General features: G+C 37.8%; 2 protein-coding genes and 1 long non-coding RNA gene across 9 annotated transcripts; 1 reads left to right on the top strand and 2 right to left on the bottom strand.

Annotated features, from left to right (window-relative positions):
- Positions 1–22,288: 22,288 nt before the first annotated feature.
- On the bottom strand, positions 22,289–322,289 carry PRKCE (protein kinase C epsilon). The gene is made up of 15 exons (XM_026121196.2): positions 321,405–322,289; positions 217,165–217,228; positions 137,436–137,595; positions 136,233–136,267; positions 134,830–134,915; positions 132,500–132,632; positions 129,462–129,604; positions 128,137–128,233; positions 126,160–126,374; positions 124,927–125,100; positions 79,147–79,301; positions 55,446–55,584; positions 52,786–52,974; positions 47,542–47,688; positions 22,289–25,521 (listed from the first exon to the last, which is right to left on the bottom strand). The coding sequence occupies exons 1-15, from the start codon at positions 321,750–321,752 to the stop codon at positions 25,375–25,377; spliced, it is 2,232 nt and encodes a 743-aa protein (XP_025976981.1). The 5' UTR covers positions 321,753–322,289; the 3' UTR covers positions 22,289–25,374.
- A 21,713-nt stretch (positions 322,290–344,002) lies between these two features.
- LOC112995947 (uncharacterized) lies at positions 344,003–345,801 on the bottom strand. 3 transcript variants are annotated; one of them, XR_010388535.1, is made up of 3 exons: positions 345,665–345,801; positions 345,201–345,356; positions 344,003–344,579 (listed from the first exon to the last, which is right to left on the bottom strand). It is a non-coding gene; the product is annotated as an uncharacterized LOC112995947 (long non-coding RNA). The 3 variants fall into 3 exon arrangements; XR_010388536.1 differs by having other exon boundaries at positions 345,201–345,359; positions 345,665–345,798; XR_003262303.2 differs by lacking the exon at positions 345,665–345,801 and having other exon boundaries at positions 345,201–345,448.
- A 244-nt stretch (positions 345,802–346,045) lies between these two features.
- SRBD1 (S1 RNA binding domain 1) lies at positions 346,046–488,809 on the top strand. Of its 5 annotated transcripts, none has more exons than XM_026121185.2 (24): positions 346,046–346,193; positions 347,782–347,892; positions 349,945–350,118; positions 352,537–352,662; positions 354,245–354,327; positions 354,783–354,948; positions 356,011–356,379; positions 358,016–358,182; positions 359,010–359,127; positions 359,270–359,408; positions 363,795–363,891; positions 365,344–365,479; positions 371,294–371,397; positions 376,437–376,544; positions 383,828–383,985; positions 385,213–385,303; positions 386,545–386,652; positions 417,730–417,821; positions 432,223–432,305; positions 467,015–467,121; positions 469,793–469,969; positions 472,693–472,863; positions 484,873–485,057; positions 487,800–488,809. In XM_026121185.2, exons 5-24 carry the CDS (start codon positions 354,245–354,247, stop codon positions 488,087–488,089), a joined length of 2,949 nt encoding a protein of 982 aa, XP_025976970.2. In that variant the 5' UTR covers positions 346,046–346,193; positions 347,782–347,892; positions 349,945–350,118; positions 352,537–352,662; the 3' UTR covers positions 488,090–488,809. The 5 variants fall into 5 exon arrangements, with proteins under 5 accessions (XP_025976970.2, XP_025976972.2, XP_025976969.2 ...); XM_026121187.2 differs by lacking the exon at positions 349,945–350,118 and adding an exon at positions 485,456–485,561 and having other exon boundaries at positions 487,800–487,941; XM_026121184.2 differs by lacking the exon at positions 349,945–350,118.
- Positions 488,810–576,716: the final 87,907 nt, after the last annotated feature.

The following is a 576,716-nucleotide window of genomic DNA, read 5'->3' on the forward strand; positions in this document are numbered from 1 at the left end:
AGTCATTGGGTTACCTGCAGGCATCACTGGCAAAGATGCATTCTTTGCAGAGAGTCAGATTAGACTATTTCAATGCATTTTGCCAGCCTCTATCTTATTTATTCAAACAGCACAAATTGAATTAAAGATCTAAGAGACCATCCATGTCCACAGGCTGGTGATAACTCAGGAAAACCTATTACTCAAGGACTAATATTGACCGGAATGTTGTTACCTTAAGGGCCTGAAAACACGGAGAGGCCAATCCTCCATCCCTTCAATTCACTTCTCTCTCTCCAAGGGCTTTCAGCATGGGCTTTCTCTGCACACCCATTCACAGCCCTGTTCCTGTTCAGTTCCCACCTCAAGGGAGCAGAGACAAAGCACTCTCGCAGGGGCTGATCAGGCCATCTATTGCCTCTGTCTTTTGCCTCATCTCCCCTCAATGCAGTCAGGCAAGGGATCTCCCTACTGGAGTGCACTTTTGGGCTTCAGTGGAGGAGACCCCGTCTCTTTGATACCGCTAACCTTCTCTCTGGGGTTGCTCAGGGGGTTTACGGGTGATCACATGGGGGCAGACGAAGTTTCTACAGTGGTCCATAAAGTTAATACCTTTAACATCAGCCCATTGTGATTTAGAAATGAGATGAGGTGGGAGGACAATTTTTGCAAGGAAGGGAAAGTGAAGAAGGCATACATCAGACCTGTCCACTTTCTTGACTTGAAACCTTTGTTTAAAAATGCTCAAGAGCCTAAATTGAACATTATTTACTTTTGAACAACTAATCCAGCTAGGAGTAATGGAGAAGTAATCTCCACAAGTAACGGAGAAAGTCTTTCTGGACCCACCTCTCTTTTGAACAAAATCAATCAAATCCAAGAAGTCAAAGCTCTGCACTGTTAGGCCACTTTTATCCTTGCCCAACACGATTAAGAAGATGCCAGCACCCATAGACCACATCACTGAATAATGCAAGCAACTCTTAAAGGGCTAATCAAAATTAAAACTATGGCTGTAAGCAGGAATGAATTTGGATATTCTCACCTAGCCTGTTATTCCGTCACACATGCCGGAGCTAAGGGATAAGGGGATAAGAGCCATCTTCCAGATGCACACTCTCTTCTTCATAAAAAGAATAATAAAAAAAAGAACAGGAAGTGGTGCCTAATTCCCTGGAAACAGGCATCTTAAAAGATTGCCTTTCCATGAAAAAGACAAGATATTCATGCACCAGAATAACCAGGGTTTAAAGCAGTGCTGTGTTTGGACATGGAGGACTCAGGTTTAGCGCCCCCCCCCCCCCCCCCCCCCGCATGATTCAGAACTTAAACATGAACCTATGTCCTCCAGCTCCCGGATGTCCAGTAGGATACTGCAGCCTAAAGGTATTCTGGAGCAAGTACTGATGAAGATTGCGCTGAAGCGATGCGCTGCCTGAAGTATTACAACCCGTAATGGCACACTGTCTACTGTAAACACCCATGAACTTCATTCACACATATTCTTATCTCCCAATTCAAAGGTAGTTGGCAGCAGAGATCAAACCACAAACACAACATTATGTGATCTATTTACTTTCCATCATTTACCAACAGATCCATACCCAACTGGCAAGGGACCTAGTTTTTTTTTTTTTTTCTTTTCTTTTTTTGTACAAAATTACAAGTGTGTCAAGTCACATAACTCTATGCTGCTAAGTCAACAGTAAGAAAGCACAACTTTGGGTAAGGGCTGTGGTATCCAACTCATTTAAAAGCAAAATTAATTACTGCTTGAACTGCTGTTTAGATAATAAATACAATTTAATTCAATCTTTTTATACATTACAATTATGATACTGCTTGATGAAAAGGGTGGATGAAATCCTGGTAAGAGACAAATTTCTCTGCAGCATAAGTCCCATTAAAAGGTAGTGGAAACTACTTCAGATGTCATTTATGACCCCAGATCTCTTATCACAATCCTGCCTCTTTCCAAAGATTTCACAGAAATCAGTAGGAGGAAACAATTTCCAGAATGTACCTTAAATTATTGTTGGGGGGAAGCTGGGCACTTACCAGTCTCACAAGCAGTCAAATCATTCCCCATCTATTAAGATTTCAACTACAGGGTATTTGTATTCTTGCCATCAAAGGAAAAGGGCTTTCCTCATTTTGGGAAATGCCCATGCACCATAAGCTTAAAGTACAGACTAAATTCTGCATTTTTCACATACCTCATGCAACACGTGTAAGATAATCAGGGCTCCATAGGTTGAAAATAAATTTGGTTCCTTAACTGCGAAGTGTACCTTACCTGCAACAGAGATTCTGGGTCCATTAGCAATAATCAAATATAAAAAGAGAATGCCAGCACTTAGCATTTCTGAGCACCAGATACCCTATGGGGATCATGTCTAGAAAGCAGCCATCTGAATTGCCCAACTCCTTCTATGCTCAGTTCCAGACATCAAAACATCTGGTACAGGGCTCTGGATTGCACATGGGAATTACTGAAGGTAGACTTCAGAGTGTGCAGTAGCAAGGTACCCAAATGCAACAGAGTACATAGCAAATGAATGGTTTTCATTTTCCTTGCCTTCCTTTTACATTTTTTCCATTAAACAGGGGGTTATATAAGTTTAAGTTGTTTTTGTTGTCCTAAAAATAGCAGTTATTAAAAGAAATTACTTCCTTACCCAGTAGGGCTACATTTCCAAGAGGGCAATGACATTTTGTGACTATTAAAAGCTCTTTTGCCTTCATCTAGTCAGACAGAGGTAACCAAGCTCTTATGCTTCTGACTGTGAATTGATTGCTAATGAGTGTTGACAAGGTGGGACAGATGTCTCTCTAGCCTATTCAAGAGATGCATTTTGGAGGGTCTCTAGTACAACACACACTGCTTTGCTACTGTAATCAGCCCCTTATGTTGCAATTTGACAGGCACATCTTCCAGCCTTAGCAGCCCCTTGTCACTTTTCCTCACCGCTCTTCTTCATTTGCTCCCCTCTGACTCCCCCACTCAAATTATGCCGGTACATTTTTTCGTGTGGTTGTGCATCCAGCCAAGTGATAACTGATGCAGGTCAAATAGCCCAGCAAAAACATTTAGTTTTAGCATGGGGCTATCCATAGTTTGATACAACCAGTACAACTCAGGTCAGCATAACAGCATATACATAAAAGGGGAATAAAACGTAAATGGGAGGATAAGCAAGTTATCTCTGAGAAAGGTACACTCGATCTCCTTCCGCAGCTCACACCTTGCCCTCGGTCTGTCTTGCTGCCACCCAGCCCTAAACTGGGTCATCAAAAGCCAAACCAGAAGTTCTAGGTTATTCAGCTGTCAGTTATACACACATCAACAGCCCTCTTGCTTTCCATAGAGAAGGGGCAAAGACTGACCAGAATTGCGAGCACAGCAGCTCTCTTCAACCACTCAGAGAAACCTGCTTTAGCACTGCTGCCCCACCAAATCCCCATGCCCATTGACACCACTCTACTCCTCCCTTTCCTCCTGAACCAATGGGGCAATAAAGAGAAACATCATTAAGAACTTTCTACCACCAAACTCTCTTTCCACTTTCTCCACTTCATCTTTCAACTATATCTTCTTCATTAGCCAAACAACAGACAACAGTGAGGAGAGAAGGACAGAGGCCCCAGCTGAGAAATACACGTACTTACTAAAATAAAACTGCAAGTTTCAAACAGAAGTTTCAAACATGCAGTTAAAGAATTTTCTTCTAATAACTCCAATCAGAAAGTATGAACTTATAGGGGTGTTTTTCTACACCACAAACAAAGCCATCCCACTCTTGGTAATAGACAAGATACTCCCAACCACAGAACTTGAAACTAAGGTTCCAAAAAAAACCACCACCAGAGAGCATAAGAATCATTGTGAGAGGAGGTCTAACGTAGTTTTTACATTTTTGATTTTTTGGAAGGAAGAAAAAAAGTGAGGAAGAAACTAAGCTCTCTAAAGGAGAAAGAAAAAAGAAAAAATAGATAGCAAAGAATCAAATAAAAGACAAATCAAGGAGGTTTTTTTAGTTTGTGATTTGAAAAACTTCAATGGGTTGTCCAAACAACTAAGAAAAGATCACCCAAAAACCTTTATAAGCATGCAAACAAAAAGCAAAAATTCAGAATGTAGTCCAGCATTTAATTTATATTTAGAATAAGATTGTCTAATGGTTTTTCTCCCTCAAAAAATTTGAGAAGCCTTGTTTTGGGGTATGGGAGTGCTTTAAATTTTAAATTAATAAAGAGTTTGAGAGGATGATTAAAAAGAAAATCATACAAGGGATAACAGGATATTATATCATTCCTCTGGATAGGATATTATATCATTCCATCATTCCTATGTTCAATCTTAAAGACTGCTATTGATTAATCAGAATAGTAAGGATATGCAGCCAAGACATTTCTGTATATTTAGTAAACACTGCTATCTAAGCCTCAGCTATAGAATAAACATGCAAAAAAGAAGCTATGTCATGAGCATAAGAAAACACACAAAGTTGATTCGGCTGTAATATATAGCATTGTAAGGAGGCGGCAACTGTTTACATGGGCATTGACTGAAAGAAGAGAAGTAGATTTACTTTTAGGCCTTATCTATTCTCACTTTCTCATTGCACTTTTGTAAGGAGTTGAACTTGGAGGAGGTGGTTTCCTCTGCTGTAAGCGTTAGAAAGTATTTCATCTATCAGATCCTGCATCCGTAACCTCTCTAACCTTTCCGAGAGCAAGCTACTTGAAGGCAAGTCCCCTCTCACTGGCTCCAGTTTCACAAATATTTTTAAAGTTGCAATAAGCCAGCACTACTAATGAAAGAAGTCCCTCCCCTACTGCTGATCCTAAAGTCTTCCCTGATGTCCACACCTTACATAGCAACGCAAATGTCCATGACTATGTGGCAGCGGTGAGCTGAGTTAAAAGCATAATCTTCCTTCTGCAAAGTTACTTTCCTGCTTATTCAGCTCAACAATCCCAGTAACCATGTAGCCATGCAGATGCAAAGATAGCATGAGGGAGAAGCAGCAGAAGACAGGCCGGACTCTTCTCCCCCCCACCCCCGCAGTAGTGCTGCTACAACCTACACCAGTTTAAAGACGTGCTTGTGAAACTATAGTTTGCATTTACACTGGTGTTACATTGCTTTTATAAGTTCTCCCCACTTCTGCCTTTAAGGTCTCACCTAAATGAAACATGCGGTACATTTCAATTACAGCATTTTAACATTTCTCTCTCCCCTCCCTCCAATCCTTTTCTCCTGCAAGAGGCTAATGATTTTTAGTTGACTCTACCTTGGCTACCGATGCTAACATCTGCATAGTTTTCCTAGGAAAGCAGGAGAACTGGCCCCAGCCTGGCTTAAAGTTGTTCAGATAGCCTTTTTGTTACTGCCCAGGAAATACAGTATAGGTTCCCCGGGTCACTATGACATGTGGTTTCCCACTTAAAAACATTCACATCTTTTCAAATGCCAAAACAGAGAAATCACCCCTAGAAGAAAACTGAACAGTAAAAAGAAAGACACAGAAAAAAAATACACACAGTGAAACAAAAGGGTGGATTGAAGTCAATGTATTGGCTTCCCTCTGTTTTCCAGCTAATTGCAGCTCAGGACACTGCAACTCTGCTGGCCACCAATAGGCACCCCAAGACAGGTTCACCATAAGAACTGCTTCTTTTTATGTCCCACCACAATCACAGACAATCCTACTAATTTCTTTATCCTTTCCACAGGCTGCAGGACAAGGAATGAAGACCCCATTATTCAAGTTAATTCCTCACTGTAAGACCCCTCCTTTTTCTCATTAGCAACACTGGGCCCAAGTTTTAGTCATGGACCATATTTAGGTCTTTTTTCCCCCTCCAGGTGCTTCAGGACAGGCTGGCCACAGGTCCTATACCTGCTCCAAGGATAACCATGCAGGCACATTAAAAGCATAACATTCTAATAGAAAAGGGAAGCATTGGCAGTTAAATTGGGGATAAACCATATGATTTACGCCATACACATATGAAGCTAGCCTGAACCTTCACCCACGAATGACATTTCAATCCTTCAGCTAGACATGGAAGTATTAGTAATTGGTGGGTTTTTTGCACACACAGCTGAAGTGAAACACAGCTCCTTGCATCCCACTCATCTCTGCTTCTCACCCCACAAGCCTGCCTCTACCTCCATGGGACTGTTAGGGCACAACAAAACTTTGCCTACAGCTCCCTTCTCTGTCCTTCTAGTCATCCTCACAGTGAGAAAGAACAAAAATAAACTGGCCTTAACATCCACCTGATAGCTTTTTTCCTTTTACTACTAAAACCATGTGAAACAGGTTGACTATAAGGATCACCTGCTGATCCAGAAAACACAGGGATTTAACAAAGTCATATAGCAAATTACAAGCAGAGAACAAGCTACAGATCTTGATAATTTACTGTTGCATCTAGAGGAGCAAACAACTGTATCTTCACTAGCTTATGTCAGATAGTTCTACTTTTCTGATGAAAATAATCATTAAAAGAGACCTTACATATCAATATATAATGAACAATAACAGCAGGTTAATTTCTTCCAACAACAGAACTAGAAGGACATATTCAATTTATGCCTGAATATAATGAAGCCTTCACACATTATCTTTTTTTAATTATCACATAAGAGATTCTTTCAATACATATCAGTAAATTCATTTCATAACAATGGAAGAAGCAACATGCTTTTTATTTTTACCATACTCTATCCTACCACAGAGCTCAAGATACCTCTTATTTAGCAATGATGACTAGAACAACTCAAAAAAGGACTTACAAGCAACAAGAGCAGAGTTTGCATATGAACACCTAAGACAACAGAAGCCTGAGTGAAACTCTTATCTGCTACCACAAGTAATAGCTCACTTACTAATAATTCCAAGTCTCCAAATTAATCATAATAGAAAAGCATTGGAAATCCAGAATACCTACATAGACTGATGATCAGTAGCAGAGAAACATACACCTCCCATATCAAACATCTTACACAGCAACAGTGAAATCCCCTGGTACATTCCAGAGTAAAGTCACATCTCTCAACAAAGTACTAATTTTACCAATCTCATCACTAAGTATTCACATATACATTTTTTTTTTCTTTTCAAACTCACCCCTAATACCAGCACTACAAAAATCAACCTTACAGCTTGCTGCTCTACCCATATATCTCCAGCACATATCCCTGCAAATGCATCTCAGGACAAGGACAAAATCAGATCTTCTAACCACAGAGCTTGTCTGGGACCTGCTGTTGTCACCCCAACCCTCACCAGCCCTGACTGCTGGCTTTAGTACAGGTGGGGCTTGTTAGGGTCCTGCCAACTCTGCACTGCTGCTTAACAGCTTGCACCTGTGACTTGAGCAAGGTGCCTCTCCAGACATGCTTTGGGGGGAGGCAAAAGCCTTCTAAATCCAAGTGCAGCAGAAGGCAGAGCTGCTGCTGAAACCTCCCAAACAACACAAGTGAGAAGATTGAGTAATAAGCCATCTCCACATGGAGAATTGTTACCAGTCCTTAAGAAGGCTAGGAGCTCAACAGCCATCCCTAGGCAGGAAAAATAACTTTACATGTATAAAGGTTGAATTCATAAATCATTAAATCATTACTTGTAAAACAATGAACACAACTCTTCCTTAGCTCATAGGGTGTGAAGGGGACAAATACACCAGAAGGCACAATGTGTTCAGGTAATACAGTATTGCAAGATGTTTGGTAAGAAAATGAAATTCTCTATGACAGGAAAGGGAATGCAACTTCTTTTCTGCTTTTTTCTCTGAAATCTCTTCACAGCTCAGCTCCCTTCTCCTGCTGTGATCTGTATCTCATTACAAGATCAGCCCTACTCTTTGGTTCTTTGCCAATGCTTTAACTTCTTCCCAGACTACCTTTTACACAGAGGATCAGCTCTTGTTTTGTAAGCACCATCTTTAACATCTCTGTCTGCTCCCTGCTCAAAACTCACTTTCTGTATAGTGCACATAAAGCATTGCAGTGTGCTGACAGCTATGACTGCAGCTACTGATTTAGAAACTACTTTTTCTAATATAGCCCCTTTATTCCTTCCGCTGCTTTTCTCATCTGCTTGTTCTCTCTCCTTTTTACATTAGAAATAAGCTTCAGGGCAAGAATGATCATGTTACCTAAAAATGTACATCTCGCACACAATAGGGTCCTGAGCTGCTTGGAAATATGGCTATCAATAGAGAATACAGGTTAATATTTCAAGTGGGCAAAGTGTTACTTTATTACACATCGTATCTGGGCTTGTAGCAGTTTTTCAAATGGGGAGTATGAGTCAAATTCAGCCGAGATGTAAACATTATTCTTCAGATACAGGTTAGTCATTGAATGGTCATTACAATACTACGGTTTTCACCTGCATGGCATTCTGTGGGTGTGAAACATGATGGAAACTTCACACTAAGGGTAGAATACCAGGAGAGATAAAACATGTGGCATAGAAAACTAATCTGAGGCATTTCCAGGGTAGATCACTCTGTGGACATTTCACAGACAGAATGGAGGCAACTGGAGTTAACCTAAGTGAGGACTGCTAGATTTCAATTCATACAAATAGCAGTCCCTTTGCTGTCTCTGCACAGCTAGCACACAACTTCAGAAACAGAAAGATGTGGTATCTGAACATCCTTACTGCACTGTCACACACTGGAAGACTTTTATATTATACAGATTGCTGAATGGAAACTCTGAAGCATTCCAAAGCAGTCGAACTGATGCTCACTTTGCCACTCCTAATTATCATTGCATAACACACAAGAGAAAGAGATGACAATACATGTTTTTGAAAACATATCGCCATAGCAGATGTCAGCTTTTCTTTTCCATTGTACTTATGCCTATTGTACACCTAACAATGAAATCATCTGTCATTTCAGTTACCCTCAGGAAAGGGAGTTGTATATATTCACACTGACATGTCAAGCAACAGGTAAATGTGATGAATATCAGCTATATGAAAACTTACAATAAGAGGAAAAATTAGGCACTTCTAGATCCTTGTAAAAAATGCCTTCTTTCAAATTTCAATTGACCAAATGCAAAAGAAACAGGAAGGGAAAAAAAAACATGATGAACAACACACCAAGGAGAAGACGCGTGATTAAATCCTGACAAGATGCTTCCCCATACTGCAGTCCAAATAACATTGCTAAGGGCCTCACTTAAATAACACAGCTAGCAGATCTCTACTAAGCACACAGCTCCTTTACTGTGCCCAGGGCAGGAGAATCACTAATGTGATACTAGCCCTGCCCAACCCTGCTAGTGATCTGCGCCTGTGAAGCAAGCGTGTACTCGTTCTCACTGTGCCCCATGTTTCCTCTGTCTTGTGGCAGAAGAGGATGGCTCATACACTCCAGGAGGGCAAGGCAGGGCAGGGCAAAAAAAAAAAAAAAAAAAAAAAAAAAAAAAAAAAAAAAAAGATGTGGATGTCAGAAGAAGCAGCTGTTGGGATTTCACCAACTGTGCAAACAGGCAGCGAGAAATGCATGCACAGCCTTACTCCATGAGGAAAATAGCCAGTAGTCATCCAAAACCAATAGGAGACACTGCCAGGGCCTTCTCACCCTCTCTCAAGCCAGAAGGAAGAGATTAGTTTTTTCGCCCTCTAAAGGTCTCAAGAAGAAAGGAGAGATGGCAGGGTGCTGACTTTATTCCAGCAGGGAAAAGCAGATTAAATGGTCCCTCTTCTAATAAGCTTGGTTGCCTTTTTGAGGGTTCTGGAGTACTTACAGTGCAGATGGTTTAGGACTCAGGGCAGTTGCGTTTGAGACTTTCCAGTCTAAGTTATAAGTTTGAGGAATCACCCTTGCTGGTTCACTCCTGTTAAACCAGTAGCAGAAGACCTAGTCTGGTCTACTCTTTCCTTACATGATATACAGTAGTATTACAGCACAAAATCCCCACAATGTGGTTTTTCACTGGTAATCGTGGGATCAATATGGATTTCTTAATTTAGGGATAAGTTTGCAAGGCCAATTCATCTGTTTCTTTCTACTGAAAATCTCAAACACATATCCCATCTCCAAAGAATAGTGGGGGACTGATCAGTAGTCACAACAGCTACCGACAAAACCGCAAGTATTTGGAGTAATTTTTTTTTTCTTTCTGTTCGGATAGATCTGCTTTGAAAAAGATTTCAAAGAGTCAATTAGTGTTTGGTCATTGGGCATCTGTGACAGAAGATGACTAAATGAATCAGTAGTTCCTTTCACTTAGAATCACTCATTGTGAATATTGGATAGCAGTTGCACAAAAGTGTATGGCTACTTTTATTGTACATGGAAACTAGCTTTCAGAGAAAACTGAGGGACGAATGTTGCTGCTCAGAACACTCATTAGCCCCGTGATCAAATCTCTCTTTGACAGCCAAAGCGGTATGTTCCAGGAGCACATGCTAGTGACTGCATTACTGTGAAAACTTGCTGGTTCACATGCAGGATTGCGATTTTGGTAAATCTGTTTCCTTTTATACTCAGTTTTTTCAGGGAGGGGAAAAGGGTGTTGTGGGGAAGGAAAGGAGAGTGAGGTAGTAAAATAAGGCAGAGTGCCAGCGTTTTCTTTCAATCAGTGTTTGTACCTATTAAAACATTTTGCCAAATCAAAGAGATGAATTACTTCACTGTTTCTGGAGTCTGATGCAATTCTTTTCACTCACTCTGCAGTCAGCTGGTATCATTTTGCAGGCTAGGAGAGCTGTGATTTACAGTCTGGGGGATATGAATTCGACAGTTGGATCACAAGTTTTGGAACTTTCAAAGCGCAACATTGGAAGTCTGTTCTTTCAGGAGGCATTTTGGCAGAAGGAGGTAGCACAGGAAATTCCCTCAGCCTTCCCTCTCCATTAAATGTTGGCTGTGCTCTGTGACTAGTGCTCTGTGTTTATATATAGTTGGTAGCATTATCATTGTTCTGCACTCCTGTAATGAAACAATTTCTTCTCTGCCCCTGCTGCGAATGACACTAAATGAATTGTATTATCTTAGCCAAAGTCACAGCAGGCACTGGGTCAATGGATAACACTGTACAATGTAGGAAGGAACCTCACCCAACAGCTCAATCTCCAGCTGTTGACATGAACTGGAGAAAAAAAAATTAGAAAGATGAGGGAAGAGACAAAATTGCGTTGAAGGAAAAATAAATGAATCCTATCAGAGGGAAAATAGCCAGAAGTAGACCAAAATCAAAGCAACACACACAAACACATACATACACCAGGGAGACAGTGTTTCTGACAGCTAATTTTGAATTTCCAAGCTGCTTAGGAGAATGGGATACAACTACCTCAGCATTTTTGCAGGGCTCTTTGAGGTGCTGATTTTCACATCTTGCATGCCCTCCACTCCACTACTCTGTTTCCTCTTGAAACCTGAGGCTGCTATGCACATCACAGGGCAGGCTGTGTTTTAAACAACTGGACCCACTCCCCCATCATGTTACTAACCAACGCTTCTTGAGCCGCAAGCTGATGACTTGGAAAGGGCTAATAAATCCCATTCCCATTCCATGGAAGGCCCATAAATGAAGATAACTTTGCAGCAAAACAGCTGCTAGTTCATTGACTCTATTGGTGAAACGTTAAGCATGCTGAGGTCTTTGAATATTGCTGTAGAGGTACTTACTGAGGCTATAGTGTCCCTCTGGTGTATCTGGGGTCTACATCTTGGAAAAAATCCAAGAATGTCTGTTTGTAAAAAGCCTCTTGCTATAGCTTTCTCAGCCACATAATTTATTACTTTCCACACTCAGCAAGTAGGAGAGTGAGTGCTGACCTGCATCAATTCTGCAGTGCAGAAGACTGATGAGTGCAGAAGGAATATATGCCTGTGTTTGTAAAGTACCGAGCATAATTCCGGGTTCTGGACCAAATGTCAAATGCATAAGGGCTGCAGAGAGTATGCTAGCAGGTCATATCCAGTTGGATGACCTTTCATGCCAGAGTGGGAAGGATGGTTGCTGTTCAGCCCTGATGCTGATAGAGACTACTTAGCTGGGGACAAGATATTCTTGACAGGAATCACTGGCAAGTCTTCCTTCACATTTCTTGGGTGGGACATTTAATTTTTTATCTTAAAGTGTTATAGTGTTTTATCTTAATCCTCTAGGGATTTTTTCCCCTGAAAGTTGTGGATTTTCTTGTTAAATATATATATATTTTTAATCTACCTTTCAAGAACTTCACTTTACATCTCATTTGAATAACTACCTTTTCGGCAGCTGCATCATAATTTAGCATGCCCAGTGCTGGACCAGTACTGTTTCAAGATAAGGCAACATGCACTGATTCACTGGCATGTACACCACCCTTTGATGAACAAATTCAGCCTCCTAAAATGGCAGAAAAGTGACTCACAAAAAAGTGAGTAGTTTTCTGCCAGGTTAGCAAGCTGGATTGTCTCAAAAGAGGTCAAACAATTGCCAGAGCTAGCACAAAGAAAGCAATGGGAACAGGAAACTACAAGAGGCAGGAAGGGAGACTGCCCTCTTTATGCAGTGGAGTGTGGTTAAATCTCTACACATTGTAAATAAGAGAGTGGATGCTAAGCTATACTATTTCACATATGAATTTTTCGGGGAACTGAGAAGCACAAAGGAGGAATGGAGCACTGCCTGTGTTTGTACAGCACCTAGCACAGTTGAATCCTGTCTCTCAGTGCCCGTAAGGTTGGGAGCATGTGGCTGAGAGCAGGGACAGATGGGCTGAATCACCCCTTTCACCCACCAAGAGCTGACAGACTGCCTTAACTATCTCAACACACCACACCTGTAGAAGACCTTCTAGGCTTCTCTGAAAAAAAAAAAAAGAAAAAAAAAAAAAAGGTTTTGTAAAGCATCACTTTCATCAACTTGTTCTACTAATATGTTCACTATTCTGAAAAATCAGGCAAATATAGAGCAGAAGTTTGACTGTTGGTAAATTAAAATACTCTGAATACATTATCAGTTTCTTCTCTAGCATAAATTTTTATCTTCTATCTAGATTGAAGATAATGAGTTATTAAACAGATCTCATATTTGTTTTGTTGCATTGTTTTGTTTTATCATCTTTGATGAATAAGCTTTTTGCATTACTGAATAAACACAAAGCACAACACAGAAGAAATCAGTGTGTCCATTTGGTGGAATGGCAGCAGGCTAATAGTTGTTGACTGTCATTGCAGTGAGTGTCAGTTCTTTAGCTTTTGATTTCCTCACCTTATGTTGAATTTTCCATCATGAAGAAACACAGTTATTTTCGTTGTGTGAGGAGATACACAACAGCAATAACTGAGGTTCATTCTATTTTACATTAAAACAATCCACCTCTTGGGAGGAACCCCCCCCAGCACAATATCTGTCCTAGATTTTTAACACATAAGGGTCAAAGCTTGGATTTCCTGCTGCGTTTCACAAGCATCATATTACTAGATCTAACAATTATACCCCTCCATCAAAAGAGCTGAATGTGAGAGCTTGATGAACGTATTTTTGGAAGGGATATGGTGAAAAAAGTGGTAATCCTGATGGAACAGACCATGTGGCATGTTTTCTGTGGGTACGAAAACCTTTAGGTTTTTCTTTAGGTGTAGCTCCAATATAGGCCAACAATAGTATTGGAACTTGTGTGTAGACACCCTGAATTAGCTTTAAACTAGCTAGCTCTGTTACACCTAGCAATGAAATCAGCAGCCACATCAAATTCTATGCTGACTGTAAACTCCACTCCCTCAAGCACAGATAAATATTTGAACAGGAGGCAGTGCTGCTGAGGTAACGGTATCCACTCTAGCAATTTTAAAATTAACTTGGGCATATCTTGGGTCTTCGAAGCATAGACATCCACTTTCCATTTCTCTTATTCCCTCCTGCACTTAGGTTCTATCCAAGATTCATGTGTCCTCCCTCAATCATCTTTCAGTAATCTTACCTTTCTCTTTGATTGCTGGAAAGCGCTCTCATTCCAAGGGGATTTTTCATTTTGGACTACTGCTTTTTCTGCCTCTCCAGTTCTCACCTACTTTTTCTCAGTCCTCCTGTTGTCATTAAAATAACTGTCCTTCCACTTAGGTCTTTGAATTCATCCAATGACTTCCCATTCCATGCCACAGCAAGTTTAGCTGCGTGTCCACTCACTCCTGGTACCACACAGCTGCCATCTGTGAATGTCTGATAACATGTTAACAAGATGCTCACACACTATATCCATATGTGCTTTATATACTTCCACCGGAAGCTCCTAAAGGGTGGGTGTTTTCCCAGATGTTAGGCAGGAGATGGCCTCAGTGGTTTCCTCAGAATCAGCATTACATCTCAAGGTCTTGCATTCTTCCACTTCCAGATTCATTTGCTTAGGAAAGAATGTTTATTGCTATGTATAATTTTGCCTCAGTAATGTATAGTTTCAAGTAGAATTCCTGGAATCTGCTGTTTACAAGCACGGTCAGAGGTTATAGAAATACTCTCAGTTTGCATATGAGTGATATACCAGGAGTTTTTGCCCATGCATAATATTAAACTGTATGACAGCTGCTTTTTTATTGGTGCTAATAACCTCTCCAGCTCTGAAATCAAGTTGTTCAGCTGTGTGGGTGGTTCAAATTATTGCTAGAAAGCTCAGTAAATGAAAATTAATACTCTCTACTCTTCTTCATCACCCAGACTCTTCTTCCACCACAAACAGGAATATTAACAAGAACAAAAACATCAGTAAAGCTCTCATACTTGATGTCTCCCAGCTGCAGATCTTCTCTCAGTTTATCAACCAAATATAGAGCAGCAGAACTATTATCCACTGTGAAGTGTTCCTGCAGTGTGTTACTTTTATCCCTGAGCAAGCAAATGAAAAAAAGGCATAATGCAACTGAGATGAACATCTTGACAGTTCACCACTGGGCATGGGCTTCTCAAAAGGTTAATGGCTGATAGTACACAGGGCTTTCAGAAAGACGTTATTGAGAAGACATTGTATGTAAGTTGACTCCTGGGGGAAATGAGATTTCTTTGGTGATATTGAAGATTGATGGTTTAATGCTGCTTTTGTAGCCCTTCAACTTGCCAGAATAATGGCATTCTGCACAGTTTTCCATTTCTTTTCCCACTTAAGTCAATAGGTGTATCCAGCTGCTGCCAGCACTGGGGATCTGCAATGGGAGGTAGTGTTCTCATATCTAAGTCAGTAAGATGATTATTTAATGAACAATATGAGGGACTCACTGTGATGTGGCCTTCGGATCAGCAGTTTATGGCACCTATTTGCTAGACTGAATACGCCAGTGATTTTAGCATAGTTTCTCTATGACCAGATACGTTTTAAATGGGGGTACGCACCTCATAGACTGTATTTCAAAGTGCACAAACATAAAATATCATTGTGGCAGCTGCCTAAAAGGTTGGTCCTACACTTCGGTCTAGAGAGGCATTGAAAAAAATCTGCTCTAGAACACTAGCTTATCCACAAAACACCTGGACACTGGAAGAACTGCTCTGGGGGTTATCCAGGACCTCACAGAACAGCTCAGCAGCTAGGAGGTTGTGCTGGTGGGATTTCACACAATCTTTTACTTCAGTGGCCCAGCACAGTATGCTGTGAACAGGCCTCATAACAGCAGAATTCAGGGTCTACAAATTCAGATGTCCTTTAAAGGAGGATAAAAGAGGGCAGTTACAATGCACTAGCATATAAGGAGTTAGCATATCATTTAATCAAAGAACAAATGTCTCTACATTATCCTAACAAGTAAAGTTTAAAGGTCTTAAGTGTACTTCTAAATAGGACGGCTATCCCCACCCTAATATAAACATTTACCTAAGTGAGATTTGCATAATCTCTTTGGCTCTCATCTGTTTCACCTACCTTAATCAACCACATCCTTATTTAGAATAATGTGCCTGCATGTGCCTGATACCTTCACCTACTTCTCATTAACCAAAAATCAACACAAAAATGTTCTTTTTTGATGTACCAAAGACTCTGGATAAATAGCTTTCCTAGAACATGCAGGGATTAGAAGTCCTAAAACTTTATCTGGGTGTGACCATTTTTCAATAAAAATCTTATCTCACAGATACCCCTTCTCCCATTTGTAAAACCAAAAGACCACCTCCCTTACACATCAACTACTGTATCTGATTACACACAACTTTTAACTGTGTTTTGACTTAGCAACTGGAAAGATGAACTAAGGGACACCAAGCAGGCATGAAGCTTTTTAATGGGAGACCACCAGCAGGTACTTGGTGAGGTATTGTTTGAAAACACTTTGTTTTCAGAAAAACACTAGAACAGTGAGAGCAGGCACCGAGAAGTTTCATCCATGCTTTTTTTTCTGGCACTTCTGCTGACTTCATACTTACATGATAGCAAGCAAATCATCATCTTGCCTGATTTCAGTTTGCCCCTTTGCAAAATGGCCATAATAGTATCTCTTCTTTTGCACAAATTACAAGTTTTAAATGCCATGTCATTTCTGTTACAGAAAACAGAAGGTTGCTTAGGCAAATATGCTTTTCTTTTCTTTTTTTTTTTTTTTCATGTGTTAAAGCTAACAGGTAACACGTTTCTGACATTTAGACAACCTTCTTTATGTAGACATTGCATTCTCTTTCTCAGTAACTGTTTCCCTCTGATAGACATATTTGACATTGTGTTTACTGCCACCCAGGGAATGTCTGGCCTATTCCCAAAAGGGTATAGTTACGTAAAGTGGTTGAGCCAACCTGCCAGCTTGTGGATGCCAGAAGCAGGAGTTTTGTTTCTTCCTTTTCTGAGTTGCACCAGTCCTGGATGCTTGAACATAACCCCTCCCTTGTCACAGATCTGGGGCTCATCAGACTCTTCACTGAGCCAACTGAATTTGCTAACCAAAATCCATTTACAGCAAATAATTCTGGTTTTGTTTGTTGGATTAGTGAGGTGAATCAGCTCACAGAGCGGGTCAGAGAGTACCAGAGTAGGGTGAGGCCAGTAGCAAAAATGCATGGCTTGGAACGGGTAGGGAAGCTAACAGTAACAAGGCCTTCCCATTTTGGTAACCAGCAATTTGTTAAGACTTGCTGTCATAACGTATAATTCCACCTAGTGTAGGTTTCGGATGGAGGATCATGCAGGCTTGAATACTTCAGTGTTCATGCAAAAGACGGCATGAGGACATATTTGTGATCTCCTAACTTTTACATAATCCTTAAGAGAAACAGACTCATTTTCAAGGGCATTACATTGCATACTAATTATGGATATATAGAATAACTAGAGTGGAAAACAAACAAAAATGAAATCAATGAAGGTTGAATTTTCCTATTTTTCCTCTTAAATTAAAACTTAGTAACAGTGTAGTCCCGTGGGTAGATATAGATAAAATGGTCCTTTTTAAGGAAGCAGCTCAACAATAACTTTATTTCTGTAAAGGCAACATCTTATCACAATTCTAAAAGTCTTAACTACTCATAACAATACACAGAAATGGCATGTTTGGGTAACATTTTGTCTTACTAGGCTTAGAGAAGTGAGAATGTACGTTGGCACAGAGGAGCATCAGTATAGCATTGCTCCTGTAACCAGCATTGTTTTATCTTCATGCTGCCTCCTGCAGTACATAAGACACTAGATCAAAATGGTAGTATTGGATGGCAATGACAAGTGTAAGCAGTGCTCAATTCAGTTCTTAACGCAGTACTCAAATCAGCAATAGACTCCAGGTCATTGACTTTCTCTCTAAGCGCTGTTTTTTTTCCCAAGTATTAAACATATGTGTACAAACCTAAAAGTTCTTTAATGCTTCTCCAAATTTTGGACAGAATCTTGTGCAACCATTGCACAATATTTACAATGGTAGCTTGTGTTCCACCTCAGGCTGCTGCTCTTATCTCCTGCTTCCATGGCTGTGATGAGGTAAAAGGAAAGATGGAGTGGAAATTATTTTGGCAATATATGCATTTTCCCAATCTGCTAAGAAAACCTTTATCTTTCTTCCCTTCATTGTGGCTAACATGCCAAAAGAAGGGATATGCAAGAACAGAGCAACAGCCCCTGTGGATTGAAGGATAATAGAGCATGTCCTATACATTGATTTTGGGAAGATTTTTGTTGCACACAACATTCTAATAAGCAAGATAGGGAAAGACTGTCTAAGGATAGCTAATTTAGGGTACAAAAGCAGTTGGAAAACCATATTGAGAGGGTAACCATCAAAGGTTTACTGCTAAAATGGAAAACTGCACTGAGGGAGGTTTTTGCACTGGTTAAATTCCTATTTAACCTATTTTCATTATCTCCTGGACAGAACCTATTTTCATTATGACTGTAGAATCTAATAGAGAGCATGCTAATTAGATTTACAAATGACACTAATCGGGGAAGGACTATAAAATAATTGAGAACAAACTTAGATTAAAAAAAAAAAGATGTAAGAATATAATAGAAAACAAAACAGAACACACCAGTCATTATAATAATCCATGTTGCATTCACATATGGAATGCTACATGTAGTTCTAGTGCTCCTGGCTTCGAAAGGGATACAGTAGAACCAGAAAAGATTCAGACAAGGTTGACAAAGATGTCCAAAAACATGCACTGTTCCCGTATGAAGCCTTTTTACAGACAGGGGAAGACTCTTCTGTATGGAAAAGAACTGGCTGAGGAAGAATGTGTCAGGGATCTATAAATTTCTGTGTGGCACGAAAAAGGTGAATAGTGAGTGATTGTTTATTTTCTTCCAAAGAAAAAGACTCAGGCAGCACAAAATGGAATTATAAGGTCGCTGGTCAAAATAAACAAAAGGAGACAATTTTTACACAATGAGTAGTTCAGCTGTGGAACTCTTTCCCACAGAATGTTTTGCATGCCAGAAGTTTACATGGTTCAAAAACTGATTAGTCAAAAGACAACTGATTCAGAGATATTAAATATAATACAGATACCACCATCTGCTTTATGAAGACATGGAGTCACTAGCTGCTGCAGGCAAGAAGAATACCACCTCACATCTCCTTGTTCTTGTATTTTTTCATGGGTATTTCCTATTGATTATACTGCTTCAGTAGCTACAATCACAACCAACACCTTTCAGTTTGTAATTGATGAACATTACTGGTTAAGCTACCGACCATTGTCCAGAATAGGATATTTGACCCAAGGGATATTTGGTTTGAACCCATATGGCTGCTCATCCCTTGTTTTAATGATACAAATATTTATGTTTCTCAGATGAAAACTTTTGCCTTCTTGTTCCTAAAAGAGATCCACTGTGATCTAATTCATTCTGTCTTCTCTTCATGCCTGGGAATCTCCATGTTCAGCTCAGATCTGCTCCTTCATCTTCAGAAGTCTGACTGAATAGAAAGTTTTCATTTGGTAGGCCAGGGCTCAGTGATTGCTTCTTTTCTTCAGCTAGAGTTAATTTCAAGAGGACGTCTGTCCTGCATATACTGCATCTCCTACGGCTTTGGGTCTGTGATGTTCAGAGGTTGCAAAAGGTGACAGGATTGCCCCAGGATAAGACTGTTATACAACCTAGTTTTACAGTGTTGATCAGATTAGGGATATGAATGGTAATGGGCATTAGGAGTACTGTGTATTCATTTATTACTGAGAGAGAGATCTTAGCCTCTATTTGTAGCTATAGAAGCCCTAAGAGAGATTGATGCTACCTCAGACTAGTAGTGTATTATGACTTCATTATAGTAATTACCAAACAAGAATATGACTATGTAATACAGATATCACAATGAATTAACTCAGCATCATAAAAAGATTTCTCTTACCTGTTGCCAAATTTTGAGCAAGAAATCAATGCATGAATGAAAAAGGTAGGCTCCGCCTTCAGCAGATTATCATGCTGGTTCTGAAACCAGCAGAGAACCACAGGAATAGCTAAAATCCTTGTTTTTCACAGTATAATGGTGTCCACTTCACTGTATGACTGTAAAATATGATCTATAAAAGTTAGAAGGTAGACTGGATCTGTTACACTAATACATAGCTGACATCCTGGCTTTCTCCCTACAACCCAGAAAGAGTTTAAAAGCCTAAACACAATGGTAAAAAGCACTACACTGCTGCTGCATAAGCCAAACTTGCCCTTTAGTAGATGCTAGCTGCATGTGGACATAGGGACCTCAAGAGTTTTTGCTACTAAAAGCTGAGCAAGAACAACGGGAAATTAAACAGAAAGTTACCAGACAACTAAAAGATGTTTTAGTAGAGACATGGTTTTATTAAGAACTGTTCAAGCTTCTGGGTACAGCCTTGAAAATGTTCTGCTACCCCCACACAGCACGTGCTACACCTCGTACCTCTTGCACTTGTTTGGAGGAGTTTTTGCATCAATGATTTGATACAGGGTTTCAATCATTTCTATTTATCCTAACATTTTTACCAAGGGAAAACAGTCTTGGCTTAAAATTGTAACCAGGAATTATTAAAAAAGAAAAAGTGAAGGATAAAAAATAAGCCTTTATTTTTAAGTAAACAGATTGGTCTTTCATTTGAGCTCAAAACACAACGAAAAAGCTGAACCCAAGAGACCAGATTTGTGACTGTTTTATTTTACACTCCCACCTCGATCCCTATGCATCCACACTGGAGGGACACTGGAGGGACTAATGTGAGTACAAGGCTCCTCACTGAATAAAGGCAAGCAGCGGAAAAAATTCCATCTGCTTTTGTATCAGAAAATTTTGGGATCTGTGTGCCTGACCCCATCCACTCACCCCATAAATATGTGGTTGAGTCTTCACTACGGATCAACAAGAACCAAAATTCTCTCCTTCAGCATTCTTGTCGGTTTAAGAGCGTGGCCATGCACTTGCTTGCAGCAACAGAGTATGGACACATGTTCTTAATTCAATTCTTCTTTTTGCTCAAACAGAACAGATGAAGACCCAAAGTGCATTTTTGGAGTTTCTGAGTGTTGTCAACCTATTCAATGCCTCAATTCCCCATTCAGTACTTGTTCTGACTTTCGCCAGTTTGTTTAGATGCTTATCATGCTAATTTACTCATGTACCTGACTAGACTGTTAGTAGGCTAAAGACAACTTTGACTGTGAGGTGACCTAAATATGGTAGGGTGGTAGGTCACAGAAGCAGATGGATACATACAGAGATTCTCTCTGAACTTTTAGTACCGCTTTTATAATGTGCAGTGAATCAGACCGAGACTCATTCCTGTTCAAAAGACTGTTGTCTCTCCAAATCTTACACTCCACCATCATGGATGAAAACTCTTCTCAATATGCATCACTTATGTTTTGGAAACCTGTGAGACATTAGTACAGCATTAAGAGAAAACATGATGTAAATTAAAGTATTTGGAGCCCAATGGTATTTACTGTTCGCAGGATGACAGTTAAGTTCTTTGTATGCTTTAAATTTTGCCAAACGTACCCAGAAAATCTAGATGTTACACAGTTGTTTAACTGGCAAAATCTGTGTGACGAAGTTTATGTCAATGCTCTCAACACAGGATTTGGGATCTGCTCATAGGTGTCGAGTGAATTTGAGAAGACTCAGTGTGAAGGAAAACAATGGAGGATTATGCAAAAGCTGCAGTCAGTAAAAGAAAACACTCTTCTTTGTAATGTAAGGAATGCTTTTTTTAAAGCTAGTTAGTATACGTAGTAGTTTTGAGCCAGAATCACTGTCAGAGAACAGTATGCTGACAGCTGATCTACAGAAGTAGAACTTCAGAATTTTAGACCATGAAAAACAAAACTGTGGAAGGTTCAAACTGAAACACGACCTTCTGTATCTTCCTCACTTTGAAGTATTTCACACAATGTCACACTGAAAGATTAAGTTAAATAATTTAATAAGTGTATGACCCCACTTAAATTAATTGAACTTGCATAATATGCATATTATTAATCCCGCTATGTAATCCAATTAAAGCCTAAAGCAGTCTCATATATTTATACAGGAAGCGCCTTACTGAAGTAAGTTTTAACAATGCAACTAAGGAGAATGCTAGGATCAGTCTGAATTCAGGGACTCAGTAACCATTATGTAGTGGGTAAATAAAAAAAGTCTGTAAACTCACCTGGTGGCATATTTGAGGTAAATGTTACATTGCCCAAGTTAGATGGAGTTCAGTCACTGTTACCTGTCTTTCTCTTTGGGTGTTTAGTACTTCACAGGATAAGAAAATCCTTCCTTTGCAAAATGTCCACTCCTAAAAGACAAGCTCACGGTATTTTCTATGACATGTAACAGGAAAAATATTCATCTTTCATCTTTGTTTCTTCTTCATTAGGAAATACTCATGAAAACTTTGGGGAAAAAATAAGATTTAACATCATTGTATTTATTAGGTTCTGAAACAATACACATTCACATCCTTTTGAGTACAGTACATTTGGCACAGTAATAATGTTTACGATGAAATAACACTAATGAATGGCAAGAGATTGAAATTACATCCATAAGAAAAAAACTTCTGTACAAATAAATCCTCACAATAAAAAAAAACTACCCCCCAACTGAATACATTTTATTTTTAGCCAGAGCTATTCTGCACATAATTTAAAAAGAGGTAATTTGTAAGCCTTTTTTGGAGAGAAATATTTTTCAGTCTATGGAGAAAAACGTGTTTCTGTTTTTTGTTTTTTGTTTATAAAGTCTATTTGGGAGGAAAAACAAGAAACAATGGAAACTTTATAATAATAATTATTATTAATAATAATCTTTTTGGCATTTTGCACTCATTTTACAAAGAAGGAACAGGAAAGATTGTACAGAACAGGCAGAAATGTAACAGAATGTCCATTTTTAAGAGTTATCTTTAAAAAATGCTCAAGGTAACAGACAAACCTTCTGATGTAAACCCAATGCAGAGGATCTAACTATTTATATTGAAGAAATATCTGCCCATGCAAAAGTTTTTATCTCCTTGACTTTTCTTTTAGCATCCCACCAAACAATGCAGGTGCTGAGGCCCCTTGAAATACAAATGTTTGCTAATTATCTTCATGTTAGAAATGGGAAGAGAGACTACAGAGCTTACTTACAAAAGCTTTACGGGATGCTTTTATTCCTTCAAAATAAATGCTCATAGTTTTAATAAAAAGGCCTCTCATTAAACAAAGAGTAGTGCACTATCCAATAACTTGTCTTCCTAGCCAGTCTACTCACCTATGAAAAAGAGCGCTTTAGCATTGTGATCAGTTCTTGCCTGGATGTCAAAAGCTAACTGTGATGAGAAATAAACAGAGCCAGTAGTGACACACAAACTGATGGGCAGTTCTACAATATATTTCTAAAAGAGAAAGAAATTTAAATACTGAGATGATGCAATCATTAAGATGTTTCTGTGCTGGTACTCAGCCCCAGAAGCTAGTCTTTCCCAGTACAAAAGATTATTGAAGATAAATTAAATTAAACTAAAGGCTTGATCCATTATTACACCTGTAGGCCAGAGAACACATTAATTGATATATCATAATATTTAATATTTTGAAATCATCATAAGAATATATATAATAATTACACCTGAGTTTTAAAAACAAAACAAAATGGAACTGAATGTTGTCATCAATAACAAAGGCTAGGAGCAGCCAGACACAAAACTGACACGAACTAAATCATCTGCTTGAGCCCAAGATTATCTCTTAAAGCCAATGACTCACACTTTGTCCACCATGATTTGAAACATTCCTTTCTCTTTCCTAGCTCTATCATATCATAATAGAGTTGAAGAGAACTATACAAGAGATTTAGTATAGCTTAATATATGTCTACATCTTTTTATAACAAAAACCTCATCTCTCTGACAGTAACTTGAACCAATACACATACAAGAGTATTGCACATGGACATTATTATAATTATTCTTTCATAGACTAACATTTTAATAGTATGCCTGAACATGCAGCAGTTGATACCTCTATATTCAATGAATTCCACAGGCCTTGCAGCAAACACTATATACAAAATCTCACCTGTACAAAAGGCAAAAAAGCTTCTTTAGTGCCACTTTGCCAATCACAAGTATATATATTTTTGTGCAGCTGGAAATCCATGTACAACAATTAAAATGGATTCCAATGACCGCTCACTCAGTCCAGTAAAATATATAATAAAATGACCTCAGCGATACATGTACACAAAAAAACCCCACAGGGTACTCCTGGAAATGTAAGTAAATAACACTGTTAGCGTATCTACAGGAGGTAACTTCACATTAGTAATATTGTCCACATGAGTTACCGTTTCAATTAATACACAAAGAAAATCAATTTACAACTTTCAATAATGTCAGTTTGTGAATGTTTGATCTTCAGTTTTTTAACACACTTCCACATAATGCACGTGTAGCCTTATTTTGTCTTCTAAAAGCAGATTTCTCATTAGATTTTAAACATAAAAAACAACAAACACAGTAGTATTATGGTTTTGTAAAAGTGTGCAAAAGTAACACACTGCTGAGAAAATAAATATAAATAATTAAGAAATTATTTATCAACTTAGCTACAATGGAAAAAGGCAGATTTATAATGTTTATAATTAATTTTATATAAAATTAATTGTAAACATTTGCAACCTTGCCATCACATTAATGGTTCATTTGAATGGATATTATATTTCGTAACATGGATAGTACACCAGTTGCCTGAAAAACTGTAAAATGCCTACGTATAGCTGTGTTAAAGTACTATAGGCTTTTTATTCTTTAGCCCTTTAATATCTATCCATATTGTATCTGACTTCCTACTGTAAATACAATTTCAATTACCTTTGTGACTCTTATTCCTAAAAGTTTTCCATGAATTTAAAAAGAAACTTCATCAAAAGCCTTAATTAGCTGTGCTTCTTTTTCTGGACAGTTTCACTTTATGTTTGTACCTCCACCCAATACAACATTCATAATCAATAATCCCACCTCCAAGAAGGCAGACTGCTTCACTTACCAGAAGGCAATATATTACTTATGTGTTCCATATTTGAGTACAGATCTCATCATAACCACCAGTGCAGAAGAAACAGCTCGCACCTTCTTAGTTTAAATATGTATGACAATTAAATAACATGATCTGCTAAATCACTTTTAATAGCATGGTTCCATTTTCCATGAAAAAGATGCAATTTTGTCCTCTGGGGAGATCTTAGGAACAAAAGGAAAGTTGCAAATATATGGCAGTGTGTTACATCTACAATTTCTGATACAAAATTGTTTTGCATTGCTTGGTGAGACAGAAATTAAGAGTGCTTTCAGGTCAGAAGATAAAAGGAAAAAACAATAAATATATACTTTAAATGGGGATATGGGCTCAGGATAAGAGAAGTAGTTCTTGATCTACTGAGTCTCAGTAATTTGACGATCTCTTCAGAATCACTTCTTGCAGCATCATTCTTCTGTCAGCCTAATGTTGTCTATGGCAGTAGCTCTTCTCCAAAATAAGAGAACCCTTTAAATTCTTCTTGATTGATTTGTTTTATAATTGTCTCATCCACTAGCGTTAATACTGGTTCTTCTCGCGTAAAGTCTTGATCAAAGTTATTTACATCCCTTTTGGTTTTCTGAGAAGAGAAGTACAAATAACGTGAATGGTAAAACAGCACATTAAAACAAAAGATGCTCTCCCTCCTCCCATCCTCCCCTCCAGATAGGCAGAATTTTCTGGAATGACTGAAATAAAAGAGGAGCTACTTCACACAAAGAATAACAGACGTATGAGAGAAGCTTCAGGAGCAAGTACCATAAATGAGTTCAGGAGAGGTCACAGAAGCAAGTACTGCAAATGAGTTTGCAGAGACTCACTGGTCTCTGACAGGTGAAGGAGTAGCAGTATGATGATAAAGCAGGAAGCTGAGATTAGGAATAGTTTAAAAAAAGGATTTGGCATAGTAGGCGGTATGGCTGTTTCCTGTTACGTTTGAATATAATGGTATCTCATTTGAGAGGCACAGGGAGAATTGACTTCCCCACAATACAGCCTACTGTTTCAACTCTAGATTATCTATTTCTCTACATCTGGCTATGCTTGGCTTTAAAATTAGATGCATACCTCACAACAGATCTCAGTCCAAAATCCTTGAGCTCAACATTGGCAAATCAAATTTCCCAATGCAGCTGAACGTGACCCAGAGCAATCACGGCAAAGTGTGAAATTCTGGCTTCAAAGAAATAACCTCAGATTTCTTATTAATTTAAATGACATCAGGATTTCCCCAGTGAAGGCTAAAGCACACTGGTCTTTCAGCTAAGTCAGCTCAGCAAGGTGCAATTGCACATGTTTTGTTGGGTAAAACATATTAACTAGAGGCAGAACTGGGAGGGTCAACTCATTTTCTTTAGGGCAGTGATGACAGCGACTAGCTGTAACCACTTACATGTGAAAAACTCAAGTCAGCAGAGGAAAACGTGCCATCCTCAGGTCATTCCCCTGAGCTCTGCAGTGCTCTCGTATTCCATGTTAGCAGTGTATTTCAGGCATGTACAGGTTTAGGGAACTGGAACAAATCTTCTTCTTTAAACTTTTTTGGCTGTCTGTCTTTTCGTTCCATGAAATCTAATAGCTACCTGAGTGATACTTAATTGAGGCACACTGCCACTGTAAAAACTGTCTTTGTGTCCATCCTAGACATGTCTAAGATTGAGGCAATACCAGAAATAGAATAGCTATTTGACTTGCAGAGTAAAACGATAAAATCATAAAGTGATACATCACAAAGTAAGCACATTCATGTATTCCATTGGGACATATGTCTTCTTTCAGTATAGATAAATTCTCCTATAAAATATACATACTAAGATATTTTTTCCATCGGCTCTACTGAGACACTAAAACAAATAGTTTTCTTTCTCACAATTGTCAAATGGTAAGAATTCTCTGTAAGAATTTTATAGATGTTACCTATTATAGCAAAAAAAAAAGTCTATAAAAATTTAAGACCTCTCTTCCACTTGTAAACCAAGTACTTCCTAAGTACGACTAAAAAAACCCCACATATCTACAAAATTCCATTAAAAGGAAAGGAATATGGATTTAATAAACACACACATATATGATTATGTTGTTTGCATTTAAACCCTTTATAATATTTACTTTGTACATAAAGATTGCATGTAAAGTGTATCTGATCCATACACTTCCAACTGCATAAAGTATATGGGACACAGCTTAGGACATTATGTTTTTTCCTAGTCACCTGGGCAAATATTGCAAAATAAGAATGAAATCCCATATGAATTTTCAAATGCATTACATTTTAACTATGTCTACATCCTTCCTTTACCCCATACATCCCATAGTATTTTCACACTCTCGTACAATGAGTTTGCTCCAGGAATAGTCACTAGATCAAAAAGATGTAAGTGAATAGTTGGAGAAAGTAAAATTCAAATTCACAACTATAGTTATGTGCAAGAGAAATGTGACTATACTCCTACTATTGTATCCTCCTAGATATTCAGGGCAAATAACCCTTAGACTAATGGAGAACAAATACAGTATATATTGTTTTCAGTTTTTCACACAGAATATATTTTTGAAAAGCTTTATTTCCTTTCTGAAGCTAAACTAATAGGATGGTAAATTCCTCAAACCCTACCAGGGGCAATTATTTCATAATGAGCTCTTTTTCCAGAAAAATATCACTGAGATTTGTGACAGTGTTAGGAGCAAAAATGTACAGATGAGTACTTTTGAAAAACTGTCCCAGCATTGATGTACCTAAAAGAACTTTGAATTCCAAACACTTCTGAAACAAAAAACAAAAGTATTTGCTTAGATTTAAAAGCCTAGTGTTTCTAAAAATCTGCCTTTAAGACTGAAGAAGGAAATATAACTTTTCTTTGTCTTAGATTGAGAACCAATTCTCTATCTCTTTGGCAGCATAGATATAAATCACCCAGCCTATTAACAGGACAAATATGGAGCAATCTGAAGGATATACTCTAGGAAGTCTCTAACTAACCCATCGATCAAGTAAGATAAAATAAGCCATAGGGCACGAAAGTGAATGGATTAACAAGACAAAAGGCAAAGAGTTCATAACAAGTGCCCCTTTTCAACAGAAACATTTATTTGAGAAACCCTCCTCAGCGGCTTACGCAATTTCTTCCTGAAGATATGACTATTTTGCTAGGCCTCATCTACTAAGTGGAAACAGGTCTAGCCACATTTCTGCTACTATCTGGCAGTCCTATTTTAATGTTCTTGCATTGTGAATATTCTGTAGGCCAACAGCATGAACAAATACATAGTTGCAGCGTGAGGGCTCAGGATGAAGGCGTGCAGGCCTGTGGCTGTCTCCTAGCAGAGAACCTGAGAACAGAAAGGATCCACAAGGTATACAAAAGTATACAGAAGAAACACACTGCTGCTATTATCCAACTTTGAACGTTCAAAAATCATGAAGAAAAACAGAAAAATCTTTAGATTGACTGACAAATGCATCATTAAAAATGCAGTAATTAAATGGGTGGGGTTCTGTTTACTTACCCTACAGTTTCTGAGAATTTGAGACACATTTTTATGTTTTCAAACTTTTTTTCTAGATAAAACACTGACTTCTCAATTTCAAATTTCAAATGACTGAAGGAGCCAGGGTATTAGAAAAAAAAAAGAACACCTAACTATTACCAGACTCTTTGATACAGCCGTGAGCAGCAAAGGCACAGAGGAAGTCACATGTGGCAGGGCTCCACTGCAGAAACCCCTCAAAACCATAGCTGTCTTCCGAGGCACATAGAAACTTCATTTGGTTTCAGAAGCTAGGTTATTTTTTCTCTATATTACCCAAACAACTTGTTTTCAGCATGTGTCAGCACTACAAGAGAGCAGGAGGCAGAGCAACTGCACAGCAGCCACAGTAGGTGCCTGACTCCTGGCCGCGCTGAAACGGTATTGAGGTGGGTAGTGACGGCGACCATCCTGCTTTTGACGAAGAGAGGCTTCAGTGCCATGGCACTTTTAAGGACTAAAAGTGATACGGCTCCAATTCTATACCACATCTGAAAGATGGCTCACAGTATCCCTGATAGTGAGAAAAAATAGTGACTTACTACCTCTTGCACAGGAAACATGACAGCTAGTTGATCTCCTCCCCCTGCCCCAGGCAATCTGAATTTTGAACATCTGAGCACTGACCTAGTGGGACCTGCTTATCTTGGGAGATATGATGGAACCTGCTTCTTGTGGGTGATATTATCTGATCAGATCTAACACTGTGTCGTGCTACAGAAATAAAACATCTTTCTGAATTGGGCTCATACTGTTTTGGACAAAGGAATGTTATTTGATGAATAACAATGCTTAAGTATATTCTTAATTCTCCTCATGTTATTACTAAAAGATTGTAAGCGACTTCATAAGCATTAATAAGTACACATTAAATAGTGGTTTTCTGACCTTGATTTAGTTTCACCACCATTTCAATGAAGAATTAATTTTCTACCTACACTCACAGACTCGAGCTTAGAAAAACCTCCAAAACATGCTTAATAAGATTTCTAGGACCAGGGATTATCAACCCTGTCTGCTAATGATTTCTGTTGAACAGCAAACCAGTAAATGACACTATATAAATTGCAACAATCTGTTACTCATTTGAGGCAAATGTGAGTGACAGGAGCCATGCAGACTGGAAGAGCTGCGGAAATCCCTGAAACAATGATTTTTCAAGCATCTGAAATGAGGCTTTCCAGGAACAGGGAAATCGGCAAAGCTCGGGCACCTCACCACCTGTGTTGTGAGGGGAAGAGGCTCAGCGGACTCTCCGATGTCTAGCAAGAATTAAATTAATTTTACAGCTTGGAGGCATTAATGGGCACCTATCTCTACTCCATTATTTGTTTTCGCTTAATTTGCTGAAAATCACGGAAACTCTTTCAAATCCTTTGAAAGCCCAATAGCACCACTGAATTAGATTCGAATTGTCCAGTAAGTCCAAAGGATACTCAAAGGAGATGAAAGAAAGATGCCAGTGGTGGCTATAAAACCAACGCTACCACAAAAGTGTCGTTTCTGTAGGAAAACCAGCTAAAAATACAAATTTACATGATGCTGATAAATATAACTGTAGGGAAAAAAAAAGGCAGAACTCTTCTCCTCTTTAAATCAATTAATACATTTCTGCTCAGTTTGGCAGGATGAGGCGCTAATCCCAGAACAGAGAGTCCACACAAGTAAGTGAGGACAGAAATGATTATTACAACTAAGAACCAGTACATTAGTAGAAAAAAAGAAAATTATTGTGCTATTATACTCTTGAACAAGTGGACCTTTTCACACAAAATATGTACCAAACTTGTCCATGATCTTCACAGTCTGAAATACTGTTATCACTGCAGATGCAGACTGGCCCTTGTACATGACTGAATGAAGCATCTTTAACTTTACTCCATTGCAATACAGTTTTCTGTCAACAGCAGCGCTTGACTCCTCTCATATGTCTTCTGGCCCACACTGAAATCCTGGAGTTTGTCATTCTTCCCAGGAACATTCCCAGAAAATCCTTTTAGTGCATACATGGCTGTATTAGCAGCACATAAAGCAAAAGACAGGCTTAAAACTGGGCAGGCATTAAATCTGGGCAGGAAGTTGCTACAGTTTTCAGTGTGCAGCTACAGTGGCATGGGATAGCAGCACAGCAGGAACAGAACAGAGCAGGAGTTGCATACCAAGACTTGCATCTTTTCATATGTATTACATGGTATCATTTAATTTTACTCAGAATTTTGCTTCAGTAAGAATGAAAAGATTCCCAGGCTTGATGCAGTATCAGCAAGAAGAGATTCTTAGATCAGGATGATCACAGTTTGAGTATTTTGTATTTACATTGTCACTGATAAGATTTTTAGATAATTTTTTCAAGACAAGTGGAAACTAAAGACATCAAACAAACTGGTTTGAAGCACAAGTTTATGTGGCTAACCTCACATATCACTGTCCTCTTATTCACCTCTCTTCGTTATGATAACAAAAACCACAGCAAAGGCAGAGATCACTTGCACCAGTCAGTGGATCTCTTTTCACAAAGGTGAAGTTGTTTCTAAAAGGTTGAGGACAACTGATCAGCACTCACTTTCGCATCTAACTCTTTCTACGTATACAGAAATTCAGCATGAATATTGTGAAAGAAAGTTTGAAAAGCAAAATACTTCAGGGTTGTCTTTCTTTTTATCACTTTGATGCCTTTCACAGTATTTGCACGCACTGAGAATCCACATCAGTACTAAAAGTATTTTCTAAAGTGTCTTATTTCAGAAGATATGAAATATAAAATACCAGAATAACTTCACAATTTATTAAATATTTTCAGTATGTCAGTTACTCTAGACACGTGAAAAGGATCTACAACAGATTAGACATAAACTGTCAAACAAGCACCACTGCAATGTATTCAACTGACGGTTATGATGATAAAAAAGGTTTTGAATCAAAATAGTTTCTACAAGTATATCAACATTCATTACTTTTAAGCTTAGGGTGCGATCTTGTGCTCTTTGATTATTTATTCCTTCAGTAGATGCAAAAGACACAAAATTAAGAGAAACAAGTAGGAAAAAAAAAGATATTCAGCAAAGATTTTAATAGGCAATCAAACAATATTGGAAAATATGCTAAGCCTTGTAGTCCATAATTCAATCTGTTACGGAAGTACACAGACCTGCAACAGGCAACAAACTAATTCACAGAACTATGAATTTTAAAAGAGATCATTTGTGATCTAGTGAGCTGAAACTACCTTTATAACCAAATGCCATCTATCTTTCCTGGGGATGTAAAACAGGTCGAGTAGGAAGGGGGAATAACCTACACAATTGCCCAGGCTTTTTCCTACCTTACACCCCCAAAAACCACCACAAGAAAACAAATAGCAAATGAAACAAACAGCAACAAAATCCAAGCTCTGCAGGCTCACTGACAAATCACTCCATATTCAGAGTCCGGGAAATGAATCTCACCCAACAGAGGCCACTGTAAAACCATTGTTCCCTATAGCCAGACTTGGGTATGGTTTTAGCACTAACTTGTACGCAGCACTAAAGCTGTGTACTATATACCAAACCTGTTTTGTTGACAGCCTGACTGCTGAAGTACTATAGTAATCTGAGCATAAAACACCAGTGGAGACAGATTTCACAGGAGCTGCTGGGATAAATACTGCGAGGACTTGTTTCTGTTAGGACTTAATCATGACATAAGTACTGCACATCAGCTATGCTATGGTAGAATATATACCCTTTTTAGAGCAAAGAGAAATTGCAGAGGAAGAATGCCAACTTCTGAAATTCCATACTATTTTTTTCTCTTATGGCAGGTGTCTGTGAGGCTTTAGCTACATTTCTTCTTGGGGTGTAGAAATCTGTTTTTTAGTGTCCAGTAACACTTCAGCACAAAGCAGTGACTAAACCCAGAAAATGGAGCCGACTTGCAAAGAAAAGAAGAAAAAAGATGACACAGGAGAGTTGGCAAGTTTGACAGGTGTCCCTAGAATTCCAGTGGCTTCCAGGAGATATTCTGTAAGTCACTGAGAGAATACCCACGTACAGACTGTCTTGTACAGTATAGGGAGACCTGACCAGATTTATTCTGAAAAAGATCAATAGTGCATAGGCATACTACTTGCAGTGAAGCAGCAGTTCACGGGAATGCAATTCTCTCAGAACCCTGTTACGGAATCACAACAGCTCCCACACAACTCATAACAGTCTTTTTTATTTGAGCCACTTAAATACCAAACAGTTTGACGCTGCTCAGCTTATGAGTTACAAGAAGATTGTTGAATGCAACGCCAAGGGGTAAGGTGTAGTGAAATTGTGTGTTAAAAACAGTGACAAAAATAATTACTTTGAACAGATGGTACTATGTAAAGATTAAATCCATTTTTTTATCACCTCATAAACTGTACCTTCACCAGGCAAATTTTAAATTTTAGAATACAAGAAGTTACATAAGCTATTCCAAAACCTCTGATGAAAATTATGACATCAATTATTTTGAAATTAGAAAGCAAGATATGAAAGACTGCAATTATTTTGGCTCTTTGCATATATGTCTGCATGAGGCACTCTTCTCTTTCCTTTTTGCCCCTATCTATTCCCATCAGAATCCCACCAATACCTACATTTCCATCAGCAATAGCAATGATGGAAGTAACAGAATAAACAAGAAACTAGGATGTTTACTACTATTTTATCTACATCTGACTAGAACAGATCTAGCCTGCGCAGGATGCGAGCTGGGCAGCCATCCAAATCCTACCTATACTTCTCATGTAGCCACTACATACTAAATGAATGTGCATGTATAATACTAAAATTGCATAAAGTTTCTTTCCTGTTCTGGTGAATAGGGCATACCCCATTCACTTCACTTTCCTCTACATTTCTGTAATTTTTTAAATTAATTTTCATAAGAGTGGAAAACAACGGGCCACTAGTTCAAACTGTATTGCTTCTAACCTGTGAGGAGAACTTAAAGATTTACTTTGCTTTCCATGATTTAAGCAACCACACAAAGATAGGGAATCAAGCAGAATATGATGCTAGCGAATAGGCGAATGCTGTAATGAATGGATGTAAAGAAATATTTCAAATCTCATATCTCATCCATGTTCCTGGATAAAACACTGATCAATCAAATTTCCAATGTTTGCTTCTGCCAACAGTCAGCTGTCCAATGTAATTACAAAAAAGTAACATTACAAAATTCTTTCAGAATGTATTATGAAATTACAAATATATAGCATTATCTTGTGAGTGTTGGCTCCTCCTCCATGAAGAGGTGATAGCGGATGCAAAGAAGTACGAATGTTTATAAAAGGTAATAGCAAGCATGTATTGTGGGAAAATCATTCCAAGACTCAGCTACGCAGTACAGTAGCAATGCAAACACACAGTCTGGTTTGCGTTATAAGCCATAGAGCAGTAACACCGCATAGTTTTTCAGAAAGACTGCCGTCTTCAAACATTTCAGCAAACTCAGGCTCTTTGATGATGATACAGCTCATTAAGGATATAGCTTTTATTTTGAGATGGACCATGCATATGAAACTTTTTATCCATTTTGTTATTTTAAACCCTGCACTAAATCGGGACTAGTAATTCCACTTTTTTTTTTTTTTTTTAGCAAATCTTTATTACTAGAAGTTCTCCAAGACTGGAGGGATCCCAGTTTTTGTCCTTTACTGCTGTCTGTAATAACTCTTAATATTTTTATCTCCAGTATAGAATATCACCTGGAACACCATAATCTGTTTTGTATTTCTTCAGCATATTTGTTCAAACACAACTCAACTGTCCGAGCAGTTCCTACATGCCAATCACTGATTTCTAATACGTTTACCATATGATATTTCCAGGAAAAATATAAATGCATAAATAATTCTCAAATAATCACAGCTGATTTTTCCATCTTAAGATAACATGTACTGGCTTACTGAGATTTCTCTAAAATGGCTTCTTATATTAATCCCAGTCAGAATGTTACAATATATTTTCAAATACTGGAAGGCACACAAAAATGGAAACTGAAGTAGGCTGTCCTTCCTTGCCTCATCAGAGTGTAGTATATTCTGAACTGATGTTTTTATGGTGTAGTTAAATAAGAGCGTATACAGAGAGTATACAATACAGAGAGTATACAATTAAATATTTAGAATATAAGTAAATATTTAGAATTCAGTAAGATTTTATTTGTAAGATATTGGTCTTGCCTTTAGCAACTTATATGTCTGTATCTAAATTCAAGCATTTGTTACATCAGGTCTTTTATACAGAAAGTGTACCTGTAGATACTAGCTAAAAATAATAAACATGTAACACCTCTCTATCCCTTACTTTAAAATATTTTATGAGCACTATTAAAAGATGATGTCTTGGTGGACATCCACTTGGTGGAGTGCTGCACTGTTCATCGGAATAGATCCTCATCTGTTATCCCTTACAGCCGTTCAGCATCTAAAATTTGTTGCCATCATTGATTTACACATATCTGAACTCTCTTCATCAATTTCTCAGTACTTCTTTATATTTCTGGTCCATAAAATAAAATTAATTTCACGCTTTTGTTAGTTTGGTTCTCAATGGAATTGGTTTTGGTTTCATGAGAATAAAAGCTATTTCTGCTTTCTACTGCTGATATCCTCTTCAGGGTCATCAGATGAACTCAATATATTCACTATAAGTTCACCTTTTCAAGTTCTGTACTTCTGTACAGCACACATTCCCATTATTTTCTAACGAATGACAGGACTACATCAGGCTAGCTGAGGCTCAGATATAAAGTTAGAATGTCAAGTGAACTGCAAAAACAAATTGTGCAGGCCTTCCACACAGAAAGTAAAATTATGTTAAGACTTGGTGAAATAAATTTAAGGTAAACAGTGTAATATACTATACATAGCATATGACACTGGCCATGAGCATGCACACAGGCAGCATGACTCAGCTACACAGGGTGGTTGCTAAAACTCAGCAAGTCAACTGTGTGTATGACCGCGTTAACAACCTTTTCTGGAAGTCCACAACAGTCCCCAAGTTTCCAGATATTTTTCCTCAGTACACCAAATGCTTTTCAAAGTTTTTGAAGGTGATATATTCACCAACTGCTGCTGAAAACCCCAGGGGATGATTTCCAAAGTAGCAATTGTGTAAACTGTCTCCCTTTCCTGCAGCCCGTCTGTTTGATCCTAAGTTTGGAAAGCATTCTCGTCTGAGCCTCCCTATCACCATTTTTTGCCAGAAATTTACTTAACAGAAGAGAGCATTATGACTGTTATCACTTGGTGACCAACCTTCTTTACTCAGGAGTCTGAACATCTACACAGTAGCCAGAGAGACGTTTTCATTTCCAGAGAAACGAGAGACACCTCTACCTGGTCTACATCAAAAACTTTCAACATGACTTCAGTAGAACAGGAGTATTTCCTCCCATTAAAACTTCAGCCAATCTTTGATACATTACAAGAGCTTTCTTCAATTACTTCCTTATTATTTCTCCGTTTGATTTCGTGTGACAGGGTGATATTCACCATTCCCTGATCAAACACCTTCAAAATCAGTCCTCTGACTTCACTGGTCAAGCTCACACTCTGACTTGATGATCACATTTCCCTTTTCAGTTTTGCTGAACATTCTAGAAGTCTTTCCGCTCACTATGCAGAACTAATAAGTTTGTTGAAGATGAGTTTCTGGGCCTATGTTTCAGATCATTTTTAGGATCTTTTGGGTCCTGGTCTGTTTTATTCAAGAACTCCTTCAGCTTTTTTTCTTTGTTTGACTAGTCTCCAAGTTTCATGGAATAAGCATACCTTTGCAACTTCATTCTGTCCAAGAATTTCATCAGTGGAGACGAGAATTGAGAATGACAACTATCTACCACCTGGAGGATGCTATAAACACATCATTGTGATACTGATGGAAGTCAACCAGAAAGGATCACATGAGCAAGATACCATTTAGATTTCAGCAGTGAACACCATTGTTCTTTACCAAAAAGCACGCTAACAAACACATGAACTAAAATTTATGAAACTTATGAAACACATTTTAGCAAATTATAAGCAAAACACCAACAGGATGTGATGATACTACAGGATAGGAAGGATAGGTAGGTGGACTGGTAGTAGAAATTACTTCATATTTTAAATCTTACCAAAATAATATGCCTAATAAATGCATATTTCTACCCTCATAAATGCAGTTAATGAAATAGCACATATGTCCTCACAGGCTTCCAGGTGAAAATTCAGCCTGCAAGAACACTAGAAAATCACATATTCTGATTCTTTTCTTCCAGAGATCTTAAAGCATGGCTTCTTTTTATGAATTTTCTGGGCTCTTTCAAATTTAAAGGGGTTCAAAGAAACCTATGAATTGTGGGACATAAAACTGAGCTTAAGCTGACACCTTAAAAATGTTGCTCATACCTCTTTCATATTGAGAAATGATATAGCAGGTCTTACCTTATACGAATGAAGAAGGCTAAGTAAAGATGATTTAATACTAAGATTACTAAATTGTTAGAGATTTCTAATGATTTTTTTAAGCCTTTAGAACATTAAAATACATTAAAATATAGATATATATGACTTTTAAAAAAAGTACATGCTGTTGCTTCTGTCTTTTTTTAAACTAATGCTTATACTCAAAATGGCTGTAGATTAAAAAAAAGTCATTGCACAATGCATGCATACTACTTCCACACCTCAGTGTACTTCATTGCCACTTTTCCTCCAGACATTGGAACTGGTTTTTGAATGTGGTTTTGTCAAGGGTGCAGGGAGATTTAGCAGAGTTTGCAGAGACACAGGTTTCATTCTTGGTTCTGCTACCGGTCTGCCCTGAGCTTCAGCAATGTTCTCCTCAGAGCATCTAATTTCCCTCCCATTTTTGATCTCCTATATGTGGATCTCTTTGTCATTATGTATGATTGTGTCTTACGGTGTACTTGTACAACTTTTTGCACAGCAGAATCCTCATCTTTCTAGGAACTCTAGCTGTTATTGCAGACCTGCAGGCACAAATGTATTCACTCAATTTCTCTTTCTTCCTGTTCTTTTCAAAATATAAACAGCAGCCTTCAGAAAGCCATGGGCAGTTGGGATCTTCAAATGCCCTTCTTCTCCATTCTCCATGCTTAAGCAAGGGGAATCATTCTTCTATAGGTCCTTTGCAAACATGAATGTGGTGTGTAAATCAACCAATAAGATCTACACTTAAAATATTCAGCGAGTAATCTAGCCCTTGTCCCTCATAATTTAAGCCTCTGGAGCATGCTGTTGCGAGAACAAGTGTGAAGTTTGTGCCTCCACAGGAGGGTAACAAAAAGTCTTCCCTGTAACAATAGCAGCATAACAACAGGAAAGTGGCAGTTAATGAAGTGCTAGAATTCCTTATCATTTCAAGATGCCTTTCCTGTGCTGCTACAGAAAATAAGACATGAGCTGCTTCAGTCTGCCATCTGCATATTAGCGTAAATGCCAATGGCATGGAGTTTTGCACTAGTATGCTGAGTTACGAATAGATTTATGGACATATTTTTGCTGTCCACTTAAGATAAACATCCCAGTAAGCCACCTTTGTTAGCCGTATGCTCACACTACCATGGCATATTGCTAATACGAAAGGTTCTGCAAGAGAAAGTAAACCCAAAGCCAAAGCTCTTCTTATATTCCATGTTCCCTGGACTTCAGTTGCAAATGGGACTAGTCATGGACTTTCAGCCCTGGGCAACAGTCTTTCTTTCCTTTTCTCTGAAAAATTCCTCTCCCCAATCTGATAAAGAGCCAGATTCCACTGCTTCTTAAATCAACTGGAGTTTTACCTCTGGCTTTAATGACGTCAGAAACAGGCTCAAACCAGGAATTTAATTTATTATCTATGCTAATACAAAAATAAAGTGCTTCTACTTGAATGCTTAAGAATATACTATAAGTAACCATGAAAGTATTATTTCACTTAATGGTTTAGATTTCTTTCTGAAAATAGTACCGGAGATTTAAGTAGCCAAAAAGTGAAAGAGTCAGTGTTATTCTGAGGAACACAGAAAGCAAAGCTGCAACAGTCCTGCTGCTTATCACTCCATCCCAACAGGCGTCATATAAAAATGTACGTTTAATAGATGGTTAAATGAATTTAATTATTCAGTATGAAAAGATTTTAATGTTACAAGACCAGGACTCAACAAGACCAAACAAACACTGCTGGATCTCCAGTACAGAATCAAAAGAAGCATAATAAAAATTGTTTAACTTATAAATATTTGGGAACCTGCAGTGCTGGGAAGTAGCTTTCATACTTCTTAAATTCTAGTGTTGTGGTAATCACAGCTAAAAACAGCTGCTGCACTGACACTGAACAGAATAAGAAACAAAAACTAAGACTAACAGAATGAGCAAATTCTGGGACAACAGAACCTTGCTCATCTAAACAAACAACACTAAAAACCTTTAAAATTACCAGCTCACTTACTCTTCACTTCCTTAAATTGTGATACATGCTGGATACAACCTCCTAGGAAGCTATACACTTCTGGGAGAGTTTAGTGGTTGTATCAAGTCCCAAGCTATTTCAAGTTATTTGAAAGTGAAAGTCCTTTACTTTGCTAAGGGAAAAGGTAAAAGTGGCACAGATTCTTTGCACCGCCCTGCCCAACCACCACATGCTGGATGTATTGGTATGAGCACCCTGGTAGGCAGTGCTGGTACTGTGGTTGATGACTGTCTGCTGCAAGCTAAACTGTCAATAGTCAATGCTTTTCAATATGTATAACACAAAAGTGATACATTTTGGAACCACCTCACATTTAATATTCTAATTCATGATACCGCTGTGACAGGCTCAGAGTACAAAAAAAACCATTTGATTTCAACAATTACGGCTGTTTGTAAAAAAAAGCCTAAGCCCCCAAAGCCCACATCCATTTTTCCCTTTTTTTTCTAAAGGACATGAGTTAACAATTCTGTCAAATAAAAATTTTTCCCTGTTTCTAAACCTTCGCTTGTACATCGGTATTAATTATCATAGCATCACTCTCAGAAGAAGGCCCACTGTCTTCCTATGCCTGAAATGCCTGCAGAAAAGTGGGGAATACGTAATGTACAGTGTTTAACAATGGTACATGAGTGCCTGAGGTCTGAAGACCACTCCTCAGTGTTTCATCTTAGCAATAACACTTCATGCAAAAGCATGCAGTATAGCCCCTTGCGTGCCCATCTGCTAAATGCTCATTGCCATGCACTGATGACCAAATGGAAGTATATTATGAAACTGAAGGGACACCTCAAGGTTATTAGGCCTAAAAACAGACCTACCTTGACATTTTCCCCATATTGTAGGCCTTACCTTAAAGAGGGACATTCACACTGAAGCAAACTTGAAAAGAGAGAACATTTATACAAAAAGAAATTTACTTGGCCAGTAATTTCCTGTGTTCCTTTTGGTATTACTGAATGATACTTCATTTTCAAAGGGCTTCTTCCCCACAACGTAAAGGCAAAGTCATAATTCTGCACTTACGACAATACAATCCACTGTCACAAAAAATAGAAGGCACGTCAAACCCCCCCCCCCCCGCTAAAACAGTATCATGACTTCCCAACAGGAGGTTAAAAATCCCTCATTAAAAAGTTAAAATGTCTTTGCCTCTTAGCAGTCGCGTATGAAAATAAGTCTGAAAACATGGGAAGACTTGTAAGACTTCTGTTTCAGTCTAATATATTTGAAAGTTTTCTCCAGAAATGTGGTCCCTCTTTAAGGATTCCAGCCATATTCCACAGTAAGCAGACAGTTGCTGCAGCAGTGTAAACACGCACTTCTCTTATTGAACACATTTGCAGTGACTGTTTGGTGAGGCACCCACTATTCGGCAGGTGCGGCCTCTGCCTGTTTGCCTGTGCAAACGGGCTAACTGCACACTCTGAATGTGCTGATTTGCATTCACTACTTATTATCCAATTTTCAAACATTGTGGGCATCTGGCTTGGCATAGGTCTTTGACAAATGTCACCGTATTTTCACTCATTTCAGGGAGGGAGGAAAGAAAAAAAATCACTAGTGCTCACTGACTCAAGTTGTAACACTTAATCATTAGCTAGCACTAGAATTTGGTATCTGGGGATGATTTTATTTCAAACCTTTGCTGCAGCGCAAAACCAAAAGAGAACACATTGCTGGCATCCTTAAGTCAAGACTTAACAAGGGAGTTCAGATTCACAAGGAAACTAAATACAGACACCGTGGCTTGGAGAACGATAACTAAGGGGGGAGGGGATTAGACAACGGTTTATCTTAGAGTTACAGATAAAGAGAGAGATGTGCAAATTAATGTAGGCGATTTGAGGCGGAAAATCAAGATGAAATCTGCTAACACTGAGGTCTGGTATAGCACAGAACACTCTTCCAAGGGAAGCGATGAAGGTTTAGTCAATTTGAAGCCAGGCTCATCTTGAACATTTGGATTTTAACACCTCTCAGTCATGTTGTTCCTCTTCTTCACTGTGCATTGAGCATTTTGAGATATTATTATCTCCACACAGTGGAAAGCGAGATATACAAAGGTTAGGTGATGAGTCCTGAGCCACTCCCTTAGTTCCTAGAAAAGTTGATAAAAGAACCTATCTATCTTGCAATTCTCAGGTCTCCATTTCTAGTTGCTAGACCAATCCTCTATCCCAGAGAAGTCAGAACTGGAGAAAGAACACACAAATATTCAGAAAACATTCTCAGTGATAAAATGGGAGGAATGGAAGAGTCTGAAAAATGGAGAGAGTCACATTAGAAGAACTAAACAGGCCCTTTTGGCAGCACCTGCTTTGATTCCCTACTGCAAGACACAATTCTGCAATAGACTATCTTGCTCATTTTTGTTCCTAACACTCTTAAAGACAGTTAGCTTTCAAAGTGGAAAAATGAGAATTTACAAAGGCATAGATAAAATTAAAATAATGTATTGTTCTATGAAAGCTGCACGTTCACAGTAAATCATCATAATACGATTATTTTGTTAACTCCATCTTTATACAGCCACACTAAGAATGGATTGCCACAGGCACTGATAAAACCATTAGAGATGAAACTATGGCTTAATTGCTAAAAAGATAATACATATGGCAAACATCTGTTTTACCAGGCTTTGTACTACCCTCTGGCTCAGAGTTCTTTAGCCTTTCCATGTTGAGGACTCCTTAGGCAAAGTCTCAAATTTTCCCAACCCTGACATTTACAACAGGGGAAATGAAAATGACAGTTTTGTTTGCATGCACACATGCAGGTTGACAGAGAAAACTCAGCCTGAAAGGGGTAAGAGTGTGCAGGCAGTGAGATTTTCTTTGCTATAAACTGCATAGCAATTTCCTACGATCTCACAGTTCCTCACGCGTCTTTCACAGCACACTCAGTCACCGTGATCTATGGCTTAAGAAACACGATAGTAAGTTTACTGTGCTGGTCTAGTTCTACAAAGAAAGAAGAAATTGATGCTCTTCTGAAGCTATTGCTGACTTCAGATAAATGAGCTACAAATGTAGGACTGTAAATTTCCTCCATCCCCGGCAAGTGATCCCAGGGGGCCTGGGATGTTACATATTACCACTCTTTTGGCCACTTGTGCACATCTCTCTGTGAACTTCACTGGCTGATGTTAGTGATAAATTAGCAGGCCAGAACTTCATCCTGGAAAGCCAGCAGCTGACCAGCTGTGCCCTCAGAAATGGCATGAAGCAACAGAATTTCTTGCAGGGAATCTAATACATGTGGAGGACAGTAAGGCAACAGCAAAATAGTGAAATATACTTTTGCTTCACTGTTTCAAATATGAACTTTGCCATTAAATAACAACTTGGACAATATAAATTTCATTAATACATATTCAAGGTGAAACACTTATCTGTTTCAATCACTGTTTTGAATGCATATTTTACTATTTAGTATGGGATAAACAGAACCATCCCATCATGTCACTAAGCAAGATTGGCCACAAGTACAACAATATCAATGACTTTGGTAGAAATTAATCTACTGCGCCCTTGTTTTCATTTGTAATATGGCAAATGTGCTTTGAAAAGGGAGATAATCCAATTCAACCAAGCCAGGAGCATAACCATGGAAACAAAGAAAGATGGAGAGCAGAGGATCACTGAGTACTATCAAGGCCTTTGTAGTTCACGGGCAATAGATTATGTTGGAAACTACAGCCAGCTGTTAGGGCCAATGGTTAGGGAGATTTCATTCCCCAAATGGAAAAATTCCAGGAAAAATATATGAGCCAAAATATCTCAGCATAAGAATAAAGTGCCTGAAAGAGAGTACTGTCTCACAAAAATCACTTTGGAGAACAGATTTCTGTCCATACTAAAAGGGTACTTGTTTCTTGAATATAAAATTGCACATTCATGTCTGTGTTAAAAGCAGCAGGGAAGAATAATAATAGTCAGAAAGTTTCAAGACATTCTGTGAAACTCTAAGAATAAGCTTTTTAAGAACATGGAAATGATCTTCAAGAGACTTCAAGAGACTTCAAGAGACTTCAAGGTCACTGGAACTTAGATGTAGCAAGTGTCTTCTACATACCTGTTCAAAAGTCTGCTTGATTTCTAATACTTCCCCCCAATATAGATCCCCCAGAGCTATTACTTTTTCTCTAGCAGCCTAATCTTTATAGTAGTTCCACATGGGAGAAACCCTCAATATAATAAATCACAGTATATATCGAAGGCTGAATTAATTTTGCAATTATAAAGCTTTATAAATCTGGATTTATGAAAGGAAGGGCTGGTAGATAATATGCATCATAGTGCTGGGCCCCAGTGCATTTTCACCCCCTCACATTCGCTGTTCTAGGTCATTAAGCTGGAATAGCAGCCAAAGATGCTTCACAGTAGGTTTTAAGGCCACCAGATCTGTTTCCATCGCCTTTATCTAGCACAACCTGCTGTTCCAGTCCTGTCACTGCTTAGCAATCTACATCTAAGCCATTCATATGATTGCTCTGCTCAGGGCTCGCTTGCAAACCTTCAGAAAACACAGTGAGCTTTTCAAGGATCTTTTGAACTTAAGTAATTTTCACTCAAAGGCTGAAGATGATTAGAAAAGAAATTTCAGCTTCCAAGACATCATTAGAATCAGCAAATCATTAACAAATGGGAAGCACATTAATGGTATTAACTTCTGGTATAAGAAGGAATATATTTGTACACATCCACAGCATGAAAGAGATTTAAAAAAAACTCTAAAAAATCTGGCTAATAAATAGCCATGCAGTGTTTCTTCCAAGTGCAGCTGCAAAATTCAAACTTCTGGTTGGCAGAGTTGGAGACATACCTGAACCTCTGAGAAGCAGAGGTCTTACACTATTATGTATAGCTCCTCAGAAAACCTATTACGGTCTCCTCTGAAGAGAGCTGGAAGCTGCTGCCTCAGACTGCCATGGAGGAGCCAGTGGGAATCTTGGTATTGATTTCAAAAGGATACAGATAAAGCCTACATATAGCAAAGCAAGAATAAAAGGTATGAGAAAAGAAAAAGACTGCTGTGCTAACCAAGGTATGCCCAAGCATTTGGGGGATGAATGGAGCAGCGAGGCAGAACCGAAGCAGCATTTGTTTCAACGCTAGAACCTCAGTGACCTCCCTGGGGAGATTATTCCATTGTCTGACGGGACCTCAGTGTTTGACCATTTCCCTAATGCCTTTACATGTCTAGTGTCAGGGTTTTATTTTACCCAGAGCTCATTTGAAAAGATGCTATGTTTTAAAATATATTAAAGTGTATATGATATAGTAATTATAAAATTTCCTCCCTTAGTCATCTTAACTGCTGGTCAGGAAATAGTTGAATACCTGTGTAAGTGTGTGCATTTTTGCATGAGGATAGTTTTATATGTGCATGCCAGTCTCAGGTTGAATGCACACTGGACTATATATACATTGTATGCTGTTCTTCCTGCACATACGTACACCCATACCACATGTAAGAATGTCTATTTTCTGATTATTAATCTGGCCTCTCTTCTTATAGCTATTTTCACAGTCCTACGTTCATCTAAAGATAAAACTATAAACACAATTTTTGTATTCCCTTTTAACATTACAAATCACTTCTACTTAATACATAGCTCTTTATCAATACTGAAGGAGGTTAAAAACCAAAAAACATTCCAAACACGGGTATTATAAGACTGGAGTAGTTATGTTTATTAATCTGAATGAATGCATCTTGATGCAAAACTTGAAACCAAATTTAAAGAGGAACACTCTATCTAGATTTTAAGGTAGACTTTAATTTCATTAGCTTTCAACTTATTCCTTTTTTTGTATCTTTCAAAGTGAGTGCAATTTCTCCACACTGGGCGAGTATCCAAAATCACCTTTTCAGCATTTATGAAGACATTGAACTTTACTGCCTTAACAATTCCCTACAGAGAATTTAGCAGATTCCTTTCCCACTTCCAAAATTGCATCATTAGTAATTATATTTTCTTGGTGCAATCTTTCTGTCCAGCCTGGATACATGTCACACCTTATTTCCAATGAATAATTTGTTGTCTTAAAAGCACAAGTAAAAATTTCAGTATAATCTTGCTCAAGATTTCCATACAACAACAAAGCCCAAACAGTTGCAAAATTTATAAAGCTGGTACAAACCACCTGATGGGTAACATAGTGTAATTATACAATCTATACCCTTTCTAAGTGTAGAAAATTTGTCAGGATCAGGACACCATGGAAGATATCTTAGAGAAAACAGATTGAGAACACAAAAATAATAGGGATGCCTGTACAATAGACTACATGCTATCTAAATTCACCACCATAAAGAAAGAGCTCAGAAAAAACCAAGCATACAGAAGTACTAGACTATAGGAATCAAATCAGATAGAATAAAGAAAGTTGGCATACACAATACGGGAAGAAGCAATATAAAAATCCAACACTATAGAAGCAGCCTGAAGAAAAATGAAAGAAGGTGTAAGTAAAGCATAATGTATAAAATCAGCCAAAGAATTATTAAAGGACAACTAGCTATCTCGGAAATTTTACAAAGGACTGCTCAGAAATTCTCTGAAATCACTACTAAAACTGAAGTCCCCAACTTAAATATCATTAAATGAAACAGGTAAAGGAGAGAAGGAACAAAATGGCAGGAGTGAATAAAATAAAAATGGCTTTACAATATAACACCAGTGACATAATTACCAGAGAGAAGCTGCTATGAGAATATAGAAGGCATTTACATCAGCAATGAATAAAAAGGTCTGACATACCAAATCCCTTCTGAATTTTAAGAACGACCACCACAACAAGAACTGCTTACTAAAATAATAAAGGCCTTGTAAAAATAGCTATTGACAAAGTGAATGTGCATCTTCAAACATCAAAGGAAAACAGCTAATAAGCAGACTAGATGCGAGGAATCTGGGACTTACTAGGTGGCAGGCATAAAATGTAAATTAGTTCGGAATTGTGCATTCTGACTTGGTAACGATATTACCAAAACATTGATAAATAGCAAAGCAACCATAATTATTCTTAGATGAGAGGCCAAATTTTTATAAAAACAGGAAAAGAGCTACACGCGCGCAACTCAGCTGAAAACCGAGTAAGGCTGTCCGCAACTATGCGAGGGCTGTGGAACCTGAATGGAAAGCAGTTAAGTGTTAAATCTCGAATGGACGCTAACGGGGTTCATGGGGGGTTTACACCTGCTGCAGCAGTGTGGAGATTCACGTGCGAGCTCAGGCACTAGGTGCAAGGCAGCGCCACCTCCAGAGCAGAGCGGGTGGGCAGGAGGCTGAAGCAGCCGACGTGCCCAGCGGGCTGCTCCTTTGCCAGGGCAGCGGCTGGCTATGCCTCCCTGTGTCCCTAACTGCTGAATTACAAGGTTTCCATCCTTCCAGAAATACACTGAGCAAAACTTCCCCATATGATAACATTACATCTTAACATTACTTTTAGAAAGACATTCACAAAGGCTAACTTCTCTGGGCTTCTGGGCTCTTTTTCCATAGCACGTGGGCGTGCGTGAGAGACTCCTCCGAAAGCAGACTCAGAGCAGCTACTTCAGGCTCCTGTCCTGAATGGGCCCTGCGTGAGCAGCCCCACCTTCACCTGCCACACAGGGCACTCTGGGAAATGCATCTCGCTGGACCAAAATTAAATGTATTAAATGCGATAGTAATTGTGCAATGACAGAGGTGACTTCTCTACCTCTAACTTTTATGAAATAGGATTCAGTGTTAAGCCCAAAGTCTTTCTTTTTTTTAATACCCTCATACATGATCTAAAGAAAGAAAGTACCTGAACCATATTTACAGGCAAATCAGACATTGTAATTAGGAAGGTGCAAAGTCAAAAGATGTGAATCGATCTCTAATGATTTATCATGAAATTATTTTCATTTACTATTCTAATGCAAAATTTACTGTACATATTCTCAGCTAAACAGCTGACATTTGGTGAACTGTAAGTGCATCATATTTGATTATTTTCATCCACAGGAAGGCAAGAAAAAGAAAGGATTTTTGCTTGGCTTTTGTTGTTTCTGCATGTGAGCCTGAGGTTTGTGTATTTTGTCAGTTCAAAATATAAATACTTGATTATTACTTGGCCACAATAAATATATCAACTTATCTATGATGTATGCTTATTTCCCCCATAAAGCTGTTTTTTTTCATATACCTTTAGTTAAAATACTAAAAATCACAAATTCTTTCCTTTGCCTTTCACTACTAAATCCACCAGCCTTTGGCAATGCAAGATGGTAGCAGAGTTCATACAGAAAGTATATATCCCACTGCAATATGCTCTTCAGATCAAGGTGTCATTAGGAACATTGGAAAACGATTAAAACAGGGCCTCGAACCCTCTCTCATGGTTTATGTGAGTGCACATAAATAGCTTCCTGTGCATTAATCTGTTCTTGACACTTACCTTCACAGAAACATTGACAAGGCAATCTTTTCAGCATGACCCTCATGTTGTCGTTTCGACCCCAAAATTTTGTATCAAGGAGTTTAGTGTTTCAGAATAGCCCACGACTGGAATTGTCAGCCCAAGCTCTCCCTGAATGTTAGGCAAACTGCTACTTACAATCCGAGGCTTGAAGGGCGGCTTGATTTTCCTTTGTTCTAGAAGAACCCAGTCAATTTCCTTGAAAAACGGATGCTGCTTAATCGCATCTTCCCCATTTTGTGACGCCACACAGCCGAGTCGCTTGTTTGGGTTTTTTGTCATGAACTGCAGGGTGGGGGAGGGAGAGGAGGAAAGAGTTACAAAACATTCATGACAATGGCTGGAAACTGTTTGCAGTTCAATCATGCGTTGTAATTCCCACCGCCTATTTTTCAAAGAAGGCCCCGCTCCAAAGTTTATTCTTCTGTACATGCAGCAAGGACCCCCTCTAAATTGCAGAGGTGCTAGTCAGCCTAGGAGATTCAGGGACTCCGATGTGTGTATTTCCTGCAGAAAGCGCTTTCAACTGATTTCCAAGGCCTCTTAATTTCATCTGTCTGGGAGCACTGCAAGAACAGCTTCCCTTCTGGCACTTCTACTTCCACTTTTGGCCAAAATACTAAAAGAAAGAAAATATCAAACCCTCCCGAGATGGTTTAAAATAGATGTTCAGGATAGCTCTTATTTCATCTCGTCTCGTTTGCTCTACCTTAAGTATTAGTTTTGGGGTAGGGACCACCTATTGTTCTCGCTGCTCTTTCTTTCCCTTCCATACATGAGCTGCATAAACACACTGCATTCGAGTGGGCATGTGGAAAGCCCTGACCTCCTCACGCATTTCTCACACTCCGTTCTGATGTGAATAAGAGCAGCAGTTGCAGAAATGTGAATTACAAGAATCCAGGAAATACACTGACTGATCAGCAACAGGACAGAGCTTCCCTCGAGAAACAGCACTACATAACTCGCACCTTCCTTTTTCATCCTCAGTACAGGATACCATCAACTGGACGGCTGCAGCAACTGGCACTAATTGGTTTCCTTAGGTGTGATAATTTCTAAGCTTCTCACTCTTAAACCCCTATTATTCATTTCACCCAGATGCTGTACAACTTGTGTAAGGCATCGACACCAAACAATGGCAGCTAAGCGTATATGTTCTGATTCTGATCTGCTATTTCCTCCTTCTCTGATTAGCAATTGCTCTACCTATTTCCTAAAGAATTTCTACACAGAATCCTTGCAATTAAGGTAGCAATGACTGCTGCTCTTACACATACCATATACTCACAACAAACACACATAAAATATAGAACTACCTCAAACTTTACTACGATTTCATAATCAGCTACTATTGTAACACTTCTAAAATTCAAAAATTTGTACAAATGCAGCAAAATATAATAATTTCCCAGTGTCTTTTTAACCAAGGTACCACATTACAGTACACATCTGTAGAAAAAAAAACTTAGCAAAAAAGAATTACTGTAATGTATACCCTTGCTTTATTCCTCCCGTTATTACAGAATCAGTTACTGACGCCCTTAAGATGGTTTAAGATAGCTAGATCAATTATCCACGGGAGAATAAAATTGCTATCACTGCGAATGCATAATGTAAATCAGCCAGGCAGCTCTTTGTGGTTCCCGAAACACATGCGCCACCCCAAAGACGACCCTCTCTGTTTGGGCTTGGGTTCAACTGCTCCCTAAGTTCTTTTGCAAGTGGACAAGTCATATCTAAATTACAGCCCATATTTTCTATGGGCAGGAGAAACAAAGGTTTTGAAAGGATTATTGTGCTTTGGTGAGGTCTCTTGGAAAACCACAAAATGCATTCCTACGTTCCTCTGCTTTATTTCACCTCCAGGAGTCTCTGGTGCCTGGGAGAGAGCAGGCCAGGGAGCAGCAGCCGCATGCTTTGGAGAAACAGAACACGGAAACTACAGAATCCGCGTACTGAACTGTATAATCCAGGTATCAAAGAGGCAAAATCTGATCCTAGTATCTGTCATGCCCTATTTTTGTATTAAGCTGGAAGCAGGGAAAATACCAGAACATGTCATTTTTAAGAACTGCAGGACAAGAAAATGCTACTCGGTAGTACAGTTCAGCTCTGTACTTCACAAATTTCATGAAACTTGGACATGAATGATGGAAGGGAGAACAAGTTTTAAGAATGAACACTTAAAACAAGCAAACAAAAAGCAAAATGTTTATCATATGCAATAATCTCAAAATTCTGAAGTGGACATTTAATTCTATAAATTAAATTCCCTGCAAAAAATATCAATTTTTTCACCTTTTATTTCTATTTGTGAAGCATAAGACAGCACAGGTTATTTATTCCTCTGTTTATCAACAGCATCAACAATGCTGCAACTGTCACTGCACTGGCAGCCGTTAACTGTACTATGTTGATGAGATGGTTGCCAGTGGAGCTGATAGCTATAGCCACAACAGTTGCCTTCTTATTTTCCTATATTAAGGCAGGAACCTCCATTATTAAAAGAGCAGAACTCTTTTAATGGCAGTGCTCTTATGGACTTATATGGCAACAGAACAAAATGTTGCTGAGATAGCCACGCAACTTGGGGCCTGCATCAAGGAGCACCAGGCTTCCAAAACTTTGCTTCTTGAAATAAACTGCGCAGCTTAAAAACAGAGCTCTGCCTCTGCCCACCCAGAGATCTGTGTCCTTTCGACACACAGGGAAGATGCACTGTCAGTAGCTGTGTAGACACAACCTCTCTCCATCACTTGCAAAGCAGCACAGAGCTGGGCATCACCTGCTTCTCCATGCAATCTGACTATCATACATTCTTGTATTGTCAACAGTAAGTATTCTAATTCAATGAAGAATTGTTTTCCTTACAAGACAGGAAAGAATTTTAAATAGCAATTCCTGTCAATTCACAGGAACAGGACTAATAAGATTTGTGGGATTTCATGGGATAAGCAACATGCTGCCTTGCAATACTGAGCTGAACAATTATCCCCAGAAGTATTTTGTTAGAAATAATGAGAGAATTGCTTCTTGCGAAAATAAAAAACATTGTTACTCAATGTAAGTGAATGTCATGTTATTAAACTTTCCTTACATGCTATTTGGAGGAGTGTAAAAATACACAGTTTCTACAGACTAAAATCCATGTCTCATAGCACAATGTGAGGAAACGAAGTGTTCCAAAGCTAATCCCTTGCTAGCATTCAGCAGTAAAACACACAGACGCCTCTTTCTTTCCTCCGTTTTTCCTGTTCTTCATTTAACAGAATGTGAACAAAGATGAGATGAAGATCACAACTTTCAGACTTGTTTCACACCATAGCTGTACAGGCAGCAGGTTGCTAAATGTGAGGGAATGCTTTCTTTTTATGATGTAAGCTGGCACAGCTCCATTCATTTCTATATAATTTATGCCAGCCAAGGCATCTCGCCCAATGAAGAATCTCTTATTAGAGTACAAATCTATTTAATGGATGCAGCTCTCTTTTTAAGGTTTAAAATGGCATTAAAGATTGACTCTAGCTAGAAAGCATAAAAAATGGACTACACTGGAATATAAATAACCATGCTAGTATCAAAATGTAGAAAAGAGCCTCATGAAAATTAAATTAAATGTTTATATTAAAGTCAGGCTTAAAGAAACTAGTGTTCAATGCCCTTGTACTCACATTCACAAAAATACTGTTTTAACGTGCAGCCCAATTCTGTGTCTGCATTTGTGTGTGGTTAATGACAGGCATAACATCAGTAGTTAGACTTCTCACTACGGGCCACAAATAAGACACGCAGTGAGGCTGACTATTCAATCTGTTTCTTCCTTTGCTCTGTAAATCAGACACCTTCTTCCAGTAGATGCAATGGCTCTGGCACTACATGTTTTACCAAGGGTTATCAGTTAACTTTTCCCCTCCAACAAATGGTTTCATAATTCATAACAATAGATAGTTCGGTTAATCTAGATTCACAGAAAGAAGTCTGTGGATGGGGAGTCAAAGGAACAGATCTTGTAGAGACTGAAACCAAAACACCACACAGAAAATCTCTTGGACTTTAGTGAAGTTCAGATGCACATAGGAACATTGACAAAACACCTTTTTTCCACCATCGGCCAAAATAACCCCTGGAGCCTGGATATCAGACTGAATTCTGCAGCTCAAGTCCATAAATTTTAATTCCTGAACTGAAAATAGTTGAAGTGTCTGGGAACAAAAAAGAGCACATGAAAGTATCATGTCAGCTAATAAAAAGACAAAGGAGAGGTAGTTCAGAGGAGAAGGGAGGATATGTGTGAGGGCCATCTTTAATCCTCCTGTGTCCTCAAAACTGTGGATGAAGCAGAGGAGACACCTTGCAAACAATTCAGAGGTTAACTTGGAGTTCTCGTATCTCATCCTCTAGAGGATGTCTGTCTCTTTTTTGGCTAGGATGAGCCTGAAGATATTCATATTGGTTTCAAAATGTAACCCTGCATAGGGATTTCCGTAGGACCTTACACTATCAGCTGCCTTCTTAAACTGAAAGTCTCCCTTATCCCAGGTATTGAAAGAAAAATAAAGCTCAAAAAGATGGAAAATTGGAATAAAATACGTTATTTTTTAAGCCAATAATCCTCATGTTTTCAAAAAATGGAAATCAGTATACTGCTTCTGATTTGTTTCACTTTTTATTTTAAGAGGATACTAGCACAGAAGAAGGAATTTACATCAGTGTCACGTTCATGAAGCACACCTAACTTCAGAAACGTATTCTAAAAACTGAAGCTGCCCAGTGACACATTCTGCCTAAACAAAAAAATTGCTGCAATTGGTGGCACATATTTCTGTCAAGTCACTTGTCATATTTAAAAACACCAACCAGGGCAGAAACAGTTACACTAGAGTAAGACTGCTTATGAAATTGTTACGTGAAGTAAGAAGTACTGCACGCAGCTCTAAATAGAAGGCTTTCAACCTAGCTTGGTAATAGGGGAAGAGAGGTAGCAGGATGGCACTTGCCCTAAGTGGATTAAACAAAAACACTGACACTGTTTCTTTAATTACATACTGCTTTCCCCCACGCCTAGTGAACACGCAGCATATAAAGTGTCAAAGTGATAACATAGTTCTAGTTGGTTGGGTTTTCCCTGAAACATGAATCTGCGATACACAGATTTATACAGTGTACAACTGCCTGGAATACAAACATTCTGTTCCTTTCCCACAAGCAGCGTAATTTATCCCAGGCCCCATTATCCTAACAGTGGCACTCTGAACTGAGGTTGAACTCCCAGAGGTGACTGTTCTCAACAACTTTAGGCAAATTCAATTTTAATCAAAAAAAAAAACAAAAAAAAAAAAAACAGAGGAGGAGTAGGAAAACTAGTAATTGAAGACTCACTGCTTTTAAAATGCTGACGGCTTCTTTACTGAGCCAGACTGGATATAAGACATCATCGTGAAGGATGGATTCAAAGAGATCATCTTCATTGTCAGCTTCGAAGGGGGGTTGCCCAGCCATCATTTCGTACATGAGAACTCCCAGAGCCCACCAGTCCACTGATGGGCCATATTCTAACTCCTGGAGGATCTAGGATAGAAAGAGAGATCAGGCAAGTTAGCTAACACTCTCAGCTGCACATTTCCTGCTTTAACACGAATACACTCCCTCTCCCCCGACGCCTAAACAGGACTCAATCTCACACTGATCTCAGTAACGGCAGGCATGGTTTCTCACCCTGCAATTTACACTAACAGAGCTAAGTGCCCACGTGTAGTTCTCAGAAGTACTAACTGTCTTTATCAGTCCCTTGACTAAAAGAGTACATTCATGAGCAAAGGAGTTGTATATCCTTCCCAACTGTTTATAATACGCCACGCTATAGGGGAAAAAAATCATATATACAAAACAGATTGGTGGAAAATGTGAAATACTTCCTTGTCTCTATCTAGAACAAAACAAACTGAATCAGCTCGTACTGCTGCAAAGAGATCATCTGAGAGATTTATACCAGTCCTTTAGGTAGGACTGAAGGAAGCAAAAAGCGCTTTTGCCGAAGTTGTTTTTACACCATTAAAACACTGCACAATACAAGGCTGTAGCATTTGCTTTAATTGCCTTTGCTTTCAGGAAAACTGGCTACAACTTTTTGTGTGGCACAAGTTCAACCTTGTAGCAAACACCTTTAGTGGGGAGTAGTAGCTTAGCATGATGGATTATTATTGTGTTACTTCATGTTACACAACCACTGCTGTACAAGAACAAGGTTAATTCTTGGCTCCTCTCCACTGAAAAGCATCTTGTAGTTTGGCTGCAATGTTTCAGCATGACAGGGGACTGGGGAAAGAAGAGTAGGCGACTGTTTAAGGTGAAGCTGAATGGCTTGAAATGAGTTGGAATGGCAGCAACCACATGGACTCCTTGCACAATATCAGTAGTACTGACAGAGTTCCCCTGGTGAGCTGCATTTCTTTAGTACTGTTTTTGGGAACCATGACTGTACTCTCTATATAAAACCAAATACAGTCTTACCATAAAAACAGAAATGAGTTTAACATTTGAATCCAGATGTTTGGATCCTAACTAGATTCTTAGGTGACTAGATATTAAACTTTACAGAGATTAATTACAGAAAATAATACTCTTAAAAACTGGACTTATCCACTGTTCTCGGCACTCTTTGGAACTCAGATTTTGCTAAAGAAAAGAAAATTGAAAGATGGAAAGATTATTGAAAGAAATTGAAAGATACCAGCATGATGCATAAAGAAGCAGGAGATAAGGCTGCTGCAAATAAGATAACAAAATAGAAGCATAAGTTACTGACTCTGTGTAAAAGTTCCTGGAATCTTATTATTGCTTGATTTTTAGTAATAATTTTTAAAAGATTCATCAAAGGACTCAATTCGTAAACAGAATCAGAAAACAAGTCCTACAAAAACAAAACCATAACATTTGCTTTTATCTTTTTTTATTGCCTGAGTACTTCTCAAACTCCATAAAACACTCGTTCATTGATATTATGATAGTTTCAAGATGATTCACACCTTAGCACTTGTGCTACTGAGCTTGACAGCCACGAATGCTAACAATATGGATTTCAAATTTACTGTCTCTAGCAAATCTTGCCACTTGTGCTATCCAAGCTTGACAGCCACAAATGCTAACAATATGGATTTCAGACTTACCATCTCTAGCAAATAACAAACTAACATTTTTTGCCCACTACAAATTTATGGTTGATGAAAGACAAACCAATGAAACTTTACACTAAACTGGCACACTGAATCTTTGGCAAAAAGGTTAATAACAAAACTGAACAGATAAAGTCTGTCTAGGAGACAGCCTAACCATATGATACTGACTCATTTTAGGCACTTGGAAAGTGCATCACATAATATTAAAATTTAGGATATGTAAAATCAGCACAAACGTGCCATTTCTTTTATCCATCTAATAAACTCCTTCAAATGAATTTGGGTGTTGCCAACTGAGATGCAACATCCATATGAAAAGCTCCGATTTTTCTGTGTAAGAGTCTGCATTTTCTATTTATCCATATGAATGGAAATACCACAAATATAGTATATTTTACTCACAAGTACTTTAAAGAAAGGAAACAATGATATTACCACAAAGATCTAATGCAAAATGATACCAAACTATGCTCCCAAGCATCACCTTATAAGTCTCACTAAAAATTAAAAATATTTCCATATCTATTAACGATCAGTGTTGGTAGTACTCAATTGCATTTAGCACCTTAAAGACTATTAAGTGCTTTCAGAGTGATGCTGCATCAGAAATGAGAATATGCAGAAGAATACTGTTAAGCTCAGGGAAGAAATAACTGAAAAGCCATACTTTGCCACTCCTACCAATACAGAATACCGCTTGCACCACCTAAAGAAACAGACTTCTGCAAGAAGAATTGTGGTAGAGACTAGTTGGTATCTTCTACTAATTTCATTTACCTGTAAAAAAGGTCTAAAACAACACATGTAACACAGTCCATCTGATGAACGGTATTATCTGTATTCTTAGTGCAATGCAAAAAATACCTCTGGAGCTATATAGTCGGGCGTGCCACAAAAGGTTGTGGTTGTCACTCCATTCAGAATCCCTTCTTTGCACATTCCAAAGTCAGCCAGCTTACAGTGGCCTTCAGCATCCAGAAGAATATTGTCCAGTTTCAGGTCCCTGTAATAAAAAGGCCCCAAATTAAATCAACTTTCAAGTTTTGAACATGTGCTCCTAAAGCTGATCACAAACTATACAGGAATTGACAAATAGGTGGTTTCACAAACACCATTTGTGTAGTCATCCTTTCCATGGGTGCTTGAAAAGCTGGTAGTATTCACTAAGTACGCCTGATTAAAGCCAATAAAGAAGCAGATAATAACAAGCACTTTGCAAGACCGGGCCTTTATTCTTTCCTTGGCAACATGATAGCACAGCTGCATTCAATGCAGCATCAGAAATGTATGGAAAAGGTTCAGTCTCTCTAGCTTGCTACATATCTCAGACTCTGTCTATGTGAAGTACGAACCATGTCCAATAATGAAGCCGCTCTCCATTTTTGCATCAGTACAGAGTACCAATTTATTGATATTCTATTACATGGTTTGATTTAATAGTTACTTTTAAACTTGGATTATTTTGGATTGGATTCTTAAAGTATAATTCAAAATTCTGATTCCAATGAGAGGGCTGAAAGACAATACTCCCATCTTTGCAAAGTATAATTATTTTCTGCAGTTTAAAAGCTGCTCAGAAATACTCTCACAGGAATATTCTGCATTCATTGTTAAACAGCACATCTTAGCAGCTGTCTGTGATCACCCTCTGTACAAATGTGTTTGTGTCAAAAATATACAATTCTTTGGTTATTAAATTGGGTGAGGTCAAAAACAGGTTGAGAAAGGGATATCCACCTTTCCTGTCTTGCCCTCTGCACATTTTCTAAATATACCATTGATGGTTATCTCACGACCTAACACAATGGATGCTAGGTACCATTTAATTTACCTGCCACTTGCCTTAGACTAAGCTAAGAAAGGATCTGGAAAGTCAGTGTATTAAAAAACCCTTGGTTGCATGAAAAAAAAAGTAAAAATATTTTATCGCATATAAATGATAAAATAAAAAATCAAAGACAACGAACAACACATTGCATGGTTTATTTTATTTTTATACTTCTGTCTAGGCTCTAAGTGCCTCTGTAGTGTTTTAAAAATACACAGTAATGTGTAAATGAAGACATCATATGTATGAATACCTATGGGAGTAAAAATCAAAAGCACAACACAGGTCCTTTGGTGACTCCAAGTGCAGATACTTGCTTATCAGAACTTTGCTCCTAGCACTACTAGAGAAGTTTCCATAGATAGAATTGATCAGAAATAACTGTGTAGGCAAGCTCTCAATCAGATTGAGGAATAAAATCCCATGCCAGGCTCTGTGAACAAATCTCACCCCAAAAGCCTAAAGATACAAGTTTTGTTGCAAAAGTCCTTAATGCCAACAAATTCCATCTGAGTGAGGAGTGAGAAGCCTTCGTCTTACTCTGAGGATTTGTTTTGGAGAAGTGCCTCCCTATCAACGCCCGGTCTTTAGAACCAAAGTCAGCATAGCACAGTAGAAGCATCCAGACACATTAAAAGATGAAACAGCCCTTCAAAGATTGCGTTATGCTGGAATTTCCCTGGACATGTCCAGGGCTACAATATGCTTACATTTCCACAGATGTGTTCATTTTCTTTCTATCACCCCAATTTTACCTAGGTGCATTTTTTAATTTTTTTTTTTAATTTTTTTGACCTATGTTGAAGACTTTTGGACATGCTGGTTGACCTGAATCTAACATGCATTTCTCAAGCATAAAAATCAGATATTTCCGGGATGCACTGGACTTAGTACTCTAATGCTGCATAATCACTGTACATCTGTGCAGCAAATCAGACATTTCTGGGAAGCACTGGATGACTTACTGTGCATGTAGAAATCAATTGTGCAGTGTACATGTTACAAAGGGGTTTGTGCATGTGCAAGAAGCCTGACATAGCCCAACAGTCAGATTTACCTCACTTACAGTAAATCTACTGTCTCCCACATATACTAGTCTTACCAGATATGAGTTATGTGGCTGAAATACATACCAGCTGTACAAATGTTCCTTGCAACCAATATTCCCTACACCAGACCTTCCCATCTCCAGACCAGTTACACTGCTCTTGTAGGTCCTCAGTTGATTACTCACATTAAGGTCCCTTGGGGCAGACAATATATTTCATGATTCTCTAAAGTCATCCTTTTTACCAGCTCCTACACACAACTCAGTATCTGACTGGGTACAACAAAACCCCCTACATCCAACCATTTGACCAATCAAAGAATCACCTCTACATATGTCAGGAGAAGGATTTTCAGGAATCGTCTAGACAGACTAGCTCCAAAAATCATCTCTCTTCCCCAGATTTCTCTTCCAGTGAATCATAATTGTTACAATCAAAAGACATGTTTTAAGACAAGACTATGACAGCATCAAGAAGATCTTACAATAAGAAGATTAGGTACTTGTAGACAGGGAAAGGAAATAAATTTGTATTTGTAGCTTTATCTTTTAACCTTCTAAATCCAGCATTATATGTTCCTAAGCAGAAGAATACAAGCTGAATTTCAAAAAGTCAAGATGTTCTGATAAAGCAATCAAAGCATAATTACATTTGATGTAATCTGGGAACCACTTCCAGCCAGCATCACAGCAGAGTATTAGAAAGAAGGTCATAAAATGAATAATTATTACAGGAACTGATTAAATTCAAAAAGTTGCTCAGAAAACTGGATCCACTTGAATGTAGAGGCTGATCTCAGAAGTCTCTTACATGTCATATTAACTCTGTCATCCCAGAAGCATGACTTTCCAGTGACAGGTGACACACTGGAGCTGTTAGGACCTATAATTGTTCAAGTTTTGTTTAATGCCACCCATGTGCTTGACATGGAATTGAAAGTAGATATAGGTGGTAACCCCAGAATCTCCTAACCTAAGGGAAATCTGGACTGTAATAAAGCTCTAACACTGAGCCACCACATAGTGGAGAAGGACAGAATAGTCACCATTGTCTTTATTGGCTCAAAGATTTGTGCAACTAACAGAAAATCTGAATAAAAAATTAACCTGACAGGGGAAAAGAGAATGAACAGAATGAGAGAGAGAGAGGAAAAAAAAGGAAGATTCTAAACATTAATTTCTGACTACCTGAAAAGACCAACAGTGAAATTTCAAGCCTACCTGTAAAAGCACAAGTCAATTTTAAGGTTCTTACCATTTACCAAATTATAAGCCTATTTGACAGAACAAAAATATCTGGCACTCAGTCATCAAGCCAAAACAAAGCAGTGAAGTCTATAAGCCTCTTCAAAATGCTATTCCAGGCATTGAGGACATCAGCTTAATTACTCATGCATTAATGGAATTTAATACCAGTAGATTCTTATTGGCACAAATACAAAGTGCACCAGAGTTGAATGAAGTCAGAAGAAATTTGGAAGAGACTAAAGCAACAGCAGCATGACTCCCATCGAAGAACAGATGGGAGGAAGTGAAAAAGTAAACCTGAGAGTCTGCCAAAGAGCCAAATTCATAGCTAGTCCACAAGATTATCATAGTCCATAAAAATGTGCACACTGAAAACAATTCAAAAACTATTCTGTTAATTTACAGTTCCCAAATTAAAAAAAAAAAGTATTTATGCAACTTTGGAAAAAGAAAGTTCAGTGACTAAATAAATGTGAGAAAATGGGTAGCATGTGTCATTTAACCTCTCACAGAAAAAAAACCCAAACAAAACGTTCAGATACAGATGAGGAAACAAATGAAAAAGTAACAGAAAAGAGTTGTCAAGGAACCATGTCTTTCCAGTGCAGTGGTGTTACTGAAATTTCAGTTTAAGACCTATATCTCGCCAGAACTGTTCTAAGAAACGGCCAGCTCTCCTACCATGTCAGAAAGTAAAGTAAATAGCTATCAGTCTCTGGAGTGTAAATTAATTGTCTGTACAGAACGATTCATTCTGTCTTTTACTTGGTTCCTAGTATTAGCGCCAGCTGTCCGCCTCTAAATCAGAGCTTACCAAATGATACAGTGTCAGATAGCTCAGTGACAAAGGTCTATTAAATTCTTCTTTTTCACATTTTGCATTCTCTTTGTAGGAACTAAGAAAAGTTATCTGTGTCTGACAAAGTGAGTTCCTACAGCCTGAGTAATAACATGCAACTGCAAACTGCCTAAGCAGTCAAGCTAGGAAAATGCCCAGATTGCTTGAATGCAATAATGATATATTAAGCTATTTCTCTCCTTGGTTTGTTAGCCAAGATACTCTTCACAGTCAGATCAGTTGACTTGAGCAGTCAAATACATAAAATATGTTTTTTTAACATTTCTTTCTTTCAGAAAGTGTTAAGCAGAAATTTAAGCCTTGGTTTCTATTTCTGGATACTTGCCAGCTTCACAAGCACCTCAGAAGCTGGAATGACTGGCAGGATCTCAAGAAAGAATCAGGATTATAATAGTAAGGTTGGTGCAAGTCAGAACAGAAGAGCAGGTTGGCTGCAAGTAACCTGCAAGAAAACTTCCATAATGCTCATTCATTCCTCCACATGCCAGCATCATGAGACACTGACGGCCCTCAGTTCCCATAAATGCCGAATTGCTTAGGACTGCACAGGATTGGATTCCCAAAGTCTGATTTCAAACAGTAGCCAGTGAGATAACTGCCTTGTGTGCGTGGCCAAGTGTGTCACACGTGTCATTCAGATAACACAGATGATTTTCTTGTTGAAGTAAGGCAATTAATAGCCAAGATGGGTTTTAACCTGTAAAATCAGAAAGTCTGCCAAACATTATTAACAGTAGCCTTTGAATCAGGTAAATATTATTGACTAAATAGATCCACATTTGAACAACAAGATCAAGTAGCTAAGAAATATGATCACACATTGGCTTAAGCAATCACTTGACAATGAAATATCTCTGCTGCATCTGTTTCTACTCTAATTGCTGAATGAGCAACAAAATTAGAAAGCATATAAATTTTGGAGCGTAGGTCAGCTATGAGAGATAATAATTACTGTCTGCAAACAACTGCATGGGAAGCAAGGATATTTCTTTATAGGATGAGAGTTCAGCAAAGGATTGTACCTTGCTGCACATGTACAGGACATCTAAGAGGAAAGATCTGGAAACCGCCCAAGTTAGAAGTATATAGTTATACTGGACAACCATCAAAGAACAGATCCTTCATAATTTTTTTCTTCTTTTTTATGACTTTCAGCTGCATTAAACCCTTTCAATAGTGCATTTGAAATCATTGTGCTGTTGCCTTTGTTCTCCTGCATGGGAAAATCCCATCTCCTCTGCAAGCCTTAAATGGGCTTTTCACAGAAGAAACTGCAGAAGGTAAGAGGGAAACTTCCCCATAACAAGACAGGGAGCCAACAGAACCACTCTCCCTCTCCAGTTACTACAGTTATTGAAATTCATAACAAAAGGCAATATCCTCATTATATCAATTAACAATTTCAATTAGTAAGCTGAAATTATTTTTCTATTTTAATTAAGGTAAGACTTCTACATTCCTAGAATTACTTTTTAACTTACTCAATGGTACCCTCATGCCCCGACAGGTCTCTCCTGTGCCCAGTACAAACTTAACTGTTTGCTATAACATTGCATTTTCAACATAAGTCTCAAACATAAGCAGTAAATATCATAGTATTTGGATCACTTGTATGGTACTGTCTGAAACACTATCTTCCAGAAGATTGATGAATCCACCAAAATGTTTGTCTTAATTCTTCAAACACATTGGTGTCCCCAAAATATCCAGATAACTCATGTACTACATTCAGATCTAGGCAAGATGGAGTTATATATGAAGTTCCTCAGAAAACAAAAAAAATTCAACAATTTTTATGTTCTGATACTAGCTTCCTTTGTGATTAACCCTTAACAACTTAATCTCAACTTCTATACATAAATGATGAGCTAGATATATCAGGCATGTTCTTCATTAGTGGATTCTTTTGTTGCTTTAAATATTTTAGTCAAAACTCACCAGCAAGGCTTTTTTTCCCAGTACAGATTAGAGCTAAATGAGAAAATCCAAAGAGTAACTTCTAAGAAAACACAAAATAATTAATTCTTTTTTCCATCCTAGAAATTATTTTGGAAAGAAGAAGCCCCAGGAGCATGAATCTAAGACAGTAGGGCAGTTTTTGTTAGCAGTAAGGAAAAACCTGAGTGGGACTAAGAGAGAGAAAAAGATATTCCTTTCTTGTCTTAGAACCTGATGGTTCTGCTGCTCTTATTGCTGTAGAAGATCTCAGGGATTTTTGCCTATATTGACCTGAAAGCTTTCAAATTTCTGTTCTGCTTTTATGTTGATCCATTAAGGAATGTATGATAAGCATTTTCTTTGTCCCTTGACTTTACAAGTCACATTACTTGACTTTAATAAAGAATAAGGACATTATCTATCACAAAAAAAAACTATAACAGAACTGTACCCAGCAACCTACAGCAAAATCTGCTGGGCAGATTTGAATACAATGTTATTTTTTAGCAGCATCCAATTTAAAATAAAGTGAATCTACCTTATTTTCATATGTATCGGTATGCATAATGGTTAATGGCAGATGGATTAAGAGCACAGACCTGATTTCCCACAAAGTCAAAGATACCATAGCTACTTTTTCATGGGAGAACACTGTGAGAGCTTGGATATGGGGGTGACCATTAATGGGAAATGCTGACTTTTAATGTGACTATTGTTACACTTTCTGTCAGTGCATGTTTACTTTCTAAAACACATGCATTTACTTTCCCTATCTAGCATAATGTCCATCCCTATGTCATCTACACAAATATTTTATGGACTATGAGGGTGGCAGAGACAGGAGGAGAGAGGTAGCATGTGGAAGTTTGCTGCCTACCTGCCAAGGAAATCAGAGGGAGACCGACACATAAATGCCACTGGTGGCTCTGTAAACCCTAATCATTAGGAGGCAAAGCAGCTAAGGAAACTGATGACTTTTCTGGTAGCATAAAAATGTTTTATATACAGTAATTTCCATATACGGCTTTTTAATGGCTTTGACCATAACTTTATTACAATTGTCGGTAGCAGCTTAGGACATTACAAGTGCATGATTTGCTTATCTTCTTATGCTGTGTTTCCTTAAAATAATGTGCAGACAAATAAATATATAGTACTTAACAGGTTTCCTTTGGGTTGCTTTTCCTTTCTTATTATTTCCACATTTTTATTTGTGAACATATGTAAAACATTCTCAAAAACTGACTAAGCACCAGGGGAGTGGTCTCCGTCTCTTTTTCAAGAGAGAGTTGCCTTTTATATTCTCATCACACTACTTTTTAAAGTCAGTCTTTCCATGACCCCTATGTGGGAAAGCAGTAATTTTTCAATGAGCCTAGGGCAAGAATGTGATGTAGAGTTACAACAGTGCCTATTTCTTGGCCTATTTCTGAAGTCCTTATATAGACAAGTTTTTTGTTGAATTCTAGTGGCAATTCTGTCTTCACATGGCCTGCAAGCCTGGCACTTTTATACCAAGTACAGAACTACCCCAAATGGAGCTGGCTTCATATTAGGCCTATTGTATATGACAATCTGCCTCATAAACTTACAGCTAAACTAGACAGCAAATGAATTTCTCATTTTGTAAAGCTTCTTGAGATTTTAAAAATCATTTGTGTTTCACGCTGGGCCAAAACCCAGACTTTTCAAAGGTTTTTGCAAAAGTAGCATGCAAATGGCTGATAGCCTGTTGCTCAGAACAGTGTCCTAATCTTGGAGACCTGCTCTTAGCTGAGACTGAGCTCCCTGGTCTTTCAGGTCTACTACCTCACATGTGAATGCCTGATATTAAGGTTACTAATGGTTCTGTCTTTTTTCTTTCTTCTCTCCATCTCTAGTTTGGGTAAATTCACCTTTTTCTAATTTTTTATAGATTTCAGTTGAAAAATTCCTAATTGCCTCTTTTGGCTGCGGCTGCGAATGACAGGATGAAATCTGTACCATTACTGACCATTATTGTTTCAACCTCCGCTACAAAGCCCATGTGTTAAGTCATTGCTAAATCCGTAATGCGATAAAACCTGTCCTCACTGAACCTGTCCTCACTGACTCCTCAGTGATCCCACTGAAGACAATAGAGTTCCCTGGGTTTAGCTGAGGGCAGACTCAAGCTGAGGTACTTTACTCTGTTAGGTTCAGTGCTTTGTGTTCTTATTTTTTTACATCTCAAATAACATGCGAATAAGATTGTGTATTATAACAATAGGTTAGGTGGAGTGCAAACTGAAAGTCCCTACTATGTACATTTATAATCTTTTTAAGCAAAACAATTCTAAATCATTATTTGATAAAGCCACTTGATGAAAGATAGTGAAAGGATGTCATGAAGCTAGAAAAGCTTGTCAGGTCAAGTTTAGAAAACAGAATTCTGAAAAATGTTAACAGGGCCTCAGAAAGCAACTTTATCAACAGGCATACTAATGAACTTTTTACATTCAGATCAGTTCAAAAGTTTGCCTTTTGAAAACAGGAGCAATGGTTTTTTTGGGTGCTCTTAGTAGGTAAGATGCCAAAGTCACCATCATTTCAACACCAACGCAATACAAATTCTGCAAACATACAGAAAATAAAATAGTACTTGGGTTTCATGCGTACAGGTTCTGTGGATAACTGAAAATACTCACATTCTTTCCTTTTTCTTTTCCCTGCTTCCTTCATGGAAAGTTTTTTTACACAGAATAGAAGAACATATGGCCAAGAAATGCATGTCTGTTCACATGGCATCTTAAATAGTTCCCCTCATTCAAGTACCTCAGCAATGAAGCCTTATAACCCATAATAACCCACAAGTACATATTGCAGCCCTACACAGATAACGGGAAAGACAGACTAAAAGGATGCCACGTAATCAATCATGATTCCATCCTGTTTTTAAATTTACCTTTGACGTGAAAGTAACTAGAATTCCGAAACATTTTGCTCTGTTCTGATGGTAATTTCCTTTTATGCACTTTTCAGGATTCTGACCCAGATTCATCCCACCAAACATTAGGCTTTTGATTGAGGTACCACAGTTTTGACCCAGGCTCCCTCCATGGCCATCTAGGAGACACAGGTATCCCCCAGTGAATGACGCACAGAATGTGTGTGCTGCAACAGCTTCCTAAAGGTGCCCACCTTTCTCCACCAATTGCAAATGTAGTCTAGGACAAGCAGGCTCCTGACTTGGGAGCTTTAGTTACATTCTAAATTTAGGTGAGATGAATTTGAGCTGTTGCATATTTTCACTACAGCTGCTTCCTTGCTTCCTCTATCTTACTAGAGATTTATCCTGTTCTCATACAGACTAGTGGTGAAACCTCCATTTTTGTAGGATGTAGCCAAGCAAAGGCAAATTTTAAAACTGGTTCTACATTTATTTGGCGTGTTACATACAGTGGAATAGCCACACATGCACAAAATTTGTTAGGTTTTAAAGTTATGCCCCGTAATAATTCTTAATTTTTCTCACATTTCTCATATTGCACTCTCCTGATTGCAAAATCTCCCAGCATCCAGAAGAGTATGCATGTCCACTGAAAAGCCAGACATTTAATTGCCCTACTTGGAACTACCAAATAAAGGGCTCCAAAGCACTATTATTCTACATTGTTTCAGGCACATAGAAAGAGCATTCTAAAAAACGAAAACAACAGAAGAAAAGCTGCTACTGTAATCAGCCATGATTGAAGGCATTTCCTGCATTTTGCTATCAAACCTGTTGTTTTTTCCATTACATACTAAGTGAACTTTAGAAAGGTCAAGACACCAGAGAAAAACAGGATCAGAATATCTTTAATCAACTAAAGTTGACTACTTCGGTCTCTTTCTTTGAGAGGTTTAGTTCTGGATCTCATCTCAGATCTCCAATTTTCTTCCTTAAATTACAGATGTATAAAATAGGTCCTTCTGAATTTGTGATTTAGATGGTTTTCTTCAATAGCATTTAGCTTTTTAGGCTTAAAATTACCCCAGCCTAAAGGTCAATTAACCTCATGCTGCATAACAATACCGCTATTATTTTAGTATGATATAAGCACATCAGTGTAGACAGGTTTTCACTCACAGTCATGATACCAGGCCAAAAACGTCCCTCAATTGCAAGCCTATTGCTTCCATAATGCTGCCTATTAAGACTGAAAGTAAGTTTTGAAATTACTGTTAAAAAAAAGTCAAAGCTGCAACATCATAAGTTAACTTAATAGAATCCATTAATGTCATCCTGCCATCACCCTAAGTACAGACACATAGTATATAGCAACTATATAGCATCCCTGTGCTATGCTCCAACAGTATTTTATTCCAGAGTAAACCCCCACCTTTTTTTCCACAAGTTCCAATTGACACTCTTACTTGCCACTGTAACACAAATTTTGAATCCCTCCTAGCCAGTGACCAGTTCCAAATACATTGTTGACTCAGTAAAGAAGGGAAAAGCACGCCACTTGGTTTTCCCAGCAGGTACTTGGAAACCCCTGTGCTTTGGTCAAATTCTGCTATGGACTAGAGAATGTCAACCTGCCTGTGTGTAGTGATAAGACTGAAAGCCAACTCATCATGCAACCATGGCATTATCTATCTACTGAATACAGATGCACACAGCAGAGGCTACTCAGTGCTAGCAGCTGATATCCAAAGCTTGCTTTTAGCCCTGTCCTCCCCCCATCTTTTTTTAAAAGCTTCAAAACTTTAGAAACGTTTCTCTTTTTAATTCAGATGAGGTTGTCTATCAAAAAAACCCTAGTGAGACTTGCATAAATCCTCATTTTCCAGTTTAAAAAACCTTTTTCTGCCTTGCACAGGACCAGACCTTCAATGTACTCAAAGAAGAGAACACACAGTGAAGATAAAGAACTCCTAGAATATTATAATCTGCTCATAAATGGTAACACAATCTTTCGCTTCCTTAATAATGCTTATTTTGTACTTCCACCAAGAACAGACAGAACTACCATTGGATTCAGAGAAAAAGTGAAAATCCAGTCATGCTAGGAGCTGAGTTATAACTTGAATTGATCTTTTTCTTTCATTTTTCTTAAGTAATCTCAAAACCCTCTATAGATGTTTAAAGAAGATGTTTCCAAGAAAATGATCCCACTTTTGGCAAGCACAACACAGGGCATAGAATAAAATGGCCAAACACAGGTAATCAGAAGCATGTCCTGAGCAAGCCATTAATGAGCCAGCATGAATTGGCATTTGGTGCCTTTTTTATAATAGCCAAGGCCCTTCGCAACTTTATAATGCACAGATAGTGTAGAGGAAAAGGGTTGCTGAAGGTTTTTGCATACAGTATTTCCTTTTGTAAAAAGAAACAAATCTATCAGAATTCTCTTCCCTATGCTCCCAAGGGTGTCCTTAGCAAGGAACAAATACAGCTCCTAGCAGTAAGCAGACTCCTGTTCAAGCTCCATATCATGTTTCCATGGAGAAGAATCCTTTCCTGGTCAAAGAAAAAAGAAAGATTCTGCAGTGAACTTTTGTACAGATACTGATTTTTCCAACCTCACTTTGGTCTCAGTTCAACCTCTTGGGTCTTTTTATGGAAAGCCTTTCCACAGAGTAGTGCATGTAATATTACGCTGAATGGATTAAATAATTTATATAGCATAAATAAAATGATGTAACTCAGCAAGAATGTGGCTCCCAACAAAATGTTTACTTATATGGAATCACTAGAGGAAAGATTTTAGTAATTTCTGCTTCTATTCTGATTTCAGTAGCATTGTTCACATGCCTGATGTCTTTTTACACAATCATGTGATCTGAACTTGGGAAGGGCATTCAAGCTCTTAATTTAAAAACTTTTCTAACCCTGCTGAATTTAAGAAGGATCAAAACATCAGCATTCAACAGAAGTTTAACAGTTTTCTGCAGAAATTCTTGTAAAAACAGTGAGTTAAATCTTTTTTGTTTTTTAATCTCTAAAGGAATTCTGTTACACAGAAATATATGTCTGCTTCAAAATTCTGTATAGTCAACAATTTTCTGTTTGACAGAAGGTTACTACAGTGGAGGGATTCTGGCAAAATTAAGAAGAATCGTTATTATTTATCTGTAATGTAAGAAGAAGATGCCTGAAAGAATATGAGTTGCCTCTCCCTTTTACGTTGAGCTACATAGAAAATAAAACTCTAATGCTGCTTCCAGACAGAGGTCACAGAAGCCCGTGCTTAGCATTGACAGTTCCAACTCCAAACCCCATTTCCATCTGTAATTAAATTAATTATATTAATTAATAATTTACAAGATAGACTTCCAAAACTACAGTGGTGTAGAGAAATCAAATTACGTTTACCCCCAGCCTTTGAAAGACTGTTTTAGAAAGACTTTTAAGGGGTATCTTCTTGAGCAGCAAGCTTCAGCGTTGGTTTGGATGTAGCCCCTGCAGCCCCCCCCATCTCCTCCAGAAAACAAGCATTATGGGACCCTGTCTTGGCTGTAGTACCAACAGTATAATACCATCATTTCAAATATACTCATACAAATGCCCCACTATTTTTGATTAATATGAATGCAATGGAAAGATGACTCGTGTGTTACTCACATGAAAAAGAACATGTCAAGACTTAGGAAATTTAGAGGTCATTCACTTTCACCAACACCAAGGTTAGCAGGAGTGCTATACCAATTTACCTTCACTTGGAAAGACAGAGAGGCTACAAAGAGTCTAATAACCCAGCCCAAATGAAAAAAGAGAGGTAATTCTGAGTATAAATCTCGGGAGGCTAAAGAGTGATCTTAATCTGTAACATTTGCTACTTTCTGAGTAGCCATTGGTTGTAAATCCTGATCTCAGCAAGATGACAGTGTAAACAAAATGAGCTGTTCCTGAACAATTTCTTCAACATTAAAAAACCTGAATTTGAGCCTGAGGAATTATTTTCAAAACTTCTGTGCCTACTCTGTAGTATAATACTTCAGAGACCTGCTAACCAGACTCTACACTCTCAAGATCAGAAATTATCCTATAAAACTCCCAGATAGTTACGTGGGCAACACTAGTGAGAAACATAATTATACAGTTTACAGAAGAACTATTTTACATAAAATGTCATTATATTATAATGTTCAGTAAGGTCTCTTTGCATTCTTCTGACAGCCTTAAACTGAGTACACTGAGTACAATTTAATCCCACTGTAAAACTGCTTTGCTTAACTCATGTCAGAAAGTTTTTACTGTAAATAAGAATCATGATTTTTAAAGAACCAGTCTCTTGTACACCAGACAGTGGCCTCTATACCTCCATGTCAATCTGTAATCACATTTATCATATAATTTTATTATGTATTATCGCATCCTGCACTCCAAATATAAATGCATAAAGAAACGAATCTCTGAGAAAAATAATTAAAACACATTAAAAACAAAAGAGGAGAGAAGTTGCAGAAGGTGGACTACATCCCAAAGACACGTACGTGATATATTAAACTCAGCGTTGCCCAGCCCTGAAACAAATGTGGATATTAGTTTACAGTCTCTGAAGCGAATTTGTAGTACTGTGCTAAAAGCTGACTGTATAATAAATGAAATATTAAGGGGGACTACAGTATGATTCTCAGCCCCGTATTCAGAGAGTTTGAGTGGGGTTATGTGAAGTACTCCTCTAGCTATGATCCAGTTCAACCTGCCCACTTTACCCCAGGCATCGTTCCTTCCACTTTCTCTCCTACCCCAGTGTTACCATCCCTGCAATTAGGCTAACATAATTGTGTTTGACTGCTTTTTAAACTGATTCTATGAAATAAGATATGTTAAAAAATAAAACACATTTTCCATGGCAGGATTTTATTTTTTAAGAGCAAATCTCTCTCAGACTTGGCTTATATAGACAATTACCTTGGCCTAACTGCAAGGATCTATGGCTGAGCCAGAGGGAAGCAAGCTGTAGTGGTAAAGATTTGTACCACATTTGTCACTGATATATGTGTGTCTTTTTAAGATCTACCTTGCTAATATCAGTTAATTTGTTGTAATTATCATCACTGCATAGAGAATTGTATGTAGTTTCCAGGACACCATTTCAAACTTCTTCAGACTCTTCTGCTCATGGATGGAACAATTTCAACCCAATTTGCAAATGTTTCAGACTTCTTAGCTAAATCTTATTCTGCTCAGGTCATCGACAGAAAACCAGAACATTTCTCCTGCTGTGTGTGCAAGTGCACCACTATGATTTTGTAGAGGCTGACAAAAGATCCTCTCATTTTTCCTTAGTGAAATTTCAAAGGTTGAAAGTAGAATCAGCCTACAGAATAGCGTTGCTGAAAGGGATTCTCTCATCTTGACTCTCAGCATTTCTCCCTCGTCGTCTGGGGAAACCAGCTCACAGAGGCAGCTTCCACCAGGCTGCAAAGGACTGCCTTCAGCCTTGTACCAAGGGGTATACTGCAGAGAGAATGTCCGCTTCCCCAGTTTACAGTCTAAGGATCCTTTTATTCTGTCAAGTATTTAAAGGTTCTCATATAAATGAGAATTAGGGCCTCTTTACAACATCCACGTAGCATAACAAACTGCATTGGCCCCTTTGGAGTTATTACAGATCTTCAGGTAATGAACTTCCACACATTTGGTACACCTTTTTATGTCCTCAGCATACAGTACCATAAATGCTTGCTGTCCTCCTCCTGGTGGTTAAGTTTAGGTAAATATGTTCTCAGGCAGTTTCTTAAGTGCATATTATTTTTGTTCTACAAGTACTCCTTCAGAGCTGTTTCAGATTTATTGATGTTTGGAACCTTTTAAATATCCATTACCCACTTAATTGACCATAGCAATTCCATCTGACTCATTATTTATGTTTGTTAGGATATATTTAGGCTTTTTTTTTAAATGGGTGTTAATAGACATAGGATCTCCCTTGGAAACCGTATAATAAATCAAGTAAATACCTGCTGAGTGCTATAATGTTTATTTGTTTCTACTTAATTTTATCCTTAATATTCCATACTTCGAACACATGAAGTTCCTCAGTTTAGGTTATTAGTGGCCTACTTTTCCTTGTTTTTTTTTTAGGACATTACTTCTGTATTACGTAGGCTCTAGATACGTTCCAGAATGGCTCTTTCAGTTTCATGCCAAGGTGCATCTGTACCAGCTGCTATATAAGCTAGCTATCTGTCAAAGCTACCCCATCCTTTCCCTCCTCTCTGAGGGGACCGCAATCACGTGCTAACATTGAAATACTTGGCCAGGAACATTTTTAGAACTGCCACTGTCAAAACAAACTAACATTCTTTATCTAGGTATATCCGTATGTCTGTAAGTACTACCTGTATTTGACATACTTGCAAGAACTGTATTTTCTGAGAGTTGCATACATTAGCAGGTGTCAATCAAATTCTGGAGAAAAAAGCATACCTACGTACATATTGGTATTATTCCCTCCAAACACTTTTTTTTTTCTCTCTCTGCTCTAATAGCTGGACTGGAAATAAATTCTCATAGAAGTAGGCAAGGAGTGAACACGAGTCTGACCTGTACCCTGTGGCAAGAAGTGCTGCTCAGGTCTCCCCTCATATGCTGAATATTACTGTGTGAATTTCTGTCAGTCCAGAACATCATACCGCTAACATAAGCAATCAACTTATTTTTCAGTTACTGAGGTTTCAAGCTCTACTGTTAATTTTTACATTCGTTTAGCCAATTTTTGCTTTATTTCCCCCCTCATTTAAAGGCCTCCTCAGTAATTTCTTGTAAAATCCACATGAAAATTTAACTGTATTATACTTTTATTCAAATCCATTATTAACCATCATACTTAGCATGATGAGGATGAGCTCATAGCTTCTAAAAAAGAGGAGGGAGGCACTTCTTCTTGCAGCCAGGAAACTCCTGCTCTCAGACACTGCAATCTAAAATTCCTACCGAGCCCGTGCAGGTTGGGTACAAAGTCTTAATTAAAACTGTGACATCAGGCAAGTCTCACTCTATCACTAAAGACAACATATTTCTGTCAAAGCCTGCTGCTCTTGGCAGCTGCTTGTTTGGACTCTGTGCAATACTGGCAGTGGTGAACAGGGCAAGCATTAATCCTGAATACAAGAGGGCAACTAATTCTGTAGTGTTCTGGCCTTGTTACCTCTCACCTTCCAGTTCGCTTTCAGCATAGTCATGGCCACCTGCTCCAATTTGTTCCACTTTCCAATTCCCCCGGTTAGACAGCATCTAATCTACCTGAGGTTTTTTGGACATAATCCTTGTGCTGTTTATTCTGGTAGTAGTAAAGACTTTGATGCACTCTCAAAAATGTTGGTTTTCTTACTTTCTCTTTTTTAGTTCATTAGGCCATTTTAGCTAACCTCTCCTCCTGAGCAATATTATTTCTGTTTTCTTACACTGGAGTAAAAGTTGTCAGCTCCATTTCCAAAGTTTTCAAAAGTTTAAATGATAACTGTTATGTTAGCTTTCAGATTGCTTAAATTCTCATTTTCCATAGTCTTTTGCAATGGTAAACAAAATAACATATATTATTACAGTTTCTAATAACTGTACTTTCTCAAATATAATACTTTTCTATTTCAAAATAATCAGATTTTCAATTTGACAAGTCATACCAAGGGCCCCACATCATGTAGGATGCTGCCCACTTAACGTGTATGAATAGTCTGATGCAATCAAAACCAGCCTATGAGCCCAGGAGTGATCTGCATGCAGAAATGTTTGCTGGAGCACCAAGTGATAGGGCTTTTATAACAAGGAGGGAGAAAGAGAAGGGGAAAGGGGGAGAAAAGAGAATAAAGGCAAACCCAGAGCCAAAAGTAGCCAGGTTCTGACCAAAAGATGGAAGAGGTGGTATCCAAATGTCTTCAGCAGTGTAGCATCCAAATTTTGTTTACAAGTTTGTTTAGTATTTTTAATCTCACTATTTTATAAACACTAAATACAGAGTTACTTACATGTTTTGATTTAACATTTTGCGCTACTCTCCATCTTCTCTGCTACATCTCAAGAGCACGGCAAAAACTTTGTGAAACGCCTGTCACCTTAGATCTTCTGTGCCTTTTCCTGTATTATTGTGAAACTTTGGCAGATGCATTCGATAGCAAGGGGCAAAGCCTCACCCTCAACACAACACAGTGTCAACAGCACTGCAACTGGGTTATAGAAATATTTTCTGTTGTTTGAAGACAAACATGACAGAAGGGCACAGCAAAATTCAGGCCTAGCTTTTGTCAGTTCACAGCAGAATTATATTTAGGAAGCACTTCCAGAGTTTTAAACCAATGCAAACCAAAACGTATTCTTTTTCTTCTTTTAGAAAATCGTTTGAAGAACACGACTTTGTTTTGAACTGGCATTCATGCTTCTGAAGAAACAAAGCTACATCTCAGAATTTTAGCAAAAACTACAGGGACTGTCTTATTTCAATAAATTTCAGTATTAAATGTGCTGTAATTCTAGTGGATTTTTATTTTGCATATGCTTCTCTCAGTTAAAATCTTGTTATCAGATGCAGAAAGATAACACACATTTTTCCTGTTATAAAAGCACAAACATCAATCAGCCTAAAATCACTGACATCCATCCCGAAACAAATATAAATAAATTTTATAACATTTTGCTGCTGTTATCTGTTAAGAAGTGCTGTCGCCTTTTCTACAGAGTATACCGGAACATGGCTACCCTCACAGGAATGTAAACTTGGCATTAACCCTGGCAGATTCCCACTCCCTGCCCTCTCTCATTTAACATTAACTCCCTCCTATACTGTTATCAGAAGGTAAAGGTCATAGCTTTATTTACACAATACAGCATTATACAAACGGTCATTAAACAAGAAAACCTTGCACCAAATAAACATGAACCACAAAACAATGCTGACCTTGCTACTGGGAACTCCCCCTGGAAGTAACTTGTCATTCCCCAAATGAGGGCAATGTTGCTTCTCTGTTCTTCTAAATATTAACTGCCCACTGCTGCTCCCCTACACACCCAACTCCTACACAAAAGCCATCTAAGGACTTTCTTCTGTTTCAAAACCAGGAGAAATTTAGAGAGCATTCTACTGTTGGCAAGACCACATGGTTCATATCCTATTCCCACAGTCTTTGCTCATCCTTCCACAGCTGGAAATCTTGTCAAAGGCTCTCGTATACAGCAGCAGCCTCGAGCACAATACATAAGCTGGGCAGATGGCAGGGTGGCCTCCCTTGGTCAGGCTGCCAGAAGCCTGGGAACCAGCCCTTCTTCCTGCTTCACATCTCCCTTAGCCCGGCTCCTCTCCACCCCAGCCGGCTGCCTTTTCCTGCGGGGAACACATCCTGCTTATTTATGTGTTTCATGACTGCTGGCCTGCCTAGATCCATGACAAGAAAGTGCAAAGAGGGCAGAAGGCCACCCAATAAAATCTCGTCAGAGCTCACACTCAGTTTCAGAAACTAGACAGCATAGAGCAGAGCATGCATGTGCCCTGGGGCACAAACTGGGCAGGAGCTGCAGGTAGGCTGCATGATGCCAGCAGCGGTCCCTGGATGCACCAGGGCTTGGACACACCTGCAGCACCACAAGTCACTCCTTGCTTCCTGCTTTTACTGAAGGTGATGGAAATAGTTTGTTGCTCACCTGAGCCAGAAGCAAACTGCAGTAGCACATTCCTGCAACAGGCAATTTATGTGGAGAAAGGGTAGAGTCCAGGATATCCCCCATGTTTCAGTCTGAATATGCTACGTAAGGGTACAAGGTCTTTCTTATCCTCCTTCATGGGTCATAGTTCAAGAAGCAATTCAACCCTTAATGGTTTAGATTTGCAATAAGATGATCTTTACGTAGTTAAAAAAATTTAAACCAATGTGCTCCCTGTCTAAGTCCCTCTGAGTTTTAGTTCTGTATTTCAAAAAGCCAAAAAAAAGGGGGGGTGTGCGGGAATAGAATGTGTTTCAATCATTTTATTTGGCTGCTACCATTCAGAAATAACTCAGTGAGGTAACTTGGGAGCATGATGACTTTTAACATGCTAACCACTGACCATGCAACATTTTCATCAGTGTAAATATACTCCTCATTACTCTGCCACGGGTGCACTGAATCATACACCACTGAAGTAAGACTTTCTAAATATTCTGTATGTCACAGAAAAACACGCTAATGAAAGTGCTTTTAATTTTATGTAGTTGTTCTTTCTGAAACACTGGTGTGGTTTGCCCTGAGAAATGGGACTGCTTCGAAAACTGATCAGCCAAGGAAAAATTCAACCAGCATTCAAACAAGTTGGTAGCGTACTTGTGTAAGAAAAAAGCCTGGAGGTACTCAAGGACTGGCATCAACATATTTATATTCACATTCTCCTCAGCTCGATGTTAATATAGCCTTCGTCACAAGGAATGTGCACTACAAAGTGCACATAGCCTCAGAAACCTATGGTAAATTACAGACTGGATTATTACTTTGTATCACTGAGGAACACAATAGCCCAGATTACAAATGAGGACTCCCCTGTGACCAGGTGCTGTACAATTTGAAGGCAACGTCTTCTAGGCAGACATTAGAATGAGCTAAGGCAAAGCAGATGACACAAATCTGCCAGTTATTTTTCATGTTTATTTTGCATTTCAGCAAGAGTACCCTATTTAATTACTTGAATGGCGCTAAAACATGGTAGAGACCACTGCAACACGTAACTGTTGGCTCCTCAAGTCTTCACTGAAACAAGCTGTGTTGCTCACATGGTTGTTCTTTAAATCAAATATTAACTAGGGACACAGGCATTTATTTTAATGAAACGGTACCCTATTCTAATGCTGATGTCCTCAGCTGGGGAAACAAGAATTCTTTGTATGTATTTAAGGCCAGAATGGGCTACTTGTGTTCACCTTATTTGAACTCCCACAATGAGAGTCAGAGCCACACACCCACGAATTCCTGTATTCAGCCCAACAACTCCAGGTTAAATGAGAACACGCTACATTTACATATAACTGTGTAATGGGCACAGAAATATGAAAAGTCAGTATAAGAACAACGTATTGAACTGACGGTTTCTTACCATCTAGTTTGGTGCATCTTCCCTGTGTGAAAAGATACACCAAGCTGTTGATGACTGACTTTAAATATACCAGACTCCAGAGACAGGTGACAGTGAACACAGCCCACAACATTTCATCACTGAGTCCAAAGTCCAGTTCAACTCACAGGCAAAACGAGATTCATAGTCTAGCCCTTAATTCCTGAAGCTTGGTTACATTTTTTCATCGTGGTGCAATTGCATAACACAAACAATAGTAACTGCCAGAAACTGCGACAGAAATATCTGCAGTGTCTGATTGACTCTGCTTGTATTATCAGGCCCCAACTTGACATATGCCTGAATAACTGAATGCCAGATGAGAGGGAAAGTGGTAGGGATTATGCAAATATTTTTATTAAGTTGTTGAAGTGTTTTTGACACAACAGTAACCTAAGACCCTTAAAAATTTTGTAGTGTAAATTATCCTAAAGTTTTTATATCAAGCGGTATGAATTTAGTAACAGCAGAATCTTTATTTATAAAAATGCTGAACCTAAATCTTTATTTCCAACATAAACTCTATGAACAACAGGAAAGTGCATAATTCCAATGAACACACAGATAACTGGACAAGTCTGGGAGCTGCTGTTGTGCCAGTTGCAAAAATGTGAACTTAAAGAATAATTTGCATTGCCAAACAGGGAACTAGCTTTCCCTTTGAACTTCAGGGGAAATGAGGATAAACTAGTTGTTAAAAAAAATGATCATCCAGTATCATCATAGCACTTTCTAAAATCTAACCAACAAGCCGAAGCACTACCTAAAGCTAGTTATTTACTTCCAAAAGTATAGCTATGTTTAGCTCCAAACAAATACTTCCACATACGTGGCTGAAAAAAGATCAGAAGGCATAGCAGTTATTTTGAAACCTGTATTTCCATCAAACATTGTTTATTTATATATTTCCACTTTCCTTGAAGTATTGCCCATACAAGCAGAATTTCCCACTTCGGAGAAAAACCATTAATTTCACACCACAATGTTTTTTCTAGAGATATAATTACACGGAAGACAGGTATTCTCTATTAAAATATCTGAAGGTAGGTTAGGTAGTTATGACTGGTAGTTATTCAAGAGCATAGGTTTTCTTTCTCTTTCCTTTTTTTTTTCTCCTTTCCTTTCCTTGTTTGGCAGCTAGTAGCAGCTTTTGGTGATGTACAGGAGTGACTTGATCCCAATGCATTTTTAATGCTGCACTAAACGTTGCAGTGAGGTACGGAATAATCAGGCTGAAACTGTTCCGTGCAAGACAACTGTATTCTAATATATGTATTTCTCCTAGGTCTTGGCACACTATGAATGAATTGTGACATATTCTTATGATTAATTTTTTAGATAGATTAGATTTAGATAGATTTAGATTTTTTAGTCAGAAAATCACTAATTTCTTCCTTTTCTTTGTATTTTATAGAATAACTGGGATATACATGTTATGTATTGTTGAAACTCTTAGAATCCTCAGATGGGAAAACAAGCTATTCTTATGGACATAACCATATGCAGATCCACAAGCCTGTGCCAAAGCTGAATAAGACTAGATGTACTCCTAATGTTTCTTCTTTCTTTTTGTTTCATCCTACAACCCATGTTATTTCTCCTCTTCTGCCCCATCTGATAATACACCTAATGTAACATGCCGCTAACAAAGCCATGTCAGCATAGCCTCTGAATCAAAAGTTGAACATATCTTGCAGACTTTAAATTACAAAGCATTGTTCCACCATAATGATCTTTCTCTTGGGATCCAAGCATTTTGACTACAATAAAAAGTCAAAGATAGAACGCATGCACACAAAGTGATTCAGTTCAGCTTGGAGCCAACACACAGCAGAAGCTACACATAAAACAAGGCAACAGGGAGGCAGCAAAGAGAAAGAGAGGCAAGAAAAGGCAATGCGTGTGAAAGGATGGGAGGTGGGAGGGAAAAGGGAGGATGGATGCATACACATAGAAAGCAGGAGGAAGGTAATTTTATCAATGTGGATTTTCGTTGTGACTGGTCCACTGCAGTCATTAAACTGGCTGTTAATTACCATGTGTGTAAATACCACCTTTAGGAAAGGGAAATTATTTTAATCTTTTTGCAGAAACAAATCCTCAAAATCTTCAACTTTTTAAAGCACCAAACTTGTCTACTCCTTTATTATAGGTTCTTTATGAAATTCTGAAATTGCCACCTTCTACTATCTAAAACTACAAATATATTTGCTTTGAAAATAAATGCAGAGAAGGGGAAGGAAAAGTTATAATGGCACCAAAGTTTAGAAATATAGTTGGATCTTCAGCACTTGAAAACAAACCTATATAAAGTGGTAGAGAAAAAAGTCAAACATAGTGTGCAAACACTGTACCAGTGTCAATAGAAGAAGGAGACGAAGAGCTACAGCTAGCAAAAAAGTTTTCTAAAGACAACTAGATTTTTGACTGAAAGAAAATTTTCACAGATGTTTTGCTCAGAAGATGCAATCTCCTGCTGTTTGCGATGTCTCTGGAAAGGAGACTTACTCTGTGAGCGGTTTCACTCAGAATTTCCATTGGTGGGAAAGCCAACAACTTCTGAGGAAAGTTGCTGCCCAGTCCTTGTTACTAAAAATTATTTATTTAAAATCAACTTCTTTCAATTTCTAATACTCTTGAGAGCAGCATTAAAAATGAATCTATGGATTTGATAAATTTCACCTCCTCTTTTGATGCTATTGCTTAAGAAGTCTAAGACTGCCTGTTCGCCCCCAAAATTAAAACTGATAACCTCAAAGAGGGTAAGCATACCAAATCTCAATTAAATTCATAGTACTCAGGGTTTTTAGTAAGACAAAACAGACCTGTATCACAAAACCTATAACCTATTCTGCCTGCGAGAGCCTGAATTTATCAGAAGTAACAACAGCTAAAATTGCTAAAAACAAGTAAAAAAGAGAGGAAGGATGGAATGACAAGATAAAGACTTAATAAACACATAGACAGCAGGGTGCAAATTTCCAAAGTGATCCTTTATTTTTAATAATAAATGCTTACCCCTAAATACATTCTTCACAACATAGCAAGAATATGCCTGTTTTTCTGTGTGCACGTGTGTTCAAGACTAGAAATTCTGGGTTTTTTTTGCGAACAGATAAGGGGCACTTGCAAGCAAACGAAAACCGTCTGCACGGAGCCACTTCCTGCTGATGACTAAGGCTTCGCCCAAACAGTTAAGAGGAAGGGGCATAAAGTAAAGCATTGCAAACTACTATCCCGGTTCTATCAGACTGGAGACAACCAGGACAAACAAACTCAGGAAGTGGCAGGGAGTTAGAAAACGAGAGGAAATCTATGGCACAGAGAGGAAAGTGAAGAGATTGCGCGGATCTGCAGAAAGGTCACCTCTAGGTCACACTGTGCCTAGCTTTTTCAAAAAAGCTTTATTTGTACTATAACACAAAACTGGCACACACAGCTGGCGATTGCTGCAGAGGCTATTCAAATGTTAACATTCGGAATGATAAACAGCCAAAAAAGTTCTATGTAAGCAAATTGGAACAAACAACTAATCTAAATCTGGTTGCTAAGAGACAGAGGATTTCAGCCAAAACCAGCCCTAAGCCTCAAGAATACTTTATTTTTGATCAAAAAAGTACCTGTAGATGACGCCATGTTGATGAAGAAACATGAGTGCTGATGTGACCTCTGCTGCATAAAAGCGGGATCGAGGTTCGTCAAATTTGCGTGAGCGCTGGATTTGAAACATTAGGTCTCCTCCATTTACATATTCCATGACGAAAAAGAGGCGGTCCTGAAATTAATTAAAACAGTGCTATTTAGCTAATTTCTTTTAGTTACACAAAGGACTGCTTGAAGCTACACTTTAGGCGACAGCAGGATTTGCGTCAAGAAATGAAAGAAACAAATGCTACAATTCTGAAAAAGGAAAAGCCGGCAACCAGAAAACCAAAAACCTAAAGAGGCTGCGAGAAGAAAAATTGAGAGATAAGAAAAAGGGAAGAGAATCAAAATGTAGTAATAAGCAATAAACACACACATATATATCTATGCGCCCACATATACATATGGAATTGTAATCAATCTTATATAATAATGGAGATATTTACATGATGCTGTTTCTTTTTAAATTTAGCCATAACAATAAAGAGATAATGTCAATTCTGTTAACTACTCAAGGCCTGCTGGACAAATTTCAGTCTCATTATTTCTTTTATCTCTTATCAGCTACTTTGTCTACAAAATTTTTCCCAAATTACATAAAAAAGAATCAGAACTGTTAAGCTATAGAAAACAATGTTGCCAATCCTAAACACTCACATATGGTTATTTGAATTACCTCAAACTCTCATAAGACACTACAACATAATTAGGTTATTAAAATATATATTGAGTTCTTTTTATTTACTTCTGATGCTTATCACTTCAAAGTTCAAGTTTTCAAGCTGTTCTCCATGACAGAGGACTAGAAACAAACTTTGCTTCAAACGGTAACTGTTTGCAAGTAACCACCAGGTAACCACTCCATTTTGGTGTGTTTAATAAAAAAGCCCCCAAAATTTAAGCACTCAGTAAAACAGTGAGGCTTCAAAACACTAATAAACTAAAAGTGTGCTTGACATCACACGGCAGGCAGGTCTGTAAGCACGAGGCCTAGAAGAAGCCCTCTCCAAATTGCACATAACATTGCAGTTTGGGTCTGGTGTGCAGGGTTGAAGAAAAAAGACAAGAAAAAGAGACAAGATGTGGCACTGCTTTGGATGAGCAAAACCAGCAGAAGATGGAAGTTAATTAACCTCCAACGAGTGAATCTAAGCCTGCAGATTACATAGTTTATAGATAAGAGTCCAGAAATTCATAAATGTTTGAAATTCATAAATGTTTGCTGTTTCTCTTTAATCATCTACTCTAAGACTCAGATTCAAAGCATAGCACTTAAAAATACGCTCAACCTTCAGCATGTGCATTAATCCTGCTCATTATAAGCCTAAATGCTATACTTATCAGGGACGTTTCCTGAAGGAGGCTTGAAATGTTTGGCTGACTTTTTACTGATTACAAAAAGAGGATGCAGAAAAAAAATATGTGTGCCTTTCTCACCCTACCTTAGAAGCACAGAAACTGTCAGACTGGATCAAATTCAGGATCCAGGTGGACTAGTATTCTGGCACTGACCTCTGTAAGAAATCACTAACAACACTGACATATAGCTGGTAAAGAAAAACTACCAAGAATAGCATCAAAGCTTCTGGCTGTATCACATACTCAAAAGAGTGCAGTTTTAGAGCCATGCCTTTGTCCTTTTTGCAATACTCAGTATTACTGATCTGAAACATTCAAAATCATGATGCAGATCTCTCAACATTTGTGTAGGGTTTAAATGTCACCTTTCTTGTTTTAAGCAAAAATAAAGGCCTTATGTTGTCTCTCTGATTTCTCTCTGGAACCAGTGAGAATTACAGCTTTGCTTTTAAAAGAAAATCTGATCGATCTCTGATGGTCTTATGATTTCAGAAGCTAGAGCTTAAGGATATCACCAAACACAGTTTTGTAATAAATTAAATCACAAAACTTAGCTATTCTAGTCACCAGTGTAGCATAAGAGACTTCAGAAGACGCAGGCTCCTCATCACCGTGCTATAGACAGGGCATCTCTGAATAAGTAGTTTTGGTATGACTGTCCCTCTGCAACATCTTGCCATCTTTATTGTGCCTTAAATTAAAGATACAGTTCAGTTTTCCAATCACAAAAAAGGTTTGGATTGCAGACCAGGGAGCATCTTTGATGAACATTTCACTAAGCTAACTTTTTCTAACGCTCACTGAAGTTGAACCGTCTTACATTGCTCTTTTAACCTCTCCAAAGTCAACAGTCTGGATGTGAGTGGGCAACAACAGGAAAAGGAAGCATCAATTCACATTCCTATGAGCAGCCATACTCATTCCCAACATTTCTACCCTTTCGCTGCACCTACATCACAAGTATAAGATGATGCTGGTGCAAAGTGATTGTGCTGTGGCTTACAGTTGTGACCCCTAAGCTGTGACACACAATCTGCCACTGAGCCGGGAGCTCCTGCTCCCAGTGGGGATACTGCTGCTCTTCAGGCTGCCAGTGATGGTGTACAGAAATAAAAAGGCTGCCTTACACAACGTTCTAGATGATGACCATTTTCTAATATATCGGAATATCCATTTAATCACTTTTATATTACATACTTCCATGTCTGATTCCAACAGAACCAATATTTTTTGTGGCATTCACCAAACACGTAATTGCCCATTCTAAATATCAGAAATTGTGTTCTGCTCAAACTCCAACTTCTTTTGTTTTGGTTTAGTTCTTCATAGGACATTTCCAGTTTAGCCAACTGGAAATTAATCTGGATTATCATCAAAATATCATGTCATTAGAGAGTCTGAACAAAAGATTTAGCAGTAGCTCCGTTCCCAAAGTTGGACAGTGCTAAGTCTCCTATCCTCTTTCATGCCTTTCTTACTATACGTATCTCATCTTCAATGGGAAGGAGTATTTCTCTCACATTCTGCAGCTTAGTTGATCATCTCTTCAAACATACAGATATTGAAACTTGAATTAATAGCTGTGACACTTAAATTGCTCTGCTGTTTATTTTTCTGTTATATAATATTTCAAGTTACTTTTCTAGCTTTCTTGGATGCACATTTCAGTTTCCTAATCAGAATTCACAACAAAAAATTACTCCAAAAGCTCTGCTCTCTGCTCTGCTTATCATGAATTTGGGAGAGGACTGAATTTTTAGAGGAGAAGAATATTAATTCTCAAGCACTAACATGGGATATACTATGACATGCACAGCAGGTGAGTGTTTCAACATTAGAAGATACAATCTTTTTCGATGAAACATACTCAGTTCCTATGAAAACTACTTTTCTAAAACCACGGTCCAGTCTTTTGTTGGTCAGAGCAATGACATGATCAGTTGGAACTAGACACAAATTTACATGAAAAGAGGATGTAAGAGTAGAGAGAATATTTTATCTATACCACCTGGTATTGTTAAATACATTTTTCTTTTGATTCTCATAACTTCGGTAACAGAGAAAAACTTTTGATTTTTTGCTACTTAATCTTCTTTCCTTGTATCTTTCATTAAAATTTAACAATCAAAATACAGGTTCCTACTACTATGAATACATAGTTTCTCTCATACTGTATGAACACACAAACAGTGACCCAAAGAGATCTTTGCAACTTCAATGGGAACAGGATTTCATCCTTAAATAGTAATTATGAAGCAACTGAATTATGCTTGATAATATATATCTTGCTACATGTATTTCCAGGATATATTCAAACATTAGAGGTAGGAGAATATAGAGTGAATGCCCTAAAATATTATACATTATTAAGGTACAACATAGTGTTTATTCAGCTAAAAATGAGATACAAGGTATGACTTTATCGTTGATTCTGTTCCAAGAGAAAACTGAATGGGTTTGGTTTGGATTGGATTATTTTTGGACTGAGTTTCCATAACATTTGAGAAGTATGTTTTGATGAATAAAATAAATGTAAAGCAGTCCTGGGAACTCTTTAATTACATAAACTGAAATAAAAGGAAAGATCACAAACAAAGGCATTATAGATTAATCCTGTCTTGGCATCTATAAAGCAAAGAAAGTATTGTAAAGTAAGCCAATATGTTTTCTGAAGTAATTAGATTCTTTTACAGGGTTTATTTACTGCCTTAATCATACTTGCTTTTCCTTGAATTTCTCAAAAGGTATGGTTGAATGAGAATAATTAAAATAATAAATGGAAAGAAAAACAGAACAGAAGATATGGGTAAGAGATTTTAAAATTGAAGAGGACATGGAGTAAACATGGAAGTCGAGACAAAAGAAAAGTTCAACTTTACTCTGTATTTCCACAGTATTTTCAGACTTTGACTTTAACTTGTATATTGGAATGGATAACTGTCTGTCTTTAAACTTCTGTTTTCCAATCTCACCTCTTGACCTTCTTAATTAAGATACTCTCCTGAATGCTTTATGTTGTCTCCAAAAAACTGGACTCCAAAAGCATCCTTTCTTCTGGTCTCTGTCCCTATCACTATCTGGAGAAGAAGCATACTTCTCACTTAAACTAGAAACCTAGTTTCATCTTCTCTCTTACTCTACTCCTTTAATTGTGACCAAATCTTGGTTTTCATCCTCCTTGATACTTAAAATATCCACGTTTCAGCTCTGTAACAAATGCTTCCAACTAAGACTTTACTCTTCATTGTGATTATTACCACTGCCTTCCCTCTTCAAAACCACTTCCTCCAATTTTGGGGTTTATTTATACATGTTTTGTTAACACAAGCCTATATATTAGGTATTCCATCCTCCTTCTTTATATTTCCTTGGGTTTAGATTTTACGAGTTTCAATGGATAGAGCTTCTACCTTTTATTTCTTCCCAATAATGTACAAGTCTTTAACTGGGAAAAGTGGGGTGAATTCCAAAAATATTAATAGCAATGAACTTTTAGGGCATAACAATCAGGAATCAATCCAGTTCCTTACTGTGGAGGTGTGATTAATGACCAAGAACTTCCTACTAGTAAGACCAGATAATCTTGCCAATCAGTTTTGATTTAACAGATGACCCTATACATCACTGTCTATCAGTTGTTTAGATGTGGAATGATACCATTGTTGAGGAACAAGCTTCCATGTAAACCCCATATGAAACCTTAGACTTTGATGTATTGTTTACATTAATTACTGTGTAGCCCTTTAAAGATTTTTTAAATTGTTATCACTCATTAATCTGCCTGTCCTTTGTTTGTTTTCCAATTAAAATCTCACTAACATTAGATTGCAGCTTGAAGACAATGCATTAACAGGCATAACGCTGAGCACAATTTCACTGACAATCTGAAGAATACAAACTTTTCATTTTCTTTCAAATCAGTTCTATAAGCTGAGGGACCCAGTATGCAGTTCAGCACAGCCTCATTACTGAAATTTTACAAAACAAAAAAAAATCGTGCAATCTATCTCCCACTTTTAAATCTGAGATGTGCATCTATGCTATTATGCCAGGGAGCAAATCTTTTCACTGCTGTTTTTTGTCTCTCAGATCTACCCTCACAACACTCTAAAGCAGAGTATTCAGGAAAGGCTTCAAGCATTCACTCCTCAAGCAAAATTCACAATTGATAAGACTTATCAGCCTACTCCAACTACCATTTTTTCCTTCTTTTATGTTTCTCATACAATTGGGTGTGAATAAATTCTTCCTGATTCTCGCTAGTTCCCTAAACTAAGGGCTAAGTTCTTTGTCTGAACAGACTTTTTTTCTCCCAAACAATTTCAAAAAGTCCTATTTGAATTAGATTTCTCCAGAGGTTACTAAAAATATTAGGGAAACTAAAATGTGTATTAAATACAGGCAAATTTAAATATGAAATATGAAATATTGTAGTAGAATAGTCACATAATGGAATAAGTTTTGTTACTAAACATTTTACCAAAAAAAAGTCAGTTAAAACTTTTATTGCACAAGAAGTCAGATAAAAACATCACAACCTTGGTATGCTGTGTAAGATGATATTTTATTCATATCACGCATGTATGAAATTCTTTTCCAACTAGTACAAAACTGTGATTACTTAACTCTATTTAAACAGGATGCTCAAACAGTTTGTTTAAAATTACCTAAAACTGCAGCAACTATCCCACCCCTTAGAACTTGAATAAACATTTCCTGCGTCTGATGGAAATTGTACAGGCACGCTGTACACAAAACTAAACGAAAGCCTTCAACACCCAGAGCAGAAGACTAACCAGAATTGTAAATTCATCTTTCACAAACCCAGCATTAGGAAAGAGACATATAAAAACAAAAGAAAAACTTGATATAACATTAAACAAAATAACAAAAAGCCCTCTCCTGTTCATTTGATTCCTTTTTGAAGTTTACAGTAACAATCTTCAACAAGAGACTATGATAGGTTATCTGTCTCTGGTTTCAGTGTTTATATTCAAGGCTAATTGTGGTGTTTTTCCTGTTTTGTAGCAGTATTTTCATAGAAATGAGAACAATTTCTGTGAATCCCGCATTTCTTGGAATAAATGCCCTGTATATAGAAACTGCTATTTTAAACTTCACAAGGACTATAAATTTGGGATATTTTCATCTTCCACTTAAAAAGCCATATCTATGCATGCATTCAAATGTTGTATTAAAGGTATTTTCTGTCAACCAGTCACTTCAAACTTCTCTCAAATAGACAAGTGTTCTTACTGCCAGGGGGTCATTGCTCAGTTTTACTCAGCTTTGCCCTGTATTCAGTTCTGAATCCAGCTTTTTGCCCTTGAAAGAAAGGAATGCCTCACAGTTAAGATATTGATTTGAGGGCCAGAGAATCACATAAAATAGGATAAAGGAGTCTTTCAAGGTCATCTGGTGTACTCCACTGCTGACAGGCAAGATCAGTGGTACCTAAGCCAAGGGGAACTAACCATTTCAGTGCTATGAGCCCGTCTCTCTCTGGGCACTGTCAGCCAGGGATATGACCGGGAACTTGAACAGCCCTGCTGTGTGGACTCCATTTGGCCCACAAAGACCTAGAAGAAGAAGTAACATGTCTCTAGTTGTCTGGCCTAAGGGAGGGAAAGTGGATTTGTGTGCACTGCATTGGAAGGGGGTCGTTGCTGTGCCAGAAGTGCTCTGTTCCCCCCTCAGTCCCCTCAGCAGCAAGGGACAGCAGTGAGCAGTATTCCTTGAACATCTTCTGCCTCGCTGGCCAAAAAAATACACAGGTACCCAGAAATTGCATCAATTCCTGAAATTAATCTGATTAGCTCTTAAAAACTATCACTGCTAAGGATTCTTAAACCTCCATTGGCAGTCTATTTCAGTACTTAAGAAAATACCATCAGAAACACTTCTCACTGCTGCAGATTAATTTCACTACTGTTCGTGCTCACTTTAATCATGATGTCAATTCCTAGCTCTGCCACATGCCATACACTACCTTCAGAGGATTACTTTGTAATTACTTTGTACTTGGTGTTTGTACCTTGGTTTTTCATGTATAAAATAGGTTATTTATTTTTCTTGATTTTACAAAACTACTTACATAGTATTTCTATTCTGTTTGTAGAGAGCTCAGGTATTATGTCAACCGAGAGTCTGTAGAATAAAAAACATTTTAAAATTTTTGAATATGGTTTCAGGGATAGCTGGCCCTCTTTGAGATGGTGAAGTAATTCTCTAGAAACTGTCCACCCCATCATGTCAAACCTCGTAAAGGCAAGAAAAAGCTGCAAACTGATTAGTTTCCAAAACAATGCTTTTGGAGGTAGCACAGAGCATCCCATAACCTTTACACCACATTACTGCAAAGACTTGCATCATAGCATTTACTGAACTATAATGTGACTCTCTGGAATAGAGTTTTTAAGCAAGACATTTGTTTGAGATCTCTAATCTTCACAAAACAGACCTGGTATGTGGCTTTTGTCTTGGAAGATTTGTTGCCTCCCTGTGAAATACCAAATTGGTATTAGAACAGAATGCAGTTTTAGCATGTTTTTCACGCTTCTAACGCATCCTGTACCACTGCTCAACAAGAAAGATATGGCTAGTGTACATGAGCATATAAACAAGTGAGATGGGGATGGTCAACCTACTATGTACTGTTGGTAGGTCACAGAATTAGGGAAAACGCAACTTATGATTCAAAGCAAGAAATCTTGGCCAGGACCTTACGGATAGCACCTATTCTTTCCAAAAAATGTGAAGAGATGATTAGGTTTCACCTGGACTGCCATTCAAGAAGGAAATCTGGTTTAATGTTTTTTTTCAAAGGCAGATCCAGTAATAATCTAAAACTGCCCAAAATAAGGAGAAGCCCGCCTGGCCTATGATAACATGGTAAGGAATGAAAAAATGCACCATTTGGGTACCCCCTTAGCATTAATACTTTTATAAAATTTTAGTTGACTGTTTCAAGTATTTAAACAACCGTGCATTACTGAGGCCAGCAAGACTGACTGACTTCAATACCACAGTTGAAATGTACAGGCCCTCACCTGCATTATAAGTTTCAGAATCAATAAGCTATGGATATGAATAAAACTGGCACCCTAGAATTTGGAACTAACAAACAACCACATGTATTAGAATAACTGATGAAGGTTAAGTCTCTTTCATGGAGCTTTTTCCTGTGTAAATTACAAATTACAAATACCTTATGCATTTATAATATAGTCTTCCTACTATTTTTCCAGATAAGTAATTCTGTTTGGATACTATTTTGACTGAATTAATATGGATTGGACTAGATAGTATATCAGACTCATAATAGGTCAAGTAAAACAAAAACGTGCTTCAAAATTCATTAATCTTGTTTTTAAAAAAGACAAAGTTTAGACTAACTCAAAGTAGCACAGAAATATCAGGTAGAGAGTTGTAAGCTTATTCCCCAGACTTCCATCTTGTTACTTTGTTAGTGAGAATATGACGTAAAATTTAAGCTCTACTCAAGTTTCTTGAGTAGGCCAAAATCTCATACTAAGTCTAAAATAGTCACATGAATATAAATATTTTCTTATTTTTACAGCTACTTCATTTCTTCTTCTAAAAGCATTTGTTATGCTCTGTCAGTAATGAATACTAAGCTTTCTGCCTATGTGAATGTTTTCTGTGACACCTGTAATGCAATATCTAATGTTCTCATGCAAAACGCACAGGGGTTAGTGGTGAAACTCTGGTTAACTCAGAAGGGGTTTAGATCAGTATTATATTTTTAATGTTGTAGTATAAGGAATTTGTTAGGTCAGGGCATGCAGTGAAGACAGAACAAGTTATATGCATTGCCTTTCACCAGCTTGATCCCCTATTGTTTAACCTTAGAAATGAACTGAAAGCTTTGGGAAAATTTTTAACCCCAAATGCCAAATTAGTCTGGAGAGAAGCATGTTCTGTAGTCCCTGGACTTTTCTGGGAGTTGCTGAAAGTCTTTCAGTCTCTGCCCCAAGCTGCAGTGCTGGCAGTCACCTGCTCCACAGCGAGCTCAGGGAGGGATGGATGCGCCTGCCTCCCTGTAAGCCAAGGCAAGCCCCCAGAGCCCCAGAGCAGGGACCCCATCTCACAGGTCTGCCAGATGGTGTGCCAGCTAGTGCAATAAGCTTTTTGTGCCCTTCTTCTTACATGGAGAGAAACATAACTGGAATCCTCTGCAGAAATGGCGTGTTTTGTAGTTCTAGTCACTTCAAAAGGGGTATCAAGTAGGAAAAGCTTTTCAGGCCATTTCCCTAATACCTTCATCTGATGACAGATAAGCTGTGAAAAGGGCCTTTTATGAATTCTTTGATCTCATTTTCTTTCAGTGTTGTTTGGAAAAAAGAACAGTTCTGGTGAGATAATTTTAAAGACCTCTCATTTAATGGCCTGATGCACATGGCAGAAAATTATATCAAGCCTGCAAAATGTCATTATGCAGAAAATGTTACAATGTGCAGGCAGCTATTAATATTCCTTTGTTCTGATTCTTATAGGAAAAATATAAAAACTGACTTCCAGTATTAACCATGTAGTTTTTGAAGGCACTTAAGAACAGAAAAAACAACTTTTAACCTGATTATATTTTACTGAGGAGCTTAGATGAAGATGGCATGTGTCCTATGAGGCTCCTCAGTCCCTGGGCTGATTCTGGGACCCTTCATGTCTTTATAAGCCCTGTTTCCTTATGCCACCTGAGGACCTAGATTGTTTCCTTGAGTGCACAGGGAAATTCATCAGCTGGTACACAACTAATGGAGAGCTCTGTGGGGAATGCAGCCCCTTGGCCCAGCGGCTGTCACACAAGAAATACAGGAACCTACTCAAGGAAGATAATGAAAAATGGTGGGACAAAATATGCATCCTGCAAACATTCTCTGAGAAATTATCCCTCAGTGCTGCAAAACTTATTAGAAGTAACTGACTGAATGGGAAACACAGTGATGATATATTGTAAAAGTGATTTTTTGTTTCAAGGACTGCAATCAACTGACCAGAATGCAAAAGAATTCTTCTCAGATCTAGGAACCCATGAGTCACGATCCAGAAGGAAACCAAAATGTCTTTATCACTGAGTTATTTGTATAAAAGCTACCCAGACAAGGAAGCCTGCTGAGATGTGATTTTCAGTCAAGTGTATCAGGACCAGCCACACTGAAGCAAAATGGGTACTACTGCAGGCTTATTTTTTGCTTAACTTCCATTAACTATTTACATTTTCTGAATTAGAATTTCATGTGGAAGATCACTAAACAGCTAAAATCTTTATAAGAAAAGAAAGCACAGATACATAGAACTTTCCTCTCTCCTCGTGCAAGAACAGTTTTTTGCCGTTGCTCGTCTGTGAAAGGAGAGATGTCCTGCATTATAAAATTTGGCATTGGAGAAAACCTGCCTCTTCTTCTAGCTCAAAATTATACTTGTCCTTGAACAGAGTAGTAGACTCCGTAGAAGGAAAGGAGACAATGTAAAATAGCAAAGACGTTATTGAAAATTAGTTCACACAAATCATTTGATATATTGCATTGTAAATTCACCTGGCTAACAGAAGCTTGACATGAACATTAGTGCTGAGAAGAAAGTAAAGCAGAATTTTCCAAAAACTTTCAAGTTTCTTTCCCTGTAATGTGGAGACAGACTTTGGAAAACTGTGTTGCACTAGTGCCAACTTGTACGCGTACTGCCTAGATATTCCATTTATTATGGTCTGCTGTGTTACAGTAGAATTTGCCTCCAGATATTCTTTAGTGTTTTAAAATCTTATTTCTGCCTAAGCAAAAAAGGTGGCGGGGCGTGGGTGAAAAGAGAGGTACTCCTTTCATGTGATTTTCTTTCTGAAGGGGAATCACAAAATGAAACTCAGTAAACCTCAGGTATGAGCATTAAAGAAGGGCTTCTACCAATTTCTCAGTACGAGTTTCTTACTCTTTAGAGCCAATAATCTTCCACCCTCTAGCTGGCTAGCATCTCCCCTGTAGTCATCAATAAGTCATTCATAATTAAGGTTCCCACTAGAGCACCCCTTTGCATGTTCTTCATACTTGCGTATTTCTATAACCAATGCAATCACTTTGACCTAAGCAAAAACGTATAACTTTATTCACCAACCCACCTACTCTAGCGCACAGTATTTTGTATTCAGTGATTATAAACAAGTCAGAACACAATGAAACATTCTCTGGCCTTGTTTTAGGACCTGATTTTTTAACTCTTATTCATCAGATCACGCCACTGACTCCTATGGGACATTTTGAGAGATTAAGCAGTAAGGAATTGGCTCATTTATACTTTTAAAAAGTCTGCAATGGGGGAGGAGAGGGAATCCTGTGCTCCATTCAAAAGAAGCAGATGAATGAAATCTTTGGCAACATAAAGATATCCACTAGCAGAGAAACAGCCCTTCTCTATTATGTGAAGTGTTTCAATAATGTTCCCACGTACTTATAAACAAAGATCAGCCAGTGACAACAGTTGGTTCTAGCTTGACAACACAAGTAAGAAACTTCTACTGCACTGTGATCATCCAGATGGAAAATTTATATGAGATACTGTCACATCAGTTCACAAACTATGCCCTGGAATAACTTACATTCTACAGTTTACTTGAACATCATGTTCTGAGTAATAAAAAAAATCAGTTCTTTTTGTACTACCAAAATCTCGTTGAGGATTAAAAGTCCCTTAAAATGAGACGTTAACATGAGTAACTGTCTGTCTCCATTCACTTGAAAGAAAAAAGTAAAACAACATAGTATTATTTTACAGTTTTTACCAAACAACTTTCTTTTGGGGAACTCAGCTGTGCCAGAACAAAATAATTACGACAGCAAAAAAAAAATGTGTTGTTGCTATAATTTAAGAAATGTTTCCATTCAGAAATATCTAACTTTTTCTTCAGGACCCTCATACAATTACTCTTTTCTTGCAGCTATTAATTTGTAATACCCTTCTGAAAGTCACAAGGCTAACACTGACAGTCACATTAACACGCTGACACTCATATCCTCAAATTCTAGCTCAGTAACTTCACATGGTATACATAAGAACTAAAGAAATATGTTGAGCTCAAATGTATACTACTATTAGCTGTAATACAATACCATTACAAGACCTAGTGACAGACCAACTTTCCACTGCACTTCACCAGATACTGCAAATAGAAATACAGATTGAAAGGTCCTCTGCACAGGGACTCAGTGTAAGGCAAGAAGGGGTAGAGTTGCGATGGAAACAGTGAGAAAGTTAGTTAAAACAATTAGTTAAAACTAAGGGAAGTGCTTGCAGAGTATATGCTGCCTAACCAGAGCTCACTGAGAGGTGGTGCACTGCTGAAGCCTCAAGCACCACCTCACTTTGCACCAAGTCCTTCTCCAAGCTCCAGGGAGTGCAGATGCTATGCCTCACCTTGTAGGGGTGCCTAGCCTACTGCCCATATAGAAAGCTTCATTGTGTTGACTGCAGTAAAGAAAGAATGAACTCATAAACTGCTTGAGAATTGTACCTTTTGCTCAGAGAGGACAACACAAAATTATCATTGAATCAGGCTATTTGGGAAGAAGCCTAAAAGACCTGCTGCTAATCTCATGGCTGATGCAAGGCCAAACACAAAATTATGTCTTTTCTGCATCTCATCTTACGCTACCTTTCTTACTCCTAGACTGCCCTAGGTAACTGTTAGGGTAACAGCTTAATTAGATGGTGATAATACAGATTAACACAGAGGATATGAAGATTTTCAGTGTTTTTCCTGGAAGCTCTCCGTGGAAATATGGCAACACCAAGATTCCCCTATCACATGATGATGGAGGTTGGTATGAACAGCAGCTTACGGGCAGAGCTTCCACCCTGCTAAAATGTTCTGAACAAACCCATGCACAGCCACTGTTGCTAAGCAGATGCCAGATAACATGCTCTGTTACAGAGCAGCTGCCAGAGAGGGAAGCTTAACCTTCATTTGCTGTCTGTTGTGTTTCTGGTACCCGCCACTATTATATCCACACACTCAGCGTTTCCTGCTTCTATAAGCTTGTAACAAAAACAAAAAAAGGGAGAATGAAATGAAAATAATAAACAGAAATAATCTTAAACGCTAAAAAAGTTAACATTTAACACACTTAATACACATTCAAATAAATATGCCCGCTTTAAATAAATTCCACTTTCAATAGATTCCCCAGTTACTCTAAAATAACTAATGCACACACAGATTCCCTGATTCCGCAGATGGTAGGAGACCAATCTATTGCATGAAATTACAATGAGAGATAAGGGCCATGACTGACTACCTCCATGTTAGACTTTCTCCTGAGCTGAGCACAGCCATGTTTTGTAGCCCCAACTTTAGCAATTAATCCTCGTTGCACTCTCACGATTGCTAATGACAGTGGCAGGGCCCTGAGGGCGCTGACAGGCCTCACCCCACCGTGCCCACGGGAACCCTGAAGGGTGCCTGAGTTTATATCCTTCAGAGGAAGGCAAGTGGTGCTCGGTCCAATGTGATCCCCAAGAATTTTAGGTAAGGGAGTATTATGTATGCGAAGCACGTTGTCCCCGCAGGTCTCGGTCACTAGCCAAGCTGCTTATGGGGAAGAAAGGTGGAGCTGCCTAGGCTAATTACGGAGATGGCAAGGGCCTCGCAGGTTATATAAGAACCCTTTGCTCTGGACTGAGTAAAGCTGAACCCTGAGCGACAAAAGACCCAGTCAAACATTAGTAGTTTTTAAAACTAGGATTGAGTTTCCCCTGAAACAACAAGCCGGGACATTAAGTGATGGTATGATGTTATCCACAGTCACTTTGTAAGGATATGCTAAACATTTTGCATTCTGCTCTGAGGCAGAGAATATCTACACTCAGATTTGAAAACAGCCTGGAAGCCATGAATGGATACACTGGGCACCTCTGGTTTGGGCAAAGCAAAAAAGCTTTTTTAAGGTCAGATTTGCACCTGCTGCCTGAAGTAACATATGTATACTGCCTGCAGGCTGGATATATTCATTATTAGACATCTTAAGTACATTTTGAAGCATAGGTAATTTAAAATATTGGTCCTGTGACTACATGATGTATGTGTAAATACCTACGCATTTTGGATATGTATTTCCTTTTTTTGCTGAGATGTCTAAATTTGAGTTAAGCTTGTCTGCCAGCTGCTTAATGAAATTCCAACTTCTTGTGGCAGGACAGTGTTTTGATACACAGCAAACACAGACTTCAACTTATCTGCTGTGTCTATAGTCTTTTTAAATTATCTAAAAATCTGCTTCTTTGATTTGTTCTTTAGCTGGTTAAACGTTAAAAAACTTTACAGAACACAGCATTTATTGCAACATCAAAGATGATTACAGAATAGCCTGGCAGTTTACTTCTCTGGAGAATGCCCATAAAAAAGAAGGATGTGTGCATCAGGAATTTGCAGAATGTGTTTCACTGTAAGATAAACTGAAAAAGGAATGTACATGTGCAAGAATACAGTGAAGTTCTTATTTTGACAGTTATTGAAATAGCTTAAGTGGTATCATTTTTTCATAAGCCTTGGAAGAAAGATGCTTCTATAAAATATTTAAAGAGATGATAGAATGATCCAGGTCAGGAAAGCTTAATGGTAGTTTAAATACAAAATGTAACATGATTCAAAGCTCAGGAGAGAAATCATGAGGTGGAAACATTCAATTTTCACTAGATTCTTGGTATTGTCACTGTCAAAAAATTTTCAGCCATCTGGTGACATCGCAAGGAGATAATGCTACCAAGTGGATGGAACAAATTAACCTCAGAAATGAAGCCCTGGCCATTGTTCACAAAGATTAGTAAACATTCCTTGCACAACAATTTTGCTAAGTCTTTGCATTAAAACCCCTCAAAACTGCTCTTTATTTATTTACCTTAAAGAAATAAGGGGCTAATATCAACTCAAGTTCATAACAACAACTACTTGCAATAATCTGTGCAGGACTGCTACAGTAGGAAGTCCACTGCACAAAGAACTGCAGTTTCTCTCTCCCAAAATAAGAGCCTCAAGATAAATGATACAAAATGGGGAACTATCACCAAGGACAGTCGCACAGTGTAAATGGTTCAGCTTAAATCCTGCACTACAATCTCTACCCATTGTGCTGTGACATACCTCAATGCCAACTTAAAGATACACTTCACCAGAACCACTTGTGAGGATAACTGCCCCCGTCTACCTGTGTGGTGTGTGCAATTCTACACTGGAAAGAAAAAAATTCACTTCAATGACCTCGGTAAAATATTTTTTTGAGCTCCATTTCTATATCTGCAAAACAATGCTGATTGATAGCATCACTCCTTGTCTGAAGGAAAAATCAGGAATACTTGTGAGATGGTCCAACACACATGTAACAAGCACAACAGAAAGGGCAATAAATTCTATGTGGGAGGAAAGACTTTTTAAGAATGTGCACTTTTCGTCTGAAGCAGGTGACTACGGGTAGCAAATGAAATGTTCTTAAGATCAACTGCAGGAAGTAGCTGGGGAAATGCAGGTGAACAGGGAAGACTGCACAAGTCACACAGTGTAACATCACATCTGGATAAAATAAAGCAAGAGTGAGGAAAAGAGGAAGAGAAGGATTTTTCTGGAGGGAATTTCTTTAGGATTAGAGGAATTGGTCTAAGAGAAACTTAATATAGGAGTATAGCTACTTCATCTGACAGATTCTTAACAAATCAACATTTTATTACTAGCAAAAAAATTTCATTTTATGGGGGTCCTCTCCAAGGATCAGTGCTGAGCTCAGTTTTATTCAACCTCTTTATCAATGGCTTGGAGAAGGGAGTGAAATCTGCCAATCTGTGGATCATACTAAGTTCTTTCACAAAGTCAGATGCCGTGCTGATGGTAAGGAACTCCAAAAAGGACTTCTCAGACTGGGTAGGCAAAAGGTGGCTGTGGAGCTTCAGTACAGATAAATGTAATGGAAAAATACTTTTCCTTCAGGGCAAAACATCTGACAGCACATCTACATGATGCTGAACTTGGAGCTGAGAGTTACAACTCTGGCGAAACATCTTGGTGTCATTTTTGATAGGTCTCTGTATCATTGGCTCAAAGTGCAGGAGCACCCAAAAAAAGCCAACAAAACATGGGGTACCATCAGGAAAGAAATGGAGAAAAAGATTGATGGTGCCATTCTACTACTACATAAAACTTTGGTGTCCCCACATCTTGAGTACTGTGTGCCGTTCTGGCCTCCACAACTCATGAAGGATGTGGTGGAGGTTAAGCAGGATACAGAAGAGGGTGACTGAAATGATCACAGGGATGAAATAGCTGCCTTACAAGAAGTGACTAAAATCTAGGGACTCTTCAGGTAAAGGCTGTGGAAGGATACAAGTGAGTTTAGCATAATCATGAAGATGGTGGATAATCTGAACATGGAACTGCTGTTCACCAAATCCTGCAATATTACAACTGGGACACTGGTGAAAGTAGCAAGAGTTCAAAACAGGTAAAAAAAAGTATTTCTCTACACAGTGAGTAGTGACCTTCAGGAATTTGCTGCTGTAGCTGTGGAGGAAGACTGTATCAGCTGGTTCAAATAGGGATTAGAAAAATTCTTGGACAATAGATTCATAAATAGATCCTGAAAGGCATAAGGTACAGAAGTCCCTTCCAACATCTTTATACAATTCTAGATGCTGGAGGAATACAAGGACAAGAGATCGCAGAAAGCGGCACCTACATGCTCTCCCTAAATAGGCTCATTTGTTGCATGTGTCAACAGCAGCATAATGGACTAAGCAGACCACTGATCTGACCTAGTAGGACACTTCTTATGCTTACAGGCTACCAATAAACTTACATGATATAGTACACATATGTGTACTATATATGTCTATAAAGACAAACACAAAACATTTTTTTTTAAAAGATCACTATCCTCATGAAGGTGACAATACATAGAAAGAACAACTGCATCACTATAGTGATCCTTTTAAAAGAACAATAAACGAGGTGATACAGGCATTGTCAGGACAAGGACTGAAATTATGCTTGCACCAGCTTGAAGGAAGAGTGATAGTATAAGATATAAGTCATGTTTATTTTCACTGTATTTTGGAAAACAGACTGCAGATTAGCTTGTTTCAGGCTTTCAGTTCATATTTGGCACAGTGAACATTTTTCATTTAGGAATCATGAACTAACCTTAGTGTATGAAAGTATTTAAAGAAAAATGTTTGGAAAAAGTGAGAAATGTACAGGTGCCACGTTACTTGTGTGTATCAAGTCTTTCAACTCTGAAGGAGTATTTCAAAGCTTATTCCTTTGCATATATCAATGAATTGTGACATCTGCTAATAATGTGCAACACTGCAGATCAAATGTAAAAAATATTCCATTCATCAACCACAAGCTTTCATTAAAAGCCTGTACTTTGTAGAACATAGCAGGTATTAAAAATAAAAAGTCTCATTTAGAAAAATATACTGTGTATAAATTTCATTAGGGTTCGAAGCCTCCAATCAGATGGATTCATGTAGATACTGCATAGATCAAAAGGTCACCTGGAACAGATTTGATTGCACAATAGGACCTGATATTTTTACTAGGTCTTTTACCTGTAAATATGTGCCCATCACACTGCAGTACCAGAAATAAAACCAGGAGTTTAGAATTATATAAAGGGATTGATTTCAAGCTGTAGATTAAAGGGAAAAAAAGGAAAAAATAAACAAATAAACAGAATATAGGTCACGTTTTTTATCTCAGTCTTTTCACAGGATAGGTATTTATGTCAACTAGTGTTTTATGCATAAATTCATATCACATATAGCAATACTGTAGTTCTACACGATGACCCTGTCAGAGAAGACCTGAAAATAAAACTGAAAATTATTAATATTATGAGGTAATTCCAAAACAGTATGTAGCCACCTTTGTTTCTGAAATCTTTTTCAAAACATGTGTTTCTTGCTTTTGTGACATGGTAACACTTTTTATTTCACTTACTGTACATAGGAAAAATATAAACTTGATAATGATTCACAGAACCTCAAACGCCTTTTAAAAAAAAGAAAGTTTCCATTCCTCTATCAGGTGGGCTTTTTTTTTTCTTTTTTTAAAATTTTAACAGCAAAGCCAATCAAAACATGTTTCTATGTCTGTGGTGAGCAGGAATAAAACAATAAAATTATTTCAGCTGCTGTAGTTCAGGAATTAAAACATAAACACCAAGCAGGAGCAAGAAAGAAACAAAAATCCGGGCTGTCTCCTTTCTTTCTACGCTTTATTATCCTGCTGCTAAAATAATTACTACACTAGAAATATACCTTCATCTGTATTTATTAAGTTATTTTCTAAGATGATATTGCCTTGCTAACTCTCAAACTGGTTTCTGATCAAACCATCAGATGAAGTCCTTTTTATTAGTGTGACGTCAGCCTGTGAGCCAGCACACAGACTGCATTCAATGATGTGCATTTACTGAGGGTATGTGCAATGGTTTACATGTTGCATTATTGTTGAAATTTTGCAAAACAAGAAGAGATTTAAAAGTACTTCAAGAGCACAATAGAAGGCAAGATCTTCAGTCTAACAAGTTTAATCCTGAAACATAAACGTTTTGCTGCAAAGTTGCTATAAGAATGAGGAAGGTCCCTTCATTTATGCCGGGAAAGAATTCCTTTACTTGCGTATTACTTAGAGCACAACTTTAATGTACTGTCTAGCTAATACTTTGTCACCAAAAGCAATTCACTACTACCGTAGAACCATTTCATTCTCTTTACTCTAAAAGTTCTTTCGACTTTGGAAATCAGTGAAGCATTTGGGTGAACTTCTGCTTTACCGCAGGTTACTGAGGGATCAGAGGCAGCACAATCACCAGTTTACTTTGCTCTTCTCATACTATCTTTATTTCCATGTCCACCAGGACAACAGTGACAAAACAACTGTTTGCACTGAATATTTTATATTAAAAAATTGGAAAACTCCACATCAATAGTTAAACTCTAAAAAATGCAAAATAATTTAGTTTGACCCAGTGTCAACAACATAATGCTCCCCAGTGGACTGAAAGCAGATGCCCTTCTCCTCCAGCTACCAAACTTTAGCTAAATCCACTCCACCAGAAGAAGAGTCCAAGTGTGATATCAAAGGTTTTCCAGTGAGCCCTAAAGGCCATCTGGCAACAATCACTAAGGGCCCATTCACCACCCAGTGACTGCAGAAGCGTGTTAGACTTCAGGCTATTCCTTCTAAGGCCTCAAGGGAGCCACTTCACAGTGAGCAAAACAGGGACCTAATATTTCCCTGGGATTGCTGGAGGAGATTCTACTATACTATAAAAATAAAACAAAACCCAGGAACGTGCCACTCAGTCTTACTGTTATTAAACAGTGGGAAGAAAAATCTATTTACGCTTAACATTATCCTAAAATTAGATGTGATGGTCAAAATACAATGAGATAGCTTGGGCCTATAGCTTAAGTATTCTCTGCCTTTCACAGTCATTAAACTCTGTGTCATCCAGCATGAGGACCCTTACATTTTTCCTTGATGAGGTTTAAAAGTTAGCTCTTTGACCTTATCTAAATGCAGTTTTGTTTTACTGAATAAATATTTAACATCCTGGACAGTGGACTCGTTCCTTCCAAATATTTCTTTCCATCACAACATGAGTTGCTGGATCTTTGCCAGACTGATCCTGGCATACGGAGGGACAAGGCGCATATCCTTCAAAAAGGGGTGGCCATGGAAGTGTGGAAGTGTCCCGAGTTGCACTGTGCTCTCTGCAGCTTCTGTATTATTCAGTGCTGGTTTATTTGTGTCTTACCAGAGCAGAAAAAACATAAGTTCAAATAAACTGAGGTCACAAGATGTAGTAAGCCTCTACAAATCTTATTCCAGTACAGTATTTAAGATCTTGGCAAGCTTTTGGTAATATGACCTCATATGAAAAAATAACCTATTCACCACTGCTATAAGCAAGGCAAAACTCACTTGAATCAACGAATCTGTGCCTACCTCCACCAGCCATGAAGTTGATTTACTGAGTTCAACAGTACTGGACACTGACAAAGTAAACAGCTATAGCAGTGCTACTGGACAGTATTTTGTATGTACAAACATTGAGTAAGACAGAATAAAAAAATCGCTTGACCTTACACTATACAGAAATTTAGACGTTTGAAGTTCAAGAAAATTCTTGGCTTTTTTTTGCTTTTTTTTGGTTTTCAAAAATGGTTGCCATTTTATTCGTTTGATGAGGACTGCAAACAAAACTATTAGATAGAATAAAAAAACCTTTTTTTCCTCTACCCTAGCTAGATAGAGGAAATACCTATTCTGACGTGATTCCTACTTGGGATGCAGAACAAAAAATTTGCAGTCCATAGTAAATAAATCATGTTTGTAACCCGTTTAAAACTTAACAAGGCTCTAAAAGCCTTTCATTCTCACTGAAACCAAAAGGGGAAGAAAATTTTTGCTGCAAGCATATTTAAAAAAATAAAAATAAAAAAGAAAGTAAATTACATAGAACCTAATAAGATCAATTACAGTAAACTGAAAATAACCATTTTGGGGACATAACTTTTTTTTTCTGGTCAAGCATCATTCAATTTCATCTAATTGTATGACAATTTATTGAGATTTACGTGATCAACTATAAAACAGTTGTTGCAGGCAGTGAAGAGTTTACTCTCTAATTAGATTTACATTTTGAAATAGACATACTCCCTAGAACTGAGAATGAGAAAGAAGAGAAGACAAGAAGCTGAGGATTTCTGAAGAGGAATAAATTTCCTGAATAGTATTTTCCAAGAACAAGAAATTTCACTAATTATACAGTCAGACTCTGCACTACTGATTTCCCCTTCTATAGAAGGCTACTGCCTTCTGTGTGGCAGAGGGATCTTAATATATAAGGAAAAACAGTTACTGCAAATATTTCATAAGACAATGCATCTCTCATTATCATTAGTCCTTTTTTTTTTTCCTGTCATGGAATATTCTGGGAAATAGTTAGAAAATACCACCGACCCTTTAGTCATCCATATGTTTTATCATTTGGCACAGCAGTAAGGTGGCAAGCATTGATGGATATGCAACATCCAGCCTTCCTGCATTGCTCAGTTTAGGCAACTGACTTGAAGTAAACAAGGCTATTGTGAAATATTAACCTGCTGAAACCTTCTGCTGATGAAGAAACACTACTACCAATTATTTTAAACTAATATATAAATTTCTGCCTCACACTGCATTCAGACACAGAAACTTTAATAAAAACTTTTCAAAGACCTGCCCATTTGTTTAGCTATATTTTAGGAACTTAATTTTAGGTAATCACTTTTTAGAAATCTTCCACTAAAGTTCATATGCAGCTCCAGATTTGATAGAAGTGCCTTATGAAAAACAGAACATGTAAAACTAAACATAGGGCTTTCAAAATTAACTTACTGCTGAGCAGGGTTTTTTTTTTAGCTTTTGAGGACTATCACAAAGACTTGTAAACACATCTTCAAGTTCCTCTCACTTAAATGCATGTGCGTCATATGCTCACTGTGTGCAACACACTGATGAATATTAAATGGAAGTCCCGTACACTATCTCCCATTACCCACATGAAAAGACCAGACACAAGGTTAGAAAATGCCAACTCATTGCAATTATTTTCCCTTGTTTTTGTTTACTATAGATACACTAAAACTTCAAACAACATTCTCAAGATTCTATTGGAAAGAAAAAGATCCTGTGGTGGCTTCCCAAGAGAGATGTGAATTCAGAAACAGTGTCCTCAGGAGAAGATACAATGCGAAAGGAAATGCCAGGGCTGTAAATAATGATGTGAAGGATGTGTGCTACATAGCTACAGCAATCATTGCTCAATGCAAGCTTTCCATGTCACATGCTATGAATTACGCATTCTTGGAAACACGCAGAATGCTGGAGATCAGTGAAACACCACGTCAACACAACGTAACATATTCATTCCTACATGAGAAACAAGCTATTGAAAGATGTGGAAAAAGCCTTTAATTTTACCTTTCAGGTCCCTTGACTGTGAATAGATGTGATGATGTACAAACTAGGAGGTGACAATAACACTTAAACTCTTCTGTCATCAAAGAGTAGATTTTCCATCAATCAGACGACAGTGGATGTGTTACTGAAATTACTCTGATAAAGGAATATATTATAGGCCTCAGACACATCATTGCAGACTTCACTGGAGACTTAATGACAAATTTGGCAAATGCAGTCAATGTAAGCCAAAGAACAGGTCTTCCTAAAAAAAATAAACAGTATGTCTGAAACTACTTAAAGACAAGAAGAACATAAAACTAGGGCCAGATTATGTACATCACTGAAGTAAGAGAAATTGCTTGTAACTGTAAAAGCTGGATTCAGGACTAAATACCAAAGCCTGGCTTCCCATCATTGGGAATGTATGCATGCACTGAAAAGTGCATATGCATTTTGGGAATAAATAAACCTACAAAACCACACACAAGAATACCTAAAAGAACATTACAGAAGCAAAGTCAAAACTCAAAACCTAAGAAATGCCACAATGAAGAATGCTTTTACAACCTTGTCTAGTCCCCCTTTATCTCTTTAACCTGTGGTTTGATACATTGTTTACTTAAGTGCTGACTACCTTTTCTGCTCAGTCCCTATCTTATTACTACAGAAAAGCTAAAAGTAATGTTGCAAGTGAAGCTGATTTTTGCAGAAAGGAGGGTTTCAAAATTGATTGTCATGCTAAACAGATGGAGTCTGTCCTTGCTTTGATTACATCATCACTCTGCAAGTCAGGCCTCTCACTTAAAACTGTTTAAGAGTGGGTCACTGCCTATTTCTTTTCCTCTGCATCCTATTTGCAGAAGCTCAGCACATTCATAGTGACATGTGAAGTTGGATGGAAAATGTTTTTATAGAGTATAAAACACTAAAAGTGCAAAGACATTAATAGGCCCTGGGGACAATTTCATTCCATCCAACTTTAAGGTAGGTTATAAAGATGCAGAATTTTGGAGCCTTGACACCCTCAGCTCCCTTCATGAAGGCAGAGTATATCTCCAATTTCAGTGCTACGGTTAGACAGAATGAATCTAGGTACAGCGGTTTATTACAGAATACCAAATTGTTGCCTCAGGTGGCCAGCTGTAAAATGGTCATAATAGTATCAGCTACTCTCACAAGACTGCTCTGCTTATTTTCTGTGAAGCATTCAGGCAGCATGGTAAAAAAACCATAAATACATATACCTGGAAATTAATAAGCATAAGGTGCAGGCATAAGGTATCACACTGACCAACACAGACACAGAAAAAAGACTGAATACCCCTTCTTTTACTAGAGTAATGGTCTGGGATAAAAATGTACACAACCATGGAATTAAGGACTGCACCATACTTAATACTCAAGAGGCTCAATTGCACAGGAAATCTCAGTACAGTAATGGAATTTCCTAAGCTTGTGAGTGTTTGGCTGTGTGACTTTAGCATTCTTTTACCACAGTGTTCAGTGACGCAATTTTGAGGACAGATTATAGAATTCTTGTTTTAAGCTAAATATTTAAAGGCTTTGGTGATTAGTTCCTTTAAAAGTAGCTATTTGCATACATAAGGAAGGCATTTTTATGCCCTTTGCCAGCTACTAAGAATTAGACCTAAGTGTGGGTGACCCACTTGACTGAGAGATTTTGGGGAGCTATCATGCAAATTCTTGTATAAAATATCCAAAGTACAAGATTTCATACCCATAAAATATGCATATAAAATATGCAAAGAGGTTTAAAAGAGGAAAGAAGAACCATATCTCCTTACAATAGTAATGAAAAGTCAGGCAAGAGTAAGAAAACTAAAATGATCATCTGCCATAAAGTTCTCACTGGCTTCAGTAGAGCCAGAATCTCACCTTGCCACTGCATTTGCGGATAAGACAAATCCTCTAAAGGAAGGGAAACCAATCTTGGCGCGGCTGGCTAACATTAAGTCAACTTTAGAATCTGTTGTCTATCTTTTTGCCTCATCAGCAGGTAACTTGGTATCAGACTAGGTTTATATCCTTAAAGGCGTGCCCCACAATATCTAGGGACACATTACATTGGAGGTGCTGACGGAGAAGGGACATGTTTAACCTTGGCAGGGGGAAGAAGGGGAACTTAACAATAAGCATTTTTCTTTTAAGCAGCAGCTGGTTTCTTGAACTTCACTTAAGCAGAGGAAGTAGCATCCAGCTGGGCTATTGCTATAACAAAGGCCTTGACTAGCAAAGAAAAGGGGCTGGGCAGAAGAGGGAGGAAGAAATATCTGACTTCTTATATAAGATACTTTGTATGCCAGCGTAGTTTCTTGGACCTATTTTTTTGCTGGAATCATCTCTTCTCCGCTGAACTTGTTGCTGCAGAAAAACAGAGGGTTTGAACAACTTCACAATGTTGTAAAAATTGTTTCAAAGAAATTGAAGAGAAAAAGCAACTACTTCAAATCACAACACTGCCTCATACAAGAGGAATATTTAGCATAAGTACTATTGTGATAAGTGCCATATAAGGAGATGTATTCAGAGAAGCTTTCTTTTCCCCCACAAAGGATTCTTAGATACCTCAGTTATATTTATTTTAGCCCTACCAAAAACAGAAGGAAAAAAAAAAGCAGCGGTGAAGGGGACTAACAAGAACTCTTTAACAGTTTTGGAGAGCTCAGAATTCACTCTCACCACTCACAGGCACGAACTCAGGTGTGAGTGTCAGCTGGAAATTCACTCTCCCCTAAATGGTCTCTCCTCATACTGCTTCTACATGTTACTCATACATATTCCAAGCAAAAACAAATCAAAAACATAAAGGTAGCAATTGCCCAGTAAGACACAGTCCTGATATAAGGAATGAAAATAAAATGTACATACATTCTAAAAATAAGTGATCTTTGCAGTCTGAAAGTAGGAGCCAAACTCCTGACAGTCCTTGTCCGAGTACTGCTCAAAATTCTTAAAAATGCATTTTAGAGGAGATTATCAGCTATACACACAGAGTTTTACTCTTCGAATGGAGCCTCTTCTAGGATGGATAATCACTAGTGGAAAAAGGATGACAAACAGAAGTGCAAATGGAGAACTTCTGGCCAGGAAATCCCCCTGCCCCACTGAAAACTGTGGGAGCCTGAAGACTCCTCTGGAAGACACTGCTAGCGACACAGCAATATAACTGGCACTACAGAGGTTCACTATCACCAATTACACACGGGTCACTTTCAAAGTGCTAGCAAAGGGGAACTAAAACTATGACTTGCTATGCTATTTTGATCTTCAAGTAAAACTCTGACATGGCAATCACCAAAGCCAAGAAGTTACACAAGCAATTGCCCACGTATCAAAATGGAAATGTAACATACCCCTCAAAATGCCCAAATTATTCTTGACCGTAATCCAGAAACTTCAAAGACAAAACAAACAAGAACTGGAAGTCTGGATATCTACTGAAAAAAAACAACATACCCATTCTATCAGGCTGTTCCTAAATGTCAACAACTTTTGTGTGCAGTATGTTACTGATGTGGGGTTCATATAATGGATTTTAGAAGAGTTATGAGCCAACATGACATAGTCAAATATTAGCGGCAGCTTAGTGGCAGCTTTATCATTCAGATGCTTTGAGTCTGGACAATTTGTAAGTTTATAAAACATACATATTTTTCACCAGGATGACAGCTCTGGTCCAATATATATGCCAGATTTTCAGGTAATTCTGATGGCCTGAGCACCAATACAAATGTCTGGTAAGGAATTTTCATTCTGTCACTATCTTGCCTATATTCACAAACATGTACAACTGTACAACTACATTCTATTTCCATGAAATTGTTCAACAGCTAAATGTCCTTCTGATATACAGTGGAATTTCTTATAACACCCTACCACACAGCAGACCATTCACATGAAGCTAATCCTGCAGAAACTGCATTTATCGTGCTCCCATCAAATGAGTTCTCTGATAACAGCCTGCATTACTGTCCCTTTAAAATGTTTGCAATGTCAAGGTGAGAAACCTTGTGGCTCTGAGCAGCCTGATAAAGCTGGCACTGCTTTGAATTTGTCTGTGGATGTGTGGAGCGGAGGAAGAGCTAGCCCAGATGAGAGATTCCTTCCAAGTCTAAATTAAGCTATAATTCTATTACCTCTCATTTGACATTTTCAAAAAAAATTCAGTATTAAAATATGACAGATTTTTAAAAAACTGAGTCTGAAGACTCACAAAATATCAGCTTAATACAAGACAGATATAGTCAAATAAACAAGAGCACTTAGTAATGGGAGTTAGTGAACAATTCAAACGTTCAGTAGCTATTAGAAAAATGCCCTTAAAGACCTTTAATCTACACAAAAAAACAAAGGATTTATTAACTTAAAATAAAAACCTGTTACTCCTTTTTTCTTGCCTTTAGCATCATAATTATGTTGACAGTTAATGACAAACCTCTAACTGCTTTCCTCAGCACAGGCAAGAATATGTACAATAATTTTTCTACTTGTTTAAAAAAAGAAAAAGAAAATCATCTTTAAACTCCACAAAAGGAAATGCAGACACACTTCACAATGTTGAAAGGCAGAAAGTTATTATGATTCTAGGTGGGTAACCCCTATGGACATACATTTCTGCAATATGCATAATTCCCAAATGATTTTTATTTCTATGTGAAAAAAATGACATTATAATTTTCTAAATTACAGATATAAAATGGTGCAAGTAATTTTACTGCACACTAACCTGTAATCTGTTAGAAATGGACTTTATAAGAAAACACAGAAAGTTTACAATAAGTTTGATGAGACAAATTCAAATTTACTCAACTCCAGGATCTGGATTATGAAGTCTACATTTCTCAGAAATAAATAATGAAACTATTCTTTGGGATTTAATGTTTCAAAATGCACTTCTTGTCAACACTATCTTATCAACACTATCTCTAGAAGTTTCTTTTTAGAAAATCAGAACCTAATTATTGCATGCATGACTTTTCCCCTATGCCACTGTTGGACTGCATGATGTTTTTCCTGCCACATAAGCATGTCTATAAGAAGTCCAAACAAGTTCAGAAAGAGTTATATAACATTTTTTGCATTTTTGGGGACTATAATTAAAGCGATAAGATTATGGCAGAGATCCTAGAACAGATTAAGCGCAGAATTCCATGATGAATGAAAGTTTGGGTCATTAAAAGTGCAGACCTAGATTTTCTTTTTTTTTTAAACCACACACAGTTAAACATCTAGGACAAGAAATTTTGTACTTCAACACCTTTAATGGAGGTCAGTAAGAGTATGGGTGCCTAAAGCAAAAAAAAATTTGGTAGTATCAATCTTGACTCAAAACATCCGCCGTATCTAGACTAAAAGTAATTAAGCAAAAGGACAGACCTTGTCTTTGATGCAAAAAAATTACACTAACTCTTATGGAAAAAGCATTTTAAGAACAACTGACAGAGATTATCTGGATGTACATCAGAGCCAGCATATCTCTGAATCCAGGCAAATTAATAGTTTTATAGATCTTGAAAGTTGTCTGAAGACAGAGCTTAATATTTATGTTAGCATATTGAAACACTTAAAGACTCTGGTTTCAAAACTGAATGAAAAACAAAATCCAAAACTTGATCTTCACCTTGGCTCCAGTATGGAGAGTACTGGTTTTGAGCAAAAAGAGCCTTTCTGTTGAAAGAAATCCATGGAAGAATATACCGCTCTGTATTTCTCTTCCGACAGATAGCTTCTCTGTATTAGAAGTGTGACTGTGTGCTGTAACAATGAAAAGTAACCACATGGACATCTGTTATAACCCTCCTCCTCTCACTGGAAGGAAGGAGATCAGCAGGTTACGTTCACATGAACAGCAATCCATCTGTCTTACAAGCCTTCAAAACTAAGCATTCATCTTCTCAATGCCAGTGAAGTCCAATGTATTTTTTGCAGTGCAAAGCATTTTTATGTGGGATTTGAATCATTTCTCAGCACTGAGTCATACAGAAATGTAAAAAATATAATTTCTATTAGTAACTTAGTAAATTAGTGAATTTAAGTAGAACCATATTTAAAATGATTTCAGCAGATCTAGCTTAGATCTGTAATGTGAAAGAGGTATTAGTCACAAAGATATATAGGAAAAGTCAAATCAACTCAAGAAGGAAGCCAAGATTTTTTGGAGTGTGAGGACAAAATTAAAAAGGCAAACAGCTCCAGAAGTTTAAAAGGTAGAGCAGACACATTAAAGAAGAGGTTGTGAAAATAACTAACCTGTGCTCCATGGAAGCTGGACAAACACTGAACAAGTGGGACAGAAATATGTTATAACAAAAGCCTAAGTGCTTTGGGTGCATGGATACACACACACATGCCTGCAAACATTTTATACACACACTTTGGCCAGAAAAACAGTGATAGACTAACCTCAGAATTTCTGTTTCCTGAAACATACTGCTCTGTATCCTCTTTTCTGATTTAGAACAGGAAGCAAAAACAGTTTCAGAAATACAGTCAAAACTGTGTGCAAATATTCAGTCACTTGGATTTCAAGTATACAACAAAACACCCCATGATACACAATCAAAATAGCAATAGAAAACTCACTTGTTCCTGCCCTTCATTTCCTTTTTTCTATGGCATTTCTATTTTATCCATTTCATTCCACAAACTCATGTAACAGTGGGTAAGGCACAAATTAAGTGCAGGTTAAGACCTGTATCTATCTAACTGATTCAGGCCTTGTTCAAACACAGAAAGTCAAGATTGCAGACTTCAAACTAACAGCCATGTGCCTGCCAGTGATGCTAAGCAGAGCAGCGGTCTGGGAGCAGGCTGATTCTGCCTAAAGAGCTCTCAGTCCTCCGAGAAGATACTGAAAGGCAGTCACAGTGGATATTTGAGCAAAGTCAGATAGAATTGTCTAAAGGAGGGAGAATATGCACTGACATGCCAGTTCCTACAAGATCAACTTGTCAGTAGAGTGCCAACACGAATCTACTTTATTATACAAATGCTCAGCTGTTTTCCAGATTAACTGCTGCATTTGATATATAGAAATGTACTGGCCAATTCTTTTTGTCTGGTCTTTGAAATTCTACATTCGAATATTTTAAGTTCCATTTGGAACACCATCTAAACGCTACCCTGCATGGGTAATGTGCCATCTAATCCACACATTCAGCAAAAATCATGATGTGGAGACATGAAATAATTACTTCCAAAGACAGACATGAAAAACTATGGCATACCACTTTAAGATTATAATGAATTTATGTATAACAACTGTTGCTGAGGTTTCACTGACTGTAACACTGGAATTAACTGTAGAACTAACAAATAGAACTAAAAAATGAAAATAAAATAGCAACCTCATGTGCTGCTCGTGCATTTGTTGTGCCAAAAGCTAAATTTCTTGCAGATGACAGAATGACACATCTCACCTGCAAAACACTCTTCTGGAATAGTCATGGAAAAAACCCTGAAGGCTAATATTTCTGATCATTCTTAAGTCAGTGGGAATACAACTATTAGCTTCAAAAGGTTCAAAATTGACCTACATATCTTGTTTTCCATTCTCATGAGCAACTTGATAGTAATCAGTGCAAGATAATAAAGGGTTTAGGATAACATCTAAGGTCATTACAGCCACAAAACACAAATGTGAAAAATCTGTAGTGTAAACTTTATTTTATTTTTTTGAGAAAAAAAAAATCATTGATGTCTTTATAAAGAGTCAGGGTTATATGCAATTTCACAGGTGTAGTAACAGCTACTGAGTATGGCAGCAGCCTCATTCCCAGCAGCTGCCTCTTTGGCACCAGTGAGTGTCTGGCAGGTCGGAGCTGCTCATTGATTTTTTTTTTGATAAAAAACAGTTTAATCCTTTTTGCAACTTTAGTTTTCATATAGATCAGCAAACTGATCCAACTAATCCATGCAAAGGCTTGCTAGAACAGATGCAATGGGGAGACTGGGTACCTACAGCAAGAGGAAAGAGAGAGTAGGATGCCTCTTTCAGTAGCAGAAATATTGTTTTTAGATTAGTTTGCACTTATCATGAAAGCACACTATTAACTGGTCAGTGTTTGAATGGCCTGGAGGAAAACAGGTCTGTTTTTTTTTTTTTTTTGTACAAACAGATCCAAACAATATTTATTTTACAGTTTTTTTCCTTCAATAGTTAATTTTATTTTAGCAGCTTCATTGAATTAAATGTAGCCTCTAATAATTAAAAAAACCCTTTCAAATTGCTGAATATCCTGAAAAAAAGTTTTTGCTGACTTATACCTGACTGTCAAAGATGGACTGAGAAGATTTTCTGTGCGCTTTCCATAAACAGTCTCATTAGATGATAGACTGCAGCAGTAAAATGTTATACAACACTGCTAAAATCTGTAAGGTGTCATCACATAATATCCTGCTTTGATCATTATGAGGTTGATCAGAAACTAAGCAACTTTTATGGGTTCTGGATCAAATCAAAATTCTAGTTCTAACTCATGTATCTTCGCTTAATTGTTCTGTGCAAACAGTGAGAACATACAAACATAAACTTTAAGATGTGGTTTTCAAGACAGAGCTTTCATTATCTTTTCTTCTGTACAGTTATCAAAGTTGACTACAAAGAACATATGAAGATTAAAAACATACAAAGCTAACTCCAGTTTTTGATAAGCAACGAGTAAAAATGAAGAATGTTTATATGCCTAGCAGCATGACTTGCAAGTCAAAAATCCCATCTTATATGTATAACACCAGCAAGCTTCAATGTAGGTCCAACAGCCTTTTATATTAAGAAAACAAGCAGAAACAGCTAGTGGCTTGGTGAGATTACAAGCATCAGCTATGCAAAAGTCAATGGTATTTATGAACAGTGGAGTGATGGAAGCTTCATAATAGTTTGGGAAGATGTGGAAAATTCCTTTCAGGAATTCTTTTTCACTACATATGCAAAGTTAAGGCAAGCTGCCTTTCCTTAAATAATGCAGGAATAATGCATTCTCTTTGGATAATGCAAACAGGATTGCAACTCAAAATTTTAAAAGACCACCCCTAATATGTATTTTCTGATTTTCTAAAAACACTTAGTAGTTGTACCTGTGATTGCTGGCATATGCTATCTGCTCTCTGGTAGAGAGATGTATTTAAGTTTGAACTCTCAGAAAAAGAAGAGGTATCTTTCTCTTCATCATCAATTATCTGATTTCACACTGTATCAGAGAGAAGTGTGACAGTATTTTTTTTCCTATTTTTAATTATTTTTAGGTTTTAACCTTCAAGCTGCTGAGCATTCTGGCCCTAACCCAGTAAAGCTCTTCAGCATATTGAAAAAATAATATATGAATAGCTTCTTGTTCACAATGATCTGTATTTTGCAAGCAACAATTGATGAGTCATATTTCGAAACTAACATCAAAACTTCACATAATTCATTTTAACATAAAGACAAAAAATATGCTCCATCTCCCTATATATTTATTTTATTTTTGCTTAATAGCAGCCATGCTAGGCAAGGAGAGGCTATAGTTTTTGTCTTTCTTGGTTCATGAAGGATCAAAAACTACTCTCAAGCCACAAGAATTGAAATGACAGACAGCATGGCAAGCTGGTAAAGCAGAAAGATGTGATCAGTGTCTCTTAACTAACCATAAATAGAAAGAAATCTCATATTTTAGTGGAAAATGAACATCCTCAGGGGTATATATTTCTAACTTTGTAAGATTACAAAATGTAAGATTCTTAGTTTATATTTGCCCCATTGATTTCATAACGCATTTCTAGCACTATTCCAGGACTAAAACATGTCCAAGGAATGTAGCACCTCTTAAATTCATTTTAAGAAAATGTATATTAATCATTAAAAAATGTTCTCTGGAATTAGGAACAAAAGAGTAGTGGTAACAATTTGCATGAATTTAGTCTTCTGTGATTCAGTAAGTATACGAGCAGTGATTTGAAGTTTCCCATTTTGTACTTTGTGGTCAAGCAAACTTAGCATTTCAAAGCAAACTTTAGTTGAACTGACACAGTTTCCCATGTCTTTAGTTCAAAAGAAGAGAGAAGTTCTTTTTGAAATTTTCCCTTAAGTTCATCTTGAGGCTTTGTACAACTCCTTTGAAGTTTATAACCTAAGGTTTGTACGGGACAACAAATTACATCACAGAAAGGTGAGCTTCAAGGAAGATCACAAATTGCTACGTGTTAAATTAACAGACATCTACACTTACAGGAAAAAAGAAGGAAAAAGAAAAATAATTTTAAAACCCAGACTTTTACATTAACAGAAAACTGCGTTTTAAACTGTCTAAACATCCTACTTAAATCCTCAAATAATTTTATTTGTATATCTTTCGACAAGCACCAGTAACTTGTCAGAGGTGATATCGTGCTTTTTTGCAAGGAAAACTTGTGAGTTGGACAGAAAGACTTTATAGAGTTCTTCACTGTATCATGATAAGATCTGGGAAGGTTTTTTCATAGTTTATATTTCTTTATTCAAATATAATACAGTAAATTCAGTTTGCCAAGACACAATGTTCTCTCTGCTGTCTGGAAAATAACTTAATAATGCAATTTAGCATTTGCTTCAAGAGTATTTTCAAAAAGAACCCATAAACTCATATGTCCTTTAGCCTCTTCAAGCAGCAACTTCCACATTTTTTCAAAGAATGTAAACAACTCTAAAAACAACATACTACTAATGGATAAAACATTAGTTTTCTCTGGACAAGGCCAGTAAATAAACCTCCTTTCTGTCAATGCTATTTGCAGACTGATGTTAACTGTGCAATCGGATAATGATTAACGAATTTTAACAAAATCTGTATTGTGTATCATCTTGAACTTGGTGATATTTTAGGTTCTAGGAAGCTGTCTTTGGCATCTTAAACCCAAATCATCAGTATAAATCCACTTAAAAAGCGGAGTGAAACAATACTTTCATACTGGGTTACACATGTAGCTGAGATTACACATTAGCCTAAAGGGATATCTGAACCACACCAAGTGTTTTATATAATAATACAACATTGAACTGCACTGTGGAAAGCAGTTAATCTCCTTGAGCATATCACCCAGCAACAATTCTTTCTTAACTTTTCCCACAGATTCATGGCAAATTTCCAAAAGTTCAGAGGTTTAGTGAGCTTAAGACTCCTTAAATTCAGATTCCTATCTAAAGCTCTGTCATTTCTGATGCAGAAATCTCACTGGATATGATCTTCCTGTTTCTTGTTATGCTAGAAAAGCCCTGCAAGCTTCCTTTTCTACATTGCTACAATACAGCAGTTGCCATTAAAAGACTTGCTCTTGAACACTGCAAGCACAGAGTAGATGTTTATATACACAACGCATAAAGCAAACACGTGGCACAAGCCTGTATTAATGAGAACACAGCACCATGACCACCAAGTTTCTCACATCTGAATGCAACCAGACAGTGTTTCCTGGAATTAAATACATCATAGGACTGTACTGAAGCTTAAACCCCTGAAGAAAGACCCTTTCTGCACCCCAATTTTAATTTAATTTTTACATTTTGATTCTCTACAAAATACAACATGTGAGTTCTCTTGAATGTCCAGATAAGCTAAATTACTTCTCTTTCAGGACTTCTACTTTAGTAGCATGGGCCCATAAATGAACCCATGGATTATACTCATCAATATACCCAATAAAGCTATTCTCATTTTTGAAAGAGTTGTCTATATCCTACCTTTTCTTTAATAAATACTCCAATACATAGTGGTTGAAGCAAGTTTAAAATATCCTTTACTTGATTTCTACTTCAGAAATTCAACCAAAGAACACTGCAGATTGAAAATGTGGAAGACGGTGGCATCTCTCTTTGGCATTCTTCTTAATTAAGACTAATGAAATATGCATGATGCCCTTTTGGCTCTGGTACGACTGCCAGCTGAGGTTGACTACTTACATTCCTGACGGGAAGCACAGGACACTGTAACATTTACCTCTTTCTTTCGATACCTAAGCACACAGTGATAGAAACCCTAATTTGAGATATGTTCCATCAAATTTATTATGTAGTATTTACCTGTATTACAGTATTTAATATTTTTGGAATCTAATGTATCCATGACAATCCATTATGGAATAGTATAACAAACCATCTTCTGGGAATTCTGGTTTTCTCTATTTGAGAAACTTTAATGAGTTTAGATGCTATTTCCAGCTGATCAGACACATTATTTCTTTACTGTTGGAGAAGGTGGAAAAATTGTGCAGGTACAAGAGCTTCAGAAATACTGTTACAAAGTACATCATATAAAAATTTGATACTGTACTGGGTTGGTTGTTTGCACATGGGGTATTAAGAGGATTTCTCCACTATAAGGTGGAGAACACAACACAGTGCTCCCCAAACATTTACATTTCTATATAGTTCCCACTTTAATGCTGCCCACATACAATATTGTGCTCAAAGATACCACCTCATTACATGCAAGAACACCATCTCTTTCTCAGGAAATGCCCAAGTCATAGATCTTCTGATACTGGCAGAGTATTCTGGAAAAATATGATGATCTGCTTACCCTACACCTATACATTCTTCCTAAGCATCTGCTTTGGCATCATTAGAGACAAGATACTGGGCCAAATGAGCCTTTGGTTGTTCTTATGTTAATAGGTCTTATGCAGTCCTTCATGTGATCCCACTGTCATTTTGCCTTTTCTTCGGCCCTCTGCACAAATTAGTTTTCCAAAAGAGGATGAAAGAAGTCTAGCAAGAGGTTAAAAATATATATGTTTCAAGAGAAAGATTACAGAAGCATACAGAATTAATGAAAACTGATAAATACATGCAAAACCCTTAGTCCATATATAACATTCTCGGTTCAGTACATTTTCATAATCCTTCCTGAAAATACAGGTCTTTGTAAATATCCATTAATCTGTGTAAGTACCACACACCGATTTTTTTGTTCTATATGATAAACATGAGCTACCTGAGCCAGGCTTTTTCAATACCTGTTGAAAGTGATTATTCATACAGCTCTCTTCATCATCTGGATTTCTGTAGTTCTATAAATGCAACAGTGACCTTTAAAAGCATTAATTATATCTACTTTATTTTCCATACTTTCCTGTTTCCAGAACATGATTAATTTTTGGCAAAGCATATGCTTCTCGCAGCTGAAAACCCTGGCAATTCACAAGTATAAATTAGTCGGACAACAGGAAAAACTGGCCAAAATTCTGCCATCATGTTAGCCATCCAAACCCTCTGAAGGAAGTAAAGCAGCACAGAAGAGAATAGCCCTTCTTTATCTTCAAGGCATAGTCTTCCCTACAATTCAGGCCACAGTTTTAAGAGGCAGAAGTTTTTGCGATTATTTTAGTAATGTGCTTCTGAAAAGAAAATAAAAAGCAGCACAGATTTTTCAAGAAACCATTTATCAATTAGAGGTTTTGAATGTAATTCTCATGTGATTCTGAAAAGATTCTTAGAAAAACTTATTTATAGAAGCTTGTGAAATGGACTTCCTTCATCTTTCCATCTGTTGAATGGAAAATTAAGTTCCTGCAAGCACAGTTTCTCTTCTTGTGTATGTGGCAAGGTATACATACTCTAAAAGGAAGAGTAATAATAGGGTTTATTTTGGATGTATTAAGGATAAAATGGGGTGGCCTCTCTAAGTCACAACTTAGAAATTAGCCTGCAGAAACATGCAGACTTACTACTAGCTGATAGTATTCTGTATACAATTAAAGTATTTAAGTTTGCAAGCTAGTCTTCAGAGTGCCTTCAATGAACATTATAATATATTACCTTTAAAAGAAGGAAAGATTTTTTCCAGTTTTTCCAGCTTTTGCTGTACTGGAATTTACTGAAATTATTTTCTATAAGAGGTGTCACTGCATTACTGTTTTTTAATAGTCATACCATCCCTTCAAAACATCGTTAATCCTTAGAGGATCTGGTGGTCTAATTGCTACAAAGCTAACCTTGCACACAGAAAAGAGAGTCACTGTGCACGGGAAAAAGACTTACAGTTATTAAATACAGTGTATGATACAGGAAAAGATGGATTAGTACAAATGATGCAGGAAAAGTAAAATATTTATGCTACACTGTGTAGGAGGAGAAACACTGTGAGCAAATTAAGTGGAGGAGTTCCCTTTGGGAAAGAAATTCAAACACTGTTTTATACCAGTTTTATAATATTATAGACACACTAATGGAATATATTCTGAGATCACAATAAAACAACATTTATCCTTCAGTAGTAATCAGAATCTCTTATGACAAGGAACATTAAGTAAAACTAGCAACCCTCTCCCCCTTTTCATTCCCATTCAAAGGTGACTGTACACATTTGTAGATGTGGAAAGCGGAAAATGCAAAAAGAGAGTGATTCACAGTATTTCATAGCCATTTGATGGGAGATGCAACAGTAGCATCCAAAAACACTAACTTTCACTGTCACAAGCTAATTGCTAAACAATCTTTGCATTCCTATGAACCACTCTACTGATAAGCTCAGCCAGGATTTGGAAGGAGTCTTTGCAGAAGCACTGCACTTGTCAAATCAGGTGTCCTCAGTCCTGAACACTTACGTTTTAATAACTGAGCGTGCAGTTTACTAGGAGAAGAGAACAGAAAGCATTAGTGATGAGATACAATTTACCCACACATGTTTTACAGACCTACATTTACTGTTTCTTACTATTAGTACTGTTTCTTACTATTAGTGGAAGATGCATACACTGCATATACAAGATTTCAGCCCTATTCTAGAGGCAGTGGGGAGCCACTTTTTCCTCCGGAGAGTCATTTCTCTTAACTGCTAAGTTGGCATCATGGATCAAATTCCTTGTCATTTTTTCGAGGAGATAAACAAAGCACTGAATACTTCCTAGCTTATACAATGGCCGTGGGCCCACCTTGAATGGACCACAAAGAAGCTCTTTACATCACTCTCTTTCTCCACACATAAGCATGAGAATGTAGGCTAGGCACCATTACTCATACCCCATTGTAATTAGGCAACAGCAAACCCTGCTGCCAGCAAAAAAAAAAAAAAGTGCGTGCTTGTTTGTGTGTTTCTGCTAAAAGTACTCACACAGCTTCAAAACTGACACAAAATCACATAAATTGTACTCCCACAAATCTTCTCACATTCCCCTTAACAGTGTAAAAATAACTTACTGATGATGCAGTTTTGAGAAGCAGAGATAAAGTCTAATTCAAATAATATGGCACCCAAGTTTGGTCTGCCATACACAAGGCATACGGTGCAGAAAACACACTATGCCAAAACTAAAAATTTTCACTCTGGCCCGTAACAATATATTAAAATGTGAGATAAAACAAATTAAAATTATTAGTTTGAGCACACGCTAAAAAAAACAATGACTATTTTAATGAAGATGCAAAAACAAGTGTTCCATAAATTTTATTTCTTTCCCATGGTGAAATTCTCTAGTGTACAATTATCATTTACTGAGCTTACTGTTGTTACCGAAAAAAAAGAGAAGTATTAAAGGGCCCAAATGAATCCCAAAGAGAATCATTTCCTGCGTTTAGAAAAGAAGCTGCAGAAGAATCAAATTTTATGTACAGCTTCCTTTTTCCTGAGTCTTCCTCTGGGGTGAGTTAGTTGTTTACTTGTAAGAGCAACACCTAACAAACATAGCATAAAATGTTCTCCCACAATCACTTGGGAGTGAAACAGGCCTTTCAAATGTTTTTTAAACAATCAGCTAGCATAAACAAGGAATCCTGACAGCCACCATGTGAGCATTATGTTTCCACTTATTTTGAAGATAGGTTTTGTCATAACAAATTCATTTTTATATCGAACCCAAGATAGGCAGATTGTGAATAGCCCTATACGGCTATAAAATACAGCAAAAAGCACACAGGGTCCTTAGGACTTTGCTCTGTCTGAATGCCAGGACAAAGGGCCAGTGGGTTTAGTAGGTCATGTACTTTGGTCTCTACTGTCCAAACAGAGGAGATCCTGCACTGGGTCTGAGGATGCTGTCCAGCCGTGGGTGTGGAGGAAGGACAGGAAGGGAGACAGATCATAGCACATGGCTGTGGCAAGACAGTGCCTCCTGACAGGGCTTCCTGCAGTTCAGCTTCTCTCCCAGTCCTATTTAACCATACACGCCAGATCCAGGTGGCAAACAGCTAATAGATTAGCATGCTATGGACCCAGGGCCAAGCAATAGGAGGCAGGTAACGGCACAGCACTGCTTCAGCAGTCCTGTCCCTGGGTGAGTGGGCAGCTGTATTTCCCCACCTTAGCCAGCTAGACCTGCTGCAAACTGATCAGGCACGTTTCTTGCAAAGGCTGCTGCTACAAGATGGATTAACCATACTCTTCCCACTCCTCTCTCCCAAGACAAAGCTAAATTAAAAGCCACGATCTAGCCTTAGCCTGAAGAATTTCATTTAAAGCCACACCATTCAGTTCTCCTCCTGGATGAGGATAAGTTAAATTAAGAATACCAGATGAAGAATCAACAAGCATGATGCTAAAACAGCCTTAACACAAAGTTTACATGGAGACCCAGTAAATGGCATGCCTACTCAAGTTCTATTCAAAGTCTGCTTCCCCCTTGGCCCTGTTTGGATGGCAATACCCCTGACTCCTCTGATCTCTGCTAAAGCATGGTATACAAGAGGCAGACAGACTTGCCAGGAAACTTGCTGGCAAAACATCTAGTAGATATTTTGAAAATTCCTCCCCTCAGACATGCCTCAACTGGAGAAACAAATTTTTCTCAAGAGGAAAAGTGTGCAATATGTAGTTCCAGCTAATCTTTCCAAGAGATATGAAAACAGTACCTAAAAGGGACTTACCACACCTTAGCTCCACTTGTTATCTGAAAAACCTCTTGTCTGCACATGATCACATCAGGAATAAAATCTACTAGAAAATCATGAAGCTGAATTTTGGGTTTGCCTACTGCTGAGATGGTATAGTTACCTCTAAAACCCTAACGTGCAGGCACGAGGACCAGTGCAAATAAAAATCAATGCAAACTCCACCTCATCTACTGCAACCACCTCTAATGCAAACTCATCTATTTCACTACTGTAGTTACACTGAATCCTGGCTACAGATGCTGAATCAGGGCTATTTCTGGGGTTGCTGAGGCCCCAGTCAGTTACAGCAAAGCAATCTGCGAAGCCGCAGCTGCAGCACTCACTTTCATACATGCAAACTACGAACAAGCCCTAGCTTTGAGAGGGTGTGAAAGAGTCCTGTTCTGTTTGGGTGTGACATCACAAAATAAAAGTCCTTCCTGTCTGAAAGAGAAGCATTTAGACTCTTCTGATTGATGCCTTCTCTATGCTGGAGGAGTAATTTCTCCTATGGGCCCTTCAAGAGTCTGACTGCACTGATAGCCTGACTTGGAGTTTAACACTAAACGGACTACTGTGAACAATGAACCTTCAGTGAGCTAACCAGGCTTTAATAATCTTTCAAGAACAGCTAGCAATAACTGAGCAGCATAATAGCAAGTTTCCCAAAACGGGGTCACCATGCTGGAAACAGGGGCTTGTGTGTGTGAGACACAATGATTACAGTATTTAATCAGCAGCTTCACCGTTCCAACTATTTTTGACCACAGTGTCTACTTTTAGACAATACACTGATAGCAATCAATGTGTTCATACTGTGTAGCAGTCAATAGGATATCTAAATTTAACGTACATAGTCCCAAAATTCTTGAGAAACCTTATTCTGCCAAAGTTTACTACATTTCCATGGCTTTGCAACTGTACAATACATGAGCCATCATTCTTTCCAACTGCTAGTGCTTGATGAGATATTCTGAAGTATGAGTGAATATCCATTTACTTTAATTTCTTATGATGTGAATTGCCTGTGGGAACCAGTTAGGAATAAAAAAAAAAATGTTATTATATAAATTATGTGCATATGCATATGTACTAATATATTAAAATAAAATAGTAAAATGAAGTTTAAATATAATTTATAAATATAAACGTATATAAAAAGGTAGCATAATATAAACTGTATTAGTAACATTGCTGTGTGCATCCCTACCATTTTATTCCACCTTTTACCACAGTTAACACTTACCAGTATGAAATCTTAATCAATAAATTTGTGCTGAAATTGTATTAAAATATTTTAGCACTAAAAAATACAAGGGCTAATTTAGCTTTTTGACTCACGCATGTACAAACCCACTGAAGCAGGGATAATAATGAACAGAATTGGGCCCTAAAAAGTTCTAATTTGACACTAATCAGTAATAAAAGGCAATGCAAACTTGTGCTAACCTGATTACACCCATATAGCAATACCTGCATAATGACTTCAGCTGCTTAGCAACGAAAGCACAAGAATAACAGATAAAATGGATTATAAGCTCTGATTAGTCCCAGATGAATGTAACACTGGCCAGTGAGTTAGGTTCATTTGCACTGTGTATTAGAAATGGCACTACTCTGAGCTATTATTACATAGGGCATTTACTTTTTTTCTTTTTTTACCAGAACACATAAGAGAAATAAAACTTGCTTTTACATTATCAAAGAGAGTTTTGGTCACATACTAAGATGATTCTTCTTAAATAAATTAAAAGTCATGACTAAAGAAAGATATGATGTCCTTCCTCTTGCTGTGCTACATTTTCTTATACAAATAAAATAAGGCACTTCCTTAAAGAATTTAACTCCTTTTACACCTTTTACAATGTTCCACTTTTCCATACTGATCCTCATGCACAATTGTAATATTGTACTACTGGACATCCAAACCCTCCTTGGAAACATTTAAATTCAAACCATGAGTAGAAGGACTGATTACTCTTGGTTTTTACAAAGGGAGATCTGAGGCAGAAAGAGGTTCAGTGATATGCCTAAATCACAAAGGAACATCATGGCAGCCAGAAGCTGATACAAAATCTCCTAAATTATAGTTTCATAAACAACAGCCTTCCAACAATACTCAAAGTGTGCTAGATGCAGTACAAAGGCACAGAAAGGAATGGTACCTGAGCCACAGTACGCACAGTCTAGGATAAACCAGTCGTAAATCAGCTAGGTACCGTGTAATAGCTAAGTGATCCACATGGTAGAAAAAATGTCAAAACAGCCAATTCCTACATCTCCTTCAATTCTTCCACCATCCTATGGCTAATCTTTACCTTATAGCACTGGAACATGGGAAAAAAAAATGAATGGTCATGCAGGTCAGCTCAGGAACTACGCACCATGAATACATATATTGCTTTTAACGTGCAGTCCTTGTGGGGAAAAAAAATCTGTTCTCATGGGTGCGATAACTCTATCTCTAGTAACCTGCCTGATTTTTTCTAACATTTACTCAAATAATTGTTTTCTCTAATAGAAATAGAAATGCTAAGGCTCCTTTAGAAGTTATGAGTGTCTTCAACATGGAGAGTGCTCTGTACTTGGTCATGTATGTGTACAAAGCAATTTTGCTGAAGGCAGTCATCTTTAAAGTATCGTACAGCACTATTCTCAAAATTTAACAAACTCCATGAAGTTGGATATGAAATAAATGGTAGATGTTAAAGCAGTAGGTCTCTATTCTTCTAAATTTTTAATGAATTATTCTAATAAACCACTCACTGTCTTATATACTTAAAAAAAACCCTTTCCTAAGGTATTTATTGGGATAATTTATTATAAATTCTAAGGTGTGTATATATATATATATCATAGGGTAGAGGTCTATAAAATTATAAGTACTATGAAGAAGGTTGATGGGGGGGGGTAGGAGGCATAAAGTGAAGCCCGGCATACCTTACCTACCTTTTGTATAATACAAACTTCTCATTAAAAAAGGCTAAGTTTCACGGTTCTGAAACTTCACATTTTCCCTGTTCAATATACACCCATCTTACTGAGCTATTTGAACAAGAGATGGAACTGAACTTTTACGTAAAGTTTTAAAATTTCTTAGTCCTTCAGTTGAAGGATCCATTTCTGAAAAGCACATGTCACACTCAGGAAAATTTTTAAATGTGCATAGCTTCGAGACTAACTGAGTGAAAGTATGTGCTTTTATTCAAACAGAAATATTTTGCTGAACTGAGGCCACACTAAGACTATAGTGCTAATCCTGGATTCAGTGAAATTATTCTTGTATTTAAAATAGTGATGTGCATAAAGTAGTTTTGAGCCCAGTATCTGTAATTTGCAGAATTTTCATCTGCACTATCAAGAAGCTGCATGAGACTGCTAAAAGTAAATTCAGAGATGTAGGGCCAAAACACATTAGTGTATGAAAGTATGCTGTTATTAGCCATTATTTGGCATGATTTCTGCATTCCAAGATAATTTTAAATAGGATCCCTCACTTGTCCTGATGATAATAATAATATAATTTAAAAAATGATACTAATGAAAAGTCTGCTTTATGAAAATAAAATAATACTGAACCATACTTACTGCACAAGCATATTAGGCAACTTTTCTGCAGTGTTTTCACTTTATTACTCAAGGAAAACAACATCATCAACATCATTAAGTCAAACTCACATTTCTATCTTCGTGCAAGAGGAACAAAGCAAGTAATCTCATTACATACGGAAAGTCAACCTATGAGTTCTTTGACAATGAATACAGAGCCAATCTTTACATTAAGTCAGGGTGTATATGACAAGTAAGTTCTACTTGAAATGTAAAATTCAATTCCAGCATGATCACTTCAGGGACTAGTTCTGCAAAATGCAGCCAGCCATGGCACTGCATACAATTGCAGCATAAGTAACCAGACACTACTGTCAAACACATTTTAAAGTCTAACGTACAATAGCCTTTGTCACAGTAAAGCTATTTTTTACTATGGACCATGTTTGTTCAAGCAAGGTTTTCTACCTGTTTTTCCACTGAACCTGAGCAAATAATTCAATGACTAATTTACTTGGTACGTTTTCATTTGTTGATAATATATATCATAAATAATATAGAACTTTAACAGATTTGTTTTTAAATATGTTCTGGAGGGTTTTTTTCTTTATCAGAGTTCTTTGTAAACTATTCATAGGCCATGCTCAAAAAACCCTCCAATTTTTCAACTGTGTTCTTTTAATTTGATTGGGCATCACAAGGGGTAGTTTTGTTTGCTTAATAAGGGTCTTTTGATGTTTATAACTCTATTTTAGACTATTTATTACTCTAACTACTAACATAAATTACCTATCAACTCATCTGAATTTAAGCAAAACCACAAACTACAAACTGCAACAGTGAAGAAGCTCAGTTTCTCTGGTCAAGAGATGGCCTCTCTGGGAAGAGGGAAGATGGTGTGAGAGGAACTCCTGAATGTCTTACTTTGAAAAACAGCTTTGGAAAGTAGGGAGGATCAGACAAAAAGCACGATATAAAAGAGGGGAGAAGAGATGAGAAATACAAAGGGAAAGAACTCCAGGAAACCAGAGAAATAGCAGAACCACCTTCTGGCATAATTCACTTTATGTAAAAGTAATCTTTACTGATGTTCTGCTACATGATTCATGTCAGGCTGGTGATATATTTATTTACATTTCAGGGCATGTGGTCTGCTTTAGTCCTGGAGATCCCTCTTTGTTCATAGAGTTTATCCCTCACCCCAAGTACTATCTTCCTACCACTTTCTTTGTTTTAAATAATATGTGCATTTACAATAATATCTTTTAAAATAGTATTTTAAAACATTTAAATTATATGTTCACATATATATTAAAATTAAATGAATGTGTGAATGAATGAAATGTACTTTAAAGACATAAGTTGGAGATGTAAGATTATTATATACCTTCATGAGCCATTTTTTGTGTCAACTTCAAAGCACATAAAAAGCTAATGCATTTCTATTTTGAAAACTGTAAAATCACATTAAATATTTGAATATTTGAACACACTATAATCTTCATCCTATTCATCATTTTCCTATGGCTTTCCCACTGCCGTATTTATCTTTTCTGACAACTCTGCTTAAAAATCTTCTAGTTCTAGTTTATTTTTTTTGTAATTCTATACATTTAATTATTGCGATTGCTCATTTGTGCCATACACATTTTGATTATACTGTGTGACTGGTTAGCAAAATATAGATATTTACATACACGTGTGTGCACTTGCACACACACACACTATTACTAACTCTTAATTTGGTGCAATAGCCCAAATTCATTATTCATTTAATCCGCCAAACTTCCACTTCAGTTAAATTGACTCAAACGTTCAAGTGTCATCTTTATCTGAAAAAAATAAACCCAAGAATTTGAATCTATACAAGGACTGTTAAGTGAAGGAAATGAACTTATTTTCAATTATTTTGTTTATATTGTGTGTATATACTATTTATTAATACAAAAAGTCTAAACTTATTCCCTACAGGTCAAAAACTGGTCACACTGAACTGAATGACATATTTATTTCAATAGGCTAAAGCTGAAACCATAGCAATTCGAAATAGTGAGCATTTTATCAGGCACTTCAAAGATAAAGGATGTTTCAATAAATTCAATAGTATAAAATTGGTATTCTATCTACAAGACAGATTCATATTGTGTATTTTTTGTTCATAAAGCTTTCTGGACAATCAGGTAAAATATCAGATAAAAAACTGTCAGCTCTGCTGAAAGACAAGAGAGAAAAAGGGGCTAAAAAGAAAAACAGAAATAGTTTGTGAACACAACTGGTCACAAGCACTTAGACTGGTGAGGTTCAGAAATCCCAGTCAGTCAGCTGCACCATCCAAACATTTGCTTATATTTAAGCAGCAAATCCAAAACGTGTGCTACAAAGAGGAATTCTGTATGAAAGACACCCAAGAAGAAACGTACCGTGGGAACAGGATCTTATTTTCAGCACTTTCTGCCTGCTGTTCAAGCACATGCAGAGCATTACCATTGTAAGAACTTATCCGAAAAGCAACATACCTTTTTCTTTTCTTTTTTGAACATTTTATACACTACACAGCACAAGAAAATTGACAAGATGGGTGTTCTGCCATAATATTATTTCTGACAGAATTAACAAGAACAGCATTTCTGTGATCAATGTAGAATCTTTACTCTGAATAATGGATGTTAACATTTGTGCCTAGTTCAGCAAATGATACACTCTATTAATATACACCAGAAACCCAGAAAACGGCACCTCAGTAGCTTTTTCTTATGTTTTGTTGTGTTTTTTTTAACTCATTTACCGCCATCTTCTGGCACTTACAAGGTAATAGTATTCATGCTATGTAACAACAGTCAGCACTCCTATTCAATCCTACTGAAATGCTGAAATGTCAGAAGCATCTCAGAATTGTTTTAGAAATACTGCTGCACTTTTTGTGTTGCTGTCCTTTATTCTGGAAATAGCTAATGCTGGTCCTTAGGTGCAGATCTGGAAAAAGTTCATGCAGCTTACCTTTGTCTGGAAGCAGCAGTAAAGTTGTGTTAGGTATGGATGTTTCCGTGCTAATGCCAGAATTCTCTTTTCTGTCATTGTACAATCTACATCATCATCTTGAAGAATAACATCTTTCTTCAAGACTTTCACTGCATACACTTCATCTTTACCTTTTAGCTCAGCTAACATGACCTAAAATAAACAGAAATTCTGTTCATATATGCATAATGTATCACAAATGCTGGGTTCCATATGCGTTTTAATACATTGGAAATATAAACAGATTTAAAAATAGCAGTGGAATGATAACTACATACGTGCCTGGATGAAACTGTATGTTCTATATAATTGAGTGATGTAATTTCAGAAGATACCTCTGGCAGTCGTTAGATTTGAGAAAAGCTGTATCTATTTTATCTGTTAGTTAAGAGTGCAGAGGATAATTTTTTTTATCCCTTTATTTAAATATCTTAATGAATGACTATTAATGAGATCTCAAAAAATAAAGTAAGTAAGTTGGTATAAACACTGATTTATTTCCCACCTTTATTTCCCATTTTTGGTAGGGAGACTTTGTGTGTGATGAACGTAATGATATACAATCACACGTACAATTCTGGCAGTTTTTAAGTTGTTGATTTTAACTGCTGTTATTATTTAAGGTTTAAGTCCTATACTCTGTTCCACCCTCATCAATTCCCTATCGTGGGAAGGTTTTTGGTGAATTACATCTTTGCAGCATACATGGTGTTTTCAGCATCTCTGTAAGCTTCTTCTGCTCGTCAGATCTGAGTGGAAATGTTGAGTTCTGCTTCCTCCAGCACTAAGCACACCCACCAAGGAAAAACAAACACACATAAATTGTTCTGTGAGGTAAGTAAATTTGAACTGGGTATTTTCTAGAGAGCAAATGAACTCCTAGGCTCCTTTTTCCTGCTTCACCACTACTATATATCTTGCTGAACAGTATGTATATTCTTCACTTCATTATCGATATCCTGAAACAGTGAAATATTGACATCTCATTTCAAAATGCTTGACCCTAGTTACTGTAGTGACCTAAAGTGCAGAAAATTCCAGCAATCAGCTTGCCGATATTCCTGATACTCACCATAAAGGCTGTTTTTACCCAGTGGGTAAAGAATGGAAGGAAACCACTAGGGTGGAAGCATTTTCTGAATAGCAGTATGAATATTTTCAAAGCAGAACAGTCAAAAATAACCTTCGCACCAGAAAGAAAATGCTACCCACCTTGCCAAAGCTGCCTTTCCCTAACACTTTGATGAAGTTGAACTCTTCAAGGCCTATTCGCTTCGTCTGGGCTTGTTTGAGCTCCCCATTTTCACCATTCTCCCCAGATTTATTAAGCTGGTTGTCTGCTGATGTCGTAGCTGTTGCCCTGTGCTCCTCTCCCCGATTGTCAAATGATAATGCTTTCCTAATGTTGTTTTCCAACTCTTTGATTTCTGTGGAAATGTGAGGAAAAGTATTCACTTTAACTAAACATTAGAAAACCAGTCTATGTTTGTCCCATATCAGTTTTGGGCGGCGACATCCATCTTGAATCTCCCTCCCATCTTTTCTAATCAGCATTCTTGAACGCTATGTAGTGCATTCTGTGGCTAAGAATACATATTTAACAAACCACTTCTCCACCTTACAGTAACCAGCCAAGAACCTGCTGTAACAGGAAGGGTGGCCTTTTAAAAAGATCCTAAGAGAATGACACATCCAAAACTTGAAAGATAAGTCGGAGTAGTGGCCAAATAGTTGTTTCAGGGATTTTTGTGTGTTCCTGCACCACAGAGCAGTACCTTGTTTTACACTGATAGCCCTGTCTTTCTGAAGCACTCACTCATCTTCCTGCTTAAGTATTTTATAGTTGTATCTTCAAAAGTTCAAAGGATAGTTGGGCGTCCCAGTCCTACTTGAAGTCAATGTGAATGGAGCATCTGACTGAACTCCAGTTCTTATCAGACGCCCACCAATAAAGTATTTGACCACTTACGAGCGCTGCTTCAAGCAGCAACTGTAGATCTGCTAAACAGTTCTGAAGCTCTCTGAAGGTTAAGCACAGTGAGTCCTAGTGGACCTCAGTGACTACCTGAAGCTCTTACATTGTGCTTTCTCCTTATGGCTGTGGAAGCAACGACTTTCCTGGCCAACTACAAAAGTGAAATTTAAATAGAATTTGGATAGCTTCATTGTTCTTATTTTAACCAAAACCTCAGATACTTCCAAAATACTATTTAACCAAAAACTTGTTTGTGAAACCAAAAGGCTGAAAACTTAAAATTAGTTCTGGGCTCAGAGATTTACAGTAAGTATTGTCATGGAGCTTTGGAAGTTTTTTCCCCCTCAAAATAAGGGTGAGAAATCTCTCAGCTGTAAATAATTTGCCAAGAATCTGACACAAAAGTATGTGCCTTCCTATCTCTTGACGTAAAGAAGATTTTTCATACACCATTGTATACACAGGATGGTACATAAAGATACCTCACACACTATCTGATTTTTAAAAACATAGAGCAGACTAGATTCTGAAAGTGCTGCTGACATATGCACTCTGTCAGTCAGGCTATTCAGTTCAATAAAATCAGGTCACATCATTGAGGGTTACAATATTTGTTTCTAAATGAATGCATGAAAAGAACGACTGACAAGAAACATGGTTTTATCTTCATAAAACCATCTCTGTATCTTCATATCTTCATCTTTATCTCTAAAGACCACACAGACATTCTACCACAGTCTAATCAGATGGAAGTTGTTATTTTCACAAACACTCAACAAGGAATTGCAAAAAGACAGTTTCATCTCAAAAACTTATTAACTATCCTTCAGATAAATAAAAGCTTGCTCAGGACCCGTGGTACTATCTAAAATGTTCCTACACTTACAAGAGAAAATATATTCTTCTTATGCAAAGGCATTTAGTGAGGCACAGGCTCATTCAGTAAAATTAGCAATATGTTAAGATGACTGTTTTATAATTTTCACTTTGAAAGCCATTTAATTTTACAGGTTTAAATGAAACAAGAAGCAGGCCTCTTTAAAAGATTTTTACATTTCATAACTTTCTTAGTAGATGCTCCATTTTTTGGTGGTAACTACTTGTTGATTTGGATCTACAAAGGCTGGAGCTGATTGCAATAGCAATTTTACTCCTCATAGTCAAGGATATTAAAACAATATGTATCAGTTAGGAAATAAGAAAAGTTATTCAACCTTGATCACATGGAGAAGTTGGTGCTGACTTCGACCTATCATCTTCCGTTGATGCGGTTCCAGGAACTTGTTGTTGAGTCTCTGCACCTGCAATCAGCTAAGAACAATTCCAAAAGGGGTACTCAGCAATGAGATCCTCCAGAACAGAGTGCCAAGAGGAAATTTAATTTAATAACATTAATTCATGAGTAGAAAGTACGGAGGAAACTCAAGATGTTCTAGCCTTGATGAATCTCCCTGGCTGGACCACAACCCATACAACATATGGCATCTCTTCAAACACAGACCAGACTATAAACAGAAAAAGAGCCAGAAATTCAGAAAAATGAAAGTTCTTAAGAAGAATTAAATGTAATAATCATACTCAGTGAGCAGGAAAGTTTTTGAATAGCCACCCTGAGCCTGTGTATAAATCTATCTGGTAAATACATTTAACTACATCAAATATCAACAAGCACTACAAACTCACTAATGAAATAAGAACATGGCAATTTGCTTTCTCAGGAGTCACAGTTCAATTTATTTATTTCTGAGTTTTCTATGTTTCTGTATCATTTTCAAGGAGTGTACAGGGGGGCCAAGAGTGCAATAACCAGGAAAATGAGGCTACAGCAGAACAGAGAGACAATATTTTATGAAAGTATGGTAAAATTTCTCTATTTCTGTAAGTGAGAGCAATGGTTCTGTTGTCACAACCATGCAAACACAGATAGAAAGTGTGGTCAAATTCTCATCCAGGATACACATTATGAAAACAGAATAGTTCCATCAAATTTGGATGTACACAAGGTGACCTATACTTCCTGCTCCAAGAACAACAGCCTAGTTCTTCCTATAACAGTGACGATAACTCTGGATCCAATTAACTCTGGAACCACCAGCTGACAAACAGTTCCTCTTTATGAGAGTCAGCATACTGGTCATTTATCAGCATTTATGAACATTATCGTGAAGTAGTGTAGTGTTTCAACCAATCAGTTTTTCCACACCAATTCTGAGACAGATAGTCATTTATGTTTTCACGAATGGTTGTGTCGGACCTTGTCTTTCTGTCAAATCTTCCTCCTCATTTAAAGAGAGTAAATCTTTCCAGGCTATATAGCCTCCAGGTTTGCAAAACTCTACTACATCAAAATAAATTTCACAATGAAATTCAGAATAGATGATCTGCATGTATAAATCAAGAACCAAAATCTCAGTCCTGCATTGATCTAAAAAAAAAATTTTTGTGCAAGTCAAGTGAGCGGGATTCCACCCTAACTATTAAAGTTAAAATGAAGACAGGCTTATCTCACTTTTTATGCGACACTAAATAGTTAAATTACCTTTTTCCGTCTCTGCCCACTATTAGTAATCTTATCTGGAGTGACTCCAAGATCTGCAAGAACTTTAGCTATGCCTCTAGCATCCACTCCGCAGTTTGGTGCCACATTTGTTTCACAGCGTCGATGTACATTCATCTTGCAAACTGCAGCGAAATGTGTCAGGAAAAAAAAATCTTAAGTAAATGAAATATTACCTTAGCATGCATTTTGTCTCACTTAGATCAGACCTTATTGGATCTAACAATATCTTTTTCAAACACAATGCAATTTCAGTAGAAAAATATTTAGCTGGATTTACAATGGCACTTGGAATGGAAATATAAAATGATTAACCTGGTTATCATTCTTCTGCTACGAGCATCCAGAACAGTGGCTTCAGACAGTCCCCAAAACAGACATGGGAACAAAAGAAAACACTTAATGATTCTATAAATCTTAAATAGAGTTCGAACTACAAAAAACCTTCAGAGCTTAGATTTTATAACCATTCACTGCTCTCACTCTGTCAGAGCAACGTAAGTCCTTCATATTATTAATGCCTCTTACTCTATTTTACTCAAGAAGATTAACTCCTGCTATAGTCAGGCATAAAATCAAGAGTGTTTTATTAGAAGTCTATAGCACTATCAAACTGCCTCTGTCTTTAGATCACAATCCATTTACTACGGTCTTCCTCTTAAATACCTTCACTAGCATATTAGTAAGGGGAAAAAAGTTACATTGCTTCCCGGTGTGGGGGAGAACACATCTGATCCATTACAAATAACAGAGAATGATTTTGTCAGGAGTCAGGGAACACCTTTTATCTTAGACTTCACTGCCCTCTTGTGGAACAAGGCATAAAGAAAGCAAAACTCCCAAGTGTAATAAAGTACTATATTAACACTCAGTCGGTCAAATTTCTCACTTCATTACTTTCATTAGACAAAAAAAATCAAAAAAGGTATGTATTTCTAAAGCTATATTTTTATTATATTGTTAGCCAACAAAGTTTTCAACAGAGTTTTAACGAGATTAAAAACAGCTGTGCGCATAGGCATTATTTATGAGGTAACCATAAGCACTTCAGAAAGCAGGTGCCTTTGATTTTCAAGTGCCTTTCTGCTCACCAGAATAACAAGAAGAAATTGCTATGCATCGTATTTTCAAGGCAAGTGTATCTGGTGACCAAAGCTTAGTGGCAAGTCAAATATTTGACTTGAGACCCGTAATAGCAGACATACAGGAACTGAACTGCTTGAAATAAAGAAAGCAGGAAAATTTTGTATACTCCAACTCCATGCAAATGTTTTGTAAAAAGAAGTACAGGAATAAGCAGTGAAAAAATACAGGAATAATTGCCTGGAATACGCTTCTCATGATGCTATGCATCTGGAGATGCTATGCATCTGGTGATGCTATTGCACTGGACATGCAAGTACATCTCTGAAGAAGGGAGCACTGTTCGACAATTGTTAAGAGAGAAAACAAAGCACAGGGAAAATTACATTTCCAGCTCAGATGAGTTCTAGATTTCATGCAGACCATGCCATATTTTGTAGGCACAAATTTTATGACCATATAGAAAGCAACATAGGCTCTCTGAACTAGTGTTTGTATGCATCTCCTATACTGTATATTCATACACGAGATAAACATTATTTCCAACAGTTAACAGAAAATGAGCCAGTATGGTACTTGAGAGAGAATATGACAACAAACTAATGTATTCACAGATTAAGCAGAGAGATACTATAGCTTTGATTAAAAATTAAAGAGCAAAAGAATCGGGTTTAATTGAAAAATCTTCTCTGAACATAGCTCCACTATAATTAAGATAGCTTTTGAATAAAATCTTTAATAATAGTGAAGTAACAGTATTTAGAGTCTGACATTATATCACTGAGCACTAGCTGGAACCACAGGGGAAGGCTTAAACTCCAGAATGCTCTTTATCATGTATCACTTTGTCATGAGACAATCTTCTTTCCCTTGCTGGTCAGCAATTTGTGACTTGAAACATTAGGTCACAAATAATTCACATATAATTATGTCTTATATCGAATAACTGCAAAAGATAAATTTTATTAATAGATTACAGGGTTTTCCACATACACAACTCAGTGTTTCTGCCCCTTAGAAGAGCACATAATGTCTTTTTTATATTTATGAATATGAACCTACCCATTCATAAAGGTGCCATAATATGAAAATGTTTATAATTCCATTAGGTACTACTTCCTAAGGATCTGACATAATCTTCAGGACATCATTTGCATAAATGCACTAATTACAGCAATTTACTCATTATTTTAAAAACATTACATTTCTTTGCAAGTGTATGTACTGTTTTCTCCTCATTTTAGAATATATATCTCTGCTTCAAACAAGGAAATATGTATCCAACTGTTTCTATTAGTTTCCTTCAGAAACTTCATAAGCAGTCCAGTATATATAATCCATGAGCTACAGAACGTGATGAATCCTTTCCTTTCTGAACAGAGGGGCTAGGCAGATTATCACAAAGCATGATTTAGCTAGATATAAAAAAACCTCATGTTCTGGGTATGGTGCAACATTTGTTCTGCCTAGCCTTCAATACATACAGTCATTTTTGAAGATGATAAAGGAAAAAAGCAGTGTAAAGTGGTACTGCATAAGCCATCCTACCAGAATAACAATTTCAAAAGTTTAACAACCACCACTACAACCCTGAGAACACTGAAGGCATATGAGCTGATGGGATGTAAATTGTCATGCTCCTAATTTTATGTCAACTTCTAATTTCCTATGTGGCAATAAACCTACACAGCTGCCAGTGCAGAATTTGTTTCTGCACCTTTGTTGTCTACATCCACCATTGGCTTGTATCGCATCTTACCACCATGGCAACACCCACAACATTCTGCTGTTTGCTTTCTATTAATTTCTGTACATCCTAGAAAGGACAGAATGATTTTATGGGAGTAACATAATTTTTGATTACAATAGGGAAGGTCTTTCCAAGTCTACTGCACTCACACAGAAACAAAGAAAAGCTCTGAAGTGGTAATCCTTACCTTTACATTGTAAACCTTGTCTCAAAAGACCCCAGAGCAATGAACCACAGTGGTCACAGAAGGTGGGCACTTTGTAATTGTGAATGCTGAACTTGTGAGGCATGTTGACGCTAAAACGCTGGGATCCCACTTGCTGAAAAAGGAAAACACAGCATATTTCATTCTAATTAATCTCTTTATAATCAGTGTACGCTGAGGCCCTGTTATGTTTTGAAACCCCACAGAATTCAGACAAGATGAAATAAGTCTGTGCTCAAATGATGATATTTTTATTGCATATGCTCCAGCCCCAGAGTTCTCACTGTTTTATTTGGGGAAAAGAAGGGGAAGGGCTGCTGTTGTCCAACAGATAAAGACTAAAGTCTGCTTCCTAGTACTTCTGGGAAAAACAAATACATAGCTATCAGGAAAGATCTGTTAATGTGGAAGGCAAGGAAGTCACTCCCAATTGTTTTAAGAGCAGGAGGCAGAGCTAATACAGGACTAAAAAAGAGAAATATATCACAACCCATTACTTTTTCATATCCCACTGTTCTTTAGGCTATGACAATGATAAAAAGAAATCATTACATTCAGGGACTCCAAGGTATGATTACTTACTAATTAAAGGATGTCATTCATAAGTTTTTACAGTGGCCACTGTATAGCAAGAGATTTATTTCAATGTTTTTCCTTCCCTTTCCTATTACCGCTGGCTTCCCTCCAGTGATCTAGTACCCCTTCTAAACAATGAGAGCATTGTATCAGCAAACCATACAAGCTTCCACCAGCCTGGAGCCTGGGAATATAAATATGTGCAAGATTTTATATCTTCCTGTGGGCACTGGGTACTACTCAAAAACAGGACTAGCCAGATACAGTCCTGTATCACAATTCTGTGCGAGAGATCAACTTTCAGACTTAAAATACAGTATTTCTTGGTTGTAAACCAGATACTCAAAAGTGCTTCCAGTATGAAAAATGGTAGTGAATTGCATGGGAAGAATGGGATCTGTTAAATGTCTAGACGAATTCATACCAAAGTTGTAATAGTGGCTCTACACACAGCTCTAACCGCTTACTATGCTTTTTCAGATCTATAAACATAGGATTTTAAAAAAAGAAACACAGAAATGTACTTTTTTTGCACTTTTTTCCTGTACCTTTCCTTTTTACCTTAGCTAATCCTATAGTGAAAGATAGTGAAAGATAGTACGGCCTTGTTATTGCACAAAACAGAACAGGATGGTGAGGATAGTGAGCTCTGATTAGCTTTTCCATTAAAACAAAAACAAACAAACAAACAACGTCTCTATAAGATAGGGCATTCACTGGCTACAGCTGAGGGCTACAGTTGTAAACCCCCCCCCAATCCTCTCCTATCAACCCAGCTATACAAAAATACTTAAGACATTAAAGCTGAGCAGTTTGAAGAAGCTCAATGTGACTTGTTGCATTACTCCCTGGTGTCCCGCTGTCTAGAGAAATTAGCATGCTTTTACTAAGCAAGCCTAAAAGGCCATCTTAGCTGAGACAGACCTTTAACCAAAGTGAACGGATTGCTTTGTTTTCTGTTCTGATGCAAAATATCTGTCCTTTGCAGATGTATTTATCTCCCTGAGAGTACTGTTCCAAAGGCAGCTCATTTAGTTTTCAGGCGATATCCTCATTTATTTAAATGCAAAATATCATAAAGCCTACATTGAGTTAATTCCCTTCATGTACAAAAGCTTACTAAAGATAGAAAGCAATTATGCTGAAAAACCTGTTAGCTATGCAGTACCTTGTGTTATCACTACTGTCTTGTTATATAATAGCCATGGGTCTTCTTCAATGCACATATGGCTTTTGTTCTACATTTTGACAGTTTGGATGCAGTCTTTGTTGAGGTGAGCTTTGGTGAATGATTTCGAGGTAGTCTTTTATGTTGACAGAGGATACCCAAACATACTCCATATACTATCATCTGCTATTGACTCAGCCACACAAAATGCAGTTAAGGGATACAGAGTCTGATCCTGCTTCTTTTGAATTAAAATGACGAAGCTCTTAACTTGGAAATGGAGAAGATTGAAAATGAAAAGACAGAGACAGAACTCACCGAAACTTTAACTGAAACATTTAGATGTTATAAAGAGTTTATTAACTAGAATAAACTGCTTTACAATAATTTCCATGTAAATGAAACTGTTTTGGTAATCTATCATTACAAAGTAAATGCTATATTACAAAAAGATCAGAAGGCACAATAAGCCTTTATAACATTTATCGATTAAATGGAGGAGATGGCACTAATTTGAACAGATGAAAGAAATAGTTTTATCTAAATCATTTCTTTTTTAAATATTTACCTCATCATGAGTTTCCTGCTTCTTTAAGCCAGCACACTTCGTTATTATAAGCTCATGGCATCTCTTGTGGACTACACAAGTGCAAACTATAAACAAAGAACAGATAAAAGAACGAATTTTCATGAAGATTGATTTTAAAGTAAAAGCTTGAAGTCAAAAGTCCAGAAACACTGGGACATGAAAGACAAGCTGTAAGTGACTGCTGATTTGGGGAGTTCTAAGTCCGGCTTACAAAGGCAGAAGACATGCACTTTCAAAAGACCAGTGCATTTTAAGAGAACTAAAGCCAAAAATGTCAATTATGTAAAAATATAAATCACCTTTTAAAGCACTAACTGTAGTTTTCTCATTCTTATGTAACAATCATTATTTATTTGATATAGTCCATGATTTCTACACCGAGGTAAAAATAATTCCTGTCTGAAGAGCTTCCAGAGGAACAGAGACATAAAGACAATTCATTGTTAAATTCAGAGAACAGAATAAATGAAGCTGTATATTCCTTTTATAACACGTTGTTGACAACAGAACAGGTGTTTCAGGAGGCAAAAATGCTTTGTCAATATTCATATTGATTACCTAACAAATGAATAGTATTTGCAGATGTGAAATATTAAATTAAATTAATTAAAAGGACTATCATACTGCAGGATTCAAGGTCATTAATTCCTGGAAAAAAACTACTATAAGGTGAAATAATGAATTTTATTTTCCTCCAGCTTTGGCCATTTCTGAGAGAAAAATGTGGAACTCAGGGAACTGCTGCTGTATGTTAATACAATAATTCTTATTATTTGCTTTTTTTTTATTTATGAGATTTTGTCAAGTCTCTGATAACTGAAAAATCATCACTGACTTGATTTCTACTCAGGTCAAATGAGAATTAGATAGAAAAACTTCATCTCAATAGGTGACTGAATAGAAAAATTAAGAGTAAAAGAAATTGAGAGTGAAACACTTTGGCAGTCTTAGCTATAACCTTCTCTACTGATGACCTCTATAATTATCTCATCTATTTAATTACTGTCTTTGCAATCACCTGGCATTTTGCAGTGAAGAATCTTAAGCAGAATAAATATTTCACAATTTTAAAACGCAAGAAGTGAAAAGCCAAGAAGCCAGCATCACCAGAACCGCCTCAAGTTGGATGTACATCAAGAGATAACTAGGATCTGCTATTCAGAGATGTTAATTTTGCTACTACTTCATATATGCTGCCCAAGACCAACAGTTTTGAAAATCTTTATGTGACTTACTGTAAAGACTGAATCCTTGGTGAGATCAACATGTTCAGATCTGCAGTCTTGTGCTAAAGCCTTGTCTTTGTACATATAAAATGTCTTACTTATGTACTAATATATAATATACAAACTCAAACTTCCTACTGTACACTTTCCTCTTACCTTGACATTGGTATCCCTGTTTGCCTATTACACCCCTGAAAATAAAACAAAGTGTTTTAGAAAATGCAGAATTTATAAATTTAAAAATTACAATTTTTTTACCCTCCTTTTATTAGACATGCAAAAGTTTAAAAGAATATATTCTTGTAATCAAAAATCTGATAATGACATTCCTTGACTGAGATCAGTTCAAAGTAGGAATCACATTTTAGCTACTAAGAAGTAACAGGTCAGAAGACACAGGCCATGAAGGGTTTCAGAAGTACAGACATGTTTGCTATAATAAAAAAAGAAGTCACAAGCTAGTAAAATGATCATTAAGTTGGTATCTAAATAGAGAAAAGTGAGGCAAGACTGCATTTGCCAATATTGTTACTCAAGATAATCTTGGCCAGCCTAAAGCCTAACTTCTTACAGGTATGTAGTTGACTTCATGTACAACGTCATTCAGCTTGTTCGACATTAAGAAAGACTGATTCACTACTACACACTCTTAGGAAATAATAATTATGGATCAGATCAGATCTTAGATTTATTAAGGTGCAACTGAATATCTCTGGGTAACTTTGGAAAACATGAATAAAATTCCTGAGAAATCACTGAAAAAATGAATGCCTCCACCCCTTTTCCCTACCTGAAGAACATGTCTATTCAAAATTCATGCAAATCATTTCTAAAAGGGAATTCTTGACATACACTGCAATAACAAAGGCCTTGTAGACTTAACACCCAAAAGACTGCATCGTTAAAAGTCCAATATCCTCATCTTCTATTAACTTTAGTCGGATGTACAGGAGCTTGGTATTTCCAAGGAAGAAGATGGTGACACTTATGGGCCTAAACAAGAATTCAGGCATCTTGGTAAAATGTGAAGGTCTAATATTATGTTGAAAGCTACACTTAGGCACCTACAGGGCAGCAGACTGGCTGTCTACCTAGAATTTATGGTGTGTACCAGACAGGAAGAGATTGAACTTGATTGTGGCTCAGAGGAAAAAAAACACAAACACAGCAAATTATAACATTCTTAATGAATGTCTGACAGTCTTCTATTATTGTTTGCAAAACTGACGACAGTTTAATATTAAAATAAAAAGGAAAAGAACTAGTACTCTGTTCCATTTCTACTTCAGTAAAACAGGATGGTGTATTAACTCTTCAATTCACAGTTGAAAAGAAAGCAAAGTTAAAGTTGCTTCATACCATATAAAATCTCTGCAGTGTGAACAATATGTTGGTTGTCTAAGATAGGTGGCCATAAACTTGTGTCCATTAACCTGGTGTACCCTTCGTCGCACAGCGCCCTGGCGCTTTCTGGGGCGCATACGTTCCCGGAATACACGTTCTTCATTGTCTTTGGGTGCTGAAACAGAGGGGAAAAAAAAACCAACCCATCAATAAATGCTGACTGCACTAGACACAAATACTGAAAAGCTCAAATGTAATGAACAACTCTATATTCTCCAAAAATAAAAATAATCCGCTCTAGCTAGCAGTGCAAGAAAATTTCCCTAATTCAGGCGTAATTTGTTCTCTTTCTGCATCAAATACTAAAGGGCAAGAGTTTTCATTGCATAGTATAGGAGCTTCTAATGATCGTAAACCTTTGCCGCTAAATTTGACCTAAGCTGTGAAGAAGTCTTCTGAATTTTTTAACTATCAAGCACAATAACAAGCTCTTAAACTGTAATTAAATAGTTAGATTCTCCAAAGATCTCAGACTCTCATCTCACTTGATCTTCAAAAGACCACTCCCCCCCACCCCCGAAAAACCTCAGACACTGCTGACACAAGCATAGGAAAGCTTAGTACCAAGCAGAACAAATATTCCATTCAAAACTGATTACTTTGTAGAATTTCTGATTAGTATCTGAGCTTCAGGCTCCAGCGCTCCAGCTCAATATTAATACACTCTCAACAAAATGTTCAAGGGAATGACGTTGTTCCTCTTAACCAATGCCTGCTCAACTGTATATAAGAGATTCAATGGTAGAAGTAGTAAAAATCTAAGTTACTACCTCGCCAAATAAAAACTTAAAAAAAAAAATCCTCTGGAATACACAGGGTCCATTTTTCCAAGGCATTATTTTGAGAAGTATCACTAACACCTGTGGAGATTCGGTACCCATTACACAACTGTTCAGAATGAATTAGCAACAACACTACACAGCTGGTAGAGACAGGTTTTACAAGCAAACTAAAAAAGACGCAAATTCAGTCATCTGTTGTCAGAGATAACTGTGTCATACGATCCTGTTCATGATTCACCTAGCTTCATTTTAAAACTTTTCAAGTATAAAACTTTTAAAGCTTTTTTGCCCCCAATTGCTATCAAAGGTTTGTGCCAGACCATTATTCATTTTGAACTTTGAAACTTGCTTCTAATTTCCAGGCCAGAATTTACTCATTCTGGTCAGCAGCAGAAGTATGGAAGGGCAATACGGATAAACTGGTAGAAGCACAAGTCATCTTTGGCAAGAAGCAAATTTTCTCAAACCACCTCCTTCACCCAAGCCGCTTAGCATCCTTACCAATTTTTTCAGCAGAAAATCCCTTTCTGTGATCTTTAGTACTGCAATAGGAAGAGCCATGGCTAAGATATTTGGCAAGCGAATGTATTTTTATTCATGTATGTTGTATTCTTTTTATATATATATTTTTAAGGCCAAGTGCTTGTATCAATACAATACAACTTATACAAGTTTCTTTTCTTACTGATGCCTATATTCTCAAGAATGACTTTCTTTTTGGACAGGGATACATGCAAATGAAACTACGCACTCACTGCTTGCATACACTTGTCATTCTTGGAATTTCACCTTTTCTGAATCATTATATCTTTTAATGCAATGCTAAAGACATCTTTGGTCTGTTGCAAACTTTTCTTTACACCGAGTTCTCTTCCAAGCAGTAATATGATGTTAACAATAATGTAAAGAAAAAAGAAGTCAGAACAATTCAGATCTATAAATCCAGAGTAATCTCAATTTCTTTCAAAACATTCAAATAACCCCTATTTTTGAGAGTCATAAGATTAGATGTTATTTGTTTATTTAGGAGTTGCTAGAATATGGTCTTAAGCTGACGGGCAGAGAATATGTGAAAATACAGAGCACTGAACCATGAACAAAGGCCAATTTCTTTCACTGCACAGCAAGGACTAAAACCCATGACACTATCACAGTAATTTAAACACCAACATGCCTATGCTAATTACACATTAGTATCTTGCAAAAACATTACACTCAGAATGAGATTTCACCAAAACACATCTGTGGGATGGCCAGAATGGAATTACTTTTATATTCTAGGTGAATAAACATTGACTGACACAAAGCTACCCTGTTTATCTATATCAAAGAACAACCAAAAACTAAAGGTCCTAACCTTCCCTTCAAGGAAAGGGATAAGAAATAACAAATATGTATCAATTATATTTCTTTTTATGCATTAAATAATAAACCGATTTCAAATTATAACTCAGCCCCATTGGAGAAAGACTGTCCTTCACAAAGAATGTACAGCAAGCAGTTGGAAATCTTACCAAAGACTCCTATTCCCAGCTTTTGAATGATTTATTGACATCACAAAGCTGCTGGAAATCTTTTTTTCTCTTTCTTATAGGAAATAATTCTATCTGTAATATGTAAGTATTACCAGTGTTCTTCTGGTTATCATCCAGATTTCAGAATTTGCTAAAGTATGCAGCCTGCATGTGAGAAAGTTTAAGTTAAAATACCACTCTCCTGAAAGTTTTCACAAAAAGTTAGCTGCTTATATGAAAAGAACAAGATGTTCTGACAGTGCACAGTTCACAGATGATATGATAATCAGTTTACAATATTGTTTTTTTCATTTTTTGATTTTTTCTTTTTTCCTCTTATGCATAACTCTTTACAGATAAAGCCTCTGTAATTTTACAAAGCAGATGAAAAATATTCCTCTTATTTTGGCTACAGGAACCAAATTCCATGACGGTATTTTCTTAGCAAAAATTTCTTAAAATAATTTTACTTTATTACTTTAAGATCTACATTTGATATTTCCATGAAATTACATTTTTCAATTACAATATTTATACCTGAAACAAAATAACAGAACTGTTTTTGTCAGAAATACAAACACTGCAGAAATGCATCTGCTCTGACGTGAAAATGGATGCAAGTGATATACAGATCCTGAAATTATCAGATTAAATGCCAGGTCTGGATTATCTGTATTGTTTCCACACAAACTGCACCTGTGTGTGCGAGAAGGCTGCTCAAGCAGCTCAGGCAAACGTAGCTTTCCTGGATAAACCTGGAAGTCCCTATGCCGGTTCCCCCAGCCCATCCTTCCCGTTCGCCTGCTGCTCTGTATCTATCACTGAAGACTAGCGCGCGGCCATAAGCAGAGCAATGCCTGCTGCCGTAGTGGAGAATTGCACAGAGGAATTGCGTGTCCAACAGGGGAGGCAGTCGCTCGCCAGCAGTGCCTCTACCTCCACTGCACGCCTCTTGCTGCAGCCCACACCAAGCCCATCCCTCAGCAGTCAGCAGCAGTATTTGTTTGGGGGGGGCTGTAGTAGCAGGTGGCATTACGGGACACCAGCCTTTCATTACAACAGACAAAGTCACAGGAGAAATGAGTTCACCCATGAGCTTTATGCTCACATGGCTAGCTTGCTATTACCCAACGGGTAATAAAACACGTGCTATTCTGTGCTGCTCATGCAAGACACTGCTATGTTTTTGCGCGACTTACAAGGATGCTCTGCGCCGCAGACACAGATCAGGCAGGAGCTTTACAGGCAACACAGAACTGGGTGATCGCATCTGCGTTTAGCATCTGCTGGCTCATCCTCAGGGCTGTGAACCACTCATTTCAATCAGCACTAATGACAGTCGCTCGTTTAAATTAAACCTAGTACATCTCCATTTACCTCATATGGAACTGCCACACGAAAGACATTCATTTCACTACCTCATGATGTCTACTTAGATAATGAGCTACGATGCCCTCCCCAAAGTTTTGGTGTTCACAGCCAGGAAAGTAGAGATTACTAGACCTCATCAGAGTAGTTGGGAAAACCCCAAACATTTGTGTTATACAGCCAACTGATGTTTTCAAGATGTGCTTTGGAAAATTTTAGCATCCCAAGCAAAACTGGCATTTTAAATACATTTTAAAAAGAAAAAGTCCTACACTGGTATATGATGGATTCAGAAAAATACCATTAAGATACAGTATACTGCCCACGATGACATTTCTATTCTTAGCAGAGGAGTTCAAATTAAAATTAAATGAATTTGTCATAGCCAGTCTATAAGCAAGTTCCAATATAAACAGTAATTTCTACTCACAGGATTTCTGCTATATAGTCACAGAGGGTTTACTGTTCCCTCAGTAACAGCTGTTTCTTCATGCAAAGTACATTCAGTTCCCTGTTTTCATTTTAAGTCCTTCAATCCTTTATATTATTTAATTTATCCTTCTTTACTGTATCATTTTCAAAAGAAGGAATAAAAAGTGCTCATGATAATTTCAGAGTGTTCATGGTGAATACTGTCAATTGAGTGTACTGAGTTTGGTGGTACTCGAGAACTGCCAAATTTAGAACTTGTTTCTCTTCAAACCCCCTTGAATAATGCCATTACTTCTTTTCATTACAATCAAGAGCAGCTCTGAGTTATCTGGAAAACAATAGCGTATGACTATTTTTACAGACTCACGTGTACATGCAAATATGTTACCTACAATTTCATAAGCCACAATCCTGAAGACTTCCCGGCTTAGCTTCAAGCACTTAGAGAAGTATTTTAAAAGTCAATGGAAGTATTTGGAATGCAAAGTTTAAGGACATTTGCGAATACTTGTAAGTTTAAATGAACTGTCTGGAACTACATTTAACACTGTTAATCACATCATATCTTTAAAGTTATAATTTATAAAATGTACTGAAAAGATATAAAGTAATACAGAATATTCCATAACCCTCAAAGGAAGCACGCTTAGGGGGATAAAACCCCCAATCACTAAACAAAGGTTATAATCTGTGAGGTCTTGTTTCATACTAAAACAGTTTCAGCATAAAGTGAGAAGGTTTAGCGTGGAGCACTAATTGCAACTATCTTGGATAGTAAAGCGTGCCACTTGTATTCCTCATCCTCTATATTTCAAGCACTTACAGGATTCTGACAGTAAAAAGGAGTAAGTGGAAAAATACTGCAGAAACTGAGAGAGCTATTAAGCATACAGAGAAGCTGCTCTAAAAGCAAACGTACTGGGCACATGCCTTCCCCCAGGGGGGTGTTACCCTGAACAGTGACAGTGTTTAGGGGGAAAAGTATATATGAGTCTCAGTTAGACAGCTACTGCACTGTCAATGCCAAACTATAGGCCCTCTATAGCGGTAATGCTAATGACATCTATAGCTGGTATATCACACATGCAACAGAATGGTAACGTTTCCACAGACTTCTGGGACAAACTAAGTGCTTTTCAGTCTGTGCATCTCTTGGGTGTCTTCAAATTACTGTCATCCATAAATACAACCAACAGTCCAGCAAAAACAGCTGGTTTAACACCAACCTGTAATGATTACAATAGAGCATACCTGAACAATAAATGCAAAGGAACAATGATCCTACAGATGTTTTATTGCTGAAGATTAAAATTAAGAGCTTTTGTATCATAATATTTAAAACATGACCACTTCAATCAGTACGTATGCACTGATAGGGAGCCTTTGTTTCAGCACTGCACAATGGCTCAACTGAACATTATAAACATCCTGTTCAAATACAACTACGTTATTATTGATATTTCACAGATGAGGAAGGATATCGAGGCATGAGAGGTAATTTGCCTGAAGTTACGCTGGAAACAGGAGGCAGAGCCAGGCACAATATCCAGGACTCGGCAGATCTCAGGATTGAGTGTAACCAGATCATTATGCATCAAAATTAGGTCTCTCAGGATTATTCCGGAACTCTATTTTGGGCCTCTACAATAGAAGCACATATACCGTCATCAAGGTTTCTCCAGGCAGAAACACAGAATTTTGCCTTCAAGCGTTTCATCTTCTTTAAGGACAAAAAACTCATCTCCCTCCACCATACATTTACGTTTCAGTCTCTCTTTTCTTTTAAAAGCCTTGCTTAGTAGGAACATTTGCAACAAACAAATCTCCTAACCTTAAGATAAAAAATAGTACAGTAAATGCTACAGTATAACCTCATAAAGCTGCAAGACATTTACTGATGCACACAGAAATTAATGGAACAGTCTACCGTAGTCATAGAAAGAACATGCAGCTTTCATGAAAGTACAATATTCCCACTCTATTTCTTCAACAAAGATTTTGCTTGCTCTATCTTGAACCTGCTTTCTTTTGGAAATCTGATAGGAAATTTCTTGTTTAATAGGAAAAGGATCAGGTCCTTAGCTAACTTTATATTGTTGTTAAAAAACCAAAGATTGTTACTAGAGAAATTAAAGAGTGATCACAGAAGGAGAGACTTTTAGAAGAGACTGGTGTCTTGACAAGTCACATCTATTAACAGGAGCCATTTACTGAATCATACATTGCTTTTTAAGCTATATCATGTCCAAATACCATGGGTGACTTTGTACCATGGGCTCAGACTGAAATTCATTTTCATTCAAACACACGCTTTAAACCTTTGCTTAAATTCAGCTCAAACACACCTCTTTAAACCTTTGCTTAACTTCTGTCTAAAAGAGAGATTCTGCCCATATGCATTTAAAGGCTTCCCTTGGCATGTAAACAGATAAAAAGTGATTTGGGTTGTGCCAGGTATACCTTTGTGCTTCAGGGTTTGGTTTACTTTCGTTTTTTAAAAAAAATATAAAGCAATTCTCAACTGCCTTCTACTGAGTGATTATTTACAGATGGTTCAAATCTTCTCTATACGCTTAAATCATTATTGTCTAGAATGTTCTTGCGCTCACTCAGAGCTGCTGCAGCAACAACAGTAGCTCCCCCCACGCATGAAGACACAGGTGATGCAGTTAATGAAGGAAAACACAAAGCAGAAAAGTACTAAAACGCCTCACAGATATCAAAGGTCCCATGGCACTTTCAGCATATGGAGAAGTCTGATTTTGTTTTCCGAGTTTTTCCAACCTCGTCAGCTGGCAACAGCTTGGAGCTGGTGTTGAAACCAGGGCACGGGCTACCTGGAGGGACACCGCTGCCGCAGCTGCAGCCCATCTCCTCTGCTCAATCGGAGGCCGCGGCTGGGGTGAGGAAGGGGAAACCAGTTCCCCTGCTTTCTTGAACAAAATTCCCCTTCAAATGACTTTGAGACTTTCCTTAAGAAAGTCTGCAAGATGAGCCCTAACACCCTGCTACAGTCCATCTGCATGATACCGCAGTGACAACTTACACAAGCTTAAGGTATTAACAACATGGAATTATACATGTACTTTATCAGATGATCACATGACATGTTTTAATAAATCTAATGAACAGATATCTGTTTTAAAGGAGCTGTTACTTAGACAACCAGTAGGGGACAGATATAAGTATTAGCTATTACATCTGTTTTTCAGTGCCCTGCTAATTCTGTGTGTGTGTGGGAGGGGGCTCTTTGAGACTCACAGAAATGATGGGGTACTGATCTGATCCTAGAGGTGGATGTAGAAATTCTGATACATAAATAGCTGTCAAACCCATAAAGTAAGCAAATCAGAGACAGATTCCTCCTGCTCCCTCCCAATTTCTTCACTGGTGGTATTTAACATTAATTATAGCAATAGGAAATAAAACATGTTAGGTAGAAGTACAATTTTTAAGAAATATGGCATGCCTGAAATAAGAATTTTTAATTACAGTTTTCACATTACACTCCATTTGGCAAAAGAAGTTACGTTGCTAGAAATACCACAGGGAAGTTATTGCTACACAACAGGTTTTCTGAAAAGTCCATTTCATATCTCAAAGTTTTTAAGACAAAATTTTAACTTGCAAGACTTTCTTCTAAAGACAGAGTGTTTTCAGTTTGAAAGGAGAAAGTAGGAGAAAAAAAACTGGTGGTAACTAAGGTTATTTCAGTCTTTCAGGGTTATCTTTCAGGAGGAACAAACAGCCTTTCTCTAAACACAATGCCCTTATGTCAATAAATCTGCAATTGAAATCAGAGGTGGAAATGCATTCTGCATATGGTAAATACTAATGCTACTATTTAGGACAGGTATCTTATTCCAGTGAATGTAATAGAGTCTAATCAAGAAGTAATGTAAAACTTAGTTTTTGGGCTATAATTTGACCTGATACCCTTACATGGGAAGAAAATAAATTCTGTTTGTGGCACTGAAATTCAGTTAGTTTTGATAAGGCATTAGTGATGAGTGGTGTTAGTAGTCTGGTAGCAGCATTCAAAATGTTAGTACTTGTAGGCAAAGCAAAATTTGCCGTAAGGTGTAATAGTCCTTATTAAGCTAACTAATTACTATAGCTAAAAAAGCAGACCATCTTTTGAATGCATAAGCTATTCTTCAAGCCTCTCAAGGACGAAACTTGGTTGGGGTATGCAAAATAAGGCTCTGGGAGATGTAGTATAGGTAGGTGCCTGAGCTAGTGCTAAGCCGCTGTGGCTATGCAGTATGTCGTAAGCAGAGCAAAAGCTGTCCTCAGGACTGCAAGCCTGCAAACGTGGCCTCCAGGCTGCACCTGGTGTGCCCTTCAGGGCATGCACAAACGCTTGTGGCGGTAGACATGGCAGTGACACGTGCTCACACTGACTGTCCTTCAGCTGTATTCAAGGACGGACGGAAAGTGTGACAAACATACCATGGTCAAGGCTGCTGTGGAAGATAATCTTTCCAAGTGGTGTACACATGAATGTTTATTTTAACAGAGCTCCAGGCTATGCCAGTATCTGCAGGGCCAACACCTGAGCCACTACACTTTGTCAGTTCCTGGAAAGGAAACGGTGCTGTGATGCTAAAAACACGCGTTGTGAGAATTTCAGTGCTGAGCCCTTTTCCCAGAGGTAACTGCTAAACCAGACAGATCCCAAATGACAGTATTTTAAGCACATTTGTGACAGATCAGAAAAGTTCAGCACTATTTTTCTAATAGTTGCAAAAGCTCTGTAGAGAGTGATGAAACAGAAACTTGTATGACTGGGATTTCTAGTCTTTCAGAAAATGCTGTTTCTCAAATACTTTTTCAACCCTGGCTTTGTTCCTTTACCATAGAATAACAGCAGTGTAAGTGTAAGGCACCTAGGAGATGCCCTAGTCCAGCCTCCTGCAGCGGGGAAGGGTCTCATGTGCTTCAGTTAAACCCAGCTAGCATTTGCCTGGCTGTTCTTGAAAATCTCCAGTGAGGGAAATTCCACAACACACTCGTGTATCTTGTTTCACTACCCTGGCAGGCAACTTGTTTTGCTAATATCCAACCTAAATCCTTTTGCAGCAAGTTATGCCAGATAAGTGAATGGTAATCTGAAAAGGCAAGTTTTCTCCAGCATAGAAACTACCAAAATATCTCTAGCCAGGCCAGGGACCATATCCTGTTGTACGCCATGTGCAAAAGACCAGGCTGGGGATGGCCACAGACACAGCAGGAAGTCACAGAAAAGAGCACTGGAAAAATTATGAGTACTTCTCAGGCCACAGCAAGAGAGAAGCTGCTGTGAGCTATTCCTGGGGATACTGCAGTCACATGGTAGCTGCAAAAACCATCAATATACGAAGGTAAAAAAGGGGATGAAAACCACTTCCTGTCCTTAGGCTACTAAATCTCACAGTCATCTTGTTGATCCCATTTCCAGGTCACCTTCCTGATAGTGACAACTTGTTTTCATCTGAGTTTAGAAAGGCGCATATGAAAGCTCACTGGCACTAGAATCTCCATAGCAAATCTGAGAATTTCATGTAAATGCATTAAGGACAAACACCTATGGTGTATAAACTGTGCAGGTCAGAAAAGTTAGCTTTCAAAACATTCTTTTATTATGCCTACACTCCCATGAAGCTCAGGCCTATGATAAATGTCACATATACTCAGGTTTCAGAGTATTTCACAGTGAAAATGGAATCTTCTTACCTACAATTTAGATAAACACTATTCTGAGGTGTGTCACCATTGCAGATGTGAAGACGAGAGAAGACAAACTTACGCATAAAGTTACTTTGGAGAACTGATTCTTTCTGTTTTCTTTTCTTTTTTTTTTTTTGATTTTTCCACATATGTTGCTTAAAAATAGTAACTACTTTTCCAAGTTTTCAAGAGTTCTCTTTTAAATTGTTTGGTAAGAAAAAATAAGACTTAAGAGTTAGAATGATCCTGTTTCGTTATCGAGTCCTAAAACCTGCCACTCTGCAAAACAAAGCAATCTGCTTTTCCATCTCTGCTTTTTCAGATCTGCTTTTCCAGCTCCAGAGGATAATTAATTTAATAACGAAACTAGATGTAAATATTTTAATTTTGCTGTAAATGCTCTGTGGAGTTTTGGAGGTAAAGATAAGATCAATCTAACTGATCATAAACACAATTTTAGAAGATTAAAGGCTAAATGAGAAATTACCCTCCAGTCTTATTAAAGAAATCTGAAGCTTGTATCCTCAATAGGTCAGAGTGAGTCCACTGTAGAACTGCTTTTGATTCAAAAGAGTATCAGGCAGGCCCTATCTAACAACTGAGAAAGCCAGAAAAGGTAGCACAGCACCTGCTTTATCACAAGCAGTAAGGATTCTTCCCATTAGCATGACTAATTTTGGAGTAAATTTAAAAGCACTGAACCCTGAATTCTTTGCTCAAAAAATTCCCAGGAAGGCCAGTGGGATTTTCAAGGGCAGGCAGAACGACAGTGATATGTTAATATTCTATTTACAGATTTTTTTCCTTATACATTCAGATAATTATCATGTCCCTCTTTAAATATTTTTCACCAAAGTAAAAAGAGGCTGTAAAAATTTGGGGGTTATTTCCCGCCAACAGTCTTTAAGTAACGAGACACAAAGTATTTGTACCTTCATGCAGACAGTCCAACTGATGACACTGTAATGGCTTTGATAAACAGAATGAGATTTGACTCCAAGCAATGGGATTTTTGTTATTAGAAATAACAGACGAGACAATTATCTTCACAGCCACTGTTTTGACGAATAGGTTCAGGATGCTTCATAACTGTTTTATCTCACTGTAACGGTATAGTATCTTGTTCTGTTCAGGCAAATAATTTACAGTAATATTAGCAATCAAACTATTTAGTGTTGGGAAAGACATCTTGCACCAGTAAGACAGGGCAGCAAATTACGTTTTATTCAAAATAACTTGAAAGGCTCTGTTTCCCAAAGCAAGTTAAAATTTTGAGTTGACCACAGAAACAGTATGTAGCTACCATTTCAAGTATTTCCTCAATTAAAGATTTGTTCTTGAGCCACATTTTTGGTCATTTTTGGAGTTAGAGAATGCACCTGGATATCTTGGTACATGTCAGAAACAATTATCTGGTTAGCACAAGCCACTGAAAGATACTCCTGTCTAAAGGCTACCATGCCAGCTCTTCATCTGGGCAGGAAGCCCATCTTTATATATATATGTATATATATATATATGTATATATATTTATATATGTGTGTGTGTGTATATGTATATATATATAAAAAGAAATAGCTAGAGAAAAGTAGTCAAGATCTGTATTTTTTTCCACAGGAATCTAGACACTTGTCTTAGACTGCTCTAAGAGAATGGTTATTCTCATGTATAAAGAAGATTTAGGTTTAGATTCGCTAATGTCTTCACAAAGACACTGGATCAATCAAATTCATTTAATGCAACTAACTTCAAAAAATAGATATTGGTTGATCCTGGCTATTGGTTTTTTTTTCCAAATATGTGATATTTAATGCTACATTTATGCAGACTACACTGAAAAACTATATTTATGCCGAAGAATAAGTACAGAAAAACAGCTTTGCAAGACAGTTACATACCATATTCTATTATATTGCTGTAAGTTAATTGATTTTTTCTGCTTCAGCAAATCTTATCACCATTTGTTACTTTTTAATGCTTAAAATAGCTCAGTCCTAGTGAATCCCCACTGCATTCACTACAAGTTGACTTTCAAAATATATGTGAAGACTCAGTACAAGAATTAATCTATGTGTGTGGGAGAAAATCTACTTCTAACATCTCTTAAAACCGTATGCCTTCCAAGAAAAATATTTGTTAAACTCTGGGCTGTGCATCTGTATAATGTAGCTGAAAGAGAAAGTGGAGCACAGTGAAAAATACTGAAATCTTTTTCGTCTTTTCTCTAGCACAAATGTGATAATCAAATACCACTTCAGGATCCAAACAACTTTCTCCCTATTTACTCCAGAGAGGCATAAACTAAATCAGACAATAAAAATGGAGACAACACAATTCTTGGAATTATCGGTGATTTAATTTTTTTCTTATTATTCTAGTGTTCTGTTTAGCTGTTTTCCATTAGCCATTGAACCTGCCTTCTACATCATCAGTACTACCATTTATCTACTTCACTATTCCAGAAAGACAAGCAACTTCTAAGGCCACTGACAACACAAACCCACCTCGAATCCTGCCTATGATGCAAGGAAGGTGAGGCCTAAGCCCAATACATGGAGAAACAGGGGGATGACAAGAGAAGTGCCTGCAGTACGAAGGAGCACTGATCATACATCTTAATATGTATTCATAATAGAATAAAGTCTACCACTGGTTACAACCCTACAGTTATTCTAGAGAATGGAGATACATATATAAAATCAAGCAGAACTTGGCTCAGATTACTTACGGTACAGACAGACAATCAAGGTTTCTTTTTTATGTCCAAAGTGTAAGGATACAAAGTATTTCAGCAATTATAAAATATTAAACTCTAAAACTTATTTCTATTTAATGTTTTGTTTAATAAGAGGTCAAGAGGTAGCAGACGCTATTAAAATAACTTTCCTTAAAAGCATACTCAAGTCACAGCCTAGGAACTCAAACCCTTTCTGTCTTCTCTGTTTCGCAAGCACCTCTGCTCATATTCAAACACTATATAATTCATTTTAACTTGGTCTTATCAGGTTGCTGAATGAATGTGAAAGTCAGCTGGCCATAAGTTAAATAAAATATATTCAGTGACTCCTTATTGCTGCTGTCACCAATTTAGCTGTTCCCATGGTAAACTTAAATACCACCACAGGAAGCTGTATCACCTATCAGTTCACAAGTTGGGAAGTGTGGTGTATGGAGATTTGATTTAACAGATCCCAGAACTGTCTGGTTGAAGGATGTGGCAGTTGAAAGCTGGAGGCTGGATTTTTTTTTTTTTTAACTTGTATAATCTCAAGAAAACTAAGACATATGGCAGAATTTCCAAGTTGGTTTCAGAGAGATTTTGATTTCTCACTTGCTTTCTCTAAGTGTGAATTACCTAAGAAAGTGTCAGAAGATCCTTGAAAAAATCTCTTTAATACAATTTGTCTTTAGAAAATGGACTTCTAAACAGAAACTCCCACTTTTTTGACAGCTCTATAGCTGGAGCCTCTGACTTAACTATCCAAATGAGACATTACAGCACTCACGAATTAATTTTTTACAATCATTTCAATTCAGAAAAAAATTAAGCTTCCTTGTTAACAATGAGGCAAAGAAGTCCCTAAAAAGGAGATTTTTACCCAGAATGGAAAGTGACTCTATCATCGGAAATTACATAGGTAAAAGCCAATGTCTCCAATGAAAAGTTTTCCTACAGTAAAATATTTATCAAAAATGAGTATATTCTTACATGCAGAAAAAAGTACTTTGAACTCCTTTTCTTTAATAAAACATTACCTTTGCTATTAGCATGCCAGTAGCCAAATAAAAAGTGTCATGCATTTTGAGAAATAATAATAATAAAGATGGAAAAAACCAATTCTTTGAGGTAATTCAGATTAAACAAAGCCATATTTTTATAGTCTGCCTTTTTCTTTATTCCATGACCAAGAAATAGTAGCCAAGAGATTTGAACAACAAAGAAAAAAATTCTAAAGATAGGTGAGAAAACACACCATTTCTCAATTCTAGTACTCCACAGATCACCTCCAGTGACTCTTCATTATTTGTCCTGATGATGTTACAAAGCTCACAATCAGATCCAACACATAAAAACAAACCTTTTTTTTGTTTACTTGGAACACTCAGGTATTTAAAAATCTAATACTATGCAGTGAATCTAAACTAGTCAAATGTCATCAGGGATTCTGGGCTCCTCCATTTTGGGGTACACCACAATTAACTTGTGCGAGAAAGTATTGGTTTTACAAGATGTAGTGAAACTGTCTGACCTCAGCTACATTAAATATGCCTTAAGTTCTATATCCAAAACCTGAGGTATTCAGAACAGCTGGCCATATTTATAAACTCAGACCACCATGTCTATATTTCAGAATCAGTTTGCTTTTTCTCCTACATACATGGATCTCATCCATACATAAAATAAACCTCATTTCATGATGGAAAAAAAGTCACTGCCCAAGAAAATTAGATGTAGCTAAGTGATTTTCAGCCAGCCCACACAGAACATTAGGGGGAAGAAAGCATTCCTCTGAGCAAGCATTAGCACTATTATTAGCAGCATTGAAACTTATTTAAAATAATTATTCCAGGTTCTGTCCCAGCAGGCAACACAAACTACGGTTGTCCCCTAGATAGAAAAAAAGATACTAAATCATTAAAATATGATCCTCCCTCTGCATTGTATTTATCTTTGCCAGAAGCAAGGAAAACAGGATAGAAAGTATTCCTGGAAATTAAGGGCAAAAAATCAATCTCAGTCTAACAGAGGTCATTTTGAACATTATGCTCCTTATGCTAGAGCTGTGGGTTGGATGAAAATGGTTTGTAGTTGGTCTAGAAAGGTGCAGAAGGCTGCATCACAAATTACAAGTAGTAAGATCTCAGTCTGACATTGGTCACACTGAATACACAGAGATAAGCAAATCGTTGTCCGCCATCATCAGAAATGAAGGAGGCCCTACAAGTACACCAGAAGTACTTCTTGAATCAAGCTTTCTCAAACATGAAACCAGCATAATAAACTAACACGGGCACCTACAAATTTTTGAACTCTTGGGGCAATTATGAAACACGAGGAACACTTGGCTTCACACCAGTGAAAACCTATAGCTCTATTCTGAAGCACGGTTTACCCTTCTTTTCATTCCCACCAGTGTGTAACTTCATGACGATATTTCAGAACATAATCATTCTGGATACACAAGCGATATGAGGATGAATGCCTACAAATATCTACTAAGACACTGCTGAAAAATTACCCTTTTTAACATGATATTCTACCATTGGTTCCACAATATGAACTATTTCAGCCTACAACTTATCTCTTTAAGGAGTACTACCTCTAAAAGCCATTGTTCTCCACTCAGGCAGAAATGGCGTACATGCTGAAATATAATGGTCTTGATCAGGGACCATCTCTGATAAACTGCCTGGAGTTTTGAATTATAGTGCTGTAAACTCACGAAGAAAGAATCATATTTTGAACAGATAAAATAAAAGAAAACTAAAGAAAAAATCTCCCAGCAAGCGTGAGACTTCTTTAAAAAATTTAAATAGAAATTTTCCTTATACGTAATGTGAAATAACAGGTTATATTAGACTAGGCTAATAATTACTCACTTGCTAATTTTCTTTCTTTCTTTCTTTCTTTTTTTACAAGTAATGGTGTTGTTATTCCTTCCCTTTAGGTCTAACTCTTGAAGAATGGCATTTCTCCTATGATCAAATTTTCTTCTAACACTCTGTCAAATACTCATTCTCCCTTTCCCTCCACCCCCTGGATTTCAAAGGAACAATAGCTAGAATTGACATGACTGTTTTTGTCTAATATATGACATCTTTCAAGGATTTTTTTTTTATATCTTCCATGCACTAATCTCAGTGACTATGGCAGCTCAAACTTTATGAATGTAGTCTGTTAAGTAAATGAATCTGTGATAGGCAAAATTATAAAAAACAGATACATAAATGAAACAAAATAATATTTTTTAATTTTAGAATAACATAAAAGTGATACTGATAGCATCAACATAAACAACTAGTAAAGAAATAGGCAATGATTGCTCTTAATAAATCCATAAACAAAAGCCAACTGGCTTAATCAGAATTTAGCCCATGAATATATTAATATTCATATGTTATGAAGAGATGAAAAAACATAATTAGAGTATACAGCCTTGCCCTCAGCTTCTACTTGCCATCCAGTCTAACAGGGTTTACTAATGCAGTAGAAGCAGAGAGTGAGTGTGAATGGAAGCAGTAGTCACAATATCTCTGATACAGCATTTTTTTACTGGTGCATGTCCAAGTGCTTTCCCTAAGAGGCACAGAAACATTAGATGACTTGCCCACGGCCAAGGAGAAGACCTGCCGCAGAGGTTCGCAGCTTGCTAGTTCAGTGGTCTCCCCTCAAAATTTCCTTCCCAGCCCTTCTAAGAACCCAGAGGCTGATAAGGAGCTAATGACTAGCACCAAATAACCATTTCCTTGTATCCAGCTTTTTAATCGTTGAACTAGAATGACATTTTTTTATGTTGTTTTTTTCCCCACAGTATGAAAATATGAAGGGCATTAGCCCATATTCGATAGTTTGAACCCTAGGTCTCTGTTTCTGAACAGTATTTCAACTCTGTACCATAAGTTGCAACTATTTTGCAGATTCCACCAGCTCCCAGTTGGGCAGAAACTGGCAACCGCAAATCAGTTACAGATAAAAGCTGATGGAAATCTTAGAAACACCTGTGTCTGAAAGCAATATCTAAAACAGAGCTAACAATAACCACCAAGAGTTTTTAATCTGTACTATATGCCATAGCTGTTTTTTTCAAAGGCTAACTTATATCACAAGGTGGTTAGCTAAATAAAATGAGGCGGCGATACAAAAATGCAACTTTGTTCTGTTCATAATCAAACCACACATGCCATAGATGTACTCTAAAATTAGGCACCTTAACCTTGCCCCACTGAAATAAGTTTTGTAAATCATCATCTTACTGGTTAGCTAGCTTTACCCTGTGTCCTAGTCACCTGTCTTTTGTGATTCAGACTGGAAAGTCAACACAATAAGTTGTCCTGTATGCTTGAAAGCAGAAGATAAAAAAAGGTAGTAAGACTACCCTAAATACTTAGGAGCCACAACAGCATTTTTTCCCTATAAAATGTTGTTTTATTTGAAGATCTTCAACGAAAACGTAACTAAATGTTAGGTAAAAATTATTGTATCCCTCTTACAGATAGTTTTCCTGGAACCACAGGATAAGTCAGGCTGGAAGGTGCCTTTGGGGGTCTCTAGGCCAAACTCCTGCTCCAAGCAGGCCCGGTTTGAGCCGATTGCTCAGGGCCTTGGTCCAGTCCAATCCTTGGTCCAGTCCAATTCCAAACAACTCCAAGGATGGAGAGTTCACAACCTCTCTGGACCCCTGCTCCAACAGTTATCCTCTGTGTAGCCTCTGTTGGCTCGCTTACTTTTAGTTAAGCAGTCTACCAATGACAAAACCAGGACTAACCCCCCAAAAATTTGAGTTTAGATCATTTGATCTAATGATTATACCACAATATTTCTTCTCCAGTATCAACTACAGAACTTCGTTAAGCATCACGTGATTCTAAGATCTACAGTACAATTGCCTAGAATGTCTATGTGCAAGACAAAGTTTCTTAGTTTGCCTTATTACACCACTGAAAGGTCCTGTAGAAAAATGCAAATAAAAAAGAAAAAGCTGGAGCGAGACCAATAAAAGAAGCAGGTGACATTACATAAATGCTAAAGTGCCTAACTCATTTTATTGAGTTAATGCAGAAAAACAGAAGAAAACTTATTACTGCTTAAAGCTAGCACTGATACCCACAACCTTTTGACATCACTTAACTTGAGGACGCCTTCTATGATCCTCTAAATACCTGCTTCTCTTCATGTCAGCATCCTAGTAATTGCACCATATTCAATGAAATATTATACAAAGTCTTTTAAATACTACATTAAACATTACTCTGAAGTCTAAATAGAAACTACAAAGAGGTCATTAAACTACACAAAACCTATTTATATATGATACGATTTCACTAACACTGACCCAGCCATGGCTGCCAATTTTCTTTTCTTAACTATGGCTAAGAAAATAGACTGACAGTTAGTGTATATTAGAGCTGGCAAGATTTTTATACATAATTTACAATCTAGTAGGTAGGCAGGCTGGCAGATAGATCAATCAAGTTTTTAAATTTGGTATTTATGGTTTACTGAGAAAGGAGATATTTTTCGAGAGAGAGGGGTTTAGGATGTTCTATTTTATTTGTGTTATCACATCTTTCTAACAGATCATGATTCATTCACTCATCTTCAAGGAAGATTAGTGCACATGAATATTTTTAAGCATGGTGTCTGCACAGTTTAAAACTCATTTGCTGCAGTAAGATTAGATCTCTGATGAAATCTCAGTTTTCCTGTGCATAAAGTGTGTGCAATGAGCTCTGCAGAGCTCCACAGCTCAGTTGGGCAAGTTCTGCAGAAACCAAGCTGCAAACCAGCACACAGTCTGGGGACTTCTCGAGATTGGACTCAACTCATGCTCATAGATAGTCTTCAGCACAGGGCTATCGGTGTGGCTGGTTTATGAACTAAAGTAAAATTTAAGAAAAAACAGGCTAAATATTTTCATTTAACATAGGTTTTCTGGGTCATGAACATGTACGTGCATAGTCAAACCTGGTGGAAGAATAGATACATACAGTTCCGCTGTGCCCTCCTTTCCTTCTGAAATTTATACTCACTGTTAATTTAACAGCATAGGGGCTCTCCTTCATATACTTTACTAATGTAAATTCTATTCTGAAAGTGCAGTATCACTCTTATTATCACCCTTTACCTATCCTATCAAACACAGGCATAACTTATGGGCCTCTTGCACGAAACCATGACCATCCAAAGATGCTAAGAGGTAACAATATTGAGAAGTGTTGTCTCCCCTATTGGAGAAAATTGATTCCTCTTAGTGCTTGTGTTTTTTCAAGACTCTTTAAGTTTATTGACTATCAATTAACCAGTACTATGTTTCCAATGGAATCTCTAAGAATTGGAAGTACCATTTTAGAAATTTTACATAAGGAAATTCTAAGAAAGGGGAATTCCTAGGCAGCACTGCCTCTCCTAAAACAAAACCTCTGTGTTAATGTTTAAAACCATAAAAGATAAACAAAAAAGCAAGCCAAATTAATAAAGTAGGAAAACTACTGGAGCTATAACAATCCTGGGCATTTGAAAATAAGGGGATTCATAAGCAATGTAAATAAACCTTTGGACACTGTAGTTCAAACATCCCGTCCTCAGGCTGTCTGCTAGCTCAAACGCTAATGTTCAGGCTCCAAGCTGTACCAACCTTTCAGTTATAAGAGTAAACCACTTATACCCCACACATTATAAAGCATCCCTGAAGACTATAAGCTATGATCCAACACATAATTAGATATTTCAGGACTTAACATGGCCTCATGACAGTAACCAGCAATCATGATATATTTTATCATACCCGTAAGTGGGACTTCTTTATTTTAATTCATGCTACTTGTTTTAAGTAACTCAGAGATTTTATCCTCAGATGTTCATGTAAGCTCAGTTACGCTTGGTATACAACACTAACAGTGTGTGTTCCTGCATAAAATACTGCACAAGTCCCAGCCCTCAATCACTTTGGGGAACAAGCCAATAAGGAAGAAAAACATTTAAGCTAACTTTCAAGAGACTATTATCTAAACATAATTATCACAGTGTTTTCTTAAGTATTTAAAATGATTTGGTTTTCTCACCTAGTCATAAAAAAGTTGCCAAACTGCTTCAAAGACTGCAATAATTTACATGGAGAGGCCACCTAGCAAAAAGTAAACTGTGAATAATTATGTATATATAAAAAAATCAATTTTTCACTTAATACAAGAAGCTTAGTTAGATAATCATGTTTACTTTTAATATATTGTGACAATAAGCTGTCACTAGTTGCAGAGTAGTGCTGTCACTCGCTTTAATGCCTTTCCTTTCGAGTGAATTGGGTACGGGGTTTGCTTCTAAAATAAGAGCTCCAGAAGGAAAAACATGGCGCCCTACTGAAAACGTTCACACCCACAAACCATAAATGAGAACATTATTCATGATTCAGGTGACAGCACTACCTTTTTTTGTTTAGCAGAACTCATTTTAAGGTCCTCTAAAGACTTCCTTCTAAACAGCTCTATGACCTAGTTTAAAAAAATGTAAAAGGATTATATTTTTGGCTCTTTAAACCAAGGTTTTTTGGCATTTACAAACTTTGCTGAATCGTTTTGGCTGCGGTGACTTTCCTTATCTGCCCAAGCAATACTCAGCAGTATGGAATTTGCTTCCAGCGCACACTAAAAGTGCTAACACTTTGCAAAAGCCATTATTTCTTTAGTGAAGCATATTTCATTGTATTTTACAATACAATTTTGAAGCCTTTTCAGTGCATCCGGACAATGGCCATCAGCACAGTAGAAATGTACTTAAATGCATCCAAGAAAATCTCCAAAGAAAAGAAAGATCTATCACAACGTGACCCAAAAAACCCCACGTGACAGAGGTCTGTTGGTTAATACACGAATGCAAGTCCCAGTGCTTTAAGCATAAAGGAATGAGCACTGCGAATCAAATGCTACAGCTGTGGATTATAGACACTGACATACTTAAGGTTTCCAAATCTGCAAAATCAATTAAAAGAACCAGTTTTCATTATTGAACATTTTATAACTAACACTATAACACAGATGACTGAGGTTCAGAGTTAACACTCAGTAGAGTTAATAAAAAAGAGCTAAGCAATTTAATTACACCTTTCAAATCTCCCTGCACACATATACACCATAGTTCAACATTCAAACTTAGTTTCATCCCCCTTACTAAAAATATCTTTTATTACAGAAGGGTAAAAGCAAAAAGCTTATTCAGAACAAAAATTATAATTTGAGACAATGCATGGTGCGAAATGACATGTACCTTACCATATTAATGAGTATTTCAGTAGCAGCACAGCTTACGTAATAATCATGGGGTTTATGGCAACTGGTTATTTTGACAAGGAATCAGAAGGAGCTGTATGAAAATAGCACAGAGAGAAGGAAAGAAAAGCAATAGGCCTGACATGTCAGATACTCTTTTATAACGCATGCAAATTCTGTCCTTTGTCACTTTTTTGTTTTTGATACCTGGGGTCCAATTAGGAATTCTGTGAATAGATAAAAAAGGAATTTGCAGTAAAAAATCTTAAGGAGTCCAACTGCATTCAAGCTTGCTGCTCTAAGTCCATCTCCCACTGAAATGAAAATTGTTAAATAGGGAGAGGGGATTTATTTTTTAAACAAGGTAACTTTTCAATATATTATGGTGAAAGGGGGGGAAAAGGAGAAAGGTTTAATGCCTGAGGTTTTATTACAGTTTTAGAAGCTCTTATTTAATTTTTGATTTCAAAATGTAGCAATCAATCCTGTTCTAGCATATCAAATGAAAGAACTTTATTGCTTTTTTTCCAACAAGAAAAAGATAGGGCTAAACCAGGAATAAGTAATTTATTATAAATCCTAGCAAGTGAAGAAACACAATTTTTACAAAACGAAAATTTTTCCTTCTTCATGTGCATCTTAAAGTTAAATCTTCAAAAACAGAAAGTTAAATCTTCAAAAACAGAAAAACATAAGTTAATGAAGTCTGACCATCAAAAATAAAATAGTAATTGTGATAATTTCTAGTCAGTTTTTATAAAAGCACAGTAGTGTATCTTTCTTAAAATGGTTGTCGATTCTAAACAAGATAACCACATGGTGGCAGAAGAATCAATGTCTTGCTCAAAACCTGTACTGCCCTCCTCTCAGGAAAACATGCAACATGCTGGGTTTGCACTGTACAGTAAACGATTTGCTGCTAATAATGGTGATGAGAAATGCATTGCTTCAGTATAATTCAAACCTTCGGGGTGATATGAGTATACGTTTTTCCCTACATTTCTAGCTACTGCACATGGAATTGTTACTTTAGAGATTGAAAATTTTATTAATCGAAAAATTTAACTTAAAAAAGATCAGGTTAGTTTAAACTGAGTTGTTAAAGACGTTTTTGAAAAACAATTATAATTATCTTTGTAATCCCACATTTAAAAATCTCAAAGTATTTCCCTTTGAAAGCACAGAACAAACAACAGCATTCACTGAAAAATTCACATCAGCATCCCTAACTTCCAGGGAGTCTTTCATAGCTTTTCCAAACGGTTCACCAGCTAGATGAAGAAACGGGGGATTCCACTAAATGCTGCTTCAGTTTTCTCTCCGCTGTTGTGTAACAAAAACTCCCAAAGCAGACTGCCTTGGGCCGTACACAAGACAGGAAGCGCTTAGGCTTCTCACAGCCATTAGCTGGAGGCAGCGGAGGCGCAGCCGAGCGGCGTGCGGGCAGCTGCTTCCCACAGCTCTGGCGCGGCATGCGCGGCCCCTGCACGGCCGCCCAAGCGTCTCTTGCCCACCGTCAGCCAACTGACACTTGCACCTGCACAGCGCAACCCAGCGCCTTCCGATGGCTTGTGCACACCTTTTTTTTTTTTTTTAATTGTAACAAATCATTCTGTTTCGCAACCAAAACCAAGGATCCAATTAAAGGAATCTTGCAACCATTTATATAGCTCATTAAATATAGCTGCTACTATTTATAAATTAATACTTAGCATATTGCTTTTACCTCTCAAAAGCAATTTCTCTTTTTTCTAAGCATTTACGGACAAAGCTGGAAAAGGATGAATGATTGCAGATGTAGATCCCGTAATGAAAGACGGTAATGATTTCTTGTGATATTCATGGGTACTGGAACTAGTGAAATCTGCAGCAGAATGGTAATCATAGACAGTTTGTTCAGTCAGCTTTAGTGGCCAGGTGCAGAGGATAAAAGGGCAGCGTAGGACTCTGCTCCCGAAGTGGAGAGAGGCACATCCACATTGCCATTTCACATCAGATTAGGCGTGCGTTTTTGAAGCAAGTCTCACGACCATCCCTAGTTACTGTGCTTTGTTTCACGTTATGGAGTGCTCTTGGACCAAACCGGATTCTTTCTGCACGAAACTAAAGCAGGAGACGGGCTCCAGAAAGGAGCTTCAGGAGCTCCCACTGCCAGCAGGGACCCTGGCCTAAGGACCAGGCAAGAGCAAGCCCAGAGCCAAACCTTCAGACCAGAGGCAGCGCGGACACAGCATGCGCAGGGCTGACCACTTTGCTCTGCAAAGCCCGGCCTGCCGTGGCGCCCTGCGGGCTGGTGCGGGCATAGCAGGCTCAGAAATACCTTTCAGGAATCTGAAATCCAAAGGGCACCGTTGCTCTCTGAATTCATTTTAATTCTTCTTCTCTCTACATTGTAACGTGTCTATCATAGTGCATTTTATCATTTGCAGAACATTAAAAATAAAGCACAAGCTTATTAAAAAAGCAGAAAAAACTCTTGTGAAAAATACTACTAAGTGTTTCTTTTAAATAATTAACCAACTACAGCTATTGGGAAATCTGTATCAGGTTACCGATTTCAGCAAAAATAGTGAAAAAGTGAGCATAAAAACACAAGAAAGTCACAGAAAATAATTTAGGCAGAATAATTTTCTTTTCCTTCCCCAAAACACAAGTAACACAATATTCAGGAGTAAGAAACTCCAACAGAAATCTGTAGTAAGTATCTTCCGAGAGGATATTTTCATTATCAGTTGTCTGAATGAAAAAATGTTCATATTAGCAAGCAACATCTAAGCTGGCTTTCTGACGCCTGCAGTTAAACAGAATGTTAATCTTTTTCTTCTCCTTGTGATTTTCTTTGAAAAGAAATAAAACGACAAAAGAAATACGTAAAATCTAAAACATAAATTAAATAAAGTAAAAGGAAAACGAAGACATTTATATGTTAAACAGTATTTCAGCTCCAAAAAGCAGAGAGAGCCATAGTGAAGCTTATTAAGTACTGAGTTCTGACTGTATGTGATTATTTTCTCTATTGGTGACTTATAAAGGTGTCACTTATAAATTCTGACCTTACACTCAAAAGTTTGAATTTGCATCCTTCTATTTAAAGACTCTTATTGAATTTAAAACAGAAGTTTGAATTACAACTTACACTTGTGGAAAGTTTCTTCTGTAACTAGATTATACAAAGAAACCTAATACTTCAGCATCTCTTTAGCTTTATTTTTTATTTTTCTAACAAGGCTTACTAACTTATGCATTGCTATCTGCTAATATATCCACATTGCATCCGGGACTGAGGTGACATTGTGCCATGGCCATGCACATGGATACATAGAATAATTTAGGCTTGAAAGGACCTCGCACAGTCATCTGGGCTGCAAGCCCATTCAAAGCAGGGCTAACTTTGATGTCGGACAGAGCTCATAGCGCTTGACTGTGTCGGGCTCTCCATTCCTCACTCACAGCCATATGGCATACATTTAAATAATTCACAAGGTCTCAGGTTTCTCTAGCCACAGTACTAGAATAACAATAGTACATCATTTGTAAGTTGTGAAATATTTTATTAATGCTTATACAGACCTTTGAAACCTTGAAACTAATAAATGAGCATGAAGTATATGAACAGAGGAAAACACAGAAAAGAAAATTGAAAAAAAGCACTTGAAGAGGCATTTAGATATTGAAGGATATCCTACAACTGAAGAAGTTAAAAAAAAAAGTTATCTTAGGTCCACATTCCATGAAATCACATGGCCAGAGAGCTGGCTGCGGCACAACAACAATCCAAGCAGCACTAATGCTGGTAATAGAGAGCTATTTCCTATTCAGATTATGAGAAAAAAAAGTCACTGAGGTTCTGGTTGCAAAGTCATGTCAGTCTGGCCTAAATCCATGCTGTCAGTGGAAGAAGTGATCCTCTCCCCTTGTCAACCTTCCTAGAGCGTCACCCCCAGCGTTCGTGCTGCTGTATGATGGGTTAAGTCAGGGCACCAATATGCTGAAAATCAGCAAGAAGGTCCAGGGAGAGCAGAAACTCATGCCAGATTAAAGTGCACATTTAAACACAATCTCGTTTTAATTTTCCAGAACATTTCAACATTAGACTCCATGCTATTTTTTTTATTTATGCCTTCAAACAGGAGATATAAGGCCATGTATTCTCAAGACTCTCAAAATAAGACACTGCCACTATAGCCTTACTAGACATTACAAAACTAGGCCCAACATCAAGGACAGTAATATCAGCATATTATTTAGAGATGGAATTACAGGTATATTATTTTTGCATAATGAAATGATCTTAGATTTGCATGGCCTCTTTCATATTGGACTTTCAACAGCTGATTTAACATCCCGAACTCTGATACCCTGCTGTTTGTTTTTTCCCTCCAACAGACCCCTAGAAAGTAAGATTCCTATATGAAGAATATGAACAGGTTATGTTTGAGCTGATGATTATGATTAGCAGTATAGGGTGGCCCTTGCTAAGGAGCAGCAGTTCCCAGCTTTGCTTTTCCTATCCTGCAAAGAGAGCAAGAATACTGCTTTTTCAGATGAGCTCCATGTTTTTTTGCTTACATTCACCCTTCCTATAGCAGGAAAACCCTGGCTTGTCACCCCTAGGATGACAAAATTTATTTTTGCCTATGTTTGTGAGAAGATTTGAGCTAAACTCTGAGCTAAACCTTATGAAGCCTTGCCCTTCAGGACTCAGTTCTGAAGTCAAGAAAGCCTCATGTTGCCTCGTAGGCATCCAATGGTAGTTGCGAAGCACTGCAACATAAGTCCTAAACAAACCTAGGCTCATTGCTCTAAGTGACCACAGGATTAATATCTGGTGAGACCTGGTCAGACTTGCACCGGAATACAGATTTTAAATTTACCCATATAAGTAAAAAAGCAAGCAGTCTCAAAAGGGCAACTTTGTATAATATTCAGCCTTACAAAATAGTCCCTTCCTGGCATCAGTGCCCAGGAACTGGCAGGTTTGATAGCAGTACGTGGGAAAACGGCCTCAATCTGCTTTTGGTGATGCTTCTAAAAGTGGTATTTCGGAAGCCCTGAAAGCTGCAACTGCAGGTAATTCTGTAAACTCAGTGGTGAAATTAAGAGGTGATCTATCCTGGAAATTTAAAACCAATTAATTTTAATGGACAAAGAAATGACTGTCACAGAAAATAATTTTGCCCCAACTTATTTCCTTACAGCATTCTCAATCTTAGGGATAGATCCAAACCTTGGCACAAATTTGGAAAAGATTAGGCAAAGCAGCAGTTCCCAGAAATCCTTTATTATTCCAGTGGATTCAAACAACTCAAAACAAAAGGAGAGCTGGATTTGCCTTGCATTGTGAAAGCTAAGTGCTTGCTGAAAGGGAAAGAGAGGAGTAAAAAATCTGCAGGTTGAATAACAATTTATACCTATAGACTGCACTATTAACAGTTATTCAGGAGGTTAAACTTGCTCATCCAAATGTTAGAAACTACTTCTGCATCCTGCGCTGGGGAACTAGCACAGCTTGTTCGTTTGGGCCAGCTCCTTCTGTTTTCCATCTTCCATCCCCTTTTAAATTTCCCACTCCCCCTGCTGTATCACATTCCACACATCTACCCCCAGGCATCAGCCAAAAACACAGATGGGAGAATGCCAGCACTGGGAAAGCTCAGAGGGAACGGCTGTATTCAGCTAGCTTGTTCTGCAAAAGGGTCTTCTCCGCTCCTAACACTTGTGTCAGCACTCCTCCCCTTTCAGGCGCTTTTTGTTCCTTCATTCATGCCCAACTTCGCATCTTTTTTCACGCCACTTCTGGTGCACAGCGGGCATCCCAAATGTAGACACACAGGTCTAGATTCTGAGCACCTAAATTTTATTTAAAACCCTAGGCTTCATGTTTCCTACTGCCTGGGCACCCCGACGGCCGAGAGTGAGCCAGCAGGACACATTAGGCAAAGGGACTTGGATGCCATTAAGTTGCTTGACTGTGGGCTCAAATGTTCTCCCCTTCCCTTATGCAAAAAATATGTATTTCCTATTTATTATTGCTTGCTATGCAATAAGCAGAAAGCCACAATATACCAAAAAGAATGTATTATTTTCTGAATTAAATCCTTAGAGAAGCACTCCAAAATTTTCTTAAAGTTTTTCTTTTCCTTGGTCTATATTCAGCTGCCAGGGTTTGAATTTGGCAATTCCACTCCCAATCTTGTTGTCACATTGTCCTTTTCTACTTGATATTTTTGTGATTTCAATTAAACTGCAGTTCATGACTGTTTTAACACAGCTTCAATTTAAATCACCCTGATCGTGCCAAAACATCTCTCCTTGTACCAGAATTACTGCTAACACCAGTGAAGTTCTGAGAATCAATTTATCAGTGAAAATAGTGCCATAGGGCCTTCTTTAGAAGTATACACTTTTTTTCTTAAGTCTTTTCTAAGAAAGTGACTGTTGTTTTCATAGGTGTTTTGGGAGGGTGAGGACATCTGAGTAATCAAAATGTTAATTTTAGTTGTGCACTATGACATGTGTCTCTGGCCCGAGGAAGTCTTCAAGGGACAAACTGTTATCTGCAATTCTGACAAAGTCACAGAGAAACTAACCAGAATGAGTGGTCCCAAATAGTCTTGCACCTAGCTGCTCTGCCAGGGACTTTTCTTTTTTATGCCCAGACTAACTGAGAACAGAGATACTGGAAAATACACATCTTCCTAAGACGGATTTGCTTAGGCTCCAGCAGCAGTAACAGCAATTGCAGCTGCTTCTTGTCTTGTCCGTGAGTTGTATGAGGCACTCTGTTGTTTGTAGATGTTCATTCCACACCTTGAAATAGCCTTCAAATCACTATCAACACACTAATTACAGTTTATGAACTCATCTTCTATCATGACAAAGAATAGAGGTCAAGCCCATTTTACAGAACAGACTGCAAAATATATTTTAATTATTCATGCACAGCCTGCTGATTTAAGGGACTAGTTCTGCAGAGTAACATACAGGCAAAATGTCTGCACATGCTCCGTCTCATTTTTACCAGTAAAAGACAGGAATTGGAATTCAGTTTAAAAAGGAAGTGTCTACTCAGTGACATAGTACTGGATCTTTTACATCTTATGTCTCTGCAAGACAGATTCATGTGCACAGAGCTCTATACTATCATCACTAGATTATGTCAGCTCTCAAGAGTTCTTTGGAAGCTCTTTCAGTGTGTCCTAAACACAAACATTCATTACAAATACCTGCTTGTCCTCCTTTTCCCACAGCTCCTGCTCACAGAAATCCAGCCTCCTGGCCAGCAAGTCTCAACCTGTTTATTCTATACCCTGCTTCACTTAAGAGCCAGACTGTGCTCACACGCAGGGGTAATATTGTCAAAAACTCTTTATATGCAGTATTACTGTTCCTTCAGTATATGTATTTTAAGAGAGCTTATAGGCTTGGTTTTCATGGAGACTCCTAAAAGAGCTACCAAGCCAGCCTTCCCTGCCTCCACCTGATGAGACGACCGCGCTCACCGCTGTCAGCGTGGGGCTCAGCCCGGCAGCGCCCCGGCAGCACCTCCCGCGCTCCCTGCACACGGGCGTACGAGGCACACGGGCTGAGGACGCTGTTGCCCGGCCACATCACTGCTGTCGCAGCTCAGCAGCGCAGGCCACTGAGGGTCAGCGCCTTGGCCCGCGCCTCCCCCTGCCTCAACCCTGAGCTTCCATTGGCTTGAATGCTTGTTTGGTCCAGTGCAATCAGCCGATCGATAACTCACTCTTCCTACAAGCTTTCTAGATTCTCAAAGGCTCTTAAGTGCTTAAATCTTCTGATTTCAATAGTATTTTGGCTCCAGGATGCCCTCCGAATCTGGAGCAACGGGATGCAGGCTGCAGGCTGCCCTGTGTGCGGCTGCAGGCACGCGCAGGAGCTGCCAGGGTGGCTGCTCTCCCCCGGAGAGGACGACCACGAGCCTCAGCACTCCAACGGTAAAACACAAAACCTACTGCTACAACCCAGTATTCCCACAATAATACCACAAAATAAGCAGATCAGCAAACTAGCATCTCCTATTCAAACAAAACAAAGTCCAGCTTTCTCTTACTGTAGGAAAGGAACTGTTTTGAGATTCTTTATACAACTCAGGAGCAGAATTAAAAAAGAAAAAAAAAGGAAAGATGGCTCAATGGTTACCACTCTAAGTGGAAAAGATACATTTTAGGATACAGAAAGAAACATACTAGAGACAAGGAATTTCTTAACACTAGAAATGTCTCTGTACTGCCTGTTGCTATGGCTAAGCTCCTAGTTAAATTAGTGGCATTAATAACTTGTACTTGCGTAGGATTTACACTCCATGAAACAAGTAAGTATTAGTCTCATTTTGCCAGTGGAAAACCTAAAGCTAGCCTCAGCTGGAATTCCCCTCCATCGCCCAGCAAGAGAGCACTAGAATCAGACTCCCGGGTACTAGACCTTAAAATAGATTTCAGACCACCAACAGGCAACAGGGCTGCCACTCAGGTTGCTTTGCTGCTTTGTTCTTGCTTCTCCATAGAGAACAATATTTGCTAGCCTATGGTACCTTATATATGAAATATGTTTATTAGGTTTGCCTACAGACAGTGATTGCTATTCACTTATTTTAAAGCTATCCTGTCACTGGCCATTTGCTGCAAACTAAACTTGTAATAAATAGTAAGCAAAGTGATACGAGATTAGCCTAAAACTGAAAAAGGCTTTGAATTTATTTTCTCCTCAAAACCCAAGATGGAGAGGACCTATGACAAGGAAGATTCTTGCAGTTTCCCCCTGATTGCAGAGGAGGAGGAGGCTGCTGTCACTCAAAACCTGCATGGGACACCTTTTCCGTGTGTAGCACTGGGATCATCACTCTCTGCTTCTTCCCAAACACGGAAATTTGTGATCAAAGCATAACTACTTTAAAACAAGCTAACATAAAAGTTTAATTACCCACCAGGTCTCCTGCCAGCTCTTGAATGGAATTATACTACCCAGTAAATCCTTGTCACTGCAGTCACTAAAACTTTGGGTAAGTGCTTCTAAAGAACGTAGCCGTGAAAGTGTGTCCATGGAGGCACATGTTTGTGCAATGCCTCCACTAGTTTGGAATTTTGTACAGAAATTAAGCAGTGTCCTGAAAAAAACCTTAAATTGTATTACTCATACAAAAAGACAAGTTCTTCATGTGTGGGCTGCTCTCTTTGAACAGTTTCCCACATAAACTGCTTCACATCTCTCCTAAAACCAGACACTGATCTGAAGAAAAAATAGATATTTCTTTCTTTCACCAAATCTGGTTGTATTACTGTGAGCAAAACCACTTTTTAAAAATAGATTTATTACTTGCTTAATTGCTAAAAGTATATTTCCATTATGATAATCATTCAATATTCTGTTTTCAAACTTGCCAATTCATAGTTTATCAGTAACTTTACTCTTGGTGTAATCAGTAGCATCTACAGCATTGTAGTCTCATTACTAATTCTTTTAAAAGAATCCCCAAAAGTTCAAATAAATGTGACTTACTAAACTCATTTATATTGCCAAGGCTGCCAGAGTCCAGGCAAAAGAAGATGTGAAATGCTTTATGACGGGTGATTAATTTTAAAATACTGTCTAGCTTACATTATTAATTTGTAACTAAGTGTAAATCTTCACAGCTGTAATCCTGCCTGGGGGGTTGTTTTTTTGACAGAATATGAGGCACCTAAATGAAAGTGTTCTGGGAACTTCCCCTAAGGAGACACCTTTTTTTAAATTTCCTCACATCCCACTCTCAGACAACTCCTCCATTTAGCAGAAGACACCAAGCTGTCCCTTCCTCCTCAGTGCCATATGACCACTTCAGTCAGGAAAGTGAGCCAGTCCCAGGGGATGCACCGTTGCCAAGGGGAAAGATGCTCTGCCCTCTCCTTGCGTGAGAAAGGACATTGCTGAATCCTTTCACTTGTGATTTCTCTGGCAGGTAGGAGCCAGCAAAGGCAGGAAACTGAAAAAACTCTTCTCTTCCCTCATTTCTGCAGTTCCTCATGTCAAAGCCTGCTGGTGGGGTGAGCCCCTAGAGATGCTGCTCTCCAGATGCCCCCAAGGGAAGCCGGGCTCCCGCAGGCAGCAGCCCGCCGAGCAGTGCAGAAGCACCGGCGCTCTGCTCCACGCAGGGCTGCGCTGCATGGCACAGACATCCTGTTCTGCACCCTTCTTCCAAATTAAGAGAGCCAGACAACTTGCTTGATTACGTCCGAGATGTAACACCAGTGATACCTAAACATTGGTCAAAAATGCCTAACTACCTTGATGCGAGATTACTAATTCCTACAAGACCTCTACTTTGGTATACTACCATCTCCTCTTGAAGTTTTACAGTCTCTACTACTAGCCTCTAGATGTTACACTCTTGTAGTTACAGGGTTGCAAAGCAGACAGCGAATAAAATAAATGGTTTTTAAAGTATTTTTAATATTTTATATAAAAGACAAATATTATCTTGGATACTGAATTTGACAAAAATAGTACTTTTATTTTGACTAGCTTTTAAAGGTATTACAAAGTGTCTTAAAACAAAACAAAAATTATGCCCTCTTGGAAAAAATCAGAAACATCTAACTTCCACCATTCTCTTCAACCAACAACTCTGAAAATCAAGCTCCTCAGTCTTTCTGGAAAAGAAAAAAGTTTTTGCTGTTCCTGAGAAAAAAGTAGAATTGTCAGAGCTAAGTATTTTTTCAGCCAGTCTATTTAATACACAGTAACAGTATGATTGGAGATAAATCTAAGGCTAACATTTGGATGTGTCATGGGCAACAAGGATGGTGTGGGTGTATATGTGTATATATATACACACATGCTCACACACACAGACCCAGCAGGCCAGAAATGCTTCCTCCCCTTTGTCTCTGTCTGTCTGTCCTTCCCCTCCCATCCCAAGTCCTCTAGAACAACTGGGAAGAAATAATAGCAAGGTCCTGTAAATGCAAGAAACACCGCCATGACTAAACAATCCTAAACCAGCAATCACATACTCATTGCATAATGATTATATTTAGCATATACAACACAAACATTTCTCATGTAACGACCATCAGGATGGTCACAGATTAACAAGACATTCTTTAATTGAGATTGAGTGTTTTGCAGGGTAGAAAGTTTTGTACACGTTCTGCCAGAACTGCATGTCCTGCACATTATTTCCTCTATGTTTTAAAGAGGCAAGATAATAAGAGAAATATAAAAAAGATCAGCAGCAGAGAAACAGTTACACTTTTGGAGCGTTTATAAGTTCCATTTTTTTTCTTTTTCAGCAGAATGTTCAGAAAATTCCACGTAGTGGGTCATCTTAAGAAAAGGGAAGAATCAGACTGTTGCTTATAAAAGTATGAGAAGAATTTGAAATGCAGAACGGATTGAATAAGGGTAGCTTCTAGATAGTCTGCAAACACTCAGCAGCTAGTATATTCCAGACAGCACCTAAGACTGATTTTAAAGGTATTTAGCAATCACGGGCTGAACTGCTTAATAATCCTAGCCAGTTCTTGATGTAACTAAATATTTATCTCTTTAGAGAAAAAAAATGCGGTAAATCAAAACCAACCAAGCAGAAGTTAAAACCATTAAAACCAGTGTTACCATCTGAAAACGACTCACTGAAATGTACCTCTAATTTAAATCTAGTTTAGCTGGTTTTCCAAAATTCTGTCTATCTGGAAGCCACAGATTCTGGTGGGAGCTGTGGCTCCTCAGCTCTTACTTTCTTTTTCTTTTTTTTTTTTTGGACTGATCACTTTTGGAGATAGGTGTCTTCACCCATATTTGGGCTTAATTCTAGTTATTGATGTTCTGACCACCTGGTCTTTAATCAAATCTATTCAGCAAAAACTGTTTGACTTAAGAGTGCACACTGAGAAAAGACATATAGTTGAAATGGCTAAACTGGATTTCTCACCTTCACAAATTACCGAGAGGGAAATTTACTCCCAGCAGCAGCAGCAAATAATGAGATTTATCTGGGTAGCCTTTTCCCATGATCGAGTTTTTCCCTTCTCTCCAGTGCAGCCAGAAGCATATATCCTGTCCTTGCTAAGAGTGTCCTGTCCTTCAGCTATCCATCCTTCAGTTATTTCCATCTCCTCTGAGATAATGGTCTGCTTGTGCTCATTTTTCATCAGTGCCAGGACCTCAGATGCTACCAAAATCTTTCATAATTAAGCAGTGCATAATGGTATTTTTTTTAATGTACACAGGTACGTTTTCAGGAACACATAAAAATTGAATGCGCCAAACTTGCAGTCTTTTTCTATCACATGGGATTGTGAGATTTGGCTAAACTGCCAGAGTCTGATCTTGTTAAACTAAAATGTCTTTTACAAAACCTAGTTTATGAATATGTGATAAATTGCTTTCTCTGTTTGTATATTAATAAGCAGATAACAATTAAAGGAAGCTAAAGACAGCATCATGGAAAAAATACTGTTTATGAAAGTGAGCAAAAAAGAACTGGACAAGGATTTTTTTTTTTTAAAGACTTACCTAGCCTACTTAAATTCTCTGTAAACATATATTTAATTTTCTAGAATTCTCCTGGAAGGAATAAAGAATTTGAAAAATGTTCCTCTAAGTGGCTAGACATATTTCAATCTTTTGCTGACTGTATTGCAAATCATAAGACCTGCCCAGACTATTATCCAAACTACAAGAAAATAAGCACTCAGCGCACACACGCCAGCGTAATCATTGACCTGGCTTCATACGAACATTATTTGCAGCGACCGCTCCAGCACTGACATCTGTGTGCCTCCTGACCCTACACACACAAAATGGGCTTTAAAAATCATCCAGGACATGCAAAGATGACAGAATTGATGCAGTCAGGTCATTATGAACCAGGTGTTCAAACTCCTCTCATCGTCTGGCACACTTACTAATATCTCTTCTGAAATATCAACTTTAAGTAAAGGTTGATGGAGAACTATATAGAGAAATTGTTTTGCCCAGTTTTAACTAATACGGTAATATTGAAGCCTAAACTTCACTGTCTTAATATCAGAGGCTATGAATTGGACTATAAGTTTTTCCAAGTGCTGCTGACGTTATACATTATCTGAGTAAGGAGTCAGGGGACAGCTATCTGCCTTTTGTACTCAAAGACCATACGCGGAAGACAGACTGCTGTGACTGAAAGATCCTGAGGAATACAGCAACAACTTTTCCACAGAAGTTAAACTTCAACCACAGACTTAACCCGAGCCCTTGTGACGGAAGGTTCTTTTTTGTGCCAAATATCTCTTCATTAAGCAGCTATGCAATTCTCAGATCTAACACCCTTGCAAGTCTTGTTTTTTAAGGCTGCTAATACAGAAATAGATTTTTTCTATTCAAGAAGTGATGATACTTGTCTACCTTATAAATGCTTTGGTGCAAACAGTATGTTTTTGGCTTTCTTGTTTTTGTTTTCGTGAAATGCTGATGCAACGAGGTCCAGGCTTCTCAGAAACTTTCCCCAATTTACAGAATAAGCTAAAATAACAACTGATGTAAATCAACACACAAACAAAAACAAACAGGAAGGATTGATCCATCTCTAAACAGATGAATAAGTAAAAGTCAACAACAAATCTGCTTGAGCATTAGACACAGAGACAGGACTTCTAGTGAGCTTATCTGTCAACTTCCCAGAAAGAAGTGAGATTTATACTATAATTTAGATTTACACTTTAGATTTCATATTAAAATAACAATAATGCAAGTCCTGTATCTAGAAGAGACTAGCAGGATAATCAGAATTAAAAGTACTGTAACCACTTCTACAGAGAAAATTGAAGTTGTACTCCTGCTACCCAGATAGTGAGAATCCTCTAAAATTACTGTCCTGATATCCTGGTCAAAGGAGAAAGTGGGAACAAACAGCAATCAGCAGTGAAGACAGAATTTAGTCCCTTTCATCTGTAGTCTATACTTCCTTAAGTTCTGTGAGTATTGGATGAAGCTCTTATCACCATTGATGACATCTGTAACATATTGTGAAACTTTTATATATACTCCTAGAACGGGACAAAGACCTCAAGCACGACAGCATCAGTTACCTCAAATTTACTGGGACATTATTGTATTTTTATAAGACAGATAATTATGTGACACTTTAAAAGCGTTGTTCTCTTTATTAAAACAGTTGGCAGTTTAAATCATCTTGCAAAGAAAGATACATTACATTCATATTCTTTAATATCACAAAAGTATTAAAGGGACACTTTTTTTCCCACAGTATCTCATCTTTTCTGATTATTTCTTATACCTTAAATTAGAATAGTAAACGTTCTGCTGTTTTTATAACATCTCCTACGATTTTTATTTTTAAAATGTTTCTTCTGCCACTTATTTGGAAAAATGTAGAATGATGAAGAATTAGTTGGAAGGAAAACTTCATGAGTCCCACTGAAGCAGTTTATTCTGGAGAACCATTTATAGAAATGCCATTTTGTCATTTTTATCCTGCACAGAAACTGTATGTGATATTTCCACCCCTATACAACTGAACTCATTATAGTGTTTCCATAACAACAAATAGCAGTACATGAAATTAGATCCCAATAAGATTCTGAGAAAATTAAGTTACAGCCTGCTAATGTGTCTCTTAGAGACTCACACAGTGAATGAGAAACCAAATCTGTGAAGCAGGCAGTGAGGGTACCTAACAATAGAGATACAAGAGGTTAATATCTCATGAAAAGGATCAAGGAAAAACTGCCTTACCCTGTATCAACTAGCTAGTAAAAACCTGTGTTTGACACAGAGGCATAGGAACTATTGTATGGATGGAAGACATTTAACTCACTGTTTTATCCAGCAATGGCTCAAATAGCAGATGCTTCAGAAAAAGAGAGTAACTACTCCATGGGGTAGATAGACTGTCAAGACAATAGCTTGTCAATTGGAAAACTTCTTTCCAGCTCTTAAAGATTTCTACAACCCTCCTTCTCTATTCTGGATAATACATATGTTATCCACGGAAGTGTTTAAATTTTTTGAGCTATAATTGTCCATAATTGAAAACTATATATAATTAATTTCTTTTGGACAGCACTTTGGTTTTGTAAAACAAAAACAGTAAAATAAGCCCATGATTAACCTCCTCTAAAAGGAACTTGGTCTTAACATGTATTAGTACAGCACCTATTGAAATCCAGTGTTAAACTCTGCTGCTGCTCTAACTTGAACAGTGCCAACCTTGCAATGACCTGTAACACCATCACCACACACACACGCAATAAAACCAAGCACAAGGCCTGTTCCAAAACAGAGGTTAGGGAAAGAGCATTCTTCTCTCAGAGTCTATTTTTGTAATATACTCTGTTCAAAGATGACAGACAAAAGCACACCAAACTATTTTTAAGAAATTTAATAAAATACTACTCCAAACTTGTAAGACAGCAATCATCCTGGATCGCTATTTCTTTCTCAGTCTCTTCTCTCTACCCTTCAACTTCCAATGGCAAGCAGCTGTATGGCAGACTTCTAACCCAAAAGTACGGAGAAAAGAGCCTAAAAATTCAGTAGTTTCAATAAATAGTAGCGTTCTTCAGAACTGCTGACTAGGCTCTTGCTTCTAGTACTATATATATGTATCTTTTCATTTACGGAAGCAACATGCTGTGTTACCTACCTACCTACCTGCCTGCCAGGCACTAGAATATGTGAGAATGGCAAAAAAGGGGAAATTCAAAACTTTACTCTGCCTCAGCCTAATGGATTGCTTGTTTCAGACTCCTAGAGAGCACGTTTTCAACATCTGAAAGATAGAAGCTGGAAACGTAGAAAGGAAACTGCCTATAGATTAAACTAGATAGTAAGATTTCTGTGGGCAAAGTCCTTCCAAAAGATTTTATCTGTCATTCATAATGCTCTTTTACATTGCTAAAATAAATAGTCAGAATGCAATAGCAGAGTAAATGGATATCCTAGGGAGAGAAAAGTACGCAGCGTATTTGTCTGCAGGGGACACATAACTAGCCAAATTCAAGGACTGAAATCCAGGCACTCTGCCATAACTCAGATGGCCTGAGGAGCTAACAAAAGCAAAAATAAATAAATATATAAATAAAAATAACTGAAATAAAGGACATTGTCAAGGCCAGAAAGTCTAAAATTAGACCCAGTAGCCACACTTTAGTTTGTCTTACACAGGCCCTCTTCTGTGCCAAGCATAGCCTCTTGTACCGGTCAGGTTGCATATCAACACACACGAATCCTGCTCATTATTATACAAAGACAAACCATCACTGTCTTTCAGCACCTGCTTTCTTCTCAGATTTGAATGAACAAGAAGGCAAAAAGGGCAGATTGTTCATACTTCTGTCACAATGTTATTCCCACTTCAAACCAGATGATGTAAAGAGCTGCACAAAAGGAATGCCTTTTTACAATGTATGCCAGACATCTTTTTTTGTGGGAGACTGAATTGTCATAGCACATTAATTCTTCATCTACACCCTGCTGAAAAATGGGTCTTCAAAGCCTAACAATCCATCTGTTTGAGAACATTAGCTAGATTTCAAATATGTACTTCACTTCTTAAAAATCTGCTATGTGATAGTTTGCTTGCAAGAATTAAATTCCATTGTAAAGTTTTCAACATCTTACTGTATGTTGCTGCTGGACTTAAAAAGGACTCATTCATCAAGTATTTCTGCTAATTTTAAATGATCCTACTGTCCCAGCAATAGTTCATAAAAATGGAAGCTTGGTCTACAAAAAGTAATTGCGAGCACATACACTGAAATAGAGCTTTCTTCAGTGAAGGATCTGATAATTCGCCAGGACACAAATCCCTCTCTGAGCTTATTACGATGACTACATTCCTTATAAGCATAGCAATCACAATATAAAGTAGAAGTACACAGGTAGGAATGTATTCACACTAAAAAGCCTTTTACTAGCCTACCCATACCAAGATGCCTTAAGCTGACCAGCCTACAGGTGTAAGCACAGAGCACAACAGAAGTGGTTTTCTTTTCAACAGAAAGCCATCCTTAGGGAATACTGCTTCCATGCTGAGTCTAGGACAACTAGTCAACGCACATGAAGGTCAATGGACTTCTTGCTTCAGAAGCAGAATCACTTTTGATATTATTAGGAAACACTGTTAGTCACCCACACCTGGCTGCAGGTGTGGATTATGAGTACTTTCTAAAAAAATTCATCTTTCCCTTAGGTACTAAATATGAAGCAGGGCTGGCTATTGACTTTACTAACCTTAATGCAAATGTTGGCCTTTTTAAAACAAAGGGAGTAAGGTATCCTCTGGCTAATGCAACAAGAGACATAAGAAGGATAAATATTCATCACCAGGACATCAGAAAACTAAGAATGCCTGTGGTCAAAACAGCTTTCTGTATAGAAACAGATTGGGGTCATTACCACTGGCATACTCCTGTCACTTTGGCATGTGAAATAGTAAAACCTGCTAGGAGAGGAGAGATCTAGAGAGCCACTGTCCCATTTACAATGCCAGATGAGCATGGTTTCATGACAGTCAACCGAGAGGTTGTAGATACAAACAGATTGCCATTAGGCAAAGTATGAACTTAAATTAACAATTCATGAGTACTCCAGACTGAAAGAGGATTAAGTACTTCACATCTGCTTTAGGTTACAAGTATGCATACAAGCTATTATCACACATAGTGGATACATCACAGATGAAAAATGCGATAAAGTAAAATATTTCAGTTCCCAACCCAATACAGCTGAAGAACCTTTCCTATCTTCTTTAAGCAATCACAGTAGCTGCTGGTGAAGAGAAAGACTTTTGTAACAAATAAATCAAAAGTCTGCAAGCACAACACACAGACAAAAAGCATTTAAATAATGCTGCTCCTGTGATCAGCTTATTAATTTTATAACAAATTATTTGATCAGTCCAGTGAACAAGAGAGGAGAAAGAATTGCTGCTACTCAGTAGAGCACCTTACACACATTTCTGTGATTGCCTCATTGATTCTTGAACAATGTCAGCTTTCACTGTTACAAAAATACAGAGTTTCTACTCCTTGTCAAATAGATGACCCTCTCCAACTGAATGCATATGACGTCCAAAGGTCTCTGCAGACAGAAGAAAAAACAATGGATTGTTGTAAAAAACCTATTCCTCTTACTGTGTTAAGTTTCAAGTCCAGTAGTGACAACTTCATAATGATTTCAAATATTTTTGTTGGCTGATCATTGTAGCAAAAATAATCAGCCAGCATATTCTTGGAGGAAATGCTGGCAAGCAGAGTAGAGTCAAGATCTGTAACTACCAACACTGTTACCACTCCTCATGCAGGATGTCCAAAAACAGGTAGCTTGCTTATTGAAACAAAAAGTCGCAAATACCGTGGACAGGTTTCAAGATTTTCAAAATCTGAAAACAATTACAGATAACTGATCTGAAGTTCTGAGGGTTTTTTTTTTTTTTTGTGGAGTTTTCAAATGTGAAAAGAAACAGTGTCAATAACCAATTAAGGTCACCTTAGTTCTGTGGCATCTTTGGGAACAAGCATTAACTAAACAAATACTACGCCCTCCCTCCCCACAAAGTAAAAATAAAAGAATAGAAGGCCCAATGCATGTGAAATTTTCCTTTAAGGTTTTTTTTTTTTTTCCCCCACACAATTGCCACTGGTACTCTTATGCTGTGGAACTAAAACTAAATCTCTAGAGATTAATAACGCAGCTTTCTGCTCCTAGTAACTTTAATCTCAGAAAAGATTCCATTTGCCTGAAGCATCCACAATTATACTGAAAAGAGAAATAAAGTTTATTAAAGAACTGCATGTCTTGCTCTGTGTGGCACTGACTTTCTCTATGTCTCTTTGGTAAGACCCAGAAATTACTGATGGGAAAGATGGATGTTTTATTTTTAAAGTTTTACTGAATATAGAAAGTATTAATACTTAAACTTAACCTGCCTTTTAATAAGTGCAGTGAAGAAATCCAGTGCTGCTACCACTTTTACACATTTTGGACTTAATTAGGTGTCATCAATACTAATGTGATTTGCTAAGAATCATCTTTCTCGGAGCTTCCTATGCAGCTTCACTAAAGATGATTAAGTTTAGCAAGAAAGCTGAAGAAAGGGTAATATTAATATTGTACTGGTCCTGAAAGCGATATATCAGCAAGCTAGAATATACGAAATGCCATATAAAAGGTACTGCTAGAGAACTAATTTCATGGCATGAAATTAAAGGTCTATACAGGAGTATATGTTATTAACAGCAATCCCAATATGAGTAGTTAAAATTAACACAAATCCAATGAGAACAGTGATGAAATAAATTGCAACTCTATATATTTTATCAGCAGGAGGAGCATGAAAAAGGGTAGCATAACCTATCTGTATAATTTAGTTTAATTTTCATTAACTTTTTAATGTTTCCTCCAATTAGTAGAATTTAAAGACTATAGTGCATTTTGTTAAACAAACAGCTTTTTTGGTCCAATACAGAGCTGCTCAATTCTCAGAAGAGAGTTATTACCCCACAACTGAGACAGCGGAAAGAAAGAAATTCAAACCCTTCACTGATTCTGAAGCCAACTCTTCTATCTTATTTGTTCCCTAACAAGAGGGCACAAGTTGATGCTGGTTTGGTGAGGTTACAATAAAAGAAATTATACACTTAAGGAGAATTTAACCTAAAATACATGCATGCAAACTGGTATGCATAGTTTCCTATACTGTTAACAAATCTAGGATTAAAAGAACATGAAGGTAAAATAAAATATTTTTAATTTCTGCTCCAGAACCAAAAGGGCCATATAAAAAACCAGTTAGATTGATTTGGGGAACTGTAACAAACAATAAAAAAGAACCTCTTTCATTCTCAATAAAAAATTCTGATCATTGAAGTCAATCTCATATCTACTCTCATTCCTCCTAGTACTCATTTAGTAATGTTAAAACAACAGGACAGGGATGAAGCAAGTCTTCTCTAATAACTGCCTGTAGTAAAAGGGATTTGAAAAGTTCTATTAGCAGTTATTGTAAATGCTGCATATACAATCCAATACAAGTATTACTGTTTACTGAGATAAATAATTCATTCTTTACTGGACTGTCTCCCCAAAATGTATATATAAGTGAATGACAAATCACAAGCTATTCAGGACTATCACAGCTTTGATTATGTTTAATAGAGGAAATCCAGTGCTCAGAGCACTTCTAATCAGCAGGAACACGACAATTCCTACATGCATGAAAGGAAGCTCATTGACTCCTTCTGTGCCCCATTTTGTCATTTGGGTGTATTACATACTGGTCAACACAAATATTCTGCTGAGTATCAACCATGTTGGCTATCATTTCCTTTACCAGTTTTACAAGTGGTTGCTTCTCATTTTCACTGGATGTCTCTCCAAACTTCTTTTTAGGAAGTGCTTATAGAAATATGTTTCCCCATTGCTATTATATATGCCTTTGCTGCTTTTCTATCATTACTTTATTTTACTATGAGAACTAGTACACTAGTACTACCTCCCCCAACGTACACGCTTCCATCAAAGAAATTGCTTTCCTTTTTCAGGACTATTCTCTTTGTGCAACAGTCATTTAGAGTAATAAGGATACCAACAGAAAGAAGAAATATTAACTTATTTAACAGTATTTTTTTGAATACTTCCAATATTGTTGCTCCATCCTCTCCTTAACATCACCTCATATTTGCTCACTATGCACTGCGATGGCTTTGGTGTTTGGATATTAGATGACCACCTTATGTCTCCAGGGCTGACAGCCCAGTATGCTAAGCCCCATGGAAAGCCCCACGGAAAGCCCCACTCCAGCTACCTAATACTCATCAGCTAAATTGTGATTTTCTCTGCTCAGATACACAGCAGAGGACTGAGGAAAAGGAGCAGGTAGAACTTTCTCCAATCACTTCACCTTCTGTAGAAAGTTTAATAACTATCATTATGCTTAAAATACGCAAGGCCTTCTTAAAACTAGAGAAAAGCCAAACCTCCTCCCCAACCCCCACCCCTCCAGTGAAAGAAACTTGCACTTGCCAGCATGACCAGATGGTGAAGTTTTAAGGATTAAAGGCCAAATAGAAATTTAGAGGTGAAAAGTCCTGTGGATTTGCAAACCTGAGTAAGCATATAAGGTTCTTAAATCATCTTCCCTAAATCTGTTACCCGAACAATGATTTAACAAAATATACATGTACAAGCAAGTTATTTCAAATTAGATTTGACTGAAATGAAGGAAGCAATTCACACCTCATAGCCATTGTTTCAGCCTCTCTCCTAAACGCAGGAAATCATTTCAACACTTTTAAAGTTCTTTTCATGTTTGGAATGTTTTCTTTGCAAGTATTTGAAAGGCCTTACAAACATCTAGTACTGTGTGTTACGGGGTTAATAGGAATTGTCTTCTGTGTGCTCATTCAAATATTTTGCATATTTCACTTCACACTGTATTTTTGCAAACTTACTGTATGATACTGTTTCTTACTCAAGTAACTCAAATTCCTGACAATCATTCTCATGCAAACTACTTCCTTTATTATTTCTGTGTAAATCAAAAAACAAAACAAACCCCAACAACCCTCATTTTCTTTCAGCTCATTTGTTCATTTGTTCATTTTTTGCTCTTTCTGGAAGTTTGCTTTTTTATTGCTAATCACAGAACTTAATTTCACTTATTTCCAGTTTTATCATGATACTTTGTATTTGTCTTTGACCTTGACTCATTTTTCAGTCTTTCCCAGTACTTTAAATTAGCCCCTACAGCAAGCTCAAAGGGAACAGGGCAGGGCAGGGAAGAGGAGAGACAAAGCTCACTTCCAGGAGTGTGATCAAGTACCACTTTAATGAATCTGAAGAAACATTTGGAAATTTTTGCATGAAATTATAAATCATTACTATACCAACTGAAATCATGCATGGGAAGTCCACATTTTACATTCCCAGAAATTCATGACATTTTTCAGCAGTTGGCTCTATTAGAGTAATGTAATAACACTGCCAGCCACCATGCATAAGTCATAAGTGGTATGATTGGATTTGTCTGCTCATCGCATTTGCAATTCGAATAATAGTCATATTATTCAATTGCAAATATCATTTTTGCCTAAGCACTCTACTGTTATATTTAGCTGGTATGGGGACAGCAGCATCTAATACTAAGGGGGTCTGGAATAGTATATTCCTATTGTGCTGGTATACAGTTAAATTCCTATATTTTGTGAGGCACTCTATCTTATTACAGCACTGAAAAAACAGCATCATCCCCTTATGTTGCTGTCCTGAATAGTACACTCATCAGAAATGCTCTCCTGCATTGGCAAAGCTAGTCCACATTTTTCCAGATGTAGTGCTGCCAAGCTTATAAGAAAGAGAGCTTTGTAATGGTCCAAAAAGGATGTGAGTGCTTGTCTACATGGAGAAGTAGGCTGGAATGGGTGTTCCTCACCAGCTCCCACAGTGGACGCTCTTATTTCATAGGAGGGGCCCTTTATTGGCACATTAAGGAAACCAGTAAAAGCTAAAGCACCCCCAGGCTTTGATATGTGGAGTAAGATGATCCTTGCAAAGAGTTTATGTGAAAGAGTTATTCTGTTTTTGAATACGCGCACAAGCACATTTCATGGGTTTTCATTCTCTCCTCCCATTCCTTTCAGCCAGTAGACACATCCTAAGTGATTTATGGGGTCTGATCAGGTTGAACCACGTTGTTGTTAGAAAGGCCACCAGGACTGAGGAGATCAGGATTCAGTCTTCTGATCCAGTCAAGCTTTCCAGCATGACTTCAGATCAAACTCCCTACAGCGCAGCTCACCACCTACAGAAAGAAGGTAGTACTACTTTCCTATCTCATGGGAAACTGCAAGGTTTTTGGACACTGTGTAGGAAGGACTAAAAGATTTCCGTTTTAAATACGAAGAAAATTCTATTACTTATGAAAAGAGGATAAAGGAAGAAGAAAGAATTGAACTTTTCAAACACACTTGTCAAAAAATTAAGCACATTTTTTCCCCCAAACCACCCCCTACATTTAAAGATGAGAAGAGCTCTTTTGCTTTTATATAACAAGTTCCAGAGGCATTTGATTGCTTTCTCTCCAGTTAGAGAAACCATGTACATACATTTTGCAGCCAAGAGCACCCAAGGGAGAGAGGGAGCATAACAGTGACTGAAGAAACAGTCAGGAATTTCTCATTTAAAATGATTAGCCTTTCCTAGCAACTGAAACAATCATCAAGCAGCGTCCAGAAATTTTAAAAGATTTTCTGCAGATAGCTCTGCAGAATCACCTAGACCTCCAATTCACGTGCGTGCAGCGAAGCGCCAGAGACCACCGTCGAGGTACTTTGCTATTGAAGTGAAGCGACCTTCGTTCACTAGAGTTTATCCCATTTTTGTTTTTCAGAACTAACGCCACTTTACTCCCAGATGAAAGCCTCTATTTAAGAGTTTCATGCCCTTTATTTTTGTTACCTGCGTTTCTTTATTGCCTTGATTCTTGTGAACATCCTCAAACAGAGGAGCCTCAGAGGGCAGGCTGGGGCCTTCCAGGAAATGCAGAACACAAACGATGAATGACATTATGGAGGGCTGCACTAAGTACTGATCTCTGCTACCAAAGGCCAGGGGTTGTGTTGTGCTTGTGCTTATATTCCCGTAATAAGCTGGTACGAGCTCAGGTAGAGGGGGGTCAGAATTAGTGCGAACCGCAGTGGACACTTCTTGCCCAAGATCTTGCCGTATGCACACACTAGTCAGTGACCCATGAGAGTAACAGTCTGAGGGAGTGATATATATGGGTCAAAGAGTTTCAATATTTTTATTTAAATTGCACTTATTGTAGAAAGCCGGTAACAATTCAAGAGGTAATAGAAATTGTTAACAGAAGTGCAAATAATAGGATTTAAGTTGGCTGCCCATGAGAATAAGCACACACTTTCCACTCTTCCTGCTTCAGTGGCAGACTGATAACTGACTTCATGTTTATACTCCTATTTACAGGGGTATTTGCAGATGTTGAAGCAGCCACGAGAGGGCCCCCACATTTTTTCCACTAGGTAAAAAGAATGTGTTGAAGTTAACAAGAAAATCAAGAATAAAAAACATGCCTTCAAAGTTTGAAAAGCAGAATTGAAAGATGTAAAACAGCAGAGCACTAGAATGATCCCCACTATGAGATAATACTTGCTAGCTGCAACAATAATTTGAGAAAAGATGAGAATCCTCAAATGTTAAAGACTGCTTTAATGTACAACATGTTCACACGGGTAGCACTACACCTAAAAATCGGGTCAGAGAGTGAGTCTGTGTAACCAGGGGGAATTTTGGTGAAATAAGCCCAATTACTGACAATGCCACCTGGCAATACCGGGTCTCTAAGGAACGCTTAAAAGTTCCTTTTCAAAGCTGAGGGGACAGCAAACAAGAAAAAACAGCCAAGAATCCCGAACAGGGCAAACGAAAACAAGAAAGGTCTGAATGTCATCAACTGAGATAAACCAATGTATTCACAACATGCAATAGGAAAGACGGGCTTTTTCAAACACTTTGTGTGACAAAGCTGAGTTCCCTGAACTCCACTTACTCTGCTGTGGGAAGAGTGCTAGAGAAGTACTGCAACACTTTCAGAGGAGCTGAAACTATCCAAGCAACTACTTGGATTAAAAGGTCTGAGCCCACAGTAGCAACTGTGCTACTTTCCTGTCGCCCACTTCTATTTAATACGTAAGATACAGCTATTAGAGATGCAGTGTGGAAATAATTTGCATTGCAGTGACCATGCAACTTGTTGGAGAGTGCAAAAAGCTGTAGCATTCTGGAGCAAATTAGTACTAATAGTGGAAAAAATAGCTGATGAATAAATACCTTCAGAACCATATGTTTATGGTTCACTGTTTGGGACTAATGAAAGCTATAATACAACATTAAAGCAGATCCTGTACAATTTAAAGCAATTGTTAACAGAATCATGGTAAGACAATGAGAAGACAGAATGATTTGCTCTTAAAAGAATTTAATCGAGTTTGCACTCTCAGTTTTCTGTGGAGAACTACTTCATGAAAAAAGGCAGAATGGAATCAATGTGTAAGAAGCCATTTTTTAAATTTTAGATGCACAAATTCATAGAAATGTAACAAAATAAATACTTTTACTAAATCACATGCAAGAATACAGAAGCAATTTCTGTCCAATTATTAGAGCAGAAACTGGTACTTTTAACACAATTCTAAAAATACGCAGGCATGTAAGACCTAAGGGATACTAAGTGTGATTAAGAGACAGTGTTACTCAACTTATGGTCCATAGTCCTGTAGGGTCTGCAAAAAATGGATGAAAAAAAATATTCTCACATCTGAATGTTCATATTCCCCATAATCCTAGCAATTAAAAAGAAACAGAAAAATTAAAGTAATAAACAAACTTACAAAGTCTACCCCCAAACTATACACATATGCTTATAAATTGAAATTACGATGGCAACATCAAACAGGAAGATGTCCTAAGGGTGTTAGCGGGTGTTACAGTGAAGCAGATTAATTCTAAGTAGAAAAGGTGTGTGTTAGTTTAAAAAAAATAAATATAGTGGCAGCTGTCTCAAGCCCTCAGGTTTTGGCATCACAAAACTGACAGAAGTGGCACTGAAACTTTGTATATGGATTTCTGTTTGACGTTAAGCGGAAACCAAAAAATATTCTGACAGCACTGGAGTGACTACAGCAGGTAACAACACTGGACCTCTGTCAACCATTAACGCGTCTGAATAACCAAGAGTGAGACACTAGCAGTACCTAGTTGGAGACTAGCATGAGCACACTACAAGGGGGAGAAAGTTATCAGCACTGTAAAGTTAGTTGCACATCAGGTAACTTTTAGATGATCTGAGCACTATTTGGAATTAAGAAAACAATCTGCTGTAGCATATTGGTCTTCTGAATCCTAGAAGGGCCCTCAAATTCCTCTAGAATAAAAAAGAGCCATAGCAAACACACAAAAAAACAGTCTAAGATCTCTTTCCAAAACAAACACTAAACAGAACAGCCCTTACTGAAGACTCAACCAAAACTAGTCAAGGTCACACTGATTTTGGCTGTGACAGTCACCAAAAAAAAAAAAAAAAAAAAAAAAAAAAAGGAAAAAACAAGATTCCTAAATTAAGAATCTTTGTAATTCCAAACTTATACCTTAAAAATGATATGCCTAATTTCCTCCAAATGCCCCTAGCACGGTTCTCTTTCGGCAAGGGACTTGCAGATGAAAGTCTTCAGTCACACTAGTCTCATTTCAGTAATGCTAGAGTAAGGGTCAAAATAGGTCAAATACTGGAAATCTAGTCACAGCTACTGCTTTTCTATAAACAGCAGAGAAATCTGGCCATACGCCAGACACTTATTTATAGACATTTATTTTTAGGCATTTATTTTAGTCACTGAAGAACAATTGCAGCTAAATGTATTTATTACTATCTGGAAATCTATTTTCTGAAATATCCTTTGTCAATGTAAATTTTTTGTCGCTCTGTACAACTGGATCTTCCTCTCTATGCACACACTGGGTGTATTAATCGCCTACTCTTCCACAGCATCTGGAAGATGTGTTATTTTCCTAAGCAACAGACAAAATCTCCAAGTCCCTATTCATGTTTGGACCCCATGCAGGTCTTGGTTTGTAAAAAATTAGTTGCTCCAAGTACTTTTTTCCTTAAGTAAAGATGGAATAAGAACTGAGTCAACACCTCAGGGTTTTACACTATTACTTGAGCGAACTGATGGTTGCAAGCAGAACCCAGTTTCTTACAGGCTCTCTGCCCAGTAAGCTTGCCCTGTCCTCTGAAGTCAGAGCCCTTCACCTCCGTGGACAAACGAGAAAGGCTGTGGCTTTCTTTAACGCTACATTTGGTAGTGTTACGCTTTCACATGCACAACAGCATGAAACAAAAATTACACACATTTTTTTCATAGGCCTTTCTACTGAATTCTGACTTAAAATTTCATGCTACTGTCTGGGATCCTTCTCTCACTTGACAAAACTTTTTTTTTAACCGCATTTTTTCTTCATCTCTCCACTTGCCCTCTTTCACTTGACTAATTTGTTCCATGTTCAGGATAAGGCCTGAACTGACCTCAGTCTCCATATGCCAACCAGTTATTTATTGATATATGTCTAGGTCAACCTATGTAAGATAAAAAAAATTGTTTACTCTATTTTACAGATTGATAATCAGGTTGGAGATTATATAATTACATCATAGAACTATAAGCGCTTGTAAACTCCATAATACCAGTGTAACATATTTCAGCTACCTCTTAAATTTCAGGTATCAGCAGAGGTTTTCAGAACTTTCTGTGCTGTTCACAGGGCTTCGAGGGATCTAGCTATTACACTGAACCCAAGCCTGAAGAGGCACTGAATAGTGCACATCTGCACAAATTGGCTTTACACTCATAACTCCTCACAAAACCTTTCTGATTCTTCTTCCTCTCCAGAAAAGAGAGAATCATAAGGACAAAAATCAGGGAAAACAATTCAGAGATCGGCATGTAAAATCAGAGTATGTGAGATGCAATGTGGCTATCACAGCCTTTTCAGGCTTGAGTGCTACCACAGTAGGTCAGAAATGAACTATTATCTAGCTCCTTATTTTCTTGTTCAACATTTCATATCACTTTCTATTAAAAAGGTGATGTAATTCCTTCTCTTTTGATCCACTGACTCTGCAACATCTCAAACAATGTAGTGACACCAGTGTCTTTAGAAAATTTGTGTGGGCAGAATGCAACGCAAGCCTTGTCCAATTCTTTCTCTGCAAATGCCATAATGGCTTTTCCATTATTAATGATGACTTCAAATGTTCCAAAATGTTTTAAGGTAGTTACTGGACTCATATTCTACTTAGGCCATTAACCGTTTCTCTGATTATATCAAAACGCATCTCAATTCCCCATCTACCTCACTGCTACAATTGCTTCATCAATATTCATCAGATCCAAGCGCCTGATATTGATTACTGCCTCTAATGGACTCATTATGCAAAGTCATCATGACCTCTGAAGCAATTCTACTTTCGTGACTTATCTAGCTGCTTGCTCGAAACATTTTGGCACGTTGGTACTGAGCTAGGAAAAAGCAGAAGAGTACAAAACCCATTACAGTGTCTTTACTTAACGGTGCTTTGATAGGATGGACTTTTTCCATCCCTGTATGAGATGTCATGCAACACTAAAAGCCCTGTCACATTATCCTGAACTTAACGGGAGTCCTTGTTATCACACAGCAGAAAGTAGTAGTTAATATTAACTGATCATTATTAACATTCATTACGGAAAATCAATCTGATTGTGCTATAACCTCCTGCTGCAGTCAGCCGGGTTATTCTGATATTTACATAATATTGAGTTCCTGCTAACCAAAATTATGGCTGTTACATAACATCTTTCAATGTCATGGTGATTCTGTACACAAAATCTATTCCATTTATCAGCATCAAGGTACAGAATAAACAGATCTTCTACTGCTTAGTATGTCCAAAATTAATAGTGGCAAGCATTCTTTGTAAAAAGAATGAAACAATACAACTACAGTATTAAAACCTGGCCATCTCTGCAAGAATTACTTTTTAATGAGAATTCACTTTTTTACTTTCTCCCCTCTTCATACCTTAAGAAATTGAAGGACTGAAGGTTGAAGTTACACAAATTCCAGACTAGACTGCTTTAAACTAAAGCACTAACCCACAAGAACGAACAGCCGGGAATGAAGGCGACTACCTTGTCACTTGTGTTCTTCAAAAGAATCTCTAACTCACCAAGTATAAACTAGATACAAGAATAATTTAGTAAAATTTTATTAAGGTACAACTGCAGCTGTTCTATGAATTTATTATTGAGATGTGCTAGCTACGTTTGACTAAGTCGAGATGGAAAAGAATTAATATACATATATTTTCAGTCCCCCCCCTTAAAATAATTTTTGTAGGCAAATTACTACATATGTTAAAGCTAGAATTATTTTAAAGTTAGTTCTCTTCTGGACTCGGGAGCAATGTTACACAGCCAAAACTTAAAGCTTTCACTCATATTCCAATGTTAACCCCAAATTTAGTGTAAAGATTCCCCAAATTAATAAATATATTCATACATACACCCCCCCACACATGTGCACGCGCACACACACACCCCCACAACCCCCCCCCCAAACTAGCACATTGATCTGTTCTTTAATCTGAAGATAGTTAAAGGCTTTTAGAATATAATTGTACTTCACACCCCAAAAATCTCAAAGATAGAATTAATTAGGAAGCAAATATAATGAATGCAAATTGGATGACTTCAAAACTAAACCTTCCGTTAGTATTTGAGGAGAGAGCATTTATTCATACAAACTGACACTTCTGATTCAAGTAACTACAAAAATTAATTTCCCAAATGTGACTAAGATAGCTGTGATTGCTATTTATCATCTCATAGTCATTAATAACAGTCTTACATACAGAAACACTAACATATATTAAAGACTGCATTCCAGTGCCCTTATCATGGCTTAGTTCCTTGTGCCACAAATAGCTATCAAGAATCTGCAGAAAGTACATAAAGGGCTCGAGGGTTCAAAGTAACTCCTCAGCACGTGCTTGAGCAGGGAGACGGGGGACACACTGAATTGACGGCTGGACACAGGGAGAAGGTAGGACCTTGGTCCTGAAGCCAGTCCAAGAAGGAAGCAGCCAAGTGTGACCGCGCGGCATGATCGTGCGCTGCCTCCTGAACAGGGCTGATCAGGAACATGTGGTCAGCCAAGGGTAAGGTGCTGCTCCCTCTTAAAGTACTCAGATCTCATCCCCAACAAAGAAACGTCACCACACACAAACAGGCAAGTACAGTGTATGAATTTATTTTAAAATTAAGTTTCTTTATTTTTTCTGAGTCCTAATTGTTAGTCCTTTTTTCTCCAGGTACTTTGGCAGACCTATTTATTGATTATCCTTCCCACCAACACTTGCAAACATCCAAACTCAAGGCACTTCATTCGTGTCATATATGTGCGCTAAAGAAATCTAAATAGCTGCCATGTTGAATTTTGAATATAAACCCGCTCTGTGTCTGCTTCTGACTCTGCAGTGCCCTTGGGCAGAAAGACTCCACGTTTGGGAAGCTGCAATGCCAAATGCTGCAAAAACCATAGCCACCTGAACGAAGTTGCCTGGTTTGACTTTGCATCAACCTCACAGACATCTTGTGTTTACAAAAGGATAATCTGTTTCAGATGCTCCATGAATGAATAGCAGCAGAATAAAAACATATGATGTATATACACGTTATAAATGATACTAATAAAATCAGAGAAATCACAGTATGCTTCAAGTTAAAATTAAAAGGGTTACTCCATTTTGCCACTGTTTATGACCACCGCCGTTTTGGAAATTTTGTTTAACAAGGAGGCAATCACCAATTAACCTGTAACTCTGTTGCTCCCTGCGGCCCTCCCCAGAGCCTATGTGCACACAAGCAGCAAAGGCCACTAAGAGGACAACACACTGAAGCCCTGTGCACAAAAGCTGCCACAGCTGCAAGGTTCAGTTCTGCATTTAGTTCTTGTAGAGGTGTTAACGCCTGTATGATCACATTACACAGGTCCAGTTCTAAAATCATGAGTGAAAACACTGTAGCAATGAGCTGCCAAGGTCAAAACTGAGCCCTGAGGGTCAGCGTAAAACCAAACAGGAGCTCAGGAAGCCTTTCCACTGACGACAGTGGACTTGGAACAGCTCCCTGTGCGGCCAAGATCTGTCACCTATCTGAAGCCAGATTCTGTCACTGCAAAGTACTCTCTACGGTCTGAATACAACAATCGAAACCAGGATTTAAAACTGTGCAACACAACATAGCTTTACCCTATTACCTTTAATATCTCCTTAAAACTGTTTCTAGACCCTGAGATCATTTGGTCCTTCCAAGACCTTCCAAGGTGTTTGTAAGAAAAAGTACAACCTAATCAAATTTTCAGCATGAGCCATGTGAATTCAAGTTACATTGAATTTTCGTAACACCTGCACAATGAATCTGTTCCAAAAAAAAGGGTTTTGCCCTAATTCTCTTCAGTACATATTCCACCAATCGGTTAAGTTTATACTAGTTGACCCTAATCTCTAAGGATACCACAGAAACTTCATGCTATTTTAAAGTTTTTTGTTAACACGTGCCTACGAAAGTAACACATACGGTTAAAAAAAACAATCAGAAACCAGTTAAACTTCAATAAGAGATGATCCAGAACCCCCTCAATGCTAGATAGGCCCTTCCTTCTACAGGTTTAAAGAAATGAGATCTGGTGGTCTTGCTTGATGCTCCATGGAAGAATAGAGTATTTTTGTTTACTGCAGATGTTCTTTGCATGAGATGGACAGGCCAAAGGACTAGCAACACAGCTGCTTCCTAAAGCTCTCAAGCTTTTTATACCAGGAATCATGATGATAGATCAGATACTTGTATTTTGGGAGACAGGTGAATTTATAGGGGTTACGTGAGGTCTTTGAGAAAGGGGTGGATCATTCAGAGCCAAAGACAGGTGTATTACACCCAATTATTACCAATTATACCCAGTTCAGTGCACTACAGCAAGCTCTCACATTATTAAGCCTCTCAGACTGCAAGAGGGCAAAACAGTAGCACAAGCTTAGCTTCAGGCCACAGGTAAGAGGGTAAACTGGCCTTTAACCACCAAATCTATCCCCAGTACAGAACTGCTCAATCAACAGCCACATGGTGCACACAAAGACATAAGCAGACTGGGTGGCTATTACCAATAGCCTGTGCTTTTAAATTAACATTCATTTTGACAAACTTTTCATCAAAGCAGTAAGCATTTTTCCAACACTTCCTCTAAGGAAAAATTAAAAATGAGCTAGAAAGACAACAGGTAAAATAAATAGAGATGTGCTTGACAGAAACAAGTACTTCCACATGTCCTGGAATTACCACTGCCTGGTTTTCTACAGATTTGCATTGCGGAGTTGATGAGCTCTCTCTAAGCACTAGTGAACTCCATTTGTAGGGCACATACAGGCTCTTCCTTCCCTATCCAGCCAGTTTTTTCCACAAAGCTTGCAGGAACATAATTATTTTGGACACTTCTGCTGATCTGCCAAATTCCAAAACAGCCAGCAAGTTCACTGAAGAAACAGTACCTTCTTTACTGGGAAGGAGGGGACACAGACACAAAAATATAGACTAGCTTAGAAGCTGCTTTCGGGGAGTGTGTGTTGCAGTGTGGGAGGAAGAAACAGGCTAAAAACCATGGAAGTCAAAAGGCCTGAACAACATGGGCTTTTCGCACAATATTGCTTTGCAATGCATCCTTCAAGTTTTAACAAATTACCATCATTACTACGTAGTGCTTTGGAATAATATTAACCTGAGCAAACATTTCAGATTCCCTTCACAAGTTCCTATATTTAGAAATAATACCACCTAAAATATCAGGAAATTTTTCTTCTCAACTTATTTTGTCAAAATGAAAAGCTGAGTGGAAACACATTTTAAACAAAATCAGTCAAGAAAACCTCCATGCTATTTAAGCCGGTTTAGTTGAGATCAGTGATTTTGAGATTTTGATTGGCAAAAAACCCTTTTGGAAAAATGGCTGGGGGAGGGTGGGAAATAGGATTTTTGACAAAACCCTGCATTATTTTCAGAAACTTCTATTCAAAATATATTTTTGTCAAAAATCCTCATAGAACGAAAAAATATTTCCTGCCCAGTTCTGGCATCTTGCCTTTCAGTGACCAATAATAATAGCCCAGCAAAAACAGACAGCAACACACAGGATCCAAGTGTTTCCTCCAGATGCACCTGCAGATGTCCCTTTGCCATATATAAGAAAGTGTACTGTCTCTGCTGAATCTCCCCTTCGTAAAAACACTGTGGTGTGTCCACTGCCAGCATACCTGCCAAGTATCTCTCTCCGGCCAGATTAAAGACACCCAGACAAGACAGATACGTAGCAGAAGGAAACACAGGATCATTTCCCCCCTTCTGTTCACCCTCCCTTCACTTCCTTCCCACTTCTCTTAGACAGAGGATGCTCACTTAGTTCCATCAGATGGATCTCTGATTTCCCTCCCCCCTCCCCACATCTCTGTCCCCTTTATAGGTTATGCCACAAGGAAGAGTGGTCTGGATGGGAATAACTAAAGCAAAGAAACCATGATTTTATCCACAGTTAGTTTACAAAATGAAAGCTAAGTCTAACAATATTCACACATTTTTGAAACTGAAATGAAAAAAGGGAAATAAACGAGAAAAACAACCAATTTGGACTAAACTCCTTAAGACTCTGCATTTGCTGTTAAGAGTGGATAGAATAGGATTACTCCTTTTTCCTACTTCTGCAACAGAAATACACTATTATGTTTTTTCACTTTTACTACTGCTAAACTCCACCGTTGCTGAGAATCTCTTCAGATAACACTACAGAAATTGCTTTCGCTAACACAGGAAACCAGGCAACATGCTGTTAATTATTATTAATTTTATTAAGTTTCTTAGTAGTGATCCTTACTGCAGATGCAGAGGGGAAGGAGTCGGTTGAACTACATGCGAATGTCTTGCACTGGGCTTACAGAAGTGGTTTTGAAGAGAGCGAGGAGGAAGCGTGCAGGCTTTCAGCTGCACAACTGCTGAGCTGGGGTGCCTCCCCTTCCTGATTCCTGCTTCGCAGAATACCGGGAAACAACATAAGCAGAAACACAAACGCTTTGTTTAAAGTAAAACATCCTATTACACTCCATTGGGTTATCAGGCTCAACAAGCAGTTGAGCGCTGTAATATTATTGCTTATGAAAGGATGAGGGGAAAAAAAGGCTCTCAATCAAACATGAGAGGGCACACAGCACTGGGAAATTACTGCAGTACAGAGAAGCAGCGTCTGCTATCAACACAAACTGTGAAACATTCTTACAAGTAGGATTTACACAAAGTTTGGGTGAATGTTTTGTCTTCTGCTTTAACATTGCACAACTGTTTGCTCATAGCTGTCTAGCAGACCTCTCTAAAAGAAGCGGTGCCAAGAACCTGAAACGTTGCACATACTGAAGCCTTACCACTTGCTACATTGCTATTCACTTCAACAAGTTCAGATGGGGACCACGGATATACAGTCTCTGGATGTAGGTACCACGTAATGTTATTGACAGTATTCTACAGTGTCTGAAACCTGACACATATAAGAGCTGTACTATTTCAGCTCAGAAAATTAATACTTTCTTTGTTGTCTTTCTGTCTTAAACCTGTTTTATATAATCCACCAATTCTAGTATGTCTCACTTCTGATTTTTTCTGAATAATCACAGAAAAAAAAATCAAACCATCTACCAAAATCAAGGTATACTTATTCAGCATAGTGTTTACTTATGTAATACTGTTTCTCAGTAAGCAGGATCACACTTAAACAAGATAAATGTAAACTTACCTGGGCAGAGACGTGTGTGTAAATCAAACAAGAGAAACTACTTTAAAATTCCACAAGCATCGGTTAAAACCATTGATGTTATCATTCGGAATTAGAAAAAGGAGTCACAACTTCTAAAGAAGACCCCGTCCACCCCAGGGGAGTTCCCCAAGGAGTCCTTCCAAGGAACGCTGGCATGAGATAGACATCTGGAGACTTAACACCTTCCTACGCGTATAGAATTTAACAAGTACAACATACAGGTCGCTATAACATTGATGCCATCCAGATACAATATACACCTGAATATTTCGCAAATAAACAGGTTTCATATAGCACCTTGGGGCTCAAGGTTTGTAACTTCTACACCCCCTATTCTTATTCACATTCTACATCTTTAAGCAATGACTTAAACAGTAATGATAAATACACAAAAAACCTATTTTGTTAATAGAGGATGCATTTTGCTTATGTGTACGATTTTTTAAGTTATTATCAACAGAGGCACACAAACCAAAAATGACCATGATTGTGTATACTGTTATTACTGTTTCTTAAAGAAGAACATATTTCATATTGGAAGAAAAAGGGAGTTTTATTTCGAGAGATCAATAACCCATCACAGAAAATACACCTTACTCAGTCTCTGTACTTCTCATATGTAGTCGGCCGAACTCTGCCATGCCTACCAGAGTTTTCAGGTTTCTTCCTGAGAGCCTCATTTATTTATTTGGCTCCCATCAACCAGTGTGAGGATTTCCTCAGCCCCACGCAATCGGGGCCTGTGCTTGGCGAGCGGAGGTCGGTGCGGCCCTTGCTCTGCTTCCTGCTCCTCCCCGGCAGCGAACAGTGTTCCGACCGGCCACACCGCAGCTCATGTGCAGGAGAACAACAAGTCACATCAGATTTGCCAATTGCTAGTTTAATTAGTAAAGTGGTAAGGAAAGAAATCTTGTAAGATTTAGGTATGTTGCCTACCTAAAGGCAAGACATACCTGAATTATTTTCAGGAATTGAATAAGCATCCAAATACAGCTTCGTGTTGCTAACTTTCTCTAACACTAGGTCCTTTCTCAGAAATCAGAAAATGCTGGAAGGGGCTCCCTTAAACTACAACTGCAAGCTGACTTAAGGAAAGGGAAATCCAATAACAAAATAACACAGCAGTATGCCGTTTTCTCTACCAGTATGGACAGTGCTCCAGGAGAAGTTATATCTAAAGGTCAGGGAGGATTTCATTCCTCATCAGCCCAGTTCTTGCTCCATGTTGAATGTATCAGCAAGGGTGTTGTTTATAAGGAAGGGTTTTGTTTGTTTGTTTTTGATGTATCCATGAGGAATTAGAGCTAGACCACCAACTGATTTCATTTAGGCCACCCAAGTATTCCCTCCATATCAAAAGCAAAAGGAGATTGTTTTTTAATAGTATAAGATTTTCTTTTGTGTATAGTGCTGACTGTAATTTAACACAGCGAAAGAACCCCAAAGCAACAAGATTTACCCTGTGCATCAAAACTGCTGTTTAAAGACAGGACAGACGCAGAGCCACGGTGGAATCCAATCCGTGCGCCGCAAACAGCGGTGACATCACGGTACGGCTCAGCCCGGAGAGCCAGTTTTCCACGCCCCAGGCAAATGCTCAACCGCTTTTTATCAGCACTATTAGTCATTACCATGACAGCAATATAGGATGAAATCAGCATCCGTTACATTGCATAGTTACCTTAAATGCCATCCAACCACTGAAACACAAAGAGCTGGAAAATTACTTGGAGCAATATTGTGCTTTTGCTTGTGCTAGTGCATTTTTCAATTGATGCAAACACATTAAGACAGTTAATCAATTACAAATCAAAATCCATTCTCTGCACTATTAATGAATGCAGCTTTCTTTAGGCAAAAGCACTGTGCTGAAATACTTTCAACCAAACATTAACACTGTGCGAATTATGAAAAACAATAGTAACAGAAACTCCAAGGGCTTTCACTTTTTAAAGTAATTCTGCCATAACCTGTAACAACTTCTTGTTATTTTAATAAACATGTTACTCTAATATGGACAAATCCAAACTGGTTGAAGTTCTGTCACAATAGGAGTTAAGTAGTAGTAGAGCAAGGATCTGAGGAACCACATTTCTACCTCCTTAAAATCAAATATGCTACCTATTTCAAAACATGACCTTCCGCTACTTGAAAGGATATTACAGCTATTTTTATTATCAACTGCTCTGTCCTTTAAAAGTTCAAGTAATGCAGTGTGGAAACTGTACAGTCCATATCTTACATTTCAGTGACTGGCATAAGGATAAAATACTCAGCAAGAGGGAGCTGGTTTAGTAGTCTACACTAAACTTGTAATGCGGAATATGTTATAAAAAAAACTAATTAGCACTGAAAAACCGCCTATCTGATGCTATGGGAAAAAAACCTGAGAGCCAGATCTTTGTCTCAGCCTTTGTCAACAGCCTAACAGGAAAAGGAAGCAGAGCAAGACACAATCTGGACCAATAGATTTCCTCTAAAGTGACAGAAGGATGAAGTAAATATATTACACAATCAATTTCTGCAATTCAGAAATTAATATTTTAAAATTATGACATCTTAATTATAGATTATTCAGTAAAGAAACCTTCATATAAGATTATAATAAATAGCACATAGACTATCCCCCTCTTTTAGGAATCTCACCCTGAGCTTCAATGCCCCGTTCCCAGGAAGCAAGTCGGCCTTAAAAATCTGCCCACAGTTAGATGGTCTATAAGGCAAAATATAAAGCCCTTGCTACTAGCTGTAGTCTTTAAAGTACTGAATTGGAGAGGAAAAAATAAAAAGGAATAAAAATAGAAACATCAACATCCATATGATGTTTTCTTCCAGAATCAGCAAAGCACCTTCTTGTTTAAAAACAAGAATGTAAAAGACAGCCATCGGGTAGCATCTGACATAAAATTAGATAAAGTGTTTTGTTTTGTTTTGTTTTTTGATAATGCCTGACTGAGTTCAGGGTTGGCAGTATGGAAATCTCAAGAACTAATCTTAACTCAAATATGTGCCAGTCTCTTCATATCACTATTTGCTTGATTCACAGTCTTTCACGTATTATTTTTCCCCCGGACAATCCTATGTAATGATAAAGTAGTGTTTATACACAAAGAGAATTGAGATGTGGGGTAAATCAATAAGTTGCCTAAAGTCAGAAATACCTTTTTGCTGAGGCAGCCTCCTGAATCCTGCACACACTGACCACTCACTAACCCATAATCCTCCCAGGCTGACAAATGACAACTTCTCTGCCTCAGTTTCCCCCATGCAAAAATGCATCTTCTAAAGATGTTGCAAAGATTACTTTTGCAACGCCTAACGTTCTGTGAAGCCAAGAAATGCCACATAAAAGCAGATATTACTGTACCCAGGATATCTCAGGCTGTTTTCCATATAAGAGGCATCAACTATGCCAGCGGAAGAAGTAGTATCACAATGGCAAGATTATGGTTTATATAATGTTATAATGCTAAGCTCTAAATTATATTTCCTGCAGTCTTGCAGCTTGTTTGTAAAACAACTGTTCCCATGTCTCAGAAAACGGATATTGATAAAACCACTGAAAACTCCTTACAAACATTTACATTGTATTTTGCTGTATAGTCAATTGCTGCCTCCACTTTAGCCAGCTTTTTAAACTGCTGGCTTGCAAAAACTGTTAGCTGGCTCCTGATCTCTCTTTTGGCCTTTTCTTTAGTTCTCAAGTAATGTATTTCTATGCTTTTGCCACAAGCAATATAACAATTACCTTTAGGCCATAAATAGAAATGGGGAGCAAAAGCAGATAGCCCAGTCTCACAAAACAGTCTTGTTAGAAGGCCATTGCTTTAAGTATTGAAATGCAGCCATCTAAAATTTAGCAACATCAAACAAGGGAAGTGCTTTTGCTCCCATGGGAGGTTTGTCACCAACTACAGTGGAAACATGGGATGGACATAAGTTGTTCAGATCTTCCTCCTTCAAATAAAGATGAATGTGGCCAGGGCAGTGAAGTACAAGACAAGGCCAGACCACAACACAGTGAAACAGAAACAGATAGTTAAAAAAAAAAAAAAATTAGTAACATGCTATTTTCTGTATTCTAGCATTTTCCAGTTAAGTGCCACAATTTATTATCACTAGGAAGATCCCAAGCAGGTACAATGATAATCTAGAATTACACCTATAAGTAACTTATGCAATTTGAACAAAAAAAATGGATATATGCTAAGTCAGTATAAATAAAAACACTAATACCACTATATCCATTATTGATTGTTAACATGTTCAATAAAACCAGAATGGAACTATTTGTTTTTCTCATGCAACATATCAAACATTCACACATTTTCCAGGCACTCACAAGAAGCTCTACAGACTTACAGATTATTTCCTGCTTATGCTATGGCATTGCAAATGTCTACATTCAGTCGCTATTTCTTGACAGATATTACTTCACTTTGCATCACTCCCGTGGCCAGAAAATGCTTCCACTTAACTTCAGTTACTCCCTGCCCTGAAATCCAAAGCATACCCTGAATTCTCGTCAACTCTCAATCTCTCCTGATTTCCAGATCTGAACAGTTGAACAACCTCCTATCAAATAAGACGGGATATCACATCAGCCGCCAAAGCCCTCTCATGAGATAGTGAATAACATGCCACAAAGAAAAGGCGGAAGGAACGTGGGCTTGTGTTTATCTTTGCATAAGATCTCTACTGTTAATGGTCTCTTAAATTAATATTTAGACCTATTTACCTAGCCAGAACCAAGAAATGTATTTCTTTTTGGGAGCCTACAAAGTCAAAAATGGCACACACTTATGTCTACAGCTACACTGTCTGTCCACAATTTGTTAAACTCTTTCAGTTTATAACTTCCTCTGTTTTATTCTGTCTTCTGGTTACATGGAAAATGCCAGCAACAAGAAAAAAAAAATACTATTATTGCATTAGTAAGCTAGCAGACATAGTTGCAGACCAATTCTCCGTGAAGTACTGCACACACAGACTGCCCCTCTCGTTCTACTTTGCCACTCGGGCAAGGGAGCTGCTTCCACCTGAAACACAAATTGTGGCCTTTTGCTGCGCATGTGCTGTTGTCTGTACAGTGGACTGTTACCATGGTATGAACCGCTGTCTTCAGCTGCTGTAAAGATTGACAGAAAATCTTAAATCACTTGCCTCCGAAGTCCAGGAAACAAGATATGGTTTAATCAGCCACCCTTTTCCATGGTGGGGAGGAATACTAAACGAAAAAGTACTTGGGGAAAAAGCAGCGGGCAAAGCAACTATGGATGAGGAAAGAGCACGCACTGAAGAATAATTTAGAAAGCTCAACAGATTATCAAATAGTACAGAAAAGGAAATGGATGAGCATCCAGCTCCATTATTACAATGTACAGTAGATGTTCTTGCTAACACTTCTATTTTTATCCCAAGGCACATGACGTTTGATGCATGTTTGTTTGAAGTTTAGCACATGCATTTACATGATCATGAGAGAATCCCAACTGTCACTTTTACAAGGGGCATAGGCGTTGCTGGATAATGTGACCCAAGAGACTCCAAGAGGCTCACACTCTAGAACCCTTTTTTTTCCCCCCTCTCTCCTGACTCTGGATTTTTGGAGCTATGTCAGGATGGTGTTTTCTTACAGTTGGCCCTATTGACTGTACTTGGGGGAAGCCAAAACTTTAGGTGCTCCTGGGCCAAGCACACATAATGAAGGAGAAAGATCTGCGTCTTTCTCTCGCCACATATGCACACAGTGTACAACCGAACTATAACTTTTTGTCCCAGATCACACCTTCTGCCTCAAGGTTTGTAAGCAATTACTCTCCTTTTGACTGATGGGACCAATTCAGTCTACTTTTTGGCCTCATGCTTAAAATATCTTATCTTTTTCCATCTTTTCTATGGTAAGGTTAATTTTGTTTTGTTTTGGTAATCTGAATGCCCTTTTAACAGCAGGAGAGAAAGATTAGTTCCATGAAAATACTTTTGTCACTTATCTTGTATTTATTCAGTTTTCCCCAGGGATTTTATTTACCTTTTCAAATCCAAAACATACAACTAGTGGTGTTTTGGATTGGCACCTCTGTACCTCATTACTGCCATATAAACACAGGTTAATTTATCCCTAATACGTATGATCAAAAAAACATTACAGTTTGCAGTTATTTATTCTGCAAAGAATGGACTCTGTAAGTAATAAGAATCAACTAGTTTCTCTGCCACTCCAAAACAGTTACTTTCTCCCAAACCAGTTAGTTACACATTTCCGTGGTCTTTCCAAGACAAACCAAAGAGTAAAATCCGCTCTGCTGTTCAACTGATTCTATCATCCATGTAACTGCTTTTATTTATCCTAAGTGTAGTAAGCTTTAAAGATACCTGCAAGGAAGGATCTACAGGAAATTACAGCTCCAAATACCAATGTGCAGGCAGGAATGGCCTACCTGCGTTTCTGGAAATTAAACTGGCCGGAAGTGGAAAGGGAAGCAACGTACTTTTTGAGTGGCTAAGAAGCTCCTCAGGAAGCGAGGGTAGGCGGCTACAGAGCAGCCAGCAGGATCATGAATTTAGGCAAACCTTAAAGTAATGGGCAGAAAAAGAGGTTTGACTTGGCGTCTAAGTCCCAAATTCAAACAGTGTGATTGATGGTCATCTGCTCTCTTCCTCCCATTGTAACAGAGCATCAAACAACCGTGGGCAGCAGTCCGAGCAATAGCGGACATGTGTCGGATGCACTGGTGCGAGGGGCCGCACATAATCCACCCCCTGTGCAAACAAAGGGCCAGAGCACAGATTAAGGTTTTAGCGCCTAGAGAGACAGGTAGCAGCAGAGGGGATTTTCAAAAGAATTTAAATGAGATAGGTGGCTAACTCCCAGTGAAACCTAGGAACAAAACAGAGGAAATGTCTTAGTTCCACGTGGCTTTCAACAGAAAGCGATTCGCCTCAAGACACTGCTCACCTAATTACTGCAACTTTCCCACGGGTTCTCCAGAAGGAGCTACCAAGAAGAGGCACTAAACAAACAAAAAGAAACACCATGTTCCACGGACAGACTGGACTAAGCGGAGATTATACCAATAATCATAGCGTGTGGCTCATTTGGTTATTTCAGATTTCTTCAGCACTACATTTTTTAACACCTAATGAGGCTATAATTTTATTAAAATTTACCTAAGATCAAATCCTACCAAACTAATGATAACGACTCAAACAACGACGAACTGAGTTCTGCTGACTGGAATAACACAAACGTTTTGACAGTTGGCAACTGACTTAAATATATACGGTTGTGCTTATTCAGACAATACTAGAGCAAAAAAACACTTTTTAATACACCAGTGAAATGCAAAATAAAAACACCTCCTTTAATCACAATTACTGAGGTTTTGCATGTGTTTCTTATCACTTCAGAAGGTCATCTTGTATTGATTACATAGCAACACAAAAGTAGCAGTAAATTTCCAAAAGGCATATCAGTATTAAAAACCCTGTAAGATAATCATTTCAAACAAGAATTACCATAAGTTTAACAGTGCACTTTAAGTTCAGCTCATCCATGATTAATGTGTACCAACCTATGAAGTCAGTACTCAACTGTTATTTGAGGAAGGATGACTAGAAAGGGAGAAAAGGAAAGATTTAGTTGGGTGAGGGACAGGCTAGAAGAATGGGAAACGAATAATATAATTTAGATCCTACTGAATTTAGCAAGACCATTATTTAATTCTATTCTAATAAGCTGAGTAATCTTGAACAGAAACTTCCATTTTCTAATTAATAAAAAACCCAACCCTATGTCTCCCAGGAACAGAGAGGGGAAGAATGCATAAAAAGAAAAAGCTCAACATCAGAACCAGCAAACTGAAGCAATAGATACCAGATGTTTAAAGACAGATTCTGTTCTTAGCCTTTCTAGTGCAGGTATGAAACTGGAAGATTGGAGTCTTTCCACGTGGTCTTCCAAATCTCTTACTAATGTAAAAATGTTCCAGTGAAACTGGGCTGGCTTCACTGCAATCACAGAAGAAACTCTGCATGTCTCGTATTATCCAAACTGTTTCAGACCAGCAATGCTGCAACGATTTCAGATTTACCTGCGCATACCTACAGCAAATCCAATGCATTTTGTAAGTGTTCTGTGCAGCACTTTAATGATGGTAACTTCAGTGGTAGCAGTATTGCTAGGACAAGTCATTTTTAAACTATTGTGTAAACAGAGAGAGGACAGCTGGGATTTCAGCAACATGTGGTATTTGTAACTGAAATAAATAATTTCATAACAAAATAGTTTCACTTTGATATTTTAGATGGTTAAAAGAGTTTGGGCAAAGAAATAAAAAAAGGACGTGAGTTCTCAAATACAACTTTTACTTGGGGAGCTTTCGCTATACAGAAAGGCTATAGCCTGCACACTTGCCATATACACACCAAAGGAAAATGACTTGAGTTACTACGTATCACAACAGGAATCACCAGTCTCACATTCCCTAGAAAAATACTAACTGCACAGAACTACTACTACTGCACAGAAAAACTACTACTGCACAGAAACCAGTAGAAAATACATTGCACAATCAGCAGTGGCATCAGCTTTTCACAGTTGTATGCAAACAACCTCAGGATTCTTACAGCCTTTCTTTTCCAAAGGCAGGAGCAATGAAATGCAGTGCTCCATTACTTTCCATAGTCTGCATAGATGTAGTAAGACTGGCAAAGAAGGAAGGAGATGTTCGTATTTCCTATTCTCAATCTTATGTTAAGTTGCCATTCCCACTTCGTGAGGGAAAAAGTATGATGCAAGTGATCAGTCCAACTGATGGAAGCCTTCCACTGATTTCCCGGATGCCTGCTTTGGCCAGGAATATAGATGATATATGAAAAGTTTGAAAAGGGTACAGAAACATAGGCCTGTGCTCTTTGGTGATTCATATCTGAAGTCAGCCTATACATTCAACGAGATACATTACTGAGTATGTGGGGTCTCCTTCCCTTTCTCCCTTATCTCCTTCCCTCACTCAAAAAAGAACAAGACATATTTTCTTCATATGACTTAGTCATACACTCAAGCAAGTACAGATAAAGGAAATGCTTAATCTACCTAGGAGAAGCTAATGAAGCTTCAGTGAGCCATATTTTCTTCAGAAACAAACCCCCTCAGACCGCCTCCAAAGCAGGACCTTGGCAAAACAAGGAATATGGGTTCTGACTACTATTACAAGCCAAGAAGAGTAAAGACATCTTTAAAGAGAAGATATCTTACAGATGTTAGGTATCAGAGCCTCCTCTGAGCAAACACAATTTATGGTCTCTGACAATGAAGACTGAGGATAACAGTCTTTTTTTTTAATCTATAAATGACAATTTTTCCTCTTTAAATCCTGAGAGTCATTAGTAGAATCTTTTTTTTTTTTTTTTTTTTTTTTGCTATAAGACAGCTTTTAAATTCTGCTACATCACAGTACCTCAGGAGAAACACTATTCATTACAGTCAAATTGTGACTCTAAAATTTAAATTTTTTGAATTTTCAAGATGGAATCCTGATTAATTTGATTTAATAACTACAGCCAGCAAAAGGCCTTTATTCAAGTAGCTTCTTAAAACGTTCCTTTAGGATTCTGAGATGATAGGGAAAAATTGCATTTTAATAAGTTTAAGTGCATTACATCACGTTGAGTTTACTTTCTCTTCCCTTTCAATAAAAAGAATGCAGTTAATTGAAAAGAAGATATGAATCTAAATCTCAAGTCCTTGTCCAATCTTTACCAAGCCCTTTCTCTCAAACACACTCCCACTTACTAAGTTAGCCTTGCAACGCAACTGTCAGAAACACTCTTAGTTTCTAGAGAAGTATACTGAAGCACAGAAGAATCTAGCCCAAAGTCAAGACAGCAGATGTACAAATTGCTTCAGATCATTCCAGCTTCCAGTTACGGGGTTTAGCCAGACAATCCTACCCTCAGACAGGTTACTATAAAATGATTTCATAAATAATTCAATTACAGACATTGAGAGCTATAACATTGTCTTGTCCGAAGTTATCATCAGACCTTTCGGATTCTTTCTTTTCCCTCCCTTCAGTATCTACTCTGTGTGATTCTCACACCAAGACTTACAAAGCCCTGAAATATATGTGATCTCTACTTTTGATTATAATATTAATTGAACATGCAGTTCTACTTTTTACTTAATCAACTGAAATGCAGAGGACTATTTTTGTAAAATTAAGAATTCATTACTTAGAGAAAGCCTCAAACCTAATCTTAACATTCTGATATCTGAATCAGAAATTGTCTTCATATCGTGAGGACAATCCAACAGTAGTCAGTTGGTTTTTACCAAACGCCCCCAAAATTCTTGCATAGGATTACTAGGAGAACTGTATTGTTCCATGGGCACATTCCCCAAAAAAGGAAACAGTATAGTTTCAGTTTCAGTCATTCATAGGCCAGTAGTTAAAGATTGCACGATACTTGATGAGGCTCTTCAAGCATCCTGACCAAGTTCTGAAAGTGATTATATTTTTGCCCCAGTACACTTTTCTGAAATCTTAGTGGAAAAAAGTTATTTCTTCCCTTCTAATTCTTTCTTGCCTTAAGGTATTGCTGTGCAAGTGTAAACAATTACATTGCTCTGACAGTACAGCTGCTCCCAGTATTTTAGCCAGAGGTGAACTGACATCCTGTAATATTTTACTTACTATAGAAATTCATGAATTGCAATGGGAGAGGTTTCCTTTAAACAGCACCATTCTCAGCAAAGTAATTTTCTAAGATGACGGCACAAACAAGTTTAGAAAAATGAAAGCAATTTAAAATTCACAGCATGAAGAAAGACAAAAGACTAGGTAATATTTAGGTCAGAGTATCTCATCTTGGCTTCAGTTATAACTTCTGATGCTTTCCTTAATATAAGCCTTGCCAAAATCTAGAGAAATGATGAAAGAACTTGACCTTCCATGTCCCTACTTTCATCTTGCTTTCTCTGAAGTTTTCTTTAAAAAAAACCCTAAACTTCCAAGTAACAAACATGTTCTGGTCAGAATGTTTGTATGTCCAAAAAATGTCTTTTGCAATTTTGCTTTGCCAAAAGGCTCTAGCACAGCAGAGGAAAGAATGAATTCTGAAGAGATAAAGGTGGCAGTGGAAAATGAACTGCATTGAAAGCTATATACTCTACCTCATCATTTTAAAGGTAATTCCTATTACACACAAGAACAGTCTCCCAGAATACTTCTATTCTTTCAGCCAAATTAGATCTGTGCAAAGGTGGGGCAGGCGGACTTGGGGGAGGAGAAGCAAGAAACATTAGCAAGTCTCTCAAGCCATACTATGTTCTGATGGTACTGCAAGAATAAATACCATATTAATACCACAGAGCAGATCTCTTCATAGAGGCATTTCCAAAGACATGCTGTGATTAGGCAAATCCTTAGTGGGGGGGAAATCCTTCTATATGGTAGGATAATGAAGTTCCAATGCATCTTATTTTAGGATTATGCAATCCACAGATTTCATCAACAACACACCTTAAAGATCTATCAAGGACTGAAGGCCTATCAAATTGTGAGTTCAGCTCCCATTACAAGAATTGCAAAAGGTTACTTACTATGCAAGTGTAACCTGCACAACCTGCTAACAAAACTTTTGACCAGCGACAGAACTACTGTTATCTGCTGCTCTTTTTGCCTATTTCTAAGGTAAAATATTTTTTTAGATTTATGTCTGCTTAACCTAGTAATACTCACTTATAGAATACTCAAACTAGCATTTATTTCACTCTCCAACCCTATAGAGAATGGAGTCCTAATAAGAAGCATAAACAAACACACATATTTAACAGTACTATATGCCCAGTAGTAAAATATAGTCCAAGGGTTCCTTTTTTAGGATGGCCACACTGCCTAAAGTCAAGGGTATGCCATTTGTAGTGTTTGATACTTGTGCTCCTTAACCTAATCTGCATCTCTTATTCCTGGAAGACTCACTGTGCTTCATGAGTATTATCTCAAAACAAAAGTAAAAGCAAGATAATGTATTAACTTTTCTCAAATGCTGGGTTTTTTTTTTTTTAATCCTCACTGAAACTCAAAATTATGCATTGAAGGTATTGAGTATTTTTCACTCTTCCCAAGGAAAAAGTGCAAAAGACTGAAATAATTTAAGACCCTGCAGCAAATCAGTACAGCTAATGGGGCTGTCATTTTAGAACACCTGCTTATCATTTTTAAGAAGTCTACGAGTTTTAAATTCAGGCTGTTAACTACAAAATTAAAGTGGTACTTTCCAGCAAAATGTTTGGTTCTTCTAAATATGCTAGAACACAAAAAATTATTTACCTCTGTTTAATATATTATCATACTTTCCTTTATACTTATTTTCAATGGATTCATGGAACAAACATGAATTTGTGTATAGATTTTAAGCCTCTATAACAAAGCACTTTTCTAAATCCACTTTTCTGTTTCCAACTGTCCTCAAATATTTTAACCTTCTAAGACTATATTCAAAAAATACAGTTTTTGAGACTCCATCTGCTTACAGTGCCATGTAACTCCTATTTTAAGAATAAAATTAGACTTTTAGGCTCTGTTGAAGGCAGTAAACATTTGGTTAATGACGTTCGGAAGACATTAATGCTCCCAAAACTTTCACAGCCTTAGTGGTACATTCCAGTGGAGCAGGGCGACTCATTGAGAGCCCAATATACAAAAATGATACAGAACTACAGTTCTAGCTGCAGGTGATAAAAGCTGTCTGTGCTCAGCACCTCTGAGAATATGGCTGACAGTATATAGGAAGGACAGCATATGATCTAGCAACAAAAATAAATACATAAATAAATAAAATCAACATTCATATTTTTTATTCCATCTCCTTCCATTTGTTCTTCAGTTCAGACTATATTAAACCCAAATGCACATGCTACAGTATGTAGCAAAAACTATACATTGGCTTGTATCTGTTTAAAATGGCTGTAGTCTGAATCAGCAGTTCAGACTTCTATAATTTTAATCATTTAATCATTTGTCTGTTCTAAGCAGGAAATCAGCCAGGGCCTTCTAAAGCACCTTCAGATAAAATATCTTCCAAAAAACTACTTTATTTAACATACTTAGGATAATAAGAACAGTAACCTATCTCAACATAAAAAAATTCTTATCAATGAAATTTGAATCTTTGTTGGAACCACCAACTTGCAGTGTTGTTTTGAGAAAGTTGTACAGGCTACTGGTACATAACATCCTAAAGATTGAGGCTACTTCCAAAAATAGCTACATTGAGCTCAACCAAACCCCAAAACTGACCTGTGGAAGACTCCTGCAAGCCAAGAATGTGGTTAGAACTATCTATCTTCAATGTGTGCATTATCTGATCTATTTATCCCCTGATCAGTTAATGGAAATGCACTGTATTGAGACTTTTTTCCTCAATAATACTAACAATAAACAGACTTGCCTGTTATTGGGGGATAAGAGCGTGAGGAAGGCACAGATCAATTAAGAGCATGTTACTGTAGCAAAGAAAAAATGTAGAGCAGAAATTAAAATATATAACCTATACAAACCGTAACAGAATGTAGTTTATATATTTTATGAACTGCAAGAAAAACAAATACAGAAACCATATAAAAATACACATACTATAATATTAATGTCTTTTTCACATAATATATCATGTTACAGAGTGATGGATTGATTTCTACTTACTTACTGTGTCTCATATTATGAAATAGCTAGCCATAAATAGAGTTTGAAAACATTTCTATCCCAAATCTTATCACTAGTTTGTCTTTCAGTTAGGTATGCAACCACCAGTATAGTTTTAAGCACTCTGATACTTTTTGCCAGTTTTCTTCAAAAACATACTAAGCACATGCAAGGGTAATATTAAACATGGCTACTCCTTGCATAATTCTGCTAGAAAAAGATACAGAAATCAGAGTATATTCTGCATAAATGGAGCAAAACAGACTCACTACAATTTCGAATATGATATGTATATGAGTTTCATTACTTTTCTATTGCAGTCGAATGTAATTTTTCTTAAACAACTACAAACTCTTATAGCACAATACAAAGGCCCCTTTAAACCAAATCTAATATCAGCGACTTGCTCCCTGTGAACCACTTGTTTTGGCAAACAGCTAGAAGCCTGCCAAGAAAAGGTCATTGATCTTTGCCTGAAAAGCTGGAGCCAGCTTTAAACAGTAAGAGCTTATTACAAACACACAACGCTTACCAGATGTTCCATCGGCTAACTGGATACAATCCAAGAGATGGCTATATATCCTCGGAGAGAAGTTCGCTACAAAGGCATTTGCCACACAAAATCAAAATCAGATAAACACCCTTTGGAGAGCCTCTCCACAGAGCAGGGCGTTTTAGAAGTATAATGCACCAAACTGGACAGACTGAACTGCCACCAAATACTCATTTATGTTTCCATTAATACCTTTTAAAAAAAAAATAATAATCCCAGTTTCAACTGTTAGCCTGCAAGGTTTATTTTTCCTAACCAAATGTCTGTGTCATTACTGAAGCCAGTCTAACTGGCATGTGCAAAGTGTTCTCTTTTCAGTTATTGTTTTTTGGGCAACAAAGCACGAACATCTGCTTTCAGATGACATGCTACCAACACGTGAAATTCTATCTCAATAGGAACACACCACATAGTAAATCCACACTAGCGCCCGAAGTGTTACAGAGGTTCAATATATACTGACATTAACTTATTCTAACAGATTTGGTAAAACTGAGATTAAAATTGTTCATCTGAAATAAGAAAAGTTGTCTAGTTGAGCATGACAGCCTTCAAATTTCCATATTAGAATAAATGCATATGCTGCATCTGTAATAACCATATAGTTTTCTCTTTGGCTAACAGTAAATCCAGTGACAAACCACAACCCAAACAACCCAGCTAAAGATTCTTAGCTAGAAACTCAAGATCCAAATGGGCAAAGATTTCTTACAGTTGTAAACATGGTCACAGAATAGGTGAATGGGTCAAAGAAGAAAAAGAAAGAAACCTAGAAGGATATTTTCATTCTTGAGATAAGCATCCACCCATCAACACTGAACTATTACAGGATTAAATCAAAGAAGACCCAAGAGAAAAGCCATATTAGAAATAGATTTGAATTACCTCTCCTAAAAGAATAAAACGAAAGTGAAGCAGAAAAACAAAACTTTGCAAATCCATTTAAGCTTCTTTCTTTTTCATCTTTTTTTCCCCTCTTGTGGTGTGAATAAGTTCTGATCTTCTGGTGTGGAAAAGAATTAAAAAGCTGAATGGACAAATATATACATACAAACATACATACATACATACATGTATATATATATATATATATATCCCCAAACCCTCTACCTACATAAAACCAAAGCTTCAAAGGAAATAGGTTCTCACTTGATAATGAATTTTGAAAGCAAAGATTCTGGTTACATTTGAAGTTGGCTCACACACTACTGCTTGCAGTTGTCCTGTGAGAGCAAGGAAGAAACGCAGGGCCCTACAGGAGGAAAACTGAAAACAAAATTATATTCTGCCTTTACTCCAGCTACGAATAAAAATGTCAGATCAGGCCTTTAGCAGCAGCAGAGCCCAGCTCACTGAAGCTGACGGAGGAGAGCAACAAATGCGTGCCTGGTGTCTTCTGACTGGATATTCTGCTTTACGCCAGGAGGGGAGGAAAGGTATACGATACGGACCCTGCAAACCATATATCCCTGAGCTTGTGGTATTCCCGGGAACTTCCAGGGGGAGCTGTATTTGTGAAGAGCTCTAAGTCTAACCACACCTGAGTCAAGTGACTGAAGGCAGAAAACATCCTATTAGCACTGACAGTTCGGCACTGTCCTATTCACGTAGTTTCAGACTACTTCAACTCTCAGAAAAAGCCACAGCCTTGAGTCTAAAAGTGTAAAGAGCATGGGGTTTGCTGAGTCTGATTATGCTGCTGACTCTAGGCAAACTGACTGCTCTCTACCTAGTGGAAAAATATTCAGCAAGGTCTAGCTGGCAGACACGTATCAGAACTTCAGCACAAAGGCAAACATCCTCTCAGAGCCCGTCGAGCACCCCAAGATCAGTAGCTGATGGCTGCCTAGAAAGTATCTGATGAATTCTGATGAATTCTGTAGGAACGGTTACACTAACAAAACCCTCGAAAAGTAGAAACAAAACACGTTAAAACTTAACTCATACAAAGTGGTCTGAGTAAGCACAGTGCTACCACGGATGTAAGGCATTCAAAGCAGCAAAGTGATGAAAATAACTGGCTAAAGGAATGACACCATTCCTGAGGACACTGTCCCTGCAAAACCGAGACCTGAGGTGGGGAAGGGATAACTTCCTGGGAGTCGTCACCTCAATGTTCACAGGGTTTTGATAACATCCCTTATTCAGTCAGTATCTGTATTTCACTGAGCCTCATGTAGGAACAACTAGTATAGAGTAGGTAACAGTAACAACCCTAGTGACAGCCCACTCCTGATAGTGGGCAACAGTGAAAAGGATATAAATGCATCGCTTTTCAGGTCTTCCCTTCCACCCTGCACACGTCAGCCCCTAACGCATCTTGATGCACAGGTCACGTTTGAGTTTCCTGCCTCACCTCACTACCTGCATACCTGCCGGAAAAGGGTTATACGACACACGCCACAGGTGCGATGGCCCGGCGCTGCAGCTCCTGAGGCAACGGTGGGCACCGCACAGCTCTTCGGCACTGAGGCACAGCCAGCCTGCAGCCAAACTGCACAACGTGAGTGCTCAGGATGGAACAGATCAAATAGAAAAGAATAAATACATCACAGAAGACACTATTAGGATCGTCCCGAAAAGCAATGCAATCCTAGGCAGACTTGCACCTCAAACAGAAGACAAAAAAATACAGCACTAACAGACCCCAGCTTCGTCTTTCCAGTAGCTGACAGCCCACAGCTGAGAGCCAGGCTACATAGAAAGAAGGGCTTAAATTAGCCCAGCTGCCACTGCTTTCCAAAAGGTTCTCTTTCAACAACACTATAAATTGGCCTATTTGCAAAATGGCAACCATCAGAGGTAATTTAAGAAAAGTGTCAAAATTGTATTTGCAATCGAAGAAGTCTGTGAAAGAAAACTCTGCTCTTCACTGTGGTAGATTGCTAAAACAACCAAACAAAAAGCCCAGTTCATGGATATATGTTACTTTAAGATTTCTAGGCATGCACCTTCTGCTGTTCTCTGTTCAGACTGTGCCTATCACAACCAGATTTCATTTTCTAGGCCCTTTGGCATAACAAGCATAATTAATGATGATGATGACAAAATAATCTAAGGAATAAGAGTTCTGACAAACGGATACATTAGGAATCGCAGAGACAGTTTGCAGCCCACAGGGTACGTTGTACTAACAGAGCTTTGCAAAAAGATGCTACGCCTGGAATAGAAATATAACTCTTCCTGCTCTACTGATTCTACCAAAGTTGGATGCCTGGAATAAATCCTGTGGATATCTTGATTAACAGGATCCATGTTAAAGATTTATCAGGTATGAAACATAAATGACATTAAAAAAACATATCCTGCTTCTGCTGACAGTTTATTTTCCTTGCTTCTGCAAAACTTGTGCTGTAACATACACGGCAATCAGCAATATCTGTATCTGCAGAACTGCTGGCATTCAGGCAAATGAGCTAACTGGGAAACCTCTTCTGAACATATTTAGGTATTAAATACATAACCTAATTATTTTAAGGATTTCTTGGTTGGGTATTTCAATGCAAAAGGCCAAATAATCAACCTACAGAAAATATTCTGTATTCATGAAATATTGCCATGATTTCAGCTAAAAGACTTTACTGTAAAATACCACCTTAAGTTCTTCATCCCGTTAAACATAAGAATCTTAAGAGCAGATGAGTCTGAATAGATGAATGTATTAGAAGATGTAATCTTTTGTGACTACATAATTTGTAGACATAACCCTAAACTTTCAACAGCCAGCCTTCTGCAGTACCTACCACCTATAGCATGAGCTGTGGTATTTTATTGGAATTTAGCTGCCCACTTTAAAGTGCAGAATCTGTAATTGTATAAAAAGACAGTTACATAATATCAATTCAGGCACCTAACAATGATAATTAATCACCACAACTGATTAGACATAATATGTATGAAAAGAGTTTTGAATAGTTCTTATTTAAATTTTTATTACAGGTTACCTATAATAATACAGTTAGAAAAAACTACTTCATTTATTCATTTATGTTAAGGTCATTCTGCAATTCATTCTACCATTACTGATTCAATACTGACATATTGCAAACGATAATTTAATTTGCAAGTTGGTATAAAACCACCATAAGTAACTGTATACATTTGTGCCGCACACAAACCAGTAATTCCAAAGAAATAAGACATCTGTGATGACAAAAGCAGCAAGGAGGCCATAAGCTTTCAAAAATAGCAGCTTATGTCTTTCACTGTATACAAAACTGACTTTATTGAAAACGTTTTTAATCATTCCTTGGGCAATTACCTCTTACTGATCTGATGGCCATCTGTTATCCAAGTTTATAAACTGAATCATTGTGTCGTTGTATTGGTTATGTTTTAAACTTTGACTACATTTGGATCTGGATCAACTACACTGGAGCTCTTAAATATTTCTGAAATCATTAAAAAAAAAAGTTCACTCACAAAATTTTATAAGCACTAACTAAACCAGATCAAAAATACTGCCAAAGCAGGTCAATAAAACAGTCAATGAGTGCATTTCAGCCTAGAAATAATGCCCATGCTACAGCACCACTGAATTAATATAGAGAGGAAAAAAAAATCAATGTGATCTTGGACAACAACCAGCATCAAAGAAATGAGGCAGCGTGTCTTAAAGGAGTCTCCTTTCCAGCCAAAGACCGAGAGACGTACCCTTCTCCACAGCCCCGACAGACATTGAAGATGTAAGACTAAAAACTAGTGCACGCATTAGATCCAGCTTGTCAAGTAAACTTGGAGAGAACGCATATGACAGATCTTTCCCAAGCTAATTACTTCTTACAAACACTGTTGCACTATAAATCTTGCGCTTCTAATAACAAATTATATAAAGTTATCAAATGTTTGGGTAACAGTGGAATTGACTGATTATGTGTGTTGCAAGTTTGACAAGATATCCCAGAAGAGTAACAATTTTTTGACTTGGTCTCATAAAAGCAAGCTATCAGAAATGCTTATTCTTTCTTAAAGATTCTACCTGCTTGCATGTGGCACAGTACATGGCTCAATGAAGTTAACAGAAAAATTCCAAGTAATATTACTAGATTCAGCCAGCTCTATAGAAACTTCCTATTTCTGTTTGGCCAGCAAGGATTTGTTTTTAAATTATCCTTTAAAGTTCTTAGTGAACCGTTATTCTTCATCAATACTTAAGAAATCCAGTAAAGATATTACAAGTATAATCAAGTCTTTGTATAAACAGAGCTTTACTCATTAATTATTATAGTTATTTTAACCTCTGAATGGATACCTTAGTATGTATGCATACATCTACACTTGGGAAGTTTCCACTGACACAGCTGTTTCCATTCATAGGAAACAAGTGCATATTTAGTCTGAATGCAGAGTCATTTTAAATAAGAAGCCCTAAAGAAAGTTAAAAAAAAGCCCTGCAGATCAATTTTGGTAAAGACAATGTAAAGACCTGAATCACACATGTTATAGAAATACAGATTACATAGTTCAAAACGGAGAATTTGAAGAAGTATTTTAAAAGAGCTGTTTTCCCTCCCTCTTCTTCCTACATCAATGCCCATATTTTGAATTACCCCGATCTAAGCAGAATATATGAAAAGAAGGACTTGCTGTCTCATGCAGAAAGGCAAGACATCTAAGTTTCTCCCCTATAGAAATTATGCATGCCCTCAGCGAGGTGTTTAGAAAAGCCTAACAACATGGAGATGTGCAACTAAGACTTAGGCGCATATGCAGGAAAGCATATTGAGTGTTTTGAAGAACTGGTTTTGAAAGCACAAATATGGGGATGTTCAAATTTTAGCAGTAAAACTGGAATCATAACATTTGGGAACATCACTTTCTATGTGATAAACAGCTCATTTAGCATTTTGTCTTCAATACGTGGGCTAGATTGTTCCTACTACAGAATTTGTAAGAGATTGCGACAATAGTTTCTCACCCTCCCTTTCAATGCAGAACAAGCATTCAGAAGCTCTAAGCAGGCTCTAAAATGGGATTAGTTAAAAAAAGCGATGATAAAAATGATTCTGTCAGGTTTGTTGTTGTTGCTAGGGCTTTTTATGTAGTTTTCTTCCCACTTCTAGACTTCACTATTTGTGTCTTCCAAGACACAGACTGCTTCAAAGACTAGAATTGAATGGGAATAAGTTTCAGGAGATGATTTTTTCAGAACAAATCCAAATACCTTGAGATCTGAACAATCCACTGTTGGCAATGCTGCAAGATATCCAGTGGAGAGCAGCCTAAAGCCTTGGGCTTTCAAGGCTGCCTCCTCACAACTGCAGTGTTACTGCTGCAGAAGCACAGCTTCTCCTCCAGGCTGCTTCTAAAGGAAACTTCACAATGTAGAAAATGGCACACAAACTAACACAGCTCTATAATCTCCTGTGGATTTCTAGCTTGTCTTTAGAGTGGGAGAAAAACCGTAAGTAGCACAGCCAGCAACTCTTTTTTCTATGGTCCCACATAATAATACCTGCCAGAGTCCAATATTGTTATCTCAGGGTGGCTCTCAATAAGTCTAGCAACATGTCAAGGACAGGCAGAAATATTCTTTACCTCCATTTGTAATGTGACATATTTCCACCTTTTCTTTACACCTAAGCCACAAGAGTGATGAAAGTCCACAACTGAGTCAGTTCAGAGCAGTGGGAAGGAGGAGGAGAAAGAGAAATTGTGGACTTCCGCTGAGGAAGTCAGACTATAACCATGAACTGTTTTCATTATTTTGCCATACAAGCGCAAGTAGCACAGATGGATAAACAATCTGGCAGCTGGGTCTGAAGGACAGTTCAATTTTAGAAGGTATATAGTAGCAACATCTCATTATACATTAAATAAAAGGCTAATTAAAGTTATTAATATGCTATGAATGAGAATGTTTCTTCATTTCTCACCATTTAGGACCTTATATGCACATTTTCAATTTATATAGCAATTTACTCACAGAGGGACTCACTTGCAGAACTAGGACTTTTACCTCTTAGAGGCAATTTAATAGCAGGCAAAGCTCTCTGCCCATATAAATGGATTCAACTACTCTTAAGTCAATGATGCCAAAATAGAATTTAGATATGGATCTTAAAATCCTTTAGAAGTACCAAATAACTGAAGTTACATTATCGATTGCTGACAATTAGAAATGTGTGTCTATCATAGGAAAAAAACAAGTCAAATTTTCACTACACAGAATTACATGACAATACTGATTAGCAAGTATGTGCCACATGTTGGACGCTGATATATTTTGATTGCCTATTCTGGGACAGACTTTCCAATATACTAAGAAACATGTAAGATGATTGCGTCCTCCAAATAAAATTCTTGCTACAACTATTTCTGGTTTTGTAAATTATCACCTTTTTTTTCTCCAGAATCAGAGATGAAATAATGACCTAATGGGACTTAAAGACTCAACAGACAACTACTGAAAATGCACAATCTGTTTGATCCCACCACACAAGCTAACAATCCCAAAAGCAGGTAAGGTCGAGTTTCTAAACACACTGATAGGCTTAAGGGTCACATCTACAGAAGTAGTTAGATTCTAAGTGCTCAGAAAGAGGCCTAGCAAGATTCACAAATTGAATTAGGGTGCCTAATTCCCACTTAAAGTTGGTGAATATTGTGCACTCACCAATAGGTATTGACAGCCTTTCATTCCCAATAAGGACCTTTCTGATCAACTTGGAACTTTTGCACCTTCAGAGGACAGCCTGCAGTTCCTACAGCTTCCTAGGGGAATTACAGTTATTCGGCAATGGTGGAAGTCCTTAACTGTGGGTTTGTAGAATGTAGATGGGTTTAGATGCAGATCCAGATTTCCATATGTTAACACATTACCTTCCTCTGTTAAGAAAACTCCCTTCAGAGGCAATTCTGCCTGAATAGACTGAAGTACCAAGCTCTTGGTTACCACTAATTTTTGAAGACTATTACCAAAAACTTCTAAAACTTCAAATGAGATACCTTTCTATGATTCCTTTATTTATTTATTTTTTTTGAAAGGAACTCATGGCTTTATATCAGGATAGACGCAGCAGAAAAAGACTACTATATATTCTGTTATAACTCACAATGGAGACCGGAGTTCAAAAACCAAAGTCTTGGTTAACAAATTGGGTCAAAAGTAGGAATCACCTCAACCAACCTTAGCCACTCAAAAGTCATGCATTTAGTCTAACCATAATCCTATGCTCTTTTTGTAGTCAATGTATACGTACAGAGTAAGATAAGCTTGAGATACATAAAATGCTTATAAGGATGTTTATCTGTGTGTGTGTGTGTCTGTGTGTGTGGTTAAGTGTCTGCTTACTACAGGAGGACTCATATCGTGGCTGTGTCAGAATAGGTGCTTCACTTGAAGATAGTTGAAGTGAGAGGAGACTCATCCAAAATTAGCTAATCTCAGACCTAATAAAGGATTCTACGAACAGAATTTCACAATGGTGCTACCAAAACACCATTAAACAAGTTTACCGACCGCTGTACAAAATTGGTCCAGCTTCCCTTGTGAAGAAAACTGTAACTTTCCTAGAGAATTTTGCAATACATAACACTTTTCCACAGTTACTTAAGTCCATGGGAAAGCTCTAAAAACATACAAGTTCTATAGCATTTTTCAAGCATAGCAACTTCTCTAGGGTTCTACCAAATTCATCCCTATCGAAATCTCTTGGCCTTCCCATAAGACAGCACTTCCTAAGCTTTTTTCTTCAGGGGCCTATTTCCTTTCAAGCTTTCCTACTCTTAAGCTCCCCTTCTGTGCGAATGTAGCAACACAAATCCTACTTCTACAAATTTCTTTCCAAGCACCTTTCAGAGGCCATAGGCTAATGCACCACGTAACATAGGAAACACTACCATAGCCAATTTCTGTCTGTGTAAAAGATTATAAAGTCTTATGGACTTCTGAAAAACAATAAAACACAATTATTCCTGCCCTTTGACAGTCCAACACATCAGAACTCATCTTGGGATGGAACAATAACACTACTGGGTTGGATATCAATTAACTATAAATGGAAGCTTTGAAGAACAACCACCTGCCCTATGACAGAATCAAATTAATATTGCTAATCACTTTTTAGTTCTAAAATTGACACAGTAATTAGCAAGATATGGAAAACTACAGTTGAAGTGATGGCTACTACTTCTTATGTAGTACAAAAAAAGGGGAGAGTATATCTTATGTGGGCACATAGGTATAAGATGAAGTCTGAAAAATGGTTTGCCTTATTTTTAAATTTAGGATTTAGTGCAGTATGTGTTTTTGCAAGCTACTGTTAGTAACTGGTCAGAGCACAGCAATTCGTTATGAAGAGCAGAAAGATAAACACATTCTTCTGCTGTTTTTCAACTATACCAGGCAAAACAATTTCATTTTGTTCCATTTTCTGTTTCAGCTCCTGCAGGGTTTATGTGAATCTTCTTTATGTACTCTGAACCAATGATAACCTTGTTTAGCAGAGCTCTATGAGCTACTGGACATAGTAGCCTATAGCTCAGAGGACACCATTTAAAATAATCAACCAAAACTAGTCAGGCAGCCCATTTCAGTAGGTCAGGGTGTCACTAAGAGCATGATTAAGTTACACAACAGCTTTGCTTCTTCATAAATTCTCATATTTCTATCATATAACACCTGACTCTCCTCCCACTTAAAAACAGCAGAAAAATGTCTGAAGAAGTTAATAAATACGTTTCTTCCCACTCTCTTGGGCTTTCTCCAACATGCAACTACTGGGTCATTAATACGAAAACATCTCTTACCATTACAACACCTGTGCTCCTTACTTTACTTGGAAAAGAAAACATTTAGTGGAAAAATATCAAATATGAGGATAATTTTAAAAAGCACATACACTCTTTCCCGTCTATTTGACATCTCACCATTTCTTCCTATATAGTGGTTAGCATTCTTTCAAAGATAAGGATCAGGATGTTTCTTCTGGAAATTAATAGCTCTAATCTACTCTCATTTGGTTATTATCCTTTTAGCTGGTATTGTTACTATCAGTGATTAACGGGGTAAGAAGCACTGCAACTGCTCATCGACTCACAGGCACATTAATCAAAATGCGTTCACTGTAAGAGGGTATGGGCATAGAGCACCTTCGCTAATATCTCCATTACGGAGGTCTTGGAAGATTCCATTCAGGAAAGAACAAGATACAGTATTGTATGCCCTACCTTCACCTGATGATCCTGAAAGGTCTATGATGACATATACTCTCCCTTCTGGCTCCAAGTCAATCTGCAATCAAGAACAGAATTAAAATATAACTTAGAACGGCTCCCAAAGCAAGCTATTGCACATGCAGGAAACAAAGTTTCCGAAACTCTTGAAGCTGAAGGGTAGGCAGGATGCATGGGCAGTTCTATAGCTCACTAAAAACAGAGTCTCCATCTTTTGCAAATAACAAACATACTCTAATAGAAGAGGTGTCGAGGACCCTGCACCTTCACTGAAGTAAAACACAAATGCAAGTCCTTAGGACTTTGGAATTTTGAACCCAGTGGACTTTACAAATCAAATATTTTAAACACTATTCTGCCATACATTTGAACCACTATTTCCAAGTACTAGAAGAAAAGTTAAAAAGTGGTAGTATTGAATAGCTTTTCTACTGTATTGAGCCCAGCTATGCAAATATGAAAAACAATACTCTATCCTATGCAGATGCTAAAGAGAGACAGAGCAGTTCTGGTTGTAGAACAGGGGAGAGAAAGAAAAAATAAAATAAAATAAAATAAAATAAAATAAAATAAAATAAAATAAAATAAAATAAAATCCCACAACTTGTTCAGCTAGTTAATGCTTGCTTTCAAGACTTTCACCACTGGGAGAACAAAATGCATGCTTTTACCCTCTTGCTCCAAAGTACAAAATGTTTTATTGCTGTACCATTCTGGAAGATTTGAAGGAGCCTTTGCTCTCATGGCCATCAATTTCAGCAGGTGTAAGGTGCTCAGGATCAAGCTACCCTACTTGAAGATCTTATGGGCTTTAGGAATAAGATCCTGTACATTTAGGTACCACAATGAAGAGTTCATTACAAATCCTTAAGCATTCTACCACACTCTATCACAGTATCTCATCACCGACTCTAAATCCTGCTGGATACGAGTGTCTTGATGACCCCTGAAATATTACAGACAGTTTTTGCAGCCACTCATCTCCAAAAAATATAACTGTAATTCAAACACTGTGCAATCACTAGCGCTTACTTTGGGATTTCAGTCGTCACACAATTTCAGAAATTGTGAGTGAAGTCGGTGTGGCATGCATTAATACTGTATTTTCCTTCACTTTTGGTAATTAAATCCACTCTGGTAGTATCGCATGGCCTGCTGGCTGGGCACTGCGTGGGCTCCCAGTGGCAGCAGGGCCAGGCCTTGCCGCCAAGGCCCACCCCACCCCACCCCACCGCCCTGAGGGAGCAGGACACCGGGGGCAGCCCCAGCCCCAGGTGTTGGGCACCACCATGGGGATGGGGCCAGATGCCCATGGGCCGGGGGGCCAGGGCCAGGCATGGGCAGTGCTGTGGCGGGGCTGGAGCTGGCAGCACCACTGCAGGGACGGATGGCCCCAGGCTGGGCTGAAAAGGGGGCTGGCAGGGAGAGAGGCCCCGGGGGTGGTTAGGGACAGGGAGGGCTGGCGGTGCCCACAGGGCCAGGACAGCCACATGGGACTTAACAAACCTGCGATGTAAAATGTGGCAGGGGAGAAAACAAGAAAAGAAGGCATGCCAAAAAAAGCCCCTCTTTCCTCAAATGAAAAAGTAGAACTACGATTCTTTCTTTGTCGCAAGCTACCAGACAAGGAAGGAAGGATACTTCACTCTCTGGAAGCCTGAAACTGTTCTCTCTCCAGAGGGAAACCCAATACACTCTGGCTGCCCCTCCTAAGTTGAACCAACAGCACACTGGGACTGTGACTAGACACAGGCTACCTTTAATCCCACTGCATGCCCCATCACCTCCTGCTCCATTCTAGTCTATGGCACTAGGGAAGATGAACCTTGTTTCACTGCTGTCAGCTACCTGGGCTCATACGAGTGATACAAATTGCATCTTAAGTCACACATGGCATTAGGATATGATATTAGGATAGAATAAAATGATATCAGGATATCAATAATTCACACTAATAACGTGGGAGACCAATCTACTGAGCTTTGCAGATTAGCAAGTAAATGAACATTTAAAACAGAACCAGGATAATGCATCATAAGATGTCCTTTGATCACTTTGACAACCACAACTTGAATTTAATTATTAATGATGATAAATCAGATGCTTCATAATAAGAGAGCTTACTGCATCACACAGGGGAGGAGACCACACATCTCTTAATGATACAAATGTAGGAATTACTGATTAAGTTACAGATTAAATGATATGTCAAAATCATTTTGTCAAAAATCGATCCCAGCTTTCTTTGTAAGAGAGCTTCTCTTTCACAGCTACTTTATTCTGCTTAGAGTAGCAGCAAAAATTCCGAATCAAAGATCAGTACACGGCACTTGGAATCAATTGCAGATGAAAGTTGTCCCCTTGGCAGGTAACTGAAATTTGAATTCAGTGCTCTGACCTGCTCCGCTCCTGTCAATCTGCTCAGTGAGCAGCGAAGAATGGAGGCTGCCTGCAACTAGCTACAAAGTGGTGGGGAAAAGGAATGAGATGGAAAATCGTCCCGGGAATGCCAGGCTTTGCCTATCTGCCGCTCTGACTCCATGGGACCTTCTCTTTTTCTAGTGGTCCCTCCATTTCCACTTTTCTCTTTTCACTTAAAAGGACCTTTACAACAGCTGTTGAATGCCCCACGGCACTGAGAGCAACACCAGGCTCCTTCCTCCATGAACCTGCTTCTGATGCAAAGGCTTCTGTGCCCTTCAAGGATGAGCTGCTAGAGTAGTTCAAAAGTCTGATGTCATAACACCAATGGATCGAGAAAATGATTTCAGCAGCTCTATTTTAAATAGATGAGGGAGGAAATGGGTGTTAGCAAGGCCAAGGGATGCTCAGAGGAGAGGATAATGGAAGCGTGGTTGAGTGTTTTTCCATTAATAAAGTGTTGAATATTGAGCAAGGGCATTTTTAACAATTTCTGAAAAAGCAGCTCTGAGATTTTTTGAATAAAGCTACTGATGGTGAAATATTGCTTCTCTCCCTTTGCAGAGTTTTTAAATGCAAAATATTCAATCAGAAGCACAGGTGCAGGGATAGACTTTGATGTCTAAGCTGAGGGCTGCTTCTGAACAACTGCTAGAGTACTCAACAGATGGCTGTATTTAAGAAAGGCATGCCTAATACTCTATTTCTATCAGCATTACTGTTTGGTTGAGCTTTCAGTAAAGTCCTTTATCCAGTTTTAAAATCTAAACACACACACATACAATCCCAACACCACCCCTGCAGAGGAATCAGGCAGTGATTCTCCTGTGGAGCTGGGAGAGTTGGTGAACACCCCTGCAAAGCACCCCTTCTGCTCATTTATTTTTAAATACGAAGAGCATTGAAAGCAGCCCAGGACAAAGACTGCAGCACTGAACTCAAATTTCCATTATCCATCAGGTGGACAACTTTCATATACAATTTATTCCAAATGTTGTCTACCAATTTTGATTGAGAATTTTTACTGATACTCTAAGCAGTGTTTGTGGAAAGAAGTCTCCTTCACAAAGAAGTGATTTTCCAGCCACAAAATGCTCTAATACCAATGTGAACGAAACTGGCATGTTCTTATTTTTAAATTTTTGAAATACTCCATTTCAGTGAGCACCTATGCTGACAGTCTCATCTGTCACATGAATTAGTACTTTTGCCAAAAGCTGGCAGTTCAGTTGCCTCCACTGACCTTACATATGGAAAACACTCAAAGAGCAGCACAAACCCCCAAAACTGATAGGAATCCTTCTTTTGATTTCCAGTCTTTCATGTATGAAAGAAAGAAAGAAAGAAGGAAAGAAGGAAAGAAAGAAAGAAGGAAAGAAGGAAAGAAGGAAAGAAAGAAGGAAAGAAGGAAAGAAGGAAAGAAGGAAAGAAGGAAAGAAGGAAAGAAGGAAAGAAATAAGGAAAGAAGGAAAGAAAGAAAGAAGGAAAGAAAGAAAGAAGGAAAGAAAGAAAGAAGGAAAGAAAGAAAGAAGGAAGGGAAAAGAATGGATTCAACTCTGATTTTGCATAGAACATTTCTAATTCAATGCCTAGAAGCATAATTGTATAAATACCTCAAAAATAGTCAGACTACTAGAATGAAAGTCATGTACTTTTTTTTTAATCTACACATTAAACTATATCTAGAAGGCAGCAGAAACTATAAAATGGTCATGTTTCAAATAATTAACAAAAGATGCATACAGCAATCTAAGGTTTCTATATATTTTTTTATATTTAGCTCACTGTAATATAACAGTTTTTATACCACTATTTTAATGTTTTAGACATAGCCTCTAAAAGAATTTTTCACCAAATTCCTAGAAAGATATTACGAGAGAAATACCCTTAAGACATATGTAACCAGAAACAGAACGACTGGCCAAATTCAGCTGAATATAACAGGCGTCCTTGAATGCAACGGAAATTGTCTGATCACAGCAGTTCTGATTTTGACCCTTCCCTTTGACTAAAAATATTTCTCTGAATGGAGCCAAGCATTTATACATGCAGAGAGATGCTACGAGAAGAAATCTAAGAAGAAATGACTGTTGAAAAGGACAGCAGGGAACAAGGCAAGATGAGAATAAGGGATGGGAGAGACGAGCTGACACAAGATGAGTTTTGTTGTAACCACATTGCAAAATTTATGACTTGCACATACAGACCACATTCGACATGCAACAAAAGATGTAACAATCATCAGAGCAAAATATTTGATCACCACCAAAATATTTTATTCTGGTTACAGGCCCATGCTATTGTCCTGACATTTGCTAAAACACAAAGTTTTAGTAGGTGCAAGTAATTAATTGAAATTAATTTTAAACAACTTTTACATTGCTCAGATGATCTTTATGTGGCAGTACAGCGAGATTAGTACAATGATTGCTGGAAAACAGTGGATCTTGAAAAGCTCCAGGCAGGAGTAAAGCATATTAGTAGTCTGTTTCAGGGAACAAAAGGCAACCATCCATAAAACCAGACATATTTTCAGAGGAAAAAAACCATGTTGAAACCATGGCCAAGTTTCAGCATATTGAAGGCATTTATATGGTTTCACAGTCATTAATGGATTTTATTTTCAACACCCTTCTGAGACAGTTCCCCATCTGTAAAATGAGATACTCCCAAAGGTACAAGCTAGACTAAGTGGCTTGCCAGAAAGGCACACGAGAAGTCTACAGTTTAACCAAGAACTGAACTCTGGTCTCTCAAGGACCAGACTGCCCACTGGGCCATTTGTCCCAGCCCTCAGTTCCAATTCACTTTGTCAGACTGTACCCACCTTGTCTTCCTGCAGTATCAGTCACAAACACCTAGGAACTGTTCTTTAAAACAAACAACCCTCTAATACACATCTAGGACACCATTTCCTTTTTCTTCCATTCAGCTACGGAAAAGAAAGGATGCTTCAATATTTCCCTTCAGCATTTCCAAAGCTTGCCATTTCTTAGGTAGCTCTAGAGTTAACACAAAGTTTAATGAAAACATGCAGAAAACTAACAATACTTCAGCTTTTCCTCAATGTTTGCTTTTTGTAACCTTTTAACTCCTAAATTTTCTTCTGAAAAATTGAGTTTTAAGCTCATCTAGACACTCACTGTTTTCCTCTTCTTCAGTGGAAGCTGTAATTCCTATCCTCAAAATAGGAAACTTGGGCAGGACTTTCCTAGACTGAGATTTTGCTGAGGTAACCACAAATTATCTCTAATCTTATGAAGATTAGAAAGATTAGAATACGCTATACAGTTTGGGCTGCTTTGTATTTGAATATGCAAAGGAAGATTTTAGGATCTTGACCAATATAAAGCATGAATAATTCCATTAACATTAGGAGGTGTTTGTTTTCATTCTAGCTGACAGTAACTCTGGCACAGACTAGCAGGCCCTATGGAGCAAGCTGAGCCCTATTGTAAACAAGTGAAATACCACTATATTCAGTGACTCAGCACCCCATCACCGTAAGTTTTAATTGGACCATGAGAGCAGAGACTATCAAGTCACCTGTGTTCAACACAAGTTTGTCATCTAAAATTAGGTGCATTATATTTATTTAAACACTAACTTGTCTCTTAAGAGAGAAATCTAAGGACTGGCATTAGCGTAAAACTCAGATCTGGAATAAACGACGGCAATACAAATGCATTTTCCATAACTGAATTTGCTAACAGTACAACGGTGAGTAAGTTTTACTCTGGTGTTCTGTAGCTAGACATTATGCTAAATACAAAAAAAAAAAAAAAAAAATCTGCAACCATAAAGCTATTCAGGATTTTTGCAAGAGTAAAAACCTTAATGGACTGTAGGAGCAACAGAAACAGAAAGAATTAAGTCATAAAACCTGCTTACACCTCTTGTTGTGATGTTCTAGGATTATCTGACATTTGGACAGCTTAAAGCATAAACCTCCAAGTGCATGATTTGTCACTGCGGATTGTTATTTCAGCCATGTAGGACTTCAGAAGCCAATATGTATTAACCCTTACTGAGCACAGCATAACATGGGAAAGTTTCTCTTGGAACTACAACTTCCCTGAAAGGAGAGAAGGAACTGCAGGTTCCAAAAACTGATATTTGCAAAGGCTGGGAAGGAAATCTTGTTTTGAGGGGCATTTAATTCTCCAGTTTTGATCATATATTATTTCAACAACTTTATAAAAATATCACAACACTTGAAAGCTAATAGAAAATGACTTTAGACAGAATCTTTTTCTTCTATTCTTTAAGCACAAGATTTTTCTGTTTTAACTTAAATAGCTAATAGAGTACCTATTTTAACTTTTTGAATAGAAAATAGACCACTAATAGTGATATCTTTCAATATATCCAAAGTGACTGCAGACTCAACTTTAACTGATTTTGCATACTTCTAAGCCATTTAAATGTTCCGGAAAAACACCTTCATCAAGCATTATTAGAACAGGCTCAAACTCCCATTAGAAACAACAGGCTAGAGCTAAGATCAAACTCACAAACTTCCCCCAGCATTCATACCTGAATCCCTAGCAAGCTCACCTAAATGGCTTTGCAATACACTCTGTAAGGTCCGCAAAATAGCTTGAAAATTTTTATTAAATAACATGATGAGAAAATGAACTGAATTCACAGGCTACATGACTAATTACATGAAGTAAATTTGACTTTTAAAGAAACTGCCCAACATCGGTAATACGTTGAGGAAACTTCCCTAGAACCTCTGTTGCCCTCTACTCCTTTTTCCACAGCCTCTTGCTTTTCTGGCCAAAGAAATCAGGTCCCTTTCTGAGCCAGTGCACTGCCACAAAGCTCAAAGCTGCCTTTCATTACAAATGTTACGTATTTCATTATTATGATTACAGAGCAACTTAACACAGCTTGCTGCATTGTAATTGACCACAATGATATACATAAAAGTTAAGAAATTTTGGCCACAGGGCTTTCTATCATTTATTTACTCCTACTCAAAAGTCAACAAAAAGACATCAAACATCTTGCATGACCTACAGAAAAGATCAAACATTTTCCAGTACCAGACACATGCACAGACATAATACAGAACAGAAGCAGCCAGGGAAAACAAGATTCAGCTAAAATAACCACAGCGTTCAGAAATCAATTGTAAAACAAGAATCCTTCCATTACTTATTAAAGCATATACGGTCATTCAATTGCAGTGTCCCAAATCACATGTGATACAACTTCCACACACTGGTACTAAGGATCTCCCAGAACCTACTGCACCTAAAGCTTCACAGACAGTCTCTGTAACTGGGTATTTACTGTACCAAAGAGCTATTTTAATAGTATTTTCCTCTCATTCCCTCCACCTCCCCCCCATCTTTCCAACATGAAAGGCTTATATATCATTACTTCATTTGCTCAGGGTCAAAGATCTCTAAAGAGCATCGAAAATCCCTAGAAACATTGCATATCAGGGGAAAGATGGCAAATTCCTTGTGCGATAACAACTACTTGAAAAGAAGTAGTGGGGGATTCTGGCTGATGGATACAGAGAAGAGACATTCAGGAAGGCGGGAGGCACAGTCAGAGACATTTTACAGCACACGGAATGAGAGCATAATAATTTAAACAGAACAAGACAGCAGAGCTGTACAAACTGTTGCAGAAGCATCAGGCAGCATGACCACAGAAGCATGGTTGTATCAAATCAAGTTTCTGACTCCTCAACCTGAAGAGAGAAAAGGACTGTCTCCACTCTCTTGAAAGCTGGTAGTGAAAGAACATGTACAGGACTAGATATCACTGCCTAATGCTCCTTAGAGATTGCTGTTTCATCTTTCCTTCATACTGAGAACATAGCATTATAAAACTGTATGTGTTTAACACAGCTATACGCCCTAACCTGGTTAGGATTTCTGAATACCTACAAGTGCTACCATCTAGACACAATGATAGCATCAGAATTCTTGAGAGAGGGAAATAAATCAACGAGAGAGAAATTGCTTCATGACCAGAGAAGTAAGTCAAGAAGCAGACGAGACCAGCATACGTAGACTAACCATTCAGGGTACTCTGCAAGTGAACAGGTCAACTGAGAATCGTACCAGTGTTAGTATTTCAGGCACATATGTGTTCTGTTGTGTTGATTTGTTTAATTGAATACAGTTATTCTGATAATGTAAATGTCTTACATTAATATAGCTTATTCCCCTACCTTCATAAGACTAAGATATAGCAATATAGTACATTTCCACTGTACTATAATAGCATCCACACTAGAAACAGAGGTGGTGTTATTTTAATAACAGTAGTACAGATAAAGCACAGAGAAGCTGCACAAGCCCAAAGATAATCTGAACTGCAAAGAGCAAGAGTTGGGTTTCAGCGACAGACACTCAAGTAGACTTACAGTGAAAGGAAGGTAAAATTATCTACAAAACAAAAGTTTGTGTAAAGGCTATTCACTTGAAACATCTGTTAAATATATTTAAAGAAAGAAATGAATCTCTTCAGAGTGCAATCGCTTTCCCAAGTGGATGGTTATTTGATTTCAGAATACAAAAACTACATCACATGGTAAAATCTGACCTGTAATTTCATCACAAGGCTTTTCAATATCTGTTTTTCAATGCACTGCAACTAGTGCAGTGGCATTCCCCATACTACAGGGAAATAATAAGCTCTCACAAAATATATATATAAAAAAATTCTCTTGTTGGCTTACGAAGATTTTTTTTTAAACACCATGCTACAGAGCTGTAACCAGAAGGGAGCAGGTCACACCTGGGAACAAAATGCTGAGCTTCTGCAATAGAATCAGGGCTACAAGATAGACAATTACTACATTTAACAACTTATGCATCCTGTCAAGAAATTATTTTATTACAATACAATTTCAGATTACTTACTTATATACATTTGTTGGCACATTTGTTCAGTCTCGGGAATCATAAACATCACGATTTAACCACGCAGATATTTGGCACCTCTCCTAAACTGGAGCAGTATTTCCTCTGTGTAGATACATCTACAACATTTTGGATAGGTATCATGAAGTAGGCATCCCCATAACATTAAGGGCATGGATAAGCAGAAGACTATGACCGACTGGTATCTTTCCTGGTCACATAAAACAGTTTTGGTGCACTACATACATTTTTTTTTCTTGTACTGTAAATTTAGTGTGTGAAGTCTTGTTGATTAAATTAATTAATTTGTTAAAGCAACACTTCCTGTTTCCTGCAAAGCATATGGTATTTTTCTTCCCTTTTTGGTCAAAAACACTTTTTTGCTCATGTACTTTCCTCCTCCCCAGTGTATTTTGCAAAACGTGGACAGTATATATAGTAGGAAGTACCCAGACAGCACTACTGTAGCAAGAATAAAGGAAATAACTGTGCTGATTTTTAGAGCTTGAAATTCAGGGAGATTAACAGCTGGAAGATCTAAGACTGAGATGGCACAAATTCAAATCCCTCCTAAACGAGGCAAAATTATCTCTAAAGGCAGGCTATCAAATAAGTACTGGGAAATTGTGATGTTTAGATGAGGTAAACCGCCCTTTATTTTCTTACCTGTTAATCCTATTCGAGGCTCTCACTTTTACCAATGAAAGATTCTGGAACTTGTTTATTAACCAATTTTATCTTAAAGAAAAGCTAGGAATACCAATGACACCATGGTTGGAGTATAGCTATTAACTGTCTTAGAGGGAAGACCTCTCTGCACAAATTTAAACTATTAGAGAATAAACTTTAAATGAAACCTCAGCACACCCTGGGCAGACACTTCAGCATTAGTTTCAGATCCTGCTAGAGGTTAACATTTTCAGTGTTTCAAACACTACTCCCTAATACTTTTCAGGAGCTTTGAGGAGATGTCCTACTTGACTTGCAACCGTTAATGAGCCAGCTAGAAGAAAACAGCAGGGAAGTGAACCAACTTTGGTTCAGCTCTAGTTCAGGTTAAGTTGCAACCGAAGCTGTAACTGGCTTTGTTCCAGTTAGAGATCAACAAAATAAGCTTAGGTAGAAAATATAAAAATTAGCATTAAAACAAAAAACATTAAAACAACAACTACTGTTTATGAGTTAGAGTTCAGTTCAGATCCCTGGGAAGAAAGGAGAGAGGCCTTTCTTATCTGAAAGGCAAGCCTATTAAGTGTTCTCTCCATGGGTATTCCTGACAGAAATGAACCCTCCATTAGGAAGGAAATATTTTGTTTCAATATGCTGCAAATGAGCAACTTCTGTGAAACTCACTGGAACTTTTAGGTAACTTGATGCTTGACACCAGTGACAGTTGTGAGCCAGAGTTCATCAGCAGATGAAAAAAAATTCTGATTGGTAAATTCTTACTGTTCTATTTTGCCAATTTAATTTAGACATGAATGAGACATCTTTTTCCACTACTAAAGTGCCTGAAACTACAGAATGCAATTAAGATAGGCCTGGAGATCTGCCCAGCAGCATCTTCGATCTCAGTAGCTGGCTGTAAATTACTAAGCACTTTCCACTGAATTTCCAGAGAATGAATAATATCTCATTTTAGTAAACTTCTCTAGAAACTATTAAGACTTGCCTGAAAATTCTCAAGCATCCAAGGCCATTCCTCTTTCTGTGGAAAACTGGTCTTTTAATGCTACAAAGTCCTTTTTAAATTTGCAGTTACCTAGATTCTTTATGAAATTTCGACTGATAATCAACCTGTCTAAGCACTGCTGAAGATCGCAGAGGCCCTTCCACTTATAGTGCAATGACTGACTTTAGTTTTTATTTTATGTCTTTCAAGTCTGGCCTTCCCATCTAAGGTCAAAAAAGAATTTCAGAGGGCTGAACACAATAAATGGCCAGGTAGCTATGAGGTAGTGCTAAGTAGCCACTACTCTACAAACTACCAGATAAGAAACAAAGAACACTCCTTCAGAAAGGCAGAACTTAAAGCTGCTGAAATAACATTATACAAAGATCAAAATAGCTTTGTTTAAACAACAAAAAAACAAACAAACAAACAAACAAAAAAAAAACAAAACCCCCAAAACACACCACCATGAAGAACAGAGGACTTTGGGCAGAGACACAATTATGGGAATATACAGAGCACAGACTTCTACATATGGCTTAGAAGAAGTGACATGAAGCTGTCCACAAGCAAAGACAGAGGAAATAAATTAATATTTCAAAAGCAAAGCTATGCCAAATTAGTTTGAAAATGGTAATTTTCTGGAACAGAGCCATACTGCTTTTAATCTCGATCTTAAATGTTAGAATGCTTCCAGTAACTAATTCAGTTGTCCTGCTATGTTAAAAGATTTTTCTCTTTAAACAAAAGGACTAAACTTTTTAGAAGTAATTAATGGATTCAGAACTGCTTCTAAAACAAGACACCAATAACATGATAACAGGTGTTAGTGTTCATTCAGGGAATGGAAGCTCACCATTTTTTAAAATAAGTTGTCTCATTTTAGACATCCCTGTAACTGATCACTTTTAGTAACCTTAGCACACTTTTAGTAAGTGTATCTCCTTGTTTCCCATTCAGGTTTACCACAGATATCCCTTTGATTTTAGGGTTGAAGCTGGAAATAAAAGCAAAAAGGACTGTTCACCTTTTAAAATTATCAAAAGTTGACAATAGAAAGGGGAGGAGACTGTAAAAACATCACAAAAATACTTATTTTCTAGTTAAAAAATATTCTATTTCCAGCAAGCTCTAAGATGCAAGCATGAATACACAGATTTCACGCATTACAAATAAACATGCTTTGCTGGGTTATAAAGATGGAAGAAAAAAGTATGCTCTACACAAATATTCTCTATGTCCTTTCACATATGTATCAGTAACCCTAGCTGCTTTCCAACAAACACAAACATTACAATAAACAAACAGTGAATGATATACAAACCACAATAGTAAAACAGAATTGGCATCAAGTATTTAAACAAAAGTATCCTTCCTGGAAATAGCTCTTCTACTTACAGCCTGCCAAAAGTTGCATTGATTCAGAGGCTTTGTTCAAGTTACATTAAAAGTTAAGTTTTAAAGAAATTCAAAAGAAGAAGAAAGAAAACAGAATTAAGAAAATAAACCACAAATGACTTGCAAAAGTGTCTTTGCTTTCTATATTTGTTTAGTTTAGAATGAATGACTTCATTCTGCCTTCACCGTATGCAACACAAAACTGCAAGCAGTATTTTCAAAAATTGGCTGTCATGTGCATATGCATTCATTGAAGTTAGCTCTTTTTCATACTGTATTTATACAGAATGACGCCATATTTGCATCAACCACTCTGGGACCTGACTTGACTGCCCGCGGTCCCTTTCAACTTAGGAGCTTTTTAGGTAATTTAGACTGTGGAAAACAACTGAAATGAGAAGAAATGTAGTGCTGTCCTCCTTAAGAAGCAGGGCAAGCACAGTATGGAAGAAAAGGACAGTGACTACCCACCACAGTCCTCACAGAGTTTCTGTATGCTGATTACGATTTACAGCTGTTGCCCACCAAATCTCTAACCTTACTTATAGAGTCACATTTTTCCAATGCTGCAAATGGAAGCAACACAAGAACACCTGAGCAGTGTAATTCAGCACTGTTTCATAAAATGCTGAAGTTTGAACATATTACGGCCTCATTCCAGTTTAATAGCAGTCACAAAGGATGTCTATAATAGGCTGGGAACTGGATGCACCTCTCAGTCTCAGTCCCCTATCTAAATAGCAAGATCATTATTCTTCTCTAAAGCAAAAGGTGTTTTTCAAAAACTTTTCTCAGCAGCAAAAAGTTTGTGGCAGCTTCAAGCATACATTACTCAAAATAGATCTGTTCAATCCTTCAGTCCCTGGTGGAACCTCCCTCCCCCAAATTTGAAAACACCAAAGCAATTAGCTCGTTGAACAAATACCCAAAGTTGGCCAGAAATACCTCAAAAATTTGTCAGAAAATGTAGCCCAAACACTATCTTGTGTGCCTTTCTAAAAGACCGCTTAGAGGGAGCCAATATTTTTATTTCCAGAAGGAAGCATCATTGGAACATTCTCCCATATTTCTTTTCTCTTTAGGAAGTACTTGAATAAGATCCTTAGAGACAATTTCATAGCTGTTTTTTTTTCAACAAAGTTGTTGTCTTGCTCTGATGATGTTATCAGATTAGAAAGATTAATGAAGCTAATTCAGTTAACAAAATGGCTATCCTGAAGACTGCAAGTATCTGTGATTCACTTGGACTTGCTCTGCAGCTTTAGCCATAACAAATGCAGAGCAACTCCGAAACTCCTCTGATGTCAGCTACAAAGCACCTTATGAAAAAAAATCACAAGAAACTGCTACAGTGCATGCTGCTTGTGTGTAGATCCAAAAAGGAAAATTGAGTAAAGTACGAGTTAGCAAAAGTTAGTAACTTTGCACATACTGCCAGGTATCCTATAGTCTGTGCAGCGGACATACCAGGACATAACATCTTGAATACAGAGATTACAAAAAAGGAAATAGCAAGAATAACCATTACTAGTACTGTTCCTGAAAAGTCAGAAGACAGAGTCCACCAGCCAGATTGGGCAGACTAGAAATAAGATATGTCTTTGACAAAATTCTCTAAGAACAAAAATGTTTATTAGTGAGTGCTGCATTATCTGATGTTTTTCTTCAGCATTCATGTTTACTGCAGTGCTTTAGATTGAATCACACGTAGAGTGAGGACATGTTAGATATGAGTTTGACATGCAGGCTTGAAAGATGCTGACTAAACCTTTTCTTAATCTTCGCCTCATTTGTCAGAATTTCAGGCACCCTTGCAAGCTTCCCAGCACTGCCGGGATTCCGCGAGTTTAAAAACACCCTGGCGTTTAGCCTGCCCTGTATTGCACTGATTTGGTTGTTCCTCTTTCAGGCCATGATGAAACAGGAAGCGCAGGGACATATACATGTGCATGTGGATTCTGTTCTTTTAACAACCTGATTATAATTGAAGAAAAAAAAAAAACAGGAGTATTCAAATTTACATAATTTCTTCATAACAGCTTAGTTTAGATTTTGTACAGGTCAGTAGTCATGGCTCCTGGAACTAGACTCAGGACAACTGAAAAGAATTTTTTTATTCATATACATTTTAAACTAAATTTTAAGATCTAAAAGAACCATTCAGTAGCCTCAGTAACTGAGGGCATAGCATGCTGCTCACTTGCTCTTGTACAAAGCCAAGTAACCAGAGCAAAGCTAATGCCTGTCTTTCACAAAATGCTTTCAGTCTTTTCCAAAAGTATCTGGGGATAAAGGATCTGCTACATCCCTTGCTGACTGGTTTCATTAGTTTATCGCTTTTAAGTGAAAAGAAATATGTGCTTTGCTTTTCATTTCACAGTCTGACTAGCCATCAGTTCTTGTTTTACTCATCTCTGACAGATTTAAAAGCCCCTTTTTTAATGGTACTTTACATACCCAAATTAAATCATCTCATATTGTTCCCTTTAAATAAATGAGGTGGTCAAAATCCATCACTGTAAAGAATTTTCTCCACAATCTGAGTATGTTGAGGAGCTCCACTGTGAGCTCTGCTATCAATCTGCTGGGTCACCCTGGGCACACAACATCACCTCTCCACATGCCCATTGCACCTCCTGTAACCTGTCTTAGAGTACAAACCATTAAAGGCACAGGTTCTCTCCCAACACATTTATGCAATTAGCCCCTGATCTCTTTACCACACAGGAGTTTGGGGGTTATAGGTATACTACTCTATTCATTTTACTCAAACTACTAAATTGACCAGGAGGAGTACTCACTCATTACTGTAACTTATTGATGAACCTTCATATACTTCACTATTGCTGCAGTGGTCACTTCCCCAAAGCAGTGATCCTTTCCACTTGATGTAGAGAAAAGTCTCTATTCAGGGTTTACAGCACGAGGCCTTGCAATTCTAATTCCATACAGGAGAGGGCAGAGATACATTTCACACCAAGACAAGTCTATTGGGCCATCAGGATAGTTTTTGGCTCATATTTTCTAGCCAGTTTTTAAATGCTGACCATCCATAATCTTCCTACATGCAGCCTACTAAAAAACAAGAAATAACCATTCACACCTGATGGAAGTGACATGAAAAATCTGTCATCTGTAAGAATCAGAGGCAGGCAAGATATGCTGCTTTAGGAATGCATCGCCAAGTCTTGGATATCGTTGTTCCCCCATCTTTGCTTGGCCTACAACCTCCCTAAGCACTATCCCACAGAACCTGCAGAAATCTCAGCTGTGGAGAGCCTTATAATCATCTGCTACGGGTCAAAACCTAGTCCTACCAAAGCTTGTTTCAAAACTCCCTTTTTGTTGTACATGAAAAAAACTGATCTCAAAAGGTGACCTGTAGTGGGAATTACATATTTAAAATTGTAGCTAAGAGGGCAAAACAGTTCCCCAAATCTGCCTGTCCAGAGAAACGGCAGTAGTCCCTTTACTCCAGAGACTTCAAAGACAGAGTTGGAAAAAAATTACCTTTGTATCAGGGGAGAAGGGGTTCTTTTTACTTTTCTTTTACTGCGTTGTTCTTCCCAGCTTGTAATAAAGATGAAAATGATTCATGCAAAAGTACGACCTTGCTAACCATCAAGGCAACCCCCCTTTAAATAAGGCTCTCCAGGGAATCCTATAGATCTCCATGATGTCTGTGTAATATTGCAGAGTGTGAGTTTTGGACTGTTTCCATTTCTGATTCTCTGACCTTATCCAATCTGCTGCTTGTGGCTCAGTCAAATATGTTGCATTTTAACTTTTCCCAGGAGTCTACAAAGTTTCTCTTTTGGATGGTCTCAGATTTCATTCTCTGCAAAGCAGCTGCCTTTAAAAGTGCTTTCTGCGTACCCAATTACAACATCATTCCCCCCCGCCCCATCTACAAAAAGAAAGGTTCCTTTTCTAAAAATTTAACACATGCAGTGTGCATGCTAATAAAGTTCCTAAGCATTGAAGATAAAGATGCAGTAGGATCGAATATAGGTAACCAAAGGACAAAAGAATATTAGCATTCTCCTGATCTGATTCAAACTGGAGATGGTATTCAGCCACGATGAGGCGACTGCTTCTTGGCAATTTGATAATTTTTCTTAGAATGTCTCAAAAAACTGAACAGACATCATGCAATTTTGGAATTACGGCTTCTGAATGCAAATAATACTATTTAACGGCATTTTCCGTATACCTTAGGAAATTCTGGAAAAAGCATGTGATTCCCTTCTCACTGTTGAAACTTCTTTAAGTTCACTGGTTAGCATACTTCTTTGGTTCCTAACCTAACAAAAAACAGGTTCATTTTGAACCCTGACCTACAATTTTTTCTCATTTTCGTCTTGGATCGTTTTCGAAGACAATTAGTTGCTCATAACACCACGGCTAGGCCCAACAGTAAAGCCGGCACATTGCTAGGCTATTCAGAAGAGTCTAACGGTGGCTTCTTCCACTCGACGGCGAGACTGTACACCCTCCGCCTAACGCGGCCAGCAGGAGAGCTGCGACTCTCAGCCGCTCCAGGATCAGCGAGGCTCAGCTGTGCCGCCCGGGAAGGTGCACCAGACCCAGAGCGGAGGCCTGGGCGCCCCGCAGGGTGGGCTGCTCTGGCACGGCCCCTGCCCCGGCCCCTCTCCCCTCCGCTAATTGCGACCTCCTGCTTCAGGAAGGCATTGACAGCTTTTCTGGCTGCTGCTGTAAATGTACCCCAAAGTAACAGAACCGTTTGCCTTGTTTTGCACTCACCCCTTGAAAGATAGAAAAGGAAAAAACTGCACCTCTCAGGCTCGAGCTTGACCGGTTTGCTTGAAATTATTTTGTAATTGTTTAAAGGAGGTACAGCTCCCCCCCCCCCCCTTCACATTTTGTTACAAAAGTGCATGGTGAAAAAAAAGCAAGACACAAACCCACTAATATTAAAAATAACAGAAAGAGTAGGTCTCCTACTGCATAGGCATGTTGCACCGATCTCAAAAGCTGTACCAGACATTTTGGGAAGAAAAAGCAATAACGGATTAAACGATAATACACACTAAAGCTGTCTCTGTTAGCACTGCTTTGAGACCTGATATTTTAGCAGCACAACCAACGCTTCAAGGATTTTGCAGGTACACAGTTGACTATAATACCCTGATAAAGCAGTATTTTATTCGGGATTATTTTCATAACCCCGTGGCTTTGTTTTCATAGCCATGAACCAAGACGTACTTTAAAAAAAATGAGTATCTGTTAACTGCTGGAAACCAGCTCATTCGGAATGTTCTGGAAGCAGCAGCTCCTTCTGGGAACCGCAGTACAATTAACTTATGGTAGAGCAACAACTACTTCAAATACCTCCTACTCCGGCTCTTGAATTTCTATTTTATCATAGCCTTCGCTAGGAATTGAGGCATTTATTTTAAGAGATATTTTTATATATAAAGATTTCAGTAGCTAACAATAAAAGCTATTACTTGTGTTTCTATAAAATGACTGAATATATCAGGCTTCCTACGAAAGCTGTAAATCACTGCTATATCTGCATCATGTCAGTAATTTGTAGTGTTTTTATAAGGTGTGTGTGTATATATGTCATTAAAAAAATGGTAATAGAATATATAAAAACATGGCTTCCTTCTCATATGGCTAAGCACGCAAATCTCATGTCTAACCAAACTGTATGTTTTACCCTCAAGTTCTTACCCTCCTTTTACCTCCCCTCCCTTCGTATGTAAATCAAAAGAATTAGAGTTCTCATTGCAAAAATTTCAATGAAGCATCAAATTAAATGGCAGTATAAGAGCTCTTGTGATGGACTGCACATTAAAATACTGCTAGTTTATGGCAGTTACCCCCTCCACCCCAAACTTAGATAACCATGAACCATCATCAATGAAGAAAAACTGAAAGCTACTGAAACAGCCCCCATACTGACAGAAGGTCCCTCCAGAGACCTGTGAGATCAGTCAAGGGTGAAACCCTAAGAAGCGTTGGGAGAATATGGTAGCCTCTGTGGGCTTGCTAGGCTGTAGTCTGGGAGAAAAGACCAAATCAAACTTTAGAGATAAAATGAATAAACCCCAAAGATACTAAGGTGTCTGAATCCTATTTAATTGCCAAACTTCCGATTCATGTTAGATTGGTATCAGTGACTCCGATCCGTTTGCCCAGATGGCTCGAGCAGACCAATGTTCAAGGGGTATCTCAGCAACGTCTGCACTTGGTCATCCGAAGGTACTAAAGAATCCATCAGACCTCAAGGCCCCACATTTACTGCAAAGTATTTGGGGAAAGAGACAAGGGAATGAAAAAACATGCCCTTACTGGTTCAGAGCTCTTCAAAAGAGATGCAGCTGGTGAAAACAGAATAAAAGACTGTAATACTCCAGAGAAGGACAGTTGGGCCCTTTGGGAAATCAGACACTCATATAACAGCAAAATCATCCAGTTATCTATCTCAAAGTTCCTTCCCTTGAAAATATCCGTTACAGGAGTAATGGTTATGAGCATGTTCATGCTTTCCTTCTGTCTTACATTCCATTATTTGTGGTGTATTGATTTTACTAAATGTCACTAAATGAATGACACAAAAATAAAGATGCCACATAACAAAAGGCAGGGATACTTTTATCCCTAAAGTGTATTACAAACCACATGTAACCATCTCTGGAAAGCAGCAACAGAAGAATACAAAGCAGGGTTCAAAAGAGGGGAAAAAGATGGGAACTTCGACAAGGATGTTGAATGAAGCCCTGTTTTAAACTTTGGCACAGAATCTTTAATATCAATCCAATATTGCTAGGTTTAAATTTGACAGGAAAAAAGAGAAGAAAAAAAGGAAATAATAATCTCTTCCTTTTAAATTGTATTAGTTTTGTCAAACTCAAAAAATTAAGGTCTCAGGAGACCTGTATTTGAGTGTGGCGTTCCATATCTTATTAAAACTGAAACAACATACTAAGACAAATTTTGCACAGTAGATTAAATGTTGGGGTGCATACTTGCAATCTGAAAAAAGCAAGATGCCGAGCAGACATATAAACTGTGGTTTCCATACACCATATAAAGAAACCCACTTGATAAACCAGCTACCTACAAATCTCTATCTGAAAAATTAATCTAGTTTTAGCTTCTGGAGATTAATCTAGATTTAGCTCATATTTCATACTCTAAAAACAGTGTACACAAATATCAATTTTTTTTAACTTCCCAAAGTTAGATAAATACAAATACTCCCACAGAGTAATTTTCAAGAATCATTTCCAATATGAAAAAACCTTCCACTTTATGTGGAGGAGGAAGCTAAGGATGGAAAAAGGGAAAAGTAACTGTTCCAAATGTGCACGACGCTTATTTCCCCTTCCCTTTCAATTTTAATTTTCTTCCCTTTTCTCTTCTTGGAAATCCTTGCACATAAGGGTAAAAGATTAATCCTTAACTCTCGTAGACACAAGAAAATTTTGTACACTGAGCCATATAAGCTGTAGCAAAGCGTTACTAAATCCATATTACCTTGGACTCTGGTTGTTCCCTGAGATATTCGGAGACCACTGGAAGCATCCAGCTCCTACTACTGGATGCTCCTACTGAACAAATGGGAATTAATTGTGTGGGAAGTTCTTCCCACCTGATGTTTTACCTGTAGCCAGCTTGCAGGAGGGGAAGGACCTATTCACATGAAGTAATACAACTACAAATTCAGGTAAGCTCATGAAAATAAGTAACACAGACAGTAAATAATACTAATCACTAGCACCTCAAAGAGTGGACAAATATGAAGCACCATGCACAAGCCACGCTCTCATTTCCAAAATAAAAGATTCTAGAAACGAGAGCCTATAGAGATATTTTCTTATTTTCCTCTTTGCAATATTAACTGTGCCACATTTTTGCTGCTTTGCAGTCATGTAATTTCTGTGTAACCTATCTGATACTTATATGCTGTTATGATCTCTGTTACTGTAAAAATCACTCTAAGTTTTGGACTCTAAGTAAACGACAATATTGCCTGTATTAAACCTCTCCAGCTACCTGCATTTTTAGAGTTCAGTCCTTATGTACCTACTAAAAACACATCAGAAAAGTGTTAAGAGTCAAATCTACTTCATACTCTTTTGGCCGAACTAGGACTAATAAGTTGTCACTGCAGCCTCTGTACCTAACGGATTGCTGTTTCTAAAGTTTCAGATAAGCAAAGAATTTTGCCCTATTGTGTTACAAACCAGAAGACTCAAGAATTTTTTCAGATGCTAGTATTGAACAGACAGAAGCCTAAGGCACCTGAAAAAGAAATACTATAAAAGAAATAGTGTGAAGAAACATTTGCCTTCGCTTGGCAGAAAGCTGTTGAGGATTCTCTTGTTACATGGAGAAAAACAAAAGAAAACAAAAAACTCTTTGCAAATGTTTATAGGAACTACATGATTTGAACCCTTCTACACAAAACTGGTTACATTTCCTGGCCCACCAAAATAAAGCCTGGTACACACAGAGTCTTTAATTTACACACCTGCAGTTGAGAATACACCCTTTACAAGAAGCCTGGTTTCCCCTAGGTTTGCTGCTTTTTCTTGATGAATTGCTAGGGAATTACCCTGTACCTATTGCTTTGGAGAACATCTGTTATGGCTCCAGTTCTCAGAATCACACACAAACCCATATCTAGTTGCTTGGTAAATGAAAAGTTTTCTTATTGCTCATCTATTCAGGGCATGTGTTAGGAGTAAAAAAAATAAAAGGAAACCTTTCAAATTTTAAACTCCTGCTTTGTCTTCCATACTGTTACAAGCTGTCTACAACATAAAAAAGGGGAAAAAATTACTTCTGAAACTCTTGTGAGGAATAAAAATAATCTGAAAGTGATACGCATATTAAAGAGAAACAACATTAACTTGGGGATACACTGATCTCACAGGGTTCTCACATCGTATCTGAACATGAAGGGTTTGACAATGTTCCCTCCCCTCCTCATTAAGGAATTAGGCTTAGGGAGCTGTCTTCTGCCTTAGACCCATTTTGCAGGGCAAAGAGGTAGAGTATACACTCAACCATTAATGAAGATTAAAAGAGGGGAGAAGAAATTTTAGGGAAGGATTATTCATTGATATGCTGGTTATGGCTCTTCATACAAGGAAGCAAAAATAACAGCACTTTAATTTTCAAAATTATACAGTGATCAAGACCAAAGCTTCTAGAAACCACTGGAGGAATCTAAAGAAATGTGAGAATTTGTGTTATACATTAACTATATTTCAAATAAACATATTTGCTCTGCAAAAATTGAAATCCTTACAAAAAAGATTATATACCTATTTTCCTCTAAGTCAAGCATAAATGCTAAATTAAAACCATTAAAAGCATGCATCAACTGGATTTTAATCTGGATTTCATTGCAAATTTAAGCTCTGGATTGGCTCCTGCTGCTTCCACACCAACAGAATAATTCTCAGTCTGAGCATTACATACCCAGCTCAAGCACTATCCCCCCCCCTTTTTTTTAACACTGTACGGCACAGGAGGTACACTTTTGAAAGGTACTGAAAACAACTGGAGTTATCTAGGCAACCAAGTATTTCAAAAATCTGACATGCTCCTTTATCACAGCCTCATTGACTAAACACTCTCAATGCTATTTTAAAAGTAAACATATGACTGAAATTTATGACAGTATTTTTTCCCTTAGTACATAGCAGTAAACTAATTTTCTTTACTACCAATATGATACAGTCATCCTAACAAATCCCAAATACTTTAAAGGAATGTACACTGTTTATAGTAAAAAGAGAGGCATAGTAGGTAGAAGTCAGACAGACACATTACAGAGTTCAAGCAAACAGAAAAAGCCTCCATCCTGCTACCACTTCTCTCCCCAAAACACTGATCTTCATATGAGATTTGACAGTAGACGAAGAGCCAGTGAAGCAGAACAATTGCGGAAGATGACAAAAGCTGCAAAGCAAACATCGTATCACCCACAGTAAAAGCAGTAAAGACCAAAACTTCATTATCAACAGTATCACAAGACAACGCCTAACATACTATTCATGCAACTGTTCAGCTACCAATATACCTGGACAACGAGAAAATAAAAAATACTACCATTCATAAGCATCTATCTACCAGCTGATGTACCTAAATTTGGATGGATCTTGACTTGGGCAATTATGACTTGAAATTAACTAGGGCCAGGTCTTCAAAACATACCTCAAGGATTCAGGTGCTCAACCACCCCCTGCACTGTGCCTCCAAATCCTCAACACACCTCTGGGAAAGCAAAAAAAAGCAAACCAAAACAAACTAAAATGGCATTGAGGACCTGAACCAGGAATAGTGACCTCGAATGTAAGCTGGATCAGATGCTTGCAGTGCATAACGTCCAACTCTTCTGCCAACAGTAAACTACCTCAGGCAACTCTCCTTAGATTGAAGCGCCACAAGACAATGCTGACTCTTGTCAAGAATAATGACTTATTATTTCTGCTGCAGTAACACTGAAGGATGTCCACCAGGACTTTTGCCCCACTTAGCAGGTACAGGATAAAACATTAACCTCTTATTCCAGGGAACTTGCAATTTAAGGAATAACAGTATCTGCTTTGGCATTCAAGCAAACATCATTATTCCTTTTCTTGGACATCATTCACTAGCTTCTGCTGCTTTGTCTCCATAGGTTTTCAGTATAAGGCTCTATTAATTCCCACTAATGAAGTAGTAGAATTTGATTTTAAACACAGCATGAGAAGATAAATAGGAAAACTGGGAGAAAGCATTTTCCTGATACAAGAAAATCCCTAGAATATGCAGTTTATCGTTAAAATGATCAGTAAAATGATGACACACTTTTAACTAGGAAACTGAAATGTACCTGAACAGCAAAAAAAAATTTTCTCTTCTCTTTTGAAGAACAGAACTTGCAGCATGTTAAACTTCAATTTTTCTACTTACATGCTTAATGTAAATTGGTTTTATACATTTGTACTGCTTCATCATTAGGCAAACGAGCCCAAGCCTGCAAAAACTGTAAAACAAAAATGCTTTGTTATTTCAGCTGAAAGCTTATAATGTTATATACAGCAACACTTTTAAACTCTGTGTCAAAGGTTCTTGAGCTGAATGGTATCAGGTACCACCACAGATGACAACAGAAACACTGGGACTGGCCATATATGCATGAGAGGGTACATAAAGAAAGCATTTCTCTAAAACTTGACAGAGCCTGCATGCCATCTGCGGTGGATATATATACAGCCAGCACTTTGGGAGTCTCTCCTCTCTGCTCTCTCCCATTTAGACAATTTTTTTTCTGATGATAGGTATTCACTAAAAGTTCTCTCTGCCAGAACACAGCTACATTCAGTCTGATTCATCTCCCTTACACTGGGAGGAGCAAGGAATAATCCCAGGCAAACTGCAAAGAGTACATCTTTAAACCAGTGTAAACTGAGTTGAAATTGTCACGAATACCATTAACAGCATGTGAATGTATGAACAAACATATATCCAGGATTTATTACTGTCACCAGGACTCAACACTCAAGGACCATTATTAGGAAGCAGGCCGTCCTTTCTTATCAAACTCGACAACCTCCAGAGGCACTTCGACTTGCAGCAGAACTAAAAAGCCTTTCTTCCATTTTTAGCTCTCAAGTATAGCAGTATTTCTGAATCTATGGAGACAATTTCTTAAAGATTCTTACTCTGAAAGGGAAAACAAACAAATCCACTATCCAAACTATACATACACTTCAGAAAATATGGTCTACACTTACTTAATCTTATGATTAAATATTAATAGCAGTGATATGGCATGAGCCATTTGATAATAAGCCTTGCTATAGTACCTATCAGAAAAGCACCTCACAGTCTTACGGTTTGCTGTGTGTTGAAGTATCAAACTCCTTATTGCTGTAAGTGGTTTAACTTTAAAATCTTGGTTAAAACTAGCCTTTCATCATAGAGCTTGTTAGAAAAAAAGGGTTTTTTAGTTTGAATCTATGGAAGACCAGTTCTGAGTATAGATCAAAAACTTGTTTGCATGTTATCGACAGAAGGGTAAATGCTAAAGATGAAACAAAATCTTTCATGGCTCTATGTATTTCTTTTATATATATATATATATATCCCAATCTATCACGGTGATTCAGGACAAAGAATATTTGGATAAATAGGGCAAGACAGAATTAGACACTTTCAAACCACTGGTTTGAAATTCATTTACATTTTATGAGCTGTTAAGCAATATATCTTTTCTTCTTTTCAAGATTTTAAAGCACTGCTGAACTTCAATCATACACATAAGATTGTTAAATTATGTTGAATTAATACACCATAATGCTGACAAATCCTCATGCGCCACGTTCCAGGCCAATAATTAGCTGAAAGGGCTAAGAGGGAAAAAAAAGAAAAAAATCTTCTGTGAGCTTGCTCCTTCCCAACAATTGATCCAAGCTCATCACACCAAGAGATCAAACGATGACACAGTTGTTTGATACAATGCTCCTAGGCTTGACATAATTTAAGAGCCATGTTTTCTTTTGCCAGACAATATTTATGCCATAACAGCTTTGTAATATGTCCTTCATCCTTTCAGCCATGGGGATCCTGCAATGATTTAGGATTTTCACAGCTTTGCTGGATGACAAAGGGTTAAGAAAGGTTCTGAATGCAGTTGGCTGATTTCGTGATGTTCTCCAGCAGTCTGAACAAACAGGAAGCCCGGAAATGAGTGATAATTGTTAAATAAGAGCTCTTAAAACACCTGCTTAGCTCTAACTGCTAACTATCAAACCATTATAACAAGTTAAAAACAAAATCCCCCAGAGAGGTGTCCACCTGCTTTTCCCATCTATTTTCTTAATTTATACAATGAGATATTCAGAAACACCCAGTGGATTTAGAAGCCTGACTCCCTCTGAAAACAAGCAGAACTTAAAAGATTTGGAGGATGTTTGAATGCACTAAAGTGACTTGAGCATTCACATCCCATTGCCTTTCAGAGAAATGTATTGTTTTAAGTCAGCTAAGTGTTTCTGAATTTACACCCACAGTTTTTCAAAGCATAAGTGTAAGTATTATATATCCTCTTAAAGATAGAATTTGTGTGACAAGCAAGCTGTTTTCAAGAAGAGCACAAAAAACAGCAGCAATAGGCCATTTCATAAGGAGAGGAAGAGAGAAGCAGAGGGATTTCAGGTCCCTGCTGAGGCGTGAACTTCCCTGCTTCCCTGCCACTGAAGTTAATGGAAAGGCTTTCTGCATTGTTAAGGTCTAGAACACAGACAGAAACACTTTATTGTTGTGTGTTTTTTATTTTTTTTAAGCCATGCAAAATTACAAAAAAAAGTGAGCCACTGATACAATATGACCTCTTTGGATAAACAGCTAAAAACATCAAACAAAAAAAATACAGCTGTTTAGACTGCTGCCATCTTTGTTAGCTCTATTTAACTCCTCTCTTTATAGGATACTGCTTTTTCCAAAAGGGTTATTAATGGTCAGTGATGGTTGTCTTGTATTTCATGCATCCACTTTCTATTACAACAAAATGAATACTCTTGAAAAAAAAGAAAAATTCTTTATGATTCACATTTCTGTACATATGTTGTTTGCTCAGGCATGCTTAATAAACTTCAGTTCTGAAGACCGAGAAGAAAATTCTCTCCCCACATATCAAAAATAATATTAAAAAAAATAGGAAGCTGGGGAAAAGAAGGCAATTTATCCCTTTTCATATTTGTCGTTCTCGTCAAAATGATCAAATTTACAATGAATAGTCCCTGAATGCACACAAGGTTGTTTTCTGCAAACAGAAGTCAGATTTTTTTTGCAGCTCTATTGGTTTTCAGTGAAAAGTTAGAATTTAATTTCCCTTCTTCTCCTGACAAATAATCAAAGCTACAGAAATATGAAATGGAAGAGAAAGAAGCACATGATTCTAAAATAAATATAAATAGCATGTCAGGACTTAAAGCACCAGTTACTTGTGCTTCTAAGTCCCTTTGGAAACTATGACAATTCAAATCATTATCTATCTTCACTTACCGCAAAAATGAATTATTTACTACATTCCTGGTTAAATCTATGTAGTTGCATGTCTGTCATTTTCTAAAAACCAATACACCAATAACTTCCTCAAGAATACAACATTACTTAATATTTTATTTAAAAGTTAGAATTTAAAGTAGATGTGATATGTTTAAAAAGTAAATCAACTATGTTACCACAGCAGTTTGGGAACAATTTATTAAACATTTCTGCCATTAGCTAAGACAGAACAATTTAAACTACAGCTCCCATCCATAAATCTGTTTGCTCTATCAAAGAACAATATGAAACCAACAAGCCAAACCCCCCCCAAAACAAAAGAAACCCCCCAAAACTACCCTTGTCAGAAACAAATTAATAATTGAAAAAGTTTGAGTTTCACATTCATATACTTAATCCTGCACAATGTAGATGAAAAAGTTTCAAATGTAGCTTAAATGAACAAATCTACTCTACAAACACAAAGAGGTATGACATTTATAAATGGATCATTAAAGGTTTAGCTTCTTTAATAAAGTTACTCTCGTTTTAAAATCCTTATTCTTCTTCCATGACTTAATTCAGGCCTTCCCATTTTATAATGAACATCTAAAACACAAGTCAGATTTAAAAACAAAACGCATGGAATACAAAGCTCCAAAAATACAGGTCCAAAATACAGAAGTACTTCCAGGTGCCACAGTAAAGCCAGGAATATTTATTTTATGCTAGTAATGTAGACCTTGAAAGACCTAGCATACCTAACTGCTACACACTGCTATACTTTACAAGGCTGATGAAGGACAGAAAACCTCAGACACAGACCATAAAAGAGAAGAGACTAGACTCATTTGCGAAAGCACATTTTCTGCATGATATTACATAATAGCTCTTCTTTCTCTCCTTCTGTATTTTTAAGACAGTGAGCTCTTTGGGACAGTGAATATCTGCATTCTTTTTGTGCCCAAGGTTTTGAGGCTTTTCACACAGCATCTGCGGGTGCCACTTTGTGATTGTTTGCAATGCAAACATCTTTGATAACAGTCTCTAGCTTTTGCAGCGGTGCGTAATTTAGGGTACTGCACTACCTAACCACAGAAACTGAAAACTCGGTGTACAAGTTTTGTGACATTTTTGTCACATGTAAGGGAGGCAAGAGCATTATCTGGTGCAGAGAGCACAGACACTTCTTCCCCCCACCGCCCACGTCCCCTAACCTACCAAGCAGGAGAAAGAGCACAAGTCTGGGCAGCGATGCAGTGCAACCACACGCCTCAGGCTCAGCTGCAAGTCCACCGCTGTTGACTGAACTGCAGTTGCCAGGGGGAAATACAAAGTTGCCTGGCCTAAGCATGTTCCAGGAGAACAGGTCGAGGACGGTAAGGGACACCAAGGAGCTGGTCAGACAGCGCTCAGGACCAGAGCACTGGATTTCGCTGACAGACAGTTCAAGAGACTAAGAACCCTTGTCAGCTCCAGCAAGCCTTCACTGCAGGATAGCCTTCCCCTGAGCAGACAAGGCCACTAGTAAAAAGGCACCTGTACCTCATGGTTAGCCCTTCTTCCTTCAGAAACATAGGGGAGACATGCCTACAGCTGTTGGAGCTCACCTCCGTGCTGCATCAAGACAGCACTGCAAACCAGATGCTAACTACTTAACCTAGCTCACCCACCTCTCTGCCTGAGTGCTCCACGACCAGCTGCACACCAAGCCTCTGCCTGCCCGGGCATTACGTCCCCGGCGCTGGGGAGGATGTGCATGTTGCCAATTAGGCTTCTTAACAACCCCCCCAAGAAACACCCGCTCTTCTATATTAAGCCCTATTGGACTGCTCGCAGCAGCGGTGGGGTGTCCGGCAGCTTGGGACAGAGCTTTAGCTCCTCGCCTCCTAGGCACCGTATGGGGCTGATCCAGCCTACCAACAGCAAGAGCTGGTCATGTAGGGAACTTGAACAAAAAAAAAGAAATTAGAATCCCCATGAAAAGCCTGGAAAATGTTCTTGAAAGCCTGAACAGCCACACAAGCAAGGCTGGAATGGATAAAGAATGCTCTCTAATTAAAACTGCCTAACACTTCTGTAATATTATCTGACGCTCTGTGCTTTATTCTGCATTGCCTCAAAATTTCATGTGATAAATCAATCATGACAAACACAAGTATCTGTAGTTTCTTTCATGCATAGCAACTGACTTATTTATATATATTTGAGGCTTTACAGGCCCTGCAATACTTGTAAGTTTTGCTGTTCCAATAAAACATTCTCTGGCGTATTATGTAGCAATAACATTTTTCAACCCGATTTTCATTTCACTGAAGATCTGCCTAAAGAAGGACAAATGGCTTTTAAAGCTGCATCTTAACTCTTACGAACCTGGCTGTTTCAACAATGCCCACTGATTTCTGCTCTGCTAAAGCTCACACAAGACCACATAAATCCTAAAAAATGTACCACTGAATCCAATCCAAAGTACTAAAGGAGTGGACATTATACCCATGTGTCTGTTAGCAGCAGCATCGACATCAGTGAATTATCTCATCTCTATTTATTATAGTGCTAATCCATTTCAGGAATGAAAATATCCTGCTTTTTACATATGGAACTAAGTTATTCTTCAACCTCTTCTTTTACTATGCACTTTTATTTTTATATTAACAGTTGACTTCCTCGGGGAACGTCCCAAAACACAACAAAGACAACAGGATGCTTTCATGTTTGTGGTATCAAACTGTATTTCCAGTATCAGCCTGACACTAAATGGACAATTCTCAGATTAGTCAAACTGAATTTAATAAAATTTACAGAAATACAAACATGAAAATGTAAATAAAATCTGTTGTAATGGAAAGTAATCAACTTAGAACTATGATACACTTTTCAACTGCTTTGCATTTCATTCAGAACTTGAAATTCCAGTCATCTCATTACTGATAAAAATTTTCTTTATTTTCTTTTTTAAACTCCAGCCCTCAGGAGTTTATGTCCCCAGTATGCCAGAATCAGTTAGAAGTTTCTAAACAATTTTGATTCTGCAGAACTTGTAACCTACTTTAGGTGGCTTTTCTAGTTCATGTCAATAAATACATCTTAGAGGATGTGAAAATTACATTATGAATTATTGCTCAGAACCTTGTGATGAAAACAGGGTGGATTGCTATGGTATACAGAACTTCACAGAAATATGTTATTTTTAGGAAAATTGTTATAAAAGATTTAATTATCCTGTGATAATAAAACACAAAATTATTTCCTATTTCTGTGCTGTATGCACCTCTAAATCTTCATCAGAAGATTTTTGCCAGGTATCTGTACCATCACCAGTGCCCCAGCACTCCACTGTGAGTCTCCAGCCACCTGGCATATGAAGGTCAGATTTAAAAAAATTCAGTGTATCACCTTTCCCCAGCAACAATTGCCACTCTTATAAAGCACATAACGAGGTACTATTTCTTGCAATTCATCAAAACAGCAAGAATGTCCCAGCTGAGCATTCTCAGGGTGACAGGGCTGCTTAATGGGATCAGAAGAGAAACCACTCCTAATCACATCCACCCAATTCTAGTCCATCTCGTATCTCCCTCTATTACAGTATTTATGGTCTAATGTTGAGAAATAGTGTTTAGTTTATAAGGTTAAATTCTGACCTAACTTTAACCCAACAAAATGTCAGTGATATTCATGTGATTTCAGGAGCTGCATGAATGTAAGCAAAAGCTTATTAGAGCCTTTGCAGAAGTACCCCAACTTGGTTAACAGGCTCTTCTCAAGGTCTGTCAAAAAAAGAACATGAATTTTGCAAACCACTGGGCAGGCTATCAGGCAGTGTTAACCCTACCTTGATAACTAGCTTTCATGATGTTCTTTCTCTGCTTTTAGCACTAGCATCTCTTTCTTTTCCATCCTCCCCCCAACACCACTAACCCTCTTGTTGCCAGTACTGTACTTTTCTTTAGCTGGATGGGAAAAAAAGATGTGTATTTTTATACAGAAGAGTGACATCTAACGTGGAAGTTCCTTACTCTACTAAGCTTCTTTCACGGTACGTCTCAAGCATTGAGTTGAGAGATGTTTGTCATGAGGATGGAATTCCACTCAAAACCATCAGATATACCCAATCTGTTATTAGGAAAACTTAGTTCTCATTACAGTGCTGGTGAATGACAGGATATAGTGACAGTCCTAGTTCAGACCCTATTTAGCAAGCATCCACACCATATAAGTCATCCTTACAACTGCTTCATTGTCATTCTCACTGGAAGTCTCAGCAGAGAAGCTAAGTTGCCATGCCTTGTGGAGGCTAAGCTTAAGGTTAGCAAGTTCCATAACAATGTAGCTTCACTAATCCTGACAGCACTAACATAAACAACACCAGTGCATAAAAGCAGACAGGTAGATATCTGAGAATTAGGTAGAGTGTAGAAGGCCTTCAGGTCAAAAGGTAGTTCTGTGATGGAGAAGTTCAGAGGGTTTTTTCTACAACCAGTTGAGGAAAGACACAAATTAAGGACTGGTGAGATGAAGAAGAAAGCTGCTTGCTGTGGACAGGGAGGAGAAAAGTGCCTCTAGTAAGGGTAAAGTATTTAAGTCTGTCAGTTGTTAGCAGGAAGGAACAGTACGCTTGAGAGGGAATGACACGAGAGCCTCTGGGCCCAGTAGCAGAAACAGCTCTCTGAGAGAGGTAGTTCTGGAAGGTGTAGAAAAGCCATGAAAAGACAAATACATGTTTTTAAGTTAGCTCTCTGTTGATTAATACCTGTAAATTCAATCAACTCCTATTCTACAAACCCTACACTGTTTTTTCCAAAGAGTATTTGAAAATCTGCTTTTGAATACTTTAAAAAAACCCACCTGTTCATTAGGATTAAGAAGGTTTATGTGGAGTTTTAAGTGTCTAAATCCTTCCTGTCCTTCCCAGCAATACATTTACTGATTTTAAAGACTAAGTCCTTTCCTTGCTAGTTCATTATTCCTAGAAGAGACAGAGGACGCTGCTTGCCATTTATTTCTGCTGAACTACAAATATTGTGCTGGTTTTGAAATGGGTCCATAGGAGCAATAATGAGAAAAAGCCAATCGCTGAAAGCTGAAAAATAAGTGAAAGATAAAAGGGCCATTATTCAGAAATCAATAACACAGCTCCCTAAAAGGAGCTCTACAGTGATGTAATCACATTTGCTGGGATGAAGCTGTAGCAGCTGCACCGTACGTGAGGGCTTCCAGATGGGTTCTGGGGCAGGTAGACACCATGCGCAGAAAAGAGTGAGCGAGTGTGTGTGTGTGCGTGTGCACATGTGCTTGTGTGCTGGGGGGGGAGCAGCAGAGAAGAGAGTACACAGCAAATGCCTCCATTTTGTTTGCTCAGTGGCCATAGTCTACCAGTACAGCACAACTGAACAACCTCTGCAAAAAATTTAAAAATGGTTTTTTGCAAGCTTGTAACCTGTGGGATCCTAACACATTCTTTTTGGTGAATTCAGCCCTCACTCTAAATATTTATATCTGAAAACCTCACCAAAAACAGGTAATTCATTTGAACTGAGACTTCCATAAGTTTCTGCCTATTTTTCCTTTTATCTAGATATATTTGCAAACTATATTATACTCCCTGTAATATCAAACAACATATATTTTTTCTGGAAATAAGACTACATGGATATGCTATTCATGATATCATGATAAACATACTAATAATCCCAAGGAAAACTGTATATCCAAATTTTGAAAAATTAGGCTTATTGATAATAAAAATTAATAGTTCCCCACGATCATTTGAGAACGTAAAAGGATTCCTCTATTGCTACATCAATTACTGATTCCATCTAATACAAAGCCATATGTACAAACTCCCTGAATCAGTTCCAGAAACAACGCTAACAATGTGTTGGAGTGGACGGAAGGGGAAAACAGATGGCAGGCATTTTCAGCTTTTCCAACGAGGAACAGAAGAACCAAGTCAGACAGCAAGCATTAGGAGGAATTTCTCCAAAACAACCATAGGCGCCGCTATTTAAAGTGTGGGGGATATCCAAAAGGATTATGTTGGTCTGATTCTGAAATGTATTCCATCTGATACGAAATGTATGCAGTGCTGTAATCAATCATCACCTCCATCACAAGAATAAGAACAAGCTTCTTTAAAACCTGCATGTAATTATCAGTGAAGAATTACTGTGTGCATTTGAACGGAATCTTAAAAGTACTTGAAAATCGTATTTTATAAAAGTTTTGTTAGTGTTCACTTTTTAGCTTTGTATGAACAGCAATCCCACATAGTGTGAAATAACAAACACACAAATTGCAGGAAATTCAGTTCTTTTTATCAAGCATTCATAAGCAAGATTTACATTCAATTTCCAAAGAACAAAGTAGACTTTAGATTTAAAAACCAGTTTACCCTTAGTATGGCAGCTAAAGTGTCTTAAATTCAACTGCAAATAAAGGAAGAGATCAGGATGGAAAGGACAGCCTGTTAATTCACCTAATGTGAACCCCTGAAAATGAATAGTTTAGTTATTTTTGAAAATGCTGTTATAATTCAGGATTGCCTTTAAAGCTCCAGCTCAACCCTGCGGCATTCAAAACACAACATAAACGCCAAATCAAGGAAGAAGAGAAGACTACTTTCTTTATTTTTGCCGTTCAACTAAAATTAATTCAGTTTGACTTCTGAAAGACAGATTATTTCAGAATACTTACTGACAGATGTTGTGATATAACAAACATCAGAAATCTGTTCCAAAACAACAAGAAAACCACCAATCACATGTAAAAAACAATACTAAGAAAGACAGTCCTGGCATGCAGGTGACATTTCGGGGCAACTATGAAGAAGAATGCTGTCTGCAATACTATACATTGTGAACAAGATAAGCTCCTTACAACCTTGAGATCAGTATGGATCCTGGACTTAATATCAAAAGTGAGCAAAACTTCAGGCTGAATTCCCGCAAACTTTTCTAATTCCAGCCCTTTGGTCTTGAGGTTCTTCCTAACCCTGGCTTTCGGGAGTTCTCTCTTCTGCGAGCCACGCGCACACAGAGTCTTCAGTAAGAGCATCTCAACAATTGTTATGTTCGTATCTTAGAAAACATGTTCCCTGGCCTCCCACTGGGGGAAGTTTCTGAAGCTGGGGCAGAAAATTGAACCAATTACACAGTATCTATGAAGTGGAGAAGGCAGTTTTCTGCTTTGAGTTAATTAAAGGTTAGCAACAAGACAAAGATTGAAAGTTTCAGGGAATTACAAAGTAACATTTAATAGCCCCCAGAAACAGAGTCATGTACCAGCTCCAGCATTTGACTTATGAGTCTACAAATAACTTGGAGAACAACTTAGGATTGCCAGCTCATCCTCACCTGTGCTGAGGGGATTAACTAACACGGAAAACGGGAAAAAAAGTAAAGAAGCCTTTTTGCCTCGGTATGGCTCACAAACCAGAGAGGAGGAGTGGGAAGCTCATGAATTTTCATGAAGAGGAAATGGAAAAGGAAATGGATTACATTATTTCAAAAAACAATGGCATACAAAAGATATAAAATACACTCTCTGAAATTAATTCTTAATAGTATACTTATGTATAGTATAGTTAGGTGTAGCATAAAGATCTTTGCTGATTTCCAGAATTAAATGTCATAGAGATATCCACTTACAGTGATAACCTTAATATAGAGAATGCTTCCCATTATCGAATTTCCTTTTCGTGTACTTCAGTGGAACAAAAATTTTGTAGATGACCATCACTTAGCAACATAAATTTGAAAAAATATACAGTAGGCTTCAAATACCTTATATTATACCATAAAGTGCAAAAACTAAAGTCCACAACCGGATGGTAAATAAGGTAACTGAATTAAATGCACGTGATGTGTTTTCTTGTTTTTTCAAATCAGTCCAGCATTGATCTGACACCATTTATCATTCTGTTCTCCTAGTTTCAACACCAACCCCTCTATGGTATTTCCCACTCCTTCCCTCAGAGATAACCGGAAGATCAGTGCCTTATACCGGTATACTATGTGCCTTTCAAACAACAGTTGAATCACTTCACTATACTAGATTTCTGCGTAGGCTTCATTATTCCTATAGACATTACTCTGAACAACTTTGTTGCATTCAACTGAATAAAGGTTATCCTCCAGCCTACAAAATTGTCTGGCACAAAGGCCAATATTGTAGATTTTCCTTTTTTTCTTGTACCTACTGTAGTTATATTATACTTCCATCTCCAGGCAAGAATCTAAAAACAGCCCTTTGTTTCAGTTTGCTAATTACCTCCAAGACACATAATTCAGCACTGCTTAGGAGTTCCTCTCTTGTAATCAAAGAGAGATGTTCTCTGTTGCATTACTTCTGCATGCCAGGTGTTTTACTGAAGTCATCCTTCGGCACATGACAACGAACACACAGGAATTCTATGCAAATTCAAGAAACAAATAAATGAACATTGAAGAGAGGAACAAATTATAACATAAAGTCAAAAGATTGGTGCGTACTGAGGAAAAACTTAGAAATGAGAAAATACATAGCCAGACAATTTTTTTACCAAAAGGTAAGTAGACGTGTCTCCCTCGCTCCTTTACAGAGATGATCGCAACAGACCAGGTCATGTTTTAATTTAGATTTTCATTTCTCACTTTCAGATCTATCAGACAAAATCCAGTTACTTGACAAGTGGAATGTAGCCCCACTGATAGCTTTAAGTATTCAGCTGACGGACCTTGTCAAAAGAAAATGCATGGGCTCTACAACACATGCAGAAATAGGAACACAAATGTCTTAATGAACTTGTATAGATATTGTACTGATATTACAGTGAAAGCCAGAGGAGGTCAGTGCAAATTAACTCAGGAATTTCCACATTCCCTTCTAAAATCGAACAGACCAGTGTTAGCACACAAAATAAAGAAACGTGTATTACAAATTCTTATTTCTATAATTGTGCACGGTACAGTGAAGTCCCACTTCCACACAGTTTTTAATATTTATAGATTTTTAAAGGTCTGTGAATATCGACAAGGCCAGATTTCTAACAAAACCGAATAGTGCTTTCTTCTGCAACAAACAATAATTCAGAGGAGTTTTAAGGAGCTACTCAGTGATAGTAAGGGTGACAGTATAAGGTCTTGAGAAATTAAAAAGCCTGCACAGGAAATGTACTTATAATTAGATATCAAATAGGATGCATCATAAAATACATGAAGTGCAATATAATTAACTATTGTGAAGCTGCAGGGATTTTTCCAGTTTATATGGTTCATTTCTAGACCTTGTATTGCACATTACAATTCAGATCACTAAGTTGCTATCTTAATCATCTAATGGATGCTCTTGCAGACATACAACAAGCAACAAGAGGAAAACTCTGTATGAATAGTAATGAGCTATTGAGCAATAATCAGTTAAGATGAATTTCAGAAAGAAAGAATGAAGAAGGGAGACAGGATCTTTGAAAAACTACCTGGAAAATATATGTTCAAGAAATCGAGATCTCAGCTTCTCAGATCTTAAAATATGGTAAATAAAATTACATGTGCAATCTTATTTTTCCGTAAAATCAAATAATGGCCCTTCTGGGAAAAAAAACATAGAAAAAATGTCCCTCATCCGAATATTTAGTAGCAGATAAGAGGAAATGAGGTGTTTGAGTTACAAATGTTACCACATTCTCGATGAGAGAACATTCACCTTGGAAAGCAGGTTATGAACAGGTAAAATATCCTACTCAGCTCCTATCCTCAGGACATCTCTCCTTTCCAATAACTGCCTGAACTCAAACATATCCTTTGCATACCCAAACTCCCTCTAAAAATTCTAGCTCAAGTAAGGGTAGCAGTGCAGCTCTAAAAGCGCACGGCTTAGGATGCATAGGAAAACCTGCAGGAAAATTTGGGGGAACAGTTGGAAAGCTGTAGGAGCTAAACTTTGTGTTCCCTAGATAATGTTTTTTTCAGTCTACACTGTAACCGAGGCAGTAACTTCAGGATATCCATGTCTTCTTTGATAAAGGATAGCAAAGAAGGCAGATAGAAATTGCTCTTGTTTTATGAAGCTACTTGACTAACTTCTTCTCTCATACAGTTCTACTAGAAAAAAAGGTATTTTTAAAACATGTTAATAAAGAAAAGTACATCAAAGCAAATAAGAACACAATTATGCAAACCCAGTCATCTACTCTTCTTCCCCCAGTATATTTTTCACCTACACTAGCAGATGGAAATCAGATAATATTCATGAGGAGAGGCTTTGCAAAGTTCAAAACACTTTGATCTTTATATCCTAAGTTATGTAAAATCTGAAAATTACAAGTGATTTGTGTCAGTTCTCCTCTCCATCATAATAACACAGCAGCAATTGCTGATTAATTCTAATTATCTTTTATCTCCTTAACAAAATTGTTTACTTTAATAAGGATCATTGGTTGCTGGCTATTTTATTTTTGCATTCCTTATCAGCTTTGCCTTTTCTCTCTTCACTGCTAATGCTGATAGAGAATTACTATTAAATACACTATTTTTTTAATGGAGAAGACAGAGAAAAATAACAAGACGATGGTTTAGGATCCATGGCAATACTTCAGAAACATAGTCCTGAGAAGAAAACTTTGTCTTTGCAAGTCTTGTCTACAGCAGGAATTTTAATGTACATTTTTGCTTACAAAATACCTTCTCACATATTAATGATGTAACTGAAGATCAACAAAAAGCAGTGGATCAAATGCAGATCAGATACATGAACAGATTTTCTAACTTGCCAAACAATGCAAGCTCTAGTATTTCAGTCCAGCTTTGGTCAATCATATTCACAGGTGTATTGCTCTTTACCTTTTTTCAAATGCTACTTGGCCTCAGATGGGAGATACTTCCCTCTAATAGAAATTCTACTTCCCCTTCTAGAAAAAATTCCCTCTAGAAAAAAACCTTCTTACTGAAACCCAAGATGGTAATCTGGGCTTAGGGCATTATGAATCAAATGAAAATTTCAGAAAAAATGCCTTTGAGAAGCACTGAACATACTGTACGACAGAATGATCTTCAGAAATTCTGATTAGTTAAAATAGGGGCTATGGTACTTCTTCTGTCACAACCCCTTTCTCCAGTCACAACCCGAACCTTCCCAAAATACACCATGGGTACATCCCACAGCCATGAACAGTAAGACGGGGCACCAGCAGCAATGCAGCATTAAGAGAGCAGAACAAAAAGCTTAGCAGTGCCAATCGCAATCAATGAAAAACAGATAAACAACCTCAAGCAGAGAAAGATGAGTAACAGTCGATAGAGTTTGGAAGAAGAAGCAAACACATAGATTTGTCTCTTTTATGGATCATATAGGTTTTCAGAAAGACAGGTAGCAATTTGCTTGCCAAGAGACTGAATTCAGTTCATTGCTGGAGGACTGAAAAAACAAAAAGAGAAGAAAGAGAGATAACAGCAAGACTGTCACAACTATCACTCTGCAAAAACAGAGTGATATAGAAGTAAGTCAAAGAGTGATAGTGATTTATCTTCTATCACTTTAGTCAAAGAAGCAGTGATTGGGCATAAGAATTATCTAAAACCTTTACTGACATGCTTAGAAGAAGTAACACTCAGGTTCTTAGGAACTTGTATCGCTAAGCTTCAGACTGATTACTAAAGAGAGGTGATTAATTAAATGCTATGATAGAATCCAAGAAGTTTCAGAAGAAAAAGTATAACAAGGCGACAAAAAAAAAATGAATAAAGTGTTACAAGACAACAAGAAATTTGATTTAATTTGGTGTCATCCTGTTTACATCAATATGAGCCCCCAGTGTACCCTGATCTGAAACAAAGGAAAAAAGGTAGGAAAATACTTCTGTAAATCACTTCATCCTGATGCTTCAGCCAAAACCTACCTCCTGCTCTGTCCCAAAGCAATCCCAGAACACTTTGAATATATTTTTGTATGAAGGCTTCAGAGAAGGAGAAAAAAACCTTATTTTCTCCTAAGCTAATAAATGTTACAGATACCTGAAAACCAGCAAGTTCAAAGGCTTAAATTCATCTCTGTTGCAAGGGCACTGACACAGTAACGTTACAAAAGCAGATAGTAGCACAGCAGCACTATGCTGTCCTTTGACAGTTTATTTCAGAAAGCAGCCTTGTAAAGAGTCACATTTGGGTCTTTACACCTGCAAAATATTCCTGATTATTCAGCAATACATAGAAGAGTAATTTCAGCATTAAAATGTTGAAATTTTCCCCACAGTTTGGGGAGAGAGAAGGACCACTGAAATTAAATAGAAACATATGTTATGACTCCAGGAGAAAAGCTAAGTAACAGTAATCTAGAGGGAGGAGCATGACAGGTCAAAATCTTCACTCCCACTAGATGGCAATATTGGTTTTTTTGCAAGTGTAGAATATGCTGTCATCAAATGGAAACAGCAGCACTTTTCGTGTTTTCCAAAAGTTGCATTTTGTGTGAAAAAACATCCAAAACAGGCTTTATTGATCTCAGAAGTGGGCAAAAGAACAGTTTGTAATATATATGTTAGTCAACACATGCATTAAACCATAAATAGAGACTGCAGTGTCACACAAACACACTAAATGAATAACATAGGCAATATATGCTTTCAAGGCCTCTAGGCTTATAATTAGGCCCATCGCAGAGTAGATATTCAATTCAATCATTTAGCACTGTATCAGCAGGATGTGGTAATGGAAACAAGCACATTCAAATCCTGTGGGAGAGAGCCTCTCAGTTTACGCTCAGCCAACCTCCTGCGACATCCAGCAGCAGCTCAGGGCAGAATTAAAGAAGCTCAAGGAGGCTCCAATTCTAGCTCCCATGGTCAGAGGAAGGGTCACTATGACAATAGGCCTAGAAAGAGCATCCTGGTTGCTAAAAAAAGATAAAAAGTAAAACCTTCCAGTTTTTGAAAGGGATCAAACGTCTGTACACATCTGAACCCATGATGCATGAAGACATGTTTCAGAATATTTCCTCAACTCACTTTCAAACAACATTTTAGGGATTTGCATGGTATCCTTAATAAAAAATATTAAAGTAAGAAAAGAGCTAACACAGAAACCCACTGAAATTATCAATCAAATCAACAATATGCTCTTTGGAAAAGTTGCATAGCTTAAAAAAAGAAAACGAAAGTTCCAGTATGAAAAGGTAAAAAGGAATGAGCCAGATGCCCCTCCTCATATTAATTTATCTGTTTAACTTTCCCCTCTAAAATCGACACAGACGACCGGGTGCAAACACACACAGAGCCCAGACAGAAATGCACAAAGAACGACAGGACAGGAAGGCCGAGCAAGGCAACACGCTGGCAACAAACCAGGGGAAGAACGGTCTCGGCATTACTAACCCAGGACTTGGGAAAACCAAGTTCCAGTTTACCCTGACTGACTGCCTGTGCAAACTTGGGTTGATCAACGGCTTTACTTACAAACTGGAAGCCAAAGAACAACGGAGGTTAAGTTTGGGAGATAAATGCCCTGTCAGGTGACCAGACACTATACAATAAGGGACGTATGAAGATATTAATGCCAGCTATAAAGCATTTTACTCAAGGGACCCATTTTGGGTATGCTGCGAAGCCAACACTCCTTAGAGCTGATCCCCTACAAGAAGTTTGTGCTCTCACTACATAAAAAAACTAGCTTGCAATACCACACCAACCCTGGCTCCTGAAACCAAGGTATTTCAGAAGACTAAGCAGGCAGTCATTTAACTTCTGTTCACAGTTTTATTATTCTGCTTGGCTAGTAATCTCATTAAAAAATTTTGACACAACCAAATGAACCAGGATACAAAACCTTTCCTGCAGTATGCACACTTACAGCTACATATTTCCACTCTCGAACAAGGCCGTGAAAAACTGTGCAAATCTGACAGATCCTTTAAACAGTGCTGGAGAGCAATGAAAAATGTAGGATTGTTTAGTAAGAGTTAAATGGTTCAGCCTCGTAATTGCTTACTTAAAGGTTTTGGAAGAGATTTCACATATTACCAAAATGCCTTAAAGTCACTGCTTAACATATGTTCTCGTAAGGGCATGCTGGCTTCCAGAAAACTAATCAACAACCAAAATCTTGTTTCATCAATGTTTTTTTCTCTTTTTGCTTTTCTTTTCTTTTTTTTTTTTTTAAGAAGTATAAACAGGAGACAAGGGTTTATATTTGCTTAGCATATGAGATATGCAGAAAAAATGTTCTACTCTAGGAGCCAGTAATACTGTCATATTGCTTCCAAACAGAAATACAGACAGGGAGCAGAAATTACATGCTGGGTAACTGAAATTTGCTCTCTCTTTGGGCAATTTGCCTCCAACTCACTGTCTGTCCACACAAACTTAAATGCACATACACACACATACATTTTATTGTGTTAAAAACAGAACAGACGAATACCGTACATCTGTGACCACATGCCCAAGTATTTTTAGAAAATAACAAAAATTTCCTGAAAATAGGTTTTAAGTGAAGAAAAAATGTTCATACTTTAGGGATTAATATATGCTCCATTTATGCTTATGATGTGTTTCATTTACTGCTCCCTTCCAAATTCCCCCCTTGCCCTCTAAAAATCTCCAAACCCTACAAGGCTAGCACCAGACTTTTTAAGTACTAGTGTCAAAGGCGGCTCATAGATCTGTAACTGTCAGCATTAGTCAGCCCCCTAACAACAGTGCCAGTATCATGTATATCAGTCCCAGTTTTGGTATCTCCTTCAACAGAAACAAGATCAAGTCCTTCATCAGGACATGCAATATCTTAAAACAGACACAATTGTAAGATCATATATTTCATAGCCAAAAGAAAAATTGTCTTGTCTCCAGCCCACGAAAACTCTTGTAAAAACAATTACCAACTTTTATAATGGTCTACAGTTATTTTTTGAGCATTCTAACAAGAAATATTCCTCATGAAATTACTACCACCATAATGGGAACTCTTAAAAGATTAAAATGTGTAATCTTCTGGTGAGCAAACTGTCTACAAGAAGCGCCTAAACCAATATTATCTTTACCATTTAGATCTGACAAATTACTTTGTAGATTCCAGTTTGGAGGTTTTTGTCTTTAATTTATATTTATAAAATCTCTCTGTATTTTTCTTTGCAGAATAACAAAAAACAAGACTATAGTCTGTAAGAAAATGCAAACATTCTTTAACTTCTTGCTGACATCAACTGTCTGCACAGGCACATACTCAAAATTCTAATTTTGAATGCACTTTTCCTTCAGGATTAGGTCTTTGTTAGAGAGAATGTATAATCAACCATCTGTCTTTATTCTCAATCAGTAAATTAGATAATGGCACATATTTTCAGGTACTTCGCAACTTAGAGAGGTCACTAACAAAGGGAAAACAGAAAGATATTTGATGATGAAAGCAAGGACAAGAGGAGATGGCAAAACAAAAGCCAGAGGTGTACATTTTCTAGTGGAAAGGGATTTAAAATCAGTGCATTCCAGAGGCCATCAGCTGGTGGTGCTACAGAAGGTCATGCTCCAGCGAAGCATGGAACCAAAGGCAAACTTTATGAAACCTTGCACCAAACAGAGTCTCACACATCTGGAACATCAACAGTCAACTTCTGCGACTGCATCCAGGTCCCACCACGTGTTACCGGTTCTTACCCTTGCAAAGTGTTGAGTGCTCCTATGTCATACCAACTTTTCTCATTTCCCGAGGAGAGGATTCCACAAGAGCTGCCAGCACTTAGCAAAATGAAGGTGTAAGTGACACTGCTTATGCTGCTGTCATAGAGCATTGCCAACCAGATGCTCTTATATGCAGGTAGTTGTAATCAGTGGGTGTCCAATTAGCCAATCAATACTCTTCTGCCGTTTTGCAATGCATAAATCTATTCTCTTCTTCCTTGAGACTCAATGATAACAACAGGCCAAGAAACACTTGAATATTGTGGATGATGTCAAACACTAGACGTTGCCAGATACTTGCAGCATTTTCAGGTTTTGAATCCAAACTCATTGTTTTGGCACACTTGATCCAAACACATCACTCAGATCACTCCATTTCGAGTATATTCATTGTTATATACTGCCCTAACTTTGCAACCTGTCATCTTTTCTACCGTAAGGCACCTATATAGAACACCAACTCTCGGCTTGCACAGTCATAGCTAGTCTATCTTCATAATATGTTAATCATATATTGTTCTCTTCATTTGGTGATTAAGGCTTAGAGTCAAAACCCAAGCACTTGTTAGTTGTGCCAAATATGTGATAATTTTGTTTTAAAGGCTAAGAACACCCACTGTGAATTGACTGAAATTGCCAAAATTAATATTTTATTCTCACAATAGCCATATGCTATTCATTTGTACCTTAGCCTGGAAACAGCCATTATAAATATCAAAATCTCAGTAAAAACATTTTGCAGCAAATTAAAACAATTTATTCCACCAACAGAAAGGGGTAGAACAGAACCTGTGAGGTCAAAGAGAGTCAGCAAGCTTCAGAGAACTCATCAGAAAGAATTATCAAAAGTATTTCGAGCCCAAGACAAGGAAAGAGCTTCCAAGCACATCAGAAGGAATGCAGGTAAGTCACTCGGATCGACTTGGTTGCAAAGAAAACAGTGTTATCATAGAGAGCTAAGACAGACTGGTCAGGGCAGGGATGGAATGGTGCACAAAAGGGTCAAGTTTAAAACACCTCTGTGTTGGGCTTTATTATATTGATACAGAAAAGTAAATGCAAGTATTGTCCAGAACCTTAAAAGACCAAGCAAATCCAAACAGTCTTCCTTCCTTCCTTCAGCAAAAGTAAACATTTAAGTCAGAACTTGCTTGAGCTAATAACTGGCAGTTTTTCCTCCCAAGTTTTCCTTTTCTGCTCTCTACAGAAAATCCCAGAGACAGAGTGAGAGACCTAGTGTGTGGGAGGTGGGAGGGAGAATTAAGGAACCAGAGGAGAGAGAGGAGGGTAGGGAAGCAAGTTTATTCTCTACAGATGGCCCAGCTCTGTAAATCCTTTCATGCAGTCACTTCATAAGCTGAAAGGAGGAGACTAATCCTCTCCCTGTCTGCATCCCTGCACCTCACAGTGCTTCAAGACAGTATGATAGAAGCAAGAATTCCAATGTTACCACTGCTGGACTCAGTGGCAGAACACTCATTCACTTCAGCAAGGCCAGGATTTTATCCCAGATTCACAAACAAGTCATTTATAATAATTCCAGATCAGATCCCCAAACTAACTGTCAAGAAAAAGCAAGAATCTGATGAGATATTTTCCCCAAACTCTGCTCTTTCTGTAAGAAGTTTTTATTTTGTTTGGCTTTAGCTGTAATGTATTGCTAGATGTCATTGTAAAACTCAAAAATATTCATTCATAAATATTCAGTAACATATTGAACTTACAGTGAACTACGCTGACTGTTGCACCAAATTTAACTCACAACACACAGAATCCTAGAAGCCACACAATTAAATCTAATTTATTTAGCTGACGATAGTGAGTGTAGCATGATACTAAAATAGATCCTTGCTTCTAGAACTAGGTAGCAAATTTCCATACAGTAAAATGATCACAAGAATCTGAGGAAGATTATTCCATTAAACTTCAGCACCTGAAGCTGTTTCATAAATAGCATTTGTTCTTTCCTAGACACATTTTACTCCAACAAATTCCCCCACTGCCATCACAGTCCCTCTCTTCGCTCTCTCTCCCCTCATACACAAAAAAATAAAGGCTGCATATGAGACAGAGTTTTCATAAAGGCAAAGAGCACCTTTAACGTGACGTAAGGATGCTCATTCTGTGGGCAACTGCAAACATCTACCTACCCACACATCGTACGTTCCCTATCACAGTCCTTTGACTGCAGGGCCTTAGCTGTACAGGAATCAGTTCAAATGCTGTAGAAAAACAGACTTTGGGTGTGAAGCTTCAGCTGCCTAAGAATACAGAACTAAAGTTTGAAGCAGGAAGTGAATCACATCACATACAACTGAAATGAAAAATTTGTTACTCAATGACTTCCCTGTTAGACCTGACAATCTTTCTAATCCCAACACTATGGACTGCCTGGATATTTGCAGCAAAAAGAGGTGCGCCATCTCAGAAGGGGGAGACTCCTACTCTAAAAAAATCATAAAATTTATGTTTCTACCACATAAATTAAGGCCTGGGATTAGGATTTTTTTCCTTTAAAAAAGACACAGGCATCACACACCTGTAACTGAAGCTATTCCCATTTTTCTTTCCATCTTGCAAGAGAATATTTTCAACTACCACCCCCCCCCATGCCACTGGTGAAGAACTGATACTTGAAATAACACAGGGAAGTGCCACCCACAGCATCATCAGCACCATCTATTCAAGTGACAGGAAACTTTTGGGTTGCAGCCCATCAATTAGAGAGACATGCACTGGTTGCTTCTGAAGTAGTCATGGCAAGGTCTCAGGCATATCCCCCTACCAGAAACTACCAAATAAGGTATTTTTATTGGTGTTTTTGTTCTGAGACTCTTAGAAGTATTCTTTTTCTAACTGATAATGAAAGCTGAAGTTAGTGATAACAATGATCCAGTGATAACAATGATCCATTAACTTACTGCAGAACAAAAGACCATCACTGCTTATTGTTAATGACTTTTCAAACCCACATTTCTGTTGCATCAGCGATATTTTGGAGAAACAAGATTCACACCAGGTATAAACCAGTGCAACTCTAGTAAATTCCTATGGAATTTAACCAAACTCCACATACAGTAAGCCATTCTGCGCAGTTGCCAAAAAGACAGGAGAGGGAGGAATCAGTCTACAGCATGGCTTGGCTCACACTCTCCTCATGGGGAAGAAAAAGTCCATGTACACTCTTTAATGAACCCAGGCTAAAAAGGCAATATGGAGAATGTTTAAAAGACTGAGCCCAATTTACTCAGCAGTGGCTATTAAGTAGTTTCTGAAATTATGAAAGAGAAAGTTGTTTGATTTATATTTGTAAATATCAGAAATGGAAATATTTCTCAATACTAACAGAAGCTACCTGAAAGTACATCTTAAAACACAGGAAAATATCAACAGTAATCATGATAAACTCAGTAATAGAAGAAGATAAATCCTTTCATTTCAGTTGTCACCACTGTAACGCAGAGCACCTTTGGCAGCAATTTTTCCTACAGTTTTTCAGCTCTCTTACCCTATTACATACACAGCCAAACCCTGGCCCCTAGTGAGAGCGCAGATGGCAAGCCTGAGGACTTGGGAAAGAAAAGAAGAGTGGTGGAGGAGAATTTTTTGAGACACAGCCCATATTTTACGTCAGAGGTTTTTATTTCCTTTGTTTTCCTGGTTCAGAAAAACAGCTGGTTGCTTCTCTGCAAGCATTTTATATACGTTACTTTTATTTTAAGGGTAAGTAAACAGAGAAAAGTGTTAGGTTTTTAGAAAACAAAAAACAAAATTCTCCTTCATATGAGCAGACTGCAAATTAGATGTAAGGCAGAGTGGGGGGGCAGAGTGAGGAAGTGTGCAACCACAAACTTAGCAAGGTTGAAGGGGTGCTTGCTGTATGCAGCAGTGGTAGATAAAATAAGAAAAAATAAAAGATTTCTGCTTTTGTCAGTACCCAGGTTCTATTTATCAAAAGAATATGAAAATCAGCTGTTTCACAAAAAGTCTCTCCCAACTTAGTTGGCCAGCATCTTTCCTTTTAAATAGACTACTGCTGGGTGTGTTGTCTCCTAAAAACAGGCAAGTGAGCATTAGCATTAGGATGAAAATTATCCAATTACAAAGATGATCCGAAGACCCCTCCTCAAAGACATGCTCAAATAGGCAGCATGAATATTTTAATCTTCTATTTAGAACTCTTTATCTTTGATCCTCCTCTTGGCTAGTGCTGCAGCATACGCTGCCCAGCCGCAGAAGAGGAATGCCTGGAAAGGTATCTGCAGAAAGGAGAACCTTGTCACCGAAAGTACAGAAGTTGTTGGACTGCATCAGAGTTTTAGTCCGTCTATTTAGTCCAGTACACAGTTAGCAGACAGGTCCACTCTGAACGCTGCATGATCTTAGCTGGGAACAGCTTATTGGGAGTCCCTTTACTCAAGGAAAGGGTGTTCATGCCTTTACACTGAAACATAATCTCCCTTTAGGAACTCTACAATTTTCAGGTAATTACATTTTATGTACGGTGGGATTTGTTAATTAGTTTTTTAAATGTATTGTCTTTCAGTCTAGTCACATATTTCAGTTTTCCTTGTTTTAGGAGAAGAAATATTTCTATATTCTAAATAACCAGTTTACCACTCCTCTACGTAAACCATCATATCTGTTGACAACAAGATCCATGGCTTTTACCTTTAAGATCAGAATTAACCTCCATTTCAGCAACACAAGTGAAGAGTTCAAACAAACGTTCAGAGACAGATATGCTGCAACACTGGAACTGCTATGAACATTTAATACAGAAATTCCTACTTGTATCTTTTAACAATTTTGAAATACTGATGCTCCATTGCCCAAGACTCTTTAGCCCATGACTTGAATGGTCTTTTGTGGGAAACTGTCAAAAATTTTGTAAAAAGCTGGATTTTGTAAGCTGGATCAGCCTGACTCACTTTCACTCACTCATACTTTGTGGGCATACTCAAATAATTTCATTAAGCCAAGGGGTGTACTTCTCTACACAAATAGTATTGTAATTAATTCAGCATCTCAGCATAGGCATTTGGATTTATCATGAAGAAATCCAGATACTCAGTATGTTTTCTGCAAGATGCCCTTTCTGAAGAAATAAGCAGCTGGAAGGCAATACATTAAAGGGACTATGGGCACAAAAATGCTTTTTCACTTATTTAGCCCCATCTGTTTGTCAAGTTATAAACAGATGCTCGATATCCTTCCAAATACATTTGAGTAGTGACCAGAAAAGTCAGTTTTTCAGAAGACAAAACATCAGCATCCAGAAGTTGAGACTGACCACTTTTAGAACTGTTCTCCTTTGAACTCTAACAGTCTGTATAAAAACAGATATAACATACAACAGCCAGAAACAAGGATCATTAAAATAAATGGAGGTTAATTTTCTTTAATCTGAATGAGGAGTCAGAAAGGAAAGCACATAGAAGTGAAAAAGAAATAATAAAAAAAAAGAAAGCACCTATAGGAGAAAAGGGGTCGTCATTTGCTGTAAGTCACACAGCAAAATGGAATTGCACCTATCAGCCGTCCTCTGCTTACTAGCTCAACTTTTGAGCCTCATTTGCCTCACTTTAAGTCTATATTAAACAGTTCCTGTCAAGTCACCTCATTTCTACTCAAGAAAACAAATAAGGAAAAGAGAATGATTGTATCAATTTGATAATAAATTCAATCGGAGTGTATGTCACTGTCAACATCTCCCTTTTACATGCCTTGTGCTATAGCAAAGATGAGCCCCCACTTCCACTACCCTCCCAAAAAACAACTCCACAGTTAACCAATTTCTTTTCCAAACCAAGTGTCCGCCTGTAGAAAAAAATGTGCCAATTCACCAGCTCTCTTCTGAACTGAAGGCCTACCATTTTGTCAAAATCCTACAGTCTTTATGAGGATTATATGTGCCTCCAATGTTCTTTACTTGACATCCAGTGATTAAATAATACTCATGTTGCTCAGCATTTTTGGCTAGGCAGGCCACTTGATTTTCTTTGGTCTCAGAGCAGGGCTGCAGGCAGTCGTCCTACCACCATCTGGAGCACCAGGAGCACACAAACCACTTCACATACATACAGTAATCTCATTCTGCCTGTGAAGCACTCTTCCTCAAAGGGAGTACAGCTGAGAGGTCCCTCAAGAAGGTGGCAGCAGCAGGCTGATACCACTGCTAGGCAAACCAGCTAAACTGCAGCCCATGTTAAACTGCGCTGGGAAAGAGCACTGCCAGGAGGAAGCAATGTGGACTATTTTGTAGAGCTGCATGTGCCTTTGGATTGCAAGCTGAGCATTCTTGAACTGTATCCTGACAGCCATTCAAATTCACATAATCTGCTGATGACAGCTGATATTTAATAGAGATCACAATGACACAAGCGTTAACTGTGCCTTACTGCCTCTGGAGCAGACCAGGAACAAACTTCCCATCATATGCAGTCATGGTATAATGACAGTCTGACACCATACAGTCACCCTGTATTAACCACTCTTTTACCTGACAGGAGTTAATAGCTGCCACATATTTAGACAGTGAAGACAGGTCACTTCTATATTCAGGATCCAGATAAGCAGAGCTCATGGGTATTAAATCACAGTAGCGATTTGTTACCATCATCAGGTTCTGACAATGAACGAAAAACTGTTGCAACTAAGGAAATTGTACCCTCAAATCCCTTGCCTGGGATTCCTGCTATGGCAAAAACAAACAAACAAACAAAAAAAACCCCAGCATGAGTCCCATTACAGAGACCAAACAAAACACAGTTCAAAGTTAAGAAAACAAAGGTACAGTACAGCAAAGAGAAGACTACGGCAATTTAAGAGATATTTCCTGTGAACCTCAAGAGGTTAGGAAGATGGTCTTAAAAGACTACTGAACTCCAATTCAGCATTACCTCTCAGCAGTGGATGCTGCCTTTTCCAGTGCTGCTTCAGATCCTCCAAAAAGATGATCCCTACACAAGGAAGCATTCTTTGGAGAGGGAATATTGATGAGTGCAACCTCTCGGAGTGGCAGGGATAGGCAGAGCGTACTGTAGCCATGACTCAGGCTGCAAAGGTGCTTCTCAAAGATGCTGTAAGTGCCAGCGCCGTAACATAACCCTGCAGAACGCTGTGAAGTGCATGTATGTTGCCCTGCCCCACTTTGCAGTACAATCTCTTATTTGGTAATGGGATTTTCAACAAAATCCATTATCTGGCAGATTCTTTAAAAACTAGCAGGAAAAAAGGAGAGATACTGAAGATGGCAACAGAGATGATACAGAAGAGATAAGCTCCTAATACCTCCCAGAGCTAACGGACAACAGAAAGTACTACTACTAAAACAGAGCAAGATTTTGAGGGAAATATAGACAGGATGAGACATATCTGGTTTAACAGAGGATAATCTTTGGCCTTCAAATGAAAATTTCTTTAGTCACTTTTACTGGGTTAATATCTTCCCTTGCAAATTTAAGTTTGGAAACTTTCCCAGCTTTCACTATGAGCTATGAGCCAAATTGTTCACATTTTCAGGCTACTGCAGTAATTGGAATCCTACAGAATATCAGACTCTGGAATTATTAATGATACCTGTTGCTCTAGCCCTCTGTGGCCTGGGCTGCTGCCCAAACTCAGGGCTAAGGAGATAGTCAGTCATTTCCAGTAGAGTTTAAGATTGAAAACTCTTTTCTTAAAAACATGACTTCTATTCTATTGCATTCTGAAAGCTGAAATGAAAGTAAGAGCTTCAAAAAAATGTTAACCTGTGACCACTAGTGACAGAACTTTAATCAGCGGTTGGAAACAACTTTCTGTGGTTATTGCATGTGTAGCCACAGCAAATGTAACAGTTGCTGAGGTTTCTAGTGGTCACAAGCAAAATAAAATCAACTACAAGTGTTTTCACGTGGGGGCTCCACAGAAAATTACCAGTGCTTGGTTACCACCACAAGACAGTTTAGGTTTTTAAAAAAAGTCTGCCATTATACTGAATTAACACTTTGAGTCAAGCTGTAAGGCTCATATCTTACTTACCTTATTTTTAAATTATTTTATTAATAAGCTTTTGAAACTTCAGAAATACAACATTTGTTTATTTTTCATATCCAGCTGCAGTATACACAATGCTGATACTATAAGGTTCACATAAAATTATATTATCAAAGTAAGGGTGGTTCTTTCTGCCCCCAGCAGGCCCAGCATATTATGTAATCTATATATTACCCTTGGTCTTATTGGATATGAACAAAAAGACACTCATATCAAGCTCTCTTGTCCATATCCAGCAGTATGGAGCAGCAGCAGGGAAAGAATCTAATGAAATCTTCCTCTAATTCTTAATTCAGGAAAATCAGACTGATAATTAGTTTTTACCTGCAGTCTCAGTGACCTGCTTCTCTTCCCCCCATACCTGCTCACTATTTGTACATTCTGACAAGCAGGGTTTGCAGCCTTTCTGGAGAGTAAAAGATGATATCTGTCCACAACCAAGCGTATTCCATATTTGAACAGGGACAGAAGGTTGAAATTCATGAAGCGTACCACTCAATACGTTGAAAAAGGTCAGTATCATCGCTGTCTAAACCATCTTACTGGTAGCTGGCTTCACTGCAAGCTAAAAACCTGCTGATAAGAAATTTAGTCAAATCTGTTAGGAAAATCTGGGTTGAGTTGTTGCTGTAACACAACTGTCAATCACTGACATTTACGTCCTACTTCCCAAGGCTCTTTGCAGAAACTCTTGGAGCCTGTACTCTACAGAGTTACACAATATATACAGCTGTGATGAGACCTCCCAGCCTGGCTTGAAAATTTTAATTCTGAGGTTCAAAATCATTTAATGAAGATGAAGTACAAATCATATCTTTTAATAAGCCTTTAGAAAGTACAACATGACCTTACAGCCTGCAAGCTGGTTGGTCAGTGACCTCACTAAGCAATAGATAAATTTTATGTTGATTTAATTCTGCAAACACCGCTAGCAATAATTTGACATGAAAAGATTTACAGCTTTGAAGAACTCATTAGAAATGTTGCTCTGTATTCAGGAAATGCTAACAGTTCCCAAGATATAGAGCGTTTTGAAAGAAAGGATTTGATTTCCATCTGACTTAACAGCAGTTTCAGATTTACAGTAGTCTTTCTCTGTATGGGGTAGATTGCCAAAGTTACCTCTGTTGAAGTCAGTGTAGATCTACTGATAGGGAGTAGGACCTAAAATTTCCTACAAAACAATTGTGTCCATGTAATACAAGAGATGTGGCTGTAAAATTCACACAATTGTTACTTAAGATCAGGCATTAAGCAGAGCAGTGGCCTAGTTTGTAAAGTATCCAATCTGGTGCTAATAACAACGGCTTTTTAAAAGAAATAAGACATCTTTGTTATGAACAATCACAAAATAATCTTACTTGAAGAAGGTTAATTTCCTCTTAATACTCGACTCTTTGCAGCAGATTTGTATTAATTAAGCATTCCCATTTCATGTTAGTTCTGTACAGAGGAATGGGGAGAGGAGGAAAGTTTTCCCTTTTCCGTTAAATAAAAATGTGCAGAGAGAGGCTAAATATCAAACATCTGGCACAGCACATGAAAAGAACTGCAATGTGACTGCAGTAAAAACAAAGGATAATACAGGCAGTATAAAAGATGTTTCATGGAAAAGGCTTACCAGAAGTCTAAATGCTCTTCTTGAGTACTCTTTGAATCACAGTTTTGAGGATCAAAATTAGAAAGGGTTTAGCTCAAAGCACAGAGAAGCTTTATTACATATATTGATTCACTGGCTCTGACACACAAATATCCAATCATATTTTTAAATATAAAAATAATGCCCCGATTGGACTGATTCTTCTGCTTTTAGTAGAACACCAAACACTGCAGCAGTTATTCATTTAAATCATATGAGGCAGAAACACTTCATGGGATGCAGACTGCCTTCTTTGTGACTATGGCAACATATACTGCAGGACGGTATTCACACAGTCTTCTTTAGACACCTAAATTCGGGTGCTTATGCTATAAGCCTAGTTTCCCCATGAAACTGGTTTAGAGATGCGGACCGACCTCTGCTCCGAGTTGTTATGCAAAAGAAGCCTTTAGTTTACTGGGTTCTCGGGGAACTTAATCTCCTAGTTCAGCACCTAAATTCAGCTCCATAAGGAAGAATGCGTGAATATCCGTCCCTGGCACACTTTCTCCTCGCCTGGCATTCCAGTTTGATAGAATTTTTGCACTTACTTTACAACCTATAATTATGAAGACATACATAGCAGAAACATAAACCTTTAAAGTCTCAGGAAGATCCACTCTGGTCATTTCAGCATGTCTATCTAAATTAATAATATCATGCACATCACTTCATCTCTGCTCACTTTGACAGCCCATGCAACAATATGTTCAGTGTCTCAAACACCCACTGAATCAACTCTGCAAAAAGCTATATAATTGCTACTGTTGTAGACTCTGCTAATGGTTGCATGTAACTTCTTTTCTCTTTGCTAATAAACCTGTTTTATTTGACTAACTCCTTTGTCAGAAACCTAGAGTAAGAATCCTCAAATGCATCACGATGCATCATGATGCAACTTTTAAGAAGGAACAAGATCACTAGAGCAACTTTTCTAAGATCTGGAACTCCTCTATCCACCACTAATTCCCAGCCCACTCTGACAACTAGCATTACAGCTGTGTACATGGCATGCCGTGAATGCTGCTTCCCATAGCCGGGACTCTTCTCTTTAGGCTTATCCTTCTTGCCTTCAGCCTCCACCAAAAAGGAGAAAAGCAGGGAGCATCCATTTATAAGAAAGAAATTTCTTTATCTCATCTACTGCAGCTACCTTCTTTTGTCAGCAACTTAAAGTCAGAGAATACCTGCATTCCCAACTCTAATACTGAAGCTGGTCCTCTTGAAGTTAGTGCATCTCCTCAGTGCAGTGTAGAAGGGGCTGGACCTTCTCTTAGCAATTGAAACTGGAAGGAAGGACTACTCAGCATTACAGAACTTTGCTGAACATTCCTCTTCCTGCAGTCTTAACATTTTAATTCGAATCTTTCTCTTTGGCAACAAAGAGAGACTTGGACCGTAGGTGGTGAACACACCTGATAGAACTTATGACTTCATCCACATTTAACTAGTACATTGTCACTTCTTTTAACTAGTATATTTTCACTTCTATAAGATTCAAGAGATGCATTACTTGCCTGGTATCAGTAAGAATGTTTTCCATTCTTTTTAATTAGAAGCTATTGCAGTTGATTAAGATTATCCAGAAACCTACAGATAAGCCTCACATGAAAGGCCTTAGCATTTTATTTACTCAAAGCCCATTTTCCTTTGATGGGGTAATAGATTTTTTGGGGGGTATCTGTACTTTAGTTCCATCAGTTCAAAGCATAAAGTACAAGCTCTGTTCTCTTACTCAGGACTATTGATAAAAAAGGTCATGCAGAATGAATCCTGTAAATTTTTGTAGGAATACTCAGTGCTTAGACAGTCCTCTTCTGCTTCCCTCTTATAAAGTTTAATGCCTTTGTTAATCTATGTAAGCTTTTATGTGTGCTCATCATCATGGTATCCGAACACTGTAGCAAATCATAGATGTAAATAGTGCAGCTTTAAACTCACCCTTCAGCCAGCTAGAAAAGTCACTGAATTAAAGCTGTATTCTGCCTGTGTCTAAGACAGATTTTGCTCAGCTATGTTTATTATTCTACTCTCTGTATTACAGCAATTCCTAAGCAGACTTGCTTTGTGTTAAACAACTTCACATGGTACTTCAACTTGTAGGCTCCACTTCACCTCATGAAATCCTCATTTTCACTTTTATGTTTGTAGTAGGATAATACAAACATCCCACATCCCAGTCTGAATATCTCATTAAGTGGGACTCCTGCAAAAAGGGAGGATTTGGAGCATATCATATGCTAGCCAGGCAATAACATCTACTTCTCTACTTTCACTCTCCACACAGTGTCAGCCTCCCAACTTCTTCCCTTCCTCTGCCTTCTACTGCAGTGCCAAAGCCTGGATAAGACAAAAGGAAAAGACACGGTTTTTTTTCCATTTGCCAGCATCAGTTTTTCTCAGAATAGTGAAAGATTCGATACAGAAGGATATTAGCATGCAGAAAGTGAACTTCCTCTATAAGCTATCTGATTTGATCCAGTTTCATTGAGAATGTTGATATTACAAGTCAAATGTCAAGTCATAACTACAATACAAATCATCTTTGCTCTAGGGACAAGACTTTCATCAACAACATTACGGATGTCACTCAAATTTGCAAATCTCCCTAGACAAAACTAAGATTCATTTTCCAAAATTTGTCTTAAAGAAAATTTTTTAGATTGTACTGTCCAGAGTATCATCTAAGTCTACCTAGCATAGTGAAGACAATCAAAAATTACATGCTTTCTACAGCAGAAAAATATAGCCCTAGCACATCAACACTGAAACAGACCTAACAGTCATCTCTGAAGTCTCTGATTATGTAACAATATCTGCATAACATACAATATCTGGGAATCTGCTGAGGGCTCATGGTTGCGAATGCTGAAAAAAATCCTGGAGCATGGGTTTGTATCATCCCAACACAAAGGCCTAAATGAATGACTGCACTCTACCAAATGGCCCTGAAGCTGATACACTAAGAAGAGCAACAATGAGAATTTGTTCTTTCCATTCAACCTGTTTGTACTTCTGTACGTTTTCAAGCATTGTGTCATTACAATAACATAGTTGTTAAAGGTTTTTTAATTATTTTTGTATTTTTTATTACAATTAAAATCTTTTAAGTTAGTTGATTCTCTTCCACATTTTATGACCATCAGTTCATGTTTCCCTTACCTGTTTCTTCATTAAATCAGGCTAACTGTAGGAAATGCATCTTTTTCTACTCATCTTCTTCAATCTCTATTTTGTTTTCTGTCATTCCTCACCCTTCTCACTTTCCCATTTCATTACAGTAAAATCACCAAACTGGCAAATCTGCTCATCTTCATGCTACAACTTTCCCAATTCAAAGCAGGAGCTAAAGCCATAAAAAAAGCAACGGAAAAAGAATCAGTCTTAGACAAATTCAGAGCAGAACATTTTAGTTAAATTTTGTATATTTTGGTGTTTACATGACTTTATTTGGCAGTAACACTTAAAAATACTCATGGAAAGAGAGCTCTAAGAGAACTGAATTTATGTGGGCAGAAATAGCAAAGGAAAAAGAGTAGTCCAGCAGTCATGTAGAGGCTTGGTTTTAAAGCATGCAACCTGGCAATTTTCAACCTGGCAATTTTCAACCTGCCAATTTTTTTTTAACTAATCAACTCAACTCACTGTCCTTTGCATACAACATGCATACCTGGTTCTCAAAATACTCTGATAGATCAGACAGTTTCTCTAATCTTTTTATAATATCTGCTCTTAGTAGCCACAGATTCTTTCTGGAAATTAATGGAATGGTAAATATGGGTACCAGTGTCAGGAAATCCTGATGCAAGTCCTTTAGCGAATGCAACAGTAACTTCTACAGTGTAGCTACTTCTTGCTGAGCCGAGGGCTTTCACGAAAATGTGGGAGAAGAGTTTCACCAGGGAATACTGGTGCCTAGTGCTTACACATGCAGCGATTTTCAGGATGATACTATGTAATGTTCAGAACTACTCCAACCTACATTAATTTCTCTCCATTTCCCAGGTGCTCAGGATGCCAGCATATCATCTTTTCCAGGAGAACATAGCCCAACGAAGAATATGGTAGGTGATTCTGTCTTACTCACACCTATATTAATTTTGTGGTCAGAGTTAATTTATTTATGCACATTTTACCAAGACATCTACCATGTGGGGATTCTTAAGCTGTCCTGTATCATCAAATAAATGTTTGATCTGTCCCTATTTCCTTACTAAACTTGGCTTGCTCTTTTTCAGCCTGCAAAATTATGGAGTACTAAGATGCCACGGTGATGGGAAAAAACAGAAAACACCAAAACAGACAGATTTTGTTCTTTTTAACTGAAATGCAAGTTTTGCACAGGAAATTTTGGTCAGAAAGACTGCACAGACCCAAATTTCCAATGCTGAGTTTTGTGAATGAACAGTAAATGTAAAGCTGAGCTTTGTACCAGTATATGCAAAGTCCAAACAAAGTCCAAACAAAGACAGAATGAGACAGCAGAAAAAAAAGAAAATTCTGTATAAAAACAAAATAAACGGGGATTAATCTATTCAAAGAACAGAGAAACAAACACACAAAGTGGTCAGACAGTTATGGTTGCAGAACCACTATGGATGGTATTCAGTGAATCATTTCCAACACCTTTCTCCAAAACAGCTGGAGGTCAGGCCTATTGCTAACTTGCTAACTATGCTAACCTGCATGCGACAGGACGTGCAAAGCAAGCAACATGCATTTTCTCAAATATTTGTCTTTACAGTGACAGTTATTACAAAAGGACACGTGACAAATGAAGAGTAGTGATACAGGAGAAAGTTCAAAGATCAATTCAGCATTGCCTAATTTGTGTTTTATTTAATGGTTGAGCTCCAGACAGTTATATGACAATTTCGGTTTTCAATTGTAAATTGTTTTTTAGGTTTCCACCCTTCAAACCACCACCAGGAAGACAAAGGAAAACACGAAATACAGAAGTCTTAAAAACTAAAATACAGATAAAAACTCTCACACTTATTTAAAACTTATGCTCTCTAAGGCTAATTGCATATTCTTTGCAGTCTTGACTTACAATTTGAGAGAACAGACTAGTAGTAATATTATCAGTAATATTAGTTGTAATTACCACAATGCAAACAAAACTGTCAGTGCAAGTGAAACCAAGTGCCATCCTTCATGACACAATATTCAACCAGCAACCAATATTCAGATTTCAGACTTCACCCGCAAAAAGGACATGCAAGTATTTGTTATATATGTTCTTCAATGGATATAAAAGCCAAACCTGACTGCCTACATGTCACTTGAGTTAAGGGACAGCTACAACAAGCAAGATTAGACACAGAGGACATGCGGGAAAAGAACTGTCACTGCAAATTACTGCAAGCTTAGAACTGCAGAAGCCTCTGCTACCACTATCCTCCTTTGTACGGGAAACTTTCTTTTTAGACTCATTCAGATTCAGTGTCACTGCTCCCCTCTAACACAAAGCCTCTCACACCCTACTTTGCAGTGGCTCTGCTCACCAGCTCAGGAGCTCTGTAAATAGCAGCATACACAACAGAACAGAGCCATCTCATACCCTATAGGTGGCAAATCAGTAAGAGCTAAAATAAATTGCAAGTCATGTCCAATATTGGTTTACACAAAACATAGCTCCACAGCTGTCAACACACAAACCACTAACTTTATACCTCTCTTTCTGCAACCATAACTGTGTCAGGCAGCATCTGCTAACAAGTTTAGTCCCAGTAAGAAGAACTTAAAATATTTTATCATATGAATTGAACACTTTATCATGTGGATTTCAGAGTAATAGCCCTTTTGATTTCCACACAGCTTGAAAACATGTCAGACATTTCTCTCAATATCTCTTGCCAACGAGCTATGGAAAATGAATTTTATTTCAGGCATTCTGGCCTGTTATTGACAACAGAACAGTTCTTCAGCCTGCTATAAGAGTTTCCAGGATCCCAGATTTCTCTCTCAGTCTCCACACTTCTTGTTCCCTAGCAGCCTGTGCAACTTCCCAGCGATACACTCTCCAGCAGAGGCTGTCAGTTCTGTACCCATCTGCAGTGATGTTTTTAAGTCACTAACAAGATGACCTAATCAGCATCTGTTCTTTCTATGCCCATGTGGTGCAGTGGGATTAATTTTTTTTACCAATAATTTTTTCACATGTACGTTAATGCTAAAAAGTTCTAATGCAGGAGGAAAAAATATAATGTTTTCTCATAAATAGTATCTTAACATTCTTTCAGTGACTTCTAAACAATTGATACACTTCTCTTGTGACTATGAGTAAGTGTTTAGAAGTGTTACTTCTGATCCCTTATTTTGATCCCTTCTTTCCAGGAGAAGCTCTGCTGTATAGCATACTACTACACGTGATTTTCCCATCCTATTAGAACCAAGTCTGAACAGATTCTTATCTCTAACCCAGCTGTATACTGGGTGAAAATTAATGACACATTACTTGAAATATACAGGATTTATTTTTGTCTCCATAAAGCTGGTTTAAGACCACCTTTGATATGGATTTTATTTCCAGGATGAACTGTGCATGTTACAGGATAGAAAGCAAAGGAAAGACAATGAAGAAGCCATGAAGGTGCTGATGTGCAAGATGTAGGAGGGACAAGCTCAGAAAAACACTATGAGAGAATACACTTGACAATACGACAAAATGTACAGAGAAGGCAAATCTTACACAGTATTTACAAGGGTCTACTGGAAGCACCAATCACTGCAAACGCATAGAGAAACAACAGTGTATAAGAGCCTGCATCAAAGAAGGGCCAGGAGAAGGTATACTGCATTGCACATCACCGTAGGCATGGCTGGCCTTTGAAAAGTACAGCATGATCTCCCATGCGTCACTCTGGCCTACTTGCTGGTATTGAAGGGGAGGAAGGGGAAGAAAACAACCCACCAACCACCTGTCCCCTTTGAAGACTCTGGTGCCAGTATTTGTAAGAAATACCTTTAATTACAAACCCCCAAACATATAGACAGATTGCGTCCTTACTCTCACCCACCCTTACAGAGCTACCTCTGCCACTGTTTGGATCTTCGGGAGCCAACTCCAGTAGCAGGGACTCAGGTAAATCAGAATCAATATATTTTTTTTCTTTGCCCCAGAAGAGCTATGTACAATATTACACTGTTAGAACACACACCAAAACAATCCATGTTAGGCATCTTGGTTGTACTAAGCAAACAAAGACCCCTCTCGGTCTACCCACACGCCCTTTAGTGCACTACACCATCATGAGGCAGAGAAATAAAAATGTCATGGAGTTGAGTATATAGAGCACCTTTATCTCATTAAGCATTAAATGCAAGAGCATACTGCATAACTTCAACACTGTAACCAAATCTATCTGCCTGTAACCAGCAAAGCACGCAGCAATCAGTTCAAATCCTTGCAATGCAATTGTATCATAATATATTTGCATTGAATGTCATGTTCCAAATTGGAACCGGCAAGCATCTTAGCCTCACACAACAACGCCATATGGAGTTACATCTGATACTGCTTGAGCAGAACTCCCTTCCTATCCGGAATACATCAAACAGTGTCACAGATACACTATGGCATTTAAATAGTAATAATGCGGATGTGAGGGCTAAATTAAAAATGTGTTGCATATTAGAAACAATTTGTGCACTAAGATAAAAAGGGGGATTTGCTGGTTTTTGGCAGCAGAACTTCTAGATATGTAAAAAACATTTTACTTAATTACCTATATGTCAGCTTTCATAGCGGAACAACTACAGGCACTACAGACTAAAGGCAAATCAAAATTACTAGCACAGAAAAAAGCTCAACTAGCAACAAAGATTTGGTTGCAGGCAGATGGAAGAGGAGCTGAACACCAAAGCTTGTACCTCCAGCTAAAACACACAAGGCTGGACTTTCTGTCAGAAATGGGGGGTCCATTCAGTTGCTGTTTGAAAACTGCAGGATGTGAGTTCTGTGCTTGTGCAAAGCAGGTTCTTGTTTTCCATCTGCACAAAGAACAGCTGGGATGCTGTGTGTTCCCTCACCAATGCACTGGAGCCCTGATAAACCAGGGTCATTTATAGGGAAAGAAAAGTAGTTCAATTCTCTGATTTTACTATTTTTTACTGAGACAGTACTTTATAGACTGTCACTCTCAGCACAATTCATTCCCTTGCTGTCAAGAAAACTAAAATATTATCAGTTATAACCCATTGCAATGGATTTTTCTTTTTTTAACATCAGACCACTTGCCTAGTGCATGTCATAGACCAGAGCGCCCTCAGACATTACCGCTCACAACAATCTCAGACAGAATTTGAGAGCTACTACGTCCCTGGAGTCCTGTTACCAATTGCCTGGGCTACCCATCTTCCCTTGAGAAATCTGTTATTCAATGGAGGTGATTGATCAAGACACCAATATCAGACAACAGAACGAAAAAGAGCAGTCCTCCATAAAGTGATACCTTCATTTTTCTGAAGAAAGAGATTATTCCAGTAAGCCAGACAAAAAAAGAATTTATCCTAGAATCATTTAACCCATTTTCTGGATGTTTTTCCAAAATCTTTTGTTACTATATATATTTATTATTATAGTATGGTATATGAGAAATATTTCAAAGAACGTTCCAAGATTAAGTATTTCATGGGTCAAATCCTGGAGGCTTTTCTTCAGTTCAGACAGACTCATTAATGACCCCATGGGGAATAAAGGTTGAATGAAGACAACAGGATTCCTTAAACCACATGCATTTCCCGGAGCATGCTGCTAACTAATATTTGCAACTGGCTTTCTGAGGGTCCTCAAAGGTGAGAGCATTTCCAAAATGTCCTTTCTACCAATATGGAAATAAGCCTTACTCAGCCTTTGAACAAGATGACCACTTGGCTTATTCTCCACGTATTCCATAGTAACACTGGCCTTCTAGCAGAGCATATCAAATCTGATTCCATCACACATTTTCAGAGATTCCAAGTTAATGCATTTACAAGCTAGCTTTGTCGAACTAAGCTGTCCAAAGCTCCAAAGAAAGAAAAAGTTACCCTTCAAGTTACTTCATAATTGTTATAAGTGTTATAGCTTCAGGTATTCAAACCATTCAGAGCATCTAAAAACCACAAATACTGTATTTTGTATAATAGAGCATGTCCATGCCTGCCACGTTTCTTCTTTCAGTGAAACACAGGAACTGACTGCTCTGCTGCATGCTCACAGGGACCATCCAGCCAAACCCATCAGAGGCAAGAAGGCAGCAAAGTGACTAGCAGACTACAATAGAGCATTACCTTTTCGCTACCTTTAGCAGTGTCATCCAAGCTACCAAGTATCTGGGTAGCTGCTGAGCAGCAACCCAAGCACAGCAGTGGATCTAGCTAAGATACCTTTTCACCACATGGTTCACAAACACAGGGATCAATGCAAACACTCCTGGAGACCAAGTCAGGAAAAAGATAAACCTTAAATGTCCCCGAATTGAGGACTCTCGCCGCTCCTTTCCCATACACTCTGTCACGACAGGTGGTTTCTGACAGGAACATCCTGCTGCCTGTCTCCAGGCTTGCGTTTTCCAGGGCAGCCAAGCCATTCCACCGTGTATGGTACTACGTGCTGAGTACATGACACAGAGGCAGCCTCAGCCCCAGTTTATTCTTTCACACTGATCAGAGCTTTATATCAAAGATACTGCGCAATTTGATTATTTTGAATCTTTTTTTACTTGGGGATTCAAGAACTATGTAAAGACTGCAATTCTTTTGCCTTGTGGTGCGTGTTGGCAGCTTTTCCTTTTTAAACAGTTTTAACCATCTGTATCCAGACAACAAAAGAACTGTACAATATAAAGTTAAAAACCTTCCCAGAGTGTTCTTTTTTTATCTGACTTTGAATAATAGCAAAGACACTTTCTGCATATGAGGATGGCTCATTCTGAACTATGGGTGTGTTCAAGATTCAGATAATTTTGAAAAGATAATTTGTGTAAGAACTTTCAGAAAGAAAGGATTCCAACAACTGATAACTTACAAAGAAGTAAAGTAATGGAATGAAAGAAACTCCAATTTCCATATGAATTGGGCCAGGCTTTAAAACAAAAATAAGCCAAGTTCCAAGAAGATGCTAGTGTATAAAGTTTGTCAGGTGATCCGTTTCACATATTTAGGAACTAACAGCATCATAGAATACGTGTTAGCTATAGCTTGTCTGCCCATGAAATCCTTTTGACATTCGAGTGGGTATTATTGACCCACATCCCCTTGTACCAAGTTTAACCTAACTTCATTTACATGTACTACTTCTGTGAAAGTCAAGGCAATCCATCAATCTCACACAAGTTCTACCTTAAACACCAAGTCTCTGCTGTTGAATTGCTTTGGACTAGACCCGACATATCCAATTTTGCTGACTGATGCAAAGACCAGACAGCTACATTCACAACCAAGAAAATTATATTAAAATATGTTTGTGTGCAGTTATTGCTACATGAAAAGACAGGATCTGTGCTTGCTGGTTATAAATAACCAGACATTTCCTAACCTTCAACTGGAGGTAGGTCAAAGCTACAGCACTGTAGCACTGACAGTAATAAGTATGAACTGAGAAAAACAGAACAAGGACTTAATGGTCCAGTTCTAACCTATAACTCAGTATATTAGAAGCAAGTAACAGCAAGTCTAATAGCTTCATGTGCCATGTAAAACCCTATCATCCTCAGGCAACTAGGCAAAGCTTTTCAAAAGCAGCTAATGGTTTTGGGTGGCTCATATTTTGGGATCCTACAGGAAGAATCTAAAATAGGCTCTGCTTTCAGAATATGAATACTCACAATGTCCTGAAAGATGTCCCAGTTTACCAGTCAAAACTTGGTCTACCAGTCACAAATTCCTGCAGCTCAGCAAAGAAGTAATCACTAGCATTCTCAGCCTTTATAAGTCATATATCCAATAAAACACATATCCAAAGAAACAACTCAGGAAAAGCAATATCCAGAAAAGCAACTTTTTTCCCCCTCAGTGTTTTCATAGGATGAAAAAGTCCCTAGCAAGATTCCTCCGTGAATTTTTAAAAGCAGATGAACTAACATTACTCACAGTCAGAGACAACATCAGCAACTGATCATTTTCAGTGCAGCTCTCTTTAGTCTCTCAGGTAAAACTATAAAGCTTCCTAAACCTAGACTTTTCCCAATATATGCAAATAGCAAAAAACTAAGTCATATAAAATTCATAGACCACCTAAATTTTTCATTGATTGGTCATATTCATGCTTCTTTCCTAGCAGTACATCATCCACAGGAAGATGTATAAATAAGGGAAAAGAAAGTACAAAGTATTTTAAGTCACCAAGAGCCAATTATATTTTAGTAGTTATAATTTATAAATGTATAAAAGTTTTAATTTTATATATATCATTAGCACATGTAATAAAATTCTCTGGGCATTTAAAAGTACCGATTTCACTTTCCTCTGCTGTATTTCTTAACTTCAGCTATTATACTACCAGCATATTGATCCATAGTTATAAACCAATTAAAAATTTCAAGAATGTTTAACTAACTTAGATGTCTAAGTCCTATTTTCAAAAAGAAACAACTGGAGTGAGCAGGACATATGTATCCCTAAGCGAAGAACTCCTCTCACAAATCTTACCCACGATCTTTCTAAAAAGCTTTTATTGTCCTCCCAGCCTTGTTGTTGTTTCCATAAATGCTATGTAATATTCCAGGGCTTTTTTTTTTCCATTTCCTTTCCTCTCATTAGTAGGTTATTTGTCCTACAATTTGACCTAGAGGCTCCAACCGAGCTTGAGAGCTTCACTGCACTATATGTCTTTACAGAGCCTAGAAAGAGAAAAAGGAAGCAGTCTCCTTCCTTTTTTCAATACTGAGGCACAAAGAAACTAGTACCAGAAGTAGAGAGAATCAAATAGGCAAGGTGCATACGAGACTCTGGGCTTAAGTTACTTCCTAGGATTATAACAGGTATCTCTGGAAGATGCAAAAATTAAACTCAAGGTGCTGGTTTTCCAACCTATTGCCATTAATATTTTCGATTTCCCTTCTCATGTGCTACTTTCACTTCAACATGACTAAATTTCTTTTGTCTTGGCAAAAGCCCTCAGCGTAATAATGACATTGTATGCAGCTCCTGACGCATGGAGGTATGTCTGCCAGACGGCTTTCTATCTTCCTCTACAAGCTGCATACCCTTAAAGAAACAAGACAATCTCACCTTTATTGAACATACTCGCCTAATTAAAAAATTGAATTGAAAATATAAAGAATTACAGAATTACATCTACTTCATTTATTCCTAACATCTGTTCCTCTTTGTTCCAAGTTTACATAAACCAAAAACGAAATCCTAAAAACTATATGAAACTATGAACTTTTTAATATCAGCACACACACACAAGATGCTTTACTAAAGAAGATAGCTAAAGCCCCGGCCTCATTCCCCAGTGAAAAGTAAAACCATTTGAATGAAAGATTCTGCACAAACAAAAGGTACTTGCTAGTTGCCTATTTAGAAGATAATGACTAACAAGCAGGTAAGATTAAGCTGTAGGGAATCTGTTGCCCTATTTTTAGAATCTGCAACTCCAGGCAGAATGCTGAGGCACTGTGCATTACGTGAATTATGCTAACATTCTCCACAATTGCTTACTAGGCATGCTTCCTATTATCTAGACAGGATAAGAGTCTAAAGAACATCTGTACAGACTGAATGAGAGCCAAGACCTCAGTGGATGATCCTGCTAACATCAACTTTTTGTTGAAATTATCTGGACTAGACATGCTGTAAGAAAACTAACAATTTGGGGGATGTTTCTTCCCAAAAGAAATTATTTTAAAAGATAGTTTAGAAATACCAAATAAACAAACAAATGGCATTATGTTCACTTTTGGCAGGATGCAAAAGATAAATAATCTGATCATGTGGAAAAGGAGCTGATTTCCAGTATAAATACATATTCTAATCCCTTTGTGTTATAAAAAGAGAAAATGAATAGGATTTAGGTCATATCCTCAACACTGCAGAGACCGTTCGGAGATAGGGCCCCACGGCTGAACTCCGACACAACCTCCTTCCTATGTGATTATACATGAGACTGCAGTTGTATAACATCTCCACACTTCTTGAGTCGCAGCGTAAAATCAGTGAGGCCTCTATTTGTTCTCCCACCGATGCTTATTAATTTTGGAATTCAGATCATTGCTAAGCACTGGACACCTCTAACCAGAGATCTCTCAGGATACATCTTACTCCGTGTTTTGTTACTTCTCAAGCTATGATGCAGAGTAGAAGAGACAGGTAGCTCCCGCAAAAAAAATTTCAGCACATGGCCTCCTACCCCCAAAAACTCTGGCAATAAAGAGGAAATCAAATTTGGTGGGATCTAGAAGAATCCTTGGAAGAATCAGGAAAATTCTTAGACTACACAAGCAAGAAAACACCTTGTTGTCAACTATAACTAGGAAAATGTCAAGCGTGATTTCTCCATCATGTCTACTTGTAGAAGCTTATTTGAAAACTACAGGGAAAGAAAGGGGAAACAGAGGAAAGATCCTTTCACCCCAAATAGCCATCCCTTTAGACAAGGGAGCAGACAAGTCTGGTGAGCTAAATGAAGTTCATCAGATTTTTAGCAAATTGCCATCCTTACTTGTGGTCACAGAAAAAAAAAAAATCAATCTTATCTACTCCTGTGACCTACCAATATAAATTATTCATATGAAAATGGTAAAGGCCACAGAAGCTATATTTTTGTTGTTTATGGGAACTCCTCCAAAAATTAAACCCAAGTTTCTGTGAGCATCTTTACACCCTTATTGAACAGTGTAAATGACACCATTGGTCCAAGAGTTAGATTTCTAATACTGTAAAGCTAATTCTTCGCTGAGCTGGATTAACAACTTATTCTTTAAACCCAGAGGAGGAAGTTCTGGACAGACAACATTTTTGTAACATTTGTAACTGGGAATCATGTCCATAACATCTATATCCAACGCTTACATTAATACCCATCTGTTCAGATGGCATAGTGCCTACTTTGAAATTGGTTGAACCTATGCTCCAGGGCATAGACGCCAAGCAGTTATACATGATTTTCACAGTAACACTGTGGACACGATACATACCGCAGAAAGTCTCTTTCTCTTCAACATTAACATAGAAGCACTGTCCTTAGAGAAGCTCACCTGCACTTCTTTAAAACACAGAAATACTTTACCTGAGCAAAAGGTGACAGAATGACTAACTTCACAGGGTTTCTGGCTGCCAACTAGACTGTGTTGCTGTGGCTGTAAGAAAAAGATTATGCAAGTACGAAGTAACAGTCACTGTGCCCTTCAGTCTGTGAGCGGGCATAAGGGAGAGGCAAGTTATAAAGGCAGAGATGAATGTCTCACAAGCTACTACAGAAAAAGATAATCGGGCAGAGCTCTGAACATAAACCAAGACAAGGCTCCAAGGAACGGGTAATCAAAAGAAGAGGATTTCCTATGGTCTTTTATGTCAGATTTTTTTTTTCATCTGCTTGTTTGCTACATGGAAAAATAAACGCATTTATGAGGGACTGCTTTTCAAGACGAATTTTCATCTTACGGATATAAGAAATTCTCAGCAGAGCAAAATGGAAAGAAAACCATGGCTTCCACACTACATATTAGCTGATCCAAACTAGAGGTAGCAGGAATCTAAAATCATGGATATGAGGAATATCACACAGTAATACATGCAGTTTACAGCACAGACTGACTAGGGAAGCTAAGGGAAGTTCTGGTTGGAAGCAAGAATCGTGGCATAGCAGTGTTTGAATTCTGTACCACACTGAAAAAAAAAGTAGTAAAATCTGTTAGATATTAAGGACATGCTTCATGTAGGAAGTTTAATAGTGAACAGAAGTAAAAACAGGTCTGTTTCACATGAAATTCATAGGTCCTGTCAGATGCACAGAATGATAGCATCTGTGTGGCATCCTGTGAGATCATTCATTTTAAATGGCATTCTGCAGATGAAACACTATTTTTTGGCTAGAAAGTCTCACATGGCTTTGAACCAAGCTTTGTATCCACTTGTATCTCAACACACATAAAGGACTGACTAAAGTACCAACTGAATTTCATGCAATGTATGTGTCAAATTAAAAACAAAAAATAAACACAAACACCTGTAACTAGTCCATGAGCAACATAAAGATATTGTTCAATGTTTTTAAAAAACAGATCAAATTTATTTAAAATTGTAAATTAATTCCTACTGTAAGAGTAACTGAGAATATCTGACCATCCATAATTCAGAACAGTGTTTATCACAAACTATTACATCAATTAATTCTTCCAGCATTTAACATTTAGACTTCTGTTAACACAAATGGTACACCATATCTCCTTCAGGTTTGAGTTATCCCACATTATTGTGTGTCAAAGGGAAACACACATCAGTGTCTCCCACACCTCCTCACCCACCACAGCCAGGTCTGGCAGAACTGTCTCTTCTGCCATCAGTGCAATTTTGGTTCTCATTCTCCACAGTCTGTCTTCTCTGGGGTTTTGGCCTAGACACATACTGTTTAGCAGACAACAATTTCTTTATCTGTTGCACACTACCTTCTCACTAGACAAGTCTGTACATCACTGTGTCACTACACTACCAAATCTCTCAGCTGTATCTCTCACCTCAGCATCTCTAACGCAAGCTGCTCAACAAGAGGAGCCATTCCAGACCTTGCCACCTCCAGGACTATCATCTCACACCAAGTGTTGCCAACTGGCTGCTTAATCATGCCTGGGAGAATTAGCGGGCCCTTCCGCTAATGGGGTACACCACAATATGCATAACTCAACTAACACCAGCCAGTGGGAGCTGCAGGTGTTGAGCAACTTTGCAAACCATTTCACAATTCTCCAAAAATTAGATGAAAATGAGAAAGGATGGACTTTAGGGTGCCTTCCAGGGAAGAGCACAATCTCAGCAATTCACTCTGCAGTCTAGCAGAATTCAAGAACAGAACAGAGATGCACTGACACCTGGGGAAGAGCAGAGACAAGACAATACACCTTAGATGGGAATTGCTCTGGTCCTTGTCTTCAGACAATATGCGTGTTAGTCTTCTACCTACTTGCATGAGCTAATCGCTATTGCATTTAATAGAAAGTTCTACACTGAAGTATTTTCAGCAAGGTGATAAAAAAAGAGAGACTGAAATTTTGCAAAAACAACACCTGTAAAGTGCCAAAGAAATATACCAGAAAGATATAAGGAATCAGAGAGAGATGAAGAATGTGTGACAGCCTAGGCAGACTGAACCCCCCCCCCCCCCCCCCGCAACAAACTCCTATCCTAGATGATTTTAGGAAATGGACCATATCCCCACCAGCACAACCAATGGTAAAAACACTTTCATGACCTGCGATACGGTAGTTTAACAGCTAGCTTAAAAATATGGTACACCTAAACAATTTGAATTATGTAAAGTGTATCAGCATATTCTGGGTACATTCTGTTTCTAGGTGTGACACTTGTCAAATCTTAAGAGAAGAAAAATCAGATGCAGATATATGTATCAAAGATAAAGAAAGATTTCTTCCCACTCCTGGAGGTGACCACTGAAAGCCCAGGCAGGCGGGTTTCATATAACTACATAAGGTAGAAGCAAACAACACCCTCTTTCGACCCCACGGAGAGCTCTCACTACGTCATGTATCCAAGGACTTCTATCATAAACTAGGACAGAAGGTTCTTTCTCCAGGAACTATCCTATTTCGTCATGGACAAAGTCGTCTCACTCCATCCCTTAAACAACCTTTCTATCTTGCCATCACTATCAAGCCAGGAACACTATTCCTGAACTTCACTCCTTAAAAGGCTGGAAGGTTCTTTCTAACTTCCAGTATCAATTTGACTCATGACTACTGTATAACCATTTGGTTTTGTGCTAATATTACTCACTTTCCTTGATAACCAAAGTGGCCCTAAGAGCAAGCATTATTTAAGGGATGCTGAATGCAGTAATCCAAGGAAATGTTGTGATTAAGCCCATATCAGAACCACCATTAGATCGCAATGACCAGTTTATAACTGGTTTGACTGGCAGTGAGTTTGGGGGCATATCCAAGGAGAACTTGAATTCATTATTCTGCATTTGTAACAGGACACTTTTGGCTACCATGAAGACAGATGAGATTGAATTCTTGCTCTTTTTACTTTAGAAAACCTCTCTCTTTGGCCAGGATTTTACTCTCAATTTACCATTTACTATTTCTTAAGTTTTCAGACTCCCATAATTCTTCAATTTATGTAAATATGCCTCTCCTGTAAAACTTTTCAGAGAAATATCTAAAATTTGCAAACAATCTTGTCCTTATTCCAGCATGACTTGATTCAAGGTCTTTAATTTTTTCTAAGGATGTTTAATACCACCTTATACGATTAATTCTCAGATAAAGAGCTTCTTACTGTATTCTATTGCTTAAGCTATTTTAGTAAATAATCAAGTACTCTATTCATCAACACCATCGAGAAAGAACTTCATCTTACAGATGTCTGACATTCAAACACTATGGTTCAGGACAATCATTTAACTTACTTCATTTGAAGAAATTTGATTACTGAATACCTCAAGCAATGGAAGCCAATGGCAACTCAATCAGGCCTGTTAAGTTTTTCAGTAGAATTCTGCAAAAAGTTTCAAACATGCAGCTTATGCACCAAAGGTACAGCTTCAAACTATCAGACTCTATTGATGAATATGGATCATATTCATACTTTTGGTTGAAAATTTTCCTTCTAAAATGCAAAATATTTTATGAGTTTCCTAAAGGAAGTATGTAAATTACTTGTTTGAAAGCAATGATCTGACCTAAAACAAAAAATCTTGAGTTTATTGCAAGAAAATCATAATTTCTAAATTATCAAAGTTATAGATATATATAAATGTATACATGTATAAATGTTTATATAAATGTATAAGTATATAAATGTATAAATATATATATGTATGAAAACAGTTCTGTTCTAATGTTCTGAATTGCACAAAATTAATTGACTAACAAAGATTCTAGTCTGAAAGCCTCTTTAACTTTAGTTCCTGCTTCCTTTCCTCAATGAAACACTTCTGCTGCTCAGCCTAAGGGCCTTGAATATTTTCCTTCCAGCTGGAAGACACAGTTTGGAGCACTACAGAGTTCCATGCACACAGATGCATGTGAGATGGAAAATACCCAAAAAGCTCATGGCCTAACAAACTGGTACCAAATGTGCCAGAAGTCTGAAAGCCCTTTTCTAATGTGTTAAGATATATTCAGCCCACCTCAAATTTCTCAAAGTATGCAGAATCACCCTACTAAAAGGAGACAGCCTGACTTAATTTGTTTAAATTGTACTATTCAGTTTGGCTTCTCGTAGTGAAGATCTCTCTCAGAAATATGTCAGCAACCACTTTTTCTTCACAAGCTATTACTTTTTGAGTAATGCAGTTTTCTCTCATAATTGTCATAAAAAATCCTTTAAAAGATGGCACATAGATAGTACTCATGCAGCTGTTATTGAAAACCTTGTAAGCTGCAACAGCTACTGCTTTTGTATGACACAGAAGCAAGCTACGTATTGTTATATAACCTTTCAATAACCGTTTTACGTTTATGACTCAGTGTTCTGTCAAAATCTAGCATTTTTTATAATGCAGAAAAACAGTGAAATAATTTCATATTAGCAAAACTTGGCATGAGACAGTTCTTGTATTACCACTATTCATATATTACCCCTTCTTACATTCCAGTCCACACACACTCTTGAATTCTGATATGCACCACTGACACCCATGAAAATTTTGTAACTGGACTTACAAAGATGTCATTTTGCACAGATAAGTATGTGCCAATTGCATAGTAAGGCACAAGTGCGACATTATAACACACTAGCAACCATGTAATTTTTATTCTAAGTACTTTTTCCAAATTGTGTTAATGTACTATTATAGTTAAACACTGTTGCAATAAGATAGCAATTGAATTCCACACATTTTCTTGATATTACATACATTATTCTCATACCATACTATCATCATAAGTCAACAAGCAACATCAATACAGCAGGACTCAGAACGAACTGTTATATTACCTATAGTGGCATTCCTCAGAAAATCAGATGTTAACCAAAACTTTCTCACATACCACAAGACAGTGGTATCAAATGTCTGACATACCATGCTGGATATCTATAGAACATAACTGATAAATAAGTACTTGAATATATTCAAATATAATGAATAAATTAATCAAGTTACAGATTGGATCGATTACACTGGTATAAACCCAGAAAAGTGCTTTCAGGATCTGTACTGTAGGATGAATAGGTTCTGCACTAGAGTTTCTTTTGAAGAGTGACTATTAAGTGACTGTTAAGTTCTATTAAGCCAAATTACACAAACTATGTATGTGAACTCCAAAAGAATCCAACAGTACTATACAGCTGACCAATAGTCAGTAACATTTTTGTTTGAGTAAATTCCTGTTTGTATCCTTCTATTCTGCAAATGTATTAAAAAGAAGAAACAGAATAAATGTTAATGTATTTCATAGTTCGATTAATCTATTTTTGCCATAATTACCCGAAGTTTTCCAGAGAACACCAGAAGTGTCCCAAAGTGCTAGAAGATAAATGTAAAAATGAGTATACACAGATATCTCCTCCTTTGCTATGTACCTATCTTGCAGGTTCAAAAAGTCTAGCAGGAATCTGTACACCTCATCTGGCTTCCAAACATGTTAGTTTAAAACAGCGACAAAAGGAACAGTTCTTATTTTGGTAAGTATCAAACGTTTTAGTCAAGGGACCTGCAATACTCACACTTGTAATTGTAGAAAAGGTACAAATTGTGAACTCTGCAGTTGTTACAGAATTACAGATGAGCTAAATGTAGTTGTCTGCTCGCCTTTCATCATCAGCAAAAAACAGGAACACCTTCAGTCTCACTTTGTGCTAACCAAGCCACGAGACAGTTAGTGGTTTTAACCTCCCACAGTCAGCAAATATAATGCTGTATGTGCACAGAATATGTCTGGGAAATAAATATGCAAAAACTTTCAATTTAAATGACTATTTTAGTGAAGTTACAACTGAATTGATTGTACTCTGCTGCGTTGGTATAAACCTAAGGCCTCCATTGCAAATCAGTCAGCCTGAACACTCCACCATTCTTTACACGCGCCACGCTGTGAACCCTGACTCTGATTCCTCCCATTGCAGTTGACACCCTTCTTTTAATATAAGCAGTAGAGTTGATTCCAAATGACAGAAGTTAAGTGAAACTCTATTAATTTTAACTGTCATACTTAATTGCTTGAAGGGTGTGTCCAGTATCTCCATTGGAGCCAGCAGGAATACTTCCAAAGGTTGGTTCTGCTCAACAAAATTCAACATGGAAAAAATCAAATCAATTTGATTTATTGGCAGAGGATTTATTTAATGACTTTCTGCTTTGAGAAAGTGGTCTGGTAAGGAAACAAACTATCTGCTCAAAAGAAAAAGCCTGTGAATCTGATTTATTAGCTCAATGATGGCAAGAGAGGTGAAGCTGAAGTTTTTGTGCATTCAGTCTTTATTTGTTTGGTGGTGAGGACAGGAGTGTGTACTACCTTCTTCCTTACCACTATCCACCTAAAGATGCAAGAACGTACAATGCAAAAACAGTAAGAAGGGCAGAAAGGGGAAGTTACGTTATTGCTGTACGGAAGGTTACGCTACAATCTAGCCCATCATATTTAAAGAAATCTCTGCACATTTTTTACCCTTGAAATTCCGTTCCTTGCTCTGGAACCCTGCACAGTTCCCTCTGCATTTCTGCAAAATAAACCACTTTCAGCCAAAGGTGTGCAGGCACACCTTGCAGCTGTGAAGCTTACCTTACTCTAAGTCAAGAACACCTATATTCAATTATACTTTTAATAAGAAAAACTGGTATGTGAAATGACAGCAAGAGTACCAAGCCATTCCAGCCAAATCTGAACTTGGACATAAAGTAGAAGTTGTTGATGGAGCCATCACTGAAAGGGCAACACAAGGACTGCTGTATTAGCAGCTTTCAGCTGCTGCATATCTGGTGTGTTTGCTTCCCAAAGAACTACCAATGCAGACTGGTGACAAGAATTCAGTGAGCATCTGAAGAAGTATGTCCCCCCATATCCTTTCTGTTCTGCTTACTAACGACAGCTGAAGCATTTTTAACAGAGTACACATCATTTTTAATTCCAGCCTCAGAATCCATTTCATTTGTATACCTCTTGTATCTTCTTTCATCAAATCACATAATTCCTACCAGATTAGTGGAAATTACACACAGAATCCACTGACAACTGTGCTACTACAGATGTTATTTTTCAGAAGAATAAAAAGTCTGATATTCATCATAATTAAACTTCTCATGTTTTTGTTGGCAAGACGAGGATGCTGTTCTCTGATATACAGGGGAAATAGCTGAAGATCTCTGCTTACAGAATTTCACAGAAGTTTCAAGACATGAAGTGAATAGTATTTTAAAAAATGATTCTATAGTATTGACACGAGCTACTAGCCTTTACCTTCTGGCACAAAGAGCAAAAATGCTGTATATCACCAATATCTGAGCATACAGCAAATGTAGTAACAACGAATCACTGTGAAATCCTTCAATACGAAAAGCAGTAAAAATGAAAAGTGAAATCCTTGTTCTACTGAAGCTCACGGCAAAGTTCTCACTGATCAAAAGAATTCCTAGAAACTTCGCCACTCACTTCATGAAAAACAGAATTTCACTCAATATTGTTATAAATAAATGTAACATTCAAATTAATGGGGTGTCTACAAAGCTGTATTTTTACAGGAAGCTTCTGCCAAAATTGTTCAGGACACAATAATCATGTTTTTCAATTCCTAACTTACAGCTTTACCATCCTAAAGATTTAACATAATTCTGTACGCATATGTCCCACAAAATATTTCCATTTTCAACAGAGGTTTTTTTGCTGTGTATACACTTTCACAAGTTCTGCTCTTCATAGGCTAGCTTCACATAAAGACCTTGAAGAAAGAAAAATACTTTAGGATGGTATGTGAACACTGGAAGGGAGGTTTTTCTGATGAAGTGGAACAGGGTGAAGCACGGAAGAGGTGAATACAAACAAAAAGAAACAGAAACAACTTATAAGCAATTCACTAGGCCTGAGCATAGAAGGAAGGAGAAGAGCCTAAAGTGTTCACTGTAACAGAAGCACATGAAATAACAGATGATTTATGCAGGGTTTCTAACAAATAAATAACTTCCCTTTAAAGGAACACTATGGTATCTGGTTGCTGTGTTCCTAGCAGTTGCCTTCCATGGACAAGATTATCGTATGATTCCGTTCAACTCATTTTCAGCCATACAATTGGAGCAAGGAAGCTTAGTCATATTACTCATTAACGTCAGCAAATTTTATTGAACCAGTGTATCTTCTGAAAGTTATTATCCTGACTTTATGCTTGTTATTTTCATTATGCACTGCTGCTTAATGAACATAATCTCTATTACGCATGTACATCAAAGGAATTACATACAATTTTACATGAAACTAGGAAAAAAGTCATAATCACAGCTTGGACATCGAGAAATACGATACAGGCTCTCAAGGTCAACAGATGGTGTTATCCTTTCATATGTCAGTGACAGCACTGGAGATTCCCTTAATTGCTAAAAAATGCAAATTGAAGAGGAAGCTAACCCAAGCTCTAGTGTGAACATCAGTATCTCCACAACTGACATTCTGTTTCCAGAAAAGAAAAAAAAAAGTATATCAAGAGATTGAGTCACAATTAGAAAAGGCAGCCTCAAAGTGATTCAGAATTAAAAATTCTTTAAGCAATCAACAAACTACTGAAGAGACTGCTATTTTCTTAATGTATCTAACTTTCAATATGCAAGTGCAAGACTCCAGCAAAATTAAAAGACTCTTTAATGCAAAAATAACTATTTGTAGGTTAAAGTCTAGACTTTCTAAAGAGTTACATGCAGGTTCTTAAATTAGAGGGCAAATGGCTTTTTCCTGCATTTTGTAATGGGGACTCATCCCTGCTCTCTGTACTATTGCACAGGAAGACTTCATCAGATTACTGGAATATAAACACAATGGATTATTTATTAGGCATTCCTTTTCTGCAGACACTGCACCTATGACCAGTGTTATGTTTCTATAGAAACTTCTTTTATTAAGAGTATCCAAAGTCCGAAGCCTTGACTCTCTAAGAAACTGCTCAGATGTCACAGGAAGAGAGTTTCTTCCTGTGTTGGTGATGAATCAGTACTCAATTTGTTAGGTTGCAAATGCATGTATTATGATATCCATTAAAAAGAAGTCTCTTAATATCTGAATGTGCTGATGAAATATTTTTGCAACTCCTTCCCCAGTTTTGCTTTAGTATATTTACCCAAAGAAACGTTGAACTGCCACACAAGTAACCCAGCTCCAGCCACATGTGTGCAGGAAGTGAAGGCTCTTCCCTCCCTGTGCATTTCTGCGAGTCTCAGATGGGGGCTGCAGGATTTTTGACCAGTCAGTGAAAGCTATGCAGGACTTGCAAATGAGTCCTTCCAAAAGCACATCGAAAGAGTTTCAAGTGCCTAAAAGCAGAGACTACTTATATTAAAGCAAGCAGGATTATGCCCAGTCATCGTGACCGTAGCCTTGCAATGACTAAATTCAAATGCACTAAATTAAAGGAGCTGTGGAAACATTAATTGAAATTACTTCCCTTCTGTGGGTTTATGTACTGCTTGAATACTTACCAGTCACAGAACATTATTAATGCTCTTTCTATTGTCTTATCAGCTACAGTATGTGAACAGGCAGTTTCAAATAGTGCAAATGTTTGTACAATACATGATCTAGGTGCATAAAGGTTTGCATCCAGCATCCAAAGCAGAGAAACTTGCCAAAGGCAGTAATTTTTGGATGTATGTTGTATGACTGACCTCTGGCTGTGAAAAGAGGCTATCTGGACATCTGGCTTCCATGCAAAACACCTAAAGTAAACACCTGAAGTCCTCTCAGAAGTCAGCAGAACCTGCTACTCTAGACAGCTGCTATTTCCATCACACACACTGAAATAATTTCGACAAGAACCGCAATTTGACACCATTTGTACAACACTAGGATAATAATGGGTCTCTGGTCCCCAGACAGCAACATACCACACATAAATAACAGTAAAGATTGAAATACTAGACATCTTAAAATCCAAATAGTGTCTCCCCATCCTTAACTCTCTAGAGATAAGTAAACCACAAACAGTAGCCAACTAGAGATTCTAGCTCTTAAGAGGAAACGCACGTATCAGTGACTTCTGATGAGAATTTTTGATACTTTGATAGGACTTTGTTCTACAGGGAAACAATCAATCGTGCTTCATCTTCACCATCACCCCATCCTCCTTTACTGTTTTGTCCTCCACCTTTTCTCCTCTACATACCTCAGTCTCAGAGAGGTTTAACTTTTTTTACAACATAGAGAAACCTGAGAATGAATGAATATCATCTAACACGATGCAGTAGATCAGACCTTTTTCTTTGCTAATATATGCTAGAAACAGATAGAGTGATCAAAGAGACCAGAGATCTGGGTACTACTCACCTATTATAAATTAATCTCTCTCTCTTTTCCCTTGCAAGATAAATTATCTTCCAGAAAAAAATGAATAACTACCACATCATTCACACTTTGAGGCAGCGATTTTCTTTTTGTGATATGCCTATTAAAACAAAGCTCCATCTTTTGCTTAAAGCCTGACCAAAATTAGAGCCTCAGGAACTACAATAATAAATATGAATGACAAAAGATTTACATCTCTATTTAGAATAGTGCTACCCCTAAAAACTGTGAAGAACTGTGGAAGTACTGTGAAGTAAACCAACCAGCAACAATTTGCTGGCTTCCCAGTTGAACTACTGTTCTGAAGCGTGATTTGCAAACCAAATGCCCCTGGGAAAGGATGGATCACAAGAAGGATGTTTCTCTTCTCATTTGTGCATATAAGAACCCTAGTATTGCCAATAAAACTAAAAAAAAAAAAAAATTAAGCAGCAGGGTGCAAAGGGGGAGGGAGGCTCAGCTTGTATCATACGGAAAGTCATATTGCCACTTGTTTGTTCAGTTTTTACTTAGAAAACATCTTGTTGCTATCCACAAAAAAATGAAAGTAATCAGGCCTCTAGCCAACTGGTCATTCCTTTTTTAGATTTTTCCAAAAAATTTTTCCTTACAAACTAAGTGCTGGCATTGAACCTGCACACATTTTTTCAGGCATCTGAAAACTAACCCTGATGAATGCTGGTACTGTTAGAAATCAACCTGGCTCCTAGCTAACTGTTTAGATTACCTTTTAGACCATCTACTCAACAATCCACAGAATCCATAACAGGGTGGAGGCTGCTATTGTTTCAGCTTCCTGATTGCATAAAGAAGCTTAATCCTTACTACCATCATAAATAAAGGGAATGGCTGCACCCGTAGTTTCACACAGGTTTAAATTAGCTAACAACAAAATTTACAGCATAAAGAAAGGGCAGAATGAACGAACACCATCCAACAACACGCAGCAGGGCAGAATTTCTTGTGTACTCACACACACTTGGAAGAGAAAGATACTTAGCAAGGACACCACAGACAAGAAATTTTTAGTTCTCACATTCTTCCAGTGTAAAGAAGACCGTGGTGAGATTTAAAGACAGAAGTATTTCTGCACAGCCTTATAGCATAGTCACGGTCCTACCTACTACACAGACCTCGACAGAAAATGGCTTACCTACCCCATCCCATTCAAATTTCAGAACTATCCTACTACATATTAAAATGAAACCAGTTATCTTTGCAGGTCTTGAAGTGAAATGGAGGCAGGATGAGAGAGATTTACCTATGAACCATCGCATGGTTAGGCTACTCAGATGTGACATCAGAAACCCACACTCATCAAAGCAACACAGCCTTGAAGGCCATCTCCTACACACCATCTAACTGGTCTCATCTCTAGCTGCTAACTAGGAGTGTTAATTAAATCCATCAGGACCTAAGAAACATTTCTCTAGTAAGTTATGTGAAAACAGCTATGCTCTACTGAAAAGTTTTGTTTGAGACAAGTCAGTATTTCCAAAATAAAAATCAGCTTAACAAAACATTTCTGATCAGCTGGAATAAACAGGATGCACTAGCGGTCCCCAGTTTGTGGATCTGTCTTTGCCTGGAAGTTCAGAACGCAGACCATTAGCCTTACTTTTGGCACACTCATGCATCAAAAATACCAGCACAAGCTACCTTTATATTAGCAACCTTTATATTAGTGTCCAGGTAACCTGGACCACCAAGGAATTCATAGCTTAGTTCTATGGAAAATGGAAACTATGATAATGATTTATGAAGCTATCATCCAGGCAAAATTCATCTTTGGCACATGCACTAACACCCACAAACATTTGATGAGCTATACATAATGACGCATGCATGGCATTGTATATGTGACCCACAGTGTGTCAGTAAAAACTGACCAGGAACCCTGCATATCTCTAAGTTACCAGCAACAGAAGTAGTCTACAAACCAGTTTCTAACCACAAGCACTGAAGTACCTGACCCAGAAAAGCTTCATCTCCAGTTCTACTGTCAACCTAAAAGAAGAAGTCTAGAAGTTATATTATAGAATCATGCAAAAAATACTCAATTTAGATAGATACTGTCTGTAGATTTTAATAAAAATAACATATAATGTAAGTAATTTAACTTTCTATAGACAATTGAGCCCACACAGATTGTAATTCAGCATGCAACTTAAAACATCCCTAACATCACATTCATAGGGTTTATTGATAACACTATGCTGCACAGTGGTATAGGGATTTTCTAGGCACAACTTTAGAATGGCTACATTAAAAGGAATAAAGACATGAATGAACTAAAACAATTCCTTCTAGAAAGGTGTTAATGTTATGCTACTAATCATATTTCTCAGTACAACCAAATATGAATTAATAATACATACACATATATATTACAAAAAGCATAAAATACATCAATACTTTGATATTTGGACCTTGCAAATCCAAAAATCTCCTCCTTCCAACTTGAAGTTGCTGGAAGGTTTGGAATGCTAAAACAGTTCTTGGCAGCAATGAAGCAGTGGAAAGAAACAGTATTGGCATTCATGTGAACCAGTCGAAGCCACACAATACATAAAATTCACTACAGCGGTTTTAAAATTTGCTATATGAATGATATATACTTTTGCTCATTTGCAGATTAAATATTTTAATTTTCAGAAAGTCAGTGTATTGCTAAATACCTTTTTCTTAGGTGCATCAGCCTTTGATTGATTGCAATTTGACAACATTGAAGGTATAATGAAAAATATAAACAAACATATTTGCTAAAAAGTAGCTCAAGTTCTAGCCATAGAATTTTTATGAAATTCACATTCTTATTTGCCAAAGAGGCAAGTGAACGGATGGACGCAACTTTTAAATGATTGTTCTTCAAACATCTCCATTTTTTGAAAAAGCAAGGTATAAAATAATCAAAATGGCCATTGGATAGAGTTGCTTCAAGAGTGACTAGAAAAAAAGAACGAATGACACATAAAACTCATGCCTCTTAACCAAAAACAAATTAGAAAAGTTAAATGGGAGAAGGTTTATCTCTAAGCAATCACACCCCCACAAACTGGGGCTCTCACAGGGAAAAGCTGTTAAAAAAGCAGGAGGGGAGGTTGTGCAGGATATATTCAACACCCAGCACGAAGGTGCAGCATAATGCTAAAATGTTTGTTACTATAAAAACTCCCGGGCAACACTGCGGGCTGTATGTCCTGAAATGGCCTCTTCCCCTTCCTATCTTCCCCCACCACCTTGCTGCCCATGACCACAATTAGACCAAGGCTTTTCATGATTTTGGTTTCCTACGATGCCCCAGTGCCAGAGAATTTCATTGTGTCTTTGCAGTGACCACGATACATGCCGGCTGCTTCCTAACTGCATTTGTTCCCACTTGCAATTTGCAGTAGGTGTGTTCCTGAGTGCAGCCATCCCTCTGCTTCCTTTCGGTAATTTCCTATGGGACATACTCAGCAGCCCTTTCCAAGGCAATACTTCCACTCAGAGTTCCTGCTATCCCTTATAAAGACAGAAATCCCAGTGCAGTCAGAGGAAGAGTGCCTGTTTGGCACCATGTTGGTTACACTTGCAAAGCTTAAACTAGCTTTGTTTTGAGTTGCTGTAACTACTAGCACTATCTCCATACTAATAAGTACTCATCGGTATACACCAGCTAACTCCTTATTTTCCAACTGGCAGCTAACCCCCCTGAGAAGATACTAAACAAAATATAAGATAAATGGTTAGCTTTTTGCCTGTAAGCAAAGCATCATGTTACAATGTAGTTCAGTGCCCAGTAGGAAACATATATTTTTATGGAATATATTTTACATATATTCCATTTGCCCGGTAAATGGAATATCAGGTGGAGAATTCGCCAAGATACAAAAACAATATAAGCTGCACTCTGCTTAATCCTTTTGCATCTCTACTCAGCCTTTCCATAAGAAAGATCATAACGCAAGATGAAAGCCATGAGGCACACACTAGCAACTCAAATCCAGCTATGCTTTATTCCTCCTAAACCTCTGGCTATGGATGAGCAACACTAAGACACATTTTAGACTCTACTGTTACCTCTGCACATGATTTGCTAGCCCTGAGGCATGAAGCTGGCATAACTTTAAGAGGGTTTCTTATTACTATTTTCCAATAATGAAATTATTTAAATTATGGAGGAGAAAAATGAGATAGGATGGGGAACGATATATGTAAATAAATCTCACTGCAGTAAAGAATAAAATACTATTTGGTAGACGATGTGGCTGGCACGGTATTCTTCTTGAAGAAAATCCTCAATGTACCTCTGAAGCCCTAGATAGGTTGAAAGCCCACCAGCCTTCCCTCTTTCACTTTTCCTCCCCTCTCCCATATAACAGCATACAGGAAAAATATCAACTACAGATAAAAACAAAACAAACAGTTAACTGGAGATCCCAATAAAGCAAATAAAATGCAGAAAAAGTTTCAGTGCACTCCATGTAGTGGAGTAGTGGGTGCCTGTCAATCAACACAGCTCTCCTATAGCCAGGAGCCAGGGAGACAGCCCAGAACCATGCTCCGTCCATCCCCTGACCTGTTAGACAATTCCCCAAAGCCTCCTGGAGATGGCCAGAAGGTCGCTTGCTTCTTGAAAAAGAGAACACTTATCCCTCATATACACCTCTTTAAAAGCTCCTGCTTCCTTCTAATCGTTTCACTCTGGTGATAAAGTGGCAGCTACTCTTCCCAGCAGCCAGGCAACTTCTCCCTCTGTGTCTGCTTGCAAAAGCAGCACTTCGACTGTGATGGCATCCTAAACCAAAAGAGTTGAGTCTCTCTGTCTGCTTCACACAGCCAAGGCAGATTATGATTCTAGTTTTACAGCTGTAACTTCAGAGAAGTTCCAGTGGGTTTTGAAAGACATGTGAAATCAATTGCTGAGCTAGGGGGATTTGACAACACTTAGCATCTTACAGAGCTAGGCCCGTATATGGCTGTTCTTAATATGGTACTTTGTACTTTGCTACTAGAGACACATAAATATTTTATTTTTGGATTACAAGGGTTGCAAACAAGGTATGCCAACTAATGTCAAACAGAATAGCTTTACAAATTCCAGGAAAGTTACGTGCAACGTTTAGACAACACATACCCAACAACAGGCTTATTCGTTGTTACAGTAATAAGAGACGAGACATATACTCAAAATAAATGACCCCACTGGAAAAATCGAGGCACATTACTATAATTAAGCTAGAACATTTTCTGCAAAGTTGTATTACGTGGGCTTTTTTAAGCAGGGCTTATATCTGTTCACAAATTTTCATATCAAGATGCTATAAACCTTTTTTTCCAACATTTTAAAAAACAATTCAGCCCTGCTTCTTAACAAGACTGACGAACTTTCAATTACTTTTAAAATAGTTCTGGCAAAACTACCTGTCAGAAGTTCACTAGCTAAAATGACAAAACACTGAACTTAAATATAATCTGACACTGTGCTTACATATCTCTCTATATAAAGCACATTATTTTCTCTCCAGGTATATGACCATACAAGCCGTTTGATTTCTACTTCATTCCCAGTCTATGAATTAATGCAAAATTTGGCTTATAATCAAAGTTTTCCATTGACTAATCTGTATTACTACTGCATGAAAGTGACAGTATGCACTGTGATGCCTATGCTTTAATGCCATCTTCTAATGTAAGCAGAAGTCCTAAAATTACCTTCAGTCTCATCTTATTAGGACTCATCACATTCATCTGGATTCACCGCACTCACTTGTTTTTCAGAATTCATTTTCCTTACGGAAAAGAATTCTTATACATTTATTGTATCCTATAGATAAAAGTAATACAGGCTCTATCTAACTAGCAGCTACAATACTTTCATAGGGAATTTGAGTTACAAAACGATCACTTATTCGTTTTCTTGCTAAAACAATGGAGTGTCGTTCAGTGATCTCTCTGCCACTGGCAAGCTTTTAAAATTAAACACTAGCAATAAATTGCCTCAGGTTAAATAAAATAATTCAGCAACCAAAACGAAACAAAAGCAAAAGAAAAACTGAGCAATCTCCACACCATAACCCCTCTGCAACTTTATCTAGCTCTAGCCAACACCCATTTCCACAAAGAACCAGAAGAAAAAAGTAGGCCTTGTAGTACGTCCTGGAGGTTAGCAAATCTGGGCTGTTAAACAGCAGGAACTGGCAAATTCTACAGATACAGTCTTAAAAAGATGCCTGCCAGATGCTTCTCTCTCCCACTCCAAAGAGGCTTCAATTCAACGGCTTCCAGAGTCTAGATCTCTGGCAAAAAGGTGGCATTTTTGCAGGCATGTAACTGCAGTCATATTCAATATCTGCACAAAATTACCACTGCTAACGCACTCCCACCACAGACCAAACATAGCATGTTACCTGCTAGGATCATAAAAACATTGCTGCAGAGCTCTCAACCTTGGCAGTTACTAGGTCTTCTTTCACCGCCTTTAAACGGAGGACGGAGAGAGAAAGGGAGCAAAAGAAAACAATCAAAAAAAAAGTGAAAGCAAACGTATACCAAAAAAGTCTGTGCACAGCCAGATTTTTTCAGAGTGGAGCTTCGAACACTCACCACTCAAAATTCAAAGCAGATTTTCCAAGGAACTAAAACCCCACTAATTGCTACTGTGACACTTATGATCAGATATTCAAAATTTGAACAATCTAATCGGTTATTTAGTTGCTTAAAAGCTAACAAACTCTACTGAAAAAAAGTCTTGCAACTTAAAATTACATTTATTTACACACAAAAAATTCCAGCAAAAAACTCGTGATGTGGAGTTGCAAGGCCCTGTTATTTGCGAAAATATGATCAAATCTCTCAAAGTCTTTTTTTTCTATGATATGTCACTTTTCACACAGCTGTGAGAGGATGAATTGTGGCAGTGAAGTTCATGGTAAGGATGAGATTTTGAGAAGAGGAATTCCTGTGCACTGAAGGTCATGCGTCAGAAATACCCTTTTCTGTGTATCGGGCTTTAAAAGGACAACACCTCACTTCCTGGTCTGAGCTGCATATGTTGTGAATTTTCAAAATAACACTGATGCGTTTTTAGCAGTTCAATTGGTAATGGCTAAACCAACAGTAAAAAAAAATAACCGAATAAAAACAGCAACAACAATGCTATCATGCTGCAGCACGCAGCCTGCTTGTGGTTTACTCTGCAGAAAATTTCAGCAGTGGAGGGATTGCTTTATTTTCAGGAGTGGGGGGGAGAAATATTTCCCCAGTATGATCTGTTCCTATTTACTTTCACACAAGCTCTGTGAGGAAGGAATATAAAGTACTTCTTAGTTATGTTTTAATATTTAGTTTATTTGCAAGCCATTTCATTTTGTACTCTACCACAAAGAGCATAAAACAAAATGAATTCAGACAGAAAAGGGAGCACTGACTACATTTTCTCCACCCCTTGCCAAAAAACACTACAAAGAATGGAAAAAACAATCTGTCTCACTATAAGCCCCAGAACTGGTTAATCAAAGCAGACAATGATCAAACACACCAGCTAGGAAAAAAATAGTTTTCTATTGATACAGTACTTATAACGACTACCTCTGACAGCCTCAAATGGAAAACAGGAACTGCCATGCTTTGTCAGAGGTCTGTAGAGCGAAGCAACCTTTCAGTAACCCCCCACCAGACACATCAAGCAAAGGTGCAAGAAACCTCCTAGTGGACAATTACTGAATAACCAGATCAGCAAGGACATTTTCCTAATTCCCCTCAATCTATACTCAGCCCATATTCTGATGCATGACCATCTGAGGATGAGATATCTAATGGGATTGTAGGTATCAGAATAGTCTACATAATTTCCTAGTTAAAGCACTAAGCTCTTAGTGTGAAAGATATAAGGGGTGGTGAGTCCCATATATAAAGGCATTGTATAAATCATACAGTATGCAGTCATTTAGGTACAACTCAATAACCTTGCAATACATCCTGTGAGCAAATTACTTTAGCCAGGTTACAGAATCGCACTACAGACAGATCAATGTATTAAAACCACAGAAGGCTAAAATATGGCCTGTTATGACAAGTTTCCCATAAGCATTATAAAGAAAATATCAAGGTTCATTTATCAGAGACATACATTTCTCTGGGGTAATACTGCAGTACTTCAGATGCTATTTATTATTGTAAGGTTGCTATTATCATGCCAGTTTTCCTCCCTCCTCTCCCCGCCTGGGCATTTCTATCTAGAGACAACACAGCCTGCCAGCTCTGATTTACACTTCCCAATAGAAAACTGGGGTGAAGGGAAGAGGGAGGTCTGATCTTCACCCTTTTCATATAAGAGAAGTGCTCTTAGCAGTCAGATCTCTACATAACCACACTGATTTCAAAGACTTTCCAAACAGTCGTCCATCCATGTTAAGCCTTGTGCTCCCTGTTACCCGCTACACTCTTGTAGGAGATTTTCTCCCATGGCAGGCCTTCCCTTGAGGCCTCCAGCTACCTTCTCTTGCAGAGAGGGGTTTTTATAATGCCTAACCAATTCACACTAAAAGCAGCATCAGTATTTACTAACAACCTTCATGGCCTCAAAAGAGGAATAAGAGATGTGGGGAGTGTCTTCTCCACCCATCCGTTATTCTACAGATACTAAGGAAAAGAGGGGATAAAGGTGGCTTTTTTGGTTCCTTGACACTCAAGGAAACAATGGGAACATTTAGTCCTAGAATCAGCACAAGGTATTTTTGAAGCTCTATAGGGCTTCTGGACTCCCTTTTTGAAGCAGTCTGCAAGCCAAAAATATCACCAGGTTACTTATGCATTGTATTGGTAAACAAACTGTGAACAGCTCTCTCCCAACTCTTGATCACTGCAGTCCTGACTGTAAGAGATATAGTCCTATCTTCCATTTCAAAATTAACTGCTAGCTTTCAACTAATTTTGACCGTATCTGTAGGGTGAAGAGTATGATTTTCTCTAGTTCTTTTCTTAGAGTAGACACTGTCTGAAGCACATTTATTTTCATGCTAAGAATTTGGAGTTTCAAAGGACAGTCTGAAAATGGTTCATAGGAAGTTATCAATATTTTTCAGGAAGTACTTTACCAAATACTTGGAATCAAAAATATGAAATGAAAAGGCTATGCCCCAAGGTGAAAGGAGGCTAGAAATGAAACTACCAGAACAGCTGCCCTATTTACCACCATGATTTTCAAAATTAAACTCACCCTTCCCCCAAACACTGAGTTCTCCACATGTGATTATACAACATTATCCACTCAAGATTACTGTATACTAAGGAATACGCTTGTCCTTTGCCTTATTTTCTGCTGTGTTAGGAACCATCCTGGTCAATTTTCATCATTGCATGATGGGAAACAAAGGATCCCCACGCTTGACAGGAGACTCCCTCCCACCGCAAAGGAGCAGCCACCTTTCTAGTTTACAAAATTTGGCTTAGTTTCCCTGCGGCCTTCCAGAAGGTGTCACCATATACTTAGTTAAAAAAAAAAAAAAGCTGTCCTAGAAAACAATCCTTCCCTCCGCCAAAGATTAGAGAACAGGATCTGTACTTCACATACTGTCTGGGTGCAGCTGGTCCATGGGCATGGAGGTAGTCTTCTCTTTCTGTGGAGCACAAGGAAGGCCCTGAGGCCTGATGAGTAAATAAGCATGGTCAGCTCGACTTCCTCAGGAGGAATGAGGAAACAGAGGTAGAAGAACCTGCTAGATGAAACTCGGAGCACAGAAGCCTGAGGCAGGAGGTTTTGCAGAAGTAAACACTGTTTCTTTCAAAAGCCTGCCTACTTTTTACCCTCTTCTGCCTCCAATTTGTTTATAATCCATATAGTGGAAGAGTCAATGAATACACAATGCAACACACAAACACTGGTAAAGGTATAATGTAATCCAGATCCCCTCAGGTCTCCTCAAGATGGCCCAACTTTTCTACATAATATTAGCACAGATTTAATACTTCATACAAAAAAAAAGGGGGGGGGGGGAACCATGTCTTGTTTCTGTCATGCCAAGAAGTACTTCAGTACCACTTCAGATAAAGATTTTTACGTCTATGTGCTGCAGTAACCAGATGCAAAAATTTTAACCACTTCCTCATCATAGCAGTAATTATGCTTTAGCAGTAACTTATGAAAAGACTGAGCCAGTCTGAGTATTGTGTGTACACTTCTCAGTTCACATATTCCTTATGTAACGTCTATGTACTACTCAGAGGAAATACGTAGTTTTCCCCTTCAGCATGACTAGTAGCAAAGTCTCGTTATACTCACCCTTAGTTCAAATAATGCGGACAAGGGCTGAACTCTAAATATTGGTAGCAAAGTAACCTTGTAGGAACAGTAAAGTATGTATTAGAGGGAGAGGAGGAATATAATTCAGATATTCTTTGCAAGCTCTGAACCTCATTGTGGGCCACTTGAGATACTCATACACCACAAAGAGTTCCACTGAAGTCAACAAAGCTGAGTGAGTGAAGGACTTTCCAATTCATTTGAAGGTGAAGCACTACAAAACTACCTGCTCCCTTACCCAAAGGACCTGACCGCATATTCAATACATTCATCAAAGTGATATGCACTTTGAAATCTACTGATAAAAAGTACTACACAAATCTGGCATTATTTTAGAATAGGCAAGAGAAAACTTAGTAGAGACACTCCTAAACAAGAGAGCAAAACCAAAGAATTTTTTCTTTAGCCAAGAGGCATCTGGTATTTTGCTTGACCCTCTGATGTCTCATTTTTATATGAGAGTTCTTATTAGTGCAAAAGACAAAAATCTAAAATGTGAAAGTGATAGAGTCCCTGTAGATCAGCTTTTATCTTTACGCAATTGCTGTATATGCCTGCATACATACAGCACTGATGATGTGCACTGCAAGCAATAATGTCAGTAAAAAAAGCTGACAGCAATAAGTCGATTTTACTTCACAGAGTAGATCTAATCTTAGGACCTGATCCTGTCAGGAATTGAGAGCCATAAACTTACTGGAAATCAAGCAAGCTCAGCATTTCACTGGAGACACTCAGCACCTCACAGGTTCAAACCCATACTTTTTAAAAGTCACTTCCTATTTGTCCTTTGTTTACCCTGGCTTATCCTGAACAGCAAGGCTTTCCGACATAGAGATAACTTTGGAAATGATTACTCTCATATTCTTTGATGATTTCAAAAGGCAGGAAAGAATCTCTCCCCTTTCCGAGGGCCACCCAGCTAAAGCAAAGAACGTTACTTTTTTCAGGCATGCTACTAAAAGCCCGTAATAACTCAATTGAATCACCCTGGTCTTGAAATACCTGACAGAATTTGCTTTTGTTCTCCTTGAATAATGTATTTTCCTTCTCTATCTGCTTTCACACAGTTATCATTCAGACAACCCTAAAAGGGAGACTGTCCAACATGTCTCCTTCCAGCCAATATAACCTTTCCTACAACACATATTAACAGCTTTAATGTATTTTATCCATTAAGACACCACAAGTACAAGCACACACATTCAGATCAAGCCACTGGGAAACACAGTGTAACAAAGTAGGTCTTCAAATTAAGCTTTATAATGATTAAATGTGTTAATGGTAATTAAAGCTGCTATCAATCTCTCTTTCTCCTGGGAAAAAAGAACATACGTGTTGTAGAATGGCATCTACTCTTCTACAATCAAGAAAGGAAAGAAAATCAAGAATAAGTTGCACACACTTACCCCAAATAAATGAAGATAAATTATTTCATTCCCTCTCACCTTCATGTACTGAGGTCTCACCTTCATATTCTAAGCCAAAATCAAATTCTTTTTATTCTTTTTTTTTTTTTTAAATCAGGCTGTCACATGCCTTGTTTTCCTTAGCTATATCCTCTTTCTCTGACACAGTGTCCCTCACAGGAGTTTTGATAAATGCAGCCTGTCATCATGATCTTTAAATTCTGCCAGGAACAGAATCAAGGTACTTCTCAAAGGATGAGACTTCAACAGCAACCAGTGAAACAGTGACAGCAACTGCCATTAGGTGAGTAGGGTGCAAGAGGAAAGTGATATTGGAAAAGTAGTATCATCCCTAAGATAGGAGGGTTGAAAGAAAGTAGCTTTGAGCCAGTAGTTTGAAGATGCAAGCTCTGGAATGTGGGATCTGGGCAGAAGTGAGTGCTGAGGCATAAAGGAGCTACTCTGGGTCACTGACTGTTGCTTTTATTGGGACACTAGTTTGTGAGCAAAGTTACTTTCAGAACTGCTGGGTATCCCTCCCACACACTCTTTTCTGCTGTTGAAATATGTCAACCTTGAGATAAACATCTAACGTACTAGATTCATATTTTAAGAAGTGACGACACAGGTGTTAACTTCACACTGACGTGATGATTATGGACATAGTCTCACACTGTACAGTAGACCCACCAACATTATTAATAAACTAATCTGTATTCATCGGGAAACCATTCTGTCTTAGCAAAGCTAATACTTAATTAGCGTTCCTGTTCCAGGGAAGTGACACCTGTGACACTAAGAGAATTTGGAGAGAACTGGCTGCATTTGGGCACCATGCCTTCTCATATTTGCATAATGATAATTCAAGAAAGTAGTAAGTCCACTGCAGTCAAAGGTGTTACACTATTATAAGCCTACAGTAAGAAATGACACTGTTAAAATAATATTCCCTGAAGCTGCTATTCTTATTAAATTTCATGAACCACATATAGTTGAAATCAATCAAACGCAAAACAAGACTGATCCAAGAATGCTGGCTTCTCACTCTAGACCCTTGTCAAGTGTATTGCAAAGTCACTGTTAAATTTTGGATGGCCATACAGAAATGCATAAATCCAGAGTTTAAAGGTAATTGTCATGAACAGATGAAAATTCCAAGTAAATGATGCCTTAAGTTCAGCACTTTTGTACTCCAATACCTTGAGCTTGCCATTACACCACAAAACTGATATTCTAGTCACTGATTACCTTTAGTATGACAGACTTGAACAATCACCATTTTGACATCTTTTCTGAGTGTGTGCATAATGCCTTTCGTATGAAAGGACTGTAAGTAAAAAGGTTTATTATACTTACAAGTACAGCTGTTAAATTTATACTGATAAGGAAGATTAATAATATGCACATGAGATTAAAAGACCCAAGAGAATGCCACTTTTTCACCGCAGAAAAATTACAGCAGGTATGTTGTGTTCTCCCCCTCTTCATTTGAGCTGCAAATACAATAAATAATTAATAATTTCCAAAACAACTATGAGTGACTAAACTGACACCTCCTTTTACTTTACACAGAATCTCTCATCCTCAAATTCATAAACCTCAGTTGCTATAATCTGCACCAATTTATCCAGCTCAGGATCAATCCCAAAGTGTAACACGTTTACCCCAAGACATGTTAGCATATCCAGTATAGTGACTCTGTGGCTTTTTCCAAACCAGGGACAGCCTTGTGTAAACCACAGGCTAATAGTTTGCCAGGCAAGTAACACCAATATAATCTCACTGTATCTGTTTTATAAACACGCTCAGGTGTTGGGCTATCGGACTCTGCTGCATTGCACAGCTGTTCCACAGCACACACCAGCTGCACTTACTCCCTCTTCACACAACTCCAGCTGTATGATCCTAAGCCTTTCTGTAAGAATCTATCACATCTACTGCTAGTAACCAAGATAGGGCCCTAAAAATGGAAAATCAAATGTTCTGTTTTCCTCAAATGAGTGACCCAAAAAGTCCACTTTCTTTTCAGTTATGTGCATGAATGATCAAACAACAAATACTGCAGCTTAGATTTTGTTTGCTGTTGTCTTCTACCATAGTAACTTCAGTAATGGGATTGTCAATGATATACAAAAAATTATGAGTTAGGATGACAATTTTCAAAGGTGCTTAAAACAATGAGTTCTGCATTTCAAAGGGATTTGAACACCCAGTTCTTCAGCTCTTTTGACAGCCTATGTATATTCATATGCAGATAGGCTCAATACCAGAGTTGTTCAAAATGCATGCATGCAGGATACCTCTACATGGTAATTTTTTGACTGTAACAGTAGAGCTGGTGCTGCCCCCAACTATTCAATCAGAGAGGCAGCACAGCTTCAAACTACTTACCGTACTATGACTTTCTGAATGACAGATCCTAACGCTCTGCACCTCCATAGAGAAAGCTCCAGATTCAAGAAGGCAGAAAGACGGAGGCCCTGAATTTCTGTGTGTTCATCATAATAGAAGGAAAGCATCCCCACAATGAACCACAATGAAGTGGTTTCAGAACAAAAACATCAAACACGATAGCTTGCAAAACCCATGCTACAAGAAGGAAATGGAAACGTGATGGTAAGAATCCTTATTTCAGGAAAGCAGAGTAAGATGTGTGATGGACAGCTGAGGAAGAAGCTGCAAGGCAGAAAGATAGATATTTAACTGATGCCAGCCAGAAGCCTCAGTTCAGGAGTCTAGGTTCTGCTCATACCTTACTCCCTGATCTTCTGAAGAACTTTGGTCAGTTCATTCCACTACTCAGCCCTAGTTTCCTCTCTGTAAAAATGAGGTTACTGGTACCCCTACTGCAAAGCCATGAGATGAAAAACATACTGCTTGTGCTGAACTTCTGTGTGACATGGAGGAAAATCGTGTTCTCCATCCATTACACTTCCTCTTAGGAAAGCTAGGAAGATGACTGTGCTGAAGATTTTCCAGACTCGGATATTTTGCTAATTAATTTAATTACTACCTGAGACAGATAAGAGCTATATACCAGTATGTGTAAATCTAAAGCAGACAAAGGCCTCTTCTGGAACCACTAATAGAAACAGCTGGACTATTCATTTTGTAAGGAGATTTATACTCAGATTATGAGTAGATGTCCATCCCACCATCTCCCATTACTGACATCCTCATTTTTTGAAGGAATGATGTGAATGGAAATAAAGGCAAAAATTAAAGAGGAGAGAAGAGTAACATGTTATATCACAAACAGACACAGGACAACTAAGTATGCAAAAACTTGTCTGACCAGTTCACAGCAAGCAAGATTATGATGAAGTTATTACACATTATCTCACTGCTCATTAGAACTTCAGACCATAAAGTAATCAGGTTCAGGAACTGTGTTTCTGAAAATGAATACACCAGCCTCACCTGAACACTAAAGAAAACTAAACAGTACTGATGATAGCCGTTTTTACATTGTGACCTGCCATGACGTTATAAAACATTTTTTTTAAATAAAGCCTGTTAAAAATCTGATCTTCCTAATTTGTCTTCTTTGGCCTATTACAAAGCGGCTTCACTTTGCTGACTGAACTTTATCAAAAGTGGCCATCTTATTTACATGTTCCTTGGTTGAGCACACAAGTTAAGGCTTAGCCTCTTTCTCTGCTGACTCGTGTGAATAAGAATACCTTCCCTTAACTAGTCACACTGCTACTCCTTCCTCAAGAACCATCAAATATATTTTTAAAGTTGCAATAACACACCAATTATTTCTGTTGCATGTTTCTGTTCTGCAAAGCATAGATTTGTATGTTGCTATGAGATTGGCTTTTGCACTTCACTTCGATCTTGATATACAGGTACAAAACATTTGAAGATCTTTTGCATTTTATGATCTTATTATTCAAAAGTGAGATAAATACGTTATCTGATTGTAAAGCATAAGATCCTCTAGGAAGAAACTATGAATTTTCTGTTTTTGCACTATGTAATGCACAGTGAGAGTTATCAAAGACAAAGTAATAATTCCTACATTCAAAACCGTCATCCTATCAGAATGTATGCATCCCATGCTCTAAGAAGGTTTCAGCACTTCAGTCTTAACATACCTGGGATACCACTAGTATCAAGTAAATTTTCAAAGGTGCATAAAATGTCTCTGAGACTTCACTTTACTTGCATCATAAAGTTGATTAACTGTGCATAAAGTTCAAACACACAGGTTCTGCAGAGAGGCACAATGGTGCTGGGAAGCAAAATCAAAATTTACTTGCTAATCTGCAAACAGGGTGCAGGACTGATTCACAGCTGCTGGAAGAGCCACAAGCTTTCCAGCAGTTCCACAAAACACCCAGCCTGTAATTTGTGCTACTGCTCACAGCCACACTCACCCCAGGTCCCATGCAGAAGAAGCCCCTACAGTACAACGGGAGAGTGCTGTAGGGAAAAGAGGCTTCACCAGAGTTGCACCTAGTTCTCTGACTGCCCTGTCTTTAATTTCTGTTAGATGCTTTTTTTACCTCAGTCTTCCAGGAACAGCATAAAAGGCAAAATGACATTCTCATACTTCAAATCTGATTTCAAATCTGATTTTAAAAATTGTCTTTGATCTAAACTTTGGACTGTGCTAAGGATCTTGAAAGCTTTATGGCAGGGTAGTAACACTGATATGGAAAAACTGTGCTTAGCTGGAGAGTGCACACCTTTTAAATAAAATATAATTGTTGGAACATGTTAAAGCCTGTCATTTTGATGTCAAGAGTACATTCAAACAAGGCTAGAGTTCAGTTTAACTGTACTTTGTTCAAATGTACAATAATATACTACTGTTTAATTAATGAGGTAACAGTCCAAAAAAAATAAAATGTTACCCTTTTTTTCTTTTTTACTTTAAGAACTCCATGAATAATACCAGTCGCAAGAAAACAAAAATGCATGTATCAGACTGAAGGGAAATCTCATGGAAGAGAGACTGATCTTTCTGAACAATGCATGCGCAGATTCACAAGCTCTTCAGAAAGTCAGCTTATTGCACATACCATCCTGAAATAACCACTGATGAAAAGCTTAAATTCTTCAATGACTTCCACATGCTTCAAAAATTTACAATAGGCCTTAATTCTGAGAAATAATTAAAGTACAATATTAAACATCCAAGGAATTCAGTTGATGGTGATAAAACTACTCATTTCTCTAATGCACCTATTAGCACAGTAGAATCACTATGTATACAACTGAATAATAACCTAGTACTCTCAATGGTTTCAGCAACATGGAACACCACTCAAAGAAATTTCCATTAAAATCAATATAGGACAGCATTAAATTGGTGTACAAGACAAATTAGGCCCCGTCCGCCTCAGTCACTGGTGTAAGACACACATCACAAAATTAAATTTCTTTTGTGTTTGTTTTAGGCATATTGGGTTTTTGCTTACTCACACATGTTCTTACCAACAAAACCCCTAACTTTGTAAATGGAAAGTGTTTGCTTTTTGCACTGCACTGAGCTAGGGCAAACAGAGGTCAACTGCACTGATCTATTTTTCTATCCCGTACCACTGTTGTAAAGTGAATGCCTTTCAAAGAAGGATCAGGACCCCATTGTCCTAATAAATGATATATACAAGAAGGTAATAAGATATCCTCTACCCGAGGCGGCTTGCAACAGATGGACAAAACAGACAAAAGGAATGAGTGTGAACTGGGAGGGAAAGAGCACATAAAGAGATCCTACGAGATTGAACAGGTCGCAGTGTCTGGGCTGCTAATGCAGCAGGGAATTGTTTAAAAACAGTTTAGCTGAATTTGTATTTTAAAGCCTTTTATGTGGCCTTATAAAAAATGCAAAAGCAGAGCCACCTCCTAAATGTGACCACTAAACCAATACTCTTTTTAAAGCAATGGACTTTACATATAAAAATAAAGTATTGCACAAAGCTTATCAGAAAGAGCTACAAGACAAGGTTTTGTTCTTCATGTGAAAAGTACTGTTGCTTGCTTCTGATGCAAAGACTAGCATTTCTACAAAATAATTGTGAGAGGTCAATAAAACCTTTCTTTTCTCTTCACATGGCTCTGAGAATTTGGTAGACAATGAGTAAAGGTGTGGAACATTAGTACGTGGCATTAGTGTGTACTTGATCATTGCACTGGGAGCGTTCTAACCCAGCTACTGATAAAGAAAAAGGCTCAAATGTACTAATACAGTTGATACCAGCTATCACGGGATTATACAGAAAAATCCGATAGCTCCGTAAAAATGGGTGATCACAAACATTCTTAAGGATATATGGGATATTCAGAAATACCTAGAAATTTGGGAACCATGGGCTAGATCATAAAGGCTATCCCTCTAAACCTACCAACTCCTCAAGAAGAAACACCACATCAACCAAAGTGTCACGCTATCTCCAGCAAAATTTCCACTCCATTTGGGATTTTGAGTTAGGGACACCTGGCAAAGCTGAATTGATAGGCTGCTGCTCAGCTACCATCACAGCTTATCATACTTGTCAATAATTTCTTACTGTTTCTTTTTGTTTCTCCAGTCTGTCTCCTCCTGTTTTGTGCTTGGACTGTAATTTTTTGAAGGCAGAAACCATAATTTTGCTTTATATAAATGAAAAAGGCAAATGATACTGGGTATTTTCTTTGATTAGGATTCCCTGGGTGAAAATCCCAATAGTCAGTATCACCTAAAATTTTGCAATATTGTTTCAATTGTTTGGGACAGTCCAATTTTCAGGGACAGATCATCATGTCCATTCCACACCCCACTGACTCTGCTAAAATCAGAGACTTTTGTTTCAAGTTCAAACCTACTGTATTACATTTCTTTCTTCAAGCAATTCTGCAGTGTAACTAACTGGGAATTCAGAACATCACTTTTTCTGATTGAATATAACTGCTCAGACACCACCAGTCTGTCAGTTAGTTCCCTGCTGCTTGCTGAGAAGCACAGGGAGACGCACTCTGGATGAGAGCTGCTGGGCAATGCTCATAGAGCTTCTGGTACTAGAGATGCTTCTGTGTCTTCCTGACACAAGTAGCTCACTAGTCCGCCAGAGTGCTCAGAAGAGAGAAGGAGTTCACATGATGGGAAGAATAGCAATAAGAATAAATATGGGAAGTAATAAGAAAATAAAAGGAAAAGTTAAGACAGCCAGGACTCCAGGACAAGGTGATAGCAGTGAATTAAGGAGAAGAGAAGTGGGCCTTTTAGATCACCAGTTCAAGAGATGCCAAGGCAATAGCAGATAATAAGGAAAGGAAAGGCAAGGACATGCAGAGAAGAGAAGAAGAAAAAAAAGGATTCCTCAATAAATCCACCTAGAATCATGTGAGAAGGAGAACAAAGTGGATGAAGCTATTTCTGTACAGCGTGGGTGACCCTTTAGCCTTTCTTTTTCCAACACATTCTGAAACTCATTTGTTTTTGGAAACAGTGCATCAATCACACCTTGAAATAGCGAAGTTGGCAGATGCTGCAAAGACTTGTACAATGAGTAAATTTGGCCTCAGCAGGAGAGCTATACTTGCAATAGGTCTCTGTAAAGATCTATAGCAGGACATTTCATTCATGTAGTTGGCCTGTGTTACCAACAGCAAATCTTAAGCAATCCTGCAACGGTCACCCAATCATTTCTTGACCATCTTGGGGCCAGAACAGATCCAGAAAGATGGAGAACTGTCAGCATGAAGACAGAACAGACAATAAAGCAGAAAATTAAAGAAAACTAGGAAGGAGTAAATACTCTTGTCTTGCTGGCTTTTATTCTGCAAAACAAAGCAATGCAATTCCATCCAACACATTTCCTCATCACCTTTGCAGAGTATGCATCAATCTTCCCTTCATGTCTCCACCACCATTGCATCACTCTTACTGCTACCACTTAACTATTTATCTAAAAACACTTATAAATATTAACATTTGAAAAAAACATCTATTTTTGAATCACATTAAAATGGCCAATGTACCAAACAATGAAAAGTACTATAATGCATAAGAACTCTGGTCCTCCCTGATAAGAGAGAGGATTGATACATATTTATACTATGAAGTACTGACAAGTACTAACATTGAAATACTCCTTAAGCATTAAGTTTGCCTACTCTTCATTTTAGATATTGAGATTCAGGAGGGTCTCCCTGGTCAAACAATACAGGCATGAAAGTATTGGGTAACATCTAGCCATTATTTATGCCTTTTTGCTCCTGCCTGTGCTGAAACTGCCCAGCAGGACACCAGAAACAACCAAAATGATTCTGTTGTCTGTAACAATTAAATCAGCTCAGCTTAGCTGATACAAGGCAGAAATGGCTGCCTGCAAGCTTCTGATGGAATCGAAAATTGCCTTTTTTAATTCTAAAAGCAACGGTCTTCCTTTATTTCTGTTCTTCAACGATTCAAGCCCTACAGAACTCCATAATCTCTTAGAATTATTTAGCATCCATCTGACACTGCTTCCAATAAAATGAGTGTTAAAACTCCTGTTAGATTTAATGGAAACATGCCAATATCACTAGGTTTTTTAGCTATGCTATTCTGAAATAAGTGAGATTTTGGCTTCTGTCACTCCTTTTAAATCACAGCAGTGATAATTTAAGATTTTCACTATAAGAGCAACATAAATTAGAGGACACTCAGAAATCAACTCTACTAGCAATTCAAGCCACTAACTCTGACTAGTGATCAGAGTAGATATAATTCTGTACATGTCCTTAAATATCTATTTGCATTTCACTTTACTAAAATAGAGCGCAGAGTACACAACTGTCGTTACAGAAGCTACCCAATCTCTAGAATTATTTATTAATTCTATAGTTGCAGGTTCGTATTAATATTGCTGAATATACTTTTAACATCTTCTAGTGACTGCCTGCCAAATAGGAGAGCAGTTGCTTACAGATATGAGGTTAAAACATTTTGCCAGCCTTCTTTAATGGCCCCTTTGCCCCCAAACTATAGAAACCCCTGTAACTGCCACAGCTTGCATGTCTCAAAAGGGCAAGGGAAATAACCCCATTCTTAAGATCTTACTCAGTCTCGCTCCTTGCAAGAGACAAAAGGGTTTGTTTGTTTTCCCCCAAAACTGGCAGTTTTCCAAACTATCTTTGGACTTCTGATCTTACTCCACATCCAGATATTTCCAGCCCTACCTCTCCATGTGGATGGAGGAAAATTCTCTTTTCAATCCTCTCTGACCCCAGATTTCCCACTACATGCATACCTTGTCCTTTCCAAAACCTCTCTTACCATGAACTGCAAGGAACAGATGTCTTTTTCTGTCTTTAAGTCTAATAATTGGGGTGAGATAAAGAGGATTAAGAAAGTATTGGATAAGGCAGTACTGAATTCAACCAGCCAATTCCAAGCAGAAAGGCTCTCATCTCTGACTTTTATTAACTGTATTCACAATCCCCCTTCAAATTTTGAAAACATAACAGTTTATTTAAATGGACGTTTAGTTAGGGAGTGGAAACTAATCACACTTAGAGGCCAAATCCTATGATTCCAACTTAAATTCTCATTTCAGCAGTATTTAAAGAATTCTGGATGGGGAGGGCAGAGACAGTTTTGATGGCTGAGGAAAGCTGAAACTCGGCTTGCACATGCAAGATTTGCAGTAGAATAATAAATCAGAACAAGTAAAATGAAAGTAAAGGATGTTGTTAAACATTATTTATTGTCAGTTTTCCCTTGGAACACAGGCCCAGTTCAGGAAAGTATTTAAACACATGCCTACATGAAATCCAGTGAACCCAGAGAACCCAATGAGATCAGTGAAGTTCTGCACAGTATCTATGCAACTGCCTAAGTTGGAATAAGGATATTTACTGTCTGAAAACTGGCTGCAGGAGAACATATAGGAATTGTTTTCATCAGATTCAGACATTTCTTAAAGTCCAGCTTAGAAATAACACCTATGAATTGGACTCTGCTACTAGTAAATTTATTCTACAGATACTTCTGCAGAGTTCAGTGGAACTGCTTTTACTCTGTGGAACTTAGTATCAGTACTGGTATTAGCAATAGTAAGGTGAAATTCTGATCAGTCGTAGGCTCAAACCCTGACCTACATGTATTCAGTGTTCAGCGAAACACACCTTATACCACACACTCATCTTGCCCCAAGCAGATTTTGTCATGTCTGAAGTGAGGCTTTGAAAGCTACACACTGAGCAAAGCAGGCAAAAAAACAGGTCAGTGGGCAACATAAGGCCATCAACTAGTCAATTTGCCTGCGCCAGCCTATCCCTGTCTCCTACTTGTGTAGCTTTCTGCGGCTGCCAAAACAGCAGCTGGAGTATGTGGGGCAGCAGCAACTACTCATAATCCTCCTCCAAGTTTTTCTCTATGCTTCATCTTTTTCCGTCCCCACTTTGCCCTTTCCCTCTCCCCACAGCAGCAAGTACAGGTGCAGCTTTTTTCCCCTCTCTTCCCTCCCGGCAGGCTGGGAAGCACCGCAGGTAAGCAGGAGCTGTTAGGAGAGAGCATTTCTAGCAGGGAGTAGGAGTGGAATTATGCAGCTTCACAAAGGGATTGATGCGAGATGGTGGGAGAGCTGCGTGGTGACAGTACCACATCCCCAGCAGAGTGGGAAAAGAGGAGGCGCAGCAGGGAGACAGTCTGAGGGAGAAAACAGGGAGACCCCTACCTATACAAAGCCCTCTCCAAAATCTCCTATGTCCTCATCACAACCGCCCCCATCCTCACAATTAGATTCTGAGTCCCTGTGATATCCTGCTGATCTCTGTTAGCTCTCTCACCCCCCGGACCTGACAGACTTTGCTCAGTGATGGGCTTGTAATGCAGAAATCTATCAAAAAGGACAGCGATTTCCTTTTTGTTTCAACAAATACTCTTCTGATAACAATGCTTTTCAGCAGCTCATGAACTGCAGTTTAGATGAGACGTAAAGGTTTCACAAGCAAAATCCTAGGCCTTTCAACACCTTCAGCGCAGATAAGTTCTACCGGTAGATTAAAATAAAAATGTAAATACGCTCCAGTCACACTCTACTAGCCCACTGCCAACATTCAACGGCATCTGGAACAAGCAGAGGTTAACATGCAGAGTGACCTGCACTAAAATGATTACAATTATGCTCCCTGTCCACCAGCTATAACAGATCACCTGCTGCCTGAAATGAGTTGTCATTTCGGCAACAGAAAAGGCAAAAGATTATCAAAAAAAAAAAACAAATAGAGGAACTCAGACAAGCACCTAAGCAGTCTTTCCACTTAATTCAGATCACAGGAGCTGAAATGATACAGTTCTTAAATAAATGGACAGCTCACTGGGCGAGGACTCAGAAGAGTTTTAACCATGCCCCTGCTATTGCAGGCAAATCGCTGTGCCTACTTCTCAATTCCTCAAAGAGAAAAGGCAATACTGACCTCCTGCTAAAGTGTCTTCAGATTTTCTAATGTGTGACATACTCACTGCTGGTATTTCTAAATCTTTCTGTGTCTTTTCCTTATGTCAAACATCTCTCTCATGAGAGGTCAGCACCATGAAACTCAGACCTCCATCACTTAAATGCCCAACTTTATGGACGACAACTTGAAGACCCAACACATAGTCTTTCTGATACAAAAATTTCAATAGTACACTGTAAGCATGATGCAAAAATATGTAACTCAATAAAAGAGGGCGCGTTTTTCACATTCTATTTCCCACAACTGGTCATCAACCTGTTACTGAGATATTGCATTGATTCATAATAAACTTGCTGTATGCAATGATGGCATATTTGCATGACTAAATTCACACTGATAAAAATGGAAATAGGAAAGAATACTTTTAAAAGTATACTGTTTTAAATTTAGATCTTAAGAATCAGCACTGAAGAAGAAAGGTAATATGGAAGATATTTAGGACTAGCAAAGAAAAGCTCACTGAAATTTATATTTTAATTCTTTCCTGACACTGTTAGGGATTTTAACCCTAATAAAAAGATTAACCTTTTTTCATGAACCTAAATATAGTTGTAAAGTATTTTCAGTGGAAATATAGGCTTTTCTTGCTAAACATTGTGGTTTTCTGACTGAGTTGGTGAGTTCTGCTACTCAGTCCACACAAGGATTTCTTAGGACAACTCAGTAGGTCTTCTTGTCAGGCCTAACGGCTGAGACCCTTAGATGGAGTCTTTGGCATAGGTCCAGTGACACTGATTGCATTTATTGTCAGCTCTGGGAAGTGGACTTGAACTCAGAACCCATGCTACCAACCATCCAAATACATAGATACAGACCATTCCAATTCACAAAGGTATAACCACAAGGCTAAATATTAAAGGAATTTTCCTTCCTGAGTTAAATTCTACCAACTAAAATGTAGCTACTTTACTAACTCACCCGCAACATTTACGTATGTTATGTGTAGGAAAACTAGAGAAAGATGCATGTAGTTCGTTACTACATGAATCATCTAACTGAAAAAATATAGCTAAAGCTTTCATGCTAAATTATCAGCATTTTTCTTCCAATCAGAACTGTCAGGTTACTTATTGTTCGGTATTTCATATTTTTCAGAATGCAAGTTCACTAACATCCTTTTGAATGTTCTTTGCACCGTTCTGTATAACATCTTCTTCAGTTATAGAAAAGCCTGTAATGCCATCAATCCAAAGCTCTCTTTAAAACTGCAGTGTAGTCATTACTAAGAAAAATCTGCAAAACTGACACTTTTACTGTGCTATGTCTGTATCGATGCACCACTGGAAAAGCAGCCATCTTTTTAATTGTCACTATACAATTTTAGAAATATTTTCATATTGATTTTTTTTTATTGTATGTATTTTTCTTTAAAAGCTTCCATCTAGTAAAATCTGAACCATTGTGTTAGGCCACAGCTTTGAAATATTTATATATATTTGGGGAGTGTATATATCATAAGGTTCAAAAATCATTTTTGTAACTGCTGAATACTCTGTAGGTAATAGGAACCAGGGTTTTGCATATTTATCTTATTCGTCCTAATACAATAGTTGCTATCATGATTTCAAGCTTTGTACTTGTTTATCATTAGTGTTTCCACTGTAACCATGGCATCGGTATATAGCACAGGCTTAACATGAGAAAAATACTCAGTATTTTCCTAAAAAACTCCTCTCCTAGAAGAAATACAAGGATTAGCACAATGACAAAAAACAATCAAAGTAGGTGTGCTAGCTAAAGAGAGAAATAGTTTCTTTTAGGGTAAAAAACCAAAACATTATTTCTTTGTTAGTACTTTTTCCATTTTGGACTTCTGACAACTATCTGGAAATATATTACAGGATAAGTAATATAACCTTGAGCCTAGTGCAGAGATTATAAAGCAAATCTTGAAAATTTTCTCACCAAAATACTTGCAGTATTATATGAGACTGAATGCATAAAAGCTATTAACATATTGACAAGAGCTGTTCTTAACATACGAGCATTTTGTCAAATCTAATTAATTAATGACAGTTCAATCCCGGAGGAAGTGTTGCATCATTCTGAAGGTAAAGAGGGGCAGCAATTCAATTACATTGAATACACTCAACGAGTATGTGGTACCCAGTTGAAACTTTCCGGACTCCTTAAAGGGAAACCTTGAGAACAGCATAAAAATATTTTACAGTCTCCGAGAGTGTTTCTTAGGTTGCATTTATTTGATATCTCAGGCACTGAGGAAGAATGGGCTCCTGTGATTGCTCCTTTTAATTTGCTTGCTATAAAGTTGGGAAAGAGTACTAAAAAAATACCTGCCTTAAATGCCAAGAGTGAAATGAAGGAATTAGTGTTCTTATTAAACAGAAGAAACTGACTGCAATGTACCAGTAGATCTTAGTCTAATGTTGGTTTAGGCCACATGCATTTCCCTTGTAGTGTGAAACCCATTTGACTACTCAACTTCATAGATCATTTCTTTTCTCTAGGTTTTAATATTGATTCGACACTGATGAAGCAATCAATAAATGTATTTATTTCACTACAGACTCTATAGAGATGTCATGGCCACAGGATTTATTTTAATTCAGTGAGATCAGATGAAGAAACAGTGTGATACTGTAAGAGCCAGTTCTCTGAAGGTTTCTATTAACAATCCAATAAACACATTCATTACTGCAATTATTATAACACATTCAGTAAATTGGAATATTTTGGAAAGGCTAAAGGAGAATCCTATAAATATGTGGCCCGCCAAATTCTGACTGCAATATAGGGAGGATGGAGTACACAGTATTTCATATACACAAACACAATCCAAACTATAAGGATTTACAGCACAAAAATGAGATAAATGATGCTTCAGAAACCGTATTATATTGGGCTGACCAATTCTTATGATCCAGTGGCATGCCCTCAACTCTCTCACATCAATAGACAACAACTGTTGTCACTCTCTTGTCTCCTCCCACCCCCCAATCACTGGACTGCAATGGATCCTGATGCAATAAAATACAGCATTTATCTAATCCAGATATTTAGATCCCTGTAGGTCACGTTTACATTGGGCCTCAATCTGTTAAATTCCACTATACATGTAAGAAGAACACCTGAATCTTTGATTTCACTTTGAAAATCAGAGCCAGAATGTGCCCTAGCACAACAGCCCCACCAAAATTCAAACCTGGCATCTGTAACCTGCAAGGTCCTTGCAGATTTGGCCACAAACTCAGAACATGTACTATAAACAAAAAAAATATGAATCTATTATTCCTTCACTGAAAATCTATGAAGACGTCCTTGCCCTGTTGGTCTCAATGATGAAACACCCACGGATTTCAGGAGGCCCAAGGCTTGATTATCATTCAACCCAGGTGAAAGACATCTGCAATACTGCTGCATTTGTCTTTTCCTGATTTTGCTATTTTTTCTATGCCTATCACCCAATTTTACTATGCAAACTTACTAATGTGTGGCTTTTATAGAGTATCAGAATAATCTAGATCCTAATTATCATAATGTAACACATGTAGGAGAAACGATATATATTTTAAAGTTGTAAAGATGAAAGTTTTAATAGTAAAAGTTATTCAGCTCTTAATCAGCATAAATGGTGAATTATTCTTTCTCGCCTTTCCATCATTTTGACAACTCTTTATACTACTGCATTAAGTAAAGGAGCCCCAAAGAATGCAAGAAACTCAGATCTGTTAACTCTTGCTATTTTTACTTTGGTCCTGGGTTCTTCATCTATTTGCCAAAGAAATACTGCCCAGACTAGGATCCTTGACCTTAATAAATAAATACATAAAAGGATGAGCATGCACATTTCAGGTGGCTGGTCAAGCAGGGCACACTTAAAATCAGAAGACAGTTCCTACTGTTTTATCTTATTTAAAGAATATATCATTATAACTAACCATAGAACCGTGAAATGTTCATGTTTCCTGGGTTCCTTTTTTTTTTTTTTTTTTTTTTTTGATGCTAAATCATAGTACCTGAGGATGTCAGACCAAGGATTTTCCAGCTTTTTTGTACTCCCACTGAGGTATGTTAGCATCTGTATCTTTAAGATGCAGTAGAAAAACAGTGAAACATGTTGTGTGTACAGGCAACAGAATTTGTCTGGTTGGGGCCAAAATCCACCAGGATCCTTTAATTAATTTCAAGCATTTGTAGACACATTGCATTAGGTCTATGTATAACAGTCTAGATTACCTGGGGGAAGGAGGTGCATCGATATTGATGCAGTGAGCTTCCAAGTGGTACGAAGACTCCAAAGTGTCTCATACCAGAGGTCAGATCTGTATTTTTAAGGCTCGTCATGCCAGGCTGCAACATGATCAAGAGCGTTCACGCTGAAATGAAGAACTCACAGTCTAGGTGCTGGATCTGGGTTTTGCAGTAATGTTCTGTATAGATGTATTTGACTGGAGTTCTTCAAGAACAGTTAGATAACTAGATAACTAGACTTGTATTTAGGAAATGTAATTTGAGAAGCTGAAGCAGTAATTATACATCTCTTACCTAGACTCAATGTATTTCTCTTTCTTCCCTTGTCTGCAAATCACATGCATTAGATATGCAGTAACCATGACTATCTCAGTATAACAAAGCATGAAAATAATGAAAAGCCTTCAGAGCTATTACATGCCCTTGACAACCTAGCTCTGCAGTACAGATGTTGCACCCAAAGCAATGCCACTGAAAATCATGTGTACATATATGTATTGACAGTGCAAACACTCACCCAGTCCTCGAAGTGGCGGCTCCCGTTCTGCAGCAAGTCCTCAAACTGTATAGTGCAGTTAGCTACAAAATCATCGTACCCGATGGGGGCATCGTGGAAAACAGCCATCTCAATCTTCCTGCCATTACAAACGTCGGTGACAAATTCATCATTCCAAGCAGGACTGTTGGTCTTTTGCTTGGTTGAGGTCTGCCCGATCCTGGAGTCGTCCACATTGAGGGCTATGTAAGGGTCCAGCAGAAAGGTCTGTGGCCTGGGACCCACCGCATGCCTCAGTGACCATGCCGTGGGTTTCAGATTCACTGCCTCGCAGATCTTGATTTTCAGCAAGCCATTGAAAACCACCATGGCTGGATGGCTGCACTTTTCCCGGGATTAAACACTCACACCACACACTCGCACAGAGAGGGAGGGAGGCAGATCTCACCAATAAATAGGAGGGCAGGTCTGGGAGCAGGGGAGCAGGGTACAGTGCGGGTCTCTCTTCGCCTTGCTGCTGCCGTTACCTTTGATTATTTAGCCTTTGCTCTTGCGACACCCAGTGAATACATTTATTTTCTTGCCCGTGTTTCTAACGGAAAACAAGGGAGGGGGGCCGCAGCAGAGGGGGAGGCGTCCGTGTTTGCAGAAACCCCGAATGCAATCAAACTCCGAGCATAATAGATCCGCGGGGTGAGCAAAAGACTTCTCCCTCCACCTAGACCATAATCCTGGATCAGTCTTTGCAAAGGAGGCAGAGCCGCGATCCGAGGCTCCCGCACACGCCAGTCCTGTCCGTGTGCAGCACAACACACACACACACGCACGCACACACACAAATCAGAAGCACCGGCCGACCCACCAGCCCTGCCTACTGCACAGCCTCCGCTCACGAAACATCCACCCGGGGACCTTCCATCCGCGCCGGAGCCGGAGCCTCCCGTCCTGTCCCTCCTCCGCCGCCGCCGCCGAGGCCGAGCACCCGGCGCAGCGACCCCGGCGCATGGGGGGCGACGGCAGCGCAGCGGGCCGCGCGGGGCTCGGCGGGCTCCGGCTGGGCGGCCGCCGCCCTGGCGATGGGCAGAGCCGCCGCCTCCCGCCTCCCGCCGGCCGCCCCCCGCCCGCCTCCCGCCTCGCCTCCCGGCCGCGCCGGCCGCCTCCCGCCCGCCCTCCGCGCCGCGCCGCGCCGCGCCGCGCCGCGCGCAGCCCCAGCCCGCCTCCCGCTGCCGCTCCGCCGCCCGCTGTAGTGCAGGAAATGCGCAAAAGACGTCAGTGTGTGTGTATGTGTGTGTGCGTGTGTGTGTCAGGGAGAGAGCGAGCCTCGGCGTGTGCGAGTGTGCGAGTGCGTGTGCACAAAGTTTTGCCTGTGGGGGCAGCAGTACGCTCAGAGCGTGAAAGAGCCACGGCCGCGAGCGAGCCGAGAAACCATGTCTGGGGTCGTGACTCCCGCAGGCGCTGCTAGCTCTGCGCTGAATATTCATGCAGCGATTTGTTTTCTTCTGGGCTGGTTTTTATGGTTTCTCCCCCCCCCCCCCCTTCCTCCTCCTCCTCCTCACAGGATAAAAGTGGCGAACCAGTGTGGAAAAAACATCCTTGATCGTCTTCCTCCGTGCCTTAAATAGCACATCAGTTTTATTAAAGTGCTTTATCACTTAAATCCTGCCCCTAGTGAGCACTGCAGACGCGAGGCCCTTCCCCCACCGGCTCCAGCGCAGCGCTGCCGTTACTACATCGGTCATTTCCCGTGCCGCGGATCATCCCCAGGCGGCTCCGGCACCCCGAGCCCCGCGAGCAGGGTACGTGCGCGGCGCCGGGCCGCGGGGCCGAGGAGGATGTCGGAGCCGAGCGTAAGCAGCTCTTCCTGCCGCATTTCCCATCCGTCCGCTTGGTTTTATTTCCCCGTGGCAGCACCGCCCCCGCGACCCCCTCGGCGCTCCCCAGCCCGCGATAAGTCGCGCCCGGCACCGCACAAGCCGCCGCCTGCGCCCCCTCCCCGCGGACGGCCCCCCCCGCCCGCCGCGGCGGCAGAGCCACGGCGACGTCAGCGGGGGCCGGGCCGCAGGAAGAGTTTCCCCGCCGTGTGCGAGCGCCGGGAAGTGCCGCGCGCGGCCGGGGGAAGCGGCCTCCCGCGTCCGGAGCCCGCCCGCCCTGCGCCGCGCCGCACTGCCGACCGGCCGCCCTTCCGCCGGGCCGGACACGCTGCCGCAGGCGGCGGCGGGGCGGCCGTGCCCGCGGGCCGCCCCGGCCACTCTGCGGTGCCGCTCACCTGCCCCGGCCCGGCTTCACCCGAGTCCCGCCTGCGGCCTCCCCTAGGCGCCGACCGGGGGTGCCACGGGCAGTCGCCGCGGCACTTAGGGGTACTGAAAGGAAAAAAACACTCCGGAAGGGGGTACTCAGTGTTTTATTGAGGCTGTCTGCGCGCCGTGTAACACCTCAGTCATTTTCATCACCGTGTTACTGAATGCCACGTTAGACAACCGGGGGACTAGGTGCAGTATAGCTTTCTACGCACACAGACTTAGGATCTACATGGCTTCCTTTGGTGAAAATGATCACTGGCTTACTTATTTTTAGCTATTGCTTTTGCCAGTCTTTCATGAGAAGGGCCTTCTACAAGATTTGGTAAAGATTCAAATTCACTTTAATACCACTAGGAAGAGAAATTTTGGGTCAGCTCTAGTATTCAAGAGCTGGGGTACTCTGAAGAGTCACCAAACAGAAAAAGAAGCAACCCGATTGCCTGGATCCAGTCAAGTAAGGATTTAAAAGGTTAGCACCACATCCTTGATCTGGTTCTTGAATTCCTGACTGGAGAGCAAAGAACAGATAATTACGGATTTCTACAGGTAATGGCTCGGGGCAGACATCGTATTTGGAGCTGATAAAATAGCTCCAGGATCTGTGCTTCCAGAGCAGCTTCCAGATAGAGGGTACTGTACTAATGAAGCCTAAGGGTCATGACAGCATTCACGTTAATGGAAGAAAACCTTTTTGGTGCCTACTGCTACTTACACCACTAGTAAAAGCAGAAGTACAGTAAAATTTCCATGTTCATTATCATTTTGACAACCCTCAAGTACAACCTTCTGATGCAGAGCTGGGATATGGAGCCAATTACAGGAAATGTCTTCCTCCCCAATTCAGCATTTCCTGGGCTCACTCTCAGACAGCTGTGATACATCTACAGTGTTATTTCTGTAAAGCATTGTACTCACAGGCCACATCACAAGTACAGGAATTACCTCCTCCTCTCCCCTCCACCTCCAATCACAACCTAGCCCATACAGTACTATACACTAAGCTACACGGTCTTAATTTCAATGTGTCAGAATTAATTCCTATGCAACTAAACCTTTCCTTTGGATGTGTTTATGTTTCTGAATTACAGTTAATGTAGAAAATATTTTCTATTTCCTTAGACATTAGAAAATCTAAAGGTCAACGGATACACTATTTGATTTTTTCCTATTTATTTTTTTAAGAGACTTTCAACTATACATATATTCTGAATGCCCAAGGTGAGATTTAAATAAACACAGTTTCCATGGTGAGTTTAATGACCTAGCATCTCTGTGAGATCACACCTGTATATTATAAAAGCCTAAATAACTAAATATGCAGACAACATTTACACAAATAATATATAAAATAATATAAATAAATCTTTTTGGGGGAAAATTACGTATGTAATCTACATGGGTAACTGCATACAGATGTAGGCCTTGATGTCTACTGTGATTCATCTGTACTTTTCCATGCACTGAAGTAAGATAAGATTTGGTTTCACAATTTTTTGTAAGGAGACTGCTTGCATGAATGAGGGCTAACGAGCTCTTTAGGATCAGTCAATTCCATCCTTACATTGATTAGGAAAATATCTGTGCATATACCCTACACTGTTTTCCTTCATTATATTCATTTAATTTCCTTCATTGTATATATGTTTTTATTCTGTTTTTAATAAACTTTCAGAAAGCATGTCCATGTCAAGACTGAGCTTTTAACATTATTTACCAAAAGGCCCCCGAACAATACTCTTAAAATCCAATTAACTCAGATACAATGAACAACATTCAGATACTTCCTACAAAGTTCATCAACAGAAAAATTGGCACAACTGTCTCAAAAATTATTTTTACCTAACAGACAATAAAGAGCATTCCAGCTGCAGGCACCATTTTTAACCCATTAGATTTTTAAGCATTTAGTTGTTTGCATGATTTTATTTCCTGTTCTCTTACTAGTCAGAAGGATTTGGTTCTTAAAGAGTTAAAGAGCAAATGCTATTCCTTCTGTTTATCATAGGAGGGTAAAGACAACAAGACATAGGATATGCCATATTTCTGCTGCAGAAAGACAAGAGAAAGCACTCTACCTACATTTCTGTATTCTGGTATAAAAACTACAGCAGAGTAGTAAACTACACCCTATAGTAATTACACTTCTGGTATTCTTCCCAGCTTCTTTTAAAAGAACGTGGAGGGCCTAGAATCTGGCTACAGGGTGCACACTCTCAGGACTGGTAAAGGAAATCGATTTACTCCCCCAAAGGAGCTTCTGCTAGCTAGGTCCTTCTGCTCAGGATTCTTTGCCTGGGAGACCAAAGTTTTGTGTCAGGACTTCTCAAGACCTATGCTGCTCGTCTGTAGGAGTGTTTGCAGATTTGAGATTCGATTTTCTCAATAGTGTTACCTCAGTCCAAACTGCTACTTGGCAGACAACTGTATAGTCAGGGTGTTCTGAATGTTGTAAGGAAAACACTCCCAAAGATCATAAAAGCACAGTATATTTCCATGTGCATCTATTTGCATTCTTAATTTAGGAACAACAACACATTAAACTTGTAACAGATAGCAATGGAAACAACAGCAAGTAATCATCTGCAAAGAACAGCCTTTCAATACATCTTTTATTCCTTCAAATCCCTTTCAGTCTCTGCTTCCACTGTTTCATTTACAGTGGCAGTGAAATGGAGGGAACTAGCAAGCTGTAGGCAGTGTTTGTTACCTCGAGTCAGCCCCTGACCTTTTCATGGCCTAGGAATCCGAAATAGCTCTGTGGAGAAACAGCACTATCTGGCGGAGGGAGTGTGTAAGATCCTTTCAGGACTTTTAATGGGCTTTATTCAAGTATTAGAGTGACAATTCCAACTGCTTTTGAGGTGTTCTTGCCCAAGGTTGACGGATAGCTTGACTGGATTTTCAAGAGGCAAGAGTTTTTTTTTTATTTCCCAACTGTCCAAATGGTCAAATAGGTGATCGACAGTAAATAAAGCAGGGGAATATATCTATCTTAGTTTTTTCAAAACTGATGCTTATGTCAATTTCTACTGCCTTCCTGAAGAACTACTTGAATCTTTGAAAACTGTTGGCATATTCCAGGTTTTTCCAGGTATGTAATCTGAAAGAATGAGAAGTGGGGGGGTTTTTGCTTTGTTTTTTATAGGAGCATCATTTCTTAAAGTTATACTAAAACAGATATTTGCACATGCAAAAAAAATCAGGAAAAAATGCATGGAAGCAGAGATTTTCTGAAACACTTCTATGTGAAAAGTGAAATAAAAACCAGACCCCAAGTTACAAACTTTATGACATTTGAGGAATTTTGGCTCTGAATCCACACTTCCACACTAAACATGAATATATTCAAAGCACTGTGCATGTGAAGATGTTCGCTAACACGAGTACTTCCACTGAATTCTTTTGACCTTAATGGATCTGCTTATACAAGAGAAATAGTTGAGTATTAGTGGGATCAGCCTCTTCCCGGCATGAAATCACTAGAATCAAAGACTGCCAGTGAATGCTGAGTATCTTTGAAAGTCAAATTATTATTTAGATATTTAACTTTGGACACTTTAGTGTCCACTTTAGTGGACTTTAGACTTTAGTTATGAGTTAAGTGTCCTCAAGAACATTTTCACTCCTATCATGCTGCAGAGGATCTTGTGGGTACACCAATAGCTAATTCTTCTTTTCTAAAGATGAAGAAAAAGCCCAGTTTCGCTGAGCTTGGTCAAACTGCCAACACCATTCTGACAGCTTCTGTTGTGCCCAGCCAATTTCCTAGTAATTTATTCTTCACTGCAAAGCATGTACCTGAGGAAGTTACTTAAGGCACTCCTAATGTTCTCTGTGAAATGTCTTAGCAAAGGAAATCTTTTCAATGTGTGATTAATGCTCTCCAACTCTCTCTAGTTTAATTATACTTTTGGTACTCTTCCCAAATTCTTTTAAAAGTGTATGTATATTAAACTGTGCCTCAGTTTGTTAGCTTTCATTGGGGAGAAAACTTTTAGACTGTACCTGCATTGCAACTGATACGGGTTTGCAGGATCTGCAGCTCTAAGGTACCTAGTTCTGGCAGCCACAATTACATGGTGACTTCGGTGCAGTGTCTACTAGTCAGCTAATGATCTCAGGTATGTACCTGGTTTGCTAGCCAAGACTGAAACCCATGATATCATACCTTCCTGGCAGTTCTTATCTGAACTAGATAGATTAGAGCCAGCTCAAGCATATCTGCATGTGCTACAAAAGCATACCTCCAGTTACAGAACATATGCTTAGGTCATATCTAGACTACAGACTTCTGGCTTAGCTAGTCAGGGCTGTAAAGCAGTATGAGCCCAGACAAACACAGCTGTGCCAGGGACTCTTACCAGTATAATTTTTTAACTTTTTGCTTGTGGATGGTGATTTGATTATACTGGTATAAAAAGCTCTAGCACTGTAGCAGCTCTCTGGTAAAATTCAGCACTATCTCTGTACTAGAAATGTGTCCCAAACAGGCTTAGGTCTAGTACATGTTGGCAGCATTCACTATGGGCTTGCAGTTCACAGGACTGTTGCTATTCTAGACATGGAGTTGCTGGAGAAACTTGTGCAGGGTAAAACCCAGATCTGTTCTGTACCAATCACATTTAGTTTTCAGCCCTCACTAGAGAATTTGAAACAAGTTTTTTAAGCAGGAAAGCTTGCAACCTGCTGACGTTGCTCTGGACTGTAATAGGAGTCTAACTGTATTCTGACTCAATGACTAGCTGTGCTTGCCGGGAATAATTTTGGGACAGAGTGATGACGAGCTGCACCACCTTGGAGAGAATTGTGAAGTGGATCAGGTTGCAAGAGAGCACCCGCTGCCTTCAGTCAGCCTCCCCATTCGTGCTGGATGAGCCTGGAAAGTAGTGTTTTTCTAAAGGTGCAACTTGTTCCCTGCATTAGGACCAGAAAAGGAAAGGAACAAGGAACTTCAGTCCTGCTTTTCCAGCATTGCTGTCTTGAACAGTACAAAGAAAAAGCACTATATATGCTGCCTAAATTCATAAATTCATATCATATGAAGAAAAGGCAGAGTAAGTAGCGAAGAAGGTGGGGTCTTTCCATTCCTTTCTTCTTTGCCAGGTAACCAATAGTACAGTGCTGAATGCAGTTCCTCTTATCATAGGAAAGCTGATCCTCACGTAGTATCTATTGTCACAGCTCCCCCGAGGATGGACACCCAATGCATTTTGGGATTGGTTGTCGTTTATCCATATTCCTGTTGGCTTTCGCTCTTATTTCTACTTTATTTCTATCAGTACAATACTACATTATTGTTCCTACTGGAAAATCTTCCCCATTTGAGGTGGACCTCCCCAAAAGGTACTCTCCCAAAGAATCTGAGTGCATCTGCCTCCAGGAAATGGAATTTTCTCTCAGCTTCCTAATAAACTACAGAAGGTGCCCACATGGCAAGATACAGCATATTCCCTCCAGAAGAACTGGCTGCGACTCTGGAAGGCCTACTGTTTTCCTAAAGTAGACAGAGACAGGAGTTTATATCAATGACAATGTAACTTGCAGCTATCCTGTAAAATGTTAATGGGTTTGAGTTATTGGTGTTGGGAAGGACAGGCTGTTAGTCTAGTTACACAAATGTCATACAGAAAAAAAAGCTCCATTAATTACAATGGGGCAACTTAGTTTTTTTAACTGAGATCAGAATCTGGAACAGGTGATCTGCCCCGGAAGTTAAACTTTGATGCTTCTAAATTGGGCATCTGCCTCATAATCAAAGGAAACAGTCATTTAAATAATGTATTGAGCTAACATTTAGTGTCGGTATACTAGAAGAAATTTTAAAAATAAGGGAAACTCTGAGTCAGAGTGACTTGTTATTTTGTATGCATAGCCATTACTGAATGTAATATGTGATGTTCCTTAGAATATTGGCAGGGTATATGCACTTTATTGAAACATTGCTAGGATTCATCTAACTGTCCCCTAGAAAATTTGCAGTATCTGTCACTGTTACATGTGACACTCCAAGGCAGTGACACTGTTACATGTGACACTCATTTCACAGTTGGTAAATTGCAGCTGAGTAGTAAGTGTGTCCAAGCTGTGACTTTCAGTATGAGCTTTTGCTAATTTTTGATGATTTTAAATAATGCATCAGTTCAGTGGTATCAATTAAATATAAAAAGAAAATGCTTTTCAAAAGTAGGTATTATTGCCACTTTGCAGAGAGGAGGACTGAAAAAGAGAATGATTAAAGGGCTACATTTTGGAAGTGACTCTGAATTTTGAGTGCTTTAATTGTGGAATATCTGACTTGAGGTAACTTAGGTATCTCAAGTGGACTGTTTTGAGAATGTAGTCCTAATCACCTGCTTAAAATCACTTGTGAAATTATTAAAAGAGTCATTAATAAAAGCTGTATCTCATGATATCAGCCTTCCACCAGCCTTTTCCCACTGCAGTGTTCAAGAAATCAAACTTTCTAAACTGAGAAAGTAATGCAAAAATAAGGAAGTGATTTAATGATTTACAGTATTTGCAGTATTGCTGCTCAGGACATGCAGGACATGCTGAGCTTTGTTTTCTGCCTAGTTGCATTAATGAGATACAATGAGAGCAAAAGCTGCAAAAGGCATATGTATGTGCCTAATATTACACAATCTGAAATGTTGGAATTCAGGACTCTGCAGTAGACATATTCCTCTGCATTTCTTTGGAGAACTGAAATGCAATACCTAGCTATGCAATTGCAGAATTTTTATTTCTTTAAAGTGGCCAAAGTCCAGCCTCTTTTCCTGGTATAGGTGGCAGTTTAAACTTTCTAAGATGTGAACATTCCTGCAATGGTTATTTCTCTAACATACTTCACATAAGCAAAGGAAGGGAACGTGCGAACATACATGGTTGGTATGAGATGGTGGACAAGTAAGAACATGTCAGCAGACTATTTCCGGACAGAATTTTAAGGTGTGGGCAGACAGAAAGGTCTTTTCCCACACACATGGGACCCACATTATGGACCTCTGCTGGCAAATGCAGAATAGAAAACATTCGACTGCTAAACAAACATGACTCATGACTTTAGAGTTCACGTAAGGAATAAAGACTTAACGGATCAGCTGGCCATAATTACTCCTCCACAGTTTATTTTACTTTTCTTTTTCCTCATGTTTGTGGGCGTGGTTGTGATTTGTTATACTCCGTTATTCTGCATTTACATGCCCACCATGTATCCACCTCACTATCTGTTCAGCTAAAAGCTTCATCTCTTTTTTTAGTCTTTACTGTACTATATTGTAAAAGCTCTCATAATGAAATCAACACAAATAATTTCTTCCTTAAATATAATCCCAGTCTCTTCTAATGCAGCATCAGAGGTGTAAAAAACAAAGGATACGATTCTACAAAGCAGAACATTTCCTGCAAGATAATGCCTGGTCCACTCCCATTAAAGTTAGTAGTGAACTTCTGAGCCTGACCAAAGCCCTAAGGATTTGAGTTAGTATTACTTAATTAGTGATTGTACCTCTATAACCTCACAGCTTTCTACGAAACGTTCACATGTCCTTAAAGCATCCTTCTTGACTCTCATAATACTTTCATTTTAGAATTTGATAGCTGTTCTATAAAGACAAAGAAAATTTTTATTGGATCTAATTAGAAAACAGATTTTCTTCCTTATGAAAATTCAAGGAAAACAACTTTTTTAAAATTTTATCTAAATACATTTAAAATTAAGTCTAAATTTACCTGTGTTTAGCAGACAACTTCTAAGTGACATCCTTTCCCTCTCTACCATAAATCACAAATATTTCAGCTTTTGTACATATCAAGCATTTGGGAGAAAAAAAGCAATACTATAGATTACAATGTCCAGTATCTGAAACCATTCTAGCTCTCAACTTAAAATAATCTGTCATGGAGTTTAAGTTTTCAAGGAAAATATTTATTTTTCAAGGAAAGAAATTTTCCACAACAAATGTGTGAGAGCTGACTGCTTTAATCTAAATCTTACACAATGATGTGGTGGGTTACTTCTTGTTCCCTGAATCTAAACAAACTAATAAGAGGGTGCTTGCCTTAATGCTGCTCTTCTAAAGTCAAATAGGTGGTTTATTCAAACAAATCAAATATATGGTTGCTGACTCTTAACAAATCCAAGATAGGAATAGTTGTATGAATGATTATTTCCAAGTAGCCTGAATAGTAAAAAAAATGTTCAAATTAGATTAGTTACAATGTATTTTTAAAAAAGATTAAATATTAATAAAATCATTGTGTATTTATGTTTTGTTCTGGACATAACTATCAATATAACTTGATGAAAATATATATGTAGATTTAATTACAATGGCATAGCATTATTCTGCAGTGCTATTCACCAAAAATGCTTCCCATTTCTAATATCAATATAAATGACAGAGTCCCTTGGGAATTCTTCAATATCAGTGATTTTGACATGCTACCTGAATGTAAGAAATCTGGTATTCTTCACCCATCCTTAGTGGAAGTGCAAAAAATTCACTGCATCTAGAGGTCTAGATGTGATGCTTGAAAAAGCACCAAAGAGAAAATAGTAACGTTTCTGCTTTTGAATTACTCTATTATTCTTGTAGGTATCACAGTCCTCACAGTATCTCATTATTCTTCAGAAAATAAGTAATAAAATGTATATATTCATTCGGATCATGTAGTATTCACTGCTTCATTTTCTCTTTTCCTCATTTAATTTATTTTAATCTGATTGCTTATAGTGACATTTGTTTGTATCCCTTGTATCCCTTTCAAAGTAAGGAGATTTCTGTTTTGTGTTCCAGCGTATATTTCAAATTTGCACACTGTATTTAGCCTGGTTACAAATGTTGTTACTTTATGTATTAGGACAAATAGAAAGGAACAGTGTTCTTAGAATATATCTTTCTCCAACATATAGAGGTAGCTTAGACTTACTCCAAAATACACAAAGCTGTTATATGCAGTAGGAAGTCATAAGGGAGAGAGGAGGGGAAAGGTGTATAAAAATCAGGTTTAAAACTGTTTTTTTTTAATTGAATAAGTATCTCTTATTGCAGAAGCAGCTGTTATCTAGTATAATCAAAGTAGAATTTCATCTTATTTCTAACACATTTTTCCAAGTCTGTGCTGATATTCTCATAATTTTTCAAAGCTTTACTTCTTTTGGGCTGAAACTTTTCTAGTTTTTCCTAATCTTTTTTATATAAAAGTTTGAGTAATATCATTCCGAACATTTTTGAGCTATGTGTGGATTAATAACATAACCCTTTTCAGATGTTTCAGTAGCAAATTTTACGCCTGAATATTTTAATAATGGCAAAGGACAGAAACATCGCACCTAGTTTGTTTGTTTTTTTAATTTTGTTATGATCTGAGACATGCCAAGCCTGGAAAAATCAATATAATTGTTTCAAAGTTACGAGTTTTAAATGAGACATTTTGCTCAAGAAAACTTTGCCTGGATTTCTTCTTCTTATCAGTCTAAAGAGACAGAAGCTAGCAATTGGAAATGCATTTAGCTATCTAAATATTAAAGTTCTTATCTCCAGGGCTGCTGATGAGATCAGCTAGGCTCCCATTATACTTAGCACCTCTTAAAGTTATGACACTTTATTGAGATGTAATGAATTCCAATACCTAATTTCAATTACCTCTGTTTTGTAAATTTTGGAAAGAGTTCAGGTGACTTTTTCTCATTCAGAAATTTAGGCCTTTATCCTACATTTAGATCCATGAGGGTATCTATCAAGAAAATAGAAAAGTAGGAGAAAATATGAAGGAGAGAAGGAGTTAAAATATTTGAGGTCTGGGAGATTGGGGGTAAAAACTGAAACCTATTTCAGTCATTAGGTCATTAATGGAACAGTTAAAAGTCTTTCACTGAAATGTAATACTCCTTACTTTGGCAATACATATCTACTGATGAGACATAGCTTTCAGATAGATATTTGAAGTCGGCAAACCGTGAGATATTGCCACCTATGCCTTTCTACATAAGGACAATGCATCATCATGTGGAGTATGAAATGTTGATGGTTTTCTTCTCTTTCTTGATTATCAGTGGATGGCACAAAGTGGATGATAATATAATTCTCAATGTTACTGAGCTGTCTGAAATACCCCTTAGAGTTTTTTTTCTAGCTTAGCAGGTGAGTGCTTGTTTACCTTAGAAGACAACCAGTAGTTATAGCTGTTTTGGAGATGAGTACTATATCATGAAGTGTACGTTTAGGTTAAAACAAGTCTATAACTAAAGCAACATGCTTCAGAATACACAAGGGTATGTAGTGCATAGATGGTTTTCTGACCTGGAGACTCATGTCTTCATTTGACATGAGTGCATTCAGGGAGCTTCAGCGGAAGATCGGGGAGACTCAGAAGCAGTCAATTAGACTTCTGCCATAAAGGGGGAAACATGCCAAGAAACACTAGGTCAACAACATTATGCAGACCAATAGTTCGCATTGAAAAAGACATTCCATGGGGAAAAATCACATTACTGTAATGGAAAGGTACAAATGTTCCATTCTCAACAGACAGGAAATACAGGATTAATCTACACTGTATGATTACAGCTAAATATATTCCCTGGAATTTTCATGCATAGGAGTGCTTTCCAGATTTGTCCTTCAAACAGCAGTTCAAAGTATCCACCTATATCATTCTCCTTTACAAGAAAGCTTCCCAAAGTCCTCCTAGGAGACTAAATGGGAAATTATTTAATTCTATGGAGGGGCCTTCCAAGAAACTCACTCAGTACGTCCCTATTTAATGGGCCAAGCACTGGGACTTGCACCTCTGTGTTTCAACCTCTTAGTTAATTTTTCTCATAAGGATGCTTTATAGAGAAGTGTTTTCTCAAATCGGGAGATCTGTGCATGAATACATGGGAGAGTGGTTGTCCTGGTCATCTATGCCAAAATCTAGACCCAGCACTACCAGCAAACAAAGCAGGCAGTACACAAAGCAGGTGAAAGATGAGAGGAGTTTGTGACTGATCAAAGAGTGAAAGAGTATATATACTTAGATTATTTTCTCACATTCCTGTGATAGCCTTCAAATATGAAGCTGGTAATCATCCATATTAAAGCAATTTTTGCTAGATTCAGTTTGCCTGATAATGACTGATAATAGCCTACCCTCTAGTAATCATCAGTTTAATCAGTTTGTAGTAAACTAGTGGTTTGACCATAAAACTTCTCTTGGACTGGTGAAAAGTGGTGCTGAAATAATGTTTCTACACATAAAGGATCAGAGTCAGAGCCCAGTCTGTATTTAGTACTGGTAGTGACAGTGGGTAACAACATTAGCATATTTATTACACTGATATAAAAATCAACCTATCAAGTATCATGACACTACAAAATCTTCAGGACAAGGGCTATGAAGTTTTAGGAACCTTGGGGTCTTTTCTATCATTAACTACTCAGCCCATCTGATCTGTCTACTAGAAAAGACCTGTCTGTATGTGGCTGCAGTCCAGGTTGACACAGAGACATCCTCATCTTTCAGATTTCTAGAGTATAGAACTAATTTTCCCATCCCAGTTTCCTCCTTTGTATTCTGCTCTATGCATAGCAGCTCTGCTTTGGCACTCTGATGAGGAGATGGAGAAGAGCTGTCAGCTACAGGGACAGCAAACTTAGGCAGTTCACATCCCTATTTTTCTCAGTTCTTCAGTGGAGCAGTCATATATGTTAATCTGCTGTGCCTCTAGGAGAGGAAAGGGAGGAAGAAACAAAAGAAACAGAGTAGTGGAGCCAGGCCACAAAGAAGATGTTAAAGGGGAAGTAATGTCAGTATTCTTTAGCAATGTGTGCATTTACATTTGGGATACTATTGTGATATTAGTTTATTGACCATCGAGCATATTTATTATTGTTGCTACAGAAGCAACACTGCTGAAGTGTGGGTTGTTACCTGCTGTCATTTTGTTTGACAACAAGTTGAGAACAAAAATGCCTGCACTTTTGGGAACTAATGTTGAATTGCTGCAAACTTATTCAAAGACGAAGAGACAAAACAAACAAGTTAGTATGATTTTGTTTCTCATAGTGAACCTTCTTTGTTATCTGCTTTCTTGTCACACTACTGTCAGGTCTAATAACACAGGTGTCATCTTCTGCTCTGAATTATCTTCACAGTTTGCCTTGCTGATTTTTCCAGCAGTAAAATCTTCAGTCACAACCTGTCCAATTTACAATTGAGCAACATTCTGCCTTTTTGGCTGTGATAGATGCAATCCTGCACCACTCCTATTCATTCAGAATACTGTAAGGATATGTGTAGGTTTCTGCCAAAGCTTTGCCTATGACAGCATACTGCTTGCTCTCATGATTTATTCCCTTTCTCATAAATTCGCACTGCTGATTTTCACTTTCAGGTTCCTACACAGCCCATCCCCACTCTACCTACAATGGCTCATTCATAAGAGATGTCAATGCCCACCTCTGGTCACTCTCTACTACAAGCAGGCAAAGCTCCTTTCTTACATTTTAATTCAAATACTTTAGTGTTTTTCCTATGCTGCCCTTATCCCTAAGAGTTCCTTGGACAGATATGCCAAACTACCCATTGTTCTTCAGAACTTCAAATTTTCCTTTACTGTGACACCTACAAACACATGTACAGTACTGGTCTGCTTTAGATCTGTTGTTTGGCACGCAGCATGGTAGGATACTGCTCCATCAAAGCGGCTCCCAGATGTTATGATATTAATAGTAGTAACAACAATAATAGTAAAAGGACTGAATCAGGAAAAGATATTTCATAGAAATAGATTTGTATTCTTTCCTGAAGGTTCATATGCAAAAACAGATTAATCTAAATACTGACAAATTAGAAAAGAAAAATCAAGGGACTTTCAAACCCTTATGTAGGTACCCTCTGTACTCCTTGTATGTGAACTTGCTAAGTCCATACCAGTAAAAGGTATAAAGGATGAGCAGGCTTTTTAGTTTTTCCAGAATCAGTAAACAAAACCCCCACAGTTACTAGGCAGTAGCTCTTCTCCTTTACTGAATGGCAGAGATTATTGAGATTATTGCAAATGTATCCTCCAAAGTATTTAAGCAGTGTCTCTTCCTACCTGCAAATTGGTCTTCAGGCTATTTAGTAACATCTTGCCTCTCAAAGATTGATCATACATCATTTCTGACCCTATCTTCTAGTAATTTACCTCACTTTTACTGTCTATAACTGCCACTTTAAAGAGACTTTTTTTAAAGACTGCAACTTTCAAAATAATATAGTCTAAATACTGTATCCAAATCCCCAGTCACCTAACTGCTTTATTATGGATTCACAAATCTTAACAATAAACTATTAACAACAAGCAATTGCATTACAGTATTACATACAGTATTACAGTATTCAGTGAAATGAACATATTTTTCTTCACCCATGAAAGCTGAAGTGGGCAGCTAAAATGAGAACTAAGCAGCTAGCTCACTGCTAATGGAAGAACACTTCATTTAGGAATGTGGGGAAGTGTAATATGTCAAGCATATCCTAAATTAAGTTGCATGGCATTGCAGAACTATGACTGCAAAGTCATAGTGTGTATATGGGTGGGAGTCAGCAAATAGATGTGATGGAAGCTCAAAGTTCCTCTCTAATCTTGTAATGTGTTCACTGGTATTTTATTTAGAGAAGCAATTACATCTGGCTATATATAGTTATTTTACAGAAATAGCAGCTAAGTTTTATATGTCAGCATTCTCCCATTCATTGGAATTTTTGAACCATCTTGTCAGAAAATGAATGATCTGCTATGGTGCAGGATAAGAAAGACAAAAACAAGCAAAAAACCTGTCCATTTTCTAGGCCTGTTATTACTATTAAAGCAGAGTTGCTGGATCACTGTTTCTTGAACCTAACAACATTGCTTCAAAGTCAGCGTAGATGGGGCATTAAATATGTTTATATTACCTCCAGAGTTTGGACTGGTTACAAAATACTGTATGCACTTCAAACTGAGCAGATATTGGTACTGAGTCTGCAAGACTGACCATAATTATTTAAAAGAATGGTCACTAGGATTACTAACAGAACCATCTTCAAAATATTTTTAACAAAATTGCAGGCTGACATACTAGTAAAAGTACTTATATGCTACAACCACAATCAGAAAACAAGCTACACCTTCACTATGGGAAGGCCGTATCATGGTCTAGCATGATATTCCAGTGGTAGCTGTTGGCTGCAATAATCAGTCGCAGAACTGCTGGATCTAAAGAAAAAAAAAAAATCTTTCCCTTCAGCGAAGAGTAGTGTCTTTCTCAGCTCAAACCTAGGATCAGACTGATCAATCCTCAAACACAGCTCTGCTGAAGACAGTGGAATTTCAGATGTGATAGAGGCCTTACGTGACTCTCATTTTGATCTTTATAGTTATGTGGACTTGGCCACACACATAAAAAACCTCTTAGGGTAAAATCTGTTGAATTTTAAAGCAGCTTCGCTTTTGAAGATTGGAAAAGAGAAAAAATGCTGACTGAGAAATAAAGAAGTTCTCGAAAAGATAATTTCGTGTCATGATATCTAGTACTATGACTAAATTTTGACTATACACAAACTTTCTTGTTTCAAAATAATCCACAGATTGCTTGGTTTGAGCTGTTTAGGTACCTCTGTATAAACTACTGTGCCAATAAGTAACAGACAAGTAGCAAACATAGCAAACATCAGATATTGTGACTGTGTATGCACTGACTGGAACTGGTCAAAATTTTTATGACAGGAATTTTCCATTAAAAAAGACACAGAAAAAGACAACTTATTTAATGTTTCCAAGTGGAATTTAACAATAAGATTAATTTTGAGAGGACTGGAAAGTTTTAACTTCTATGTTATTATGTCTTTTATACTGGAATGAAAAGTCTTACTTCAGTTTTTATTAACTTACCAAACTAACAAATTCTTCAAATTTATTTTGCAGGACTTTTCAATATTTTGATTTTTAATTCTTAATGAAAACAAATGTCAAAATATTCAAATTACAGATGGAAATGATGTTTTCTGCTGCCCTCTACTACCAATACAAAGTGCTGGTACCTTCTAGGCTTGGATAACTCCTAGCTACTAAAATCTAATATTCCTATATAGCCCCCTTTATGTACTAATATCTGGGCATATCATAATCATTATTTATCCTCACATGCCCTTCTAGGAAACACTGTTAGTAGCCCATTTCACTGAGGAGGAACTGAGGCACAGAAAGCATAACTCATCAAAGGTCACACAGGACATCTGTGGCAGAGGAGGAAACTGAATCTGAGGTTTAGATTAATGTTTCCTAGATCTATCCTTTTCATATCTTGCTGAAAGCATCTGATCAATTTGTAAGCACTTAAACCTCTATTTGAACAGATGGGAATAACAGAACACGTTTTGTGGCCACTCTACTTGACAACATCATCTCCTGCTTTCAGAAGTGATACATTTAACCAGTCTGTAGCAAGACACATGGCCTTGTGACTGCTGAAGGTCTTGACCTAGGTGCTTCTATAAACAAAGGAAACTACAGAAAAAGAAATGCTAATAGAGAATACAGATACATTATATCCTTTCTATCCTTCCATGTATCCAAACAAAAGCCTGTTTTGTAAACTCTGATTTGTCTCTGACAAATAATGGTAAAATAAATAGGGAAAATGCTTTTCTGTGGTAACAGTACAGGAATAAAGAGTTTTGCTAGTTCTGTTAACTAACTTTGAGTGGAGTGCTTTAATTCTGACTATGCACAGGTTCCCCCCAAATGTGATGGCTTCCACAGAACTGTTATATAGCCTACCAAAAATGTTCACTATAATATTAAGCATGCTTATTTACAGAAATTCAAGGTAGAATTACCCACTAGAAATCTCAGAACTGCTGTTTACTTCTGATTCTGAATGGACCTTAACGTTTGAATTAGATGTATCTGGTAATCCAAGAACCATAGTCTAAGCTTCAGTCTAAACATCCTTCGGTATCCCTTAACTTTCCTCTTAAGATTTGCCTTATTTCTTTTCCATTCCCTTACATATATATATTGGAAGTATTAACATGTAGCAGAGTTTCAGTAGCAATTCTGCAAAATGACTGCCAGGATGAGTGAAGAGAAGAGCCAAACTATCCCACTCTGGGCAGCTGTACAGTTAAGAGATCCTGTATGGAACATCGGTGGATTCTGAAGATGCAGGATATGGCTCTGTACCTTTGGACAAATCACTTACTTTGTCTGTGCCTTGGTCCTCCAAAACCAGGAAGCAATAAGGTTGAGAGGATAAATACAAGTGATTTTTGAAGCAATTCAGCAGCTCTTCAAACATGATCTTAGAACAGGTATTTCTGCCCACATGCAGCAAGTCCAGTGTTTCAGACTGGCTGCATATATGCACAGGGATGCTACATAGGGATGCTACATCACATGGGCCATGAATCATGCCTCATTCACACATAATATAGAGCTGTTGTACAGAGCAGTTTCACAGCAATGGGCAGTAGATTCAATGTGTCTGATGTTGGACTAAAAAAGCTGGTTGCAGTGTCTTCTTCCAAGTAGTACTTAGGATCTAAGTACGGGGGACACCCACTTTGAGAAGGCATGATAAATACATTAAAGAATGTCGGGCATTCAAACTGCAATTGCGGAGGCCACATCTGTATTTTGGATAGGCAGGACATGGGCTAAAGTTAAGGTCTGACTGTCTGACTACACCAATAAGCTCCTTGTAGTGGCAAAATTAACAGTGATCTGGAGGTTTCATTTACAAGCATCATTGCCACACAAGAATATTAGTGCCTTGTCTGGATATTAAGTAGAAAATACAGTAATTCTAAATACGGTGAAAATTATTTCCTGATAGATCTCTGCTTTTGCTGATTAAAATTTGTCAGTCTGAAATCAAATGGTTATCTACCACAGATCACCCATATCACTGCTAGACACATAACAGCATCTAGGAATAAGAGGCACAGATGAGGATGCAGTCGCACTGTATTTTTGTACAAATACAACCAGTGAGATTGTCTCTCCCAGGGACCTTTCAGTCTAAAGACAGGAAGCCCATTCTAAGACAGGAAGGCACAGAAGAATCCAAAAACAGATGGTGATTACAAAAGCACTTCGGAAGCATATTGGAATGATGGACAATGGATTCAGTTACACCACTGGCTATGTAACTGGGAAATTATTGCTTTTTTTCTTCTGCAAGGCTACACAGACAGGTGCAGATAAATACAAGCAAGTTCTGCTCATGCTCTGAGCTGCCCAGACATAAGCTAGCTTCTGTCTGGAAGATGTAGAGTCATGCTAATGTGGCACCATGCCCAAACTAACATACCATGCCTCTCAGCATGGCTTATTAGCTTAGGTTTGTGCAGTTATCTTACTTCTGGACTAGGGCCTGCTTATATCTGACAAGCTCAGGGCATGGGTGGAATTCTCCTGTCCTTCTGGCCCTCTCTGTATACCTTTGTCTCATTAATTTGGTTACCTTTGTTGAGAAACAGACTGATAAAAACCAATTCTCTTCTTTCTGTTGCACTCCTAAGGAAATTTTTGTCAGTCTGCCAAGATGATAATAAAACACATGAAAATCTCTTAGCTCAGCTCACACCATCACCAAGCAGAAGCAACGGCTGCAGAAGCAGCTAACTCATGAGCTGCCAAAGTGGTGAGGTAGGAAACAGATATGGATTACCTTCTTTATGAAGGCTGAATACAGACCATATGACCCTCTGCATGTTCCTGCAACATGGCCAAGAACCAGGTTGCATTCTCTCATATCATAACTGATCTAGCATTTGTCCCCCCCACCACCCCCCAGCCAATTTCCTGTCCCCTTATGGGGAACATTGTGAAGAACTGGATTTCTTCCAGTTCTCAAAGAGGAGAGAGAAAGACCCAGCACATGGCCCCACTGGCTGACCTTCCCTCCCAACATTTCACATGGCATTAATTTTCCAGCTCCCAGAAAAAGAGAAAAAAGGGCAGCTATGCTAGATTTCTTCCCACTGACCACCTTTAGGACCAAGAATCCATCACTGCTACACTAAGATGACAAATTTCACTGGTTTTATGATCTCCAACTATGGCTACTGTGGAAAAGATACAGGATTCAAGCCCCATTGGTGACACAGGATGAAGGACATTGCATTCAACTTAGCTTTTACCTTTCTATAGAAATTCAGAAATTGCACTCAACCATATTGGAATGCCATTGAGACTGCAAAATAAAGCACTCAGTACAGGAGAAGAGTGAGAATTCAGGATGTTCATAAGATTTTAATTTTGCCTCCTTGTGAATATTGCATTATGATATTCTCAGTTTTTTTCATGGGATTCCTACCTCCATCAGTAAATATTTGCACAATGGGCAGAGCCATGATTACATAAGTAGCTCTAAGTATGGCTTTTTGCTTGGCTTTGCAGCCCAAGTAAGGTTCTTTTAACAAAGCTTTTTAAGAAATCCAGCACACGCACACAGGATAACATTTACAATCATACATAGACAAAGGATTTTACTGTGGATACACTGGAATGTCTTTTGCAAGCAAGTATACACTTGTTTTGTCCACTGCACAGACTGGTAGGAAGCCTTAATAACTATAGAAGCACAGGACAAAGCTGGAGCTCATACACTCTCCATTAGCAGGTTCTATTATTTCAAGCTAAATGATGCACTAGCTATGGTTGCACAAGTTTTGGTTAGCTCAGAGAACAGATAGATCTTTTGCTTGTAAAACACTATATAGACTTACCTTGTGCTGAAGAATTTTTAAGCCCAAGCTTGGGAAAGCATTCTATTCAGGGCAATACTTGAATAGCCTGACTCTTAAGTCCCTCTGAAACCTGTGTTTAAACTTAGTCATATGCTTTAATCTGCTTTTTTACTATTTTGCTATCCTGAATAGAGATAAATTTAAGCATGTGCTTTCCTGATTGGAACTCTAAAAACATTAACATATGGGAGTTCTGACAATGATTTATTGGTGTTGAGTCTAACCCTATCAAAGAACAATAACACAAAGAACAAGCATCGCATCTGGGACATTAAAAGGCATTTCACTTTGTAATTATACTGCATTGCATTAGAAAGTAATTCCTACGTATTTATGAGAAGAAAAAAGCCTTGCATTATTAGATTAATTTTATTCAAAATGATCCAAATTAGGGAGTTTCAAGTTTTATATCCTTAACTTGAATTTACAACTGGTTGGTTCTTTGAACTGAACTCTGAAATAATTGGGTAAATGCCTTTTCAGAGGTTTAGAGAAATGTCAGTCTTAATCTTCTGCAGCAGGGGTCACTATAAACAAACCTAAAAGAATCTGCCAGCATAGAATACATATGCCAGAACAGATAGTAAAATTACTGGTTATAGATAAGGAACAGTGTCACAGTAGGTGAGCATGAGAAAAAAACCAAACATTTTTATAAAGATAATTTTTCTAAAATCAGCTGTATAGGCTTAGCTCATCCTTACAAGAATGGTGACCTAATTTCAAACTATTAATAGAAAAGAAATGAAGTTGACTCTATGATATGTACTTAGATATAGGAATTTTAATGCAGTGCATCAAAGGAGTCAGATGACATAGGCAGTATTTTTATATTAAGCACATTTCACTGCAAGTATTACGAAATATAATCAGACCAAGTATTTAAATATGATCTTACAGCTATTTATAGTGGCAATCTTAATCAGATAGTGCACTGAGTGCACTATATTTATATCTGTATTTAAAGGCTGTTTTCACATTGGTATAAGTAAGAGCAGCATCTGACCTCAAGCACAAAAATTCAGAACTTTACATATTACAGATGAAGACATTTCAACTGAGTAACTCTGTCTGAGGTTCTAACATGATTTCTTAAGTATGACATTAGCTGGTTAAATTACAACAGTTTAGTCTTAGCAGTGGATACTTCCCTATCACTAGACTAAACTACTCTTTGCTCAGTTCTTACTAGGACAAAATTCCGAGTGAATCAGCTCTCAGCCTTCAAACACTTATACCCTTGATTACCTTCAAACATGTGAACAGTTCTACTGAGGTCTATGAGTCAGATCCTCAACTTGTGTAAATCATAGGCCCTATTTAAATCAACAGAGCTGTGACAGTTTATATCAGCTGATATAAACTTCATTTGGCACCTTCTTTTGGCACCACAGATATATCCCCATGCATAATGACAAGTCTCTGTCTGGAACCCAGAAAGATATAGAGGTCAGGTAAACTTCACGGAAAGAGAGAGACTGCATTCAACATTACTGTGTTTAAAGTAATTCCAGACCGTTAAACACACATTTATTACAAAGTCAAAAAGAAAAATTATGAATTATTTAAGTTTATTACACCTTAGTTATCCTTAAGATGGTACCATTCCAAGACTTGAGGCTGGTAGTTATGACCACAAGTTACAAATATTTATGATACAAAGAAGATGACCTTTTATGGTAATGGAAGCTTAAAAGGAGGTTTCAATGTAACAGCCTACTTGCTACATTCTTATAATGACAGAAACTAGCACCCATTAAATTTTATATATGAGATGGACTTCAAAGGATCCTTGCTGAAATTTAATTTAGTACATACAGATGAAAAATAAATAAATACAGAGGTTACAGGGAAGCATAACTTTGCATGAAACTTTAAGACAGGCTGCCGCGACTTTGACAGTTTTTCCAGCATTACAGTGCAAATGTTTACAGCTATGAGAAAAAATAATGTACATCCTAGTCTGCATGAGATAAAAGAATGTGAATATCCAAAATATGCTCAGATCTACATGTTCTTATTTATACCAGTGGGCAAAGAAAAGCAGACTATATTTGTTTCTATGGCATCTGTAGTTGACCTTACTGTAGTATCTCAGTCTCACACAAATGTTTTTTCCATCCTGATACCCCTATGAAAAATAATTACCATCATTTTAGAGAGAAAAAAATGATGCATACTATGACAGAGGCCCTAATCCAAAACCTAGTGAAAGCAGTGGAAACATTTCCAGTATCTACCAACCAACTAGCTAATATCCTATCAACCAGGAACTGAATCTTGGGTTTTTTAGTGCCATTCTTTGTCATAAGCTTAAATGAAAGGCCTTTGATCCTTTCAAATGGCAGCAGATCTTTTGTGCAGAACAGGAAAGCTTGCCCCACAGCACACCATCCTCACCCCTTCAGCTTACACAAAATCTTTTCCAAATGTCTCTCCTTTGGAGGAGAGCAGGCAAATCGCAACATACTATGATTGTGTTGCCCCAGTGGCAACTAGGGGCTACATTATGTCCTGGCATACTCTGCCTGCTCCTTATGAATCTCCCTGGGGAAAACCGGCAAACGACACCCACCTTTAAGAGCCTGGGTGGAGAGAGAGCTGTTTGAGCACTGTCTCCTAATCATCCAACCACCCTGGGAGCCAGGAGACCTGGTTTCACTTATTTTACTAGAAACTTCTTCTTGTGACCTTAGACAAGTAGCTTAGGGTCAGAATTCACAAGAAAGGTATTTCAGAATATAGCTCTTACTGATTTGAAGGAATCTGGGCCTCCTGCATTTGTAGATGATAGCTCTTATCCATAAAACACAGATAACGACTTTTGCCTTCTTAAAGGGTCTTTTGCCAATAAATCCTTTGCTGGGAACTGTGTCAATGTCATACAACTACTGGCACTTACTCGAATCTGCTGGAGACATAAGAAGAGATACATATTAATATTTACTTAGGAGAGGCTTTCATCTCGAGCACTAACAGGAGACTTGAGCTGCGCCCGCCTGCTACCTGCTCAACGGTGCCTCTCCCGCAGCTGCCCTGGCTTCACACCGGGGGAACGCCGCGGAGGGAGGGAGGGGGGCCCTGGGGCACGCGCGGCCTCACGCCCAACGGCCTCGCCAGCCCCCTCGCCCGCCCGCCGCGCGGCCCGCTCCGCGCGGAACCCCCTCCACCCGCCCTCGCCGGCCCCAGCACGCGAGCAGGGGCATAAACCCACACCCCCGGGAGCCGGCCCCGCTCCGGCTTCCGGTGGCCCGCCGCCACCGCTCCGCTCCGCTCCGCTCCGCTCACAGCGCCGGCCCCCACGCTCTGAGACGGCGCCGCAGCCCCGGCGCGCAGCGGCACCTGGCGGCGGGGCCTGGCCGCCTCCCGGGCCGGGCCGGGCCGCGCCGGGCCGGGCCGCGTCCCGCCGCGGTGTGGGGCAGCCGGCCGCACGCTGCGCGGGACCGGAGAGGCGGAGCGGGCACTGCTGCCCTCGCGGGAGGGAGCGCGGCCACGCCGGGCGCTGGCGCTACCCAGGCAACGGCTCCCCAGAAGGCCCCGGCGGCTGCCCACCCCGCGCGGGCCCCCGGGAGCGGGGCGGGGACGGGGACGGCCGAGGCCCCGCCCGCTCGCTGCTGGCTTCCTGCAGCGCGGCGGGGCGCGGCGGCCGCTTCCTGCTCCTCCCCGCGGCGCGGCGGGGCGCGGCGGCTCGCTCCGCCATTGCCGCCCTGGCGGCCCTTTCAAACGTGGGAGCCGGCAGCACGGGGTAAAGTCGGGGGAAGGCTCCCGCCCCCTCGCCGGGCGCGGGAGGAGGGGGCGCCGCGCCCGTCCCCGGGGGCGCGGGCGAGGCGATGCGGGGCTGCGCTGCGAGCGGCGGGGTCCGGCGCGACGCGGCCGTGCGGAGCGGCTGCGGGCCTCGGGGTGGGCCCGCCCCGCCGCCTCGGGTCGGCCGCATGGCGAAAGCCGGCGGTGCCCTTTTGTTTCGAGATTCAGGGGGAAGCTGCCCATTTTTTCCTCGTCTCCGGGCTTCCGTTTCTGTTCCCCGCCCTTCCCCCAGTCTCGCTGCAGAGCCCTGGCTCCGCTGAAGTTCCCAGAGGGAGATTTTGGCTGCTGAGGGACCCCCTCAGCCTCCAGTAGGGTCGGCGGGCTGCAGCGCAGGGGCCCGGGGAGGCGAGCAGGGGACCTGGGGGGCGGGTGAGCAGGGCCGGGCAAAGGGGCTGCGGCGTCCCCGAAAGGCGCTCGTAGGGAGCCGCGGCTCGGTGGGAGCCCTCGCCTGCCCGGACACGGGGTGCCGTCTCGCAGAGAGGCAGCATCTCCTGGCTGCTGCTCTTGTTCGTGCAGCCTTCGCTTTGGGAAGGGAAGTGATCCGAAAGGTTGCCGATTCCGGCACTGGAGTGTGGTTCAGATTTCTGACTGAGAGCTGATGTAGCAGTGCGCTTCCCTAGCATTGGGAGTGAAAGCCAATGTCAAACAGCTCTGTCACTCCTTCATCTTGAATGCTGTCCTCAGATCTGAGGAAAGTGGAGTGTCATCTGGCAGAAGGATAGGGCTTGGAAGTACAGAAAGTGCATGGAAGTTTGGTCATGTGTCAGGGCCAGCAAACAGTGATTTGGATGCTAGTGAATCACCAGCAACAAACAATGTTTTCTCTCAACTCCCCTCGTTCCTACAAGAACCCCAAATGCATATTATTGGTACAACAAACCGTGTTGTGGTTGTCACCATGCAGAAGAGAGATGCATCTTCGTTACCCTTCAGTGACAAAGATGACCCATTAAACAGAATGGGAGAGCTGCCTTATGACTAGTTTGCTGGATTGGAGGAAAGAAGTAGCAATACATTATGTAGTAGTCTGTTACTGAATCAGAAGCACTATCCCCTTGGTTTGGGATAATGTTGATCACTTTCATAGGTGATGTGAGGATTTAATCATTTGAGATGAATTTTAAAAAATGCATGGAAAGTGTGTGTGTTTACATGCACATGAGGTAATTTGATGTTAAATATTAGCCTTGGACTTGGATATATATTTTTTCCTCCTGTTCACACCTCTTCTGATTCACTGACAGATTGCTACATAATGCAGATTCCTTTCCTCCAATGGGAGTGGTTGTTACTGCAACAGATTCAGAAGAGTGTGTGCTTTCGAAGGGTGTACTGTTGGTGTTTTGTCTTTTTGATGGTACTTTGGTACTTCTGCAATATCTCCTAATAATCTTACACTTTTTCATTTCTGATTAGTGTTAGAGACTGCTTTCCTGTATATGTACAGTCTCTGTCTCTTTGTCCTTCTGACTGCAACTTTTCAGGTAGCTCTGGAATCTTCTGATTTGTGTTTGTGACTCCTTTCTCAGGCAGTCCTGACTGGCTTTCTGCAGGAAGAGTCCTTGGAAATCTACTGCACCAACTTTTCAGAGCAAAACTTTATGGGAGCTCTCCAACGCTTCAACCTCAAGAGGATTCCAGTAAGTTGGATTTATATTTTGAAGTTCAGTGGAGTTGTTACAGGTGATTAAAACCCATCTGGAATGATAAAGCAGTTTCAGCTGTCACATCTTTTCCTCTTCACTGCTGACAGTATGCTCACATTTTGATTTCCTCTTACAATCTTAGTTCTAGCATGCCATGGAAGTGTCTTAAAATGGCAAACAAAATGAACCTGTTGAAAGCCTATATATTATTAAAGTGGACTATTCTGCTGCAGCTAATAATGTACTAAAAATTCACTTGTCCTGTGGGGTGCATAGTGCTTTTTCTTTCCTGCTCTGGACACTTGGTGTTCTAATAAGTTGTTGTTTGGCTAGTACTTTGTGATTTAAAGCAAATATGTGATTTAAGAAAAGGCCCAAATGCAAAATTCTGTTATCCTTGCTTCAATTTATAAAAGCAGAGCATTCAGAGCAAAGATTCAGGAACTTCCTGCATAGGCACAGAAGGAACACATTACTTTGCATTAACTGGAAAAGAACTTTAAAAGTTTCCATGTCCTTTTCTGCTGGAGAAGGTTTTTTTTGAAGGTACTGAAATTAAATAAATTTCCAAGTGTATATGTGTAGGTTTTTTTATGGTGTGCCCTCAGCAAAGAGAATCAATTTGATTGAATTGTCAGGCAGCTGTTGTTGATATTCAGATCTATATTTTCCTTTTTTATTTATGACAAAATTATGTCAGGTATGTAGTAGGGTTTTGAGATTTAAACTTACCGTAGTGGCATCACCTAATCATGTTGCAAAAGTATAATCTTTTCTGTAACTTTTAAATATGACCTTGTTTTCTAGAGTGCACTATAAAAGATGTGACAGTCTCTTAAGATTACTGGAGCAATTTCTGATTTTGAAAATTGTTGCTCTAATGGTTGAGTTACAAGACAACCTTGTGATAACACTGAGTTTTCTTGATTTTGGGGGGGAGTGGATGAGGGAAGGAGGATTTTTTTTTCCCCTTGTCTAGTTTTTAAATTGTTAAGGCTTTAGAAACCTATTTTTCTTCTGTGAGTAGTTGCTGATGGCACTTGGTTTCACATACGACCAAATTTGCTTTTAATGTGTTGTATCTTTGTATGAATAGAGAGGATGAAGAGAATATCAGCCCTTCAAGATCTCTAAATGAAACTCAATAGCTCTTTAACATAGTAAGGCCTTTAAAGCCTAAGCTCACTTACATTCTACATGTAAGTGTAGAACTCCTGGAACTCCTGTTCGGAAGGAGAGAACAGGAGAATGATTACTTCCTTGCTGACTGTGTTGTGCAAACCCGTATTAAGATTCTGTACAGTAAAGTGTGATAAGAGCTACCTTGGCTACTCTTTATCCCTGGTGTGGCTCAGCACCAGACTACGCTAGCCTTATTTTCATGAGTAGTTGCCAGACAGGGAAAAGTGTGCTATTTACAGCCATCAGGATCACTGCAGTGCATTGTACTGCATTGGATGGAGAGAATATTTATCTACAATAGCAATGATGTGAATAGATTCAACTCTTATTCGTTGGTTAGCATGTTAATTCTGGAAGGTCCTCTTTCTTTTTAAAGCAGGGAGTACTTCTGAAGAACATGCTTGAACTGTTTTGTGTTTTCGAAGAAGCAAGCCTTTCGTGATTGCTGAGTGTGTACCAAGCAGAGAGAATTCAGGTGTTTCTGGCCATGATGCTTCAAGCTGCCAGCTGTCATTTGGTAGAAGGACAAACAGAAGAGTTTTGATTTGCCTGAATATGGCAAAAGGTCTAGTATGAAGGTTCTTTGTTAGGATTTCAGCCTATTGCACAGAGGCAAAATATGGTATGTGGACAGATCTGAAATGAAAAAGTTTTTGGAAGCTGAAGTATTTGTGAGAAGCAGAAGTTCTCAGCTCCCAGTTCCAGTTGTCTGGCACAGAAGTAAAATAGTGTTGGTAAGAGGATTGTTAACAACTCTCTCCTCAAGGAACAGCATATTTTAATTACTGCTAAGTTTCTGACAAGATACAAAAAAGGAAAAAAAAATTAGTTAGCAAACCTCACTTGGAATTTTGTTGGTTTCAGATAGTAGGAGAGCTGCTAGAACAGAGCTATAGGAATTCAATACATTGGTTGCCAAGCCACTGGAATCCTACAGAGGGTGGTTAGATAACTCGATACTGCGTGTTGACTTACTTCAACTGCTACAGGAGTAAAGGACTCTCCAGTAACCCAGACACTGCAAGCATCTGCCGTAAGGTACATCAATGCTGAACACACAGGAGGGGGAAAAAGTTGCTCTGACTTCTCTCAGGTTTAAATTGGTAACTCTTCATTTTCTAAGAAGCAGTCAGTCTTGTAATTGGCTCTTCTAGAGCTATGGGAATTTTCTGGATTTGAAAAGGAGAGAGAAATCTATGCTGTCCATAGTTTCTTTCGTTAGGACATAAACCTAAGTTTATAGGCCTTCAGTTGATTCAGTATGGTTACCTGGAGGCTACAGAAAAGGAAGTGGTAAAGCTAGTTTTCTCACTCAAGCCAGTCTATCTTGAAAATATAATAGGAGCTAAGTGGCCAGCTTCAAACTGTCTTGATCCTTGTGCCATGGAAGGGTGTATAAAGCTGTTCCTAGCCCACTAAATATTTGAAGTAGAAACCGTTTTTTTCTCCTCTCCAAAAGTCCACCCTGCAAGACACAGGGGCCCATACCATATGCCAGCTGAAGCAAAACACAGATCAGGCAATAACTTGTAGATTGCTTTGTCATGTAGTCAGTGCAGTTGACATATTAGATGCCCCATGTGAAGCATGTCTGCATTTGTCTGTTACTTGATTCTTCCTTTCTCACTTCGGATGATTTTAACTTCAAAAAATCTTCTGTAATATTTATATATCATCATCAGTGGCATTTAGGCTTGTTGCTTTTTCATCCTCTTCCCTGCCTCCCCACACTGAATCACGGAAGAAATGTTTTTCTTAGTCATTAACTGTAGGTGTTAGCACACCCTAGTGCAGGCAGCTCAGAAGGAAAATTTAGCAGACAGCTGTCTGGCAATTTGGAATCAAATCAGAAGTATTTTTGTGGAGTTGAATCAGAAACTGATTCTTTGTAAACAAGAACATATGTAGCAACTGCAAGATTCTTTTTCTATGAAGTACATTTTTTCTCTAGTTTTATCTATACTCTTATTAGAAGGGGAGGTGGTTATGATTTGGTCCCGCCTTATAGCGGAATATCATGACTTTTTTCCCCCCCCTTCCTAACACCCCATATTTGATATTCATCTGGAACATGCTCTTGGGTATTGGGCTTTCATTTTCATGTGTGGAATTCCATTGTAGCTTCTGACCATGGCTTGCTTGTTCATGGACTTATTCTGAAATAAGTATTGTGATTTAAATACTTGTCTTACCTTAGCCTAAATTAACTTTTAAGTGCAGGTATAAAAACGTTTAGGAACCAAATTACCACTTTTCTCAAGAAAATTTATCAGATTAGTAAGATAATTAAACTTGAAGTTTAGTTTATAATAATCTGAGGCCATCTCGCTCATCTCGCTAAGTCTGTGTAAGAGTTGGCAAAATATTGATGAGTGTGACAGAGGACAGATCTGTGCTGTTCATCTTCTGCATTCACTACATGTATCTGATACTTCTCCAGCTTTCTGAAGGACTGCAACAAATGCTTAAAAGATGATCCAAGAAATCAAGTGATACAAATATAAAAATTGAAGTGACCTATAAAGCCTTAGCCCTTTTTTGTATCACTTTCTATTCTATTTCATGCTTTCCTTTAATATTTCTCATATTTGCCGTATGGGACTTCTGCTTCATTCATTGGATGAAGACAAGTGGAATCAGACTTAAGAATTCAGGAGTAAATACTAATTTGATTTTGAAGAATGTAAAAAAAAAAAACCTGGATTTGTAAAATAAAAAGCACATCTTCTCTTCTTATGCTGATGCAAGGGGTTAAATCAGTCACCAGTGCTGGACTGCAGGAAGTAGAATAAGCTTTATAATGTAAGCTTGCTCTAATTATTGGTACTTGATGTAACAATACAGATATCAAGATATTTTGGGAACTTGCCCTTGGCCTCTTTAGGTGAGGGGGAAATATTAGCAGAAAAAACATCTTCAGGATGAGGCTTTCCTTTTACCTGGGCTTTTCGCTAAGCCTAAACTATCTTGTTACTTTGATTGGTGTCCCAAATTAGTAGGGAGGTTTTGAGAGGAGTGCTGTCTAAGGGGAATGCTGAACTCAGGTGAGAGAACATGCTTGTTGGCTTGTTCCTTTTTCTTTGCTCTGGTTCTATGGCTATACAAAGAAGCTGATTAGAGTGTTTAAATACTGATTGCTAGCTCCCAAAGTTGCCTGTAATATTAAACAAAATCACTTGGCTTAGCTGAAGATGCATGACTGATATTTTACACTACATGCCTATTTCAAAAATGGAGAGAACTGTGGGACTTGACCATGTGAAAGGTGTCCCAGTGCCTACAGAAAAGATGAGAGATCCATCTGACTGTGGCATTATCTCATTTGCAAATCCTGGTGCTGCAAAAATGAATAATGTTTTTCAGTTTTCCCCCATTCACAGATTAAGATACAATATAAAATGAAAACATTATTTTCATGCCTCTGAAGTAACAGGAATAAATATCTAATTAATTCAGGGTTTTGATAATGACTCTTCTGCTGTGAGGAGCAAAGGAAAACAGAAGCAGAGTGGCTGGGTGAAGTTGCAGGTGTCTCTGAACTGACAGTGGAGAAGAAGAAAAGTCACTGGGAAAGCTACTAAGGTGAGTAATACTTCTTGTGTTCTGTGGAGATTTCTGTTTTCCTGTGTTGGACCTGTTTTCTATTCATTCACATAATGGAATTTCACTCAGTGGAACAGCACTGGAGACGTGACCTGTTTCTGACCATGACGTTTGCCACAAGAAGGCTTTTTGTGAGCAAGCTAATAGCTAGTGGTGTTTGATTTGGGCCTCGATTGTACTTCTTCCACTGTGGTGTTGAAAACTGTCACTTAAATAATTTCTGTTACTATTTTACAAGGAAAACTTGCTGAAAGTCATTTATAACAATAGTTACATTTCTAGTGCTTGAATAGAGGCCAGAATGAACTTGAGTTAAAGGGCGCTCTGCAAAGCAGCCTGTTCAGTTTGTATGTGCAAAAATGGGACTTCAAAGGCTTGTACCTGTTATGGCAATGCTGACTTGAAGATCAAGGAGCTAAAAGTTATTTGGGTATAAGGGCTGGAGAACAGAGTGCAAGGAATGAACTGTACCAGAGATTGTAATACAGGCAATTGAAGTTCATTAATTTTGTAGTTACAGAAATGTGGTATTTGAGGTGGGTGGTTTGGTTTGTTTTTTTTTAATTCTGCCAGGTAACATTTTGAAGGGATTTAAATTTTGTAAACAAATTTGCCAAACATGATGATTGAAATTGATGGCACCAACCATTGCCAAAAATTCTAAAACTGATTAACAAAAACACAACTACTGTAGATATGAATCTCAGGCCAGGAGGAGGCCAGTGCCCTCCCTTTGACTGGGGAAATATAATACATTTTTATAAGTAAGTATCTTTATGTATAGTTTTGTTTCCTACTCAGGATAAGCCAAAATCTTTTAATGTGGTGGTTAAGGCCCAAAGGAGGGATTTAGAAACCAGAAGTAGGCAAATGGAGAAAGGTGGTCATGGTCTTCACAGAAACTTGTTGAACGTTTTTACAGGGTGATATATACAGAGAGATCTCAGTAAAATACTGATCTTGCTTTTTCTGTCTGCTATGAAGAGAATTGTATGTATTTTTATCTTTGGTAATTGCTTTATGCACGTTCAGTATGTTAATGAATAAATCTTTTAAAATCATTGCTTTTGTTATGAATACAAGCAACATACAGTCCTTAGAGGTGGAATTACAGATCAAACTGGAAAATCTTCCTGCAACGCTGTCCACATCAAAACCATCTGTTAGCTCACCTTCTTAGATCTTAATTTTGTTTTCTTTGTTTCTTAGAAGGTTGATGGAGGAAGGGCTGGCACACTATTTAAGTTACACCCAATAATATATCTGAGAAGCAGTACTCATTTTCCTAGGGTAGCTCTCTGCGCAAGCCCAACATTTACCTCCATTTGAGGAGAAAAATAATTTCAAAGTCTTTGGTACTGGCTTGTCTGATGGTGAAGCTGAGAAGATTGTTGAATGTGGCCTAAATTCTTAGAGACTTAGAAATATAAACTCTCTCTGGCAGAAATTTTTGTGATTGGTGAAAATATCGAGGACGTGCTTGGTAGTGAGTTAAAGTGCTAAGTAAGAGAATACATCTTAAAACAAATGTTCTGTTTCCTTCTTCTCCGCTCTGTTTCAGATGTCGTCTCTACCAAGGAGGGTGAAATCTGAAGCCAAACCCCTTACGTTAGAAGATGATGAATTATCTTCATTTCTTAATTTGTAAGATTTCTTTTTTCTTAGAATCATTTTTTTGGTGTGCATGTACCTTACAAAAGTGTTCTTTAATGGTTTGTGCCAAGCTTGAGTGGTTCCATAAGAACAACGTTCAGTTTCTGAGAGGCTGATAAAAAGGTTTAGCACACAAAACTTCTGTTAAATTCTAAAACAAAAATTGCCTTTGCTACTTCATGCTCACAGTGAAGATGGTGTAAAACTGAATTGCCAGTTGTCCCAACAGAATCAAGTGTGTACCCATCCCACTGAGCAGCTTCAAGAAAGCTTGGTAATTTGTTCCAGGCATTAGCTCTGCTGCAGCATGAAAGACCTGTGTTTATTGAGTCTGCCTACCTTTTTGCTTATCTCTCCTCTGCGCTTTCTTTTATGTCAGAAGACATCTGGACTAGCTTGCTTATGCACTTCTCACTAGCAATATTGTTTACTCATTTGTTTTTCAGGAGCTCTGATTCAGAGGAGGAAGAGGAGGAATGGGAGCCAAAAAGCAAAACTGCCAAGAGGCCTCAGTTGCCAAAGAAAAATGAGGCAAAACCTAAAAAAGTTGCTGTTCCACAGTCAGCTGTGGCCAGGAAGAAGGTCAAGAAGATAGCAATAAAAGAGGAACTGGTGAGTATCTGTAAGCAAGAGACATACAATTACTGTGGACTGCAAGTAAAATAGCAGAATTTTTCTAACCCTGGTTCACTTGGTTACCTTACTCTGAGTGATCAGCTTGTCTGACTGTCTGCAGTGAATGTTCAGTATATCTGTTAAATTTGCCTTTCCTGAGTATTTAAGCGTCTCAGATCTAAGGACCCCTTCTTTTAAAACTTTGGCCAGTGATTATTGACATAGTTTTCCCTGAAGATTTCATTGAACAACAACAGTAAATGAATAAAAATGTTCTCCTTTCTATAAGGAAAACTGAACACACTAATGTCTCTGGTACCAGTGTTGTATCTTTGTCTTTTACCTTTTTATCAGCTGGGCACCGCAACAAAAAGAAGTCTTGTACATGTTTCCTTGCATGGCTATTTGACTCAGTAAGGATGGCAGTTTATGGTGATGAATATAAGATTTTGATAGAATTTTGATAGAAGCTGCTTTTTTCAAAGCTTGCCATGACAGACTGGGCTGTGAGAGAAGCCAGTCCTCCTAGTTTATGTTAATGTTTTTAGACGTTTTGACATAGGTGTCATATTGAGAAAACCATTCTTGGACTCTGAAGAAGAGCTCTGGGGAAGTTAGGAAAGAACTTAAGACTTGCCTTAGACAAGGTAAATAGTATCTTAGCAGACCACACCTCAGTTCCAGTTCCCACATTGCACCTAATGCCTTTTTAGAAATGTGCTTTCCTTGCCATACTGTTCACTGTTTTGTTCAGATGAGTGGAAGGACTGCATGTTGCTGTCTTCTGTAGGAGAACCCAATTAAAATCTTTCTGGGATAATTTTATTTTACCTTTTAAATTACAGCTCACTGGGTATGTTTGTATATCTTCCTTTCCTCCACACAAGAAAGATTTCAGGTAACCTTGTGTGTCGCTTGACATTTCCCTGCAAGACAGAGGCATTTGGGAAAATGATGTCTGGTGTCGTCTTCTATGAATTTGATTGAAATGTTGGTGAAACAGTTTATTAGAGTCAATGCCTAACATGGTCTCAATGGTGATTTTGTTTGTTTTTGCAGGATGTATCCTTGCCTATTGCTCCTGCAGAAGGTAGTAAAGATGGAGTGCATCTTTCGAAACCTAAGGAAGATGATGTAGGCACTAATCTGAAAATTTTAAATAAAAAGCCAGAAGTGACTAAAAAAATGCAATTAAATTCATTCCAAGGGGAGAACTTTAACAGCTTAGAGACTGATGAAGAACCCTCAACAAGTGTTCCTGTGGTAGGAAAGCAAGTGAAACATGAGCAAGCTGAGGAAGATTTTACATTTGATGAACCACCTTTTAAAAGGATTAAGTCGACTACATGTCTTGAAGGAAAACCAGTAAAACATGCAGGAGGCAACAAAGTAAAAGAAGAATTTGAAATGAACTGGGACATTGTACAGGTATGAGATCTTTTCCTTTTCTCTGATGTATCAGCAAAACCATTTTCTTACATGATTTGGACTTGGAATCTGACATACAGTTTGAGTCCTCTTGGCTCCAGTTGGAATGTCAGTGGGTCACTGTGCTATTAAATAGTCATTTAACCTCTACATAAACTGTCTTGATAAATGTATAAATGTTGGTTGGTAGGTGTCACAAGCTCAAACTTGAACATAATTTTAGTATCCCTGACTTACACAATCCTTAGTACGAAGCTTGCCCATAACGGTTTACTGTACATTTCTTCTGTACCACAATGTGGTTTTGATGGATTGCATGGTCAACTGAAAATCCTACAGGAATGGATGTTGATAGATTTGGGATGCCTGTGTGCATAGTTTCCAGAATTTAAGATTTAGCTAGTGTGCACTAACTAAACTAACTAAGATTGAGTAGTTAGTACATTTGATTGTAGAGGCACATTTGAGAGTATATATCAATCTACAGTACCATCAAGAAGGAGAATCAGTGCAGATTCTTGGAACAACAATGACATTGGGGAGAGATCTTTTTCTGTAGGGTGTTAACTTTGAAGCCGTTCAAATAAAGACAGTTCTAGGATAGCTCTTGCTCTGGGAGGCTGGATACGGCTATGGAACATTTTGATAAGAATAGAATGAGGAATAGAGTGGGTACGTGCTGTGATACTTGCTACTATGCTTAAAATGGGTGTAAAATACTGTTCCTGAGTCTTCTAGAATATTCCTGGAAGTGCAGATGGAGAATTTGATCTTTCAGATCCCTGCAGTGAAACTTTATTGTGTGCCTTATGCTACTAGCTAGAGTTAGCTGCGTAGACAAGTATGTAAAAGTATACATTTTACAGCCATAAATATATTACTGTTCTAAATGCAGTGAATATGACTGTGCAGGGATTGTTATATTTTTAGGCTTCCGAGTAAGACTTTTTAAAGGCTTTTAAATCAGCTGTCTATGGGAATAACTATAGAGAACTATCTATAATAACTATAAAGAACAAACCAGGATAGTTAAAAAGTTCCTAAGATAGCACAAATGCAAATATAAGCATTTAGTTTATCCTCATTTCCTTTTTACGTACACTATATCTTTAGAAAGTCCTATTTGTACAAAATCCTGCTTAATTTTATGAGGTTTGATTCATGTTGTAGTCCTTGGTAACATCATTCTAGTTTCTAATTATTGGCAGTGGGATTTGGATCGACTTTGGAGGTTTTTTTTAACCATAAAGTTTGTTGGTGTTCATTTAAGAAAAAATCTGAGTTTTGAGTTGTTGTAGGCAGTTTATCTTCTTTCTGATTTCCTTTGTTTTATTCTGTTAAGAGAATCAACTTAAGTGTTTAAAATGAATATTTTGTCTATAATTGGATTGCCCTGGTCCCAAGAGGCATCTCTTTCTGAATTTTCTTTCATAGTCACGAAGTTCTGGAAACACTGGTTGTTGCATGTCTCTGAAGTACTAGGTGTGGTAGCAGGATGCATGGGAAGCCCAGTATTCTGTTTTAGAACAGTAGTCCCTGCTAGTCAGCATATTATTCTGGGATTGGTTTTGAACCTGAAGCAAGAGGCTACTTAAAGTCTACCACCTTTCTTAAACGGTTCATTTTCTTGTGGCAGGCCTTGTCAGAAAGAACAAGTGTTGAACCATGGGTATGTGCAAACTTAATTCGCCTATTTCAAGAAGAAAACACAATTCCCTTTATTGCTCGGTATCGAAAAGAGCTTATCAATAATCTGGAGGCTGATGCCTTGCGAGAAATACAGCAAACGCTGGAAGAGCTACGGTGAGTAAGCTAATACAGGGAAGTGTCTGGGGAGAGGGAAAAGGGGAGGGAGCTATCAGCCTACTACTGCTTCTGTGTTTGCTGTGTGTGTTGTGGCATTTTGTACACATTACAATTATAAAGGGACTCTAAAGCAGAAAATTTAAAATTGCAACAACAAAGAAGTGGCCTGCAAAGCCTGCTGCAGGGCAGCTCTGTGTTCTGACGTGGTGAGGGAACAGACTTGTGAGCTGTTCTGTCAACATTGTGTCTTCTCCCTTTAAATCCTGGGCTATCCCTTAGCAAGAGATTCTGTCCAAAGAGGGAACATGGCCTGGGATAGTTCTTGTCCTGGCAAGTAATTGAATTGATAACAAAATACTTTTGCTGTCTGCTGTTGTTGGATAGTGTCATACATATCCTGTTGAAGGTCTAAGAGTTTAAAATCTGGTACCCTGTACTTGAGGCTGCAGAACTACCTTGATATGAGTTACAGCTGTAAGTGCTCATCAGTATGTGTTTAACTTAGAGCCTTTGTATGTGGCTTTTAGGCTAGTCATCTTGCACAAATATATATAACAGGAATGACTCTCACACTTGTTTGTTCATTTTTCTTAAAGCTATCACAGGATATTTTGATATTGTTTTGAACTACTTAAAGTAGGAGAGAAATAGGAGTTTTCTTGGATTGTCACGGTTGTTTCGTTGAAGATTAACATGCAATTTACTCTGCAGGGGTTTCAGAAAGCAAACACACTACTTCAACAGGGTAATAGAAAAAGTCATAGCAAATAGTGTGTTAAGTCCACTGTGAAATGTGACTGTTAATATTGTCTCTTGTGTTTTAGTACTGTTGCGAAGAAGACACATGTAATGATGCAAAAGCTGAAGAAAGAAGGGAAACTGTCAGGAGGCCTGTTAACAGCATTACTAAATTGCAGAACTTTGGAAGAATTAGACCATGTGGTCAGTGTATTAATCTTTTTTAGATCATGTTTCAGTTAAATGTAATCTTGCAGAACTAAATAGTGCATAATGAAAAGTACATAGCATGGCTGGTATATTTCCCTGTCTTTTAATAACAGGGTTTTTATTTGTTTGTTTTAAGTCTGCGCCTTATAAAACTGGAAGTAAAGGCACCAAAGCCCAGAGAGCAAAGCAGCTGGGATTAGAACCTGCTGCTCTTTCTCTCCTGCAGAATCCTGTGGAACTCAATCTCTTTTCTTACATTAGACCCAATACCAAAGGTAAGCACTCTGCTTCTATGAGCAGTAATGTCTTAAATGCCGTAAAGTGGCTTAAAAGGGTTTTAAAAGTTTTTAGTTGCGCATAAGTTGTTGGAAATTATGTAGCTGTTTTAAATTCCACAGATATTTTAGCAAGATGCAGTAACGTTTAAATTTAGGGTCATGGTTCTCCTTCATTTCCTGTCTTTTATATTCAAAGTGGTAGTAATTGTGCTATACCTTAAAAAGAAGAGGATAGTTTAAGTCTGTATTTGGTTGTAGGAGAGAGAACTGCACTGCACACCTGAGATCTTCCCATGGTTGTTCTTCTACTTCAATTATTAACTGAAAATTTGGCCCTGATTTTATAAGGGGCTTATGCTCATACTCTTCACTGAAGTAAATCTCACCCATCAAAGCATATCTTAATAAAAATTGGCCTTAGTGGCTGAGAGGGAATAGGAGAGTTTTTCCTTTTGGATGACAGTAGGGGTTGTAGAAAATATAATCTGAAAGTTGAGCAGGAACTTTAACTATATGATTGTGATGTATTTAGATTACAGAATTCTGTTTCTTTGTGAATGCAGTTATGGGTGAATCTGTAGGGGGCAATCTCTGACAAAAAAATGTCAACACTGTTGCAGCCTTCTGTATGGTGTTAAAATAGAGAAATGTTTTACTTCTCTCCTGCCCTAAGGTTTTACTACTTGAATTTTAACATACGAATGCTGAACCTGACTTCCAGGTTAAGTTGTCCTTTTACTTAAATATTGTTTATAAAGTGACCCTACACTGAAAATCATTTGACAAATTTTCTGATCATTTAATTATTGCATGTTAGAATATGTCATTATTCCATAAAGCAGTATGTTGCAACCATATGGCTGAATTTCTGGCAAAGTCTAAAGAAGAGAATCTTCATAGTGAAAGTTCAAATGAATCTTTTAGTATGCATTCAGAAGGGACTGCTATTTCTTGCAGCATAAACATTTCAATTTTTGAAATCAGTTACACCTATTTTCAGCTTTGTGCTAAAAATAGCGCAACTTGGGTTTATATAACGGTTTTCATTTGAAGGGCGCATAAGAAACTAAACACCATAGGAACTGGGTCATTTTTATTGGCTTGGGAGCCAATTTGACAACCTATATACAGCTTAATCAGAAGGAATCTTTCTTAAAGTTAAAGAGATCAGCTCTTTGTCTTGCAGAAAAGTTTTCATTTGGATCTTAATATTCAGTTCTTCTGAATTTTTAGTGTTTTTAAACTTCTATGAAAAATCAATTAAAAGAAAAACAGCAAGTCATGTTTCAGTCATGTATTTGAAAGTTATTGAAACAGACTTCATTCTTTTATTTGTATGCATGTTCCAGTATTACTTTGTTTTACAATCATGTATTCTTTTTACAATGGACGTTAGTTAAGTACCCTTGTGAGTTATGCTTGTTGAATGGGAGCTTTCTGATTTTTTTCTTTAATCCTCATTGTCTTTGTTCTGTTGCATCTCATTCAACTTCTGTGCTAGAATTAAAAAAAAAAGGCAGGGGCAGTTTCATCACATGCATTTCTAGTACTTATCTGCGGTGTTTGAGAGCTTCATAATAACTCATATTCAATATAATTTGTGGTTTATAACTCCCTGGTTTCTCAGCTTTATATTCTGCCCTTACATTACTTTTACCATTCCAAACACTAACTTGTGGAGGTGAAGAGCTAAATTCCACAACTCTTCATCGTGTCAGCCATTTAATAACATATTCTTAATTCTTATTCTCATATTTTTATTTTTCTTTCTGGTAGGTAAGTTTAGCTTCTCCTTTTCAGGAAAAGGCAAGAGGAAATTTATATAGTGTGTAACTCTATAGCCCTATGAGGAGCACGATTTTGAACCCTACAAACTTAGCTTTACATAGCTACCTGTCCACCTGTTTACCTATTATGGGAATACATTGCTCCACGCAAATGATGGTCACCAGAATAACCTTCTACCTTTTGAGGTCAACGGAGGTAGGATGTGTAAAAGCCTGAAACAATGAATTTACATAAGTGTATAATCCCCCAATTATCTAAATATGCAATTAGTCTATCCAAGTATATGCCTTGGATAGATTTTTTCTTTAATAAAGTGACATAACAGTACACTGGGAGTCTTCACTACTGGATGTCAGACCCTTCATTGCTTTCAGGGATAAGAAGTATCTTGAATTGTGAAGGAAGCAAATGGTGGAAGCCACTTCGTGACTTATATTTTCCATGAGAAACAGGAACATATGAAATGGGCAGAATTGTACACACTGAAAGACATAATTATGGAAGATTACGGTGCTAATGAGAAATACAGACTAGGTTTACATCCTGTTTAAACTGTGGTTTCAATGTTTTCCGTTTGTGTTCTTTGGGAGGAGGTATCTAAGGGAACAGTTGTTCATAGGAGACTAGGACTTGATGGGATTTTTTCTTTTTCCCCTCCATTCTTACAAGGAACACTGGATCACCACAGTATTACTATATGTCACCTGAGGATCTTGACTCCCCCTGAGCAGCTGGCAACTCTCTTACTTCAGAGTTCACTTCTCCCCTTACACAGCTTATAGATCTAAGATGGGATGCCTTCCTGAGTGGGCTGAAGAGTGGCTGGGTCCTTTGGGGAGCCCTTACTAGGGGGAAGCCAAACCTAAATGTAGTGTTTTGCATAGGAACTTGAGCCCATTTTTGTTTTAACAAAACATATCTATATATTTAATGAACTCTTCTTAACATTCTGAAGAGTCTAATTGTAGACCTGATCCTTCTTGATAAGGAAGTTAAAGTACTCTCAAACTTTGCATTTTCTGTGGTTTCCAGTGCATTGAAAGGACAGATATGAACAACATGGTATTAGAGTTCTGACTTAATGGTAATAGTTTAAGTAAGAACTGTGTATTTGTTATTGATGGCTCAATGAAGACTTGTGCTGAAAGTACTCTTTTTACTAAAGAAGATTGGTAACACTACCATGAGGAATAAGGTGGTGTACCACATACAAAATTCAGTATTGTCCTAAATATGTCCTATGGTGTGACCTGGACGCTCTGTACCTGATTTATTACCTATTCCAAAAGGATGCTTTAATCACAGAAATAACAAAAACTATCAATTGTGTAATGAGGAAAAAAAACTTTGCGCAAATATATATTTTGAAAACACTGTGGGGAGAGGGGTTTATCTTTAGACAGATATGGAATGAGGGACTGTTTTAAAGGTATGTAAAAAATACTGAATCATTTAGAGAAGGCAAATATGGGATTTTTTTCATGTGTCATAACCCAAGAATGGAAGAAGGGAGCCTTCTGCTCAAACTGACTAGCACTCGTGAATTCCAGAAAAATAGTAGTTATTAGAGCTACACAGTTTCTTCAAAGGGCATTAGCAATGCTTTGCAAGGCATCAGCCAGTTTAGGAGAGAGCAGAGTAAAAAATAATGTGTATTGTAGGAGACAGTCCCATGTGTACCAAATCTAGGATTCTTGTGTTTTGTTCTGAAACACTTGTTACTGGCTATTGCCAGAAACAGGATTAGATATATTGATTTAAAATACAAGATGTCAGTTTTGTTCCATAGCTGCCTTGTTCTGGCCAATTGCACTTCCATACTAAGAAGAGCACAGTGCCACCTTTTTGCATGTGATGTATCAGAAAGCTCGTTCTGAGCAGTCCTTTGAAGTGAGGGAGAGTTCTGGGTGTCTCTGTGTGTGTCCCTGTGTGTATTGGAAAGATGAATGATTTTGCTGTCATGTCTCTAAAATAATTTGGCTATGGAGACGTTTTGTAACTTCAGTGTTTGAACAGTGTTTTCATGGGAGAGGATGAGGCAACCCTGACCTCCGAACTGTCATTGTGCAAACTCCTGCTGCAAACCAGTAGAAATGTAAAACTATTACGAAGAGAAAGGATGGCATTGCTTGCAAAGATACTAGGCACTTTCTGTATCGGTAAAAGAGTGTATGAAATTCTGCTGTGATTACTTATTTTATTAAAACCTCACAAATTATGCTCGAATATCCAGCTTTACTATTGTAAGTAGTTTGATTCCTTTGCACCATGAATGTCAACACCTGTTAGTATCAGACTCAAGAAATCATTCTTGTTCTCTCATTTCAATTTTTGTTTTGATTTATGATATTGCATTGATCATTCTAGAGTCATAAAAATATGATAATGGTTTCAGATGTTTTAGAAAGGAAGCTCAGTTAATAAAAAATTCTAACAAACTAGAATTTTTCGTTGCAACCCCTGCCAATTAGTCAAACATATCAATATTCTTTCAGCTTGTATATATTTAAGGATATTTGTATGTGCTTATGCAATTCTGTAGAGTACTTTGTCATTTTAGCTTTTTTATAGTTACTAACCATCTTTTCTTCTAAGGACTTTCAACCATCCGGGAAGTAGAGGCTGGAGTACAGCATATTTTAGCTGACATGTTTGCAAAAGATAAAGATACACTGGATTTTGTCAGGAAATTGTAAGTTTGGATTTACTTTCTAAACTTTCCAGATTGCATGGTAAAATTCAGTCTCCTAGTGTGCAAATACATCATTTGCTGTTTTCTAGTTATGTGCAAATGGTTTTACTATGAGATTGTATTATGCCCATTACTTCACTTGTGCTGGAGGCATTCTTTGGCCTTTCTGCCTGTCCAGCTGTCTGTGCTGGAGAAATCTGCGTTGGAACATAACAAGATATTGTGACTCCCAAAGAGTGCAGAATTCCCTGTGGCACTGTTACAGGTGGAACTGGTCTTCCTTGCAGTTACAGGGTGGTGTATAAGGGAAAAATATCAAACTCTAAGGGAAATTTCCTTGCCATTCTTTCAAGCTACAACTTTTCAGAGGTGCATCTGCTTAAGCTGCTGCTTCAAAATTTAGTGTTTGACTTCTGTCAGTGGAGAGAACATGAGGTGATAGTTGATTTTGGGCCTTGGTAGTCAATCAGCAAGTAAATCTGAACAGTTTCTAAAGCAGGAGTTATTGATCCTTGGGCTGTGTTAGCTGAATTTAATTTTTCTTATATAACGACTTCGAGGTATCTGTCATGTCCAGGGGTTCAGTGATAGGGGACTAGTCGCTCACTATTCTTTTTCCTCTGCCGCATGCCGTTTGGGACAGAGAAGAGGTTTATCAAAGATCGAGTACCTTTTTAGGCATATACAATATTAGTTTGAATCTGCTCAATTCTGCTTAGTTGACCCTTGTTTGCTGTTTGTGGTGAGTAATGGTCAGCTTCATCAAAAGGCTAATTTCAGTGTGTGGGTTGTTTTGTACAGAACATGCTGTCATTATCAGACTATCACATTCATTCTTCAGACCACCAGAAGCTCCTTAATTGGATCCATGGTGCTCTATAGATGTATCCTGTTAGTCTAAATTAACACAGATTATATGTATAATAATCATTATCATGTAGTGCTTTTGAAGATTATCCAGGAAGCTAGCTGCTTGGAACTTACGTTGCTTCTAAAAACAAAGTAATAAGTATTTCTGTGAGTGTTGGGTGCTCAGAGCAAGAAGACAGTTCTGACATTGGGTAGATATAAAAGAGAGATGTTGCATTTGTATTACATAGGCTACTTTTATAACTTTTCTTGTTTGTTTGTTCGCAACTTCCTAAACTTTGTTATGTGAAGTTTTTAAGTGACTGAACTGAAGTACAGATGTTGGCTTTTGAGTAACCATGCCTTTCACAAGAAGGCCTGGGTCTGCATTTTCTGAAGTCTGCTTTCTTCTGTTGGTACGCTCAAATCAGTATAGTCATTTCAGTCCCAGCATTAAGATATGTAGTACAGTTCTGCTAATGATTACAGAGTTAACCTAACTTGTAACTGGGCAGACTCCAAACTTCATTTTTACTTAATACAAGCACCTTTTAAAAGTTTCATGTTTAGAAACCTTATTAACACTTTGTTTCTTGTATTTAGATGTCAGCAAAGATACATTTGTATCCAGTCAGCCTTGGCAAAGGCATCATCCAAAAATATAAATGAGAAAGACGTTGATAAATTCCAACTATACCACGAGTTTTCTTGTAATATAAAGAACATTCAGCATCATCAGGTACACCTACAAAATTGTTTTTTTTGTTGTTATTGTTACAGTTTTAACTGTAGCAGAGATGACTGCTTTTGAATTTTGTTGCTTTAAAACCAATTTTACTGATATTTGATTTCACATTTCAATTACCAAAGATAACGAAGACTTTTGGAATCTTGAAATACAGCACTAAGCTCTTAAGCACTGTGTTAAGAAACTGAGCAGAGGAGTGTATCTTCAGTTTGTCTGTTGTCTAACTGATTCTTATTAAATATTCAAAACAGTTTGGCTAGTACCAGAGATTTCAATACTAGTAGGATTTATTTTCTCTAGGGTAATAAATCATGTGCTTGCTTCCCCCTCCTCCCTTCCACTGGTGTCAAGTGCTTACCAAGTGTTACGAGGAGGGGGATAAAGGCTCAGTGATAATTTATCCACTGTAGGGATAAGAATGTGGCTACATGGGGCACTGCAGAGTAGTGGAAGCTATTTGCTTAGTGTAAGCATTGGAAGCAAACTCAGATAAACTTACTCTTTGTGTTGCCTTTGGATGTTTGCTGTGCTGCTGAGTCAGCTCAGACTATGCATATGGCCAGAGTCCTCTGACCTGTTTGGCTCTAAACCTGTCAGGTGAAACTGGTGAAAAGCATTAGGAAAAGCTCTAAAAAACTGATCTGGAAAGTGACCTATAAAAGCAGCTTCTTGTAGAAGTTGAACAATCCGAATAAAAAGGCTCTGAGGAATGTCCCATGCACTAGCCCCTGCAAACAGGGTATGTTTCACAGGTCATCAGTATTGCCTTTGTAAAATGCCTTTGGTTATCCCAAGCTACAAGCCTTAGGAAAAGGCATTTGAATGATGGATGAAGCAATCTCACCTGCTCATGAGCGACTGATGCCTCAATAGTTAGGCTGCCCCTGTAACTGAAGCTCAGCTGCTGAACTGTGATGCACACTATAATGCAATTGTCAAGACCTCTGCACTGATGCATTACTAATCAGTGCATGAACTGTCTCTCCTTTCAGTCACAGTTGCAGAGCTTTAAAAAATCTTTTTTTTAGATGATTCTAACCAAAAACGTCCTTTTACTTTAGATGGCTATCTTAATTTGCAGCTGAATACCTTTCCTTTTGTATCTTTGGTAGGCTTTTATTTTCTCTCTGGTTGCCATTTTAAAACAGTAGGACACTTCTGAATTAATAATGGATTTTCCTGCCTGTCTTGAAATGAATTTGTTAGGAGAAGTATTTCACAAACACATGCAAACTAATTTTAAACCACTGTATGGTATGGACTTAAGTGTTGGGTAAAGGACAATATTACTACAAGTGATTTTATTAGGCAGGCCCTCTATAGATGTGTGAAGAGGTACTCATTTTGTTTTCTTTGTACCGAGTAAGAATGTTTCCTGTATTTATATCAATAATAATCTGGTGAAAACTTGTATCTAAAGAGCCTGGAAAAGTCAAAAGAGCAAACCTAGACTGCTGTGATGACATATCACAAAGGTCTGTAGATTCACCAGGAGATTAAGTGTTAAGCAATATGGGTTTTTTCTTTGGCTGCTTTTCTGTTAAATGCGTATTTGAACACTTCGGCTATCACAGAACATTTAGCATTTCCATGTTGAGATGTGTAATTTATATTGGGTGTTCAAGTGTTCTCTGGGATGGTGATGATATGATTTACTTTTGTCTGAGGCAGAATTTTATTTCCATTTTGCATAAGGGAGACTGTTGCTCAGGGAGTGCCAGGGCTAGAAACCAGACGCTGACCATGTGGCTGTGCTGCTCCCCATCCAGGACATGTCCTCCTTTTGCCTATTTGATGTTAGGATTAACTCAAAATCTGTGTTTCTTTCAGAGTTTTTGTTTGTTTTTTATTAGACACTAAACTTAATGCCTCTTTCCTTTCCTCTTCCTGGTCTCCAGCAAAGTAATAACTATTATGTTTTCACCAAGTAGTTCTGTTATCACTTGATGTCTTCTGCACTCTTACTTCTTGTCTTTCATCTCCTGTATGTTACTGTTACTGCTTATTCTAACATACTGAACACTTCTCTGTTATTAGTCTTAAAGGTCCAAGTTGTGTGTACTTCACTGAGGTTTCAGGGCCTCAGTCACGGTAGGGCTCTTTTGTGCTAGTCAAGGAACAAATGCATTTTATGATCATCTCTGACATGTGCAGTTTGTCATTTAAGTTCCTGATGTTTTCAAAATGTTCTAACTTTGTTGTTTTATTTTTGTTAACTTTCTGGTTTCTTTCTTTTTCTCACTTTTGCTTTTTGATGTTGAAATGGCAGATAAAACACATTTTTCTTTCCTTATTTCTTCCTTGAACTTAGTATTACACTAGTCTTGCTCATAATCTTCCATCTCTTTATTTACCACACCTTACTATCTTGCTAATGCAGATGATCAGTGTTTCACTTTTATTTTCTTGGATTACAATCTTACTTTTTAATACCTTAAAGTCTTTTCATCTAAGACTTTGAAGAAAAATCTTATCTATATTCAGAAAGCTGTGTAAAAACATTCTTGAATATGCTTTGAGAGAAGTGTTCAAGAAGTTTAAGTTAAGAATTCCTCTGCTTTGGTTCAGGATTTTTAGAAAAAGCCTATACCTAGAAATGAGGTAGAGAAGTTGGAAATTTGAGGAGGAATTTTCAAAACTTTCTAACCCCCCAAGACTGTACATTAAATAGCTGTGTTTGGGTACAGACTGTAAAACTGATTATTTTGAAGGCCTTTTGTGTCCTTTGGTGACTGCTCCTAGATGAGCATTCTCAATATATTTAGCTAGATGGAAAAGTGGAAAGTAACTTTAAATCACCTCTTTACAGACTTCCACAGAAAGGAATGTATTTATTTATACAGACAAAATACTACACTGAAAATGGTCACCAACTGAAGGCCTTTATCAAATCTTATTCCATTTATCCAAAAAAAAAAAAAAAATATGCAGCTTTCGTATTAGATCTCAAGTCTTTATGTCCCAGATTTACTGAGACTTACTAAGTTTTTCATATATTTTTTTATATATAGATAAAAATAGTTTATATTAGGTATGTTATATTTACTATTTATATATAATATATTATATATAATATATATTATTATGTATTATACTTTTGAGATAGTTTTGCATACTTTGCCAAGTACTTTTGCCAAGATGTAGGCCTGTATACAACCTTAACTCTGGTTTACATTTACATATAATTAAAGGCAATAGGAGTAAACTCACATGTTATGTGTAAGACAGTAAACTGTATCTTTATGACCAGAATGGTTGTAGCCATGAGTATGCCTTGCAGTGTGTATTAAAATAAGGTATAATGGTGTGCAGGAAGCTATTGTTTCATGTGCTGTTGTTCAATGTTAGTGAAAGCTGTCTTCTTATGCATTTAGGCATGCCATGAAATAAATGATCAGGAGAGATGGAGTCAGGTTTTCTGACTGAAAAGGTTAAAAAAAACCCTGAACCTGAAGTGAGGAAAACTTATTTGTATAAAAAAATCTGAGTCCAGATTTTGGCATGGTCAGTTAATCTGACTATTTTGTGGGTGTTTTCTGTTGGAACATTTTTGCTATCAAGAGGTTCAACTTCATTCCTTTCTTTGACAGCAAAGAGAACCCAACCGGACTCTTTTGGGATGTGCCTGTCTGTATTAGCTATCTAGACGTACAAACACTGCCACAACTAAGAAAAAAAAAACTTTGCCAGTATATTTGAATTTCTGACTAATAGTAAACAGGTTAGTATTTGTGTGTTCCTTGAGGTTGTCTTCCTCTATTTGGAGAAGATAGAGTTGGTGGGAAGAGAAGGATTTATTCATAACCTGTAATGCTTGAGGCACATGCTCTCTTTTCAATCTCATTTGAAATTAAAGTACTTGGCAAAATATGGAAAACTTATTCAGCGAGTCTCAGTAAGTCTGGAACATAAAGATCTGTGGTGTAGTATGAAGGATGTTGATTTTTTTTTTTTTGATAAATGGAATAAGATTTGATAAATCTTTTTTGCGACTAGGTCAAATTATTGTTCTTTCTTTTTTTGAAAAAATAGTTTTTTTCACTAACTCTTAAGCTGGATCTGTTGCAGTTTGGGGTAACAACAGTCTTTCTCCAGTCCTGAAAGATTACTTTGTGTCTATTTGAATGTTAGTTAAAGAACAAGTACCTTCATTACCTTACCAGGAGAAACTGACTAGTTACTTTTTTAACTGAGCATTTCCTAGATTGTAATTGTTCTCAGTTCATGTCATTTAGAACAGGGTAGAGAGACTGTTCAAGAATAAAAGTGTTAAAAATATTTGCTAGTGCAGTACAGATGTTTTAAGGTCAGCTGCATGAAACCTTCTCCAGACTAGTTGTAGTTGCCTGTAAATAAAATGTCATCCAAATATTGACCGCACTAACAGTGTAGTGAATGACAACATCATTCTGTCAGATATATTCTTTTTCCTGAGTGTCATTTTGATTTCATTTTAGCTTGACATTTAGCCCTTTAAAAAAAAAAAAATAAAATCAGAATAAACATGAAAGCATTTGATTTGTTAAAATATGTCTTTCTAATATCTACATGAAAACATTTACTTTGGCAATGAAGGTACCTGATGCTATATTTCACATGCAATTTTTATTATTAGCTTTGTTGTTCAATGATATGTCAGGCCTGGTATGTCACAAGAGCAGTAAAGCTGAGGAATATAAATTGGTACCATGTCCTGGAGTCATTTTAAACCGTTGTATTTAACATATGTGACATGTCTGAGTTAGCTAGTGATTGAATTAAAGTTCATGATTGACACAGAATGCTCTGTTGTGACAGTGCTTAGGGCCTGTTACATACAGCAACATGTGTAGTAATATAGGAATATCAACTTTTAGCAGTTTTGTAATGATTTCTGCACTTTAAAGAATTTTGTAAAGGAAAATGAAATCTTAAAACCTGTATTACTTTATTTGTAGCTGTTTCTAACTTTTATTCTGTTTCTTAAAGCCCTTAGTGCCTTTATTATTATCTTTTTAATGAATACTGTGAAGTCTGCTTCAGGTGAACATTCATTGTCTTCATAGTGAGATTAGACTAAGAGGGAACTCTCAGTATCTGCCATTTGTACTGTGATCCTGGTTTTAAATGTATAGTCACAGATGTCCATTTAAAATAGAACTTTCTATGCAGATAGCACTTGTGCAACCAGATTTGTGTTTTGCTCATGAATATGCATTTGTACCCACAAGACTGTGCCAGAAATATGTGCGTACATTTTAAGGCTGGAGTATTAATATTAATTTAAAGATGTATCTACAATATTTTCAATTGTTTATGAACTAGGTTTAAATAGTCAAGAACTCATCCTCTTACAAATTAGGCTGATTACCATAGTGTCACATGTTTGGATGCATAATTAATTTTAAATTTGGATTTGCTCTTGGGAAGCAAAATGAAGCCTGAAGCATACAAGAAACTTTCTCACTTTGTGATCTCTAGTTATGATTGGAATCACTTTTCAATTAATTTCTTGACTTTTAATTTGGGTTATAAAATAAGGTTATTCCAGCAACTAAATTCATGCTGACTTGTGTATAAGATAAGCTGGATCTTGGGATTGCAGACTGCAGGGAAAATGTATGCCATGTTCTGCTACAGCATGATTTAATCTGTGTTTAAATTGTGGATGTTATCTGTACATGCTAGTAGTTTGTGAACTGATTTACTGTACCACCATTGTGATTTGCTACAGAATGTCAAACAAGCACGTACACAAATGTTGATAAGTTTATCTTTTGGATATTTTGTGTGTCATCTGTCTCTGCCATTTATGTTTGCACTCAGATTCTGGCCATTAACCGAGGGGAAAATCTGAAGATCCTGACAGTGAAGGTCAACATTCCTGACGGGGTGAAGAATGAATTCCATTGGTGGTGTGTCAATGAAAGGTCTGCATAGACGCATATTCTTACAGAAATCCTTTTCCCCGTGTCCGTCCACCCTCCCCCTGCTCAGCATGAACAGCTAAATACTGAAACATACCTCACATTTCTTGTTACATTAAGAGAATAATTTAAACAAGTATTTATTAGATTAGATGAAATTAGTGAATGGCTAATTCTTATTCTATATTTCCACCTGCTGCACCATTATACTAAAAAAATGTGATGCTTTTGGCCATGTCTTTGGAATACTGGCACCGTTCTTCAGTCAAATGAACTTTCAAAAACATGCAAAGGCTTGATGAAATGTGGATATATTTTGAATTTACAATATGCATTGCAGGCAGTAGTCATTAACAATAAAAAATTGTAAAATTGAATAGAGTATATTTCTAGGTTCTAAAAATACTTATATATATCTGATTAGTATTTAAAGGTGGCAACCTTCAAAACATGAGATAAAATTGAAAAAGCATTGTCATTTCTAATAAAATATGGAAAAAACCCCTACAAATCCAAAACATATTATTTTAGATCTGTTAAGTATATAACTTTTAGTTTGAGTTCCACAAATACACAGAATTGCATTCATTAACCTGTTTAAAAAGAAAAAAAAATGAAAAGGTTTTATGAGGCAAATATAAGTATGGCTGTCTTTAGCCCATGAGTCCTGTCTTTATATATATAGTGAGCTGAATTTGTGCATTGTAATCTCTGTTTAAGTCAGAAAACTGGGCTGCAAATACTGGGTGATTCTTTTATTTCTTACTGATTTGCTCTGGCAAGTTGCTTTTTTAAGCTTGTAATAAGGCTTGTTTAGTGTTGCAAAGCTCTTTGAGATTTTGTTGTAAAACATTAGGTATATAAGTATAGGTTGTTTAGTTCAGTATTTTATTCAGTATATTAGTCTTTTTATTGGAAACTGGACTTTGGCCCCTTTTGTAGAATATTTTTATCCAAACTTCATCTATTTTGCTTGCACGTATAAAAGATAGGCTTCTCTTTTCCAGCAATTTGAGATATTGGGTGTTGTTTTGAGAATGTCTTAAAAATTCTTACATTTGCATCTTAAAATTCAATTAACCAAGGGAAGAAAATATTTTTCCTGTAATATTATAAACTGCGATGCTGTCCTCACATGTATTTTCCTTCTTCACCAATTTCAGGAAAGGAATATAGATAAAAAATGTACCTCTTCGCTATAGAAAATTAATAGGTCTGCTTCTAGTATGGAAGCCCTGAAAGAATTAAAACATTCCTTGGCCAGATGAGATAGTATGATCTGAGTGTCACAGTAAATCACTTTTCAGGGAAGTAGCAGGATTCATAAACACACTTTAAGTTTCATTTAAGTTTTAGTGCGTGTAATAGAACAATTTTTTTTTCCCCACACATGTATATTCTGTAGGCAAGAAATATCCATCAGCCTTGCTTTTACTGTATCCATGACAGAATTTGGAAGCACTATGAGCCACAGCTATTGGAACAGCTTGTCAGTGCTACACAAATGAAAGTGGGATGCAATTGAGATATTTTTGGTTGATTACACTTTTGTGAATATCCTGAGATGAAAAGAATATTGACCTTGGGAATGGACCTGTTTATTAATACTTAGCATTCATGAGGCTATATATGCTCATAGGTTTTACTATTTAGGGGCAACTTTACCAAAAATTTCAGAAGGAATCGTTTTAGTACATGTTGGTGCATTAACATTTATGACAAATTCTGATCTTGCTTGTTAAATGGCTGACAACAGTGTTATCAGATTGACAAATATTTCCTACTGGACGTGTATTCTGCTTTAGAAGCTTGGAAATGACTGCCAAGGATTATTTTTGTTGTGTTGGCTTACTGGGTAGAACAGAAGGTTAAGAATACTTGCTTGGGACAAGGAGTTTGAAACTTGAGGAAAGTATTAACTAATTTGCTAAAGGTCACACACAAAATCAGTTGCAGAACCAGAAATGTCACCTGACTGGAGAGTTTGGCCAGTATGCTAGCCACAAGACAGTATCACCTACTGCCTATTGAATAAGTAACGGATATGCTAACCTTTAATTGTTCTCCTGAGGCTTTTTTTTAGCATTAAATGCTACTGAATGGAAAGTGGGTTTTGAAGCCTAGAATTCCTCATTACTGTGTTGAACTCTGTGTAGCCGCCCTCTAAGAAGACTTGTATTTTCCTTTCAAGTTCAGTATATACTTTTAATGCCTTTAGTAGCATTTACATTTTCTTGAAATTCAGAATTGTGCTGAAAACTCAGGGGGAGTACATATGCTTCAACCTGACACTACAGATAGAGATAAAATCTATTTTTTTCTGGAAAATGGCCTCCCTATGGTTTGACAGAATACGTAGCTCTGTTAGCACTAGGACTGCTCTGGCCCCTAAGATGTCATTGTGAACTGGGGCATGGAGAAAAGAACAGTGAGAAACAGCCAGAAGAGGTACTGCTTGGCTGGTTTTAAGAGTAAAGACAACTTGGAGCTCTTCCTTCGGAAGAGGGGTGAATTTTCCAAAGTGGGATTGCATCCTAAAAAATGACTTCACAGCAATTTCTGGACAGAATTCTCAGATCCTGTGTAAAGTCCATATTATAAGGCTTTAAAGGAATGTTTTGTGTATGGTTAGCAGTTTGGTATAACTTTCATATAATGTCTTGGAGGAAATTAAATTAAAGCTCTGCTTTATGTAATTCAGGTCTAAATGACTGGCTGTACTTTTCCTGTAACAGTCATTAATTAATACTAGTTGTTCTTAATCTGGGCTGCATAAATCCTGTTGATGATGTATAATATAATACACCCTTTGAGATGTATTAGTATACAAAGCCACTTAGGTTTATCAGGGTCCATGTTCTGAGCATGCGTCCATAGAGGGAAGATGAGCATAGTAAGATGATACTATTTTTATGGAGTTTTTCTAAATAGGGATTCATTTAAAGCATTTTAGAAGTTGGTTCTTTGTTAAATAATCAATAAAATTTTCATCTTAGGAGGAAGTTTAGCTAGACTTAGATGATCTTTAAAGGCATACAGACATGCTTGTACTTTGTTTTTCACAACAATATGGATTTTTCTCTTTCTGCACAAAGTATTGGAATCATTAAAAATACAGTATTTGCTATGAATTGAACTTACTATTTGGATATTCTTAGTTTTGTGATATGCCTAGAATTGGTTTTGTAGCACTTTTAGGATTTCTAACAGGATTTTGCCTGAATCACTTTTAATTGTATATGGGCAAGTAATAAAAATATCTGCTGTGATAACCTACTTGCTGAGAAAAGGTTTACTAACTAGCTTTAATGGACAGAAGAGAGTTGGGAACGGCTTTCCAAATTAGTCCCTATCTATACTGAGGATACTTCCTGGGGGAATTTAGTCATACTTAACACCTGTAAAAAAATTCATGTTTACAAGATTGTGTGGCAATAAGGGGAATTAAAGCCTCTGCCAGTTTTAATATGTATGGAAAAAGTCTCTGTTTACAAATAGGTATAACAGAACTATTAGCAAAAGCTCTTAGCGATGTGATGAGGTCATGTGGTTAAGCACGCAGAACTCTGGAATTTGTAAAACTAAATGGTAAGCTTAATTCTGCTCGCATGTCTGTATGCATTAATGCGGTGTTGACTTGATCACACATTTCTCAACTATTATATACTCAGACACTTAAAGTGAAAGGTGTTCCAGGAAGCTGTAGATCCCCTTAAACAACTGAAAAGCTGTCTGGGTAGGAGCAGTTTAGGATTTGCATTATTTCTGGGTTGAGTACAAGTAAACAAGCCAAGAGGGAAATTCAGCCTGTTTTTGCCTGGGCCTGCACCTGAGCACATTTTCAGACAGCCATAATTCTATCATGTTGCATTTAAAAAAAAAAACCTTATAGAAGTTATCCAGATAGTTCCAAAAAAAAAAAAAAAAAAAAAAAAAAAAAAAAGGTGGGGGGGAGGAGGAAAAGCAAGCACACCCACATTCCCCCCATACGTATGTATGTATATCACCCAGTCAAACAGCTGGACTGTAATAGAAAATGTTCATAGACTTTATGCTATCTGAGTACAATAATATCTGTCTGTCTCCCTTCGGTCCCTCTCTCTTCTCATTGGGTAGGCAGTCTCAGTGATTCAGTTGTACTTATTCAGGGGATTTTTTTTTCCATGGTAACATTGACAAAGATAAAAAGGTTAATGGGGTGCATATCTGGGATCTACATTCTGGGGAGCTGATACTGAGGACAAAATTTGAAGTAACTGTCATTGCAGGCCTGACCACTGTGCACATTCTTGTTAAAGAAGGGAATGCTCAAAAGCCTTTGGCTTAGAAAAAGCTGGGTTTGTTTGATATTTTTTGGTTTTGTTTTGCCTTTTACTAAAATGTTATTTATACTTTAAATATATCTGTAACAGATGAAAGAGAAAAATAATTTGCAAACTGATTTTGTTTTTTGAACAAGTACTGCTGCAAAATTGATAGGTTTTATTGTCAGTTTGAATAGAGGCACTCAAAGCATTCCAAATGAAATTTGGATTGTGTCCCATTACTCGGCACTATTTTAGCACTTGAATTTCCATCTGGGCGCAGTTGCCTTGCGTCAATACTCTGTAGTGACAATTGTAGAGGTTGTTTAGTAATTTTTTAGGTGTCAAGGAATAGCAAATAAGGCAAATATAATGTTAATACGGAACCAGCTTCTTTATTCAGTTGTGATGAGTTTGGACTTCTCTAAGTGAAGAGTAAGATTTAATTTATTTTTCTTATATGTTCTGTAAAACATAAAACATGATTTGAGTTCTAATATCTAAAACAAATAGGCCTTGTACCTTGTCTGACAGTAAAACATGAACCACATTAGTGTCTGATTCTGTTCACAATTGAAGCTATGGCTTCATTGCGTAAAAGCTGTAGTAATTCTGCTATTTTAGAGCGTTACATTGTAACACTCAATGTAGAAGACTTTTGGGGAAAATTCCCTTTTTATCTGAGTTTTTGCATATGTGCTGAAAATATGTTTTTTTTTTTTTTCTGTTGGTATACAGATGGAGACCAAAACACTTTGTAAAACCAGAGTTAATGAGGATACTACAGAATTCAGTAGAGGATGCATATAAACGCCTTATATATCCTCTCCTCTGTAGAGAATTCAGGTAAGTACAGAATGAATGCTTATTTTCGTGCTGATTTCTTAACCCCTCCCTGCCTTTTATTAGAATCTTTTATACATTTGAAAATATCAGTAGATTTTTGACAGTGTGTGTTTTCAGAAGAAATGAACTGTGTAGTCTTGGTGCTATAGATTTCATTTGTGGCACTATCCAGTTTAGACTGAGATAAAGAAATGATTTCTATGAAGTCATAGGATAACAAGTGTATTTGTTATTTTTAGGATATGTTCCTTTTATTGCCCCCTCCCCGCGCAATCCATATTCCACTTTTTTTTGCATTACTTGCCAGGGACAAATATCTGACCTCTGGCTACTGAAGATGAGATATTGAGTTCATGTATCGTTGACAGTACATTTATCTAATGAAGTACAGTTTAGAGTTACATTACCATAATAGGATTGCATCATTATCCTCATATTAGCATTAACCATTATGTCACTGAATTTTACCAGGATCTGCTCATGTCACAGCAAGAATACTGTCAGTGGCATTGTTCTGACTCCATTTCTTCTACCTGTCTGAAAGGAACTGACAAAGCAACTGCTGTCGCCGGAAGTGTCCCTCGTATTTGTCATCTCCATTTCGTGATAAATATAATAGTAATAATGTTAGTCTGATACTATTTCATGGATATTTTAATGGCTCTAGAGAATTCAGTAATCTTATTTCTAGTGATAATGTAGTAACAATGTCATTAGATGAAGTGTCACATATAAGATGTTTAATATTGTTCTAAATTTAAAGAAAATTTAAAACTCAGTGTCAAAGTAGCATTAAATAGTGCATTTGCATGGTGAAGTACAGGAGTTAAACATATATTCCTTTATGAAATGATCAAATATGGCAGAAAATTTACTTTCTAAAAGCATTATCTTCTAATGAGGTATTGTGTCAGGCTTAATTTGCATCTGAAGTTTTCTTTATGGCTAGTCCCCTTGTGAGGAGAGAAAAAAGCTACCGTTTATTGTTTATACTGACAGGGCTTCATCTGCATTAGTCAGATTTCTTTATATTGTGACAAGATAGGGGCTTCTCCTTGCTCAGCTAGGTAGCCAATGGCTAAGAAATTCTAGGGTAAGAAGCTCCCAGAAGAGGATCTTGGGTATGTTCCCGATTTATTATATGGCTTTAGCTGAAACACTTCAAACCTTATACTGAAAATGTATCTTCTCTAAAATGGAAATAATACTGTTAGTACATTTCTTATGAGAAATTATTGCATAAGAGCTAGCTTAATTCCTTTGCATACTTTGAGGGAGCATATTTTCTCTTGAGGGACGTATAGATGAGCCTTCCATTAAATGTCAAAAGGAAAATGCAGTACTATAAAACTAGCCCTAAAAATCTTGCCTGGTAGCTGTGCTGTAATATGGCAGCATTTCCCATATTTCATACCAAAAGCTGAGAGGAGAAAAGTAGCAAGGTCTTCCTCTGAGAGAATAGCCAGCCAAAAGCACGGTCCTGCTACATCTTACTTGTCTGTCTTGTCATTTTTTTCCCACCCCTCTGAATTAATCTTAGTATCTAAGGTGAAATTAACTCTATTCCTTCTTAGGTAAGAAAAGGCCTTTTCTTCCCCACAAAACATCTGGCAAGAGCTTTGTGGGGCTGTCTAACGGTACTGATGATGTGATTCTTCTGTTATGAGTACAAGAGAAGCTCCCCAAAGCTTTAACACGTTAACATATTAGCTTCAGGCAAAGCTTCCTGGTACCTGATCTAAATTTTAAAATCTATTTTGAGGGAGTTCAAATGGAGTTTATCAAAGAGACCTGGTTTGTTAGATCAGAAATGTTGAAATGACTTGTGTTGGTTACTGAGACTATGAAGTATCTAAAATCAGCAATAGCATTCTGAAAAGTAGTTCTTATATAACTTGTTAGATGTGCTGATCTGAAAAATACCTGCCTGGCTGCACTCTTACGTTTCCGTTCAACTGAAGAGTTGTTTTTCTGGCACTTGTTTTCATGAGTGTGGTTGGCTGGGCACTTATCCCCTCTGAAAGGAAGTGACAGCTAAAATTTTGAACAGCAGATACTTCTGATGGCTTTTGGGTTGCTTCACTACAATATGCTGTGTTTGTGCATTACTTTGCAAACTTCAACTCACTTGACTAGTCACCCTGTGGTGAGGATGGCTTTAGCTATTGCGAATTTCAGAGATTTTGAAAGTGTTGAGATTGCTCCTCTTTGTGACCTTAGTACATGTAGCTACCTAAGTGAGAGGAGGTACTGTGTCCCCTGTATTTTGGCCAAAATACTGAACATCTCATGAGTGAGTCCAAGTGTTCGCTTCTGTCGAATGTGTGTGAAAGCAGTTGTCATTCCTAGGCTTCTAGCAATCAAACTCTGTTAGAGAGAAGACTTGCCTTTTTAGTGGTGTTTGGCTTCATCAGGAATAAGGGAACTGTAACATAAAGGTTCTTCAAGTTTTTTTCATGTTTTTGCTTCATGGTTCCTATCACAGGTCCGTTTTGGCCAACACCTTTAGTTTCTGTTAATTCAATATTTAAAAATGAGTGTTTTGTATAACACAGGGGTTGCTGCAGCGGTGGATTATTGCAGAGTTTTCTGGGGGTTTTTTTGTTTGTTTTGTTTTGTTTTGAAGTGCTTCTTCCCTTCCTTCCTGGATGTAGCTTGCAAATGAAAAGAATACAAAGCTCAAATGAAAAGAAAACAAAGCTTGCTGCCTGTTCTGAGGAGTGGATATCTCCTTATGTTTTACTCTTTGTGATAACTTGGCATGATGGGCAGTATCTAGTTAGGAAAAGCCCAGGAATGAAGTGGTGTGGGATGAGTCCTGAAACCGATCTGCTATGGAGAGGAATGCAATATACCTGCCAGTAGTATTCCTGGCCCATGACCACTTAACCCTTATCCTTCTTTTATTCTTTCTCTTCTCCCAACAGAAGCTGTTTCTTAGGAGTATTAGCAAAGGGCTGCTAAAGTACTTAATATCTCCTTTCAGCATTAGTATTTCCAGCCACCGCCCCCCCCCCCTTTTCTAATTATTAAATGTTGGAGCGGAAAGTTTCCACGAGTGCATTGAAAATTCTGGTGATCAAAAGGATAAAACTTGCCAGCAAGACGGTTACCTTATTTATTGTTTAATTTCCTTTCTTCCACTCTCTGCTGGATACCATTATTTCTCGTATCTGGTATAATAATGTCCAGTGTTGCTTTTGGCACTTCGAAATACATTTTATTTTGTTGCACTACTGCATGGAATAATTCCATCAGGATTTGATACAAGTGATGTGGCATGGACATATTTTTTTTTAATGGATAATCCTTTCCTAATTTTCCATGCTTTCTCAAAGGGAATACTTTCTTCTCTGTCTTCAGAGACACAAATATTTCTCTGTATATCTTGTTTCACACCTGAAGCTAGTTTGCAGACATTTTTCCATGGAAAGGATTGCCTCTTAGATTGTATATGGAAGTGGGGAGTTCTAAATCTCAGTTTAAAAGCTGAATCTTCTAACAGTGCATATAGAAGCTAATAGGTCATTAGGTTATTTGCTTTTATTGAAATATAGCTGTTAGTGATCTGATGCCTGAGTGCTTCTGAGATTTTAAGGGAAGGGCTTGAAACTGTGACTCCGTCAGTACTCTTCATAACATAGCAACTGAGTAGTGTGGGGCTTTTCTACTTTTTGCAAAATAACCATTGTTCTTGTGTTTAAAGAGGAGGACCACTATCCTCCTTTGCCTTATATCTCCATAATATTAATGAGAATTGTCAGAAATTGGAAAAAGACAAAGCTGGGCCTCTTGCCATTTGGATGAAGCCAGTGGTGCACTGAAAAAGAAAAGGATATTATATTGTCCAAGGTAGCTTGATATTTGTTCAAGGATCAAATGACTATCCAAAACTTAGAATTAAGGGCCGATACTTGGGACAGTAGATCATGTCACTGATTCAAGTGTTGAGTGAGAGGCAGTTAAAGAGAAAAGAGAGGTCTATATTTGAAATTAAAAAGACAGGATATTATGTAATAGCAAGGACATTCATTATGTTCCCCCCACGCACCTGGCACTTTCAGTAACATTTCCTGTTACTATAAAAGTTTCTGTATATCCATGCCAATTTTAAACATGACTTCCATAAGGTGCACGTAACTAATAGCATGTGTTTAGGGGCAAATTTAATTCCTGTGCAAGACTCCCTTCACAGGTGGACTGATGTGAATTTGCAGTTTGGGAAGACTTGGCCTTGTGGCCATAGGGAGCCCATATTTCAGGAATAGATGAAAGGTAGAATTTGGGCTCTGTGTCTGTACAAAGTCTCCAGTCCAAGAGCATTCAGCCGTTCTTGGTTACAGGCCACTTACAAACTTCCTTTCCACACACATGCTGCTGTTTGAACCTGTTGTGCATATATGTAGAAGATCCATATGACTGTGAGGCTTAAGTATTTCCTTTAGTCTTTTCTGGTCTCTTACAAGTGACATCAAATTGTTATGCTAACTGCATAGGCTAGAATTCAACCAACCACCTTCAGTCCATTGGATTATTTTTATTTAATACTTCACGAATGAGGCAGACTGTGATGCATTACAGGAGGATGCTGCAAAACTGGATGACCAGACAATGAAATGGCAACTGAAATTCAGTGGAGATAACTGTAAAGTGATGCTTGTGAGGAAATGTAATTCTCTTTCTATATGGAAAACAATGAGTTCTGAGCTGCCCTGCTCTCAGGAAAAAGACTTTGGTGCTATGGAAGGTAGCTCCACAAAAGTGTTAGGTGCTCAGGAGATAAAATGATAAGATTATTTAGGAAAGGAATAGAGACAAAACAGAACCAATGATATAGTCTGCCTGTATTTTGAATATTATGTACAGTTCTGGTCCTCTCATCTCAAAAAATGTATTAACACTTGAAAAGTCCCAGAGAAGGGGAAAAAGGATAATGAACAAGGGATGAAATGGTTTCTGTGTGAGGAAGGGTTGACTAGGCTAGGAGTCTTCAGCCTGGAAAAGAGAAGACTTGTGTGATGAGTGGTATAAGGTTTCTAAGGATATTTTCTTTTTTTTATTGTCTCTTCCAACAAAAAAAGACCTCAGGGTTCCATCAAATGAAGTTAAAAGGAATCAGCTTCCAACCAAAAGGAGACAGCTATTCACATGGTTTGTGATGAACCTGTAGAACTTTTGCTAAAGGACTCTGTGAATGCAAGAAACGCTCACGGGTTCAGTGGGAAACGGGACGAATAGTTGGACAAGAGATCTGTTGTGGACTACTAAGACATGAACCATGTCAAGCTTAGGAAATGTTCTGAGCTGAAAATAGTTGTAGGCTAAGATAAGATTATGGGACAGGCATGCTAGTGCTGTTATTCCTGTTCCCTAGAGAGCTGCTTATAGCCATGGTTGGAGACAAGATACTGGGATGAGAGACCACTTGTCTACATTAGCACAGCCATTTCCATATTCTTGTTTTTAGTGGTGGTAATATCCAGAGCATCAGGTCTTTGGTGCCGAGAGGACATTTGAATTTCTAGGGAGTCTTGGAATGCATGTTTACCCTTCACTATCTAGCTCTAAATAATATCTGTTAATTTAGTATACTCTGTACAGAAACAATGTGGTGGGGGAGTAAGAGTATTCTTCTCCTTTTGCACACTTCCTTAGAAAATGGTCTACCAGTAATGTGTGGAACAGAACCGCTGACTGAGCATTAACAAGATATCGGGAAACTGAAATTCAGCACACCTATGGGGGGGGAGGATAGTTTGGGACAGAGAGGGTGAAGGGGTCAAGTTGCTAATGTGCCACTTCATATGTTCTGAAGCCTGTTGTGTTTTTTTAAGTCATTTTTCTGTTTGCTTGTTTCTTTAAAATATTTTTTCTTCTCTGCGGCTGCTGTGACCTTCAGAATGGGCACAATGGACTGGCTGTGAGGGAAGCTGTAGAACCAGCTGCATGTAAAATGCTATCAAATTCACAGAAATTCGGTAGTGACATCAGCCTGTCTTTCTGAACCCACAGCTGCATACCCAAAAATGTGAATGGTTAAGAGGTCAGAGACACAGATCATTTACCACAGATTTGCAAGAGGATCTCTAGTCCACTTTACAAATGAGAGATGATGAGGACTTACCAGATCCCTCTTTTCCACTCTGTGATGAGACAGAGCTAAGCTGGGTATATGACTGGATCTTTGGCACACTCAAGTCAGACTCTTAAATTCTCCCACATCTGAAGATGTCCACTCCTTTCAGTGATGGATAAAAGAAAGGAGTGGTACGGATGGTGTTAAAGTTATGACTGCTTTTGCTTGCCCAATTATTCTAGTTATTGACCGTGGAAATGGAAATGAATATCTGGAAGGAAAAGAGAAAAAAAAAAAAGGGTGATGAATATTTGTGTCCCATACCTTTTCAATTTTGCTTTCTTATATAAGAAGTCATACAATGACAAAAATACTTGTCCTTTCCAGTCGTTCTCTCACTGGCCACTTTTGACGAATAAGACATCATGCATCTTACACACCTTCACTTAAGAAGACTGTGATTTGTCTCACATAAACAAGAACGCTTACTGCACAGTGTTAAAGCCACCCAAGTCAATTCTTGGTGCACTGACTCACTTCCATTCTTTTTGTTGAAAAACACAGAAAAGAGAAAGATGGGGAATATTATGAACTTGTGAACTTTCTGGTTTGTGTTTTACTGAGCAAGCAGAATACCCTCACAGAGCGACATGAAATCAGCACACCTCAATTATGCTGGTTAAATAATGTAATTGGTAGACCAGACTAGATGTCTCATGATTCACAGAGTGTAAGCAATTAATTGGGTAGACCCTTCCTGTTTCTCTCTAGTCCATTTCTGGCCTAAGTGATCATCCCTCTTCTCCTGAGTTGTGATTTTTCTCTGGAACTGGGAAATTATGATGAATTCAACCCATGCCTTTTTCAAAGCCAGTTTTCTTTGCAAGTAGATACAAGCTTTGATGGGAAGTTGCTCTCAAAGTTATAATAGGTGGCTGTTTCAATTAAAGTTGAGATGTGTGCATGCTTTGATAAGATTTACAGGTATTTCTACTATACTTGTAATATTCATCTACTTTCTTAGAACCAGAATGAGATGGTCATATAACTGTTCCTTTAAAAAAGTGTCAAAAACTTCATTGAAAGTGCAATGTTTATTTGAAGGTAATGAAGACCTATTGGAAAAAACTTACAACTTTGGAACAATTCAAAAGTGTATTTGAAAGCTAAGTGGAGGAAAAATGTTTTCTGCTTTCATCCTTCTAAGATCAAAGTTAACATCTGATGCAGAGAAAGAGTCTGTGATGATGTTTGGAAGAAATCTTCGGCAGTTGCTTCTGACCAGCCCTGTTAGGGGTCGTACTTTGATGGGAGTAGATCCTGGCTACAAACATGGCTGCAAGTTGGCTATTATTTCACCAACCAGTAAGTTTCAATTCTGAATAGTCTTCTGTTTTGAAAGAACTGTTAAATATATACATTACTGTAAAGGATAGTTGTTACAAAACCTGCTTTTTTATCAGATTTTTTTTTTATTGTTTTGCTAAGGATTTTGTGTTTCCACACATCCTGTCATGCAAATTCCCTTCTTCAGGCACAAGGTCAAATTTCGTGTGTATGAATTCCAGTGTCTCTTTTGGTATTTTTACTCTTTTTCTGAAGTAGAAGTTAAAATCCTCTCTGCCTTCCTGAGTACAGGTTCACATAATTGTCCCTCTCAGTAGTCAGCAAAGAGCACACCTGTCATTTTTATTGATTAACAAAAGATTTGAATTTAAATATTTGCTATAACTTAGCTTTTTTTGCATGGGTAGTATCTCGGACATCGGGACATTTTTTTAAGTCAGCCCCTTTCCTTTAGTCATATGTGTGTTAATGTGAGCAGTCAGAAAAAGTATTTGCAGAACTTCTTTTAGGTTCAATTTTTAGACAGATAAAGGACAAAACCATCCCAGTCTCATCTGGAGATAACTCTATATACCCATGAGAAAATGGTTTGTTTTTTCCCTCGTATTTTGTCGTTGCCTGTTCTCTGAAAATATGTCCACCCAGCAGGGAGGAAGGGAGGTTTTGTCATTTGCGTGTGCTGAAATGCTAATAAAGGTAAAGTAAATGGTTGTTAGCTTGCAGTGGCAGCTCAAACTTTTACTGTGCCATGAGCTATCAATACCAGTTAATACCGAGATGTTTTCAAATTTGATAGATGGGGTTATGGCAAGAGCAGCACTGGAGTTCTGGCTTCTGGCTTGCAGGTCTAAACCTGGATTTCTAATTTTCTTCTCTCCCTAATGGATCTGTAAAATCTACAAGGCTATAGCAATAAGTCCTTTTCAGTGAATTGCTCTTTTTCTCTTTGATAATATGATATGTTTTATTTGCTTAATGTGACTAGATGCTCATTATTTGTTATGTGGATATGTCTTTAGGGACCTAGAAAATGTGTCAACTCAATTTTGCTCTGGCAGCCAAAGCATTTCTGTCCTCCACCCACCATAATTATTTTTATAATAGGATGTAAAAATGAAAGGGAAGGATGGCTTATTAAAAAGCTTTCTTTGTGAATCATCAAATTACTTTAGTAGTTCAGCAGGAAATAGGAAATAGCTTTTGGATCTCTATTTTTATCAATGGCTCTGCCTTTCATTGTTCTAGGTCAGATACTCCATACTGATGTCGTCTACTTGCACTCTGGTCAAGGATTTCGTGAAGCTGAGAAGATAAAGAGGCACCTTCTACAATACAAGTATGCTAAGGAAGCTTCCACTTATTATTCTTTCTTACTAAATCTAATAGAAATCTTCACTATATCAAGACTGGCCTTTGGGTGGAAGGGTGGAATCAGAGTTCTACTGATTTAACTGGAATTACTCTTTTTTTTTTTTTTTTTTTTTTTTTTTTTAATGTAGCTCAGGGCTTATTTTTCTTTCAGTCCATGTTCATGCTTTTATGCTGTTAGCAGCATGTGAAATTGAAGAATGACTGTGACTAAAGCTGCATGACATGAATGTATCTCCATAAAACTCTGTCGATGCATTTAATTTTTAGGAGCAGAAATTAACATTCAGCCAAGGAATAGGTTTGGCCCCCCACCTCATGTCCTTGCCCCCTTTCCCAAATAAAATCACTGACCAATGCTTGCCTGTTTGAAAAGCCACATTTAGTTTCAGAAGAGTTGTATTAAGCAAAGGAAATCTTGACCTGGTAGAACTCTAGACTGACTCATAAATGGGGATAGCATGATTACAGGGTTATTGTAGCTAGCTGTTTTGCGATCCCCTGTGGACAGACAGATGGTCCACTGAATCAGCTGCTGAACTGCCACTGTATACAGTCTGGTTTGTCTTTAAGCATTAGATTGCTTTCAAACATGGTGGTTTGGTGGCGGACTGGCTGTGTTGGGGGCATTCAGAGGGAGTAACCTTGCAAGCTGTTGCAAACTATGATGTTCCTATTAAGGAACTGAAATTCTGATTGCTTGGGCTTCTGCCCTTTTTTGTGAGTTGTAACAGATGAAGGAAATAAGAGGTTAAAAGGGTTTGCGGACTGCGAATACATTACCTTTCTTTTATGAATATGAAGCATCATTTTTGTTTTTTCTGCAAGTATTGCCACTGTTCAATTCCATCACGAATGAGTGAAAATTTTGCCTCATCTCTTGAACTGTCATACTGAAGACCTGTTAAATACAATGGGATGTCACTAGTCTTACTAGTCTTTTGTCCCCCTATTGTGCCTTATCGGGCTTGATTTGGGTTTTTTGCTCTTTTTTCTGTTTTTTTTTTTTTTTAATCAGCCTGGTTTCCAGTAAAGATGCTAATATTTGTGAGGTTCCAAGGGCCTCCTGAGGCATGTGTGCCTTCTGTTATGCAAAGTAATTGTACATCAAAATTATTGTGTATCAAAAACTGTCTGTAAAAAAAATTGAAAGAATAATTAAGAATAACCTTTTTTTCTTTCCTTCTTTTTTTTTAACCCTATGCAAAGCTGTAGCACTATTGTGATTGGCAATGGCACGGCCTGCAGAGAAACAGAAGCTTACTTCGCTGACTTAATTATGAAGAAATATTTTGCACCGTTGGATGTCGTTTACTGGTAAGATCACTTTGCTTTCTGTGATGTTCATCTCTTCACGTTTTAACTTAGCAGGTATTTTTAAATATAATTTTTGAAGTGGTTCTTTCTGTCGCCTCATCTTTTTCTGCTGAGTCACGCTGACTCATCCTTCTCACCAAGGGAAAATGGCTGTAGCTCTTTGGAGCAAGAAGGTAGTTCTCCGAGTCAGTAAGAGACACTCCCTGAAGTTCCTTTTCTTGAAGCTCCCTCTGTCGTCATTAACATTGTAACAGAGTCTGCCAGCCTAGCAGCTTAAACCCATGCCAAGGACTAGTGTTTGCACTGTGTGTTTAACTTCCTGATCAATGAGGTTTAAATGCAAACATTAATGCTCGCGTTGTCGATGGTATGGAATGTTTGCTAATCCTCTGGGTAGGAAGAGGTCTGTGAGTAAATATTTTGTTAACACCCAGCAGAAAGTTGTGAAGGTATTTATCCTGTTACAACTTCAAATTTTATCTGTTAGTTTGCTGAACTCAAACTTAACTATTCTGCTTTTGGTTTGAATGGCAGCTATCCTATATTGCTTTCTTTTCCATCATGCAGAAATGCTCTTAGTTTATTATTCACACTTAGGGTTTTTTTCCCCTTAACCTTTTTTGTGACTTAAATCTTGGATTACTCTTTGTGCTGAAGCAATATTTAATTTTTACTTTGTTAGCATACTGAAATGGCATTTCAGTATAATAAAATACATTGTCTAAATTTTTGAAAAAGACATCACCTATTTCGGTTCAAACTACTACTCCATTTAATGGAGCCTCTTCTCCATAGGTTAAAAAGTTATCTTACAGAAACGTTCAACAAATGTATTGTTCCTATGAAATGACACTATTATTTAATAGCACTGTTCTTTGCTTCTATAATGAGTATAAATTTGCAGCCAGATTGATGCTTCAATCTGCTTTGTATTTCAAGAGACATAGTAGGGGTTTTCAGATTTTTTTAATTGCAAAAGAAAGAGACCATTCAAGCTTCTGAAAAGTTATGTATGCTCTTTACTGAATTCAACCCCAAAACAGTGGATTTGTGTAGACAGTATAGAATGGTAAATACTTCACGCTGAGCTTTTTGGCAAATGGTAAATTTCACTGTTGTTCACCTCAAGCAGTTTAAAAATCCTTTATGGTAGCATAAACCCTTTGTTCCTTGTTTGAAGGAGCCACAGTCATTTGATTTGAATTGTTTTTCATCATGTGCTACAAAATGCAAGTAACTCTTTAGTTCATACAGCAAAATTTATTTATATAATACTTTGGGTGGTTTTCTTACTGTGGTTTCTTCTGTTTTTATATTTTTTTCCCTGTTTGTAGAGCAAGATTATAGAATTTGCAAAATTATTATCACTATTGATTTTGAGCTGATGGAGCTACTAAGTTCTTGGAACTGATAAAAACTGTTGTGAAATAGGAATTAGTACGAGGAAGAAGTCATACAAGTTGTGAAGTAGGTTGCTTTGTCTAGTAGTTCAGTGGGGTTTTGTTTTGTTTTGGGGGTTTTTTGGCTCATTTTTCCTTAAGATCGCTGGTGAATTTTAAATTTTTCCAAAATTTGTTTAGATGTTTGTAGGAAAAATATGTAAACATAATTGTTGATCCACAAGAATAATTACTGGAAATAAAAATTAGCATAATCAAAATAGTATTTACTCCCAGGATTTATTTATATTGTAGTGATGTTAATGGTTTCCTTGTGCTGTGCTCATAAATGATGAAAAGTTGGTCCCTACTTCAGAATCTGTGTGTAGAACACTGAGGTACTACATAGTAAAATAAAGAAGGATGGTTTTAAGTTTTTATTGCACTACATGTTATAGATGACATTTTTTGGTGCTGTACTCTGCAGATACTACCATTCAGGAGTATGTAGGTTTACAGATAAGCTGGACTTGCAGTCCTAATGTCTTTTGTCCTATTTCGACAGTCTTGACTGAATTTCTTTCTTGAAGACTGGGATTCCTGTGTTGCCCTTTCTGCTAAACTAGTTTTATATGCATCCCATTATCTAGTGTTTGTGTTTCACAGTCTTACCACTGAATCCTGCAAGGTAGCTACTCTGTCCCCATTCCAGCTCCAGAAAACTTCCTCCTTACCTTCTGCTACTAAGGAATAGAAGGAGATTAATGATCATTTCCCCCTCTATCCCCCAGTAATCCAATAAAAAGCCTGGAATTCATATCAGGCCTTTTAACACTTAAATCTGAGCTTAAAAACATAAGTGATCTTTCCTAATGTGGAGCAGCTTGTCTAGAATTATCAGTTGAACTCTAGGTCACAGCAGGCATATGTTGCAAGATCACTACTGCGCCTTTTGAGGGGGACCATGGAAGATGAAATGGAAGAATGAGCTCTGCCAGTCATCTCTAAAAATGTTTTGATGATTCAAGAATGCATGCTCTGTACGACTCACTACGCAGTTTCCACATATTAAGTCTCCCCGTGATTACTTTATTTTCTTGTGTGCATTTTCTCATGATAGAGAAAATGTGAGGGCTTTGTTTACCCATAGGTTGAATAAAGCTTTTTAGTCCGTTTGGTGGAAACCTGTAGTATCCTTTTGGATTGAGTGATCTATGTAAATTGTTGGTTTTCATTTAAAGTCTGTAAGAAACCAATTTAAGTAAATTGGAACAATTCATTCTTAAAGATCTGCTTCAGCAGGTTGCAGCACTAAGCAAATGGGTTTACAAATGAATTCAGTTGTTTGAACTGTTTAAAAAAAAAAGAAAGAAAGTACTTAAGTGCAACGGCATTCTATTACAGTTTAACACTACCGTTTTCCAAGCGTTCAGCCTTTCACATTGATGCACTGAACGGTGTGAAGGCAGAAATCCTTGCCCAGTGCAACTGAACTCAATTCATTGCTAAATGCAGATTTCAGAGAATAGCCAATCGTATTTGAGTTTATATGACTTTTTCTTGAAAGGACCCCAAATAAAGTCACCTGGCAGATGAGGCTAGATTGTTTTACAGGACTTTAAAAACAAAAGCCCAATCAATGTTTTAAGCTGTCCTTCAGAAGAGATGGCTGATAGGAGCTACAGACTTTAGCTTCTTTTGCAAATAAAGCCTGCAAGGTGATACTTCTTAAATTTATAGTTAAAAGTGGAGATAGGGAGCAGAAGTGATTTTTCATTAAAAAGAAAAAAAAAAAAGCCTATTCTTACTCTTTTACCTCCAGTCCATATACTTAAGCTGTGTCAGTTTTGACAGATTTTCAAAATAATTTTCTTCATGGAAGTGAGTTAAATTTGTCTCTTAAAAACATCATGATATTTTATTTGATATTTATTATCAATAAATCAATTATGAATTATCAGTCATTTATTTGATATTTATTATTTTATCATGGTATTTTATTTGATCATCACTTTGTGTTTTTCTAGTATCAATAAATGTGTAAAAGACAAGCTATTAAAATAAGTCAGCATTGACAATTACATACTAGGTATAGTTTTACTGAACTTTTGTGATGAGAAGACAAATTGGTGTAAACGATAGGAAATAAGGCATATGGCACAATTCTTTTTTCTTTTGTGGCTTTAAAAACTCTCTGGACTCAGTTTGACAGTTTTTGATTTAAAGCAAATATTTTTCAATATTTTTATAACCAACAGCCTTTCAGATACCTACATCCAACCTAAATAACTGCAGGACTTTTTGTATTATTTTAATGTAGTTTCCCTTGTAGAGCTATGTTTATTGACTTAGATTAGGACTGGACTAGAGCCCAGAGACAGTCATATCTGGTCATTAGGTTTTTTCTTACAAATCAGTTTTTGTTACAAGGTTCAATAAATATTCTTGATTATTTATGTTACTTCTATTGTGAGTTCATGCCAAAGATACAATGTATTATAACCAAAACAGATGTTCTGTTTTAGACAAGTGTATTTGTTTTAACAGGACCAGAAATGTAAATGAAACAATGGTGTGTCAGCATTAACATGGCAGATGATGAACTTTTAGGATTTCATTGGCCTTTTTGGATTAAATTAAAATCCTGAAAAAATTTGGGAATCTCATTCCATGTTTAGATCACTGCAACTGTTTGGGGTGTTTTTGGGGTGTTTTTGGGGTGTTTTTGGGGTGTTTTTGGGGTGTTTTTGGGGTGTTTTTGGGGTGTTTTTGGGGTGTTTTTGGGGTGTTTTTGGGTGTTTTTTTTGTTTTTTTTGTTTTTTGACTACTGTCAGTTCTAGGTTATCTTGGGACTGAATACTATCTGAATGATGGGTGAGCTATGCTAGAGTGGGACTACACAAACTACTTAATCATATTTAGAAAAATAAAATTGCAATTTTTTTCTGCCTGAATGTTTCCATTGTCACAATACAAACATTTTTGCTAGTCCAACTTTATTTAATTACTGGTTATATTAATCCAAACTTAGAATAAATTATTACAGCTCACACTGAAAAAATTTGATAGGTTTCGTGAACTGCTGATGATTTTCAACAAGCAGTAAAGTAAGAGTTGAAACAGGCAAGTGTATGGTTTTGGTTGTTTTCTGGGTGGCTTGGTGTTTGTTTTTGTTATGCTTGGTTTTAAACTTGATACAAAATCTTTTTGTCACCTTCAGCAAAATGTTTTCTGACTCTTGAGGTTTTATAAGCAATCTAATTGATAATTTACTGCTCTTTAAGTTCAAACACTTCTGTACTGTGACAAATCAGGGAAAATCTGTAATGTCTTGTGAAATTCTCATTGGGTTTTCTTTAATGTTTAAATTGTCTCCTTTAGAATACTTAGAAGTGTTCTGCTGAAGTAGAATAGCACCATTTAATACCTTTTGAAGTTGGAATTTGGTGGCAAGAAATTGATTTGGAAATGTTTGTTCTACAGGGTTTTTGGTCCATTTGTACTTTATAGGTGTCTGCACATGCTTTAAATATCCCTTTCAATTTTAATGTGTTTTATGTTGTTGAATATCTACATTATACTCTCTCAGATTTAACAAATGCCACTTTCAAGTTCTGTGCCTCTACATTTCTAATGTTACACTAGCTTAATTCCCATTACTTTTCTGCTTCATAGCACTCGCAGTTTGAAAGGGACCTAACATTCGGGTTCACATTATGATAATTAGGTTTCAAAGCAGTGTGGGGGGATTAAGATGTCTGAAGTCTAGTTGCCGAATGAAGTTCAGAACTACTTGTAAAACTTGTTTGAGTGGTTAACAGAAGTGGTTTTATTTATTCAGTGCTCATGCAGCATTAATCCGTATTTCATCAGGTACCCACAGTGCTGTAACTCTAGATATGACCTTGGGACTTAATTTACCCCATCTCAGTTTTCCTTATTAATGTGCCATGAAAGAGGTACATGAAAGATAGCCAACATCAAAGCACCTTTTCAAATAAAGTGGTTGATATGAATCCCCTGGTATTTAACACTGTCTGTCAAATGTTTCAGCTGGTTTGCATCCTTTTACAAGCTATTGCTTGCTGCATTAATGCAGTTGTTTCAAGTCTGTTGAGAGTCTGGGGGGGGGGTTGGGGGATAGGGAATGGGAAACTTTATTCCTATTTCATTTTGATTATATTTACTTTAAGTTGTTATTTTGGTCCATTAGGCAATATAACGATATCAATGACACGTTATCTGCATCAACGCATCTTAAGTCATAAGATGTCTAATACTGAATGTAGAAAATAATTTGCAAAATTTTTGCAAAAGGAATACATATTCCGCAGAAACAATGCACACGTGTCTGAACTGTGCACTGAAGAACCTTTGTTCTGCTTTCATTTCTTTCAAGCTCTAATGGAGTCATGAGAAGCTCTAAACAACAAAGAAACAATTTATTGAGCAATAGATTAAAATGTGTGTTGAAGAGGATATAATCAGTAAAAATATTTAAAACTATGTACTGCTTTCCAACCAAGCTGTCTTTTATCCCTTACAAGTAATTATCCATTGTGATTATCTATCAAAACTGAATAAAATCTCATGGTCAAGTACATTTCAAATGAACAATCATTTTGTGTATGTTTATATTTGAGACTGTCCTGTAAATTGGAACTTTACTTTGCATAGAGACTTTCTCCTCTTGCTACACTTGATTATTCATAAGTTTCGGTAGTAATTAGTCTGAATATGTTCAGCACAGTATGAACCGTAGCAAGTAGCAGCATTCAAAATGGTATCTGCAGTCTGTTCCTGTTACAACCACAAGCTGTTATCTAAGTTCAGCTGAATCCATCCTATGTTCAAAAGAGAAATTCAGAAGTCCTCTTAGATTCTGAAGCAGTCTAGGAAAGGAAAGATTTGATTTTTCCCCTAGCTATGTTGCTTATTATAAAGGTTTAGTGTAGGCAGTAGTACAATCTTGAACCATTTTCTGGGTTTTTTTTCAGAAGGAAATAACGGGAAAGCAATGAAGAAACACATAAATGGCACAGGTGAAACAGATGATAATTTCTGACTGGTATAGCATGAAAATGAAATTCTTGAAACAGACTTTAAAAGTAATACATTGAAGCTGTGAAATAGTCTTAATAACAATGAGGGAAATAGGAATAATTATGGAATAGCCTCTTATTTGAATTCCATTTCAGAGAAACAACTTTACTGTTGTTAAGATGAGAACACTGTCTATTTGGGAGTGTGTCAGTGTGGCTAAAGAGATTATGAATTCCTTTAAGTACAGAAAGGAGAAAGTTATATGTGGAGTCTAGACTTTAGCAATGTGAAACGCAGGCAGGGGGGAAGAAAGTAACTATTGAAAGAAATCTAAATCTAGAGGAGAAAGTCAATTTTTCCAGATCACTAGAACATGTCATTTGACTCAGGTTCAGGACAATCTATGGGAAAACAGTTTTGGTTTGTGTGGGGGAATTATTCACAAAACTTCCCTTCTTTGTTTTATCCTTTCAAGAGAAAATCATAGTAACTTTTTAAATCACTGCTTGATACTACTGTTATGTATTTATCGTGTGTAAATCTCACTAGACATTGTAAAGTTATTAAGCACAAGAATTGCTTCTATAAAATTAGGAAAAATTTTAGGCCAAAAAGCTGTTAAGCACATAACAGTATGTTCAAGGGCACCTCTGTTTACTCTTTAATTGGAAATGTACTGATCTCAAATCTAGTCTTGCAAATCAGATAGTCAGTGTGATAACTATAGTTCCCTGCCCCGAGTATATGTTTTTTCTCCTTTCTTTTTTTCTCAAAGAGGGACAAGTCATTGTCATATTCAGGATTGCAAAATAACTTCTACTTTCAATTTTATTTTATGTTCCCCACTGAGCAGTAATTTGTACACAGGGGTGCTATTGCCTTGTAGAAATCTTTGATATTTTCAGATAAATAAATAAAACATGCTGTTTTGTAGATAATGAGCTAGTAGGCATCTGCTATTGCTGTATAGCAGAAGTCAGGTGAAGAACGGGAAGCATATGAAAAACTGTTTGCAAACAGAAGAACCAGAAAAAGTTGAAAAGCTAAAAGGTAATTCAGAGAAGCCGTGCAAAGAAAGATATACAATGAACAGTGCTAGCACTTCTGCACTGAGTGTGCCCATTGGGCCTTTGGGAGCAGTTACAGAATATATGTATTGCACAGAGCACCTTCATAGTGCAAGACTATGCATTTCATTCCCAAAACTCGAGAGAAAAAAAACCTCAAGGGGGTACCTCAGAGGTTAAAAACAAGCTTTTTATTTCAAAATGAAGGTATTTAGGTTATTGTTATTTGATATGATTATATCCTTTGGATGTAACCTTTTTTGTGCTGTTTGGTCAACAACACACTGTTGTTTTCAGTTTCATTTTGAAGACTCCATGAAGAGCTCATACAGGAGAATCAACATAACATAAGGTGATACTGCAACATACTCATCTCTCCCAGAATCATTGTTCTCGTTACCTGTTCATTCAGTCTGACAATCTTCTTTCTCTGAAGGGTCACCAAACCACCCTTCCTTGCAATGGTTGCAATGAACTGATGTTCACTCACATGATTTCTGGAGTGTTGGTAGAGACATTGACGAATGAAACTTCTAGGTTGCTATCTGTGTCTGAAAGGTTGCATACAGGTCTCTGCATTGTGTATGCCAACTTTTCAGCAGGAAAAGGCATAGGACCCTTTTGTTAAGAGATGTATAGGGAGTGGCCAAGTTCTCCGAATGCTTTGACGAATGCAAGAAGCCTGAGAAATTTGGTACTTCGTAGAGGAAGCTGTGCAAAAGGAACCAAGGTACTCTCAGGGATTAAAGGGTAAGGCATTTCCATGGTACTTCCCTTAGACAGAGGCCCTCAAATATGGTATATGGGAGTTTTGTAGTGTGCAGGAGGAATGTCTTGCAAAAGGCCACATGCACCTCTAACTGTCTCCTGCTTACACCAGAGCTCTTTTGAGCTGCACATTTCTGTGCATTGTCTTTTCAATACAGCAGATTCTGTCAAGAGAACAGTTCCCCTGTCCTGTTCCTTTCCCTCCCCTACTTGTTTGTGGGAGTGAATGGATAGTGTACATGTCCAAGCTTAAAACTGGTGGGGACTTCAGTTGAAAAGTGCGACCTAATGATATATTGCTGCTTCTCACAGTGAGCATTCAAGCGGTATCTATAAATCCTTGCCCAATAATGCATATTTTTTGGCTGGAATGAGCTGAAAAATGTTTGTTTTGTGTTACTGCAGAGTATGTTTTAAAATGAGATCTATTCATCATAAGGCTTAGAAGGTAATGATCTGTTCAGCTACTGCGAACAGATGCAGAAAAGGAATCAAGGTTCTTATGCAGCCGGGATTGTGAAGGTTCAATTAAGTGAGCCCTGAATGTTCCAAGCTTGGTATTAATACTGGTCTCAAAGAAAACAGAAAAGCTTAGGCATTCAGGTAAACTTCTGCAGCACTATTTTAAGATACTCAAAAATTAGCATGTATGATTCATTGTCACTGTAGGTGGTTGTTTTTTTCTTTTTTTTTTTTTTTTTCCTCCTAACCACATGTTCATAGAATCTCTGAGGTTGGAAGGGACCTCTGGAGCTTGTCTAGTCCAACACCCTGCTCAAGCGGGATCAGCTAAAGCATGTTGCCGAGGACCATGTCCAGTTGGGTTTTGAATAACTCCAAGGATGGACACTCCACAACCTCTCTGGGCAATTTGTTCCAGTGTTCAGGAAGAATTGTTTTCTTATGTTCAAGTGGAATTTCCTGTGTTTTCAGTCTGTGCCCATTGCCTCTCTTCCCGTCACTGGGCACTGCTGAGAAGTGTCTGACCTTGTCCTCCTAATACTGTCCCATCAGGTATTTATACACATTGATAAGATCCCCCTGAGTCTTCTCTTCTCCAGGCTGAGCAGTCCCAGCTTTCTCAGCCTCTCCTCATATGAGAGATGCTCCAAGCCCTTGATAATCTTTGTGGAACTTTGCTGTACTTGCTCCAGTAAATCCATGTCTGTCTTACAGTGGGGAGCCCAGAACTGGACCCAGCACTCCAGGTATGGCCTCACCAGTGTTGAGTAGAGGAGATAACCTCCTTCTGTTGGCAACACTCTGCCTGATGCAATCCAGGATACCACTGGCTTTTTTTGCCACAAGGTTTCATTGCTGACTCATAGTCAACTTGATGTCTGCCAGGACCTCCAGGTCCTGCTCTGCAAAGCTGCTTTCCAGCTGGTTGGCCTTGCCCCCTTGGGGGCAAGGGGTTGTTCCTCCTCAGGTGCAGGACTTGGCACTTTGCTTTGAATTTCATGAGATTCCTCTCTGCCCATTTCTCCAGCCTGTTAAGTTTGCTCTGAAAGCAGTGCAACCATCTGGTGTATCCAATACTCCTCCCAGTTTCCTGTCATCTGTGAACTTGCTGAGGGTGCACTTGGTCCTATCATCCAGGTCATTAATGAAAATGTTAAACAGTATTGGACCCAGTATCAACCCCTGGGGGACACCACTAGTGAGTGGCCTCCAGCTGGACTTAGTGTCGTTGATCACAACTCTTTGAGCCTGGCAGTTCAGCCAGTTTTCTGTTCCCCTCACTCTCCACTTATGTAGACCTTACTTCATCAGCTTGTCTATGAGGATGGTATAGGAGACAGTGTCAAAAGCCTTCCTAAAGTTGAGATAAAACAACATCTACTGCTTTCACCTCATCCACCACTCAGTCTATCAGGTTGGTTAAGCACGTTTTCCTGTTTGTAAATCCATGCTGACTACTCTCAATCACCTTGTCCTTCATGTGTCTGGAAATATTGCACAGGATTAGGTGCTCCATCACCTTCCTTGGGGTTGAGGTAAGACTGCATGGCATGTAGTTCCCCAGATCCTACTTCTTGAAGATAGGAGTGACACTTGCTTTCTTGCAGTCCTCAGAAACCTCTCCTGATTGCCATGACCTTTCAAAGATAATAAAAAATGGCCTAGCAATGACACTGGCCAGCTCCGTCTGCACTTGTGGGTGCATCCTGTCAGGTCCCGTGGACTCTTGTATGTCCAGTTTTTCTAAATGGTGCCTAACCTGATCCTTCTCCACTGAGGGTAAGTCTTCCTTGCTCCAGACTTTCCCTCTGGTCCCAGCAGTCTGGGATTCCTGAAGGCCAGTCTTCCTGGTAAAGACTGAGGCGTGGAATACCTTGACCTTTTCTGTGTCTTTTGTCCCCGTAGCCCCTGCCCCATTTAGCAGTGAGCCCACATTTTCCCTAGCCTTCCTTTTGCTGCTTATGTACTTGTGGAAGCCTTTTTTGTTGTCTTCACAACCCTCAGCGGATGGACTCTGACTTTCCTAACCGCATGCACACTCAGTTTCTAAACTCCTCCTGAGTCACCTGCCCCTGCTTCCACCTCTTGTACTCTTCCTTTTTATGCTTGAGTTTAGTCAGGAAGTCAGTCATCTCCGCTTCTGTTTGCTAATGGAAATGAAATATGATCAGATTCAGATGTTACCTGCTCAAATGGAAGCTAAGAGCGGTTAGATAGTGACTAAACTGAATGATGGTGAATGTTTGCTTTTGATATATTTTTGATTTGCAGACCTTTGAAAACTTACTGGTGGCAGTGCAGAATTTTTGTATGGTGTTGCCATGCTGACAAAATCTTTAATACTTAAATGTGAATGTAAATTAAAAGTATTAAAATGTTAACTTATGATTTACCACAGTATTGTCTTTCCATCTAAAATAAGCGATACTTGTAGTATTTGAGCTATTATTGTATTATTTTCTTCATAGAGGCATTAAAAGTATGTGCTTGTGTGTATTTAAGTGATTTTGTTGTGAAATAGCTGTGACAATTGGTAATTTTTTCACCAGGAATGATGAGGAAAATTAATTTAGGCTCTTCGCCATGTAAAAAAGCAGGATTGCTTATGGAGCTCTGTCAGGAGTTAATTTAAGTAAAGGCATCCAAATATGCAGAGTGATTAATATTGATAGCATCCAGATTAAAATGATATAAATACATGATGTATCCTTTGATTTGTGAGGTACTAAGACTGAGTATTATTGCACAGTCTGACCTAGTTGTATATTTGGATAGTGTTTTGTCTTCAAGTAGACATTCTGTAGGAACGTAATGAAAAGGTAAGCATTTTTCCAGTTTTGTGAGATTGCCAGTAATATGTTTTTACTTAAGTTGAGATTCTGCCAAACTTCATACCTATTCATTTCTGAAACCACATTTGGTGTTCTGCATTTCAGCTCTTACTGGGCTGCCTTTATTGTTGTGAGATGTGGTATATAGATTTATTTATTTATTTGAATTTAAACTGCACTATTATAGTTGATGATGATAGCAGAAGCTTAGGTTAGGTGGTTAGATTATATTGGGTTCTCTAACACTGTACCTTACACACCTTAATCTCAGTGGCTTTTAACTAACAGATGTACCTTTGAGAGGAAACTCTTTGTCCTGAATCTCTATTAGGGAGTGTGCATGTGTGGGTTGCATGTGTTCTTAAAGAATAATAGGAAATGGCTAAAAAAAAAAAGTTCCTTTTCCCCTTGAAGTATCAATACTATTAAATTGTTTGGAAGAAATGAAAATTTTCAGGCAGATTCAAAGATTGGACAGAAGCCTCCAACTCTCCCTCTGAAAATCTGTTCAGGGTTGTTTTCAGTAGTAAACCTCAGGAAATTGACATTTGGACAGCTGCTAAAAAATTCTGTCAGTACCATGAGCCCAACTATTACAAACTTTGGATAAAAAAGAAAAATAACTTAAATTTTAGGGAAATTTGAAAATTTAACTTTAATTACTTCTATGTCTGATAGCTTGAGAATCTTCCAGGACTGAAAAGCAAATACTGTGTGTCTGTCAATACAGAGACGGCTCTTTTCCTCTGCAGTTACATAAAATTCTCATTTCTACTCCTGATTTCAAGCTACTGGCTTTTAGAGGCCGTTAACAGTGCAGATCTGAGTGCTACCCATGTTGCACCTTAAGTCAGACTAATTTTGTATGATGCTGAAACTGGGGCCTGTGGTTGTCTGGACTCTTGACTTTTCTTATCAAGAAAGTGTATGGCAGTCTTAAAAGCTTCATAAATGACATCGAAAGAAGCCACAGCAACAGGAGATGCTTCAGCATACTTCTGATGTTTTCAGGGCACGAGAGGCAGAGAATATAGACATGCTGTGTGTCTCAAAGGGTCTTTGAGTAGGTTATTTCAGCTTGAAAAGGGATTAGCTGTAACTGAAGGTGCCTATTGAGAATAATTCCTTCTTATAACTGGATTCTAGCAGTCTTGTCAATGATGAATAAGTGGAGGGAACGAAAAATGATCCATTTGTCATAGTGTGTGATATGGAGGTAAGAAACAGTATGTCTAGAAGTAGACATCAAAAAGCACAAGCTATGTGAAGCACCTTCTTTGGTACCAGGCCCTTTCAGCAGGAACAACTTGGAGAACAGAGAAGACAAAGAAGAATATAGCTGGAACAGCATTTAGTTTTGTTAGCTGTTGTGTCAAACTTGTTTTCCTTTGGCATAAATAAAGCTGCACCTTTAAAATGTGTAATTTTAAAAAGATTTATGCTGAAAGGAATGTCAGAGAAATGAAGCCTGGCAGAATCTTAAGAATCATACTAATGTTTTTTTTTACAACTTTGTTAATGCTTGGTGAAAGAGAAGCACATTTGGTACCTTTTGATAGCATAGAATTGAGAGAATGAACAAAATGTAAAGGAATATAGCCAATTCAAGCAGAGATGTTTTGGTAAATTACCTATTGCTTTTGTAGATTCCAACCTATTTATACTAACCTGTTTATTCAAGGATGTGTTTGTAGAAATATTTAACAAGCTTACCCCATTTGTATTGTGTTCCCTTCGCATGGTTGTATTATTATCATAAATCAGATTTATCAAATAATTTGACTTACATATAGCTTATCTATAAAAAAAATTCTGCAATTCAAGTGGTGCATTATGGAAACTATATAACTTTTGGTGTGCAGGGAATGGAAGACAGATATGCTGAGATCACAGGACAAAATACTGTAACTGGGGGAACAAACTAGTTGCTGTGGGCCCTTCAATATAACAACAAAAGATAAGGCAAGAATGAGTGTCTGGAAGTTAAATTCAAGTAGGCTTAAAGTAGAAATAAGGTATGTGCTTTTAAGAATCTGAGGAGGAATCAAGGAAAAACTGATTATTTGTCTCTTGATACCTTCAAAGCAAGACTGGATGTCTTTCTGGATGTATGGGATTTATAGGAAAATGTAGTGAATGGCTATTACATAGCCTGAACTGCATCAATTAGACAAGACAATCTAATGATCTCTCTCACCTTAAATCTTTGGAAAACGTAACATGCATGGACATACATCCTTTAGGAAAGATATTTGTGTGAAAGACTTCCATAGTTAGCTTCAGCAGTTTAAGGGATCTATCTTGCTATAAGTAAATGACATGATGATTCTCATTGATATAATTTGTGATGACCAGAGCATAACTGAACAGATATATTTTTTTGACAATTGGAGGGAGAATGGCAGAGAAAGAGGGTGATGAGATTTCTGTCCCCCTTCCCCCCTTTTTGGTTATAAGATTTGGTTTGGTGGCTTGCAATACAAGTTTAAATTTAATTGTGTCCTTCTAGAATTTTATGCATTATTTTCCTTTCCTTCAAACTCTCAAAAACTCCTGAAAGCAAACTTGTTATCAAGATAAAAATAGTGGTTTAATTTTACTCCTGTTTGTACCTGCAAGTAATATATGACAGTTTCTAATTATATTGAATTATTTCAAGTAACATCAAATCTATCAATGTTATTCAAACAGCTTAGCTGCCTTTGGAGCTTTCCAAATAAAAATCTTGGAGGAAAAAAATATGTTCATCTATATGCAATTATGGTTATTGCTAATATTAAATTGGCTCTTCATGTAAAACCTCTCTCTCAAACCTTATTAATTTTCTTATTTCATTAAACATCTTTGGCAGCTAAGGCAACATGCCTACTGCCTGTTCAGTTCTTTTATTGGAATGTACTAGAACTAACATTTGGATAAAACACAGTTTGACATTTGAACTTGACAAGAAATGTTTCAGGGAAACAATTTAGACATGCATCTTCACCGAATGATTCTCTTGTCAGCATTATGATGTTGTACTGTAAATACACTTTGGAAGTAGGCTTCAGTAAAATCAGTGATGCATTTATTACTTGTTCTTGGTCTATTTTTCCTCATAGTGTAATCGCAGCTCAAAGTTACTTTGTCATATTTATTATTAAAGTTATTTTCTAGAAGTTAGTTTGTCATTTTTAAGTAAATCAAACTGGATATTCCTGTATTACTTCTCAGTGCTTATCTCCCTACTGAAGGAGATGTTAAATCTACTCCTCTGCTGCAAAAGTTAATAGAAAGAGACATTGTCAATTTGAATGTTTTTAAATGAACTTTTATCATGATTTTAAAATTGTTATATAGTATCCTTCTAATATGTCCTGTTTCTTCAGTTTAATACAAACATGCTTTAAAAGGATAATACAAACATACTTTAAAAGGAATGGTTAACAAGGCTGTCCTTTTGTCTGCTATTCCTGTTTTCCTGCTCTGCTTATGAATATTTCCTTTTGTATGGGCCCATGCCGGTTCTGTCGGGACTGTGCTGTTGCTTTACCTGTCTGTCCACAATTGCTTGTTGCCTTCTTCTCAGTTGTAACTTTCTTTTTACTGAAACTGGCTAATGACCCTTTGGAGGTTCTGGAGAAGAACATCCATTGGAAAGGCAATGCTGCTGATAGTTACTAGCAGAGCAAATTAGGGGAAATTAGTTTTCCTTCGCTGTCTTTTGGTAAAGTGGTTACTGTAGGTTGACTCTTGATGCTAGCAAGAGTAAAGTTTTCTGATTGAGATGTGATTTTAAATAATGAGTTGTTTTATTGCTAACCAAAAAAGGTAATTGGTGACATCTCAAAAGATCCTCCTTAAATTTTAAGGTCTATACGGAATTTCTAGGTTTTTATGAATTAAAAATACAGATTAAATGCTGATTATGGAGGTTTGTGTAAATGTATTTTATTTAATATGCAACACAGAAATGCAGTGTTGTTTGCTTTTTGGTCTGCTTGAAACATTTGGGCATTATGAAAAAAGCTAACTTTTTGATACTATTAGATTGTGGTGAACTACAATTTATCATTAGTACAGTGAACGCCAGCGGACAAGCTTTACGTAGGTGTGGCTTCTTATTTTTTAAGCTTTATTTTTAAGCTTTTGTAAGTTGCCTTCTGCTGGATTTCATGAGAAAATGTAAGCTTGGAATTTCTTTGCTGTGCAACAGTTGGTAAAACTAAATTGCATAAATCGTACAGAGCCTGTAAAGGCGATGATTACAGTGAGCCCTTCTAAACCTCAGAGGAAGTTGAAATGCATTGTTCTGGTTCTCAGGGTTTGAGTAAACCCAAATCCAGTTTGAGATATCAGTAATTTTAAGTTTTATTTTTCCTCTTTGTGAATGGAATCCTGAACACACCTGCCTAAATATTTTTAGAAAATAACTTTCAAGTATGCATTTTAGAAATATTTGCATGACGACTTAGGATTATGTTCTCCTTTCTATAATTGTATAAATTAGTAGCAAAAAAGCTAATGAAAGGGAAGTGGTAATTAGACCCTTAGCATTTAAAATCTACAAGCATGCTTCCTTAATAGACTTTGGATCTGAGTTAGTTGAGCATTTATTTATGTTTAGGCTTGGAAGCCTATCCTTCCCGTGGGGCAGAATTATTGAATATTTGTGCCATATTCCTTTCCATCCAGCTATAATACCCCATCCCTGCAGTGGGTAAGAAATAGTCTGAGCCTCAAAACGCCCTCGCCAGTAAAAGCCCTGGAATGGTCCAGTGCAGCTCTTTGGTCACGTTGTTGCAAGTGGTGATGCCGGTGTGCAAATGTGCGCCATGTGCTCTTCTGGCTCGGGGCCCCAGTGACTCCAGCGGCAGCGGTTGTCCTGGGCTGTCTAACAGAGGGAGGCTGATGATGGGACTTGCGTGGCTCTGCCACCTTCCACGCTAGCCAGCAGAGCTGAGTAGGTGCCTGAGGGCAGAAGATGCTCTGCTGTATTAAAGGGCGTTGCGTAGTCTGCTCTGGCATATGTTCTCCGCAGTCCCCTGTAGGAGTTGTCTGCATCAGCCGGAATGCCGCTAGGCTCTCCACTGCAGTGCTGCAGTGGAGTCTCTAGCAGATACACTCTCGTTCTCATCTAGACAATTAAAATATGCTTCTGTGGTTGTAACACTGTGGTATCCATACCCCCAATCTCCAATCGTTTTTCTTTTATTTTATTTTAGTAACAGATGTTGGTTATAAACTGCAAGATACTTGTAACTTTTTAACATCAGACACTGAAATTAAATGGGCCTACTCTGCTACTGCATGAATCAACAGTGCAAAAATTGCCATTAATTTCATTTCTAAACAATTTCAATTTTTGTTTTTGCTTGTAGCATTTGAGGAAGCTAGGATTTTAAGCAAGTTTTCAATGCAGCTCTGTTTAAAAACAAATAGCACTGAGGACTTTTAAAATCTCAAAGCTAGTTTACCAGACTATATTTGGAAGCAAATATATAGTACTTTTCTGAAAGGTATGTCTAGTGTTAAATTTTTAAACTACCATTAAAAAAACTCTGAACCTTAGTTTTAATAGTATTGAAACCTCAGATCCCAGCTATGGTGAATCCAAGTGTTCTCATTAGTCTGCCCTGAGCAACCTGCAACCTTGCTTTGAGCAAGGGGATTGGACTAGACTATCTCTCGGGTTGCCTTCTGTGATTCGCTGCAATCCTGTAATTTCCAAAAGTTGAAAGAATTGTTCCAAGGTGCTAATTCTGCATTGTGTCTTTGCCTTGCAGAATCCAGACAGAAAAACCTAATGGTGTCGATGTGCATTGCCCACGTAACTGTAGCCTTGGCCAATATTTACAGGTGTAGGTTGTGGCTGACTGTTTTCACTTTCTTTATAACGTCCTCCAGAAGACTCTTCAGACAATTTCAGCCTATTTTTCTTTCTTGCTGCCCAGAGATGAATTGGCAGGGTTCTTTGAAAGAGTTTTCTCTCATTTTGAAGGAGTGTGTGTAGTGGGGAGAGAGAACAGAGGTTTGAAAGGAGAAAGGAGGACATTAATAGGGTTTATTTTAGGGCTTCAGGTTTGGGGGTGCTTCCTGGGCTGTTGCTGCCATTTTTTGCCTTCCAAGAAGAAACTGATTCTGAACTTCCTGTTGTGAACTGTCATCTATTAAGAGAAAATAGCTTAGTTGTTTTTGAAAGGGATGAACCGACCACTTTATTTTCATTACTGAGTTAGTTTAAAATCGCGTAACGTTACTTGTAATTGTGATCTACAATTACTCAAATGTTTCTAAGAAACTTTCTCCTTTTAAAATGGGTCTCAAAAAGAGGGCTATCATGATTAAAAACATGCATGTTCCAAGACTTTGTGGCTGCAGAATATTTGTTGGTGGACTTGCAAGTAGTTAGATGTAAAAATATGTGTTAATGAACCTTCACCCTATTTGAAGATATTCTACTGTTAGATTTGCAGGTGATTGAAAGTGGCACACTTACTGTGCCACACATCTGTGACTAGAGAATAACTTTGAAACTTGTGATGTAAAAAGTAGGACATAAAATAATGCACCTATGTTTGTATGATTCAGATGTAAAGATACCTCTTTAAAAATTAGAAAACCTTCCTCTCCTATGCTATCACATTTGGATTGGTAAAAAAAAAAATAAAAAAAAATAATAAAAAAAAATTTAAGTTGGGATTTTTTTTTCATTTTTAATGTAATTGCTCGTAAATGAAGCATAAGGAGATTTCAGTCCAGAAGAAGAATTTTTAAAGTGTTTGTAAATGGATGAAAAATATGTTTTAAATGAAGTGGTCTTTTAGCATATGTTTATGCTGAAATAGTCTAGTAATATTAGTTATTATGATAAGTCCCTAGTGTGGATCCATCACAACCTAGGGGAACAAATTATTCTTGTTTAAAACAAGGGGGGGGGGGGGAAAGTATACCACTGCCTAACTGAACTTTTATTTTACTAATTCCAAATTTTGTTTTTGCCTAGGTTTTTTTTTCCCCTACCCTTATGTTAGAATCTTACTAAAACAATTTGTGTTTTCTGTAAAAATGTGCAATTCATGAATCCATTTCAGGTTTGTGGGGATTTGGGGTTTTTTGTTTGTTTGATTTTCCCAATATATGCTTCTGTTTGTAACACAAAATTAGAAGATATCCACTGTTTTCAATGATAAAGGATAAACAGTAATCTATAAGGATAAAAAATAGCCAATGTTTAACTCCTTTTCATTTGGAAATATGTTCAATTCATATTAACATCTCTTACTGCACATGCCCAGCGGATGCATATGTACTGATATTACGTATCAGTAAAATAACAATATTTAAAAACATGACAATGAGGAGCACTAGAGAAGACATGAAAGAACCCTAGAGGCCTAAAAGGAGAAAAATGTATAATTTAATAAGGAAACACTAAATCTACTTATGTCGCTCTACAGACATTTGAGTAAGTCTTCTCATCTTGAAGTCCATGTCTGAGAAAAGTAATTCTAAGGAAGAATTAATTTTAATTTTAACTGTGAACATCTTGCTTTTGAAGGGATGTATTTTAAAATGCCTCTGTGATTACAGACACAAATTCTTTTATGCATCTTTGATCTTTTATAATATGCTTGCTAATGTAACACAAGCTTCGTTTGACTTGTTCTGACTTTTTTGTGAAAAATGTTACATTCTGAAAATCAGTCAGACTTTCAGGCCATAAACCTTCAGAGGTGGCCACTGTGTCCTTATCCTCCCCCCTCAAACTGCTCTTCCTTGGCTTTTTTCCTGTTTGCTGCTATAATCCTCTTTATACTATGATGCTGCCGTTCCTTTATAGGTGATTAATAGATTTTGCTGGGAGCACTAAACTGGTGCCTGATCATACAGGCCTTTTTCCAGTGAAAAAAAATTGGACAGAGTGGAACTCTTTCTTGATAAGTGGCAGCTTTGAATATTCATAAAGTACGGTAGAGGAAAGTATCAAAATTTTGAGAGATAATAGCTTATGATTTTTATAATAAGGTCTTCATAAAGCACCATTTACTTTATCTAACATTTGTCTCTAGTATTTTCAGTTAGAGAATAGACACAGCAGGCTTATCTTCTGTGAGCTGAAACAGATACCTTTTTAAAGTGAATTGCAAATCAAAGACAGGAATATCACTACTAGAAAAATGCAGTCACACCTTTTGTTATTATATAGTATCTCAAAGAAGCTTTCCAGTCGAGAATTACTTCAATTCCAGAATTCTAAATTTTTTCTGGGTTTCTCTATGTAGGAAACCTTGATACTTAAGGCTTCATCAAGCTGTACCAGGAAGTGCCTGTAGTTTAAAAATATTTAATACAAGATGGTTAGATACAGCCCAGATCATAACAGGGCTGAGGATGAAGGAGAGAGGAGCAGCAGTGGTGGAACTGTGTTTACCTCGCACTGTGTGGAGAGTCTGTCTTGCACTGGTTAACCCATGATAAAAGGTGTAGTTCACTCTAGTTTTTCCCACATATCTGTCTAAGGGAAGAGGGCCTGCTAAAGAGCTCAAGTATTAGGATCAGTGGTATTGTAAGAAGGGGGGAAAAACAGAGTAAAGCCTGAATCCAGGCAAAGCTACAGGCCAAAATTTTGTATGAATCAAGGCTATAGAAACTGCACCAAAATTCTGGTTGAACTCCTTCCAAAATGTTTAGAATGAGCATTAAAGGAAATGACAATTGCTGGAGGTGCAATTCTCTAAGAGGCATTTTGCTCCATATGTTGTGGTCTTGTCCAGTTATACTCCACTCTAGGGACAAAGTCTCCATGAGAATTAACATGATTTTAAACTCCAGCCTTTGTCTGGAATGATTAACTGCATTTTAGCCACTGCAGTCGCTGCATCTTTGTTGCCCATTTTCCAAATAAAAATGATTCCAGAGGGCAAATGGAGCTACTGAATAGCATGTTCTTGTAGCCTTTCTAGGTAATTTAATACAAACTATTAGTATACAGCACTTCTTAACACTTCTGGGAAGTGTTAAAATTAACTGGTTGAGAGGTCCATTTCATATTCACTGGAGAAGCCCACAGACTCTCCTTAATGAATCATCTGCATCTTAAATGTCTTGTGTGCCACAGTAGGGTAGTGTTGTAGATAGGATAAGGCTTACAACAGGGAAATGTTGCAGTTTGAGAAATTAGGCAGGCTTTTTGGCACATATCCCTTTTCAGGTCTGAAACAGAAACTCGGGATTTCAAACTAAACAGAAGCTGAGAACAATTGCTCAGAGTTTGGCTAGGTATGTATCAATTAGGTTATCTCTGAAAGAGAAGGTAAGTGGTACCTGTGGAGGATAGTGGAAGTTAGCAGGGGAAGGGAAGAAGGGACAAATAAATTATAGGCAGTAGAACATGGAGAAGTAGAAGGAAAATTAATATATCAAATAAACCCCCAATATCTCGGTGACAACACCAAGTACAGACAGTACTAGCAAACTCGAGCTATTCCTTTATTGGCAGAAATGTTTTAAAAACAAAACAAAATGAAAAACAGTATTTTTAATTATTATTTGTTCCAAAAAACTCCATTCTTGTTATTTTATAATGCTCCACCTTGAATAATTATGCACAAAAATGTAATTTAAGAGTTCTAGAATTTGCACCGCTTGCTGGTATGATTTTTAAAGGGAGTCTGGGTTGGTCTTGTCTTCCTTAAGATCCTGCTTGGCTGGAGATGGACTGCATGAAACACCTGCTTTCCCCTTGTGCTGCCACTGCTGCTGGGGTTTCCGCTTGGCCAAGCAGAGAACGAGCTGCAGGCAGGATGCTGTTAGTGATGGCCCTCTGCTCTGAGCTTGCTGCTTCCTTTAGTCCGTTGGCTTTCAGGGATTGTTTGCTTGACCAAGCTCTTGAGGATTAAGAGGGGCGGGGGCTAACATTAATGGTTGGACTCTTCAGTTTGGAAGAGTTTTGTTAGGCTTTTGTGGGGAATGACAGAATCTTTTTTTTGTTTGTTTGGTTTTTTTGAACATGCCATGTTTTTGATGTGTCCATCTAGGCAATTTCATTTAAAGAGTGTCTATGAATACATCAAACCTGAGCATTTAACACTACCTAGTGCTTTTCTTTTTTGAAGCTGTGACTGCAAAAGTTGTTTTTCCTGTAGTAGGTAAAATAGGCCAGGTAAAATCTCGTCAGTATTCAGCCACATATATATTTTGTTTTTTAAATGTTTTTTTTTTTTTGCCCCCTGGAAGTTATTGGGACAATTAGTTGTGTGCAAAGAGTGAATGTTGTCAGGAGTGGTCTTGAAGTTATAAAATATGTTAATAAAGAGTATACCAGTCTTCATGACTGTTTTTATTTTTAGAAATGGACTTTCAGGTTTTTATTTCCTATGTCATTCCTGAAGCCTTTTTTACTGTCTGTCTTTGGTTCTAAGTCTGAACTGCTGAGCCTTTAATGTTAATTGGCTATAGATATGTGACTTTTTAACAGTGTTGATACATGTATTCCTAATTGAATGTGTGTAATTATCATTAACTCTGCTTAGAATTATTTTAATGCTATGATGTTTTTAGTGACATTTTTAAAATTAGATTTAGGAAGACCATGATCTTTCTATTTTTCTATTTATTTATTTATTATTTGTACTCGTCCTCTCAAGTTGAGGAAATATTGTATTCTGTAACTCTTATCCCAGTTGCTGTGGTTCCTTTCCAAGGCATTGCTACAATGGGGGAGAGAGCAGTATTTAAATTCCATCTCTAAGTTCCTACTGTATTACAATGTTTAAAGTAAAAATAAATGACTTGCTGCTTTTTTGTTGGATGATTAACTTGGAAATAGATTTTGGACATGAAGTTCAGATTTTAAAGCTCTTTGCAAGAGCAGAAAGCAGCTTCAACTCAAACCAGTTTATGAGCAATGACAGGACCTGTTTTCTGAAACTGTCAATAAAAATGGTGGGGGCAGTCACAGGTAACTGTCTCCTTCAGTCTTGAGACATGCCATGCTAGGTCTTTCACTTTTCACTATAGAGGCGGGACATGTATTTCTTCTGGGGATGAATCTGCAGCACCAGTTTTGTTCTGATAACAGCATCTGGCACTAGATTGATTTAACAGACTATGAGGTTTGCTCTTTTCAGATATGCACTTGTACGGCAGCTTCTGTACTGCTCTGACATGGCCACACGCTACTGTTGTTTTTTCTGCCTCCTAGCACCACGTGTGAAGCTAAAGCTCTTTGACACCTGCCATTTGGACCTTTTTCTTACTAAAAAATGTCATCGTTTTCAGACAAGATGAAGACAGATATCTGATCATTCTTCCCTTTGCAGGGATGTGCTGATGGCATGGTTCATAGACAAATGAATAAAGGATTATGGGCCGTAACTGTACAGTTAGTTAGATTAGTACAGTAAGTAGTTTTTGCTTCATTTAGGGGTTAATAGAGTTATATCTAATGGAGATGAAATTAAATCATAATGACTTTTTGTTATATCTTGCAGTATTTCTCAAACCTATTTCATTCTGCTGGTAAAATGTAGTATACAGTTGTCTTATTGCTTTAGTGTCAGACAGGAAATTTCATATCACGTCTCTGGGGAAGGGAATGGTGGTGGTAGAAGAATTAAAATCAGAAAATTTTGAACTCTTCTGGTTCTGTAGTGAGTGGAATATTTTATCCGGAATACTTTTTCTGCATTCATCCAGATCAGAAAGCTAACAGAACTGGGCTACATTTTCCAAAGAAGTAACTTTTTTTTAAAGGAAAAGCTTTTACATCACATGCCACAGTTTGGTGTGTGTGTGTGTGTGTGTCCATCCATATTGTTGAAACCTGTTTTGCATTCACAAAGAGGCAATCAGGTTGCGTGGCTCAGAGTGTAATTGTTCTTATACTTGAAATATCCTTTTATTATGTTTGAGTTCTTGCAAGATACTCTTAAGGATGTAAAATCAACACACTGTCCTCTCTCATACTGCAGAGAAGTGAAGGTCTAAAATGTTGGGTTTTATGTTTATGCTAATATTTCCCAGCTTGCACGGAAGTGGGTAGTACTTGAAGATAATTACTTTAGTAATTGCATTTTTGGATATATTTTCTAATTTTCCAGTCTCTTATGCATTTCATTTGTTCTCTGAGATTTGGCTGCAGGTCTTTGTAGTTAAACTGGCTTTGACTTTCTTGTATCCCTTTTAATTTCTTACAAAGTCGAGACATTGGGGCATTCTTTCGTTTTCTCTGATGTTGAAAGACTATAATTTGGTGTTTTAAAATGTTAAACAAATGCAACATTATTTTTTGCATATTGATCTTCATCTTAAAGTGTGTACCTCAATTCTGTAGTGAAGTTTAGTTCTGTATAAGCATACTGGAAAAAGGGGGAAAACAAAATAACATTAAGTCTAAGAAGGATATTTAAGATATATGCCACTTTTAATGACTTGAACTGAGGATGCAAACTGTGATTACATTTTTTGCTGAACGCTGATATAAACAGACCTCCTTCTATTCTATTCAGTAGATTTGAAAAATAGTTTTCTTGGTAGACAGCTTCTATCAGCTTGTCTGGTGCTAAATGTTTGTGTGTGAACAGGAGAGAAATGCATGTAACAACACATTTGTTTTGTTAACTTTATGTTTTATCTGAAGAGGAATCTGCAAGAACCTGCCTTTCTCTGATGTACCATTGAAAACCCATATCTAAAATTAAACTTCTGATTTCTTTATTTGAAGAACATGTTTTGAATATCTATTCCAATTTAATATTGTTCAGATGTTTTAATGGTTACTACAAAGTTCCCCACTGCAACACACACAAATGAATGGTCACAAGAGAACAATTCTTACTCGAATATTAAGTGCTTAAGTGGTGAAAAGACACTTGAGCACAAACCCTAGGCCTACAAGGTTGGGCATATCATATGAAGGTCATGTGTCTGCAGTCACTAGAGTCAGAAAGAGTGGTGCATGAATTATTACAGCCTCTGCGAATTAATGGAGGGCACACTGACTTGGGGAGATGACATAGTACAAGATAACCAAGCAGACAAGATCAAATGGGTCGGAAGAACAGAGACAGTGGGAAATATAAACAATAGATCTCCAATTGTGTAAGTTCGTTCTTTCCCTGCCTGAAGGTGACTAAACCCTTGACTAGTTTGCCGTAATGTATTGAAATAAATAGTGAAATTGGTCCCAGGTTAAGCTTACCTTAATGCAGTGATGGTTGCCTTGAAATTCTGACATTTCAGAAGCTGCTCTATAAGCTGCTCATTGTACCTGCTGTGGGACCAGCAAGCTGTCTCAGAAGCAGGATTTCCGACTGAAAGAGGTAGTGTTGTGCTGTATTCTAACTTGCTGCATTACAGGGATCCTGGTTTGAAACGGCTGAGAAAATAAGTTTTATTTTAAAAAGGAGATTATGAATTGGTCAGGAAGAGATTTCTTTGCTGTTCTTTGCATCTTCTAGTAAATATTGCAAAATACTAAGCCGGTTAATTCACATGTGGATAGAAATGTTTACAGGCTTTTTTTGTTGTTAATTCAAAACACTCATTGTGAGCAGAATTTCACATAATACTTTCTAAGGAAACTTACAGAACGCAGTTGAGCAGCAAATGAGGGGACTGCATTATTGCTTATAATTTGCTGGGATAGCTGATGACACTTTGTGTGCTTAACTACTTGTGTGCTTGGGAACACCTGAATGGAAGTAATTCTTTAAAACTTGATTTCCTCACAACTGTTTCCAGTTGAATGGCAGTCACTATGAGCTTTTCTGTTGTATTTTCACAAAAGAAAACTATAACACCTCAACTTGTCTCATGTAACTTTTGAAAGGTGGATTTTCACATAAACAAAGTCTGTGTGCTACATAAACTGAAGTTCTGAATTAAGCAATGAAAATTTGGTGAAAATTCCTTTCCTTGAAAGCAATTTGTTTAGTTATTATAAAATACAATTAATGCTGAAATATTTCCTGAGTTTTATATATTATTAAAATTTAAAGTCTTTACATTGTTTAAAGGCACAGATGAAGAATTGTGTGTTTCTTGACTTCATTTTGTTGAATAATGGTTGGTTTCTGATATTTTTTTATCATGGTCCCAACATCTTCCTTTGCAGTAGCACTAGCTTATTGGAGGTGAGGGAAAGACCAGATTTTGCGTTTAATCTCATTTGTCAGAATTAACAAGCTTTCTCAAATGTTTGGGCTTTTTTCTCCTTGAATACGTCATTGAGCATATGCCAGATCCTTTTTATCTTGCACTTTCCTGACATTTGTTCCTCACAAGAAAAAAAAAATGGCTGTACTGCGTCAGATCCAGGCACTGTCAAATCTGGTATCCTGTTCCTGTGGTTACGTGCCGGTTGCTGAATAAATTGCAACATTTCACTATGCCTGCACTGGCCTGCAGTTTCCCGTGGGCCATACCAATGCCCTCCCCAGCAGAAGGAGCTGTGTTGAGTGTTCAGGGAGTGGAGTGCCACCTACGTGACCAGGGTGCTGAGGCAGCAGAGAGGTCCTGGAGATGGCAGGTAACTCTGCCCACCACAGCAAGAAACTCCTCTTGTCGTGTGCCACCTGCAGCTCGCCGTCCGTAACCATGAGGAGCTGGATGGGCTGTCAGAGTTGCTTCTGCCTTGGGCTGTGTCCTGCTTGACATTAAAGGAAAGAGAGAGCCACAAGCCAAAGCGATTATTGCTGTTTCATATGAGGAGTCTCTTTGACCTCCCCTAGCTGGTGATGATCAGTGGCAAAAGCAGGTACCTAGGGAAAGTATAAGGCAAGTGTATATATGCCATTTCTCTAGTACTGCCCTAGCTCTCAACCATTCTCCGTCCTAGGCACTTACGGAGCTAAATGTGGCTTCTGTGTTTTAAGGAAGGCCCATGCATTTCTCTTCCATGAACTTCCACAAAAATCTGGGCCCGTTTTGTGGTCAACATTCCTTGTGGTTTCAGCATGACCACGGTTTTCTTCCAAATGTTAATATTGGTCTCCTCTTTGTTCTGTTACTGTTTTTTAAAATGTTATTTTAAAGGCTTTCAGTTGTAAACCAGGGTGAGTGGCTTCAGAGGTTGTAGGAATAGCAAGTTGTGTAAAATTGTATAAAGTTACTTTTTCCTTTGCTGTAGGTTATTAATCCAGCATTACATTCAATTTTGGGGAAATGACTTCTGTCTAATAAAATAGTTTTAAATGTTGGTAAGATTCGTGAAAATGTTGGAAAGCTGTGTCTCTCTCTAACTCTAGAAGCCTCCAGCCTGATGTATATGTTTCTTTTTCATATGCGTACATTACAGATTTTTATGCATAGCGTATAAGTGCCTGGGACTGACTACAGTTTTTTGCAGTGAAACATTTTTACCCAAGAACACTGTGAGCTTTTAAAAAATGTTCCATTATATGCAAGTATATGAAATTAATACATTTACGCGGTTTTTGATAACTCTAATGTGCTAAATGTAATTTTTACCATTATGCATTTTCGTATTTTCAAATTATCTTTCCATGTGAAATATATAATATATATTTAAGCTGAGTAAGAAATTAATTTGTTCTAGTAAATGTTAAAAGGCATTCTTTTACATAAAGCATTTAAAATACAGCTTAATGTAGTCTGTAGCATAAAGCTGATGGACCACCAGGTGGTGCTAGTGGAATGTATTTCATGTTGCTTCAGCAGTACTTAAAATGAGTCTTAATAAACGCGAGAGATCTGCCCAGTATGCAAAGATCTACTTTCTCTGCAACAGGACTGTTAGTACAGTTAATAAAAATAAACTGAATAATTGTGTAGTGGCTTTGTGCTCAAGTGAGGTTTGGGCACTTTTAAAAAGTTGCATATAGATCCTGAGCATAAGCATTTGGTCTGTAGGATGGATAATGCGGCAAGCACATGGTACGGAGGCATGTTCCCAGATTCTTTACCAACTTTTCCGTTAATTCAGACAGCAGTTTCTGAAACTTGTAAGTTCATATATTATAAGCACTTTGTATAACATGACTGTTTCTAATTGATTATTTACCGATTACATATTGACTTCCAATAGGAAATACATCTTTTTTTAGTAATGTTTTTTTACATGTTATGATTTTGGCCAGTACAAGAATCATTCCTGCAAGTCTAAAGGAATGCACAGGAATATGGATTTTCTATGATTTAGAAGTATTGGGGTTTTTAGTGCGTTATTTGGCTTAAAAAATCAAATTAGAAACAAATTCTAATTTTAAAGATATACAGATTTTTAGCTACAATTTTTAAGAGTGCCTGTGCTTCAGCTGGTAAGTGATTCAAAAGCAATCTTTTATGAGGGCATTCTTTTGATTCTCTTGAAAATACTTTTTTGTTTGTTTGGGGTTTGTGGGTTTTGTTGTGTTTAAAGGCAAAACAACAACAACAACAGTGGACCAAGGCAGTCCAGAGTAAGTGGCCCACTGATCTGAGCAGGTTTATTTTTGGCCTAATGTGCTCCGACATGAAATACGCATATTCTTTGAAAACAGTGTTTTGCAACATTTAATTAGTGTGTGTTGTCCTATGTAATATCTCCCTTTAAAGAGTAATAGGATTAAAAAAATACAAAAAAGGCTGTGAATGAAAGTGTATCTTCTCCAGTCAAAAAAACCAAAATGTAAAACAATAGCAACCAAAAATCCCCAAACCTTTTTCTCTTGTTGTAATCCTAGTACTGTGACCAAGCTAAAGTGTTTTAGTATGTATGTGCCAGTGTCATATTAGTAACCACCTCACTGTAGCTAAAAACAACCTAAATAAAACCACATGACAAGCACTAATAGGTCTGTAAACCCTTGGTTGACTATGGTTGAACCAACCAGAGAAAGGTTTCTTTGGAATTTGTGGCCCTATGCATTTACTCTGGATAACAACTTTTATTTAATGTCTGGATTTTACTGCCTCAGTTAGGAACAATGGTTGTAACTGGAGTCCTATATGAGTGGAAATTCTTCCACCTTTTTCAAGTCGGCTATACCAAACACTTCACAGAATATATGCATGCATACGAAACCATCTCACAGTGGATGTCAAATATCCAGTGTATGCTTCTCCTGAAAGTGCTCTTCATATTCTGCTTTCCTGCTCAAGACAAATCTTTACTTGGATTCCTCCTCAGTCCGTCCCCCCCCCCCCAATGATGTGTGTAAATATCCTTGAGAAAAGGAAATGTGCTCTTTTCAACTGTTTTTTTTCCTCCTATCTTAAATTTAGTTTTATTAATTCATTTTAGCAACAAACTTTTTTTTTGCTACCTACTTTAAAATTTGGCAGAGCAATTCACTTTGGCAGAGAATCGTAGTATCGCATTCCTGTTATCTCTGAAAATTGTCTATATATTGTTAATGAAAATCAGTAAAATGTCTGTTCTTTACAATTCCCAGCTGAGTCTGTCTGTCTGTCTTTCCTTCTTTCTTTCTTTTGCTGTACAACATACTGAAATGGATCAAGCAATAAGTTGTGTGCAGTAATACATTTTATAGCACAACGTTGTAAATGTGTGCAAGACATTGAATGTGTTTTTTTTTTAATGGATGTGTAATATGCATAGAAAATGTATTCAATTTAGAAGTAGTATTAAAGGTTAACTTTTGGTTCTGTTAGAATACAGAAATTGAAGAGAGGTTAGTTAAAAGCTGTTGGAAGTATGTGCTAATGTGTGTGGTTTTTTGGAAGCAATTTCTCTTTCATGAAGAAAGGGAGAGTTTGCCAGATGCTGCCTTTATAATGTGTGAACAGCTTAAGAAATACATTCTGTTGCATTGTTCTTTAAACTATCAGTTCATCAGAAAAATCATTTTGAGGAGACTTCTGTCAACATCTTCCTTTTTCAGCAGTTGCATTTTTGTGATATGACTGTATTTTGGAATTAGTTTTGTTGGTGACTCTCGATTATTGTCTGTTATAGTACTGTATTCTGAATGCCATTTATACTGAAGGAATGCCCAGAACACTGAATCTTTTAAAAAGATCGTGAAATAGTTTCATTTTCCTTTGCCTTGCTCAGCTTGCTGACCAACTGGTCTGTGCAATTTTGCTCCGTTAAGCCAGTTGCTTAAATTGTTCTGGAGTTATACTAATACAAATGAGAACAGGATTTTATTCTCTGTATTTATTGAAAGATCCAGTCTGCAATAATGAAATGTTCATTAGAGACTGCAATAACTATAAAATGTGACTTGTGTGTATAGCACTTTACCGAATTCCAGTTTAGATTGAATAGATAATAATAAAAAAAAATCTGTTTGTAAAAACCTTGCTACAGTCAGAAATTTGTCCTTTTTTTTTTTTTAATCTTTACATTTTACTTTATTTATTGCCAATACTGAATCAAAGTGTGTTTTATCTCTGAACTATTCTCAGCTTCTCTAAATGGAGGGGCTTCTAAGTATCGGTTACTTTATTCAAAAATTTGACCTATGAAGTATTCTTAAAATGTACGGTCTCATTTAAGAACCTATAAAGGAAACATGATTGTATTGAACAGTCTGTTTTTTAAGGATTGTGGTTACTCTGCTTGTGGAGAATATAAGGTTATTCTAAGAGTGGAACAGTAATAGTAAAAATATTTCTGAAATTGAGTGTTCCTTTTCAATGCAGTAGTTGTGTCATGCCTTAATTATCAACCTGAAATTCAAGTTTTGTTAAAGTTATTGGAGAAGTGTGCTATTCATTTTGGTGGTGTCAAAATTTCACAGCTGAAAGTAAACTTATACTGTGAATATTTCATTGCAGTTTTCTCTTGAGTGGAACTAGAGCACTTGAGAGTTTTATTAATTATATGGTGTGATTTGAATTGGTGAGTTTATCATTATTACTGAATGAATTAGAGGTGTGCTGCAGATGCCTAAACTGTAGTTTAACTTACTAAAGACATGCCATCTCTGTTTTTCTTTGGGGAGGGCAGGGAGATCAGAAGAATCAGTACTGTATTAAGTGTTGCTGAAAAGTGAGCTGCAGTTCTGTGTTTCAGTCTATATAGAGTTGTTTTTTCCTGAATATTTTAGGCAGTTAGCTTTAGATAAAGAATGTTCAAACCAACTCCCCCCCACCCCGGCCACACACACACGCACACGTTCATGTAATTGTTTAATTGACGTTAGACTTCAAAATTTAAGTTTCTTTAATGAAATTGCCAGTTAGGTAATGGTGCTTTGCATTTGTTTGTTTGTTTATACAAACTGCATTTCCTGTTGACTGCTAGTAATGCTTGTTTCTCGTGCTTGTTTTCTCCATTTTAAGATTAATATGGAGTTTGATATCATGAACAGTGTGTATTTATAATAGGGCTGGAATTGAACAACAAAAGATGTTGCAGGACAGGGATAGGTGTTGACATACATGGAGAGATTTTACTGTGTCTGTAGTGTTTTACTTTTATAATCATTCAGTTGATTCAAAATATTTTTAAAATATGAAGCTTAAAAAAAAAGAAAACCACAAATATTCAAGTAATTCAAGCGCTAACAAAGTCTTTCAGTGATGGTGTTCTCAGTTGTACAATCTTTAACTTTTTGCTATTTTATTTTGTAGCATTGTCAGTGAAGCAGGCGCATCTATCTACAGTGTTAGTCCAGAAGCATCTAAGGAAATGCCAGACCTGGACCCTAACCTAAGAAGTGCAGGTATGAAGTATATTGTATTTTATCACCTTTTCAACATGCGGCTTAATTCTCAGTTCTCAGACTGTATTGTTTATAATATTAAGTACAATAAGGACCAAATGTATAAAGAGTGAAAGTTTTGATTGCTTTGTTTCTGAACTTTAATTTGGCATTAATGTTATTCTCGCATCATTTCGCATTCGAAGTCCTAGGTCTTAGCGCTATCCATTAATGACCACATCTTCTACCACAACCTATAATGTAAAGGTCATTATGGATGTATTCCTTCGATAGGCTGGTACACATGAATTTATGGGGATTAATATAGCCAATAAATTGTGTAAACTTTGTTGAAAGTTACACATGTCCATGCTTGTAAGAGCTAGACTTTCCCTCTTTTCTTTTACTCCTTAAAAGTACACAGATGTCTCTAATAATCCTTAAATATTTTAAGGGCTAGGAGAACGGTAAGATTAGAACAGATGTTTGTCTTCATTTGAAGGATGATGATGGCACTTCATTTGCATTCATTGTGATCACTTCTGAAGTCTTTATGTAGCTACATACAGTCCTGGAGAAATACTACTTAGCTTTAGTTAAAAAAACACTTTAGCATAAATATTATTGACGTCTAATATAGTCTATGTCTTGAGAATACACAAGCGTTATCACTGTTATAATTAAAATTTTCAGTGTTTGGTTAAAGAGTAGTTTTAAAGGTCAGACTCTTAGCAACATCATTGGTGTCCAAGATCTACTTGTTGAGTTGATTTCTTGGGAGTCAGATGTAAGGGCAGATCTAAGGTTACTTTGGATTACTTCTTTTGTGTATTTTTAATTTGCAACTCTTTTATAGTTGTGTCATCAACCCTTACTTTTTAATTTCTTGATTTTCCTGCAACTGCTGTCATACTGAATCAAATAAAGCACATTTGAGAGTGCAGCAACACTGTCACGATATAAGTCTTTTCCAGTCAAAATGATAGTCTTAATGTTACATTAGCAGGTTATTGACTTGGAAATTGTTAGGAAGGTGTAGAAATGGGTCATCAGAAAGCAGTTCTGAAGTTAAGTGGTATTTGGAGATAGAACTTTCCAGCGTTCCTCATATGATCCCTTTCCTCTTATTTCCTCAAGGGGAAAAAAGGTTTTGCATTAATTTGATGTTTCAAGTGGATGTTTTTACACGTATAATCTTTAAATGTCTATTTCAGCCCTTCCCTTCCCAGGACAGGCCTCCAGCTTTTTGTTTGACTCTTTCCTTCCTGTCCGCTCACTTACTCCATGGTGATTACTTTTTCCTTGGACCAAGGAGATCTTGAATGTGTCATGGTATGGCCAGAGTGAATATTAGACTTGTGACATTTCTGTATTTTTGACAGATGCCACTAACTTTCCCTTGGGCTAAAGCTTTTTCCATTTCTGTATATTTTTCTGTTGCTTGTTAAAGGTGTTTTTAGAGTTGATATAAATGAACAGAAAAATACTAGAAAAGGAAGAAATACTTTTCCAGATATACCTGCTTTTCCTTTTCCAGATATTACCTGATTTTTCTTAATATTTCTGAAGCTGATTTCTGAAAAAAATGTTTACTGCTGTGCATCAAAGATAGTAAACAAAAATCAAATTACATGACCAATTTCAATATTAGTTATCTAGAGTCCATCATCCATTTTTACTAGGAACTGCTTCAGGCATCACTTACATGCCATTGCATCTGGGTTGAAAAATAGCAGCTCTTAATGTTCTGCAGCAATACTGCAGAATGGATAGAAATTAAAAAAGGATAGGACAGAAAGTGAAAAATAATTGCTTAGTCCCATGAACATCACTTTTTATGGAACTGACAACTATAAATTTTTTATTAAAATAAAATCTTTTAAAAAATTTTAGACTTTTTTTTTTTTGCTTGTTTGTTTCAGTTTGTAATTAGATGCATTAAAGCTGTGGATGCTTTTTTTTTAAAAGCTGAAGGTGGAAATGTGACGTGATACTAGAGGGATGATTTGGGGTTTTTTTGCCCCAAAATTTAATTTTCAGCAAATATAAATGTGATTACATGGTGTCAAAGCTGACTTTTTTTTTTATTTTAATTGTTGTGTTACATCATGTCAGGTTTTGTGCTTACATGATAATGTTTAGTACATTAAAGGAAGCTGACAGCTGCATGATGAAGTGTGACATTTATAGTTAAAATAAAATGTACAGCAGACGTGAGATATCTGTGATCTTAACACAGTTTGCCACTTTAACATTTCTCTGAACACAAACTTGATAAAAGGGGTCTTTTGTGGGGGGAGGGAGGAATTATATAGGTAAGTCTCTCTTTGCCCATCAGGTACGTGAATGTAAAATACTGAATGATGCACTTTAAATAAGAACTCACTTTTACATCTTGTCGTATTTCTCAGTCATATTTACTGTGCTGTTTAGCAACTGTTCTCAGTCAGTTCTCATTTCATATATAGAAATAGAAGATACTGATCCTGATAAAAATGTTATCTTATTAATTTCTTCTTGGTAAGTATTCATTTAAGGGGAAAAACCAGCAAACTTTAGCATTTTTGGGACATGTTAATTAAGTGTATTAGTTAAGCCAAGAACTCCATTGGTTATTTTTCTTTCAGCTGTCTTTTAAGATAATGGATATTGCACATTTGTAATACATCATTGAGAAAAGTCACATTAAAAACTAATTGTGTTTGTGTAAACTATAGCTGAAGGTCTTTACATAGCGCTTTTAACCACTATTGTACTTACTTGAAAAAATGCTTGTTTTGTAAACCGTTTGCTTTTCTCTGTAGTGCAGCATAAATGGGTTAGGCTCTGTCTAACTTTGGAACCATCCTCCAGAGATGGCTCCCTTTCTTCAAGCTGGTTCTAGGCAATATCAGCTTCTGTATCAATTTGTTACATTGAACCAGGTTCCCTAAAATGTTTTTAGCACCAAATATGAATATTTCGTGAAAAGCAGAAGCTTCTATACTGCTATTCCAATTCCTACAAAATCTTGTGGAATGGAGTTCAGCTACTTAGATTGTGAAGAACTTAATGAAACCTAGTTACTTGTGTTTGAGTAGTGTGAGAAGGTATATATCTCCTTCTGACAGTCGTTGTAGGATTAATAAGCAGAATGGCTATTTCTCAGCCTCACAGAATTAGGAGATAAGAGGCTTATAGGCCAGAGCAATAAAAGGATTTCCTACTTGATAGGCTGAGGAAGTTTAGCTGCAGCAGATTAGGAGGGTACTGCCTAAAGAACAAACCTGGAGTTCAAGAACTGGGGGTTTTGGATAAATTTACCATAGAGAGCTGCAGCTTGAGGAAGAAAGGAATAAAAAGCTTCCTTGACCCCTCCTTCCCAAAAGCTGTTCCTAAGAACAGGCTGAAGAGCTTTGATGAGCTTTTATTTGTGGCAGCTTCAAGTTGGCGTTTTTCATTGCAACTTGTACATGAGATCTTCCTTTAGGATACTCTGGGTCTCTCTATGGTTGAGATTTGCTTGTGCCTTTTTTAATGGAAGGTCTGGATGCCAGTTTCCCTGTGAAGTAGCTGTAAGCACCATGTTCAATAAACAGTTATTGTGCATTACAAGTTTACCAATAATTCTCCTTGCTGTTAGTTAGCCTTCTTTCATTATCAGAGTGGTTGAGAAGGCTGTTTTGATGTGATATTCTTTGTATGAGTGAGAGAAAAGAGCTAAAGTCAGTGGTGGTGAGCATTCTTCCTGCAACAGATGGACTCTGTGATAAACAGTGTAGACCCATTTTCAGTTGTCATCACTCTTTTTTGGGCTTGTGAACTCTGGAATTAAATGATCTTCCAAAGTTTGATTATCTTGCTCATGTTGCCTCCATCCTTTCCTATGCAGTGCTGCTTAAGGGTTTGTTTTGTTACACAGAACCTTTGCTTGTCATGGAAATGAGGCTTTTGGGACAAGAAATAAGAAGAGTCTGTGCTGTTATCAATGCACAGACACTATGCCACTCTTCTTGTTATTGCTCTCATATAACGCTTCTTCACTTTTCCAGTTCCTTGTGGTTACAGAAACTTGTTGGCTGAAACTTGGACTAGACAAAATGGAAGGATTGTGGAGGGTCAGGTGAAGTAAATGGAAAGAGTAACATGGATGACTTTTCTCAGTGTTGAAGGATTGACACACAGAAATATTGACATTGGAATTTATATACTTCCTGGATGCCTGCAAATGTCTTTTGAGATATGCTCAGCTAGTGGTGGTTTTGTGTTTCGTACAAGGAGGAGAACAGATGCACCCTGTATTTATCATGTGCTCAAATCAGAAGTCTTACCTTCTTTTTTCATCTATGTAATGTAAAAAGCAGTTGATGCAGTGGAACAATCACCTCAACTTTTCAACTTGGGTACCATGATGAAAGGAATGTTGCATAGTAATTCTAAGAAATGGAAGAAAGTGCCAAGTTCTGGAGAAACAGTGACATGATGGCTGAGAATGACTATGAGGATGGGATTTTTACCCTGGGCTGGATATACACTCAGTAATACAAAATGGGGAATGTCTTCATTTCACGAAATTGATTAATTACCTTTCATTTTCAGATGACTCTTCTAACAAAAAAGCAATCTCTTCTTTCTTCCAATATTTAAAAAGTAAAATAAAAACCTAATATACTTCATTACATTGATTTACAAAAATGATGCAAACAAACCCAAACATGTAGAATTCTTTAAACATTGGGATAAGGTAGCAAATGGTGTTACTTTTTTTTTCAGATGCACATTTATATTATCCCTTGCTAGAAGAGATCTCATGCTAAGCCTGTCTGATTTATTTCCATGCCTTAATCCATGTGCATTTGGATTTAAATTTGAAAATCTGTGTTCAGATGCTGAAACAAGAGTAACATACTTGTACTTTTCTAATGCAGTGACTTTAAGAAGTCCATAGAGCACATAGCCCTGTCACCCAGTTAGCAAAGCAGTGAGCCTCAATTGTAGATAAAATACTCTGAAAGTTACTTTTTGTAAAGATCTGGAGTACTAACAGAGCTAGAATATGTTCCATGTTCCATGCACAGGTATGATCTGGTACAGCAACTGCTGCTTCAAAAGGATGATTTCTGAGGATAAAGAGTCTGGGAGAGCAAAAGGTCACATGGCGTAGCCTGCCTTAGCATTGTCAAATCCCATCTTCTTGTCTCCTCTCCACAGGGCAGAATACATTGGATTATTGTACACTCAAAGTTCAGTTAACCACTTGCACTTTTCCTTGCAAAAGAAAGCCTTATAGGCTTTTGGGGCTTGTTAGGACTTTGAGACTGTCATGCTGCAGGGTTTTGTTCCCTTGGGTGCTGTTAAAGATAGAGACATACAGTTCAGAGCTGTCATAGTGGCCAGCAAATGGAAGGTAAAGATCAGAGAAAACGTAATTTCTTTTGACTTTATCTTAAGGAAAGTAAAACAATTTGATGATTAGATGTGTGGGACATAGTGCCTTGATGTCTACTTGAGCTAATTTCTTCACCTTCTTAAAAGAGCACTACTTCCCCTTGGCTACTCAGGAGAGAAGGTCATTTCTCAAAAACTTAATTGGACAGAAGTCTTATGGTTATACCATTCCCAGTGCTTCCTAAGTGTAAGCTTCTTTCTACAGATAATCATAGAGGATTGGTACAAGTTCCACAAGTTTTCAGAAAGAGTTAGAAGAAAGGAAAGTAAGCTCTATGTTTTTATACATTAGAACATTTTTGCCTTGGTCATAAAATGTTATTCATTTCATTGGAACATGTGCAATTACAGCAGTACAAAATGAAGTTGCATTTTGTCTTTCATCTGCTGTATTCTATAGCACTTATGAATGACTGAGTTGAATTGTACTTTTAGAAAGGAAAAGATGCAGTAGGTTTTTTTGCCTGGTAAGTTATTTTGTTTTTTGCTTTAGTTTTCCCCTGAAATGAAGCAAAATGTTATCATCAAGATAACACTTCAAAGTGAAGAAGGCTTGTTCCTTGTTGCCCCATCGTATCCAGTTCCTGCCAATGAGAAGTAGCTCATCTGAAGGTGTGGATGACATTCTATAGTTTGAACAGAAGTTAAAGCAAATCTTTGGATAGTTTTTTAAAAAAACAGTATATAACTGCATTTAGTGTGGAAATGATTGAGCTTATTTAACTTATACACAAACGTGCATGCCTCTATCAGGATTCTGATAAATAGAAAAATGGTTTTCAATCACTTGGAAACAGTGGCACAATGCTGGATGGATTCTGTTACACAGGAGTTAAAGATGTTTTCTAGTCTTTACTGTTTTGCTGTTCTAGACAAGAATCTAAATCTTTTCTAATCTGTGCAAACTTAATGGCATGCAGGAGAGAGAGTGTATAACTATCCACATCCTGCCGATCTGCACTGTACCTCCTCTGAAGCTGTGGAACAGAGGAATAGACTGGAGTTGAATCTTCTGAGCTACATAATCAAGACCCATGTAGATGTCCCTAGGCTTTCACCTTGTTACAGAATTAAAACAAGATTATTTTGAACTAAATGAAAGCTCTTCTGCCTGGCTGTTTTGGGGTAAATATTTCCAATAAATAGACTTGTGTGCGTAGCTTTTACCTGAGCGTCATTCTCTGTACTCTGTAAGTTATTGTTTGCAACTGATGTTTGATCTTTCCATACTTCATGGAAAGATGTGATGTTGGCCTTGCCTTTCTCTCATTACCTATTTCTAATATGCCGGATGGGTCTGAATTCAGCAGAAGGAAGTGGCCTTTTACTTTCAGTGCATCGTTTGCTGTGCGTCTGAACAATCTGAAAATGCCACTTCTGTCTAGAAGTGATCTCCAGGAGCAGAGCATTAGTCTAGGTTCTGGTAAAGCCAATTTCCACAAGCATAAAAGAATGATGAAAACAACTTCCTTCCCTCCCTGTTGATGTAACTGTGTGTGTGTGTGTCTGTGTAATTTCCTTAGAAGGCTGTGTCGTTTCTTTGAAGCACTGAGCCAGACGAACAATGAGTATAAGGCTGCTCTTTAATTTGAAGAGTTTTTTGTTTTGTTTTTAATATAGCAGTGTTATTCTCCAAAGCTGTTGTTCATAATATAGGCTTAGAAAAGGGCACTCTGGTCACTTCTGAAAGGTTAACTTTTGTTGTTGACATAAACGAATAACTCTTACAAGTATAGAACTTGCAGAAATCTTTACTTTCAGTAGTAATGTAGTTAAAGCCATGGTGACGCAGTTAAAAGTAGTAGTGGTGATCTGAATGTGAAGTGTGTATTGGCAAATTCTACCTTTTAAGCTGAGCAGACGGGGAAAGTTTTCTCAATGTATACCATCCTGTAGGACTCATTTCAGGGGGTGAGGAGGGGATGGAGGAGAAGGGAAATCGTGTCAGGCTGCAGTTAAGTAATTATATTTCTCCCTCCTCACTCTGAATAAAAAAAATTGCTGTGATATAGGAAGTACTAATGAGTAGAGGAAAGTGTTTGTGAGGATGTGTTTCTAAGAAAAATGTTGCCTTAAAGCTGCATTGCAGTATTCACTTGTTGACGTTTTCTTTTTATATGTATTTCTTATTTTCTTTTTGTATTCAAGCCATCTCTTTTAAAGATTTTTGTAGTAAGTAAATAGAACATTGTCATTCATTATTTCATTAATCTTAAGCAAATAACAGATTATCAGTTTTATGGAGTTAAAAGTAAACTAAAATGTAATCTTTTTAAAACAAAAACCTGCTCACTTGCCACAGAAGAATTTTGGATGAAATGCAGCTGTTGAGCAGTTGCTTAAAATAAATTGCATACTTTAAACCCACCACGAAGATATATGAGGATTCAAAACGGTGTCACAAATCCTGACCTACTGAGAAAGAATGCTTAATGAAAAGACTACTGTAAGTTTCACTGTATCCTTTGCAAGGGGGGTGAAATTCAGGTCAACAGGATAGAAAGCTTCCAGGACTCAGGAAACCTGAACAATCGATCACTGAGTAAACATAATTGCAGATTCTTCTGGAGAGTAATTGATCTTGAACGCAATAATAGGCTTTATAAAAGGATTTAAATGAGTTGTAATGTGTCCACATCTACCCTGGTATGATATATTGACAGTAATTACACATGCATTTGTGAGTTAGTCTTTGATTACCTTAATATTAATTTTTACTGAATTGACATTTGAGGTTTCTATCTAAACTTCTAAGATACAAAGGTTGATTTAAAATGGGAGGGGGGGTGAGTTGCTTGGATGTTCTTACAGTAACATGTCTCAGCAAGAACAAAATACTGAGGTTGTGTAATAAAAATACAGAATGTTCTCATTTGTGACAAAATTGAGGCTGAACTAATCATAGCCTAATAGCTTGTGGTTGCTATATATTTATTTGTAAAACATTTATAAAACTATGCCCATTGCCTTCACATCTGGAAAACTCACGTTGTTTCAAAACACAAACAAATGCTCGCACTCGCATGAGGTAGCTAAACTGTCACAGTTATTGACTGGGACACTTTTTTATCCTTATATAAAGACCCATGTGTTTAAAGGAATGCCATCAGCATAAAACTCAGATTTTTGGCTGAAAACATTTTACTGCTTGTAGTGACAAGCAACATTTGAATGCTGCTGTACCTGAAAGAAATTAATTTTTTTTTCTTCTTTCACCCATCGTAATTTCTGGCAGCCTTTCATAGTGCATTTGGCAGAACTCTGAATATTCATTTTTACTGTTTTCCCATGTACAGCCATTAAGCTTTTGCTTTATGGTGTGGTTCTTACATATAGCAATGCAAAAGGAGAACATTTTAGTATGTGATTGTCTGAACCAAAGCAATTGGCAGGCTGCCCCAGAAACAGGCACAATACTTAACTATTTCGTATGAATGTTCTTGTGCGGCTCACTAGCTGTTCTTGCACCTTTAAGGTGGACATCTGATTTTGGCCATAATGAATGGCTTATATCTATTCTGTTAGTGGGGGGAGGCAGGTAGCCTAATTAAAAAGTTAGCACTATTTCTGTTTTTACGGCTGACAGCTGACACAGCTGTCACATAATATATACATAGCATATACACACTCTAGAGAAATAAATGGAAAACTGTTATGTTTTTTTTTTCCCTGTTGCTGGAAGTAGACACTTTTTTCTTTTCTTTTCTTTTTCTTTCCCCTCCAGTCTTTAAAAAGACTTTGCCTGAAGACTTTTATCAGTGTTCCAAAGTGGAAACTGTATCCTTTTTTATCCCTGTGAGAAGTGTGAAATTGCTTGCTGTAGAAAGTAATAGTAAAAACAAATTTTAGAAATGTGATGAGTATGTATGGAGAAAATAGCCTTGATTTTAAATTTGTCAGGGAGGAATTCAGACAGATTTGATCTTTTAAGACAGGAATAGCTGGATAACTAAGTATGTGTGCAAGTTCGTGAGGGCACATCTGCTCATTAGCCATTTGGAAACGGAACATTTTAACATAATTATTTATTTTCCATGGAGATCAGAGACTGAGAATGGCATGAGCTGTGCAAGCAACTCTTATGCAAGCTTTTCACCTACCCCACTGTCATTGCACTTCCGCGCTGACAGGCAAAAATATTCAAGTATCTGGTGGGTTTGTTTTGTCGTACAACCAGATTATGGAGTGAACTGAGACCACCAAGCAATTATTAAATTGCTTTCTTACAAGATGTCAGAAAATGTTGTAATGATAAAAAAGTATTTTAGAAGATATACTTTCTGTAACCTTCTTTATTTCTCATTCCACTTGGAGGTGAAGATCATGTACGTTAAAGTCAGAGGACCACCTAGGCCATTCTGTCCCCTCAAGCTTTAAAATTTTACATGGATTTACTGCATGGCAGCACAATATGTTGCTGTCATTCCAAATGTTGCAATAATGTTTTGTTTTTAATTGACAACTTGAAGAAGCTTTACATCTCTCTGGTGTGCAATACTTGTAGTCGTTTTCTACTAGAAGGCCATGTCATTTTGCTGTTAATGTACTGTGTTTGCTATTGATTTTTTTTTCAATTTTGCTTAATGAGTGTATTGTGAGAATGAAATGTCAAGAGTTTCATGGTTGGCCCTATTTTCTATTTTTTGCCCTGCATGTCATCACAGAATTTATTTTGTATTTTCTTAAACAAAAATGATGCATAACTTAACTGTAGAAGTGAGATTGCACTGCCTATTTCATTGTCTCTGTTCAAAAAATACATTGTTTATCGCCTTTTCTGAATTGTACTTTAAACATACAGACAACTAATTTTAGGAAATACCTGTATCAGTATAAAATAGTTATTTAATATGAAAATTTATGAAACTTATTGATTTAATTGTTATAGGGAAAATACGAGACCATCAGGTTTTACTGTCTCTGACCCTGATTTTGTATTTTGGTCCATGGGAGCAGATCTTGCTTTTCTGCAGAGCCCTCACGATTTTAATAAGACTCTGCTTGCATTGCAAGAATCCAGCCATGCAGAATAAATTACTGGAGTGGAGCCTCATTGCCCCCTAAAAAGATATCTATTGAAGCGTGTTATTACTGTAACAGAGAAAAGGTGGTTATACCTGTACAAGAGACTGTAGACACTAATCTTGAGTCAGTGTAGGAGTGAATTTGTGCCTAGAGGGCAGGTGGGCTGGTCTTGCATTTTCCCTCTTGTGCTCTCCTATTTTATTTTGAGTTTGAGAAGTTCTGGAATAGAGTTGAGCCTTTAGAGAAGATTTTGACGGTCAGCTCTCCTGCTCTTATCACTGTAGGAACTGCATCCTTCAAACCGTATAACTGTCTGTTAGTTGATCTTCACCCTTCAACATAGCAACCATTAGACCTAGTCAGGAAAGCACTTAAATGTCTGTGTAACTTTATGCATGTGAATACTTTTGCTAGTTCCAGTGGGAATTCCCGTATACATCTGTGCTGAAGTGCTTTGCTGGATCAGGGACTATATCTCTGCTGGAAGCTTCACAGGGATATGATGAGGCTGTCAACCTAGTTATTATAAAAATAAGGTTCTGAATTTTACTTTTTAATAGAAGATTCCTGAGAAAAATTTGTGTTTGGAAATTTACTGTACTAGCCTATCAGTGTAGTTGTTTATTTTTAAAAGGTGTAATGAAAGGGGATGTGGACACTGAAAAATGTTTGCTCTCAAGTTGTCTAAAATGTAACTTCTGAAATATATTTTATATTACAGAACCCACTGAATTGAATTGAAACCACTGAATTGTACCTATATAGAGACTTGTGTTTTTTCAGAATAAATAACTGTATAGAGCTCTTTCCTGTTTTGGACCAGCATTATTTTCATTGATGCTTTGTTCTATTTTTGTTTCTGTTGAGTGCAGACATTCCTACATTTAAAGGTGACTGGTCATCTGTACCACTAGTGTTTCAAATTGTAATTAATATGTATGATTGTTACAGGAAAGCATTTCTGTTGTAAGCTATAGCACTTGCACTGATTAACCTTTTGTGATTCTGACAAGAAGGCGTATGTTAGAGCCTTTGAATTCAGAACTTCTCTGTTAGAGAAGCAGGCAGATCAGATGTCACTGCTATAGCGCTTTCTGAGGCTAGCTAGCAAACTGCCATTGTCAGCATACATTCGAACTGATAATAAGGGATATGAAGTCCTGCATGACCAAGCAGTGAACTTGAACTTCATGCTAACTATACATTTAGCAGTGCAAATCTTTAAAGCGAAATCTTTGGTGCTGTATTCAATACATAAGTTTTGCCGTGGTGGTTTCAGGTTCCCCTACATAACTAGTAAATAGGCAGGCATTAGATCTACTATTTTGTCCTCAAGTATCAATATTTAGTAAAGTTCTATTCTGAAATGCTGTGAAATCACTATTTAACAACCTACAGTAGTGGCCATTTAAATAAGGCATGTAAAGATTTTTGTATTTATATGAGCTATTGACTATTGGAGATGCTTACAGTTTTTCTGTTTAAATATTACGTATATGTTGCTGAGCAAATCACATTATGTATATACCTGTTTACTCTTGTCTCTTCTTTGTCTGCCCTCTCTTGATTTAAATAATAATAAAAAATTTTAGGAAATGCCTCTTGGAATGTGGCTAAAGCCAACTGCTACTGGAAAAGGGTCACAGCTTTCTCCTGTCCAGCCCCACTCTTCTCATTCTCACCCAAGTTCACACAGCAGGAAAAGCAGCCATAGCAACAGGAGCTGGCCTTCAAACCATCTGTCAACTGACATCTTGGAGATCCCTTCCCTCCCCAGCGCCTTGACCTTTGTGCTTTTCCTCCTCCTCTTGACTTATTAGAATCTATTTGTCCATACGTTATCTGTGCTGCTTACATGCTGTTGGTCCAGCTTTTCCTATTCTTGCTTCTGTAAAAGGAACCTTGATTAATATGACCGTTAGCTTGTGTCTCTTTCCCTTGCCATTGGTCTGTCTTCATCTGTTTGACTTGTAATCTTTTTGGCACAGGTACCAGCTATTTCTTTAGTGTTGTATAATGCCAATAAAGTAACTATGGTCCCTGGTTGGGCCTCAGAAAACTCATGGAGCACTAATAGTAATGGTGTTACATTGTAACTATTTACCTAATTTATCAGAAAAACTCAATTTAAAAAATACTTTCCAAGTTTATATTATGCTAATCTTAGCAGAGTCACCAAAGGGAAAAATGTGTTTTGTAACTCATGACAGAACTTAAAACAGAAATGCATTCCAGTGTTTTGGAAAATACTGTAAAGGGCACGTTAGTGTCATAACTCTCAACACAAGACTGATTATCTAGAATGCTAAACAGCTTTAATGGTGGATGTAAGGGCTGTCTCAGATCCTGACGAGTCTACTGTAAACAGGGAAATCTTTGGCTGTTTTAAGACTGCCACTGGAGTTGTTAAACTGCCCTCCTGTTGTCACGGGGAATATAGTTAAGGAAAAGATAGCTGGAGTTCTTCTGTGTCAATGAACTCCAATGACCAGGAATTATCTTGGGATAAACCAGACAACCCCACTCTCCCTTGGCAAGCATAAATTTATTTTTTGTTGCATCTCTGGAGAATTTATTGACTTTCTAATTTCCTTGCATGTCAACTTACTGAATCCCACCTGCTTGATAATCTGTTCAGGTTTGTTTTTTAGAGTGCCTTTGTTTTCCTATAGGAAATTCATTTACTGTGTTACAGCCTCAGTCTCTGATTCTGTGCATTATCAGGAAGTGCTAAAACTGGTTCAGAGAAGGAATATTATTCTGATAACCTCTGCATTTTACCTCTCTGGGTTATGTTTGCCTTGCATGTAATAACTCGTCTTTTTGGAAAGACCTTTGGTTTTGAGTATTAAGAGTGCCTCCCTGTATTGATATTCTTCATCAGAGTTTTCTTCACTGTGTAGAATGAATGGACTGAGAGGTGCTAAATCAAACAACTTGTCCTTTTTGTGCATTCAAGCTCAGGAGAAAACGAGTTCCGAAATGTAAGGATAGAACTTTTTGTTTCAGTGTATGTGGGAGGAAGCACACTTGGAAATGTTGGGGCAGGTTGAAAAATGCAACCCAGTATTTGCTGAATTAGACCAAGATTGAGACTTTGCAAATAAGTATTTGTTCTGACATTTCAGTAAGTGAAGAAGTTAATAGTAAAGGTGGGCTTCAAAAATTCAGTCTTGGCTCAGGCATTGGGATTAATAAAGCTTAAATGTTCTCCCCACGTGCTGTTAATGGCATCAGAAATATTGGAAATGGCTTTGTTTTTTCTAAACTTGGTTATAAACAAGTAGGTTGCAAATCGATGTGTTTTAGTATGGAGTTTAGATTAAAAGATGGTAAAATTACTGAGTACCCAAGACCCATTTTCAAAGTGACTCCTTCTGGCAACAGCAGAGCTGCATACATTTATCCCATTGTTAGTGTCTAGTACACTTTGAAAGTGAACATTGAATTATATAGTTGGAGTATATATAAAGATTCAACTGCAGATGTGCAGTTTACCTTAGAAATAACTATATTGGAGAAATAATTCAGTGAATATTTACTCCCTTCTTTAAAAAGAAAAAAAAGGTTTGGTGTTACATGTCTGTGATTTAAGGTTAAAAGTTATTTCAGAATTTAATTTTAGATGTTACGTATGCATTTTAGTATGGATACAAGTGTGAAATTTACTGTCCATAGTTCTGTATATTCTCCTTGTGAACTGAGGAAGTGAATGTCATGGTTACAGTATGAAATCTCCTTGAGTCTTTGCTTGAATTACTTTAACTGTGAATATACACTTCATCTCTTGGGTCCAACAATGGGAAAAGGTTTCTATTATATTTTTGGTAATTTTGTGCTGCTATCCTTTTTTCTTTCCCCAGTCAAAAAATAGATTAAATATGTAGAATACTGAAAAAAATAGAAAAAGTAATTATATAATTCTGCTTTTCAGATAAAAATATAGTTGTTTTCTAATTCTGTTTTTCAGTTTCCATAGCTAGACGTGTACAAGACCCGTTAGCTGAGCTAGTGAAAATTGAGCCCAAACACATAGGAGTTGGAATGTATCAGGTAAGGTAATGCATATCATTTAATGTAAGTAATCCATCATGATATAGAGCAACACCAAAACACTTCTTTATAATTAAGCATCCACTAGTTTTGTCATCTTTAAAAGGTTTGTGTAGTGTTGGTAGTATGGTAGTAAACATTTGTAAGTCATAGAGTGGTTCTTTTTTAATCTCTTATTTTAGCAATTATTACTGAGAATCTAAAATGTCTTTATTTGTCAGATTTATAGTCTTTTTAAAATATCAGGTCAGACAGATAACCTGATCTGTAAAGCCTTCTCTTTTTTTGCATCATTACAGCAATGGGATTTTAGGTCTTTGTGTAAAATACACTGAGATACTGATCCTCCACCTAGAAGCCATTAATTTGTATTATTAGGTGCATTCCTTCTTATGTTCATGGTAAAAACACTAGTTTTGACATTTTTCATTTACTAAAGCTTAATTGGAAAATGTTTGACTATTCTCAGTTTTGTGCATTTTTGTAGGTTATTTTTGAGGGGTGAAATTTATTTTCAAAGTGTCTTTACAAAATGAGTGGCATTGAGAAGTGGTACAAAAATTGTTATTTTACAGCATGTTGGCGTCAGTTCAGAAAAGCATTTATGCGTGTGCTTCAGTCCCACAGAACAGAGAAGTGCAAAATAGAAAATGCAGCATGTGCTTTCCTCTGTAGTTTCAAGACTATAGCCTATAAGTTAATTTGAACGGATGGAACAGAAGTCGGGACAGAAAGCACAGAATTTAAGACTGTTCTGAGATACTCTGGAGCTTTCAGGTGAGCTCCTGAGAGTCAATGGAATAGAATGCAGTTCAGAAACTGCAGTGGTTTTACTGCCACTGCTAAAGGCGGTGTGACAAAGACAAAAATGTGTGTGGCTGCTGTTGAGGGGAGACACTGCGAGCTTCTGTTTTCAAAGAAATGGAAATATCCTGGATTACTTTTAAAGAACCTAGGTCAACATTATTGTTGGTAAAGGTAGTACTCAGTGCTGTTTTTGAAAGCTGTACTTGTATTACTACACTAGAAAATGTACTTGTATTGCTTGTTAACTGTCAAGCCAATCAAGAAAGTAACTAATATAATTAATCTTTCAGTGTAAAATATACATTTGAGGAGAATTAGATTGAAAGGCTGAAATAATGTAGATTTCTGTAATGAATGCATCCAGAATGTGGCAAAAGTATGTTCTACTGACAGCTGCTACAAACCAGGGGTTCTGACAAAAAGAGAAGATTCAGTCTGAAGCATAATTGGTCTTGTTACTTATGAAAGCCAACTACTTTTATTTATAAAAGCATCAACAAGAAAAACAAAGTGGTACAAGTTTTTGTCATTCTTTTCTTTTAAGGAAAAAAGTAAAAAAAAAAATCATGAAATGCTATATCCTAATAGCAGCCTTTCAAGTAGAAGTTGGTGGATTTTTTTAAAGAAAAAAGAAAGATCAATTTCTAAATGTTGCGGATTTGCAGGTCTCAGGAACTTGCATTTCTGTGGCTAAAACTATCTACTGTGGCCCACGTGCATGTTGTACTACTGAACGTCTCAAGCAAAGAGTTGGTGGTTGGTATATGGTTTAGGGAGGATGACATTATGAGATGAATTTATGTTAAATAGAAAGCAGCTGTTTGTTACTGCCTCAGTGGTTTAAGCCAGCTTGATTTACTTTGCACTGAAACGGAGCAGGTAAGTGCCATCTTCCTGGCCCTTGCACTGAAACTTCTTGATCCACTAAAGGTGTTTTACAAGTGAATGTCCGACTACATTATTTGTTCATGTCCAAATTGGTTATATTAAAAGTTTGAGGGAAAGAATTCTTAAAAGCCTGTTAAAGGTAGACCTCGAAAGTTGTTCACCCTCAGCAATCTGCACTTTTAAGTCTCATCATGGTTTGGATAATCCTTTTAGAGAGATATATCTCCTGTCAGAAGTTTTAAATATCACCCCAGTAGCTATAAGATGTTTGTTCAATGATGTAAAGATTTCTGAGGTACTAGAGCTTTATGTGACATTCTCGAAAGCAAATTTGCACTCTTGAAAGCAATGTCAAAAGTTTACTGCTCTTTGAACACTAGAGGCTCTCTCTTGGCAGAGGAGGGGAAGAGAAGAGGAAAGGAATTAAGCTATTATGACTTGCCTCCCTTTAGGGAGAAGAGTTACTTGTTTATATCTCAGAAGCTAGGCATGGAAAAAGCTGTTGTATCGCATAGTGAGTCCTAGAGTAATTGCTGATCTAATCCCTCAGATAAAGGGTATATCAGGTATAGAATTTGATATTATCCAAAACATTTTTAAAGGTTATATTATACTTTCTTTATTTTATGACCTAATTACTGACTGTAGCTTTTTATTAACTTCTGGGATGAAATACAAAATGTGCAGTCTAGATCAAATGTAACAGACTTTTCACAGAAAATGTTACTTTTTAGTCTGCTGTAACTAGAGGTCATATGTAAAGGTTTAAACACTCTGAAATTGATATTTAGGAATTTGACAAATCCAGATTTTAGTATACTTGTCCTGGAGGACAGACAATGATTAGTCCTGCACCCAGCTTCTGACTCTAGGCTGAGGCAGGCTGTGGTTGCATATTGCTGCTGCTAAGTGGAAGTTTCATAGCACAAGCACAAATGTGGTTTCTACAGGGATGGTCTTATACTTGCTGTATGTTGTTCTGAGTGCAGACTCCTTGAAAGGAGTGGTCCTGCCTTTTGTGCTACTTCTATTGAAGTGTCCCTGATCCTTTTCCTGTGCTGTCAGTATCTACATGATGACCTGGCTTGGGTAAGGGAGGGGTAGGAATGCATAGCTTGGAGGAGGGAAGAAGGTGAGGCCACTGCTTGCACCATTGCCTGAGTTTGGTTTGACTTGGGACATGGCCTCTCCACCAGTTTAAGATAGTCAGAGAAGTCCCAGGCTTCTCTAGGGTTTGAAAGGCAATAGCCAAGAGACATTAATTTCTGTGTCTCTTCTAGGCTGTGTCTTTTTTCTCTGAGCTCAAAGTGAGACACTAAGCAGAACCCACCTGAAAAAGGCCATAGTTTCTGTAATGCAGTGTCCATGAACTGTGTGATTCAGGCATATTACCTGTTCAGCTGAGTGATCCTCATATATGTGAGCAGGAGCTACTTCTGTCAATAACGACAACAGTGCTCCAGGAAGACAAAGTAGCTGTATTGTATCTGCTGCAGGTTTTCAGCTCAAAATAAGAGCTTTCTCAAAGTCCATGTGTGTGTGCCTGTGGGTGTCTCAAGGCTACTGTGAGAAGGGGCTGAGTCTTCTGCAGTCACTGGTTCCAGAGTATTTTGGATAATCCCCTACAGGGCCTATTGGAGCTATTAGTATCCCATCACATGCATCTTAGTGAGAATACTGGTGTTTCCTTCAAGGCACGTCTTGCCTAGTGCAAGGTTTCCAAGCAAAACTGCTCAGTTGTTTTATGGACACTTCAATAAAAGTTTCCAGGTAGCAAGAGATCTCTGGAAATTGAGTCCTGTCAGTTGTGATTTCTATTTATTTATTTAAGATGACAAAAGATGAGAAGTTTGTACTTGACCACCTACTTTATTTTCATTTCAAGTGATGATTTTGAGTTTGTACACTACCAAGAAAATCTATTTTGTCAGAGAAAAATAAACAGGCCTCAAATGTCTGAGCAGGTACTTTCTTGAACAAAGAGAAGCAACAACCTGATTTATTAGGGCCTCTCTCAGACCAAGATTCCAGTCCTCTAAAGGTCCTTGTCTTCTTTCATCTTTATCTCATTAGGAAAATTGTTCTTTCCTCCCAGGCAGGAACCTAGCCAAAATTAATTTATCACCTTCAGGCAATATTAGTATGATTTCTTCTGTAGTTGAACATGAAGATGATGCCCAGATTCTGCCTGATACAGGATACATTTGCCTTGTCACCTTCCAATGGCAATTCAAAGCTAAATTCCCACCAGGAAAAATAGTTAGTGGCTCAAGACTTTATTACACTGCAAACCGAATTTTGGCTGATAAATCACTGTTGCAATTGTAATGCTTTTGGATGATGCAGATAAGAGCTGAGAACAAAGCTGCTTCGTAATGATTGTGGCTGTGGTGTAGATTTCCAGAGCAAATAAAATAATAAAAAGAAAGAACAGTCCTAACAGAAAGAAAAATTCCTTCCCCTCAAACAAAAAACCCTCCTACTTCTGATGTGAGAATACACTTTTCGTCCACTAGTCAAAGTCCCTATCAAAGACAAAAAGACCTAGATAAAGGGAGGAGTAAACTAATAAAATTTTAAAAAGTCAAACCTGAATCCATATTTTAAGGTAGAGAAGGGAGAAGGAAGTGATAAGGAATATGTGAAGTTTGGTTCTTTGCTGTTGATTTAATGAGTAAAATCTTTGCACACTAGAAAAATGGATACATCTAAATAGGCAAAATACACTTTGTGGTGGTGGAGCTTAAGCTCACCTGTAATCTAGGAATATAATACGTGGCATGTGTTGAAGAATCAGAATTTTTAACAAGTCATGTCTAAGAATAAAAAAATATGTGCCATATCTGATCTTAAAGAAGCAACATCCTATCTGGTGATTATAGTTTTAAGAGTGCAAAAATCTTTTCATGATCTGTTTTTGTATAACGTGTGCAATTTTCTAACTTCTGAAATGGGAGGATGCCTGAGTCCAGATATAGCTGAAGCATTTTGAACAAATGAAATTTGTGAAAAGTACTCTTAAATGGAGGTTCTTTCAGGGAAACCAGTTGAGCTAATTCCTGTTCTAGTTTCTATATAGTGCTTGGAGGGTCCTCATCAAAGGAGAGCTTCATAAAGCATAATTGGAATGCTTCAGAGTTTAAAATTTGGAAATGCCTTATTTCCCTCTCGTCCTTTTCCTCTCCATCTTCCTCTGGCTAAGTGTATCAGTTTTGCATTTGACTATTAACCTTAGCACCTTTTATCACTTCAGATGAAATTTGATACACGCTTTAGGTTTTAGTGTTGTTTTCCCAAAAAGTTGGGCATATTTTCTTAAATGACAACGCGACTTAAGGGAACACTGTTTTAATTGGAGATGTCTTCTCCTTGGTAGACATAGTTCTGTCTTAATGACTGTATTGTGGATATGAACCACTTAAAAACCTATAGCCAGCTAGTTAATAGTGAGCTTTCTCCCTCAACGAATATCTCAATTCTTACTGGAAACAAGGGAGTTTCCTCCTTTCTTCTAGAAGACCATGTAGAACACTTTCTCTCACATTACTATCTCGTTGCAGTCAGACCCTAGTGATTCAGATGGCAGCTGTCATCACTAGCCATTGCTGTGTATGTCTTTCTGTCCCTGCCCCGTTGCTTGAGCATGTTCATGCTAATGAGGGGGAACTGAGTGGGCAGTGCTGGAAGAATATTACTGTCCTTTCCTGTGTAAGGCTGAAGCTGCATAGAGCCATTTTATTTTGTTTCATTCTTTGATCTTCCCCTTCCTCAAAAGATGTGGCTGTCGAGTCTTTCTAAATTTCCAATGGGTGTCTGTAGTAACAGGATGTGTGTTAGAAAATTGTTAATCTCATTTATGACTGTATCACTTCAAATTTTGTTATTCTTCTGTACTCCCATCATGAAAATTATTCACTTGAGGCAACTGATTGTATATTTAACACTTAATATTTACTAACTTTAGAAATGTTTGGGAGGTAAACTATAACAATTTTAGAAATTCAGGGCTCAGAATGACTTCAAGGGTGCCTATAAATCCAAGAGTAAGATCAAATACACTTTGGTCAGCCTGGTACATCTGTGGAATGAACAAGCCTATGCATTATTTCCATTTGTTGTCTTTCCCTCAAGGAAAGCAACCTCGTACCTTTCACTGCACATGCTTGCCTACCTGCTGTTAGAAAACTCTAGTGAAGATAATTCATCAACTTCATCTGTTAAGCCATTCTGAGACTTAATAACCTGTATTATTAGCTATATTTCTTTATTATCGAACCCTTTTTTGGCCAATTAAACTGTTGTGTTGTTTCTCTACCAGTTGAAACTCTTGAAAATTAATGTTAATATGGGAAGCTGCTGACAAAAAGTTGAGAAGTAGTTGGTGAGTACAAACAAGAGTCCTTACAGTCCTAGCATTGACCGTCATAAAGAATTGGTGTGCAATTTAAGAAAAGTTTTGTCCTCATTTTGCATTAAAATACATGTGCAATTTTTAGTGATGAAAATATAAGAGACTTTGCATCTTTCTCAGTATCTGATTTTAGTCATATATCCTTTGCCTGGTATGTTTTTATTTAATAAGATAGAGCAAAGTAATTTTTTTGTTTAATAACATGGACCTGACTTCAGTCTGAAATGTTCATTTTTCACCAAGTTTTTAAGAGCTTTATTTCAATTCTGTATTTTTTGATTAATTGATCCATAGGGCATATGAGTAGTTAGGTGTATTACTTGGATAGCATAGGAGAATCATTCCTGTATGGTTTTGAGAATATGATGACATACAATGTGCAAGAGAGTGTTTTCTTAAATCTCCAAAGTGTGATTGTCAAAACAAACTTAAACTCAAGCTTGCTTTATTAAGTTTATTGAAACAAATCTGTGTTGGTTTGCAACTTATATTTTTGTGATTAAGAAAATGAGATAGCTTATTTATTAGGTGAACAGTGCTTTATGTTGTGTGATTCATGTAGCTCCTGTGGAAACTCAGTTCAGCAGGAATGTTGTTCAGTGGTCAGAACTGTAGATTTCAGGTTTCAACACCAAGTTGGACAGCCTGTCTGTGAAATGCTTCAGCATTCCTTCTAAATTACTATACTGAATATATATGCATACAGTTAGGCATAGAACTGAATCTGTTATAATTGCAGTTCTGTGAGCTTGCTTATGGTTTTCTGTGCTTTAATTGAAATGGCTACCTAAAGAGATAAAGTGTTTGCTCAAACACTAGGTGTCTAAGGATACCGGTGTTCAGTTTTAGATATCTCATAGTAATCAGATCCCTTATTAAAGGACATGCATCATTCCCTTCTGGCAGTATATGGCAACTGGGTAATTACAGATGTACCTTGAGTGGAAAAAACTTAAGATATGAAATATTCTGATGAAATGGAGTGTGGCTGTGAGAGAGACTGGCTATTCTGATATTAAAGGAATTCCGAAGCAAAATAAACCAAAGACTATGTTGCCACTATTGTAAATACAAATTTATGATAGTGACTGAACAAATTCTGGATGACTTCTGTATTTGGCCTCATTTCCGAATGAACTCGCTGAGACTTGAGGGACAAGGGCACGTGGGATAGTACTTCACTAGAGTGCTCTTAGCTCTGCTTCCCAGTAAAGGAAACTTAAATCTCTCCTGTGAACCTGTAGTCTCCTCCCTTTTTGAGGGATGAGGTGTGGTGGCTTTGTCTATAAAATAGTTTTGAAGGCAGGAGAAAAAACCCTTAGTCTTGCCAGTGGGGAAAAGGGGTGTGAAGTGAGTGGATGGGCAGACTGGTGAATATGTTTGTGCATTATTCAGGAATTCTAACATGCAGCAAGTTATGGAATCCTATTGCTAGGATTAGTTACCCAGTCTTTAGTTATGTTTTGCAGGCCATCAATTTGCTGGCTGAAGTTTCTCTTAATTATAGTATAGTAGTGGGAAGATATTAATTCTGTGAGGAAAATCATACATGTTTCTGCCCAACGTGTTTTAGGATGAATTATGTGATTTCCATTTTGAAAAGTAAAGGCTTGAGAATCAAGCCATCTACTAGCTCTGGGGAAGAAAATCTTTCAGACAGCCATGTCAGGAAGAGCTAGTCACTTCTTAAAATATTTTTGAATGCTTCTGCATCCCGCACTCCAATGAAGTAGGTGTGCAAAACTTAAAAAAAATTCCTTTCTAAACAAGTTACACTTCTGGTGGATTTGCGCAATTAAATCAATCTTCAGCAACAGTATTGCTGGTTGCCAGTGCTGATTTGCATCCTGTAATGGCAGAGTCTCTACAGCTATGTCTACCTATTCTCTGGCTAGCAAAGAGAAATCAACTGCTCTATCTGCGATGGCGTGATAAACTTTTGCTAGTCTGTTATGGCAGGTTAGGACAGAAGAAAGGAATATTGAAAGAATGTAACTGTTCTGTTATTAATGTTTTTAGTTAATATACTGTGCATCTTTATTGGCATCTCCAAGGAAACATCGCAGCTCAATGGGGTGAGATACTGTCCCTTTAAGGAAATGAAGGAAAATTGTGCATGTGTGTTTACAAGCAGTACATGAGCCCAGCAGTATCACTGCATCTGCACATGTCACTCATGAAACTGCCAATGGACTGCATCTATTTTCACTGCTGTCACAAAAAATGCATACTAGAGACCATCTGAAAACTGTCAGAGATGTTACTTTGTAAGCAACCTGAACTACAGGTAAATTTTAGACATTAATGCTAATGTTGCCCCTCTTGCCTTGCTGCTGATTTTTATTAGACAGTTTGTATCTGCATATGTGTGTTCTTATGGAGCTTCTGCAATTTGAACAAAACTGGGAAAGTTTTGGAGAAAGAGTTGCTACACTGAGATGGAATAATCTAACTATAGCCTATTGATAGAAGACAGCTGTTTGTCAGATTTGCCCTCACTCATCAGTTTGTTTCCGGTTGTTTAATTCCCAAATCTGTTGGTAGAAGTTTGTTAGGAAGTTTTTTTCACCATATGAAAATAGATTTGGTGAAAACTTTCTCAAGTGCCTTACACTCTAATTAGATTAAAATTACACATGCTGTAGTTCACAAGAAATAGGTGTAAAGGTTGTTTATTTCCAGGTTGCCACAAAAGAAGCATATAGGAACTCCAGAGTAGGAATTCCTCAGGTGTAGTGTACCCTCTACGCAAGCCTGTTTAATATTTCCATTTGATCTGCCTTTCCATAAACGTACTTGGGCAAAGGTAGTTCAAACACAGCCTAGATTACTTGTGATCCAACAGGGTGGGTTTAAATTCTTGCGAGACACCATTCTGATGTAGAAGCCAAGTGGCAAGAGGAACAAAATGTGAGTCGCAAGGCTGTGAGCTTGCGAATTGGTTTTGCGTGGCTCTTCTATGCATCAGATTGCAAACATTTAATGGACTAAAAGCTGAAACAGAAAACAGGATGATGAAGTTTATCTTCTCGAAAGTACTTTGGTTGAACAGTTTCCTAAATGTGTGAGATGCTGTTAAATTTCCTGTTTACATTTAAAGTGTTTAATAGCCTTAGATAAAACTATACTTTTAGCCATGGAAAGAATGTTCAACCCCTTTCATCTAGATTTAATTTAAATTTTCTTAACTTGAAGTTCTTTAAATTTTTGAAACATATTTTTTTTAAAATACTACAATGAAGAGCAGCCAGAGAGCTACAGATTATCCTTGGCATATATCTATAGCCATGATGTGATATTTGTGTTCATAGAATTTGCTTTTCAAGCCCAAACATTTATCTTCATGTGAAGTAATTTAATCCTTAAGGCACTGTGTTAGGATTTGTAGTCAGATTTTAATATAAATATTATAATCATGAAATTGATTAAATTAAGGAAACGTCTCTCGAGTGTCTGAAGTCAGGTAAAAGTGTCAGCTGAGATGTGAATAACTTGCTTTGAATATGTGTGGGGGGTCATTTTAAACATCATGGATGTAAATATTATTTGTTAGTGGAATTCCCTAGTTACTGTTTGCTGTGCAGCCATCATGTTGCATCTGTTGTTTTGGTTTTCACGAATTAACTGTATATTCATTTGAGTCGCAAGGAAAAATGCTAATATTATCATACGTAACCTTGATTCTAGTTTAGTTCATAGTACAGCAGCTGTTGATATCTGAAAATCTAAAATCAACAATAAATTCATACTCCCTTTCAGAAGGAGACCATAAGTGGCATTTAAAATCCTGATAGTATTTGAAACCCATAAACTGTTTGTTAATGTGTACAGTTCTAGTGATGGATCTTATGCAACAAAAGAAGTTGGTGTGTTTCATACTGAGATGCACAAAATACTTTTCTCTTACCTACCTTGAACAAGCAAATTATGGAATGCTGCAATAACTGGTTCATAGGTTGATTTAGCTGTGGATTTATTTTTACATAAATTAATTAGATGACGTGAGTAACTGATAAAAATCCTATAATTTATGGTTAAGTTGTAGTGCAGTGTTAGTGTACGTATTTGTTTATAGTACTGGATCTGTGATCATATTTTTCCTCTCTTCTGTAAATTAAAGTGAATGTAAATTAATGTCACGGTTCCGCATAATAATCCTTTAATTTAAGGTTATTTGTCATTCAGGAAATATCACTGAAATTTGTAGTTTCTTTTCACTAATAGAGACATAACATGAAAGACTTCTCTGATGTTTTGTAATTTGTTGCATTTTGGATTTTATCTGGCTAATAACACTTTTCTTTTTTTAATTTTACAAACAGTTTTGAAAAAAGCATCATTTAGAAACCAAAATCATGTTTCACTAGACAGTGATTAATATCTGTGACCTTTATTTTTGGATCAGGAACATAAATATACACTTTTTTCTGTGTCATTGTCAGTCATTGTCTAAGATTTCATCTTTATTCTGCTTTCCATTACATACCATGAATTATATGAAATTAATTTAATCGCTACTCCAAACAGAAATTAAACGTGCCCTAATCCAGAGTTACGTTGTTTGCTTTTACAACTGTAAGTCATAAGTAATTAATTTTCCTTGGAAAATTAATTCACTTACCATTCCCAGTAGCATCATATGTTGACACAGGGTTATAGATAGTTTAATATTTTTGTTCAGCATGTTGGCCTCAACTTTGGAAGACCTTAAATCAAAACAAATTCAAATTTACTCAACTGTATATAATTCAGGGTTATTTAAAGTGAATGTTGTCTTTGTTGCTGTCAACCAGCTGACAGTGATGATTCAAGAATTATATTTAATCTTCTAAGAACCTGAAGTCTGTGGACAGATTTTTTTTTTTTTTTTTAATTCACTGTCTTGGTTCAGACATTGGAATAACAGAACTACTGGAATGCTATCAGTAGTAGAAAAATTTAGCTCCTCAGAGATCAGGGTAACTGCATATTACAAAGCTTGTTTTCTATGTTGTAATATACAGTGTTTGGTGAGAAGGGAGGTTGCATTGCAACGTGCAGACATTGAAGCAGAGTACAGACGCTGGTGGGGGCCTGCTGCGCAGAGCTGGTTGTCCTTCAGGAGTGGCACTGAGGGCTAGTGCGGGCCCAAAGGCTTCCGGAATGAGAGAGGTGACTGTTAAGTTTGGTCGTATAAGTTAACCAGAAGGCTTTTTTTTTTTTTTTTTTTGTACAGCTCCATAAAACACGGTGTTTATTACTTCAGTTTATTTTTATTTATTTAAGTCTGCCGGGTGAAATGCCAGTGACGGCAGTGTTGCAGTTCAAACAAGTAAGGCTTATTTTATAAATGTCCCTTTGTGGATTGGTGGCTGCATTTTTCCTGAATGCAGGGGGTCAGTATCAATTGCATTCAGCTTAGAATTAGGGGAGTGGGAAGTAGAAATTGATATTTAATTCCAGTGTAAAGGTATTGCTACATCAAGAATAAAAATATTATTGCTTTAGCAATCAAAGGGAGAAAATAAACTATGAGGACATTGATAATATGCGGTAGAATGGCATACTACTATAAAATAGAATAGAAGATGGAAGACAGAAGAAAATATTTTAATTCAAATGCTATTTTTTCACCAAAGTCAGCTTAATCAGGCTAATATTCAATTTTGCAAGCAGTACAGAATGTACAGAAAAGAATGCTGTTAATGGAGTTAGGTCCTGCTGCTAGCCCAAGTAAAAGTAAATTCATCTGTACAAAGAAAAAGTGTGTATATAAATATTATCACACATCTATTACACTTGTAAAGTGTATGCAACATCAGTGAATGTGTTGACAGAGCTCTCCATTAATTTCTGTACCTTTCATTTTCAAACTCAATTATACTGAGTTTCCTAGTTCTACATAAGATATTTAAAGCAAGTGTGTTGATCTGTTAATTTAACAGGTCTTAGTAAGTATTGCCTGCTGTTTTATTATTATAGTTTAATTAGTTTCAGAAGGTTTCACTATGATATTTAGAGACATAAAATCTCCTGCAGAGAAAATGTCTATTTCATGAACTAAATTTGGCCATTTACTACTTGTTGACAGTACCATACGTAACTGAAGTTACGTCCTACCTGCTGCACTGGGCTGCTCATCTGTGTGTTTGCTACCTGGGCTGGCAGTTTTAAGAAAGTGCTACTCTTGCTGAGCCCACAGAAGTTGTTCCTTTCTTCATTTTTCATACACCCTGTGCTAAGGTGTACCTTTCATCTCAGGAAAAAGAGAAGCAAGAACCAGCTTTACCCTTTTCTTATCCTTTTCACAAGAGCTTGTGCTGGTTATGCAAAGGAACATTCTCAGTATACCCGGCCCCAGTCTATCAGTATTCTTATTACAGTTGCACGTCTGTGTTACTTTTATCTATGTAGCATATGTAAAAATTGTGTTATGTATATAATATCTTGGGAGCCAAACAAAAGCTGTTGCTGTTCTTACATATTTCTTGGCAATTTATTGAGTTTGTGTTTCTTTGGGGAATATTCCCATCCATTTTATGATGACAGTGATTGTCTAAATTTGCAAGAAAAATGAGGTTAAAATAATTATTGTTTAAAAAAAAAACTGCAGAAACTATTTCTTCAGGCAAAATTTATATTTTGAGCTTGAGTGTAGTTTTGGATTAGATAATGCAGAGTTGGCACTAATTCTGAAATAAACATTGAGTTATGAGGTACAATAGAAAAAAGCCCAAGAAGCATGAACAAATGCATACAGTGTATCTTCATGTAAGTGCCTCGCTCTTCAGAGGCCACCAAGAAGTCTACAGTGATTGACGTGCATTCTGGTGAGGTTTTTTTTTTTCTGCAGCAGTGTTGAAGTCAGTCAAAGTGTATAGACAAAGCTGAGTGAATACCAGTTTCCCCAGTACAGGGGCTATTTTTTCAGGAAGTCTAACTCAAACCAGATGTTTTGCTTAGACCTAGAGTTTGTTGCTGCCAAGCATCTCATCAGAGGTCAGAGTTCTGGGCTCAGGGCCCTGCTAGAATTCTTTCACAAATTGCTATTCGGTGAGGTTTTAATCCTAATGGAAAGAATAATGTGCTTGTAAAATCTGCAGTTATTACAAACACAGTATACATATTGTGGACTTCAAATGACTACATATTTCATTCCCATAAACAGGGAATGCAGATGAATGCAGTGTGTAATAGTTTTAGACATTCAAACTTAAACCAAGTATATAGTTTATACTACTGTTAACCATTTGCATTCTTAACACTCCTGTAAAGTGAATAGTAATCTTGACTAAGAATTGGCAGCTCCAAACAAAACAAAACAAAAAAATCTCCAGCACGTTTTGACTTGTAAGCTGTTTCCTGAAGTAAACAGAAAATCCTTATGCTTTTGAGAATGCTTGAAAAATACTCTGCCTACTAAGGCAGTAATTTTGGCACTGTTTGTTTCTTTCCTTCTTTCCTTTTCTCTGTCTCAGCTTTTAAATAGCTTGGTAGCAACATTTTAGGCCAAGTTAATCTTGCTTCAACTATTTATTCATACAGCTGATTATTCATCCCCAAAATCTCACAGTAGGCAGTATATACTCCACCTTACTTAAAAACAAATGCTGGTGATACAGATTGATAAGAGCAAGAGCTAGTAATGAAACTCCCTCTATTTTTGTCGTCTTTTTGGAAGCACGTCGCATCTTTACTGGTAAGCTCCTGCTGTGATTCTACTGAAGTGAAGTCTGGGTGTAAGAGAAAACCCTCAGGTGACTTTGGTAGCACATTGCAGCCTGCAGCTATCGAAATGCAGATTCATACAATATGAATTTTAAAGGTTTGGACATCAGAAACTAATGTTTGCTGTAGAAAACAGTTCTAGAATATGAAATCAGGTGATGCAACTAATATCTCAGTACAGCAAAGTTAGTGAAGAATTGTTTAAATTTTATGCTATGTATCATCTTTTTCAATGAAAACTGGAGTCGTGTTTCTGTTATTTTCAAGCTTTTATTACTCTTCAAACTTTGATTTCTGATAAATATTAATCAATTACATTTTATATAACTGTGACACTTTATCTCACTCTACTTTGTGAGTTTTAAGTAACTTCATAAGTGTATTTCCACTTTGGTGAAAGGTGTAACTTAAGAAAAAGGTGGTGTCACTTAAAGGATGACTGTTATCATGTTCATGTGATGATCATAATCAGTCATAATCACACTGGGAAGGAGGTAGGTATGTATATGGCAGTATATCTACAATAATTTTGTAAACTTTGAGACATGCTGAGGTGATCGTCTACCACATATTTTTTAATTTATTATTATTTTACCAAGAAAACACTTGACTGTGGCATAAATATTGCTGTTAGAGTAGAATTGTTACCTATCTGGGAAAAAAAAGCCTTGTTAAAACCAGTATAGCTATTCAGCAGAGCTCCCAACTGGATGTGTTGTCAAGGCATTGAGGGTAGAGATTTTTGAATAAAGTCAGCACTGTGTCAGTCTGTTGAATATATATTTTTTTTGATGCTGCTATTTGGACAGAAAATTCATTTTCAGAGGCTGGTAGTATTCATTTTTCACAGAATAGGAAAAATAAAGTTTTGTTCCTGCTATACTCTTTAGAAAGAAGAATGTGGCCAAAGTGTTAGTGCTGAACTTCTTTTCCATTATGGTGTACATTTGCATAACTAATATTTCCCCCTTGGTTTATTGAGTAAACATTGCTTCCATTTGGGGTACAGAACGGAATTAGAAAACTTAAGTACATTCAGTGTATAGCTTATCAGTTCTAACTTCATTCTGTCAGAATCTGAGTATCAATTAGCTAAGAGTATTTCTTTTGCTTAATAAACAAATGTAAAGACATACTGCTTTTGTTGCAAGCTGATCTTGGTGCAAGCTGCTGTCTCAAGGTGAGAAAGAGAATATTAAACATGGATCAGAATTCATTCGCACAACCTAATCATTCAGATGCAATAAAAATAAGCGGAGTCAAACTACAATCTTACAAGAGAAGCTTTTTCATATTAATGAATTTCCATTTGCCAATAATTCTGTCATTTGTAACTTGAATCATTCATCACCCCTGCAAATGGCTCTTTCAAGACATTATTTGCAATTTTGTCTTGTGTTTTTGTCCTTGATGTTGTGAAAATGACCGTCTACTGTTACAGGAATGAAAAGAGATCTCATTCAAACATCTTTTGTGTTTCCACTTTCAGTGAAAAATGTTTTTCAAACCTGCAGCTGGTTATTTCTGCAGGAGTTCCCACTTATATTCAGGTTTGATTGACATTTTGAAATGGCAGCTTTTCATGAAAAGCTGTTAACTTGTAGAATTTGGTTATGGTACTAAGACAGACTGACTTTGTTCTACTGTTGGGGCCTGTCCAACCTAAACAGAACCCTGCATCTGAATTTAATAGTGCTACTCAGCATAGAGATTTTTTTTTTTTAAACACTGGTGCTTCTGATGTGTTTTTAAACGTGACCTGATAGGTACTCATCCTGCGATCTTTTCTGTGAATAATTGCTTTAATTGGAATTCTCTTTCTCTTTCTCCCCCTTTCTGAACTAGCAGATTGTGCTTCCATTATTTGTTTGAGTTTTGGAGTGTATTTTTATTTTACATGATGAAAATAAATGGAAAATGTTTTTTAGAATGAATGTGCAAGTAGACCAGTCTGTCTGTCTTGAGATCGCAAATGACCACCTGCAGTTTTTATTACTTCTTATTTTTGAAGTATTGGTGGTGAGAGTAAGCTTATGACATTAACAAATCTTCTGAACAATAATTACTGATTTAATTTACAGTTGAAAACTGAGAAAAACATGAATAATAAATGATCATTCTCCCCTCATTTTTTCCAAGTTGGCCTTTAATATTATGCCAGGCTGTTGAAAGCAGAAAAGAGAGACATTATGCAAAAACAGTTCCCCTCTGCATTTATTGCCAAGCTTCAAAATATGTATATATAAATACCCATATACATTAACTGAGAGGAGGAAGAGTATTTTTAACTTTCACACAGAAGACTGTATTTATATAAGGGAACTGAAAAAAATTAGAGATCCAAACATCCCAGCATCCATCACTGATCTATAGTGTTGTTTTACTTAAGTGTGAGAGGTGAAACACTGCAAATATTTGGTTTTATAGTTATTTCAACATTCTTTTTCCACAGTTTAACTGTACAGTCCTGTAACTATTACTTTGCATGAGTTGTTTGAGGGCACATTTGAATCCTGTTTTATAAGGAGGTGGGTAATTATGTGTGTCATTGATTACAAATGATTGTAAATTGTTGAGCTGTTGATTTAAAAAAAAACATTTTTGCATTCAATAGGTAGAAATTCTGAATTAACTCTTCTCTTAGCTGGCTAATTTCTTTCATGAAGCCTTCTTTACAGACTTGCAGCTACCCATGGTGATACACAAATTTATAAGCCCGTCCAACCCCATGTTTACTAGATGTGGTTGCTCTTTAAGGAATTTCTCATGTTTTTCCCTTTGGAGCTCTTTGTGTCATCTTATCTTCCTTGCCAAAGAGGTCTTTATTAGATGCTGAGTTGAACCTCTCAGCTGCAACCAGATATTTTAGTGCTAAGAACAATCCCAGGTGGAACAAGGAGGAGAGTGTTAGAATAAATGATAAAATGAGATGAAAAACAAGTGTCCTCAATACCTAAAGCAGAATACAAACATATAGACCCTCATAGTTCATCTAAATGTTTATACCTCAATTCTCAGGTTTATTATTCGGGCACTAGCCTGATCTTTATAAGCTTTACAATTCTAAAAGTAAAAATGAAGATGTAGATACTTCTGAATTAGGTATTAGTTATGTCCTATAGTTTGTTTAGGATACTGAGACAGTAATCTAAAATGTTGTGTTTCTACTCTCTCTTCTCTTGAGTCATTTGCAATATGGCACTGGTGCAGCCATGCTTTTTGCTAATATTGAGAGTCATGTGCATTCTTGCTGTGAAATAAAATGTGATTTGCTTGATACTTTTCTTTAAAATCATCTGGACTGAATGATAGTGAATGTTTTTTCAAATTTATCTGTTCTGTAGCTTCTAAAAGTTAAAATTAAAATTTAAGTACTGATTAGAAGTTACAGATTTTATGTTGATGAAGCAATGCTTACAGTTTTATCCTATAATTTTAAATGAGCTTGTGCTTGTGAGCTTTTAATGTAGAAGCAAAAGTATTCCACTTGCCACCCAGACTTTATTGTTGAAAACTAATGCACGCTACCTCCAAGCAAAGGAAGCATGGGTACAAGCTTTTCAGTATACCCTGAAGGTCACTGTGAAATATTAGACCAATTGAATTAACTGGCAAACTGCCCACTGACTTTAAATGGAGCCAAGATTTTGCCCTTTAACTCTATCAAGCCCTAAGGGCAAGCAGATTTCATTGTTAAACAGACCAAACATGGCAGTGTTTCAAAGGAAAGTTGAGCTGTTGTGAAGTTTGACCCAAACTATGCAAAGTGCCAGAGGGCAGCATGGGGACCTCGAATTACACTTGGAAGTACCAGGTGAACAGGTATATGGCTACTGTCCTGTTGGATACAATGGAAGATGGCTACCATTTTGAAATTCTGTTTTCTCTGTAGTCTTCTATGGAAAAACTTTTCTTTCATGTTTTATTGATTGCAAATGAACATTTGTTTAAAATGTGCAGGAGAATATGGGGAGCAGGCAAAACTGGCCACTGTGCTGCTGCTTCCCGCTGCTGCAGTGCAGAGTAAGACAGGTTGGCATTTTCTGATGATTATCAGAGCAATCGAACTAAACATTTAAAGTTGAGACTGCATTTTTTTATTACACATATCATGGTAACTTCTGGAGCTCCTTCTATAGTGTTCTGTGTGAACTTTTCAGTAATTTATATGATCATGTTAAATGGGATTTTTTTTTTAAGAATGATCTGTTAAGACAGAATGTTTATCGATAATTTAAAGACAGAAACATTAGAATGATTTGCAATTGCAATTACAGAAATCTTAGTGTATAAGAATGAACTTTAAAGAAAAGCATTCATTTTAACCATGTAAACATACTTTTAGGGTCTTCAAACTCACTTGTTTTACAAGATAAAGTGTTATGCTTATTCATAGTGGTGTATGTATTTTATATTATTATTACAGAGTAAAATGGATATTCTTTGAGCCTGGACTTACTTCCCTGGGCAGAAGCATTAAAGCAGCCTTTGACATTTTTGTCTCTAATTCACTATTTGAAATAATCATATTTTAATTCAGTTTGGCTTCCTCATCTTATATAGAAAAGGTGCTGTAAATCAAGATTCTCATAGCTCTTTGCTCCGTTAAAGTTAGTATAAACTTAGGAGGTCACAAAACCTTCAAGCAGCTGTATTAGTAATCTGGAGCATTCTTTATGTATCAAAATTCTTCCTGTCTGTTTAGGGGTCCTTCTTTTTATTCCTATTGTGCAGTTGTCCTTTATTTTAATTTGGATGTTGGATGCAGTTATATATGAATGAACTGGAAGGGGAGAGGTCACAGAGATGTTATTTTCATTAAGTCTTCCTAAATTTCTGTTTCTTCAGTGGAAGAGGTTTATATCAGCAACAGGTCCCATTTTATTCTAAAAGAAAGTGAAATGCTACTTTTAAATGTGGTTATTCTAAAGTAGGATTCTTGAACAAAGTATTTTTGAATGGACAAAACTGGGAGCACAGCAGGACATGTTGGCAGGCCCTGGCTTGAAGTTTTACAGTGCAAATACTGCCCTTCATTTTTGCTCTGTAGTTTACCTTATACTTCCGCAAGTTTGTAAATTGGATTTTTTTTTAAGTGCTTTTCTTTCCTTCCTCTTCTCCCTCCCCCATGTTGTGTACAAGTATAGGTATGGGGAACAATTTCTGAAGTTGTAGCTCAGTTCCATCATTCCTTACAGCTTTTGCCTCCTTGCATATGCTTTTGTGCGCACACACACCCACAGACACACTTCCCACCTCGAGAGAAATGTTTACATCTTCATAGCAGAGTGAGTGGTCCCATCAGATGCTCCTTCTCAGTTTTTTCCCTTCACCACCATTCCCATTTCAGCCACCTTAGACTAGTGATGTAGGGGATCTTCAGAGCAGGATGCGTGTGTGAGTGCACTGTTGTTCACCCGCTCCTGGCAATCTAAACAGCTGCTATAACTCTTCCTCTTCAGTGCTCATTGCTTTTTCTCTGTAGTTGATGGCTTTGGACATGCGTGAGTCTGATAGGTGGTTGCTAGATCCTTCAACATCCAACTGCCTTGCTGGCCTTTGGTTGAATATCGCTGTTCTAAAGTCACTGAAGAACTTGGTCAGCCTGCTCCAGTGACTGTATTAACTTTTACTCTGGTGTAATAAATTCTATTACCTAGAGAGCTTGTTCACCTGGCATCAAGGGTCATTTAAGTTTTTGAAATCTGTTTCTAAGAAGCCACAACACTTTCTTCACTCAATCCAGCAGTAGGGTGTCCAGAAACTTTCTCAATTTTTTTTATAACCCTTTCTCTTTCCTTAAATAGGTAAGGTACGTGTTCAGCAGTAAGCTGTATGCATGTTGCCAGAAGCTTTTATCAAGCATGAATTATCCCTGTAAAATGATACGGTGATACATTTTCTCTCTGGTTCTCGTTCTCTCTCTGGTTCTCGTTCTCTCTCTGGTTCTCTCGTTTGTAGCATTCAATGAAAGGAGATATAGAGGATGTTAAATAATTTTAAAGAAAATGGGAGGGAGAAAAGCAGTTCATTGTGGTACTCTTACTCAGATGTTTTTCTTCAGTTTCCACTTGGGTTTTAAAATACTTGAGGTTGCATTTCAGATATTGCTATTAATAATGACTGCCTTCTAGAGGTAAGAAATACTTGATGAAGGAAAAAATATCATATGATGCTGTATTCTAAGTGACCTCTTAGTATATGTCTGGCTGTGATCAGTCTTTTGGGTCATCTACATCACCATTTCTTATTCCAAATATTTGTTACCCTTCATGGAAGGGTACAATAATTGGAAAGTTCAGATTCAGAACAAACCTAGTTTTGATCTTACTGCAGTCTAGCAGAGCAGAACAGATTGAATGGAAACCTCATGACTGGATTGCTAACAGGTCTCAGCCTTCATATCCAGCTCTTGGTGATTCTTTCCTCTGCATCATCTGAGAACCATTCTGTTTTCCTGTATTTTGGATTGATATACTTAAAATGCAGGGAGATGTAGTTCAGCCTGTGTATGTTGAAGTGCTTTATAGTGACGAGGTATCTACTACATTCTTTAAGGGCATTTTTCATCCTCTACAAAATTGATTATAAATGTAAATGGTGAGTTGCAAAGAAATACTAGCTATTTTATTTTTTATACACATGAACATGCAAACTTATAGCTATATACAAGCTGTTACTGCTAGCTAGTGGTACTAACCTAGCTATACAAGCTAGGGTTGTCTGCTGCCTTCTGCCTCTGCAACTGCTTCTCTTTACTGTGGTGTAGTAAAGCCATGTTGAATGAACATGTTATGTGTATGCATGTGTGTGTGTATATATATGTATATACACATACATTTAGTGTATATATTGTAATGAAATAATATGTTAGGGGTCTCTCAGGTAAAATTGTTTTCGCCATGCCTTTTCGTCACTTATACCATGTGCCATCATCTGGTAGTCATCATCAGCTAGAAGTACTTCAGTCTGAGTAGCACTGTTGAAGAACACAGGGGTATTCTGCTGAAAAGACTGGTCAGTGTGGGTAAGAAGGATAATGATGACAGAACTTGGCCTGAAGTGTCTGCAAGATATTATGTCCATGCTCTTTATTTTCATAGCATTTCTTTTCTTATTTTCTAAACTATCCATATGTCAATATACTTTGGACCAGGTTCTCATACCTTGTACCCAGAGAAGGTTCAGTCCCTGTGGCTACTGAGTCCAAGTCCCAGTTTTCAAATTGCTTTCTTGTATTGGAACACAAGCTCTAGCTTTGGTAGGACCTTTCTGCACACATAGATGTACTTACAGTGGCTTAGGCTTTTAGTTCTGTCTTTGCCTATTGGAAAAATATGTGCACTGTAAAGGACCTCTCTCCATTTCTTATGAGAGAAAGGGTCTCGATCATATGGAAGCATTCCATGGGCTAAGTTAGTGTGTATATTTGCATTAGTATTTGCTGGGGATTGGAGAGACCAGAAACTAAAATGGGTTGCTTTATAGTAATATCAAAAAGAACTACTGCTACTTTTTTTTTTGGGGGGGGGGGGGGGCGGGGGGCAGGGGCACTGTGGGCAAATCCTACAGTACTACCTTAGATTTCAGGTGGAAAAAGTAGCAGTACAAGTAACTTAAACTGCAACTTAACACTTGAATAAAGACAATACAAGAGGCCAGCGATCTCATACAGATATTTTGTAGTCTAAAACCTGCCTAATAGCATGCTTGAACTAAGATGTACTGAGATATCTGAACAATATTGCTCTGTTAGACATCTGTTGAATTTTTCACATCTGCAATAATAAGTGCATTTGCTATCCTGAATGCTCATCATCTGATGATTTAGCAAAGTGGTAAGTAATATATGTTTCAGTTAGCTTGCAGTTTGGGGAAAATGTTTGCCATCCATTGTTTCCTTGCAAATTAAAATTATTTCATTGTGTCAGATAAAATCCAACTCTGAATTCAGGCTTTAAGGGAAGTTGGTTTTCATTTTAACCTCTCTCCTGGAGGAAGAGGAGATGACAGGTCCCTTTATATAGCAGCATATGGATTTAAGATTGTTAGCTAGAGGTTAGTATATTACAATTATGAAGGGTTTTTTAAATTTTAGTTTATGTACAAGATTGTTATAGATTTATTAGAAGAATGTGTGGCTGCATGATAGATGCAACCTTGTACCAAAGTGGAAAATATGATAATCCTACATTTTTGGTGTGAACTACACATTGATATTGTGTAAAATGGCATATCCTTTGGATTTGTTTATAAAGCATAAGGATGGTGATCCCATAATGAGTAGTTACCTTTGTGCCTTCGAAAGGATGAAGGGTCAAAGACAGTTTTGCAAATAATTTTTCAGCCTCTTCCTAGCATTCTGAAATAACTAAAATCAGGGCCCTATGTAGCCTGTGCTAATATCATCAATTGTCCTTGCTTAAATTCACCCAGACTTGTCACTATTTAAGCAACTGCAATTAATTTTTTCATTCAAAGAGAGGAGCTTTCTTTAAAAAAAATTGCTGAGCATGAAAGAGTCATCAGTATACCTATAACTTGAGCCATCTGGGTCTTGTTTGCCAGTTGTCTTTTAGAAGCATAAATGCAGTAATAAAAATTCTGCTCCTCAGAAGTCCCATCATACTTAAAACCCACTGATGTACAGGCAATTTTTTGTTGTACAAAGTTAGTATCTTAAGAATTTATTTAACTAAAACAATTTTGGAGCCATCGATCCTGTTTGGTCAAGCATGTAAGGTGGTCCAGCTTATGTTGCTGACAGTTAAGTAGCAGCAGGAGGGTGCGGGGTCAGCTTTTGGAGACATTTATATGTTCATGCTGCTTGGATGCAACTCCAGTGTGCTATTAAATAGTTTTCTTTTCCCACTGCTACTCCGGACCTTAAATCTAGTAGTCTAAGGGGGTTACATCTGAATCTTGCTACCTACCTAAAAACAACTTAGGAAAGAGCACAGCTTAGTTTTTATCACTGAGCTGAGCATATGAGCACTTCCTTTGGAGCAGGATATAATGGATTCAGTTACAGCACTTTCTCTCCAACCATGATAACAATGATGATAATTACTTAATGAGATATGATTATTAACTCTAAAATGAAGGATGCTATGTTTTAACTGTTACCTGTTGATGCATGGAGCCAAAAATATGAAAATGTTTGCAATATGACCCTGGTCCGTGCAATCAAATAGAGAACATGATGATCAGTGTAAAATAGCAAAATATCCGAGTAGTAAAAAGTATGCTGTATGCCACTAGGTAGTGTTGCTCAAAGTGCAGAGTGGAAATGAGGAATTGTAGTCTTTACTTTTTCTCTGACATCACTTATGGTTTAGGGGAAATGACTAAGATCTTGTGCTTTTGTTTTGCCATCTCTAACACTGGGACAGTATTTGTCTATATCTCAGTAGTTTTGTGAAGTTTGAAGGTTCTCTAATGTTTGTGTGTGTGTGGAGGGTAGGTTATTGCTCTTCTGATTTCACAGTATTCTAGCAAAACCAGAACTATTGTAAAAATCTCTTCCCAAAAGTTCTTTCAGCTACAGGTTGAAGTAGTCTGAATATCTACATCAAAACCAAAAGTCACCACCTGGTATTGGTGTGTCACCATCTACTTATTTTCTGCCGTTGAACACTTGGGAGAAGTTAAGAGTACTTTTAGAGTTTTATGAAAGGACTTCAGAATTTTTGAGAATGCACATGCAGGTACAGGTTTTCTAGACTCCTATGAGCAGGATTTGGAAATCAAAAACTGTTAGCTAGAGATTGAGGTTCTGTGACTAATTTGCTCTTAGCCACTTGCAGGATGAGCAACAGAAAGAAATATCCTTACCATGCATATACAGCTCTTGTATACAAAAGCAGTTCCTATGCCTTTTCAGGTTACTAAAAAAAACTCAAAAACCCCCCCAAATATAAGACTTTTAAAGTTACCAGTTGGTCGTAACTTAAAAACAAACAGTCAAAAAGACCCAACAGAATTTGAATGCTTTTGGATTTTTTCTTCCTCAAAACATTCAAATCAGTTTATAAGCCTCTTGACTGAAATGATCTTGTGACCTAAAAATACTGCAGACGTACAAGGTCAATTCATCATTTTTCATTACTAGTGACAGTGAGACACAAAATCATAGAAATTTGTATAACTCAATCCTAAGTCTTTGGTGATTAAAAAAAAAGTCATGTACAGGTTATTTGAGACTAGTAGTGTATTCTAATGATGTCTAGTGCTAATTATATTTATATTGTAACACTCAAATTTCTCTCAGTCTTTCTTTATGTATTCAAATGGATAGAAGGGAAAATAGAACTGAAAAAAGCCTCTGTCAAACAGATCACCTGAAATGGATTCCTTATGCACGCTCGTATATGTAACATTTTAGAAATATTGAAACACTAAATTTGTGATTCAGCTAAAACCTCTCAATGTTTACATCCATTTTAAAATATATATAAAACGATTTATTATTGAATGTAGATTTTAAATCTGTATCAAAACTGTGTATTCTGTGTGGCATATAAAGTTCTTGAGGGGTTTGCTGTGCTAGAAAATTAGCAAGCTGAGATTTGATAAGCTTCCGCATTGTCTTTGAACTCAGATCTTTCTGTTACCACATGATGCAAACCCACTTTCAGAATTGCAACTAATCCTGGTCTGCTGAAAGCATCATATCCTTGCCTGTGTGAATTGGAAAGCCCATGAAGAAGAGCCTTCTGCCCAGTGTAGAAATGTACCCAAAGACAGAGCTATCTGAATATATTGTAATTAAAGCACCTGTGTATAACTTTTTATTTTTACCTGCACATCAAATGCCTTTGATATTTTTTTGGGGGGGGGGGGGGGGGAGGGGGCGCAATTCTCGGCATGTGGATTGACTTTTTTTTTTGGTCTTGATTTAAATAAGATAAGCTAAGAATTTTAAGAGGAAGTTGTTCTGGGTTTGTGGCAGAAGAGCATGCTGGCTGGCACAGGTCACCAACGCTGTTACTTTTTGAGTTGTACTTTTTTCTTAACATTCTTGTTTGTCTATGTTTTCAAAGACCAGGATAAGAAACAGAGTGGTTTTCTGTCACTTTTCCTCTAAACAGTTTCCTTGGAAAACAGAAAACAACATGTTAATGTCAATTTATCATTACTTCTAAGGTAGCAAAGATCAGTGTTGTTGGTAAATTGATTATGTTGTGTGTCTGTGCATGAGGTCACAAAAAAAGAATATTCATGCCTAAAAAACACTCATAAGAACAGAGGAGCTATAAACCATGGCTTGGTCTCTTTTCTTTTTATCTGACTGTGTTTCTGTGGGAGCTTTTTCTCTAAAATAAAATTTGGGTGGATGGGATAAAAGTGGAACTTGAGAATGCTTTACCATCTCAAACCTAACATAGATGTGAAATATAAGTGATCAATGACAAACATTAAGTTTTAGCATCAAATAGTGCCAGTGACCAGTCTGTACTTTCATAGCGGAGCTCCATATTTTGTCATCCTTAAATTTCGTTTTACAACCATATGCTGTAGACTCTGCTATGAGAGTTTCACTTGAGCTCTTTTGCCAGGCTTTGTGTATCTCAGAAGTTTGGCCTTAGCTGACCTAAAGCATCTCAATTGTCTTATTTCTTATCAGAACAACTTCTGCCTTGTATGAGAAAAGTTAGATGCTTGGTGCCTTAATCTAAGTTATTTAGAATAAAGACTGTCTTTTGGTATTCTTAAAATACAGATTCTGTACAGAAAGGAACATCCAATAATAAGGAAAATTTTTGCATACTTAAGAATAATAGGTTCATGTTTTAAGTAAAAATTTGACAAAGCAGGCACACATTGAATTCTCCAACCTAATCATTCAGTTGGATTCTTCAGGTGCTTCATATCTTAATTTCCCAGTTCTGCAAAGAATAGATAAAATGTCTACTAGCTTCTGTCCTTATTAAAAGCAGTGGGCATCAACCATTGATTTCAATGGAACAGGCTTTGATTCTGTATTGCTCTTCATGTTATAAAGTGAGTGTCTACTTTTGCAAATGGTAGAAAGCAAATGGAAGTGCTACCAAATAAGAATGTTTTTAATTCTCTTCTAGGTCAATCATATAGCAGTCTCGCAGCTTGTATTTGTAAATAATTGAGCAAGCAAACAGAACTGTATTCTCCCTACCTCACATCATTAGCAAATAAAACATAACAAAACAAAAACCTTGAGAAAGGACTTAATCCAGTACAGTCACTTTTTGGACTAAATGCTTTTATAAATAAAAATCTTAAAGATATCTGTTTTAAAAATGATAGTTTTAGGAGTTTCAAAGTTTTCAAAGCTCAAATTCCCTTTTTTTTTTTTTTTTTTTTTTTTTGAAAGATGGAAGTGAGAAATTCTCATTATGATTTCCCAAACATGTCTGAATCTTTTTGGTTAAGCTTTAGATCCTTTAAAATTTTTTTTTTTGCAAAGGAAGTACAGGTAGTTCTTTTTTACTAGAAATGATGCAGGATGTATCTGTGTGATCAGATTACATATATCTGAAACAAGCATGTTAATATAGGCAGTACTTAGTTTTCATTAAACTTCATAAATCAGAAATATTCATGTAATTTTTATTTACGTCTCCAGCTCTTCCACTACAGAAAATGTAAGAGGACTTTGTTTAAAGCAAGCTCGTTTAATTTGTTAAAATTATATGTATATATTTTATGTATTTACAAATAATTTAAATGCTGTTTTTTAACATTTGCAAGAAGCCTTTTGAAGGAATTTCCATGCCTTAAATAAAAGTAAGGATTATGCTACAAGGCCCAAAATTGCAGCGTTTGTTAGGGATACTGGGAAAATAAGTGCTTTTTGATTGTGCTTTTCCTTCCTATGTGCTGAGATCTTATTTGTTAAAAAATAGTTACATTGGAAGAGAACTCAACTACCATTTGCAGGTACAGTGTGGACAGGCACTATTCTTGTTTATGCCCTTCCACTAATTCATTTTGATTTCTCACCTTTTATATCATGCTAATTACTTGAGTAGAAATGTCTCTTGTTTTTGAGAATGAGAGAAGTGTCATTCATGCTTGCTTTAAAGTTGTCACTGGGAACTTAAATTTTTAGTGCTGAAAAGTTAATATAGCTAGTTTATTTGGTCATATCACCATTTCAACTTTCAGTGTGCAAACATTTTGCTTGTACTATTATATAAATAACAGGAAGAGCACTAAATACACATTTTAATGCAAAGTTTGCTAATCTTAGTGCAAAACAGACTTTAAAAGGAAAAGGCACAAACTTGCTACATCATAGAGAAATTTTTTACCAGCTGGCTTTCATACATAATGAGTAGTGCTGAAATTGGTTTTAGTTATCAAACATGTGAATGATACAATGGGTGCTTATATACTATACTTGTCGAATCCAGAAACACTGGTACTGAACACACTGTTCTGCTTTTTCAAGTTTGTTTCCCAGTTTTCTGTCAGCTTTCAGTCTTTCATGGGTCATTCAATATACACTACCCTAGATGACTTCTTTGAGGTGCCATATGTCAATCAAAATGAAGTGTATGCTTTCTAGCAAGTAGAGAAAATAAGCTTACTTTATTTGAGTTTGGCTGTGTTTTCTGTGGAAGACAATCATGCATTTCAATTCATTCCTAACTTATTTTTGCCTTTAGCTGTACAGTGGACGAGGTTGAGGATGGAGGGAAGGAGTGCCTGATTAGAGCAAAGGAGGACCCAAATAGAAGAGAGGTAGAGGACTAAACAGCAGGATTTGAAACTATATTTTAACCCACTCACCCACCACCCATCCACCCCCCCCCCCCAAAAAAAAAAGGGGGGAGAGAGAGAGAGAGAGAGTCAAATTACTTAAACACTCTTCTCACGAAGGGTTTCTGGAGTTGTTGCCGCATTAAATAAAAATAATTTTTCCTCCTGACTTAGTCAGATCATGATTAATTCTGTTGGTTTGGGATCAAAAAACTGTTAAATGACATTGTTTGACATATATATTTTTTCTAATGAAGCCATGAAGCCATAAATGTGTAATTGTATTAGATATATTCTCAGTGCATTGCTGATATGACCAAAGTAATATATTGATAGTCTGGTACATAGTTGCTAAGTATATTTGTATACTAAGCCTGAGAAAGCCAGTGAGTGTCAGAAATCCAAGATACGATAAAACCAGACTGTATATCGACTGTGCAAACCCTTCCTTTCTAGAAAATACTCATAAATGGATTTGCATTTTGCTGTTGTTTTTAGTAACGTTAAAATATCACATTCTTTGTTAGAGATGAGTTAGAGGAACATGTCTTTAGTGGAGCTGGCAGGAGTCTGTTTATTTATATAAACTTTTACCAAGCTCTTTACGTCTCCTGGGGGGCTCTCTTTCTTCTGAGGGAGGCCTTGGTGGAACTCCATATGCAGCAGTAGCTGTTCCTTACTCATTTACTGCAGCGGGAGGGTCATTGCCTTGAGACTAAACAGAAGTCCTGCATATGACCAGACTCACCAGGGCTTCATGACTTCTGTCTTTTCCCTCTAAAAATGTACTATTTCTTCTCCCTCTGTCAAAATATAATCTTCTTTGCTATCGTATCCTTCAGCATTCTGTGGAAAAATCCTGGCTGAATTTGTTGCCTTTCAGCCATATGGCCAGAAAACTCCACTCCTGATATTCCTGACTTTTCTCTCTGTAATATTGCAGGGTATTCGCTATAACTGTAGATCTTTAACATCCCCAAAATACTAAATCCCCAAAGTGTTAGAGTGGAATTGAAATGCAGACTTTCCATTTGGCAGTTTGGGGTAGCACCTTTTGCTGCTTATTGGAAAAAGAGAACGTGTCTGATTATTGTCACACTGAAACCTACAGGAATCACGCCGCTGACTAACTGCAGATCAGATTGCTGCCTCTGCCCCTTAGTAGAGTAACAATATGTGTTGGAGAGCGCTGTGATAGGTGCTCTGGAAGGAGGAAGAAGTTTTATATAGAAATGTCAGCTGCTGCTAGTTGGTCATATTGAAGTGAAGAAAGCTTTAGGAATCAGACATATTAGTAATTGGATTGAATTTATGGAACAAGTTTAGCAGTATTGTTGCTTCTGGTAGGACACAAGCACAAGTAAATGTGAGATGAATGACAGCAACTTGCAACTAACTTGAAGCATCTACGTGAAAAGTGTGTGTTTTTGTTTTCTTTTTTCAATGTCGGAACTGACGGACTGATTTTGTTTTATCATATTCTTTGAAAATATTAATCCATTTGTCTCTCCTGGGGTATTTCAGTGATAGTAATATGCAGTTAAAAATAAACAGAATTTGTGTTTTTAAAGAAAAGAAATGAGTCAGAGTTAAGTACATAAGATAACAGCATATCCCCGTTTGGAGAAACCACATTCTTCAAAAGAAATTCTTCAAGTTAGTTCCTTTTATCAAACATCAGAGGAATAATCTTGTTGTCTTGCAATCTAACTGAAAGGGATTTTCCAGAGGATGCTAGAGATTAAAACTCCTAGCGTGAACATTGCAGCATTTCTACCTCACGTGTAAGGTGTATTTTTACTACTTTTTTTCCCCCCCTAATTCTGCTCATGAAAGAGTGCTAATTGTTAGACTATTGTGTACTACATTAGTCCTGCTGTACTTAAGGACTTCTTGTCCTGAATGCATTTTGCTTTTGGGGTTTTGGAAACATTTGAAATGGAGCTGATTATATGTAGGCCACAACACTTGTAGAGAACTTTTTTCCCCTTTTATAAATTTTAAAACCAAACACGTTTCCATGGATTACCTTACTGTAAAATGATATAGTTTTGAACTTTGCTTAGGATGTGTTGTCTCACCTAATTTCTCATTAGGTAAATGTTTTTCAGGCCGCAAGATTGTATTTTTTTTTCTTTTTTTAAGAAAAAAAGTAATTTTTCAAGGGGCATATTGGCTGGTCTCACATGCCAGTATTAAAATTCATGGACACGGGAGTTAAGAGTAGGTACCAGCAAAACAACATTTTATGAGCTGTTAGAAGTGTTTCAGGAATTACTTGAAGACAGAAAAAAAAAAATTGCACTTACTCTTTACCTCATTGGAGGTTGACTTTGGGATTCAAAAGACAAGTGAGGTATATAACTTGATCAAGAAACAAAATAGATTACTGCCTGACATGTGGCTCAATCTTATTTAGGATTAATGTTGATCTTGTTACACTATTGCTATTCCAGGACTGAGGCCAGAGCCTGAAATTTGCTGCACAGACTTGAGAAATCTCTTTCTTCCCCTCCCTACTATTTCATTAACAACCTCATTAGATCATGTCTGTACTAAGTTTGTAAGCTCCTCAGGGTACAAATAATTTCTTTTCAACTGTGTTGTAAGGTGCCTTGCTTGACTCTTGGGTGTTGTAAAGTAATAATAATGCATGAGCTGGTCTTGTTGATTACTACTGATGTTCGTAAATGTGAAATAAAAGTATTTTAAAAAAATTGTTGTACATGTTTGTGTCGCAGTAGAATTTTAAACTTTTGAATGTCTTTCATGGAGACATGCAATCATACCGTATTTTTTGAAACTACACTTTGCAGTTATGTATATTGTTTTAGTATGAGGTGGCCAAAAGTAAAGAGCTTAGAGCTGTAATTTACTTCCTTGTACAAGCTGCAGGTTGGGATTGTTGTAGTCCAGCACTGATAATGTGGTGTGTTGTGTGTTTGGTCAGGTGAAGTTCCTGGTCCCCATCTAGGCTCCTGCAGTAAGTAGAGCCTCTGGGCTGTATGTGTGCAATGGTTCTCTGACTTTATTTGTAATGCTTATAATGTGTATTTTTACGAGGTCTGTACTGGTGTACTTCTAGAAACAATTCAGCTGAGGCTGCTGGAATTACTGTCTTCCTTTTGTATACATCCACAGGTTTTTGCAACTGAAAAATTGCTTTCAATTGCAAAACTATCGTGCGCATAATAGTCAGGTTTTATGTGTTGTTTTTTTGTTATTCCTTTAAGTTAAACATTCAGTGCTGTTACTAAATAAAGTATATGAAACAAATTTTTATTGATTTTGGTATCTTTTTGCAGAATAGTGGTTTAAAACATGTAATAAAATATTTTTTTCTGGTAATTTTAACAAATATGCCAGACTAATTTGAGGCAGTAGTCATGACCAGCAATCAAAACAAGCAGTCCTTAACTTTTTTCCCAGGTTTATGAACATAAGTTGCATTCGAGATATTCTGTATAAAACATTAGGAAAATATAATATTAGAATTGCATTTATTGGTCAACTATAATTATTTAGTTTAGCAGTTTCAATTGGTCAACTAATTTATTTTATGAATCTTGCTCCCTGGCTCACTTGGCAATACCTTAAAAAACAATTACTAAAATATGGTTACAGTGCCTGATATTTCTATGGTTACCTTCTGTAGTCCTACCAGAAAAAGCAAAACAAATAGTTGACTGTCTAAGTACTTCCAAACGCTATCCATGAAGCAGGCTGGCCTTGCTTGCCTCAGGTTGATGAAAAAGGGAAGTTCCCAACTCTGTGCCTGATACTATGCAATTTGGGGCATGTCCCATATTTTTACTGGCCTTAGTTTAAATAGATTGGCGACAATAACGCTTTTCCTTGCTTGGAGATCATTATGCAAAGAATTTGTTTTGGATGATTATAGTGGTACCTTCTGCTTTTTAGATCTACTAGTCTAGCATTGAATGTTTTAATGAAAGTGATTTTTGAGTATCCTTTTAATAAGACGTCAGTGATTTATCCAGGTGGTAAAAGTAAGTTGATGTTTGAAACTCACACCAAAGAACATGCTGCTACTTGTTCAGCATAGCTGTCTGGGGCGCCTGTTGTGCTGTGTGCTTGATTCAGAATAAGCTTCTGGTATGGATGTTTCAACAGGTTGAGGGAGCTAATATTTTCTGGCTTTCTAGAGGGAGTTATTGGAGGAGGTTGCAGTATTTGTTCCACAGGTAAAGACTTCACAGTTAATAAATAAATATTATATATAGAAAATAAAAGAATGTATGCTTACAGTTTTAGGGGACACACCCTCATGCGTAAGTGTTTGTTCAGACCTAGTGTTGTATATGCAGATGTTTTGTTTAGAAGGATTTGCTGGGAGTCAGCTGATAAAAGATTTTGCCACGCTGGAGGGTGGAGGGGTTGTCCGGGGCTGTACAGCATACCATTCTGCGTAGGCGTGCCTTCAAAGTAGTCTTGCATTTTGGACTCAGGCTTTATCTTGTGCAGCTTTTATTCTCATGCACTTCAAGCAATAGCTGGGAGGGGTCGCTCCCTTTGCAGACCTGTTGTAGCCCATGAGAGGCATGGAGTCTGTGTAGTGCTGACAGAGTCTGAATAATTTGATGACATCACCCTGGTGATAAATAGTACATAAAAGAATATAATATCAAACCTCTGATAAAAATTTTTGGAAGACTTGAAAATATACTTCACTTTAAATCTTTTTGAAGAGTAACCTGTTAGCAGTAGGAAGTCTCTACAGTGATATTTGGATAATAAACTGATCATTTTAATTAACTACATTTAGATAGTAAATTTATAACACTTCTGTGTGCTCTGTATCAGTGTGGAGAGGGGTGTGGAAAGTTCTCCATTGCAGTGTATTTGGGATGTAATTGACTGAATTGCTGTATGAGTTCACTTTCAGCAGAACTGGAACTCTTGCATTCAAATAGCTGCTTAGGAAGATTAGGCCAAATCTGTGGGTTTGCTTACCACCTTTGCCACGGCCTGTTCTGTAAGGCATTGCAGAGACAATGAATGTCTCAGTCTTGAATCCCATGACTGCATGCTGTTCGTTCTGGAGAATGATCTACTTCTTAAGGAATGAGGCTGAAACCCAGGGAAACAGGATGCTACCCCAATCTTTGCCACAGACTTCCTGCTTTAGTAGTACTTATTTTAGACCAAAGTCTTTAGAGGTGGCCAATAACTATGACAGTTCTTGGTTAATGTAATTTCTGAAACTACGTGATAATCATCCTCCAAGTGCCTTGGAGTCAGTAGCCTTTCCCAAAAGCAGAGGAAGTTTTGAATATCCTGTATTTTTTTCCTTCTTTTGCCTTCCCCTGTCATTAAGAAAAAAGATTGTTCAATAAATATCCTTATTTAATTTTTAATCTGTTGTTTAATGTGGAAAATCTATCACAGCATTTGGTAGCTATGCTTGGCAAAGAAGAGAATTTGGGTGTTGTTTCTGCACACTTTTCGTATCTTATTCTCGTTCCTGTACTCCTTTAGATAAATACATCCTTGAATTTGTGTGTGTGCGTGAGTTGGCTAGGAAGCATCTAGTTCTAGTACATACTCAGCCGATGGTGGAAGGAGGGCCTATACAGAACGTCCTTACTAAGAGGAGCTGCATTTTTAGTAAGTCAGAAAAATAAAAACATAAACAAGAGGGTTTTCTTAGGGTGTGTTTTTTCATTTATATCTCTTTTTCAGAAAAGATACTGTTGTGTTATCCTAGTAACACATTAGTAGAAACTGACATTTGATATGCAAAGATTACTAGTAAGCTTTGTATTTGTGAGACCAAAAATGTGTGCAGATGCAAGTATTTATGTATATACATGGCTTTTTGCATGTGGACTTTCATGTAGGGAAGAGTAATATGGGTGAAAGTTGCACTTGATAGTTTTAAGTCACTTTATTATGGATGTCATGATGAAAATATATCCCATTAGGATTAGCTGAAATGAGCAAGCTATGATATACATTGGTATAAGATTTAGGATCATTTCAGATATTAACCACTATTTAATGAACTACAAATATGAGTAGATGGAGGTTGATGTTGTTGGTATGTTAAATTTAATTATGAAAACTTTAAAAGATCTGAATGGCTTAGAAGATGAAACAAAGTAGTGGATAAAACGTTCAGTGCCTTGGCCTGAATCCAGCTTGACGTCCTAAATGAATGCATCACAAAACCACAACAGATCAACCAGGATTTACATGAGTGATGTACAAGAGCCCTGAAGCTAAGCCAACATAGTGATTGAATTAGCTCCTGCACTTAGAGAGGCATCTCCCTCCAGGTCAGACTTCTAAGCACTTGTGAGCTTGTGTGGGGAACTTCATGTTTTGAATTGAAATATACCTACATTGTGAAGGGAAAGAAATCTTAGAGCTTCGGAACTTTTACTTTTGACAAGTGTGACTGATGTTCTTTTAGAAGAAGTAAAGGGAAGCACTATGAATAATAATGGAAAAACTGGAAGAATTTCCATTAGTGGTGCATCAGTCAAGGATCTGCCAATCTTCCCAGAAATATCTGTTCAAAATCTGAAACATTTTTTTGTTGTAGGGCTATGTACCCTTATATATTGTCCACCCTCATGCAATAGCTGATTCATTTTTTAGTAAATAACTGTACGATAGTGTAACGCTTGTAAAAAGAACAGTTTTTGCAGGGATTTGTGTGTACAGGTGCAACAGTATTGAGATCTTCTTTTCTCTAAATACTTTATTTTGAAAATATTATTTACTTTTAATAACTTAAACTAAGATTATAGGTAAGTAACTGTGTCAAATAAAAGACACTGTGGATGAAAAGAAGAATTACTCCTAAGTAAGCATTATTTATACAATGTAGTGTTTGTTTTTGCGTGGTGCAGGGAGATGGTTATTAAATAGCATAGTCTCATAGGAAGAGTCACTTATTCTAGGGATTTGCATCACGACAGAGGTGTTGCAAAGAGCTACTGGACATCTTTTCAAAATACCTTCTGCAATTTATGTTCTTAACTGGTACCCTCACAGAAGGTACTTATATTTTGTTATTTCATGTATTGAGAAGTGCTAGCACATATTTTGTCAACATTCCTATTTATGTATATTTATGTATATTCCAATATTTCGCTAACCTGGTATCTCCGGTTTTGTTTCTTAGCATGATGTGTCACAGACTTTGCTCAAAGCAACTCTGGACAGTGTGGTTGAAGAGTGTGTCAGCTTTGTAGGAGTTGATATTAACATCTGCTCAGAAATACTATTAAGGTGAGTCAAACATTTTCCTCTTCCAGTAATTACATGGCTCTGGATCACAGAGTCTCTGTTTAGTCTGCCATCTGACTGAAACTCAGCTAGAGCAAATGGTTCTTGTGTTAAACTTCCAATTACATGAAAATGACACATTAAGACAGTATTTTACTGGATCATTAAGAGTCATTTTTAAGGGTATGTGTAGTTCTCCAGGGTGGAACTATTCTTCAGAGAAAAACAAATATTTAAAAATTATAAAACAACATTGCAGTTTAGAAAATATGTGATGTAATTAATTTGTATTTTTGCAGTAAGAAAGGGATTTTCAAATGTATATTCTCTCTCTTAGCAGGTAATTTTATGGGCACTACTAAGCGGAAGAGGTTGTAAAAATTTGGTGAGGGAAGGAGAAAGGGAAAGATTTAAGGGAGAATTTCTGAAAAATAGCCCTTTTTTCTATAGAATTTTTTTCTGAAGTATTTACTTATGCCATATTTGCTTCAAAAATGTAGCGGAGTTTATTTTTCTGGGTTAGAATTTAAGCTCTTTCTCTTCTAAACGTGTGGAGTTCAGAATCATTTAGCTTTACAGACTCTTAGAAGAGCAAAGTTTTGCTGTCATCCTCTTTAGTAGGAGAGGGAGAAAAAGAATGTCTGTAATTGCCACTACCAAGATTATAATGGGTATAACAATTAAGAAGTATGTATTCTTACTAGCTCTGCCTTTTTTTTTAAACCTCTTATTTTCATCCCTGAAAATGTCTTCTTTCCATATATCTTTAAAGATCTCATTCTCTTTTTCTCGTTTGCTTTCTCTTCTGTATTTTCTGTGTGTCTAATTCTTAGTCTGACTCCTGAATTATTTTCTGTTTTTCCTTCTTCCAGATTTAGATCAGCTGTTAGGGAAAAAAGCGTCCTTTGTCCCACAATACCTGTTGATAAATGAGGCTGAGCTGCGTTTCACAGAACATTTTCATTCTGTAGCAGATTCTATGAATAAAAACCTACCTGAGCAAGTGCAATGTGAGCACTGTCAGTCTTCCAAAGGGTGCATGTATACTGTGCAGTTCAGCAGAGGGCAGCAGGCTTGGGTGCTGCTGCGTCTCCGCAGAACTGCCCAGCCATATGGAGTGACACTGTGCCAGCTAGAACCCTGAAAGTATTGTAACCAATACAAGTGCCAATACAAGTTGGCAAAATACTTTATCTGGACTAATTAACCTTTCCATAACATGATGCTCATATGCTTGTGCTGCTTCAAGCTCTGAAACTGATTTGCTCCTTAACAGTTTGATTCTGCTGTACTGTATTGGTATGATCAAAATGGTTCTCAGCAGTATAGTGTATGAAATTGTCACCCTAGCTAAAGTATGCTATGGGCAAGGCTCTGCTCATGCATTCTGAGGCACTGAATACACTCATTGCCGCATCTTACGCTTGCAAGGGATAACATTACAGCACCTGCATTACTGATACTGAGTATTCTGCTTGAAAGACTTGTGAAGATCAGTGGAAAACTCTGTGAACTCTGTGTCATGCTCCTTTGTCAGGGTAAACAAGCTAGATTTCATAACCTTTCTAAGCAAGTTTTGGAAAAACTTCCATTCATAATGATATCTTGTCTGTGGTTAAATGTGTGTGTCTCTGTTACAGTTCTGGTGTTTCAGCAGCTTTGGATAATTTTTTAACTTTTACTTGAGGATGAGAATAACTTTTCTTTTTTCCATCTCTCACTCCTGATTTTGCCTGTTCTTGCCAGGTTTGCTGGTGCTCTTTTTGTGGAATCAGTCAGTGTCATTCTATAAACAGGTCTCTGCTGCCATTGACTTAAAGCAATGGCATCTGGTATTTAAAGCCAGATGGGTGATGTTTCCTTCTCTAGTGCCAGGACTAACTGCCCACCACAGCCCCTCTCCCTCTCTCTGTGATTAACCTATTCCACGTGAGTACAACTTTCAGTGTACGTACATACAGAAAATGTGCAGGAAACCCACTGCTTCCTGAAAGAACTTGGCTTACTGCAGTTGCACTTTGCAGGTAAGTTCCTTGCCAGATCTGAGTTGCCCGCAGAACGACTCATGCAGCCTGTTCCCAGCTGCTCTTTTATCTCAAGAGCAGCTGAGAAAAAAGGACCAAGCTGTGTGGATCTGTTAAACTGAGTGAGGAAGGCAAGCTGCTCCCAGCCACCCTCCTTCTGCATAGCAGACGCCAGCCCTTTGTATTGAGGCAAGGTGTTACAGTATCATTGGGAAGATAATAGCTGAGAGGGGGCTGTTCTCACAGGAACAATTTATCTGTCCTGAACCCTCCTCCCACGTTGTTTCCTGAAGAGGGCAGCTGGGGGCAGGCCGTAAGACATGACAAATTGAATTGGCATTACAGAAATAGCCCACAGATCATAAATTATATGTCCCTGGCTTACCAGTTAGATATGTGCAGAACCTTATTGCAGTACCAAGTTTTGTTGACTTCAGTGGATTCCTTCCATAGAATTAAGAGAAGAGATCCTTTTTCAGATTATAGCCTTTGGTCTGGGAGTTCATTTGCAAAATTCTTAGCTATTTTTAAGTTTTGGAGGTTTTGTAAACCAGATTTTCTACAGTAATCTATATTCTTGTAATGGGTAGGAGGTTGTATTAATCACTGTTCAATGGTAATAAAATGCATTCTGTAAACTTTGTTCTCAGACATATTGCAGGTTTGAATGCTAACAGGGCTAAAAATATAATTGAATGGCGAGAGAAGAATGGGCCATTTATAAATCGAGAACAGCTCAAGGAAGTTAAAGGACTGGGTCCTAAATCCTTCCAACAGTGTGCTGGCTTCATCAGGTTCAATCAAGAATATATAAAGACCTTCTGCAGGTAATGGAGATATTAGCTATCTCGAAAAAATTATCCAAAGGGGTATGAGAAGATTTCTTACCTTTCTGTTTTGTCCCTCCTCAGACCTGAGACTTGGGGAATCCTAGGCCTTTGGCCTCTAAAAGACAGTGTCTTAACAAGTTAACTTACTCAAGTCACTGGTTGAACGTAGCTGTTTCTATGCATCATTGTGGTTTATTAGCCCAGTACCCTATGTCAGGGCTTCTGTAAGTATGTAATTTAATTACATAGTCTGCCACTGAACCAGTAGAATAAATTGTCATGTGGCAGAGTGTGGTTATCTATGAGATAATAAAACCTCAGAGACGTGTATTTCAGGCATAATTTAGTAATTTGTAAATTCATTTTAATGTGGTGAAGATGGATACTCTGCAGAACATAATGGTAATAAATTTGCATGGCTTTTCAGAGTTTCGATTCCGTTACCAGGACAGAGAAAGTTGATAAACTGCCCGGGCTAAGCTCTGTGTGTGTGTTATACTCCTATGCCTCGTAAGCGTGATGTAACTGCAGTCTATCTCAAATGTGTAAGAGTCCCTTTACCAACTCCCATTTGTTAATGCTGGGTCCTCCTTTTCTCTGTTATCTTATTTCCTGTTTCTGTACCCAAGCCTTTCCTTCTCGCAACCATCCCTCCTGCTTTGCTCTTCATCGAAATGCTTTCTCTTGCGTGCTGGATGTCCCCTACTTTCTAGGGCAATATGTTTTCTCCCATCTTTCCCATTTCTCCTTCCAGTATAAATAACTAAGGAAGGGCACAGTGGTAGCACCATCCCCACCCTTTTGTTGCTGACTCGTCTCAAAAAATAATTTCCTGGGAAGCACATGCTATTTTTTAGCCAACACAAGACGCAGAGGTGATGCTGTATTCCCAATTGCTGCTGGCCAAACAGCACATGCGTAACTTCCAGGCAGGAGGTAGGCACATTAGGATTGGCTCACCGCCCGGGTGGAAGGTATACAGATCGGTTGCCCATCTGGCAGGGAGGCACATGCTGCAGGCCAAATGGTGCACACTGTAATCACCAGAAGGCCAAAGAAACTACTTTCAAGGCTGTAGATGATAGAAAGGTCTTATGTTGTACAGGTATGTTTTAGTGGATGTTGTAACACAAACACAGGAAGAGAAGGCTGACTCTTCCCTTTTTCTTTTTTTTCATGAAAGTTCAATGGAGGGATGTTTAAAAACAGTGTACCATTTTTTTTTTCCCAGAAGTTCACTGGTGAAATGTTTAAGAACACAGCACCATTTTCTTTTCCAGAAGTTCACTGGTGAAATGTTTAAGAACACTTCCCCCTCCTTGCCCTTGCTGGAGCACACATCTGATGTTATTCAGATACCATAAAACTTGAGAACACTGTATAATTTGAAAAATCTGCTACAGCCTGAGATTTTGGGGCCAAAATAAAGCTCTAATGCCATTGCCTCCACAACATTTCTTGTGGCCCAAGGGGATAAAAAGAAACATTTTGAAATGGATCTTGGGAAGATTTAATTTTTGTCCTTTCTGATCATGTTGTTGGCTATAGAGTACTGTGTGAATTAGTTTTTGTGCTTTGTATTTGGAAGTTAACAAATACTTAGTGGTTATTTAAAACATCGATATGGAAAGAGACATTTATATGTCTGCATTTCTGTCTACATTCCGTGCATGGATAGAGCCCTAAGAGTGAGCGCTAGTTCCGAGTCTTTTGGTACATTTTGTTTTTTTCTGCAAAGCAGGAAACACTTGTGATTTAGGAAACAGAAACAAACAAAAAAAGAGGAGTGCAAAGAGCCTTTGCCAATAGGGCTCATCTGATGCCTTTTCTGTACGGTGAACATTTTTTTTATTGAAGGGAAATTTTAAGGGAAGATGCACACGTGTTGTAAACGTGCTATTGGCACAAAGATAGATCTCTTTTTCTCTCATGTCTTTTATTGCATCATTCTTGTTGAAATACATTCCCTCTGACCAATCTGTCCATTGATCTCTTGGTGACTTTGGAGCCTTCTCATCGGCAGTCGAAGGGAAAAAAAGCCCAACTCTGCCTCTAACTGAAGCTAACTTATTAAGAGCTAAAAGTGTATTCACAAAATTTAAGGAAAACTGTATTAAGATAATTTGCAAGAATGGCTTATAAATTCTGGAATAGTGATAAATTTGACCTTTAGTTTTTCACTGTTCTAAATAATTCTTGATCTAAGTCTTTTTGATTTGAAATTTTGGATGTTTTTACTACATCCATGTTTGAGCAAAATTCTTCAGATATTTGAGTTTCAGTATAAAAAGTGAAGTGTAGAAAGTCAAAGTAATGTCATGTAAGAACCTGTGATGTTTAAGCAGTCAGCCTTTCCTTGTTCTGTACATGTGCTTGAAACACAGTTTTCTCACCTTATAATATTTTGTTTATAAACTCTTCAAATTGTAGTCCTTTTTTTTAGTAATGCAGTCTGTGAACTGACAGTTCAATTAAGAATTAAAATATCCTTACAGGATATTTATGAAGTAGGTAAATGCAGTTGCCCTCATTTTACAGACAGAAGATGCCATCTAGATTAGGTACTAAACAGTAGTTTGTGTAGTCAGGTATTTTAAACTGACTGCCAGCACTATCACTTTCTCATTTTCAGGAAGTGTTTTGCTTTAACATTAGTGTGTGGGCACTGTGCTATAATTTTGTTCAGTATAAATGACATGTCCGTTTTTGATTTCTGACAGTAGTAAGAAAATTGAACTTGAAAGTCATGCGCTTTTGAATAAAGCAGGTGCACAAGTCACCAAGGAGAAACAGGGTAAAAAGAAGAGCAAACTGACACCAGGTGCCTCACAACAGCCCAATCCTTTGGACCAAACTTGTATTCATCCAGAGTCCTACAACATTGCAATGAGGTAAGCAATGGGAAAGTTTTTGAATCACTTGCACTGTCAATTTTTAAAATGGCAAATACTGATTTTTCTGACAGCAGCCTGTTCAGCCTTTTGAGGCAGGAATGTGTACATTAATCTGATGCTCTTTCTCACCTTTCTTCAAGAAAGAGGCATGTTTCAGAAGTTCTCTTACAAGTGAAGGATTTGAATTCAGTATATTTTGCCTCTTACGGGTATGCAAATTTTTAGCTTTTTGGTTTTATTCCTTGTTTTTTTGTTTTTTGTGTTTTGTTTTTTTTTTAGTTTTTATATCATTGTTTTTCAGTAATCAGTGAATTTTCTAAACTTTGCCAAGACAGCATACCTCACTATCAAATCTAAATGATCCCTTGTCCTTGAAATAGCAAAGCATTTCGTTCCCACGGTCTGGACTTGATATCACCACTTCACCCCTCACTGAGGCCACTTTTCTCAATTTCCTTCTGTTTGCCAACTTTCTTTATGCCACATGCTATGGTGTTTGGATTTCTTGGTTTACAAAGTGTGGAGAAAAATTATTTGTTCTACAAATAGCAGAAAAGTTTTGATTTTTGTCTTTACCTTGCCCCCATATATCACATAAAGAACTTCTGAGGCATCCCCATGTAATGCAACTTTTTCAAGCAGGAGTAATTCTCTTTCTCGTGCCTGCATTTAAATTTCCCCAGCAATACCGTTGACTGTACATTAGGAGAAGGCACTGCTTTCAGCAAATACTTCTACAACTGGATATGATCACTTGAATGCTGAATTGAACACAGCTATCTGGCAAATGCTCTCCAATGTCTTTGAATGCTCAGATAGCCAGATATTCTGTTAAATTCAGAGAAACTTGAAGCACCTAGCTGTTTGTGAGGCAAACAGCAAAGCAGTACGTATGTTAGCAGTATGTTAGTAAGGAGTCCAGTTTCAAAAAAAGCTATGTAGATAATTTTAAAATACTGTAATACAGTGTCTTAGCTCATTGTAACTTCTGCTGAGAAGAGCAAATTAACAGAAAGTGTCTAACCTTGTGCTTTTTATTGACTGTACTTTCAACGTTATTTTGCTCTAGACCATAATTGAAGTGTAATTTTCTTTGTTCTTAAAAAAGTCTAAGTGAAATGTCATCCAGATTTACAGTTGGGGCACTTTGATACCTCTGCATCACGAAGAGCTGCTTTTACTCTGTTGCTTATTTTCAGCATTTGCAAAACAAACTATTTTTGCACAGTGACTATTGACCACCAAAATATGTATATGCGTGTGTGTGTGTGCGCACAAGGACATATATGAGCACATGTCATTATAATGAGGTTTTAAAATTAAATTCTGATGTTGCAAGATCTAATTAAGATGTCTATGTTAAGTGCCCAAATACATGGACACCATGGCAGTTTTAGTATGTGACCTTTGGCTAAAAGAAGAGAATGTTTTTTGTGTAGGTCACAAAAAGTAATTAGGAACCCATGTGTGTGTCTGTTTAGGGGATACTGCAGCTGGTAAATGCTAGTGTAAGATGTGATCTTCTTCTGTCATCACTCTCTGGTTGAAATTGGACTCTGCCTGTCCTCTTGAGAGAAAACATTATCTCTTGCCATAAACCAGCACGTATTTATTTTTTTTTAAGTGATTTGTGGTGAGCAGGCTCTTTTCTTAAAACATTCTGGAGCTAATTTCAGCAGTAGTTTAGTGCTTCGGGGTTCTCCTGGCCTTCACTGAGATCATTATTCCTAGAGAAACATGTGTGCGTCATGTTTATAACCAAACAGAATCTTTAAGGCTCAAAAAGATATGCTCAGTTTTTTGAATTCATGACACTTGTGTTGCTTATACAAAATACTGTTCTGGTACCTTTCATTTCTAGGACACCTTCCTTACAATGCATGTTCTGTCATGTCTCCAGCAGAGATTATTGCATATATAACCTTCTATGCATAGGTCCATATTCTTTCCCTGTGCTAGGCATGCAGTGCACTTTTTTTCCATCCTCTCTGGGCCACAGTCCCTTTGTTGTTCTTCATCCCTGATTCTAGGGCTGCTGTGCAATTCCCTACTCTTTGTGCAATCTATAGATAACTCATTTTCCCTTTCCTGGTGCCTTTTTTCTTCTTCCTTCTTTTTCTTATGCATCAGTAGTTGTTATTAGTTCTCTGCCCTACACATAGCTATGAAAAATTCTTGATCTTAATGACCTTACATTTGATATGTGGCTTATAGGGTGAAGAAAGCTTGGTCACCCCTGCTTTAGATAATTCATAGTGAGATAATGTAAAAAAAACCCTGTTGTTCAAAATTACTGTTGATATTCAATGTTGTATTTCATTCAGTTTAAATATCAAGTAGCCAGAATTTGATCAATAGTCTATTTGACTTTCTTTCTCTAGTGTACTGATAATGTAACCATTAAAGTGTTCCCAATGTTCCCAGCTTCAATTAGAGGGTGATACGAAAAGACTGTTTCACCGAGCAGAGAAATGTAGCCAGTTAATAATATAATACAATAGGATTTTATCTGTATATATTATCATTGTGAAGGTTGGTTGGAAAATAGAGGATTGTGCTGTGATTCTGGAACAGCACAGGTTACCTTTATATCTGAAGTGGTAAGTAGGATTATTACTGTATATGAATATCTGAACTACCCTATCCAATTGAAATTCCAGAGACAATTTTAGTAAGCAGAATATCATTACCTGATTCAGAATTTGGCTGGGAATCCAGGATTAGCACGATTAAACAAATTAAAAATTCCATGGCATTCATTTATTTATGAGCATAATTTTTTACATCTCAACCAAAAGATAGTGGTTTAAGTCTCAGGCTTTTGTGTGATTCAGAGGGGAATCACCAGTCACTTAGAGTTACCTTGGAGGATCCCAGACTGTGCTCAGTGCCAAACTCACTGGGCTCTGGGAGCAGCAAAGCTGCTGGAGGAGTATGGCATTGCTACAGACCGATGCTATGTTCCATGTTAGTTTTGTCTAATGCAATTGCTTTAAAGTAAGCTTCCAGCTGTAGCATTGTCTGTTCTTTATGCTTCTTACCAAGCATTTTGCCTGCTTAGCCTGAATCTTCAGCTGAAATATTTAGATCTAAATGGAATTTGTAGGTAGTGGATCATATAGTTTCCTTGTGCAAAAGAATGTTAAGATCAAAACAGATATGAAAACATAACAGTGTTTATTAATGAAACACCTTAAGTAGTAAGCATAGTATCCTTGTTTGTTTTAACTAACTGAATCAGTTTTGTCTTTTTGCTTTGGGCTTGTTCTCTGTTGTCTTACCTCTTAAATGGTATCAATACGTTTATATTTATCGGTATCTGTATTTTGATGTAAAAGTAACATCAAAAAGTGCTTTCTATGAATGTACTCCCTCTATGTTCAATAGTGTTTTTCTTGCAATGAAAGCTGATTTCCTTTGAAAGTTCATTAAATAGGAAGGTGATAACTTTTGTGGTAGAGATTGTATTAACGTGGAACAGATAGATGACACACAATGGTGTGCGGAAGGAGGAAAATATCCCTAAGGCTTTTTAACCGCAAATAGCTATTCAAAAAAAAAAAGAAAATGCAGCTCTGCAGCAACCTTCCAAAAGCTGAGAGGTGTAGTATTAAAAATGGACACCGATGACATAAAGGCTAAATATAAACCAGATATCTTCCCTTGAAGCAACTAGTGCTATAGTTTGGTAATGATTTTATATTTAAACTGACCTTTCAGAAGAAGTGTAAAAGTTGTTAAGCTTCTTGGAACTTAGGAAATTGTCTTCCAAACCAATTTGCTGCATAAATTTGAATTAAGAAAAAATTCTACTAGGAATACAGACTGCATGTAAGATACGATCCAAAGCATTTTAGGCCTGCTGAAAAGTTTTGCTAGCTTTGGGCAGTGGATGGAACTGGGCTTGTAATTCCCTGTTGCTGAGCCTAAGTTCATGGGAAAGCTTCTGAGAGCCTGTAGGTCAAACTGTGTTCATGTCGCTGATTTGTTCATGTCGCTGATTTGGGGAGTCTTACTGAAGTCAGCCACCATTTGAGGGGCTTTTTAAGATGTCAGTATTAAACTTTAATTCTGCTATGGTTTAAAATCTATCTAATTGATAGTTTTTATATTTTAAATCAAATGCACACAAGAACTACTGAGACCATTAGAAATGGATTAGAATCAGTACTTAATACATTTCCAAGTAACGCTCTTTATTTATTGCTTTCAAAGCAACTTTCTGTTTTCACAGAACTTTGTCAGGGGCCATGGAACACTCTCAGATGGATCTGTGCTACATAAGGGCAGAATTATCATCATGAATAAGATGGACAGATTTAGTTAAAGGCATCAAAATACAGTATTACATATCTCTTACCATAGCAGTCAAAATGGCTGGAATAGATGCAGCATAAGGAAGCCTTTATGGTTTGTTCATGCCATGTCTGCCGTATCTTTCCATGAGAAAAATTCTTTCATGAAAATTTTATTGGATTAAAAGTTTTCATGGGAAATTACATTTATTTTTAAACAAAATAAACCAGTAATTTTAATCCACTGCTTCCACCCAAATTACCCAAAGGCAGTAGTCCACGTTACAGATTTATGACATACAAAATTATCAGTTTTTAAAACAATGTTTCTGAGGGATAGAAGTCCACCAAAACTTGAAACCACCAGTTTTCTTTTTCTGAACTATTTTGTAGCTTGAGAGGCCAGGCAGTTTAAAAAAAAATGATTAAAAGAATTGCTCCCAAGTGGTGACTTCGGTTGCCAAGCTTTAGGCTGAAGCCAATTTTTATGGCTGAATTAGAAACCCCTGAAAAATAAGGTTTTTTTTATAATGGAAAAATTGATGTAAACTTTACTATGGTGGTACAAATGGTGGTGGTATGATTGATTTATGGCATTTAGTCATCTTAACTTAAAATCTGTCCGGTTTCTGTAAAATAATTGGAAAGCATCATACCGGTGACTTAACACATTGTGCAGATGACCAAAACATTTCATGGTTTCTGCATTGTCAAGGCTTGGTTTTGTGATGTGTAGTGATCAAGCCTAGGAACACCTCTAAATGTTGTGAATCATAATTTCTTAGATGTTAAAGGAAAAAAAATATTTAAGTACTTTGTAGGCAGCATATTTTCCTGCAAAGCAGGACTGTGTTTCAAGCTTATGAAGAGTATAAGTGAAAACCAGTTTACAGTGGCAGAATCTTATACATACAATTAATACAACATGTAGAGCATATCCAGTTTCTTGGTACATATTGTAAAAGAACTGCTAGGAAAACCAGGGAAATGTTTAGGAAGTCCCCAGAACTTACAGCCAGGTTATACTTATAAACCAAAATGCTGGAAAGAAAAGGCAACATTTTTCTTTGTTGCATCAGGCTGCGAAGTGTAGTTAGTTTGATATGACGGAATCTTAACATTTGCTGATTTTGTTTGAATCTCATAAAAAATACTCTTTGATAAAGCTTGGCAATCGGCGTGTGTATTTGATGCTCACAAATTGCAGCATCTGGCAGGCAGGTTGTGTTTCAGTCAGTCTGACAACTTAAAAATCTTTTACCACTGTTTAGAACAGAGATCTAAAGTTGTGATCTAGCCTAATGCAGGTGGGAATCCTCCCCGGCTAATTACATAGTTGTAGGGCCTTGCCTGGTAAAGGATTGTACTTCTAACTGTGGTTGGTAATGCCTTAAGAGAAGTTTTTGACATACTAAGCAGAGTGACTTGTAATGGAGATTCCTGCCTCCCCCTTGGTCTGTGTATTGATAATGCTTCTTGCTGCCCCCAAAAGACTGTGATAAAGCAAAGTACTTGTTCACATGCCTATACTCTACCTCAAAAATAATTGGAGTTAAATGCTTTGGAGAAGTGAACATTCTCTTGTTGAGATTTTATATTTCATTGCAGATGGATTGATCACTTTTCAGATGTTTCTGTTATTTCTGCCACTCTGGTTAATGGGTGGATTTAGCAGCTGATGGGTAGTATCCCAGCTGCTGTGCTGAAAAACTGCAGCGAGTAACTGCACTTGCTGGCTTTGAAGGCAAGTACTGACACTCAGGGAAATGGTGAAGGAAAGCTATTGATTAAGGAGGGAACAACAAAAGAAAAGGAGCTTCCTCTTCTGTCCTTTACGCAACTGTGCTCTTTTCTTTTGACTGCCTTGCCAGCTCTCTGCTTGGCTGGCTTGCTTCTGTCCAGGTCCCCATTCTGTCACCCAGTAACTGAGGTGATCCACAGGTAGAACAGAAATTGGGAAAGGAATATATCAGTCATGTGGTAAGGTGTTTGAGCAAGCGAAAAAACTTTGTGTTCTGTACACTCTGAATGTGTATATTTTACAGAGGATGGGAATTTTTCCTATGATAGGATATCTTTTATTTAATTCACTACAATCTCATGAGAAAAACCTTTTGTCCACTTCAGCAAGACTGTACTTTCCCGGGTAATGCTGACTGTGTGTATATTCCAGCTGTTTAATGTGCAAAATAATTCCTTTTATGTCCTAATAAAGTATTAGTTTCTTTTAAAAAGGCCTGAAAAAGTTAAGCTCAGTAAATTAATGAACGCTATGTCTAGTTCTAGTAGCAAATGGTTAAACCTAATTAAGGAGAACACTTACAGAATTAAGGCCAAGGCCATTAAGCCCAGTAAATAATAGTTGATATTCATCACTCTGGAACACCAATTCATTCACATGGCTGATTCTCGACTTAATAGCTGGATTTTTTGAGCACTTACTTTTGAAAATTACCTTCTTAAGAAATTAAAGAGCAGAAAAGGCTTTAAATGCTAATGACCGTTCGATAAAAGACATTTTAAAATATTTATATTATGTACAACGCACAGTTGACAAGAATGATTATGAGAACTTTTAAATTACAACAGATTTATCCTCCATTTACACTGTAAACACTAGACCCATCAAATTAAGCAGTATTTTTCTTTCTTTCTTTTTTTTTGGTTGAAGTTCTGAAAACTTAAATGTTTTCCTACCAGTTGAATTAAAAAATAACAATTTTGAAGAAAAAAAAATTATGAAGCTTCTTTTATTGAATGATCTCATTTAGCTGCAGTACTGATTCTTTCTGGATAACTAATCATGATTCACTGCATTGTATCTCAGGGTTATGCTTCAGTTATATGATATGTCGGTAGTTATGGAAACGGTTAATGACAACCTGCCTAACACTATGGTAGCAAAGTGGCCACACTGTAGTGTAGTGATGCCTGAATTTCTTTTCTCAGTTAAACTCATTGTTTCCCACATGTGTGCTTTCAAAAATATTGTAAATTATCTGAGTGCTCTGTAGTCTTCTGCATACATTCAGATAAGCTATGATTTTATTAAGTTATGCATCTGAGAAAAGCACATATTGGTTAGTATCTGTATCTGGCCAAACCATATAAGCAGTTTTATATATATTTGAAACTTTAGCTTTTTGTATCCAGCAACTAACTAAGTAACACACAAATACTATTTGATATATAGTCCACATTAGTAGCAGAAATACCGAAGACTTATATGACTAGTGAAAACAGCCTAAGAACAGTCAACATCTGCATTATACAAATAATGCTTTTGCATTTCAAAACATTACTAAAACATAAATGTCTGCATAATTTAGCAGTTTGCTACTGTCATGTATGTACGTTTTACCTAACAGAGCACATGCTAATGCAAAGTTGTTCTGTTTTCAGAGTGATTATGTTGCATTACCATTAATTCATGTGTGCACTGTGACAAGACGTAATGGCATATCATGTTGCTTTAATGTAATGAACCCAGTACTCCTAGCTCTTAAGTTGTGTTGCTGGAAGTGATTACATAAAACAGAATGACTGTGACTAAAACCCTTGCAAAGCTTTAGAACTGCTGCATATTATAAGAAGCTTTTTTTTTGGGGGGGGGGGGGGGAGGGGGGGTTTAAAATACCTCCTTAAAATTTTACTGAAGGCGTCTCTTGGTAATATTTTACTCTTTTTCTGACTGTTCTTGCATTTCACTGAAATTTACATTATCTTTTAGGCATTACAATGGCTGTGCTATAATTTTGTGCAGATGTGTGTGTTAAGTGAACATGATGTGCTTATTTGTTACATTTATGCTACTTTTCTTTCTTTATCTGGGTAAGATGGATGAAATTATGTATTAAATAAAAACATCAGTGATTTAGCCATGACCATTGTCTGCAGGTCTTATAACACTGCAAAGACTGCTTTTAAAACAAAGGTTGTTGTAAAAGCTTTTGAGTAGCATCTAAATCTTGAAACCCTGAAACTCTAAATCTCTAAACCAGCAAAATCTCATCCTGTTCTGTAATATTTTCTGAAGGTACTGGCAAGTTGCTGTCCCTTACATGGAAAGTTCACCATTCACACAAACCATCAATATTTGAGGAAATAAGAATAGTATATCTTACAAGATTGTTTTTTTTCAGAAGTGAGGCCAATCTCATCTTTCACTTCTTAAGTTCTGTCTTTTTAGTAGATAAACATAGCACTTGAACTACTGCAACATGTTACTTAGTCCATATGTGTAGCCAGGGAAAATATTTGGAGGACTTGCATTTTTACAGATTGCTTATGTTCCTATATCCCTGCAGCTGGAACTGTCATTTACAAACTTGGTTAGATATTTTCAAAGACTTGTATTGAAAGAGCTTAACATAACTAAGACCAAAATAAGGAGAGTAGGGGAAACTTCCTTTTTTCTTTTTTTCTTTTCCTGTAGCCATATCACAGTCTTACTCACTACCGACATATATCTTTTTTTTTTCCCTGACCTTGAAGTAACTCTTGAAGGAAGTTGTTGAGTTGATTTCTTTTAATAAGGAAACATTTAACTTTGTTCTTAGCAATGACATTTAAAAATAGAGGTGATCAATATAATGCACCACTCTTCAGTCAGAGATTTGTACTTTATATTGATTTTTATTCTGAGTGCCCTCAAACCATGCTTATTTCAGTGAAAAGTGATACATGAAAAATAGAACTAGATTAAACAGTATTTTTTTAATTATGTCTGTAGTCGCTAAGAAATTGTTTTAATTTGAAAATATTTTAATACATAGTTTTTTACCAAAAGCTAAAGAGATGAGACTTTGCAAAGTGTGTTGTTTCTATTAGGGCTATTTCCTGTGTATGTGTTTGTGCATGTTGGGCCTTTTTAAACGTTGCTCTGTCTATATTATAGCCCATAATTGTGAAATATTCTTTAATAATTGCCAAACTTTCAGAATATGAATAATTTTATTGAAGTCAGTGGGACTTCGTATGTACTTAAAACTGGGGACATGTTTAAGCACATTCTTCAGCTGGAACCAAATTTTCATTCAGAGCAGTAACCAGGTTAAGTTACTGAAACAATTGTGATTGATAATGCAGGGCCCAAACCTCCCATTTTGCCTACATGAGGGATTCTTTTTAATGCCAGATAAATACTTGTATTGGGATTTCGGGGGGGGGGGGGGGGGGCGGCAGCGGCGGCTGCAGGGGAGGGAGTAACTTATATGAATAGTAACTGAGGGATCAGGCACCTGGTTTACATCCTATTTCTTGCTGGTTTTCTTTCCAGCAGTCTGCACACAATGCAGTGCATTCTGATTGCATTAGCCACACATCTAAAAGTTCTGTGCCTGCGTTTTATACATCTGCGAACGCTCCATGCGGTTGTGTTTATTAACAGTGAAACTCACCCCGTTACCGATTTCCATTGCGAGTTCACTTCTGTGGAATGCTAATGGTGAAAAAAATGCGACTTGGAGGTACTCGAGCTGAATTGCCATTTGAAGTAAAATAAAGCCAAGGACATGAATGTCAGCAAGCTTGTTTATAGGAGCGCTCAGTAAAGCATATATTATTTAGACCGTTGAGTCATGAGGCTGGTAGGGGCTGTCGTGTTACATCTGGCACGTCAGTCAAAGCGCAGACAGCTGCTGCCTGTCACTGCTGTGCCGCTGTGACATTGTCCATCTCTCAACACCAGCGGTCAGCAGCTCTTCCTTAGCAGCTTTGGGAAGAATATTTTGCCCGGACCTGCATACATTTTCAGTATCGTCATTACCACCACTTGTAATGGTTTGCTGCAGTAGACGGAACATACTGTCATAGAAGGTGTGATATTTTTGTATATTGGCTGTTATTATACAAAATATTTGCGTAGTAGTAGTGTTTGCATAGTTTACTGGAAATAAAGGGTTGCATTTAATAGTGAACCATTTTGCATTTATTTTGATATTTACTTTGTTTTCAAATCACCTCAGATTACTTTAAAAATAACAGTGGCATTAAAAGTTGAAATCTGGTCAATTAAAACAGTCACCCACTGAATTCTTGCATGAGTTTTTTGGGATTTTTTCACATGCTGCCACATGAAATATCCATATAAATTAAGAAAACTAATGAGAAAATGGTATCTATGACTCTTAAATGCAACTGTATGTATTTCAGCTAACAGTACTCTTAAATCACCATGGTTGCACCTTAAGTCAGTACCAAACTGGAAGTCCTGACAGCCAGTTTTACACTGGCATCTTCCTGTTGGTGATATCAGTGGGCAGTTTGGAGTGAAGATGTGCCCGTGTGCTCAGAGATGAACTTTGTGATTTACTGGAAGTCAGGATATTGCTTATATCTTGTTCCTTCAATTTTGTTTTTTAAAAGAAAAAATTAATTTTAAATTTCAATGCATGTAACATTTTATGAGTTACCACCTGTCACACTGTCAGTTGGGTTCCTCAGGTAAACATGATACCGTTTCCTGCTGAGAGAAATGCTAGCAGTGGGTTTCGATTAAAGCAGGTTGTGTATTTTTGAGGGGGACGGAGGCTGAGAGTGCCAGGAGGCTTGCTTGCTTACGGAGCTGGAGTGTTTCCCACCACTCCCAAGTGCAGGGCATCAATCTGCTGGTCTACATGTCTCCTGTGGGTGGTGGGTTACACCTGTCAGGTGCGTAAGGACAGAAAGGAAGGATCCTGTTCGGGATTTGAAAGGAATATTCACTCCAACTCCTTAGGCAAGAGACTTCATAGTCTCTTTGCATTGAAGACAACCTGTTCTGCATTTTTAAGTCTTTCACCAAAGCAAGAACACTTCTTCAATGATAAATAAACTGTCTAAGGCATCATTGCTTAAGGAGTAGGATCTGCATATGAATTTTTGTCACTGTTTCTCGGTGCTTGCCCCTGCATATGTGCCAATGTTGTTGAACTGAAATCTCAGTAAGAGGTTATTTTTATTGGATTTTTTGTTGTGTGGGTTTTTTTTTTAAGAGATAGTAGGGAAAGATGCATATTTTTTAATTTAATTTTAAGGTATTTATTTTCAGCCTTTTAGATGTCAGTCCAAATTTGTCTCGTTCCCCAATGCATATATGCATATAACAATAGGGAACAATAACAGCATTTGTGTTGCATGACTACTTTTACTTGATAGTTTTTCCGTTTCTGAAAAACTAATTGCTGTTCGTAATGATGTTCATAGATGGGAGAAGTATTTTATGTAATTTTTTTATATTCTTAATTTTAATTAAAGGTTCCTTGTATTGATTTAATATTTTGAATGTTGATTGTAGTTTTACTAGATTGCTGTTCATTTTCATTTGAACTAGAGAGACATAAAAATGACAATATTATAGAAATTGTGCTTATTCTAGTGAGCTTTCATAAAAACAGGCATCTTTCAGTCATGATTGGGTTAGTTTTTGGTATGAGGTAAATCATCAGTCTGAGAAGTGATTCCTATTTTGAAATCTTGCTTCCAGTTTTTGACCTATACCAGGAGATAAGTATATGCAGATAGGCTCAAAGTTTCCATGTTTGTTTCAGATCAGTGAGGAGTTGAGAGGGTATGCACTTAAAAAGTGGTTTGTTTGCTGTTCAGATATTTTAACAGAAGTTTTCTCATGCATCAATGCAAAAGTAATTTAAAACCCTGAATGTAGTGAAAGTCCAGTTACCACCAAAGGATGTTACAAATCTCTCACCATATCTTTGTTTGAACTTCTCAGGTTTTTATCTTTCATTGGAGGAAACCCAAATGACATAGGAAAGCCAGATATGCAGCAAAAAGTAAATGCAGTAATTCAAAAGCAAGGACTGGAAGGAGTAGCAAAAAGGCTAGATACAACAGTGCACACATTGCAGCTAATCGTTGATGGTCTGACTCAGCCTGAAGGCTTTGACATCAGAACAGGTAAACGCTTGTGAAAGCTGTAAGCTCAGTTTGATCGTTTTGCGTACCAGTTTTAAGACAGCATGTTTTCTTCTTCTAAAATCAGTGGTACATTTCTGTGGACATGTAACTCCCGTTCTTTTCTCAGACAGGGTAAAGGGTATATCATAGTCAGATGTTTCTTTCCAGCTCAGTAATTAAGGAGTGTGAATCCTGTCTTAAATCATGGCCTTTTCAGCCATAGGAAGGGGAGTTGTATGGCTGTTAACAAATGAAATAGTTTCAATATGTTGACTCTGTACTGATTAAATCTGTGTTGGCCCTCCATCATGGGGGGAATGCTGAGACCAAGCTGAAACAGTAGTAATAAAAGTCTGTTGAGCAGTAGTGTGTGATTCTGCTTTTTTTTTTTTTTGCAGTAGTTCCTGGAGAAAAGTGTAATTGGAGCATATGGCTTGTGACCCACCTTTGGTTAGAACCTTGCAATAGTGCTGAACAGTTTGAGGTGGGGGGAGCAAAGATGAGGTAGGCAATGAAGTAAAACATCTGGAGATGCTGTTGTTTGATGAAACTTTTAGCTGGATTCTCTTACAACAGCCAGAGATAAAGGTAGACAGCAAGGATACAGACTTGAAATAATAAATAATAAACATATGCTCTAAGAAAAATAACATTTCTGTTCCACATTTTTTGGATGGATTAGTAGCTTCCTTGCAAATTTTCTAAATACTTCCCACTAGTGATCTTGAAAATGTGTATTTTGTATGAGTTCATTTATTCTGGTGGTCTCTCATCTAAATTACAGTAGGATAGATTATTAAGATAAAAATATATAAACGTAAATGCATAAGGGAATCTTCAGTGAAAATATTCAGATTCTGCTGCTCTGGTACATTCAATATTACTGCAGACAGAATCTCTGACTGGAACTCTGCTTGTCATAGCATAGTAACTCAGAAATGGTTAAAGGACTAGCCGAGTTTCCTTTGTTGGATGAAAACTGTGTTCCAACTTTTGGAATCTCAAGCCCAAGGCAGGAGATATTCACTGGCTGGTGGCAAGTCTCAGTCATAGTAGGTGTTCTCCTAGTGGCCTTGTATAGCTGTAATTCACTGTCTTTGCAACTGCGCTAGTAACCATCAGCGAAGGAATGAGTAATGTTTAACAGGGCTCAGGCAAACTGAGCAGTTTGTGCTCTACACTGGCTTAAAAAATAATCTTGGTTTAAGATTCAGTTCCACTATTGTTCCCAACAACAATGTAAGAGTAAAAAGAAAAAAAAAAGTAAAAGGGTAAGGTAGCAATATCATACTATGTATTACTCAGTATAATTTGTTTAGCTTTCCTATGCATCCTCTTAAGTTTAATTGAAATTCTGTGTTGTTGCTTATTTTTCCTGAATGAGTTTAGTACAAGGCAAACACAGAGAATTGTTTGGAAAAAGGGAGAGAGAATAGGATATTTTAACATATTAACTTAAAATCCTTTTTTCTAGCAAAGGCCTTACAAGGTATTACTTGTAAGAAGTGGTCTTTCTAACATCGAAGTTGAACAGCTACTCAGGTAACTGTGATGAATCTGCCAGGATGGAAAAAACAGAGTTGCAAACATTAAAAGGATTCCCATCATTCCTCCAAATCTTGTTGTGGTCATTGCCCTGAACGGCTGTTTAGTTGCTTTTTTCATTGAAGTGCCACTGCGTAGTATAATGTTACCAAAGGATTAACCATTTTGGACTTAAGCAATTAGGTACATTCCTTCAGTGGAAACTTTGATGTCATTCAAAGTCTACTGCTGCCATTGCCAGCTTGTGTATTCTCTTGGGGTCTGATCCAAAGCCTGGTGAAGTCACAAAGACTCTCATTGATTTCCAGTGCATTTTAGCCAAAAGCTTGTTCCCCCCTTTTATTTCTTAAAGGCAAATATAGGAGAATTTTAGAATCCTGGTTTGGTGCTGCTTTTTGGTGGGGGGGAAGTGTAAAAAATCTCAGTCTTAGTGGATTGTGGAAAAAATAAAACAGCAACAGGAAAAGTTTGAAAGGGAAGTTCCTGAGATGGTTTAGAAGGGTTTTGTGCAGGAGCAGAAAGTGGAAAGTAAGTAACAAGAGAGTTTAAAAAACCTTAACTGTACCATGTGAATTTGAATACATTAGGATATTACCTGCTTAAAATCACACAAGTGTGACTTTTGATGTTGTCAGTGCAAAGAAGCAGATGATTATGTGATGTCATGATGCAAATGAACAGCAAGCCTGAGTTATGGTGGTATAAGAACAGTAGTGCATCATTGACTTTTCTGTTGTTTAGTATGTGATGAGATTGAGTGTTCACTTTCATGGATGTAAATTTGTGGTCTGAAATGGAATTATAGTATGATTTATGCAGCTCAAGTTAAGAGTTAACCTCTAACATCCCATCTTTTGTCACTAGCTCCAAGAATATTTAAGAAATCTTTCACAGCCACTAGCTAATATATGCTTCTTATCTCCTGCAATAGTCTCCTACCACAGAGTTCACTATGCTTATTATTCCATTAACCATAATCTTTTGAAGTGGCTAATAAAATAGAAGAAATCAATTCTTTACCACAGATGAGTCTTTATATAAAAATCTAATGAAGCTGTATTTGGGGCCTGACAGCTACCTTGAGATGACTACTTAATTAGAAACAATCAATTAGAAACAACCCTCAGGAAAAAAAAAAAAAAAAAGCAAGTTTTTTTCCTCCAGTGTCTTATTTTTGTTTCTTCTTTCTCGTAACAGATTTTGATAAACCCGACTTCAAGAGAAGCATAGTCTGTCTTGAAGACCTAAGCGTTGGTACTGTTCTGACCGGAAAAGTTGAAAATGCAACACCATTTGGAGTTTTTGTTGATATTGGTGTGGGAAAAGCAGGTTTGATTCCAGTGCGAAACATAACAGAAGCAAAACTTTCTAAAGTGAAGAAGAGAAGAAGTCTTGGGTTAGGTCCTGGAGAAAGAGTGGAAGTTAAAGTGCTTAATGTTGATATTCCTCGATTAAGGATAACATTGGATCTTATTCGTGTTTTATGAGAGGATTATTTTTATGGTTGAGTCTTGCTTCATTTTAAATGTTAAGTATTGTCAGCGAGATTCTAAAGATTCAGGCATTTAATGAGAATGTTGAAAATGAATGAATTTTGAAACCTTCGATCTCACTTTTTTAAAAAAAAATTCTAACAGTTTTTCCATATTTCTTGAATCCTTTCTGTTAATAATTGCTGGAACAGTTTATTGGATTACCTCCAAGCAGCCTTCTTATTTTGTCTACAGAGTAAATGAAATTCCAGTGGACTGTCAGACAGATCTCTTATCTGTTCTGTCTGTTCAAGGTTTGCTCTTTCAAGCAGTCCTTGGGCAATACTGTTCCAGCAGACACATCTATTGCTCCCCCACAAAAAAGCAGTCATTCGGTTTGCCTGTTTTCTGGAAGAGAATCTAAAGAGGGTACCTAGTTGTAGAAAAAAGTGATCTTTTTAAGTTTAGTTGGTGATGACATCATTTCAAAAGTGAAAAGTGAAACTGAAAAAGAGCATCTGTTAATACTTTCGATGGTTCAGAAATATTCTGCTTTAATTTATTTGAGCTACATTATTAGGAGTTCTGTTTTCCTGTTTTATTGTTGCTAGATCAGTTACCATTCTTTAGCACACTTGGATGTACCTTAGGGTTTAAGAAACTTTGCTCAAAGGTGTCAAAAACACTTATGTTGTTCTATACTTGTACATAATAAAAACATTTCTGGCCATCTTTTCTCAGTGTACTGGTTATAAAAGCGATTTAGGAGTCTTAGTACTCTTTGTTTGCAACATGTCCTACATCAATAACATCTCAATTTAAGGATGTACTTGTGAGGATGCACTTGTCAGAATCTCCTCTCTTAGGTTTTGTTTTCTATTTTGTTTTCCCATTAGCTGAAGCTTCTGGGGCTTTTTTACCATAGTCAACAGAAGTAGAACAATCCTGAGACTTTAAGGAAATGCTTACAGGATCAGACTTCTCTGAAAAAAATGTGTAGTAAAATCTTGTACTTGCTAGTGACAGAAGCCTTCTCTAGTTGTCTGAAACTCCATTAGGTTGAATATCAGAGCCTGTGATACATAAAAATGACAGGTGAAGCCATTCATTTAAACTGTTTTCTCTTCTCTGCTCCATGTTGTTTTTGTGGCAGGAGTAAGTCTTAATAAGAGTTGGGCTTAAGTAGTTAAGTAGACAGTTTTGTCTGAAGGAAATGGACTGCTAAATGAGCTGGGGTGATTACAAAAACCTATCTGCTCCACAGGAAGAAAGAGATAAATTACTTCTTGCTAATCATATTTAGAATAGTTTCTCATATTGTAGTTCAGGTTATCATCAGCAGGATGGTCTGAAAAACTAGCTGTGGTTCTGTCAGTACAATAGGTGAACAAGGAAGTTGTGGTTCCTGATCAGTCTTTCATGCTGAATAGAAATCTGCCCTTGCAAACACAAAAAATATGTATTTTTTAAGTTGCTTATAATTTTTTCATTGGACAAGCTGTTACTGGAAATTCTGTAGAATTTGCTTCAAAGTTCTAATAATGATCAGTATCTAGTCCAGTAGTATCCAAAATACTGTCTGAAGTGGTCCTAGAAAAGAAAAGCACAATCCCCACAATTAAAAAAATCTTTCAAGTAGCTTAGTACAATCAATGCAATTCAGAGATTTATAACTTCTATTATTTATCAGACAGAAAATATTTTTAAAGTTGTTCATTAAAATTCTATTAGCTCTTAGTTCTTGTAAGGTGAATGTATGCATCAGTGAAATCAGGCATATTGCTAGACAGTTAAAGTTCTAGGCATCTGCCACTTGTATCTCTGAACCCATTTTAAGCTTGGGAAGTTTGCCCTTTGATCTGTAAACTGATATTTTGCTAACTGAGTTGACTATAGCCCTTGTATTTATTAATGCTGCAGAAAAAAATCTATTAAAGCCTCTTATGGGTTAGGGGCACCCTTTTAAAGGAAAATAAAGCAATTTCTTCTCCACTTCCCACACTTTGCAGCATCAAATTATGTCTGTGTTTCTGAAGGTGTAAACCTCTTTCTCTTTCCCTAATTTCCAAAGCATTATTCCCTATTTGTAAGTGTTGCATACCTATTTCTCTATCAATTAGATAAACTAATATCCTGAAGATCAAGCATTTGTTTCACATCTTCAAGTTGAAACACTATAGATCAGCTTTGGATGGATATATATGAACATGATATGGTTCCATGTACTTACATGTATCAGCCTAGGTACAATCTATTAAACCACATTACTGATGACTAGAAGAAAAATCTAGTTTCACTTTACCCAAAACCTTATTCTCCCTGTGCACACAGCTGAACAGAGTTTTTTACGACTGGTTTAAATGAGCCCTGGGGCCAGTGTTGGGAAGGTATCAAAAAGTCATTTTTAAGTCTTTCTGGAATGTATGATGTGAGAAAAAAATTGTGAGTATTTTGTAGATGGCTGAACTTGTATATGAATGTTCAAAAGTGCAAGAGGAGAGAGACAGATGAGTGTAGTGAAGCATGGAAGATTTTATCAGCATGAGTAAGGGACAGACACATTGCTCAGAGGCCATTAGTTATACTGGTCACTTCAGATTGCCATGCAGATCTCGACTATAGCAGACTTAGTAAATGAAAATGTCACAGTTTTCTTTCCAAGACTGTCTTGCCTGTATTTGATTTTCATAGTTCTGTGATGAGATGGTGGAGTCTTTTGGTGACCAAGGAAGAATAACTTTTCTGGTAGGTTCCTTTATCTGGAAAGGCTGGATTTGATGGAATATTTGTTTAGAGACTTGTCAAAAATTTTGAAATATCAGAACAGGTTTATGAAAAAATGAGTAATTAGAAGGCAGGCATATTAACCAAATATATGTTTTACATTTATTACATGTGTATGTGCAGGTGCTTGTATTTGTAGGTGTTACCTATAGAAGTCTAAATTAAATTGATACTGTTAGACTTACACTGCTGAAAAGATAGCTATACACGAATAAGTCATTCATTAGCCTTGTGAACCCCATGCACTTTCCTGAGCTTTAATGCTGCATTTCTACAGCCCATGTCCTGATGTTGTTCCTGACTTAATAACATAGTTCAATTAGTTAGTCTGTTTGGACTCCTTTTGCCTGACATTCAATTTTTCCATCTCTGGGATAATGTATTTTTATGTCTGCTTTGAGTGGAGAGCTATTTTCCAACACTTGTCTTCACACCCTATGCTCATGAAGGTATGATTCTTTTTTTCGTATTACACCTTTTGCCATTTGAAGATGCTTGTGAGTTTTTCTACATTTCTGTTGTAGTAGAATGTTCATTGTTTCCTGCTAGGAGCACCTAGCACGTCAGCATTGTTTCTTCCACCCAGAGGGGTTTTGGTTTTGTTTCAAAGGGTTAACCAATTTGGTCAAGTTTGCAAAAACAGGTGTTGCTGTAGTGGCAGCAGAGCTTCAAGAGAGAGTACATGTTGCACTATGCGGTCTTTCTGGGGAGTTTGTATTTTGTTGGACATGTCTTCCTTTGATGTTATCAAAAGCACTTGTATGTGGGCAAAACCTCCCATTTTAACAGATGAGCACAAGTGTGAGCAGGCAACATCTACAGTGAGTGTCTAGCATCTTTGACGGTGACATTTCTAACTACAAATGTCCAAACTGCTGTTGGCCCAGGGACTATATATTAGGAAAATGTGGCATCATTTAATCTCCAGCTCTGTGCTTTAACCTTCAAAATTAAAAGAGCTAGCTGTAGACTGTGTTTTGGAGCTTCTGGAATCACTTAGCAGATGGAAAAAAGGAGACAGTTCTTAATAGCTTCACTGCTTTTGGTCTACCCAAAAAATAGAGAGAGATCCATTCCATATGATGCTAAGGACAGCACAGCATAGAATCCTGTCTCTCAGGCCTTCGGAGGCTATTGACATGTTCCTGTAATGCTTCTGGAAAGTAGGTTCTATTGTTTTAAAATAGAAAATGTGATATCATGATACCATCTTTGAAAACATAGATGAAAAGCAAACAATTTCAGATTATTCTTTTCATCTGTAAGTGATGCTTTCACTGATAAACTGTAGTATTTTTGCTATCTCCATCTGTAGAATTATCTGAGTTTTGTTAAGCTTTATATATGGTCTCTGCAATATGTAAGCATTTAGCAAATGAACTAAATTTCCTTGGCCTTCTCCATGTGTTCTGTTTTCTCCTCAAACCTAACTTAGCTGAATATCTCTGGAATTTTATTTCTCCCTTCTTTTCCCTTCTTCTATCTACTTTGAATTACAGGGCAGAATATTCTTCTGCAGATGATCATACTTTGGATAACTCAGTCTTCTCCTGAAGCTCATTTCAATGGCTAAGATGGCAAGTATTTTCTGTCTCTCCTTTCATACTATTTTGTTCATTCCTAAAATTCAGGTTTTGTTAATCTTTAATAGCTCGAGAACAGTGGCATCTATATTTTGTTTATACCTCTTAGGTGATCATAGAATTCTCTAAATAGATGAAACACATCCGTTTGAGACAGCTTTTCTCACTGTTTCACTTACAGGGAACTTCTTACTTACCCAGGGGACTGACCTAGAAATAAATCTATTTACCCATGAGATAGTCCCGATTCTTCTTTGCAGGCAGAACTCAGAAGGTTATTGTGCGGCATCACAGGAACTGCTGGAAGATCTCATCTGTATTTCTCTGAATTTTTGAATCACACCAAAATGGGAAACTTTTGACCATTAAGGTCTTAACTGCCCGCAGCTCTGCATCCCATCATTTGTCAGCTAATTCAGTATTTTAACTACTTTCCACAAAAATATTTTTTTTCTTAGCGCTTTTTCCTTGCCACAACAAAGCCTTTATAAAAGCTTAGTGAGAGTCTAACAAGGATGAATGTCTTCATATGACCTTCCCAGTTTGTGTCAGGTCTTAATATCTGGAAATTGTAAAATCCGATCTCCTAAATCCATTTTTTTCCTGAACTCTTGTGGCTTTCAGATTTCTGACAGAAAAGCAACAAGATTATAGCTTTTCCTATTCGTTCCCACCCCCACACATACCTTTATTTTTGGTTTGTTTCTGACCCAAGAAAAAATTTCTGGCTGCATGCTTTTTGCCATGTGAAATAAAAAGTGCTCTTCACTATGCAGTCCAGTCTTTGGAATAAAATTCTGTAATGCCCAATGGCAATGTCCCTAAGATTTAAAAAGCTGCTTAATCCTGATCTTACTTAAAGCCTGAAGTACGGTTTCTCAGGGGAAGAATTAAATAGAAGTTACTAAGTCTTGCTAAAATTTTTACTTTTGCCTTAAGCTGTAGATTCCAAGGCATCTACGCACTGTTCCACCTTTCCACGAGAGAATTCAGCCCATTGGTCTTAGCTGACAGTCTACTCCTTTAGTCCCTCCCTAACTTGATATTGTTGAATTTTACAGTCTCCTTCCTTCAATATGCAGAGCCAAAAGGACCGCTTCTAAAGATTTCCTGTGCTTTAGAAGTTATACAAAAGAGAAGAATTCTTCTGCCAAACAAGATGGCACTTGTATGCCTGGCTGTAGTAATGCAAATCAAGAGTTTAAAAGAAGTCATTTGTTTTGGTTTTATTCCTGCCTCAGGCAGTTTTAGACAGCATATATCAATTTTCCAGAAACTTGTCAACCTCAGGAATGATTTAGTATGCTGTTAAACATAATAAAATCAATAGGAAAACAAATAGAATTTCCATGAGGAGCAGACGGTTGGAGAAGCTTGTCCATATGGCATATAGATGTGCTGGAATTTGGGGCTTTGTGGGGTGCGTGCAATAGAAAAATTGCATACCAAGCAAAGGTAATGCATAATTCAGGAGAACAAATAATATAACAGTTATGTGGCAGTTTGTCTTGAGCTTGGTGTCTGTATTTATTTAACAACAAATACACTTATAAACTCTATGCCTGGAAACTATAGAAAAAACGTGGATGATACTTGCTTAATTTCAGAGCTTTATGTGAAGAGCCTTATCTGCTCTGATGTTAGCAGGGTTCTTGGTTCAGACTGAAAAGCAGCCTTGCTTTTCTAGTCTTCCTGGGGGGAATGTGTGTGGTCAGTTGGCTTCCCTTAAGGACCTCCAGCTTGAGGGGTGTCTGTTCTGTAAGAATGCTAGGAGAACCGGTTGGGTATGCCAGGCCGTTATCCTGTGCTGATCCCTTTTGTTCAAGGGTGTGTCTGGTGAGAGCTAGGCAAGTCAGTAATTCCATTCCTCCCTTTTAGAAGCCGCCTAGAGGTTTGAGAGCACCTCAGTTTATGGATCCCAACTTCCTTCATCCTCCTCGCAGGCATATAGAAGCTGTAAATGTTTAGCAGCATTTCACCTTGAAAGATCCCTGTGAATCTGTATTTGGTAAAGCTTCATGAGTAACCAATATATCAAAGTTTCCTACAGCACAACTAGTGAAGTTAGAGAACTACTATTGCCTGTTTCTAATTAAGCCTTCAAGTGATTCCTCCAATGAAAGTTGCAACAGTATCTTTTCTATCTACAGGTCCCTGCAGGGCACTGTGGAACAGTGCAGCTGCTTATTCAGAGGTGTCTCTCGAAGCTGGCCAGTCACTTCCATCCAATCCGTGTTGGAACCTTGACCGGTTGGGTCTGTTTTGAGTTAGACATAAATAAGTCACTCTTGACAGGTCAACCTGTTCTCATAAAGCATTTCCACAGCTGATGGCAATTTCTAGAGAGCTCGAGTTGAGCAGCAATTCAAGTGGTTAAGCAGTCTACTTATTGCACCACAGGCTTTACTATAGACTCTGCAACTTGAAGAGCACATTCACATTTTTTTCAGTCTGGAAGGGGCTGGTGCTGGAGTATGCCCCTGAAGTTCTGTGCGAGCACGTACAACATGACTTGCTGCTCTTGATCGGCCTGATGGGTTTCTTTTCTAGCATCTGGGTATGTTCTGGGCATGTTTTAGTTGCATCCAGAACCCTAAGAGATTGTCCATTCACTGAAAGTGAGTGGGGACTGGTGGCAGTGCCCAGAGCAGGATGACTCTTGTCCCTTTGAGATTTTTAAGTCTAACCAAAAGTTCAGAATAAGGCACTCAAATCTGCTCAAGTTTCACCTTCTCTCTGTCATTGACTGGGGGAAAACAAGCTTTTGAGATTGGCCTGTTTACTCTATATTTCACTAGTTAGAGCTCTTACCTCCCTCTAACCCTTCTAGAATTGGGAGGATTAAAGCATATTCATATAGTAGTCCAAGTAACATTTTTGGAGAATTTTTTGTTTTTGTTCTCCTCCACAAGGGGCAACAAAGAAGGGAGTAATGATTAAGAAGATTTCTCCCAGGCTGATCAACACTTAGTAGGTTGGCGAGGCAGATGATCCCCTTTGGTTTATTAAATCTGGTTGAGTTCAGTGCTTTACTTGTGGAAAGGCTGTTTGTCTTCAACAATTAATTAGGAGACTACTACCCTCACAATAGTTAAGGCAAATGTTATTTTCTCCTTATCTTACTGATCTGCTTATGTTTCCATGCCTATGATTACTAAATGAAAAGTATCTTTAATATGCAATCAGCTAAGCTGGAGTTTGTTTCATATTCTCTTACCATCAGTCATGTTTCTAGTAAAGACTATGTGTTTATTTTTGGCTAAGCAGTGAATTTTTTTTCTGTGTGACTCACGATAATGTGAAATAATGTCATAAGCAGAACCATTATGCTTGGGGGTCATTTAAAAAGACTGAATGCAAGTGAAATCCTAGGAAAGTATTTTCACCTCAAAATTAAATATGTAGAATAGCTTGGCAGAGAGAGAAAACTGCCACAAATCAGAGACCAGAGTATACTGGCACTGTGAAAGCTTTTGTGTGTGATGGAGAGAGGGAGGGATGGGAGGAGGGAAATGGAGAGATTTAGGGAAGAACATCTAACTGGTTTATTATGGCTAGGTCAGTCTTTACTCATCACTACTTCTGACTCAGGGAGCGCAACTGTCATATTGTGTGTGTCATACCTCAATAAAGGAGGTTTTGGAGTGGTGCACTGCTCCAGCACAGTGGGCAGGTGCAGCCACCCGAAGTTTTGCTCATTTGTACCTGGCGAGTAGTCTTTGAAAGTGGACTTCTGCAGAGCTTCCTTTGATTCTTCAAAACTGGTGTGTTGCTATTTTCAGTGTATGAGGATAGATGCATAGCCAATCAGAAGCTGAAAATAGAAAATCCAACTGTATACTGGGTAGCTTTTTCCTAAGAGAAAAAGTGATTTGGGGATTTGTACTGTGATTAACTGTTTTTTATCTAAATACATGCTTGTTAGACTATAAAGCAGTTAAATCTTTGCTTATCTGAAAGACTGGTGTGCTCCACAGCTGAGATAGTTATTCAGCTTTAAATATGAGGATAGGTTCTCATGGACTGTCTAGTTTTGAATTGGCTCAAAGTCCAGGTATGTCAATCTTTAGTGTGTTCTAGAAGGCCTTGTTTTTTCTTGGACACACGAGAGAACAATAATTTAAGAGCTGAAATAAGCATCGTATTATACGACGAGTATATTTGCTGTCTTTTAGCTTATTTTGTGTGATGAATCTGAGAGATGACTATGGTTACATTATATTGATGCTTTTCATGGAAGGCATGGGCATCCTGGTAAAGTTTATAAGATACGCAATACATTCAAAATGATATAACAGAAATATCTGCCTGGAAGTAGGAAATCTTTGAGTCTCTGTCTCAATCTGTGTTCCACAGTTCAAAACACGAAGCTTCTCCCTTGAATCAAATTGCAAAGATGTGCTTCTTGGAGGACTGATATCACTTTGTGCACTCCTTGCAGACTTTGCAGGAGTAATGACAATCTGGCCTTGTTAGAGACAAAACAAAAATCCTTCCTGTAGAGTGGAACTTCAGCTTAAAAACAAGATTTCCCACAGTCAAAAGCCTCTGCAACGGTTTTGCTCCTTTTCCATTTCTCAGAAGAATTGCTCCTTCAAATCATCTTTCTTCTTTGTTGAATAGAATATCATTGGTTTATCGTCATTTCTGTGTGCTTTGCAATGACTTGTGTCATAGGTGAAACTGCAGAGTTTTATTTTCAGATGTAAAGTAGAATTTCCTTGTATTCAGCACATGTTCTATGCCATTTAAATGTAATGTGTATCTGTGTTCATTGCAAGAAATACTAGAACACTTTCCTTATTATCAGGGTGACAGTTATGGTATTAACTGATTTGGTGGTTATCAGATCATAGTCACGGAAAGGCAAAACTTTGTACAGATTTCAGTCTTGGTTCAAGGAGAGCTTCTTTATACTGTGTATTTTTTATATATTGAAAAAGATAATAATTGAATGATGCTGAACTTGACAAATCAAGCACCTGAAAGTTAGGAAGTGTTTAGAGAAAGAGGAAAAACCCCACCAAACTGAGACCCACCATCAGGGAACTGGAATTTTAATTGTATCCAAATGGCAGTAGAATGGGAGTGAATTTTCAGATGGGATTTACATTAAGATGGTCTGTGTCACTACATGCGAAGCTGTGTTTCATTAGTATTAGCCTCCTTGTCAGACCTACAGAAGCTAACGATTCAGATTGTAGAAGTAGTAGGAATTAATGTTGTTAGTCAGCATTTCACACTGAAGCTTGGCTGGTCATATCAAATGAGAGAGAGTGGCCTAGGAGGTGGACTTTATTAACTTTTCATTGCAAGTAAGAAATTACAGCATTCCATGGAATCGTGTATCTTGATGGTTATACAGAATACAATCATAGCTGAAAACTGAATGTCCAATATATTGATCACAGAGCAACAATATAAATATCACATATGGTATCTTTGTTCCGTTATTTCATTCCTGTTTGTACATTAAGTATCTTCAAAGTCTCTATATTTCTGGCTGATTGCTAGCAAAATAGATATAAATATGTCTAGAAAGGGACTTACCGTAAACAAATGATCGAAAGGTTTAAAAAAATGTATTTTGATTGTTTTGAAAATATGATGTCAGTGGTAGGTTCAGTCAGCAGATATTCATTCTGCAGATCAGCTGATCAACAAGTCAAGTAATACTAGTTCACCTTTCATTTGGCTGAGGGTGCAGGCCTGTAGTTTTCTTTGGTGCAGAAAACAGAAAAAGGTTTTGTTTTTCTGGAGTTAAAACTACTATGAGAGTTACTCACTTATTTAAAGAGTTAACTAAATGAAACTGCACCTTAGCAACATCCGTTCCAAACTCTCTGGGTGAATTTTCTAAATTTTTGGTTTATACTTCCAGTGGCTTTAGCACTGGTAAAATTCTACTGTTGCACCCTTCTCATAATAGCACCCTAAGGGAGCAAAACTCGTCTTACCAGCAAGAATAAAAAGGCATGACACAGGAGTATACTGTGATGTATGTCTGTGCAGTGTTCTTACTGTGTCCTACAGAAACATCTTTGTTGTTGTTTTCTTATTCAGACTCAGATAAATGGCACTTCACTAAAATAAATACTGAAGGAACTTATACCAAACAGAATAGGAAAATCTTAAGTAAAATGTTATCAATGGAACAGAGATTGACTGTTCATCACGTCTGGTATATATTGCTTTGTCTAACAACTTGCCCCAGCAGGCTTACAATTGCGATCTCTCTGAAGACCCTCCCAGCTGCAAGACCTGATTGACGGAATCTGTAGGCAGATGCACTTGCCAGACTCCAATAAAGACGGGGCCTTGGGAAAATATAAGGCAATTATTGATGGGCAACAATCCACTAATCAGACAATTTCAAAATTAATCCCATAGTCCCTTACTGTATTAGCTTTCCTCCTTGTTTGTATTTATACAGCAAATTCATGACTTCAGTGAATACTCTCCCTTTCAGCCCAATTATGTCTCTCTGAGGGTATTAAATTAAAAACAGGAGAAATATTGAAAGTGGCTTGCAATTAGTTTCTTTAAAAGGTGGTATGGCACTTGCAGGCTGGAGTTCTTAATATGATGCTTGATAATAAAAGTAAACAGTTTTATTTTTTTTTATCACACAAGCAAGGCAAGTACTTCAGATATGCCTTGTTATGAAGTGGCCTATCTATAATGAGAGAGAAAGGTGATTCGATTTTGCAGTTTAATTGTATTTTCATAAAATTCTTCTAGAGTAACTGACAAGTCCACAGTGTCTCCAAATAACATAAATAGATTTTGTTGTGTGCGTTTTGATTTATCTTTCCCTTGTTTTATTTTGATCACTTTATAATACAAAATCACATTGTGTTTGATTGTAGCCTGCCATTCAGATGAATGTTGATCCAAACAGAACATTTCTTTCACATGGAAATGATATATACAGCCATCTTTTCAGTGTGACTGTTTAAATATAAATAACTATGCTAGAGAATCTGTATTCACATATGCTGTATAACATACTTTCAAAATGTGCAATTCTATATTAATTTCTTATAGCGACTGCAGAGTCATTTCTACAGACCTGAATCTGAACATAGAACTTCTATTTTATTGTCAAAAAGGAGGTGACCAAAGAGAGACATCATTTTAATGGAATTATTTCACTAAACATCTTCTCACTGCAGACCGTTATTGGCTAGGGCTGTAAGAGTACTGTGCACTCTTAGTATTTCCAAATGGTAGGAACATACAGTATTATTTTTGTTTATTCTTGACCAGATAATATTTGGTAATGAGAAAAATGAGGCAATCTACTTGGAAGTCAGTGTGTAAATTCAGCATGTAACTGGATTTGAGAGTAGATGCTGCAGTGCTAACAATTATAAAAAGTGTAGGAGAGTATATCCTAATTGAGAAAAGTGTGGAGCAGTGATTAGACTTGAGACACACAGGCTCAGAAACTTTCTGGGTAACTTTGAGTTCATTCAATTTCTCCATACCTCAGATTTCCATCTGTAAATTGGAGATAATACCACCTTGTAGGAATGCTATGAAAAAAGTGAAGTGAAAGAGTGCAGGATGCTCAAAAATTGAGAGTCATGGAAGGCATGGGCATCCTGAGATGAGAGTATTTTAGACACTGATTTTGTAATCACATTTAAAATCTGTATTATTTTATATAAGCAAATGTATACACACACAGACAGCTTAAATATAAAACATTAATTTACATCTTTACTGTGGTAGCACCTAGAAGCCATCTGGAGTGAATATATGTTGCATAGGGAGTTTTTATGCTCTTTTACACTTCAGACATTTGACTGTGAGATTTTTACATAGAAGTAAGATATACTGCACACATATATTCAGATGAAGCTCTTAAATGCCCATCACTCAAACTGTGTTATCTACAGGAAGGTAATACAGGGAAATATGAAGATGTTTGTATACTTTTAGTAAAACATTTTAATTCTCAATGTCTGAAGTGTTTGTAGGACATTCAGAACATGAAGATAATTGAACAGTGACACGATGAGGGGAAATAACTGGGTGGATAGACTTGTGATAACAATTATTGTATGCTCAGTAAAAATCACCCATCATCATCTCAGGTTTTTTAAGTTTTAAGGTATTCAAAAAAGATAATTTTCCAGTAAAAAATATAAATCATTTTATAACTGACAGTAGAGTTGGCTAATTTTTTTTTGTAAATAGGTGTGTGTGGAGCTGGAAGAAATATACACATGTAAACGTGCAACCCATTTTTCTACTTTGAACAAAAAAAATTTAAATGAACAGTGTACATTTTAGGCTCTTGTAATCAGTTATAAGTTTGGATTGATTCAATAGACATGGAGGACATATGAGGCAAGAGTTATATCCGAAGTGAACTACATTTTCTGATTATTTTTATGATTTCTCCAACCTACTTTCTAGAGCTATGGAGTCATTGAAGCCCTTGTTATGGAAAAGGACTGATGTAACAGTCTTTATTGCTGGCTGCATTTACACAAGAAGAAAAAGCTCAGAAGACACAAGGGTAAAAGTTCCTGTGGTTTATTTATCCTAGAATGTCCAACAATGTGGCTGCAATGAGGCAAAAAATGCCTTTCCTACTGTAGGCAAAACCCAAGATGGAGCTCCTGGTAGACCTTGTTTTATTTTATTTTTATTCGATTTATTGCAGAAGTTGTTAACACCCCAGAGTTCTTTAAATAAAACAAAACAAGAAAAAGCTGTAAGTATCAGCAACAACACAAAATGGCAAGCCTTTCATCTTCACTATGAGCTGATTAAGCTGTTGATTACCAGAGGATTAACACCTCCATATGTAACAAAAGATGTATTCTGTGAGTAGGAGGCTCTGTAAGGTAAGGAACAGCTCATGCAATTTGGCATATTTCAATCTAGCTCAGGAGGACAGAACATCAGAAGTGGGAGGCTAGCAAAGAGAACACTCCAGATTTCCTCCCATCCTCCCTTTATCAAGACATTTGGAGGATATGCACCTAGACCAAACAGTCTGGAAGGTGTCTTTTAAAACCTATCAACTGATCAAATAGATTTCGCATAAAATGATAGAAGTGCTGTAAAATTACAGTGCTTGTAGAGAAAGCAATACTTGATGAAGTAAGGTTACAACTCGGTGATGTTGGCAGAGCTTTGCTTAGAAGTCAATTTGCTCTTCACGAAAGGCGCTGAGCTTGGAGGCTGCAGAACCTGAAGTCCTTTCATATAACTGGATAATATTTTAGTAAAAGAGGACAGTTCTTCAATCTGCATTTGCCTAGAGGGATCCTTTTACATAGGGACACAGTTCAATTTCCCTGCTCTCATTTTTCTTCAGACAGCCAATCCTCTTGCTGTTTGTGGGCACTTTTGTTTTCTTTTTATATGTGCAGGTGGATTCAAATCACTGGTTTTACATATGCCACCAGTTGGTGACAGCTTTCAGCTACAATTGACCTAGGTTAAGTTAGAACTGGTGACCAAAATGTAAAAGTTGGTAATACCAAAGCCTGAAGTTATTTTTTGCTCTTTAGTGTTTGCTGGTTCTTAAGCAACAGCTATTAGGTTTGTATGGCACAGTAAACAAAAATAGAAAGTGCCTTCATATGGATAATGTAAAGATTAAAGCTCTTGCGCTCTCAGCTGCACACTGAATAGCTCACGTTTTTATATGCTTTTAAATAGGAGAGCTGCGTAACATGACCCCCTAGTTGAAAGGATGCAGAATCGCTATACTCCCATCTGGATTATTACATTCAATTTAGGCCACATGAACTCCTGTGCTGAAGGTGTACCTCTAAGAAAATGGTTGTGAATTGAGCATGACTTGCATAAAAGAGCAAGTTGCACCTATTCTTTCCTGAAAAGCATCTGCTTTTAGTTAAAATCACAGTTGGCTAGCCAGCCAGCCATGGGGCCCCCATCTTCTTTTCTGTATCACCCCCCATTCACATGCTTAATATACTAGTAATTTTATTATAGAGCTGTGGTCAAGACTGTGTGGCTAAGGTTGCAACCAGGTTCTTTTGTAAGCTCTGTTTTTTGTCTGCCCCACTAGAACTTTCACTAGGAAAACTGACTTGAAAATTGGCAACATTCACTCTGCACTTCATATCCATATATTTACATTCTCAGGCATGTTTAATTGTCATGCTCTCTGGTTTACTACTCTTTCAGCTTTAATGTTAATTATCAGGCTCCCCTTAAAGGTAAGGCTTTCTTGGTGTCTTTCAATTTTAATAAAGCCTTAGGCAGTTGGGTTACTATGACCACTGCATATTACACAGTTCAGAAGAGCTGCATTGTTTCTTCATTGTATCCCTCAGTTGCCTTGGTAGGTGTTATTGGCATACTGGAAGCTCTTTGACTTTTGGTTGAATATGAGCATGTTCAGGGTCCTGGGTCTCCAAGTCAAAGCTTTCCCTATTAACTACAATAAAAATAAATGGTAATAAACTTTCAAACATTTCATAGGACACAGCCTGGCTCCTATTGATGCTGACAGCAGGAATGGGGTGCAGCTGTGAATCTCACTTTGCAAATGACCATGTATGCTAACTCATCCCTACAGTCTCAACTAAACCAGTAATGTTTTCCAAATGTCGTTTCCCTATCACTGTAAAAATTGAAATCTCAGTTTTTGACAAGATACTGCAAGTCTGCTCTTTGGGGTGTTGAGAGTGTATCGGTAGGAAAGTTGATCAGTTATAACTGACAAAGTTTGTTTTGAAAATGATGCTGAATTTGAAGTGTTTCTTTTTTAAATGACTTTTCTCTACACTTTCTAAATGCAAAATCCAACTTTGCTCACAAATGTTAAATGGTGGTAGAGGATTTGCAAGCACCTGGGTGACTTTGGCACCTTAGTCTATATTTGAAAGTGAATTCATATCAAAGGCAAGGTGGCAAAGTTTCAAATTAAAATGCAGTAGCTGTCGTTATACCACAGAAAGAGGACATTTTTCCTGTACAATTTAATCCAATGTCATACAATTTCTGAATAATTTTTCCTGATTGTGTATAGGAACGCTGTCAAAAATCCTATATTGAAAAGCAACTTAACAGCATCCAGACCTCTAAATAATTGACTTTTTCAGATTTACCATCCTCTGTGCATAATTCATTATTTAAAATGAAACAGGACATTTTAAGTCATATACATATTTTTCTAAGTTTTATCTGGGTTCTCTAACTATACAGGTTCTGCAGTCAGAAGGTTTTAAATTGGTGCCAGAGTCCAAAGTATCTGCAAGAAGCAGAACAAGTGTTTTGATATTTTCAGAGGAGAGTTGATGAAGGTCAAAAATTGTAAAGTAAAGGAAAATAGAAGAAAGTCTGCCACTAGAAGAGAGAGATTCTATTAGAAACGGAGCTAAGAGGATGAATTCGGTAAGAGGAGACAAGTCTAGAAGGAAGCATGGGGGTGGACTGGGAGACAACTATTTTTCAGACGAAGGCAAAATGGATAGATATTAATACTCTCTAGAACATTTATTGCTCTGTAATAACTTCCTTTATAGTAATTCATGTTTTTAAAGTCCATGTATTTTTATACCTTTCCACTGAACTGCTTAATATAATCATTATCTAGTTTGCTCTAATTTCTCAGAGTTGCAAAGCATTAATTATTCTTAATGTAAAATGCAGTATCCCTGCCTCTGAAGCATACATTCACATCAGTTTGGGGAAAACCTTGTCCACTCATCTAACAGAAAGAATATCCTGGCTATGGTCAGCATGATATAGTTCTACGATGTGATAAGCTGTGTCTGAGGAGCCTGTGTGAAGTTGATCATCTCAAAACTCTAGCACTGAATATGTCTGTAATACCAGTCTAAAGAGAGGTCTGCCTTATAGAGATAGGGCAATATGCATGTTCCGAGGGACTTATTGCAGGACAGAGACCACAATAACTGTAACTTCTAGCTTTAAACTAGTCATGGTATTGTTAGCAATGCAGTCACAAACTACACATTTGCCAGAGAAATTTAGTAAGTGCTTGGGCTGTAGTTGTAGTTGGATGATTCCATGAATCTCTCTTGTCCAAGAATGGCTTGGAAGAGCATGCAGGAGTTTGCCATTCCTACTTAAATTAATCAAATTATCCAAAGTTAAATATCAAAACTCTCTGGAAATTCCTTCAGTGTTTCAGACTTGGAACAGCTGACTTCTTTGGTCTGAGGAGTAATATAAAGTAATATCCTATTACTATTAGCCTACATATTGGCCTACTGATTGAGCTGGTACATTCCCTGTCATATTGTGTTAGTGTTCTTTGTTTCATTGAATGTGGGAAGTCTCAACATACTCTTTAACAGCAAAGCCATTTAAGAACCAAGAACCTGAGATACCTTCACTGAATGTCTACTACAGAGAATTGTAACCAGTCTACATACTGCAGAGAGGGTTTGAGATGAGGGTTTGAGATGAGCAAATCTCTCTTAATCTTTTTTTTTCTTTTTTTTTTCTTTTTCTTTTTTTTTTTTTTTTTTGAGGAGTAAAATCTGTCTGGTTAGTTTATTTGTATGTATCGCAGTTGTAAACTTAGTGGTGCATGTATTAAAATTCATCTAACTTAGTATGAAGCTGTTTAGTAAGTTCAGGCAATATATATCAGTTTAAAAAATCACTCACATTATATATAATGTTAATAGAATGAAATCCCTCAGCAGTCAAAGGAATTAGCCCATATATGAGTGAAATACCAAGGCAGGTCTTATTATTTTTATGAAACTGTGAATAATATAAGTATCCAATTGATAAAATTTTATTAAAGCTGACAGCCCTTAAGTGATCTAAGTGGTAAATATTGAAATGAAGTTTCAACAACACTGCAGTACCAAGGGAGGCCTAAGGCAGTAATAAGGATTAAACAATGATTTAATGTTGTTCCTTGGGGGTAGGGATTGTTGTTTTAATGGAGAGCAAAAGCTCACTTCCTTCTAAATAATTAAACTGTGATTTGAGAAATTGATCTAAGGTAGTTGTAGTGGTTTGTTAAGTCCGAAAGAGATAAATGAAGGCAAAGTATCCTGGGGCAAAAGGAAGTCAGGGGAGAGTAGTGGAGAGAGAGTTTTGCAGGATAGATTCATGACATCTGTCCCTCGGGAAGGGGGAAGCTGGCAATGAGCATATTTTATCTTTTATTTGTAATGTAAACAGACTTGTGCTGCCTGAGGCTGGGTAATAGCTAATGAGCAGGGGGTTTCCATGGGGTGCAGATTGTATTAGCACAGCTTATAAGAAACAGAGCTAAATTAAAAATGTGGTGTTTTCTAGATAATCCGATAATCAGTGATGCTACAGGGAGCACCTCTACCTAAGCAGAGTGAGTGTATTAGCATATGCATGTAAAATTTGCAGACAATTTGTTCGGCAACTTTTGTGAGCTGTATGGCTTTCCCATCTTTGTAGCAGAGAGTGGATTTCACATAATAAGGCTGAGTATTTTGGGCTGTTTGAAGAATGCAGGAATGAAGGAATTCTGTAATGTGTTTCAAATCTGTCATTTCTGTATAAGCGGTGGGAGACTTGGCCAGAGCACTTCTCATCATGTATGCCTCTTGGGTGATTGTTACAAATGAGATGACAGCTAGGATGGTGGTAGAGATGGGATATAAATGAAAAAAAGAGAGAGAGAAAATTCTGTCTGACTAGATAATTGTTGAACATAATTTCCTTGAGGTTAACTTGATACACGGTCCAGAATAGTTCTAGACTATTGACACAGAGGTTCCAAAATTATGGTGGATGGTTTCCAACTGATCACCCCTCCCAATCTGTATGCATGTAACATGGTTTAGAAATACAGTTATATAAAGGTAATATCATGGAAAGCATTAAAATTCCTTCTACTCAAGAACAAACAAACAAACAAACAAACAAACCCAATGTCTCTGTGCTCAGTCCATGCCTTCAGCTACAAATGGGCAGGCTACATGCTGTGTGTTCAGAATAATGTTGTATTTGAGCTGTAGCACATCAGAGGAGAATGAGCTGAAATATCTAAAGCTCCTGGGAATACACATCACTGTCCAGCACCAGTCTAGTGATTGCCACTGCCAACACCACCGTTTTTCTCAACACCTGAGGCAAAGCTCAGAAGGATGCTATTTCTGACGTAAATTGACTACAAAGAATGAATTACCTAAGTCTTCTAGAACTACGGTTTTAGTATATCAGTTGTTTCCACCAATAAAAGAGAGTGACAAAGGTGTAGATGTAGAGACCTCTGGGACTGAGTAAGGTCCACTGAAACAGGGACAATTAACAGGAATGTCCCTGAACATCTCATTTGTCCAAGATTAGGTCTAAATCTAAGGTTCCACTGACAGAAATTTGTTGTTGAGCCCCTTGCTCCTTTCTGTGAAATGAGATGAATAAATGGAAGAGAAACTGCATGTACAGCTAAGTATGTAGGAAGTGATTTGCTGGTTTGATTTTTCCAAGCAAACTGTTTTATGTTGTTTTATTTTGGATATATTTTACTGTAATTAAAGAAAAACCTCAAGACCGCCTAGTGTACAATCAACCTTATTATTCCCTACTCCTCAGGCTAGCTGAAAGAAGACATTGTATAAAGATTAAACAGTCATTGTTAATACTTATAAGTGGTTCTCCTCTGTGTATTAGGCAGGTTGCAAATTCTAGTCTAATCTACATAGTTTCTTAGACTGCACTCCCTTATGCAGTGCTGGATGTTCTCCAGCTGTTCAATCTGATGACTGAAATCCACCATGTGCTGTTTGCACTCTCATCTTCTATCGGAAAGAATAGAGTGTATAGGGTATTCTGTTTTGGTAGGTTCATTTGTTTAGTTTGATTTAGTTTTGCATGTGTATATCTTGTTTTTTATCGTAGAACACAAGGTAGAAGAAATGTCTTGCACTTGGAGCCAGAAGATGTTAGAATTAAGTCTGAGGAAATGTGTTTATTCTGCTAGTGGGAGTTCATCCCATGAGCTCAGCAGATCTCTAAGACTTAGATCTTCTGAATAGGCAAACTCTGCTTTATGGAGAGCTCCACTGTATGACAGCAGTCATGCTAACCTGAGGGTTTTAGGAAGCCTTTTGAAAAGATTAACTGGGAATTCTGAGCCTGATTCAAGTTCTATGGAAAGCCAGAATAGGGAACTGAGAATAGATTGATGTGCTTTGGTAATTCATGTTAAAGAGGGGATATATCACAGAATGATTGAGGTTGGAAGGCTCCTCTGGAGATCGTATAGGCCAACCCCCCTGCTCAGAGCAGGGCCAACTAGGTCAGGTTGCTCAGGGCCATGTATTTTAATGTGTGACATCAGCTAGAATTTCAAAAGGTCTGAATATTCCTGTGTAGGTATGTCACATGGCTCTAGTCTATCCTGGAAGAAAGAATAGTGTAGGTTATGAAAAGTTACCAGCTGGGAAATGACAGAGGCATTGCTTGTGACTGCAATTAAATTCAGCTTAATATCCATGCGAAATACTGGAGTATTTCTAAAACATGGAGCAAAGCAAAGGAAAACGTGTAAGTGCAGTATGTTCCTAAAAATAATTTCCTCTGCCTCCAGGATGTCCTGAGACTTGTCAATGATAATGAATAGTAATATTGCATGAATAATAAATACAACTCTGTTGGTAATCTTCGTCTTGTTGGCATGTGAGTTTATGCTGTCAGTTCATCTGTTATGGAACAGGACCAGTGGAAAAATTGATCAAAATGAATTAGTGAAGCAGTTTACAAATGAAAAATTATATTCTGAACTGTTAGAAAGCCAAGACTTGTGTCTGTTTCACTGCAGACTTGTGCTGCACTCTGGATCGATTTGGAAGTTTACTCAAGATAGGACCCAAAATATCTACTCAGTGGAGACCAACATTGCATTTGACTTTCTGTCAAGACACTATCCAAGTTCTTTCTAGTACATATAGATGTCACAGCATGGCATTTCATGAAAGGGACGGTTATTGACTGAGAATAATGCTGTTTTAGATGATCACCTGGTGTACATCCCTTCACTGCTAATACTGACATAAATAGTGGCCAATGAGTATCTTCTCATTAGTGTGTCACTAGACAGTTCAATTACTGCCTTTGCCATATGCTTCCTCAATAACGTGTGCAAGTCACTTAGTGTTCCTGATTTCCTATGTCTACAAGTGTAGTAAGAGCACTTCCTTTCTCACTCCTTTTCTAATCTGGCTACTTTGTTTAGATAATCAGCTCTTCAGGGCAGCAAGTGCCTTGTTCTCTGCATGCGAAATGGGGTTGAAATAAGAGCTTAACAATGAATGTGAAGAGCTTTGTCACTGTTGGCTTAAAATACATTTTTGCCATGGTCAGGTTTCTTAAAACAGCTTTTTCATGGCAAACTCTTATGTTTTGACTTAAATATAGCAAAATCTTCAACATGATGAAATAGCAAAAAATGTCACAGTTCATCATGCTGCAAAGTATAAACAATCATCAAACAGGTGAAAAATACATTAAAGAAGAAGAAAACTTCAAACAGGTTTTAAGTAGTTCACTTTTATGTTTTAATAGCTCTTTAGGAGCCTGTAAATAGAAAGTCAATTGGATTTCAGACTTGTTTCCATAGTTATATTACACACAGGGAGTATTCAATAAAACAAATCTTTTATTTAGTTCCTGACAGGTAATTAAAATGTGCCTCTGCATTTGCTTGTCTTTTACAGTAGGAACTAATACCAAACTTCTCTAAAGGTTACAAGTATTCACAAATGTATTGCAACTAAATTTTATCTTCTGGGCTGCAAACCTAATGCTAACTGAAGTCTTTAGTTAGTGGAAAGTTTGAATCATATTTGGCATCCTAAGCCTGAAACTTCTTTTTTCCTACAATGACTTTCTCTCAGCTTAAAAAATGTTGAGTTCCATTTACAAATTTTTCAAGGTAATAGACTAGGGAAAGCCAAATACATAGAAAAACAGGAACTGAGACAGATCACATTTAAAGAAAAAGAAAAATGGCTACTATGTCAACATTCTTGAAAATATTTTTGGGGGAAAAATATGTTCTTTAGGGTTAAAGAAATAGGAAATTATTCTTATAGTTAGTCAATAAGATTTTTTTTGTTTCAAAAGTGTCTGATATTTTCTAAGTAGCATTCCAAAAAGAACCATTCAGTACTGCAGTCTCATTACTATATATATTTTTAGCAGCTTTAGAAAATGGGATCTGTGAATATCAAAGAAAAGCTAGAAAGACATTTTTCTTTATTGCTGACATGCTACCTGGATCAGTTTGGCTAAATTAGAAACTTTCAGTCTTTGTATTTTTATAGGATTGTATGTGATGGCACCTTGAGGTAGGATTTCACAGCTGGGGATCATATAAAGATTAAGGTGCCTTTTACCAGCATTACATTTTTTTCTGGTATATCGTTGTAGTCTCTTGCACTTAAAATATTTTAGTACCTCATACAGGGCATGGTGACCAGTAAACCTACCAGGATTAGAAATAACTGTATCAAAATCAGCTGTCTGAGGCACTCAGATAGCCAAGGATTAGGCAGACCACATACTGCTTAGGCTAGAAAATGGCTCACTTTGTCCATGTGTCTGAAAGGAAAAGCACAGAGAGAATTTTAGGAAGGGCTTTATCAATTATACTGATTAAGAATGATTTTCTGATGATTAAGTTTGACTGCAGTTTTGCTTTTGGTAATTTTCCTTTGTGCTGAATTCCATACATCAGCCTTGTCATTTTGGCTATGACTGCATTGATAACTCCCTGTCTCATTCTTTGGGCAATACCAGGCATTGGTCATTCTCACTGTGTTTATCTAAAATCTTCCTAATTTTTCTTTAGTTAGGCATGCTTAAGGCAATGGATCTTTTTGCAGGTGTTGGGTGGATCTCTCAGTTAGCAGAATTTATATAAGATCATACTGTATCCCATGGTTTTGGACCAGCTCAGTAGTACTGGGGGATGGTTGATGGGCACTGAGAGGAAAGGCTTGTGGGTACCAGAGTCATAAGAGGTGCTTCTGGTTAAAGTGGAGTCCGGAGCTATGGAGCTTCCCAAGCCTATATTGGAAGGCTATATGAGGAGCCTATTGCCTTCCAGATGGCTGTGACCAAAGGGAGACAGCAGTGTCCAAAGGGACGGATATCAAATTGGCAAAGGTTGCCAGGTTGGGCTGTTGGCTATCTCAGTTCTGTTGAGTATCGTGACTAGTTATGGCTATTTGCATACAAATTCATCTCTGCCCCTTGCTGAGGCTTGGCATTCAGCAGTAGGCTTATGTTTAATGGGTATCATAGCTGTAGTACAAACTTGTACAATTTCTGGTATAACTCCCCCACCCTCACTTCTTCTTTTATGTTGCTTTTAGAAGAACAGTTACCATCTTTATTGTCCTTTAAAAATGAGTTTGGAGAAATTGTTATAGAACTGGTGTAATCTCAACAGAATGATAAGATTTGCAGTATTGCTGATGGCCTCAGGCCAATAAAATTCTAGAAAACAGCTTAAGCTGCAGGAATTTACAGGGATTTATGAGTTCTTGGCACAATCAGGACTAACTGTTTCCATGAATGGCCATTTTATCAAGAAGAAAAATTAGAGTTGTGTAGCACAAGATGTTTGCTGCAGTGGAAAAAGTTCTTGTTTCTGAATTACTCTTGGCTCTATCTATTGTCAGAGCTAATCACACTGAGCAGTTCATCTGTTCATTACTGTAGTATTGTATTTACAGTGTGCATAAATACAGCTCTTTTCATGCTAAACCTGATATCCACTTTAAACATGTCTTTTATCTATTCCTATTACATTTCTAACACACTTATTGCATTTGCAGATACTGAACAAATTTATGTGTTTTATAAACCTAACAGAATGCCTTGTGTACTGATTGATGGAAAATCAGTTGTTCAGTTGCCAGGCAATGATTGATTTTCCAACACAGCTGCTCCAGCTGTGCTACAGATGCTATTTTTTCTCAAATATCATAGCTGGTGTTGTAAGCTCTTGAATATGATCCTTAATTGTAAAGATCTCTGAGAAATCAGTCATTTCAGCAGTTAATGACCATTTGGTCACCATCTTCAGCTACCCTTTGTGCTTTTACCTACTAAGCTTGCAATTAGCAGTGCCACTTGTAGGTTACTTTGGTATATTTTGCAAGAAGCTGATTTGAAATCTGTGACATAAGTAAATGCTTGTCACAGAAAATTACAGCTCATTACAAAATGCTGTAACCAATTGCATCTGCTGATGACAGCAAACCTTTTTCCTGGAATGCATTTCAGATTCTAGTATTTTATTTTAAACCTTGCTCAGCTGTGTATGACTAATAAATAATAGAGGAAATTTATAACTCAAGAGAAAATTTGCAGCCCTTCCTTTGATCTAGGGAAGCAGACTTTGGTTGCTTGGCGTCCTTTTAGAAGACCTTCATAATTTAGTTGCAGGTTGTGTTTTGGCTCCGCTATCCATTTTCACAGCAGCATAAAATATTAAAGTCAAGCAATATCAATAATTCATACTCCTATGACATTGAGGATATCAATGAGAGGATCATTTGGATTTGCTAAAATTAAAAGTGCAACTCTGCTTAAGGTACGCATACAAGTTTATGGCTTTCAATGCTTTTTATGAGAGAGGAAATTAAACTTAGTCTCACATTTCATAGAAAGAGGAGCTGTAGTTGGTAGGGGTCCTATCATTTGTACATTAGCCTCGTATTCACAGCAGGGTTATGTGTCCACTTGCTAAAATAGACAGACTTGTTGGCAGACTGTGTCCTTTTCCCTACCTTCCCCAAATAAGAATTTCTCACAGCTTTCTCCCTGATATGAAATTTAATTGTTTTAAAGAAGCTAGTAGCAGCATTGAAGGCTAGTTGAAGGAGAAAGGGGCACATATGGGAATCAAGTAACTGGCTTCTAAACCTGGCTTTGCCACTGTCCTACTGACAGAAGATGGGCAAATCACTGTTGGTGTCCTGCCAGCTGTGTCTGTCTCCTGCACTTCATTTGAATCTCCTCAGGAAGGAGAATTGTTTTTCAGTGTCTGGTCCCATGGGCCTCTGATTTCACTGGGCTGAAGCACTGAAGTAATATGAGTAGGAAATTAAAATGCAATTCATTTCCACTCCAACTTCTAAAACATGATATTTTTCTTAATGTTTGCTCTTTTCAAATTCACTTGATGTCTCCTTTGTCTGGTCATGTCTTCCACTAAATACTTTTCTAGATGGCATAAAATGCTAGATAACTTATTAGTCTGTTAGACTTCCATGCAGTAATTTTTTGGAATAGTCATTTGTACTTGCCCTGTGTGTTAAGGCAATATCCTAATGCACATCCATTTCTTCAGAATTGATATTCTTCCAAAATAGTAATAAAAAGTCCATTCCCTTTTCAGCTGTAAGTGATACCTTCAAAGTCAGTCCACTAGAGAGATTGTAGAATAAGTTCCTGCTATTCCTCCTATAAGTTTTTTTCCAGTACCTTCTCTTTCAAGACAAAGAGAGATACAAGAATCACTTCTGTTTTTTTCTCTTTGGTAAACCACTCAGCTTTTCCACAAAGATCTCTCCAGCATCTGTAGGATGCAATTATAGGAGATGTCCCAAGCAAATCTGCAGTAAGGTTTCTAATCTTTACTTAATCAGGAATGAACATCCCTCTAAAATAGATACTCTTCCTCCCCCCCCCCCTTTTTTTTATAGATGTTATTGAATGGCTCTGTTATTTTAACATTTCTGTTGTAGTCGGGTAGGCTGCATATGGTTGTACTCACTACACATGAAAATATAGTAGGTATGATTTCTAATTGTGATTGTGTGATGATTATCTGGGTAAACACTGAATCAAAGATCCCCAAAACACAGATGGGGGCCTGGGTTGTCTTCATGTAAATCTGTGCATGCTGATGTCAGCCATATGACAGGTGAATTCATCATTTAAATTCTGACTTATTTCAGAAGTGTGGGGCAAAAAGTAAGGATCAGTCTGCTGGAAGAAAGCTTTGGCAGTAGCAAAGCAAATGAAACAGCCTGGTTCTTTTAGCTTAGCAGAGAACCTGGAAAGAAGTGACATTTGCACTTTCATTCAGTGTTGGCATTGCAAGGAAATCAGATAAAAAGAGATCCTTTCCATTGCTACATGTGGAAAGCACCAGATTAGAGAGTTGCAAAACATCCTATGGGAACGTGGAAAGAACTGCAAACTTCAGGTGACCACATATGTCACAGATACTTTGACCTATTCAGCTAAACCTTTGGATTAGGAAAAGCAGGTTACTGTAAGAAAAGAACTTAGTCTTCCTGAAGCCTTTATTCATTTTTGCCTCTCGTGTAGCTCTCCCATGAACATCTCTGCCATTTTGCTGTGAATGAGGATTTTAGGAATGGACTCTTAAGTCATAGTTTTCTTCCTGATAGAAGCACTGCTCGTGCTTTTTGCAGAGAGGTTGCAAATGGCTGGATTTTTTTTGGCAGTAGAAGTAGTAGTAATCACTGTGATCAGCTTTGATCAGCTACTCTGCAGAAGTGTGTAACACAGGTCACACAACTTCACTTTAACTCCTGCATCAAATCTGATAGCTTATTATGCCTATGTCTGGTAAATTAAAGAGCCCTCCACTGTCATATACTTACTACCCCTGCAAGTACTCAGAGACTGTGACTGAGTTATTCCTCCACCTCTGCGTGTGCTCTAAACCAACTGAGGTCTGTGAGGCTTTGGTGCTAGGGTTTGCAGGGCATTCTTAGTAACTCTTTTCTGAGCCAATACTCATTCTTCACCATCTTTTTGAGTATTATGTGTTAAGACATACTTGTAATGTCTTTTCTGAGCTATTTTCTGTTCTTCACCATCTTTTTAACTAACAAGGACATTGTAATGATAAGCATATTCCAGGAAAGCCTTTGCTTTACTGGAAGCACAATGGGAAGGAAGCCCTCTCTATTTCTATTGAATGCTATTCTGCTTAGGTGACCAAGACTTACATTGCCTTGCTCAGTTACATTGTTACTAAGTGCTCTCTGTTCCTGCTTTAGTCCTTTTCCAAATCATCCTCCTCTTGTTCTCAATCATATACAGTAGATCTAGTTATTTATCCTAAATCATATGGTCGTGCATCCAATATTATTAAAAATCATGTGATTTTTGTTCCCTTTTTATTAGTAAGTTCAGATCACAGACCTATTGTTACCCTCATTTACCATTGCAGCACCTTAGTGTTGAACTTTATAAGCATCACAGTGATTCTAGAAATAAATGTTACAAAAGTTATGAAAGGAATTAAAGTTTAATTGTTCATGTATTTTTTATTTTTCAAAAAGGGTTTCACTTTCTTTTTTTTTCTTTAAGTAAACTACACAAATCCCAAACATGCAGAATGATTTTATCTTTTTTCCTTCCCCTCTTGGCCCCCCAAGTAAGCAGAGGATTCAAGCTACCTCCAGCTCCCACCCCTCCTCCTGCCTTTTGGGATTTGTAATATTGGAGATATGTAGTGACTGCTGAGGAAATTGCCCTAAGTGATATTGGAGTAATTCCCCTCCATTTTAGTAATAAAGGTTGCATATGTTTTATGAGAATAGCACCCCTGCAGTACAGAGAGCTACTGTGATCCATCACTTTAAATCAAGAAATCGTTTGACACGTTTATTTCCTGAACAGGAAGTGTTCTGTCAGATCAGCTGGAAACCCTGAAATCTGTACATGTTAAGATGAAAGTAGAAATAGCAGACATTGTTATTTTACTGGGCCAGTTCAATTTTCATAGGGAGGCCACTCTACCAATGGGATGGTGAAGAAGTATCTCTTTCTTTCTTTTCAGAATAAATATATCTGAAGAAATCAGTTAAAATTGAATAGGGACTGCAGTTATTCATTTTTAGGGGGCTGTATATCTGATAATATATGTTATAAGATCTTATTCCAAATAGAAATATATTTCAAATATATCATACATTATATAAGTGTTTCTAGCAGAAAAGAAATTGAGAGAAAATTGCCCATGATATTTTAATCAGTTGTAAAGTATATTTTATAAGTTTAACACAAATCATGGTCGAGTCATAAATATATACACAATAAAACTAAAACCGGACAGTTTAAAAACACTCTTAGGCAGCGACCTGGTGAGACTGGTCAATTGCGTGTTATTTGAAAGCGTCAGTTTCACGATAAGCATTAGGTCTGGAGCCTGCGCGTGTAAAGGGCTTCCAGCCGCATTGCTGGTTGTACGCTAACCAAGAATTCTCAGGTTGGTCAACTTTGCCCTTAAACTTTGCTAATATAAAAACTACACTGGCGATGGTTAAGCCTTGAATGCCAGCTGCATTTTTATTGGCCGCCTGCAACTTCAAAGGCTTTCCTGCTCTAAAGCCCAGACAGGTACCACAGGCTGCCCTGAAACCTGCCTTTGCTGCCTTATTGATTCTCAGTGTGGCTTTACCTACAAGTCTGTGGATTTTTCCTTGTGAAATTAGCTTGAAAGTACATTGCTATTGACCTGCCTAGAATTTTTTAAATTTTTATATTGTTAATAAATTTGCATTGCTATTTCCCCCCTCTTTGATTCTGTCTGCTATTTCACCTGTCCATGAGATCTGTTTAAATAACAGATGCCTGAAGTATTTTGACAGGGTGTTTGTTTCTGTTTCTAGCATAAAACTCATGTGATGACAAGCAGACAGTAAAAAAGAGATTTGCCCCAAATGTGTTAGAGCCCGCTTTTCCTCTTCCATCTCCCACCTGAAAATAAGTTTTTATGTTATTTCTTTGGCACGTGCCTTGCTGAAAAAAGACCTCCCTAACCAGGACTGGGAATCTTGATCTTCCCGTTTTTTGAACAGACTTTCCATAGCAAGATTCTTCATACATTTAGGAAGTAATGTTAGAGTCTAAGAGTATAGCTGAAGATGGGTGGTCTGTCAGTCACCCTGAACACATTATTCCAAATAGCTGAGGAGGAAAACCTGAGATACCTACTATACTACCAAAAGTCAAGCATAGTAGCTATATCTTGAATTTCGTCTGAAGAATTCATCTTCCAAGTGGTCTGTGTATATCAAAAGCAAAGATACTGGAGCATAACAATGTTTAAATTTGCCCTGTCTTGATTCTGGTGTCAGGTATTTAGTAGAATAACAGTTATTCCAGACAATTTCGCTGAATTCTGGTATTCTAGTTGAGATCAAGATCTAATATTCTGCTGCTAGCAGCTGTGAAATAAGTCTATGAGTTGGTTGCCATATAAAATGAACTCATTGCATTTTTAGTTGGACATTCAGAAATATACATGGCTTTTGCCTCTATTATAGTGCCTTTATCTGCACAAGCAAAAATATTTTAATTGTAAAATTGATTTCAATGGTAATAAAACTTCAAGATTAGAATCTGATAGACACAATGGTGTCTAAGTGTCTGCAAAATTTTGGAATCTGCTAACTTGTTCATACAACACAGTGCAAAAGGATTTAGAGATTCCCAAATAAGCAGCACTTAAGCAAATTATGGAAGCATAAGGAAAATAGCCCGATGTATCTCAATTAAATAGACCTGCCATTTGGAGATAATGAGGAAAATATTGTTACATGATGTTAGGCCCAAAAATTTCTTTACAGTACTGTGGATGTACCCCTACAGGCAGATGGTATCTGGAACACTACACTGGCATGTAATTCTGCCCCTTAAGACTGCAGGCTGGCTGTAGTAAGGCCTGTCTCTTATTATGTCAAAGCAGCTAGTCAAACGGGGTCCTGATCTGGGATGAAGACTTTAGATACCCTTATAAAATGAAGTAGTAAAGACCAGGTTGTTGAAACTGAAAAATACATTAAGCATGAAACTGAATTTCCGCATTGTTCACTGTTTTTGCAAATAAAAACTTGGCACAGCAGCGGAGTATCTGCTTTTCTGAAGTACTTGTCTTAAAGCCTTGGAAATGAAGTATAAGCAGTGAAGGTTTACATGAGTACAAAGAACACGTTTACTTTGTATTTTTAGATGAACCTTTCACTGCCTGATTATGTGTCAGTGCTGTAGCTGGACTATTAAGATGCTGAAATTCATTTCAGCCCCAAAATGTTTAATGTTCATTTTAAGGCATGTATGGAAACTGACAAGCCTGCAGATAAAATCAGTTAAAAATCAGTAAGTCAGCATGGCAGAGAGATTTCGGGGCAGCCTACCTGTCTAGGCATTAGAGGAGGAAAAGCCTTTGAAGTCACAGACGGCCAATAAAAATGCAGCTGGCATTCAATGTTCAAATGGCTCCAGTGTTAAGCTTTTACATTGCTATTACTTAAGCAAAGGCTGAAAAATTTCAGAATATGCCTTTGAATACAGTTCCACAGTGAACTTGTACTTGCAGTATGACTGAATCCCATCATCCTCATTTCCTTGTCATTAAAAACAAATTGTGAAAGCGCTCTGGATAATTCGCAATGCTGACAAATGCAAAAGCTCTGGGCCACTGTGATGCCCAGTGATAAAGATAACAAGGTCTTGCAGCAGTTCACGGTTCCCTCTTGAGGGCAGAAAACCAGTTGAACTGCGCAGGGTCCATGTGTGCGGAGGCTGGATGGTCACTCAAGAAGGGTGAGAGAAAACTCCTGCTGACATCTCAGAAGTGAGGCCCATTTGTATCTTACAGACGGACATAAGGATTATGTGAATATTGGCTTTTCTTTTACGTTTTCACTTGACTGTGCCCTTTCCGCAGTGCGGTTCTGTGGAGTGGTGGGTATGACAGGGGACTGAAAGGCAGGAGAGGGGTGAGTCCTGCTTCCTCTGGCCTCTTCTGGGAACTTGGAAAAACTGGTTCTCTCTGTCTCTGCTTTGACCTGATGGTGGATGTAAGCTCTGTCTAGTGCTCATACAGCCCTCAGCACAACGATACAGTGATTTCTGAGCTTAGTGGCATTACTGTAATACAAATACAAAGCTTGTAAATAAGTTTGGGATGGCTGGCTCACAGATAAAATTAGAAATAACCCATGGCCTCCTGCATCCACATTAACTGATTCTTGAAGAAAAGAAAAAGGTTTAAGTCAGATTCATTAGACACCCCGCAGAACTTAATTTTCCCTTTTCACATACTAGGAAGTCACATGTCTGTGCCTAATCCTGGAAAGACTTTAATGCTGTTTCTCTGAGTTATGAAGATGATTCAGGGAATCTTGACTAGCCGCCTTTTTTCTGTGGACACGCTCAAGGGTGGAAGATGCGGGGAACAGGCAAGAGTGGAGACATAGAACTGTTCTTCTGTTGTAACAGGGGTTGTGTTATGGAAATAGTTGACAACCACTACAATTGGATTTTACAGGGAAATTGGAATTATCACACTAAAAAAGAACCAATTTTTATCATTTGCAAGTCCTGAAATAGCATACCGTGAGTGTAAGCACTGAGCATTGCCTGTGCTTGGCTTCAGGTTAGGCTAATTTGAAGGAATGAAAGATAAAATTTTATTGCTGGCATTTGTGTTTTTTAAATGACAGCTGTTAGCAGCTGCTTGGTGGTTTGGAGTATTAGAAATAGCCCAAGTACAGCTAGATTAGTAAGCAGAGTTCAGGTAAAGCAGCAGTCTATAAGATGCATGGGACTTTGCCATTTCCTCACTGAGTAACCCCATACGCATATATGTGGGTAGTATAGCCAGTTTATTTCCAGATAATTTATGCTTTTATCCAACTAAAGAGCCAATAATAAAAAACTCTCTTTGAAAATGTTTGCAGATGTTCTTTTGCTTTTTTCATTACAGTTTCAAACTTCCTGTGTTTCCCATGTAGTGCAGAATCCTGTCTTTGAGAAAGGAAGCACGTTTTAAAAATTGTAGCTGCTTCTGCACCTCACAAATGAGGCAAGCTTTTGCTTAACACAATAATTTCACTGCTTGTATTAAGATCTCATCTGATTATATTTGTAATTTTGAATAGAATGAAGCAATAATTACAAAAAAATCAAGCACAACTATTTACAAAATACATGCTTTGCTGGCCAGATAAAATCTTGCTGTTCTAAATAAGTGCATCAAACATTCATCGGATTAGGAGTGTAGAAAAGCAAACGTGTTCAAATCTTAAACACATCATAATTTTAAGCGTCCACAAGTGTTTAAAAAGTGTTGGTAAGAATGAGAACATATATCCATTCACTAGTTAAATATCATAACCTGTTTCTTTTCTAAACATATGCACAAGGGAACAGAACACATTTAAAATGTTAAACACATTGACATGTTTACAATGTGTTGCAAGAAAGTGTTTAACTTCTTGTGCTCCAAAGCTAAACACTTTGGAATTAGAGGGTTTGCTAATTCTGCATTTATTCAATATGACTATCACTTGCTGACACTTATTGGATAAAGTTTGGATGGATTCAGAAAAGACAAAAACAGTGAATAGACAAGGGAGGAACACTTTGGTTTCAGAACTATACAGGCAAAAGATGTCAGTTAATAGTCTAGTGTGTTTTGTAGTTTATGCATATGTTCCAGTGACCAAACAATTTAAAAAAAAGACCTCAGATTTATGAACTGTCCCATATCTGGTTCATGTAAATACTAGGACTGATCATTAGTTCAAATTAGAGGTCAAATTAGAATTCATTTACAAGGTGCATTTAAAATAAACCTTTAAAAATAAAACTAAGTTTTAAGTAAAATGCTGTCTCATTGGCCTCTCGGCTCACAAGAATGACCCTAGGAATCCGGGATCAGTAGAGCAGGTATGACAACCTATTGGTTGGGCAAGGAGGGCAGGTAACACTGTTCATCTTTTGAGGAGGAATTTTTAAAAGTACACAGTATTAACCTGATTTTACTTACTAGTGCAGTTCTGATGCTTTATCATGGAACTAAATATATGCTCAGTGCTATTAGCCCCTCCAAATCTGCACAGAAGTCAATGGGGGAGTGGATCTCAGCCCACTTGAGGAAGATGACCTGTAGAGTTGGTGCCAGAGCTGAGTGCAGTATGCTGGGAGCTGTGCTCTGCCCTCCCTGGGATGAGTTGCTTGGAGCCCATAGCTGCTCTGTGCCGGAGCCGAAGTTGCAGCCTGTTGGTTTGTCAGACCCCAAATACTGGCCAAAGGGTTAAGTCATGCTCCAGGGCTCTGAGTGGTTACCTGAACTTATTCCAGATGTGAAACGAGCTAACTCAATACCTGAGTGAAAGAATGGAGCAGTTAAAACCTGTCAGAGTTGAAACTCTCCAGAAATGTGGTGGACAGCTGAAGACAGCTTAAACAGCACTTCAGTATAGCTTTAGGAAGCAGGTGCCCCAGTAAGGAAAAACAATTAAAAGATGGCCTTATTTCTGGCATTCCTTCTTGTGTTTTTCACAGGTTTAGCTTAACTTGGGCAGGGAAGGGTAACGATTACTCTGTATAACATACATTTGGGAAGTACTGCACTTCAGAGAACCCCTCCTGCCAGCATATGAATGATGTATTTTAAATGGAGATTATGAAAAAGAAAGTGAAAAATCAGTGTAACTAATCTAAGGTTAAGAGCTGCATTTGCAGTTTGGGGAAGTTAGGCTACATTTAAACTGAGCGATGGATGCAATCAGATGAGGAGTCTGCCCAACCTTAATGTCTGTTTTTCTTCCCGTTTCTTCCTGTACCCTTGGCAGAAAAAAAGAAAAAAACCTAGATAATTGTGGATGTAGTAGGAAATACAGGCTTATAAAAGAGGACAGATGAGGCAAAGACACTCGTGGGTTCCAAAGGCAGGATCAGCAATGGATATCAGAACAAGCAGCGCACAGCAAGTGGTTGACAACAAAATGCTTACAGGACAGAAGTTTTTTTTCATAGGAGTGTGGTTCTTCCTATGGAGTCTTTCGTAGGACAGTATGGCAGCAAAAGGAGACTTTCTTCTGAAAGCAAATGAGACAATTTTAAATTTTTGGATTCAGGTACATAAGCCAAGATGCACTTACGTGCCATAAAAATATGGGAGTAATACTAGAAGAAAGCTACTGAACCTTTGGTTAAGAGGAAACTTACCCTAGCATGGCAGTTTTGTTCAGAAAATAAAATCTAGGGGTGAAGAACAATTTGGAAAATTATAACTTATAAGAAGAGAGGCAGGGGGACATATTAGATGCTTAAAGCATGTTCAGGCTTTTGTTTCATGGAGAAGGTGTTGTCACTGCTGTAGTGGGGAATATATTCTCTACCTGTGCGACTTCTTCATGCACCCTCTGGACTGTATGGGGTACTGAGATATGTAAAAATTCTTTTTTCTTTATAAGAGAGATCATTAAGGTCTACTTGATGATAATATGACCTGGGTGTTTAAGTTAAGAAGGGCAATACAGTAAGAATGTAACTAAGTTATATCTGTGAATGCCTCAAACATAGCAGTGGTGTATGAATCTGTATGATTTGCACAGTGAATAACAAATCAAGAAGAGTTTTGATTTTGCAGAGCATTTGTGCTAGATAAACACAGCACACATGTATACAAGCAAATATCTGGCATTACCTGTGCAACTTCAGGTGAAACAAGGCCTGTTGTTGCACCTGCTGAGGAAGGCACTTTGCAGAAAGCAATCAAGTCTTTTAGCTCAGGATGGGCTAGATAGCATATTATTAGACCCTCCTAGAAGCTGAGGGGGGAGCTCTTAGTGCTTGATGGAATTTTGCTTACAGGCAGCAAATGGTGATTCCTAAGGTGTTACAGAAAAATGTATAAGAAAAGATGCACGAAGGTCATTTAGGGATTGCAAAACCTCAGAGAAAGGCCAGAAATGCCTCATAGTGGCCTCAAATAAATGTCACATTGAGGAATTTGTTAAGGCCGGTCTCATATGCCAGAAATATAAGCTAAGTTGAGTGAAGTGGCCTATGTTGATGGTATAGGAAAAACTGGCCCCTGAGGCAAGGTAGGTGAGTTTGTTTGCCTTGGCTAGAAGAAACTATGTATGTGTCCTAGAATATAATTCTTATTTTTCTGTGATGGCTTTACTAGAAGATACATCTCAACAGAAGACTGTATACATTGATCACATTTCCAATGGATATAGTAGATGTAGTATGATCTGACTGGTTCACAGTTTAGTCATCACGTAAGTGTGTATATAGGCATGTAACAACCACTCTGCATTATACCCAGTCAACAGGCTATTACAGGCAGGTGCCAAAATAATAAAACATCTACCGAAAAAGACTATGGAGCCAGCCTCTGGTATATATTTAGCACTGCAGAAGTGCAGTGTGGAGCCAGTGAAGCATGGAGTTGTTTCCGCTGACATAAAACTGAAAATAAGACTTCATGAAGTGTTAGAAGCAAACGCCAGAGTCACCAGAGGCTTATGGACTGTATTGAGAGTCAGATGTGGCAAAACAAAAACTTCACTGTGATTTGAGACACACATATTGGCACCTCTTTGTTAAAAAGAGATGCCCAGTATGCCTACTTTTCATGTTCACTATGGTCACAGTCAGCAGTGGTGTCGATGTAGGTTGACGCATCCAAAAGGGGAGTAGGCAGACACTCTCCTTGGCATCCAGAGGAAGGAAGGCAAGGGTGACTATAGTGGGTCAGGTCCTCAGGTCCTGATCCTAAAGCACCTAGATGCTTCAATTTGAGAAAGAAGATGCGGAGGGCAATACCACGTGGTCGGAATGGGCTGTTTTGTGTCACGAGGGCTCTATGTTCACTCTGTGCTCGGCAGCTGGAATTCAGACGTGGGATGGTACCTCTGTTGAGCTACTGGCCTGTCATGAATGTTTATGCCCCAGGACAGCAGCTAAAACAGAAACCTGTCAATTACGAACATCTACTTCTCTTTCTTGCAGCTCGTGACTTTCAATTACTTGTTCTGATGTCATCTTCTCTTGGAAGTCTTTACACAGAGGGCAGATCATTGCTGATTGCTATTCTGCTGAGCCTGAAGCCATTGAGTGTTTTGTTTTGGGGCTGATTTGTTTTTTGTCTATAGCATTCACTGGTTAATGGCACTTCCCAGCTAGACTTGTTCTCTGTGGAGACACTTGTCTGACCAGTCTAATGTTTTCTTATTCAGGGTGTTTGCTGGTGATGAAAAAACATTGTTCCAGTTTCATCTTTTCATATTGCAAGATCTTGCCTTGGGTTTCCGAGTGGCTGCTGAAATCTGTCCCTGGATACTTGGCAGCTGGGAGCGTTGCTCTGATATGCAGTCTAAGAATCTGGTTGCACCGTAAAACCTGTTTCTGCTTCATGCTCTGCTCAGGTAATTTTTGGCACAGAAGTGACAACAGGTGCAAATCAATATAAAGAAGCATATGGCAAATTTCTGGTTCAGTGGAAGGTTTTCTTGCAGAAAATGTGTCAGTGACACTGCTAATTAAGATGTTACTCCCATCTCATGCACTGGTTGCCTGTATCCTGTAAGAAAAGGGCCTAATGAGTTTGAAGGAAACCTTAGCATCTAAACATATGGGCATAAATATGGGAAGGTAAGAGGTTACATGTATCAATACAGATCCTGGTGTTGTTTAAAGCCACTGGGGTGACAGACTTGCTGGATGCCAACAGAATCTATTTCTGAGGAAGCAATAAAATCGTGATTTTTGTTGTTTTCAGCAAAATGAAAACACTGTTGGAAATGAAAGTAAGGGTTGAAGCAGGTGTTTTTACAGTATTGTGAGACTCATTAATTCCCAGAGTTTCATGATTTTCTGAAGTTGCACGTGATCTTTTTGTTGGGAAGGGCATTTGTGTGAGTACATAGAGGAATGAAAAGCAATATGACAACTGGAAGTGAATTCCTCAAAGAAATGTGAAGAGTCAGCCATAAAATTGTATTTCCCCTGAAGACCATAATGCTAGATCTACAGAGCACTATAAAATAGGCTCCAAATCATGCATGCAATGCAACATTGTGGATCAAACAGAAGAGTGGAGTACCATTCCTCGAAGTCTTAATGCCAGGGGAAAATTCCATTACAACAAGTTTTGCAAGGAAAATGAGAATGAAGATGGTTAAAAAGTATCCAAATAACATTTATTTTTGCATAAAGAATTTTTAATCCTCAGAGACTTTTTGCACACTGCTATTTCTTTTGGAAAAAACCTAGAAGTAGAGAAAAGAAACTTGTTTATATATAGCATATTAGAAAAAAGATTGGCTAAAAGGGAAGAAAAAAGGAGAAAAATAATATTTTAAATAAAATCAAATTTGAAGATTTTAAAGAGAAGACTAAGAAATGCCTTTTTCAGTCTGAGAGTAAGAAAATTCCCTCAAATCAGTCAGTGAATTCCTTCAATTGTTGCTTTCTAGTGTCTGTCACACTTTTAGTTGGTTTGATACAGATTCCTCCCTCCTGAATGTATGGATTTCTGCAGGTATCAAATGGTCCAGCCAATTTGGTACAACTGCCTTGTTGTCCTCATTATTTTTTACAGAATCTATTTTCCTTTGCCCACACATTATAACAGCAGAAAATTTATGTTTACTACTGGTTTATTTACGAAAATCTGAATATCATCCATGTCAGCACTGATCTCTGTTGAACCAGTTAGTTAATAACAGGTCCTCATCAACACCTTCTTTTGAAATCTGTCAGTTTTCCTGTCGTATGCATTTACCATGTAGCCTACTGATAATGCGTAGTGTTAATTAGGATATTTGTGGTACTGAATTGAATGCTTTGCAAAAGTTTATAGGTGTTATTTCTTCACTAGAATTTTTATCAGCCACATTTCTATGAAAACAGACTTCTTGCACAGGCTTTATTTATTTATTTATTTATTAACCTCTGCTGTCTGGAATTAAGTGCATTTTTCTTCAAACCTTCTTAAAACTTACTTCTGTGTTGTTTTTACCATTATTTTTCCTAGGACTGGTGTCCTGCTCTTTGAATATTAGCATGATATTAATCTTTCTAACCTTCTGAAACTTTCCTGCTGTTGCAAAATCTGGTCCCGAACTTTCATCAGCCAACACTTTTATGGCTTTAAAAGGTGCAGTCTATCTAAGACAGCAGATTTAAAAATTTTTTTTCTGGCTGATATTATTTAACTTTGGTATTTGCTATAATAGGGACAAATCCATCACTGACCTGTTAAATCCACGCTGGGCTTACTGCTGACCTGATTTTATCATCCTTGTGTGTATATCATCCTTCTTTTGAAGTATTAGAACAGAGATACTAACAAATACTTCTGCTTTGTCTTTAACATTATCAGCACATCTACTTCTTCCTTCACACAAGGGATGAGGACATGCTAAGACTAATTTTTTTTTCCAAACACAAAAAGGCATTCTCTTTTTTCTTTTTTTTCCCTGATGTCTATCAGCCCTATATTTTTCCTGAAGTCTTTGTTTTCTCTTATTTATTTTTTTCATTTCATAACTTTAAATTAGGATCAATGACTATCTATTCTTTCTTAATTTAATTTATTATCTATATTTTTTTTTCCAATAATTGCCTGTGGATTGCTGCTGACTGAATTTCTTTCTTTTTTTTTTTTTTTTGGCTGAAGTTGTTTTCTCTCCAAAATGATTCATGCCTCTTGAGACATCTAAAAGGCTCTACTTAAAGGAGTCTCAAATTGACATTAATTTAAATGGAAGCAAAACTGAACTCAGCTCTGGCTATCTAGGTTTACCCTCACGCACGTAAGTGTTGGCTAATAGTGAAACTCATTCTGTGTTTTAGGTGACAATACTGATCAACTGGCACCTCTTTGATGAAACCTTTTATTAAGGAAGGATGTCAGAGTCCTTCTGCTGAATCAGTGTTGTGTCCTGCACCCTTTTCACATCATTGCCTGCTCAATAGAGATGAGAGAAAGAAGAAAGGATGGAGTAGGATTTGAGGGCGGTACATAAGAAACCTGAGCTCACTTTCTTGCTCCACTTCAGGTGTCCTATGTTACATGGGCAAGTAAAGTTGACCCTCTGTGCTTCTCTTCCTGCAGGAAATGCTTGGAAAATACTGTGGGGGGAACAGGTAAACACTTATAACACCCAAAGGAGCCAAATCTGTGCTTCTCACTTAGTGACATTAAGGGTCAATCTCCATGTATAAAATCAAAATTTTTGACTTTGGTGGCCTTGCATGACTTACTTTGCAGTTTGGGAGGCAATGGGTGGGAGTTTCAGTGCCCTTTTCAGGGCCCTCAAGTTGTCCTTGGAGAACATTCTCTGGTGGTGACTGCTGTTTGCTCCCTGAAAGCTTCCAACAGGTGTCTTTTTTCTTCCCCTGTAATTTTTTCGTTCCATGTCTGTTTTCCTGGTGCCATCTCTTTTAGGCCTTTGAGGTTAAGGACCTCTTTACTCTCTCATGTCTCCAGCATTGTCTTTTTCTCCCCCAGCTGCTGATGCTCTCCCACATCCTGCTAAGACAAGGTGCAGAATGTATCTGCTCACGCAGCGGTCCCCCCTTCCTATTATGAACGACAGCCATGCTGCACTCCTGGGGCTATACCACAGGACAGGCTTCCTCAGTGCAAGATGCTGGCTCTCCTCACCAGAGTATGTACAGACAGGCACAGTTTTTGCAGCCATATATATTACAAGAGTTCATACTTGCACATGCATTAGTTACACTTATTGGTTGCAAGAGTTGTTGTATGTTGCCAACAGGCTACCTCAGTGGCTAAAAGTGTGAGGCTGTGGCGAACTGATCCTGATTCAGAACAACTTTCTTCCTGGTGTGCAGGGAAGGTCATTTAAACCCAGGTGAGTTCATAGATCCACACAGTTCCCCAAGTCGATATACTGGGTCAACTGTAACTATGAAGCACAGAGGCAGAGGTGAAGAGTCTGGGGCCTAGCAATGCTCCTGGACACCCTTCGTTATGAAACCGTGGTATCTGAGTAGTAGGAGCTGGATAACTACCTTCACTTATCTCACTTGCTTACTCTCTCTTCTACCCATGCACATTACTGGGGCATTTTTTGGCTTTAAACCCTCCATTTATAGCCCTCTCTGGACTTTGTGCCTTTCCACTCCATTTACGCCACAGCAGGACACTTCATAATCTCAGGTTACATATTTTTCCCTGCTACACCACTGGTGTGGGTGTAATTTACACTCCTCCAGCAATTTACAGCAATTCTTTTATTGGCGTGGATTCAGTTATGAGTTAATCAGTGCATCAGATTCAAATACAGTTCCAAAGCATATGCATAGAGATAAGCGAACCAACGGTGGGTCATTATTTTGGTAGCCTGTTATTGTGAATATCATATCATTTAGTATATAAGAAAAAATGTGTGACTGATTTAGTAGAGAATAAAAGACATAAATTGTGTATGAGTGTCTCAGTCAACATAAATTCCTTTTTAACTCCTCATCGCAGTCTTATACAACCTCAGGTAATATGACCATCTTAATTGCTATATTTACAGTAGAAATTTGATACTGGACTGATTGCAAATCTATTGCTAATGGATTTTCTCTACAGACATTTCAATAAAGTTTGGTAAGTAACCTTTTCATTGCTTTTTTGTGTTACTTGTAAAAATATTCTTCTTAAAAACTGTCAGTTTTAACAAGTGATCATCTGTTTGGGTTTTCTTGCCTTTCGTTTCCATACTGCACTTTCTTCATTGGAATTTCTTGTAATAAGAATGGCATAAGGAGTTTGTTCCAAAAGATTTCTATTATTTTGAAAAAGTAGCCCTAAATTTAAGCTGCCCATGGTTAATGGTGCCTTCAACTCAGGACACTTATATGCTGACAACGAGCCTGAAGAAGTAAAATAAATTGAATGAAACAATGGTGGGGAGAGTATGGGGGGAAATGTTATCTGCAACTCTGAAGTCCCTTGTCCTATAAGCATTAAAGAAACTCTATCAGCGCAAATGCCAACACTGCCCATCTGTATTAGTGGTTACAGTGGTTCAGCTGGTAGGTGTGATACAGGGGAAAGCCCCAGTCTAAGTAGGGGCCTGATGGAAATTTATGCAAATCATAATTCTAGGAGGATTTTGCCTGAGGATGTGGACAGATTTGGGACCACAGCCAAAGAGAGGGGAGGGTAGTAACAACCAGCAATAGCAAGAGGACATCTGGACTTGAGGAGGATGGGGAGAACCCAAAAGAGACCAGATAGGGAAAGATTTATTTCGTAAATAAATGGTGGGGAAGTATAAAAAGGAAAGCTGTAAGAATCCTGTAAAATCAAAAAAGAGTGACACAGAGGAAAACTCTGCTTGAAAATCTTGGATAGGAAAAGTCTTGAATTTTGAGGGAAGGGAAAACAGTGATTCTGGAGTGGGATGGGAAAGAAATTAAATGTATTTGGAGATGAGCCAAGGGAACCGAAGGGAGGGCTGAAAGAAATGCAGCATTAGAGACACTTTGAGGATAAGGGACTGAGGGTTGTCTGTTCACATCAACTTGAACTGAAAAGTTTTTGACTACCACAATCTCTGTGGGAGCCACATAGTCCAACTCTGAAAGGAGTTGAGGCTGTACAGAGGGAAGAAGGCTTTCAGTATCAGCAGTGAGGACCCTAGGTGCTCTCTAGCTGATACAAACTAAGTGTACACAGGGCCAAATTCTGCTCTCAGTTTCCCTGGTAAAAATGGAGGAAATTTAGTAGTTTTCCTGAAAAAAATCCCACAGACTTAAGTGAGTGCCATAATTGTGCAGCTGAGATCAGAGTTTGGCTTTTCCACCAGCAGCAAGGAGTTCATATTGAACTTTTTCTAACACGTACAAATTAATTCAGCTAAGTTGCATACAGCTTCCAGACGGGGTATAAGGAAGTGTGAAAAAAGCTGAAATGATTTGCTATATGTAGCTATGGATAGGAATGAATGTGCTATTTTATAAAAATTGTTTGCAGAATTGTTTTTACCAACATATAGGTGAAGCCTACTATCCATATTGATTTTTTCTATATATTTATTATTGTTCCTAGAAAGATCCACAACCCATTTTTGTTAGAAATACCATTATATTTCTAATACAGTGGGGTTTTTTTTAAACCCATCCTGCTGATGTTAATCTCAAAGAAATTTTAGCTGAGATACTGTTGTGAGGCATATGAAAATCAGAAAGTAGTCTGCAAACACTAAACCACAAAAAAATCTTATCCTCAACAATGTCTTTCTTAAAGTACTCAGTTCAAGTTGAAAGATAAGCATTTGAGCTACTTTGGTTGTTCTGATACTAATATTAATAAATATTCTCACTTTTATAATATAACCAGACATGCCAAATATAATCAGACACGCATGTTTTGAATTAAAGGTATCTGGTTCTTCAGTACACTTCAATGAAACATGTTCTATGAAACATTCATACGCTACTTCACACTTTCAGAGTTGCTGGAGAAGACAATGGTTCTTTACATCAAACATAATGACACATTGATCAGCATAATAAATGTCTTCCATCACATGGGGCTGTGGTATAATGAAAGCTTCTCCAAATTTGTTAAGGAAACTAGAGTGATTCCTGTATGAGACCTTGGGATAAAGCCCACAGCTCAAATCTGTCCACAAATAATGCTTTCCTCCCCTCCCTTATTTTGATTGTTTTGAAGTTAGAAGTTAAAAAGCCCAATCCTAGAAAGTGCTGAGTATTTGTGAAAATGTGCACAGCACCCTCACCAGTCACTATGCTGAGCTGCTCTCAGGGTCGCCCTAAAATTCAGAAACTTGACTCTGTGCAGTAACTGGCTATTTAAATAATGAAAGCCCAGTATGCAAAAACTGTTGTGAGATATCCTTTTGCCATAATACTGCTTTTATACTTTCTTGGCATGTCTGTAATGAAAAATAGGCATCTTTTAGTAAAACTTAAAGGAAGATACACCTATTATGCTTGGATTCTATTAATTTTTATATGCATTTTGGAAACAAATAAAATTTCAGGAGAGTAAAAGTAAATGTTGGGATATTTAAGTGAAATGGAAGTAAAATATTTGCATAAAGATACGTATCTGCTAATCAGATTGCTGACTCCCTAAGGTCTAGTGTAGTGGTGTTTTCACTGCAGCGTTTACTGGAACACTGTTAAGAAATCCACTTGGCATCTTTGATTAAGAGCAACCATACAGGCATGAGCAGCAAACTCTCATCTATATTTCAGTGATTTAAGGGGGGAAAAAAAAAGGGTTCACTGAACAGAGTGAAATTATCAGAATCCAGGATTTTTCCCCTTCCTTTCCACCTCCTTTTATCCAGGGATTGTGACCATATTTTCTGTTTTCTGCAGCCTTAGATTAATGGATAATCTTGGCTCACCTAGGACTATATGCTGGGTATTTCCTTCCCTGCTGACCATGTCATCTGGTGTGTTTGTGCAGTCCTGCTGAGACTTGCTCACATGCTGGATAAACAAACTTTTTTCTCATTCTCTTTCTTCACTCTCGTTTCCCGCTCGCTCCCTGCCTTTGAATGGGTCGTTTAACTCTATTAGTGCTCTGTAATGAATCTATACATACTGTTGTAAAGCTTTGTATTGGATTATAAAGTTGCCGCATGACAAGTATCCTGCACTGGCAATAAACTTATTTCCTTTTCTCACCCATATCCCTAAGAAATTTAGCAGATGGCCGAATACTTCATGACCACAGTTCTTGTTCGCGAACAACCCCTCTCTGAGAATTTGTGTCAGTTTGGTACAGTAAGTTAGAAGAAAGTAGCTCCTAAACACAAAATCAAACCAAACCCAAAGCCTTAGGAGTGGAAAACTCCTTGGACTCTTGCCACTTTTGAAAGGAAGAACATGGGTCAGTGTTCATGCTTCAGGACAGATTAGATAGATACTGTGTGTTAGAAGGAAGCATGCTTATAAAGGATTTTCCATAGTTATAAGCTAAGCATAAAAAATAAAGTTATTCTACCCTACAGCAGTGTAAATTCAGCTGCTCGAAGAAACTCTAAACCAGTGACACTGGTCACGCAAGTTGCCTAGTCACGTTCTGTCTTTTGCAATGATCGAAAAATGATAAAGAAGGAGAGACTGTCAGGTTATTTAGAGTAAAGTCATTATCTTAGCATTTTTTCCCCTTGTTCCTGAGGCTCCTTCCTGTCTGTGAGTTAATAATGTTTTTAAATGTAAGAAACCAATTGTGACAGATGACTCCTATGTATGGATGTGTGTGCACATGTGTGGATGCATGTGTACACTTACGCTTATGGCCTAGGAGTTGTCCTAGAAGCATATAAGGAAATTAGATTTTTGCATTGTGCATGTTACCTGGGACTTGTTCAAGCAAACAAAACCAAATGGGTGTGAATTGAGTATTATTTTTACTACTATATTGTATCATTGGTGAAGGTGTCAATTAAGGAAACTGAAGACAATTTTTCTGTGCAGCAAAAAGACAGTACAAGGTCCAGAGAGGACAGATGTCCTGCACTAATCCACAGTTAGTTTTAAGTTTTTTTAGGGGCTTACAAGAGCCTGGCAGACCTCTTCAGTTGCCAGTGATGTCCATTGTGCTTTTGTGTGGAGTCTGCGAATGCGAATCTTACTGAAACATGCTCTGTTTATGGTGGAAAAGAAGGACCTCTGGCCTTGCTTGGAAGTGATAGTCTTTTGGCAGTTTGATGGATGCAGTGGTGATTTTCTTAACAGTCAGGAATGAATATCTGGCTGTTTCAAGTTTTAGAAAATAGTAATTCCAATTTAGAAATTGCTTGATGGAGTTGTCCCAGCTCTCTGAATGGCTCTCCCTTGGCCTTGGGAACCCTTTTTTCCATCAGTAATCTCACCAGTATCTGTTAAATTTTAATTTAAATCTTAGGTCTGATTCTCTGCTGGTAAAGGCAAGGGAAGCTCTGCACTGCCATGCAGTCAGGCACCCTCTGTTTTTCAGCATTAGATCTTATAAGTATTTTATAAATATTACATTCTTATATATATTTATATAATTAATATGCAATACAGCTTTATTAATTATGATTTTTTCAGGAAGACAAAATCAGTTCCCAGGACTTTTGTTATCCTTTTAATACATCTGTGTAAAGCAGATGCCTAAGTTTAAGCTCAGAGAGATCTGAAAATACATTTTCTTTGATAGTATATTGTCACAAGATATATGGACCTCAATTTTTAGTTTATTTACTGGTTTTTTTATTGAATCCTGTTCTTCATATTGCTCACAGTTTCAAGTCTTTGGCCAAGTTTATGATGTCTCATAAGATATGTTTATGTTTTATTTATGTGATTTTCCTTTAATATTGTTTAACACTTTTGGTAATGTCATTATGAAAGAAAGAAAGAGCCAGAAATACTCCCAGCAGCTTCTATAAATTTTGCAGAGATTGGTTTATGCTTCTTAGTCCAGCCCTCGCAAACACATATCTTGGAAATCTCAGTCTGGAGAAGGAATCAACCCACCCCCAGCATGTGACAGAATTCTTGTCACTGGTAAAAGTTACTTTCTGGTCCTATTTACTCCTGTCATTATAAAATATTTTTAGGCTATTTGGTAGGAATATTTTCTGACTGAGAGCAAATGAAATTGTATTTATTCAAGACTGTAAAAAAGCAGTGTTTTTCATTAAAAAACAAACAAACAAAACAAAAGCGCATGGGCTAAGGAGGTATTTTTTAGTTTTTTTTTTTTTTCCAAAACACTTTCTCTATCAGTGTTGGAGAATCACTTTCTACACAAGATTTTAATCTTAAAAACAACTCTTCTGACTTCATACTGACAGAAACATCCATTAATGTGAAAGGAAAGGAGTGTTTTTGGAAAACGCTTCCTGGAAGAAGCTAATCAGTATAAAAGGGAAATGGCCAGCAGCATCTGCACAAATTTTGATGAAAAACTGAAATAATTCAACTGTGTGAGATATTTTTCAGAAACAGGAAAGCATGCTATTTTCCTGAGCTATGTATACTGTACTTCTTGTCCCTCCCCTGGGGGACCTGTTTTGCTTTTTTACCTTGAGAGATTTGAGAAGCAACAAAAGGGGAGAGTAAGTTGTAATAAAATAAAAATATATATATGTGTATGTCTGTCTATCTATATAGCTATAGATACACGAGCACCTCCTTTGCTCTTCAGTTAACATCACTGATCTTAATCAGTGAAGTAAACACTGTGTTTGTGTTACAGATCCCTTTATTCCCTTCCCTCAGTGTACGTGTAATCCTATAGCTTTGTTTTGCCTTTTTCCAAGATGCTTTAGGATGGTCTGCCCCAGTGAATATGGCAGCTGCAATTTATTATGCACTCAGGCATCTCCGTCGTTGCAGCAAAGTCTCATGCTTGAGCTGTGGCCATAGCAGGTCTCTCCATGGTCTTCACCTCAGGAGCAGGGGGAAGGCAGATGGAGAGAGAAGGAAGCAAGATGATGGTGAAACGCAGTGGGGGAAAAGAGCGCAGGGCACGGTTCAGGGGCAGTGGTGGAGGTGGCGAGGCAGAGAAGAAGGTATGATCTACTGGGGCGTGCTCTACCAGGACCTGCTGCCCAGGCATGACGGGCCTTCACCTGTTGTAAAACTTCTACTGTAAAGAATGTGAAGATGCCAAGGGGCTGGGGAAGGACAAAAGAGAAGAAAGACTCTAAGATTATAAATAGGACTGACGTTATTTTGGCCACGATCTCCGGAAAATCCACCGACCTGAGAATGCGGAGATCCGTTTCCATTCTGTTTCTCTGGTTCGCTGTGCAGCCTTGAACAAGTCCCTTTACGTCTGTATCTGGGCTTCTTCCTTCCCTCTCGCCTCCGCTCACCTCTGCTGCCTTGACTGCTTTGAGGATGAACCCTTTGGGCAGGAATTGTCTCTCGCTGCATGTACGTAAAACACATTGCAAAGGTGGTTCTCATCTCCCATCTGGAGACATTAATATAGTAGCAAGAGTTGCCTCCAAATCCAGAAATAAACCTGTGCTTCAAAATGTGCTTCAAAAAGAGGAATCTTGGCCACTGATGTATTTTATAAATCTAAGGGCGTAGCCAGTGGTCTGTTCAAATGCTGTTCCTGTGTTCATGTCCCAAGAGGCCTGATATCTAATTTTGCTGTTCTGATTGCGGTTTATTTTTTATCATCCAGTCCTACCCATTCGTACAGGACTGGAAGATTACCCAAAGACATATTTTTGAAGAAACACCATAATCATGCGATTCTGGCTTCTACCACACCCTTAAAGGGACATTTGCTGATCCCACTCCCATTCTGGTAGACAGGACGAGTTTATTCTGGCTTTGTAAACTATAAAACAGGCAGCCCAGGAGAGAAATGAAAACTGCAACTGTTTGTTATATAGAATACAGTTATTTTGGTATCTCGCCAATAAAGCTCGAGTACCAACAGATGTTCCACAGGTGATTAGAGACTGCACAGGTAAACACAAGGAAGCTATGTGCATTATGATATGGCTGGAGTTTCTAGCCTTAGGTTACATTACTAGAACCCTAGATAAAATCGCCAGCCTGAAAATATCTTGCATTTGTTATTTTCTTGGGTTGAAAATCATTTCCTGAGGGAGGTGCTTAGGTCTTAACATTGTCTTTGGTAGAGGAGGCCTGTGTTTTTGTTTTTTGGTTTTTTTTTTAACTCAAGGGAAATATTATCATTTTTTAGGGAAAGAGATGGTTACCAGTAAAATTAAGCCATTGCTGGCTTCCAGATTTGGAAACCCAAACATACTGTACATCATTTCTGATGTGCAATATCTCATCTTTGGCTGTAAAAAGCCAGAGTTAAGCCTAGGGACAGCAGCTGGCTTTGGAGGGAAGGAGGGAGCCTGGGAGACTGGGCAGTGTAGGCTGTAAGCCTGGGCTGCTCTCCTGGACTTGTGTTTCCCTGGTAAGTTTGCTACCTGGTTCTCTGCCACAGTTTGGACCTACTACATATTGCATTTGATCTGGTCACTTAACCGAGGTGAGCATTTTTACTGTTTGTTTTAATTTTTATTTCTTGAGCGGCAAGCCCTGCTCCCGGAACAGAAAGTGCCACAGCTCATGCTACGCCATGGGCACAAGGCAGAGGCTCAACCCCAGGGAGCATCAGGTGTTCAAGACCTTCCCCTCGGCCTGTTCCCTAGGCAACTTTGCAGTTGTTCCAAAGCACAAGCCCTGAATGCAGAGGATTTAAAGTTCATTATAGAGGAAAATAGCGTGAATGTTATGTAGAAAATCCTATGCTAGGGAATGGCTGAGTTTTACACATTGACTTCAATGGAGTCTTTTATGCTGCTGAAAGATCTCAGTCTGATCCTATGCTTTACTTTCTCTTGGTTGTAGCCTAAGAGGAATTGAACATTATTTTTTTAGGAGTCTGGCCCTTAAAATTTGATTTTATTCCAGAACGGAAGTAGCAATGTTTGTAGCTCCCACATTATCACCATGTATATCGTTCTAGACAGAATCTTCTTTGTTTAAATATGCTTTCAGATGCAAGATTGAGTATATTGAATGCACTGATGTTCGGCCTTGTTTTCTTACCTGTATACCTGCAGGTCTTTCATGGCTGTAATCTTCTGTTGATGCATATGTTTCTGGTCTACAGGCAGTCTTTCACAGCATCGTTAACTGTAGTGTGCTCTTTAAAAGAGAGCCATGGGAAACACCTGCCTTCTATAGTTGCCAAGGTTTTTTATATGTAGTCTTCAATGTGTTGTGCTTATCATATATATATAGAGAGAGAGAGTGTATTGTGTGTGGGTGTGTGTATATATATATGATAAGCACAATATATATGTATCTGTGTATATATGTACACATGCACACATAGCTATATACATATATATATATATATATTTATATAAAAAGATTCTGGCAGCACTCATGAAATAGTAACAGTGCATTAGCTAATACCTTTAATGTCCACTCCCAGCAATTTCGTACCATGAATTTATATAAATTTATTGTTTTTAATGATAAACATTACAAAATATTATCATGCATTTTACTGAGCCAGGAAGAAACCAACAAACAAGTGTCTACCTACCTCTGTAGAGTAGGTACATTGAGTTCTATTTTTAGGTATAATTTAGTTTAAATTACATGCTTATTTTTTAATTAAGGGGCTGGAGCTTTTGTTTTTATGATGCAGGACCTGATATGTGTTTATTAGGGGTAAGATAAACCAATAGACAATGACAAACGAATGCATATTTTTGGATGGAGTAATTTCTTTTGTCTTAGGACATACAACTTTACTGTATTAAAGTTTGTGGTTGGTATGACAAAATTGAAGATAAGGATGGAAAAATACATAACTGGACACGTTAAAGCCTGGGCAGGGCTAAGTTCTGGTGACCATCTCATAGACAAAAAAAAGCTGGTTTTACAAATTGATCTTTAAAAGCACTGTTCTGCCTGAAGATGGAAAATAGGTTATCTTGGAAAGAATACTTTTGCCCCTGGCACATAACTAGCACTTTTCTATTTCTAGTGTGAGAAACAGAGAAGCCCTAATTTGTAAGGGGGAGAGCTGTGAAAGTAATTGCTCCTTGGCCCATCAAAGCAGTTGATGCCCAAGAGCTCTGCTAATAGGTAACTTGGGTGGTGTTAAAGATGCTGCTACAGGAAGTCATGAGCATAGCGTACCAAAATGCCAGAAGTAAAACTGCAAGTGTCACCTTGGGAAGGAACAGAAATATAATGTTTATTCTGTAAAATGTTACTTGTCTGGGCTGGAATAGAAAAATCATCCCAAAGACAGGAGGCAGTGTGGAAAAATGCAAGAATACAAGAGTGGGGAGTATTGTGTGCCACAGAAAATTACCAGTTCGTAGCAACAATAACAAAAATGGGCTTCCTGTATTTTATTACTATGGTTTTCTGACCAATGTCAATATTCTCCTACTAGGACAGCCCCTGGAGAGCAGGTCCTCCAGATGACTGTTTGCTTTCACTTGTAACACGTTTCACATCCAACTGTTCCAAGATACCTTCCAATTTAAATAAAGCCCCAAATCAGCCATTTACAAGGAGCTTTTGCTGAACAAATATGCTTTGAAAACAAGCACAGACCTGTAAAGTTTCTCTCTATTTTGTGAAAATATTCCAAATGCCTCAAAAAGGAGTAGAAGAAACAGCATAATCTGAGGCCTCAAAGGTGGAGTTATTTAGCTTTCCAAACATGTCTGTTGCTGTTAAACCCTAGAGATAGTGAGAGATGGTGTGGAAATAGTCCCTCTGAGTTAAAGATGAGCAGCATCATGGAAAAGCTAGTGTTGAGGATAAAATGTTAATAAAACAGGAGTTTGTCAACCAGCATGTTGTAAACTGTGATTACAAGACTGTTAAAAGCCAACCATGAAGGTACCGTGGAAGCAGCCCCTTGGGTAAGGAGAGACAGCTTGGTGAAGAAGCTATGAACTGTCAACAGGAATAGTTAATGGAAAGGCTCGTACGGGTGCAGCTCTCCCCAGCAGATCAGGTGGTGACATTTCAGAGCCATTTCACCAGGGGAGGGGAGTGAGATGTGCAAGGCAATGATCTTAGAGCATTGTGATAGCATTCCCTAAAGGGGGAAGGAAAAATAAATTAGATCAGTGATCTCCTTGAACAGAGCTGCCAGTTGCTAGCATCTCTGAAGGGAGGACACAAGTCGGGATGACACTGCTGAAGGAAAAAGAGGAACTAATTTGTCTGCTTGTACAAATTTATTATTTTTATTGTACTAAGACTGGTGGCCCCTGTTCAAGGAGGTCAGGACTTGACAAATGCTTATTAAACAACCCTTTTCTGAAGCTAAGTTATCACAGAACTAGGCAGATAGGCAGGCTTGAAAATTCTGTTTTCCTTGAGATAGGATGTTTTCAGCTAAGAGTGTCAGAGCTCTGTTGGCCACTGCTGCAGCTGCCCAGGAAGAAGGATTTGCAAGGAGAGTCCTTAAGTTATCAAAGATGATATTATAATTTAAAATACAATTGTAGTCTTTGCTAGCACTGGTGTCCCTCATTGCCCTGCAGATGCAGGTGCAAGGCAATGTCTTACAAATCTCATCTGAACTTATGCTTTTTATTGCAGTGTATGCTACTAATCACTTAAAAATCAGCATTAATTTTTCTCTCCTTTATAATGAATCTGAGCTTTTTTTTGCATGTGGATGGAGTTTTGCCAGAAAGGATTATGTCAAGTGGTTTCATTCAGCAATGTGAAAACTTGTGTGCTTGTCTCTGCAGGTATGGAGGGGTGAAAATCAGGCAGTTGCAAGGATGTGAGTTATGACTTCATTTGTTCATGTGATTTTTCCAGGGAGCAGGCTGGTCTATGAGTCTTTGAAAATGTAACTCAAAATGAGACACAATTTTCCTAGCCCAAATGTTGAAGCCTGTCTTAAAATATAAACATTGCTTTGTGGCACCAACATCCATTACTGCAAAAAAAACTGCTGCTAATTATTTAAGTTAACTGTTCACGACTTTAAGCTAGCTTGATTAGAAAATCAGAAGCTATCTTGCATTTTATGTGTAGCCCTTAGTACTTCAGCAGGCTGAAGACAAGGCCCAGAGTGACTGGACATTCATTTTGTTCTGAGGTCAGCTATGCTAGGGACCTCTCCTACCGAGCAACGTCACCTATGTGACCTTGCAGCAGTAGCCTACAAGTGTAGCTTTGCCTTGTCAGGTGAATGTTTAGGCTCTGGCACAAGCAGGCAATGCCAAGCTGAGCCCCCCCAAAGGATGTTGCTTTTGGCATGGACCACAGCCTGGTTCTCAGTTGTCCTGTACCTTGTACTGGCTACAGCAGGTAGGTTAATGCTACTGTCTGTTGCTAGTTACAGCAATGTTCAGAACCACAGGAAAGGATGACCCTTTTTGAAAAAAGAAGAAAAAAGAAAGTAAAAAGAAAAAAAAAGGTAATAGGCCATCCCATCTGCCTATGATGATATGGAAATAATAGTAAGGACTGATACCTTGCACGTGGTTTTAATGTCTAGGTCTTTGTGCCGCAACGTGCAATGGAGATGATTTGCAGTGTGTGATAGGACATGTAGCTCAGGGTCATGGCTAAAGGGGAGAAGTGGCATAGCTATGGAAACCTTTTTCATCAGTCCTGGCCCCAAGCCCCATACAGTTGCCTGTCTGGGCTGGAGTCATCTCCTTAGCAGCAACATCTGCCTTTTCCCTCAGCAAGTCAATATTCTTTTCCAAGAAGGCAGCAATATATGGCAAGGCTTTTCTTCACTGGAATACATTCCATTGCACTGAGTTTTGTCATGCCTAGAAATTCAGCTGCCTCAGCCTTTCAGCAGTATAGCACTAGTCTGAAACATGGAATTAGTTTAATATCTTATGATGGAACTAATGTTAACACTTTTCTTTTCCCACTGGCAATATAGATCCTTCACTTGGCCTTGCCACTGCCAACTATTTTTCAACTCGTGGGCAACAGCCTCCATTCTCTACAATGGAAAAATATAGAAATGGAAATATACTGTATTCCTCAAACAGGAAAACAAAAAATTAATTCTTAGTGATATTATGGAGCCAACAAAGATCAGCAACCATAAAAGATGAAGACTGCAATATTTCATTAAAATGTTTCATTGAAAAGATATTTTAAAAGGAGATTGATGACATCAAGGGGGCTGTAAGAGAGAGAGAAAGACCATGCAATAAAGATCTATCATGATCCCAAGTAAAAGCCAAATTTTTTTTTGAACTAACTGCTTTTTAGTTTTGATTAATTACTTGGCACCAGAAATTGGACATTAACAGCACAAAGTCCATTGTGGAAATGTAGTCACTGGGAATCACTGATGCAAAGCTAAAGGTTTAGAGTAACAATCAGAGAAGCTCACCATTTCAGCTTTTTGTATTTTTGTGTGTGCTCAAAGAGTCAGCGCTGTTTATCTGACAGTCTGTGGGGTGAATAGTCAGAAACCTCAGATCTGAATACGAAAGGTGAAAGAAACAGCTTAGAAAATGTTATAAACCTATACACAGCTAAACAGTTACAGTCTAAAATGACATTTTCTTTCTAAATTAGAGAGAGAGAGGCGTATAGCTTCAGTGAGCCCTGGATGCTGCCTTCTCTTTCTCTACAAGGTGGGTCTAGCAGAGAAGCTACTATCTCAGTGCATTGCTATATGCAGCCATTTCACTCTTTTCCTACATTTTGCTGTAATCTGCTCGCAAGTGTTCATGTACCTCAACACCTGCAGAAGAGATGTGTGTTAAAATCATGTAATGGCTGTCCAGGCCTTGTTGTGATTAGAGCTGCTGCAAGTGGCTCTCCAGAGAGTCCGACTCTGGTGAGTAAGTTCCTCCAGGCAGATTTGGAACAGCTCAGAAACTCACTTCCGTCTTCTCGTGAGGTTTTGGGTGAAAAGGCAAGTCTGCAAGCTGCTAATACTTATATTTCTGTATTCAGCTCTGCTATCTGAGAGTGATATCAGCTATCAGCACAGAGAGACCGACCAAAAAAAAAAAGAGAAACCTTGTGTTCTCAGTAAAACATGGATACCTTTAAGCTCTTTCTTGGAGTGTGGGAGGGAGGGAGTTGGGGATTAGATGTGTGGGGGTGTGTTAATGGAGGTATTTCTCCTCTGGCTTCAGCCAAGATCTCTCAAGGCTCATAAATTTGGCTAGCAGGGTTTTTGTTTTTGTTGTTGATGAATGATATGGATCGCTAGGTAGCTTTTTTCTTCTCTCTTTGTTTTAAATTATGTGCAATCCCTCTCATCTCAGATAAAAAGAAACTGCCAGAATAATGAGACCAAAATTGCCAGGCTTTCATTTCATTTCATATGTTTTAACAAAATTTGCATTATTCTTCGTGAGTGTTTTTCCTTCTGATATAGTAAGATTTCTTGTTCATTATGAAAAATGTCTTGATAGTGTTCTTTAAAAGTATATTATTTCTACCAAATATTTCTACAAACCACTGTAAAATTTCAAGAGTACAGACAAGGCCAATCCTGAGTCAGCTTTTCTACAGATCCATCAGTCCACATTTCTTTAAAATGAACGGATAATTCACTTCTATTTATTCTGCTGAGGAACTGAAGTATTCAGTAAATACAGAATGCTAACTGGTTATGTTAAACAGTAGCAAAGAAGAGAATCTGCAGAGTTTCCTTTTCTTTCAGTAGAGAAATCTGTATTTCCCTCAAGAGCCTTTTTAAAGACCTCCAAAATAAAACTCATGAGACTGAAGTACCATCAATTAATCACAGCCTGAGTTTCTAGCACATGACATACTGCAGCTTTCAGTACTGTCCAAGTCCTCAGACTTTAATATTAGAAATCCTAGACATGTTTCACAGAAGCACCTGTCTATTGTGTCTCATGGATTAATTTTGTCCTCTTCCCCCCCCCCCCCCCCCGCCGCCTTCTGCGTGTTCTAATGATGAATCAGGCATCATTTGAGTCACTGTTCTAACGATATTACTGAAGGGAATATCTGAAAGGGAGATGAAGATTACTGAGAAGAAAGCAGATCTGGTTTTCATGGTTGTCAGGACATATATTCAAAACAAAATCTCCTTTCAAGTTGAAACTGTTTCTCCAACAGACCAAGTTACTTGTTTTGGGAAATGACTTATGTAAGAGTTGTTTTAAGGAAACTGTTTGAGTTTAGTAAACAGAAACACCTATTCAGCTCACAAATCTTTTGTTTCCAGAAGGTTTTAAAAGCATATTTCAGACAGCTTTGTTACTTATATATTTTTATGTGGTTCATGCTTATAGCAGGTTTATTTCTTTAGCAGATAAATTATGTAATCTTTCTTGCCTGTACCAAGAACTGTTTTCTCCAGGACAACTTCACACTGTTCTGTAAATGTGCAAATACATTCAGATTAAAAAAAAAAAAAAATCATCAACACTGTGTATTTGGACTAGACAACTAAAAAGTGTGAAGGAATATAACATGGTTTTAATCTTTTAATTAAAATGTAAAATGCAAGGACTTCACTATGAATTATTTCTTTATATGATCAGACATATGACATTAGGACAGGAAGGTCATAGCTTCAGACAGAGACACACAGGACAGCGGGAGATTTCCACAGCTCATTTAAAATAAGTTCATAGTTTTCTGGCATCTCCAGACTTCTGGGTCTTGTTGCTAAGGACAAAGAGAAACTTTGAAATCTGTTGTAGCTTTCTGTGATATTGACTGATTTTGGCTTTTCTATCTGAGTATCAGTTTTTTTAACAGTTTAACTACCAAATTATTATCTATCATTCTAGTGGTGTATTCATGTAGATGCCACACTTTATTCAGTGTTGATTTTTGGATCATTTTAGGTGTTACTTAAATATAAGTAACTCCTTCCTGTTCCACCTATATCCTCAAACTGCTGCACAGTTTCTTTGCTGGGAGAGGTGGAAGAGTGTTATTAATAGTAAATATTTAACATCAGCCCTTTCCATTTGAAATTATCCAGCAGTCCCTATTAAAAGCGTGGTTCAGCTAGTATTTGTGGTGGCACAGCTGGTGCAAATTGCCAATTGCTCCCGCCCCTGCACTCTGCAGACTTGTTCTAAGCACGTCTAGTTGCAATAATCGTTTCAAATGCCAGGAAACGCCTGCCTACCTGTAGGCTCTGTGTTGCCCTTCTTTCCCTCAGTGGTGAGGCTGTGGTGAGAATTTTGGCAGAGAATTTAGGAATATCAGCTATTGCAGCCAAGCAACTCAAAGGAGAAAGAGGAAAAGCCTTTTTTTCACTGGAGGGCCTTCTTGATTATGGGCCACATCTGTATGTGTGCTTCAGAACCTGCAGTATTCCAGTGTTTAGGAAATCAGTTCGCAAGCTGACATGGAGGTACCCACTGGGATATGGGACGAGAAAAGGAAAACGGGAATAATCTCATGAAAATACTGCTCTTATAGTTTCCATATCATGTGCATAGAAGCTTCCTTACGTAAAAGAAAAAAAAAAAGAAAAAAAAAAAAGCCGTTGGAAAGAAACACTACTTTGCAGGCATCTTGCATGTAAATACATCTGTGTGCACATCTGTGCTGGAATACAGACACAGATACAGATCACTAATGTCTATTTTCTGAAGGTGATCCAAAGTATCAATCACCTGAATTACTGCAGTAAAACCTGTCTTTTAATGAAACAAAAGTGAGACGTGAAAATAAGGGGTAACCTACTTTTAAATGTTTATAGAAGATAAAGGTTTAACCACAAGTCTTCCATCAAATGGAAGACAGTAGGAAAAAAAAGTTTAGAAAATGCCCTTTGGCTGCTCTTTACTGTGTGGTGAAACCTCACAGTATCTCACCTCATATACTATATGGGCCCTAAAGGCAGCTGGAAATGTTTAGAAATATGTCTATTTTGGTACATGGCTGCCTCTCTATCTGTTATATCCAGCAGTGTTTCAGGGACGGGAGATATTTGCTGAAATGAAAAGCCCAGACCAAAGTGTGAGATGGTAAATGGCGCTCGAGGGTATACAGCAGTCTAAATGGTGCCCTCTGTTAAAAGAATCAGCCACCTGACTGCTCGTTAGTTAGCAGTAAATAATGAGGAATAGCTTGAGGCGGGAGCTCAGAAGTGCAGATGTCCCAGAATATTCACCCAGTTTGTGGTGTCATGAGATCTGTAGTGTCGTAAGGTAAAATACACTTAATCCCTCTTCTGAGTGAAGTAAAGCATTTTACAGTCTTTGTGGAGTCCAGTAATTTTGTATAATCTTTTCAGTGAGGATATCAAAAAAGAAAAGGCAAGGTCCATGAGATCGGGCCATGACTACATACTTTGCCCCTTCCCTGTCACATTACACACCCAAAGGGCATTTAACAATAAGTGATCACTCCCAGAAATCCCCCTATCAGGATGCCATCCCACCTCAGCAGTGGGTGACACGTTTTGAATCAAACTAACTCCAAATCTGAATTTCTTAGATGTCTCCTGTTGCTTTAATGGAAAGACCAACATCCCAAATTACAGTTGCCCTGAAAGAGGGGTAGGCAGTGGCAAGGCTATGGAAAAGCCCTATCAAATTTAACAGTGATGATGCCGTTGTGAGGAACTGCAGAAATCTAATAAGGCTGAGTAGAAATTAAAAATTCACATACTGCTTTTAAAAAAAAAGTTTTATCTTTCTCTGTTGGGGTAATTTTAAACAATCTTAGGGAGTTCTATAGCCATGATGTTTTTCTTTGCTAAGTTTTATAGGTTGGTATGTTTTGGATGCTATCTATGTTCAGAAAGTATTTGTGGTAAAGTTTTCCATAGCATTTCAGTTATGAAGAAACCTCAGTCCCATTAAATTTTAATGAAAATTAGGCTCCTAGTTGCCTACATTTTCTCTTTTTTGACTCTTCCTTCTCCTTTTTTTCTGTTTTTCCCACTCTTCGGGTACAGCTCCCAAGCAGTCTGAGGCCACATGAACTAACAATTTAGAAGGGAAGATCAGGAAAAAACACAAAGTCAAGGTTCATTCTCCATCTCTAGCCTGAAGCTCTGAAGCAACCAGTTTCAGAAGACAACACTCCTTTGCTCCGGAGAAAAGGAGGCATTTTATGCAGGGGTTTGCCTGGCTCCTTGACCCCTTGGCAGGGTATCAGAGCACAGCTTCAGACTCTAGTCTACAGGTAGGTTTCAGCCTCTCTGGTATCAGGTGTTGTATGTCGTCCTCTCACTGTAGCTCGTATCAGCATCTACTTTAACATTTCTTTGATGTGTCCAGCTTAGTCTCATACCAGACAACTTCTACAAAGATGTGTAGCCAGGTGTGTCTGCAAAGGGGGATATTCTAGGCAGACTCTTATGCCATGGCTATTAAAAGCTTTTCAAATCATTCACCACTGTAATCACTGCCTGTGGGTATGCAGGTTAAGGTTCCTCCTTTTTTTGTCTGTGCTCTGTTCACAGTAGGTTTCTTACCTCCTCCTTGAAATAATTTACCTCTACTTCTGGCTTATTTGCCATCCTTTGCCAGTTCTTTATCTTAACTCAAAAAGTTGGCCTGAATCAAGTCCTCCTCCCGCTGCCTCACTTTTTAGCACTATGTCAAATCCTGTTTGCTGAGAACTTTAAACTGATTTTTCTCTGGTCTGAAACATCAAACAAATATTGCCTGGGAGCAATATAACCCCCATAACTGGGGTTTAACTCGGGAAGTATTCTGTGTAGGAAGAGCTAAGTCGCAAGTCCATGTTCTTTCTTTTATTCCTATGTGCCTCTAATCCATCTCAGCATATATGCCAAAGGCAGAGGGGACATTTTCAAACAGATGGGGAACCGTGCAGTATCACACGTGAGGAAAGGGGGACAGGCGCCACTGCCGATTTCTCTGATGGAAAGGGGTGGAAAACCTGTATCCTCCCTGTGTATGCTGAGTCAGGGCCACCCTCACTCTTGGCCTCTCCTTCCCCAGCTGATGCCAGTGTGCAGGTGCCCTCCTTAGGTCTTAAATCTGCTCAAAAGAGTTTGTCTGACTGGGTGTCTAGGCTCAAAGCTAAAAGGGATCTCCGCCAAACTATGTCCAAACAGCAACGGACCAGAAAAAGCTGTTGTGTTACTACCCTCTCTGTGCCTGGTCTGTGGATTTTATTCTGTGAGATAATTGATCTTGGACTTTTTATGATCATTATGCTTTCATATGCTGTCTTTCTCTCTCTCACATGCATTTACACACACAGAAATTTGAAAAGAAAATGCAAGTGGAAAGAAAAGCGGGAAATCCAACCTCAATAAACTCTCCATAAAATCCACAAATTAAGGGCAAGTACATCATGAAAGCATATTAGTCGGGAAGTTATAAATTCCAGCAAATTGATTGTCAAATATAATCAAAAACATACTATAATATATATTAAGCTGAAATAAATACCGCAAACCAACCTCAAGCTGTAAATGTTCAAGATTAGCCCTTCATACCAGTTATACCTGAGGCACAAATAAAGAAAGTGGGAAGGTTTAAAAGGAAAAAAAAAAAAGTGTCCTAACAATGGGAAATGAAACGAAAATGCAGTCCTTTGAATAGCACTCAGAAGTTGACTACAAGACACTGGGTCGCTTGGAAGATTTTCATGGCATGGACATATCATCATGTGCTGTTTGGCAGTGATCAGGTCTCTCCTTCTTGAGCAGACCCTGTAGAGAAGCCGTGGATGGTGTTACTCAAAGAGCGTGTCCTACTCGCTGTGCACAGAGGTGGGAAATGCAGAGGCTGGCTGTGGAGGAAGGCTCACCGCAAGCAGCACTTGTAGCAATAACTTGATTTGAGTGGAAAAGATTCAAGATCATTCCCTGGGACTCCAGGAGCTCCCATGTCTGCAGTGCAACTCCCAGCTTGTTGCCAGGACCCTGTCAGAACAGGGAGGGTGTCTGGAAGGTGATGGCCCCTGTTACAGGATGTCCCGTGCTCGGTGGGTACCCCTCTCCATGCACAGCAGCCTACGTGCTGGCTAGGGCACCTCAGGAAAGGCTGGCCCAGCTCAAGGTGACCAGAGACCTCTAGGAGCTAGCTAACACTTTGCAGTGCCCGTCAGTACCTGCTGAATGCTGAGGGGTTGATGGCTTGCAAATCGTTTGTCAAATTTCCACATACTCTCTTTTAAAACAAAACACGTATTTTAAGCTTCAAAATTAACATATGCACCCAATAGCTCAAAGCTAACAAGAGTCTATATTTGATCAAATAGTGTGCAATTGTTTCTATTTGCAATTTGAAATGATCTGACCAGGACTGCCAGTGCTTGGGCTAGAAGCCAGTTTCTTCTTTATTTAGTATATATTCAGTACCGGTTGCTTAGGGTGCCTTCCTGTCTGCATTATTAATGTGACATAGGCCTACGGTTTCCAGTATCATATGTGTGGAATTTCTTTTCTCAGATCCCGAGCAATCTGAATTTAATCCCCCAGTGGGAAAGCTGTTTTAAAGTTATGGCGTTGGGCCTTCTATTTGAAGCCATTTAGCTTAAAACAAGGAATGCATGATGTCATAACCTACAGCATCGTTTCTGAACCAGGGTTGTCTGCATTAGAAAGGACCCTTCTGTCTTAGCCAGCATATTAATTATGTCAATGGGAGAGAGAGTGATTGAAATCATACTGACAAACTGATGCAGCAGGGTATGGCAAACCACAGCATTGCTGGGCTGAAGATACCAGCCACCACGGAGGTCTCCCAGCCAGCCTGAATAAATCCGCTCCAGGCCAAATGCTGGTTATGTTGAAGCTGGTATTGCCATGCTGACCTGGAAGCAAAAATCTATTATAATCCAGAACTGCAGTTTGGATGGTGCAATGCAAATGATAGCACTTGAGGTTAAAATGGAGCTCCACTTTATCTGAACTGGCTATGGGAACTGACTGCATAATTGTCCCAAATGCTTAAGTGAAAATATTAAGCAGTTTTGCTTCACATCGAGCCTGTATTGCACAATGTTTCTTTCTGTCAGTAACTTTGGCAAAAGACCTTCAGGTGAAGATAGACTTCAGAAGCGTCCTGAAGCTGCCCGAAACCTGATACTTCCTTCCTGGCAGGATTAGAGTCACACTGTCAATAGCATGTCAGTGCAAAATGGAAGCAGCGATGTTTACAAAATTAACAAATGGACTTCAAGTTAAACACTGGGCAATTTGTGAGACAGCTTTTTTTTTTTCTAAGCGTTGACCAGTCTCCTGAGATTACTTGCAGGTGAATGTTCTGTTATTCTTTCTGGACTGACTTATTCTAACATCATGTCATTTTTAATTGCTTTTCTTGAGAAAATATGCTTGCAACTCCATCCTGTTAGCCTCTTTAGAGTGCTCTCGATGTTAACCTTTTCCCAAGGCTGCATTCGCCATTCTTAAACCACATGTATGGTTTTACTACCTTCAAATCAATTACTCCGGTTGAGAGTATGAAGCTCTATTCTGTATATGATATGTGCCATATTGTATTAGGCCCTGAGCTTGCATAGAGGAGCACCCCCAAGACTGAGCTGCACAGGCTTGGTTTTCTCTGGGCCTGATCCCACACAGATTTACGTGCTGTATGTATTATGAGCAATCTTGCTGACTTCAGCGGGACTGCACACAGAAAGGAAAAGTGTGTGTGAAGCTTCACAGAATTGGGGCTTAAAATGTTAAGTCCTGAAGCGAGGAGGAACCGGAGCTGTTATCACAAGACACCCTGGTGATGGCCTGCAGCAGCCTGTCTGCCTGCACTGTGGCTGGCTGCTTCTCTTCGCTACACCTCCGTCCTCCCTCTGGTCACTGCAAAACTGAACGGTCCCTGTGCTCACCCTGACATACTTGCGTCTCAGGAGCCCCTGCACGGCTACAAACTCCATTACACGCTTCCCTTGCCAGGAGTGGGTCATCTATGCTTATCATCACCACTAACAGGTTGGGATGAAGCAAATGGACAACGTGATATTTTTAACAAACCTAGCTATACCTGATGGGCTGAAAGTACCTCCCTTGTTTCAACAAGTAGCAAATACGAAGCTAGAGGAGAGGGTAGCAAAGTATCCAGAACCGAAATGAATATTGCTACCTTTCACCAAGCTAACAGGGTGCCTGGCACTAGGATTGAAATATCTGTGTCGGTTATTCTGAAAAAAAAAAAAAAAAGAAAAAAAAGAAAAAGATTTGCTGCCAAGGTTTTATGAGGAAGAAACTACAATAATGCATTATTTTGATTATACAATGTTTATCACTTTTTTCCTTTTAGTCTGCACCATTAAATTTAAAAAGCAGATCTATCAGCATCTAATGTTTCTTCAAAACACCATGTAGTGTCTAGAAAACTGAACTGTCAGACATGCTTGTCATATACACATATTTTGTTAATAAATATGTTCGGGCATGAGTTTTGGCAGGATTTCTTCACAACTATCCTGAACTTTTCCTGACACCTTTTATGGCATGTAATACATCTGCAACTCAGGGCTTGGTAAGCCTTTAACTCTTTAATTATGAGCCTAGAAACTCTCTTCATAGTTATTGTCCTATAAGCAACATGACCTAATTCTCATGCCAAAGCCCAGAAATGCATGCTGCAGGTGCTTCACTTTGGCTGCTTTTTTGATAGTTTTTGCTAGTGTACTTGTGCTCTCTGCATTTTTGTGTCAGTATAATCCTGAGGCGCCTTCCAGTCACTTGCTAGGTGACATGACTGATATCTATCATTTGTCACTTGTGTTGCTTCTTTTCCTCCGAATACTGTCTGTGCTCAGTTCTCATATAAGGCACACTGCAAGGAACATGTTTAACTGGAGGACTGATTTCCTCCCATGAAGGGTAAAGGGTTTAGTATTGGTGTTTGTGTAGCACCAAGTAATGCCAGAAACCTCTTTTAAAGCAAGTGGGAATTGTTTAAGTACCGCAGAAAATAAAATAACAATACCTGTATAGCTGATGAGACTGATGCTATATAAATCCCATTTTACCCTACGGGTAAACTGAGCTAGGAACCGACTCAGTGTCTTGCCAAAGGCTGTGGAGGAAATTGGTGCCAGAGAATGAGCAGACTCTGCGAATCCCAACTCCGTAGCCTCAGAGTGATCACTTTGAAATGTTCATTTCCTTCTATTGGACTGATTTTAAAGAAAATAATGAAACAGGGAATTCTGCTTTCTTCCTTATGGCCTGAGGGAGGAGGTCAGGAAAAAGTTTATCTGATGATTTAATTAATTTAATAAAAGTGGAATTACCTACAAACTTGTGTTCATGAAATTTCTATACGAACCATAAATCAAGCATACATTTTATTCTTTTTTAAGTTAACAGGCAACATACTATAATCTACAATAGACTAGAAGGCACTTCCATCCTTCAAAAGTATTGGAAAGTTCTGTCTACTCATACCACATATATACGCATTTATGTGCACACACAATTTTATGTATGCCTAAATATGTCTAAACAAGAATATTTTGTTTTCTTAGGCTCTAAAGTGAGATCATGTACTTCACTGCTAAATATATTTCTAGTACCCTTCACGTTCATTTAGTACTGTGTATGAAGTTGATCACCTTACTGAAAAAAGGACTTTTTATTCTTCCTTAAATCTGGCGTTGCTAGCACAGCTCCATCAGCCAACAGTGTCCTTCTGTAGCCTTTCAGGACATGTACAAATGGCACAAGGTGTTAAGAGATACAGGCCACGAGGCCAAGAACTTTAATGATGGATTTATTATTGAAAAATGTATGCAGTTTTCTGAAGTACTATTCAAACCTCAAGCTCCTCTTAAAATTGCTGTTTAAAGAACAGAGTTCACTACTGAAATAGAGGGACTCCAAAGAGGAACCCAAATGACCCTTCCTGGATGACGAATTACGGAAAAGTTCCAAATCAAGCTGTAAACTTTATCTCTGTGTCAATAACAATTGTCTAACTGTGTAGCTGTTCTGTGGTTTTATACACTGAAGGAGGGAGAGCTTAAGCTTCGTCAAAACTCCAGATCCAAACAAATTCAAACTTTTGGATTAGTTCAGACTTGGATTTTAATTTAATAATTTGGACTGATTTCTATAACCATACTGTTTTTGCAAGAGAAGCTTGTTTATGGCTGTATTTTTCCAGACATTAGTGTTGATAATTTTTGATAAAGCATTCTGAGGTTCAAGATCAGCACTACCTGGAATCTTGTTTGAAAAGAGCAAAGTATTTTCCTACCTCTTCCCATACAGCTGAGTAATTACTTTAGGTTAGGTGTTTCTGTGTTAAATGGCACTGCTTCAAACTCCGTGCATGTCAAACATAGGAAATCTAGGAGAGTTTGAAAGGTTATCACAGTTTCCCCTAGAATTCCTGTGCACTGAAACCCGTCGGAGATGGCTGCCTACTGCAAATCAGTGTTTGACAGCTTCACTCAACTCCTGGACTTGTCAACTCGTGGGGCAATCTGACAGCTCTCAGGCAATAAAGTAAACAAGGGATTTGGAGCGTCAGAAAAGAAATGCTTAAAATCATTCCTAATATTTCTCCTATTCATAACATGTCACCAAGCCAGGGAAATTATTAAGGCAGCAAGTCTCAGCTTCTTACGTATCCCAAGTGGCATCAGCAGCATGAGCTAAGGCTTTGAAGAACCTCGGCAACGGACTTCCACAGAGCATCATCCACTTCTGTTCCACTCACAGTATTTCTGGTAATAATGAAAACTTAAGGCATTGCTCTTCAGATGACCAATTTCTCAGATATTATGTACTAGTTTCACTAAAAAAAGATGCTTCAGTAGTGGAGGAGAAGGAAATTCATTTAAGAGCTGCTTTTTAAGACCAAATATGACCATGTTATAGGTTTTCTGTGTGATGATATTGTTAAGGGACGCCTCTCTAACAGTGTGCAGGAAAACTGCAGACACTTTGGTTGTGCAATTTCTCATATGCAGAATCTCTAATGGTACTGGAACCTACTTGAGGGCTCATCACTACATGAATCTAACCACTTACATATTTGCACATGGACTGAACGGTATGTTTTCTGCAATAGCCACTTTTATGGGATCCTTGCTATGTGGGAATTATCTGAGACATCTTAAAAAGCATTGTTGTCAGAGGGTGCTGAACCCAAATGCTTATAATCTGGCTATGTTGATGTGTCTCCAGTTGAATGCCCAAAATGATGAGCAGCTGGTTCTTTGAAAATCTGTGTGTGTGTATTTCTGTATTCTGAACAGGGAAAAATTTGATAGCATGTCCAACATAGGATTCTATAGGTATATGTAACACAGAGGTTTTATTCTCTCAAAGAATAGCTCAAAATTAAGTGTAGAAAATCTTTCTGCTAATTTTTAGGCTAGTGTGACTGTTCCTTGCACATCTATTTTGAGAATTCCCGCTGCTAACACACCTAGATCTGACCCCTTTTTTTAATTGTGTGGCATGTGCCTGACAATAAATTACCTGTTGTCATTACTGAAAATGACTAATGGTCTGTTACCCTTTTAGGATGTTATTTAAAAGTCATTTTTCTAAAAGAACAACTATATTCCCTCTTGAGGTAATGCTTTTTTAAAAAAATAAAATAAGTCCATTAACTCTTGCTGCTCTGTGCTATTATAGGAAGTTTGAAACTGAGATTTTCTAACTACCGTAGTTGCTGTATAGTACAGTTACAGCCAAATTGTTTTTTGATTCTTTTTCTAATAAGGACAACTAGCTGGACACCCAACTAATGTAAATCTATAGCTGCATTTTTAAAGAATATGATCTAATATACACTAGCTAAGGGAAATTATTACTCCATACTAAGCAGAATTACTACTCTGTTAATTCACGTTTTAAACGGAGCCCCAAACAGATGCACTTCAGCAGCCACTTGTGCTTGCTAAAAGATTAAAGGCTCTGAACCTTGTGAAGAAAGGAAATCTTTATAGATTGCTAGCTAATGGCTGTTTTCTTTACTGTTGGACTCAGTGAATTGAATTGTAATAGACTGGACTGACTCCACATATGTAAATTACAAAGAACTGGATCATTTTTTTACAGATGAAAATTTCAGTCATTCTAGGACTCAGCTATACACTTCAAAATGCTGAACTATAACAAAATACCTGAAATTCTCATGTGTCTTTTTAGCATAATAGTGCTTGCTTATGTATCTGTTCTCTACTTCCTTTTAACAGTATAATAGTTAATATAAATGTGTTTGGTTTGTTATTACATAGGATTATGTATGTACCACTATGTAAAGACAATTTATTTTGCATCATGACAAGGCAAGCTACTTAGGGTCTGCAGCTCACAACACGCATGAATACTCAGTCAAGGGCTCACGTTAATTTCATTGCAACTGATGTGCAAGTAAGGATTGCTAAGAGGAATGAAACCTATAGGTCTGTGTTCTTCTGCAGTGTTCTTAAGGCACCCCTAATCTAATCTGTATTCTCAGATGTATGTCTCTTCCAGATACCATCATGACAAACTCAGACACATCATAGCCACTCAGATAAACCGGTAGAAGGGCAAAGAAAGTTTCCATGGCTAAAACTGCTATTGCCGTGCAAAGCTGGATGGAGAGTGATGGGAGTTAATCACTGGAACAGGAACAGACAGGGCTAGGTTGTCATAATAAGAAGCTATCAAATCACAGCTCTGTTAAACTCTTCAATGTTTTATCATGAGCAGCTGTCAAACTCTCATAATTTCATGATTAATACATTACAGAACAATTTCCTTCTTTATTCTGTTGCCTGTGGCATTTTTTAAAACTGGAAGTGGCATTGGTAATATCTATTTAAAGTGAGCTACGACTGTGCAACCATATATAAATGTGTAAAAAAAAGCAGAGAGAGGAGGAAATAATTTTGGGGGCTGGCTCCATTCTTGTGTTATGTCCTTCCTTTTGTCATGGTTCTCGGCTGGCAAAGCAGCAGGGTGGAGAGCAGTGATAAAAACTAGTGTAAAGGTAGATAAATATGAGTCAGTGCCTGTGGTGCATTTCCCCAAAGTCACATTTGTGAATAGAGTCACAAGAAATAGCTTTAGTGCCATCTGTTCCTGTGGAAAAACAGAATGAGAAAGAATTTTTGCTGATTTGTGTATAGCCAAATTTGTGGATGGAAGAGATCATTTAGTTATTGCTCAGTCTCTTTCGCAGTGTTTTCACATGAAGGCAAAACTGTGTGTCACGTGCTTCTCCCAGGAATGCCTGCAGCTGCTGAAGTGGTGTTAGAAAAGTCACGGTGCACGTGAACCAAATTACGTGATACAAGATGACCATTAAGCTACTTGAAACCGTGGCCATCGAGAAACTTGAGGGCTACCCCGAGAGGCCCTCCCGTGAACCTCATCACGCGGGCTGAGAACCAGTGAATTAGCGTGTTTGGAAAATCTCTGGCTTTTATGTCAGGACTTTTTACCTCAACTGAAATGAATGTCATTGAAAAGCATTGCTAAACAACAGGTATTACAGGCTGTAATAACCACTGCGGTGCTCAGTGATGCACTGCTGCGGACTCCTGCCAGGGCAGGATTTCCATCTTTGGGGAGATATTTCAAATCAGCCTGTGGGCTGGGACTTTTTGCACTTGTGACTCTACAAGTTCGTTTGTTTAAGACTGTTGGTTTTTGTTTTATGTTTAAAAAAAAATAATAATAATTACAAAAACCTTTAAAGAAAAGAAAACTTCTGCCTGAGACTATTTCTTTTGGAATTCCTAAAAAGGTTTCTGAGAAGGGCTGTTTCATGACAATATAATTAAGCAATAAGACATGACAGCTAGTCGTTTCAGGGTTATTATTGTATTCCTAAGCTGGCCTTATAGGCATGAGGCTGAAGGGCGAGTGGCTTTAATCACCCGATAAGTGCAATAATGCCTTTGATATGTACTGCCTGGAGAACCTTATTGAAAAGGAATTTAGGGACAACCTTAAGGGGAACAGACAAACTGGTGGATGTACTAGGCCTGAATATCAACACGTTTATAGCATCACTGACAAACACTCAAAAAGCCCTATTTGTGTAAAGTGTGCACCTTTAAAGACACCCTGAAGGAATGTTTTTTAAAAAAGAGCAAAATATTGCAAGGATTTCTTGCATATTTTGGGTTTTGTTTTCCTTAAATATTTGTTTTGGTATACTTTAAACACATAGATCATAGGAACTTTAAAGTGGGTTGCTTTATCTATCCAGTAAACCTGGATGAAAATGCTAATGGCAAGCGACAGTACAGGGACGCTGCTGCATGCACCTTCATAGCAGAACAGTCCTAGAAGAAAAGCCATTATTCAAGGATCAGCAGTCCTAGTTCGCTTAGTTACCTTCATCTTGCACGCAGGTGAGACAGCTCTCTATAAAAGGGTTCCTTCTTATGGCACAGGAAGTTTAATAAACTCAGCCTGATGTGGTTTCCATTTTTGTTTCAACAAACAGAGCTGGGAATTGAACTACAGTCCTCAAGACCGATACAGAGACAGATGCCAGATTGCCGAGCTACTTCATTGACCTAGTAAAATATTTTGCTTGGTGCTAAAAGAATGGCATAAAACATGGTTGTTTGCATATGAAATGGTTTATGGAAAGTTATAATTTTTCAAAAGAACATAATTGTGTGAATTTTTAAAATGCTAAGCAGTTTTTGTGCTAATATGCCATTAAGTGGAGAAATCCAGTGCCAACATAAATGTTGGTAACATGTTTTTCATATTTACAGGTCTGAAAATATTAGCTTTTCCTTGGCTTCCTTTATGTGTATTAATACCTTAAAATAATGATCCAAATGTAAATAGAAGAGATGAAAATATTTGCTATGACTCAAAATATAATTGTTCTGTGCTATTTAGAAAAAGAATATTTTGCTGAACTGGCTCTTGTTTGAACTTAGATGATGTGTGCATATTTTGTGCTACACACAAAATGCTCTCCTTTTTACTTGAAGCCTACTTTGACTGTGTAATTACCATTCTCCAATTTCCATTTGGACAATCAAGGTTCTCCTGTCACTATGTCACTATGTTTTAGTACACACGGGCTGAGCAAGGAAAATCTTACTGTTGTGTGTGGGCGTGGGCTTGTTTTTTTGTTTAGTTAAAGAAGAGGGATAAAAATGTGAACCTGAAAATGAAAATTGATGAGAATTTGACCTTGTGTTGTTTTTTGCTTTGTCTTTCAAGGAAATTTATGGAAGTGCAGTGTAGCCAGGCTATTGTCACTGCTTCCCTTCAAAGGAAAAAAAAATTGTTAGTACTAAACAGAAAATGTATTCTTTGAACAGTATTTGAAGAATTAGACTTTTTTTAAATACAATTCAAAACATCCTCACTCTGAAGAAAGGGTTAAAAAAATCTGCTAAAGTTTCTCTGGGGACAGGACAGTCCAGTTTTGAAAAAAGTCATTGTTATGGTAGTAACAGGATATGCCTTAAGTTTGTTCTTAAATCTTATTTTCTTTAGTGCAGGTTGAGAAAGTTTTTTTCCACACCTCTCCATGCAGTTGTTCTGGAATGGAGTGGCAAAGCTACGCGAGGCTTCGTAATGAAAAAAAGCCCTTCCTGTAGAGGCAAGCCCATGCCAAAATAAATAGGGTCTGCAGCAAATGGTACGGATGGTAATTTCTTTTAAGAGCATAAATATATATAGGTATGATATATACATATGTATCATGTGTGTGTGAGTGTACATGAATTTGTGTATGTACAAATATTTAAAAGGTATAAGCGCAGGAGGCTGTACAATCGATGCAAGCATTCCTGGCAACTGCTCTTTTAGCACAGCCTGTTTTTGTACAGTCTTGAGATGAGGATTAATGTGTGGGGATACAAAAGCTAATTTCTTAATAGTGATAAAGTTACTGAAGGCAAGGCAAGCTATTGATGCCTGAAACAGCCAGATGAAAATGACATGGTCTAGTGGTTAGAAGGTTTTAGTAGGAAATAATACTTTTCTTGTTGCTGGTCGGTATTGGCGGAACGAGCGCAGCAGCTGGAACGCATATGCAGAGTGTTTACTGGAGCGACTCTTACACTTTCAGACAGAAGGAAATCCTGTGCAGGATTGGAAAGTGCAGAGAGTTGTCACCAGGGAATAGGCTGTCTGTGTGTCTCCATGAAATAAAAGCTGTGCGGACCACAGACCCTGCAGTGGGCACTTCCTGCCCCATTTTCTGCAGCAGTTCAAGATTTCTTTTTCTTTTTGCTTCTTTTTTGTTGTTGGAAGATATCAACACTAGTGATATTATCAACAGAATTGTTGATGAAGCTCAGGATTTACTTTGTATCAGACTTCAAAAATCCTATTAAAGGGTTTTTTTGTTGTTGTAATTTTTCTCTTTGGCAAAAGGAGAATCTGGAAATTTTGCCATCTCTCAGGTCACATAGATTGATCTTTCTAGGCTAATAAGACATCTCATATTACTTGAAGCTTTTTTTTTTTTTCTTTCCAAAACTGTGTAGGTTTCCAACTACCGTGAATGCATTTAGAGCAGTAGCAAATCCCGGCATATAAAAGTTGCTAACACAGGGAGTGTTTGACTGTTTGCTGATGTTATAGCGATGCCCAATATCTACTAATGAATAAGAAAGCACATTTCATTAACCAGATAAGTTTAAAAATCTATCTTAAAAAATTAATGATGTGTTTATGTGACAGATTTGTGGGAGGGATTTCAAATATAATCACCATCAATCTGGCTACAGCCAAAATAAATTTTATGAAAAGTAAAACAAACTGTTGCACAGACAAAGTAGGCCTTCGGGGACTCCTGCAATAATCTATGTTTTCTTATTTAGCTGTGGATAATATTTCTGTTCATTGCTTGTCCAGATAGAATCTCAGTATATATAACATTGCTGTTAAAGCCAAGAAGAATCAATATATGCCACTACCCAAAGGGGACAGAAGAAAGAAATGGAAGAAAGAAATGCATATTTAACTTGTTTCAAATAAACAAGCCATGACCAGGTAACCATGTCAGGCATGGTACAGTTGTGAAGGTTAGCATTAAATGTAATAGCTTTAATTCCAGAATGGTGACTTTTCACAGAAATATGTGACTGCATTGGGGTGTATGTTCTGAAAACCCCAGATGCTGCTGTCACTACTAATAAAATTGTTATTAGATTCAGACTTTCAGTGAAGTTCCTGCGTATGTTCTTTCTTTTACTGAACGGAAATGTCAAATTTAATCAGAGGAAAGAGAGAGGTTGGCCCCCAGTTTCAGAAGCACGTAAGCAGGGCTGACGCAGGAGCTAAGTGGTCCGCGGCCCTGTTAGCACCATCTGCTCCGGCAGGGGCTCCGTGTCGCGTGCCTGGGGGAGCTGTGCCGCTCGCCGGGCGACAGCGTGCGGGGTCATAAATGCTGCGCTGGGCTGAGGCGCCGATGATGGACCCTGTCTGTCAATTTGTGTCATTGATGAGGAAGGATTTAAGTTTTTGCTTGTGCGCTCTGGTAAAAATGTATCAGTAATTTTTGATTGTTTTCTTGACAGTGTTCTGCAAATATGTTTTAATGAGTTTTTTTGCCTGAGGAAGGACTTTTGGGTTGAGCTGAAGGCATGTCACAATCTTTCATTCACAAGTTCAAATGTATTGCATAGAGCTGCCAAAAATTCTGCTTTTGCACTGTTGTCCAGCTTCCCTGTTCTCATTATTGACTTCCAGTCAGTGCAGTGGGAGTATGTGGCTGTCATTCAAATAGATGAAAATCTCTGGTATTGAAAATATATCCAGGGGTGTCTGTTTTTTAAAGGAAATATACCCCTTCCTACTATTGCATGGTTTCTTGATCAGATAAAGCCCATCTTGTGCTAACGTTTAAATTAAATGAACTGCATTCTGACCCAACAATAACAAAATCAAATCCATTCATTGCCAAGCATTATAAGCTCTTAAAATATATTCAGACAGTGTGATGATATTAATAGGGAGGAGGATATCTGGTTACGGATGACAAAGCAAACCGCACAGTGGAAAATGAGAAGTGCTGTGCTTACTTGCTTCAGAAGAAAATGGAAGACAGAAGCCTTATCAAAAATTATACATACAATCTAATACAGTCCATTTATATGGAGACTTGCACTAGAAGATCTCAAAGATTCTTCACGGAGAGGCATTTTTGTCTTAACTGTACACCTAGGTGGTTGAGGTAAAGAGAGGTTAAGCAATTTGGACTCAGATTTCCAAAAAAAACTTTTTCCAGGTGTATCTCAGCAAAAAGTCTTTAAGAAACTAGGTTGTCTTGGAGCAAAAGAATACATTAGCTTAGGAAATCACTAAACTCCACTAAAACTTGGTAAGACACTGAGCAAAGTTTCGCTCTGTGCTTGCCATGCTCTTAAACTCTTCTAGCAGAGATGTTAAGCATCTCCACTAGCTACTGTTAGAAAGGGGATACAGGGATGGACTGTTAGTCCTATTTAGTGTGGCTGCAAGTGACAAAGTTGTGAATAAAACTGGGGCTTGATTTTCTTTTTTCAAGTCTGTAGTTATCATAGATAAACATGCATCCACAAAACACAATGCGCTAACATATTGATAATTAAATTTTAAAACAGCTAGTGGAAAACAGTGTTTAAACATTATAATATGGTTGACAGGAAGATTATTTCCTGGCTTATACATTATTGTCATTAAATATATACACCATGCCTCCTCTGAGCAGGATGATTACTTTACTGACTACTATAATCTTTTGGCTAAAAGAGTGAACCATGCAACTGAGCTCTGGTGATTTCCTATTAATTTCTGACAATGCAGCTGTATCACCAATTTCTCTTGTCATACCTGTCAGCTTAGAAGCAAACTCTGATTATAAAACTGTCAAATATATTTCTCACTTATGGCATTGGTTTTGTTTCTCGTCTGCCTGATGATCATCAATGGATGCTTTGCACAGTCATCTTCAAGTAAAGGTAAACTGATTTTGGTTCTATGTCAAGTTCGAAGTGTTATATGGTGATATATATTATAGACATTCAGAATTGTCTTCTTACTGTCTTTGTTTTAGCCTTGTTGATAATATTTACTTTATAATCTAACTTACAAAGCTTGAGTACTGCTACATTCATTGTAATTGTACGTTCATGATAGGACTTTGACCAAACTCATGGAAATAATAGAAGCAGAATCACAGAAAGCTTAAATAATAAGGAATGTTTCAACTTTGACAGTGTGAAGAATATTGGTAATAAGAGAAAGCTAATTTGTGCGAGTTAAAGCCATCCAACACAGAAAGCTCACTAACTAGTAAAGTAGCTGAGTTAAGGAATTCTTTGTGCAAAAGCCAGAATCTTTCTCAAAGAGTTTAAGCTCAATTAGGCAATGTCTTCCATGTACTATCAAAATATTGTCTTCAACTACTTTGAGGAACAACTAGAGTGAAGACATTCCTTGGAGTCTCTATCATCCAATCAAGGCTATAAAACCTGGATGCCCAAATATTTACCATGGAAACAGACTCTGGAACAAATTTCAATCTTGGTAGTACTGTGCTCCTGTGACCCCATAAAGGAAGTAGTTAGAATACTTTGTAAGGAGTTTGTGCTGCTATTATGTAAGCAGGAATTGAAAAACAGGTCATCTAAATATGATTCATTCAAAAAAGTGGGTGAATTTGGTTCACCGTTACTGGATAAGTGGTCACTCATATTATGCACCATCAATAGTGCACACAACCAACCAACAAAGCAACAGGGGCTGCTTCTGAGCTGTATCAAGTTGTGCTGTATCATATTACTCTAATAATGCCAGGATTCAGTGTTTGTGAATGTATTCTTTTTGTAATGGGGTAGAATACAGCAGTTATGGATGATGGGATGCAGTCCCATGTCGCATCCTCTCCGCCTCTAACCAGAGCTATCTCCACAGAGCATGTTGCACCACAGAGGCAAAGTAGATAGGTGGGCTGCTGTTCTGCGCAAGAGTGTTTTGTGCTCAGATGCTCAATGCTTCTTGCCTTACCCACTGCTGAGGAAGATGCTCCACTAATATCTCCTGTTGGTTTGCTTTCCCTCTGATGGCACGTCCTCAGACTCCTTGCCAGATGTCCAAAGACGACTCTGCCAGTGCTAACATGAATTATGTGGACTTAACCTGATTGACTGGAGCAGCCTTTGCATACATTAACAAGTCATTTGTGGCACTACTGTGCTTTGTCCTCAAGATCATCAGGATCTCTGGCTAATGTAAAGCCATGACCTTGTCTTTTGCTGTCCTTTATGGGCTGATTTAGAGTTTCTTACAAGTTAATATGCCTGTATTCCAGTATGTCTGCCTAGGGAGATGCAAACAGAAGCACCAATGTCTGTGTTAAATTCCTTGTTTTTCTGTGCATCCTTTGTCAGTGAAAGAGTGTTCTCAAGAACAAACAAACAAACAAACAGAACTTTCCACTCTCAAATTTTTTCTTTTACAAGCAATGTTTTTTCATCATCCTCTTTTTCTTCATTCATGGGGGAATCCTCTGCCTGCTGGTGGCCCCTGTGACTCAGTTAATTTGGGCAGAGTCTGTGCATCAGTACCAACTCTTGGGACATTGGATTTAGATAATCTCAGTGTTCTGCTAAGATAGGCAGGTTGTGCCATAGTACTCATGCTGGCCCCACCAGCAGGCCTATCCTCAGATCTTTCAGCATGTTTGCAGCCCACCTCATTGCCCAGGGAGTTTACTGAGACAGTGTTTGCCTTAGACATGCATGAGACTGGTTATTATTTCTTTGTCTTCTCCCTGCCTAGTTGTCCAGTCTGGTTAATCCTCAGTTAATGAATGGGTTTTGCTGCTCTGAACATTATTTCTTTTTCTGATTTGCAAAATGGTGAGTCTTACTGGCTTTTTCTCATAAGTTGACCAAAGCGTTGACATTGGCTTCTGGTCTGCTAACTACATGTTGCTTCCTTGTTGACTAATCTTTTCTCTGCCATATGACAGACTGGAGAACAGGAGCTGAATGCAAGTTATTTGGATGCTCTAATGGCTTGTGGAATGAGAATGGGACTTCATTATTTATAGATTGTTATAGCTGACTGTATCCCAGATTAACAAAATACAGACAAGATAACCTGAGGTGTTTTCAAAAAGACCTTCACTTAGCAAGAAGGTGGGCAACCAAGAAATATGTGTGTTTGAATGTGAACATGAAAACTTGAGACTCACCGTAAGTGAAGTAGGCGAAGTTCAATCTCCAGCAAAACAAAATAAAAACAAAAACAAAAACAAAATCCTTTCTGATGGGAACAAACACACTGGTGACTCACTGAGAACAAAAATTTGCATTTTTGAAAACTACACACGGTATTTTGGCACAAACACAACTAACTTGTATCATGATGAACACTGTATTTTAAAAATCTCTAGGATATATAAATTCATTGCTTAAATACATAGTGTCAGTAACATTTAGTGCTGTCACCTTCAAAGCTCTGTATAAACATTAGCTAATATCCTTCTTTTCTGTACCTTTTTCACAGGCATCCTAAGAGCTAAAGGCAAGCCTATACTCTCTCAAGAGAGTTTTTATGTTGATACATACTTTTACTGAGGAGAAACCACCTATGGAGGATCCATTGAGGTGGAAGACCCCACCTCAAGGAAATCCAGTATCTTTCCTGGCTGATAGTCATATTCTTCCACAGGCAGCCACAAGGTCAGTACAAGAAAATAGAAATATAAATATGCAGCACTACCTAACTGGTGAGGGAGGCACTTGGTCAATATTTGATCTTGTTGAGGTGAGATACAGCCTAAGAATTGGTGAGCTTGCTAGATGTGCACTTTCAAGCAATCATATATTTTTAATAGTGCCTTTTAATAGTACTGTGACAGGAAAATGGTATAAGACTGTTGAAGCAGTAAATCAGGATCAAAATGGAAAATAATTCTGTGTAGTGAATGATACATTAATCAATATCAAGTTCTAATTTTAGAAAGTATGTATCTTCTGTTTTGCTACCAGAATCAACAAGCTCTGCCTTTCATTTTTGGCTGATACTTAATGTCTGCCAAAGAGTTAAATAAAGTAATTTAATTTTGTATCAGCTCAATTACTTCATTTTTAGCTATTTACAGGATCCAACTTATTTTAGTTGAAATATTAGTAATCTTTTCACTAATTTGGTAGGAAAAAATTTGCAGAACATTGTTCACAGACATAATTTTTGATGTATGATTCCAGATGTAAGGAAGCTGTATTGTATGTTCTGAGGTTTTCCTATTGAGCATTTCTGAAATTTCAGAAGTGAACACTGAGTAGGTCTAAAAGATACAGTATGGGGTGCATGAGAGAGATTTTTGACACAATAGGGTCAGAAAAGTTAAAGACACGTTCTTTGTTGGCAATTTTGGCAGAAATACTAAAACACAATGTGGGAACTGCAAACCTTATGACATTCAGTAAAATGTGAAAGGCTTCATGTCTGTAATATATGACTTGATGTCATGTATATGGGTTGGTAGCTTTTGCACAATATATAACGAATCTCACATTTTGTTTGAAGTTTGAAAGGATTTTCCAAGCATAAATTATTCATGCTTGAAGTGCTGTGTGAATTTAACCCCCCCTATTGTCCTAGTGAAAAAAAAGTTCATTTCATGATGTTGCGAATAATTCATTCTGTATTCTTAGTTTAATGCCTCTTTATATAAATGTAAATCATTCTGGGAAACAAACTTTCAGTATCAAAATCAGGAATGCAACAAAGCAAAGGAAGTAAGAAGTAGGAAATGAATTACTCAGCTGCGTCACTGGAACTTGAAGTTCAGTTATTGTTTGCTGGGTCTTTTATTTGCTGCTCTTGTGTGGGCTGCAATAAGTATAATACAACTAGACCTTCCTGCTTTTGTTAGTAGAGCTCCCCTGGCTTCCACTGTTGGAAGGTACTACTGTGCCTTGGGAGGCAGCACCAACAGACATTTCAGAACCAAAATGTCTGTAAACCTGTTGTTTGTAATTGTATTCATATTATATTCATTTGTACTCACTCTTAAGGGAGTGGAAAGCTCTGATATGCTGAGTTCATTGCTTTGGAAGAGATGCCCATTTGACTGGGAGAGGGACAGTCTGTGTGGAGATAGAGAAGGAGCATAAACTGATCAGAAGGGAAGACAAAGGTGCCAAAGAACAGTTGTACTGGATCTGGCCAAAGCCTAATAATACTCTGGGTCTGGAAGCAGACAGTGCAAGAAAAAGAGCAAGAATAAGGCAAATCCACAGAGGTGATTCACCTATGATATCTACAGTAGCTCTGTTGCAGGAACAATACAGCAAAGCTCAATGTGAGACCTTATTGGAAGGGAGATGATTAGAGCCACAAAGACTATTAAGAGATTGGAGCATCTGACATGTGAGGAGAGGCTGAGAAAGCTGGCACTGTTTAACCTCAAGAAGAGAAGGCCTGGGGGGGGGAAGGGTGTCTTATCAAGATGTATAAACATCTGATGGAGGGGAGTAAAGAAGACAGAGGCAGACTCTCCTCAGTGATGTCTGGTGAAAGAATAAGAGGCAACAGGCACAAACTGAAGTACAGGAAATTACACTTACACGTAAGTAAAAATACTTTTACTGCGAGGGTGATCAAATGCCGAAACAGGTTGCCCAGCGAGGTTGAGTCTCCATCCTTGCAGATATTCAAAACCCAACTGGACGTGGTCCTGGGCAACCTGTTCTAACTGACCCTGCTTGAGCAGGGGATCAGACTAGATGATCTCCAGAGGTACCTTCCAACCTCAACTCTTCTGTGATTCTGTGAGTCTGTTTTAAAACAAAACCGATTTCACTCAATCACAACCCCAGTATCATACCCACACACTCACAAGCACCAAGCTGTTGTTGAAGTACTTCCTGGCCAGTATGCAGGCATCTGGCCAGGGTTCATTGCAAAGACAGAGGGCAAGAAACTCTGGCTACTGATTCTTTATCACATCTTCTGTTATCCTTAGGTTGTCAAATACATGCTGGTGTTGGATGTGCCTTTTGTTTCCTTCAGGAGCTGACTGACTGTGATCTTCTGCCTCTCCATGCTATCCCACCTTTGTGAGGATTTATCCACAGTCCTCCTTACCTAGGTGTCTTAAGGCTCACTGCAACTGTCTCTCAATGGCTTGAGCCTTTGTCTAGTCTGGGTAGAAGCCGTCTCTTGTTCTCAGCTGTTCTTTGTTTTCTCATTCTGGCTGTCCTAGGAATCTACATGAAGATGTGCTGGAGTCTTGAGGGCCTGCTAACCTGGGGGTCATCAATGGCTGTCATTCTTAGGTACCTTCCTGTGATGTTCCTTCTGGGGCTTTCACACCCAGATGTCCAGCTTCATTGTCCATTGATCCAGTCTCAGCATTTGTATTACAAATCTCCACACCCCAGCATAGTCTTTAGTATACTTTCAAGGACATCCTAAGCTAGTATCTCTATTTATGGGTTTAATAACCATTGATGAACACTTTATTTTTTCTTATTAAGTTGTTAAAATAGTTTTTTCAACATATTTATAGCTGGAGGCTTTTTTCCTTCTGCAACGTTACATGGCAATTAATTTACTATAAATCTTGTGAGAAAAAAATGCTTCCTTTTATTTGTTTTACAGCTGCTGCCTGAGAGTTTGGTTTGGCATCCCTTGGTTCTTGTGTCATGAGAAATAACAAATAACTCGTCCATATTAACCTTTCTGTTCTAATCTGAAGACTCTAGCATATCTTCCATCAGTCATTTCTCTTCTGAGCTGAAGAGTCACAGTCCATTGCCTCTCTTCTCCTCCAGAAGCCTTTCCATGCTGCTGATCATCCTTCTTGCTTTTCTCTGTTCTTCCTCCGCTCTGCTGCGTGATTTTGGAAATGTAGGAACTAAAGGTGTACACAACACTCAAAATACAGGTAGGCTAAAGGATTAAATGATGGCATAATGTTGTATCACTGCTTTGTTGTCTGTTCCTTTCCTACTAATTCCTAAAATTCTATTTATTTTTTTGCCTTTACTGGGCACCACCATCTGATGCACTTATCTATAAAAACTCCAGAATCTCCTGTATTGTGGTTAGTACTTAGAAGCCCATAAATGTAGACGTTTTTCCCTCTATATGGATTCCTTTGCGCTTACTAATATTGAATTTTTTCTATCATCACCCGGTCACTCTAATATGATATTCTTCTGTAGTTCTTTGCAATCTTGTGTTTATTGCCTGAATAATTCAGAATCAATGAACTTTATAACTTCATTCTTTGTTTCCCTTTCCACATCAGTTATAGATATGTCAAATAACACAGGTTCTAGCTCATTTATTCCTTCAAAAAATTGAAATAAATCTGTGCTGCATTGCTTCCCTCTACCAAAGGGACCTCGGCTGACCTTCCAAATAAACCATATATATCCATCTGTTTGGCCACATAGTTACTGTTTTCTACCAATTTGCTTGATAAACAAGTCGTATTTCCTGACCTATAGTTTCCTATGTCACTCACCTACCTCTTCAAAAAAAGTTGTCATGTCTGCCCCCCTTCCCTTGCTATGGTACCAACAGATTCAAGCAATAAGCTATGTACCACAGATAACAGTTTGAGAATTTTGTATTTGAGTTTGTTTCAAGCTCTTCAAAGACTGTCACCTCCTTCTGCCAGTTTGTTACTATTTGTTTTAGTGATTTATTCTGAAGCCTTTTCTCCTGACATTTAAGTTTCAGATAGCTCTTCTAACTCATTCCTCTGAAAAGATCCTCTATAAATTTCTCCAAAATAAATAGGGGGCAAATAGCTCTTCTGCTATGCTATGCAAGTGCTCTTACTATGCTGTGATCATCTATCAGCCCTAGAGGCTCTCTGGCAGGCTTTCTGTCTGTGATCTTTTTGAGAATGATTTTTATTATTAGTTTTTACCCCTTTAGAAAGCTGCTCCTGTAAGTCACTTTTGTCCTTTCTTACTCTGGTTTTACTTTTGACTTGCTTTAATTTATGCTGTTTTCTAATTTCCTCCACATTTTGAAGCATGCCTTCTTGCTTCTAATATTCTTCTGTACTCTGGTGCATAGCTATACCAACATTTATTTTTGGTTCTTTCAAAATCTCCAGCCAGTGATACATTTTGATTCTGAATCTCTAAAACATAGTCTGTAAATAACTTCTGTACCACTTGTGAGTGTCTTCTATTCATTCTTTTTATTTCTTTTTGTCTAACTTCCCCAGTAAGTATTACCAGGGTAGATTTTAATTCCTTTTAAACTCCTATAAGGAGGTAGATCTTGAGTGCCTTGTGGTAACTATCTTCAAAAGTAGTGTTTTGATCAAGAGCATCTGCTGGGTTCAGGAATAAATCAAGTGTCTTCTCTTGCATGTTCTCTGACCAGTTGCTTCAAAAACGCTGGTTTGCAGTGTCCAAAAATGTAATTACTGCATGAAATGGCATTTTTCCATCTCCATGAAGACATCAAAGTGTCTTGCTCTTGTGTGTTTTCTGCCTCTCCACTGTCTCTGATTTCACTCAGCATGTCACCACTGAAGGTTGATGGGGTAGTCCTACTATCTTTTACCAAGTTTCTGAGATGCTTAAGACCTTGCTGTCAACATCCTCATTTAAAACCAGACATTCTAGATCAGTTTTTGTGTACTTCTAGCTTTGGTATGGAAGTATTTGCTTGTGGTCTTGTTGTCTGCTCGGATACACACTGCTTAAATGGAACTTTATTATTCAAACTGCTATTGAGGTATCATTGTTTCCTATCAGAATTTTATTGATTCCTGACCTAAACTGTTGTGTTTTTTTAAAGCATAGAGAGTTATTATGACTTTCACAGAAGAGGATAACTCATTCCAAACTGTGCGATCTTTCCACAGTCTTTCATTTAAAACTCCCCTGAAACCTTTTTAAGTGCCTACGATGTAATTTTCTTTGCTTTAGACAGAGACTGTCTTGCCTCTGTAGACTAGGCCTATTCCAAAAGCTTCCTCAGCTGCTAAGTAATCCAGTCCCCTCTTTCCTGATCAGCCAAAGAGAGAGAGAAACCAGCTAACCAAAGAAACCAAAGAAAGGATTAAGAGGACAATTATTTGATTAATTATGGTACTGATTGCCTAGGTTTTACACGTCTTCTCTTAAATAAATGTCTATCTTGACAGGTAGGGTAGAATCCGGCCTCTCTTGGAGTTGAAAGGGTTACGCCAGAACTCTAACTACGGCTATCAGCTGAAATTAGTCAAGTTGTTTCCAGCACAAATGGATTCTTCAGAGATATCTCTGTTACCTCCACAGGCCAGTACTCTGGTTTATGTAATCATACCCTAACTTCCTTATAGAGTACATGAGGAAAGGGAGATATTCAAAAGGGTTTCCCAGCCACGAGTGGTTTCATGACTACTCTCTGAGCTGGAGGTAATTTAAGATAAACAATAGGAGATACTGAGAAGATGATGGAGTCGGGAAATACATTTCTCAGTCAGGCATAGATATTTATCTCAAAGCTGGCAGGTGGTGCCCATGTCAAACCAGAATTCACAGCTCAGAATACTCATCTGGGGTGTGTTACCCAAGACCGTCTTTGGACATCTTGAAAATAGCAAGAGCGCTTGACATGAGATCAAGGCTGTAGAACTGGAATGGCCATTTTCATTATATATACACTTGCAGGCTAAAGCAAATCCTTGCATAATAAATCACTATTACATGGTACAGCAATACCTTTGGAAACATCCCGACTTTTTTGTTTAATATTGAGTAGCATCCTATGTGATAGGTAATTTGACTGATGTCACAGGCAAACCTAGAAATGGGCTTTTTCAGAGAAAGTAGCCTGGGCCCACAGATGAAGACAGAACTATGGGCATCTTTTTTTCTCTGTGTCAGTATCTATTCATATTGTCAGTTAGAGTAGGTGTGAAGATTTGGGCCAGTCTTTCAAATTATGAAGCATCTAATTCAATTTTGCATTAATAGAAAAGACACAGATTGATAAATGAAACCTGTTTGAAAAATTTCAGATCATTTGAAACTGTTGATGATGAAAAAGGCTCATTCAGGCTCAAAATGAAACTGTATATCTTTGTCATAGGGACTCTTCTTGGAGGTAAATAAAATTCCTTAAATTCAGCATTTCACTGACTTTTCCAATAAGTAATGAAGGCTGAATAAGATGAAGAGGTTAGGGAATACAATTCATTAGGGCCTGTGAGTTCAGTAAATGGTCAAAACCACCTGCAAAGTATTTTTGGAGGGAATGAGCAACATGTCACTGAACGTTGCACTGAAGGAGAAAATCAGAATTCATTTCCAGGCTCAACCTGGCTTGCTGCTTCCTTGTAATAAGAGACCATTTCAACACAGGCAGCTTATAAATAAAGTCTTCTCTTTGCATGTGGAAAATATTGCACATGTTGTATAATGTATATGCTAAATAAAAAAGTCTCCCTTGTTGGATTGGCAGCTTGAGGCTGCTCCATTAGCTCAACAGCAAAGCTGTGGGCCCCTTGGCCCCATCCCACCAACCCTCTCTTGGCTTGGGAAGTTAATTTTGAATTTGGCATGGGCACAAATTTATTTCAGTCAATGTTTGTTAGCTTCGAGCTGGTGGACGGAAAATATTGCATTTGATGCCCAAATTGTGACCTCCTGTGTGGAACTCCAGCAATGAGTTAAAACTAAGAGCAGGAGAAAATGAAAAGTGTAGATATGTATGTATTCCAGCAATTTAAGCTAAGATGACTTTAGCTAGCTAAAACTCATCTGCGGAGCCCACAAGATAAAATCCTGATCCTACAAGATCCTGTGCTTGACTGGACCCTAAAATTCCTTATCAGCAAAGGCACTTTGAATTGAATTTACAAAGCAAAAGGGGTTAATGGAAAAAGATTTTGCTGGGCCTAAGTTGCTGGAAATTAATCTCTATTTCCCCTTCAGTCAGAGCTTGCTGTCAGGTACTTTCAAGGACTTTTCTTTGAGCATGTGCAATTTTCTTTTTTTCTTTTATTAAAAAGAAATGGACTGCGTTTCTGCACTACTAGTTCTATCTACCCTTCAGCAATTTTGCCCTCTTGCCTAGTTCTTTATTTTGTAGATGACTAATATTGTCTCTCCTCATCTTTCTCACCCTTTTCCTGCTTCCAGCTCTCATAAACACTGTTATTGCTTTGGTTTCTGTGGCCCACATAGGCTTTAACCAGACTAACAGTGTTACAGAACCACCATGCCATTGCCGTGGAAGGGAAGAAACTTTAATAATAAGCTCCTTTTATGAGAGAAGTAAATCTTTTAGAGAAAGAACAAATAAACTTGCTTTGTTTTGAAATGTCTTCTGTTTATTTTCAGCTAAACCCTGTGTTTTTCCGGTATTGTCAATGTTCTCAGGTGCCTTTCTTATTTTTTATGGTTGTTATGACCTTAGCATTCATCAAAGCTGAATAGCTAAAATAAATTTGGTTTTAAAATAATAGCATGAGTCATGTTAGTAAACTTATTCAACCATTTACTTAACCTTGGAGCCACGTATACGTTTGCAATGCGTACATGCATAAGAGGAGTCTTACTTAACGGTTGCCCTAATGAAGGCGCTAGTTTGTGTTTCTCTCCATTTGTGACTTATTACTGCTACTGTCATGCACTTGTAACTCTCCTGTCTTCTATCTTTTTCTCCTCTGCAATGAATTGGTGAAAGAATAGGAGGCCCAAAGGAAAAGCTCAATTTAAAGAGGGGGGAATATGAGGAACATCTAAGTTACTGTTTGTCCCATTGGAGCTGGAGTCAAGTTGGAGAAAAATACAGGTAACAGTCTGGCTAACCAGTCAGACATATGGTCATACTGATTTTCCTTGAAATGTAGCTCCAAAAGGGTCTGCTACAGAGTCAGAGATATGGATCCCAAACTTGCACTATTCCAGCATACTAACTTTATATATTGGAAGATTTAGATAAATGCATGCTTAGAAATCATATTTAGCTAAAATCACTAGTAACTTGTTTGAAGGTAAAATCAGCTATAGTTCTTTTTCTTCCAACAAAAACAAGATAGCTTGAATGCCTTTGAATGTTAATATAAATGGCTGAAAGTTGTAAAGGTTGATAACTTCTCCATTATGGTTGTTACAAATGACTGTTGCTCAGATACACTGTCAAAGATTTGAGAGCATAAAAATAATTTTTCAATACTGCAGAGGCCCAGAAGAGGTAGTTATAGTCCTTCTCAAAAGCATATATCTGAGTTACAAGAATCTTGTTCATTCAGCCATATTTTTCTAGGAAGTGAGTGCCCAGTCTTTACAAGTTCAGTTTTCATAACTACATATACAAAGACTTGCAGACTACAAGTCAGCTTTAATAATATTTTATGATAGCCTTTATTTTACCGGTCACTAAATTATAAGAAAGGCTCTTGTGCTAATCTTGCCAATACATTTCTCCAAACTTGCTCCCAATGACAGCATTACTTTTGTTGCCCAAATCACTGTAGTTTCTTGGACTGTACTTTCAAGTGCCTGAATTGTCTGATGAAAAATCTCTTGAAATGTAGAGGGACTGAACTGATGAATGATTTTCAACAATATGACTAATCCTTGGTGGCAGAAAGTCTGTCTGAAGTGCCTGAGGTTAAAGACATATGCACAAAAATGCAATTGTAAACACCATTATGTCTTTTTTTTTTCTAGTGAGACTGCTATAATAAAAGCACATGTGGTTTCCATCTTTCTCTTGAATGATAATGATAATTATTGTTGTTGCTTTCTAATAAAGGTGTACCTATAAACTTGTACTCACTGGTGCTTCTGTCGATCCTGGGTTTCGAGTGGGTTGAAGAATATCTGAGATGCAATTTTCAAGTACACTGATATGAAAAATGTGAAGCCTTATGAACGTTACATGTGGATCTAGTAAATAACCTTGAACTTTTGTATAGCTCTTAGCTCAACTGGAATGAAGCAATATACATCATCAGAAGCAAATGATTTCCTTGTAATGTGTCTGTCATGGAGACAGCATAGCTGAGCTTCTGAATACAAATAATAAATATTAATACCCAGACTTCAATAGAACTCTGCTGATTTGTTTAGGCTATCGTCTCAGGAACTGAATTTGAAGGAGATGCCAATGCAATCTGATGCCAAGAGCTGTTTTGCACACTGCTTCTCAAGTAACTGTTGGGATCCAGTGAAGTAATGATAGCTCTAGTGAAACTTTTTTAAAAGCAGCCTTGAGCAGTCAAGCTACTTTTCAGTATGTGGTGCATGTAAAAACCTTTGGACAGGTTCAGTAGTATTCTTTGGCACTGTGACATTTTTATAAATGATGTCTTTTGCATTTCATATTTATGTGGAAGCTGTTTGTATGTTAGTGTTTGCAATGGGCCAGCTTCAAAAGGTTTGGGATTCCAACTTCAGCTAAGCATTTAAAAGTTTAGATGCTTGCCCAAGGCTTATCCAGCCTCTCAAGTATGAAAACCCAGAATAGAAACAGCCTGATGGAAATAGCATATTTCCCTCAAATGGAGTCTTGTAACCCATTTTGTTTCTTTTTTTTGCACTTCCATCTCTTCTTTTCTGTGCTGTTCCTGATGTAGGATCATCCCTTAAAGCAGACCTTAATGCTCTCTTCAATCAGATTTTCTTAGTGCTGATTACTCCTATGAATCCCACAGATGCTAAGCCAGGTCTGCTGTACTCAAGTTTCTATATTTCTCCCTAGACCCATTATATATCTGCTGCATTATGTGATTTTTATGCTGTTTATTATTTTTTACATAAATGTATGATAGAAAAAATACATCTTACTCCTTGAGTGGAAAGGCAATAAGGCTGGTGGTTCCTATGTCCAGCAGAACTTTTTTGTAGTTCTGTACAGGCTGCAAAAGAAATTGTGTCTTCTTTCCAAATGAGTTTGCCCTTAGTGTAGACAACTCTATTGTTCCTCTGGGAACAAATTGGGAAAGTGCTTTCCACTCTCCTGTGTTATTTTGGTGTGGAACTGAGAGAGAGAGAAAGAAAAAAATTGAATTAGAAAAAAATCCTTCTTTTCTCAGGCTTTCTCATTAGGTTTTTCTAGTATTTTCTCCTTAGAGTAAAGGTGAAAATAATGCCAAGAGAATTTCCCTGGTGATATTTTGGTACTCTCACCTGAAGCCATTTGTAATAGATGAAAAATCAATACAACTCATTAAAGGCCTAGATAGGCTCAGTTCAAGATTTATACATGTTTTAGATGAATGTGAATTCGAGATCTGAGTACCCTCAGTCTTTGAAGAATTTGAAGTCTGTCTTTCAAAACTAAATTTTTGGCAATTGTTTTTCCTAAAAAAGGGATGATGTTAGAAATTTAGATTTTTAATGCTGATTTTTTTTCTAATTCCTTTGTTACTCTCTCTACCTGTACCTTTGCAACTGTGATTAGTCAGGCCTGAGTGCTGCCAGCTGAGCCCTGAGTCACAAGCCCTGGTGCACTCAGGTCAAAAAGCAGAGTTTTCTTCCTACCTCCCCAACATCCCTCCAGCTTCAGCTCCTCAGGCAGGAACCAGTGAGGCCTGGGCATATTTTCCTTTGTTCTTTAATGGCCTCGTTCATCGAACTTTGGCCTTTTTGTCACCCCAAATCATGAGGTTTGGCAAATTGAGAAGGCTGAGACACTTTGCCTGCCTTGCTGTGTAAGCAGAGCAAGTAGACAGCCACTTTGTCTATAAAGCAGTTGGCGCCGTGAGAAAACAACACCCAAGTAGGAACAACCATCAAGTCTATTTTCTTTACTGAAACACTTTATTCTATGAGAACATATAAAAAATATAGAGCCACAAGTTTCGTGAATAAGATCACACTGAAAGTGTAAACGATTAGGAAAATTGTTCCTCCACTTATATTTGTTTTTCTCTTTCTGTCTGAGTGGTAGTCTTAAGCCTATATGAATTACTGTGACAGGAAGGCTTGCCAAGCTCTCCTTTTGAATAGCATTGAAATGTCTCTGGAATCCGTTCTGTGTCAGGAAAGCACAGACAGTACCTTTCCTCGAACTCTCATGAACCAGTTTGGTAAATAAAATGTGTGACCACAGAAGGGAAAAAAAAAGAAAAGGAAAGAAGGGATATAGCCATCAGGCAGACTAATTTAAGAAATGGACACGCACCAACTAGTCCATGGTCATCCACAAATGATGTTGTATTTAAAAAATTTGTGATAGAAGTGTGGGCACACATAATAAGTGTCATATGCTGCCAAATGAATGCATATTCTAAAAAAAAATTCCAAATAATAGGGAATTTTGGGGCATTTATCTTATAATCCTGCAGAAATGGATGTTTCCTCTTTTAGACTCAGTGGGTCAGAAACTCACTGCTGTAAGTTGCACAGCTCCATTGACTTCTGATTTATAACAACTGAAAACAGGGTATAAACATCTATGGTTTGAAAACCTCACTTCTTTATCTAATGTTTTTCATCTTTCTGTACAGAACAAATAACAAAACTGTGTCTGAAACAGAGGTTTGGGAATTACCTATGCTAAAGGGCAAGTGATTGACCTCAGCTAATTTTCTTTCTCTTGCACATGTGTATTCTGGAAAGACTATTCTGAAAGGGTGTTTTTGAGGCAGAGGTGAGAAATTGTCTTGAACATTATAGGACTGTGTTTCCAGATACAACAGTCCTAGCTTTAGCCTCAGGTGAGGGATTTTTCCATTTCCCCTCACCTTATATTAAATTACATTGCTTTCTTGTCATAGGCACAATCCTTTGACGAGAAAACCTTGACGGTATTTCAGAAGAGGAGGAAATCAGTCTCTACGGAGTCACTAGAGACTTTGGCTATTACTAATTGATTCTACATGGAGAGCACTCAGCGGTGACAGGCATCAGTCTAAAGTGGTAAGACAAAGAGTTTCTGACCTTCTTTGAAGTGTGGTGTGCAGGAGCTCTTGGAAATGTAAAAAGTTTCTCTTTGCCTGCTGAGGTTTTGTGTGCCACAAGCCGTGTCTGGGTAATTTGTTCTGTGCGTGTTGGGAGGGGTAAGGACAGAGGCCCTGAGGGACACTCTTAGGGTATAGCGCTAAACTCACAGCTCAGAAGGAGGGGAGATGGCAAGGTCACTCAATCCTAGATTGTTCTTAGTTCAGGAGAGATCCCTGGTATGATTTGAAATACCCCATCCTACAGCCTCATTCACAGCTCACAAAACAATCCGCTTCAAGTGCAAAATAATCATTTGTCTTGCCTTATGTAGCTGTATTGACAAGGTTCCTGGTAGGAACACTCTGGTTAATTCAGCTGATGTCCCATGAACAGGCAGCTTGAAGGTGGTGGTGGGAGAACACCTGCCAACAATAAATTGCCTGTCTGCTAATGCTCTTGAGACAATCCTGCCAGCACAGCTGGTGGAGCAGAAGCTCCCTAATACAGACAGGGCCTTGCTGCAGCAGACACGCCAGGCAACCTGGTCTATGGCAGAAACTGCCCCAAATGTCAGTAGAGCATAACCCAGCCTTCATAGCTCGCTTATCCCAAAACAAGTCCAACTCTCTCCACTGGCACTAGCAAGTGGGCCCACAGCTGTCCTCTTCTGCAGCTGTCCTAGGAAAGGCTTCCCCACCCTGATATGGAGCTTGTATGGTCCTTTTAGCCTAATCCAGCCCTTTTTGTAGCAAAAAGTGGAGGGAGGAGAATTTAACTTCTTGTTACATGGCAGTGAAGTCATCCATCCTTGGGAAAAATGCTACTAAGATAGCTTCTGTGTGATGCAGCCTGGTACAGTCTGAGTTGCCCTGGGCAGCACTGTTGCGAGGCCTGCAGGATAGGAATGGTCCCTGGCAGCAGTGGTTGGCCGGAGAGGAGAGGTGAAGCCTGCCCATGCCGAGGAAGGCTGAATGCCCGTCCCTTGGCGAGGGCGAGCTGTCGAGCCCCTCGTGGCTGTGCCTCCCCGCGGGGGTGGAGGGAGGCAGGGTGCTGTGCTTCTCTAGCGTGCTCATCTGCCGCTACCATCCAACATGCTGTGACTGCACCCAGCTAGGTTAGTAAAGAAAATAAATACTTTTAAGAAACTGTTGCTGATCCAAGAGATGAAACTGAGAAGCTGATAATAGTGGATGGTTACGAAATGCACATGATTGTAATGCAGAGCCTTGGCAGGCTCCTCACATAAGAAAACAGGACATTCCTGGCACACCAGGTAACGCTTCATCTTAGAATTATTGCCTCAAAAGGTTGATTAACTTCTAAGACACGAGCAAACCTTCCTGGGTCCCGTCATGAGGACCAGAGATCAAAAAAATTCAGGTGTCCTCCTGTACCTTTCAAATGGAGCTCCTTAAGTATTATCAATGTTGTGTTTCCTGGGCTTTGGTCTTTATCTTTGGAATTTGCATTTGTTCTTTGTACCCACATTATTCCATATAGTTAATTTGGAATGAAGCTACAACTTCTGTGCTTGTGTTAATATAACTTAAATGTATAGTTTGAGAGAAATGTCTCTGAATGTTGGGAAGCTTATAAAGTGGATTCCTGCTTGAAAGTGGAGTTTATGAGGAAGTAATAACTAATTGGACTTAGAAGTCTTGCATGATTTCAAATCTAGATTTGAACCTGAATATAAAACATTTGTCTTGGACTCATTTCATGTAATTTTAATTTCTTGTGAATGGCATGATTTAAGAAGTTCTTTCCCAATCAGTATATTTGAAACTAACCACAAGTGGTTACATCTCAGGAAGTTCAGACTTCATCTAGAAGGTGTTTTCAACAGTAGTTTTTTTAAATTACCCATGTTTTGTGATCACTTCTCCTGAACTGTGCTATAGCATTATTAAATATAAAACAGACTGTGGAAGCTATGCAACAGACAGAGCTGGTGAAAACCCAGTGTTTTCAATGAACAGCAAATCTTGATGTTTTGTGGTTTGATTTGGTGATAATAAGCATAATAAATAAATTAATAAACCTAGTTAGATTGAAAATTTATTATTACTACTACTACTACTACTACTATTTTCATTTGACTTCTGTACCAAAAGTCCAGTCATTTACACAGCTTTAATTCTGATGATATGAGATTTCTTTTGCAAAAGTATTTGCTTTTTATAGTACTTTATTTATTTATGTTAGTCAAAAAGTTAAAATACCTTGTCTGAAAGTGCAAATATTTTGATTGGAATTGAAGTCCT

This window comes from Dromaius novaehollandiae, chromosome 3 (assembly GCF_036370855.1).
Source record: "Dromaius novaehollandiae isolate bDroNov1 chromosome 3, bDroNov1.hap1, whole genome shotgun sequence".
NCBI classification, from domain to species: Eukaryota; Metazoa; Chordata; class Aves; order Casuariiformes; family Dromaiidae; genus Dromaius; species Dromaius novaehollandiae.

Excerpts from the sequence above, each read along its gene's own strand:
- PRKCE (XM_026121196.2), bottom strand. The coding sequence starts at position 321,752 with ATGGTGGTTTTCAATGGCTTGCTGAAAATCAAGATCTGCGAGGCAGTG. Across the intron at positions 137,596-217,164 it reads TTCAGGATCATCAGGTGAAG|CACCCAAAGACAATGAAGAA; the intron begins GTAGGGCATACA and ends CCTCTGTTTCAG. Across the intron at positions 52,975-55,445 it reads CCGACTATATAGCTCCAGAG|ATCCTCCAGGAGTTAGAATA; the intron begins GTATTTTTTGCA and ends TTTCTATCCTAG.
- SRBD1 (XM_026121185.2), top strand. The coding sequence starts at position 354,245 with ATGTCGTCTCTACCAAGGAGGGTGAAATCTGAAGCCAAACCCCTTACG. Across the intron at positions 386,653-417,729 it reads CCGTTGGATGTCGTTTACTG|CATTGTCAGTGAAGCAGGCG; the intron begins GTAAGATCACTT and ends TTTATTTTGTAG. Across the intron at positions 467,122-469,792 it reads TGCTCAGAAATACTATTAAG|ACATATTGCAGGTTTGAATG; the intron begins GTGAGTCAAACA and ends CTTTGTTCTCAG.